This window comes from Silurus aristotelis, assembly GCF_946808225.1.
Source record: "Silurus aristotelis genome assembly, chromosome: 15".
NCBI lineage: Eukaryota > Metazoa > Chordata > Actinopteri > Siluriformes > Siluridae > Silurus > Silurus aristotelis.
The window spans coordinates 8,460,979-9,037,694 of record NC_139588.1 but is presented as its reverse complement, the minus strand read 5'-3'; the positions used below and the strand labels follow the sequence as shown (position 1 = coordinate 9,037,694).

General features: G+C 38.9%; 7 protein-coding genes and 1 long non-coding RNA gene across 29 annotated transcripts in view; 2 read left to right on the top strand and 6 right to left on the bottom strand.

Moving 5' to 3' along the window:
* The window catches only part of LOC310738371 (ciliary microtubule-associated protein 2-like), a 365,395-nt gene extending 246,948 nt beyond the window's left edge, over positions 1-118,447 (top strand). Inside the window, exon 9 of the mRNA XM_083563352.1 lies at positions 117,368-118,447. The gene's annotated coding sequence lies outside the window, so the exon portion shown is untranslated. The remainder of the gene's footprint in view (positions 1-117,367) is intronic.
* plpp3 (phospholipid phosphatase 3) lies at positions 78,756-112,901 on the bottom strand. Of its 2 annotated transcripts, none has more exons than XM_083563355.1 (6): positions 112,275-112,901; positions 96,496-96,653; positions 94,606-94,886; positions 93,381-93,438; positions 86,424-86,600; positions 78,756-80,961 (listed from the first exon to the last, which is right to left on the bottom strand). In XM_083563355.1, the coding sequence occupies exons 1-6, from the start codon at positions 112,408-112,410 to the stop codon at positions 80,833-80,835; spliced, it is 939 nt and encodes a 312-aa protein (XP_083419481.1). In that variant the 5' UTR covers positions 112,411-112,901; the 3' UTR covers positions 78,756-80,832. The 2 variants fall into 2 exon arrangements, with proteins under 2 accessions (XP_083419481.1, XP_083419482.1); XM_083563356.1 differs by lacking the exon at positions 96,496-96,653 and adding an exon at positions 97,112-97,266 and having other exon boundaries at positions 112,275-112,824.
* prkaa2 (protein kinase, AMP-activated, alpha 2 catalytic subunit) lies at positions 114,368-137,781 on the top strand. The gene is made up of 9 exons (XM_083563341.1): positions 114,368-114,651; positions 116,504-116,645; positions 127,575-127,668; positions 128,565-128,709; positions 129,575-129,662; positions 129,882-130,106; positions 130,921-131,404; positions 134,032-134,158; positions 134,418-137,781. The coding sequence occupies exons 1-9, from the start codon at positions 114,558-114,560 to the stop codon at positions 134,657-134,659; spliced, it is 1,641 nt and encodes a 546-aa protein (XP_083419467.1). The 5' UTR covers positions 114,368-114,557; the 3' UTR covers positions 134,660-137,781.
* On the bottom strand, positions 137,247-148,703 carry LOC310738350 (uncharacterized protein). The gene is made up of 16 exons (XM_083563291.1): positions 148,044-148,703; positions 146,177-147,710; positions 144,645-144,827; positions 142,925-143,189; positions 142,697-142,788; positions 142,425-142,453; positions 142,227-142,261; positions 141,784-142,096; positions 141,486-141,645; positions 140,817-140,940; positions 140,655-140,689; positions 140,303-140,372; positions 140,010-140,044; positions 139,372-139,423; positions 138,583-138,660; positions 137,247-138,238 (listed from the first exon to the last, which is right to left on the bottom strand). The coding sequence occupies exons 1-16, from the start codon at positions 148,089-148,091 to the stop codon at positions 138,193-138,195; spliced, it is 3,099 nt and encodes a 1,032-aa protein (XP_083419417.1). The 5' UTR covers positions 148,092-148,703; the 3' UTR covers positions 137,247-138,192.
* A 1,958-nt stretch (positions 148,704-150,661) lies between these two features.
* dab1a (DAB adaptor protein 1a) lies at positions 150,662-539,774 on the bottom strand. Of its 21 annotated transcripts, none has more exons than XM_083563331.1 (17): positions 539,522-539,713; positions 325,022-325,076; positions 254,873-255,074; positions 207,356-207,495; positions 204,732-204,830; positions 187,159-187,290; positions 183,717-183,836; positions 183,175-183,213; positions 181,521-181,583; positions 179,308-179,361; positions 175,357-175,419; positions 174,237-174,299; positions 174,040-174,136; positions 166,729-167,337; positions 163,783-163,907; positions 161,308-161,382; positions 150,662-153,271 (listed from the first exon to the last, which is right to left on the bottom strand). In XM_083563331.1, exons 3-17 carry the CDS (start codon positions 254,937-254,939, stop codon positions 153,227-153,229), a joined length of 1,791 nt encoding a protein of 596 aa, XP_083419457.1. In that variant the 5' UTR covers positions 254,940-255,074; positions 325,022-325,076; positions 539,522-539,713; the 3' UTR covers positions 150,662-153,226. The 21 variants fall into 21 exon arrangements, with proteins under 21 accessions (XP_083419457.1, XP_083419454.1, XP_083419458.1 ...); XM_083563328.1 differs by lacking the exon at positions 539,522-539,713 and adding an exon at positions 525,140-525,188; XM_083563332.1 differs by lacking the exons at positions 325,022-325,076; positions 539,522-539,713 and adding an exon at positions 307,369-307,750 and having other exon boundaries at positions 161,280-161,382.
* On the bottom strand, positions 395,881-396,789 carry LOC310738432 (uncharacterized protein; the record flags this gene model as incomplete). Its single annotated transcript, XM_083563417.1, has 3 exons — positions 395,881-396,327; positions 396,418-396,613; positions 396,709-396,789. The coding sequence occupies 3 exons, from the start codon at positions 396,787-396,789 to the stop codon at positions 395,993-395,995; spliced, it is 612 nt and encodes a 203-aa protein (XP_083419543.1). The 3' UTR covers positions 395,881-395,992.
* On the bottom strand, positions 396,739-399,129 carry LOC310738431 (uncharacterized protein; the record flags this gene model as incomplete). The annotated part of the gene is made up of 4 exons (XM_083563416.1): positions 396,739-397,659; positions 397,694-398,591; positions 398,897-398,981; positions 399,030-399,129. 4 exons carry the CDS (start codon positions 399,127-399,129, stop codon positions 396,823-396,825), a joined length of 1,920 nt encoding a protein of 639 aa, XP_083419542.1. The 3' UTR covers positions 396,739-396,822.
* A 22,374-nt stretch (positions 539,775-562,148) lies between the features above and the next one.
* Positions 562,149-564,070, bottom strand: LOC310738403. Its single transcript, XR_014537080.1, has 2 exons — positions 563,738-564,070; positions 562,149-562,186 (listed from the first exon to the last, which is right to left on the bottom strand). It is a non-coding gene; the product is annotated as an uncharacterized lncRNA (long non-coding RNA).
* Positions 564,071-576,716: the final 12,646 nt, after the last annotated feature.

The window sequence follows — 576,716 nt, the reverse complement described above, 5'->3', positions numbered from 1 at the left end:
CTATTGCCCAAAAAGATAAAAAAAAAAAAAAAAAAAAAAACAACCACACAATCTAATTGATTGAATGGAATCTTGTTGGTCTTTGCTCATACATTTGCATGGAGTGTGGAGTCAAACCACCAAGCCACTTGCCAATAAAATCACAAAGGAGAATCACACATAAAATGAGTGTTATTCACATATGCAGATGCAACGTATTGGATTCATTATTTTGTTACACTTGACTTTTCCATGTCACATTTTTCTCTTGTAATGCAGGATTAGTGCTCGTTTATATAAATACTTTTCCAACTGCTGGACTGTTTAAATTAGCACCCCATTTCCACAGCATGTAGAGCTCACCGTGCTAAACTGTCATGCTGGGAAGCATTGTATGCACATAATTCACAACATGCAAATTCTATTTTACTTATTGGATTTTTAGTTGTTCTGTTAGTTGTCAATCATCTGCTCTTATATCTAGGCATTAATTTACTAACCAATTAAATAATTCAATTACAAATGATATGACTGAAATTCTCATTCTCTTCACCTAATATCTTCTAAAGAATAAAAACAGAACTGGTCCTTCTATCCAGCACAAAGCTTCCCATGCGGTCATGCCAAATTTCCATTTAATAGTCAAAGGATTTCCAAACAAATTCATCTATTACAGCCAGCACTAGGAGGCTGAACAGTTCAGAAAGAGGCTGTCCAAAAGCATGAGTAAACTTTTAATAAGGATGACCACAGAGGACAGGTGACGAGCGAGCTTCTCCGGAGCATGGCGCAAGAGCACATTTATATGTACTGTTTCTACATCCTCTATCTTTTGTGTCAGCCAGTGTTTATATGGGGAGTAAAAAAAATGAAAACGTCAAATCCCAAGATAGTAGTTTGATTAACCACTAGGCATTTGTTGTCCGACAGTTAAAATACCTCCCCCCTGGGAGCATTATTATGAGCAAAATCCTCTGCAAAATGAAAAAAGAGGAATTCCATATCTTAGATTTATCCCTAAAGCTGCATGGATAAGGATATGTTTTGAACAATGAATTGTATGGCATTTGTTTTTGTTTTCTGGCCCATATTTTGTGTGGTCACAGTCAACAAGATCCATCATCAAAACTAATTAAATACTAGTCCTAAATCTTAAATAATATTTAATATAAAGATTTAATTTAATTTTAAATGTCCCGTGTGGTCTTACATTTTTAATACACATTTCCAAATGTGCGGATTCAAACAGACAAAATAAAGCATTCCAGATATTTTTCACGCGAACAATAAAGTCTGATTTTACAAAAGACTAAAATAATCACAGACATGTAGTGTTCTATGTGTTTGCTAATCCAGAAAAGCTTATGATTGCAATACTTGACCATAGTATTGATATTGGCTGAAACCCTCTCTCAATCCATCAAAGCTCAAACCCTCTGCTGACTCTGGGGCTCCAGGCTCAGTGCTTAAATCCAGGTCTGCTGTGTGTGAAACTCAATCCAGTGTTCCTGGCACAGGGGAAACACCTTGAAGCAGCCTTGATGCAGCCTGCTGACCTGTAGAGTCTATAGATAAAAACAACCTTCAGTCAACTGTTCCAAGGTGGTGAATTTAATCACCAACTGGAGGGCCTGAAACCTTTTAACCTAACAAAATGTGCATGGTGCACTGAAAAGGATCCTTGAGCATTGGCCACTAATACTGTGATCATCAAGCTTTGAGTTTGAAGATCCCTCTGCTATAGCCATTAGCAAGGCCACATGGTGCAGAGGTAGAAATTGTTGCACTCTGGGAGCATGGATCAGAAGCAAATTTCTCTAAATACACAGACAAGGATTGTCTAAAACAAGAGGTAGCTGCTACGTGCTCAGTAGACACCTGGACTCTCATTTAAAACTCAGAAAAGGGTCATTTAACGGACAACAGGATTCAACATATAGATCTATGCCTCAAAAGGGTCATAAATCTGGAATGGAAAACATTGGAAAGCGGTCTACTGTAGGGAAGAGTGAGTTAGAGTGAAGATGTGAAATACTTGAGTGAAGAAGTCAGCCTGGACAGTATACAGTCCATTGCACATTGTCTGGAAGGGGCACATGATGCCTCTATCATGCAGCAGCTACCAACCAGGAAGGGTGAGGCCCCAGCATGTGTTTCCTTTAAGACAAGTGAAGACAGCCACCAGGCTTTAAAGCTGTTGCTAATGCTAATCACAGGCAATGTAACCCTCTTGAATTTAGGTTGGTTCATGTTGTACAAGTTAAAAAAGAAACAAATTCATGTATGTTGTTCATAGCAGGCGTTGACTTGGCACACTGTAAGTGTGTGAGCAGGTTAATTGTACTATTGTTATAGCTAGTATTCCTAAGGAAATATACCTTTTAAACGAAACATGTTGTATAATTTTATTTATTCCAGCCAAAGTTAATTAAAATAAATGATTACAAATGATTAAATAAAGCACTATGGCATATAAATCCTTTTTTTTTTTTTTTTTTATTGATTGAGGTTATGGCTGTCATTCCATCAAATGCATATCCAAATTAATTTAACGAGCATGTTTTAGAAAACAGTGACTGATTTCTGCATGGATTAAGTTTTAAATCTTTGAAAAAATAATAAATAAACAGTTCACATTTATTAATGGAGGATCTGGGGTACTGTATTATCCAAAGCTCCAATACATTTACAAAATGAAGCTTAGCTTTATCCAGCTAAGGCATTTGTTCCAGATACCAATGAGGTAAATACACAGGAAAATCCAGGTTGGTGTTCATATTTGAATGCAATAGAATGCAATGCCGTTAATCGGACAAACTGATACATTAACGTGTTTTTAGCGAATCGATGTCTTTTTTTTTTTTTTTTAATCAGATACTATAGACTGTAGATACTATATGTACTCCATCTTGGTGCTTCAGTGTTCTGTTCCTCTAGCTATGTTGTTCTCAGACTTCTCAGATTACCATACATGTGTTTTTGCATGTGCAGGAAATTTATAGGTTCTATCTATCGCTTTTGTCAGATTTTATGAAGATGTTTTCACATTCTTCCGACAAGCCATAAAGTAGACCTCACTTTGGATAGGCAATAAGTCAACAGGAAACTTTGATGTCTAAAAAGGCTGGCAGTGCCAATGCTTTACTTTGTGGGAGTATTGAAGTTGTTATGAATGAGTAGGGAGGAAATTCAACAAGTTGGGACCAGACCTTGTGATGATACTGCATGGAAATCAAGACCAGGTCCAGAGGTTCTGAAAAACATGCATTTTCCACCAAGATCAGATGCCAGAGCAGTGGGAATATCCGGCCATAGCCAAGTTCACGGCCAATGTAATCCCTGTGAGGTGGACAGCTATTCACTCACACACACACACACACACACACACACACACACACACACACACACACACACACACACACACACACACACACACACACACACACACACACTTTGGAAGCAATACATACAAAATATTTTTTCACACACCATAACAATAATAATAACCATACACATTGCAGGGCATTTGCATGCATTTTAAGTCTATATAAACAATGTGTTTCCCATATTCAGTAAAACTATTACCATAGAAACATTTGACATATAGATTGGCATTAAGTTATTATTTCCTCTATAGGGGTTTTCATTCTGTGGCAAAGCATGACAGTTTTAGCACTCAAGAGTTCCGCTGGGTTTTCAAACCTGACCGATTGGTGCACGATGTTGCAATTAGCAGGCCATTTTGCCTTGGTTTTAGCTTTCCCAAGTGCTGCCTTGCATCAGTGGGGAGCCAGTGATGTTATGCAAGGCTTTGTGAGAACCAGAGTGTGTGGAATGGAGGTGAATGGGCGAGTCTTCCCTCAGGTCCTCCATTGGCTGCTTACTGACACACAGTAATTGATGCCTCAAAGAGTGAAAGAGCAATGAGAGTCTGCTGAGGTTATTCAGCATTTGATCTTTTATGTAGAGAAAGCACACAAAGCAAATCCAACTACTATACCACCCCCTTTGAGAGTGAATCTTTTTGTCACAAATCCCTTTGGTTGTGTACTGACATTTTTTTTTTTTTTCTTACAAAAGATTGAGGGACGACACACAGCTGGATTGCGTTATTTGCTGAAAGGGCAAACTAAACATGAGTGCAAAAGGCAACTCTTCTCACAATTCTTAGGGTCCTGGCTCTCTTTCTTCATGACAAAAGACTGATTTGCTGCTTGCACAACAATCGTACATGCACCATTAGAAAGGAATTAAAAACACTGTCAGGCTCAAACTTGTTCCTGTCTAATAAAATAGGTTATATGATGTGTGCTATCCATAAACTTTGGCTAAGGACTGAGCCTATATATATATATATATATATCCATGAGCACATTTTACTGTACAGTATGATTATCATTTATATGCATCACAAAACCAATTCCTGTGACTAGTTATGTCTCCTCCTCATTACGGTCACAAAACCTTGTTAGAACAAATCTAATTTCCTAATCATGGCTGTTAGAAAACCCAGAAAGGCTTTTTGCTAAATAAACATTGGTATGAATGAGGCAACAACTCTAAAATGTAATTTCCTTGTTAGTAGGATGATCAACTACAAGTTTACATGGTGATAGATTGGTTCCTTGCTGTGATAATGCTTCCACATAACAGAATGTGGGATAAGCTAAATGATGATTTATTAGACAGAAGGTTCCCCTGCTGTTACTAAGAGTTCCATGGTGGATAATCTTTTTGAATGATTTCTCCCATTTGACTGGAAACTGGAAAGTTCTCATAAACCAGCAGTTTAACTGCAACCATGACATTCATTTAATGTCCTCTGGGTTGCTCAATGGTAACATACTACCGGGACAGATGCTGTCACTCGGGATAAAGACATTCATTCCTTTAGGCTTTTAGAATTTGGTATGAAAGGAATATACTGTACATACTATTGAACTCTGGAACTTTGGAAATATATATAAAAAATTGACATTTTAACACAACCTTTTTACTTTTTCTTTATTATCTCTATCTTTACGGAAATAAAGGAAACAATAACATGACCTGACTTTGACTGTTACACAGAAGTGCAAACACTGGCAACATTAAAACTATCAGCTTTTACTCAGTAAACTAGGTCAATATGCAAAGAGGTTCAGGTCTCACAACTGTAATATATTACTTTGAGAATTCAGAATTTAGGGAGAAATGTTCCATAAAGCATCATACCAAGAGCAGTAAATAAACCCTTACCAGTTCCAACACTTGTTTAAAAATATTTTCTGTTTATAGCTAGCTTAAGTCTGCGAATCATCAGCTAACCACATGCTGCGTAATGTTTTTTAAAACATTCTAATTTTTTTATTGTTTAGGATGATTTTCTGGCCTAATATATATTTAGTTGCATTAGCGAAATGAAGGAAAGTTGGGATTGCGGTCAGGTGAGTGACTTGGTTGTACAGCCAGTTGGTTGCACAGTACTCACAGTCACATTATATGCAATCAATAGTTAATTCACATATTGAACATAGCAGGATTTAGATGTTAGTTGTTAAACACGTTGCAAAATTGCCCTGAAACATAATCGGGTCTCAGTTATCAAATAAATCCAACTTCAAGTGTTTGGTTTTTTTTTCTGTGGAATGTCAGCTCAAGCAAGAACGGATTCAAAATTGTACCTTGTATCATTATATCATACATTTTCTGCAAATGTAAAATAGTGAATTAAATCATGCTAAAATAACCAATGCACAGAGTACATTTTGTGATTTACATTGTGTGTCAATATGTATAAGCTACTCTGTCTAAATCAGAGAAAAATGCCATAAAGCATGAGTGCACTAAATTTAGGCAAACAAACGCAAATGCCAATCAGGACATTTCTGAGACCTCAAGTCTTGACCACCTACATTTTTTTAATTCCAGATTTACAGTTTAGGTCTACTGTAACCGTCAAACATTTCACCATGTCAGTAACATATGGGAGCCATAAGCAACTAAAAATCAAAGGAAATGATCCTTCCACTGGGTTACAAGTCTAGTGGGAGAGTTGAGCATAGGTGCTTTTAAAAGGGTGCATCTCTTTTGCCTGACATTTCCATCTCTGAATGATACATAAGAAATAAAAAATGACAGGCATGTTTTTTTTATAGGAAAATAATCCACACCAGGGTGCTCTGAATCAGCCTGACGGATTCTGGTTTATATTTTGCATCTGCATGAAGAAGCAGCCGCCGTGAGAGTGGCATTATTCACACCCTCGCCTGCATATCTCCTGTAATGTTATGACAAATGTTTATCAAATGCATTCGCTCAATTCATCAAGCTGACAAGCTCTGTTTCTCTTTAAAATGTTTCACCATCTTTGTGATTGAGTTTTTTGTTATGTCACATATATATAAATACTATAAAATGGCAGTGTTTGAACACATAAGCTCTATATATATATATATATATATATATATATATATATATATATATATATATATATATATATATATATATGTGCTCATAAGTTTGGTATGTGATTTGTGAGCATTTCATTCCAGATTTAGTCCCAATTTGCTCTAATAAGTCCCTTTACTCTTCTGGGAATCTGTTCCACCAGATTTTGAAGTGTGCTTATGGAAATTTGTGTCAGCCACAAGGGTATTATAAAAGGCAGGTAGTGATGTAGGTGAGGAGACCTGGGGTGCAGTCAGCATTCCAATTCATCCCAAAGGTGTTCAGTAGGGATGAGATCAGAGCTCTATAGCAGGCTGCTCAAGATCTTCCTCTCCAAACCATGTAAACCAGATCTTCAAGGAGCTCACTTTGTGCACAGGGGCACTGCCATGCTAGAACAGGTTTTGGGTTTCCAAGTTCAAGTGAATGCAAAATATAAACAAAAATGCATCTAAAGACGTCCAATACAATAGTGTGCCTCCAGCTTAGTGGCAACAGTTTGGAAAAGAATCACATATACAAAAGAATCGCAGCCCAATGAACATTTTTGATACATTTAAAATAAACAAAAAGTTAAAATGGGTATATCAATGATTTCTGATTTATCATGCTTATAAATTGAAACAACAGAAATATATTCCAGCTGTCATGACTATTCTTTAGCTAATGTTTAATATTTTGCCACATTTACTGTACAGTAACACATCTAACATGCTTACATAGTATTTTATGGCACATAGCATATTTGTATGATAGTGCTTTGAATTTGCCATTATACATTGGGGTTATGGTGTTTTATTTCAAGCTAAAACTACATAAAAAATATTATTATCCCAGTATGTATATACTCGGTTGTAATAGTAACACATCTGGTGTGCAGTATGTCAGGGCAACTTCTCCTCTAATTCATTTTTCTCTCACCTTTGACAGAAATTGCAGAATAAGAAATGGACCCAACCCTGAGGGTATTCTTTGCTTGATGATCACCCCCTGCATACCCTCTATCACTCACAAAACCACACTCTTACATCAGACTGCTTGGTCTTGTTCCAACTCTTATGTCACTTTTAGACAAATGATCAGAGTACTGGGTACGTTTTCCTGCTGTGCTGTTGGAAGAGCTGAAGATCTGGATTGTGTTAGACCAAAGCACCATCAGCCAAGATGCATAATTAGTGACTCAAAGACCAAGGAGAGATCTGAGTGCAAGTCTCTTTTTTGACGCTGTTGTGTGAAACAAAGTAATGAACCATAAATCATTTCTAATAGTCAAAAATAAAAAAACAATCCTTTTGTTTTGCCCAAACCTGATCAGATGAAGATTATATAACAACATTACCCAAGAATTTTACATAATCCTTTCCAGCACTGACTTCTCACTGAACCATTTCTTAAGATGCATTCATTTCATTTTGAGGGCAAAACAGTATTTAAAGTAAATGTACTAAATTAAAGACTGCAGAAATTCCAGTCTGTGTCCTATTTACTGCCAGCTCACATACCTGGAGAATGTAGATTAGGTTTATGGGTTAAATGAGGTTCATGGGACAGGGCTATGTCTGGTGGAGCACAGCTGGTGGGTCAGACCCTCTGCAGTATTATAGGGCGGCTCTTCTGAATCAGCAGCTTAGATAATAGACTACACTTATCTAATGAAAAACCTTAGCACTTTTACACAGAGTATACCTTGTTCTATTTGCAGTTTTACCCGTAGGCTCCGATTTTTGCAGGACTGCACTGTCTCAACATCTTAAACTGCTTTACTGCCTCCTTTTTCTCTCTGCAGGTCCTAGATTTTGTGGCAGAATCAAGAATGATGATAGTTGCAGCTCTTGTATCAGATTTAGGACAATAGATTCCTGGAAGACCAGCAGCAAAAAGATTCTAAATAGCTCATAGGTATTTAACATATAGTAATGTACACCATCTATTTAATATAGTATTATATATATATATATATATATATATATATATATATATATATATATATATATATATATATATATATATATATAATATACAGAATATTATTATAGTATTGGGGAGGTTTTTTTTTGTTGCCATATTTGGTTCTTCCCCAAACTGTTACCACATAGTTTGAGGCATACAATTTGATAGGATGTCTTTGGATGCAGTAGCATTTAATTTCCCTTTCACTTCAACTGAGAGACCCAAACCTCTTCCAGCATCACAATGCCCCTTGGCACAAAGCCAGCTATGGTTTACAGCCCATGTTGTGAAATGGTTTTTTATACGTAGCGTGCAATAATCTAAGAGGCTAAAAGTCCAAAATTGTTACATTCTACAACATTGAAGATTGTTTTTTTTTATTTTCATTTTCATTTATAACGCAACAACAACTAAAAAAAAATCAAAAATTTGCATTGTTTTAATGAGATCATTAATATACTTGTGATGTCACAAACTACAGTATACTATCTGTAATTCCTCATTTTCTCTTTTGGCTTTTCTTTTTTTTTTCTTGAATATTGGTTGAAATTATAGAAAAACAGATCAGGCTTGGAATTCTATCACAACAATCCACACATTATACACCCAGAAGATGCTAACCTTTAACCTTTGGCACACGAGTCACCATCATTTGAAGACAGGAGGAAGACAATGTGTAGGATAAGTGTAGAGAGATAGAGGATGCTTTGTATAGCCCAAGAGGGCTGTGTTTAATTAAAATTCAATTTAGGTTTGCTCTTTTCAGCCCTTTTCTAAAAAAGGCCAAATGGGTCACATCTTGTAAGCATACTATTACAGTTCTAATAAAATTGGATCAAGTTTTTTCTAGAAAACTATTGAGTTATAACTTAATTGCTTCATTTCTGCACGTTCCCCACGCTCTTAATGCACAGAATGCGTCAGTTGATTTTATTTTGTTGAAAATTCAGGCTGATCAATTTCACCATAATCTACACATCTACAGTGACATTATAATTCAGTGACATTTGTTTAAGACTAAGAATTGTTTAAGGGAAAAATAAAGTGTTGCACATCGACGCCTCAGCTCATATGAATCGTACGGTCACCGAGTCTTGGATGGAATGACAAATACATGCTTACGGTGTTAAAAGCTATGGGTGGTTTGGGGAACATAATATCAACATAGTCTCAATGAGAGTACAAAGAGATGACCTTTTTGGGAAAAGTTTTATAACATGCTTGTTCTGTATGTGTGACTTTCACAAACCACCGACACCCGAGACTCCTTTAGTAAACGTTACAGAAATGTCTCCAAACAAAAAGAACTTCGCCACATCAAGGCACACATTTTCTTTGTTAATCGGAAACACGTTTTATTTACTTTCAGCTCCGTTTATTATCATGCTTAGGTTTTGCGGATCATCCGCTATACAAATCCTGTGTGGATAAGCTGGTAATATAAAAAAAAAAAAAAAAGAAAAAAAAAAAAAAAGCATGCAATAATTTAAATTTGTTGTTTATGTTATGGTTGAAAGTAATGCTCGAGAATTTGACCATGATGTGGTACAAAGCTTTATTACTACGTAATTAAGTGTGTGCACATGTACAGCCAATCAATTTAAATGACCCCTGCCTGCATAACAAGACATTCATTGATTAATTAATTGAATAAGTATCATAATTGTCATTTTATTTAGTATATTTAGTACATATATTTAACAAATATGTTTAATGCCTATAAGTAATATGTTTCATTGTTTTAGAAAATGGTGAATTTCTTTTCTCGACGCCTCAAACATGACGTTGAATATTGACCTTTAGCAAATTTCAAAACTTGTCAAGTTTCCCACTCAATGCTTCTGTATGACCTATGCCACATCAGGTTGAAAGGTTCAGTGACCTTGTTACCACGGTGATGCTCAAATTTATGGCAGCAGTAGAGGTGCTTCCTGTTTATCTTTAGGTCTGCTTGGGCTGAACCATAACACACCCTGCTGAGTGCAGTGGTTCAGTCTAACAGGCAGCCCCAGACGCAGAACATGTCTATATGTTTGACTGGAAGAAAGAGATAACAGTAGCTTCATTAAGGACAGAGCAAAAGTTTATGTTCTTTTTGATTTCACCATCAGAGCAACTGTGACTCTCAAAACTGGACATGAAAATGGACATAGATGTGCTCATTGATTGTGCCAGGAGCAAAGATTAGATTACGGATGTAAATATTATGATTAAATAATATTCTTTCACAAAAACATTAATCTGGCATATGCAGAATTTCATTTTATTTAGAATTTTTAATTTATATATATATATATATATATATATATATATATATATATATATATATATATATATATATATATATATATATAGGAAATAGCCTAGATGTCTTTGCCTGCAAGCAATTTTCAAGAGAAAAGTCCTAAAATAAAAACACATAAGACAAAATATGTAATTAGGTGTATTTACCTTACAAGCTAGTTTTCACTTTTGTAATCCAAACAACTCTATCACTATAATACAGTGAATACATATCAAAGTTTGGTGACGGTTTAATTATCTCCTACAGTCCAGTCCAAAAAGGCCACTAGCGAAAGGTTAGCAAATAGAAATAATAATCATATCATACACTTACTCTTTCACGACATACCTTTGTGTTATATTAGAAACGCGTCACAATTCTTATCTTTTAGCTTGTCTGAGTTTCTACAGGTTTTCTTCCTTTTAAAATTGCATACTATATTAAAGTTCTCAGCCTCTGAGATTTTTATGTTACCACATCTTTGATTTCCCTGAGTCTAGCCACTTCCATGTATTCTGTGAAGACCGTTAACCCTTCATTCCTTCCTGCCCTCCAGGGAAGACAGCAATTATGCTATCAGGAAAGGTGAAAATTTATGTTTGACCCCTAGAATGTATGGGGAATGTCAGGCTTAGTGGTCCTGTTCACCCTGTGCTCTCAAAAAAAACCTGAATAATGTTCTAAAAAGTCAGAGTGAGTGCTTCTGAGACAGCAATGATTAACCATAGGCATTGCAAAGATGAAATTAATTGCAATTCTTCCTGGCAGTGAAACCAAAACTCTTTATTCAAGCTATTTTGCTGCATCATTCACTCTTTAAATTGGAGGTAATTTTGTTCTTCTAAGTGTACATATGTGCATGTTCCACTCCTGCTGAAATAATGTATCACAGGTGCAAACCTAACATACACAAAAACACTTACTCATACGGAACCAGTCGGAGGTATTTATACTGTCATGTGCCTTCCTTAGCTCCATTCAGGCTGTTCAAGTTATTACAGGGATTCAAGTATTAAAGCCCTGTGTTCATATACACCGGGAAAAAGAAAATCTTCATTTTATTGTAGAAATTGTAAGAATGGTTGCTCCATTTTAAATGAACATCATCTCCCATCCCCTCATCACACCACCATGCTAGTGTTAGCTGTGCTATTGGACTTTCATGGGGTGTCTTCTCAGTATGTCATTCTGAAAATACATTATGGGCTCTTAAGCCACTACTGTTACTCCACATACAGTACATTCACAATGTGGTATTAATTTTAAGTTGTGACACTCAATTGATATAAATACTGTTAAAAAACACCGACAGACTGCACTTTCATTTTACAAGCTAAGGCCCAGATGCTTCTGTCTGCATGCAATTTTCCAAGTTGAAAATAATCCTAACCCATCAAACTCAAGCACATCACATCAAACACCATATGGAATTAGGTGTGCTTCGACTACAGAACCCTTGTCAGGAACCAGAGAATTTTGGCACTTTTCCCACTACCTGAACCAGGACCAGATTTTATTCTTGGGCCATAGCTTCATGTATGCTCCTCTTTAGGTGTTTCTGTGGACAGAAAAAGGCTATTGTTTTTGGTGCAGTTCACAATGACTAACTAGAATTGCAGCTAAATATTATGTTAATTATTAAATATTTAATAACATTATTTGATGATTTGTTTTTTTTACATTTGATCTATATTAAATCCTTGCATAATAAATAAACATTTATGTTTGCAGCAAACTTCTTGAAATTGTGTGATTTGTCACTGTTTCATCAGTAAATAATAGCTAGATAACAATAAAATATTTTTTAAATATTATTTAAAAATATACAACAAATTGATCCAGCAGTAGTAGATGTGACCATGCAGTTGCAACCAACCTACAGTTCCCTAAGTGTCAACACACCAACAACGCCTGACAATCTGCCTTTATTCTCCAATTAGAGCAAAGGATTAAATATTCCGGTGCTGGGGCTGGGATGGAATATCAGTGGTGGGCGGTCAGGGCCAGGCAAGTCTTCTCTGCTGTCCTAAACACTATCAGAAGCACTGAAGCACTAAGACACATGGCACTTCTTCACCTTCCGCTTGAGTTGCTTCACAGGTGCGCAATAGAGATTAGGTCTGGAGACATACTTGGCCACTCCATCATTATCAGCTTCCTCAGCAAGGCAGATGTCATCTTGGCAATGTGTTTGGGGTTGTTATTATGTTGGAATAGATTTATTTGTCACATATACATTACAGCACATGCAGATTGCTTGGAAGTTGGGGTCAGAGAGCAGAAATGAAACAACACGACTAGAGCACAGAGGGTTAAGGGCCTTGCTCAAAGGCCCAAGAGTGGCAGCTTGGCGATATCGGATCCCCAACCTTTCGATCAGTAACCGCCTTAACCACTGAGCTACCACTCCCCAAATAAACTGCAGTTTAATAAACTGCAGGAAAACTGCAGTTTCTGAAGGGAGGGCATTATGTTCTGCTTCGGAATATCACAAGTACATCTTAGAGTAAATTTTTCCTTTAATGAAGCGCAGCTTCCCAGTACCAGCAGCACGTATGCAGCCCCAGACCATGATGCTACCACCACCATGCTTTACTGTAAAGCAGGACACAATTTTTTTTAGTACTCCTTATCAGGGAAACACATCATGCTGGACACCATCTGGGCCAAACAAGTTTATCTTCTTCTCATCAGACCACAGGACATGGTTCCAGTAACTCATGCTCTTGGACAGGCTGTCTTCAGCAAACCTTTTGCGGGTTTTCTTGTGAATCAGCTTCAGAGGAGGCTTCCTATTGGGACGACAGCCATGCAAACTGCCTTGTTGCAGCACTCATGCGTCTGTTTTTTTTAAGCCAGATTCTGCTACTGACACACAGCATAAGGACTGAACTACTTTGATCGACCCTTGAGAGGCCTGTTTTGAGTGGAACCCATCTTGGAAAACTTCTGTATCTGTTACTGATCTTCTTTTAGCCTTGGCCATCTTTGTGGAGAGCAACAATTCTAATTCTCAAATTCCCAGAGAGTTCTTTGCCATGAGGTGCCATGTTGAACAACCTGTAGTCAAATTTTAACTGCTCTTATACATGATACACAAATTTGTATGGTCCTGTCAAGCAGACAAAAACATGAACATAATGAAAAAGACTTGTGACTTTGCATGGTTAAGTGACATAAAGCTTTAATCACTTAGGGTGTACACATTTTTCTGCCAGCTATTTAGATAATAATGGCTGTATATTGAGTTATTTTCAGAGGACAGTAAATATGTACTGCTATACAAGCTGCACACTGACTACTCTAAAGTATATACTTGTTTAATTTTTAGAGTCTAGTCCATTGAGAAGATATACTAATATGGTTGTGATTATGCAAATGTAAGATGTATTTTGTAATGTATATCAATTTGTGAGATACATTACATCACATTCTTTCTTCACATATTCCAGTTTCTTTTCATAGCACAGGCTTAGCCATAATAGAGTGTCCTTAGAGCAGAGAGGTTTAATGGCCATGCTTAAGGGCCCAACAGTGGCAGCTTGGTGTTGCTGGGGGTTGAACCCCTGAACAGTGAAGCTACACTTTAGCAACTGTTTCATGATACCAACCAGGGCTATGTTTGTGTTATGTATTCCTCACAAATTGTTCAACAAAAATATCAAAGAAGTGTATTTGTGCATTATGCTTGTAGGAAGTGACCAAATTTCAGACGCATGAAGTTGCATAGAGTGCTTTGGAAGCTTTAAAAAAACTGCATTTGTGTGAATACTATAGTTACACTGCAAAGATAAGCCTAAATGCTTATTCCTTTTTGCTCTTTTTCTGTGTTTTTGCAGAGTGCTGATATTCCATAATTGTCACTCAGTTTGCATGTGTAATGTTTTTATGTAATGTCATGATAATGAAACTTTACTAGAAAACTCAGCGTTATAGAACATATTATAGCTACTGATGACTAATTGACTGAAGTTGTTACAGAAATAACTGATTAGCTATGCTTTAACAGCTCCGATAGGATGGCTAGAAAGGAACCTGCCCATGCTTACACAGGTTGTTTTAATCAGGGCTGACAATCTTGGGTGGGAAGCGATGTTTTTTATGCTGTGTTGAAAGAACACTTGGTTCATTTGATAAAGAAATATACACAATCTGGCTCAAATGAACAGGCTGATGATAAAAAGCATGCATACGGAGCAGATTAGCTGGCTTTCATAGCTATAAGACTGATCTGTCTCTTTGAGCAAATGCCGACAGAATTTCTGTTTTTGTGTAACTTCCCAAACCATCAGTTATCCCCGTGCAGCTTTTCTGTGTTAAGCTGAAAAATTATTGGTTACGATACTCTGTTTTTGGTTTTTACAAAGCGAGTCACAAAGCAAAACAATCAGCAAACATGAAATGTCATTGAGGAAGTCCAAAACATAAATTATGCATATCATAGGTCAGTTAATTGCATCTTAATGTTTCAGTTTTTGGGAAAGGATCTCTGAACTTTGGAGAATGATAGATTTGGCTTGACAAACACAATGACTTATGAAATGTGTTGAGCCTGGGTGTTATTATTGTGTGCATAATTGTGAAACTAGTGCCTGTTTAAGGAACAAAACATGGATTTAATCACACTAACCACCCCAGAAAATAAACCAAATATTTACATTTGAATTCTCAAACATAGGCTTGATTGTCAAGTTCAATTTTAAATCTCAAGTATTTCAATTATCATATCAGTTACCAAAGAAAACCATAAAAAAAACCTCTTTCACAATGTGGTTGAGAAAGAGGTTGGAATGTTTGGTGGTTCTATTTTCTTTTTGTTTTGGAGTGTTAGGATAATTATCTATTTGTAGGGTAAAATGTATAAAATTGTATACAATATTGAAAAAGTACTGAGGTGAATAAAGATACCTTTACTCACAGATACTCACTCATATTATAGACAATTTTCTCAAGAAAATTATGTAAAAGAATAAACCATTCATGTTTGCATGCAAAGAAAGGGTTTTTCAAAACAAGACACTATTAATCAAGATTTGCATATGAATCATCAGCTAACCCCTATTTTTCTCTATCCTTCTTCATTTTTGCCTTCTAGAGAACAATGTTGTGAAGCTCTTGTCAGCACAATATAGGATGTTGTTGTCCATGAGGATACCAGGAAACAGTATTTATCTTGTCTTGAATCTGATCTGGAAATTACTTTGTTGTCGGGTTCATGTAGAGTATGTTAATCAGAAAAGGAAGAGAATTTTAGCTTTGATTATTACTTGATGATCTCACTAATTTGGTTTGTGCAACTAATGAACAGACCTTATGAACCATACTTTTTCATTCAAATATAGTGATAGCTCACATCTCTCTAATTCCCCCAAACATAACAGAACAGTACATAAGCATTATGTATTATTATGTATGCATAACTGATTGTATAGGAATAAAACTAAATATTTAGGTAACTTAAATGGATGGAGTGCTCAAGAATCCTTTGCCTGGAAGGAATTTTGATATCCTAATTTTTGTGCATTGTTTTGTACGGTGTGTATTTTTGGGCTTTGTCCTGGTGTAGTAATTTTAGAGTCAACCTGAGGAATAGAGTAGGTATACACCATGACCAGGTTGCTAGATTATATACAGTCAGGTCTATAATTATTGGCATGGTGGTAGAGATGGGGGAAAAGCTTATAAAATGTCTGTGATTAATTAGATGAAAACAGGAAAGATATTGATCCTTTTTATAATTATTTCTATTTCAAATTATTTCTGTGAAATATATATTTTAACACTGCCACATTAGCACATAGTATTGTACATGTCTTAGCCTGCATAACAGCTCACAGTTTTCTCCTATAATGTTTTCAGAGATTGAGAAATACAGAACTAACCTTACACCACATTTCAGTGTGCAATCTCCCAGATATAGAGTCCAAGAAGCTTTTCTTGTGGCCCCTCCCCTTTAGCTATAGCCAGGTTTTAATGGGGTTAGGGTCAGGGGACAGGGATGGCCATGTCAAGAGTTGATCCTGTGGCCATTGAACCATTTTTGAGTGAATTTGGATGTATGTTTTGGATCATTGTCCTGCGGGAAGTCTAACCACAATCCAGTTTTAGCTTCTTGGCGGAGAAAGTCATATCTCATATTAAAATCTCTAGATACTCCATGAAGTATGTGATGCTATGTGTCTGAAAAAAGAACAGTCCCACAACATTACACATCTGGCACCATGCTTAAATGGGGATTAGGTTCTTTTTACATGACCATGCTTCTATGCAATTATTTTCTACAATATTCTCCTTTTTTTGTCTTAACTGGCTATGCAACTTGCAAGATGCAAGATGGGAGGCTACACAGTGATAAACATGGCCTGTCTGCCATGTTTATGTTTCTGTACATTTCCTCAGTTTAAACATTTAAAATGTTTTCTGTGATCTGTAGTGAATAAACTATGGGTGTATGAGATTTGCAAGTCATTGCATTCTGTCTTTATTTACATTTTCAACAGTATCCCAACATTTTTGGAAATGAAGTTGTGCACATTTGAGCTAATAAATGTATAAGCAATTAATTGGAGGTTGAGACATAATAATATGTTCATCCTTAAACAAAACTGTGAATGAAGTTAAATAAAAACTAAAATAAGTATTAAGTGTTCATATGTACAGGATTCTGGTGGCTTTATTGTATTTAAAGTTGTGTTTTTATATTCATTATAAAAATAACTGTTCATACAAGTAGATTATCATTAAAAACATCTTGGCGGTTCTAAGAATGTTTAATTGTTATTGAGCTGGAGAGACAATTTTTTTATATTTTTTTATATACTTTAACATTGCTTCACTGCTTAGTTTTAAGTTAAAAATAGATCGTTTAGTATTGCATAACATTTTCAGAATATTTCAGTTATTTTTGTAACATTACAGTCAACCATTTTAATGAAATTGCTTTGATAATATTCTCTGTTCATTGTGGTGCTGGCATGAACTTATAGGGAGGATCAAACTGCATAAAAAATATGGGTGGAATAAAGCAAGTATAACTTGACAAGATTTATAGGACTGTATAATGACTTTCATCTCCTGTAGAGTTTCGGAAAGCTATGCTATCACAAGGCTGGCTAATAGCCGAGAACTTTCCCCATCTATATCTGAGAGATATGAGCTTGCTGCCATATTATCACGTTATCACATTACCCTGTCTCTCTGGCTCAGTGAGGTTCTTTGATGCTGGAGACGAGCTGAGCTATGAAAGAAGGTCTGAGACTCTGCCACGGCATGACTTCAAGCAGTAGGAATGAGGGAGAGAGTGCAGAAAGGTTATATGTACCTGCACCTGTCTAACACTCTCTGGAAGGTGGTAATAGAGAAAGAGAGAAATAGAGACAGACGGACTCATAGACACACACACACACCCTTAACACAAGGAGGTGTCAATCATGGCAGAGTCAGTGAGTCTAGCAGATAGACAAGAGCCAAATAATATTTATAGCAAAGCACTTAGAAATACCAGATTACACTGATTATCGTTCTGAAGTGGTCAGAGTTGACATGCAAATGTATTATTTGTGTATTGTCATCTTTGCATGTGCATCTGTTTAACTTTTAAAATCAAAGCGTTTGTGCGTATATATGCAGATGCAAGGCAATAGGGCTGCAGGTCTCCTCTGGACATATCTGTGCCCTCCATTTCCTTTTTTCTGTTTGGCCTGTTTAAAAGAGGCCTCCTGCAATAAGAAATACGATCCAACTTCTTTTTAGTACCCAGAGGCCAAAAAGTAAATAAGACCTTGGCCTGCCACCACACTCACACTTACTCTCTCTTTCAGGCACACCCACATTCAAACTAGAACTCCTGGTATCCTAGTATTCCAGTTATCGTCCATTATATATATTCAGTTGCTATTTATGGAAAGGGATTTTTGTACATCTTATCTCTTGATTTAATTCAAACGTTCATTGCACTGACCCTTTAGATCAATGTTCTGTGAAGTGTTAGTGCCTCCTTTTGAATATATGACAACTGCCAACTATTTTAATGAAAGTCATTTACTGCAAATGAGTTGTACGCTTCGACAAATGAGAAAAATAGCAGAAAATTGCAATCATTTTATTTCTGATAAATCACATTTGAAGCGAAAACATCTAATGGAACTAAGCCTTAAAATCGTATTCTTCAAAACGTGTAGATGCCATTTCAGTAAGTGCTATTTATATAGAAACTGGCATCCACAAGCATACTGACCATTAAGCTCATGATTTCACTTTCACTTTTCATGCCAGCAGGTCTTATTTGTGTCACATGAATGTGAATGTTTTCTCCAAGAAATAAGGAGCAAAGGAATATTTTTGAAACGGACAAAAAATGTATGAAGAGACTTCATACATTGAAACATTTACTTCTGAAACTATCCATGTAATTGATTGCCCTAAGAAAGATTATGATATAAGAGGTTTGCCTACAGATATTGATCTCCCAAAAGTTTCCTTTTATCTTATTTATTGTAAAATGTATTACTTCCTTTCACATCAACTGACTCAGAAAGCTCACACTTAATATGTGGTTCATTCTTGTCCACATACTCATTGGAAAGCAATGCTTAGTTGAGTCATTTATTAAAAATAAATGAAGAAAACCATGCGGGAAGGAACATCCACACTGATGTTACAGTTTCCCAGAAATGTCTTTAAGGGGCCTTGAGACATTAGTGAATAATGTTGTGCTGCTTTTGACCTTGAGTTTAGTCTTATTTCGTGATATTAGAATTGGCAAAAGTTTACTTGTTGAAGACTAGAGCAATGCTCATCACTAATAAACTCTGATTTAAGCCCTGTGCAAACTTCACCAGATCTTGGGAATCAGATACAGATTTAGAAAAAACGCCTATGAGAACTTTCACATTTTCTCATTCAGTGGAAAGCACTGGAGGATTTAGATGAGATGAAAGTGAAAACAACTGTCCTCAAGCTCACTAAGTTCCAACCTCATAAGGCCCCAATGGGGGTCAGGGTTACGGGTCAGACTCGTTGTAGCCATTCTTATTACTTTATATAGCGTCCTCAATAATTATTGGCACCCAAAACCTTTTGTGAGAACTGTGTGTGTGTACAATGAAAATGCCTAACATTGAAATCAGAATTCTACTCACTACCCAAATTATATATGCCAAACTCTTGACAACTCTAAAGAATATTTTAAATGTAAAAAAAAAAAAAACTATCTATTGACTCACCATTTTTAGGTCCTCCAATCCCTAATATTAACAACTAAATCATGACAGTTGCACCATTACAATCATATGCGTCATTCTTCTTTGCAAAGAATTCAGGTCAGTGTGCACATCATTTCGAAACTACACCAAACTACACTTTGATTTGCTTTTTTTTTTTTTGCCAATCTAAAGCATCTTTAAACAACTACATGGATAGTTAGAAACAAGACATTTCACTCCTAATTAAGAACAAGAAAGAGAAATGGTTGTAGAGCTTGTATTGATCTTAACAACTACCATCTCTCTTCTAGACGTCTTCATCTTAAACCAAAGCTGAAACATATGTCCTGCCGGGAAATACGCTATTAATTTTTTTTTACGCAAAAAAAAAGAGGAAGAAGATCATGGCATGGATTATTGCCCCCAGAGGCAGCTCTGCACTCTGGAGTTTATTTTATAAGGATATAAATTCAGCTGCAATGTGTAAGAGGGAAAGGGAGACATTGTTCCAGGGAAATATGAAGCATACCAGAACCATAAAAGTACTGCCTTCTTATTTTATTCCTCTCTCCTATAGGGAGTTTTGGGTTTAGAGCACATGTGCTACCTATTAGATCAGCCAATTATGATTGCAGATTTTATGTGATTGACTACAATGGATTTGCAAGGAATGCTCAAAATGTGATAATGTGGAACAAAAGAGAAGAGAAGGTAATAAAATAAAGCCTTGTTATCCAACCATCCCGATAGACGTGTTACTATGCGAGTGCATTCCAGCTTGGACAAAACAGCTTTTCTTACCAACTCTGATGCTTTCAATATAAAATGAATGTTCTCCTTTATGTTAAATAAAATTGTAGCTCATAGCAGATAGAGTTCTTTACAAAACATGGGCCTACTCATTGGTATCCAAACTCGGTCAAATAGAAACACGTTGAGAAAAATGTGAAAGAAAATAGCTTGTTCCTTGTAGACTGGGCAAAGCAAACATTTATACCGACTTATTTACCGACTTTATTTATTTACCGACTTATTGTGAATCTGAAATTTTAGCTTGGATTATCCTACAGCCTGCCAAAAGTGTATGCCTAAAATAATATCATTATTGCATGTCGGTCACCACTGGTTTTCTTCTACCTCCCAAAAACATGCCAGATTAAAGATTGGCTATGCTATTAATTATATAAATAAATATATTATATATTTTTTTGTGAACTGTGTTACTTTGTTATGAAGGAATTTATTATTAATTAAAAATTGGGGGAAGTGGCAGCTCACTGGTTAAGATGTCAATCTTCTGATCAGAAGGTCAAGATTTTAAATCCCAGTGCTGTCAATCTGCTGTTGGGCTGAGCTGTAAATAGAGGATAATTGCCACTTGGGTAAATTGTTTAAATTTAATTAAACAAATCTTAAAAATGTAAACATGACAGTTTAATGCCTTGTTCCCATACAATACTATTAAAGTTAGTGACAGTATCTTAGGTTTTTACGCATCGCCAAACTAAACAGAAACAAACAGGATTAACTGCAATTCAAATCCTATTGAGAAATTGCAAACTTGTGTCCAACTTTGATAAGAAGCCTTGCTACACGTAGAGAGAGTTGCCAGATCTAGTCTGCTTTGGAAAGAAGGTACTGTTCCCAGCTCCAGTTCAGTCCAATCATAAACTATGCAGAAAAAACTGTTAGAACAAAGTTTATTTTACTCGAGGTGAAAGAAAAACAAAATAATGTTTTGCCATTATCAGTTCAAATAATCCGTACAGCATTAACGAAGGAAAATCTTTTGGTCAATTTTCCCATTTAAAGAGTATGTGTTTGCTGCAGTCAAAGAGAGTGCACTTCCTATAAGAACAAGCTAGACTCGAACTCAGGCTGAGGAAACTTCACTGCTTCACTAGAGTTGGCATGTTGAATAATTTGAGCCCTGTGTTTACCACACAGCATGCACTATTTGGTTTGTAGGTTTTGGCACATCTCAAATGTGGATTCACTCCCACCCACTTAGTATTGTACCTGAAATTATGTATCTGTTGTCTGGATGATTATGGATCACAGAGTAAATGTTTAATTGGCATACTGTAAGCTGTTAATGACAAGCAACAGTTCCAAACACAATCTTGACCAACTTCAGATAAATATCTCTCATCATTTACCAACACAAGCATACAGACTAACATGCCAAGAACAGCCGTTTCAAGTATCCTTTTTCTTCCTTTTTTTTAAGCCATAAGTCACAAACATGTTTCAAATTTTCTCTTTGCTGTATGGACTCTTTCCCCTCTCTCCTGCTTTATTCACACTGTCAACATTAATGTTGAACAGATTACAGTGTATGTGAATATTAACTACAGGCTAAGATCGTAGAAAAACTGGTATCATTAATTGCTCTGGTTCATCTGTTACACAATTTTCTGCATTATGTTTCAGGGGAAAGCATTTTATTATGCTTTCTGGTGTTTAATGATTCCACACCAAAGAGCTTGTTTAGTTGAGATGTCTACCTAGAAGTGCAGTGAGGGTGTATTTATGTAAAAGATTCCAGTTATATTGAACTGCTAAATATACAACTGAAGTAAATTGTCTAGAGCTTTGAAATCAAAACACACTGTACAAACAACTGATACCCAAAATAAAATCCTTTTGTAAGCCTCATTATGTTAAACAGAACAAAATATTTGGGCATAGCTGTAATCCTGCAGCATTTTTTATATTAACTCTATAAGTACTGGAAGCATGAACTCGAGAATTATAGGAATAATTTGATCAAAAGCTCATGAGCTCAAAGCCACTGTGAGGCCCTTGAGTGAGTCTCTGATCATTTTAAGTCAATCTGAATAAGGGCATCTGCTTAATGCTGTTCATGTAAATGCAGATACATTAATATTGAATGTTAAACATGGCAATTAACTAGACAGGAAATTCAAAACATAACAGAGAGCATTTCTACCAAGAGTTAACAATGAATGTGAACCAGGTGCAGAGATCATATGACATAACATGTGCTGGAAAACATAGTCACATAAGGCTCTGGATCTTCTGAGGAAGATAAGTGACTGATCTAAACATGATAAACAAAGGGAAAGAATGAAGTGTAACACCACACCAATTTGTTATAATGAATGTCATTATTAGCTGTGGAAAATAGAAAAACAATGCAGGCTAATAAATATTCAGGATGTTATTAGAGAATAGTCATCCGAATAGTGAAAATGGCATTATGCCACTCTATCATTAATCCTATTGTGTTGTTTTCCTTACAACACTCGGATTTATTCTATTTCCCTCTGCCTAATGCTTGCCAGGGTATTTATTAAGGCAGAACAACCAAAATCTACACTCATCTCTTTCTTATTGCAAAGACGTAACTTAGTCACTCCACTCAGGAATACACACCACCTCGTGCCACTGTGAACACATCTGGCCAATCTGGCTCAGAGACCAAAGTTGTCACATCATAAGCAGCTCATTTAGCTTTCCACTCACTTAATTTCAGCAATCCCCCCCCCCCCCCTTCATTCTGACCTTTGAGGTGGAACATGCAAAAGAATCTTGTGAAAATATGAGGTTAAAAGGTTCTCGGCACATTTTTTTTTTTTTTTTTTGCTCCAGAGTGGCTTGGATGGTTTTCTTGTGTAAATAAAGTTACTTCACCTTCAAAAGCTCAGGCCTTCATATGTTCGCTCCCTTGAGGGGTCCGCAAACGTCCTGTAAAACATTAAAGTAAACATAGAGGTTCAACCACACGATTTACGGTCGTGCAAATAGTGTACGTTCTACTTTCAGCCCTTTAAGGCCATCGAACAGTTATCAAGATAAAAGCCAGTAAATGATCTAATTTCATAATGTCTCCTGTAAAACATTAGCATATTGCTAAATTGAAAAAAGCCGGGCAACATTAGAGACACGTGAAGCCTCCAAATATTTGATATTTGTCAGGCATTTAAAAAGAAAAGAAAGACATCATGTTCCAATCATCTCTCTCACTCTTGTTTCATGTGACCTAGTTATTGTGTGCTTAACTGGAGCCTCGCATGCACGTCCCCTAATAATAAGAAGAGTACTCCCAGCCAAAGCTAGTGAATGTTATTTATTAGAGCAGATAGAGAGGCCCCCTGTGCCTGGATCTCAGCCAGCACTGCATTGTATACCATGTCGATTAAAGCTCCAGTGATGTAATCCTCGGGGAGATCTTCATGACCATGAATTGGCTCTGCTCAAAGCTCAAAATGTTCCAGGGGGTATCGAGCGGGAAGAACCACCAGCAGCGCACACGCAGTGACACATACACACATTGGAACACACGAACAAAGCTGCTGAGAGAATAGCAAACAACCTAACATCTGGAAAAAGCTTCATCAAGAGCCTTTTCAATCCATCAATAAACAAACGAACAAACTAGTAAATAAATAAAGAAGCTATATATGTATGGATTTTGGGTGAATTAATAAACATTGCGGGAAGGCTGAGAGAGAAAGGAAGAGCATTGACTGTGAACACAGAATACTGAGAATACATAATGAGTCACAAAATGCTTAAAAATCATTGCAACATGCAGCTTAGAAAAATCATGCAGATATTGGTCAAGTCAAGTCAAGTCAAGTTTATTTGTATAGCGCTTTTCACAACAGACATTGTCTCAAAGCAGCTTTACAGAAAACAACAGTGAAGGTGAATGGTGTGCGTTTGTCCCTGATGAGCAAGCCGTGGCGACAGTGGCAAGGAAAAACTCCCTTAGATGATATGAGGAAGAAACCTTGAGAGGAACCAGACTCAAAGGGGAACCCATCCTCATATGGGTGACATCAAGAGTTTGATCATAAATCTTTCAACAATACAGAACAATTTGTGATCATCATAGATCCAGCACCAGCTTCTCCATGCCAGGGCCTTAAAACACTCGGCATCTACTTCTCCATGATCATCCATAGGTCCATAATCTTCACGAGGTGGGACGTGACTGGAGCTGGCCAAACCTCAGGATGCCTCGGGATGGGGAGAGAAAGAGAAGCAGTGGAGAGGAATTAGCGTAGCTGCTGTTCATGATATTAACAGCACAAGTTGATAATGTGCATGTGATCATATATTCTGGAGCACAAGGTTATGATGTGATGTGTGTGATGTGTAGGCTTTGCTAAAAAGATATGTTTTTAATCTACACTTGTAGTCAAGAGCTTTAGTCAACGTTCACATCAAACATCAGAATGAGGAATTAGTGTGATATTTGTGATGCATGGATGTTGGCACTAGATGGGCTGAGATGGGTATATATACAGAAACGCTTCTCATAGGAGAGAGTCACTACAGTTTACACAGAACAGTGCAAAAAAACAAAAAACATGTTGCTTCAGTGATGGTTCTATGGGAAGTCAGAGGACAATGGGCAGATTGGTTGAAGCTGTCAGAAAGGATATAATATTTTAAATATGCAGCCTACAACTGTGATGAGCAGAAAAGCATCTGAACATGCACAAAAGATTAACTTTAAGGTTTATGGGCTACAACAGCCCGATACTGTAGGATTCCAATCCTGTCAGCCATGGACATAAATCTACTATCTAATTTACCATGTGACAGTCAGACTAAAGACTTTAAATAAACACACATATGGTGTAGCTGCCTCAAAGTGATCACAAAGTATGGCTATAAAACATACAATCACATTATCTCAAACCAATTTATAATAGGAAAGGGGAGCATTTTACCTCTAAGGGGTGGGATAAAATTGATAGAGATTGTTTGGCTGTATTTTGAGGTAGTGAAGTCACTGCCTAGGAAAAAAACCCTAATGTTTTTTTTCCTCTTCTGCACATTAGTTTTTTTTCCTTTGCAAGTGTGATGAGAATGGTGCTTATGCCCACAACAACATTCTTTAAACTTGTGAAACTTTTAAAAACTTTTGCTGATGCTAATGGTTGTTTTCTGATACAACTTTTAGGTACTAAAAATGATATGAATGATATTAATGATATGCCTTGTTTACATATAAAAAGTTACTGGAAGCTTGTGAATAGATGGATTTCATAAATGTGCAATCCTTTTTCTTTTGTGAACAAATTCTTCAGGAAATGTGATGGAAATTTGCATTTATTGAAATAAAGATTCATATAGATATAGATAAATATATATAAAATTTCAATAAATGCAAATACAGGGTTGTTCGAAAAGAATGAACCGATTTCATTAGTCAATATTTTATTAAGGAAAAGTAATACAAAACTCCAGCCAAGTCACAAGTATTATACTCAAAATCAACTTAGATAACTCCTCATTCAACTGGTCACTGACTCGTTCCATGACGATGCTTGAGAACTGAAGCAATGCGTCATGATATCGGTTCATTCTTTTTGAATAACCCTGTATATATTTGCACATATATAAATAGTTCCTTGTTTGACTGAATGGAAACTTTTAATTGGGTGTGTATTGAATTTTATGTTAAGGTTTTTGCAGTTTTTTTTTTATGCTAAATCTTTAGGTTTAAAAATCAGTACCATGTCCAAATAAAAGAGAGCAATCGAGTTGCAGCACATGTACACAGCTGCCAGACAGCAGGCATGTGAAGTAACAATGTTTCAGTAAGTCAAAACGATAAAGAAGTTTGTGGAAGTGATTGTAAGGACATGGAGAGGCTGGAGAGCCAAAACTAGGGTCAGGGGGTTACTGCACTGGGTATGCCAGTATGACACACACACACACACACACATACAAACAATATGTTTACATATGCATTAAAGGTATGTGAGAAATTGTTGAATTGCTGGGATTAAATCCAGAAACGTGCCATTTCAGGACAGGAACGAGGAAAATCTGGGAACGTTGAGATTCCAGGAAGAGCAACGTGCCAAAAGAAGAAGGAAGAGGAACAAGGAAAGGGATGGTAGACGCCTCTCGCAGTCTCCTCCACTTATCCGGATACATCCAAGCTAAGAATGGTGTTCGTAGTTCTGTCTGTCTCCTTATTTCCTCGACATACCTTGCAACAGACGTTTGCACCCACGCTTACAGGCATGCACACAATTTCCTGCAACTATATTTATCTCTTTGGATTATTCTATTGTTCCAGACCAATATTCTCATGCTTATTCCCATGTACTATATTTATAGAGGACAGGGTGCTGAGCATATGTGATAAAAAAAAAAATTGTGAATCAGTAACACTCGTTCCGTACACATCAACTGATGTGTACTAGTTTCAGATTAAGATCAAATGTGTGTGCTTGGTTGTGTGTTCAAGAAGTGACTTCGAAGAAGGCAAAAAGCTTGTAAAATTTTTCAGAACCACTAAAAAGTCACAGTTCAACTGCAGTACTGCACATAGCCACACGATGGCACTTGTCTGAGATTGACTTCTACTGATTCTGAAATCAACCTTTGAAAAGCATCCTACTGATCAGTACAGAAGCATCTACTTATTTCCTGTGATCAAAAGGATATTGCCTATGAAAAGTCAGAGGAAGCCACTCACTACTACACTGTACTGTGATTATATGTCAGCAACACATGGGACATTTTGTGGGATTTGTGTGGAATTTGTGTTGGTGTGTATATAATATAAAACTATAATAATAATAAAAAAAAAAAATTACCTTTTTTTTTTTTAAAAAGCTTGCAGCCTTCTCATAATCATCATTGGACAAAGCATAACATGAAATCAGAACCACAGGGAAATTCCACTTATCAAAAAACTCACCAAAAAGAAAGTAGAGAAAAGACTTTATTGTGAAGAAAAAAAAAAGGTTTGAAAAATATAAATTAGGGCAAAATAATGTGATGTTCATAAGCTTAGGTCAATCATTACCAATCCTGATCTTATTATCTTACTTTTTATCAGAGAAACAATAGAGTTAAAGAGTCTAATATCAAATCATACTAATAATTTATGTTTATCGTGGAATTTGCATTGACATCCAGTTATTTAGCTAGAGCAGAGGTCCCAACCATTTGACGGTGTCCCAGTATAGGGTCTCAGGAACCTTATTGGGAAAATATCTATTAATATATATTTAATTTATAAACAACCCCACAACCCTCCACCGACACACACACACACACCCTGAAACCTGATCCAAGGTGTACAAACTTTTGGAGACCCCTGAGCTAAAGAACTCAAAAATGCCACTATAATTAAATTTACACTGTTATGTAAGCCTCATTGTGTGCCAAACACAACCGTTCTTTGTTTTTGTTTTTTTGTTTCACACATATCAGCCAGGACGTTTCTGATAGAGGGATAAGTTTTTAGAATTTGTTCTAGATAGATGTGTTATTGGTCTACCAAACTAATTTTAACTTCTTAACATAAGGCTAATGTATTTTGGCTTATTAGATAAAATGAGTTTGACATCCCTGCCCTGGTGGATAATGGGAGGAGTTTGACAGGCCAGAGAACACAAATCGGATCAGATAACAAAAGATCAGATAACAAAATCTACAGAGAACACAGAATAGCCCCGAAATGTTTGTGTGAGCGAATAAGGAAATAGACTGGGACAGGCCCGGTTGTCCAGCAACGAAGCCAAGGCCGAAGAAGTGTGCTGAGTGACTGGGAAACTGGTGTGTGTTTAACAGATTTGTCACTGTGCTTCACTCTGCCTCGCTGGTTTCAGCATTTAGCTGTGACATGAGCAGAGCAGACCAGCAAAACAGAGAGCACACGCCACTGTCCACATTTGTGTGTGAGCAAAGTATGCGGTTTATCAAGTCTAAAAAAACGAATCGCATACAAAGAGATCTGAATTGAGAAATAGGATTCTTGAGTGGTTTGCAAGCAATTTTGCAATTACAATCATTTAAAAGTTCAACAACCACAATACCAAAAAAAGTTTTGAAACTAAATAATTAAAAATTATATATAATTATAACAATTATTTGAATCTCTCATAAACCCATATTTTATTCACAATAGAACATAGAAAACACATCACATGTTTAAACTAAAGAAATGTACTATTTTAAAGAAAAAATAAGGTAGTTTTAATAGCTGTAACAGGATTCAAAAAAGTTGCAATGGGTAACAAAAGTCTGGAAAATGTAAGGGTTATTAAAATAAAACAGTTGGAGAAAGATTTTGCATCTAATTAGGTTAATTAGCAGCAAGATGATTGGGTATAAATAGTGTATCTTAAAGAGACGCAAAGATGGGCAGAGCTAGTTTTTCCCTAAAATGGTATATATTCTCAGTTTAAACATTTTATATGTTTTGGTTTTATTGTGAATTAAATATGGATTTATAAGAATATGAATATTATTTATTGTGTTTTTATTTATAGAATTTTTTTTTTATTTTGCACAGTGTCCCAACTTTTCTGCAACTGGGGTTGTAGATATGGTGCTCGGATCAATTTAAGTCAAAAACAATGATTGATTAATCACTAACAGATGGCCCATTGGGAAGGGAAATATATAATATAATAATGTTCCATGTCTGCTCATATGAATATCATCAGGAGAAGGAGAATCGACACTGCAGTTATTTACAGGTTGCACTGCCAAAATAACCCTTTGGGCCACCAAGCACACGGCGCAGGCCATTGGTCGGTCCATGGCGGCCCTGGTAGCCACGAAAAGGCATCTGTTGGTCACCTTATCTGACCTCCCAGATAAGGAGTACAAGCTCTTGACCGCACCGATGGCTCCTCCTGGTCTGTTTGGCGACGCTGTAATGGCGGTTGTGAACAGGTTCCAGGAGTCTAAAAAGCAGTCGGCGGCCGAAGGGGCCGCCGAGCCTTCGAGCCTTTGGCCGAAGGGGCCCTTAGGTACCTGTCGGTTAAGACCGTCTTTTTCTTGACGATTTCCCCCCTGAAGAGGATCAGGGATTTGCAGGCTCTGTCCGTGGCCCCATCCCACCTGGAATTTGCCCCTGGCATGGCCAGAGTGTTTCTGAACACCTACCCTGGGTACGTACCCAAGGACCTGTCAAGCTGCAGGCATTCTGCCCTCCCCCATTTTTAGCCCCCGGCCAAGAGAAACAGAACCGGCTGTTCTTACCTCCACAGGTCGAGTCTGTGGATAAAGCCTGAGCAGCTGTTTGTCTGCTATGGCCCTAATAGATGCAGGTGCCGGGGTCCTCACACATTAGGCAGTGTCAGTGTCAGTGTGGCGTGATCATTCCCAAAGTGTTGCGACACAGCTTGAAGTTTCTGAATGGGGAACGTCTCTAGGTTATGTATGTAGCCCTAGTTCCCTGAGGGAACGAGACGCTGCATCCCCGTGCCACAATCCCTGCATCCCTGCGGCACTTACCATCTCTCTGTGCAAAAGCCAGCGTCGCTACCACCGCGCAGCCATTTTGTTGGCAAAGCTTTGCGACGCAGTGCCTCGTTCCCTCAGGGAACTAGGGTTACATACGTAACCTAGAGACGTTCATAACCCATTGCTGGTTTTCATCACGATAAAAAATAAAAATGTTGACGAACATTTTAAGACCAATTTCTGTCAAGAAAATTCAACACTGCATGAATGTGACACTGCCCCGAATAAAATTGAAGTGTAGTGAAAAATTGTCTGTATTCTTATGGACAAAACTTTGTGGACACCTGACCATAAGATTAATTTATGTTTTTTGAACATCTCCACATTTAATCCCCATTTGCTGTTAAAATAACCTCCACTCTTCAGGGAAGATGTTCTACTAAAAGACTAGTGTGCCTGTAAAAGTACTCATTCAACCACAAGGGTGTTAGTCAAATCATACTGATGTAGGATGAGGAGGCCTGAGGTGCGGTCCGCTTTCCAATTCATCCCAAAGGTGTTCAGAGAGGTGGAGGTAAGAGCTCTATAGCAGGAAACTCATGATGTTCCACTCCAACCCATGTAAACCATATCTTTATGGAGTTCGCTTTGTGCAAAGGGGTTCTTCTAGCTAAAGTAAAGCAACATGAAATTCTACTACAATCAAAAGACATCATAAACAGTTGTGTGCCTTGTGGTAAAAGATAGTTTTGCCAATATAGTGAATCAATCACAAGGATCTATAGTACAAACACAAATGTTGAGACACTACAATGTTTAACAAAACTTTACATGTGCAGGCATTTTAAGAACTTCTCTGTCATCTTCAAGGGTCTTGTTGATACATTATCAGTAAATGATTTTTTTTTTTTGCTACTGAAATGCATATAACCAAAGGGTATTTGTATCAAATAAGACTAACAATGAGTTCTTAACAGAGCATTTACAGTAAGCATAACCACATCTTTACTGGCAGCTTTCATTCATTATTAGACATTATCACTTTTTGCTTAAGGGATTTATTTAACATCTTGAAAACATATCACAAAAACAGTGTGTATATACACACAAACACACACACACAACACATCACAGTGGTGGTTAGTCATATCTAGCATCCTTGTTTTGTCTGTCACGCATCCAAAGAAACCACAACAAGGTCAGGTCATAATGCATTCTCTACTGATTCATGCCATTTCCACCAAATAATAAAAAAAAATCCCTACAGATGGAATTATGATGAAAGATCACATGGAATTAAGGTCAAAATAGATGAGATTTAAATGTAAATCTAGGTGGGTGAGTAAGACTATATTTGTAATCTTGTAACCACTGAGATATTTCTGTGCATGGGAATAAGACAATTCTGTGTCTGATATATAATGTTTATTTGACGATATTTCCTCATAGACAAACGCACAGTGAAATTATGCAAGTTGTAAGACAACCTATTTTAGTAAATCCTTTCTCCATTTCTGTAGATATACTTGGAGTAAATTAAAGTGGTGACGCAAGTAATGTTTTGTGTGTGTGTGTGTGTGTGTGTGTGTGTGTGTGTGTGTGTGTGTGTGTGCAAATGAGAACAAGAGACAGAGATGACGCACAACTTAACCTTAGTGTCTGTCTACCTCGAAATAAAATGGCAGGAGGTCATTTAACATTCTTGCTCCCATCTGCTTATTTCACTTACCACATACACAATGGAGAATTACTGCATGCATAATACTTTCTCTGGTGTTTTTTTTTTTCTTCAAGTGAAGGGTCAAAAATTATCATATAAATGAAAAACGGCTCAAAGATTTTCTGTTTAAACAAATGTTCGAGATTTTATGCAGTCTTTTATGAATAACTATTATATGTATTACATGTGTTATTGTTATCATAGAATAGTTTCTCTAAAAATCATTAACATCCCAAAATAGCACTTTAAATAGAGTAGACTAATTGTACACATGTAGTCTATATGTGATCCAGTGCCATGGGGAAATTAACACATTTTGCTTTACTTGGAAACAATTGACAAAGCTAATGCAAACTCTAATGATTATAGAAATGTTTGACTCTATACTATACAGCTGTGAAAGAGTAATAATGTAATTATTTATTTATTTTTCTCCCTAAGAAGAGGATAGACTTCCTATTGAGCCTGGTTCCTTTAAAAGTTCTTTCGCATGTTTCATGGAATTTTTCAATGCCAACTGCAAAACTAAATAAAAATTTCGATCCAGGTATTTTGCAAAGCTGCTTTGTGTAAATGTCGATTGTTGAAAGTGCTATTGGGACACATGCCCTTAAGAAGAACCAGGGACATTCAAGTAAAGTCAAAATAATCCTAAAAAAAAACCACTGTAAAAACCATATCTCACAGTTTCTATACTATTTGAATAAGACCAATTGACATAATATAAATCTTTTACCTCTATTTTAAGTACTTAGCACTTTAATAAGTCTGAGTCTAAGGAACTAAAAACTGATCAACATCCCACAATCCTCATCGCAGGTGGGGGCTCATTACTTTACTTTAACTACTGTGGTGGTGGCAGTAATTCTTAAAACCAAAGTGTTTGTAGAGGAAAAACAGGTAATTAAGCAAATTTTTGAAGACATAGTGTTTTGAGCTGCATGCACTACACATTTTATGTGCTCATTTCTGCTTTCCCAAAGGGTGCCAATAATTGTAGAAGTGTACCTGGACATATTTACTTCTTACTATAAATAATGCAGTTACTTCTGTGTCCAAGCAGGTATTTTCCTGGAAATGCCTTCCAGATGGACATGAGAGACCTTGTGCATGAGTTAGTGTAATTATAGTGGAATATTCCACAGAAGCAAGAGAGATTTACAGGCGAGAGATTTGTACTAGACTGGCAGTAGGTTTGAATACTTAAAATACTGCTCAATGCTTTCAAGTAACTCAACATAATGTTCTTTTATTCTTATTAATTAAACAAAAGTACAGAGCCAGTCCTAGTAACTAATATATACACGCAATAGACAAGTTTATGGACAATTGATCATAAGATTTGTGTGCTTTTTAAACATCTCATTCCACATTTAGTCCTTAGTTACTTTTATAGTAACCTACACTCTTCTGGGAAGATGTTCCACTAGATTTTGGAGTGTACTTGTTAAGATTTGTGTTCATTCAACTACAAGGGTGTTGGTAAAGTCAAGTACTGATGTAGGGTGAGGCGGCCTGGGCTGCATTCATTGTTCTAATTCATCCAAAAGGTGTTCAGTTGGGTTAGAGCTCTATGGTTTAAGATCTTCTACTCCAATCCATGTTAACGATATCTTCAATATGTTCTCTTTGTGCACAGGGGCATTGCCATGCTGGAACATGTCTAGTTCAGGTGATGGAAATTTTAATGTTAACACATCCAAAAACATTATATACAATTATGTGCAATTTTGTGTTACAACTTTATGGTAACAGTTTGGGAAAGAACCAAATATGGCTAAAAAGGTTGTGTTTCAATACTTTATAAACCATAGAGTGCATGTATATTTTAGTTTTTTATAGTGAGAAATATACAGAAAAATAAACTGACACAGAGAAATCATTAGAGTTGGTCCAATGTGGTCACAAACACATGTATGGAGGCTGACAATCTAACACATAGAAATTATTAGCTTTTTGAAGCAAATTACCAAGACACACAGACTTCTTTACCCACAGGCTCAAGCCACTACTTTGATATGTCATGGTCACATAATAATAATGACAGTAATTATGATTTATAATAAATGTGTGCCCTTGAAAGACCTGATGTCATATCTTATTGTGCAACAAAAATGTATGTACACTTCCACAAAAAAATCCATTGTAAAACTATTTTCTATGTATATACACACCCACTGAGAAAACTACACTAAGTTTGAATGAACATATCAGTCTCCTATAGGTTTCTTAAGCAAACAAACAAATAAAATGTAAATAAAGAGAAATTTGGTAAAACATACCTTAATAAATAGGAATGCAATGTATTTAGTAACAAATGACTAAAAAGCACAACTGACCAACATTCTATAAGACAGAACGAGTGAGCCGTAATTGTTCTGGACAGAGTAAACAAACTCATTCTTGGGTGGTATTTACAGCCCTCGTATAGCATGCAAATTCCTCTTGGTCACAGTTCTACCAGTTTAACTATTTCTATATTGGCTTCCGGTTGGACCTTTGAGAACAAAAAAAAAAAAGAACAGAACGAGGACAAAATTGTAGCAAAAGCATGTAAGTCATTGATAATCACTGCATGTCAGTGTTTGTGTGTAACTGCACATATTTGAACAGCTGCAGAACCACCCACAAATACCCATACACAGAAGCAACCTGTTGGGGTATACTCAGCATAGAGCAACAGTACAATTCATATATTTTTCCATCATCACCCAATGTCCTTAGGATCCTGTTCAGTTGAAACAGGCCTTAGTGTAGCTTTGCTGAATGAGTGATCTCAGGGCCTGAATAACATGGGAGGAGGTCAAAGCTTGGTACCCCGGCTGGCATCCCACTCCACAGCCACGCCAACACAAATTCTATATTTTACTAATAAAGTTCCGTATTATTAACACCCAGAAAAACTGGGCTTCTGTCACTTTTCCTTGGATTTATTAATGGTACAATACTTTCCCTGTACTACACCCTCTCTCTCTCTCTGGCTGTGCTGTCTTTCTCTTAGAGGCCCCCTGTTGGAATGTGTGAAATGTGGATTAGTAGACGGGCCGAACTCTTCCTGCTGAGCTCAAAAGAAAAAACAGACTGGCAGATGGGAGGAAAAATACTTTCTCTATCTTGCTCACTTTGACATTTTATTAGGTGTAGTATAGACCACTCAGTTATTGTGCTCTTATTACAACTAGATAATTAACTATATACTTTACACTTTGCTGAACAGTTTTAGCATTCATTTTCTTCTGTTCCATCTGTTTGAGATAATGCAAAATAAAAATTATTATTATTATTATTGTCATATTACTTGTATAATAGGTTATGAAATGCATTATGAGTGCATGTGTACAAGCCATGCTATAGAGGGAAAAAAAAGAATTATTTTTAAATACTCAATTGGTCTGTCAGAGTGGCAGGTGGTTTGTGAATGTCTCAGTGCAACAAATGAACAGCCAAATATTTTCTACTATCTGTCTCTCTTGAACAAATTTTCCTCCAAAAGTTTGAGCAAAGATTTGGATTGAGGCCATATTACACCACCACTTAGGAATCTCCACTGAAAATAATTTTCTAGGCTAGATCTAGGTTAATCTGTGTCAAGACGTGTAACAATATAAACCCTAAAACTCTTCACACATGGTTTTAATGTAAAGCATATGTAAGATAGAAACAGTTGTGTTTTGTCAGCAATGATTTTCATAGATGATAATTGCCCTCATTACCTTCATTACATTATCCGAAACTGCATTTACTACATAGTGCACTAATTTTGGAAGTTTATTTATGTATCTAAAAGCATACTGTAGTTATAATAAGGTATCTGAGGCTCTTGTGAAATCCCACAGAGAAATGGTTAAAAGAACTTTCTATAGAGATTTTTATTCCCAAGCTTTCTATAGAGGCCAACTTTATTTTAGCATTATTGAGGTTTGGATTATACCCATTCAATTCATAGTACCACTAAAACAGAACCATTGGCTTTGAGGGTAGAAAACAAGGAGTAGGGTAACCTTTAAGACATTGTGTAATAAAAGATCTCACTGGCCAACAATCAACAATATTTTTATTTAATATCACATTTACTAGCATTAGAGAACATTTAAGACTCATCATTATGTTTCTGTATACATATTTACCACCACCTTATGCCAGACCTCCCCAAATGTATCCAGTATCTAAAATATGTGTCTTAGTTCACACTTTTCACCCAGAACTGGAGAGAAAAGCATGGTTTACTGCCAAAGTAAAACATGCAAGCTATCATTGTTTCTGGGATGACTGACAAAAAAGGATATTCAAGATGGATACATAGAGTATGAGATTCCACAAATAGTCAAAATGGCAGAGAAACGAGGAGCCGAGACGCCACTGACAGGGAGAGCGTTAATGCTGCTTCAAAGAATACTATTGAGCTACTAAGTGGAATTGGTAGTAAGCGATGAAGCCATGATAGCACTAATCCTATAAGCAAATGGATTTTAGAATAAAAAGAAATTATGTTTAATGGAGAAGTAGTGTGAGTCATAGTACTGGAAGAGTATTTAAATTAGGAACTGTATATTCCTGTATATTCATCTTCAGAGGCTTTTTGGAAAATTACCCATATGATCAACATAATTTGATAAGATATTCTAAAAGCCTTTAAGATGTTTGAAATTGCAGGGTTTAAGACACACTCTTCTCCTGTGTGTGTGTGTGTGTGTGTGTGTGTGTGTGTGTGTGTGTGTGTGTGTGTGTGTGTGTGTGTGTGTGTGTGTGTAAACGTCTGACTAACAGCTTGAGGCAAAAGCTGGCATTCATGAATGAGACTTTGCCTCATAGCGGTCTCAATCTGTAAATATGGCCTTTAAGTGTGTGAACACAAACACACAAATAAACCACAAATCTGGCTCACACCACACACAGGCTTCAAACCTTTCCAGTCAGTGAAACCGCTGAGAATGTGGTTTTGTAAGAATTTTTTGCTTCACAGAATTGTGTCAATAACTACTAGGCTTCGTTGTTCAACTGCTTCAGAGGCAAAGTGACGCTTACACTTTCTGAGGTCTTATTACATGTGGAATGTAATGTTTTGAGAACAAGTTTTTTTGGAAGTGCTCATTACTGATAGTAACTGTTGATAACTATGTTAAAAAGCTCATAAGTAAGTGAAACACTGTGTATTAAATACGTTGGTTTATATCTGTATCTTTATCTATTCTTTCATTAAATATTACACTTTTGCAAACTTTCCTTTGGAAAGAAGTACGGAATATGGATGAGTTATAGTACTGCACTGACACTGCGGATAACATTTAACCACTTCCCTTAAAGCTGACCATAATTACTGACCAGCTTACAGGGTCACGGAGTTGGCCAGAGAAAGAGAAAGAGAGCACACTGACAGGAGACATAGAGAAGTAAAGTAAGGCAGTGGTAAAAATATATATATATATATATATATTCTGATTTAATATACACAAAAGAATAAAATTGGTGAGGATGAATAGCAGCAGAGAAAGATGAAGAGAGAAGCTGATAGTCTTCTTGTTTTCTTATGCCTTACATGCCATATTATTTCTTTCCTGTCAGCAGTTCCTGGCTGTAAACATTAGCAGAGTTTATTTGGATAGTTCCAAATGTGTGTGTGTGTGTGTGTGTGTGTGTGTGTGTGTGTGTGTGTGTGTGTGTTTGCGCGCGCGCGCGTGTGTGTGTGTGCGCGCGAGCACATACATGTGTGTATTTGTGTGCAAAGGGTTTCCCTGGCTGTCACAAACACAACCATCAGGGCTAAAGAGTGGCAAAAAAAAAAAAACTACCTAGCAATTTTAAGCTTTGAGGCACTTTCCACAAATCTCTCTCTCTTTCTTTTTTTTCTCTCTATTTCTCGGTGTATGCAAATTCAATTTTCTATGTTTGTCTCTTTAAAATGAAACAAATTTCATTTTGAACAAAAAAATAAATAAATAAATAAAAAAACATCTAGTGTGAAACATCAGGATTAACCACCAAATTATTTTCAAAAACCAAACACAGTATGTAAAAGATTTTCACAGGATTATTAGGCTTAATATATTTCTATTCTTACATACTTACGGTTTGACACTACTTCACAAGTCCGATAGATTTCATTGTCTTCTCTGCAATTAGCTCATCTGCTTTTCTCGATTGACTTTGCATCCAGCTGCATATCTTGAAATTCCCAGACATGACCTCTACAGCAGAGTCAAAGGGCGGTGTAAAAATGCATCAAAGCGCTCCCACATCTGGTCTACTAAAGGGTCAAGCACACAAGCAAGCAAAAAAAAAAAAAATACAGGTGTGTAAGTGTGTGTAAATACTTGCCATGCAATGAAAATAGCACATATAAACCTTTACCAGTGGTTAAATTAACAATTACGTTGAATTTGCAGCCCAGACAGAATGAAGGTTAACAATATGAGAGCATCACAACATACATTTCAAGAACTTATTACCACAAGCTATATAATATGAAATGAAAAAAGCTCTTCCTGGAAAGTCATTCAAATATAGTGGGAAAGATGCATTAAAATATTACCACTGTCTTAAAAGTCAATAGTTGAGCTCAGTGGTAAAGACACTGGCTCTGTATTTTGAGGTTTCATCTAAGCTAAGTCTAATTTTAGGCCTGCACAAAACTGGAATGGGCTACATCAGCAAGAAGCTTGGTTAATAAAGAGACCACTGTTGGTGCGATAATTCAGAAATGGAAGAAATACAAGATGTCATTCACCCTCGCTCTGGAGCTCCATGTAAAATCTCACCTCATGGAGTAAGGATGATTCTGAGAAAGTTGAGGGATTAGCCCAGAATTACATGGAGGAGCTTGTTAACGATCTCAATCGAGCAGGGACCATAGTCACCAAGAAAACCATTGGAAACACAACGATGTCTATATGCTCAAGAATGCACATTAACAGGTCCGTCTGAAGTTCGCAGATGAACACCTAAATGATTCAGAGAAGGCTTGGGAGAATGTGATGTGGTCAGATGAGACCAAAAGTGAGCTCTTTGGCATCAACTCGATTTACCGTGTTTGGAGGCAGAGAAATGCTTAATATGACCCCAAGAACATCCCCACTGTCAAACATGGAGAAGGAAAACTTAATGCTTTGGGGCGGTTTCTCTGCTAAGTGTACAGAAAGACTTCACCACATGAACGGGGCCTATGCACTGTAGAATCGTGCATGAGAACCTTCTGGTCTTAGCCAGAACACTGAATACCGGTCGTGGATGGAAAACCTACAGCCAAGACAACAATCTGATGGTCTTGTAGCCCATTCCAGCATTGTGCAGGTCTACAGTCTTGTCCCTGACCTCCTTTGACAGCTCTTTTTGCTCTTTCCCATGGTGGTGGAGAGGTTTGAATAGAAGAGGTTGATTCTGGTGCCTTTTATTTACATAAGTTGATATTAGGAGTACTTTCCTAAAGGGACAGGGGAGTCTATGGGAGTCTAAATTCTTGCTAACTTGGGACAGGATCAAATACCGTATTTTTCGGACTATAAGCCGCTACTTTTTTTCCACAATCCCGCGGCTTAAACAACGAAGCGGCTAATATATGGATTTTTGACTTCAAACCAAAAAACTGAACCCCATAACATTAAACCAATGAAATTTCAGAACGAAACGAAAAAACGCACCTCACCTGTGTTCTGAGCTGCACGGCTTCGGGAGAAAAACTTCCACCAGTGTTGATTTTTAAACGCACGACGATGCCAAAAGAAACTACCCAGAGAAATACAGTAGTTGTGAAAGGAAAGAGGAAGACAGTAAACAATGACTTACTTGGTCGGCTACTGTTTAGATACAAGCCGTTGTAGCACGTTGAGTCTGGGTGAAGGGAGAGCTCGCTAACTCCAGTTGCAACAGAAATCATATAAACACAGACAGGTTTCCAAAACTCGTGCTTTTTTATTTTTCTTGGCAACAGCGTTATGGGTTAGTTAAAGAAACTTAGAAATGAGCATCAGAAAATAATAAGGACATAATCCTCAGTCGCAAACACACGCAGTAATACCGGAAGAATGCAGTGACGTGCTGTTCCCAAAATGGCGCTCTGCTCTTAAAGGAGCCACAACATATTTCACCCGTTACACCGTGTAACAGACACTGTCTTTCGGTAAAGCCTGTGTAAAGTTCATTAGTTTCAGTGTAGACTTATACACAAGGTGCGGCTTATTTATGTTAAAAATAAAAATATTTGTAAAATTCAGTGTCCGGAAATTACGGTAGTTATTTCACTCAATCAAATGCAAATAATTTATAAACTTTCTTTAATTTTTTGAAGGATGTTTTCTTTTATATTCTGTTTTTCTCTGTTAAAAAATTCTATCGTAAAAATTCTAGACTATTCATTTCTTTGTAAGGGGTAAACTAAGAAAATCAGCAGGGGATCATATAATTATTTTCCTCATTGTACAGTACTGTTATTGAAAAAACAAACAAAGTTGGCCTCACATAAACAACGTTGACTTTCACAGCCATATCTGTTCTTCCCCAATCTGTATGTCTTTGTATGCTGTAGTGTCAACATTTCCTTTTACTAGAACTAAGAGGCACAAACCTGTTCCAACATGGCAATGAGCCTTCAACAATGCAAGCTCCGTGAAGACATGGTTTGCTAATGTTGGTGTGGAAGAATTCAAGTGGCTTGCACTGAGCCCTGAACACATTTGGAATGAAGTGGAACACTGACTGCACACCATGCCTCTTAGCCTGACATCAATAAGCAAATACTCACAGTCATACTCCAAAATCCAGTGAACAGCTGCCTCAGAAAAGTGGAGAGGAACAATGCAATATTTATATTTATGATTTTTAAATGACTTGTTTATTAAAAGTTGGTACTGACTGGTAAAGGGAGAGAGATAAGCTGATATGATAGAGTGGAGAAAGGTAGACATGCTGTGTTTTTAGGAGACCAAGTGGAAAGGGAGTTATGGTTATGAACGTGAAGCTGGAAGTTGAAGGGGGTGATGATAAATGCCATCAGTGCCTATGCTCCTCAAGTGGGTTGTGAGATGGAGGAGAAGGAAAAATTCTGGAGTGAGTTAGATGCAGTGATAGATTATGTACCTAGGAATGAACGATTGGTGATTGGGGCAGACTTTAATAGCCATGTAGGTGAAGGGAACAGACAGGAGGTGATGGGTAGGTATGGCCTTAAGGAAAGAAATGTGTAAGGGCAGATGGTGGTAGATTTTGCTAAAAGGATGGAAAGGATTAGTAAGGAGGAAGTAAAAGCAGCGATTAAGTGGATGAAGAGTGGAAAATTGGTTAGACCAGATGACATACCGGTAGAAGCGTGGAGATGTTTAGGAGAGATGGCAGTGTAGTTTTCAGCCAGATTGTTCAACAAGATTTTGAAAGGTGAGAGGATGCCTGAGGAATGGTGAAGCAGTCTGCTGGTGCCGATCTTAAAGAATAAGGGAGATGTGCAGACCTGCAGTAACTACAGGGGAATAAAGTTGATCAGTCACACTATGAAGTTATGGACAAGAGTTGTGGAAGCCAGGCTGAGAGAAGAGGTGACCATCTGTGAGCAACAGTATGGTTTCATGCCGAGGAAGAGCACCACAGACACATTATTTGCTTTGAGAATGTTGATGGAGAAGAATAGAGAAGGTCAGAAGGAGTTGCATTGTGTGTTTGTGAATTTAGAGAAAGCGTGGAGGAGCTGTGGTATTGTATGAGGAAGTCAGGTGTCTCAGAGAAGTATGTGAGGGTGGTGCAGGACATGTATGAGGACAGTGTAACAGCAGTGAAAAGTGCAGTAGAAATGACTGACTGGTTTAAAGTGGATGGTGTGGACTGCATTAAGGATCAGCTCTGAGCCCGTTCCTGTTTGCAGTGGTGATGGACACGTTGACGGACGAGGTCACACAGGAGTCTCTGTGGACTATGATGTTTGCAGATGATATTGTCATTTGTGATGAGAGTAGTGAGCAAGTGGAGAAGAGCCTGGAGAGGTGGAGGTATGTGCTGGAGAGAAGGGGAATGACAGTCAGTAGGAGTAAGACAGAGTACATGTGTGTGAATGAGAAGGAGGGCAGTGGAGTGGGGCAGATGCAGGGAGAAGAAGTGGAGAAGTTGGATGAGTTTATGTACCTGGGGTCAACAGTGCAAAGTAATAGAAAGTGTGTTAAAGAAGTTAAGAATATATCGTTGTATGTATGGGGTATATCGGAAGAAGAATGCTGAGGATGGAGCCTCCAGGAAGGAGGAAAAGAGGAAGGCCAAGGAGGAGGTTTATGGATGTGGTGAGGGAAGACATGCAGGTAGTTGGTTTGAAAAAGGCAGATAGTAGAGAACAGAGTAGTATGGAGACAGATGATCTGCTGTGGTGACCCTTAACAGAAGCAGCCAAAAGAAAAAGAAGATTTTTAAATGACTTGTTCAGGACTCTACATATTTTTCGTTATACAGTGTATAGGTTTCTTTGTTACACTTAAGCATGAAGCAGGGTCATTATGGTCATAGTCATGTTTTTTTACGAGCTAACTTTGTACATAAACTAGGTTCTCTATCCATACCAGTGTACTTTATAGACATACAGTTGATGCCCATCTGTTGTCAGCTTTCTGTCTATTCTATTTATTAGTGGATATGGACCAACACAAGACCACCTCTGGATCAAAGGTTATTTGTGTGGTGGATCATTCTGACATGGTTGCAGAGGTGGGAAGTAACGGAGTACAAATACTTCGTTACTGTACTTAAGAAGATTTTTTTGGTATCAGTACTTTACTCCACTATTTATTTTTCACGCAACCTTTTACTTTTACTCATTAAATTTTTACACAAATATCTGTACTTTTTACTTCTTACATTTTCAAAACCGGCTCGTTACTTTAGTTTTAATCCATTGATTTGGTGAAATATTTTTTTTTATTTTCACTGCGCGCCGATTTCAGCCGAACAACTGATTTCCTGTTACTGCACATCTTTTTCAATCCACTGGTAAATAAAGTCCTGACTCTCACTCACTACAGATGTAGACTAGTTTATGGAGATAAGATTCAGCAGGCAGAAGGCAGTAAGAAATTTGGGGTTAATGTGGATGAGACAGAGGAAGTCAGTGATGTAAACATGACTGAGAACAGACACATTCCTGATCATCATCATCTTTTCTCTGCTTGTGTTCTATATGTGGATCTTCAGTCTGGATACATTCATTAGGTAACATCATTTTTAATTTGTTTTGTATTAATATACAGTGAGGAAAATAAGTATTTGAACACCCTGCTATTTTGTAAGTTCTTCCACTTAGAAATCATGGAGGGGTCTGAAATTGTCATCGTAGATGCATGTCCACTGTGAGAGACATAATCTAAAAAAAAAAAAATCCACAAATCACAATATATGACCTGTTAGTCTGCCTTTAAAATGTCCACCTCCACTACATTTATTATCCTAAATTAGATGCACCTGTTTGAGGTCGTTAGCTGCATAAAGACACCTGTCCACCCCATAGAATCAGTAAGAATCCAACTACTAACATGGCCAAGACCAAAGAGCTGTCCAAAGACACTAGAGACAAAATTGTACACCTCCACAAGGCTGGAAAGGGCTACGGGGAAATTGCCAAGCAGCTGGTGAAAAAAGGTCCACTGTTGGAGCAATCATTAGAAAATGGAAGAAGCTAAACATGACTGTCAATCAGAGGTGGGAAGTAATGAAGTACAAATACTTCGTTACTGTACTTAAGTAGATTTTTTCGGTATCAGTACTTTACTCCACTATTTATTTTTCAGACAACTTTTTACTTTTACTGATTACATTTTTACACAAATATCTGTACTTTCTACTTCTTACATTTTCAAAACAGACTCGTTACTTTAGTTTTAATTCATTGATTTAGTGAAATATTTTTTTTTTATTTTCACTGTGCGCCGATTTCAGCCGAACAACCGATTTCCTGTTACTGCGTGTCTTTTTCAATCCAAGAATCAGCAGGCAGAAGGCAGTGAGAAGTTTAGGGTTAATGTGGATGAGACAGAGCGAGTCAGTGATGGAAACATGACTGAGATCAGACACATTCCTGATCATCATTATCTTTTCTCTGCTTGTGTTCTATATGTGGATCTTCAGCCTGAACACATTCATTAGGTAACAAAATTTTTTATTCGTTTTGTATTAATATATATATATATATATATATATATATATATATATATATATATATATATATATATATATATATATACACACACAAACATGTATGTATGTATATGTATATTTGGCTGTCAAAATAAAAATGATTGTAAACGGCACAAAATTTTATTAACCCGCATCAATTCACCGCGCATTTCTGTTTCACCATTTTTATAAAAAATTTAAATGCATAAATAAATAACTAAATAAAAAAGAGGCGAAATTAAAACCTTTGGCAAAAAATACATTTATCCACGACTTCCTTTCTTTACTTAGATATAAAATAAATAAACTCCAGATAAAAATATTTTTAATCAGTAAACTTCTGTTTTATTTATGCGCCAAGTCTCAAATCAAACATCAAATCCGTCATGATTCACACAATTAACCCTCTAGGTGGCGTTTTGTGGGTTGTTTTTCATAATGGCAACACAAACTTAAATTACTGTCTTTATTGATCGTACAGATAAAAACAATACATCATTCGAATCTGTAAAATGTCTATAATTTTCTATATATAAGCTTCCTGACTTGACTTGAAGCGGTGCAGTTTCTCCGGTATCACCTCATTAACTGTCCGTGTTGAAACATAGCAAAGGCTCTTAATGATGTCCACACATCTCTGCACTGATAAAACCTTTATATTTAATCACTGTACATATGCTTACATGAATATCACATGCTGTAAATATGATACATGTTTAACACCTCCAAGCTGCCAGTTTTGGGCACCTGAGCATGCCTTTAACTCACTACTGCTCATTTAGTAAATGAGATCATTAAGAGTCGCTCGGGATAAACACTTCCAACAGGAAGTGGCTATATCTCGCTATCTTTGTCTCTCTATTTTCTCTATCTAACTGTCTCTGTGTCTCTTTTAGTAAATGTCTCTGTCTCACTGTATATGTCTCTCTATTGCTGTCTCTCTATTTGTTTCTCATTTTTTCTAAAGCTGTGTCTGTGTCTCTTTGTCTCTGTCTTTCCTGCTTACTTACATGTCTAACAAAGTTTTGAGTTTTGAAGTAATGCCATTAGTGATCTATGATGAAAGACTTCCCTGGTTCGATTCTTACCTCTAGTTTCATATTGAACATTATAAGAAGTTTTTAAAAACAGAACAAGGAAAGGTCATTAAAATTGTTTGCTGCTAAATCATGGTATATCAGTGGTGCAGGTGTTGGAGATGTGGTTCTTGTACCTGAGTCACTTCTCATAGACTTCCGGTTACTGAGAGAATGTACAGGAAGGAGTTTTGACCCTCTACCATCAAGATCTAAGAGAAAACAGGGGTTCTTCTAACCATAGAAAAGCCAAGAGTCCAATAAGCAAAGGTTTGTTTGCCTCTCCTGTGTTGGTGTAATGGTCAGTGAAGTGGTCACTGCTATCTGACTCACCTGGTTCGATTCCTACCTCTTAGCTTTCCTTTAAATTGTTTAAAAAGTTTTAAAAAAGAACCAAAAAAGGTCATAAAAATCAGCTTCTTGTAGGAGATCCTGTGGCTCAATTGGAAGAGCTTTGCCTCTGAGTTGAGAGGTTGCCGGTTCAAACCCTGGCCAGGGCTCAAAGTTAAGACTATGGGAGTTTCCCGTGACCATAGTGAGGAAGGTGTCAGGAATGGCTGCGTGGAAGGTTGGCTGTGGAGGGTGTATCCTGAAGCAGGGGGGTAATATCCGGGCATCTGCCCCCCCCCGGTGTCTGAGATGCTGAAAGCAGGGGGTTATGAAGCAAATATGTTCAAAAAAGTATTGACTTAGTTTTGCATATATAGGGAAAAATTCTGCCAAAAACCTATCACCCTCACTTTTTCTGAGGCTGTGAAGCAGCAGGTCTTCACAGCCTACCACTCTATTGCTCACCACACACTACATTCCACACAGCTTACCCAGTGTGGGGACAAGCCAGATTTGAACCAGCAACCTCTGAGCTCAGAGGCAAGGCTTTTACCACAAAGCCATCAAGTCCCACATCTCACCTTCTTTTTTTGGTGGGTTTATCCTTCGTTTCATGCTTCAAAGCAAGAAATTTAGACCAGACAGAAACACAGAAAGCAGGATTCGAACCCTGAACCCCCCCAACAGCGAAATACCACTCTTAACCCACTGAACCATCAGGAAGAACCCGCTACGATGATTGTTTAGAGCAGGTCTATCTTTTCTTTCAAACCATCAACACAAGAATATAATGCTAAAGACAGACGTAGGAAGCAAACCCATATCGTGACTAGCAGGGTTCGAACCCTGACTCACACCATTAGCAAGGCACCAGCATTAACCCACTCAACCATCAGGAAGGACAAGCTGGAAAGCTTGTTTAGAGCAGGTCTATCTTTCTTTTTAACCCATCAAAACAAGAATATGAAGATTTAGGAATCAGGAATTTAACCTACCTCATGATTAGCAGACAAAAAGCCAGGTTTGAACCCTGACCACCAACATTAGCAAAGTAACAGCCTTAACCCACCAGAAAAAACAGGATGTGAAGCTTGATTAGAGCAGGTCTATCTTTCTTTTCAAACCATCAACACAAGAATTTAACGGTAAAGAAAGATGTAGGAAGCGAATACAGATGTAAGTAGTACAAGTTGAACCCACATTGTAAATAGCAGGAAGAAAGCAGGATTCGAACCATGATCCCCACCACCAGCGAGATACCAACATTAACCCATTAAACCATCTGTGAGGACAGGCTAGGAAGCTTGTTTAGAGCAGGTCTATCTTTCTTTTCAACCCATTAAAAACTAAAATAATATCGCTAAAGAAAGCTGTAGGGAGTGAATCCTGATCGTGACTGGCAGGCAGAAAGCAGGATTCGAACCCTAAACCCCACCAAAAGCAAGATACCTGATTTAACCCACTGAACCATCAGGGAAGACAAGCCAGGAACCATCAACACAAGAATATAAAGCTAAAGAAAGATTTAGGAAGCAGGAACATAACCTACATCGCAACTAGCAGACAGAAAGCAGGATTCAAACCCTGATCTTCACCATCAAGTCAAGTCAAGTCAAGAGGCTTTTATTGTCATTTCCAGGGGTGGGAATAGGTCACTAAATGCAAGTCTCAAGTCAAGTCCAAGTCTTAACATTGCAAGTCAAAGTCAAGTCAAGTCATTCTGTTGTAAGGGTCAAGTCAAGTCAAGTCAAGTCATACTCTTTGTCAAGTCAAGTCAAGTTGCAACTTAGTCATCATGTCATACCAAGTCGCGCAGAGATTTGTTTGACACACATTTTAACTCAGGGACTTTTATTACTTATTTAGACACAGAGGGCTGATGATAGGTTAAAAAAAATAAATAAATTAACTTGTGTGTAATAAAATATCGTTAAGAAGCACTTTAAATGCTCTAAAATAAAAATAAATTGAATGAACAAGTAAACAAGAATTAATAAAACTTTTCCCATCTTGTGCTAGCCCTACATATAGTTATTTTGCTGTGATGTCCCCTATGAAAGTGTAAACTAAACAAAAACATTCAACATTTTAATTTAATCCAATTAGGCCAACGTGAACACGCTTAAAAAAAACTAAGAACATATATCTGGGAATTTCATATTATTGTAAGTTTTTTAGACAGTAGAATATGCTGATGTTCCCTTCTCAGGAGGAGTCAGAACTACAGCTGTTAAACTGGATCATTTCTATCTATGAATACTCTGATGTATCTGTGTAAACATGGAGTGAACAGTCACATGCCCCCATCTCAACATATAGTAATAATAATACCTATAAGTGTATAGTCATCTCAAGTGACACCAAACAATGGGTTGCATACTCAAAGTAGAATATCAATATCAGAAAAAAAAAAAAAAAAACCTTACTGTACAAGTGAGGTAGTGTTTTTTTTTTTTTTATGCACTGCAGATATTACACACAGCCGTTCTTTTCTTGGCCATGTATGCGTAATCTCTAAACCCCAAATTTTTTATCTTCGGAGCTGGGGCTGGTAGTGTTGTTCGCGGAGGGATCTGCTGTTTTGGCAGGCGGCAAGCGGCTTCCGGATAGCGTCTAGCGGTTTACGCATGCGGAAGAGTAGCTTGGGTTTGCCGACTTATTGGAAAATATATAGTTCATTTTTAAATATATAAAAAAAAATCACAATAATTGAAAACAATTATTTTCCACAAGTCATTTCAAGTAAATAGGCACAAGTCCAAGTCAAGTCTAAAGTCACAAGGAGCAAGTTTAAAGTCAAGTCGAGTATTTTCATAGATCTAGCCAAGTAAGTCTCAAGTCCAGAAAATTGTGACTCGAGTCTGACTCGAGTCAAGTCATATGACTCGAGTCTCCCACCTCTAATCATTTCTACTATACACAGTGGTACACAGTACACAGTAAAAACGAGACAACGTTTTTCCGGAACCCTGGTGCTACACTAAACAACAGCAAGCTACATAAAGTGCATCGAGTGCAACCTAGTGCAAACAGTGCAGACAAAAAAAAAATTTTTTTTTATAAAAAAAATTTTTTTTCCCCCTTCTGGCCCCCCCCCCCCTAAATGCAAAACTATCACCCTCACACTTTTTCTGAGGTTGTAACCCAGCAGGTCTTCACAGCCTTTGTTTACAGTCACCCAGTCGACTGCTCACCACACACTAATTTCCACATAACTTACCCAGTGTGGGGACAAGCCAAATTCGAACCAGCAACCTCTGAGCTCAGAGGCAAGGCTTTTATCACAAAGCCATCAAGCCCCACAAAACAACTTCTTTTTTTGGGGGGTTTATCGTTTGTTTCATGCTCCAAAGCAAGAAATTTAGACCAGACAGAAAGCAGGATTCGAACGCTGAACCCCACCAATAGCGAAATACCACTCTTAACCCACTGAACCATCAGGAAGGACCAGCTGCGATGGTTGTTTAGAGCAGGTGTATCTTTTCTTTCAAACCATCAACCCAAGAATATAATGCTAAAGACAGACATAGGAAGCAAACCCATATCGTGACTAGCAGGGACAAAGCAGGATTCAAACCCTGACTCACACCATTAACAAGGCACCAGCATTAACCCACTGAACCATCAGCTGGGAAGCTTGTTTAGAGCAGGTCTATCTTTCTTTTTAACCCATCAAAACAAGAATAAGAAGATGTTGGAATCAGAAATTTAACCTACCTCATGACTAGCAGACAGAAAGCCAGGTTTGAACCCTGACCACCAACATTAGCAAAGTACCAGCCTTAACCCACTAAGCCCACTTGGTGAGGAGAGACTAGGAAGCTTATTTAGAGCAGGTCTATCTTTCTTTTCAACCCATTAAAAAAATATATATTGCTAGAGAAAGATGTAGGAAGTGAATCCTGATCGTGACTGGCAGACAGAAAGCAGGATTCGAACCTTGAACCCCAACAAAAGCAAGAAACCTGATTTAACCCACTGAACCATCAGGGAAGACAGGGCAGGAAGGTTGTTTAGAGTAGGTCTATCTACCTTTAAACCATCAACACAAGAAAATAAAGCTAAAGAAAGATTTAGAAAGCAGGAACATAATCTACATCGCAACTAGCAGGCAGAAAGCAGGATTCAAACCCTGATCCTCACCATCAATGAGGCACTAGCCTTAACCTACTGAACCATGGAAGAGATCAGACTGGGATGCATGTTTAGATGAGGCACAAGCCTTAAACCACTGAGCGACCACTGCTGAAAAGCATGTGTGCTTTTTGGAGGGTTCATAATTTGTTTCAAGCCAGCACAGTAAGAAAGAAGGCTTTGAAACCTTATCACCAGCGTGGACTATATTAAGGACCATGTTCAGGCACAAGCCTTAACCCACTGAGCTACCACAGAAGTGCCTTTTTTTTTGGTGGAGTTATCTTTCATTAAAGACCAGGAAAGGACAGAATTGAAATGTTTTCAGAGGGGACAAGGTCCAGAAGTTTTATTTAGCAACACAGCAACCAGCTCGACCAGGAATCAAACTCTCAAACTCATCCTTGTGGGGATACTGACATTAACCCACTAGGCTATCACATCTATCTATCTATCTATCTATCTATCTATCTATCTATCTATCTATCTATCTATCTAGCTAGCTAGCTAGCTAGCTAGCTAGCTAGCTAGCTAGCTAGCTAGCTAGCTATCTGTCTGTCTGTCTGTCTGTCTGCCAGTCAGTCAGTCAGTCAGTCAGTCTGTCTCTAAATGATGTCCACACATCTTTGCACTGATATAGCCTTTATATTGAATCACTGTACATATGCTTACATGTATAACACATGCTGTAAATATGATACATGTTTAACACCTCCAAGCTGCCAGTTTTGGGCACCTGAGCAAGCACTTAACTCACTACTGCTCATTTAGTAAATGAGATCATTAAGAGTCGCTCGGGATAAACACTTCCAACAGGAAGTGGCTATATCTCGCTATCTTTGTCTCACTATTGCTGTCTCTCTATTTGTTTCTCACTCTTTCTAAAACTGTGTCTCTTTGTCTTTGTCTCTGTCTTTCCTGCTTACTTACATGTCTAACAAAGTTTTGAGTTTTGAAGTAAAGCCATTAGTGATCTATGATGAAAGACTTCCCTGTTTCGATTCTTACCTCTAGTTTCATATTGAACATTATAAGAAGTTTTTAAAAACAGAACAATAAAAGATCTTTAAAATTGGTTGCTGGCAAATCATGGTATATCAGTGGTGCAGGTGTTGGAGATGTGGTTCTTGTACCTGAGTCACTTCTCATAGACTTCGAGTTACTGAGAGATTGTACAGGAAGGAGAGGTTTTGACCCTCTACCATCATGATCTAAGAGAAAACACTGGTCTTCTAACTATAGAAAAGCCAAGGGTCAAATAAGCAAAGGCTTGTTTGCCTCTCCTGTGTTGGTGTAATGGTCAGTGAAGTGGTCGCTGTTATCTGATTCACCCGGATCGATTCCAACCCCTTAGTTTTCCTTTAAATTGTTTAAAAAGTTTTTAAAAAGAACCAAAAAAGGACCTAAAAATCAGCTTCTTGTAGGAGATCCTGTGGCTCAATTGGAAGTGCTTTACCTCTAGATTGAGAGGTTGCCGGTTCAAACCCCGGCCAGGGCTCAAAGTTAAGAGTGTGGAAGGTGTCAGAAATGGCTGTGAGGAAGGTTGGATGTGGTGGCGGAGGGCGTGTCCTGAAGCAGGGGGCAATATCCGGGCATCTGCCCCCCCGGTGTCTGAGAAACTGAAAACAGGGAGTTATGAAGCAAAAATGTTCAAAAAAGTATCGAATTAGTTTTGCATATATAGGGGAAAAATTCTCACAAAAACCTATCACCCTCACTTTTTCTGAGGCTGTGAAGCAACCATTATTCACAGCCTTTGTTTACAGTCAACTACCTCATTGCCCACCAGACACTACTTTCCACACAGCTTACCCAGTGTGGGGACAAGCCAGATTCGAACAAGCAACCTCTGAGCTCAGAGGCAAGGCTTTTATCACAAAGCCATCAAGTCCCACAAGACACCTTCTTTTTTTGGGGGGTTTATCGTTTGTTTCATGCTCCAAAGCAAGAAATTTAGACCAGACAGAAAGCAGGATTCGAACCCTGAACCCCACCAATAGCGAAATACCAGTCTTAACCCACTGAACCATCGGGAAGGACCAGCTGCGCTGATTGTTTAGAGCAGTTGTATCTTTTCTTTCAAACCATCAACACAAGAATATAATGCTAAAGACAGACATAGGAAGCAAACCCATAACGTGACTAGCAGGGACAAAGCAGGATTCAAACCCTGATTCACACCATTAGCAAGGCACCAGCATTAACCCACTGAACCATCAGCCGGGAAGCTTGTTTAGAGCAGGTCTATCTTTCTTTTTAACCCATCAAAACAAGAATAAGAAGATGTAGGAACCAGAAATTTAACCTACCGCATGACTAGCAGACAGAAAGCCAGGTTTGAACCCTGACCACCAACATTAACAAAGTACCAGCCTTAACCCACTAACCCCAATTGGTGAGGACAGGCTAGGAAGCTTATTTAGAGCAGGTCTATCTTTCTTTTCAACCCATTAAAAACAAAAATATATTGCTAAAGAAAGATGTAGGAAGTGAATCCTGATCGTGACTGGCAGACAAAAAGCAGAATTCGAACCCTGAACCCCACCAAAAGCAAGAAACCTGATTTAACCCACTGAACCATCAGGGAAGACAAGGCAGAAAGGTTGTTTAGAGCAGGTCTATCTACCTTTAAACCATCAACACAAGAATATAAAGCTAAAGAAAGATTTAGGAAGCAGGAACATAATCTACATCGCAACTAGCAGGCAGAAAGCAGGATTCAAACCCTGATCCTCACCATCAACGAGGCACTAGCCTTAACCCACTGAACCATGGAAGAGACCAGACTGGGAAGCATGTTTAGATGAGGCACAAGCCTTAAACCACTGAGCGACCACTGCTGAAAAGCATGTGTGCTTTTTGGAGGGTTTATACTTTGTTTCATGCCAGCGCAGTAAGAAAGAAGGCATGTGGGACTCGCTTTGAAACCTTATCACCAGCGTGGACTATATTAAGGACCATGTTCAGGCACAAGCCTTAACCCACTGAGCTACCACAGAAGTGCCTTTTTTTTTGGTGGAGTTATCTTTCATTAAAGACCAGGAAATCAAGATCATTAATCAAGATTAATCCAACACAGAAAGGACAGAATTGAAATGTTTTCAGAGGGGACAAGGTCCAGAAGTTTTATTTAGCAACATAGCAACCAGCTCGACCAGGAATCAAACTCTTAAACTCATCCTTGTGGGGATACTGACATTAAACCACTAGGCTATCACATCTATCTATCTATCTAGCTATCTGTCTGTCTGTCTGTCTGTCTGTCTGCCAGTCAGTCAGTCAGTCAGTCAGTCTGTCTCTAAATGATGTCCACACATCTCTGCACTGATATAGCCTTTATATTGAATCACTGTACATATGCTTACATATATAACACATGCTGTAAATATGATACATGTTTAACACCTCCAAGCTGCCAGTTTTGGGCACCTGAGCAAGCACTTAACTCACTACTGCTCATTTAGTAAATGAGATCATTAAGAGTCGCTCGGGATAAACACTTCCAACAGGAAGTGGCTATATCTCGCTATCTTTGTCTCACTGTATATGTCTCTCTATTGCTGTCTCTCTATTTGTTTCTCACTCTTTCTAAAACTGTGTCTCTTTGTCTTTGTCTCTGTCTTTCCTGCTTACTTACATGTCTAACAAAGTTTTGAGTTTTGAAGTAAAGCCATTAGTGATCTATGATGAAAGACTTCCCTGTTTCGATTCTTACCTCTAGTTTCATATTGAACATTATAAGAAGTTTTTAAAAACAGAACAATAAAAGATCTTTAAAATTGGTTGCTGGCAAATCATGGTATATCAGTGGTGCAGGTGTTGGAGATGTGGTTCTTGTACCTGAGTCACTTCTCATAGACTTCGAGTTACTGAGAGATTGTACAGGAAGGAGAGGTTTTGACCCTCTACCATCATGATCTAAGAGAAAACACTGGTCTCCTAACTATAGAAAAGCCAAGGGTCAAATAAGCAAAGGCTTGTTTGCCTCTCCTGTGTTGGTGTAATGGTCAGTGAAGTGGTCGCTGCTATCTGATTCACCCGGATCGATTCCAACCCCTTAGTTTTCCTTTAAATTGTTTAAAAAGTTTTTAAAAAGAACCAAAAAAGGACCTAAAAATCAGCTTCTTGTAGGAGATCCTGTGGCTCAATTGGAAGTGCTTTACCTCTAGATTGAGAGGTTGCCGGTTCAAACCCCGGCCAGGGCTCAAAGTTAAGAGTGTGGAAGGTGTCAGAAATGGCTGCGAGGAAGGTTGGATGTGGTGGCGGAGGGCGTGTCCTGAAGCAGGGGGCAATATCCGGGCATCTGCCCCCCCGGTGTCTGAGAAACTGAAAACAGGGAGTTATGAAGCAAAAATGTTCAAAAAAGTATCGGCTTAGTTTTGCATATATAGGGGAAAAATTCTCACAAAAACCTATCACCCTCACTTTTTCTGAGGCTGTGAAGCAACCATTATTCACAGCCTTTGTTTACAGTCAACTACCTCATTGCCCACCAGACACTACTTTCCTCACAGCTTGCCCAGTGTGGGGACAAGCCAGATTCGAACCAGCAATCTCTGAGCTCAGAGGCAAGGCTTTTATCACAAAGCCATCAAGTCCCACAAGACACCTTCTTTTTTTGGGGGGTTTATCGTTTGTTTCATGCTCCAAAGCAAGAAATTTAGACCAGACAGAAAGCAGGATTCGAACCCTGAACCCCACCAATAGCGAAATACCAGTCTTAACCCACTGAACCATCGGGAAGGACCAGCTGCGCTGATTGTTTAGAGCAGTTGTATCTTTTCTTTCAAACCATCAACACAAGAATATAATGCTAAAGACAGACATAGGAAGCAAACCCATAACGTGACTAGCAGGGACAAAGCAGGATTCAAACCCTGATTCACACCATTAGCAAGGCACCAGCATTAACCCACTGAACCATCAGCCGGGAAGCTTGTTTAGAGCAGGTCTATCTTTCTTTTTAACCCATCAAAACAAGAATAAGAAGATGTAGGAACCAGAAATTTAACCTACCGCATGACTAGCAGACAGAAAGCCAGGTTTGAACCCTGATCACCAACATTAACAAAGTACCAGCCTTAACCCACTAACCCCAATTGGTGAGGACAGGCTAGGAAGCTTATTTAGAGCAGGTCTATCTTTCTTTTCAACCCATTAAAAACAAAAATATATTGCTAAAGAAAGATGTAGGAAGTGAATCCTGATCGTGACTGGCAGACAAAAAGCAGAATTCGAACCCTGAACCCCACCAAAAGCAAGAAACCTGATTTAACCCACTGAACCATCAGGGAGGACAAGGCAGAAAGGTTGTTTAGAGCAGGTCTATCTACCTTTAAACCATCAACACAAGAATATAAAGCTAAAGAAAGATTTAGGAAGCAGGAACATAATCTACATCGCAACTAGCAGGCAGAAAGCAGGATTCAAACCCTGATCCTCACCATCAACGAGGCACTAGCCTTAACCCACTGAACCATGGAAGAGACCAGACTGGGAAGCATGTTTAGATGAGGCACAAGCCTTAAACCACTGAGCGACCACTGCTGAAAAGCATGTGTGCTTTTTGGAGGGTTCATACTTTGTTTCATGCCAGCGCAGTAAGAAAGAAGGCATGTAGGACTGGCTTTGAAACCTTATCACCAGCGTGGACTATATTAAGGACCATGTTCAGGCACAAGCCTTAACCCACTGAGCTACCACAGAAGTGCCTTTTTTTTTGGTGGAGTTATCTTTCATTAAAGACCAGGAAATCAAGATCATCAATCAAGATTAATCCAACACAGAAAGGACAGAATTGAAATGTTTTCAGAGGGGACAAGGTCCAGAAGTTTTATTTAGCAACACAGCAACCAGCTCGACCAGGAATCAAACTCTCAAACTCATCCTTGTGGGGATACTGACATTAACCCACTAGGCTATCACATCTATCTATCTATCTAGCTAGCTGTCTGTCTGTTTGTCTGTCTGTCTGTCTGCCAGTCAGTCAGTCAGTCAGTCAGTCTGTCTCTAAATGATGTCCACACATCTCTGCACTGATATAGCCTTTATATTGAATCACTGTACATATGCTTACATATATAACACATGCTGTAAATATGATACATGTTTAACACCTCCAAGCTGCCAGTTTTGGGCACCTGAGCAAGCACTAAACTCACTACTGCTCATTTAGTAAATGAGATCATTAAGAGTCGCTCGGGATAAACACTTCCAACAGGAAGTGGCTATATCTCGCTATCTTTGTCTCACTGTATATGTCTCTCTATTGCTGTCTCTTTATTTGTTTCTCACTCTTTCTAAAACTGTGTCTCTTTGTCTTTGTCTCTGTCTTTCCTGCTTACTTACATGTCTAACAAAGTTTTGAGTTTTGAAGTAAAGCCATTAGTGATCTATGATGAAAGACTTCCCTGTTTCGATTCTTACCTCTAGTTTCATATTGAACATTATAAGAAGTTTTTAAAAACAGAACAATAAAAGATCTTTAAAATTGGTTGCTGGCAAATCATGGTATATCAGTGGTGCAGGTGTTGGAGATGTGGTTCTTGTACCTGAGTCACTTCTCATAGACTTCGAGTTACTGAGAGATTGTACAGGAAGGAGAGGTTTTGACCCTCTACCATCATGATCTAAGAGAAAACACTGGTCTCCTAACTATAGAAAAGCCAAGGGTCAAATAAGCAAAGGCTTGTTTGCCTCTCCTGTGTTGGTGTAATGGTCAGTGAAGTGGTCGCTGCTATCTGACTCACCCGGATCGATTCCAAACCCTTAGTTTTCCTTTAAATTGTTTAAAAAGTTTTTAAAAAGAACCAAAAAAGGACCTAAAAATCAGCTTCTTGTAGGAGATCCTGTGGCTCAATTGGAAGAGCTTTACCTCTAGATTGAGAGGTTGCCGGTTCAAACCCCGGCCAGGGCTCAAAGTTAAGAGTGTGGAAGGTTCGGGTGGCCGTAGTGAGGAAGGTGTTAGAAATGGCTGCGTGGAAGGTTGGATGTGGTTGCGGAGGGCGTGTCCTGAAGCAGGGGGCAATATCCGGGCATCTGCCCCCCCGGTGTCTGAGAAACTGAAAACAGGGAGTTATGAAGCAAAAATGTTCAAAAAAGTATCGAATTAGTTTTGCATATATAGGGGAAAAATTCTCACAAAAACCTATCACCCTCACTTTTTCTGAGGCTGTGAAGCAACCATTATTCACAGCCTTTGTTTACAGTCAACTACCTCATTGCCCACCAGACACTACTTTCCACACAGCTTACCCAGTGTGGGGACAAGCCAGATTCGAACAAGCAACCTCTGAGCTCAGAGGCAAGGCTTTTATCACAAAGCCATCAAGTCCCACAAGACACCTTCTTTTTTGGGGGGGTTTATCGTTTGTTTCATGTTCCAAAGCAAGAAATTTAGACCAGACAGAAAGCAGGATTCGAACCCGGAACCCCACCAATAGCGAAATACCAGTCTTAACCCACTGAACCATCGGGAAGGACCAGCTGCGATGATTGTTTAGAGCAGTTGTATCTTTTCTTTCAAACCATCAACACAAGAATATAATGCTAAAGACAGACATAGGAAGCAAACCCATAACGTGACTAGCAGGGACAAAGCAGGATTCAAACCCTGATTCACACCATTAGCAAGGCACCAGCATTAACCCACTGAACCATCAGCCGGGAAGCTTGTTTAGAGCAGGTCTATCTTTCTTTTTAACCCATCAAAACAAGAATAAGAAGATGTAGGAACCAGAAATTTAACCTACCGCATGACTAGCAGACAGAAAGCCAGGTTTGAACCCTGACCACCAACATTAACAAAGTACCAGCCTTAACCCACTAACCCCAATTGGTGAGGACAGGCTAGGAAGCTTATTTAGAGCAGGTCTATCTTTCTTTTCAACCCATTAAAAACAAAAATATATTGCTAAAGAAAGATGTAGGAAGTGAATCCTGATCGTGACTGGCAGACAAAAAGCAGAATTCGAACCCTGAACCCCACCAAAAGCAAGAAACCTGATTTAACCCACTGAACCATCAGGGAAGACAAGGCAGAAAGGTTGTTTAGAGCAGGTCTATCTACCTTTAAACCATCAACACAAGAATATAAAGCTAAAGAAAGATTTAGGAAGCAGGAACATAATCTACATCGCAACTAGCAGGCAGAAAGCAGGATTCAAACCCTGATCCTCACCATCAACGAGGCACTAGCCTTAACCCACTGAACCATGGAAGAGACCAGACTGGGAAGCATGTTTAGATGAGGCACAAGCCTTAAACCACTGAGCGACCACTGCTGAAAAGCATGTGTGCTTTTTGGAGGGTTTATACTTTGTTTCATGCCAGCGCAGTAAGAAAGAAGGCATGTGGGACTCGCTTTGAAACCTTATCACCAGCGTGGACTATATTAAGGACCATGTTCAGGCACAAGCCTTAACCCACTGAGCTACCACAGAAGTGCCTTTTTTTTTGGTGGAGTTATCTTTCATTAAAGACCAGGAAATCAAGATCATTAATCAAGATTAATCCAACACAGAAAGGACAGAATTGAAATGTTTTCAGAGGGGACAAGGTCCAGAAGTTTTATTTAGCAACATAGCAACCAGCTCGACCAGGAATCAAACTCTCAAACTCATCCTTGTGGGGATACTGACATTAAACCACTAGGCTATCACATCTATCTATCTATCTAGCTATCTGTCTGTCTGTCTGTCTGCCAGTCAGTCAGTCAGTCAGTCAGTCTGTCTCTAAATGATGTCCACACATCTCTGCACTGATATAGCCTTTATATTGAATCACTGTACATATGCTTACATATATAACACATGCTGTAAATATGATACATGTTTAACACCTCCAAGCTGCCAGTTTTGGGCACCTGAGCAAGCACTTAACTCACTACTGCTCATTTAGTAAATGAGATCATTAAGAGTCGCTCGGGATAAACACTTCCAACAGGAAGTGGCTATATCTCGCTATCTTTGTCTCACTGTATATGTCTCTCTATTGCTGTCTCTCTATTTGTTTCTCACTCTTTCTAAAACTGTGTCTCTTTGTCTTTGTCTCTGTCTTTCCTGCTTACTTACATGTCTAACAAAGTTTTGAGTTTTGAAGTAAAGCCATTAGTGATCTATGATGAAAGACTTCCCTGTTTCGATTCTTACCTCTAGTTTCATATTGAACATTATAAGAAGTTTTTAAAAACAGAACAATAAAAGATCTTTAAAATTGGTTGCTGGCAAATCATGGTATATCAGTGGTGCAGGTGTTGGAGATGTGGTTCTTGTACCTGAGTCACTTCTCATAGACTTCGAGTTACTGAGAGATTGTACAGGAAGGAGAGGTTTTGACCCTCTACCATCATGATCTAAGAGAAAACACTGGTCTCCTAACTATAGAAAAGCCAAGGGTCAAATAAGCAAAGGCTTGTTTGCCTCTCCTGTGTTGGTGTAATGGTCAGTGAAGTGGTCGCTGCTATCTGACTCACCCGGATCGATTAACGCACTAGGCTATCACATCTATCTATCTAATATGTGAGGTCCAGTTAACAGCTAAAACAGGTAGCAGTAATAACTACTTTTTACTTAAGTACATGTCTGAGCCAAGACTTCTTTACTTTCACTTGAGTAAAAAAGTATAATCAGTACTTCAACTTTTACCCGAGTATTTTAAAACATGAGGATCTGTACTTCTACTTAAGTAAAGGATGTGTGTACTTTTGCCACCTCTGCATGGTTGTGGAATGGTTCTGGGTATTGTAGTGTTTTAATGCACAGTAGTGTTGTTTTTCTTAACACCCTGGTGTCAATGCTAAAATAAGAAACGGGCCACTTACAAAAACTACCAATTCTGCAGCAGTAGTTTGATTAGACACTAAGGCTAGAGGATGAATAAATCATGAAAATGTTCATGAAAAAGCAACATCTTTAGTCTGTAGTTCTTACAAGCATGAAAAAAATGGTACCTCAAATCAACACCTCAAATGCAATACAGTTATCACACGTAGAACAATGTGCCATAATTGAAATTAAATTCTATTTATTTTTATTTGTATAGTGTGTTTAATAATGAACAATGCCTCAAAGCAGCTTTACATAGATAAAGCAATAATAAAATAATGTATAAGTTTGTTTCTTATAATTGTAAGTTTGTCCCTAATGAGCAAGGAAGGAAAAACTCTCTGAGCTGGTATAAGGAAAACTCTCTGAGATGGTATGAGGAATAAACCTTGAGCGGAACCAAACTCAAAAGGGAATCTCATCCTCATCTTAGTGCACAGAATGTCCATTCATTACAGTTCATCATTGTTGAGGTGTGCAGTGATGGGCAGTTTAATGCAACCTGTTGATATTAATTACACTCCAAATCTATCCTCAGTAATTTCATGGATTTTTAGGCTGTTGATGTGAAACCATCCTCAGCTACACAGAGTGATCTCCAATTGAAGAGAAAAAACTACCCAATAAATGTCTTACTGTCAGTGCTGTGCATTAAAGGTCCATCACCTATTTAATATTTGATCAGGAGTGGTCTCTTTACACAAACAGAAGGGACAATTTGCTATAAGTATGTATAACACATCCTAGCCGTCTTTAGCATAGCAGCACACTAACTTCAGGGCACTGACCCTACACATTTTAATGGGGAATCATTTTTTGTCGCAAGACATGAGGAACTTAAAACAAGAAGAAAACCAAATTTAGATATTTTACACACATGAAAGAAACAATGCTCCATGCAGTGAATAAGCACACAGTATTTACAAAGGGTTGTTTCGGTCATCTTTAATTCGATGACAACAATGCAGACCAAACCTCAATCAAAGGCCAGAAGAAAAGAGAGCAGAACCAGATGAGAAAAATAAATAGCAGTGGTTGTGGGGAATGCAAGACACAGAATAAAATTCTGTGGTTTTCTCAGGCACTTTTCTCACCACTTGGTCCAAAACAAAGGGACTGATGAAGACTTCATATCCTATTCCACCACAATGCTATTTGAACAGTCCTGTCTTTTGACTCCACATTTTATTGCATTGTAGGTTTTTTCCCCATTCATTTTCTTCAACACAGGCTCTCAGCATCTTGCTGACCTCCGGAAATAATTCCTCAGTAGGGTTCGCTAATCAAACTTCACTTGTGTCTGGAAGCTTGTCATTTTACTAAGGGGATTCAAAGAATAATTATTTATTGATATAGAATAGATTTAAATAACAATTGGCAAAAATCCTAAGAGTCATTGTATAGTCTTATTTAAACAGGCCTCGGTTAAGAGACACACATTTTATAATAAATCTAAGGTTGTGTTATGACACTTTCTGGGATGAATCACAGGACTCAATAGCATTAGAAGTGACTCTGACTGTCAGCTAATTTTTGCTTTAGTGCACCTCTGGCAGAAAAAATATTAGTGAAATGCATGCTTTGAATTAGAAAATTGAACAAAGATTTGCCAGGAGTGTATCTTGTATTCAGCACTAATGTTAACATTATTACGTAATATTTCTTTTAAAGACACAAAACTCGTCACACTATTATCAAATTATGTAGCATTACCGATGTTTAGGACAAACAATCTTTCGGAAGTCTGGCAGAACAGCAAAGATCAGGCAAAAAAAGAAAATCTTTTAATGACTGTACTTTTTATATGAAAACACATCCACTTAAATTTATCAGTTTAATTTAGTTAATCGGTTTCCTGTTTTTTTGCTGGATACTCAATACTCTTAGTATCCAGTGTGTTACATTTCAAACCTTTGATATTTATAAAAAAAAAAAAGAAAAAAAAAAAAGCTCCAAATATTATGAACATGTGAACGTTAAAATGTTTTGTGCACCTATTGGTATAACAGGTTAAAGGTTTACCATTAAGATAAGCCATTAATATAAAAAATTTGTCCAAAGATAATGGTAAAATGAGACCATTATATGTTATAATACATATTATTAAGTGAGCATATAGCATCATGCATGACATCTTTATGACATAGGTATGTCTATGTCATGATGCACTTTTCAAGTAACCACAGAGACAACACGTAAAACCCCACACAGACATTAACCAGAGCTTAGGATCAAACCCAGAATACTGGAGCTGTCTGCACCACAGGGCTGCTCTTAATCACTGTGTGCAGAACTGTAAAATGTGTGCTCTTTCATTGTTAAACTTTGAATGCTCAAGACTCAAAATAAGCAGAATAAATTTCATTCTCACAGATCCAACACTATTACTGTTTCTTTTAGGTTACTCTAGTGTGTCATTCATATCTAAACAGTTTTAAGAGTCCTTTGTGTGGTCTGACTCTTGACGCAGACTGAAGTAGTCCTGGTTTGCGTAACTAAGAGTTTGTGCTCTGTGATGCTGAAAGCCATTAGGAATGATGTAAATAAATATTTTTTTATTAGAGGTCAAGAGTTCTGAGCTGAAAGAGTCAAGCAAATGGACTCATTAGGGACAAACTGTGGTCGTCTAGACCTGATGTCCTTCTTACACTTAAACCACAAGCTCTCAACACACAAACACGGCCTATGGAATGCAGCCTCACATGACTCCACATGAACAACACTCAGGAGTTACAAAAACCAAAGGCAAAGCCAAATCTAGGCATTCTAAGCTTTTGTCTGTGAAGGCTAAAACACTTGACTTGTGAAACAGTGGTTAATTTTCCCATCGTAAGAAATGTCTTCCACTGGGTAATCAAGAAGAAAATTAAATGAGACCCAGAACTTGAATTTAGAAGACTTCTCCAGAGATCAATAATGCAGACCACCAATTGGCTCCTCCGCTGAAAAGCAGAGGACAATGCAGGCATTATTGGTCTAGGACATATGTGTCAAACTCAAGGCCAACAGGGCACATCTGGCCCGATGTACAATTATATCTAGCCCGCAAGATCATTTTATAAAGATCTATTATTATTGTTATTAATGGCCGTCCGATATGAAGCGCTGATAACACACAAACTACAGATCCCTTAATGCAGCGCTTCAGCTGCCTTGTGGAACGTTAGACCACCTGGGAACATTCCCGCATCAATCAAGTCAAACTTCTGTTGATGTATACAAAACTATCGTAAAGTTATTGCAACGCTAGCCTCTCACAATGGCGAAGAGAAAAGTTGATTCTGAAAACAGAGCCTTTCAAAACCAATGGGAGGCTGAATATCTGTTTACTGACATGGCCGGTAAACACATGTGTCTTATTTGTGGAGTTAATGTGGCTGTAATTAAGGAATTAAATCTAAGACGGCACTACGAGACAAAACATCAGGATAAGCTGAAAAACCTGAATGCAGAGCAGAAGATACAGAAAGTAGAAGAGTTAAAGAAGAATCTGACATTTCAGCAGACTTTTTTCACCAGAGCAAAATCACAAAGTGAAGCTGATGTGAAAGCAGAGGAGAAATCAGAGGCACATCAGCCGGGTTATTTACCAAGGGAGAGTTTCTGAAGAGCTGCATGATGAAGGGGTGAGACGGCTTGTGTTTGACAGGAGAGATTTTTTATGGAGAGCAAAATATTTTAAGTTATTTAAAGTTTACGTTTATATTTTTTTAATGGCATAAGAGCAAAGAAATCTGATTGTTTTGATTTGTTGTTATTTTAATGTTTACTTAAAATCAAAATTTCTATTCATTTTTCAGGGTTTTTTTGCAGCATGTTCATATGTCTAACTTGTATAATTTTGACAGGATATATTTTTATGGAGAGCAAAATATTTTAAGTTATGTAAAGTTTAAGTTAATTTATTCTGGAATAATATTTCTGTCTTTTTTATTCATATTGATGTTAAAAATAACATTTAGTTTTAGTTTGTTCAATAAATGTTTATCCTGTTTGGCCCACGACCTAAAGTGTGCTTTGAGTTTTGGCCCCCCGTGCAAGTGAGTTTGACACCCCTGGTGTAGGAGGTTGGATTTAGAAATGTTACATAAGAAATAATTTAGAGATTGTATTCAGAATTGGGTTAAGCATCTGCCTAATGTGATTTTTCTGGATGCCCCATTTAGATTATTTAAATTAACTGCATGTAGTTTACAGCTTCTAGTGTGGCAGATTTTTCTTGATTTTTCTTTTCATATCTGCAATATGGTTACTAGAATTCTAAATTCCAAAAAACTTCAGCAAAAGGAAATGCAGATATGCAATGGGATTGAAAGAACAAGAGACAAATAAATACTAATAAAATTATATATGAATGCGAAGATTGCAAGCACAGATATAAAAATCTAATAAGAGACTAATATATTGACAATATAGGGTTTTTCCATGAATACTAGCAAATCTAACAGCACAGATGATGATGTTTAACATTACAGTATTGTTTTTACCCTCATTTATGAAATAGCACTTATTTCAGTACATCCTATTTGTGTTTGAATATGTGCGCGTGTGTGTGTGTGTGTGTGAGTGTGTTTGTGTTGAAAAATTAATGATTAACAAATCCACAAGGTATTAAACTAGGATCATGAAATCGTAATCTGACATAATCTGATATAAACAATTCTATATATTTACATTTACATTTGCGCCATTTAGCAGACACCCTTGTTCAGAGTGCAAAAGTGCTTTGAGTCTATCAATGAATAAATCTACACTGGTACACTAGATTGCAAACTTAAGATAAATCAGCCTACAACTCTGTTATGAGTTTAATTTTTTAAAACAAAGCAAACTTGTAAAAAGGATTGGTTTTTGTGTTTCAGAGAGAGGTAGGCCCTCACTTATCGCTTGAAGATAGCCAGTAACTCTGCTGTTCAAACATCAATGTCAGGGATCCACCTGCTGTGCCCCCCTTGATGGCTGTCACACTGCCTCGTTCTGCCGCTCCCGGCATTAACTACAGACACCTGTCCGTCATTTAGATTTTCCTATATAAGCTCCTGTTCCGATCTCAATCTTATCGGACCTACTCGTTGGCTATGGCGATCGACCTGATTCCTGACTGCCAGCATTCCAGCTGGTTCCTTGTACTTCTTCTACCGGTTTTCCGGATTATCCCTTCTATACGGATTATACCCGCATCATGGACCAAACCAGCATTGCAGTTCGTAACGCTCTCTATTCTCTGTTCGTGTACTGAATACTTCCAATAAACATGATAGAGTTACTCCCGCTTCCAACTCGTGGTCCGTACCCTGACAATCAAGGAGAAGTTCAGTCCACCAACTCTGTGCCAGAACAGAGAAGAGCCTTAAAATATACTTACCCTTTTGCCCTGAGAGAAGGTGCAGTGCTAAAGGAACTCAGGCAGCATGGTGCAGTGTGAGGTGTGATGAGGTCTCTAAACTAAGATGCTAATGGTCAATTTTTGGCCTTGTAAGCTAACATCAATGTTTTGAATCTGATTCGTGCAGCTACAGGAAGCCAGTGGAGGGAGCACAGCAGTGGTACGGTGTTGTGCAGCTGCGTTTTGGATCATTTGCAGTGGATGAATAGCATTTAGAGGTAGACCTGCCAGCAGAGAGTTACGGTAGTCCAGTCTCGAAATGACAAGAGACTGAACAAGCACCTGAGCAGCCTGTGTGGACAGAAATGGTCGAATCCTTTCATGTTGCATTCTTCAGCATTGGCTGAAGGGGAAAGCAATGAGTTATGAAGAGTTATTCTGAGATCCTGACCTGGATATAAATGGGATGAACAGCAGTTTGATTTTGCTGGAGTTGAGTTTAAGTTGGGCACTCATCCACGAAGATATGTCCGCTAATCATGCCGAGATCCGAGCGAACTCTGTGGTATAGGAGGGAGGAAAAGAGAAGATGAGTTGAGTGTAATCAGTTATCAACATAGCAGTTTTAAGAAAACCCATGTGAGTATATGACTTCACCAAGAGCGTGTGTATAGAGAGAGAAAAGGAGGGGACCAAGTTTTGAGCCTTGTGGGACACCAGTGGAGAGTCTGCGTCGGGCAGATGTGGACCCCCCAACATCTTACCTGGTAAAGGAATGCCCTTTCTCTAAATCACTCCGTCAGTGTCGACTCTTTAGCTGCTTCTTGCTCTATTGACTCCAACTCAAGGGCCACTGCGAGGGATGAATGAGTATCATGCCTGCAACATGTTTGCCTGACTCAGTGGAGGGTCAAAATCACCAGATACCAAGGCTCCTGAGGGTAGACAGTGGTTGACTTTGTTGAATGCTGCTGAAAGATCTAGGTGGATAAGTACAGATGACAGTTTGGCTGATCGAGCTGCATTTAGTTTCTTAGAGACAGCCAAAAGGGCCGCCTCTGTGGAATGTGCCGCTTTGAAGCCAGACTGGTTTGGTTCATGGAGGTTGTTCTGTGAGATGGAGACAGGCAGGTATTTAAAAACTATTATTAATATTATATTTTAATAAATATATTTAATTAACTATTTTGAATATGAATGAAAAAATAATGACAGTGTTTTGGTTAGAAACCATGCCTATAGTAATTATCTTCAGATAATCTGTTTAAGCTATCATCTGCTATATTTCTGGTTCAATTTAGTCTGAATCCTGATGCATAAAATGTTTTTGTAAGAACACCTCACATAAAATTCAGTAATAAATATGGGCCACAGGGTCTCAGAAGTGTGAATGTAGACACACAAACATAAACCTTGGCCTTGAGCGGTCTCTTTGCTGCTTTTAGAACAGCAGGTTGACTTTCTAGCAAGCAACTAGCTGTTGAAAATGACCCTGTGCAGATGTTGGGGCCAAAGATTGGGTTAACAACCACCTGGATGAGTAAAATTGATTGTCAGTGAACATATAGTCATGTAGCAACACAGCTGGAGTAAAGGTGAATTAACTGAGCCCATAAAACTTACTCGGGTTTGTTCTTACAAGCTGTTCATTTTTTTTTTTTTTATGTTACCAAAAAAGCTATGCCAAATTTGACAAATTGATGGTTCATTTTATTCAACTTAACACAAACTTTAATTACAGATATTATGGTAATTATATAAAAAAAAGAAATTCTTCTAATCCAGGCTTTAATATCCTTCTTATAGATATATTTATTTCAGTAATGTCACATATCCTTGTCCCCTGGTGGTCTAGTGGTTAAGATGAAGCGCTCCCACCGCTGCGACCCGGGTTCGATTCCCGGTCAGGGAACCATCCCCAGCCACTCTTAGTGCCGGTCCCAAGCCCGGATAAATTGGGGAGGGTTGCGTTAGGAAGGGCATCCAGCGTAAAACATGTGTCAAATCAAACGTGCGGAGGATCCGCTGTGGCGACCCCTAACGGGAGAAGCCAAAAAGAACTTTTTTTTTTAATGTCACATATCCTTATCACAAACATGTTTATGATACATTGATTGATTTCACTCGAACACCCACACTACATCCAAATGCCAGGAATCTGAATCCTTCAAGCCTATCCTCCATACCTGTTTCTCTCTGACCCATTCCCCTAGCCCCCTCACCTGTCTGCCCTTTCTCTAAATCACTCCGTCAGTGTCGACTCTTTAGCTGCTTCTTGCACTATTGACTCCAACTCAAGGGCCACTGCGAGGGATGAATGAGTATCATGCCTGCAACATGTTTGCCTGACTCAGTGGAGGGTCAAAGGCACCTACACAAACAATTGTTTAATATAGCTAAATGTCTGCCACAGATAGTATTTACAGAAGACACACTGTACAAGGTCTTTCTCAGTTCTACAGATTCCACACAGTATAAGGACACAAATTTATATTATATATATTTAGTTTACCCAAATGCTGTCATTTTAAAGTAGCAGACATATTCAGCTAAATGTTCTACATTGTTCTCTATTGTTTCTTACAAATATTGCACTGGTGATGGTTTTTATACTATTCAGATATTTAATATTAATGTTTATATTAAATATAAATTATAAATATAAATAAATATAAATAAATCATTTATAAACAAATATTGAATTATATAATTTTTTTAGGTTATGTTGAAAACAAGTCCTAGTGTAGCATACTGTCAGGTCAGCACCCAAAGAGGCAAAAAACTACATATCCCATCAGCCCCAGCACTTTAATCACATTAATCACACACATCTGAATCAAGTTGTAATCTAATGAGACCACAGTTCAAGTTCTGGTTTTTGTCATACATTTTGTTTGGCTTTCCCTTTGTGGTTCATGTATTTTTCCATATTAACCAAAGTATTGGTCAAGTTCTATAGTTTGTTTCACCTATTAAGTGTTTTTTGCACTTATATATCAGCCTCTGATTTACATTTCCAACACTCATCAACCAAACAAGACTAAGGGCTTTGGTCCTTGGCATGCTAAATAAACAGTAATGTAAAACTTTTAAAACAAATCACATTGCAGCTTCCCAGCTTGGGTACAGCTTTCTGTTCGGCTTAGGATTTGCTCTGCCCAGAGCCATACTCAGGCCGAAAGAGTGAGTGAGTTCACATTAATACACCTGAGACAAAAAGGTTTAGGTGTGCTGCGTTAGTCATTACCACTCTACCTAATCCTCACAAACCTTCATCTCTGTGCAGACCTATGCTAATCCAAGTCTTGGCCTGCTACACTTTTTTCAAAATTTTCATTTAGAATGGTTTATTTGTTTCTCAGGTTTTGAAGAGAAGCTGAATTTATGAATCGGGTGTATAGCCAGGGTGACATTAAAACCCGCTTTTTAATGGAATTTTCAGAAATAAAGAATAAATGTTCAGCTCATTAGTAATGCATTTATATATATATATATATATATATATATATATATATATATATATATATATATATATATATATATATATATATATATATATATATATATAAATCTAATTTTGTTTAGGGCTGCATCAAACATTTTGGCCCTATGGTGATATGTAAAACTAACACTTTCCAAGTTTGCTTTGTTCAAAAAAAGACCTCTCAACAGAGAGACTTTTATTAAGTTTGTAATCTAGCGTAACAGTGGATTTATTCATTGCTAGAGACTCTTTTGTACTTTGCAGTTTTGCACATCGATCTGGATAAGGGTGTCTGCTAAATGCTACAAATGTAAATGTAAATATGTATCAGATAAGAATAAATCTTGAAGTTATTTGATTAAAGCAAATTTAAATAAAGGAAATGTTATATCAGGATGTGTATGATTTGGCCAAAGGTTTGTGAAAACCTGACCATCACACCTATGTGATTCTACTGGCAACTGTTGCCACACATTTTGAAGCACACAACTGTAGAATTGTAATTTTTTTCTTACTGGAAATAAGAGCCCCAAACCTGTGTCCAACATGTATATTCCCTTGTGAACAAAGTGAGCTCCAGTAACACATGGTTTATCATAGTGTAAAAGAACCTGATGATGCCTTTGGATGAAATAGGCCAACTTTACTTCTAACCTCCTTAATCAATATCAGAACTTGATCTCACTAATGCTCTTGTGGCTGGACGGATACAAATCCCCAAAACTACACTCCAGAATTTAATGGAAATGCTTCCCAGAACAAAAGAGGTTATTTTAATTGGCAAAGAGGGCCCTAAATCTAGAGAGAGATAATCACCAGGCACTATTGAGTGTTACGGTCGGGTGTCCGCATAATTATGATATTGTATATATTACTGTCACTACAATTTCATCAGCCAATATTGTGCTTTATAGGATCTGTAGCCTGAATAAAGATAGCAGGTAATCTTTACAGTATGTCTGTATAAAATAATTTTGCAGACTAAAAATTACTGGAAACTTACAATTCTCTGGTACCACAGATATCCTGAAAGTTGTTGTATCAGAAGAACAATTGAGACGTTAAATTTATGTTAAAAAATGTTCACATCCACAATAAGATGGGAGACATTAATAAGTGAATCATAAACCCTAACTCCCTGATGTATTGCAACATTTTCTTCCTTCACCTCAGTGCCATAAACACACATCTGGTCCATGAAGCTGATCAATGAAAAACACAAAACATGTGGAGAAAAAAAACAATGTAGGGAAAAGAGAAAGATTCCTGGTTTTGTCCACTTAATATATAACAGCCACGAAGACATCGACAGGCATTGTCTGCCTTTCATCTTTCACAACAATCTTTCACAACCTGGTGACATTTCGACCTTTGCTGTGACCCTTAACCTCTAGGGTTGAACAACAGTCTCGGCACTGTGAGGATTGGCATATCTTTTGTTTGCCTACATGCCACTCCATCTTAAAGCAAAACAGAAACAACTAGACTCATGCAGACACACAGAGAAGTCATCTTGTCCAGAAGCAAATTTTTTTGTTTAGGTTCAGTATAACAATAAACTACTTTAAATAGGATCAGTAAAGTTTGTGAGTGGGTGTAGCTTGCTGTAAAAGGTGACACTACTTGTACTTTCTGGAAACATTCTCTTTGATGACTCATCCAAGAAACAAGATGATTAGAAGCAAATGTGACCAGTGGGCAGTGCTGATATCTGGGATTTCCTGTACTCTCTCAGTATATTGCATTAGTATCTAAAAAAAAACAAACATGTATTTGTGTATGTGTGTATTGTATAGGAGTTGTCTGCACTTTTAGACTAGGTTATTGGCTTAGTTGACTTGAACGGTCTTTCTTAGATTGTTTGCTATTTCCTAGCAGGTACTATTGCAAATTTGTAAGAATCTGTATAAACTCATTTCCAGTGTTGAACATAAAAGTTCTTGCTTTCCTTTCAGCTTTATTTCACTCATAATTTATATTTTATATTGGCTGTACATATTCTATAGTATGTAGGATAGCCAAGGATTTAAATGTTATTTAAAGTAAGTACAGTTAGAATTTGAGTCTGTACAACAGCACCAGTCACCCACCCACCCACCATCCACCTTTGCCCTATCATATGACGGCTACCAGCCAGGAAGGGGTGAAGGCTGACGTATCTCATTTAATGAAAAGCAAAGACCACGATTGGTTAGTGTTACTGTGATTGACAAGGAAAAATTAGTATATCCAGAGAGCTTGACCAATTTTACTCCCTTGAGTCCTAGCTATGGATATCTGTCACATCCTGTGAATTTGCTCAATCAAGAAAAAGAACTAGATGTAGGATGAAGTCAATGAGGGACTGATTAGAGTAAAGTCTACTGTGAGCAGTCACTTAGATATCATCAGTTACACTCCTGGCATATACTTTATTCATCTGAGGAATCGTGCGCCATGTAAGAATATGTTGTTTTAGTTGTTTGCATTGTAAATGGCGATAAACAAGGCGGATTTAAATCTTGCAGATCTGGATGAAACTGTAAGAGAGACAGTGACATGATATAAAATATGGGAAAATCTATGAGTATCCTGACAGAAATATCATAAATGAGCAATACATTACTTCACATGATATTATTATTCATATTATAACAATCATGTGAAGCAATTTTTCAACTAGCTTTACTAAATACTATACAATGTTTAAAACTGTATAAAAACAATAAAATAATATAGACAACATGTGCTATGTCTGTATACTTTGAGTTTGTTTTCAAAATGGGGTAAATTTCGAACCAAAATCTAAGGATGAATTCATTCTGTCTAATGGCCTGTCTCTGCTATTGTTTACAGGCTACATGAATCTACAATCTGGACTAGAAAGACCTCAGTCCCAACCTCTATTTATCCCATTCTGTGTATTTAATATTTGCTAGGATATTTGCTTTCACTTGGCTCCACAAGTGCAAAATAATCTGCTTTAAGATATTTATTAACAGCGAATAATTAAATGAGAATAAGTAAAAATAAAAATTTTTTTTTACTTATAAAGGTATTAAGGTTTATACCAGCCACTAATTAGAAGGACTTGAGAATTACCGCACTGGAATAAATCACAGGTGGCATCTAATTCTGGATTATTTCACGAGCAATACATGACCCTCTGGAATGGACGAAAAATGAGCGAGTATTTTCTGAATAACTTCAGGGCCTGGTATTAAACAGCTGTGGAAATCAAGCTTTTGCCACATTCTGGTTCTTATACAGGATGTCACATGGAAAACAAGAAAACAGTGACTTTCATTCTGTAATGTTTAGAAATCGGATGACCTCCTAAATGCATCATTGCTTGTTCAGCCAGAAATCACCACTGACTTATAAATAATGTAACGCCATCTAGATCAGCTTTTTGTAAAGATTATAGGTTATACAATCCAACATGACTTCATAATAATTCTATAATATAGATGTGATACAAGCCAGCTCTTCCAGTTCATAGAGATAACTGTATTGACAGACTGAGTATTCTATGAAAGCCACAAGTGTTGTAGAATTCTAATCTTACAATCATACTTGTTGATGAATCCGAATAATCACTCACGCATAGGGTTAAAAGAAAGGGAGGGGTACATCGAGGCAGACGAGAAGCAGACGTAGTTGTGGAATGCAACAGCAGCCTCAAGCTATCTGTGTTTATACTGGAGTTAGAGGGAGGGGAGAGAGTAGACTGATGGACAAGAGATACACAATGTGAAGCTCAGGTAGAAAAGAATTTAAGGTGTGTGTGGTTTTTTTGTCTTTTACTCACACAGTTTAAAGTGTAATGAATTACAAATGATACATATTTGACTGTTGCCACACATCAGCTGGAGTTTCAACTTGTTGATAACTGGGCTTTGGCTTATTTATTTATTTTATGTTAATTTATGTAAATTGTTACTTGATGAATATCCTGGCCAAAGCATCATTCGATGGTGTGTAATTACGATCAGAGTGTGTTTCTATTAGAAACACGTCAGGAAGCTGAAACAATTTGAAACCCCTTGAGAAACCAGAAGCAGATGTCATTTCACTACGTAATCCTTCATTGCATCCTTTCCAAACACACTTAGGAAAAGTCTAGCTCCTTAAAGTTTTTTTCAGAGACTGTACTACATACAACGCATTCAACTTTTTGAATGGATGATTTTAACAAGATTCTTATACATAACTTAGCATACTGTACACATGCTGTCCCCATAAACCATTCACAACCACATACAAATCCAATTACACCTCAACCAAGTTATACAAGCTCATGTCCTTTAAGCACAAGCTTCCCATTATAGCACATATATGAGTAAAATGCCATGCATGCATGATTCATCTTCTCTAAAGATAAAATATGGTGTAGAGACGTCACGTCTCAACACCATATTTTATCTTTAGACAAGATCTTGTGTTCAGAGACAATGAGAGCATGAGAGCAAATGAGAAAGAGCATCTTTAGTTGAGTTAATGTTTTCCAGATCATCCTCCCACAACGGAGATTGCATGAGACAGGAGGCAGGTGTCCACCAGTGTCTACATCCACACTTCCCTTAAGTCAGCATTAGTTCCAGATTCTCAGCATTCTCCCTCTAGTTACTGGAAAATTGGACAAGTGCTGTCCAACTCAGCATGCGCAACAGACATTACGTAGTGCGACGCAAACCCCCTTGAGCCGACCACTAGCTCGACATTAAGAAGTGGTGAATCCCTCTCAGCCGCAAGAAACACCAAGACTCCCAAAAGAAAAATGACTTATTACTGTTAAACCGATTGCTCCATATTTTATCAAAAGAATGTCACAAAAGACCTTTACTAGAAATTCTTTGTAACAAATGTAAGATTCCATTCTGTTCATTCCTTAACACTGAGCAATGTAATTTATTTAATGTAATGTCCAACTGAAGAGAAAAATTATAATAATAAAGGCATTAGGCATACAATAAAGATTATTATAAAAATTATTATACAAAAATTATAACAATAAAGGCATACATCAACAAACACAAAAGCAATTCAAAGAAGCAAGGGCCAGGAGTCATGGCTGGAGATCAAACACTCAACAGTGCGGCACATGCATTATCTCTTAATATGGCTCTATTGGCGTGTCTGGCTAAGGTATGTGAGACACAAAGACGTCAGTATATCAGATCTGAAAGATCTTAGAAGTCAGGGCCGACCTTTATATGGCAATGAGCACTGCAATGTTCACCAGTTACTGTTAATCTTATTACTGACAATAAGACTAGAAATTACCTACATAATGTTTTTCTTTTCTTTTTCTTTTCTTTTTTTATTAAGTATAAGTAATATACTGATTTGCTGTTACTAATTCAGGTACCAGATGCATGTCTGCTCTCTCTATTAGCTACTGATGAGCTGCTAAGAAGAGAGAATCCACGCAGATCTGTTCTGTTCTAGCAATTACTATTATTCCATTATGAGTTATGATGAGATGTAATTTTCTAAAAAAAATACAGTAGGGTCCAAAAGTTTAGAAAAGAAAACATTATGTATTATTATGCAAATTTTAATGTAAAATAATGTTAAAGATTATTTAGTACAACAGTTTTCATTTCAAATTATACGGTATTATTGGCAAAAACTGGAATGAAAAGTATAATTTTTCGAATATTTCCAAAAATCCAGAGCTTCTCAGTGCCTTCTCTGGTTTTTGCTTTAATTACAGTGTGTACTTAAGCTGACACAAGTTTGTGCAAAACTTTATGATCTACTTGATCAAATCCATCATCTTCTGAACACTCTGCAATAATCAGGAGATTAACCATGAGGGAAATCTGACCTTTAAAACAAACCACATTCTGGTTATATCTAATTTGAAATCTAATTGGAGAGCTATCATATCCCTCACTGAAACCATGCAAATGCAATACTTGTGTAGGCCCACCACTCAAAACACACAGCACAATACACATTTGGCTCATTTTTTGCAGATGCAGCTTTGGAAACTGACTGTAATAGATGCAAAATACATATTTTTATTACAATCAAATGTAAAAACTTTATTCCAGTGCAAAGTATGTTTAAACTACTATACAACTGAGGGTAAATGTGTCATTCTGATTAGGTTTTGGCAATTATGCTTGGTTGGGTGGATTTTTAAAACAATTTATCTAATTCACAAATATCAATGCTTTGCACTCTTTTTATATTTAGCCAGATGTCCCTGTTGTTAATGAACCTTGGAGAGATTTTATCAAACATCAACACTTCAGCTTCCCATGAGATGAAGATGCTCGTGTTGTTGGCTTTCTGATGTTTAAGGGTTCTTCCTAAAAAAAAAAAAAAAAAAAAAGAAAGAAAAAAGAACAATTGTTTTTCTTTCACCACTTGTTAAGATTAGCTCATAGTATGTTGAAACTGGCTGTTGTTCTACATTGCACTTAGTCAAGAGCATAAGTGAATTGTGCACACAAACTCAATTAGATTGTGTATAAAATGTCAGGTCTGACAGCCAGAACTACTCAAGCAGAGCTGTCCTTGTTGTGAATTATTCGCAAATATTTACTCGGATTTGCATTCTGCAGTTGGATTTGACGAAATCTTAAATGCAAAGGGACTAATATTTACTTTTTGTAGTCAGTTTAACTCTTCTACACGAACCACATATGGCAGTAAATTGGTGGAAAAGGAACAGGGTGAAGTGGAGGGGCTGTTCAGAATTGCAAAGACTCATGAACTGTGTTTCAGTAATGAATAATACAGACACACACCGTGTCTGCAGTTTTGTAGCTATATCATACTTCAGAATCAGAGCTGATATAAGAGTGATCTGCTTCTCCATGACACTTATTTGACTGTATACCTCCAAATGCTATATTTTTTTTATTTTATTTGACAAAGCAGCATTACACACTTTAGCATTACACAATTGGTCCGGGGGGAAATGAAGAGTTTGGGCATAAATCACCATTCATGCATATATGTATAAAACTGTATGTCTTTTTTATCTATATTCATCTTTATGTCTAGTTTCCATAATTCAGACTAGTTGTCTGTACAGAGATAAACAGTTCCTACCTAAAAGAGCACAGGATTAATATACATCAAGCCTCATGTGTGGCAATGTCCCAACTACACATGATATACCTACCATACACGCCTCTGCTGACAGTCTCAAAAGTCAAGACTAAAATGAATGCCTTTGATGACTTGCAACATTATGGGTAAAAAGAAATGCAATGCTTAGTAGTCTGCCCATCACAAGAACAAGATCTGTGCAAATGATCAGCATGCACAGGGATGAAAACCACTTCGGCCTAATAGCCTTAACATTGAAATGTGACAGCTGTCGGATTGCAGGCTCAGCCAGCAAAGTCTCAGTGGTCAAAAAGTAAACACATGCCACATCACTATGCTATTTTTCAACCATTTCTCCCTATTTAGAGATGCACCCACTGACAACACTGCTTGAATTAGATTTTATAGTATGAGAATAAAAATTAATCATAGAATGACATAGAATGTCTCTTATCTATCTATGAAACCCAATGGAGTGCATGATACCTCTTGTATCTTTTATTGCACTTTTCTGGCCACAAACTTCAGAAAACTTATTATACGATTACAAAAATCAAACATGATTATTTGGCATATACATACACATACCAAATATGGTTTCTCTAATAATTTCAAGGATGAAGCATTAATGCTTTTTTTTTTTTTTTGGATTGGTTAAATCATTTACATAAATATCCAAAAGATCTATGTCAACATTTAAAACTTTTAATTAGTAAAAATGTCTAGAAACATTTATGGTAATCATGTATTTCAGGATCACTTATAAATACAATAAATATATTTTAACAATGTTTTCATTGTTACATTTGTACAACTGATTTTGGTTCTGAGTTTTGTATTATTGAGGAAACCCCAATCTTTAAATGTTTTAAATGTACATACTTACTAATTAAAATCCAATCAAAAACCTACTGTAACCCAAATAACTGAGACAACAAAAACTAGACCATCTGTACCTTTCACTATTCAATGGATGTTATTGGTTTACTTACTTATTACTCTATATACGGAGCCAACAGGAAACGATGTGATTAGTTTAAGTCTATATTTGCTCCACAGGATAATCCTGTGGAAATAAGCACTTGATTAATTCCAGTAAAAGCAGCCGACGCTGAAACATTTGCCGTGGCATTTTGAAAGGATTAGTGTAGCAAAATGGTGTACCATGAAAAATGTATTTGTGATCAAGTAAAATGCAGTGACACTTTCAAATAATGCACAAACTCTTCATAATTATCTCTTAAATAATGATACAGATATTGCTCAAATATAACATCAGGTGTACCTATAAGATTCTCATTAATCCTTTGTTATTTTGATTGTCCTGGGTTAGCTACCACCCTCCTTACCCACCCAACACACACAGGCACACACCCATCACTATAAATCCATCTCCCTTCCTCCCTGTCTTTCTCTTTTCTCTAGCATAGCTCTGAGGAATGCATTCCATTTCCCTAAAGGAAGTGAGGAACTGAGCCCTGCCCAGGGTCCCCCTCCTCTTTCTTGGTTACAGTGAACTGAAAAGCCCCTGTGAGCCACGGACCCCCTTCCTGCAGGTTCCACCCTTGAGCTGGCCTCATTCCCATATCTGCCACAGCTGGACAGTTTCTCCCCCAACCACAGTGCCCCCCTTGTCCCTGGATGAATTTTTTCACTCTACTGTATATGTGGTCCTACTGTATGCCAACACTTCTATTTCCCCAAAGTCCAAGTGCCCTCCTGTGCAGTCATTCAGCCCAGGCCCAGTAGCTTTTAGTTTGCTCAAATAGTTCATTTGAATGTGGGGTTTTCTATAAGTGGACTACAAATATTAGACAGTGCTATTATATATAATTTATACTGTATATTGAGTATCCAGATCTCCAAAGAGAGTTTTGAAAATCTTCATTAAATTCATGCTCACAAGTGCTGGGTGTCAAGGACAAACTTCAAGATTCAATCCTGCAGGTCAGTGTAACTGATTCTGTCAGAAGATAACAGCTGAAAAGAGAGATTTCAGCATAGTCTTGCAAGAGGGGGAGAAAAGAAAAAAAGAGAGAGAGAGAGAGAGAGAGAGAGAGAGAGAGAGAGAGAGAGAGTGAGTGAGTGAGTGAGAGAGAGAGAGAGAGAGAGAGAGAGAGAGAGAGAGAGAGAGAGAGAGAGAGAGAAAGAGAGAGAGAGAGAGAGAGAGAGAGAGAGAGAGAGAGAGAAAATGGTCCTCATGTGTCAAGAGGAATGGATATATAGATTTTGAGTGTTGATATAGTCGCCCTAAGCAGAAATCCAGACCTGCTAAATAGATGTGATGAAAAGAATGTTTTCCTCTCTCTCTCTCTCTCTCTCTCTCTCTCTCTCTCTCTCTCTCTCTCTCTCTCTCTCTCTCTCTCTCTCACACACACACACACACACACACACACACACAGACACACACACACACACAGTTTTTTTCTCTTCAACAGTGTTTTTCTCATGACAGTCAACACTGTTTTACAACTCAAACCTGAAACAACAAACTTTTTATATAATTTTTTTTTATACCAATACACAAATTCACAGTCAACTGTGAAACATGATGGAACAACAATATCCCTAAATAAGCTTATTTTTTTCCCCCATTTACAGACATGTTACAAACTAATCAAATATTTGGCTTATTATTTAGATGTATATTATATTATTCTGGCTATTTATTGCAACATTTTATTTATTCAAGAACTTTCCACTGTCACAGCAGAAAAAATCCAAGTAGCCATTATTTATTTATCTATTTGTGACTTAATAAAATTTGGATTAAACCCTTGGAATTTACATGACCATCCAGACAAGCTAACAACTATAAGATAATCAAAAATATGTACAACTGTGATAATAGTAGGTTATTATTTTTACCACTGGAACAAAATGAACAAAACACAGACCCCCTGTTGATGCTTCAAAGAATCCACTTTGAGCACCACCAAACTAGACTTTACTGGCCTAGACATTATTACTGCATTTACTATATACAGACATGCCAGTCTCTGTAAGTAGAAGAGGCAGAGAATAATAACTTCTATCACCCTTTTTCTAAGCACCAATATGGTTTCCATAACAAGCATACACACTCTGACTTATAAGCATGTCTTTTCTCATGGTCTCCTTCCTATACACAGGCAGTGCCAGCTTTTCTCCACACACTTGAGCCAAACATGGTGGCAGTGCCAGCCTGCTTCTTCAGAACTGCTCCAGATGCCACCACTATGATCTATCTGTACCTTCGTTTTTGCCAAGACCTCAAGCTCAACCCTGGCACACTTGTGCTCTTGGCTGCAGTTTTTTTTAACACACATTTATGACTCACCATGGTCCTGTGTCCAATGTTTTGTGCTTGATCGGTTCTTACATCTATCCCGGGGATACTGTAGGTTATAGAGGTGTAAACAGATAAAAAAATTTTTTTTTTATCCCAGCCCCTTTCTGTAACAAATCTGAAAGCAAATTTACTGCAACAAGTCAGACACACTGTCTTTAAAACTGCCCTCAGAGACCATAACACTGGTAGCCACACACTCTGTAGCACACTGCCAAAAACAGTGAAGTCATGCACTCTTTCAAAGTGTGTTACGCTAGAGTGAACATTAACACCCTTATTACTTAAACAATCACGTAATACTTTCTGTTCATAATAAGCATTTTTTTTTATTTCATAACACATGTATTAGATCTAGGTACATTTAGCAGAAAAAAATTGCTATTATTTCTTTTGTACAAAACAATGAGACAATACAAAAATATTAATAGTGAAATTTGATACATTTTTGTAGGTGTAGTTCTTTAAAAAACTTAATATGACAAATCTACAATAGTTTAGTAAGCTAAATACAGAAAAAAATTGTCAATCAATGCTTGGTGAAGCAGCAATTTGTAAATAACACAGGTCATGACACTGTTTTTCTTTATAGTGGATATATCTAAATATGTTCAGAAATAATATTTTACATAGTTAATTTTAGTGATCTATACATTATTTATATATTTTAAAGAGAGAGAGAGAGAGAGAGAGAGAGAGAGAGAGAGAGAGAGAGAGAGAGAGAGAGAGAGAGAAAACAGTTTGCTGAAATGATAGGACGGACTAGACAACATGAGGGATGTGCAACTTGTTTAGAGTCTGGGTGGCATTGTGTCGATAATACACTATACTGGTATGTAAACTAATCTGGCAGCACTGTACATGTGTTAGTGAGAACAGTAGACTTTGTTTTAAGATAAGAAAAGGCCCAAGAGGCATTTAAAGAAAATAAATCCACAGTTTTCTTCCATTTTTTTTCTTCACATGGTAACAGTCTTCTGCACAGAGGCAGGGACTATGTGCAGGAACACAGTGAGACACACACATACACAGAATCTCACTCATACTGTACACACTTACACACACACAAACACACTTACACACACACACACAAAATGTGGCACTGAGTGTGGTGGAACCCCACACCTTAAAAATGTTGGGTTGGATGGGAGTTCTGGCAGGCAATTTCATTAACACCATCCCTGGCTATTAATACAGTTGGCACTGCTGTTGAGTGATTATGTGCTTGGAAGGGAGAAAAATCAATACCAGCCAGCAGAAGAGACTCGTTCACCCATCCAAAAATGAAATGTGCCAAGCCCGTGCAGTCGATTGGACTCGACCTGCCTGCCTGCATCCCATCTTTCCCAGCACAAGTCACACCCACTGGAGGCAGATGCATGGCTCTGCCATGCTTTCTTACCTGGGTGGCCATCATTTTTTTATTCACTATTTCACTATTAAAATTGGACTACCTTTTGTTATCTACAGCCCATTCCCCCCATCCCTTCCCTTAAAACCCCACTAAAATGCAACATCCCTTAGAGCTTGGCCTCTGTGTGGATAGCTTTAGACAGCCAGGATAGGTCTAGTGCTAAGGAGTGTCAGCATATCATAATGATATGTGTAGTTCACTAGATTCTACAGGACCCCCACATACCACAGTGTAAGAGTTCAACTGGTATTTATTCTAACACTAAACCTCATCGAGAGTCCTCAGAGCTAAACCGCCCAGATAGCGAGTGGTGACGTTTTTTTTTTTTATAATGATCGAATATAGTGCTATAAGTTATTATTTCTTTATTTTGTTAATATATCTGTGCTAGTAACTTTGCAGGTAATAAAGTATCATTCCTAACTAAGGAATTTGTTGTCTTATACTGGCAAAAGGCCTTGGAGACAAGAGAGGAAAAGGGGTTATAATATAAAGAGTAAGAGAGAGGGAGAAAGAGAGAGCAGGTGTCACATGACCAGTCACACTTACAATCTTCATTCATTTTCCATGCATCCATTCATTCATTAGTACTTGTTTTGCTTTCCTTCTGCCCCATTATTAATGTGGCCCTTTTATTCTTTCTGCATTTAACTCCATTGAGAGTTATATGCCCATTTAGTCTCTGCTGCTTTAGGAACAAACTCCCAAAAATAATTGACTTTTCTTATGATTGTTTAGCATTCATAAATTGGGCTCAAATAAGAAACAGCAAGGTTTGTAAAAGTACAAAAATAGTCTCAATAGTAAAAAAAAAAAAAAAAGTCTCTGTCTCCTGCCTCTACATTCTACTGTCAGATGAGAGAAAGAGAGAGCAGCAGCTAAAATGCTGCTTCTCTTTATTCACAGGTGGCTCTTCAGGTTCTTCAAACGGTATGATGGAATTCTAGGGATGCTGCCTCCCATGTTCTCCTCTCACACCATGTTGTGATGGTTGTTCCTGTCTATGATGTCAGTTGAGGGTAGGAGTTCTTTCTTGATGGGTGAAGGTGGAGGACTGACGGTCTTGTCTTTGGGCTTAAATAGGTCCGACACATAGAAGACCTACAGAAGAGACAAAAGAAAACAAAAGTATTGTTAAAATAAAGCCTAAAGCGACCACAAGCTGTACCCATATAAAGCAGCAATCCTAAATATAACGTGTACATGTTGTTAGGTATTAGTCACTAAATAGTGAAATTATATATAATTTTTATGAGTCAAAACTTAGTTCAGATGGGGCTTTAAAAAAAAAAAAAACGTTATTAGCTTATGACCTCAGCAGCTCGAACGTAGCTACTTCCTTCTCTGAGCTCATACTCTGATAATCACTGTCCAACCACAACAGTCTTTCAAAATCACTGAGTCACAAGGAAAGACAAAATGCCTCCACTTATTTCCCTGGGCCTCCTTGAAGCAAGTGAAGTCTGAGTGAACCATGTGTAAGAGGTGTTGAGGAAAGGAGAAGATATCGCCTGCCAGCCATGAACGATGATATCACTGGTGTAACAGGAAAATAGGGGGGGAATAATAGTTGTGCATGTGGCAGCAAGCCAAGCACTTCCAGAAGGATACTTAAGGAGTCTTGAAGGTCAAACCAGTGATCTAATTTCCCACCTGGACTGGCTTATAAGGCCAAATGGAGTATGAATGTCTGATATTTGGGCTTGGAAAAGTCCAGATGATTTAGTGCTTCTGGCAGAGCTGATGTAAAGATGAAGCCAACACACTCTCGCAATTCACAAAAGCCAGTTTACAGTACACGATGTTAAAAGTATACATTTCTGCAATTTCAACATAGTTTATGAAAGGTTACGGTTGAGGTGAGAGCGATGTGCAACATGGTTTTGTGTTTTTTTCTGACTCAATTTGCATCAAATCCAACTAAAGCATTACTTTTTTACTAGATTTCTTTCAACTGTACATGAGATAGAGTTAGATGAAGTGGCTTTCGTCACATTTAGTCATCCACACCCATGTATTTGACTAAATCCTGGGATCCAGATGAGTGAAATGTTAATAGCAGTAACAGATTCCAACAAGCCTGCCATTGCACACACGTGCACACACATAAAGTAGACAGAAACTGTATAATAGGAAATATATGCATAATTCAACTGGCAAGTTTTTTTTGTTTTTTCTTTACATTTCCTGTCATGCTATCAGTAATGCCACATCGTAGCAGGGAAATAGCAGAAGGGAAACATGGCACAGCTAAAAAAAGGATTTCCCTTTTTTTCCTATGACTTATATAAGCCTTCAACTGTTCCAGTTTTAGATTTTAAAAAGGGTACAGGTTTTGTCTGAGGGAGTGTTCCTTGCTATTATTTATAACAATGCGTCTTTTATAACAGTGGATAATTGAAACCAATATCCAATATCTTTGTCTGTCTCTTCACACACACAGAGAGTGCTTTGCCATAGTTTGAGTCTGCACACTTTAGAAAGGGCAGCCACGAAGATACAAATGTTCATGATTAGATCATGCCATTTTCTATGTGACCTTTAGACACAAGTACAAATGACATCAGAAAACTGGCACAAAAAGCCCCTCACTAATTGTATGTGTATGCCATTATTCCGCAAAAGAGTACACATGATAGTAATGAGCTCATGAGTATATAATAGCTCTGTGGCAGACGAGCCATTCTATTACACAAAAGACTAACACTATGACCTCTGTCCTCTGACCCTAAGCAGTAATGAAGCTTCATCATGGAGGGAGTGCTTCCTGTGGCGAGACCCTTCCATGTGAAAGTGTTCTTCCTCTGTACTGTTAGCCCATTGTGTTCGAAATGCCTCATCAGCAACAGGAACCAGTGTGGCTTGTGTGTATTTACATGTAAGCATGCAGGAGTGTGTCTTTAATACTGTCTCAACGGAAACCTATTAATAGAGTGGAGAATGTACCCTATGCCTAATGCTTTTGTACACTATTTAAATATTAAAAAGCGTACTTACTGTATGTCTGGATAGTTTTAAACACTGAATAAGTTTGGAACTCAATCATGCTTTCAAGCCAACGATTTCAAAGATCACGTAGCCGTAAATGAGTTTTCCACTCATTCATCTGGCCGATTTGAAACACTAAGAAATGGTGCCTTAGTTTCTTTTCTTAGGAAAATGATGCTATATTACTCATAAGTACAGTTTTGTAAGCATTAATTCTCAGAAATTAAGGCTGTTTGGTTCCCAGTTTAGACTTTTTTTTTAACAAACAGCCAAGCGGGTTCAAAGAGAGAGGCCTATTTTCTATATTTGGATAATCAAATATGAATTAGAAATTTCATGCCGGTGAAATTCAACCATGCGGCAGTTAGAAGTGCAGACTTTATAGCATCTGAGTCACACACGGTCAGTCAGGAAGTACCTAAATTAATTGTAAACAATCTAAACATTGTGCCAGGGGGTGTTGGAAATAATTTTTTAGAAAGTGTATCTGCTAGAATATAAAAATATTTTGCATCTAATCTTTCTAACATACTTTGCAAGAGCGGAGTTTACAAAGACGGACAAAACTATTGAGCGTGGGAATAATGCTAATGATAAACTAATTGCGTGTGTGGTCTTCTTAGTGTTTAATTTGGACTGTATTTGTATGCATAGGAGTGTGAAAGTGCAGATGTGTAACGACTGTAAAGACAGCATCAGTGTTTGGAACATATTTATCCAGTGTTTAACTTGGGCCGACTTTAATAATGCTGTTAAAATTTCCTCAACTTTACATAAACAGACACATTATTTTTGGCTCTGCACTGCCTCCCCTGCCTATCATGGCTCAAAAGAGAGCTGTAAGTGTTGGAAAAAATACCAGACAAGCCAAAATAGGCAGACATATGGAAAAAGACGATAGGCTATCAGGATATCTACCTCTGCACACAGACCATTGGAGAAGAACTCTGTCTTAAACCCTTATCAGTGAAGGAACATGAGTCCGGAACACTGACCATGACCCTTAGCACTCTAGAGGAAAGCTGGGATACTGAAGGTCAGGAAGTGCAAAAAGGAGAGGAGGAGCATGTAGAGCGAGAGTGGAGAGATGGAGAGACGCAAAGAGGAAAAGGCATTTAATGCGTTCCCCTCCAGCTGTTTCCCCTCTACCATTAACATTCTGCAAGATGCACTTCTAAACTGAGGCATGACTGGTGTCTATGACAATCTCTTCTCTTCTTAGAAATTGGGTCAGCTTTGATAAAATCACATCATTCTGTGGGCAGAAGAGCAGAAGGATGTGATGGCCGTCTAAAGAAAGGTGACTTAAATGGGCTTTTGTCAGACAAAACATAAACCAGGCAGCCCTGGGCTCTTGTGAAAATAGCCCACAGTCTATAGACTCCATATTCATGTGTGTGTGTGTGTGTGTGTGTGTGTGTGTGTGTGTGTGTGTGTGTGTGTGTGTGTGCATATGCAAAACTTGAGGAGAATTTTGAGGAACTGAGGAGGATTTAGAGCTCCTTTATTGTTTATAGATGCAACCCAAGGAGATCCATGTCTGGAGTTTCCTTTCATCAAGCAAGGACCAGCGGATTGACGGTACTCTGAGTGTCAACTTCCGACTCCGTGTGCCATATGAGCTGATCCGAACTAATGAGGAGCAGACGTCAAGCCTGTCAGCAGCTCTGCACCACTGCCAAAGCTCACCAGAACACACCACTTAAAAGGCAGGACTCACCACTTCAAAGCCTGGCTCACCACTTTAAAGCCGGTTGATTTGGTATCAAATCAAGAATAAGAGATTTTTTTTTCTATACAAGCATCCTATCTATAAAAAAAAATTTATTTACTCAAGAATAAACACCAGCACAAACATATAGGATGGATGTAAACAAGGAGAAATGGTTGGCTTTGACATTTAGAATCTTCACGCCCTGATATGGTACAGAACAACCCAGCATGTGATTCTATAAAAACTTTTACATTAAACATTAGATCCTGGCTGTGTTTTCATTTGTTCAGCGGCCACGTGCACCGTATGTCCTTCCCATATGTTCCCACTGAACTCTTGTTAGAGATACTCTAATTGGGCTTCCAAAATGTTTGCAGATGTGTGCGTGTGAGTGCAGTGGAACAGGCAGAGGGAAAAGAGGGGAGTGGGAGAGATTCCAGTGCAAGGTCATAAAAAAAACGCACAGACGCCTTAATCTACAAGGCTGTGCTCTCACTCTTTCTTTTAACATGTTCTAGTGGTGCTCGGGTTGCCATAGATGTGCCCGTTATATATTATTTCATGAGAGTGAAGTTGACGAGCTTTATTTTAATAGACAAAATACTGTTGAAAGCGGTAGTTAAAAAGAAGGGAAAATCTGTAGGGAAAAAAAATTGTGTTTCTGTGGTACCAAAAAAAGGGGTTTTGAGTGCTTTTTTGCTCTATGAAAAAAGTTTTTTTTTTATAAAAGTGTTGCCTTTAGAAAGGATTTTATGTTTAGACAAATTTTCTGTGCTTTCTGGGTAATGTAGTTCAACACAAATGTGCCAGGATGTGCCAACCCCTGACAAACGACCTGGTACAATTACAGCAACAGAATAATTTGCCAGGATTTTGTAATCGCCAACTGGGTTTCTGTGAAAGCACTTTTCATTTAAATGCCACTAACAATTTCTATGTTTGTCTTTGGCCCCCTGTTCAGAGGCAATGTGAAGGCAGTTATGAGGTGGACAAAGTTAAGGATGATTTGGGGTTGTGGTGCTTCCGTGGCCTCGTGCCCTACTGGTTTCACCAATAATTAATGTTCTTATGTCTTAGCCTTTCTGAGCTGAAAAAAAATTATAATTTTGTTTACTGAGAAAAGGAGAAAGAAACAGACAAATAGGGGTTGAATAAAGGAGAGGGTATGTTCTGGGGAATGTACTGGTCTGTATCCAGTGGTTTGGTTTCCAGACTCCGAATAGTCTTCTGTCCTCACTTTGACATGAGGAGAAAAACAGCCAATGATAATGCAACTCTTGAATGCGCCTCATTGTGGCAAGTAAAAAGCTCACCACATGACACTTCCGGTGAATAAGAAGACAAAGAGAATTTTACGATAAAAGATTCTTATTGGGAATAGTATTTTGTAAAAAAAAAAAAACAGAAATAAAAAACAACAGAAAGAGAGTAAAGAGTCACAGAAACTCTCAGCACGTGGTTTGTGTTTGTGGGCATGACATCTGCTGTTAAGGCTGCCGAAGCAAACGGTGTCACTTTTTTCTCTTATATATTTAGTAATGCTATTTATATATATTTTAAAAAATTTACTTTTTATCCGATAACTCAATTAATCGATGGAATAATCGTTAGAATACTTGAATACTAAAATAATCGATAGCTACAGTTCTACTTGTCACATTATCTGCGTATGAATTTTACACTTACCTCTGCTATTTTGCCCAGGCATATGAAATGATATTGTAACTTGATATGCTGGTATTTGATACGCTGGATGTGATATGACATTTAATGAAAATCTTAGCAAGTATTAACCAACCAAAGTTCCATTGTTATGTCGTGATAAAAAATTATTGGATAACAGGCACAGGAGTGTACTTACTATGCAGTAGGCCACCAGCGCTCCTTGTACAAATCCAGCAAGCACGTCAGTGGGATGGTGCTTATGGTCTGAAACACGAGATAGGCCGGTGTAGAAGGCCATCATCAAAAGAGTGAACTGGACCAGTGGCCTTAGGAGACGAGCGCCACGCCACGTAAACCGAGACTGCAGATAGAACTGGAGGAAGAGACAGAGGGGAAAAACATTAAACATGGTTATATAGAGTATTGTATATTGTATGTATATATTGAATATTGTATATATTTTTTTGTTAGGTAGAGGAAAAACAGCAGTAAGGAACAATTCTTTCTACACAGCTTTACAAACAAAGAGGGGCAAACCCACACATATTCCAAACGAAAAAAATACTACACTATACTACAAACTGAACAATTAACACTCTTTCATGTACATAAAAATACTAAATAAGAATTTTTCTAAATGTAGCTTTGTAAGTGAAAATGTAGTTTTTCTGCATTTTTTCAAGCTTTTTCCTCAAGGTATATATATATATATCATAAACATTGGCCGGATTTTTCGCCATCATTTCTAGTCTCCTTGACCTAAATATCTTGAGACAGAATTTATCTTCTGGGAACAGGATGAAGAAAACACCAGTCATATGAGAGAGCAAGAAATGAGGAAGTAGCAGGTGGGGGGGGGGGGGTGTCAGTAAGTGGATGACGTAGTAGGGCGTTAAAAAGCCCCAACAGACGAATCTCACAGACGGGTCAGTGTGAACGGCATTCTTTTCCTGCATTCACCATCCAGACGCTGCACATTTTATCAGTGGCATAAAAAAAGGCTATTTCCTGTATGCAAGTCATGGAGCTGAACTGTTAACCAACTCCCATCACACCCACATCATCTCAGACAAGGAGTGAAGACCAAAGTGTCAGACAAAACAAACAATAGCACAGGAACATGAAAGATTGCCAGCTAAGGTGTGGACGAGGTCAGTTTTGTCTTCCTGAATGATTTGCCATTCACATCGCTGCCATTGTGTACCAGAAGGAAAGGATCCCTCCCTACGGATGTTTGGAAATGGAGTTTCCTTACCGCTTGTAGTTCTCTGGTGAGGTCAGGATGGGTGGAGCTCGCTAATCACCGTGGGCCAAATAGTAATCCATATGCTAAAAATGTTATTTTTGTTCATTTTCTTTATCTGTATAACGCATGAAAAGATTTCATTTCATTCACCAAACACAATACTAAATCGCTTTGCATACAGAAAACAACCCACAAGTCGGCTAATCTTCGGTTCCCAAACAGCTGCGATTGGGCCTGTATACTGGTAACTAACACACACTCAGCGTGTTGCAGACAGATTAATGTAATTGGCACTAAGCTATTATCCATTCATGTTATAGCATGAAATGGCCAAGCACATACAGTATTACAGCATGCTGACTCAGCAACTGGGAAAAAGCCTGGCTTTCTTGGACTGCTTTTCTTCCAAATGAAACACCTTCAACTTCCAACGGAAAGAAAATGCACCTTTTTACTAAAACAGAAAGAAAAACTGATTCTATGTATCGATTGCTGTTCAATATGAAACTCTTTTTTTTCAACTCAACAATCCGAGAACATCTTTTATTCCAGGAAAAGCAGCAAAAAGTGCTCCGTAAGCATTTATTGCTTTAAATGGTTCTACCTACTTTCATTAGAAACCCTGTCATTACCCATAAACACCAAATATCTCACAAACACCTAAATAAAGCATTCGAACAAATTCTCATGGAAATAAAAAACAATCCAAATAACTGCACCCTGTGCCGACTTTCGTCAGAGAGATTCAGTAGTGCAAGGTCATAAAACTGACAAAGCAAGGCATAAATTCAAAAAGTTTTACTTGTGATGGTTGAGAAGGCAATTCCTTTGTCATATGTACTGCAAAACAGCATGTTTAAACAATAGGGAACACTAGTAAACTTTACTGAAGATAAAACATTATTTTTTTACATGTAACATGATGGAAGAGATCTCATGTTCGCTATGTCTCTTAGATGCTAGTCCCTACTGGCTATCATTAAAAATGCTACACAATGCCTGGAATTTTCTTGAACATAAACAACTGACCACAAAAAAAACAAATCAACCAAACCCTTGGGATAGTACACACCATGAACAGATTAACATACAAACAAAGACGCAAAAATGTGACCTGTCTAACTACCACAAACCACATCTAATGTTAAAGCTGAACTTATAAAACTGTATGTCAAGCAACAACATCAAACAGCGCAATTAGCTAGGGAAAAAGTTGCTCCAGAAATGGTGCTAGGGAATAGTTAAGCAGATTTTAGCCTAGCAGAGTGACGCGTCTAGGCTTGGAGACGATCATTCTGGTACATTAAAGACTCAATGGTGATCGTGGAGCATCCCTGCAGGGTAACCTACAGTCTCTCTTTCTGCTGGTTGATAACAGAGTGTGCTTAAAGACACACTCATCCCAAGCTCAGATAGAGGCCCTTAGCTATCAAAGTTCTGATAATGTCAACGTGGCGAGGACACCAAGACACACATACACCCAGTGTTCCGGTCCCTTGATCTCCTAAAATCCATGAGGAGCTGGGTGTGGATGGAAGACAAAGTGTCATGATACTCTTATCCAAGGGTGTGGTGTAACACACATACAGAGACACACACACACACGAAGCTGAGACATAACACACTCGTCCAGGAGATAACATGCTTTGTCTTCCTTAGACTACTCTGTCTCGTACCATGCATGGATGCCCTGCAGGCAAGTGGATCGCACGATGAGATACACCATGTAAGGCATTAGAGGGCCAGTTGAGGGGGTCTGGAAGGCACAGTGGAAAAGAGAAAAGTGTATTTTTAAACGGTTAAAACTCCTTGGACTCCACGCATAACCATTAACAAGCCCTAAAGCCATACAGTAAATATTTGGACCTATTGGTGGAATTTTCCTTTCTATTTTGGTGAGAGCCTGTTAAATGGAAAAGCATGTAAAGGGAGTACATTTGCAAAAAGAGAGAGTGCGATTAAATCTGTTTTTCTAATAACATTATGCAATCAGTTTGTTTTGCTCGCTGATACAGGTCAGTCTGACTTTTCAGCCATGGTTCACCACATTTTCATCTAAGGTCAGCCTACCCATCAAGAAAGCAACACAATGAACCAGCATCTTCATTAATGTGACTCCAACACAGGAAGTGATGATCAAGAGCAATCACCTCAATGGCCATCTCTGCAATTTCACTCCTTCATCCAGCTATGACACTCTCTCTGACAGTCGCCAGTCATTTTTTAATACTCTACAAGTTGATGTGTCATTTTTCGGCACTACATGTAAGCTTTCTTCTGCCTCAAACCAGATCCCAAAAGTTGAGAAATCCCCAGAGACTGCTTTACCGAGTAAGCTATTGATCATCAGGCTGGTTATATGATGACGTGTAACGTTTCCTTTAAAAATTAGCATCGACAAAAATCGTGCCAGGAAAATGTTATTCTAACTGACAAGGTAAAAAAATTAACCTGGCAAGAATACAAAACAAACGCTAAGACATGTTAAGACAAAATGATTACATGCACTGCATTTCCTGTCACTCAGTTCATAGAAGAAATGGAAAAATATTCTGTGTGTGTTATAATACAGGTTTTTTTGTCGGATGGAAATTTCACTGGAAAGTAACACAGTCACGTGTCTTATGTACGACATGAGAAGAGATAATGGGGTTTTCAGACAGAGGGGATTTCTGCTTGTGTGAATAGCAGATGTAAATATGATGGAAAGAGTGACAGCAAAGGATGGAGTCATGTCTCCCATGGACTAAAAAACCAACAGCAGAGAAGGAAGAAATACAAGCTTGCTTATGATATGAAGTTATTCCCTACTGTCAACCTCTATCAACTTATCATTTTTTAGCTTCATCCATTCATTCATTTATCTTCAGTAAGCACTTTATTCTGATCAGGATCACATTGAATCCAGAGCCTATCCAAGGTGGGAAATGCATGAGACAGATTGTATCCTACTTTTTTGCTGATCACTGTATATAATTTTGGCTTAATGCTTTTTTATAATTTGTTCAACATACATACTACATACACCATTTCAGATTTACACTCACACTGTATTTAAACAAGGATTATATACATATATCATATATATGTATACATGTATATATATATATATATATATATATATATATATACATTTAAATATTATATATATATATATATATATATATATATATATACAGTGAGGAAAATAAGTATTTGAACACCCTGCTATTTTGCAAGTTCTCCCACTTAGAAATCATGGAGGGGTCTGAAATTGTCATCGTAGGTGCATGTCCACTGTGAGAGACATAATCTAAAAAAAAATATCCAGAAATCACAATGTATGATTTTTTAACAATTTATTTGTATGATACAGCTGCAAATAAGTATTTGAACACCTGAGAAAGTCAATGTTAATATTTGGTACAGTAGCCTTTGTTTGCAATTACAGAGGTCAAACGTTTCCTGTAGTTTTTCACCAGGTTTGCACACACTGCAGGAGGGATTTTGGCCCACTCCTCCACACAGATCTTCTCTAGATCAGTCAGGGTTCTGACCTGTCACTGAGAAACATGGAGTTTGAGCTCCCTCCAAAGATTCTCTATTGGGTTTAGGTCTGGAGACTGGCTAGGTCATGCCCGAACCTTGATATGCTTCTTACAGAGCCACTCCTTGGTTATCCTGGCTGTGTGCTTCAGGTCATTGTCATGTTGGAAGATCCAGCCTCGACCCATCTTCAATGCTCTAAATGAGGGAAGGAGGTTGTTCCCCAAAATCTCGCAATACATGGCCCCGGTCATCCTCTTCTTAATACAGTGCAGTCGCCCTGTCCCATGTGCAGAAAAACACCCCCAAAGCATGATGCTACCACCCCCATGCTTCACAGTAGGGATGGTGTTCTTGGGATGGTACTCATCATTCTTCTTCCTCCAAACACGTTTAGTGGAATTATGACCCAAAAGTTCTATTTTGGTCTCATCTGAGCACATGACTTTCTCCCATGACTCCTCTGGATCATCTAAATGGTCATTGACAAACTTAAAACGTGCCTGGACATGTGCTGGTTTAAGCAGGGGAACCTTCCGTGCCATGCATGATTTCAAACCATGACGTCTTAGTGTATTACCAACAGTAACCTTGGAAACAGTGGTCCCAGCTCTTTTCAGGTCATTGACCAGCTCCTCCCGTGTAGTTCTGGGCTGATTTCTCACCTTCCTTAGGATCATTGAGACCCCACGAGGTGAGATCTTGCATGGAGCCCCAGTCCGAGGGAGATTGATAGTCATGTTTAGCTTCTTCCATTTTCTAATGATTGCTCCAACAGTGGACCTTTTTTCACCAAGCTGCTTGGCAATTTCCCCGTAGCCCTTTCCAGCCTTGTGGAGGTGTACAATTTTGTCTCTAGTGTCTTTGGACAGCTCTTTGGTCTTGGCCATGTTAGTAGTTGGATTCTTACTGATTGTATGGGGTGGACAGGTGTCTTTATGCAGCTAACGACCTCAAACAGGTGCATCTAATTTAGGATAATAAATGTAGTGGAGGTGGACATTTTAAAGGCAGACTAACAGGTCTTTGAGGGTCAGAATTCTAGCTGATAGACAGGTGTTCAAATACTTATTTGCAGCTGTATCATACAAATTAATAGTTTAAAAATCATATATTGTGATTTCTGGATTTTTTTTTTTAGATTATGTCTCTCACAGTGGACATGCACCTACGATGACAATTTCAGACCACTCCATGATTTCTAAGTGGGAGAACTTGCAAAATAGCAGGGTGTTCAAATACTTATTTTCCTCACTGTATATATATATATATATATATATATATATATATATATATATATATATATATATATATATATATATATATGGCAGATATTCTGCCAGTGATTAGATATTAATTACATTGGTTTCTTGGCTATTCTAAAAGTGAGCATCCATGCTCTATGCACTTGTCCTCTACTCCTAGCTTAATCACTTTGCTAATAGTGCACTAGATGGAAAGCCAATCGCTTCTGTCATGAAACACTGTCAGGTCTGTGAGGCCCACAAAGCTGTCAAAGTCACACGTTAGTTTAATGACTGTTCGGAGCATGTTAAGGTGATTGCTGTCTGAGTTAAACCAGCTTCCCCACCCCTATTGGCCCTCTGGCCACATACACACACTATCCCAGCTATGCTCCTGCCACATTCTGCCCTTTCTCACACTCCCACTTAATCTTTCTAAACTCTGGGAACGCACAGCTGGCCGCATTCATTAGCGATCAGGACCATTGGCACCCACACTTCATCTGCCCTACATCAGCGCTCTCTAAGGCTACAGCTGAGGAGGTGGTGACATGGGATCCAGAGGAAAATAAAAGAGAAATGGAGAAAGAAGAAAAACAGGGTGGGCCCAATACCTGAGGTGAGACTAATAGAATAGAGCTGAAAACAGGAAACCAGTTTGATGTACAATATAAAAACATAAAAAAACGATTAAGCAGGAAAGGATATCCGTGTTTGTGTGCGATTGGATTTCAGACTGGTGGGACAGTTAGAACAACCCCCTGAACACTACAGGTTGCAATGAGCGAAAGAGAGGGAAAAAAAAGAGTGACAGGGATTCAAAGTAAATGTAAGAGAGAAAGATAATGGAGCAGAGGAAGTCTATGCAGCTGCAAAAATAAAAGAACAGCTGGGGCATATCCAAGCACAAGATGATCAAGGAAAACGAGTTTCAGAGTGAGACACCTGTATGGTTTGCTGGATGAAATCAAAATCACCACCAAACAGGACAAAACACACTGTATCCATATCAGTATTGGAGCAGAAAAACAGGTCAGTGTGTGTGTGTGTGTGTGTGTGTGTGTGTGTGTGTGTGTGTGTGTGCATATAGGTTATATACATCTCTCTCTATATATATAGGCTTTTGAAAAATACTTACAGCCAGATACAGCATGGTGTACATTGAAAATGAGGCGTGTCCAGAGAAGAAGGATTTCCTAAAAACACAAAAAAAACCTCATGTAATCCTGATATTAACAACAGAACACTGTGTTGCTTATTGAAACTTAATTTTCAATCCATAGTTTTGTTTTCGTTTTTCTATTAGGTCTGGTTCAATTTTACACAATACTCATTAATGCTGAAAAAAAAGAACAGACTGATCCGCTGAGGGGAGTGTGGGAAGGTGTGCAGCTGGAAAGCATGCTGGAAACCATGAAGGTTTTTCCTTCATTGTTAACAAATATAACTATGAAAAATGTAAGCAGGCACAAAATACACAAAGTAGAGAACAAAGCACTGGATCAAGAGAAAGTTTATCTCTTGACCCGTGAAACTCAAAAATTTGTGCACACCTGATTTATATGTGCTTTTTGACCATTTCACATTTAGTCCCCATTTACTGTTACAATAACCTCCACTCTTCAGGGAAGATGATTCACTAGATTTTGGTATGTGCTTGTGTAGATTTGTGCTCATGCAGCCACAAGGGCATTAGTAAAGTCAGGTACTGATGTAGGGTGAGGAGGCCTGGGGTGTAGTCAGTGATTTTATTTATATAATAGGCGTTCAAAAGGTGGTCACTGAAGATCCTCCATTCCAACTCAGGTAAACAACATTTTCATGGATCTGGCTTTGTGCATAGGGGCATTGTCATGTGGGAACAGGCTTGGTTCTCTTAATTAAAGTGAATGAAGAATGTAATACTACCTCATCCAATGCATTTTCTTTTTTTTTTTACAATTGTGTGCTTCCAACTTTGTGGTAACAGTTTGGGGGGAAAATACATATGGCTGGAAAAGTCAGGTGTCCCAATACTTTTGTCCATACAGTGTATTTTGCTATCTAGCAGCTCAGATGGTCCAAAGTGTTGCTTAAAATCCATACTGCACCGCTTGTTTTGATCAAATAAATTGTAAATCATATTCAATCTTACAGCAATCACACCCTAAGAACTAACTAATACACATGTGCCCAAATAAACAATGAATTAAACACACCAAAGTTTGATAACCGAATAGTGGATATGAGAAGACATTTCAGTGATATTTTTTAATAGGATAAACAACGTACATGGAAGTGAGGAAGAGTGTGTCACTGACTGACTGAGTGAGCAAGTATAAGCAAGTATGTGTGTGAATGAATTTATGAGCTACATGACTCACCTCGCCTCCTGCACCCTACTTTGATCACCCAAGCACACGTAGTCAGTGATGTAGCCATCGGAGCAGTTGATTTGTGTGTAATCCGGCTTGCATACATCCAGAAAGTGTGGCCTCATGCGCCCCACTGACACCTTGGCAATGTCTGTGAATGACTGGCTGACTGCGCAGCCGAAGATGAACACACCGATCTGCCGATAAAGGGCAGAAATGTACGGGTTTCCCACAAAGGACCGTGAGCCCTGTTTGAAGTAACGGATCCTATAGCACTCTCCGATCACAATCTGCAGGCCAGGGAGAAACAGCGGATATTTACTCACATTTGCTTAGAAAATAAAAATCAAAACACCTGTTGGATTTGTAATATTAATAACAAAACTTCCTAATGGTCAGGTCTTGAACATGCATAGTGCGTGTTAGATGTACATGCATATAAAATTAGTAAAGAATGCACACTTACATGTGGGGGTGTGTGAAAGAGAGAGATAAGAGATTGAAAAAGAGAGGGAGAAAGATGAGTGAGGGGAACAGGAGAACAGGTTTATGAGATCGAGCATGACCTGCCTCTCCTGTAAGTGGTGACATTTAGTGATGGGAATGGAATTAAAAGTGACCTTAATAAAAAAGTAACAGCTGTGGTGATGATGACATTTTTTTAAAACCTACTGACTGACTTTTAGCGGTTTAAGAGTCAAATAAATCCCACTGATCCACTTATCGCAATTGTTCTTTGGATAATTTTCTGTCTTTTTTACACTCTAGTGAAAAACATCCAGGCTTTTTTTCATTAATAATACTAATAATAATATAATAAATATAAATTAAAAAGGAAAACAATACTTAATTTAGTTTTAAAAGTCTTTAAAATGTAGGGGATATTAATTTATTTAACTAAATCATTATAATAGAAATCATGTTTCACTGCAATGCAAAGAATAAAATGAGTTCTAATGATGTATATTCCGAACATCAATATGTTAAAAAACAAACAAACAAAACAAAAAAAAGCCATATCATTTAAATATCGAGGTCTAATTATTTTTTAGGATATTTGCATGACTGTTATATAATTTTTTTGTCTGTTCATAATTGTGATAGCTTTGAAACTGGAGACACTATTAATGGTTTACAGATGTGTACATATTTCATATCCTTTCTCCATGCATTTCTTAAGGATTGCTATATTGTGTGTCATTATGTTCAATAAAGCTATAGCTTTTATATGATCCTTTTTCCAGAATACATCAAAGAAGCTGAAGTATCCCAGCTCTTTGCCAAAACTGTGTCCTGTATTTCAGGAAGCCAGCATCAGCTGTCAACTAGTGCTATTAAAAGTCCTTTCGGATCTAATAAAGAGAAGTCAGCAGCCCAGCAGCTGCAGGGTTATGTATATCGGCTGGCTTGGATTTGGCATTCCAAATAGAAATTGCAATCCAGAAATGAATGTTAGCCTCATACTGCTGTAAATAAAATAAATAAAAAAGTAAAATTTGTAAAATAAAAATTGTACAAATTAATACATAAATATATATATTAAAAAAAACATTCACTAAATAGTATCACAATTTAAACCACAATATGCAATCCCAGAAAAACAGCAACGGAGAACAAAATGGATTAAAATGAGTAAGAAGCAAAGCCCCTGACCATGGAACCAAGGAACTTTTTCACATCAAGTAAAGGTTTTCTGTCAGATAAATGTGAATGGTTTAGTTCGGGTATAGTTATAGGGTATAGTCGTTGTGATATTAAGTCACTGGTTATTTTGAATAGATTTCGAAAGTTTACTATTTAGCTGTTATTAAATGGAGGGGTAAAGATCTAATTCTATGGGGGTGGGGGTTAAGGATGATATGTTGAATATATATATACATATATAAGAGGAGCACTTACAGACATGATGGCAATAAGAATGCCAGCGAGACAGAGCACGGCATCGCTTATGGTTTCTCCGTTTTTATAAGGATACCGGATGGACTGGTCACTGCAGTAAAACCCGCGATGATACGGCTCGATCATGCTAGTTTCGATTAACAGGAAAGGCAGGGCAGCTACAGCGAGAAGGAAAGAGAGAGAAAGAGAGAGAGAGAGAGAGAGAGAGAGAGAGAGAGAGAGAGAGAGAGAGAGAAAGAGAGATGCTTCAGGTCAGTCACAGACAAACAGAAAGACACACGCAAAGGAGGCGAGGTGGCACAGTTCAGCACACACAGCAGCCGAGAACCATGGCATACACCAGAAAAAAGAGCGGAACATCTGGCATGGAGGACTAAGCTCTGAAAAAGAGCCACCTGTGTGAATAGGTTTTCCATATCACTATATGTATCTTTTCAGATGTATTTTATAATTTAAATGAAGCTTATTTATAGGTGTTCAATTTACTTTATATAATATCTTTAACATAAATCTATGAACTCATATCACTCTTTAAGAGGCCTCGGCCTGCCATGCCATTTCCAGTCTCGCGCGACACCATGCCCCGATTCTAATGCCCACCAGCCGGGGCACTTACGCTGGCAAGGGGCAGGAGGACGCCCACAGCCATCAGCACGGAAGAGGGCACGGTGCTTCTCTTAAAGGTGTAGCGAATGCTGTCATCGGTACAGTAGAAGCCGCGCTGGTACGGCTGTATTGAAGACTTGTGTAGCACCATGGAGGGCAGCATGACTGCGCAGAACACACAAACACACGCCGAGCATGTCGTCACACACTCAGACTTACCCGAGATGCTGTGCTGTATAATGTAATTATATAATTTATTTCACTTTTTTTTTTTTCTTCTTCACCTGCGTTACATTTAGATAGGATAAACTTTTTAAAACAGTCATTCTACATCAAAAAGAGGCTTAAGAGTCTTATCTACAAACTAAACACAAATACACTGTAGGTCTTACATGCAAACAGGACTGTTTGTGGCAAGCGGCTCAGCATAATGTGAGGGCTAAAGCAGGGTCTAAAGCTTGAGACAATGCATTCTAAATAGCATTAGCTAAAATCCTTTAAATAAACTAAACTTCAGAGAGCGCTTCTGCAAACTTCAATGAACAACACTCTTAAAAGGAAAATGTTCTTCCCTCCACAAAATAAATAAATAAATCCTCACCTTTAATGTACTCACCTTCCAAATTTTTATTGATTCAAGTTAAATTATATTTAATCCAAATTATTAGTTAATAGCAGTGTAATAGCAGACTGTTGTGCAATATCCATGCATATGAAATTCTTATGATGCGCCAGTGATTTGGCTTTTTTTTTTTTTTTATCCTTCATAAGATGTGGATCTATGTGACTAACATAATTACATGAGTGATTGGTGATTAGTTTATTGTGAAATTATTCTGAATTAATTAAATTACATGCAAAACATATATAAGTATGGATGTCCAAACGGTGGTCAGTTATACCACAAAGCCACACCAACAGCACAGAGGTTTACCACACATAACCAATAAATAACCAGATATATAAGGTACATTTATGAAGTGCAGAGGCCACTGTGTTTTTTTGGAGGGAGGAAAGCAATGCCAACCTGGGAATGAAGCCCAAAGTGGGCAACTTGTTAGCATCGTTAAAAAGTCACATCTCCTGAAAAACATGTCAGCGCCACGCATGGAAAATAAACCCAGATTTCCAAATCAAAGCAAAAAAAAACATGTGCGGTCTGTAAGTGTAGCGGAAGCTCTTAAGAAGGCTTCTACGAAAGGTTGTAAAATGTGTGAATAGCAAGAAAAACAAGCCGACGCTTACGTTGGCCACCCAAATCTCTGGAACAGTCGTTGGGATGGCAAGAAAAGCCAGGATCAGGAAGTGTTGTGGGTTTGTGTGGTTAGACAGAAAGAGTGGTAAAACACACAAGTCAATGAGTAACAGCCAACTTTTATTTGCAAGTAATTTGGAACTCCCTTTTGGCAAGAAAAACCTTGACCTCAATAGAGGCATCCAAAACTTGATAAAAAATGACATTCGGTCCCAGACCTGGAATAATTCCTACATATGAATTGGTATTCAATACTGTATATTCTATGTCAGCACAACATGGTTGAACCTTTCCTGTCTGTCTTTTTCCCTCCTTAAACAGCTGAGAGATTCAGTCGAAGGCTTCACCTGCGTAAACAAAGTGGATGTTGTCATGAGGAAGCACATTTAGGAGTAAGGTAAACTATTGCTGAGGGTTGGCGAGTTCACAGACTTGGAGAGACTTCATGGGACCAGGTTGTAAGCTGGGGAAACACCCACTGGTATGGGGACTTTACAAACATGTCTGGATTCCTCCCACACCTGTGTCAAATTGACGAGAGAGCATGGCCTGTAATCAATCACAGGCAGGGCACAAGATGCACATGAATAAGTGTGTTTGTGTCTGCCTTTCTGTCCTCTACAGACGCAAAGGGCAAACAAAGTTCTTGGCAAGTGCAGAAATTCTACATCGAATCAAAGCATCGGACATTTCCATCACACTGCTGCGGTTCTGTGTGCACTGAAATTATGATGCACATTAGTATGAAAGTGTGTGTGTGTGTGTGTGTGTGTGTGTGTGTGTGTGTGTGTGTGTGTGTGTGTGTGTGTGTGAGAGAATGAGAGAGAGAGAGAGAGAGAGAGAGAGAGAGAGAGAGAGAGAGTTTTACTTGTCAACCAAAGAGTGAGAGTTGGAGTGAGCAAAAGATAAATTAAGAAAAGCAATCATAGCTTCAGTGCATGTGGGAACTCCAGTGACCCCTTACCGTGCCTTAAAAATAAGCCCAACGGCAGCATGGTAGAATGCAGAGCACCTACTACAAAGCCTAAATAGGCCTGAAAGGAGTGTGAGTGTGTGTATGTGTGCTTCTCCACCAAATGTCAATGAAAGGCTCTCTGTATATGCCTGCACTGCCAGTCCCACTATGCCAGCCTGGAATTGTTCAGTACATCATGCCATCACCATTAGAGACGGTTGGTATGTGAAAATTCTGTCCCTCCCCATACACACACATACACAATCTTGTTCTTTTTTCTTAACCCTAATTTAATCCTCATGCCTGGGTTAATTTACGTCACAGAACAGAAGCTGAACGGCTTCAAAAAGAACAGGCTCATAAATAATACACTCATGCCGCTTCGCTTTAATGTCTCTCTATCTTTCTCTCTTTCATTTTTTTCTAAACACAAGACACCTGAATTCTGTGTGTGTGAGATAAATCAATGAAGAAGAAATCTGCTTTGCATCAAGGAACTTCACAGGGAGGATACTGAATGGACAGACACTCAAGCTTTATGCTTTCCTACACTATTAAGATGTAAAGGTTACATGGAGCATGGGGTCCATAAAGTACTGGTTTGTTTTTTTCCTTTGTAGAGAACCGTTAGTAGAACCGTTTCCCAAAACCTTGACCATACAAAAAAAATCTGGGGAACAGAATCTGACAGTGCTCGAATTTTACCAAATGTGCAAGCATCATTTGCGAGTTACAAAAATTCAGAGAAGAAAAAGAAAAATTTCCCAGGAGAATCCTAAACCACCATCACCCCCTCCCCCACACACACCAACCACACACACACACACACACACACATACACACACACCCCAACGCCGCCATATCTGCTTGGCATAAACAGTCCGGGCGAATGAGCTGCCCAGACATATCGCTCAGTTAAAGCCTAATGAAAATCATCTGGAACCAGGGGGTTTTATTTTGAGAAAGCCAAACTTCATATACATACCACACACAAGCATACAAAAACAATCAAAAAGTGGGTGGCAAAGTGCAATGGGAAATTTTCCTATTTGGGTTATCAGATGTGGGCACATGGTTTTTCCGCAGCAGAAACAGTGAGCCGGCGAGAGCAGGCGTTGCGGGTCGCCTAAAGCTCAAGACAGCACATCAGAGATACCAACATAGCATGAGAGAATGTGAGGCCAGTTAAAAAATGACTGTTTGCACAAGAAATGTGTGTAGGCAAGCAAATTGCTGGTACAGCCATATCAGACGTGACACTGCTGGGAGCGAGGAAGTTCCAAACGTCTAGTCTAAACATACAATATGTGGGACAAGTATGTGTGTGCCCTGATCTAGTAAGAACCATCAGAGTCAGTGAACCCAAGAATACTGTGTGGTTATGTGGGATAGAACCAGCATGGAGCAATACTTATGAAGTGTATGTAGGTGTACTTATATGAATCAATTGTCTAGCCAAGACATTTTTCCAAGTTGTCTAAAGATAAGGATAATACTGGTCGACTAATTTTTTCCATATTACTCAAGTTATTTTACACAACATGGAAATCTTCCAGCTGCTTGTAATACAATTTGATTAATCAGGTTTATAAAATGAGCTGGCACAGTGAGCAATAGTGAGACTTCACAGCTCCAGGATCCCTGATACAACTCTAAACTTGGGCTAATTCCACTGTGGATTTAGCATATTCTCAACCCCCCCATTTCACTGGTTGATAAACTGGCTATTCTAAAACTGACAGAAGTAGTGAATGAGTGTGTGAATCTGAACCGCCACTAGACTGACAGGTTCGACAAAACTGTCAGAAACGCGCCTCTTTAGCACAGAGCACTCGGAAGTTGAATAGTCAAATTAGCATTATAACAAGACCAATCGTTATTTGATGACAAGTGCATCTTGGGAAAGGGAATGGGGCATTGTGAGGAGTAATGCTGAGGAAATCCTTTATATTTGCCCCAAAGAACACACACACACACACACACACGCACGCACGCACACAAACCCACACATAGATAGATTGGGGAAAGAGAAGAGTACAAAGGTCAAAGCCTTTAACTGGGGAGTCTATCAACAGCACACCCGCGTCCACTCATATGCTGATACACTTTTGGGTCAGAGGTTCTGTTAAACCCACAGCGCCATTAGTGACAGCATTAAGACAGATCAGCTCAGAGCCAGAGGTCACGCATCAGACCTGTAGTGAGACGGTGCTTATTTAAGAAATAACTCTGGAGCTTGATGAGAAGAAATACAAGTACATAAGATACTGAAAGAAACAAGTAATGACAGTGACCGTGACAAAAGGTAACCTCTATGAAAGCTAATCAGAGAATCGAACTGTCTGTGCCCTAGAAGCTAGCAAGTTTAAGATCACATTTATTCAGAGCATGACGTAAATGTGGAAATGGCAGTGTAGCGTGTGAACATTTATATAACACTTCTTCATTAATGACTGTAAAGCATTTTAAATTTATCATTTATCATTTTAACCCTGGAACCAGTGATTCATATGTGTGAAGTTATCTGCCAGTGAAAGCAAAAAAAACTGCATGAATGCTGATAGACCACTTATTTAAATAGAGATGGCGACATATTCATAAGCAACCAATCATCACAGCCGTCATTGAGAGATCAGAAGATAACTGTAATTATAAACTTGCTTGCACCTTCGTCTGACGTAACAGTTCTTTGCCTGAGGTGAACTTGTGCTTACGCGCCACTTGAGATGGAGAAATTTGTTCCCGGAAGCTTCTGTGACAGCTATGCCATCACCCTTCTGATATCCTAATACTGTCTGTACAAATAAAGGAAATGTGTCTAACTGATAAGTCAGCCAGTTAGTAGCATGTTACTTGTCTCTGATATTTGAGACTGTTCTGCTGCTTCTATGACTCATTTCATATTCATTTTATAATAAAACATTTGTAAAACTGTATCGTATGTGCTATGGTATCAAGTGAAAACTTTGTTTTTGCTTTCTTCCTGTGTTGGTTCGTGGTCACATTTCCACTACCCTTCACATTCATTTTTTATAGAGCGTAAAAGATTAAGTTTACTTCTATAAAACAAGAGTTAGCCAAATGGGTTAAACAGGGCACAAAGAACAGTAAGTACAAAGAAGCATTGCAAAGTAGTGAAAAGGAGGGGTTCAGCTTGAAGGCATAACTGACAGCACATATTAGCTCTTCAGCTCAGCATTTTAGCCTTGCAGAGGCATCAGTATTCCACACAGAGAAGGGGTTTGTGTTGAATTTAGGTTTCTGCTCTCCTGATTGGTTTGTCAACTGACGATCATTTGGAGGAGAGGCCCAGGGGTCAGGGGTCAGAACCCAGTCCGAAACCCCAGAGAGGGGTAGTGTATAGAGGCTGTGAGTGAGAGAACACAGGACGCTGTGGGAACTGCCCTGCGGAGAACGAGTGGAGTTCTGCCAGACCTCATCTGCCTGTGCCAGACCAACAGAATACAATCAGAGGCAGAGAGAGAGAGAGAGAGAGAGAGAGAGTAAGAGAGACTGAGAGAACGTTATTGGGTACAAGGGGAACTCTAGAGGAAAGGTTCATTAATTACTCAGGGTAGCAGGATCTCAATCGAGAGAGGAGGCAGGGCCAGAAAGAAGAAGGAGAGGGACTTTTTTTCCATTTATCCTTCATGTCTGTAAATTTAGAGCTGCATGTGTCAGTGTGTGACTTTATGACGGAGCACTTTATAAATATGCCGCTGCACTTGCTCCCTGGTATTAGGCCGCACTGTGTGGCATTCTTCAGGAGTCAGAGGTGCATTTCAAGCTGGTTGGAAATTTCCAAAACACACACATGGATGATGTCCGTTACACCCTCACTGCAAACTCAAATTCATGTTCTTGCTGACCTCTGTCCTATGAACTGTGAACTCCAAAATGTGTGGCCTGCCTACTACGCATTGTTTCTCCTGCATCCTCTGCTTTGCTACTGATCCTTACATAAACACACGCACATGCACACACACACACACACACACGCACACACACACACGCACGCACGCACGCACGCACGCACGCACGCACACACACACGTATACATCCTAAACCCATAAGCCTGATGCTGAACTTACATTTTCTGTGGAAAAGTGAACACTTTATAAGTTATAAGATTATAAATTATAACAATCAAAATATTAAATATTCTGTGGATTTGCCATATTCAGTGTTAAATGACATGAAGCCTGATTTAAGCTGGATGTGATGTACATCAGGAGATTCAGTTCCAGTCCCCGACTGGCACTGTATTTTCTTTCGTTTTTTTCCAAACATAAAAGCACCAGTTACCAAATTACCTGTTAGACCTCCCTGTGGTTCTGTGCTGATGCTGTTTTAAATTGACCTCATGGTAATATAATACATACAATTGGACCTCTTAGTGACAAAATAACTGTTGCTCCTTACTAACGATAACAAAGTTGATGTGAGATCATTGAGACAAATTACATGTATAACGGACCCCATTAAACTGACTAGCTTAAATCTTAACTAGCTTAAATAGGGGTGAAAAGATTTAACACGCAGACTTTGAAAAGCGTGTGATCGTTCTGTTCAGTGATGTTTATTCTGCATGTGTGTGAGTATTACGAGTAAGAGCGAATCCATTCCTCTGTCTCTAACTGTCTCCATCGGACAAACACTGGGAGCCACTCAGCATTGTCTGTGCAGGCTGCTAAGCTCAGCGTTGTCGGTGCCTCAATACGCTGGATTCGCTGTGAAGTGTAAAACGTGCTTACACGCAGCAATTTCTGCTAACAGAATATCAGCAGCCCATTCCTGGCCTTTGCGCACATTCACACATTCTGCACGACATCATCCGGTGCTCCACTGCTGATATCACTTTTGATTTCTCGTGGCACGTCTAATCCAACTGTGTAAAACTTTCTATATTTAGATACTAATCTATATTTAGAATTCAGTAGGTTTATAGGAAATCACAGTGCAGAAGTTCCCATTGCTTGGCACTGATGTTGCTCTGTTATTTTACCTTTTTGATCCTTATCCCACCCACTATGCTTCGTGCTTACCGTACACCATGAAAGGGATGTGTTTATCTAAGAGGGGACGTGGGTGTGCATAAATATCATTTACTGCGGTTTCCTTAAAGAAAATAAAGAGTCTCAAAGTGTACCTTAACATGTCAAAATAAAAGACAAGAGACTTTTAACTCATGCTGCTAAAAGCCCTAATATGGTCACACTAATACAGGCATGACTCGACTGAATTACAACCAACCATCAGTGCACAGGGCAAACATCAAGTCGCAGGTCAAATATGCATCTCAGCCAATGCTGAAAAGCCTTTAAATATACAGCATGTATGTACTTAGGTGATTAAGCCTATATTTTAGTATTAGTTAATGGATTTATAATATCATTGATAATATGTAAATACATCAGGACAACACAGACACCTATATAGTTTCTCTATTTCACGCATTCGCATAAAAATACTTTCAGGATAGCAAAAATATATGGATTGAAAATTAAATTACAATTATTTTACAGTTCAGTTCCTTGCTCGCAAAGGTCCAGATAACAACTAACATGACCAAAATATTTATAAGTGTACATTTTTAAATATGTTCATGCCTATTAATAAAAATTAACATTTCAAAGTGTTTTTATTTTATAGTAAGTATTGAAACACCTGACTTTTCCCGCCATATTTCCAGCCATTCTTCTTTAAACTCTTAACACAAAGTTGCAGGCACACAATTCTATATTATGTCTTTGGATGCAGTAGCATTAAACTTTCACCTCGCTTCACTAAGCCAGCTCCATGAAGATATGGTTTATACGGGTTGAGGTGAAAGATCTTGAGTGGCCTGTTATAGACCTCTGACCCTCAACCATACTGAACACCTTCAGAATGAATTGGAACTCGACTGCATCCCATTCTCATACTACATCATTACATGACTTTACTAATGCAGCATTATGAGTACAAACCACACTCCAAAATCTAGTGGAACATCTTGGGAATGGGAAATACAGGTGGAAATGTCATCAGGTGCCCACAAACTTTAGTCCATATAGTGTAGATTGGATTCTAACAGGACAGGATACAACAAGGACAAACACATACTTTTCTGTCTATTAGCGTTTAAACATTCTGTATGTTTTTTGTTTTAAGTCATAACTACAATAATCAGACAAGAAGAAGTCAACGAAATGGAGCAGAACTTATCTCTGACCTAATGTACATTGCCCTGTAGTTTCAGCTCTCTGGCTAAATAATTTATATAAATGCACGAAATAAATGATTGTTTTAGATTTCCAAACTGTGCGCACAAAAGAAAAACGTATTCAGCATGATAATGTGATTGTATGATTTCAAAACAAATTCATCATCTAACATCTGTGTGTGTGTGTGTGTGTGTGTGTGTGTGTGTGTGTACCAAATCATATGTCGCCTTTAAGCTACACAGACAGAAAGAGTGTCTGCATGTGGTCAGAAAATTGTAACCGTGCCTATACATAGAAATTCTACACTCATGTTTTGCAGACAACTAAAGCTACATTTAGACCAAGTTTAGATCTGTGGCATGAAAACAGATGTGTTTGCATGTCTGGATCAGAGTGGGTTAGCATGTGCGTGGGTCTGGAAGTGATTGTTTCAGTTTAATCCATATGTGTGAATCTAAGTGTCCAGAATTCCAGATAATACATTTTTTGTAATTCACTCTATGTAAAAAAGAAACAAAGACCTATTAAATATAAAACTATACTTGAGTATCCTGGCATGCAGGTAAGACACCAAATCAAATCTAATCTTTATTATGGATTGTTGATTTTATTGCTTATTCACAATGAAAAATAAAAATTTGATACAACTCTATTTGTTGATTGTATAGCACATCCCTGACTCTTATCCAAGCTGAGTTGCTTGCACTGCACAATCCACTTTGCATTCTCATACGAATAAGCAGCTGGAAACAAATAAGTCCATATTATCAAATGTCCAATCATGGTGTTAATTTAATCAGCAGGATGATTTTAAAAGAAATAAACCAACATATATCATCTACACTAGAGTATAATCTGAAGTAAAGCGATGTCTATTGTATATAAAAATGTATATTGTTTCGACTTCCTCTTTTTGAATAAGTTTGGAAAATCACAGCTTTGATGCACTAATGCATATGTGACTGAAATAACCAATAAAACCTATAAACTTGAATGGACAAACTGTATATGTATTTTGTATGTAATAAAAAATTCATTACCGCTGAATACATCATTAATAAATGTGGTGTTTGTGGCGTTGCCATTTGCTTGTAGCATTCCTGTTTTCCCCAGTTGGTGCTGCTTTTTAATTAAATAAAAGTCTAGATTCAATGCACTAAACAGACTTCACAGAGTCCAGTGAAAGCATAACAGCCTGTTAATTATCCATCATTATATTCTTGCCTATTTCTTGGAAGGCATAATAAGAGTTTAAGGCACTGTGACTGACCCAGAGGTGATGGAACTTTACACATGGGACATCTCGACACAAACACAGGAATGCAGAACACCCAGACTTTAACCGGGTGAAAGGGAGTAGAGCGCAAGGGGGCGAATGAGGTTGTCCTTGGCCTTTGGAACATAGATGCGGTTTGTTTAACAGATGCCCACACAGGATTCCTGAAATCTCATTTCAGAATATGCACTTCTAAACACACACACACAAACACCAGATTCCACATTCCTGAAAACAACCCCGGAATTATAACTAATCTCATGAAACAGAGAGAAAGGAATTGTTCTGTCCAGGGCTCAGTGAGTTAATCAGAGCCTTTACAAAGGTGACTATGTCCAACAAATACTTTAACCAAATATCCCACAATCACAGAAACAAGCGCACAATGCCTAATTTGCTGAAACAATGGAATATAGTCGACTTATGAGAGAAAATTAAATGCAATAAATCTCGCCCTAGCGAGCAAAGTGATTTGCGCATCCATGGCAAACAAAGCCAGGAGGGGGTCGTTATAGTGTATCCTAAACACAACAACTGATTAGGTGGATTTCCTGGTGTTCTTGAATACAGTTCGGAGGCAGTAAAACCAGAGAAGTGCATATGATGTTAGCTAACTTTTACCTGATAACGCAGGCTCAGTAGAAAACAGACACTTGGAGGTATTTAACAAAAGCCAGAGGCATGTTATCACTGCTTTGCTTTCCTGATGTCTGTTATAGGATGTGATAACGTCACCCCTGGCTCTCTCACTGTCTCTCACTGTCTCTCTCTCTCTCTCTCTCTCTCTCTCTCTCTCTCTCACTCTCTCTTACATACACAGATAGCTGTAAGACAACCATGTGCATCTAATTGCTATGTCAGGCACTAGGTTTTGTCTAATAAACACTGGTTGTATAATGAAATTACCTGATCAGCAACCTGGTGACTAGCCAACATAAACATATAGCCAGAATACTGCTGCAGTCACAAACATAGTGTAAGCCCTACAATTTGACAGACCCATTAGTGGGTTGTGGGTGTCATTTAAATGCTGTGGTTTATGGAGTATGTGTGTAAGGGAGATTAAATGAGTGTACTGATGCCAACATAGACACAAACACATACAGTGTTCTCTATCACATTACCATCTCTGACTCTAAGTAATCTGAATCTATTGACATTCACCTTTTCATAAATACACACTTAAACTTGGTATTAGCATTCGTCTCATTGTGTGAACTAGTTTTTAGTTAAGCTTTTATTTAACCTTTATTTAATAGCTCTAGAAATACTGATGTAAATTCCGACCTGCTATACAGACTCTTAAGGAAATATGATGCAGTAAAGACAAGTTAGAACAAAAAGACTACGACTTTAATTGTCATTTAAATGCATTGGATGAGAACATGATAGCAGTACAGGCTTACCAGTTAATACATGTTCAGACCTGACTATAACTGACTTTTCATTCAACCAGTACAGATAAATGGGAAATAAGTAAGGACCGAAATGCTGCCATTCAATATCAATATCCCGGCCTTTGCATTTACAGTGTTCGAGCTTTTTTCCCCCTCAAAGGAAAGTCGTCTGCTGCTTTTCTTGTGTTTTCCAAAACAGCGCTGTTCTTTCTCATTCTTAAATTATGGCTCTCACACATCCCGACCCACTCAGCTGACCACAATCACAGCTTTTTTTTTTTTTTGCCCTGCCCCAGTGGATAGTAGCTTCTGACGTGTACACATGAGAATCACTTAGTCCTTAACACTGCTCATCCAGCCGGCGCCTAACTCATGAAGTTTCTGTGTACATTTGCAAACAGTGCAGCTTAGCCTGTAAACACACCAAACATCCTGGCACCATGTCTGAGAGAATAACAGACGTGTAACTATACAGATTGGAATACAGCTCCCCTTACTGCTGGTGAAACTTCTCATCAGAGGACATCTACAGGTTTTTGTCAAAAAGGAAAATGGATTGCATGTCAAACGCACTTGGAACATTTTGAAATAAAAAAAATGCACATTAGTACAATCTCTGTGACAAAACATTCCTGCCATGGTTTACGTTAGAGCAGGAGGACTTCATCAGTCTTGGGCTAGGCAGGTTTTTCTTGAATACCATGTTAGCTTTGAGTTGCAATTATGACCCAGTCAATGGGAGTGAGAGGTTTGGTGCTTGAGGAAATGGTCTGGAAAAAGAGAGGGATTACATTTCACAGCACAGCTGGCCACATCTAGGGCAAAGAGTGAAAGTACTAGATGGAGAGAAAGAGAGAGAGAAAGAACAGAGCAAGTGAGAGAGCAAGGCGACCTTTTCCTCTTCCCACCCTTTCCTGAAGTTGGTTGTGCAGATGGAATTAGAGTAAGATCAGAGGCTGTGTTGTCCCAGGACCATGAATTTGAGAAATCTTGGAAAATATCCATAGATGTGGCTATGTGTGCAATTTCATGAAATACTAAGTGGGTAAATCTCCCATGGGTTTCTCCAACACTTTATAACTCTGCCCACCACCCCTTTTCTGGAATGCCACACTTAACAGAGGGAATATAAATGGCCAAAATCAAGAAAGCCAAACCTTTACTTTGCTCATGCACTAGTCCAGGTGAATGAAAAAATTTTATAAGAAATCAGTTGGTTGTGGAGGGTTTTTTGCTAAGAGCACATCTCACTCAATCCTGCTGATTTCTGACAGACACCCTTTCCATCCCCATGCCAACAGTTATTGTTAGCATTCCTATATTTCCCTGCAGTTTACTGGAGTAAAATTTTGGCTCGTGCGGTGTTTGTATTCTGGTGAACCATCTTAAAATGCACAGAGCGTGCATGGGCTCCATCCTGCCTTGAATGGCATCCCGGCTCCATTGTGTGCTTGAGGAAAGTCATTGAAGCACAGTGGCGCTTAGGTGAGAGCCACTTTTAGAAGGCGGTTTCCTGCGAAAGGCCGCCAACAAGCGAGTCTCTCCATAACAAATATCCCAAAAGAAGGTACAGTGGGGATCGAAGGTTAATAAGCAATCTAATGTTGCACAATTGCACAGCCATGAGCATTATAGGCTGTTCCAATTACACTGGTCTTACTTGAGGAGAAGGGGATTAACCAACCTCACCAAAGCAATGCAAATAAAGACTGAGAGAAGGAAAGGGTTGAGTAGAGCCTGTTTGGTGGCTATGGTATGTACCAGAATGTGTGTCACCCCCCACTATGACCCCCTTGGGAGTTTTTTTTGGGGGGGAATATGTGAGTGTTCACCAAGGATGAACCTCCTGTGCTTTAGTGCACTACTGTATGCTAATTGGGCCAGGCTGAGCTTCACTCTCAGGAGGAGCTCAGCAGGAGGTGAGTCACTGATCTGTCTGACTGTTCGCATTTACAGATTCACCTTCACTCGGCAGTAAGTTCCAATCAAATGCTGGCCATGGGACAGAGTTGCTTTGACTCTTTACAACTATAACCAAGGTATATTAATTTTTTTTCGGGACTGAGATTAGCACAAAGATTCAGGCCCGGCAGCATTAAACAGATGGAAGCCCAAGCATCCAGCATCGCACCGAACAAAGCCTATTCAATCAGACATTCTTCAAGTGGCCCACAACTACACACCCCCTCCCTTCTCGAGTCCCCATCTTAATGAGTCTCCTCTTTTTCACAACACCCTTCACCCCCACAACAAAAAAGGAGTGCAACCGCCCTGTCTTTACCATCACAAAGAGCATGTTCGTTTGTATCACACTTTGATGCACAAAGTCGATGCCATGCCATCTCTTAATTGGAGAAGGAAGTGCCTTAAAAAACTGGAGATTTGTTCCATATGTTGTTTAATGGCTTATGCATTAACCAAAACCACATATAAGAGTCTGGCTTGTAAGTGCATGTAAAGCAAACACTGTAAAAGTTTTCATTATCTTCCAACTAGGAAAAGACAAGGAAGGGGGGCTGGGGGTTCGGTATAGGGCAGCTAGTACATTGTATTTCATATACATATCTATGACTTCAGTTATGTCTCACTACTTTTGCAGCAAGTGGCAGCTTATCAAATGCACAAATGCAAAAGAAGTCTTGTCCTTCTTCTCTCTGACTTGTCTCAACTTTCTAAGAGCACAAAAGCAGTTGCATGATAAAGGCTTAACAGTGGTTTAAGTATCCCCCAGCTGCCCTACATCACAAATTTATACCATTTCTTTTCCACACATTCCACAAACAAAAAGGTCAGAGAGAGGCACTTGGCCTGTCCCTGCTCTGAAAGAAAGCTGATATGACGTAGTGTAGGGGTTTAAAAAGAGGCAAGGCAGCAAAAAAAAAGGGATTTGAAGAATGTATAAGATGTTTGCTAATCCTACAGCTCTGAATACTGACTTGCATTTGTATAATGCTGGATTTGGATGTAAAATGTTGGGGCAGCACAAAGAACACATGACATTTGCTTAAGAATAAGAGTAAAGCCCTAACTCCCAATTCCAAATTAGGGTTCAACTTTTATTAAAGCATGCAAATATGCAGAAATACATATAAATTCTGATGTTTTAAGAAAGACTAAACATAAAGCATAGCATTAGGGTAAAGTTCATCCCAAAGTCCTGCACGCTCATTGACATTAAGAAAATGCTTATAGCATTGTGATGGTTTCCAGGCATTTAAACAACAACCCGGCAAATGGGTTGTCAAAACGTGACCTCAAATTCTGTCACGCTAACCAATTTCCCATTCCTTTTGGAGTATTTGTAATCCTACTTAACAAGATGCTCTTAATCCGGTAGATGAACCTTACATTATATAAACAGAATGATGCAGACAGTGCAGGTGCGTGTCTGATAAAAAAAAAAAAAAAAAAAGTGGTTGGTCTGTGCATGCCAACAAAAGTAGGCTGCACAGGAAGGAGACAGAAAAGGTTTCGAGTGTGTGTGTGTGTGGGTTTTTATTATGTCAGACCGGATAAGAGAAGGGCATCATCCGAAACTTTTGAAATTTCCAAGTTTGAGCAAACTTGGAAGTCTGACGGAACTCCCAAACTCATCCTGAACCTCTGTTGCAGATTGTTGTGTGAAAGGTGTGTGTATAAGTGAACAACCCATCCCCAAGCCAAAAAATGAAGGATCAAAAGCAAAAACTAGAAAACTTCATTGTGACCGTACAACCTTTACACGTTATTAAGCTGTCTTTTAACCATGAGTAAACATTGAAGTAGGGGTGCATTGTGTGTCCAGTTCTATTCCTCTGCGATAAGGCTGTTTATAACGGCACTTACATCTGCTTAACGAGATAACAATGCACAACAACACCCTTCACAAGTGTCAGGAATGGAAAAGTGTGAAAGAGGTGCGAGAGATTGGCACGTCTGTTTTTAATATCAAAAGGCAGAAGTTGTGGATTTGTTTAGAGTCGTTTCTAGTGAATGATTTGACTATGACCATAAACTTTAATCTCTCTCTCGTTTGCGCGCGCGCGCGTCTGCATCCAATTCGTGGCTCAAAAGTTGTCCTTTTACGCACGGCTTCAACACTCACCTAAAAGAAGGCAGATGATATCCAGGACGATCAGCAGTTTCCTCTTGCTGGTGCCGGTGCCGTTGCTGTTGAACGTCGATTTGCCGCCGTTTCTTGTTTCGGGTGCCATCGCTTTTTCGTACACGTACGATTGCATTCAACAGACTTGGTGATGTTCTCTAAAAGAAATGATCAGTCCATACACTGTGAATGCGAGTCCGAGAAAAGACGTGTCAGCAAGCCTGTAGGGAATCCCGATTTGGTTTTTTTTTAGGAAGAAGTCCTTAAAAAAGTTCACAAAAAAAGTCCAAAATGTCCCTCTCAAGTTTTTTGTTTTTGTTTTTTGAAACACATCTGTTTCAGAGTACCTTTTAAACAGTGTTCTTGGAGTGGTTTAAAGAGAAGGGGAGAAATAACCTTGATTGACCTGGATTGAAAGGTGTTTGGAGACGCAGAGAGCGCGCGGCTTTAAAAGTGCTGAAAGTCCAGCTTCACTTTTAAGAATCCTTGCCTCCTCCTCCTTCTCCTCCTCCTCCTCCTGCTTGTCCCCTTTTCCTCTCCCGTGCTAAGCGCCTGGATCAGGGTCGGCCCCTTTTTCCTTCTCCCGGCCTGTGCGCCCGCGCCGACAATTACGCACGGCAGAGAAGCTCCGCTGAAATTGCAGCAGCACGTTTCATTCATAAGCTGTTGTGAAACTTGGAAGAATTAGCTGATGGGAAAGCTGGTAACAATGTCTCGTTATGAATGAATGATGAGTCTTGATACTCACATTTGCACTTTTACCTACAAACAGAGAGCGTGGAAATGTTAAAGGTCATGTATGTGTATGTAAATATTTCTGTTATACACACACTGACATTTCATTCATTCATTCATTCATTCATCCATTCATTCTCCAGGAGCCACTTTATGAAGTACAAGTTGATTTCTATAGCGCGTTTCACAATGGTCATTGTCTCAAAGCAGCTTTGCAGAATTTAATAATTAAAGTGAATGATGTGTATTTATCCCTGATGAGCAGCCTGGGTGAGTGTGGCAAGGAAAAAGTCCCTTAGATGTTATGAGGAGGAAACCTTGAGAGGAACCAGATTCTGAAAGAGGAACCCATCCTCATTTGGGTGACATCAAGAGTGTGATTATAAATCTTCAAACAATACAGAACACTGGAGAGTGAGAACCACCATGAGTGCCGGAATGTAAGAGTAGTTGTGAGTAATGTTCTTTCTACAGTCTTACTCTTACTCATACTCATTCACGATTATAAAAAAAAAAAAGAGGCGTGCATTTAAACAATGGAATAAAAAAATGAACCTGGAAGAAACCCGTGCGAACAGGAGGAAAACTGCATCAGGATCCTGTGAAGTGAGAGTGTAATTAGCTGTCTGACCATGTGTTATGTGTGCATTAAACAGATAGATTCTAATTATAAGATGATGATGATGATGATGATGATGATGACGATTATTATTATTATTATTATTATTATTATTATTATTATTATTATTATTATTATTAATAATAAGATTGATCCTCAGTATGGGGAAGATTAGGAAATATCTGCTTTAATGGTCTGCAATATTTATACTGTACTTGCTTGGACAAGTCTTTCTTTTAACGCAGTTAATTTCAGCATGATCAGCTACTGCCATCTAGTGGTAGCGTACAATTACTACTACTACTACTACTACTACTACTACTACTACTACTACTACTATTACTTCTACCATAATAATAACAACAATAATAATAATAATAAATTAAAAACTAAACATTTAAAAAATAAACGAAAACGTGTATTCTACTGATGTAACAGTTTGTGTTTAAAACAGATATATACAGTTTGTGTTATGTATCTGTAGGATCATAAGAATAAAATCAAAACTCGGAACCACTTTCCAATGAACAGCTTTAGCAACAACGAGATATAGTATATTCTGCGAAATTCCGAGTAATTTTCCCTTATACGGCATTATTATTAGTGCACTGACAGACTGACAGACTGGATCAGTGAACTATTAAAGTCCAAACACGTGTTGCTTCAAAAAGTGGCAATATATTCTTGCCTTCAGTGCCCCACCCCTATTTTCCACAAGCCTGCACCATGCGCTGAGCACAGAACAGCGGCTTCACTCAGTACTGTTTAGTGTAACGTGCTGAACCCGTAAACAAGCTGATCACAGATCAGTCTCAGCCATCACAGCCAGTCGCCCGATCTCGCTCAAGCCCCGCCCCTTTCACGCACTCCAGCCCCGCCCCTTGCCTGCACCGTGCCTGCGCTGAGTCGGACGGAGCACGGATTGTAAAATGGCCGAGAAGCAGAAGCACGAAGGCAGGGTCAAGATAGGACACTACATCCTCGGGGACACGCTCGGAGTCGGCACGTTCGGCAAAGTGAAGAGTTAAGTCTGGCGGTTCGGTCCCTGTGGTTTCGCGGACGCCCAAGTGGAAATGACGCTTGGTTTTGCGGTGACCGTCGGTGGTCCGCTTTTGCCGGCGGGTCGCTCCGTTTTTACGCAAAGCGCGCAGCAGGGGGTCTCGCGCACCCGACGCGCTTTTCCGCACCGAGCGTTTGCGTTCGCGGCCGGGAATCTATCCGCAACTGTCCGGGGATACATTATCTAAACAAACAAACAATATAAACACTGCTTTCCATCGTGCAGTAGTAAATATGCCGATTCATGTTACTGCCATATTAAGTGTTAGGCTGTAATATATTATTTATTTTCAGGGGTTATAATAACGTAAGTTTTATTAATGGATTATGCTGGTAATCTTGAGTTTCCTATGTTTTGCCATCTCATTCAGTTGACTAAGATCGATGGGCGAATTGTGCGTGCGCGCGCGTGTGTGTGTTTACGACGTATTGTCATGTATTGGGGCATTGATGCGCGATGACAGTGTGGTACACAGGGGGAAATGTGCAGGTGTATGCTGCTGAGATGTTGATGTTGATATTATTATAATAAGCATGACCTTGAAGCAGCACTAACGGAATTCTTATCAACTCCGAACTGATTTTTTTTTTCCACCGCCCCCATGTGGTCTTCTGGCCTCACAACTCGATTCCTAATACAGTGGCTGTGTTCGTTTTTTATCTATACATTTGTTGTCGCTGTTATTAAATTAATGTCAATGCCTTTTGATTACAATGATCAGCCGTAATTGGCAGCACGTGGTCGCGGCCACGCCCCCCACAACATCAACAACGGGCGGTATAGCCACGCCCCCACTGTATAAATTACGGGAGGTGTGGCCCTACAACATAAATAGCAGGACGTATAGCCACGCCCACACCACATAAATAACGGGATGTGTAGTCACGCCCCTCTCCCAAATATTGTTGACGGGATGTATAGCCATGTGTGTCAAATTATTAATTTAAATAATCAGCAGAATTACACATTAAATTAACAATTAAAAAAAGGATATATATTTATTTATTTAAGTTTGTGGGCATGTGACATATGCACTTGGAACATCTCATTCCAGATTTATTTATTTATTTATTTATTTATTTATTTATTTATTTATTTATTTATTTATTTATAAACTTCACTTTCCTGGAAAGGTTTATCACAATATTTTGAAGCACAGATGTAGGGGTTTGTAATCATTCAGTTACAAGAGCATTAATGAGATTAGGATTTTGGGTGAGGAGATTTGAGGTTCAGTTGGTGTTCCAAGTGTCAGTGTGATTGATATCTGTGAAGGTTCACATCAGCAAACCTTGTCTTCATGGAGCAGATATTATTACATTTGTGGTAAGGAAAAACATGGGTTTGTTGGTCAAGTGTCCACAAAGTTTTGGTCATGAAGTGTATAATAGGAGGAGTAATGCAGCATTGTTTTCTGCATTCGTATGTGTCCAGTTAGTGCTCAAAATTTGTTTATCTGCTTTATTTGGATTTAATAATAATAATAATAATAATAATAATAATAATAATAATAATAATAATAAAAAAGATTTCTTAATTTTCTAAATTCTAGTCATACTTCTTGCCAAAGAAAGTGATACCTTCACCCCTTGCATTCACTTGTTCACCTGCAAGGCCATATCACATTGTGTTTTCTAAGGATTTAAAGCTTAAAACCGAAACAATAAAAACCTTGATTCCCATTGTTCTGTTAGAAGTATGAAGCAGGAGGTCACAGATCTGTCTGATTTCTTTCAACCAATCTTTTCCCAGCTGTTTTTGAGGAAACCTTTGGTGGTGGTGCTGCAGCTGAGATTTTATTTGTTTTCCACACAGTTGGAGAGCACCAGCTAACAGGCCATAAGGTTGCTGTTAAGATCCTGAACAGGCAGAAGATCCGCAGTCTAGATGTGGTCGGCAAAATCAAACGAGAAATCCAGAACCTCAAGCTGTTCCGGCATCCACACATTATCAAGCTGTGAGTGGAAGTGTATGCACGCAAACACACACACACACACACACACACACACACACACACACACACACACACACACACACACACACACATTAAACCATAGACTGAGAAATTATTTAAGCAGCCCATATTTATTTATTTATGCACCAAAATCTTTTACTGTGCTACTGTATCATGAGTGGGACTCAATTAAGCTTTTAACATTATTATTGAAATCATGGAAATAATGTTTTAACAGTGAATCAAACTAAACTATCGTTTATCCCTTCTGAGCTCTTTTCAGGGCACAAACTCAAATTCACCAGGTTTCTTTGCTGATGGTGGCTGTTTTTTGATGTTGGATGAATAATAAAGTTGATAGTAATAACTAGGGAGGTGTAACATATATTTAGCAAATAAACAAGACGTTTCTAACCACATTACATGGGCAAAAGTTTGTGGACACCTGACCATAAGATTTGTATGTGCTTTCAGAGCATCCCATACAACATTTAGTCCCCATTTGCTGCTATAATAAGCAACCATTCTTTTGGAAAGATGTTTCACCAGATGTTTTTAGTAAAGTGATGTAGGTCTCAGTCAGTGCTCCAGTTCATCTCCACGGTGTTCAGTAGGGTTGAGGTCGGATCTCGAGATCTTCCACTCCAGATCCCACTTCAACCCATGTGAATTGTATCTTCATGGAGCTGGCTTTGTGCACAGTGGAAATTGTCATGCTGGAACAGGTTTGGATCTCCTAGTTCAATTAATAGAAAAAAAGGTAATGCAACCGCCTCCAAAGACATCCGATACAATTGTGCACCTCCAACTTTGTAATAACAGTTTGGGGAAGAATCACATGTGGCTGGCAATGTTAGGTGTCCCAATACTTTTGTCCATACAGTGTATGTATTATTTAACATGCAAAAGTATGGAGACTGTCGAATGATGGAATTTGATATGCTGTATCATTATACCCTTGCATTTTAACATTATTATTCATTCTGTACAGTACAGAGATTTGCTATAATGACGCAAATTTTTGTTCCCAGCTACTTATAATGTACAATAAGGATGTTTATGGCATTTTGCAGGTAATAAATAATATATAAATGATTGCTGTAGATACAATTCAGTACATCACCTAGGTTGTAAAAGCATATGAATAATCCTTTTATTATTCCAAAGGTGTTCTTTTATCCCGACATTTTCTACATGGCAACTCCAGCAGCTGTTCAGCAGCACGTTTCTTTTTTTTTATCATGCTGCTATGTCAAGCAGATCTGACAGGCTTTCGTACAGTTTCTCGCCTGCAGTGAATATGCTGTCTCCTGTCATCAAAACAGTAGAAAGCTTACAATGAGTAAGAGTCGACAGAAGCTTGTTAAATGAGAGCTATAGCATAGCCATCATGCTTCACAGCGGTGTGCCGTGCGTTTTCCAAGCTGTGACAGGAATCTCGCTGTCCCCCTAGGGGAGATGATATCAAAAATAAGCATGTGAAAGCCAGAGGAGATTGCACACTGAACACAAAGCGTTACATGTGTAATTGATAGCTCCGTTGTGAAAAGGTTAGTGTCAGATATCATGGGCTGTGATGTTCATTAAATACGCAGTTTGACCTTTAACGCTGTATGGCCTCTCTTTGTGCATACAGCAACAGCTGGCATTACCATTTAGTCTTACAGCGACAGCGTTGAGCTCAGCTGCTATCAGGGCAAAGATTATTCCTTTTAGATTATTTGTTTGTCCTTACATAATGCCAAATGTACAGCAACTGGTTTTCACAAAATGTTCTTGATGGTATTCTTCACACTAGTCACACTTCTAGTAAATCCTATATAGAATATACAGTTTTAGGCACTTGTAAACAAATTGCTGTAAACTAAGACTGCTTTCAAAAATACAAGAGTTAAAAGTTTACCTTAATCAACTACAAATAGAAAGTAAATTAGCCATCATTCCAATCCAAATTAGTCTTTGGTGTGACTACACTTTGCCTGCAACAAACCAATCTCTTTTGTGGAATTCTTCTGTCTCTTCATATACAGTGAGGAAAATAAGTATTTGAACACCCTGCTATTTTGCAAGTTCTCCCACTTAGAAATCATGGAGGGGTCTGAAATTGTCATCATAGGTGCATGTCCACTGTGAGAGACATAATCTAAAAAAAAAAATCCAGAAATCACAATGTATGATTTTTTAACTATTTATTTGTATGATACAGCTGCAAATAAGTATTTGAACACCTGAGAAAGTCAAGGTTAATATTTGGTACAGTAGCCTTTGTTTGCAATTACAGAGGTCAAACGTTTCCTGTAGTTTTTCACCAGGTTTGCACACACTGCAGGAGGGATTTTGGCCCACTCCCCCACACAGATCTTCTCTAGATCAGTCAGGTTTCTGACCTGTCGCTGAGAAACACGGAGTTTGAGCTCCCTCCAAAGATTCTTTATTGGGTTTAGGTCTGGAGACTGGCTAGGCCATGCCAGAACCTTGATATGCTTCTTACAGAGCCACTCCTTGGTTATCCTGGCTGTGTGCTTCGGGTCATTGTCATGTTGGAAGACCCAGCCTCGACCCATCTTTAATGCTCTAACTGAGGGAAGGAGGTTGTTCCCCAAAATCTCGCAATACATGGCCCCGGTCATCCTCTCCTGAATACAGTGCAGTCGCCCTGTCCCATGTGCAGAAAAACACCCCAAAAGCATGATGCTACCACCCCCATGCTTCACAGTAGGGATGGTGTTCTTGGGATGGTACTCATCATTCTTCTTCCTCCAAACACGTTTAGTGGAATTATGACCCAAAAGTTCTATTTTGGTCTCATCTGACCACATGACTTTCTTCCATGACTCCTCTGGATCATCCAAATGGTCATTGGCAAACTTTAGACGTGCCTGGGCCTGTGCTGGTTTAAGCAGGGGAACCTTCCGTGCCATGCAGGATTTCAAACCATGACGTCTTAGTGTATTGCCAACAGTAACCTTGGAAACGATGCTCCCAGCTCTTTTCAGGTCATTGACCAGCTCCTCCCGTGTAGTTCTGGGCTGATTTCTCACCTTCCTTAGGATCATTGAGACCCCACGAGGTGAGATCTTGCATGGAGCCCCAGTCCGAGGGGGATTGACAGTCATGTTTAGCTTCTTCCATTTTCTAATGATTGCTCCAACAGTGGACCTTTTTTCACCAAGCTGCTTGGCAATTACCCCGTAGCCCTTTCCAGCCTTGTGGAGGTGTACAATTTTGTCTCTAGTGTCTTTGGACAGCTCTTTGGTCTTCGCCATGTTAGTAGTTGGATTCTTACTGATTGTATGGGGTGAGCAGGTGTCTTTATGCAGCTAATGACCTCAAACAGGTGCATTTAATTTAGGATAATAAATGTAGTGTAGGTGGACATTTTAAAGGCAGACTAACAGGTCTTTGAGGGTCAGAATTCTAGCTGATAGACAGGTGTTCAAATACTTATTTGCAGCTGTATCATACAAATAAATAGTTTAAAAATCATATATTGTGATTTCTGGATTTTTTTTTTTAGATTATGTCTTTTACAGTGGACATGCACCTACAATGACAATTTCAGACCCCTCCATGATTTCTAAGTGGGAGAACTTGCAAAATAGCAGGGTGTTCAAATACTTATTTTCCTCACTGTAATTCCAGACAGACCGGATGATGTTAAGATCAGCACTCTCTGGGGGCCAAAACTATTAATTCCAGAACCTTGTTCTTCTTTATGCCTTGTTCTGCTTTATGCCATTTTTCTGAACCCCATTTCATAGTTGAGTTAGTCTTGTTTTCATGTCAAATGTATGGCTTTTTGGCCTTTTCCTTCTTAAAGACCACTTCTGTCCAGACTTCCCGGCAGACTCCCGAAAGTTAATACCTGGCTCCCACTGGTTTCCGCCAGTTCTTCTAATTCTGTGTGCAGGTGTACAGTATCTAGAAGAATTAAAGCTGTTTTGCTGGCAAGGGTGGTCAAAGCAAATATTTATTTGATTTAGATTTATTTTATGTTCATTTAGTTGTAAAAACTATTAAAACTTACATTTTTAAAAGCATTTATAAACTTGCACAGTACTGTAAATGAAGTACTTCATATCAGAGGTTGACCGATTGATCAGCTGGCCTGATTAATCATGGCAATTTCTGGCATTTTTTTAATTATTCAGCATTGGCCAATTGTGCTGTATATTAGGCCGACTATTAGGCAGGCGCATCTGAAACACTGTTCGTAACCCCGGTTCTCTGAAACATCTAGTGGAGAGATACACCTAAGGGAAGGGCATCCGTACCTGACCTCTGCAGAAGCACCCAATTGTACCAAGTCTGGCTTGAGAGACAGGAGCGAGTGCCCAATAGCAGATAAGGGAACGCCCCTTACCCGAGTGCATATGGCACCTACACACGCTACCTTTTCACAGTAAACATACGCTTCTCATGCAGCAAGCAGGGCAAACTTGGTGGGTCTCTCCACTCGATGTTTCAGAGGACAGGGGTTACGAAAAGTAACCTATTGTTCTCTTTCATCATCTTGTGTTCGAGATCCACCTATTGCAATATGGACAACTCTCCGGTTGCCCAATACACTTACAGCGAGGCCCTGTAAGCCAGAAGATGGCCCCCAAGGCAGTGCTTGGCACGTCACAAAGTAGTAGACCTCACACAAAGTGAGGGTGGAAACCCAGCCATGAAAAGCATGACATGTGGTTACATGCATGCTAGGACCCTGATGACACCCAACATGTGGGCAGTCTGTAGAAATACACAACAATGTATATATGAAAATTTTATAAATTTTGGTGTTGGGAAAGGGTACAAACTAGCATGCTTGATAACATGCATAACTGGTTTGGGCAGTCAGGATTAAAAGGAGTGTGGGCCTAGTAGCACAAGGCTACAAAGAGCCCACTACTAAGAATGCATGCGCTACCGGGGTCTGGGTAACATCAAGCCGGTAGTATCTGACAAAGGTATGTAGAGAGGCTTACAACGGCACAAATGTACTGCAAGGAAACCCCTCTAAACAAATCCCAAGAAGCAGCCAAGCCTCTAGTGGAGTGAGTTCTAAGGCCCCTTGGAGGCTGCACTCCCTAAGATTCATATGCCAAGATGATAGCTTCCACAAGCCAATGAGAGAGGCATTGCTAAGAAATGGCATTCCCTGTGTTCAGGGGGGCCCAAGAAATGAAGAGCTGGTCGATCTTTTTAAAGGGCTAGTCCTGGCGATGTAACCCCGCAAGGCATGCGCAGCGCATGGTCCTCTGCAGAGGAAAAGGAGGAGGGTGAGAAGCAGAGAGCTCAGTCACACCACCAGTAAAAAATGGTAACTGGGAAGCATTTAAGCAGGAAGGCTGGGTTGGGCCTAAGAAGAACCTTATCTCCATTGAGCGAGAATTTGGTGCACGAGGAATGAACCGAAAGTGTATGCAAATCCCTGACACCTTTGGCAGAAGCCAAGGCCAGAAGCAGAGCTGTCTTCAAGGACAGAAGTCTGAGGGAGATATCACCCAGTGGCTCGATGTCTGTAGAGACAGCACCTCCAGAGGTCCCATTATAGAACTGGACTTCTGGTACTGGTAAGGATCGGTCAGCACCCTTCATAAATCTACGGATAAGGGGGTGTTACCCCACTGTAGTGGCACCAAACGCGGCATGACACGCAGCGATAGCCACTAAATAGTCCTTAACCATAGAAATATCTATTCTCATTAATGTTAATAACACGAGGGGGAAGCCCCAAAGTGTTTAAATTTGCCCTCTCACGGGCCAGGCTCATAGAGCCACCCTGTCTGGGTGAGGATGGTAGATCTTAGGAAAGGAGGTCAATGCGTAATATAAGGGGCCTTGGCCTTGCATACAGAAAAGGGATTATCTCTGCTAGCCATGGTGCCTTGGGCCACCTGGGTGCTATTAGGATCAGGGTCAAACCCTGTACTCCCACCCTGGCCATGGTTGGAGTTATTAGGTAGAGCGGAGGAAACGCGTAGAGCAGCACGTTGGGCCATGGATGACCCAGTGAGTCTAGGCCGAGGAGGGCATCCTCGTCCCGTTGCGAGAAGAACATTGGACAGTGGGTGTTTCTGCACGAGGCGAAGAAATCGATGACCGATCGTCCGAACCTCTTCCATAGCAACCACACTATTTGAGGGTGAAGGAGTCACTCTTCTTAGAGTGGATTTCCCCATGACAAAAGGTCTGCGCCCCTGTTTAGAAAATCCGGGACATAAGTCACCTATAACGAGACAGAAAATGTCAGTGGACCATCTGCTCCATACTAACAGCTTGTGAGGTAAAGCTTTTGAGTGAAAGCTTTTAGGAGCGCATCCCCCTTGATGGTTGATATGTGCTATAGCTGTTGTATTGTCACAGTGCACCAGCACATAATCCCCCTGCAAGCGGAGTAAAAAATGTTTCAGAGCCTTCCACACTGTAGGGAGCTCCAAATAGTTGATATGGGCAGAGTGTAGTGTGTTTGGCCACACACCATTCACTGATCTGCCTTCCTGTGTGGCTTCCTATCCTGTTAAGAAGGCATCTGTCTTTACCACTTTCTGCAGCTTGATCGCCTTAAAGGGGATCCCATTAGGAAAAAATTCTGTGTCTCTCCAGTGGCGCAGCGCTGCTGTGCATGTGCCTGTCGCCGTGACAAACGTGGCAGAGATTGCGCAACCGACTGAGGAGATAAGATAAAATCCACTTCATGAAGCCCTCATTCTCAGAAGGCCTAGAGGCAGGACATTAACAGACGAAGCCATAACACCCTGTAATCTAAGACATGTATGATGTACATTGTACCCTTGCTCCTTCCCTGAACTGAGAGACAATTCATGAAGGAGAGAATGTGCTTCTGCGACAGGCGCGCCCGCATTGTAACGGAATTCAGCTCCAAACCCAAGAATATAACATTCTGAGCGGGAGTGAAATTGCTCTTCCCCACATTGACTCTGAAACCGAGCTCTGTGATGTGCGTAAGCACATGGGTAGTGTTTTGAATCACTTTCTCTCTTGAATCGGCTATAATCAGCTAATCGTCTATTTATGTCAGCTGTTCTCAGCGGCGCAAAGAGACAGAAAGTCCTTGGACTGTGCGTGCCTGAACGGAAGGACCGTGAATTCGTAACACACACCTTAGTAGGTGAAATGATTAAACGTTTTATTAAACGTACAAGAGTGCTGTGTGATAGCATTCCGAAATTGTATTTCCTTAAATGCGTGTTCAACATTCTGAGATACAGAATACCACGGAGAGAGCCGTCTTTTTTTGGGACCAGGAAGTAGCGAGAGTAAAAGCCCTGTTTGCTTAAATGCAGAGCTACAACTCTAACCGTCCCCTTTTCGAGGAGGAAAGCGATTTCGTCAGAATGTGAGTGGAGCTCTCACCCAAAATACTCAGATGAAATGTGGGGGTGCTCTGAAACTGAAGCCTGTAACCCCTTGTGATCGTGTGAATCACCCATTCGGGGGCTGACACAGACAGCCAGGCTGTCACGTGACTGGTGGACTGCCTAAAGTCGGTCTGGCCGGATCGCTCATTATTGGTGCAATGATGCCATCTAGTGGGCTAACAAGGAGCAACATGCAAGGGTTTAAAGGAAAATACTCCCTCAGAAAACTAATTAATATGATTCGTTATGTTTTTTATTATTTTTGTGTTTTGTAAAATACTGGGGCCGGAGCCTTTATTAAATTTGTGAGAGGAGTGTGAAGGGAGCTGTGTGGTGACCCGAACTGGAGATCGGCACACGGGGAACGGGGAAACATAGAGTGCAGAACAGGTGTCCGAAGCGCTGGCCACCCATGAACACGGACTTAAAGCCCTCTGTGGCTAAGCGTCAGGCCGGCTGTTTCCGTTTAGAAGTAGTGGGGTTAGGGGGCTTCTTAGATGCGGCCGCTGTGGGTGTGGGTCACTCGGCTGAGCTGATGGTTTCCCGCAGGTTTTCTTAGTACTGCCTGTATGGTGGGAATGGCATCCCATAGCAGGTGCATTAGGCGGCCGCACAGACAGCATCTGGTGCGGCGTTGGCTTTCTCAGAAGACAAAGTTTAAAAGCCTCGTCCTTCTTGTTCTTGTCATCGCAGCGCTGCTGCATTAGCGCAGCGGCAGGGCCAAAGAGAGCCTGTCCAGGCTCAACCGGCACTCCTGCAATGTGCCGCTTTTCACTATTGGGGAGACCGGATAGATTAAACCACAGCACGCATTCTCCAACCACCGATAGAGCGATGGAACGCCTGCTCGCTTGGACCGCTTGGCGACCCTTTCTCCAGTTGTTGTCCAACATCGATGAGGAGTTCGGCCTGATATGCGGACAACAGTGAGGAGATGTTAGGAGCACTTACTGCGAGAGCAAATGCTTTGTAAGAAGCCTGATAAATGGACGTGGAGAAGCGATTCTTCTTGCCTGGTAGTACAGTTTTGGGTGGGGTAAGCAGCCTGCCTTAAGAGGGGTTAACGTGTCTGGCTATAGAGGGCTTGAGGGGTCATCCATGTTGAGACTCGCTATATCTTTAACCCGCAAGACCATGTTTAAGATCAAGCGTATCTCCAAAAAGATGCAGGGAGAATGGGAAGAAGCTGCTGCTTTCTAGGGCCGGGAAGTGGTCCCAGAAGTTTTCTGTCATACACATCCCTCTCCTGATCCGAATCGTTCAGGAGGGCCAGCTATCCGATATTAAGGTACGCGACAGCTTGTTCACAAAGCTCCAGAAGTACAGATTGAGGCAAGGAGCGGAAGCCTGAGAGCCTACAGGTGACGGGATGGGCCTCGTTCTTATACCCGGAACCGGGTGGTCCGGCCGGAAATAAATCCTCGAACGAGGGCGGACACTGGTCAGCTCAGTTAGAGGAAGCTGCACTGCGAGAGGCCCCCAAATGTGCAACAGCTTTGCCTTTTTCCCCCTCCGAGTCAGACAACCCGAAGTCGACGCACTGCCTAGCAGGTATTTTGAGCCTGGGAAGCAGGAGCTTTTTAAGCAATTGCTTCAATTCTCGGGAAGGCCGACAGCTTCTCGAGCATGTTTAAGACCCAAGCAGACAACACATAAGGAATGGGAATCCCTAGCGGCGATGAGAGCACAGCACGCAGCCGTGCTGACTTGCAACAGGTGGTCCACCTGTGTAGGAAATTTAGAAAAGCTTACCTGGCTAAGGACGAGCACGTCTGGTGGAGGCTGATCCAAAGATGTGTCCCCCTGAAGACAAAAAGTGCGGTGTGATAACCAGCAAGTTGTGCGGTAAGAAAAATAGATGTCGCGGGAAGGGAATGTCAACTGAGGAAAGATAGCGCATGCAAGTGCCTTATGCACTCAGGTAAGGGGCAATCCCTAACCTGCCATTGGGCACGCACTCCCACCTATCAAGCCAGACTTAGTGTAATTGGGTGCTTCTGCAGAGGTCAGGTGTGGATTTTATACAGGAGATTATGAAAAAGAAACATTGTGTTGTAAATTTTGCGCTTGCATTAGAAAACATAATTGTCTTATACCAGCAGGTGGCAGTAGTCTGTATTCAGCAACCAAACATGGAAACCAGATGAGCTAGAACTGTGAAGCAGTGTTTATAGCTTCCCCTTTCCTTCTCTTTCCCTACCATTACTGCTACATGTCTGCTAAGTTGCAAAGACAAGAGCAAGACTGACAAGAAGTGTGTTCCTTTTATTTTTGTGTGTTTATTTACTAAGCTAATTAGTCAATCGGATTCATTTTCTTGCTGACGAGCTCCGCCGCTGATTTGACATGCAGAATCAGGCGAGAAACAGCTAACGCCGTCCGACTAGAGCCATTGGTGTGAAAAAAAAGCCGACTGACACTAAAAAAAACCACTGACATTCCAGACGACCGATCGTCAACTTGTGTTGTCCCGGGCTTCTTACCATTTGTTCCTTATCTAGCCTTATATATTTCCTTGGTTAAATGTTATGCTGCTTTTGGAGAGCGAATGAAAATACATTTGGAGAAAGCATGAGTGCACTGATTGGAGAGGCTTGTGTTGTTCAATAAATGTTAAATTTAAGTGAGAAAAAAAAAAAAACGGCCAAACATATCGGCCAAACTAAAAAAACGCCTTCATATAACTCAAATAATTCTAATACAAAAAATCCATTCAAAATACAAATGATTCATTTATATTCATTTTTGATCCATGCAAATGAACGTTATATTAAGCAACTTAATGTTCCATATTTGCAAAACAAATCAACAAACCAAACCACAATCATATTTGGCAGCATGAGAGCAAAAACACAACAGCACTACCTCAGAATAGAAGGTTTGGTCCTTATGAAACCAGACATGCTTGTTCTTGATTGGCTCATTCACAAACCAAGAGACTTAGAGATCACAGAGTATGGAGAGCTGGAGAATGTTCACAAAATCAAAGGAACTATGAATCTTAATGAATAAAATCATACAAGGACATTTATGTGATATTTTATTTTAGCTTACTTTAACTTCATAAATATGGGTATATGACTGCCGAAACCGTGCTCAAAGCAAGCTGTGTTATTCAAAATAAACACAATGATGAGATAATATGCAATTGCTTTTTTCCTATGATGGTCCTATGTGATGTTCTTCAAGGGCCTTTCCAATCAGATGAGGTCATGCTGCTGTGGGGCTTTTTTGTTTGCGGTCATATTTACAGATTTTCTGTTACGTTAGGTATTTATTTGGGGCTTCTGATAAGGAGGGTTAACTACATAAACAATGCTTCTACATATATACAGCGCAATATATACACAGGTTTCCCCATTTAAACCTGGATTTAACCCACCACATATGAATATTGTAGTATGTGTTTCTGCAAGTAGCACCAATAAATACCCTTGCGATCATATTTAAAACAACATAAAACAATACTTACTCAGTCTTCGCATAGTACTGTCTTTTGTAATACACTCTGTAAAATACACTGAAGTATCACTATAATTTAAATGTGTCTGTGTGTGTGTTGCAGCTATCAGGTGATTAGTACTCCCACAGACTTCTTCATGGTGATGGAGTATGTATCTGGAGGAGAGCTCTTTGATTATATCTGTAAGAATGGAAGGGTAAGAATTCTAGCATAATGAGTGTGTTTCACAGTCACTTCATTAGGTACAGGTACCTTTGGACATTTTATTAGGGTCATCTGCTATACAGATGCTCTTAGCTTGTGTATAGCAACAAATGAGCTACAGTCAGTAACTGTAAAAATGCACCCATTAAATGTTAAATAAATGGCTGTTAAATGTAATCTGTACCTTATGTCATTTTCTTTAGCAAGCCTATAAACAACATGCATAACCGCTGAGCCTGGCTAAACCTTATAATTGCAAGGTACCTTTTTATGGCCTGGCACAGATTGTGTTTTGCAATATTGAGATTGTGCATTTGATCACGGGTGGGAAATTGCTAGTCCTGGCATTTTCGAAAAAAATATATATATTTTTATGTCAAGGCTATGCTAAATAAAGAAGCAAAAATCTTCCTCCTGTTGACTTTTCTATATCCTCTTAAATGTAATGTGTTTGTACTTGGTTGAAAATTCCATTTTACATTTAGATTTGCTATTATAATTCCCTCCACTCTTCTGGGAAGATTTTGGAGTGTGGTTGTGCATATTTGTGTTAATGCAAGCAAAAAGAATGTTAGTAAAGTAGGTGATGTAGGTGAGGTGAGGAGGCCTGGGGTCAGTCAGTGTGCCAATTCATCCCAAAGGTGTTCAATAGCGTTTGGGGAAGGACCACATATGGCATTTGTCCACTATACATAAAAAAAAAAAAAAAAAAAAAAAAACAGTCACAATGATTCTATAATGTTTTTTTTTTATTAAAGGCAGCCATGCTTCATCCCTGACCACACCATCGATTTCATTTTGACTGTAATGTACATATCTGCAGTAGTGTAGGTGTGTTAGTGTTTAATAATTCTTCATCACTGTACTCTCCCCCGTCTCTACAAACAGGTAGAGGACACTGAAGCTCGCCGTTTGTTCCAGCAGATCATTTCCGCAGTGGACTACTGTCACAGACACATGGTGGTGCACAGAGACTTGAAACCGGAGAATGTTCTTTTGGACGGCAACATGAACGCCAAGATTGCTGACTTTGGTACACAGGAACAGAGTTGCTAAGCAACAGGCAGTTTTGAAACCTTTTTTGGAAATTTAGTCTATTAATCAGGTTGTTTGGTCGTCTAGGAAACATGTCAGTTGGAGATTGTATTTAGGGTTTTAGCAAAAAAAATCGAATAATGACAGTTATTAAGGAAAACAATTCTTATTATGAATTATAACAAAAAGCAGGTTTACATCTGTGTACTATTTAGAAGACACTAAGATTGACTGTTTTACTGAAAAAATCAGTTTGACCTCTTTCATGTTCATCTTCCTCTTGATGGCTCTCATTTCTTATGTGTGTGCGCTGTGTGTAATGTCCTATGTACTTTGATTATGGGCAGTATATCTCAATTCTTACACGCTTGAGCTAGTCCTAGACTTTCCATACACATTTTAAGAGTGTATCCTACATTCCTGTCCCTGGCTTGATATAAGAGTGTTTTTCCTTTCAGAATCAGTTGTCCTTTTCATTTTAGATCTAAAACTTTAAATCAGGGAAATTAGGCAACTTTGTTTGGATGATTTATTCACAACTTATGCTTTTATATTTCACACATTTTTGTCAAAGGCAGTTTTTTTGCAATTACAAAATGCTAAAAATAAATAATGGGAGGAATAGAGTAAAGAAGCCTGGAGAGGAATTTAATCTGCTTGCTACTGGAATTCTGTTTCTAATGTTATTAGTTCATCTCCATCATTACACACAGTTCAGTTTACATTCTTGTTAATGGCCTTATAATATCCTGCCATTTCCAGTGATTTGATTCAAAGCATACTGTATGTATGTTCAGTTGCTCTGTAGTATATTTAAAAGAAACAGCTCTTTAATGTTAAGTGTGTCTCGTGTTTTATTTTAGGCCTGTCAAACATGATGTCAGATGGCGAGTTTTTAAGAACAAGCTGCGGTTCACCTAACTACGCTGCTCCAGAGGTCATCTCTGGAAGGTAACCAGTCATGACATTTCATGTCATAGTCTTAATTTGTAAGACAAACTGACTGTGTGACGTTATCTAGCCACTTTTGCTTTACTGCTTGGTATATAGCCTGCATGCCTTTTTTTCATGAATGCCTGTGCTGCCTTATGACTTTCTATGCTAAAAAAAAAAAAAAAAAACACCTCGCAAACACCACAACAAGCATACTCACTGTGTGGTCGTTGAAAGACTGTATGCAGGTCCAGAGGTGGATATCTGGAGTTGTGGTGTGATCCTGTACGCTCTACTGTGTGGGACTTTGCCTTTCGACGATGAGCACGTGCCCACTCTTTTCAAGAAGATTCGTGGAGGAGTTTTTTACATCCCTGAGTACCTTAATCGCTCTGTGGCCAGCCTGCTGATACTTATGCTCCAGGTAGACCCTCTGAAGAGAGCCACAATCAAAGACATCAGGTAAGACACTTAAAAAATGGTAAATATAAAAACCCTTACAACATGAATACCTCTTACCCAATCATATATATAACATCATGTTTCAATTTATGTCCCCATTTGCTGTTGTGTGGTGCAGTTATAATTAATCTCAAAAGGTTGAGGTCAGAGCTCTATAGCAGGTCATTTGAGAACTCTTTGTAGTGATGTGTAAAGTAGGTATGTAAATGTACAGGAATCTTACCAGGAAATATTCCTTACAAGGAAATAATTTCAGTCGAGGTTCGCCATAAAAAAAACTACTCAGGTTCACGATATAAAGTCGTATAGAGATATTTTTGTAGTTAAGAATAATAACCACTCAAGTATTCCTAAAACAAGTTTGTGGACACCTGACCATCACACTTAATGTGTTTGTTGTACATCCCAATTCCAGACTTAGTTCCCACTGGTTATAATTACTTCTAATTTTTTTTTGTCTTCCAACTAGGGTTGGGAGCATGACTCTGGGGATTTGTGCTCATTCAGCCACAAGAGCATTAGTGAAATCAGGCATTGATGTTTGTGAGGAGGTCTGTGTAGGAATCAGGCTTTCCACTGCATCCAAAACGAGTTCTGTGTGGTTGAGGTCAGGGCTCTGTGCAAGACACTCAATTACTTTAGCGCCAGTTTGGTCCTCTTGAGTTGCACTGAAGGGGAATTGTAACACTATAGCATACAAAGCCATTCTAATAACTTGGGGAATCGCTTGAAATTGTGCTGGTTCGCATATTTTTTTGAAGCTTGTCAGCAAGATTTCGTGTCTAATAATAGTTGTGTGGCTGTGTTTCCTCAGAGAGGATGAGTGGTTCAAGCAGGATCTTCCCAGCTACCTGTTCCCAGAGGACGCTTCCTATGACAGTGCTGTGGTCGATGAGGAAGCTGTTCGAGATGTTTGTGAGAAGTTTGAGTGTGCCGAGGCCGAAGTGCTCGGCAGCCTGTACAGCGGTGACCCGCAGGACCAGTTGGCTGTCGCTTATCATCTCATCATCGACAATCGTCGTATCATGAACCAGGCCAGTGAGTTCTACCTGGCCTCCAGCCCACCTGCTGGCTCCTTCATTGATGAGAGCATGAAACCACACCCTGAGAGGATGCCGCCACTTTTGGCAGACAGCCCTAAGGCCCGGTGCCCACTGGACGCCCTGAACACCACCAAACCCAAATCTCTGGCAGTGAAAAAGGCTAAGTGGCATCTTGGTATCCGCAGTCAAAGCAGACCCTACGACATCATGGCTGAAGTGTACCGTGCCATGAAGCAGCTTGATTATGACTGGAAGGTGAGGGTCAAGTAAGTGCATGCTGTGTAGATAAACAAATGGATTTCCAGCTATCTGTTTGTGGAGAAACATTCCAGTGGTTCCGAAATGAGTTAATAAGAAACAGCTAAAGAGGCAAAATTGCTTGTGTACCTGGTTAAGGTACTGTTAGATTTGATCATTCCCACACTAAAATGAATTCTTGCAGAGGTTTTAAAGAGGTTTCCAGTGCGATCTATGATGCTGTGGTGCCCTGGCTGATCAGAGAAGGAACACAATGTGGGAACAGACATGTATATATATTTTGGACAAAACCTGAGCTAAAACAAGGACTGTAACTACCGAATATTTTGATCATCAATTAATCAGACGATTATATAATATTATTATTGTTATCATTATTATTATTATTATTATTTTCAGATTTGTTTTGCTTTATTTAACTATATAAAAACCTTAATTTAGGGTATTTATGTATTAAAGTGTACTTAAAAATGCAAAAGCCACATATTGAGTTTAATTATCTTTAATTTGGACATTTTAAAGCTTAGTAGCTGCTTGTTGTGGAGTGCATGTGGGATTTCTCCTTTGAACAAATTCACTCATTCTGGGTTTTGCAAGGTGAAGCTTTTGTGTAAATCAACATTTGTATTGTTTTTAATGATAATTGCAGATGGAAAGTTGAAAACCATGCTTTACAGTCTTTGTTTAAAAAAAATACACAGACATTTTGTTCAGTTGTGAAGATTTAAGCATCTAGAATATATAATTAATTTAATTGTGTATAATAATTAAATTATATATGCATAAAAAATATACAAACATTAAAGAAACAAGCATTAGATAATAGTAAAGCCGCAGTAAATCACGTTTGAAAACAGATGGTGATGGACAGATTGAAGGACGAGGTCAGACAGGAGTCTCCCTGGACTATGATGTTGTGATTTGTGGTGAGAGTAGGGAGCAGGTTGAGAAGAGCCTGGAAGGGTGGAGATATGCGCTGGAGAGAAGGGGAATGAAATTCTGTAGGAGTAAGAGGAGTGCAGGCAAAGTGAAATGGGTGGAGAATAGTGGCAGGAGTGATCTGTGATAGAAGGGTATCTGCAAGAGTGAAAGGGAAAGTTTATAGGTCTGTGGTGAGACCTGCGATGTTGTATGGTTTAGAGACAGTGGCATTGAGTAAAAGACAGGAGGTGGAGCTGGAGGTAGCAGAGCTGAAGATGTTGAGGTTTTTGTTGGGAGTGACGAAGATGGACAGGATTAGAAATGAGTTTATTATTGTGGACAGCACATGTAGGACGTTTTGAAGACAAGGTGAGGGAGGCGAGATTAAGATAGTTTGGAGGGACATGGGGTATATCGGTAGGAGAATGCTGAGGATGAAGCCACTAGGAAGGAGAAAAAGAGGAAGACCAAGGAGGAGGTTTATGAATGTGGTGAGGGAAGACATGCAGCTAGTTGGTTTAAAAGAGGCAGGTGTAGAGGACAGGGGGGTATGGAGACAGATGATTCACTGTGTCTACCCCTAATAGGAGAAGCCGAAAGGAGAAGAAGAAGATTTTCACATAATAAGGGGTAATTTTTTTGCTTACTGTGCTGATGTTTCACCTTCATTCGTGACTTGGGACACTCACTTTTCCTGCTGCCAGTTGACCCTGTACTCTCCGGCATTTCGCAAGCGGCTATGTTCTCTTGCCGTCACGCTAAACCTGTAACTTGAGCAGCCCAACTAATTGGGCTAAACTTATAATAAACTTATTATCGCAGCCCCTTCATTATCGCTTATTATTGCAGCCCTAGCTAAAACTATTTCTTATTCGCCAATAAGACATAGTAAAACAATGATGTGTGAACCCAGACATGGACGTCCTACGTACCTTTTACTTTAAAGATCATATAGACATTGCACAGACACCATAGGAATATGTGTTACGAGAAAAAAGTGTGAGGCCCTCTTAAAACTAATAGGTACAAACATTAATGAATAAAGAGATGTCATAAAGGATGCAGAAACTGTATGGTGCAATTGATGTAGTGCTTGTATTCCAGGTTGGGTTTTTTTTGTGTTTTTAACATTTACATGGTGATATTTTAATCACAGTTTTGTTGTTTTCTCCCCAAACTATTTGCTCATCTAGTTAAAAGAAACAAGTAATTATAGACATTTTTGTTTCAACAATTCTTGATGATTGGGAATCATTCAGGAAAGCACTTAAATTCCATGCGTTATGAAATTATTTTAACATTTTTATTTATAATATAATCCAAGGTTTAAAAATTGAAGCAAAATTCACCCTTTCATAATATATCCATATTATATTATAGTTTTTTTCACATGGACATGCTTACATTTACATCATTTAGTAGACGCCATTATCCAGAGTGACGTACAAAAGTGTTTTGAAGACTAAATACAGGAATAAATCAACACTGGTTCACTAGGATGCAAAGTTAGAAGATAGGCAGAGACTTAGCTGTTCACACATCTAGAAGAAGTTCATTCAACCACCTCGGTGCCAGAACAGAAAATAGTCTTGATGTATACCTACCTCTTACCCTGAGAGCGGGCAGGAATAGTTGAGATTGATTCAAGTGTATATATTAGATATCTATTAATATATTAGATGTCTATATCTTGTCTATTCTAGGTGGTGAATCCTTATCACCTGAAGGTGCGCAGAAAGAACCCAGTGACTGGAAACTTTGTGAAAATGAGTCTGCAGCTCTATCAAGTGGACAACCGCAGTTATCTACTGGATTTCAAAAGCATTGATGGTACTTTGCTAATGAGTTACGACTCCAGTATTAATATAATGTGTTCATTTAACATCTTAGACTGTAAGACATTTATATATCATTTACACTGTAATCAATGAACAATTGGCTACAATGGCAATATAACAGTTGTGCAATTTAAGCGTCCATCACTGATCAGTAGAAATCAGCAGAATTTCTGCTGGCTTGGTATACACTGCATTCCAAAATGTGTTGGGCAGACATTGTTAGCAAATTACTTGTTGTCTTTTTTCTTCAGATGACATCATCGAGCTGAAATCTGGCTCGTCTACACCTCAGCGCTCAGGCTCAGCTGCACGTCTCCATCGGCCCCGTCTCAGCATCGACTCGGCAACCGTCGCTATTGATGTACCGCCTCTCAGCAGCTCGTTACCGTGCTCTCTGCCGGGCAACATGCCAATGCTAGCACCGCGACAGGGCAGCCATACCATGGACTTCTTCGAGATGTGCGCCAGTCTAATCACCACACTGGCACGCTGAAACTCCACACACATGCACACACACTCATTCACAAACCCATTCATTTACGCACAGAGACAGGAACTGGTAGTTACGTTGCTGGGTTAAATCACATGACCTTAGTAGATTTAGCCACAGTTCTCACACAGAGAGTTAGACAGGATTATAGGCATGATGCTCGCTGCTAGACTGTTCCATGTAGCAGTACTCCATTCTGGGGCCATACCCGGTTTCAGAGTGCGTCATCCGTTTTTTTTGTTTTTCTATGCATAACATTTTGATAATATAATCTATTTATATTCTCTTTATCAATCACTTCAGTAGCTGAGTTGCTAGTTGATTGCAATCGCATACCAAAAATTATGTTTATATGCATTTGAAGAGAGGATTGTTTTTTTTGCATTTATGATTTTATTAGATTATTTATTTTTTAGAGATATTTTATGTCGACTTTATTTATGATCGAGTGATAAATGAATTGCTGGTTTTACTGTGGAATGGTTTGTCGTGGTAAGCATTAAAGGCACAAAGCCAGTCAGCAAATACACATCATTGACGTTTTAGAGCACAACATTAAGCGCTCCTGTTGAGCTCGAGTAACAGAAGTATGCAATTCTAAGGATTTTTCATCTGTAAGTAAATATAGATGGGCTTTCTTTGGTGCAGTGCCTTTTCTTTTAGCTACTGGATGCTGGACGGTGTTGTGCCATTCATTTGCAAATAATGAAATATTCTATCAGAGACTCAGATCGCAAGCTTTTAAAAGAAAGAGCGAGACGTTGATTGAGTGCTGAGCTGTACGTTTTTACACTAGCCTTGATCAAGGAGAAATTGTAGGCACATCCAATGCATATAGTCTGGGACAAAGATTTAGAGCCAGAAAAAGGGGCAAGGAGAGAAGGAAGAATAATAGAAAAGAGATTGAGATGCTGAAATGAAGTTGTAAAAGAGACGGAAGTAATGACCTAGAGCATGCAGAAGAATATTTTGATGTGATACTGTATGAAAAGTGAGATGGGTGTATTTAATGACATTTGGCAGAGATTTAAAGCCTTTTAGATTTAAAGCATTTAGAAGGTAAAACCACTCGAAGCTTCCTCTTATGCCTTAAAAGCAACATATATTGTTTCTGACGATTTTGTGCTTCAAGACATTGTGTGTAAATGCATACATGTGTGGAGATCTAGGAGATCCATTTATCTTGTTCCCCTAAGTGCTGGAATGTTTAGAGCTCCTGAAAGCATAGTTTTCTACCAGGGGCTTCATTAATTTTGATCCAAAGACTTCACAAAGAGGACTTGGGGAATTCAGGAAGCTAATTGAAGGTGATGGCATGTTTTTTTATGCCATCTTGTGACTAGGCCACAGCATAGTCACAGCATGAAGGAGTTTTAAATAATTACCAAAGTATTGTTTTTTCTTTTAATCATACAGCAAAAATTTGGGAATGCATTATTCAGAAAAATTCAGAAAAATGCAAATTTTTTCTGTTGCCTAGTAATACCTTAGACCATTAAAACAATTCATAAGTTGTTTTTTTTTAAACAATATTGGGGTGTATACAAAATGTAAAGACTAATTTCTGAATTATGCATTTCAGTGAAACCATTGGATGAGGTTTCTAATAACCTTCAACAGACAAAAGCCACTATGTTTCTTAAAGAAGCTTTTATCAAATGGCACCTATATTAAAACACGATTTTATGGAAAGAATTTAATCTTTTCCTCATGTGGAGATTTACATTTTTATTAGTGCACCTGTGGATGAATTGGTCTTCATGAATCCTCCTGGCCTTCTGTTTTGTACGGTCGTGAATGTGAAACGGCTTCTGGGCTTGTAGTCAATGCATGACATTTGTGTATCACTGAGGTGTTTTTTTTTTTGTTCTATGTTAGATGTACTGTACTGTTACACAGAAAGATTGCAGTATCAGTGCCCCACTTGTATCTGAATGTAAAAACGGTCAAGCATGAAAGTGCTTCGATGGAGTGATGAGTTTACAGAAAGATAGGAATATATTCTTTCTGTGATGATGGCAAAAACTGCTGAGAATATATATATATATATATATATATATATATATATATATATATATATATATATATATATATATATATAATTTTATTTTATTTGTTTTGTTTTTTGGTAGGCATATCGTGCCTTATTGTGTCTGTAGAAAGCTCCATTTGATCTTTTGAAAAATCGTGTCATTATTATATAGCGGGAAACTGCTACCCCTACTGCTGAACATGTATATTACACTATTTAGTAACAACCTGTTTTGTTTATAGCTCCTTTTCCATGACGCAAAAGTCAGAGTTTTGTCATAATTTCACAATTTGCAGTCAACACCACAAATGCACCCTTTTACACACACACACACACACACACACGCGAATATGCTCTGCATGGCAACTATCCAAACCAGTAAACACAACAAAAATGCGTTTTTTGCTTCACAATCAAGTCTCATACAATAACTGTGTGTACATAACATACGTGGCGTGTATAAACAAAGTCAGTGTTTTTGTGTGTGTGTGTGTGTTTACTCCTGGTCTGTCGATGTGCAAGTCCCCCACCCAACCAACACACAGTTTATGCACTGCATGGTGTTCTCTTTTGCACTTTATTATTTATTGTACAAAAAAAAAAAGACAATTAAAAAGAAATTGTGTATTGAGCATACAATTGCATATTGTCATGTGCTTATTGGAAAAATCTAAGTAATTTCATGTTACAAATAAATACGGTCAAGAAATGGGGATAATGATTTTCAAGACCCATCACAACATGCATATCATGCAGTTTTTTTCTTTTTGTTTTGTTTTTTTATCGTCACCCAGGTGCAGAATTAACTGTTCTAAACAAGTATCCATTATCCAAACACTTGAGATGGTCTAAAGTGGTCAAGACAAACACTACAGACATTGAATAATATAAACTGTACATAGATGTAATACTATTACAAAGCACAACAGGAATCAAATCCATCTTTTGGTCAGAATTTATGTTTTTTTTTTTTTTTTGCAAGACTGTGCTGAGAATACTTTAATAGAAACTGACGCTGAAGTTGGACTGCTCGTCTAATGGCATCCTAAAAGATATCTTTAATCAGATTGTTTAGAATAGCATGGTGGGGGGGGGGATTAAGGTTCTGGAATTAAACTAATAATATTGTACAGCTAGTAACTGTAAAATCCATTCAAAAAGTCCTCTTCTCATGTAAAATAGGAAGTTAAATGAACCCCACCTTGAACCATGTGTACACAGTGTGTCCACACCTCGTTTTTTTCTACATGCCTGACAGCATTCTTTTACATCAGCCAGGGGGGAAGAGTTGAGCTGATTCGAGTTGAGTTTTTTCACAACTGTACCAGGTGACAGAGTGAAGCATCCAGTGCAGTCTTTCAAAATGTTCTAGCACATGTCACCTGGTGATGCAAAAGTGACTGGGGAAATATCAAGCAGCTGACACAGCACAGTACTTGCTAAATATATATAAAAGCATATAAAGGATTACAAATCGCATTCTTTCAAGCAAAATGCATCCTGTTTATCCTTTGACGATGTCAGCGTAGAGATCCGGAGGAGGAAGAAGTCTTTAGAGAAGAAGAGGAAAGACAGGTTAATGAACAACATTGTGACAGAGGAATCTTATACATTCTACATGAAGAACCAGTCTGATGGCATAGCAGAGGAGTACCTAAAATACCTTAACACATTAATGGGGTGCTTTTTTAAAGTGTGAAAATGTCTAAGAACAAAAAAGAAATTGTGAATTGTCCTCCAGCACTGACAGCAAGCAACCTTGGTTCTTTAATTAAACATACACAAACAGGCAGACAAAAGAGGATAGGAAAATACAGATATTTTCAAAGTCTAGCTCAATAAGTTTGTAGTCAGATATTTAAAGACATCAGGATGTAGGAGAGCTGAAGCTTACATTGCGTCGCTTTGCAGTGTGGGTGCTTTTGGCTGAGCAAAGAAGGTTGACAGTTTATGAAGAGCTTCTTGTCCTGAACTGCTCAGACACAAGAATTCAAGGTCAAATGAATATGAATTCATAAATAAATCATTATCAAATAATTCATGGCCGGCTGGAATAAATTGCCAAGAAACCCTTTTGTGCTTTGAATGAAATATAAACAAGAGGTTCTGCGAAGATATAGAGTATAGGCTGATTTCTTCGTAGCCTATGATGTCGCTAATTTCAGTGATCTGCATGATTACCAAAATGCCACCTAGAGTTTGTGTACATTGGGAACAAATATTAAAACTCAAAACATCCAAGTGAAAGAAAATAATCGGGAAAACCAAAATGAACGAGTGAATTACTTTCTTGATTCTTATAGCATTTTTATAGCATTCATCAAACAAATTACACAAAGGAAATTTACATTTCTGTCACAAACAAATTTATAAGTAAAGGCAAATTATGGTCTTGTTTTTTTTTACTTCTGCCTACAATAATATAGGGCTCAAACCAAATGTTTTCACAACAGTATCACGATTAGAGATACCGTATGTACTAGAAGTTTTGGCCACATTACAGCCATCTGTGAATACATTCTATACAAACAGTCCTATACAGCTTGCTAGCAGAAGTGTAACATGTATGTGTAAGCATTTATGTAGCATAAGAGTTAAAAACAGTCTGCATACAAAGATCAAGCTGATATGATTAAGCTTCTTTAGAGCACGTGTGAAAGATGTCAGTCAGGTTGGCACTTACTGATTATCGCTTCTATCAATGTGACCTGTCAGGGTTGGAACCGGCTCTGAACCTGAAAGTATGCAAGAAGGAGAAGAAATGAATAATAAAAACAATTCAGTTGAAAAGTGTTAAGGTCTTCATTTATTAAACATTAATCTTAAAGTATTTTATTTAGAAACTACTATGAATTATACATTAACAACAGTGAGAAATCGGAAAAGTGTGTAGTTATAGGATTGACAAGCCTGGACCTGAAATATATTCAAGATGAAAAGAAGCAGGTACTAGTTTAACTAGCTTCGGTCACAAGTCCGATCATATCCAAGAAGAATTAGGGTTTGCTCCAATTAAGCCACACCTCACATGATCAGTTGGTCCTGACATTCAGTTAACTATAATAGGTGGCACCTGATGGGTTTAATGAAAGCATAGAGCCACAATGACAAAAAAAAACCTGGAAGGAAAACTGAACTGAAAAAAAAAGAATGATTGCTGTAATTCTTATTGAAATCTATAATGAAAAATGTATAATGAGATTCTTTTTTTTACTATACAACATTCACTATGAGCATTTGGATATTCTTCCTTATATCTGAGTGACTCATAAAGTCAAATGTCTAATACAGAGAGGAAAAACGTGCATTTTAATGACTCACCCCTGTGTGGAGATGCCACCCTCTGGTTTATTTCTCTGAAAAATGTGTGTGTGTGTGTGTGTGTGTGTGTGTGTGTGTGTGTGTGTGTGTGTGTGTGTGTGTGTGTGTGTGTGTGTGTGTGTGTTGAGAGAGACAGAGAGAGAGAGAGAGAGAGAGAGAGAGAGAGAGAGAGAGAGAGAGAGAGAAAAAAATCAGGATCAGTGGATAAGTATCAAGACAGACGTAAAAGCACAAGTCGTGAAAATTGAGGATATTATTTACATGCAGGAGACACAGTTTGTTTTGATACTCACAGATCCGTGGTGTGAGCTGGTGGGAAAACTGTGTCATCATCGTCACCCCACTCCTCGCTGTCATCTTCAACTGAGAATTCAAAACAATCCAGTTTTTTTTTAACATGATACATACCACCATATTAAATCGCTCAACCTTTAAAACATTGTTCATTTGAATGAGAGAAAAGCAGAATAACCAAAACATTCACAATAAAAACCAGAATGATTCACAGAACAAAATGTAATTATATTGACCACAAAAAAAAAAAAAACGATAACAGATTACAGCAAATAATTGCATTATACTTATGTATGAGTATTAAAAAAAAATCCATGCCATTTATGAAAGAGTTCAAACGTATGAACTTACAGCTCTCTTGGTTCAGACTGTAATGCTGGAAGGATCTGCGAAAGCAAAATTGAATTGTAGTATAAATGATGCATCCAAAATAATAATAATTTATGAATGTAGGTAAAGGTATAACTTAAATATTGCAATACTTTACACTAGTTATGTCATACAAAATCATACCTGATGTCTGTACTGGAATCTGTTTCTATGATCCCATTAATGCTGGTCGTGTTTGCAGCTTTATGCTTTAGCCCCATCATCTCCTGAATATTCAGCTCCACACTCTCCACAGGGATGTAGCCATCTAAAAGAAACATAAATAGGTTTAATACTGAACTAAAACCTATAGATTGTAGTTTGTGTTAGGGCTATGCATATCTCAATGCGTAAATTATTTGTATAGGTTTCATGTGATTTTGGTCTTTATGTAATGCTACAATAAAACATTGAAGATTGTGGTGGTGTGATGCTTCTATATCTATATCCATCTCTCTCTCTCTCTCTCTCTCTCTCTCTCTCTCTCTCTCTCTCTCTCTCTCTCTCTCTCTCTCTCTCGACCATTGTTTTGTTATTTTCTGTTCTGAAGCAATGATTTAATTAACATTGTCCTGTTTTACAATAAAATGTATTGTTTTGTTCTGTTCTCTGACTGCTGGTGTAATATTATAAATAAGTCATATCCTTACAGGGATTTTCTGCAGCAGGAGAGTTATTGTACACCGCTAGGATTTCAAATGGTTTTCCCAATAAATGCAACTGTTGATGTTCAAATGGGAGATGAGCTACAGATAATATCTTCAAAATAATTTACATTTTCTATGTTATACGATATGGTTTGTATTAACTCACATTTGTTTGTATTGTCCCTGGCCAGCCATTTTCCTTTGGGGCAGTCTGTGGTGCGAATAATGCTGACAATCTCTCCAGCTTTTATTGCCAGATCATCTTTACGGCCCTTAGTGGTCTCTATCACTTTTGCTTGGTACAAGGCCTCCTCTTCTCCTGTGATCTACAGTAAAGAATAGTAAAGCAGACATTAGAATGGGCGTGTGTATTTGGGGGCACGTGGCTGTTATTTCTTTTATTTCCTACATGAACGTCTATGTGCCATATAAATTCATCATCGTTTTATTCCGTATTTGTATACCCTGAATTTCTTCCTGATTTCATTTTCTTTCTTCTCTTTTTCTTTCTGTTCTTTTTTCTCTCGTTCCTTCTCTTTCAGATCCTTCTTGTCCTTTTCCTTCTCCTTGAGCTCTTTCTCCTTCAGTTCTTTCTTCTTCTCCTTCTCCTTCTGATCCTTCTTTTCTTTTTCCTTCAGCTCCTTTTCTTTTTCCTTCTCCTTCTGCTCCCTCTTCTCCTTCTCCTTCTGCTCCTTCTTTTCCTTTTCCTTCTCTTTGTCCTTCTGCTTTTGTTTTTCTTTCAACTTCAGCTCCTTTTCATCTGACACTGAGTTCTTTCTGTAAACACAGACATAAAGCTGGTATGTATTATATATGGCATTAAATGACTATTAATATTTTGTATTATTATTATTATTATTATTATTATTAGATAAGTATTCAAAGTAAATAATAGATTAAAACATACTTTGAAAATAATGTTTTTCTGGGGACCTCCTCTTTCTGAGAATACATTTTACAAAACAAATGTTGAGTGTAAAATGTAATCATATAATATATATAATTCTGTTTAGTAATAAATATATAATTTCTCTATCACACAAATAAGACACAATAAAATTACATGAATTTGAACTGTAAAAAGTTGTGTATAAAGAACACTTACGGAAATAACAGGTGTATCAGCGTATGGATCTACAAAAAAATATTTGTATAAATGTAAATCAATTCAGCATAAATATTTTTAAAACCATGTAAAAATAGTTTATTACATTATACATTTTAGTCTATAAATCTAAAAAACATTTTTGTACTTCTATAAAAAAAAAACACAATTGTTAAATAAACCCTTATTTATCCAAGTGAATGAGGTGTCAGGTGACAGAAAAAGAAACCTGATACTATCAAATGTACCCGATTAAAAAAATGCATTCATACTCATAGGTGATCCTTTGCGTGGTTTCTTTGTTTTGCCTTTTTTGTTGGCTGGCAGGTCTTCCAACTCTATGCTGCTGAAGTTTTTCTGATTTCTAAGACAAAAAGTCACAATTTCAGACTGCTAATAAACTAACAATCTAAAGGGTTGCAGAATTGTAACAATAAAGAATGAACAAGTTACAACTCTGGTCTGTGCTCAGTATCATTTTACAAAACTTAAAGATTTACCCTGATGGAGAAGGAGAAGCGTTTGATACTGTATCTAAATCTTCACTTGTCCTGGGAAGCCTATTATCAGTAGTGTCCATACTTGGGATCTGATTTTCTTCATTTAAGTGTTTGAAAAATGCTTCCTTATGAACCGATGGTCCATGATTTCCATAATCCAGAGCTTCTGCTTGCGTGCCAACCATTTCAGATGAATTATATACTTCGGAATCTTCATACGATGAATCCTCTGAGGTAAAGTCTGCAGGAGCTGGGACAATGACTTCTGTAACAATAAACATGTTAAGCAGTGAGGTTAATTTCAAATAATGCCAAGTCTAGAGAGCACATACACAAAAGTAAATGTGTACATAATAAATACGTGACAAATAAATGCTAAGAACTTTATCACCTTAATAGAATTGCATGCAGTTTATTTGCTAAATAGAAAGACATCATTGTGGAATGTATCACCTCCCTGCTAAGGAATTGGAAACTCCATACTTTTGCTTTCATGTTTCTTCCACAAAACCTGTCTCCCATAATTATCCTACTTTGGACAGGTTCATAGCAGGGGCTTGTTTAGACAGCAAAATGTGACTGACTGCATTTCGCAGCTGTGTGTGTGTGTGTGTGTGTGTGTGTGTGTGTGTGTGTGTGTGTGTGTGTGTGTGTGTGTGTTAGTAACATTATGCACCAAGTTTAATGTTAAGAACATGCGATGCGTTACATAGTTAGGATTTCTTCTATTACATTACATCCACCAACCTAGCAGGTCAAATTAATACTCTTGCTAGCAAACTTGACTACCGGTTATGATACAATGAGAATTCTAGTTTATTTATCAATAGCAGCTCATGAGCACAGCATAGCGTAGCAGCTCATGGGGCAGGATGACACTGATAATGACACTGCCCTCAACAAATTAAGTCAAGAGACTATTATGTTTGACTTATGCTATACGCTGCTATCAGACTGCTGTAATAGACAGCTGAGAGTGTCAAGTGTCAAGTGATCCAGCATACAGGCTAGAAGTTCATTTTTAGTGCTTTTTGTTTAACTGTATTTGATACAGCAGGTGTGATTCACACTCTCGCACAGAAGAGCTTATATATTTAACCAGGTTTGACAGGTTTCAGCTAGATTTCCTGCCCAACTACATCTAAAAATTCACACAAAATATCTGAAACCAGCCATAGAAAAAACAGGAATGACATTTATCTCAGCTTACACTTTGCCTTTGTTTGCAGAAATGTACACAATTTAACTTGAATATTTTCTATAGAATACACATACAGTGTGCACTGATAAATATCACTATCATTTAGTTTGCTGCCTATTGCTTTACCTCAAATGAAAATGTTTTTGGATTGAGCCTGGGGCAGCATAATTCCTTTCCCAAAGGGCCACAGATTAGCTCTTTTCACTGTTTCTATTGTTAATCACTAGGAAATTGGTGCTCATTCAAAATGCAATTAATACCTGAACAGAATTCGAAATGTCTGGGGATATGAATGAGGACCAATGGCTGTATGATTGATATTTTTTCAGTTGCCCAATCTGCTTCTATAGTATGCCATACTGTAAAAATGATAATATTATATGGCTAGAGCTGTTAGAGATGCATGCATTTAGTCAATCTGTACCCAAATAGACTTTGTATATCTAACTTATACTAGAAAAATATTTTTAGTTTTGAAATACATATTAAATATAAAAATAATGAATGTGAAGCATGAACCATTGTACTCCAGGGGCTGACTTGGCAGTAAGGTGGACTGCCAATCTGTGTTTGGAATCTGAAGTGGTTTCTCTGGTGTGATCCCACCGTTAGTCACTTTTGACTGGGGCTTTCTGGGGGGAGGTGGAGGAGGCACAAGAGGTCTTTGCACAAACACCATCTTCGGACCAGGTGAACTTTTACCTACAGTGAGGACCAACAGATTAATAATCAAGAAAACTTGATTAAACAAGAGCATAAACCAGAGACTACATACATGATACATGCCAACCACCTTCAGCTATGTGTGGAATTACTTCGCACATGACTCATAAATGATAAATGGCTCTACTCTCAGTCATTCTGATAATTAGTGAAATGTTGCCCAACATCACCTCAATAGCATTTGTTAGATACTTTACATACCAAAACATACCAATCCTCCAAATAAAAGTCCATCCCAACAAATGAAACGTTTTAGCCGTGAAATTCTTTTGAGTATTTGTGAGTTTTTGAAATAATCAGCAAAATTAAACAACAAAAGAGTTTATCATGGGGAAATTTTAATAAAATCCATTAAACTCATTTTAAACTAATAAAAAAGTGACCTATTATCGAAATTGTCTGGCATGTTTCTCTAAAATAAATAGGGGTCTTGCTATATTTCTGCAGATATTTTTATTGTTCATTTGCCCCTTTAATAAGGCTGCATGTAGAACTGTTATTCGAGCAATTATCTCATCAGCTAATAATTTCGCTCTAACCCAATGTATACAAACATGCAAATTAACCTAAAAAAATCACTGTCAGCTGCTGAGGATGGTCTGCATGGACAGTGCAAGATTTCTGTGAATGTTCTTACACCCTTAATCTAGCACTTGGTAATATTGGTTTATGGTTTTGTCTTAGGCATAAACCTTGTTAGAGCTTTTAGAGATTTGAAATGATGATGATCAAACTAATTCAGAAATGACTCTGATGCGCAAATCAAGTTTCTTTCAACACGTATCACTGCTTGACTCTTTATAGACACTAAACTTATTGTAGATTTTATACAGCTTTTGAATCTAAATGATTAAAAATCTGGTGACACTCAGATTAGGATGGGTTTATTTTTGAAGTCTAGCTTTATGCATTGCTAAAAATTATTTATAAAGTCTGTAGAGTTATACATAATGGTGTAAAAAGCATCCAGGTAAATGAGGGCCCAAAAAGAATGTTGATGATAGAGGGGAATGGACAGATTTGCATATCAGAACAAGCCAAACCGTGAGGACGTAAACAACAGAAGACCCCATCAAGTTCTTCTGTCATCAAAGAACTGACATCTAAGACTACATCAGGGTGGGATGATTCTACTGTTTCATGTTTGGCTGAATGGATAGTTACATTTCTTAGATAGATTACATAGAGGGTACAAGTGTTCCATTTGAATTAATTTAACATCAAATAAGCATTTAAGGCATTTAAATTTCTACTAATGAATGCATAGAAAAAAAATTGAGAACACTACTAAAGTAAAATTAGGCCAGATAAACTAAAAATTCACTTACCGTGCTCTTCGTCAATGAGAGCTGATTCATAGGGTTGGGTGTTGTAATCTGTCATTGTTTCTTCTTCTGCCTTGCCCTCATAGTCAACAGGGGGGATATCAGGAAGAATCAAAGGAGTTTCCAGGACATTTGGGGTATCCACATATGAGGGTGTTTCAGCATGGGCTGAAAACTCAAGTGGATCATTGTTGGGAAGATTTGTCTTAACTACAGGCAGAGTGTCATGTGTGGTGTATTCAGAGCCCTTTCGTTTAGCCTTTTCTAAAAGGGTTAGCAGCCGATCACAAGAGCTATTCTTAACAGGGGCCATCTCTTCAGCTCTTGCTAAAGCAGAGACCACTGTATTAGTGTTGGGTGAGCTTGACAATGGAACTTCTAAAGGCTTCTCTGTGTGATCAATCACCTTTTGGGATTCAGTCCCCTTGTTTGCTGCCAGTGACTGAACACTTGATGGAAATTCTGAAAATGCTGGCAAAGGACTGAATGCTGACAAAGGACTGAAGGTAAAAACAGAATCTGAATACGGGCTTTCTATTGTTGGAATAGGGGAAGCTGTACGGAATAAAGCTGAACTGCTGGGAACTGGATCAACAGAAAGAGAAGCCCCCGGAAATGAATTCTCAGAAGTAACACTGGCAGATATATCAAGGAGAGAAGTGCCACCATCAGAAAAGTCCTCAGGAATAATTGGAGGTGGGATATCCATATCAAGAATATCAGGGATCTCTGGAATTGAGGCTGCCTCCTCTGGTAAACCATGTGGAAAAATATCTGCTGTTTGACTTAGAATATTTAAATTATGCCTAATAGGATTTTCTGGTCTTGGTTGCTCCAACTGAGGACCATTTTGGAAGACAGGCTCTGGATCTGTTAGGACAAGAGGTTTTGAGGATGGAATTTTACGAGGAGAAACAACTGGAGCAGAGATAACAGGGTTTGCTGTAACAGATGGAACAGAAGCTTTGGGATCCACAGACTGGTTAACTGTAGCTTCTACCTTGGCACGAGTGTAAATGGTAGAATCTGAATGATCAAGGACACCCGGTACATCACATTTTGATGGGCTTGTTTTCTCTTTCTCATCTTTCTCTCGCTTGTTGAATATAGGTGTAGGGACTTTGACTGGTGTCTCCAAAACTGGAGACTTTTGGACAGTCTCAGGTTTGGGTTTCTGTTCTGAGACTGGAGTAACAGGACTTGGGACCACAATCTTCTTATCTTTTAGGGCTTGTTTGATGAGATCTGCTTCCTTCTTTTGGTTCTTATCCAGTAAAATAGGCTTTGCCTTTACTAGTGATGTTCCAGGTTGAGGAAATTGGCGGTTCTTTTTGTCATCTTTAAAGACCACACGAGGGACCAAGCGGTTCTCCACGGCTGAGTTGATGGAAGCAATTAGCGGGTTGCTGATTTTTGCAGTGGGAGATGTTGGTGGGATGGTTTTAGGTTTCTCTGGGATAGCAGGTTTGAATCGACTCTTTGATGATTCATCATTCTGGAACTTTTCTCTCAGGTACTTAACTTTCATTACTTCACCCTGTGGAGCAGTAAAACAAATGCAGGGGAAAATTCTTTATTTTTTTAAAAACATTTTTAACAAAATTGCAGACTAAACTGAACTTAAATTGTTAAACATAAATCATGTTATTGCCCTTAAAAAAAAATATTGTTCAGCTGTCACTGTCCTGAGAAGCCCAAAATCTGTAATGACCATATTTGCTGTCTGATGTTCTAAACTAAGATAGATAATACACTTTCACAGATAGATAATATTTGAGTTACTACTATTTCTATGAAATATATCTCTATATAATTCTCAATAAGTGCTAACTCCCTTTCACATATGTCATGACATGCAACACAAACTTGCCTGTTCCATTGTATGCGGTACCAATCTGTAATCCTTCTTTGACACCATCAACTCATCTCATTGGTAATCCAACAAATTGCCCACTGTAAATGAATCCAAATCCGACAAATAGATAACACAAATTGGAAGAATGACAAATCCAAAGTGATGTTTGTGACCTAAACGACACGATCGTGTTGTTGGAATGAAGGCGGATGGACCGTTCTCTAGTAAATAACCAAAAAAGCCCTATGTCTTGTTAGACGAGTCCCGCCCGGGTATGACACAGAGTCATCAACAAACTTCTGACTGTTTTCATTCACAAAGAATGCGGTCCAGCAGGCATTGCCTGGGCTGTTCGGAAAATAGCTGCTGCATGCATAGTAGGAGTGCTTTGGGTATCGCCTTAGTTTCAACTCATTTTAGGACATAAAGGGATTGTTCCCAGTATTATTCATCTATGTTAATTGTAGGCATGAATATACTGTATTTTCTGTTGCTGGTTTTTCTGGTTAACAAGGCTTGGAGCATCCAAACAAATGCAAGAAAATGGCGTATTGTTTTACAATGCGTCAACAGAGAGCAAATCTTTTTTTTTTTTTTTTTTTTTGGTAAAAGTGAACAAATGTACAAATTAAGTTTACAAATTTGCATATATGGCATTTTAAAAGAGCCATGGCTCAGTTATATGGGATTTGTGCTGCCTTTAATAACTTTTTGGGATAGTGTTTTAAAACTAACAGTGTTTAAATAAAACATAATAGTGTGTTGACTTTTACAATATAAAATCACCTATCACAGTGCTCTATTAACCCTTCACCACTAAGTCTTAAACACACACCTACTTCCATCCACTTTGTCATGCATTTTACTAAAACAAAGTCTGTGTACAAAAAAGGCCTAAGTATCTAATTATGCATTTTGTTCCCATAAAGCACAATGAAATATGTGAACTCTGAATCTTATTACACTTATTTTTTAGACACTGGTTATACATTTGTACAATACATTAGATTTTTTTTCAGGGCATATTTTCGAATATTTCAGCAAAACATATATATATATATATATATATATATATATATATATATATATATATATATATATATATATATATATATATATATATATATATATACACATATATACATATATACATATATATATATATACATACACATACACATTCTCCATGATTCTCCATTTTTCTCCATGAGTGGGCAGAAGGGATTGGGGCTCTTCTGAGTGCAATTTGTGAATCTGGCCAAACATATCGGATTTGTTTGGCAAGGGGAGCATTTTTAAGTTACACTATAAGGACAAAAGTATTGGGACATATCTGTTTTATTCTCCAATCTGTTACCACAAAGGTGGAAGCACATAGTTGTATAGTATGTCTTCGGATGCGGTACTTTAGCATTCCATTTTCCCATAACGTGAACTAGGAGACCCAAACCTTTTCCAGCATTTCAATCCCCGTGTAAAAAGCCAGCTCTATGAGGTCATGGTTTATGTGGGTTACTGAAAGATCTTATGTGGCCTGCTATAGAGCTCTCTATAACCATATATTGAACACCTTTCATGAATTGGAACACTGACTGCACCCCAGGCCTCCTCACCCTACATCAGTACCTGACTTTATTAACACACTTGTGGCTGAATGAGCACAAACCTCTCCAAAATCTAGTCGAGCATCTTCCCAGATAAGTAGTGACTGCTATAACAGGAAAAGTGGACTAAATGTGGAATCTGATGTTTAAAAAGCAAAGTATTCAAAGTATTTAGGTAGACAATATTTACAGTATAATAACTGAGAAGTAATGTTAGAATTGTATCTTCTTTTATTGCCTGGACAATGAATACTAAAGCCAGTCCTAGGAGTTTTCAAATGGGAGGGAAATAAAGGCTTAATGTTTAAGTCATGAATAAAATATGAACACCATTAGGTTAAACTACTTTTTAAGAGAAACATCAATGCACCGTTTAGAGGTGAAAAAAAATTGTAGTGACTGCAGTGTCCATTGTAATCAGTGTAATCAGCTGTATTTTTAGACAGTAATCATGACAGATAAGCGAGAACCCATATAAAAGCAACACATCACACCATAGATCTGTTTTACAGTAGGCCTGCTGGTAACCCCTTACACTATTCAGCATATCTGTATATAATAGTATTAGAGGCATTAGAAATAAATGAATTCCATTATTTTTTTTTATTTAATGAATAAAAGTAACTTTTTTGTTCGAATGTATTTTATTTTTGTAGTTGCTTTTATAACATTTTATTTTATTGCAATTATATTCTATTTTATTACGTTGTAAAAATGATTGTAATACTTTATTTTATTTTAATGAATACATTTTTTTGTCTTTTTTTCATTCTTAACTTTTATGTCACGGACCAGTTGTAAAAAGCATTTCACTATGATACCCAAAATAATTAGCCAGTACTTGGGTGATTGTACCACACCCGCAAACCCAGTAAGGTCTGGAACACATTTGTCATCCCTGTTTGCAATAAACGCACCTTTTGTTTGAATCACATGCACACAGACTGTAAGAGAAAAAGTTACATTAAAAAGACTTCACTTGCCAATATGCACACATTAATAAAACCCATTCAAGAAAAAAAGTACACATCGTTTTTTCCTGTGTTTATTGGTACAGTATTACATGGTGGAATATGTAAAACCGAGAAGAGGGGGGGTGGGGGGTAGGAAAAAAAGAATTCTCAAAATTAACTGTAGAATGTAATCTTTGCTGAGATTAAAAAAATAAAGATGTCCCTTTACGTTAATAAACCCATTAACTGAGGTATAATTAAACCGGGTCTAAAAAAAAAAGTGTTATGAGGTTTCTCCTCTCTTCTCCTGGCTTCACAATATCTTTTTTTTTTTTTTACATCCCAGGTGTAGTATGTGAACTAGAAAGGGGTCAAAATAAATATCTGATTAAAACGGGACTCTGGCCATAAAATAGGGAGTAATAGTCCTTACAGGTAATGGAATACAAGAACTGGCTGCTCATGTCTCTCTTTCTGTCACACACACACACACACACACACACACACACACACACACACACACACACACACACACACACACACACACACACACACACACACTATTTGATCTTGGTTTAGTGTTGGATAAAATGATATCACATACTTGTGGGTGTATGTAGTCTAAGTTTTTGGTGTAACTATGGTGAAACCAAGGGCAATCTAAGGTTGATTTACATGTGTGTATCTGTGGGGGTGTGTGGGTGTGTTTGGGAATGCACATGTAAATGAATTAGGTCATGCATGTTTTGTGGTTGCACATAAGGCAGATAAAAAAAAGAAGAAAAAAAAAACACCACCACATGACAGGAGAACTCGGTAATGAAATTAGACAGCACTAAAATACCACAAGGTTCTAAGCACCTGACCACGTGTGTGATAGGTTCTGCGAATTCTTTGGCTCGTTTCATTTTTTTCAAGATTAATGGCTCAATTATTCCAAAGTACACTTTGAAAATGCACCTACCACAAGTGCATGTGTTGCAAAATGAAAAATGTGTATCCTTTTGGAATGAGTTTAAAGACCATTTAAATGATTAGCTAAAGGAGAGGGTTGTGTCAGCCCAATACTTCCTCGTTTGTCTTATTATGAGCCTTGTGCTATGACACTTGAAGTATTTTAACCGCCGGCTTTTCTTCATTGTACCCAAAGGATGTGCAGCACATCATTAAATAAACCAAACAAGCAAATGGCTTTGACAGCAACATAAAACCACACTGGGGGAGGTTTGGGACATGTGGAGATATTGCTTGGGTTTCGTGTTGAGCTTGCATCACATTAAGCCTGCCTATTTTATGGCACAGAGGTCCAGCGGGGGAAAAAAAAAAAAAATCAAAGGACATTATCATCATCGTCAGCATTATTGTTGGCGTTATTGTTATTTACAAAATGAGTTTGGCAAACCAATGATCTGATTCCTTAAAGCCATGTTTGTCCTTAAAACACGTCTCAAGCCGGCCTTGAGGGCCTCAAGAGGGCTTCAATGACTTATAAAATAAAAATCCCATTTTCAGTGTTGTGTTTTTTTTTTTTTTTTTGTCTTATTAATATTGTACAAAAGCTATAGAGAAAGGACCAGTTCAGTCACAGATTCAGCTCGTTGTTTAGGCAACACCCACTCCGTCGCAATGTCTTCTTCAGTATGAGCTGCTCAGAAGTTTTTCACGCAAAAAAAAAAAAAAAGAGAAAGAGAGAGAGAAAAAGAGAGATTTTGGCAAAGTCACTCCTTGAGACAGATCTCTGCCTGAAAGGTCCACAGAGAAAACAAAATCTCTTTTTTTATATTTCTGCATAGCTCTCTAGCAGCAGAATCTCAAATAGATCGGGGAGCAAAACCAAACAAGCCCACATGGATGAATCACATAATCCTACAGATGGATCAAATGGATTACACTGTAATCGACTACTCTGGCCTGGACCACACGATTAAAGATGACAGTGCAAGGACTGGGAAAACACAAGATTATGAAGCAGTAATTTCTTGAAGTCTCACTTGAGGGTGTGTGTGTGTGTGTGTGTGTGTGTGTGTGTGTGTGTGTGTGTGTGTGTGTGTGTGTGTGTGTGCTTGATGAAATGCATTCTCACGCTTTGTATTTATACTATCTTGGCTAGATGGCATGGGGGGAAAAATGGAGACAGTGACAGAATGACTCAGGGTGAGCAAAGGAGGACAATAGGAAAGAAGATCATCATCATCATCATCATCATCCTTAGCACCATCAGCTGTCTGATATTCCACGTTCAGTTTATGAATGCAGGAAACACTGTGCGACAGAAGCTCAATGAAAGGACAGAAAACCAAGAGGAGCGTCCAGTGTGCAGTTCTCCAGACAGAATGAGATCCAAAGGGAGACTAAAGGCCAAGAAGGCTGGAGTGATCCAGGTGAGCTCTGAATACCATCCATTCCCATGCAACCACACACACTTACACACAAACTCGCTCACAGCCTGTGACCTGTTTCCTTTACATTCACCTTTTTTTTTTTTTTTTAACACGCACGCACGCACGCACACACACACACACACACACACACACACACACACACACACACACACACACACACAAACAGATCGGCTCTAAGGGCTTGGTCACTTGCTCCCCTCTGAGCACTGTTCAGCTGTGTGCAGTCTTCCCATGATCCTTTACTTCTTCCCTTTGCAGACCTTGGCATAGAGAGGGTCCTTCCCCTAGGAAAAAAACAGACAAACAAACAAAATAATTATGTCATTTCTCTACCAGAACAGAAACACTAATTCTAACTAGTCCATTATGAGCAGTATAGCCTTTTTGTAATACACAATCATGGAAAGTAATGAAGTACAAATACTTTCATTACTGTACTTTTTCGTATCAGTACTTTACTATTTATGTTCAAACTTTTTATTTTCATTCATTGAATTGTTTTTACAGAAATATCTCTACTTTCTACTTCTTACATTTACACACCAGACTCGTTATTTTTTTCTTACCACTGCGCATGTTTTAAGTCCATCAACTTATTACTTGTCTACCACTGGTGTATGATTTCCTGGCTCTCACACACCACAAATGTAGACTTGTTTACAAAGCCAACAACCAGCACGGCAGAAGGCAGTAAGAAGTCTGGGGTTAATGTGGATGAGACAGAGGGAGTCAGTGATGTAAACATGACTGAGAACTGAGACATTCCTGATCTCCTGATCATCATCATCTTTTCTCTGCTTGTGTTCTGTATGGTGGATGTTGAGCCTCAATACAATCATTAGAAAACAATTTTTAATTTGTTTTGTATTAATATATTAATATGATGTCAGGTTCAGTTACCAGCATAACACTAAAACTAAGTAGTAATGGCTACTTGAGTGAAAAAGGGTAGTCACTACTTCAACTTTTACTAGAGTCTTTTAAAACATAAGTATCTGTTCTTCTACTTAAGTGAAGGATGTGTGTACTTTTGCCACCTCTGAAAATAATATGCTTAGAAATATGGCCTAAAAAAATGTGTTCATAAGCACAATATATTTCAGAAACATGAATTTTAGAATAAGATCATAAAAAAAATAATAAAAAAAATCAAATTCTTATTATGGATGCTGAAAGAATATTCTTGTGGTGCCATTGATTGGGAGTATACATAATGCATCATATCCTGGTCAATTATGTATGGTATAAATGTACGAGTGTGCCTATATGCGCATAGATACATGATGCAAAACGATCGGCTATATGTCTCACATCACACATTTTTTATGCAATTCTCACAGACCAACAGCAGGTGTCAGTAAAGGTTTGTGTTTATTAGCAACACTCTCAGAGGAGCAATGAGGCTTCTCCATCTTCCTCAGCCTGTAAAAGACTAAAGGCTTTATAGCAGGAGCTATAGCTACTGCATCCCTCATCCAGTTAGGCTTTTCCCCATGCCTCCTGCTTCGGTTTTCACACCAATCCTGTTATTACAGTGTAGCGAGCAGGACAGAGGAGGAAGGCCCAGGAGGAGGCACTGTGTGTTATTCTCAGGTACAAAGAAAGAATGAAAAGAATGACAGCTTGAAAAACAGAAAAGAAAGCTGACTCGCAGTGGGAGCCCAGAGTCCTGCCTGCAGTCCATCTAAACCCACAAATAAGGTTGACACCAGTGAGTGAATCAACCGACACAATAATTATGATTCCCTCATCCCCACACACACAGTGAGAAAGATAGGGTAGAAAGAGAAAAAGAGAAACAAGTGAAAGAAAGCATGAGAAAAGAAAAGCACCTCACCTAACAGACTGACAGACTCCAGGATGGACATTACAGCCACAATAAAAGAGAAGCAAGTATTACAAAAAAGAGGGGGAAAAAATAGACTGGGAGCATATAGACCTCACATTGAACACAGGATCTCTGCTACAGAAAAGAGCCAACCAGAACAGAGACGAATTGAAGGAGCTCACAAAGGCAATCTCAGTCATGACGCTTTACAATCACACACCGCCTGTGACACACATTCCTCGATGTCATTAAAAAAAAATCTGTGGATGCGCCATCCAGCTATCTAGCCTTTCTAGATCTTTGCTCTTTGGTGCTTAATGGCAGGATTTGCTTTCTCACACCTGTCTTTGGTTTTTGTAACAGTTCCTTTTCCCACTGTCTCTCCTTACACACACCTATGTGTGGCAGCCTAGAGAATCCATGTCACATGATGACATTTTCTACAACCCCAATTCCAAAATGTTGGGACCCTATAACTAAATAAAAACATAATGCAATGTCTCAAAAAAGTTGGGACAGGGCAACAAAAGACTAAAAAAGTAAGCGTTATTAAAATTTCATATTTGGAGAAACATCTTGCAAATGTTTAGGTTAATTGACAACAGGTCAGTAAGATGGCTGGGTATACATAGTGTATATTAGAGAGGCAGAGTTTCTCAGAAGTAAACATGGGTAGAGCTTCACCAATCTGTAAAACACTGCAAATTGAGATAATCATTTTAGAATGATTTACCTGAACATAAAATTGCAAACAGTGGAATATCTCATCATTTACATACATAATATCATTAAAGGTTTTGAAGAATCTGGAGAAATCACTGTGCACAAGAAACAATTGTGAAAACATATTTTGGATGCACTCCATTTAAAACAGTCATGATTCTGTAATGGAAATCACTGCATGGGCATTAACACCTTTAGAAATCACTGTCTCTGTACACAGTTTACCATGTAATCCACAAATGCAGGTTAAATCTCTATCATGAAAAGAAGAAGGTATGAGGGAACATGATCCATAAACGCTTCCATCCTCTCTGGGCTGAAGCTCATTTAAAATGTACTGATGCAAAGTTGAAAACTGTTCTGTGGTCAGATAATTTTTTATGGAAAACCTGAAACCTGAAACCCACGTCCTCTGGACTAAAGAGGAGAGGGACCATCTGTCTCATTATCAGTGCTTATTTTAAAAAGCCATATCTCTGCTTCCATCCAGAAAACATTTTTTTTTCTAGAAAGGCCTTGAATATTTGAGCAAGATAATGCTAACTAAATACTGCATCTATTACAATAGCATGCTTGGTAGTGGAAGAATCTGGGTGCTTACAGAATCTGACCTGCCTGCAGTCTAGACCTTTCACCATTTAAAAACATTTGGTGAATCATGAAACAAAAAATACAACATAGGACACCCAGAACTATTTAGCAGTTAGAACCTTGTATCGGGATACATACATATGGGATAATATTCTGCTCCCAAAACTTTAGCAACTTGTCTCCTCAGATCCCAGATGTATATAGGCAGATGTAATGCTACACAGTGGTAAACATAACCCTGTACCAACCCTCCAAGAGTTTTTTTATGCATTTAATTGTGTAAAAAACAGTCTTATATGCATAAAGTCTGCTCTTTCCAGAGGTGCAGCATCTGAACGTGTCTCAGAGTCCCAGCTGTCATTATTAAGCCCCACACCTCAGTATTGATACAGGTAGATCAGGGTGCATGCACACAGTGACACACAACTCTGTTTCTTTCACACATTATGAACGTTTATACAGTACAGCCAGAGAGCCGTGTCTTCCCTCAACCCTCGGTCTGCTAAACGAGGAGGACACTTGGGTTTACAGCTGCATACTACAGTAGTTCAGGGAGGCTTGCAGAACACTAAATTACACGATAAGCCGACCCACCATTCAGATTTGAATGCATCCAAAGACATTCTATACAATTGTGTGCCTCCTGTTGTGTGATAACAGTTTGGAGAAGAACCACATATAGCAGGAAATGTCAGGTGTCCCAATAATTTGGTTAATAGAGTGTCAATCAATTACTACTAAATGTTTAACAGTGGGCCTTTTTAACACCTTTATAATTATAGTATTGGTCTTTAAGTAGCACTGCTGGAGAATTTATGTAAGGCTTTAATAATATATCATATACATATGACAGGGACTAAAATTCCCATCAGCATTTTCACCTCAACATTCCTTGTCATGTTTGTATACATATCCGCAGTTCACTGCACTCATTGTAAAGTATTTCATTTGTCTACCTATGATTATAGTTTTTGTCATTGATGACATCAGTTTGGTCTAAGTTCAGGTTAGTTTTTTCCTCCCGCTTATGTTCAATGTTAGCTGCTGTGTGAATGTGAATATCTTCCATACTCATTGAGTAATTTATCACAAACACTGTATTAATACCATATAGAACCTCACAATGCTCTTAAAACAGCTTCAATTTCCAAAGCATGAATTCCACAAAATGTTGGAGACATTCCTTTGAGATCTGAGTCCAAGTGTAAATTGAATCATACAATTCCTGTTTGTTTTTTTTGTTTGTTTTTTAAAGATGTTTATTTATGCTACAAATCAATAGGTTATTGTTCGTAACCCTGGTTCTCTGAAACATCGAGTGGAGAGATCCACCTATGGGAAGGGCATCTGTACCTGACCTCTGCAGAAGCATCCAATTTCACCAAGTCTGGCTTGGCAGACAGGAGCCTGTGCCCAATGGCAAGTAAGGGAACGCCTCTTACCCGAGTGCATAAGGCACCAGCACGCGCTACCATTCCTCGGTGAGCATATTCGCTTCTCGTGCAGCAAGCAGGGCAAACTTGGTGGATCTCTCCTGTTCGAGATCTACCTATGGGAGATATAGACAAATCCCCGGTTGCCCAATACACTCACAGAGAGGCCCTGTAAGCAAGAGGACGGCCCTCAAGGTGGTGCTCGGCATGTCACAGAGTAGTAGACCTTACACACTGCGAGGGTGAAAGATCCAGCCATAAAAAACATGACAGGTGGTAACATGCGTGCTAAAACCCTGATGACACCCAAAATCGGGCTGCATGCAGAAAAATACATATTGATATACATGTAATTGGACCAATCTGGGTGTCAGAAAAGGATACAAACTAACATGCTTGAAAACATGCATAAACTGGGCTGGGCAGTCAGGTTTAAAAGGAGTGTGGGCCTAGTAGCACAAAGCTACAAAAAGCCCACACCTAAGACTGCATGAGCCACAGAGGTCTGGGTAACATCAAGCCGGTAGTACCTGACAAAGGTATGTGGAGAGGACCAGCTTGCAGTGGCAAAAATTTTCTGCAAGGGAACGCCTCTAAACAGAGCCCAAGAAGCAGCCAAGCCTCTAGTGGAGTGAGCTCTAAAGCCACCTGGAGGCTGCACTGCCAAAGATTCATACGCCAAGGAGATAGCTTCCACAAGCCAATGAGAGAGGCGTTGCTTAGAGATGGGGGGGCATTTAGGCATAAAGGCGGGGTTAGGCCTGAGCAAAACCTTATCCCCATTGAGCGAGAATTTGGTGCACGAGGAATAAACTGAGAGTGCAGGCAAATCACTTACATGTTTGGCGGAAGCCAAGGCCAGAAGCAGAGCTGTCTTTAAGGACAGGAGTTTAAGGGTGATATCACCTAGGGGCTCAAAAAGCTGTTGGCCCAGCACCTCCAGCACCATAGAGAGTTCCCATTCTGAAATGAAGGAATCTCATGTGCGGAGGATAGATGCTTATATGGAAAAAAGCATCGCTCAAATTAATTAAGCAGAATCAATCATTCTGTTTTATTGAACGTACAAGAGAGCCGTGTGATAGCATTCTGAAATTGAATGTTTGTTTAACATTCTGAGATCCAGAATTAGACAGAGAGAACCGTCCTTTTTTGGAACCAGGAAAAAGCGAGAGTGACAGCCCTGTTTGCTTAGGTGAGAGGCTACAACTCAAACCACCCCCTTCTTGAGGAGGGATGACATTTTGCCTTTCAGAATGTGAGTGGAGCTCTCGCCTTTGTGGGACAAAACAACTTTGTTGAAATTCGGGGGTGCCCTGGCAAACTAAAGACTGGAACCCCTTGTGATTGTGTGAATCACCCATTTGGGGGCTAAAACATACAGCCAGCCTGTCACGTGACTCCTGAGGGTCCCCACGCAGGAGCGCTAAACAATGGCTTCAGTTCTCAGGAAGGTCGATAGCTTCTTGAGCATGTTTAAGACCCAGGCAGACAACGCAGAAGGGATGGGAATACCAAGTGGCAATGAGAGCGCTGCATACACCCGGGCAGGCTCGCGACAGGTTGTGCACCGGTGTAGCCATGAGAAAAGTTATGAAGTAGGCAGGCAGCCTATAGAAAAGGTGCGAGCCTGGTGGCTTGTGAAAGCTAACCTGGCTAAGGACGAGCACATCTGGCGGAGGATGATCTGAAGATGTGTCCTCCTGAAGACAAATAGTGCGGTCCGATAACCAGGGAGCTGTGAGGTAGGATTTACAGAAGTTGCTCCTAAACTTCTCCTAAAGAACACTGAACTCATTCATGCTGGCGTGATCAATGAATTTATGTGAATGCATCACATTCTTGACCATCTGTGTGCCTTTAAAAAATTGGACTACATTTTTCCAGGTGTCAACTTTTCAGTTTCGGAGAATCAATGCTCACTGCAGCCTCGGTGTTCTGTTCCTGGCTGACAGAAATGCAACCTGTGGTATAATGCTGCTGTAGCTTGTTTGATTCACATTTTGAATGCACATCTTGTGCATCGTGATCGTGCAGAGTGGTTATCGGAGTTATTGTAGCCTTTCTGTCAGTTTGAAGAAGTCTGCCCATGCTCCATTGCTCTCTCTTATCAAAAAGGTGTCTTCTGTACACAGAACTATCATTCAGTGGATGCACTTTTTATTACATCACTGCACTATTGTCGAGTAAACTCTACAAAATGTTGTGTGTGAAAACACTAGGAGATCTGCAGTTATAAACACACTCACATCATTCTGTCCAGTACCAACAATCCTATGATGTTAAAAATCACTGAGATCACATTTATTAATAGTTGATATAGTAATTACCTGAAACTACTGACTTGCATCTGCATGATGTTATGAATTACACCTCTGCCACACGATTGGCTGATTAGATAACTACATAAATGTGCAAGTGTACAAGCGCTCGGTCTACCACTTCACTAATACTTAAGCACAAATACTTTCAACAAAGTCTCAACCCTTCATTAAAGTGACTTTCATTAACCCTCAAGGATTATTATAGATTTATGGAATGCTTATACATGGTATGAAAGCTAAACAAACTGTATAATGCCTTTATATAAAATGTTAGCATTTTTGTGGGGAATTGGTTGCTTAGCATAATCACTACAGCTTATTTAGTTTAAATTACTTGCAGAAAGTGATTCATAAATATACAACATTGGATATTACCTTTACTAGTATGTTATATTATGACAGTAGCTAGCTACCCACTATAGAGAATGTAATAAGTTTCAGAATTCAGTAAGGCACATACCTGCATATTATGCAGCTACAGTCATTGTGAGAAAATCATAACGCCCGAATGTACTTGTTTGATTTAGTCTTTGGTTAATGCACACATCAAGTCTCTTTGATATGGCAGCGCTTTCTAGACTTTATTTAAATTCAAGGGCTGAATATATATACACATGTGCAATTGTATTTCTCTTATAAGAAAGCATAATTGAAACATCATTCACTGGCAAAATTCAGCTGCGAATTGTGTACAGCTAGCATACTTGCAAAGTGTACATGTAATAGCAATCCTTCTATTTTTGTATTGCATTTCTTAATGCGCTCTTCGTGTTCGCAATCACTTTAACAGCACAGAGCTGTCAGTCAAATTGTCAGACAAGTCAGTTTGACTTGTGGCGTGCATGGTATGTTTTGTTAGGCTTAACAGTGATGCATCCTGAGATTGTGATGTGCTGTTAGTGAAGTTCGAATAATTAAAACAAACTCCACATTTGTCAAAAATTCACACACTTTTAACAAGTAAAACACACATTGTGATGAGATGTGGGTAGGGCATAAATATGGCACAACACGGATGCATCGATGGCGGGTGTTGTGATGTTTGTGGATATGCCATGCCAGACTGTCATTCAAAATCAAGTCTACTCAACACACTTTAATACTCACACACTTCAGGCAGCTTTGTAGGAATAAAGGAACATTTTCTCATACATCAAATATACTGAGGCACATACCATCGTAGGTGGCAGCAGGCAAGGGTGAAAGGATGGCAGTGGACAAAAGAGAGAGAGAAAGAGAGAGAGAGAAAGAGGAGAGAGAGAGCACTCAGCAACTATGTAGTCGACTAATGTAATGATGGAGTGACGTGGCAAGGTGGAGGTGTGCCGACACTGCATCATGGCTGGAGGAGGCTGACATTGAGAGCAGGAAAAAAAAGAGGACAGATACCTACCCCGACCTGCCGCTATCTAGCTACCGACCTGAGGACTGTCCAGCTCAGAGCCAACGGGCTCTGCTTGAGGCTCACTCACACTCGGAGACTGTGTGTCTCTAGCCTGCAGGAGGAACAGAGAGAAATGAGAAAGAGAAAGGAAGCAGAATGAGAAAGAAATGGGAGGAAGGAGGGTGGGTGCAAACAGATGTTAGAACAAATTAGACCAAAAAAGAAATGTAGAGAGGGATAACAGATAGATAGATAGATAGATAGATAGATAGATAGATAGATAGATAGATAGATAGATAGATAGATAGATAGATAGATAGATAGATAGATAGATAGATAGATAGATAGATAGATAGATAGATAGATAGATAGATAGATAGATAGATAGAAGAGTAAAAAAGAGAGAGACAAGACAATGTAGAAAGAGAGAGAGAAGGAAGAACAAACAGATGATGGAGGAAAATAGACCAAACAATAAATATAAAAAAAAGTGATAGAGAAATTGGGGCAACATAAACAAGATAAGAATCATTATTAAAGCCAGAAGGAGGATAGAGACAACCAGTGAAGGGAATTAAAGTGAGAAGCAGAAATATAGATGATAAAGACAAACAGATGAGGGTGTTACCATTGGGAAAAAAATCAGGAAAGGAAAAGAACGAGAGGGACGGAAAAAGGGAGTGAAAGTGAAACCGAAGGCAATAGAATAGAGCAAGAGAAAGAAGAGAGGGAAAAAGTAAAGTAAGCAAATGTGATAGGAAAAAAAGGTAATCAGGGGCAAAACAGCACTAAGAAATCCATTCATCTTTTTCATATTTATACTTCTACTCACACTGCCATCTATTCATCCCTCCACTCTTTGTGTTAATGGTCACGTGAAATCTCGCTTTCTTCATTCTGCACATTGTTATGTTTTCATGTGAAAGGTTCAGGGCTGCATTTCATAAGCACTTTAGTGCTTGCTGAATTAATAGCCTCCTGACACTTTGCTCTTAGCACCTGTGTGTGTGTGCGTGTGTGTGTTATTCCAACTCTGAAACGAGGACGCAGGCTTTACTGTGAGAATAACTTGAACAAAATAATTGAACTTTTTGTTCAGCAGGAAGATAAAAGAAAAGAGAACAAGAGAGGAGTCTCTGATGACTCAGGAAAAAAGAAAGAGAGAGACCAAATGTCTAAAATAATAGTACAGTTGCAATGCAGAGGCACACTGATCGATTCAGTTTCATTTGTACTAGCAATAAATGAGCAAATGCATTGTTTATGCTTCCTAATCATCCTTCTTTCACAACTATGCCACAGGATTAGAAGGAGTGCAAAAATATACATTATATAGGCAAAAGTTTGTGGACACATGATTATCAGGTTGTGCTTTTTGAACATCCTATACCCCATTTAATCCCGATTTGCTGTAATAATCACCTCCACTCTTCTGGGAATATGTTCCAATAAATTTTGGATTTTGGTTGTGGGGATTTTTGTTCATTTAGCCACTAGCGTGTTAGTAAAGTCAAATAATTATGTATGGTGAGGAGACCTGGGGTGCAGTCTGCATTCCAATGTATCCCAAAGGTGTTTAATAAAGTTGAGGTCAGAGCTCTATAGCAGGTCACTCAAGATCTTCCATTCAAACTCAGTAAAGCATATCTTTATGGAGCTGGCTTTGTGTACAGGGGCATAGTCATGCTGGAACAGGTTTGGATCTCCTAGTTTAAGTGAAGGGAATGTTTAATGCAACCGCATCCTAAAACATCCTACACAATTGTGTGCCTTTAACTTTTTGGTAACAGTCTAAGAAGAGCCACATACGGGTCTAAAAGTCAGGTGTCCCAATACATTTGTCTCTGTAATGTGTCAGTATAAGCTGAACTAAATCCTCCTAAGAAATCAGAATCCAGACCTAAAACAGCATTTTAACTTTTACTTTTACAAACTTTAATTTGTATATTTAAAGAATTCAGACTCTTTACAGTTAATTATAATATGAAATGCTAAAAGATAATATATACCCTGCAGCCCTCTAAAATGTATTAGATTCTCTTTCTTGTGTATCATTTCATCACTACATTATAGTAGTATGTGATATATAATAGGAATCTAAATATGATTAATGAAGCCCTATTGGCCGTTCTATCAGCCTCAAGGACTAATTTGACACATTATTTGGCCGTCTGTGGCAAAAGTGCACATAATAAGAACGACCCAGCATCTCAGGAACGACCCAGGATTGCCTACATCCACAGTGATTCATCAACATGCCTCAGAAGAAGCAAAAGGTGCTTATTATGAAAAAATTTTTTTATATCATACCCTCTGTAAATAGAATGAAAAGGTGAAGATCTTCCATTAGAATAATGGTGCATGTTGGTTATGCAAACATCTGACCTTTAGGAACAGTAGATATGATTGATTGCATGTGTATGTGTAAATCTGGGGTAACATACAAACAAACAAAAATCTTTTTCATTTGGAACACTTTTGAAACAATGTGCCTATAGTAAGGTTTACTCACAGTGTCCTCCTCGCCGCTGCGACTCGGGCTGCCCTCTGCTTCCCCGAACGAATCATCAGTGGGTGGGTCGCTGGCATGCGACGATGCCTTAGATGGGGAGCTCTGGTGAGGTGCTGGTGTGGGCGCTGGGTAAAAGCACACAATAATATCATTTATAGTTGCAATAAATGATAACATTTGGATTTGGTTTATTATTAATACAATAGTTAAAATGACAGAAACAGTGTGTGTTGAGGGTATTTTTTATTATAATTATATGGATTTAAATTTGTGGCAAATGTATTGAACAAAACCTTTATTTTTTAAAGAAACAATTAATCAATGGGCAAGGAGAAAGAAGAAAAGCATTCTTTAACTGAAAACAGTGATCTCGGTGCCAGAGTTAGGTTTTTAAATATGAGAGACTACTTGTCATAGTGGGGCTTGACTGCACTTTACTGTCATTGGCTGTCTAGCAGTCAAGACTTAAGTAAATTTTTGAGTTATAATGTTCGTACTTTGTAATGGAAATTACTGTCTTACATAATTATTATATTAGTTTATAACTAATACGGTTATTACGGTTTTAGTCTCATTCAACTCATCATTGAATGTTAGAACCACTTAATAAACAGCATTCAGAAAGCTCTCCAAACGAGAGCGATGAAAACTTAAGAGCATAAACAGAAACTAGCACAGTGCATTTATAAACCATGATTTGCAAAAAGACAAAAACATTGTTAACAACGGACTTTGTTTATTTGGTTTTAGTTTCTGAAATTGTTCATCGTGTGTGTTTGTTTCTTGAAAAGTTAAAATACTTTTGCCACAAATGTAATTCCATATAATTACAAATCGACCAACTGAGTAGTTGCCTAGTCAATGTCTGTATGCTATATATATTCTGTATGTATCAATCGAATGGGCTCAGTTAAGCATCCGATTATGTTCATTGCCAAAAAAAACCCAAACAAACAAAAAAAAAATCAACAATCATTACAATTCAGCATCTGAGGTGACCTACACAATATTGTTAGCACTGGCGCTATCTGTCTCTCCTTTACCTACCTAAATAACATGACCTCACCTCTAATTAAAAAAAAAAAGCATATTAAAATAGCGTTTGCTAATCTGCTAGTTATAACCTGTTTTCTTGCATTCTGGATCCCAGGAGCTAACCCCACTGGCTAAGAGGGGGAACTAAAATTCTAGCTAAACATAAATACTGATTATTTACAGGTTTTACTATTTTAATTCTGATTAATTAATTTGGAAATTACAGTGTCAGGTCAATTCACACACTCACAGTTACAAAGCTTTTAATGAGATAAAGGTTTGCTTCTCTGGTTTTGATCTCTTGTACTGTTTATGGTTTATTTGTATTAGGATTGATGTTGTCTGCAACATAAAACACATAAAAAAGGGAACATAATATCTGTAGTTGCACATGTGCATGAAGATATTTAGAAGGAGAGGGTTTTGACGGAAAAAGTTAAAAAGGCACATTACAGACTGCAAACATCTATTATGCATGAAGCGTAGTTATAGCCTCTGACTTTCATGGTAATGGCAGGCATGACAGACATTTGCTTGATGAACGGTAATGGTTTAAGTGGATGCAGATCACAACTCTTTAATTATCTTAGCAGATTTATGCTGTCTGCTGGTCTAAATAGCTACAAACAAATTCGCAATTAATGAAAGATGAACTGCACTGCTTCCCCCTGTTTTTTCCTTTTATCATCACTATTAGTTTGGGAAACACTTGGTTCATTTGCTCATTTCATAAATCTGATCGGTAATTCTAACATGAACACAGACATTTTGGGTTAGAATCTGACATACTTTTTCACCACTTTTCATCCAAAAATAACACAGGGATTATAACGGTTAGAATAAATTTTTTTATCCACACTGACATCATCAGTGGCTCTCTGTGCAATAACAGCTCTCAACCTTGTATTAACCCAAACAACCCAAAAGGCCTGATGGTTCATGCTCGTTCATTGTCAGTTCCTAAATGAGTGTGACCCTCACACAGTGTGTGTGATTATTTGCATGAATAGCACAAGAGTGTTGCACTGTTTCACAGCAGTAATTAGCATAACAGGAATAGGAGGATCTAAATAGACCAGAACGCACAATGCATAGCTCTCCTGAGATTGGTAATAATTTCCCTACTTTGCAGCACTGCACAGATGGGGTTGTCTCTCTCTCTCCATATTCTCTTTCTTTCTCTGTCTCTCTCTCTCTAACCATCCCTCTTTATCTCTTTCCTTTTCATTATTGTCATTTTCATGCTCCATAAGGAGCTATATCACCAGTATGCCACCATACAGCTTCTAGGAGTGCAGCTGATGGACTCAACAAAACTTAAAGCAGTAGTTCAAGCTAATTTTCACTATCTGACTTTTGGTAAATGCTCAAATTTGACAAGGGTGTGATCTGGATCCGGAGTAGATCCCCAGCAGCCTAGATTGGATTGCCATGTGCACACTTATTCATACCTAATGGAAATTTGCCTTCGCATTTAGCACGTTTTGCACATGGGATGAACCTAAAGTAAAACCTCTTTTAACCTGCACAGCAACTCCACACAGACAGCAACCATAACTCAAGGTTGGAGGCAAGAGGATGGAGAGACAAGTAAATGTCTCAAACCTAATGCATTGTATTAAAGACATAAAATCTGAACATGTTCGAAGTAGAGTATTAACTGCTTTCTTAATTTGCTAGTGATAGACAGGAAAAAAAAAAATGTTTAGCTTTCCACCCCTATTTCTATACTTCTGGCCACTCATGGATGACATGGTTGATATTTGTTCTAAAGATCAACTTTCAAATGAGGTGATTTTGGGCCATAAATGAAAAAAGCAAGAGTGCTTGAAAACACAAATTACCAATATTGTGAACCAAAAAAAAAAATACTAAATAGGCTATGTTTGTGTTAACATGCATTCAACTCACGTGAATTGGTGGAGGGTGTGGTGGAGGTGACAGGCGTCAGGTTCATTTGGGAGATGTCAAAGTCATCACAGTCATCATTGTCCTGTGCCAGTCCCACCCGGCTGAAGTAGCTCGTAAAAGCATCTGTGGTGCATATCAGACTCGGCTGCTCGCTTTTACGTGTACCTGCAGGAGGAGGCTTGGCCATCTGGAAGTCCTTGAACATCTCCTTGCTCATCTTGGTCTGTCCAGGCAATAAGTGCTCTCCATGTTGCGGGCTAGAGGCCGTAGAAGCTAAGGTGCCTGCAGTTGGCGTACCTGGGGAAGGACCAGCAGGGGGACATGCTGCTGCCATGGCCATGGGTGCCAGTGCCTGAAACATGGCAGCTGGGAGTGGTCCTATGGTCTGTGCAGGCACAAAGGCAGCAGGTGAGAAGTGGGCTCCGGCCATAGCTGCCCACTGCTGCTGCGTAGCAGGAAAGAGGTTGGCCTGGCCCCATATGAGCGGCTGCCCACCAGGCAACACCTGAGCCATGGGAACTGGTGACTGAACTCCGAATGCCAGCGGGGCCTGGGCTGCAAATTGCTGCTGTGCCCAGCCCGGGGGCACTGCTCCCATCGTCACATAACCTAAAGAAAGGGCAAACAGAAAGAGAAGGACAAGAAGAGAAGGATACAGTCATGAGTCATAATTATAATTACAATAAGCAATATCAGTATCATATGAGGTATGTAGGACCACTGGTTACATTAATACTAACACTTATTAACTAAAAAGTGTTAACAAGTATACTATAGGACATAGAAAACACTGTAATAAGTGTAACATATGACCATTACTATTAAATAATCCATTGCTCTATTAGTTTTCTCCACCATTCAGGCTAAAGAGGCTTGGAGTGAGGTCATGAACCTTCAAAGAAGATGACCTAGTTCTCCTTTGTGAATGGGTCTTTAAAGCTCAGATGAAGTACTATAATTACTGCTCACAATGCGTCCAGCTCTAATGATCAGCTCTCTTTACAGAAGGCCATTATAAAATCTGACTCACACCATGCGAGCCCTTATTTTATTATGCATCTCCTTCTTCAGCACCACATGAAACACCTTACACCTTTAGTTCATATTATATTACGTGCAGCACAGGAAGATAGCAGGATTGGATTATAAAGAAATTACTTATTGTTGATGTGAAGAAAAACAAAATCTTATCCTCCCATCAAAATGCAACTTACGCAATATACTACACTCACCATAAAATTGATGAGAAACACGTTTACACCTGTAGTATCTAACCAGCCCACAATGCAAGAAAAAAAGTCATGCATATATAAGTCAAGAGCTTATGTTAATGACACATCAAGCATCAGAATAAAGAAAAGTTGTGATCTATATGACTGCAATCACAACCAATTTGCTGGTGTCAAGTGGGGTGGTTTAAGAATTTTTATACCTGCCGACCCTCTGTGATTTTCACACACAACTAGACAACAACTAGAGTTCACATGACTACACAACATTGGACCTTCATGACAACACAGGTAAGCATATATTTCATCATTTGTAAATGCAAATTTTAACAAATGACTGCTATAAGAAAGGCGGCAGTTTTATGTTGAAGAAGTTCAAGTTTAATGATATAAATGAGACATTTGAAGTTTTTTATTGCCATGGTTTGGGTCCACCTGTCCACTTTTAGGGATGTCACGACAATTCAGTTTGAAGTTATTCTGACTATCACCTTTATCCTATAATGGAACCTTTCTATTTTCATGGAAGCGCACAGAGGCTCTGTATATACTACATGAGTACACAAATAAAATAAATCACATGCTATGGCCTGCTAGTGAACAGATCTTAAACATGCTTCCAAAGCAGTTCTGACCCGTCAAGCATTAACTTCTTCAGCAATTTGCGCTACACTAACTGGTCTGTTGCATCAGACCACACGGGTCAGCCATGACCCTGTCGCTGGTTTACCACTGTTCCCTTCTTAAAGCACTTTTGATGGATACTGACCACTGTAGACAGGGAACACGCCACAAGAGCTGCAATTATGGAGATGCTCTGACACAATAGTCCAGCCATCACAATTTGGCCCTCATCAAACTCACTCAATCACTCAAATCCCATTTTTCCTGCTTCTAACTAGGGCTGAAACAATTCCTCAAGGAAATCGAGTAATTCAAATACAAAAAAAGCATCGAGGTTAATTATTTTCATTTAGTTCATTTAATTACACATGGAGCACTGTTTCACGGAACATTATTACTGACACACCACCTGCTAAACTCTGGACAGCTTCGGGGTCTCATTTATAAATGTGGCGTACTCACAAAATGGGGCTAGAAACGTGCGTACGCCACTTTTCAGTCAAAGGTTCTGCATGCTATCAGTACCGCCAATTCCCCTTCTCACCTTCTGTGTTTCCATGTTGTATGCATATTTTTAAAAAAATTGGTGTAAAAAAAAAAAAAAATCTTAAAAGGAAACAAAAAGGTTACTGGTTCATTTTAAGAGACCTGTCTTATTTTTTCCTGCATATGTAGTATTGCTTATAGTGAAGAAAAAGTACATCTCATCCGATCACTCGATTATTTCGATAGACTAATCGGTAAAATACTCGATCACTAAAATAATCGATAGCTGCAGCCCTACTTCTAACACGTCAACTTTAAGGACAAAATGTTCTCTTGCTGCCTAATATATCCTGCCCAACAACAGATGTCATGATAAAGAGATAATCATTGTTATTCAATCACCGGTCATAATGTTATAATGTCATAATGTTATGCCTGATCGGTGTATGATGGCTATTTATTTCATTTGACACCTGTTTGCATATACATAGGGGCATACATTTATTCTTATTTTATTTTGAGATAATTTGCTCCTGAATGATGTAATCGGAGAACACGTATTGCACTAACCTACAGCAACAAATACAAAAGAAGCCTGCAACACAAAGGCCCTGATACCAAGCAAGTGTATTTCTTTAGTCTTTTTATAAACCACATACAACTTTGAGATTTTTGAACATCCTTTTTTATATCTCTACCCAAAACCCTAAGGACAAACCAGAAAAAGAAATTCATATTTTGATATAACAACACTTCCTTCTGGCTAATAAAAAAATGCTCTGTTTTGCACTGGAGGCAGGAACCACAACTTTTGAAGTTTATTTGATTATTAGTGATATCCTTTTCCACAACAATTAACAGAGAAAATTGTAAAAATTAACACACAGCTGTAGCTATGGTTTGAATGAAATACTTAAACTGGACATATCTTTTAAAATAAGCTTGCATACCTGAACAGGAGTGAAAAATGTAATCTGGCAAGGGTGGAGATGGACGTGTGTTGATTAGTGAGGAGAGTGTGCTGAGAAGATGGAGGGAGTATATTTGAGCAGTTGATAAATAGGATTAAGAGGATGAAGAGTGGAAAGTCATAGGACCAGATGACATACCGGTAGATGCAAGGAGATGTTTAGAAGAGAGACAGCTGAGTTTTTAACCAGATTGTTTAACAATATTTTGAAAGGTGAGAGGATGCCTGAGTTAAAGAGTATAAAGTTGATCAGTCAGACCATGAAGTAATGGGAAAGAGTAGTGGATGCCAGGCTGTGAGAAGAGGTGAAATCTGTGGACAACGGTATCGTTTCATGCCGAGGAAAAGCACCACAGACACATTATTTGCTTTGAGAATGTTGATGGAGAAGTATAGAGAAGGTCAGAAGGAGTTGCATTGTGTGTTTGTGGATTTAGAGAAAGCGAACGTCAGTATGCCGAGAGAGGAGTTGTGGTATTGTATGAGGAAGTCAGGTGTGTCAGAAGTATGTGAGGGTGGTGAAGGACATTTATGAGGACAGTGTGACAGCAGTAAAGTATGCAGTAGGAACGACAGACTCGTTCAAGGTGGAGGTTGGACTGCATCAAGGATCGGCTCTGAGACCGTTCCTATTTGCAGTGGTGATGGACAGATTGACGGACAAGGTCAGGCAGGAGTCTCCATAGACTATGTTGTTTGCAGATGATATTGTGATTTGTGGTGAGAGTAGGGAGCAGGTTGAGAAGAGCCTGGAGAGGTAGAGGTACGCGCTGGAGAGAAGGGGAATGAAAGTCATTAGGAGTAAGACAGAGTACATGTGTGTGAATGAGAGGGAGGGCAGTGGAGTGGTGCGGTTGCAGGGAGAAGATGTGGAGACGGTGGAGGAGTTCAGGTACCTGGGGTCAACAGTGCAAAGTAATGGAGAGTGTGTTAGTGAAGTGAAGAAAAGAGTGCAGGCAGGGTGGAGTGGGTGGAGAAGAGTGGCAGGAGTGATTTGTGATAAAAGGGTATCTATAAGAGTGAAAGGGAAAGTTTATAAGAGTGTAGAGACCTGCGATGTTGTATGGTTTAGAGATAGTAGCATTGACTAAAAGATAGGTGGTGGATCTGGAGGTAGCAGAGCTCAAGATGTTAGGATTTTCATTGGGAGTGACAATGATGGACAGGATTAGAGTTGATATGGGACACGATATGAGTTCATTAGAGGGATATGGATGTTTTGTGGACAAAGTGAGAGGAGGAAAAGAGGAAAGACAAAAAGGAGGTTCATGGATGTTGTGAGAGAGGACATGCAAGTAGTTGGTTTAAAAGAGGCAGATAGTATGGAGACGGATAATCCGCTGTGGCGACCCCTAATGGGAGCAGCCGAAAGAAGAAGAGGTCATAGAAGAATGGGCAGCAAGGTTTGTGCTGAGCTCAGCAAGCTTAAAGACAAGATGGGAGTGAGTCCTAAAGACAGATGTAGTTGTTTGCTTCCAGATGTATTAATCATACAATGTTTAGTGTCTTAGAACAAGTCAATCTGGCTGCAGCAGCTGTCTCAGATGGAGTAGGTAGAGATGACAAGCCATTTGTGGCACAAGCTTGATGTGGAGTTTCCCAAAAAAGAAAGCCCTATAGCAAGAAAAGAAATTGTAACACCAGTAATGAGACCAAATTAACATTTGGACAATGTCTGTCACATCTTGACATCGTAGCCAGAGATGTTGTTATTATCAAATATGAGCATTAATATGATGATGATAAAGATATTGCAGAAGACATGTCATTTCTGAAGATATAACAAGAACCATAAAAAGAAAAAGAACTTTTATTTGTATGCTCAAAAAATGAAAGCAAAGTCTAAGATACTAAAGCTTGTGTTCTGATAATATTATTATTTTTATTTTTTTTTGCCAGAGCATCTGCCGAGACTGACAGCCTAAGAATGGCACAGTGTGACACTTTTATATTAGTATACAATATGATTCCATTTATCTGAGGTAGTGGTGACTTGGGATGAATGTGTGGTTTTATTTGATCCCCTTTTCTGTTATTTCCTAAAGAAATCATCTTGTAGACAGTGCCTACTTTGCCAGATTAACACATTCCTAACACATTTTCTGATGTACTTATAAGGTTATATCTTTTTTTAAATCCTTATTAAACATCATAGTTAGTGATGTCCTAAGCTGACCTTAACTAGAATAAGTTAATTACGAGCAAACGAAAGCGTTATGTGCATTACTGAGAAACTCATGAGCACTTCAGGCTCTGTGTTAATGAATATGACCTTTCTTTTTCTTATACATTTCTAATAAAACTCTAAGCCACACTCGCATTATATCTGTGTATCTCATCAGAAATCGAGATTCCACAAATTTTGCTCAGTTTTTCCAATCTTTAACGATCCAGTGTTGTTGAGTCTGTTTCCATTGCATCTTTAGCTTTCTTGTCTTCAATGACGGAAGTAGAACCCATGTGGTCTGCTGCTTTTATAGCTCATCTGCCTTCAGCGTGATGTGCATTCTGAGATGTTCTGAGATGCTCACAATAGTTGTACAAAGTGGTTGTCTGAGATACTGCAACCCTTCTGTCAGCATAAACAAGGTCGACAATTCTCCATTGAGCTCTCTCATCAAAAATGTGTTTTTCTGTCTGTAAAACTGGATTCTAAAGTAATCTCGATAGACCGTTGTGCATGAAAATCCCAAGTGTATGAAAATATCAGGTGCATGAAAATCCCCAAAGACTTAAACCATCCCGTCTGGAACCAACAATCATGCCAGGGTTAAAAACATTGCCATTTTGATGGTTGATGTGAGCATTACCTAAAGCTGATGGCCCGTATCTGCATGATTTTATGCACTGTACTTCCACCATGTGATTCACTGATGAGAATAATTGTGTGTATATTTAAGTGTAAAAGAGTGTGTGTATGTGTATGTATGTATAGAGTTCCGATATGGCTCAAATTCAATGGATTAAGGATGACACCCCTGCTCTTGGATTGAACACTCATCATGTCTCATTCTTTTTATTTTAATAGCAACAAATTTGTTGATTATACTATGTTTGTTTTGTGATATCATATAATATATATATTTTTTGACAACTGACAGACATGCAAAAACATGCATTCCACAAGTTAACAGTAGGATTTTTTGTTATGGTTGAAATGGTTTAGTTAGGAGTTGAACAATGCAGCCTAAATCTTTGGAAAGATTTTGGAGTGTGCTTGTGAAGATTTGTGATTATTCAGCCACAAGGGTGTTAGAAAATTCAGGCACTGATGTAGTGTGAGGACTCCTGGGGTGCAGTCAGCATTCCAATTCATCCCAAAGCTGTTCAATAGAGTTAAGGTCAGATCTCTAGCAGACCACTTACGATTTTCCATTCCAACCCAGGTAAAGCATACCTTGGCGCAGGCTTTGTGCACATTGTCATGCTGGAACAGGATTGGGTCTCCTAGTTCAAGTGAAGGGAACATTTTATGCTACCACAACTAAAGACAATTGAACTTTGTAGTAACAGTTTGTGGAAAAACCACTTATGGCTGGAAAAGTCACCCAATATGCCCTTCATATAGTGTATACACACACACACACACACACACACACACACACACACACACACACACACACACACACACACACACACACACACAGGCACACACACACACAGGCACACACACACACACACACACACACACACACACACACACACACACACACACACACACACACACACAGGCACAGCCATAAAAATCCTAGAAGTCACTCCTATGCTTAGTTCTTTATGACTGCACTAAAGAAACTATCCGAAGGGACTCGACTCAGACACAATCACAGGCGCACTGGACTGAAGCTACACTGGGTAGTAAATGTAGCCCTTGTAAAGCATTTGCCATGTAATTCACTATACAGGCGGGGAATGAGAGCGTTCATATTCTACAGCAAGAGGAACTAACACTTCATTTAGTCTGTCAGTCTCTCCATCTCACACATAAATAGTTAAACTGACCTGAGGGCACAGAGGCAGGGTTGAATGCAGCGAACAGTTCAGAGGGCGGCTGGTGGAGCAGCGTGGGGTCTAGAGCGGTAGCTGGAGAGGCAGGTGTCTGAAAGCAAACACAAACACAGCGTGTACATATGCAGATTATATAAGTGGGGAAAATTGAGCACTAGTGTGTGCGCGTGTGTCTGCATGTGTGCACTCACTGAGGGAGAGGTGATATCAGGTGGAGTAGACATGTCTCCAAAAAGCTCTAATTGGTGGATATTCTGTAGTAAACAGAGAAAATATGACACACAGTAAAATCTTTGTTCGGGCTCACAGTCACTTTTCTCCTCCATTCGATTGACACCTACCTCCGGGTTAACAGCTGGCATGAGCGTACATACGTGCCCAGTGGCAGCAGGGTGTGAATGTTAACAGATTGTTGAATGGATTATGATGACGAAGATGAAACGAGGTTATGACTTATACCCACCATGTGCTGACACGATCACAGGGAATGAAAACTCCTCATATATTCTTTAACAATGTATGTTTAAAGCTTTGGCCTGATCCATTTAGTAAAAGTAATCCGAGATTTTGCAAATACGCATTTAGAGTTACATTTTCTTTATCAGCTATTTCATGTATTAAAAAAAGATATTGAATACAATCAAAGAACTTGGGTTAGTGTGTATTTATAGCCTGTGCAGATTTGCGAGAGAACAAATGTGCCTCTGAATTTACATGCACAGTAGGTTGACACATATGCACACACACACACACACACACACACACACACGCACGCACACACACAATCTCCCTATGATGTGTTTGACCTTTCAGCTCACACTAGGTGTCCCATGAGGCTCCACACTGAGAATGGCAAAGACATTTATTTCGTTTTATTTTACTGGCTGAGTTGGTATGGAAAATATCTGGGCCTGAGGAGGGTTTTATTCAATGCGAACAAGAAGGGGTCACTAATGAAGAGTCAGGCATCTGATTCAGGAGGAATAGAAAAGGGCATACTTGGGTTATTACTGGACCTTTAAGTCATTTCAGGTCAAGGGCACTTCAAGACACACACACACACACACACACACACACACACACACACACACACACACACGGCAGGCCGCTAACACTTATGAAAGGTAGTGTGACGTTCAATTTAAATCAGCTATAAAGCTATAGAGCAACGAGGCAATAGATTAAATAAGGGTTGTGTATGAATCACGTTCATTTTGTCATTTCAAAAGAGCATGACTGATCCATCCATCATACACATGCGCTGAAGCTGAGCCTTTTTGTACTAATTATGTTTACCAGTGTGTACCTTACCTGAGGGAACAACTCTAGCTCAGAATCCAGATCCAGCAGTTTGGTCTGGCCATTATGTTCACTCTGAAATAGCAGCATGAGGTTAGATGGAACATGGGATGAGATGGTAAAAACATTTATACTCATTCACACAGTCAAACACACACACACACACACAGTTGGGAAAATGTGATCATTTGGAATAGAATGAGGTTGTGGTTGTCAAAAATAAATGCTATAGATGACAATGGGCTGGGAAAAAGACTTCACCTGTGTAACTCGGGTCATAGGCCATGAAACCTGTGCCCCATCCTCTACACTACTTCACACCTCAATCATAAACTCTGCATGCTCCAATCTTACTTTGCTTTTAACCATCTGAATAGCTGTTTATAATGTGAAGTTCATTTTCATTCAGACCTAACCCCAGCTCAGTCACAAGCGCAGGGGCAGTGGGAGGAAAAGCAAACAGATCGGTTATCTTTCTCTGGGTCGCCAGAAGGGCTTTAATGGGAAAGTAATGTGCTCGTATAGGCCTCCCTAAAGAGTACGAGCTGGAGAAGAGCAGGGGACCATGAACAACATCTGCTATGATCTCACATCCTGCATCGCTTTAAAACGCATTTAAATTACAGAAGGACAAGAGAAGAAAAGCGAGGCGCAGGGTAGAGGAGGAGTGATAAATCCATCATTACTTATATCTTTAACTGACAGTGCGAGCGTACACGATCAAACACACACTCATGCATTCATGCAGTTAAATAAAAAAACTAAACAAATTTATGATGAAGCATACTCCGGATTGGTCAACAGGGCTAGACCAAAGAATTTTAAGCCAAAAGGATGATTTGCTCAAAGACCTGTTTGCTTTAGCGCTATAGCATTTAGCATTGGAAGACAGACGGATTGTGGCAGGTAGAGGTAGCTAATAAAAACCTCCTAGGAGAGAGATAAGAGCTGGCTGTAATGAAAAAGCAACAGGAGCCAGCCTGCTGCCACCAAATGTCATTTCACTCCTACTAATGCTGAAAGCATGGACAGAGGAGGAGAGAAAAAAGAACATTCTGCTCATGAGGTCTAGGATGTCTGAGAGCACTAGTAAAATTGTGAAAATGTAAAGTTTTTACATTACAAATTTTATTATTGACAACAAATCTTTAAAATAATTACATGAAATTCTGAGTTTATTAGTTTTAGGGTTTAACGGCAGTGTGTAATCTATGTTAGATTAAACCTACTGGAGATCCACCCGAACGCAAGCTTCTAATAAAAAAAATATTATATAAGAGGGAAACCGTGCCTTTTGTACAAAGCAATTAACATGCTTAATATCATACACTGGAATAGGCATTAATCTTTTACATATTAAATATAACTTTTTTGTTTTAAATATGAAAAAATTCTGAAAACGTGCTTAATTTTTTTTTTAGTTTTAAGACATGAACGTGATCTAGACACTTGGACCATAATGTATATCAGACAGAAACTTAAAGCCTTCTGTAATAAATCTAGCGTTTACTAACTTGTAATGAACTTTCATGCTCATTAATGTTCAATCTCTACAACAGCAAGGAGACACAATTTACAAGCAATAATGGTCTGCAGTCTTCAGTTCAATTTCAAACTTTCTTGTTTTTTCCAGACTCAATAAAATAAATAGGTTTTTTGATCAGAAATCGTTGTAACGTTAAGGGGAAATTATATGGATCTTTTTGGGGGAAAGAATGAATCCAGATTTCCATATAAAACCATGTCGTAAGATATAAATCGTAGATGATTGCTCTTTCTACCTTAACAAAGGAAAGGTTAAACTAAGGTATGTTAGCTAAATTTATTCAGTCTATTAAATTCAAATTTTATTACAGTATAACTGGTATAAGGGTCAATGTGTAAGGTTCAGGAATTCAAAAGCTACAGTGCCTCCATTATAATTAAATAATATGAAAGAAGTCGAACTATACTTATAGAAGAAAACATTTGTGTCTTTATAATTTCTTTTTCTTAAAGTTTCTATTGTTTAAGCGCTGGGGTCCCTGGTTGGAGCACCTTTGTTCTATGAAACGGGACACAAAGCATGTAGAACAACTTATGTGAGTTGTTTTTACTACCTGCATGGGTGATGGTGAACCTTTTGTTCATTAGTGTTTACTAGACCCTAGACCCAGTAGCTCAGGTAGACCACAGTAATATGAGCGATGATGTCATCTATCCATCGTTTACACTCTCTGAGGTATCACAGTAGAAGACTCATATAGTCAACTCATTCAACAGAGAAGTGTGTATAATCGAATGTCTACCAAGCAAAAATAGCTGTACTACTGTAATTAAGCGAACGTATAACGCTGATTCCATTCACCTAATTCCACAACATAAATGGTCTCCGTGGTAACCGTTAGCTGACTCATTCTCATTGGTTTTAGTTTCCTCATCTGTAAGGGAACGCATGCTGGGTCGTATCCTGATGCAACCTAATCCTGCACAAAGCTCTTGATACTTTCAATCGCATCCATCCATGCGTTAAATTTCCCCTACAATCCTTTCGCACACTTCTCAATCTTTATCAATACAAAGCACCTATCAATAACTGTCTCGCAGGAGATGCTAATTATCCACGTGTTTTTGCATTCACTTAATTAAAGCTGTCTGGCTAATCTCCGGCGCAATGACTGATCGCGAAAGTGTGCACACAGGATGGAGTTAAGCGCCATAGCTGAGAAACAGTGCAAAAAAAAGAGAGAGCAGAGCAAAGAAAGAGAAGGCTAAGAGACTGATAGAGAGAGAGACTGATAGAGAGAGAGAGAGAGAGAGAGAGAGAGAGAGAGAGAGAGAGAGAGAGAGAGAGAGAGAGAGAGAGAGAAAGAGAGAGAGAGAGAGAGAGAGAGAGAGAGAGAGAGAGAGAGAGAGAGAGAGAGAGAGAGAGAGAGAGAGAGAGAGAGAGAGAGAGAGAGAGAGAGAGAGAGAGAGAGAGAGAGAGAGGTGATGTGGGTTTTTCTCATAGTACAGGAGATATTTTATTGATAGAAGCTTGGCAGCTTGGAGGAGCCTTGGAATGCACATTTGATAGTTCATGATAAAATAAAGAGCAGAAGGAGCAGAAAGAAAGGTGGGATGAATAAAATAAAAGGAGGAACAAATCATGGAATGAAAACAGGGAGAAAGAATAACACAACAGCTTTGGAGAAGGTTTAAGAGAATGACATGGTAAGGATTTGAGAAAAGGCGTAACACTGAAATCCATAAGCAGACACTTTGGATTAGCTGGTGGGAAAAGGCTAGAAAAAAAATTGAGTAGGAATGAGAGAATGAGTGAATTCTCAATAAGAGGGGGTACTGAAATGAACAAAAGCTAGCACTGAATTAACAGAGCAGCCATAACACTTGAGGCTGTTAAGCCATAATCTACCCAACAAATGTAATAGCCATATCATGACCAAAGCATGACTTTATCAGAGACACCGAGATGAACCGGGTCCCATCTAAAGCTACAGACCCTAAATAAATGAGAACAGCAGTCTGACCTTGCCTTAGCGCTTGTCTTCTCAGGCAGTCAACAAACAGCATGTAAAACCCAGAGCCAGGCTCATTCCGATTAGCTCATGCATGATTCTTACGCAGTCATGGTGCGGCACCTCCGAGACTTGGCACTGAGCACACCGTCACTATGCATGGAGTGAAAGCAAGCAAACAGCATGCAAGCACAAAAAAAACCCACGCAAGCTCTTATTATGATGCACACTGCAAGGACGTACATATACTGAAAAATAATCATCACGCACACACAACATGCAGGACACACACATCATCCAGAAAACAACAAATATGATGAACTCATATAAACAGCATTATTGAAGCCTGTGGATTTCAAGGCTTGCAAGAAAGTTGACAGGCAAAAACACACACACACACACACACACACACACACACACACACACACACACACACACACACACACACACACACAGCTCCACTCACTGGATGTCGCTTTGGGACGTCATACACTCCCTCCTTTTGTTGGCTGGTAGGGACCTGGGGTGGGCGGTGAGTCCAGCCGAACACACGAGCACAGCACAAGTTACATCACTTTACATTTTCAGAAAAGTGTAAAAAAATAAAAGGGTGTTTGTGTGTGTTTTAGTCTATTGAAGATGAATATATTTAGAAAAATCTAACTTATGTAACCCTTCCGAAGCTATTCTGTTCGCTGTCAAAAATTTTATTTCCATCAAATGTGCATTCTCAAGCAAATTCGCTGACCAGTCATTGACCCACACTGTTGCTTGCTTGATTATTTATGCATGTAAGTATGTTTGCATGCATGCGTGTGTGTGTGTGTGTGTGTGTGTGTGTGTGTGTGTGTGTGTGTGTGTGTGTGTGTGTGTGTGTGTCCAGGACCTTTCCCCTCTCTTTAATTTGCCATTGTTCTTAATGCTCCTCTGCCTGTCTGGTTGATTGCAGCCCAGTAGGTTTTCACTCAGAATGCTCGTTTCTGAAATTATCATTATTATTATTTCCCCCCTGCCATCGCTTTCATTTAAAGATCAAAAGCAGATGGCAGTGATTAATCACTCGCTCCGGCTTTCATTAGTCGAGCGGGAGGAGATACAGATGCTCGCCGCTTACTCGGGCGGCAGAATACGTCTCTGCTTTCAGTTTAGGTCAGTTAACAGTTATCCACCCTGGTAGAAACAATATTTATATCTGATCAAGATGCAATTTTTATAAGTTGGCTTTGATTTTTTATTTTTTTTACTCTCGTTATTGGATTCAGACATTTTACGCACAATGCTATTTGACTGTCCACTGACCGATCTGTAGTGCTAAAGAGCACTGCAGCAGCTCTTTACTCCTCTAACTGTTTATTTAATCTGTACTTTTCACTCAAACTGATGAGCCCAAAAGTTCAATATTGGATTCCTTAATTATATAGTAGTAATATAATAATCTATTTTTTTTTAAAGAAAAACTTTCTTTTGTTTTCTTGTCTTTAGGAGCTCACTTGATACAGAAATAATGATAATGCAGCCTCCACCAAAAATAATTGATCACTAGAATCACTAATCACATGACAGATTATTCCGTTTAAACATATTTAATGCATTTCAGGGTGGACGTTTTCTTTAACACTAGGGAGTACAGTCATCAGACCCAATTCCAAATCCTGAGATCCTAAATAATACATTATATTCTACATATATAATGTAGCTTTCAGTGTTTTCCTAGTTGAAGCTTAGCCTCCATCACAAACGAATGTCTCCAAAAATGAACTACTCGATTTTCCCCCTAATGTCTTCCCATCAGCAAACACAAGAAATGATGTGCACGCTGATCAGATTTGACCTGGCCGATATCGTATGTTTGATGTTGCGGGTGATCAGCCCACAGCTCTTTATGCTTCCGACAGTGTGCAGATGTCTCTTTAATGCTGATTGCTGAAGCAGCGCCAAGGACAGAGCTTTATAGTCTAAATTAGAGCATAGCAATTCGTAAAAAATAAATAAATAATATATATATATATATATATATATATATATATATATATATATATATATATATATATATATATATATATATATATATAAAAATATGTAATGGGCAGCTCTGGACATTTTCCTTATCTCTGTCTTACACAAAACTAAGCAGACGCTAAATGAACCACTTCTTGTTGTCTAGGAGCAGCGCCCAGGTTTGTTTTAAGCCCGAGTAAATTTGGTGCCGTCTCAAATCACGTGTTACACTGACACCACAGGTGATGAGACACAACGGACCCTGAGGGGAGAGCACCTGCTGTTGTCACGGTCACGGTGTTAAACGCACAGAATGTAAATCATCGACATTGCTGTCACGGTGAATTAGCGTGGCGTAGCATAGCATTTCGTTCTGTCTCTTCTGTCTAATTTGCAGGTGGGACATTGGCAGCTACACAGAAAAGTGTCAGTAACTCTTCCGTCAAAGACTCCGTCGATTCATGTAATGGTCTTGTCCTGAGAACAATCGGGATATTCGTCCTAGTTTAATGATGTCACAGCCTTAAAAAAATGTCCTATGAAATAATTTAGAACCATTTCTGATGGAGGCTAAACTGTTTGCGAAAGGTTTTCGAAGTAAATCAAATTCTGAAAGAAATAAAAAAATAAAAATAAATCACACCTGACTATTTAAGTCTATTATAGGGAGTGGCAATGTACCTGATAAATGCTCTCCTCTGATTGGTCACGGATGGACTCGTGTCCCGCCTCAAATACAATGTACTACAACATCAGCAGCAAAGGCGAGATCGAAGTGTGAAGGAGAACAGGAACAGGAAGAAGGAGGGGAAAAGGAAAGGGAGTGGAAAAATTAGAGAATATGCAGCAGAATGTTTAGAAAGGAAAAGAAAAAACAGAAAACCAGCCACCATGACCTTGTAAAGCACCTAATCCTTATAACCCTTTTGGATATTAAAATCCTAGATGATGCTTTGGTCATGCTTCCTGCCACATATTCATATACTCAAAGTATTAAAAAAATTCCTGAAAGTATACTTTGTATAATATATACATGGAAACTTGAACAACGTGGTGTTAATCGAGTTATAGTAGACGAGATCTTATGTGTTCTTTAGTGAAGTGTTCACTTGTACATGTGTAATTTTCCAGCAATTCCTGTACAACTTGTGTTTTCTACAAGCAGGACGATGCAGTGTATTTCCCCACATTCAGCAGAAATAAATCACAGGTGCAGGATCCTCTCAGGCTTTTTTTTTGCAGCCAATATTCATGTATTTTTTAATGAGCCACGTGCTGTAAATATAAGCGCTAGTGATGCAGAAACAAGGCCTGCTCGTAACAAAGGGTCGGTAAAATCCTCTCGGGGCGTTGGGTGCTGGGGTTTATCGGCTTGCGAATAAGAAGGCCACATAGCTCATACATGCCAAACAGCAGGCCCACTTCTGTGATCTTTTCCTCCATGATGCAGGAACCATACAGAGACGCTGTACCATTACCAGTGTGCAGCGTTCTACCTAATCGCATACTCCACTCTGTTTGATGCACTGCGGTTTCAGGTAATAGTGCAATCTCTATCATTATGTAGTCACTATTCTAAACCTAGTTGCCGATTAGTTTTCGACTTATTCACTGCTCACTGGAAGCCTGCTAATGTACACAATGCCTGCTTCATCAGAGCTGACAATTCCAGCAGTGAAAACTATTGTGTATGTAATAGGCGATTTTTCTAAAGATATTTTGCATTTTTATTTATTTTTTTTTTTAAAGATTACTGTAATTAGCCTAGAATTTCAGCTCACGCCACGCCAAGGGCTACGCCACAGATAAACGCAGCACAATGACTTCTTATTCAAAACTTCACTGCCCACATGTGATGTTAGGAAATGATCTAATCTGAAAAAACGAAACCTATTCAAAGAATAAACAATACAATACAATACAATACAATACAAATACAACACATCAGCTCACACATACACTCATACACACAAAGCCCAGGATGACACGTGTTAAAGCTGTCTGTTTTCAGTAAGAGCTAGGAAACCTTTCAGGTCTGGGGTTCTGCCTGTTTATATTCTCAACACCAGACCCTTCTCACATTGACAAAAAAAGGGGTGTGTGGGTGGGAACCGAAAATTGATGAGTCACCATGGATTTATGCACACGTAACAATGAAATAACAAGACCTATTATTTCAGGCTTTGTGAAAAGAGAATGGAGAATGAAGGGAAGATATTTATTTATACAAGAACGATTAAAAGCATATTAAAGTGTGGGAACCCAGCAGGCAGACTAATTGGACAGGGTACATTTAAGCAGACGCTATGATTAGCGAGTGAACACGCAGCGTTACCTGGTACACCGGATCCTCCACGTCTTCTTCCAGAATGGTCTTTAGGAGTGATTGGCATTAGAGAGAGAAAATTTGCAAATTGGCAAAGGAAAGGTGAGAAAGAACGAGGGCAGAAGAGGAGGAGAGAAATGAGAGGCAGAGCATAATTATTGTGATTGACAAAAAGAAAAGCATCAGATGTCTCTAATAAATTACAAATTTTTAAAATATATATGTAACATGCAAATCTCCATCTCAGAATGAAATGCTTAGAATAAAGCTGCCTTATTAATCTTAATTTCTAATAGATTCTATCCATTTCTATGATACTGGGTGGGTAATGTTTGAGCGTAAGAATGTGTGTAGTGGGATTCAGTGTATGGCACCTGGTAAACAGTTTGTTCACAGTGCGAAATCTCCATCTCCGAATGCTTAGAATAGAGCTTCCTTATGAATCTTATTTTCTAATAGATTCTATCCATTTATTTACATGACTTTCTATGATACTGGGTGGGTAATGTATAAGCGTAAGAATATATGTAGTGGGTTTTAGTGTATGGCACCTGGTAAACAGCTTGTTCACACTGCTTGTCTTTTTGAGCCTTTTTCTCAATCTCTTCCCTCTGCTTGATCTCATAGATCAGCTGGAAAAGGTCACGGAGGTCGAGGATCACAGGCTCAGCCTGAGGATTGAGTGAGAGTTAGAGAGAGAAAAAGATCAGTGCAGAAAACTGGATTAATTTAGTTCCATCCTCATATCATTACATACACTGTCACCTTATTAATTTTTTATTACGTTGAACCTGTTTTTTAACTCCCAAGGGAATCATTTCATTATTTATTTTTTTTTTTTTTACATTTGAATGCTTACTGGAGTGCCAGTGAATTGCATGTGCATTTGCAAACTGTATTAACAAGTCTCTTTCTTCAATGCGGTTGTTGCTGTTGGAAGCTTCTGAAAAAGCAAAACATTAGCATAGGCCAAGAAATTTAATAATTTCACATCCTGTTGCCATTAAACGGATAATGTTAAAGGTACAAATCTGGTTAACTGTCACTTTCAGTAATACACATTTGCATACACTGGTTTCTAATAGGGATATTCACAATTAAACTTAGTGACAATGTTCTGCATGTAGTAAAATGTTTTTCTACTTGTTTTAATCTTTATTAGTTTGCATTCTGTAGGATGTCTTGAAATTCTGAAGATAAATTGAAAGCATTAATGATAAGTCATAAATTAATGTACTAAAATTGTGAGGAGTTTTATACTGGCAATTAGTGAAAGATAAATTTGTGACGTATTTTCTACTCAGAAATCCATGTATAAATTGGATAGGGAAGTATAACTAGTGATATGATACCAAGTATACAGTTTTCCTTATTTGGCCACTTAAACATTTTCTGCACGTTTTTAGATTGATATGTATATTCCTGATGAAATGTGTTATATATATTATATAATTTTTGGGACTCTGTTGAAAGAAATATTATAGCAATAAGTAAATAAAATATTTTTAGTCCAGCTGGTAAACTAAGCAGCTATTATCAAACTACAGTCATTGCAAATGCACGTACATCAGGGACACTTCACATCAAACTAAAAAACTTATGCAAATGGTGAATCGGTGGTTAAGACATTGGACGACTTATAAAAAAAAAATATTCAAAAGAGTTCAGGTCCCAGCCCCAACAAACTACTAGGCTCTAAATCCCCTAATTAGGTGAATAAATGAAATAATTCTTGCTCTGGTTCAGTAGTATGAATGTAAGTTGCAATTCATTTATTAAAAAATTTATCTTAGCTACTGATCTTTCTTAAAACATTTCCATTATTGTGGCTCCAGAATGTCTTTTTTGTTCTTACACAATAAGCTTTTTGGAGCAGGTTTCTGTCAATAAATTGAAAAAATAAAGAAAGAAAGAAATCATAGTATTCATACATTATATATATTGTTAAATGCAACAAATATTTGTCTGTGAGTTATCATGGTTGGCAGATGGCTTCTTCCTGTGTAACCAGTTTATGTTTCTTGGCTACATATTACAAAGCACTAGATTGTAACCAAAGTGTAAAACCTGGCTTAAGAGACAACAGACAGCATGTTTACTGACGTAGCAAGCCAAGAAAAAAGAAACACAGCATCTAAAGACGTTCTGAATGACCCACTATAAGTTAAGCAGAGGGTTTTTGCTTGAGTTCTATATTCATCTTGTTCATTCATTTTATATCTGTTTTTGACCATATAAATACACTCATTGTGCTCCTAAGTCTGAATTTTCAGCCAGACTTGAGATAAACTGCTCTCGAACATCATAGCTATAAAGAAGTAAGTCTGTCCCCTCTTAGTTTGATTAAAGGGTCTGATGCATCTTTTACTCTCTAAATACTCTCTGATTATAGGTGACAGTACAAAGTGCTTTGCATCTAAAAAAGCCACATATGATCAAACTTGCGCTTTGTAGATAACTTCAAAGCGCCATGTTATCATTAAAAATGCACTACAGTCTAAATGCCATTAATAATCCACTAAATGCCCAAATGTACAGAGAACACTTGTACTTAGAATTTGCCTCTGGGTTTTATTTCTACTGCTTTCACCAGTAAACATCACACAGTCAGGCAATGCTTTTAGAAATGTAGGAAGAAAACATGCAGAGGGCAGATACCAAGGAAAGCAAGTCACTCAGTGTGAACAGAAAAGGTTACAACTGCAGACTAAGGAAAGTAATCCTGGCTAAGAATCCAAAGTTAAAAGAGGTGGAAGTAAGCCAGGAATAAAACAAATGGAAACGTTGTTTATCATGTGGCTACGGAAAGAAAGATGGTGAATGTGGGTTTTGCCTGTATTAGTGTGCGTCATACCGCACAGGGTCACCTGCAGTTCAGAGCAAGCAGGGAATGGATGGGATGGCAGAAGCAGTGTACTCATTGACTGTGAACAGGAAATCAATAGCAACATCCAGCATAGATCTGCAGCACTGCAGACTAGCAACATATTGCAGTAAGAGAAAAAAAATAGGACAGAGAGAGAAAAGGAGAGAGAAAAAAAAGAAGGTATGGTAGATAAAATCTTCAGACCAGCATTGCGGAGCTTCACCTTTTCATGCGCAGTGGTACACAGTCTTTGTTTTTGTTAATAAAGGATGCATCAAATGCTAGATAAATGAATTTTTCAAAAAGTGTCCTTGTGCAAATTGCACCTGCTGTCATTATAAAAGTCATTAATTAGGATTTCATGCAACACCTACCAACTATGGTGAGGGTGAAAGAGCTCTCTAAAGCTCTTTTTGAGTAAGATAATTAAACACTCAAATAGAAAAAGCTACAGCGCTTAAGAAAAGACTTTAAACATCCATTTTGCTGCAATTGGTTTGACAATATGCAGGTAGAAATTTAATGGAAACAAGTAATTTCCCTGGGCAGATTTCACAACACATACTCAGACTAATGATAAACTAAAAAAGATTACTGGAAATCAAATGCATTACAACCTGAAAGCAGCAACAAGAAGTTATACAGGGAATGACAGGAAATCAACTGCATTGCAATGATTTCCTTTCTAACACTATATGCAAAACTCCATGATACGATTCAGTATGTGCACACTCATGTATATACTATATATGTAATATTATATATAGTCTATCTATCTATCTATCTATCTATCTATCTATCTATCTATCTATCTATCTATCTATCTATCTATCTATCTATCTATCTATCTATCTATCTATCTATCTATCTATCTATCCCAATAGTTTCCATTGATTTGAGGCACGTAATTTTATAGGAACACTGACTTCTAGATAAATTGGAAAACTGACTTCTCACCTACATCAGTACTCGACTTTACAAACACCCTTGTGGCTGAATGAGCACAAATCTCCACAAGCATAATCCAAAATGTACATCTTCACAGAAAAGTAGACTAATGTGGAATGGGATGTTCAAAAATCACATACAAATCTTTTGTGTATATATCAGTCTAAATGCATACTCACAGACTGAGCAGTCTTGATGGCTACAAATCGGTGATTGCCCTCTTTCCCACATACATAGCCAAAGGCTCGGTGGTCTGTGATATCCTTGGCAATGTATGAAATCTCATGAACTGCATGGTGGTGCTGAAGAACCTATAAAAATATAACATTATACATAATTAGGTAAACATATCAGAACTTAACATCAGCTAAGCACAGACTGCATAATGATTAAATATATATATATATATATATTCTTGAGAATCAAAGGCAAAAGAAAGTCTTTTGTGGAGCTGTGATTATCAAATGGATAGTCAGAGATGTTCAGAGGTGCAAAAGCAAAGACAGTGAATCCACAAATTAATAATGTTACTGTCACAGCGGTTAGTAAGTGGTGGAGCCGGGCAAAACGAGCATTAAGATTACACCGGGACCACCACAGATGCTGAGCAATGGTGTCCGAAACTGCAAGAATGTGGGTGAAAGTGAAAGAAAAAGAAAGAAAGCTCTGCTTGGTAAACTATTGCCTGTCTGTCTTTCTTCCAGTGCAGTACCAGTGGGATTTGTTACAGTTACTTTAGTGGGCATTAGTGAGTAGTTGTTAAATTTGTTCTATAAGTTCTATTTAGTGCTAAGTTTAAAGTTCAAAACAAATATTTTAGATACATGGTTGCAAAAAGTCTAATAAAAAAAAAAATAAAGAACACTGAACGGGAGTTTATTGAGAAATGTTTTGCTTGGTTAGAGACTGATAAGGACACCTTTAAATTCTATCCATTTCTAAACTGCAGTTGGTATGGAGAATAAACCTGATGAGTGTGTTTTTCAGGACTAGTGCTAAATGTCAGTATGCAACCTCTTTAACAGAAAGAGCCAGGTAACTGTTAAAAATCGACAGAAAAAAAAAAAAGGAGTTTTTTTTTAAAGTGGCATGGAGTGTTAAGAGCTCACGTGGGAGGCTCCCCTAGCCCTCTCCTAAACGCCTGTATCCCTACTGGAGTAATACGGCAATCATCGACTTGAACTCATCCAGTGGAAGTGGCAATCATCTCCTCTCCACCCACTCAGCTCCTGCTCATTATAACATCAGCGGCATAATTTCTACTCCTCACTTCAACAGCTTTGACGGTTTATTTGAGGGTGTTGCTCTATGTCTGTGTCATCTCATGGGGATTCGTTTGGCTGTAAGGTGCTGTTTTTCTACTCTTGAACACATGGCACAGTACTTGACACGTTAAACAAACTTTTTTAAGAGAAAAGAAAACTGAACGTTTAAAGAAATCGTGTTTGCACTATGGCTTCATGTACTGCATCCACAGGACCCCAATGCATTTGTAAGACCTAGTAACTAATGGGTAAAATTGCTAAAACAATGTTTAATCAAATTTCTTGCCTTCTGCTTGTGGTTACATGGGTATCAAGCTAAATAAAACATGGAAAATGTCCAACGCCAGGCGAAAGATCCACGAAAACTCCATGGCTGTTCGCAATATAAAAATTTGTCTTCGAGGGATTAATGTAATACAAAGCGACAAAAGCCCCCTTCACCATCAGCTTTAATCTTTCAAGCACTTTCTGAGCCTTAGATGTGAAATCTCCCCCTCAAATAACCGTGCCATCTTTTCCTTCTGGGTGGTTTGAAATTGGAAGCAGAGAAAATCCTTGAAAGATTAATTACTTGTGAAGCCATTCAAACAGCAACCTTCCTCTACCAATTTCACGGGATAGAATGTTGCCTTGAGCTCCAGTAATACGAGGATGTGATATCACTGTGGAGAGCCAACTTCCAATTATAATGACCTATTATAAAAATCGTACATACAAATACAAATTGCAGAAGTGCACTTACAAGAAAGTGACACTTCTACATGTGCATGTCTGGCTGGGAAGCTAGCTAGCTAGTTAGCTAAAATACACTAAAGAGAACTGAATTATAAAGCAAGTTGGAATGTACTTGAGTTACACAACAAAATTATTAAGAATTTTATAACAAACATCTACGCTAAAGGATTATAAATGATTGAAATTGGTCAAATTTGTTTGGTGTCTCTTTATAAAGTTTTTAGATATACATCTTTCATAATGTCTTTCAATAAATAGAAATATTACTGTACATTCCAATGCTGTATTAGCACACACACCATAAGTACCCGGAAACAACCTGAGCTTATTAGGAGGAGCCCAAGACAGAGGAACATGTTAAACCTTGCTCCTGTGGTGTATTAGCTCATCTTTCAGGGTTGGTATGCTATTTAGGTAGAGAACAATAAGAAGCCGTGGATGGTGAATGCTGCTCTTAAAGAGATAATGAGAGACTGCAGTCCAAAGCTAAGCCTTTAAAACCCACATATTCACAGCTAATTAAACAAAACAGTACACACACACACACACACACACACACACACACACACACACGTTATAAACAGTAATGCAGTAATATGAATGCATGCTAATTCACCCAAGCTTTATTGGATCCTTTTGTATCTGCAGGCCAATGGTTTGTGATAAACTGCATTTCTTTTTTTTACCACTCTATTAACAGTCTTTAGGCCTGAGGAATATAAAATACTTGCTTCCAGGCTTATTCAGCCTGAGTTATTATAAGCATCAGTAAAAGCCAGAGAAGAGAAAGACCAAGGATCCCAAAGTTGGAAGTGAGTTTCCTAAAGCAGCACAGGGAAAGAAAGGCCCACAAATCCCTTAATCTACACTGATAACTATCTTCCGCCTGCCAAAAACAGTGTTAAAGCCAGCTTTCAGCATCCTAAATAAGCCTGCCCCATGTACCCAGCTTTTCTTTAACACACTTCTAATTCTCTTCATCTAAGTATTAGGCCAATGGTTGTCCCAGAGCTGAAAATGACTATAGGTTGTGGGCAAAGCAGAAAAAGCTTATCTTTTATTTACAGTAGCATGCCTAGCTTTATCACAGCTAGCATACTGAGTTTGTAATTATTCAGAATCTCACATTTACTTCTCTTTGTTTATGGTTATGTGTTAAGTGAACACTGTCCTTACCAATGAAAACCTAAATGGTGGACTCACATTTGGCAAACACTCCAAGCATTAGACGTGTTTTCAAGAGATTTCATGCAGAAATATCAGTCCGTAAGAACCATGGAAGGATAATTTGCTGTAGGATGCTTCAATCATTAGTCACATTTGTTTGCTCATGTTTACAGAATGTACACCGATCAGGCATAACTTAATGGAAACCAATCAGGCATAACATTATGACCACCATATTGTGTTGGTCCCCCTTTAGCTGCCAAAACCTAACCCATCGAACATTAACAGCATTACCTTCTTCAGCAGTTTGAGCTACAGAAGATCGTCTGTTGGATCGGACCACACTGACCAGCCTTCTTTCCTCACGTGCACCAATGAGCCTTGGTTGCCCATGACTCTGTCACCGGTTCATCACTTTTCCTTCCATGGACCACTTTTGATAGATACTGACCACTGCAGACCAGGAACAACCCACAAGAGCTACAGTTTTTGCAGGAAAATATGCAAGAAATGTGGGCGGGAAATATATTCTGAGATACTTTGACCCAGTTGGCCCTTGTCAAACCAGCTTAAATTCTTACGCCTATATTTTCTTGCTTTTCTAACACATCAACTTTGCAGACAAAATGTCCACTTGCTGCCTAATATATCCCACCCAGGTGCTATGATGAGGATATAATCAGTGTTATTCACTCACCTCCCATAATGTTATATTGTCATAATGTTATGCCTGGTCGGTGTATACACCTTCCCTGCACTTGACGGTGGAAAGAAATCTTTTTCACCTGCTACAATGAGAGCATCCTGATAGAAAGCAACACAGCCTGGCTAGGGAACAGCACCAAGCAGGACACTCAAGCTCTTCAAAGAGTCGTTTTTATCAGCTGATCAAACTATGCATAGTGAGCTCCCTGATCTGCAGTTTACAGCAAGCGATGCTGGATCAAGGCCAGGAAGAACTCAGGCATCCAAACAGCAGAAGTGTTTCAGTCAGATAGGATGATGATGAGTTTCTTTCCGATGGCAATTCAGGCCCTTAACCAAGAGAACTAGAGACCGGACTTACGGCATTTATTACCCTTATATATATCAACACTTTTTTACTAGGTTGCAAACTTAGAATACCATAGGATACCATTAGCCTAAACTAATGGTAAGAGAAATTATAGCACACTTTTTTAAACATAAAGACATAAAAATTGCGAGTATAAATGTTTCTGGAAAAGGTTTGAAGATAGGCAGTGACTCAGCTGTTCGGACATCTAGGGGAAGTTCATTCACCCCCTCTGTGCCAGAACAAAAAAGGACAGACTTATATCTACCCACGTAACACCAACTACATAACCAGATTTTCTTTGCACACACTTTTTATTAGGTTAACTCAGATACACTGTGCTCTACCATGCTGGGATATAAATACTGCTGTATGTATACTCCTCATTCTATTATATTTTAAATGCTAATTTACTCCTATTTTACTGACATCTATAATTTATTTATTTTTTTTATCATGGACCAGCTGTTAAAATGTTTTAAATGCATGTTGTACTGTGTATGGTTATGGTTCAAATTTGAAAGGAATCTGAAGGAAAATCCTCTGCTATATGGATCTATAGTATCGCAGACATACAAAGAAACTTGGGGATTCTAGTGCACGCTATTATTTATTGTGGTTTTCATTACCATTTGCCTGACATAATGAAATTGATGTAGGATTTTATAGCCTCCATTATCCAGTGTTGGAATGGATATAATCTGATTTCAAATAAAAACAAATTAACTTATTGACGCAGGTGTTTCACTGATTTAGGAACACATCGTCTTGGGGGAAAAAAATAAATGAATCTTTCATTTCTGTGTTTGTGTTTGAGAAAATAAAGGAGAAAGCAAAAGCCAAAAAAAAAAATCTTAACTCATACCAAAAGTGGCAGCTCGGTGTATAGAAAAGCGGCTTTGCTCTAATAGTTTAATATTTTACCCTCTGAAACACAAACTAGAATCTGTCGGCTGGAAGCACGCCCAAAAGCTACATAGCACAAAGTCTTCAGGTTACACATTCATCAAGGCACAGCAGAGGAAAAGGTAAAGGCACTAACGCTTTGTTTTTTTCGGACACCTTTGTCATTTAAGAGGTAAAAAAAAACTGATGGTGTGTGTGATCAGTGCACCAACTACAATCCCTCTCTTTTGTGATCTGTGCTGATGTAATGCTATAAAAACAGTTACAACAGTATATACAGGATCAAACACTATTATGAAAAGAAACATACGACTTTATGCACTACCTGATAAGAGTCTTAGTTGATATGAAAAGATTTTTTAGTGCCAGTTTCTGCCAAATATTTTAAATAAGCCTCTGCCAAAGACAGAAGATGACTCTCTCACATTACCTCATAGGCTCCATCGTCATTCATCTCCATATCAAGATCAAGATCTTGCAATCTCTGTGGACAGACTATCTGACCTCTGCACTGCATGCAACCTTGGGGTAACAAGAGCCAATCAACTCTCCCTTTCTTCACACACGGCTAATCTGTCACATGGTATCCTATACAACATCAGAAGAATTCAGCTTTTACAATCCACACAGGTCACTCAGCTGTTTGTTAGGTCCTTCATCATTTCAAGACTCTACTACTCAGTACTGGCACGTTTGAGAAACAATAAACTTCCACAAGTGATTTAGAATGCAGCCCTATGACTTATTGTCTCCAACACCACAACATTGCTGTGCTCCCTCCATTAGCTTTCTGTAGCTGCCTGCTTCAGATTTACAACACTCTTGCTTGCCTACAAAGCCAAATTTCCCTTCGTTATTGGTGGTTAAGGCCGAGGCACCGATAGTAGACTGCTGGAACTATCAGCAAAAATCCTTACCAATAGTTTTTCCAGCTTCTGTTCCGCTGTCATTATGAGAGCTGCCTCTAGAGGCGAATCACTGATGCCACAAGCTGTTTGCTTTTACATGTGAGAAGGCGTGCTGCATAGAGAGTGTTATATTTATTATTTATAAATTATTAGTTATATAATTTTTATTTATAATATAATATAATATATTTATTAATGACTATACTATTTTACATGGAGTGTTTAAGTTTTTTATCAAGTATTCATTCTAAAAACAAGAGGTTGATTAATCGGTTATTGGTCAATACGATCCAACCTAGCAATCGGTATAGGTCAAATCCACTATCGGTCAACCTCTTGATATTTGTTAGATTCACCCGCCAACCATATGCAGATGCAAAAGTAAGTAAACGTTTGATTTCAAAAGCAAAGAATATGAAAAAAAAACCTTAATTGATAGTAATAATGCTCTTTTAATAGGTTATATATCTACTTCAAAGTAATTCTCATTTGTCTATATGATGCATAACAATAATCAACTAATCTAGTATTAGGAGGCATAATAAATCCACAATAATACTGGCTGTCACTCTGAACTATGTAATTTTTTGTTACAGACCGACCTGTCACCTTCATTATATAAAGGAAAAAAAGAAAAAAAGTTTGAGGACCCCTGGTCTAAAGACTTCCAGTATATACTGTATATATATATTCTAATATAATGCACATTCTCTGCATTGTGTTCAAGCACACCGATCAAACTCATCTCCTGGCTACCAATCCAAAGCATTGCGGATCATGGATGTGGGCATTTGAGTGTTTATGAACAAAAAATCCAAACATCCAAACAGCACAATCAAAGGTTTTGACTTATTCTTAGTGAAATGTATTGAAGCTAGCAAAGCGTGTCAGGAACTGTAGGTAACTGGTGAACAATTGTTTAATGTTAAAAATGTTTTAGCAATTATACATTAATCATTAAATACATTCAATGATACATTGAAATTAAAATGTATGGTGGGTGGGGTTCACGGGTCCCTTGATTTGTAAAGAGCGCTGCGGAAATACTAGATGTACTAGATGCTGCTTTATATCGTAAAATGAATGTATTTCTTTTACTCCTATTTGAGTAAATATGATTTAAAATTAATAATACTATTCTTCTGTGAGTGCAGTTTTTGCTTTCTACACCCACCACTGTGTGTATCTATTCCTGTGGAAGAAGATTTAGAAAAAAACGTTTGCTTTTGATCTGTAGTATGGTACCCAAATAGATTAAACCGACTGACTGTGTGTGTGTGTTTGTGTGTGGACAGTAGTAAAAAAAAAAGAGAATAGAGTTAGAGCAGTGTCACTGTGGCTACTCACTCCGGAATTAAGATTTGTTTTGCGTATGCAAGAAAACGCTAAAGAATCAATAGCGCTACCGGTAACTGCTAACCAGGAAGTGGCTAGCAGTTAACGATAGCGATATGGATTTAATATTCAAGATTTTCATTTTTTTCACATAATTATATGCAAAATGCAACTTGCAATAAAATAAAAAGTTGAAAAAAGAAAAATCTCAAAATCTTGACTTTATAGCGCTAGCGTTAGCCTTATAAAGGGAGGGTGATGATTGGAGACAGGTGAAGGTGATTAGTATGAAGGTGAGGCGCTGCGAGTGTGTTGAGTGCCGAGTGGAGGCATGGCCAGTGGTTCCCTGACATTTAGAAAATTTTATATTGAAATGTTAAACACACTTACATACATATCTGTATTTCCCAAATGGGGTCTTACAAATGTTTAATAGATTTTTTTCCATTTATTTAATTTTATTAAATCAATTTAATTTGTGCCAATTTAATTGATTACTTAATTTAATCAATATATTAAAAAGTATATTGCATTAATTTGATTTATTCTATTTTGATCAAATATAATAAAATATTATTTTATATATTATTTAACCAAGCAGGCATTTTATTTAAAATTGTTTTAAAAATGTGAACTGTTCAAAAGTTGATGATCACAAACATTAATAATAAACTGCATTAATAAAAAAAATGTTTTGCATTTCTCCCCCTAAACGTACCAAAATTGAACCGAACCGTGACTTAAAAACCGAGGTATGTACAGAACCGCAAATTTTGTGTAACATTACACCCCTAGTGGATAGTTTATTCGATGAGACATTTTTTTCTTTTTATAACAAAAAGAATTGTACACAGCAACAAAGGGGACATACTGATGGCAAAAATATGAGATGGGACGAAAATACTTGTCATTTTAAAATATACTGCTCTGCATTTGTGTGTGCAAGCTAAATATTTTTTGCGGCTCCCAGAGAAACATTATGTTCAAGCTGACATTTTTTACGTTTCCCAGCCTACTGCAGCAACTAAAGGATAAAATGAAAGTTTTATCAAGCATGAGTAACTTTCCGTGCAATATTTCAGGAATAATTTAGGTGTCTTACATGTCTTGAACTAACCAATAATTTTCTGCATACATAAGTCTAAAATAAAAGCATCCTATAAAGGGCTTTGCATACATAAGTCTAAAATAAAAGCATCCTATAAAGGGCTTTCAACCATTGCACTGCTACTAGCCTGAAAACACATTTGTCAAGCTTTACATTTACATTACATTTGTCAGTAGGTTTTTCTTAGGTAAGTAAGGATCTGGAGGGATCAGGGATTTAGAGTGTTTTGGTGAACTGGGATATCCAATTGCTGTCGTCCCTTCGTTTGTTGACGGAGGTGTGGCGAGCTTTTTCTCCCCCCTCTCTCTGTCAAGTTAAACGTACTCTTGAGGCACCAGTGACCAGTAATCCTGTCCCTTACTTCTTTTCGGATCTGCCCGATTCATCCAGACGCACTACCTCTAGGTGGAGTTCTCTTCATTTGGAGACACTCTGTGCAGCTGGAGATGGTTCCACATGAACAGCGTAAAGATCCAGGAAATTACTGATCAACACAAGAACTGAATTGGACTGTAATTAATAACAACAGTCTACTACAATGGCTCAGGACCACAATTTGCATCAAAAAGGAGGCTTCCAAACTCCCATTCTGTACATTAAACCTGAGGTCTGACCAGCCTGCAGAAACACACATTGCATTGAGTTTCTTCAAACACACTGTTCATTCTCTTGAACACCCCGGCAAGAGCTAGAGGAAAACAGAGTGAGACAGAACAAATATCAATCTTTCAGTAGTATTGTAGGAGACTGACAACAGTGGCATAAGTGACAACCTAGAATTTTCTGTCTGTAGCTGCTGTGCATCAATAGTTTATCATGATTATTATAACTTTCTCATTCCACAGCCACTTTCTGTCTGTTCAATGGATTTATTTCCCTTGACTGATCACTTATTTCCCCTTCTCCCTCTCTCCATCGCAACCTTCTCGAACATTCCATCACTCTTTCATGTACACATGAATACTCATACCCACACGCACACACACACACACACACACACACACACACACACACACACACACACACACACACACACACACACACACACACACACACATGCTCAAAGGCATTCTGTTGACTTGCTTCATCAGACAGGAGCTGTCATTCTTTAATAGCCTTCATTAAGAGAATAAGCGCTCTTAAGCTCACGTTACATTAGCCACAGTACTAAATGATGAGAAGCTAGCATTTTCACATGCCCTTGTCACAGCAGGCCAAAATCATCCAAGTTATAGTATGCAACAAAACCCAAAAAACAACTTTTTTTCGCTCTCAGTCTCTATTGCAGAAAGCTGCAGAATTTTCGGCACATTCGGCAAACTTTAAAATAATTTGCTATGCCTTAATGTTATTTTTCGATAGGGTGAAAAGCAATTACATCTTACAAGTTTGTCAATCGACCTCACAGACACACTCCAGATGTTAAGGTGAATGTGCTAATAATAAATAATAGCCCCAAAGCGATGAGAGGTACGGTGTGTTTTCTTTATTTTTCTTTACATTTTAAGGTTGGTTTTATTCCCATCACTCAACCTTCATGACCCTCTCTCTATGCGATACACACCTCAAAGCCAGGTAGCCGCTAATTAGAGGCTGTCATGGTAAAAACTGTGAGCATTATAGCCAGGGCTTTTGATTATAAAGCGAGGGAAAGCAAGAAGGAGAAGCGCACAGATGAGTGAAGGGCTCCTCCGCCTCTCATGCTCCGTGTCTGCAGGCGACTAGGCCTGGGAGAGAGGTAATTAGTGAGGAGAGGACCGAACTCAATCACAGTTGCCACCTGTGCCAACACACACATAGTCACACATGCACACAGAGCGAAACAAGTGGGTGGGCAGTCAAAATGACTCCCTTGAGAGAAGAATTGGCAAGAACTTCAGAAATCAGCCATCCGTGGCTCCCTGTGGGGAAAGTGCAACATATGGAGCGTGTGTATGATGTGTGTTTGTGTGTGGAATGCAGTCTGTGTGAGTATCTCTCCAGAAATCTACAAAATGTAAGTCTAAAGAGACGTAAAATGATGAATGATTTAAATTAATAAAGTTTTTTAGTGCTTCCAAGCACCAATACCTTGAGTTATTGCATGCTTGATTTAATCTATTTGTGACATCTTTAAATTCAAATATTTTTTATTGATGCAGTCCTCATTTCCTCCCCTCACACACACACACACACACACACACAGGCCTGCACGTGTGCTCTCTAATGATATTAGAGTAAGTGGAACAGACATAGTCATTTACATCAACATCTGTTTTTATGCATGCCAAACTGCTTTATTGGAGCGGTCAAATCTAATTTCCATGCAAATCAGAAGCAGCGGACGTGGGAGATGACACTCCGGGCGTGTCGGGGCTGACTTATGAAACTAAGTCCTGATTGAAATGGCTAACCATATTGGACATATTATGGAAATCTGACATGATTGGGGCGAAGGCTCATTCGGCAAATTTCATTTCTACACATCAGTAAATTTTACGCTTACAAGACTTTTTTTTTTTAAATACCTTAGAAGTAGAGTGCAACCATACACACACATAATTCTACAAACTGTGCCTAATGCATTTTTTTTTTAGTTAATGGTAAAATATTTGTAAATAGTTTGTAATATGTTCCACTACACTTGTTAGCAGCGCTTTTGAAGCAAATCCTATCTTACTTTCTATTTTCTTTTTAGAAAATGCAAAATGTAATTATTATCCTTTATCTTCCGGACAGAATTTTTGTCAGCTATCTATCCGAAAACAAATTGCAATCCAAAAAATACTGCCCTACAGAAATTGAATGGGGAATTGTTGTGCTAAGCGTAACATAAGAGTCCTTTTAGATAAACTGCGTTGATTAAGCAACAGTCTTGTGACAAAAATTATAATAGGAACATTATAGCCATAATAAATCAGATTATTTTGGATACTTAAGTGCATTTGAAGGCAAATACTTTTGTTCTTTTCCTTTTACTAGAGTTATATTTTAACTTGTGTAGCTCTTCTTTAACTTAAGTACATGATTTGTGTACTTGGCCACCACTGAAAGTCCAACATCTAATCTACTTGTCTACTTCTTAATTTTAAATTGTATGCTGGAATTGTCCAACACTATTTCTGCACCACTAAGAAAAATAGGACATTTTTACCACCCTTCCCCCTACCCACCCAAAAAAAAAAAAAAAAAAAAACGGTCCAGGAAAACTGAAATATGTAAGTGTTTTAGTATGTCTGAAAATCAAGAAATCTTATTTGGAAGTGGATCCCAAATGTACATTGGGCAACTTTTTTTTTTTTTCACATTTCTCACTTAAATTTACAATACACACTGATATAAAATGAGTCTAGATAAACACATAGGCAAACAGATACATAGCTTTTCATACTGACTGGCATATTTCAAGGTTTGCATGGGAAAGCACCGCTCACATTTTCTCAAAAAAATGTTAAATCTCTCTCTCTCTCTCTCTCTCTCTCTCTCTCTCTCTCTCTCTCTCTCTCTCTCTCTCTCTCTCTCTCTGTCAAACATGACAGGAGGTTTGCTTTTCCCTCTAAAGCACTCCATCTCTCTTAGTGCAAGTGTTAATAATTTCGAGTGGATGATTTTGGCAGGCCTTCAGAAGAGCAGGCCTCAATGCGATTAACTGAGTCACTGTAACTCGTGCAGAGTTCTGCTGAGTCGTGTTAATGATATTAGGAACTTGCTCCTCTTTTACAGACAGCGGCATGCAGGGAGATGCCAACGAGCAAGAACTGTGAAGTGTAGAGGCATGGGCATGAATACCAAGACATTATATTGGATTTGAGGACACACTGTGTCAATGCACAGCTTGTCAACACTAAATCAGGTTTTAAAAGATAAGTAGATGAGATAACAGTTTGAGGTAATAGTTCGAGGAAGAATCACATAAGCCTGTAAAGGTCAGGTGTTCAAATTATTTCATCCATATAATGGAATTTATTCTGTTTCATATATTTTTTTGTTGCATTCAAACTATAGAATGGTAGAATATAGTCTCATTAATAAGATTTACTTTTCAAAAAATGGCCAGTGGATGCTCCTTTACGACTGCACATGAAGCACTGCATCATCTTCACCTCCCAAAGGAACAGAAAAATGGAATGGGAATAAAAAGAAAGAGCTTTTTAAAATATTTTATTGAATTGTGTTTATTTTTAATCTAATTACAACGACAGTACTCATATTAAACGAAATAAGTCTGCAAATCTGTTGGCACTGTAATCAAATAGTTGGCCTGACATCATTTTAATATTGGTGTAGATGAACCTAAGCTGGCTCTCTCTGAAATTTGACAATCGACTCAATGTGAGGCACTTATCATTCGCCCCACATAATTTCCTAATGTTGGCCTAGGGTCAGGTTAAATGAGTTAGCTAGGATTTTATCTCGTTTATAATTTAAAATGCATTTTTATAAAAAAAAAAATTTATCCATATTTGATCCATCTAGAAGGTAAACTAGCTGGATTATAGTACAGAATGGCTGAGGATAGTACAGCATGGAACATATAGTATAACTGCTAAGCTAAAGAGCTTTCTCTATTTGCTGATGTTCTATGAAGGTCATGGTCCAATTTGGTCCACGGGCTGTTTTTTGCCAACCCAGAATCTCTTAGGATTTCAGAGCCTCAGACCACCAAAGGGTAGTTTAATCCCTCTGTGAAAATGATTCCCAGGTCTTCTCTGCCATCATGTCTTCAAAATTTGAACTGGGAGTTGACAGTCCCTTTCTAACTTGACTGGTGTCGCACTCTTGCACTGCTATTTGCTTCTTCTCTCTTGTTTTTATTGTACTCTCCTTTCTCTGTACTTTATATTCATTGGTCTCTTCTTTTAAAAATAAAAATGTGCCAATTCTTCAGGGACACAGTTAAAGGTCCGTTAAAGTTGTTTTTCAGGTCTTCTTCTATCTTGGATTTTTAATGCTAAGAGGCTGTTTGTAACCAGGGGTCAGGCGGACCGACAGTATACAGAAGAAGAGTGTTGGGGGGGAAAAATGAGAGAGAAAAGAACAAAGTTTAATAGGCCAGAGAATGTGGCGGTGGATTAAAAAAGGGCAGTGAATGAGAGGGATAGACAGAGATGAAGAGAGATGGAGAGGAGTAGCAGTATAAGGTATGGCCTTGAAGGTAATAGAGGACAGCACTTTTCAGGGCTAATAAAAACTTTAAAACAGCCGCAGTGACAGGACCCAGTCATCCTGCCTCATAGCCTATCACTGTGATATACAACCTGGCCATGAACACACACACACACACAGGCCTGACTCCTCTATTTTTCTATAACAACTCTAAGTTGCAGGATTACCAAGATGGTGACACAAGAGCTCTGTAATAGAAAAGAGCAGCAGAGGCTGGAGTGTCATCAGCCTTTGCACAGCTATGTCACCTCTTAACAAAATCACTTTGAACAAGGCACCAGGAGAACAAGGCACAGAGGAATGACATGCAACAAATGTTACATGTGTCCTTAAGTGGCAGCAGCACAATTTGCAACATCATGCAGATACAGGAAAGTGTGATCTGAATGACTTAAACTGTGGTATGGATGGATATGCTGGTGTGAGGTTTTTTTTTTTTTTTTTTTTATGTCTATCTGCCCTGTGTATTGTCTTTTGTCTTGCACTGGGGTGCACACAATGCATTTTTGACGTGGCTCCTTAGTTCTGTGTTCTATTCTTCTTCATCTTTTTTCGGCTGCTCCCATTAGGGGTCGCCACAGCGGATCATCCGTCTCCATACTACTCTGTCCTCTACATCTGCCTCTTTTAAACCCACTACCTGAATGTCTTCCCTCATTACATTCATAAAGCTCCTCCTTTGCCTTCCTCTTTTCCTCCTTCCTGGCAGCTCCATCCTCAGCATTCTCCTACCGATATACCCAATGTCCCTCCTCTGCACATGACCAGCTCTATGTTGTATAATCTACTGTAGAACTATGCTGTTTTACAGTATGTAGCACCAGGGTTCTGGAGAAACTCTTTAATTTCACTGTGTACTGCGTCAGCCATATATGGTTGGAACAACAACTTGACTTTTTCATAAACTGCTGATCTTGGAATCTGACACACAAAGAATAGTGTGGAAAAACACTGAGTGAGTGACAGTTCTGGGGGTGGAAAGATTTGCCAGAATGTTTCAAGCTAAAATTCCCAGGAGATCAGCCGTTTATGAAAGACTCAAAACAGCTCTTTTGGTCACAGAATCACAGAATTTGTATTTATTTTGATATTTGAATATTGTGTTCCTAATAAAAAGGATGGTGTGTTTATATGTGATACAACAGAGTTTCCAAACTAAAGGTATTACATACAGGTACTGTAATGCATGTAAATGCATAGTGGCACATACAGGTGTATCGTTAGAATAATTCTCTGCAGAGAACACAAGCTCCCTTGGAATTTTTTATTTTTTTTGTCAGAAACAGGTTTGAAAAACAGCTAATAGAGAAGATCAGCAAAAGCGCATGCAATCTGTTAAAAGAAATCGAGAGCACTTCAGTGATCAGTAGTCAAATGTTAGAATTAAAAATCCACACCTCGCTCCACAATCACACCCGAAGATAATGTCAAGTGGACTGGAGGACGAATAAAACAGACGGACCTTATATGAAATAAAAGTCTGCAATATTAGCTCTTTTACTGGTGCAGTGATGATGTCAGAATATGCTAACATCATCTGTCTGTCCTTTATCCTCACTATCCTCTCCACTAAAGCCCATAAAGCATCATCACAATAAATCCATCCGTACTCTTTTTCTCCTCTAATAACCTGGTGTACGGATCATGAAGAAGCAATTTTCCCTGAGTTTAAAATAAAAGTAGAACAAAAGCAGTGGACTGGCAGAAACTGGAAATTGAGTTTATAGCAATATAATACCAGCAATGAAACTTCCCCTACCCTGCATTTAAAGCAACTATTCATTTTTTATATATACATGCAATACATTTCAGCAATTTTAGCAATGGCAATGAATGACACAATGAGTGTTTCTGTATTTGCTCCTGTTTTTGTAAATTAGATGCAAAGTGGTAAAGTGACAAACCCAAATGACTGGTTCAAATAGTTTATCTGACCAATTATTTTGCATGGTACAACATTTTTTTATTCCTCCTCATACAACTTTAGCACCTATTAGCACTTTATTCATATACACTGCTAGACACAAAAGAAATAGCTGTGGTTTCATAATACCCTGTCATATACAGCCTCTAATTGAATATGTATGCCTTTGAAAAGTGTTTATTGCTAGTACAGTTTGCTTGCACGGCTAAATAGATAATAGCATGATAAAAACATGTAAAGTCAAACCACCCACAAACTCATTATTGTGTTATTTCATTTAAATGGTTGGTAGAGTAGAAGATATACAGAGCTAAATTCATCTGGTGGTGCCTTTGTTAAGTGCACGTAGGTAGTTAAAACAGTTAGATTGCACCTTAAACAACCAATTTTGACACATAATATAGAGTTTATAGATGAAAGTATTGGGACACCTAAATTACTTTTCTAGCCATCGATATGTGATTCTTCACTTAACTGTTACCACAAAGTTGGAGGCACACAGTTTTATTAAATGTCTTTGAATGTGGTAGCATAACGTTTTTCCCTTCACTTGAAATAGTACTTCATGCTTTACATGGCTTGGAGTAGAAGATCTTGGGTGGCCTGCAATAGAGCTTTGACCTCAACAAAAGTGAAAATCTTTGGGATGATCTAAAAGCCTGACTGCACCCCAGAGCTCATCACCTTTTACCAGAACATGACTTTACTAACACTGTTGTGGCTGAATGTGTAGAAATCTCCACAAACACACTTTAAAATCTAGTGAAGCATTTTCCCAGAAAAGAGGCGGTTATTACTGTGTCCGGAAAGTATTCACAGCCCTGTTATGTTACAGGCTTATTCCAAAATGGATTCAATTCATTATTATTATTAGTTTGTTTGAAATCTTTGCAAATGTATAAAGAAAAAAAAACATTTCAAGTATTCACAGCCTTTGCTCAATACTTTGTTGATGTTAATTATAAACATCATATGTGGTAAGAATGAAGCAAATGTTTAAATGAGCTATTTTGTGCTACTTAGCTATGTACATAAAATCCTGGTGAGGAAGATACACTTGTGGATATTAGCACGTGCGGGGGAGAATTGAGTGAGTTAAGGTTTTCTTTTGTTTATGTGATTTAGAAAGTATATGGATTGGCCAGATGTGTGTGGTGTATTGCTTAATGTCAGGATCACCACAACCGTGTTGTATACCGTGTTTTACAGTATGCCGTTCATTTTGTACATTTTTGTCCATTGTGCACTGTTTTGCACTACAGTTTCTTATACCATTGTCCATATCATTTGACAATCGGAGTGCTGCACTATTTTGAATTGCATCAGCTTGCACTGTACCGATTTAGTCAGTCTGTTGAAGAAAAGATTTTGTCAATTTTTGTTTTATTCTTTTTTTTTGTTTTCTCCTAAATCCAAAATCCCACATTGGGGATCTATCAGATAAATAAAACCTGAAAAAGCAATTTTACTGGTTTTGTGTGTATAATTTCTCTACCCACCAACACAAATATATATAAAATCTGTGTTTTACTCCCTCTAGCCTGTTGTCCTGTGCTGTAGGTTACCAGTCTCTTTTCCGGAGAGCTGGCACATGGACTTGTAGCTAGCTTGCTTAAAGCCTGCAGCATTTTATCCCGACACATCTATTCAATTAGGCCTGTTTGATTTCCCCTGAGTGAATGCCCCTCTCTCCTCTCCTCTCCTCAAAACGCATCATTAACACAGACTTAGCCTTCCCATCAGACCTCCTGCCTCGAGGAGGCCCAAACTACAGAGCTGCTCTGAGTCCAGGAAACTAACATGGCAGCCTAAAGCTTTCTGAGAAGGCACAGGAGCCCCATTTAGCTGGCCATCACTGATGCTTTATGAGCAGAAAACACATTAAACCAGGCAAAGCCAGGCTTAAAGTCTTGACCAAATATCACTCACAGGCCCAACCATTTAATACAAGCCAACCCAGTTCAAGTTTACTGTCGGAACATTGTTTAAAGCTGTGGTTTACAAAATCGGGTCTGTACATTATAGCCCTGTGTGTGTTTGTGCATGTGTGTGTGCATCTGCTTTGTTAAGAATTTGTGGAATTTGTTAGAAAAAACAAACCTTCCAGGATTCCTGTGCGGCAAGTAGCAAACCCTCTGCTTCATCCAGAATATACAGGAATAGTGTTTTAAAAAATCTTTCCTTGAATGCATTTTCCTTACTCACCCCTGACTTTTCATCAAAGATCTTGATCCCACCAAATGACACCGTAAGAAAAACTTTCTGCTTGTGTTCTCCTTTCGAGCGTGCTGAGGCTGCGATCCCCTACACAGAACAAAAAGTATATACACATTAAGAACCTTGAAGCTGAAAGATTTTAAAGTGCATATGCAATATAAGCTAAATATTAGACTAGATTAGATTCAACTTTGTCATTGTGCAAAGTACATATACAGTGCCAATGAAATGCAGTTAGCCTATTTCTTTTTTCTAAGTGGCCTATTCAAAATAAATAGTAATATGTTGAATGAGGGTATGGGTCTATATGTACAGGGATAAGAGTGACTAATGTACAGAAGGAGCAGTAGGTAATAATATATGGTTCATATAGTAATATACAGTATAACTGTAAGAAGATAACATGCTCAAATAACATGATATGCATACACTATATTTCCAAAAGTATTGGGTCACCTGGTCATAAGTTTGGTATGTGATTTTTGAGCATTGCAATCCACATTTAGTCCCAATTTGCTCCTTTAATTCGCTCCACTCTAAGTCAAAGCTGTTCCACTAGTTTTTGGAGTTTGCTTATGAATATTTGTGTTCATCAGCCAGAAAGGCAGGAACTGATGTAGGTGAGGAGACCTGGGGTTTCATCTCAAATCTTCATCCCAAATGGTTTTCAGTAGGGATGAGATCAGAGCTCTATAGCAGGCCACATTTAAGATCTTCCTCTACAAACATGTAAACCAGAACTTCAAGGAGCTCACTTTGTGCACAGGGGCATTGACATGCTGGAATAGGTTTTGGGTTTCGAAGTTCAAGTAAATGCAAAATTGTATTATAGCGCATCTAAAGACGTTCTGTAGAATTGAATGCCTCCAGCTTTGTGGTAACAGTTTGGAAAAGAACCACATATAGCAGGAAAGGCCAGGTGTCCCAATACTTTTGGAAATATAGTGTATACTGCACAGCATATCAATATACATATCAGTATACTGCACTACTGAATATACAGTAGTGCAATAAAAATCATAAGTTATGAATGGTGCAAAGATGCACAGTGGATGAAGTGCAATGCAGACAAAAGGTGACAGTGCATTTGTGTATTTGTTAACATCATATGATCAGCTGTTCAGTGCAGTAACAGCAACAGGAACATAGCTAGTACAAACACATAGGTTTGGGTGTACAATGGATAGACAAAAGCATTGTAAGTTTAAGCGAGTGTGAGAAAGACTGCATTTTTGACAGTTTGGACAAAAAGTATGGTGTGTCTCTGTACAAGTTTGTTAATGTGTGCAGGTTTGCAAACTAGAAACTGATCTATAAAAAAGGCTTTCCTTTTAACTACCCTGGGGGACACTACTCATTCCCATCTCCCTCTGTTGTTCAATAGCATGTCGCCGGTATCGATCGGGCCTGATTGGTGGATGTCGGTTCGGCAAATGAATCCACCTCCTTTAGAATAAAACGTGTGTTCACCATTCAAACAATGAAGCTGAATGTGTGGAAAGCAACATTGGACACATATTGTGAAGAAAAGAAAGATGGCTGCATTCCAAATATGAAGCAGCCTAACCCTACATTAAATTTTTTTTAATTACATTTTCTGCATTTGGCAATCAACCTCATCCAGAGTGACTTACATTTATATTATTCATAAAACTGAGCAGCTATAGGGTTAAGGGCCTTTGTTTAGGGGCCCAGGAGTGGTAGCTTGGTGGGCTGGGATCTGAATTCACGACCTTCAAATCCTAATTCCAGTGCCTTAACCACTAAGCCACGACCCTAACATATACAGCCCTGACATATACAAATGCTTCTGTTCATGTCTGTTGGTATAAGAAACCCTATTTACATCAGGCCTGTTGATGCTGTGATCATAGTGCCTGAAAGTCCAGTACATCAAGTAGTAGAGTACTTATTTTTTTCCTACCATCATGGATGGAGAAATTAAGCAGTACTGAGCCGAGTGTATACAAAATGTTCATGAAGTGTATGTATGTGTTTGTGGTTGATGAAACAGAGAACGAGAGGAAAAGAGAGAGAGAGAAAGAGCAAAAGATTTGCAATGATAATGCAGGCCATTTACTATGAAGTGAAGGATTGTGGGAATATGGTTATTGATTATCTGCTGCAATGAGCGAGGGGATAAACAGCTGTGATCAATGATGGCTTGGCCTCCATTCCAATTAAATAAAGATGCAAATCATGAAACTGTCACACACACACACACACGCACGATCAAAACACACATGCACATGCTTACGTGGACATATGGGTATACAGTGTGTAAAGTGTGTATGAACGCAGCTAAAAAGTTAAATCCTGGTGTGTGAAGGGATTCATTTCCAAAAAAGTTTAATACATTGGCACACATGCATCCACACACACACACACACACACACACACACACACACACACACACACACACATATACACACACTCTTCCTTGGCTGGTCAGTGCAGTTTACAGGGCTCATTAACTCAGCTGATGGATGTAGGGAATGGGAAATCATTCACATTGTGACTGCAGTTGCGCACACACACACACACACACACACACACACACACACACACACACACACACACACACACAAACAAGAGCACAAGAGCAGGCACACCTTAAGCTTCATCATTGAATCCTGACAGAGCTTGTCTCCTCTTGCGGCGGTGACCTCATCAATGCCGATGAGCTTGGCCTTGTAGCGGACACCATCCCCTTTAAAGCGCTTAATCAGAGCTGCCTCAGTGCGGTCCTGCCCTGAGGATGGAGAGAAAGACAGACAAAGAGAGAGTGAGAGAGAGAGAGAGAGAGATAGAGCAGATGATACAACTATTAGTTAAAGCTTACTGGCTATGCAATTTTCACTAAAACAAAATATGTTGGGTTTTTTTGTCTCCCTTATGCCGTGAGCAATAATTATAACATTACAATTACGATTACATGCTACATTTAACTCGTTTATATATTAAGTTAGAAAACGCAGTGCATCAATGGAAGCCATATATATCTGTATGTATATCTGTCATTATTTACACTTGCTTGGGGCTGCACAATAGTGGGTAAATATTGATCATAATAATATTTCTAAATATCACATATTTAAACTGTTTGGAAATAAAATATTTCAAATAAAAAGTGCTAATGTGCAAAAGAAGTGTAATAAATTGTGTAGTTACTGGAGATAATGTAGGAGATTTACAGAGAATAACTCCATCCATTGTCATAATTTTCCCAATATTTATGATGGACCTTCTGAAACTCTCACACAGGTTTTTTAAATAAGTATTAAGTATAATGCAGCTTATAATGTTTCAAACTGTCCTAATGCAATATGAATGCAAAATAAGGGCTCTGATTATAAAGCACTTCTGCGGTAATAAATCATAATTTCGAAAAAACCTTCTGACACACAAGTTTAAGAAACTTCAAATAATAGTTCTATTTCGTTTTAAGTTGGCAGAAACGAGTTTATGCACATTTAATACTTTCCCTTCAGCTGTATTAATTTACGTATGCAACTGGAGTTCCAGGAGTGACTTTTGGATATAGTCAATTCCACCAATTCCCCCATACTGAATATTCATTAAACTGGAAAATTTGCTTTTGTCATTTGAAATATGCAGTCCTACACAGACTCATTTTGCGAAGCAACCAGTTTGTACATTTTTATGCCCTATGAATAAATACACATTTACCAGTTACTTTAAACCCTTGCACATCCAAGCAACTGTCCTATTAGTCAGTCATGTGACAATACACAAAATAATGCAGATACAGGTCAAGAGTTTACTAGCTCACATCTTTGTGACTTTAACTGTGGCACAGTTGTTGGTCTGGTTTGAGTCTTTAAGAGCCTGCTGATCTCCTTGTATTTCCAGGCACAACAGTATCTCGAGTTCACATAGTTACATCATTCTTTCAATACATTGTGAAAATAAAAGAAACTCACAACACACAACATATCTGATTTACATGTGGATATGCAGCAGCAGTCAGAGAAAACAGTGGGTTTTACTACTGTCTGTCAAGAAGAACAGGATTCTGAGTGGGTGTGACCACCTGCCAAATATGTTGTTGGTTCCCTTTCACTGTCAAAACAGTTCTGACCCGTCGAGCATTAACACCATTAACTTCTTCAGCAATTTGAGCTACAGTTGCTCATCTGTTGGATCGGAACACACGGGCAAGCCTTCGCTCCCCATGTGCATCAATGAGCCTCGGTCGACCATGACCCTGTCGCCGGTTCACCACTGTTCCTTCCATGGATCACTTCTGATAGATACTAAGCGCTGCAGACCAGGAACATCCCACAAGAGCTGCAGTTTTGGAGATGCTCTGACCCTAATCACAATTTGGCTCTTGTCAAACTCGCTCAAATCTTTACACTTTTGCCCATTTGTCCTGCTTCTAACACATCAAGTTGAATGAATGAATGAATGAATTAATGAGGGAATAGTGTAATTGGGAGCCTGAGCAACACAATCCTATATGTTAAGGAAAAGATCCTACTGAGATGCATGTGCAGGGGGTTGTTGGAGCAGTATGTTTGGTTTGAGCTGATCAAAGGGTTTGAAGTTTAGCTCACACATGAAAGCAGCACCCAATCACAGTACAGAAGATAAAACCTGGTCCCTACCATATCCTGGACACATTGGCTTTAATTGGCAACCTGGACTGACCAATCGATAGCTCCTATAGCACGGATACCAATTAACTCGCTTGCAGCTACCAGAGCAGAGACAAACAAAGCCAATTAATTCAGAAACTACACACACACACACACACACACACACACCTATAAGTAACGGACCATTCCGACAGCCCAGGGGACTCACAGTAAACGGCAACATTTTACCTGGTTAATTGGCAGCAGAGAACATGGAGGTCAGAGGACAAAATGTTTGTGATGCTTTAACACCAAAATGTATTCAATATAGTCCATTTAAAGCTTAAATCCCCTCCATTCCTTTTTTTTTCACAGGTTAAACTGTATGACCAGGGTTTTTTATTTTTTTATTTTACAATTTATCTCCCTATTTCTCTTAAGGATAAATATTTTAAAATGTTAAAGAAACAAAAAAAGCAAAAACAGTAAATACAGAAAATAGAAATAGAAATAACTATATTTGTTCAACAGTAGAGATAAAACATTTTTAATTACAGTTATAAATCCCTGAGAAGGAAGAGAAATGAAAAGAATAATAAATGAATAAGAAAGTTAATACAGACTTAATCACAAATACTTGATGTAATAAAGACATTCACACTTATGCAATCAAGCCGTGGTGTTTTTTATTTATTTAAAATATTCTTTTTTTTTTTTCTCTTGATTTTTTTTAAATATATTGCATTAAAGATGTAACATGCCTGACATTGTTTTTTCTTAATTTATTATTTAAAAATTAGCAATTTAATTAGGGTTTGTACACTTTTTATATCCACTATAGGATGAGGAGGCCTGGGGTGCAGTCCATCTTCCAATTCATCCCAAAGGTATTCAATAGGGTCGAGGTCAGGACTCTAGAGCAGCTCACTCAAAATCGTTCCTGTCCAATCAATGTAAACCATATATTTGGAGAGCTTGCTTTGTGCACATGAGAAACCTGTCCGAAGGCCTAGTTTACATTTATGTGCATTCAACTGTTTGGGGAGGAACCACATATGGCTGGAAAACTCAGGAATTCATTAAGTATGTATATATATTTTGCATAATTTAAAGCATGTGTTTGTGTTATACAGAATATCTTAGATGACCAGGCCACTCATGGTTTCACTCTCTCTCTCTCTCTCTCTCTCTCTCTCTCTCTCTCTCTCTCTCTCTCTCTCATGCTCACTCTTGCTTCTGGCTGCTGTATTGTCGCTCGTATCAGTAGCGCTCTTGTGTTGACCTTGCTCGAACACACTCCTCAATGTTATCTATTGTGGCCACTCAGTTGCTGTTCTTTTCTTAGGAAATACAGGGTCAGGAATTTACTAATCGAGGACAAGCTCTGGGGCTGTGAGAGAGAATGGGTAGCACAGAACAAGGCTGTATATCCTTTGCATTACAGTAATCTTAATAAATTCTTTGACAAAAAAAAAAAAGTGGTATGATAAATAGGATTCGTCCATTCCAAGCAAATAGTCTAATTCACAAGTCTGTGAATTAGAAGAGTTAGCAAGAATGCAGCATAAGTAAATAAAAAAAATTACTGAACATTAGTGGTTAAAGCACCTTTCTCCCAACCTGGCAAGGTTAATATAATTTCTAAGGTAATTTTAGTGCCCTACAGACGCCTAAATGTACTGACTCATTAACCCAAATCTCAGCTGGAATTAGGCAATAAGGATTCATATTAAGGAAAGCAATTACTTAATTTTCTATGTTATCTCTATCTCCTACATTTGGAGCACATAATATGCTACTAAGGCCTGGACTTTTGACACTCTACTACAAAAAGAAAACAGAAAACCTAAGAGATGTTTTTAAGCATGAAAAGCAATTACCGTAATTTCCGGACTATAAAGCGCACCCATATATAAGCGGCACCCACTGAATTTGACAAAGATTTTTATTTTGAACATAAATAAGCCGCAGTGTCTACACTGAAACTAATGAACTTTACACAGGCTTTAACAAAAGACAGTGTCTGATACATGGTGTAAAAGGTGAAATATGTTGTGGCTCCTTTAAGAGCAGAGCGGCATTTTGGGAATAGCCTGCCGCCGCATTTTTCCGCTATTACTGCATGTGTGCAAGGCAGAGGATTTTCTGATGCTCATTTCTAAGTTTCTTTGACTAACCCGTAACGCTGTTGCCAAGAATAATAAAAAAGCACGAGTTTTGGAAACCTGTCTGTGTTTATATGATTTCTGTTGTAACTGGAGTTAGTGAGCTCTCCCTTCACCCAAATTCAACGCGCTACAACGGCTTGTATCTAAACAGTAGCCGACCAAGAAAGTCATTGTTCATTGTCTTCCTCTTTCCTTTCACAACAATTTCTCTCGGGAGTTTATCTTTTGCCATCGTTGTGCGTTTAAAAAAAACTTTTTTCTCCCGATGCCGTGCAGCTCAGAACACAGGTGAGGTGCGTTTTTTCGTTTCCGTTCGGAAATTTCATTGGTCTAATGTTATGGGGGTCAATTTTTTGGCTTGAAGTTTGTGAACCCGGGAAAAACCCAGGAAAAATTCATAAATAAGCCGCTTCGTTGTTTAAGCCGCGGGGTTCAAAGCGTGGGAAAAAAGTAGAGGCTTATAGTCCAAAAAATACGGTATATTGAATTATACTGAAAAGCAATGAACCGCACATCCCTCACCCATTTATTATGTCACTTATTTACTTTTTTACTTATTCATTAACTCACTTTTTACTTTTTCATTCATTTATTTGCATTCTTAATCGCTCATTTACTCAATCAGTTACTCACTTTTTTTTAATTTCCCTTCTTCGCTCACTCATACTCATTCATTCACTTAAGTATTCCACAGTTTCTGTACTGACTCACTCATTCACACTCCCCCTTACATTCTCATTTTTACACTTTTCCATGTATTCGCACTCTAACCCACTCTCAGCTTCTTACTTGTTCATTCACTAAATAACAATCATTCATGCGCTCTCTCTGTCACTCACTCATTCACACTTTTCCCCACTGACTTGCTTTCAGTTAGTCAATTACTTATCACTTCACTTATCCAGTAAACTCACTCATTTAAAAACCCATTTACTTTCATTAATTCATTAATTAATTATTACAGTAAGTCACTCACTCACTCATTAATTTACTCATTCACTTTCTGACTCACTCACTCACTCACTCACTCACTCACTCACTCACTCACTCACTCACTCACTCACTCACTCACTCACTCACTCACTTCTCCTCAGTGCTGAAATCTGCCTTCACAATGTGAGTGCTCTACTGCCCCTTAGTGTTCTGCTTTATATGCCATCAACCAACATCACAGCTGACCAACGACACTGTAAAAATGTCGATCAAACTATAAAATGCCCAAGTTGATGGCGATCTTCATCACAAATATTTTAGATTTATTTATAATAAATATATAGTCTACATTTGTACCAGGCAATATCATGGAGATGCAATGAAACACTAAATAAAAAGAGATATAACCAGAACACACAAACACACATACACACACAAAAAACTCATTACATTACTTGCAAGAAGCAGATATCCCTGATGGCAGTGCTCCAGTGCCAGCTGAACACACACAACCTAATGACTTCCAACAAGACTTTTCATTTTCTTACAACGATGCACTCCGCTTCTTTATTAAATTAAGCATGCTGCTGTTAGTCTTCCCCTCCCACTTATGACCCTTCTCTCTCTCTCCCCCCCCCCCCCCCCCCCCCATCCATCGTCCGAACCTCCACCTGCTTTTGGATTCTCCTGTAACGATACCATTTTACAAGCAACCTTCTCCATTGTTTTTTTCATTAAGTGTGTTCTACTGTAATCATCAACCGTCTATTGTACTGTAATCATCATTTACAATAAACAAAGAAAGAAAGAAAGAAAGAAAGAAAGAAAGAAAGAAAGAAAGAAAGAAAGAAAGAAAGAAAGGGCACTGTAAAAAAGTATTTTTATTTATCTATCCAGGCTAAAAATTCTGAATAAGTATTCCATGCGAGAGATGATTCAGAGGCTTGCTATGGAACAGTGACTCTACCGTCTGAAGTGACTTTAAAAATATCGAGTTCATTAAACTTCAAAGTACTGCTCGATGAATACATCACTAACGTGACACGCCGTGGTCCCCCTTGGTGAGTCCCTGTACACCCACACCCACACACATTCACGTACAAAAACAAACACAGACACACATGCACACTCTAAACCGTTTGCACAAAACACACAAAATTAGACTGCACAGTCTGTTTGAAATTCATGTCATGTATCTGGAGCGGCCAGAGAAGAGAGAAAGGCGGGCACATTTACCATGTAACGCATTCGTTTAGGATGCTATCTGGAGATATGGCATTATATATTCAGCCTGTTCTAGGGGAGAAAAAAATTATTTTGAAGCAGTATTTTAAAGGAATACTCCATGCTTTTTAACCTAATCTCTAACTACAATACCAGGCAATACAGGGAGTATGATTTCTGGCTCATGTTACTACTCTTGCATGACGGATTTTTATTTGCAGCTCTAAATTCCTGTTTTATTTTAGGGTTTTTTTGTTTTTTATTATGATAAATTACCTAATCATCCTTAAACTATAAAAGGACAAGAAAAGAGCATTACTACGAATAATAGCAGGGGTAATTGTCAAAATGGAAGAGAATTTTGCTGTAATATGCGATAATAAAAAATATTCTGTAGTCTGTTGGTCAAAGTGGTCCATAACATTTTCTCTGTTAATTTGCTGCACCGAATAGGCACCACATTACAATATTACAATACATAAAATATTTATTTTAAATTTGGCCCTGACATGCTGAAAAAGAATCATCTCCAGTTTTTTCACGACAAAAGTATGACCTTCTGGTCTATTTTTGAGAGATACTCTTATGCTAAATATTCAATCTGTGTAAGGGCTGGTAGGTTTGGTAAAAATAATAATAGTGTATTATATTAGGAAACCCAGCCATTAGGGTTGCACAAGCCAGTGCACTCTTTTTGCTGGTCGCAAGCCCAGATGAATGGGGAGAATTGTGTTAGGAAGGGCATCAGTGTAAAACGTGCCAAATCAAACATGCAGATCACGATTCAGAAATTCATACCGGATCAGGCGAGGCCCGGGTTACCAACGACCGCCACAGGTATTGTAGCCAACAGGGCACTTTAAATGTTGGTACTATGACTGGTAAGGGGAGAGAAATAGCTGATATGATGGAGAGGAGAAAGGTAGATATGTTGTGTGTTAAGGAGACCAAGTGGAAAGGTAGTAAGGCAAGAAACATTGGAGGTGGGTTTAAACCATCATGGTTTGGATGGAAAGAGAAATGGTGTAGGGGTGATTCTGAAGGAAGAGTACAGTAAGAGTGTAGTGGAGGTGAAAAGAGTTTCTGATAGAGTGATGAATGTGAAACTGAAAGTGGAAGGGTGTTTACAGTGGTGATGGACGAGGTCAGACAGGAGTCTTGTTAAACCCGAACATATCCACAGCAGAAAAAAAATACAATCACACGATACAATCAATAGTAAACAGAATTGTCATTGTGATATTTCTTACTACAAATGGTCCCTGGGTTACAATGGTTCGAGGATAGTTCTTATGATGACGATAGCAATACAAATATAAAAAATATTCTACATTTCGCATGCCAGTCAAACATAACAGCGTATGTATGGTATGATATGCTGGAACGCTGCCAAGATGTACGCATCTCCCACTGTGTTTATTACTTTTATAAAAAGGTGTTTAAACAATTTTATTGGTGTAGAATTCCACCACATACAAGCATCGTAACATCATCTTTACTGGCAAACAAAACGAGTGAACCTGCAGTATACTAGCGTCTGTCTGAATACTTAAAACTGACTGACTGGAAGGAGGCACAAGAGAAACTTGTGCCTCCTTGAGACAGAATGGAGACGATACATTAAAATTAAGAAACAAAAAGCAGCACAATGAATGAACACCAACTGCTTCATTATTAATAAAAATATTGCACAGCCTGCACACACACATTTTGTCTCTGTTTTTCTGTATAAAAAATTTATTACACTTCATTCACATAAATGAATCACATTTGAGTGGGCATAATTCTACACCTAACAACCTGCTGCATATGAAATAACTAACAAAACTGCACCCTGTTTGTGTATTATAATCATTTAATTCACACCAAGCTGTGAAATCATGCCTTATTTATACAGTATTCCTTTTGTTAATTGTACAAATATACAGATATGGCATACAAATGCAAATATACAAATTATATTTGTATAGAGACATACATAATATAATTAATGTAGATTTGTTTTAATATGTTTATTAAATTCAGAGATTGGCACACAAATATGAAGGATGCACTATTAGAGCCAAACTCCTACAGGTGCAGTAGAGTGAAGTGACGTTGACAAAAAACTATGCAACCAGGACATTGTGGACTTTTCCTCTCAATGACTAAAGTACCTTTTCTGATTGATGAAGACAACTGCATGCTATTAATCAGCTGGGGTATTAATCAGGGTGGTGTGTGTGTGTGTGTGTGTGTGTGTGTGTGTGTGTGTGTGTGTGTGTGTGTGTGTGTACACACATGTACGTGTGCAGTATTCATCATTTCCCCAAATGAACACCTGGATCTGAAGGCATGGGGCTCATACTACCAATCATCATAAATCAGTAGAAAACAGTTTAGGGATCTGTGTGTGTGTGTGTGTGTGTGTGTGTGTGTGTGTGTGTGTGTGTGTGTGTGTGTGTGTGTGTGTGTGTGTGTGTGTGTGTGGTTGCATGTACATATAAAGCTGAATATGGCTGCCTTCACCTTAAATAGTCATCAACTTCTCGGTTTTACTTCCTATGAAAAATCAAAAATCAAACAGATCTTTTCAGGCGGATGCAGCAAACACTCAAGAAGACAAGTTGAGAACAAGCGAGGCAGTGGGAGAAACCGCAAGAATCACTTTGTAGCCTTAGCTATTCAGCACATCTATCCAGAAGAGTGGTTTTACTGCAAGCTGACAACCTCCATTTCACTCATTCACCATGCAGCACCATGAAGCACTCCATCCTGCACTGTCCTCACTTTATTCTGCACCCTACAGCCTGTCAGTGAATTACAGCTGTCCTCTGAACATCAGCTGCACACTGACACAGAGTTGCTCCATTGAGGGATTGGATTGGGAAAAAGAGAGAGAGAGAGAGAGAGAGAGAGAGAGAGAGAGAGAGAGAAAGAGAGAGAGAGAGAGAGAGAGAGAGAGAGAGAGAGAGAGAGAGAGAGAGAGAGAGAGAGAAATACAAGGCAAGTGAGCAGGGAGAGTAATAAATGTCATAGTGAGACTCTGTAGTATTAAATAACCTGGACCTTTGTCCAGACAGACGGTGAGCTTATCACCCGCTGGAGACACTGCAAGGTCTCAGACACACACACACACACACACACACACACAGACTTTGGCATGTACTCCAGATGAGTGTTTGATATCATTTTCTGCTGTAAGATGCTCAACATTCACACACCCTTTATGTAACCACTGCTTCAGAAAGAAATAATGTATAAACAGACAGAGGCACTGAGAAAGGGAGTGAAAGTGAGAAAGGGAGAGACACACACACACACACACACACACACACACACACACACACACACACACACACACACACACACACATATATATATATATACACATATACACACACAGAGAGAGACAGAAAGAGAGATAGTGTGTCATTCTTTCTGCTGTAATTAAATGGTCGTAGTGTCTTGACACAATTATAAAGGGGGAAAAGGTAAAAAACAAAAAAACACACACAAAAAAAATAATAATAATTAAAAAAATGTTTTATATATATATATAATTTATTTTACTTTTTCATTTTTTCCCCAGCAGACCAAGGCAATCTCTAGGAATAAAGAGATTCTGGTCTAAAGGTCTAAAATTCTGGTTACTGGATAACCAATGGACAATCATGCAATCATGTGGCTTGTACAAAGACTTAAGGAGCAAAAAAACTACAGTTTCTTCTTAACATTGAACAATAGACTAAAGCTTATAAAAATAGGCAAACACTGCAAAAAGAAAATCTAATTTGGAGGTATGTTTATGGTCATAACTTTTGAAACATGCATGGATTCGCTGAGTTTGTCTCACAAAAGAAATTTGAGTGCTCTAAACTAATTATCCATAATGGGCCAATGAATCTGAAAGTAAAGCTGCCATACAGGAATCATTACCACAGGTCAAAGTAGCGGCAGATAATAGCAATAAAGCAGTGACAGCTTTATCTAGACTTTTTCTCTTCCAGTCAGAGAATTACACCCCTGTTCTGGGTCAAAACATACATACTGTGAGTAAAACTGTCTATAAGTTCTATATGGACAGGTGAAGAATTATATCTTGAATGTTCAGTTTTTCATATACTTATTCACATAGGTAATAATGAGATTCCATGTGCTTCTTCACAAGAATTAAAGTTCAAAATCCAAAATTTGATGAAAGAGTGATCAAGGGGGTAAACAAACATATAAGCAAAATCCTAGAGAATCACCAAGCAAAGATGCAAAACTATAGATCAGGCTTCACAATGTGAACGAATCTAAACTGTCCTTATATGGTGTGTGAACCAAAAAGAAGCCGTGTTTATTTCAATATTTCAATAATTTAGGGAGGGAGACCTCGGCTAGGTGGCATATGTACTTGTGTGAAACACTTTTGTATTGAATATTCAAATTATATTGTGCTTTCATCATGTTTTATGGAATATTTTTTTTTTGATTCTCCACCTGATGCATTGTTAACCATTTGTGTACCATAAAATTTTTTTACGATATGGGATTTTAAGGCCTGCACAGGTTCTCTATGAAATAAAGTCACTGCTGCTCACCACATCAACCCTGCGGCATTGCCACCAGCAGCTGTGGCCTGTCCATACTTCAGGGCATGTTTTTTTTTCATTTCTTACCATTCAAAAACCCGCTGTGCTGTCACCTTCTCTCAATGTGTTACTGAATGCAATATATTCCTGAACCCCTGGCTCAATCCTCCATTTGTAATTTCACTCCACCACTTTCAACGTGAAGTAGTAAAAATTGTACAAAAAAATCAATTTATGATAATCATGGAAAAAATATATACAGTAATGGACCGAATATTAAACCTGCTAAATGCTAGAAATAAGAAGCATCTCTTGACTTGTACAGCCTCATAGAGTGCACCTATGAATATGCAAGATACGCAAATTAGAAATGACAGCATGGAATGCAAGATATTTCAGTTATTATGTTCCAATGATGGACACTGTTCTTTGCTGCTGTGTTATATTTTACTGAGAAGAAAAATAGAGCACAAAGAAACAGCTAGATAGTTTGTTATTTTACAAAGTTAGTTCTCGGTCCTGAAGACATACTAATTTTTGAAAAACTTGCTCTGGGGTGGTTTTTAAAGACACCACAAAATTGGTTAAATATTTCCTAACTGAAAAGTAACCTATCAATCACATATTTTGTGTGGCTAATGCTAGTACATTATGGCGTGCCACAAGGTTCAGTTCTAGGACCCCTTTTTTTTCACAATATACATGCCTCCCTTAGGAAATATTATTAGAAGGCATGGAATTAGCTTCCATAGTTATGCTGATGATACCCAGCTATATATCTCATCAAAACCAGGCAATACAGCTCAATTAGCTCGGATAACTGAGTGTGTTAAAGAAATAAGAGATTGGATGACCCATAACTTTTTACTATTAAATTCTGATAAGACGGAGATTTTGCTCATCGGCCCAAAAACCAGTATACAGAAGCTCCAGCATCTTAACTTGCATTTAGACGGATGTTCTGTAACTACTAGTTCAACGGTAAAAGACCTGGGAGTTATTTTAAACAGCAACTTGTCTTTCAAAAATCATATTAACCAAGTTACAAAAACAGCCTTCTTTCACCTTAGAAATATTTCTAAGCTAAGAAATATATTGTCTATATCTGATGCAGAGAAGCTCGTCCATGCGTTCATGACCTCCAGAATAGACTACTGTAATGCATTACTAGGTGGATGTCCTGCATCATTAATAAACAAGCTTCAGTTAGTTAAGAATGCGGCAGCCAGAGTTCTTACAAGGTCAAAAAAATATGATCACATAACTCCAATCTTATCGTCCCTACACTGGCTTCCTGTCGAGTTTCGATTCGACTACACAGAATTACTTCTTACTTATAAAACACTAAATGGTTCGGCTCCCATGTATCTCTCCAGTCTCCAAAGTCCACTAAAGGCAGTACAGCATTTTCACATTTAGCACCTAAACTTTGGAATAGTCTTCCTGACAGTGTTCGTGGCTCAGACACACTCTCCTAGTTTAAGTGCAGATTAAAAACTTATCTTTTTAGCAAAGCCTACACATAACACACATCACATCATAACCTTGTGCTCCAGAACATATGATCACATGCACATTATCAACTTGTGCTGTTAATATCATGAACAGCAGCTACGCTATTTTTTTTCCACTGCTTGTCTTTCTCTCCCATCCCTGAGGCATCCTGAGGTTTGGCCAGCTCCAGTCACATCCCATCTTATGAAGATTACGGACCTTTGAAGAAGTAGATGCCGAACTCGCAAACATCCCGTACCATCTAGAGATGTACCAGTGCCAATTGGATCCCACTACATGTGTGAAGTTTTGACATTGGACCTTCTGGAGTTGGTGTTGGATCTGCGATGATCACAAATGTTGAGCTATTTTATGAGTTGCTCAGTAGCTCCTAGTTATATAACCATATAGACTGTATAAGACTGTAGAAAGAACATCACTTATAACCTTATACTCCAGTAATCATGTTAGTTCTCGCTCTCCAGTGTTCTGTATTGTTGAAAGATTTATGATCAAACTCTTGATGTCACCCAAATGAGGATGGGTTCCCCTTTTGAGTCTGGTTCCTCTCAAGGTTTCTTCCTCATAACATCTAAGGGAGTTTTCCTTGCCACAGTCGCCACGGCTGCTCATCAGGGATAAATACACACCATTCACCTTCACTGTTGATTTCTGTAAAGCTGCTTTAAGACAATGTCTGTTGTGAAAAGCGCTATAGAAATAAACTTGACTTGACATATTTGAATCTATATATGTAAAATGCCCGCAATGCATAAGTTGTTCCTATGTAAATGAAACTATGTAAATGGAATGCTGCCATTACAAATGTATTAATATGAGCCTTGAGGTTTATTGCAAATGAATCAACATGTTCTGGCCAATCAGAATTCAGAATTACACAGAGCTATGGCATATCTACAGAGCAAAACACAATGGGTGTTTAGCTGTTATAGCAGAATAATTGACACTGATCTTATAAATATTAAGAATATATAAAAACTGTCAAAATTTAAAAGAAAAAATTATCCAGTGGATAAATTCAGCTTCACTTTTGTCCTAAACAATTAACCATAGCGAAAAACTTCACACAGTTACAAAGCACAGGCACCATCCCATAAACAATTAAAAATGTCTACTAGTGTAAGACTTCATGACATTAACAGTTTTTTTGGTTTTTTTTTTTTTTTGGGGGGGGGGGGGGGTTGTGTAAAATATCAAAAATCACAAAAAAAAATTATTCTTCAATTAGCTTTAGATTAGAAGATTGGAGCTTCTGCCTGTTATAACATATTGGGACGAGCACATAAATATACAAGCTGCCTATATATATATTAATATAAACCTCATTATTTCATCACATTATAGAATGCCATGTATGGAAGGTAGCAGTGTTTTGCAAATGCAGGATATTGTATAGGGTGCTAGTAAAAAAAGAGAAAGCTGTAAAAACTGTTGCTATTAAGCAAAGGCTAAAGATCATACAGTGGCACACACAAGAACACAAAACCATTACAACAAAAGCTTGACAAGCAGACACTAAAAACCGAACAGAACTATACTCTGTAAAATGTTGCTATTCAAGGTGAAACGAGACAAAGGTAAGCATGCTCGGGACATGTGACATGCTGGGGCTGATGGGTAATGAATAATTTGTGCTACTGTGTCTTATATAAAAATGTAAACTTCTGGACCTACGGTCACAGTTGTGCTGCTACACAAAATGAATCCAAACCATCAAATTAAAAAATTTATTAGCTGTATTACAAAAGCCTAATATATTTATACAAATTTAAAAAATATATTTACAAAGACATATTTAACCAGAAAAGATCCAATTTTGTGTTGAGTACTGTGTAACACTAAGGAACTAAATGGCTGCTGCTTGCTTCCAGTGTGCCTATAAGTCAGCACTAAGTGAAAATCATCTGTGGAAAAATAAAAAGCAGCTTTATTGCAACAACACAATCAGGTAAACACTGTGAGGGAAGAGCGCAATAACTCAGTATCAATAAAGCAATAAATCTGTGTCATTCAGTTTCACATTCCTTTCATTGTATTGTGAGTCAGGAAAAGACCTCCGATATGCAGAGTAATTGGAGGGTATTGTAAGAGGGAAGAAAACTATGATGCCATTTGGAAAGAGGGGGCAGATTTTAATAACAGCCAACAAGGCCTGAGGGAAAAACATTGCATACACACACAGTGAAAAGATGTACAATATGTTCGAACGGAAGCAGGCACTTCATTCAATTGTCTGTTGTATCTGCAAAAGGAGGCAATTCATCAAGTAAGAATCAACGCCATATAGATTTTGCGAACGCATTCAAATAGAAGCACAGGACAGAATGTGAGACTGTTTTCTGGTATCAGATTATTATAACGATCTAGTATGATCTAATGAAATAGTGTGGATTTAATAAAAAACATTTCAAATAAGCGTGTAATGGATTTTTCCTGCTTTAAAGAAATGTAGTTTAATAAGCACAATGTTTAATATTACTTTTAGTACCAAAACAATTATTTGACAAGTGATCAATCTAATATCTCTGTTTACATTTACATTTTTATTTTTTTGCTGTAACCTACTGGCCATTGTTTGCATTAAATCAGGGCCAAAACTCCATTACAATACATCCTGTTATATTTCTCTTGTATTTTTTCTACACCAAATACCACTGAAACCAAGGTTCATAATAGCTTATGAATCTTTTACAGGTTTTTTTTTTATTTTTTTATAGACCCTAGCCCCGCTCTAACCATAGGCAAAATCATGGACTTGTGCCAGCAGAGGTTTACTGGAACCATTTTGTCACAAATGTCATTCCTAACTCTCTACAGTTTTGTGTACATCTATTTGCTGGTATAGTTAGCTACGATACAAGCTTTCTGCTGTATTGAATACTTATAAATGCTTGATTATAATAGAGTGCTAAACAGACTTTTGAAGCATGAATCTGTAACGCATTTCTTCTAGACTTTTTTGTAAATAGACTACAGATGCTGATTGGTCATGACTGCTGCATTCAGTGTACATTACTGCATCTTCAACTTGGTTGGTGAATGGATAAAAGATAAAACCTCATACAACTAAACTTATAATAATAATAATAATAATAATTATAATTATTATTATTATTATTATTATTATTATACTAGAATTATGCTGGATGTAGAACTAGAAATAGTTGCTTTTTCCAGCATCACTACTGTCAACTTTCCCTTTACTTCAAATCTATGCTTTCTAGATGAGCAAGAAAACACACTCAATAAAGACTCAGTTAAGAATGGCAGGAGTTTAAAAGGACAGGAGCATGACTATCTCGAGAAATGACAGAAACACCAGAATCAGAAATGTATATGGTATATCCTCTCAGATGCAATAAAAAAGCACTGTTGCCTTCCCCATGCTGTTCATGTGGATATTGTACCACATGTAGTTAAAGGCAAGTATCACTCCAGCTGAAGTGAAACCAATCCTATGCAGATTTTAAATGTTCTGTTAAACAAGCCTGCAATGTTCTTCACATTTTTCCTTTTTCGAAACCACAGTTCGATTCCACATATTGAAAACCAGCTTCAAACCACACACACACACACACACACACACACACACACACACACACACACACACACACACACACACACACACACACACACACCCACTTGTACATATCTAAGCGTAACGTACAAACAAAACAATAATGATCAGGAGCTCAATCTTGCATGACGTATCAGCTATTCATTTTGGCTCACACTGTGTGTATCTGCAAAACATTGTTAGATTGTGTTTTTAATAAGCGAGCCCGGCCTCTCTGTGCGCACGTTGTGCAGGAAGCGCACGTATTTGCTCTAAGGACACTCAAAGCACCACCAGCATGTACCCGAAAGGCTGTTTTTATTTAATTATTTCCCACCTTGATCTCCAAGAAAGCCATCTAAAACAAAATTATCAATGGTGAAAACACAACAGGATAGTGCTTCATTATTTTTGGCTCGTGCTGCTCGTGCGTGTAGCCAAACGAGTTTCTGGTGATGATTACAGAAGCCGCTGTGGATGTACCTGCAGCGTGTTTTTGTTTCACTAATAGCAGGTTCGTCTCGGCGGCTCTGGCATGTGCTACGCTATGCTAGCTCGCTTTAATAGCATGCTGTCAAAGAGGCCATGTCTCTGGTACAGAGTTGATCGATGGTTTGCAGGGCTTCTATGAATACTCAACCATGTGCATCGCAGAACAAGAAAAGGCATCTCTGTTCTCATTTAAGGACTTAACCAGGTGCCTCTCGTTCTGTCTTTCTCTACCTCTTTCTCTTCATTCGACACACTATTGTTTGGGCTGTACAGACTTTTGGATGAAGTCCTATCTGTGCAACAACTATATAAGTTTTCGGACTACTCAAACACAGAAGATTGCAGGTGTTTCTATTAAAGCGATAGGTGTACATACATTATAGTATGTACGCACACACTATATTGGTTATTAAAACATTTAAATATAATATATATAATTTTTTTTTTATATAAAAACTCTTTAGTTATCATTCACATTAAACATCAGCATGAGGGAAAAAAAAACATTTCTGTGACTTTGATCACAACATGAATGTTGATAGTTGGGTTGGTTTTAGTATTTCAGAAAATGAAATACAGAAAAAACAGAAACAGAGGACTTAGTTTACTAAACTTGTTGGAATCTAGTGATTATCTGGGTGAGAGAGAGAGAGAGAGAGAGAGAGAGAGAGAGAGAGAGAGAGAGAGAGAGAGAGAGAGAGAGAGAGAGAGAGAAAGAAAGAAATGGGCCAAAGGGAGCATAAACAATTTTCATTACCAAGACAGTAGCTTCTGGCCTGTAGGGATGTTTTTACAACTCAAATCAATTGAGAAGGAACTAATACAGAGCAGTGCAGTGTGTGTGTGTGTGTGTGTGTGTGTGTGTGTGTGTGTGTGTGTGTGTGTGTAAGCATTTATGTGCATTTTAAGACTTGTTTGATTCATACCCTCCTGGGTATATTTGGCTCTTAAAAAGCTGCAACCTCAGGAGGTATGTGTTAAACTTTTATAGCTTTATAACAGTTGTTTCATTTGCATAAGTAGCATTTTTGTCACCCTGGACTGATTCAGTAGAAACAGAATCCTGACACTCTGTGGCTTAGACAATGCCAGGTTGTGGACAGGGACCTGCACAAAGAAATTATAATTCATGAATACCTTACATATTGGCCTCCATGCAGTGTGCAGGTTGTGACTCAGCAAGTGTATTTCAGACTCACCTATACTCTGTTCTTTTGAATTGCGAAAACAATACCGACGTCTGCCATCCTTAAACAGTTATGTTATGTTAAAATACTTTCTGACATGGTTTAATTGGTTGTTCGTTGTTGTATGGCAGAAAATGCACAGTATTAGCACACTGATCTCTAATATAGTGACCTCAAACATAAGTGATAAGTCATTCTGAACTTTGAGCTCCAAGAAACAGAATGCAATGCAGCCAGTTGTGCAGCTCAGTTAGTTAATCATCTATGAGATGACTAGCATGATGGTTTTAACAAGAAAGCAGAAGCTTTAGAACTTTGTGTTTACAGATAAGGATATAAGAGCGGCATAAATCATAAAGCTGCTGCATCATTCTCTCAAGTGAGACAAGAAGCAAGAAGTAACTGCTACCGGTGCTACTAAGTGCATTATGGGTGAAATAAGAAATTGTAATGTGTATTCATTACAATACACATTACAGTATATCTTGAATGCCCTTGAAGTACGTATTAATCATGCACTTTATGGTCAATTCAAATGTGTTTTTTTCATTTACTGTTATAATGACCTCCACTCTTCTGGGAAGATGTTCCACTAGATTTCAAAAAAGAGATTTTTGCTCATTCAGATAGAAGGCTGTGACTTTACTTCAATTTGCCTGCTACCACGTTCTGGCTTTCTTTTCGCCCACCATCACTTTGAGCACATGACCTCTCCATTTGTTGCTAATACAAAACCAATGAATAAAAAATGACTACAGTACACAAAAGACTGGCTCATTTCTGTATTTCGAGAACCTAATCAGTTGTTGCTTTAAAATAAAAACAGCTCCTTTATTGTCCTGGTTATCAGCCATCTGGCTTTGAAATACATTCCTGAGTTCTATAAGCCTGAGTTCTCTTGACAGCTGTTAGGCACTGCAAGCTAAAAGAAAAGCTCTCTGGACAGCCATTCATACAGCATGTGGTAGAAATCAATGGCAGGTTATTCAGGCTTACAGGTATGTCTAGCATTCATAGACTGACCTTTATTTGCTACACATCGGCCTGTGTGCCAGTCAATGGGCTTTAAACCTAAACACACTTTATGTAACATGGAGGTTGCCTTCTAAATAAGAACTCGCAGCAGTTATTGTCAACACAGAGGCTCAAAAGTTACCTGATAAGTCCAAATCGATGCCATTCTCTGTTTCATAGCTTTGGAATATTGAGGTGAAATGTATCGCTGCATTTGCAAAAAAGATTTCCCTTGGCTTGGTAATGATCTTGCTAATGAGCAGCCCATCATAAGTCTTGCCATGGCACAGACAAGGATGAAAGACAGACAGCTCAAAAGAATGCTGAACTAGCAATCAGCATTTTTAGTGCCTGGGCCAGAGAAAGAATTGAAAGCTATGTCTATGTCTGATCTGGAAATTGACAGTGATGTTAGAGTTCCTCAGGCAAGTAAGCCTAGTGACTCACAAGTAACCCTAGTAACTCACAAGCTTGTGTATCTAACCTTTGGGGCATGCAAGTCATGCTCAGCTACAAGATTAGCATAATAATGACATTCTATTTATTTTCATTAAGGCAAAATGCTACGTCATCCTCAGCTAGCCATGTGGTGATATGCCTGAGGGTCACGGCGGTAATAAAAATACATAACCGCTGACACATGGCTGGAGAAATACTGAGCTCAGACACTTGAGGCAGATGAAAGTTAAGGATAAGGCAAACACACAGATGCCAAGGTATGTGTTTATGTTTTAAATAATCTGACATCCCATTCTGGAGGAACTCTCAGACCACCAGGAAAAACAAAATGACAATCTGCGACAGTCGAAAATATCACATCACAAACCTTTTACCACATCGTCTACTGCTGTTAGCTTTATGACAGGAGTGCCAGTGCAGCACGTCTCAAGATGTCAAATAATTTGTTTTGACAAAATTGTTGAGCATCAACTGGTTTTGCAAATTGCTTAAGTGCTAGAACTTTGGGGGTCTTGATGACAGTAATGTTTCTGTTCTCAGAATCTGTTCTGCATACATTCCTGTCATAGCAGATCACTCCTGGATCCCTGACAGATAATTTTTTCCATATAAGTCTGTTTTTCCTTTCACATACTTACACATTTCTTTGGTCTATTCTACATTCAGTGTACAATATATACCTTAAACCGTGAGGCTTATTCTTTTTATTATACATAATTTCGAATAACTTTTAATTCACAATTTTCACATACAGTACTTCAATGTATTTTGTGGTCAAAAATTCAGGGTTTCTTGGTAACATTTGAAGGAATGTGCATCATCAGTTACGTCACACATGCGCCCTTGGGTTAATCAAAACAATGCTCATAGCTTTATTATACTGGAAGTATAATATATAATATAAAGTAATAATACGGTTATAATGTCAATAAAATGCCAATCTTTTTTTCTGCTAAAATATATTTTTTTACTGCTGACCTAGCAGGAAATTCAAAACAAATAGCATTGTATCTTTTTCTATGAGTGCATAACAATATAGAAAACCTATATTGTATTCATAATGTATTTTTAAAATACAGCAGTGAATTCCATTTTTTCCAATTTTTTTGTATCTCACGTCTTTCTTTTTTATTTATTTATAGTAACATCTGATGTTCATCTATCAGGTTACAACCAAAAGCAAAATGTGGGAATCCAGACCCATTAGCCACCGCACACCTCAAGCACTAAAATCACATGACCGTGAAATCCTGAACCACAGTTATTCTTAATAAGAACCAAGATTAAAGACACATTTGTCTAGCATCAATGTTTACTATCGATGCTAGGTTTATGTTGATTCCATGGTTGTTCTGTTTGTCTTTATGTTCCATAGCCATAGCTCTTGTCCTGTGTTTCACAGTTAACGGTAGCCTATAGCGGACCATGCATTTTACACCTAGGCCTTCAGTGGTGTGGCAAATGAATCAATACACAAATATGAATAAAACTACCATCTTTATGATGCAATGCCTATAAAACATTAATATCATAGATAAATGTGATTTAAAAAAAGCTGCCCTACAGACAGGTATCCAATAAAGTGAGAATGAAATACATTATTGCAAGAATCCGAATGAACACAATTTAAGAAGTCTTCTTTCACTGCAGCCACAGCTACACCGCCCACATACGTCATCATTAGTGCTGCAACAAATCAATAAAATCGCTAATAATCGCTAATGAAATTCGTTAATGAATGCCATTATCTATTAGTTGTGCAAGTTACGGGTTCGCGAAATAGCGGAAAAGTACAGGGACAACTGGCAGCAGGAACAAGTGTGTCCCCAAGTTATTACAAACATGGGAGCATTTTATATTAAATACAACTGAGAAAACGTAGTAACCTGCAAGTTATGCAAAGCGGAGCTTGTGTGTTATGGAAATACCACAGTGATGCACGAGCACATGAAAAGAAAAGACACTGGTGTCACGGATGAAGGCGAAACATCGGCACGGTAAATAAAAACTGTAGAATCCTCATCATGTGTAAATGGTACAATTTAATGAAGTGTTATTGTGTAAACTGTTTGTTTGTAACTTCAGCACAGTCGCACTGGATCTGTTTTGTCATGACTTGCAAGCATCAGGTAGCGCAATCAGTTCGCTCATGACATAGTGATGGATTTAATTAAAATGGTGTGAATCAAACACTAAATCTAGAAGCAGCAAATAGCAGCAGTAAACGATTACATTTGTAACCACTGTTGTGGTTTTCAGCAAATGCTTATGCATTTGTACACCAGTGCATATTTTTTCCTTTTTTTTAATCAAGCCTGTTAGTTTGCTGCATTTTATTCTATTCTCTTTTTTTATAGCATTCATCTACTACAACACTAACTTATCTGTTTTCAAATGTGATTTACTGCAGCTTTATGTTCAAATGCATGTTTTCAATGTTTTTTTTATTTTAATTTCTGCATACATCATTTAATTATTATTATACTAAATTAAATGAATTATATATTCTAGATTCTAAAGAAAATATTTTGTGTATTTCTTTAAACAGAAATTGCCAAAATAATGTTGTAATATATTTTATATTGATTTTCAAAGCACGGTTGTCAAATTGCCATCTGCAATTATCTTTAAAACCAATACAAATATCGATTTAATTAATTACTTCACCTTGCATACTCAAATGCATTTTTTGATTGTTTTTTTACACAAAGTAACAACCTGGCATGAGTAAATTTGTTCAAGGAGAAATCCTCCATGCCCTCATCAACCAGCAGCTACTATAAGATTTGAAATGTCAAAATTAAATATTAAAGTTAAACGCAATATGTGGCTTTTGCATTTTTTTTTTTGTATACATAAATACCATGAAAAGAGTTTTATATAGTTAAAATAAGCAAAATATCTTATTCGAATTTTTTTATATCCAATAAATCAATTCATTTGAGGGGGGAACGTCTGATTAATTGATTATCAAACTAATCGTTAGTTGCAGCCCTAATAATCATACATCACCTTTTTTAATACGGTACTTTATAATGTGTAAAATAGACATCCACATATTTACAGGATTTATCTAAATACTAATTAATTATTTCCAATGATGGCAAAGAGCTGTGAGACGTCAATGACCTTATTTAACAGAAAAAAGAGAGGATGTAGGGAGGGTTATTGTTTTCCTGGCTGATAGATGAAAGAAAAACACTGCCAAAACAGCAGCTCAGACAAAGATTTTTTTTTTTAAGTGTAGCCTGAACAAAATCTTCTTTCCAGTGATGTCCAGACTAATGACTTGTTCCCACCTGCTGCTACTGTACACATTCCCACACAGTTTACGTGCCATGAACACAACCCCTCATTCTCCTGGGTGCCAGTTCCCAAACAGGCAAAAAGCCCTTCTTTGAGTACACTCAATAGCGTGCAGTAGCTCCTCTCAGCGGACGCTGCTGACACCAGGGTCAGAATGAACTCATCATTTCTGTCCCCTGAGCGCCATTCCCATAATCCTCTCTTTTTTGCTGCTGTCCTGCTGCCCGCACCTGCCGCCAAATCATCTCCTGAGCTGTGAGGCTAACATATTGGCAAATTAGGTTGTTACACCTGCCAAGAGTCCGTCTCTCACACACACACCTACACCAACTCCAGAGAATAGCACAGCCAGATGCTGAACCACATTTATCACATTCATTGGGAGTATCGTGCAAACTGAACAAACTTAAACTTATACATAAAAAATGTACCATCAGACGTTGGACCCATCAGCCAAGCGTTTCTCTCCATCAGTCCCAAGAATTGCCTTTACTGCACAGTTTCACATTTTTACTGATACAATAAATCAACACTTGGCAGGATCAATAATTAATGGGTGTAGTGCTGTGCAGAGTGAGGTTGACTGTGTGATAGCTCTCACCTGTGTCTTATTATCGGCAAGTACTGGTCTATCTTTCTGGTGTCTGTGACTCCGTAACCAAGGAAAAAAGACGGGGATAGAGCTTGCAAGTCTATCTCTCTCTCTCCCACACACACACACACACACACACACACACACACACACACACACACACACACACACACACACACACACACCAATAAACGTGCAAAGCATGTATGTGAACCCTAAACTTGAACAGGGCAAAAGCCATGAGCTAATGGCAACCCAGTTTTGGAAAGTGAAAACCCTGTCAAGAAATAAATAAATAAATAAAAATAAAAAAAACAGAATAAAATGAGCCCACGGCTCACTGGCATTCCACTTGTCCCCCGAGTCTTCCTCTGTACACATTCACACCGGGGTTCTACATGCATATTTAAGTGTTTGTACGATTGCTTGCGACTGAAAAGATGTCTCTTCAGTCTGCACTTGACAACAGAAAGAGCATCAAATGTTCAGACAAGCAGGAAAAAACATATTCTGGCACCCGGGTGCCAGTACACAGAGGTGTCTCGATGTAATTCTTACACAAGTTTGTTTATTTATTAAATTCTTTATTTTTGGAAGGTAGGCATCAGAATGTAAAATCTAATGAATATCGTAACTGCGTTATAGATTTGTTTCAAGGACCTTGTGACACGTGAGGGACAAGCAGCCAAGAGCGAGCGCCAAATGATTACCAAAGCAGGTTTTTTTTATTGGAGAGAAATAGTTGTACAGGGTGAACCTGTGCAGAGAACATATTCTGATCATCTAAAGTGAGATTCATGAAAGTGACTGAAAGATGGACGCATGAGCATGATGAATAATCGAAAATTGACCTGTTGAGTGACAAGCTAGCAAAAGGCTAGGAATTCAAGTTCAAGGACTAACAGAGTCACCATCAATTGGCTACTTTTATTTTTGTCTTGTAATCTGCTCGATGGAAGTTCCTTAAGGGAAGTGAACATTCTTAATAAATAGGATTAAAATTTGATTAAGGGTTGGCTTTGTTTAAGCTTCTTTCCACAAGTCATTATGCTCCTTAACAAAAATAGACTGGACGGACACACACACACACACACACACACACACACACACACACACACACACACACACACACACACACACACACACATATATATATATATATATATATATATATATAATCAAAGTCTTTCGGCTGAAAACCGAAAATGCACCTTTGGGCCGTTTTCGGTGGCCGAATATTAGGGATGCACCGAATATTCGGCCACCGAAAACGGTCCAAAAGTGCATTTTCGGTTTTCGGCCGAAAGACTTTGATCACCGAAACAACACGGCCGAAACAGTTTGTTGTGATGACGCAAACAGAAACCGCTGCCTGCACGTGCATGTCTAAAACAACATGTCTGCGGTGTGGACGTATTTCAGTATATCTGAGAAAGACCCACGGATAGCGATTTGCAAAACATGTAATGCCGAAATTTCGTCTGCAAAGACTTTCTCCATGTCGGGTTTAATTTATCACCTGAAATCCAAACATCCCGATCGCTATACTGAATATGAGAGAAACGCGGAACAGAAAAGCAAAACCCCTCCGAGCACGCGCACTCCGTCTGTAGCGGACGTTTTTGAAAAGGCAGGAAGTTTCCCAGTGATAGTGTTGTATTGTTTTATCTTTAAGCAGTTGCACTTGTTCTGAATGCACTTTGTTTTTATGAAAGAACATATTCAATTTTACAACCTTTCAGCAGGCCAGAGGGTCTGTACATTATTATTCAATGTACACACGAGTGCATTTAAGTTAAACATTTAAGACTAAATTTTAATTTATTTTATCCTGTGCATTGTTGCAATGTGCTATAAATAAATATTTTCATAATTTGTAATTTATTTATTCTTTGAAACTTTAATATTAATTCTTGCAATTGAAATGCTTTGATTTTAGTAAGTTTAGTACACAATCATAGCCATAAATGCAATGGTAATAATAATTGGCATAATTTCTTTCAGTGTTTCGGTTTTTGGCCTTGCTTTCCTCCTTTTTCGGTTTCGGCCAAGAATTTTAATTTCGGTGCATCCCTAATATATATATATATATAAATTTTGTGGGACTCTTGAACAACCTGAATGCAAAATAAATAATCAACCATCAGCGCACAATCTATCAGTGGCTTCATCCAACCTTCTGGCTTCGCCCCAAGAAGTTCACATGGATCACTATGTGCTTTTTAATAACGAGAGAGTGACAGTAAATGGGAGTCCAACACGTGTCCTATTTTACAATGTAATCTTTAGACACTCATTGCAGAACAACCCCAAATATCATCACCCTGGCATTGCACAGTGTTCTACTAGATTGTCAGATCTTTGAATATGTTGCTATAGTAGACATATTTAATATTGTTTAATACAAATAATAATTCTAATTAATACAATCTGTGTGATTAAAGTAATAGAACAAATTGATGAGATGACAAATTGATGAGACATTTTTATCTTCTTTTCTTCTGTGTGCTCTAAAACCATAAAAGGCCACTTTATCACTTTTCTGCCTCCAATATAGAACTAAAAGAAAATGAATAAAGGTGTCATAATTTACATTCTGCTTTTTAATTGTTGTTTGTTGAAAAACAAATGAACACAAAGACTTTACACAAACACTTCTTACACTGAATGAACACCTTCTCTGGAACTCTTTACTAAAAACCTGCTGCTTAAATCGAAACGTTGACATATACAGTCATTATTATAATATGAACAATGCCTTTGTACTTTATTCCACAGCAATATTAGGTCTGTTTACTGCTTGATGTTGCACTGTGCTAATGTCCTTAATATACTCTGTTATGTTGATAACTGGATCTTATCTTGATGCTGGATCTATGATGATCACAAATTGTTCTGTATTGTTGAAAGATTTATGACCAAACTCTTGATGTCACCCATATGAGGATGGGTTCCCCTTTGAGTCTGGTTCCTCTCAAGGTTTCTTCCTCATATCATCTAAGGGAGTTTTTCCTTGCCACTGTCGCCACGGCTTGCTCATCAGGGACAAACGCACACCATTCACCTTTACTGTTGTTTTCTGTAAAGCTGCTTTGAGACAATGTCTGTTGTGAAAAGCGCTATACAAATAAACTTGACTTGACTTGACTTGACTTGACTTATGTTATTTGCACATGTGCACATTATATATTTCTGTGTGTAACGTTTCACTGTATACTGTAGCACCTGTACAAGGTTGAAATTATAATAAAAAGCCCCTTAGCTTGATTTAAACTACACCCAGCGGCACACACTAACTACTGCGCGATGCCATCCAATTACCACCCCTCCCTCTATCCCTATTTATGTACAGAATCTCTAAAGAGCAATAAAGACAGAGTGATCTGTGATGGACAGACTCGGGTAACAGGCAGACATGACCTAGCCGGATGCCTGTGTACTGCACAATCCAGTGTGAGATGCCCAAACAATCGATATGACGAGAACAGGTGGCCTCCAAGGGGCCTGATGATGGGAACAACACTATAATGGGCAGAGAAATCTGCTTTACAAATCGATTCGGAGAAGGTGTTGAAGAGGCGCTAACGAATACGGCGTGTGACACACAGGCTTGCAGATTAACACATCGCCGTATGTATGCATTAGTGCTGCCAGAATACATTGTATGCTTTGAATATTACTTCCACAAGAGCATTTTATACTTTGGAAATATACATTTTTGGATCTATTTTTGACCCAATAACATGGTTGTTTATGAGTTGAAACAGAACTTTATTTTATATACTGTGTAGCTTAAATTTTTTTTTTTTTAAATGACAAAACCAATTAAAAAAAGATTAAATCCAAATGAATTTTAAGATTTCCAATAAAGCATTGTATCTCTTCTCGATCTTTGGGTTTCACGTGATTTACTTTGCTTTTTTCAAAAAGAGGAACTTAAGGAACAATGACAACAGGAAGAAAAGTAAAGCAGTTCGGCAGAGGAAACGATCACCTTTCCTGTCTTATGGAGGACAGATGGCACCAGATGGGGTGATGAATGAGTCAGCAGGCTTTGTGCACTTTTGTTCGTGTACACGTTTCTGTGTGTGCGAGTGTGGTCTGACCTCCTGCGTTCATTCCTTGTCTCCTAAGGACAGTCTCCCAACTAAAATGTACTGAAATGGCTGCAGGATATTAGCACAGCCAGGGTGTTTATGTGACTTCCAAACTCTATCAGTAGAGCCCACAGGCGGCTGGCCGTGAGATGGAAAGGGCCGCAACCCATCATCATCGGTGCCTGTGGAGTCACCCAGCAAGAAGAAGTTGAAGCCTGATGAATGGCTATGAGAGAAACTATGCACTAATGCACTACTGAACACAGCCAGAAGCATCACTGTCTGAAGCCTGGAGTCACTGTGCGATGATTTTTTTGGTTTGTTTTGCCAGATATTAAAGAGTATGAACACATGCATGTGTAGCAACACATGATTAATAGAGTACCACAGATGTAAAACACTTATTTAAGAATAAGCAGCATGCTCTATATGCAGGGTTGTTATTATTTATTTATTTATTTTAATAGGGGTTTTTGTTTTTCTACATTTCAGTTTTAAAGTTTTTTATCTTTGAAAAATCTTTTCAGTTTGTATTTGCTTTTAGTTTTGTTTAAGGTTTTAATATTGACTATATGGTGAAAGACTTGATATTTGTACATTTGTATTCGAATAATACAAAAATAATAATCCTATTTATAAAACAACATAGAATCCATAGAAAGCTACAAAAATCACTTAATGTTGAATTTTGAAATTTATTACAGCTTGGAAATACCAATGAACATGTATTTAAAAATGCTGTCGTCAACTAGAAAAAAAGTTGCTATTGTTTTTATTTGTTTCAATTTGAGTACACATGCTGTATAGTGTAACATATCGTATATATCAGAACAAATAAAGCATTGCAATAGAAAGAAAGTCTGACCACTTCTGCATTATAAGCAGGTCAAAGAATTATAAATATAAAGTATTATATATATATATATATAAATTCTATATTTAGTTTTTCATTCCTATTGCAGGCGGACATTATGCACTCTATTAATAAAATGATTGGGACCCCTAACTTTTCCAGCTATATGTTGTTTTTTTGTCCAAACTGTTATCACAAAGTTGGAGGCACACAATTTAATATGATTTTTTTTTGGATGTGGTAGCAGGAATTTTCCTCTTTTCTCGAACTGGGAGATCCAAACCTGTTCCAGCAAGACAATGCCCTTTTCACAAAGCCAACTCCATAAAGATCCATGGTTTGCATTGGTTTAAGTGAAAGATCTTGAGTGGCCTGCCATATAACTCTGACCTCAACCTTATGGAATGAATTATAATGCCGACTGCACCACAGGACTCATCACCCTACATCAGTACCTCACTTTACTAGAGTTTATTATACCAGCAAATAGGGACTAAATGTAGAATTTGATGTTCAAAAAGCACATATGAATCCCATGGTCAGGTCTCCACAAACCTTTATCCATATAGTGTATTTTCAGGTTATATATTTACTAACCTACTAGTGAAGATATAAAGAAAAAGATAATTTTATAGTGCTGCTTCATTTACAAACACAACTTGATTTTTAAATTTCTAAAAATATATTCATTGAAATTCTCTCTTTTAGCATGTGCTACAGCTCCTTGCCAAATGTTCATCATCTTTCTTCCCACATTTTCTTCCAAATTTGAACATCTACCAATATTCACCCACCGGCCAGCTCCTCTCTCTCATGACAGATAGTGAAGGTGAGGACTATCACATGTTTCCTCACAGACACTTAAACCCAGCCAGCTAAATTTTTTCATACGGCTGCTCATGCTACATCACAGAGCAGTGTAACACCTTTTCAAGGTAGCACACTCGTTATTGGCCATCTTCACATACCCAGGCTCACAAACCCCCTACGACTGGTTAGTGTCTCTGTGATTCACAGGGCACAGAGTATGCCTTCCCTCACCTAGGTGCCTAAGCACAGATGGCTGAGGCATTGTCAGAATTCAAAGCTATTCAATCACTCTCCCGACCCCCAAAATATTTGCATGTCTTTTGAAAAGCATACTGAGCGGAGGCTTCGGTAGGCAGCTTTTTAGCCTTCTAATATTTAATGTTATGGCTTCATTGTGTTTACACAACACTGACCTGCCCTGTGGTGGGCAGAATTAATAAGATAGCTGTCCTGTTTCCTTGGACCTGCACCAACCCACAGTGGTGAGAGAGAGAGAGAGAGAGAGAGAGAGAGAGAGAGAGAGAGAGGTTATTATGAGTAACTGTTTCTTTGCCTCTCTGTTATTTTTCTATTCTACAAACCACAGGAGTTTGTCATCCAAAGCCCATCAATCAGTCGTTAGCAGTGCAATGCAAAGCCAGCCACCAAACCACTCTCTCTCTCTCTCTCTCTCTCTCTCTCTCTCTCTCTCACATACACACACAGCCTGCACCCTCAACATGCTGACTGGCAGATGATGAATGAATTGGCGATTCACTCCTTTCTCTTCCACCTTCACAATTAATTAGGCTCGCTGGCTCTACTGCCAAAGTTTCTCTCTGTTACACAGGCATATGTACACGCACACATCTAGTGTTTTAAAATAAAAATATGTAAAATTTTCATAGAGAAGCAGTGCTCCTCATGGGAATGAGCCAAGGTCGCAGAGGTCAGGAATTCATTTTGTCCCCAAGAACATATAGAAACACACACACACACACACACACACACACATTCTTGCTTGTACACTTGTGCTAGATGCCCTAGAAAATATAACTGTTTTCTCTATTTGCCAGAAATCGCAGTACCCCAAAAGAAGACTAAAAAAGATAGTGTTTTAGACAAAATATATAGAATATATTATATTAATCAAAAGGATTAATTATTTAGAATAGATTTTTTTAACCAAATAATTTTAATTTAGTAGTATCTCTGTCCTTTTTTTTTACTACAGAGAAACTTGTTAACCCAATCCCACAATGATTGCCCTTTGCCTGTAGGCACCCTGTAAAACCTATTTTGGGCAAGAGTAGCATAATTTCTAGATTTCTGTTTCTTTTTTTTAATAGCAAGTTTTCGGTTTCTGCAAAGAAGACTTTCAGCAAAATAATAAAAATGCTGTTAATTTTGGAAAAAATATACAGTTTGGCAAAATTGGGCAACAAATCATTGATCAGAAATTGAACAAGAATAAAACAAATATTGTGTATTTGTCCCTCTTCAGTCAATCCTGGCTCCATTAATGGCAAAAACCAAATAATGGAATTATTTAAGACAAAGAAATTATAATAAAACAAATTCTATGGCTGTTAATATATGCAAATGAGTTGTGACCTGCAATACACTGTATGGACAAATGTTTGTGGACATATAATTATCATTAGATTTGTATACAGTTTTTGGACATCCCATTCCACATGTAGTTCCCATAATAACTTCCAATTTTCTAGGAAGATGTTTCACTAGATTTGGGAGTATACTTGTGGAGATTTGTGCTCATTCAGACACAAGGGTGTTAGTATATCAGTTACTGATGTAGGTGAATTGAAGAGGCCTGGGGTGCAGTCAGCATTCCAATTCATGCCAAAGATGTTCGATAGGTTTGAGACCAAAGATCTATTGCAGGCCACTTGTGCAACTTCCGTTTCCATTGATCACTTTTTGCATTGCCGGGCTGGAACAGGTTTGGGTCTCCTAGTTTAAGTGAAGGGAAATTGAATGTTACTGCATCCAAAGACATCCTATACAATTGTGTGCCTCCAACTTAAAATGCACACTGTTATAGAATGTCTTTGGGATAAACATATAAGAAACAAACTTACAGGCATTAAACTTATACATTCCAAATTCACCTCATTATCTCTGTAAAACTGCATTTTATTCCATTGTTAAAAGTGCTAAACAAAAATACTGTAAGTCTGAATGAATTTAACAAAACTTTGTAGAAACAGTTTGGGGCAGAACCACATATGGCTCGAAAAGTCAGATATCTCAATACTTGTCTATAAAGTATAAATCAGTGTTAGAAAGATTTCTGTCAACCTGGCAAATTTGTAGCTAAGTTTGTCCTGTTTTACTCTAACCGAGGCACATTCTCTTAATCTGCAACCATCTCTGTCTCGGCAGTTAACATATCACAGGATGTCCACCTTGTGCTTTCGTTTTTAGTCCTCCCCTTGCAAGTGTTGCTGTTGTGAATACCATGAGCTTAATGAAGGATCGTCGTAGTGCTGCTGCTCTAATCAAGGCACCAATTACTGCGCACATGTTCCCTTAGCTGGGTAAACACAATTACAGCTATCTGATTAGCCTGCCAAGAAACAAACCCATCTCACACACATATAACACAACACTACAAGCACCTGAATCCATGAAAGGGATAACAGTAGCCCACATAATTTGTCTGTAAATCAAAAAGCCATTTCACTGTAAAATGATTAATAATGACAGGGCTGGCGTCGCACGTTCAGGCAGGCAGCTCTGGAGCAAGACAGCTGGCTGAGTGGCTGATCGATGGCTTGACTGATGAGTGACATTGATTTCAGAATCAAAGCAGATTGCAGGTGGCTACCAAGCTCTGCTTAATGATACTGAGCTCTAGGTGTCACTTATGCCTATGACAAATCTGTTTTTTAAAGAATTAAGCTGTCACGGCATCTTTGTTCGTAAAATGAATGAGAGGTAGTTTAATCTTAGGATTTTGCGTCTTTATTTCCACCAACATTATTTTAAAGAATTTATACAGATTATCAAAATAGGTTAGCAAATCGAGAGTCATTTAAAACAGCAGGCCTATACAGTGAAAATAAAAGAAATAAAAAACAAACAAACCAAAACAAAAAAGCTAGCTCATACCTTCAAAACTGGAAAATACTGTAAGAACTTTGAAACTAAAACAGTAGATGAAACCATGTTAACTACAACCTGTCCATCTTCACAACAAATGTATTATATAACCAGAATATTTTTCATCCCACTTTAATATTTTAGGCAAAATGTCTCATCGGTGAGTGGAGGCCTAATGTTACAAAAGCACAATGATTCTATAAGAATACACTATATGACATTAGTTGCATTACTATATGGAAGTTCTTCCTTCATTTAAACAAGAAGTCCTAATCATCTTCCATCATGACAATGCTCCTGTGTACAAAGCCAGCTCCATGAAGATATAATTGACATGGTTTGAAGTGGAAGATCTTGAGTGGCCAGCTAACGAGCTTTTATTTTAGCCCTATTGAGCACCCTTGGGATGGATTGAAACACATCCTATTTCACCCGACATCAGTACCTGACATTACCAACACCCTTGTGGGTGAGTGAGTACAAATCTCCACCAGCACACTTCAAAATCTAGTGGAACATCTTCCCAAAAGAGTAAAGATTGTTATAACAGAAAATTGGGACTAAATGTGGAATAAGACATATAAAAAGCACATACAAAACTTGGACTGGTTCTACAAAATTTGGTCTGTATAGTGGATCAGCAAAAAAAAAACTAGATATGAGTCAAAATTATTAACACCAATTTCGATAAAGTTAAATTAATCTACAGGTACAATATCTTGCAGCTCAGTCAAACTAGTTAACTAATAGAAACATTTATCTGGATGAATATAAGAATATAATACTCTCAGTATGTCGATCTGTCTGGCCGTTTCTATGTTTTACTTTATAAATGAATAAGGCTCAGTTTTTACTTATAAATAAGTAAAAGTATGTTAGCCTAGGAGAACCCTTCACATCAAACTAAGGCATGTTGTAATAATTATGTTTACTAAAACGACGCTTCCCTCAACTGCATTCAGAGTCTTAAAATCCGGTTACCTCCAAAAGTAAAAAAAAAAGATAAGAGGAGATAAGTCCACTCAAGATGCTGTTAAAAACAGGATGTGCTTATGCCAGTACAGCATTAGTGCCCAGCTGTAAAGCATTTTAAGTGTACAGCTGTCAGTATTATCACAGACTGCATTTCCCACAAGCCAATGTACTTCATGAACTACGTCATGTGTTTTTCCACCTCTTTTACATTTCACAGATAAGTAGCACTTGTATTTCAATGCACCATTCAAAGCAAATTTTGTGTGTTGTTTGTCTTTCTATGTTGTCCGTCTTGCCCATGATTGGGTCCTGGATGTTAAAGCTCATGGTTATTTTGTGTTTTGCTTCATGTGTTAAGTATCATGTGTCTTGTTTTTTGGCATCCATATTTGTTTTTATTGTTAATGTAATTAAATTAATGTCCGCATTTGCGTCCAGTGGGAAATCTGTTATTTCATAAATAGCAGTATCATCCACATCAGTCTACCCACATTGTCATTTCAAACATACACAAGAGACTATACAGAAGTCACTTCTGACTACATAAAGCTACACAAGACTACATACAGTGCAAACAGCAAGAGAAGTACGAATGTCTTGAAAATATAATTTCAAATATATTACTGCATGATAAAACAACCCAGATAAAGGCATTTCTAGACGTTTGCAGAAGGTGACAAAGAAGACTCATAGGCTTTGGACATAATTACAGCCAATCTGGTCTATGTCATATCTTGTATTATCTCCTTATATATTTTGAACACTCTTTTATTTTTTAATGGTTCATGTTCTAGTAAGAACATTTACCAACAATTTCTTTCACAAATCTTGGATCAGAAGGTAGCAAGTTCAAATCCCAGCACCACCAAGCTGCTATTGCTGGGCCTTTGATCCCTTAACCCTTAACTGCGCGCTTGTAATTCGCTCTGGACGAGGGCATCTGCCATAAATGTAAATGTAAATTTAAGTCAGAACACAGGCTGATTCACCTGCTTTAGAAAATAGACAGAGAACAGCTCCATAATGAGGACCATCATAAAGAACACGCTACAATAAAAGCTTCAAGAACTTGTTTCCATCTGTTGTTTTGCTCGTAAAAGGAAATGACAAATAGGAATGAGCAAATGATAAACTGACCTGGACGATATGAGTGACTCACTGATGACATTTAACTTTTATTGGGTTGCAATGAAGATGCCCGGATGCCTCATCACAAACACAGAGACCAGACACTGTTATTTGCACAGAATAGCATAAACATGCAAGTTAACGCTTCAGGCACGCGATGCAAATGTGGTATAAGGTTGTTTGCAATATATACTGCTGTTTGGACAGCACAGAGAAGAGACACCAATGGTTACTATGGAGACTTCAAGCTGTCAAAGTGGACAAAATAAATGGCATGTTAGACGTGATACTGACAGGGTGAACGAAAGGCTTACACACAGGAAATGGCCACTCAAAACACAGACACAAACAATACAGTATACGCATTGAAAAATAAGACAATGCCCCGAGCTGCTCTTTATTCTGACATACCGACTCCCACAAGTGAATAGTGCTCTTTATAGCGAGCACAGGGGAACATATATGAACTGCATGTGAGTCGTGACAAAGAAAGATGAATACAACATACCTGCAATGAATAACCACTGATGCACCAGGTGAACTCTTGGATATGTCAGAAAAAATCAGTAACAGATGATTCCAATGCCTTTCTGGGTTTTGTTATTGATGTATGAATTAATTCATGAAACCGGGTTAAGCCTATACCATCAAAGGCTTGAAAACAAAGGTATGCCCTGTACTCAAAATACATTTCTATAATGTTAATGTCCTTTATTGCTTTTTAGAAAGAAGCAAAAAACACACCAACAAAATTAGGGACCCAGGCAATATACTAGATACTAAGGTATCTAAGGCATACAATTCAAAAATAGAAGTTGTGAAATTTGATTTCTTGTTGGAAATGCACATCCCTTTATATCTGCTTCGTAACAACAAAAATGCTTTCTCAAATCATGTCTGCAGTAGTGTAAGCCTTATCCTATCCCAAGTATCTTCTCCTAGGTAGTAAAACTAAAGCATTCACCCTTTCTTCAAGACCCTAACAACGTGAAAGATGTTTAATCTCTTACCTGTCAATCACAGCAACACTAGCCTACCTACTTATGTATGTAGAAGGAATTTTGGAAAGATGTGGTTGTCTTATGTCTTGTTCTTAGAAATAATTGAGAGAAAAAAATGTATATATTATGTAGACTGCAATTTAATATTCCACTTCAAATGATACATGTTCTTTGACCCTCTTTACTATTTATATATGAATATAGTAAAAGCACTGCACACTGTGAGATCCACACCATGGTAAAAAAATTTACTTTTAATTGTGCAAGAAAAATTTTTTATTTTTTTTTTGTGTGATACATCAAGAAATAAATACATTCACAATAAAAATTATGGTCAAGGGAAAAAATGTTTAGGGGTATTCCATTTAAAACATGAAAATTATATTTTCTTATCTTCAATTAGTAAGAAAGCTCTACACCAGGGGGTCAACCATATGAGTCTCCCGTGGGCCTTTCCTAAAAATAGCTCTCTATAGCGCCACTTACCAGTGAGCTGCATCAAATTTTTTTGTTGCTATTCTTTTTTAAAATCACACTTGCATTGGTGTGGATTTGAAAATGACAATATTAAAATATAGACAACTAGATATAAATGAATATCATTAATTAATAATAATAACATATAATTAAAAGTAAATTGAGCAAATTTGTTATTTCAGAACTTGTGTGTTATTTCGACTTGTGTGTATCAAATTGGTAGCCCTTCACATTAATCGGTACCCAAGAAGTAGCTCTCAGTTTCAAAAAGTTTGGTGACCCCTGCTCTACACCATCAAAATCCAGTCCTTAAGGTCATAGAGTGTCATATAGCTTTCATTTTTTTAGCACCATATTTAATCTTGATATCCATGTATACAGCAAGTGCTACAGAGTTAATTTGCTGCTGATTAATTTTTCCTTACAGGACAAGACTCAATTATATAATTATATAATGGTTATATAAACCATTATATAACTGTAATAGCTGAATCATACTGTATATTACAGTATATATATATATATATATATATATATATATATATATATATATATATATATATATATATATATATATATATATATAATATGTCAGGAGTAATATATGCATATTAATAATATTAAAGCTTTTTCTTTTTTTAAATGTCAGACGTTTATGAAGATACGCAATAAGCTTTAGCTTTAAGGCTTACCGATCACACACACACACACACACACACACACACACACACACACACACACACACACACACACACACACACACACACACACACACAGAATCAAATAAATTTGACTTGACACTTTAACAAGCACACTTTGATGCACGATCTGCCAGAGGATTAACCCACAGAAGGGAACGCATGCACATTCACTTAAACACACACGCTCAGTCTTTTCTGCTGCGTATTATTTGCTTACCCATCTCAGCAGGCTGTGTCTTAACGTGCCGCAATTATTCCTGATTGTCAAAGAGAGAAATCAGACACAAATAGTTCGTTTAATTACAGCAGAGGAAAGGTGGGGAAAAAAAAAAACACAAAATAAAAGAGAGACAAACCCGAGAGGCCTGAAAGGAATGAGGCATAAAGCGCTCTGCTGGAAACTGCTGATTGGATAATTTTCACCAGAAGAATATTGCCTTTAAAATGAAGGACCTTCTGCACATATCGGAATAAAAGCGTTTCACAAGGCTGGTGCTAAAGGTCTCGTCATATCGCTATAACAATTCACTGGACAAAGGTTAGCTGAAAGAACAGCGTCACGTGAGGGGACCTACACTGACATCAATGATAGTGAAAGATCTGTAGAACTGATGTGTACTGCTTATGGATCCTGCTTTCAAAAATAAATTGCAGCATGTTCAAGCTCATCACTTGGGTCACACTGAGAAATCAATAACAGCAAATGTATTCAATTCAGGTACAAAATATGGACAAATGTTTGTGGAAACCTGACCATGAGATGTGCTTTTTATACATCTCATTCCACATTTGCTGTTATATCAACCTACACTCTCCTAAGCAGATTTTCCACTAAATGTTGTCCTCATTAAGCCACAAGGGCATTTGTACAGTCAGTTACTGATATAGAGTGAGGAGGCCTTGGGTTTAGTCAGAATTCTAATTCATCCATTCATCCCAAAGGTGTTTAATTAAGTATAGTTTAGAGGCCACTAAAGATATCTTTCATATCTTCTTGTACACAGGCGCATTGCCATGCTTGAACAGGTTTGAGTCTCCTAGTTCAGGCAAAAAAGGAAATACAATTGTATGCCTCAAAATCTGTAATGAAAGTTTGAGGAAGAACCACATATAGATTAAAAATGTCAGGTGTCCCAATACTTTTGTCCATATAGTTTTTCCACATTTGATATGTATTTATAATATATTATAAATATATACTAATCATAGGAAATGTTACCAGGATCATATTGTTTTTCTCCTACACTTGTATCAAATTCTCTGTAATTGAGCCAAACAGCATGTTTGCCACTGAGGTCACTCCTGCCCCCGATGTCTTTCTCTGTAATTAAAATGGCATTTAATTTATGTGCTGTCAAGTCTCTGATTACATGCTGAGGCCAAGGAGTGCAAGAAACAATTTCATTTTATGTTTTGTATCTTATTCTATAACCTTCATGGTTACTTTAATTGATGCAGATTGTCTAGAATGACCCTCCGCAAATGATGGCTTTTAGGACACTGTAATTATAATTTAAAGGCAGCAGAAGTGGGAATTGAGGAGAGCAGGTATTCAGTTCCATGTCTCATTCCATGTCTCAATTACAGAGAAGTCGATACAAGTGTATTTGTAATATAATATAAATACATATCAAATGTAATAAACACCATATGATTGAGAGTTTTGGGGCATCTGACTTTTCCAGCCATATTTGGTTCTTCCCCCAATTTCTACCACAAACACTGAGGCACACAATTGTAAAGGATGTCTTTGGGAAATTCATGGTAATTTTTTTTAGTTATTAATAAATACAAACAATACGCATTCTGACTGATCTACAGCTTTACAGACCTCATATACAGTAATCATAGCTAGCATTAACTTCTCAGTAATTTGTGCTACAGTAGCTCCTCTGTGGGACTGGACCAGATGAGTTTGCTCCCTATGTGCACCCATTTCTTTGTTGCTGGTTCACTGCTTTACTATACCTGGACTACTTTTGTTAAGGTCTAACCTTTGCATACCAGAAACATTCCACACAAGATGTTTTGACCAAGTTGTCTAGCCATCACAATTGATTAACCCATTTTTCCAGCTTCCTACACAATAAATCCAGGAAAAGAATATTAACTTGCCTAAAAGATCCCACACCTTAACAGATGGCAATGTAAAGACAGAAATAAATTAATGTTGTTTATGTCACCTGTCAAAGGTTTTAATGTTAAGGTGGATAGCTGTACAACTCAACTGTAGATTATTAATTTCTTTTTTAAATTGAAGATTAATGTGTCTAGTACTAGTGTTTGCAAGCATCTATTAAGTAATACTTTTATCCTTTCACATCTTTGGTTGAGCACTCTAAACTTATTTGGAAATAATCCACTTGTTAGAAACATTCGACTCTGGCCCACTGGCTTTGAGTTTCAATGATGCAGGCAAGGCTAGTGTAAAGAGTTTAAAAGGTTTAAGAGGATTGTTTTGGGAGCTGATTAAGTAGCTTTCAAACTGCACTCCACTCTATAATACGAGCCAAATCCTTCAGATCCTATTCAGTCTTCTTACTAATTATCCAATCAGCAGCTGAGGTGGGGTGCACTAGTGTGAAATTCCACTGCCAAAACCGATTTCAGATAGTATCCACAGCACAGGGTGTCCTGCCAAGCCTTAACACTGGCTACTGTATCTTATTCCAATTCTAGCACAACTACATGCCAGTGCAAAGGATCTTGTAAATAAAAGGGACCAGTGTGTTACTAGAAAAGCATCGCATTAGCATTTCTGCAACAACAGACCATCGTCTGGCATGTCTCTGTCTGAACAAAGTCAAACTACACATTACAAGGAACCATCAACAGAAATCTGCAGTTACCAAGATATACAAATATAAAACTGTCATTTAGAGACTTTTATATAATAAAAAATATGAATGTATGAATGGACATAAATCAGGAAATGGAAGATTGTGAGATAATTCGGGAGCCTAGCGATCAAACTCACGGCTTAATAAACTGCTGCTGGTGGATTCTGAAACGCACACCACACAAGGAAAAGAGCAGATATAAAATAAGTTAATCCTTTCTCTGTCTGTCTACACAATATCAGTGTGATAACTGGTAAGACAAACACATTCATGAGTAAAACACCCTCGTGCAAAAAAACCCACACGCACAATTTGCTAACATATTAGATTGACATCAGATTATATATTAGCCTGCCTTTGATTTTTAAATCTGCATGTACTTCCTTCCACATGCCCACCTGTGGACTGTAAGGACCAGATACTTTAATCTATCACAACCTCAGCAACAAACTATGAGACAATAAATAATCAAATAATACATAAAACCTCAGGCTTACATAAAGGCTTGGTGTGCATTATAATGTGTGCACACTGAAGATGCTTATGGGTATGCTTATATTCATGTGTGGTGGCCTGGGAAATGCTTCTTAATTGTTTCAGATGGTGACAATCCCTGAAGCCACCGAGTTTACTGTATAGAGTTACTTTAGAATGGTGCAACAAAGAAAAACCATCCATTAAACAACAGTTCTTGGATAAAAGCACATTGTCATGAGAAAGATCAATGAATAATATCCAGACTGGTTGAAAGTGGCATAAAGGCTACAGTACATCAGATTACAGAGAGGAATTGAGGCTTCACGAAGTGGTGGGACATTGGTTAAGGCATTGGATCTTGGACTGGAGTATCCTGAGTTCAAATCCCAACACAACCAAGTGAACAGTAGAGTGCTTGACAGATCAGGGAAGAAACAAACTACAAATACTTAATTACTGTTCTTTAATAGATTTTTCTGGTATAAGTACTTTACTATTTATTTTTTTAACAAATTTTTACTTTCACTCATTAGATTTTGTAACACAAATATGACTAAGAACAGAGGCATTCCTGATCACCTGATCATCATCATTTTTTTTTCCGCTTGTGTTCTATATGGTGGCTGTTCAGCCTGGATATCTTCAATAGGTACCGAAATGTTTAATTCATTTGTATTAATATATTAATATGATATGAGGTTTAAATACCAGTGTGACACTAAAACAGGTAGTAGTAATGGCTACTTTTTACTTAAGTACATGTCAGAGCCCAAACCTCTTTAGTTTAACTTGAGTGAAAAAGTGTAGTCACTACTTCAACTTTTAACAGAGTCTTTTAAAACATAAGTATCTGTACTTCTACTTGAGTGAAGGATGTGTGTACTTTTACTATATCTGGTCCTTGAGCACAGCCCTTAAGCGTCAACTGCTCAAGTGCAAGTAGCTCTGGATTAGAGTGTCTGCCAAATTCCATAAATGTAAATGTCAGTCATGATCACGATGGTGTACAATCATGGTACATTTGTAATAATGTACTGTACAACATGTTAAACCCTGAGGCAGATAAGCTAACAGCAGAAGATCAGGTCTGGTTCCATTTCTGTCTGCCAAGAAATGAAAGCTGAGGTGGCAGTGGGTACAAGCTCACCAGAACTGGACAGCTGAAGATTGGATTAAAATAACCTGGACTGTCGAGGCACACAGAGTCAGAAATTGGTGCCAATAGAATGAATCCATTGGTGTCCCCAGCATTAATCTTGTACCAACAGTCCAGTTTGGTAAGGAGTGATGTAATGGTGTGGAGAATATTTTCTTCACTTTAGGCCTGATAATACCTACCAATTGTCGTTTGAGAAACTATTTGAAATTCAGTATTGCTGTTGACACTGTGCATTCGTTTATGTGCCATTTTCCCATCTTCTAATTGCAAAAGTCATCTCAAACTATTTTCATGAACACAGCAATGATTGCTGTTCATGAACACGGCAATCTTATAGAATACGTTCTGGAAGTGGTAGAAAGAGAGAGGTGCAGCATGAAAGTGCACCTAAAAAAGCAGAGATTTCGTGATTCAGTCATTTTGACATGGAGCTGAACCTCAAAGGAATGTTTTGAACAATTTGTGGAATCCAGTCTATGAAATAATTTAGGCTGTTTTGAGAGCCACTGGATGCTCTATATAGTATGGGAGGTGGTACCAAGCTGCCACTCCTGGGCCCCCAAGCAAGGTCCTTAACCCAATAGCTGCTCAGAATTAGATAAATGTAAGTCGATCTGGATAAGGGTGTCTGCAAAATGCCATAAATGTATCAGTATAGGGTTTATAATAATATCTTTATGTTTATGGCTTTAACTTTGTGTTTATGACTTTATATGCACAAATTCTTATTATCCAGAAATATTAAAAGAATTCATAATTAAGCAAATGTGACTTTATAAGCATGAGGAGTGGGGCCATCCACTGGTCCATGGTTCAAATGTGGAAATAAATGAACGGCCAAATTTCCCTTCTAAAACCAGGGCAACAAGTGAGAGGAAGCACGAGGTTCAGTCAGCACTGTTTTCTTTAGGCTTTGTTTATTAGTCATGCCGCATCTCTAACTGTCCCTGGCTGCATTCACCTCCTCAACATTCCAATGTGAATCAATGACATTCATATTCATTAACTCCAGCCCCAAGAGCGGACTTGCTGTGTTTCTCTGTGTGTGTGTGTCTGCGTGAGATCCTTTTCCCATTATTACGCCCCTTGTACAGACCTCAGGGATCTGAACACACATAAAATGCTCATTCATTATACCTCAATTAATTTCATGGCATGTTTGAAAGCCATCCCACGTGTGTGTGTGTGTGTGTGTGTGTGTGTATGTGTATCCATCACACTTGTGTTTATGTGCTCAGAGTGTGTCTGTGTGTCAGCTGTGCTCAGTAGCCAGATGGTTGGCATGTGAAAACACTGAATACTTGACAGATAAGAACCCTTAGTCTTTTGGGCTTTTAAATGAGTGTATGTGGCATGCATGCTGGGTAATGTAGTTACACTATGTGATGGTAAATTGAAGCTCTGGTAATTGTTACTGCAGTGCTGTAAATGAAAAGAAGCTTATTAATTACATGGCACAGAGCATATTGAAGAGCAGAGTCACTGATGTAAACAGGTCATTAGTAGCAGTAAGGTTACTTTGCTGTTCGAGCAACAAGGTTGAGGCAGGTTGTAATATAATGGTTACCATGGGAATAGAGGCAGCTGTTATTACAACGCGGTTCAGACTAGGTTGGTTTCCATGGGAATAGTGATGCAGGTCAGAGTCATTAGCAACCACCGCTGCTGTCAAGCATGATTGATGATACCTTCGAGACTGATCGAGCAGAAGGCAGATGTTGAGTTGGATAGTAAGTGGTTAATAGAGTTCACATTAGCGATTATTTTGTTTACAGAAAAGAAAACTGCTACCTGGAGCACTTTTTGTGATAATTTAAAAAAAAGAGGCTAATACAACAAGTACAATGTAGTCAAAACACTGCTAGATTTTTTTAGCATCTAAATATTTATAAGCCTGTGAAGTTCCATCCGTAGTTCACTAAAGAAGTCAAATATATGGCGTATACAAAAATATGGTCGGTTTTGTTTAATTTGTTCTGAAAATCAGCTCAAAATCAGATTTAGTCAAATTTGCTCACACCTGCTGTTAGCTTATCATTTTAGTTGTCTGAGCTTGGACCTTTCATGGTGCTTTGTGGGCATCATCAAATACAAACCAATAATTAATAGGTGATTTCAACCTAAATTGTGGAAATGTTTTAAATCAGGGTTTGACTTGAACAAAACAATTTACCCACAACTTTATTAAATTATTAATAAATGATGTCCATTGCCATTCTGTAATATCAGACATCATCGAGACAGAGGGCACAGTTTAACAACAATTCTGCATAAAGATTAGCTGTCATACGACCTCGCACAGCAGACATTAGAACTCAGTTTCCATATAATTACAGCCAAGAACATTTTAAATGCTACACCATAGCTAACAGGTGGCTGTGGACATTGGCAATTAAAGATTGAAGTCGCAACTTGATCCCACCAGTTTTTACTAAAGTAAATGCATTTAGAACAAACCAAAAACAAATCATGGTGCATTCTTGACATTGAGCAAGTGATTACTAAGAAAATGCTTCCTTTATAACTGATACATGCTGATAGTTAGCAAGCTAAGAAAAACACCTCCATTGTGTAGCCTTTTTCTGTTATTTCTGCAGATGTATGTCTTCTTATGTATACAGTAAATCCAAGGCTAAATACATTTAAACTTTTTGTTTCCTTTTTTTATTACAAGTTCTGGAAGCTCTGAAGCAGTAAATTTGTGCGAAAACAAAAAATTCTTTACTGACTTACAGTACAATTAAAACTTTCTTTTCGGCTTCTCCCGTTAGGGGTCGCCACAGCGGATCCTCCGCACATTTGATTTGGCACATGTTTTACGCTGGATGCCCTTCCTAACGCAACCCTCCCCAATTTATCCGGGCTTGGGACCGGCACTAAGAGTGGCCGGGGATGGTTCCCTGACCGGGAATCGAACCCGGGTCGCAGCGGTGGGAGCGCTGCATCTTAACCACTAGACCACCAGGGGACCTACTGACTTACAGTACAATTAATTACCGTAATTTCCAGGCTATAAAGCGCACCCATATATAAGCCGCACCCACTGAATTTTACAAATATTTTCATTTTTAACATAAAAAAGCCGCACCTGTCTATAAGCCGCAGGTGTCTACACTAATGTACTTTACACAGGCTTTAAAGAAAGACACGTTACACACGGTGTAACGGGTGAAATATGTTGCGCTTCCTTTAGGAGCATAGCGGTATTTTAGGAATAGCATGCCACTGCATTTTTTCAGGTATTACTGCGTGTGTTCAAGACGAGGATTATGTCCTTATTATTTTCTAATATTTTCTGAAGTTTCTTTGACTAACCCTTAACGCTTCTGCCAAGAACAATTAAAAAGCACGAGTTTTGGAAACATGTCTGTGTTTATATGATTTCTGCTGCAACTGGAGTTAGTGAGCTCTCTCTTCACCCAGACTCAACGCACTACAACGGCTTGTATCTAAGCAGTAGCTTACCAAGAAAGTCATTGTTCACTGTCTTCCTCCTTCCTTTCACAACTATTTATCTCGGGAGTTTATCTTTTGGCATCGTCGTCCATTTAAAAATCACCCGATGGAAGTTTTTCTCCCGAAGCCGTGCAGCTCAGAACACAGGTGAGGTGTGTTTTTTAGTTTCCATTCGGAAATTTCATTGGTCTAATGTTATGGGGTTCAGTTTTTTGGATTAAAGTTTGTGAAACCGGGAAAAACACAAAAAATTCATATATTAACCGCTTCCTTGTTTAAGCCGCGGGGTTCAAAACGTGGGAAAAAAGTAGCGGCTTATAGTCCGGAAAATACGGTACAACAAAAGTAAACCAGATTCTTATTTCACAGCATTATGCTCAAATCAGCTGGACACATTTCATGGAAAGAGCAGGAATACAATGTTGTATGTTCTTGACATCATCTTAAATGGCTTAGCTGTCAGGTTTATCTTGTTCAAGCATCTTCTTCAATCAGTGTTTGGAAGTGTTTGGTTGATGTACCCTGTAACTTTGACCCACAAATTCACATATGGCTCTCCAGCTGACATGTTTATCATCATAATTAAGCATGCATGTATCAGTTATGCTAGTCTCAGTGTGACCTTCAGAGTCCTGGAAACAAAATGAAGCTAACTGGAACAGTGGGTGTGCAATAAGGGACAGGTGGCTAATCAAAAGAAGGCTCGGCCACACAGCTGCTTACAGCTTTGACCAAAGCATGCCCTAGAGCCCATGTGTCAAACTCAAGGCCTGTTCGATAAACAAAAGCCTAAACAACAAACTCTGAAATAAATAATGGTGAAATGGCCCACAGTATCAATAACCAATAGAAATTACTCCAGTATATAACAGCAACAGCATACTAAATGCCCACATCCTGTATGCTCCACTGTATGTGGGGTTACATCTAACAGGGCTGAAATGCTGGTTCAAGTCAGCTCTGAACAGAGCTGTGTAAGAGCCTAAAAGTGGGTGAGAAAAAGAATTCTGCTACTAAAGTGAGGTTGTGAAAGTGTGTAATGTCACACCACCAACATAGAAACAAGGCTAAGAGACTTAACAATGCACGAAAACATGGGAACATATTTCTCAGTGCCGAGTTCCTTCAAAAACTGTGTGAAAGTGTAACTAGAAGAACTGATGTTGTTTTGTTGGCAAAGGGTGGTCACACCATTAAAATACAGTAATTCAGTAAATACTTTACTATATATAGCATATACAGCTTAATAATTACTTAATACTGTACTGTGTGAGATTAGTTTATTCCTGCTTAATGACAATACATGATATGTTAAAAAAAAAAAAAAAATAGTCTTAGGAAAATTTCAGTTTGACATCAGTGCTCTAGAGCATCATTACATCGCACTCAGACAGCGTTCAGTTCTCCGGCTCTGGCGAGACACCGAAATGTGTTTCAGTAGTCATTAGGGAATTGACCCAAAGAGCCAAATTGAAACAAACAAACAAACACACTACATTCCATTTGGAGTGTTTGTCCTCATGGGAGGACCCAGTGGGAGTTACCGGAATAAGGGCTGAGATGGCTTAAGCTCCTCCAAGCCTCAGGAACATAAAGCCACAGGAACAAGACTGTCATAGGCATACAGCTCATGATATTGTCCTCATGCCATAACCAAGACTACTTTTCAGCTCCACATGGCTGTATTACAGTCCAAACATGCAACAAGCTCATTTAATCCATGCAGGGATTAAAATGAACTTTGCAACACACCAAATGGCATGACATGCTCATTGGTAGCAAGTTACCCATATTATGATAAAGAAATATTGCAACCCCTCATGTAATATAAACATATCAATTAATTAATAAATAATCAGTTTGAATAATAAATATGTTTGGAATGACATACACGTGAGTGTTTCAAGGACACTGTGTGCACTCAAAAAAATGGATCAGTTATTTGTTTGTTTGTTTTTTAGTGTGGTTACAGTTGTAGATTTTTATTAATGAATCTTTCTGACAAGAGGTCATGTATGTATGGTTTAAACATTTGTTTTTAATATGCTAATGAAAGACGACAAATTGTGCCAAATTCGTAAACGTGGCTTACCAATCAAACCTTCACAAACAGAGTCTTATTTTTATTTTTACCTGGGATAGCATATGACCTGTCCACCTATCAGCTTCTTAACCTTTCTGCTTTTCATGCTATTTTGAACTCTCTGCTTTTTTATGACCAGAAATTGTCACATATCAGTTCACAGTTCAAACTATTCAAAGATAAGGTTTATTATTAAGATACCTACATTGTTATATAATTTAGTTAATAGAGCCATAATACCACAACTTATTTGTTGTGTTATTAGGAATTTGATTATCTAACCTAGTGTCATGTCTCACTGGATGAACTTTAATAAGAGTTAGTTAGAAATAGCAATTTCCACTTTTAGGTAAAAATAGAATAAAAACTTTCTTTCGGCTTCTCCCGTTAGGGGTCGCCACAGCAGATCATCCGCATGTTTGATTTGGCACGTTTTTATGCTGGATGTCCTTCCTAACGCAACCCTCCCCAATTTATCCAGGCTTGGGACCAGCACTGAAAGTGGCTGGGGGTGTTTCCCTGACCGGGGATCGAATCCGGGCCGCAGCGGTGAGAGCGCCGCACCCTAACCACTAGACCACCAGGGAACCTATGTAAAAAATAGAATAACAAATAAATATAGATTGTATGGCTATACATTCATATACCTTATCAGAGATTTTCCCCCCTATTTAACCCTGTTTTATAAATAGCAGTTTGTGCATTTTTATTTTGATCTGTATCATATCCCACCCCTGTTCTGTGAATCGTGGCTTCTGTTATTAAATCACAAAGATTGTTTTCTCAGTGTGTGTAAGCAATCCTTAGTCTCAAGTTTAAATTAATTTTGGTTCTTGTTTCATGTTTGTTTTGCCCTAGTCTTTTTGTTTAATTTTCACCTGACATATTGTCTGTTTTTCTGGATTTCGATTTGGACTTATCACCCAGATATATTGCCCTGTAATAACCCTTTGTCAATGGTATTTGCATGTGACCATATCCTTCATTACATGTCTTACCCCTGCTGGTCACTGGACACAAACTTAAGAACCAATGAACTACACAATATTTAAAAACAGAAGCACATTTACTATAGTTCATATATTATTAAATTGAATTCCAGCTTGTGTTTTCCCATGATTTTTAAATGAGAGTGTGTATGATGGTCCTGCGGTTTAACCTTGCTGAAAGACACTCGTTAACAACCACTATTAGCATGCCTGCACCTGAATCTCACATGTCTAAAAAAGAAATAAAAAATAAGCGTGTCATTGTTAGCTTGTTCTCTGACTGTTTGTGTGATGAATATTGTTCATCTAGTGCATTTACACATATGAAGAGTGTCCTTGTGTACACCTGCTGTATTTCTGCCAGCTTCCTACCTCTCCTCTTGGAATCCTTTTTGACGCTGGGTCTGGCAGCAGGCTGGAGTTCGGCCTCTGTTGACATATTAAGTGGTTATTCCTGTACAGTGCGGCTGGGTGCCTGTGGCTGGCTCATCCAGAGGGGCTTCCCCACTGCCTCACGCTCACTCGGCCGCTGCCTCTAGCCTCGACGCTGCATCTCGAGCTCTCCCTGCAGTGGCTAAATACACAACACATGAAAACAGTTGAAGGACCTCGAATCTCTAGGAAATGTCATTGCAATTTTTATTTATGTGTATCCCTTGGAATATGTTAAAATAATATGGAATGTAAGCTTGTCATTTAGAATGGCTTAAACCTTAACCATAACACCAATGACTTTTAGACTATTAGATCAGGACCACAAATGTGATTAAATGTAATGTTCTGGCTGATTGAAAAGTAAAAAATTGAGAAAATAAGAAAACTCTAAGCATGCAGGGACATTGTCCAGAAACAGGGTTTGGAACATATGGTGTAGGCCCATATTCATACAGATCTTTGCACAAAGACTGAAATGCACCAGACTATGTAATATTGTTTTGCTACATGCTTATTTCTCGAATGTAGCTCCAAGACAAGCTCTTTCAGACACACAACCACTCCCACCCCTATGCCCTTACTCCTACACAAATTCAGCCAACTCCTTGTACCATTTGGGCAGCAGGCATTACCTTTCATGTGCTAATTGGTCTCACTGGCATGGTGGCATTTCTGTAAAATGGCAGATCAAAAGATCTTCTACACACCAAGCATGCTATGAGGAAAGCTTCCAGACCAGCGTATAGAAGGCAGCCTGCCTTGATGAACAAAAGAGCTACCCATTCTCCAAGCAGTTCCAAGAAGACACATTTGCCGAATTTTTAAGCAGGTATTTATTTGTGTTCAGTTTTATTTGCAATAATGTTGAGCATTTCTGGAAATGATCCAGATAATTAGTTGGAGGCAAGACTTGACAAAAGAAAAAAGGTTTTCTTTTTTTATTTATCTCTTTTTGTTTTAAAAAAGTTAAATCCCAAACACAATATAGCGGGGAGCTGCGACAAAAAGTCCTCACAAATCCCAGACAGCATACTAAGATTTAGAGCGCCTTCCAGCAGTTTTGGAGAAGTGTTGCTGTGTAAGCCGTAGCAGAGAGGATTTACACAGCCATTTCATAGCCAGAGCTGGAACCTGGAGCCCTGAGACGGAGCCGCTGCCTGGCCATGTGCCTTTCATTGTGTGGAAAGCATTTAATTCCAAATGGAGAGAGCGTGTAGCCGAGCACCAGGGAATCACACAGCACTCTTTATCGGCGAGAAACATACAGAGAGCCTGCAAGTCCGTCCAATTACTACCATTATCTCTGAGAGAGACAAACACACAAAGCGACAGAGAGGTTGAGGTGACAGAGAGAGAGAGAGAGAGAGAGAGAGAGAGAGAGAGAGAGAGAGAGAGAGAGAGAGAGAGAGAGGGACAGAGAGGTTACTTACAAATGTGCTTTTTATGTCTTTTAGTGTCTCTCTGTTGGATTCTCCTGGTTTTTGGTTGTGAGTCATAATAAGTAATCAAGTTATAGACTTGAACTAGACGTTTTTGTGCTTGGTCTTGCCAAAAAAAAAAAAAAGATGTTTCACTTTTATTCTCAGAACAAAACAGTGACTTTGGTCTGAATCCTTAGATTTTTTTTGCTGAACAGAGAGTTTTAATACGTGCAGCTGGACACCAGAGCACAGGAGTCCACTGAACACCAAAACCCGTGGTTCTTGGTTTTTTAGTTACCCTCAGTAAACTCTGTCAGTCATTTGAGCCATTCAAGGATAAAATGTAAGCACATTTTTAAGTCCGGGATTTCCTCTCAATAATAATGGTCTGGGGTCCGCTTCTTAGTTTGCTATTGTGTACAATGCACTGTGTCATGTATCAAAAATTCTCTGTTTGTCACCAAGTGTTGGTACCATCTATTTATCCATCCAATGTGGGAAGGATAATTAACTCCATACATGTCTTTGAATTAGGAGAAGAAACTAGAATACCCACATGAAACCACAAAGCACAGGAAGAACATGCAAACTCCAAACACAGGGAATAAACCCTCAACCCTGGTAGTGCACAAGAAGAGTGATTTTTGGTACTATAGGAAACCACAGTAGTGTGTGTGTGTGTGTGTGTGTGTGTGTGTGTGTGGTCATAAATTGCTCAATCAAACTTCAATTTTTCAATGTTAACACATGGGTGTTGGATCATTAGAACAACTCCTACTCATCTGTGAATAAAATGTACTCATGATATTTACAAATCCCAATAGTAGAAGTAAGGTTGATGTAATATCTTTGTAATGGAAATATAATTGCTTAAACAGTTTTCTGTCATTGCTCTTTTTTTTTATTAATCTATTCCTTTTGCTGTTGTTTAAATTCAGTGTGGGGAAAAAAAGGCACTTTTTGTAATTAAAAAAAATTTTGAAAAGAATGTAGGCTTGGTGTTAAAAACACCCACTTGGACATCACACACACACACACACACACACACACACACACACACACATATATCAGACATTCAGCCATACTATTTTCTCCTGATGCAAGAAAAAAACTATTTTGAAAATCTAGGCTAAGGTTCCCTCTGGGACATGCCACATATTCTGAGACAGAGCAAAGAGAGCAGAAGTGTCTGGCTTTACACTGTCTGAGACATTGGTGACTAATGCCACCTCCATTGCTGCAAAACAAAAAGCAAAATCACTTTTGCTGTTTTCCTGTCTTGACGCATTTTAAGAACTTGACCGGCGCTCCGAACAAAAACGGTACACAGTATCTGATGTGTGACAGGAGATATTATGCTGTTGTCACAACGATGCTGTTCAGCTGCAGATATCTCTTAAGGTCATATGTTTTCCTGTTACCAGCCTGAATATAGCATACATGCAACAATCTTAATTTGTCAAGATGGCTTTATTACTTCAAAATTCAAAGATCTCTGGAACTATGAGGATGGATTTGGACTGTAATTAATATAAACAGTCTAATACAATTGCTTGAACATTTCTGCATTTAAGTCCACATCAATAAACTGCACTCAAAAATTATAAAACTGTAATGAACTGTAACTGTGCCACCCAGATGAGGATGGGTTCCGTTTTGGATCTGGTTTGTCTCAGGGTTTCTTCCTCATTCCATCTCCGGGAGTTTTTCCTTGCCACTGTCACCACTGGGTCGCTCATTAGGGATAAACTTATAGGCATTAACATATAAATTTAAATTATATACTGTCTTTGTCTCTGTAAATCTGCTTTGGGAAAATGTCTATTGTTAAACGCACTATACAAATAAAAACTGAACAAATCTAATATTGAATGAATGCATTTGTGTGGTTAGTATATATATATATATATATATATATATATATATATATATATATATATATATATATATATATATATATATATTATATATTTCCTGTCCTGATACTAAAAGGAATGCTTTTCTTGTGTACAGCAGTCAGAGGAAGCGAGCCTAATTTAATCATCTATTTCCACAGTAATTACAATATTAATAAATTAGCATTTTGCCTAAGAAACACAAACGCAAGCAGAGCACACCATGCAGTAGATACAGTAATTAACCCTGTCACTTTGGTTAAACAGTTAAAGAAAAGCATGGCTTCTGTGTTACGAACACAAACCACGTGTCATGACTGCATTTAGAAAAAGAGAGTGAGGGGGCTGAGGAGGCTAATAACTAATGATTAAAATATAGATAAACAAAATCCATAATTGGGCTGCAACCTTATAACTGACAGTATGCTAGAAACATAAAAGAAATCCTGGGCCTAACACATGCTCTGAAATATAAACTTTTTTGGAGTCCCAACCATTCAATTTGTATGTGCTTTTAAACATTCCATTCCACATTTAGACCACATTTATATTTGTAAAATATTATATATAGTTATATAATTATAATAAAATCCACTCTTCTGGGAAAATGTTCCATTGATTTTGGAGTAGGGTTGTGAAAATTTGTCCTTATTCACCCATAAGGGCTCTAGTAAAGTCAGGTACTGATGTAAGTTGAGGAGGTGAGGTGTTTAACGTTGAAGTCAGAATTATATAGCAGGCTACTAAAGATCTTCCTCTCCTACCCATGCAAACCATCTCTTCATGGAGCATTGCTTTGTGCGCAGGGACAGTGTCATGCTAGATTTGCTAGGTTTGGGTCTCCTAGCTCATATACAAAACTTTGTGGTAACAATTTCAGGAAGAAACACATATGGCTCTTAAAAGTTAATGCCTTAACCTAAAAATAGCATGTTCTCAGATAACTCGACTTTCAATTTGATACTGATTGAAGCTCTATAAAAAGAGCTGACAATCACAATGCTTAATTTTTACAAAAATAATTGTCTGTGACAAAAATTAAGGAGGAAGAGAAGCAAACAGTGGAGGGTTGGGAAGGAAAAAAGGAAGAGCAGGATGAAAGAAAGCAGGCATTAAATTGGATGGATGTGAGTCAGAGGCTGCCAGTAAACACACTTAATCCCCATAAATCACCCAGCACCAACAGGCAGACGGTGCCAGAGGCACTGGGCACTGCGGCCAGCTGTTTGAGCCTGTGTTGATGCTCACTCCATTGCCTGTGTCTCAGGCTGGGGTACTCTGCTAAACCGCTTGCATCTTCACACTAGCTCCAAGAGCCTGCTTCAAGAAGAGATGATGCAATTTAATGCAACGTTTAAGACTATGTATTTAGCGTTTCAAGCACTTTCATACACATGCTTCAAACCTAAGACACGCTGATGCTCTTGATCAGGATAGCTGTTTTTTTCTTAAACAGGATATCCATTCTCTCATAGTATTAGGAACGATATTTACCAAAACACACAAAATCTCTATCACTGAATAACAAGACATGGCAGGCATTCTTCTCTTTCACCTCACAATTTGCACTCCTGTTTTCACTATGCTGATTTATGCATGTGCATTAAATATAGTGGCCATGTTTAAGGGACATGTGAAAAACATGTATGTAAAGTTTAAGTTAAGGTTTTGTAGTTTTTAAATACAGCATGTATCATTAGAATCAGAATCCTTTATTGATCCCCTAGGGACATTGTTGGGTTGCAGTGGCTTGTAAAATGAAAGTAAAGAGGAAAAGAAAAAATAACATTTTAAGAAATAGACATATTGTTATATTTTAAGTGAATTGAAATGTGCAGCAGCAAACTTGCAGCTGCAAAACTCAGACTACAATGACAGTTACACAGGTTATTGCACAACACTTATTTAACTATTATTGCACTGAAATTAAGGCATATAATTTCCTAAGATATGTACTCAGTGTAGAAAAACCTTCATGCAATTATCGAATCCTAAAAGTTCATAAAGTCATGCAGATGCAGGTCAAGAGCAGTACATTTTTACATAAAAAATCAGATTGGGGTTCTGATTGTGACAACATAATGGTACAAAAAACAGCAATAACGACCACAACTACAGCAACAACAAAACAACATCAATTTTGTAAAAGTTCTGCATTTAGAAAAATCTTGTTGTTGAGAGAGATAAGAGGAGCATGGGGAGATTCTAACTGACATAAAGGATTTATTAACTCAAACAGTCAGCATGGTGAGAAGAAATGCATCTCAGACATTTAGATGCTTGGATGAGCTACAACTACAAACCATTCCACATTAGGCCTCAGTTTAGTCACTCACACAGGCTGAGCTGAACTAAAAGGACTCAACTAAGAAATGTAGAGAATTTCTACTCTCCCACCTCTGATGAGCTTTCATGTTCGTTTTTCGCCTGCATGTGTGAGTACATGTGATTATGAAAGAGCACCTTAATACAGTACAATCTGCTATTTGGGTCACGATTCTTCTCAGTCTGCTCCAATTTGCTCATATCTTCCCCATCAACGATTGTCTCTTCTCATTTAGGTCGGCACTAATAAACTCGAAAGCCTACTTAACCCATTAATCTGAATAAAAAAATAGAAAATGAGAGCAGGGTGATAGCTCGAACGTGGAAAAGAAAGAGACAGCTAAGATGGCAGATGATAATGAAACAACAGAAAAAAAGGAGAAGAAACAGAAAGAAGGCTTTGGTGTTTGGAGTTTGTCCTACTTAAACATGAATTTGTTCCCATTTTCCCCCTCTCTCTCTCTCTCTTACTCTCTCTCTCTCTTTCTTTCTATCTCTGAGCAATATCTCTCATTTTTGTTTGTGCTTTGTGTCTGTCAACTGGCTGACTAGATTATCTCTTCTACACTTTTGAGCAGCATGAGTCCTAAATAATGATGATATGTGTTTTTATCCCCATACAGAAATTCTTGCAGTAGAATTACACTGGTCTCAAAGGTGCATCTATGATGCATGAGGGTGTCCAAAAGGCTTATGCACTTCTAATGATGCTGTTGCCTCTAGACATTTCATTATGTAACAAAACACCTCGGATTTGTACAGGCCATTGCAGTAATAAATGAGCTGAGCTGCACTGCGTGTGTGTGTATGTGTGTGTGTCCAAGGCCTTATTTAAGTAAACACATTCTTATAGACATATAGGATCTGTGTGTGTGTGTGTGTGTGTGTGTGTGTGTGTGTGTGTGTGTGTGTGTGTGTGTGTGTGTGTGTGTGTGTGTGTGTGTTGATTCTTTTTGTGTATCTGAAGGCACAATTTCTTATTTCTAGGCACAAACCAATGCATGCAAGCGACATTCCCACTATAGACACAATTTCCCATGATACTCTGAGAAGGACCGGTGGGAAATTAGTGCAAATTCAATCTTGTTGTTCAAGTTTGCACATGGACTGTTACTTTGGGTTCCCTGCCTTTAAATTTCTTGTGTTTTCTCTACCCATTACATGCCGTCTCCTTTCTCATATTTTTACACGTCACATTTCGGTTCCTCTCATACACACATCTGTCTCTTTCCTTTGCATTTTTTAAAACCTTTTAATGGGTCAGTGGCATAATAACACAGAGGATATCTTTCTGGCAGGTAAACAATTCAAACATTTGGCCCAATCCGGTGTGACCTTGTCTGAGAGAAATGTGTATCTGTGTGTGAGGGTCAGCAGTGAGTGATAGGGGAGAAATGCTAATTTGGGGTGACTGTTTAGGGGGCACACAGGGGCTTGGCATGGCTTGATGGGGATATGTGAGTGTCTGGCACCTGTTACAGCGTCCCAATGCTCCAGATGTCACTGTCAAAGCTTATGCTATCGGCTATCTTAAACAGGAATACAACCACTGGGGAACATTTTGAAGAGCATGGAAATTACGCTACTGTACAAAAAGTATAAGCAGTTTTTTTTTTATTGCTGGTGGCAGACAGATGTAACACATTGTCCAATTCTGCAATACTCTAACAAGAAAAAAATTTAATGAAACTGGTATTCAACTTAGACACTGGGTAGGTGTTGACATGAACAAACCTTGATAGGTCGTATGACTAAAGAGTGTTTTTTTAAGTTCAGAGAATAAATACAAGTCATTGGATTTACAAGTCAACGTTTGAATTAGAATTATAATTTACATCTATTAGCTTTTTCATTAATACTAAACACACACAACTCTACATGTCCTGAGCTATTCTGTTATTCAATCTTGTTGTGACCTTCGCTTGGTGTAAAAAGGTCCACTGTTGGAGCAATCATTAGATAATGGAAGAAGCTAAACATGACTGTCAATCTCCCTCGGACTGAGACTCCATGCAAGATCTCACCTCGTGGGGTCTCAATGATCCTAAGGAAGGTGAGAAATCAGCCCAGAACTACACGGGAGGAGCTGGTCAATGACCTGAAAAGAGCTGGGACCTCCGTTTCCAAGGTTACTTTTGTTAATACACTAAGACGTCATGGTTTGAAATCATGCATGGCATGGAAGGTTCCCATGCTTAAACCAGCACATGTCCAGGCACGTCTTAAGTTTGCCAATGACCATTTGGATGATCCAGAGGAGTCATGGGAGAAAGTCATGTGTTCAGATGAGACCAAAATAGAACTTTTGGGTCATAATTCCACTAAACGTGTTTGGAGGAAGAAGAATGAACCCAAGAACACCATCCCTTCTGTGAAGCATAGGGGTGGTAGCATCATGCTTTGGGGGTGTTTTTCTGCACATGGGACAGGGCGACTGCACTGTATTAAGGAGAGGATGATTGGGGCCATGTATTGCGAGATTTCGGGGAACAACTTCCTTCACACAGCCAGGATAACCAAGGAGTGGCTCTGTAAGAAGCATATCAAGGTTCTGGCATGGCCTAGCCAGTCTCCAGACCTAAACCCAATAGAGAATCTTTGGAGGGAGCTCAAACTCCGTGTTTCTCAGCGACAGGCCAGAAACCTGACTGATCTAGAGAAGATCTGTGTGGAGGAGTGGGTCAAAATCCCTCCTGCAGTGTGTGCAAACCTGGTGAAATACTACAGGAAACGTTTGACCTCTGTAATTGCAAACAGGCTACTGTACCAAATATTAACATTGACTTTCTTAGGTGTTCAAATACTTATTTGCAGCTGTATCATACAAATAAATAGTTTAAAAATCATACATTGTGATTTCTGGATTATTTTTTTTTTTAGATTATGTCTCTCACAGTGGACATGCACCTACGATGACAATTTCAGACCCCTCCATGATTTCTAAGTGGGAGAACTTGCAAAATAGCAGGGTGTTCAAATACTTATTTTCCTCACTGTATATGCCAGTTTTCTTCATGTCTTCTGCAGAGCCACTGTATTAAACTGGTGCCCTCTGTATATTCCCAGTATTTTCTTCTTTGTCCTCTGCTTCCCAGTGTATTTTCATTTTGTCCTCTAAATACCCTCTGCACGTCCTTTATGTCCTTTTGTTAACCTGATATTTTATTTTTGTTCTCATGCACAGTATAGTCTCTGTAATGTTTTAAAAATCTTTATTATACTTGTTTTACTTCCTTTTTCTTCTCCATTACACCCTCTGTTTCCTTTTTACTATCAATATTTCTTTGTGTCCTATCTTTATGCTCTATATTCTTTTTATATTTAATGTCTTCTGTATACTGTCTGTACTTTATTTTTGTCCTTTTTTTAAATTTCTGTCTTTCCTATTTGTCACTTTATACTATATATTTATTTTTTGTCCTTTTTATACTTGCATTTTTTGCCTTCATACTATCTGTATTTCTTTGTCTTTCCTATTTCTCCCCTGCTACCCACTGCATTTTACTTTTTGTCCTGTATATACTGTCTCTATTTTCTTTCTGTTCTCTCTATGCCCACTGTATTTCCACATTATCCTCATCATGTACATTATGTACTTCCTTTTTCTTTCCCTGTATACCCTTTCATTCTTTTCCTATATATATATATATATATACCAATCCTGTTTCTTTTTTGTTGTCTGTACTTCTCCTCCTCACTTTGTACTTAAGACACCACTTTGGATTTCCATTTGTTAATTCTCTGATACCCTGTAGTATTTCTTTTTTGTTCTCTGTATACCTTTGAACTTCCTCTTTATTTCTTTTGTACATTCTATTTCCTTTATTCCTTCTTCTTTTCTGCATGCCCTATTTCAATCTGGATACACTTACCTTCCTCTGAATAGCTTGGAAATGTGCTTTTTAATAACAAACAGCCCTTACTTCAGGGGTTTCTTTTAACCATAAACAGCTAAACAGCTTTTCATTAAGCTGCAGATGACCTACATGATGAAAAATTAATTACCCCTGACTGACTGTAGGCGAGAACACGGATTCCTCTGCAGTAATCCAAAATCAAATAAGTACCCTGTTTGAGCTAAAATTCTCATTTAGCTGCATATGCACAGTCTCCATGTACAAAAAAAAAGATATGAAAGATACAAGAAAAAGAACAGAAGAGAGAGAGAGAGAGAGAGAGAGAGAGAGAGAGAGAGAGAGAGAGAGAGAGCGAGAGAGAGAGACTAGAGAGAGAGAGAGAGAGACACTGCCATTCACCACCCTGGCTTGTCAATCATTCTCCCTGCTGCCCTTTTGTTATGATAGTGCAGTGATGAGCCAGCTGGGATATGTCTATCACTATGGCATCACCAGTAGGGGCTGATAAGACTTGACCCACTTAACCCCCCACTCATGTTTGGCTTTTTTCTTCTGGCTCCATCTTTTCTGCCATCACATTCTATTCGGCTTTTGCCAGTCAAGTGTTCCCAAGGTAGTCTGGACAAGTGCTTTTCTGTTTTCTGACTAAGTGCATTATGTCCTGATGGAAATATGCCTGTGTTTTGCTCAGTTACAAACATATTTGACTGAAATATGTTTAGACAGAGAATGCTTGAGTGGCTGTTCTCATCTCTAATAGTGCTCTATTCTCTATGAAGTAAAATAAAGAACCTTTTATCCACTACACACACCCACACACATTCACATTTGTCTTGGATTTACATATTTTTTCTTTATAGCAAAATAATACACTGCCTACACCTAACCCAAACCATTTCGCCAAATAATTTCTTTTTAACAAAATTAAGGGTTTTCAAACAAATATTTATTGCCGCAACAAGTGTACATCCATTACATGTAGGTTTAACATAATGCTGTTTTTTTGTTCTTGTCGAAAGGAAACCATTAAAATTGTAACCCAGGTGAGAAATACAGAGTGCATTTAAAAAATAAAAATAAAATATAGTATACACAGTATACATAGGCTTTCTTAAATATTTTCGTGTCTTTTTTAAAAACAGACAATATAATACCAACAATACATTATAGACAAAAATCTGTGGACACCTGACCATAGATTTGTATGTGTTTTTTAAAAATCCTATTCCACAATTATTCTTCTGGGAAAATGTTCCACTAGATTTTGGAGTGTGCTTATAAAAGTTTGTGTATATTCATGGTACTGATGAAGGTGAGCTGAGAAAGCCTGGGGTGCAGTTAACATTCCAATTCAACCCAGTGGTGTTCAATAGAGTTGAGGTCAGTGCTCCATAGCAAGCCACACAAGATTAACCACTTCAGCCATACTTTCATAAAGCTGGCTTTTTGCACAGGAGCATCTTCATGCTGGAACAGGTTTGGGTCTCGCAGTTCAAGTGAAAGGAAAATTAAATCTGTGTACCTCCAACTTTGTGGTTAAGGTTTGGGGAAGAACCACATATCGCTGGAAAAGTCAGGTGTTCCAATACTTTAATCCATACAATATGTTACTTCGGTTCATTATACTTGATCATGATTATGTCCTGTTCTTTTATAAAGTGTGAAATTAGTAGTGGGTATAAAAATCTATTAGAACCTGCTGCACACTCAAAATTCCTGCCTCCTGCTAAAATCGAATCTAACTTAATCTAATCTGATTTACAAATCATTTAAAAGGTGCATGAATTTCTGTCCTTTGATGTCTTCACATTGACAGACTACAGCTGCTAGCAGGGATTAGCACAAAGCTCCTGTTTGCTCACTAACACGTGTGACAACAATACACACCTTGGCAGAAACATTTCTTCATCAGCACTCGTCAGGTGCTGTTTACTCGCTCATATATAGGAGATTAATGGGTCTAAGTTCATGTACCCTGGACCCATGAATTGAACGTCCAATATTCAGAGATCTTGCCCTTTGCAGGTTATGTCAGCTCAAAAAAAAAATCATGGCTAAATCTGTTTTTTGTAATTAAGCCTCCCTGTGTGTGTTAGTGTTCCTGTGGCCAATTTATCAAACCTAAAAAGAGAGAAAAAACTCACTAAAATCGTTATTCTGAGAGCGATTGGCTTAGAGAAAGAGATTACAGTTGATTTGAAGCTCTTTCTCTCACTCGCTCTCATTTTTGCAGACAGAGCCATGGCGTATATCAAACAGTCTGATCCTTCTTAAGAAAAATACAATGTTTTAGATAGATCAAAACAGATGAAAAAACCCCCCCACATAAATCCACCCTGTTCAGTGGTACTTCATTTTGAACATACTGTCATTTGTTTGTCAGTGTCCAAGTTTCTCATCTTTTTCTCACATACATCTTTTGTGATGTCAGATGGATAAAAAAGACAAAGGAGAAAAAAGTAGATTTTTTGTCAGGGTATAAATGTGCCTTAATTACACTTCATTATGTTCACACTGCACAAACACTTATTTTTTTTAATTCCTTCACCTGACAGAATCCACTGAAATATCATTGGGAAATTAATGTTCTGGTTACATTTGAATGGAAATCATATGCAGGAGGTATAACAGGACGTGGTAGCTCACTGTTTAATACGTTTGACTTAACCCTAAACTACTCCGGTGTATAAATGAGATAAATGTAATTTACAATGGATGAGGGCATCGGCCAATGCTGTAAATGTAAATATACTAGTGATGATCTAGTGATGTGGTTCATATACACTTTTTGGCCAATTCATGTAAAGATAATTGTGTGTGCCAGTCCACTAAATATCTCTCAAGTTTACCAGAGTAGGATTCTCCATATTTTTATGTATACATAATACACAATTTTTTCAGTTTTATTTTTAAACACTACAATTTTATAATTATTAAAAATATGAGTATCATTATGAGTCAGTAAATAAAGATCACCTAACAATAGGATTCAACAAGCATTCTGAACATCCCATTCCACATTTATTCAGCCATTTGATGTTGTAATATCCTCGAATCGTCTGGGAAGATCTTCCACTAGATTTTGAACTGTGCTTGCACAGATTTTGCTTAGGTAGCCAGAAGGGTGTTAGTAAAGTCCGATACTTATGTAGGGAGGTTAGCCCTGGGGTGCAGTCAGCGTTGCAATTTATCCCCAATAATGTTAAGGTCACAGTTCTACAGCAGGCCACTCAAGATCTTCCATTTCAAACATTGTATTGCATCTTTATGAAGCTCCACAAGGGCATTGTCATGTTAGAACAGGTTCAATCCACACAGTGTATTTTCACAATGTTTTGAAAAGTATTTTGCAATGTAGTACTCACAATACAGAACCTAGGTGTGATGACAATAAATTATTCAAAAGATTTAATCTCATGAAATGCTAAGCTAGGGAACTTCATTCACAGGGTGCGCCCTGAACGGCCTGCATGCAAATTGGCAGCTTTCAGAGATACTTTCCACACCATTTCCCCATCGTCCAGACACCAAGCAAGAGGCAGAGACTCCATAGTCCCCTCTGTGCATCACTGTCACAGGGCATCGTTTCTGCTTTTCCAAACTCACTAAATAATAGAGACATTCACAACCGCTTTCTGCCAGTCTCTTACAAAAAAGACATCTGGAGAAGAAGAAAAAAAAAAAAAAACACTACTCTAGGGGTCTTTAGTGATCATTTGGAGTTTCTAAAGAAGTGTTAAAGATGTGCTAATCGCTCACTCCGCCTGTGCTTCTGCATAGCACTAAAAGCTGATGTCATGCTACACTGAGCTCAATTTGGATTAAGGAGATTAGTAAATGATATCAAATTGACCCGATGACAAAAGACCACCAAGTGATTTATTTTTTCTTAAACGTGCTTCTCTCCGATAGGGAAATCTGCAATCGCTCTAAACTTGCTGAAAATCCCCCTGACATGAGCTGTCCTGGAAAAAAGCCCATCATTCATGCTGAGCTAGGTATGAAGCAATTTTACAACCAAAAAGTTGAGAAAACAAGAGTATGGGACATTTCTTGTTCTCTGAAGGGGTAAAGGGATTTAGAGCAACAATCAGGACAACTGCCATTGGCACCTAATCTGAATTCAATAACAGATGGTTAAATATTTTATGGACCGCAAAGTGTGGATAATTGGTGAGCTTAAATGACATTTTATCATTCCTAGTTTGGAGAATGTTTAACCTTTTGCCTCAGAGCAAGCTGCTAATCGGGAGAGGGGCTGCTTTGATTGGAATCAATCAGGCGACTCATTCTGAGACTTTGAGACGTTTTCAATTTCCACGCTTGTGCTGACAATAGGCCTTCTACATATTCGACTGGGTTTAGTAAAGGAGGAAAAAGGAAAGAGAAAGGGGGCATTGAATAAGGAAGGGAAGAGTGTAAAGTCCACAAAGGATTTCTTTTAAAACATTTATAAATATAGTCTTACCTTCTCTTTTTACAGTCCAAATGGTGGATGTCGTTTAATCCCCTAGTCACAAAATGAGCATTATTTCATATTTTAGAGCTAAAAAAAAGGAGGAAGCCCACACTGATCCAAACTAAACAGTGATCTCTAACCCAGCACCCCATGTTATTTTGGCTATGATCCATCACAGCAGAGAGGAGAGTCAACATAAGTAGATGCAACAGCATTTAAACCAATGATGAGGGAAAAAAAGATATTTAAATGAGTTAAACTGCCTCCTGTCATTCATTCACCTTGCCAGTGAGCACCATTACGGCTGTAACTCATGTGGAACTAAAAAATGTAAAATAGCAGATTATGTACTGTAGCTCATTTATAAAATTTCAATTATAAGAAGACATAATATGAAATGAGTTTTAGGTCATACTCATCATCACATCAGTTACAAACAAAGAAGTAGCAGCAACATTATTAATGTTATGTACAAAAGTATTGGGACACCTGATTTTTCCAGCCATATATGGTTTAAATTGTTACCACAAAGTTAGAGACACACAATTGTAAAGGGTCTCCTTGGATGCAGTGACAAACATTTTTCCTTTCACTTACACTAGGAGACCCATACATGTTACAACTTGACAATGCCCCTGTGCAAAAAACCTTTTTAATGCACTGACTGCTTCTTTCCGCTACTCTGCTTTTAAGTTTCACTTGCTATACTTTTAAATATGAATGAAAAAGAAATGGGAAATTAGCAAACGTTTCATTTGATTTGAGTTTGACTTTTTGTGTTAATGATGAACATGGACATAAACAAGGAATAGAACATAGAACATCAACGGTTTTGTTGTGTTGTATGTCCCGTTCTTTAATAATGAAGTAATATCTGTAGCACTTGATGAATATGTAATGAAGCATCATTGCAGGGCTTAATGGTAGATCAAGAGAACCAAGTGAAACAAACGAGACCTGCATCTCTAGTAGTTATTCTCCTCTGTCTTGCACTTCGGACATTTTGCCTGTATACCGTTTTATTTTATTTTATTTGCCATTGTTGCCTTTGTGCAGTAGATACATAACAGTTTATTTGTTTTAAGTAATGTGTTTTTATTTTTAAGACCATTTTACAGAAGTCCCGCAAATGTTTCCGCCCGCACCCGCATTCATGCATCGGGTCCCGTGGGAGTGCAGGTCTCAAACCTGAACCCTGTTGAAGTCCTAGGGGATTAATTGGATCGCTGACTGCACCCCAGGCCTCCTCACCCTAAATCATTGCCTGCCTTTACTAACACCCTTGTGGCTGAATGAGCACAATTCTCGACAAGTACACTCCAATATCTAGTGTAACATCTTCCCAGAAAAACGGAGGTTATTATAGTGTTCGATGTGTTAATTTGGGCTCCAGATTCTCCAGATCTCAGACATATCCAAAATGCTCAATCAAGCATCTGTGGAGTATGCTGAATAAAGAAGTTAAATCCATAAGAGGATCTTGATACCAAATACAACTGCACACATTTATAGTGGAGTCCAGCCTTCGGGTAGGTCAGAACGGCACAACTTAAATCTTGCTACACAATATAAAACAGGAGGTTGTAATGTAATGGCTAATCTATGTATGTGCTGATTACCTAGTTCTCCTGTAGCAAAACAGATTAAATTTATAAAATGTTTTATTTGCCTCACTTAAACAGTTGCACAGCTGTTTTAAGTTTAAACATCACTGCTAGCTCACTGAGGCTCACTGAGCTAATTACTATTAGCTTCCTGCTATGAATCATTGGATACATTTTACTTGCAGTCTGTAAAGGAATACTTATTATAAAACTTTAAATATTGTGATTATGCTTCATACTTTTTCCTTCACACACACACACACACACACACACACACACACACACACACACACACACACACACACAATCTACAGTAGCAGTGTGATCACAACCAGAGACCGTGTAAAGAGCACTGTTTTTGCAGATTAAATGTCAGCTAAAGTGTAATAATTCTACTGCAACACTTGGACTTTAACACCTCAGCTGTAAAGTGTTAATGTGTGTGTGAACACACAAAATACACCTCAACACCCACAACACAGAAGCACTTTCACAATATCCCTGGTCATGACAAAAGCATGCAAATATACTGTATATATAAATAAAATCTGACCTAATTCTTTTTCCCTAGCTTTATGACATTAAGTTGCTTGCATAATATTTTATAGTAGGACCAAACTCTGCATTATTATCATAATGCAATCAAGTTCATATGTCATTTAAAACACAAATGCTTGTCTATTTTAAATGCAATCTTTTAATTAGAAATGCTATTTTCCTGTGGTTCTTTTTTTTTTTTTTACTAAAATCAATTCATTTTCCCCCTAACATTGTAGCTTAATGTCTGTGTGCATACTATGTGATAATGCATATCGGCAAAAAATATCGCCTCCATATTTTCATCACCTTCTTCTCACAACTAACATGCTCCAGTTTTGAAAAACAGCCAAGATAACGATGCATTATTCATTTCAGTTTATTCTAAACTAGGACTGCAACAACGAATTGATGAAATCAATAATAATCGAAAAAAAAAAAAAAAATTATTTAGCAATCAGTTGGGCTGCTCAAGTTAAGGTTTAGCATGACAGCAAGCCACAGCCACCTGGGAAATTAGTGGACAATACAGGGTCATCCAGCAGCAGGGAAAAAGTGTGCGTCCCACTCCATCCAAGGCATGGGGGCTTTTTATACTAAACGGAAAGCCTGGGAGCATTTTATAGTAAACGCAACAAAGAAAACTGTACCTGGAAGTTAGTGATGCAGGAGAACATGAAAAAAAAAAAAATAAAATACACTGGTGTCATGGATGAAGGTGAAACATCAGCACGGTAAGTAAAAACTGTGGAATCCTCATCATGTGAAAATGGTACAGTTTAATGAAGTGCTGTTTGATTGTAACTTCAGCACAGTCGCACTGGATCTGTTCGGTCATGACTCAGGAGCATCATGTTGCGCAATCACCGCACTCATGATATAGTGATGGATTCAATTAAAATGTTGCGAACAAACACAAAATCTTAAACGGCAACAAACAGCAACAGTAAACAATTACAATTTTAATCAATGTTGTGGTTTTCAGCAATGCTTATGCATTTGTACACCAATGCATATTTATATATTTTTAAATCAGGCCTGTAGCCTGATGTGTTTCTCCGTTCCATTCTCTTTTTATAGTATTTGTTTACTACAACAGTAACTTATCTGTTTTCAAACAAGATTTACAGCGGCTTTACTACGTACAAATGCTTGTTTTCAATGTTTGCATATTTATTTTATGCATATACCATTTAATTATTATTTAAAATGTAATTAATTATATATTCTAGATGTTTATAATTTTACAGATTAATAAAATATCTGTGTAAAAAACGATGTTGTATTATATTTTATATAAGTTTTATAAGCATGATTGTCAACTTGCCATCTGCAAAATACAATACAAATGTTGTTTTACACAAATTGCTTCACCATTCATACTCAAATGCTTTTTGTTTTTTACAGAAAGAAAAAAACAAGCATGATTGAATTTGTTCAAGGAGAAATCCCACATGCACTCCACAAAAAGCAGCTACTATACGCTTTATATTATCTAAATTAAAGATAATTAAACTCAATATGTAGCTTTTGCATTTTTAAGTACAATTTTATACATGAATACCCTGAATTAAGGTTTTTTATAGTAAGAATAAGCAAAACGTATAATATTATTTTATCCGATTTATTGATACATTTTGAAAATAAAATAATCGTCTGATTTATTAATTACAAAAAAAATCAGTAGTTGCAGCCCTAATGCAAAACGGAGCTTGTGTTGCATGGAAGTATTACAGTGATGCACGAGCACATGAAAAGAAAACACACTGGTGTCACGGATGAGGGCGAAACATCAGCACGGTAAGTAAAAGCTGTATAATCCTCATCATGTAAAAATCGTACAGTTTAAAGAAGTGCTATTGGGTAAACAGTTTGTTTGTAACTTCAGGACATTGGCACTGGATCCGTTCTGTCGTGACTCGCAAGCATCAGGATGCGCAATCAGCTCGCTCGCGACTTAATGAAGGATTTAATTAAATCAGTGCAAACACAAAATCTAAAAGCAGAAAATAACAGCAGCAGTAAATAATTGTATTTTTAGTTACTGTTGTGGTTTTCAGCAAATGCTTATGAATTGTATATTTAATTTATGTATATATCATTTAATTATTATAAAACATTAAATTAATTATATATTCTGGATGCTTATAACTTACACAATACATGCAAAATACAATACACATGTTGATTTACAAAAATTGCTTCACCATTCATATTTGAATGATGTTTTGTTTTTATTTTTATACAGAAAAACAACCTAGCATGAGTGAATTTGTTCAAAGAAGAAATCTCACATGTAAACTTCAACAAGCAGCCACTATAGGCTTTATAAATGTCAAAATTAAAGATAGCTAAACTCAATATGTGGCTTTTGCATTTTATAAATACATTTTTATACATAAATATCCTATATATATATATATATATATATATATATATATATATATATATATATATATATATATATATATATATATATATATATATATATATATATACAGTGGGTACGGAAAGTATTCAGACCCCCTTAAATTTTTCACTTTTTGTTATATTGCAGCCATTTGCTAAAATCATTTAAGTTCATTTCTTTTCCTCATGAATGTACACACAGCTCCCCATACTGACAGAAAAACACAGAATGGTTGACATTGTTGCAGATTTATTAAAAAAGAAAAACTGAAATATCACATGGTCCTAAGTATTCAGACCCTTTGCTGTGACACTCATATATTTAACTCAGGTGCTCTCCATTTCTTCTGATCATCCTTGAGATGGTTCTACACCTTCATTTGAGTCCAGAAATTTTTGATTATACTGATTGGACTTGATTAGGAAAGCCACACACCTGTTTATATAAGACCTTTCAGATCACAATGCATGTCAGAGCAAATGAGAATCATTAAGGTCAAAGGAACTGCCTGAAGAGCTCAGAGACAGAATTGTGGCAAGGCACAGATCTGGCCAAGGTTCCAAAAAAATTTTTGCTGCGCTTAAGGTTCCTAAGAGCACAGTGGCCTCCATAATCCTAAAATGGAAGACGTTTGGGACGACCAGAACCATTCCTAGAGCTGGCCGTCCGGCCAAACTGAGCTATCGGGGGAGAAGAGCCTTGGTGAGAGAGGTAAAGAAGAACCCAAAGATCACTGTGGCTGAGCTCCAGAGATGCAGTCGGGAGATGGGAGAAAGTTGTAGAAAGTCAACCATCACTGCAGCCCTTCACCAGTGGGGCTTTATAGCAGAGTGGCCCGACGGAAGCCTCTCCTCAGTGCAGGACACATGAAAACCCGCATGGAGTTCTCCAAGATGGTGAGAAATAAGATTCTCTGGTCTGATGAGACCAAGATAGAACTTTTTGGCCTTAATTCTAAGCGGTATGTGTGGAGAAAACCAGGCACTGCTCATCACCTGTCCAGTACAGTCTCAACAATGAAGCATGGTGGTGGCAGCATCATGCTGTGGGGGTGTTTTTCAGCTGCAGGGACAGGACGACTGGTTGCAATCAAGGGAAAGATGAATGCGGCCAAGCACAGGGATATCCTGGACGAAAACCTTCTCCAGAGTGCTTTGGACCTCAGACTGGGCTGAAGGTTTACCTTCCAACAAGACAATGACCCTAAGCACACAGCTAAAATAACGATGGAGTGGCTTCACAACAACTCCGTGACTGTTCTTGAATGGCCCAGCCAGAGCAATGACTTAAACCCAATTGAGCATCTCTGGAGAGACCTAAAAATGGCTGTCCACCAACGTTTACCATCCAACCTGACAGAACTGGAGAGGATCTGCAATGAGGAATGGCAGAGGATCCCTGAATCCAGGTGTGAAAAACTTGTTGCATCCTTCCCAAAAAGACTCCTGGCTGTATTAGATCAAAAGGGGGCTTCTACTAAATACTGAGCAAAGGGTCTGAATACTTAGGACCATGTGATATTTCAGTTTTTCTTTTTTAATAAATCTGCAACAATGTCAACAATTCTGTGTTTTTCTGTCAGTATGGGGAGCTATGTGTACATTCATGAGGAAAATAAATGAACTTAAATGATTTTAGCAAATGGCTGCAATATAACAAAGAGTGAAAAATTTAAGGGGGTCTGAATACTTTCCGTACCCACTGTATATATATATATATATATATATATATATATATATATATATATATATATATATATATACAGTGAGGAAAATAAGTATTTGAACACCCTGCTATTTTGCAAGTTCTCCCACTTAGAAATCATGGAGGGGTCTGAAATTGTCATCGTAGGTGCATGTCCACTGTGAGAGACATAATCTGAAAAAAAAATCCAGAAATCACAATGTATGATTTAACTATTTATTTTTATGATACAGCTAACCCAGCCATTAGGGGGGCACAAGCCAGTGCACTCTTAGTGCCGGTCCCAAGCCCGGGTAAATGGGGAGGGTTGCGTTAGGAAGGGCATCCAGCGTAAAACATGTGCCAAATCAAATATGCGGATCACAAATGAGAATTTCATACCGGATCGGTCGAGGCCCGGGTTAACAACGACCGCCACAGGTATCGTTAGCCGACAGGGTACCGGTGGAAATTGGGCTACTGTTGGCCGAAGGAGGAGAAGGAGAGGAGGAAGACGTCTACAGAGACGGCAGGAAAAGGAGCAGTGTAGGAGAGTAGAGGTTCGGGTTGGTACTTTAAATGTTGGTACTATGACGGGTAAAGGGAGAGAGATAGCTGATATGATGGAGAGGAGAAAGGTAGATATGCTGTGTGTTCAGGAGACCAAGTGGAAAGGGAGTAAGGCCAGGAACATTGGAGGTGGATTTAAACTGTTTTATCATGGTGTGGATGGAAAGAGAAATGGTGTAGGGGTGATTCTGAAGGAAGAGTACAGTAAGAGTGTAGTGAAGGTGAAGAGAGTTTCTGATAGGGTGATGATCGTGAAGGTGGAGGTTGAAGGGATGATGATAAATGTCATCAGTGCCTATGCTCCACAAGTTGGCTGTGAGATGGAGGAGAAGGAAAGATTCTGGAGTGAATTAGATGAAGTGGTAGATGGTGTACCTAGGAAAGAACGATTGGTGATTGGGGCAGACTTTAATGGGCATGTAGGTGAAGGGAACAGAGGTGATGAGGAGGTGATGGGTAGGTATGGTTTTAAGGAGAGGAATGTGGAAGGGCAGATGGTGGTAGATTTTGCAAAAAGGATGGAAATGGCAGTGGTGAACACGTATTTTAAGAAGAAGGAGGATCATAGGGTGACGTATAAGAGTGGAGGAAGGTGCACACAGGTGGATTATGTTCTGTGTAGGAGATGCAACCTGAAGGAGATTGTAGACTGTAAGGTGTTGGCGGGGGACAGTGTAGCTAGACAGCATCGGATGGTGGTCTGTAGGATGGTTTTGGAGGCGAAGAAGAAGAGGAGGAAAGTAAGGATTGAAAGAAGAATAAGATGGTGGAAACTGAAGGATGAAGAGTGTGGTGTGAGGTTCAGGGAAGAGGTCAGACAGGGGCTTGGTGGTGGTGAAGAGGTGCCGGATGATTGGGCAACTACTGCAGGAGTGATGAGGAAGGCAGCTAGAAAAGTACTTGGTGTGACATCTGGAAATAGAAAGCAAGACAAGGAGACGTGGTGGTGGAATGAGGAAGTGCAGGAGAGCATTAAGGGAAAGAGGTTGGCAAAACAGAAGTGGGATCGACAGAGTGATGAGAAAAGTAGGCAGGAGTACAAGGAGATGCGGCAGCAGGTAAAAAGGGATGTGGCGAAAGCCAAGGAAAAGGCATATGAGGAGCTGTATAAGAGGTTGGACACTAAGGAAGGAGAAAAGGATTTATACCGATTGGCCAGGCAGAGGGACCGAGCTGGGAAGGATGTACTGCAAGTTAGAGCAATAAAGGATGGAGAGGGAAATGTGTTGACTAGTGAGGAGAGTGTGTTGAGAAGATGGAGGGAGTATTTTGAGCAGCTGATGAATGAGGAAAATCAGAGAGAGAGAAGATTGGAGGATGTGGAGTTGGTGAAGCAGGATGTAGATAGGATTAGTAAGGAGGAAGTGAGAGCAGCGATTAAGAGGATGAAGAATGGAAAGTCGGTTGGACCAGATGACATACCGGTAGAAGCGTGGAGATGTTTAGGAGAGATGGCAGTGGAGTTTTTAACCAGATTGTTTAACAGAATTCTGGAAGGGGAGAGGATGCCTGAGGAATGGAGAAGGAGTGTGCTGGTACCGATCTTTAAGCATAAGGGAGATGTGCAGACCTGCAGTAACTACAGGGGAATTAAGTTGATCAGTCACACCATGAAGTTATGGGAAAGAGTAGTGGAAGCCAGGCTGAGAGAAGAGGTGACCATCTGTGAGCAACAGTATCGTTTCATGCCGAGGAAGAGCACCACAGATGCGTTATTTGCTTTGAGGATGTTGATGGAGAAGTATAGAGAAGGACAGAAGGAGCTGCATTGTGTATTTGTGGATTTAGAGAAAGCGTACGACAGGGTACCGAGAGAGGAGTTGTAGTATTGTATGAGGAAGTCAGGTGTGTCAGAGAAGTATGTGAGGGTGGTGCAGGACATGTATGAGGACAGTGTGACGGCAGTGAAGTGTGCAGTAGGTACGACAGACTGGTTCAGGGTGAAGGTTGGACTGCATCAAGGATCGGCCCTGAGCCCTTTCCTGTTTGCAGTGGTGATGGACAGGTTGACGGACGAGGTCAGACAGGAGTCTCCCTGGACTATGATGTTTGCAGATGATATTGTGATTTGTGGTGAGAGTAGAGAGCAGGTTGAGAAGAGCCTGGAGAGGTGGAGATATGCGCTTGAGAGAAGGGGAATGAAAGTCAGTAGGAGTAAGACAGAGTACATGTGTGTGAATGAGAGGGAGGGCAGTGGAGTGATGCGGTTGCAGGGAGAAGAGGTGGAGAAGGTGGAGGAGTTCAGGTACCTGGGGTCAACAGTGCAAAGTAATGGAGAGTGTGTTAGAGAAGTAAAGAAAAGAGTGCAGGCAGGGTGGAGTGGGTGGAGAAGAGTGACAGGAGTGATTTGTGATAGTAGGGTATCTGCAAGAATGAAAGGGAAAGTTTATAGGACTGTGGTGAGACCTGCGATGTTGTATGGATTAGAGACAGTGGCATTGAGTAAAAGACAGGAGGTGGAGCTGGAGGTAGCAGAGCTGAAAATGTTAAGGTTTTCGTTGGGAGTGACGAGGATGGACAAGATTAGAAATGAGTTTATTAGAGGGACAGCACATGTAGGATGTTTTGGTGACAAGGTGAGGGAGGCGAGATTGAGATGGTTTGGACATGTGCAGAGAAGGGACATGAATTATATTGGTAGAAAAATGCTGAAGATGGAGCCACCAGGTAGGAGGAAAAGAGGAAGGCCAAGGAGGAGGTTCATGGATGTGGTGAGGGAAGACATGCAGGTAGTTGGTGTGAAAGAGGCAGATGTAGAGGACAGGGTGGTATGGAGACGGATGATCCGCTGTGGCGACCCCTAATGGGAGCAGCCGAAAGAAGAAGAAGAAGAAGATTTGTATGATACAGCTGCAAATAAGTATTTGAACATCTGAGAAAGTCAATGTTAATATTTGGTACAGTAGCCTTTGTTTGCAATTACAGAGGTCAAACGTTTCCTGTAGTTTTTCACCAGGTTTGCACACACTACAGGAGGGATTTTGGCCCACTCCTCCACACAGATCTTCTCTGGATCAGTCAGGTTTCTGGCCTGTCGCTGAGAAACACTGAGTTTGAGCTCCCTCCAAAGATTCTCTATTGGGTTTAGGTCTGGAGACTGGCTAGGCCATGCCAGAACCTTGATATGCTTCTTACAGAGCCACTCCTTGTTATCCTGGCTGTGTGCTTCGGGTCATTGTCATGTTGGAAGACCCAGCCTCGACCCATCTTCAATGCTCTAGCTGAGGGAAGGAGGTTGTTCCCCAAAATCTCGCAATACATGGCCCCGGTCATCCTCTCCTTAATACAGTGCAGTCGCCCTGTCCCATGTGCAGAAAAACACCCCCAAAACATGATGCTACCACCCCCATGCTTTACAGTAGGGATGGTGTTCTTGGGATGGTACTCATCATTCTTCTTCCTCCAAACACGTTTAGTGGAATTATGACCCAAAAGTTCTATTTTGGTCTCATCTGACCACATGACTTTCTCCCATGACTCCTCTGGATCATCCAAATGGTCATTGGCAAACTTAAGACGTGCCTGGACATGTGCTGGTTTAAGCAGGGGAACCTTCCGTGCCATGCATGATTTCAAACCATGACGTCTTAGTGTATTAACAAAAGTAACCTTGGAAACGGAGGTCCCAGCTCTTTTCAGGTCATTGACCAGCTCCTCCCGTGTAGTTCTGGGCTGATTTCTCACCTTCCTTAGGATCATTGAGACCCCACGAGGTGAGATCTTGCATGGAGTCTCAGTCCGAGGGAGATTGACAGTCATGTTTAGCTTCTTCCATTTTCTAATGATTGCTCCAACAGTGGACCTTTTTTCACCAAGCTGCTTGGCAATTTCCCCGTAGCCCTTTCCAGCCTTGTGGAGGTGTACAATTTTGTCTCTAGTGTCTTTGGACAGCTCTTTGGTCTTGGCCATGTTAGTAGTTGGATTCTTACTGATTGTATGGGGTGGACAGGTGTCTTTATGCAGATAACGACCTCAAACAGGTGCATCTAATTTAGGATAATAAATGTAGTGGAGGTGGACATTTTAAAGGCAGACTAACAGGTCTTTGAGGGTCAGAATTCTAGCTGATAGACAGGTGTTCAAATACTTATTTGCAGCTGTATCATACAAATAAATAGTTTAAAAATCATATATTGTGATTTCTGGATTTTTTTTTTAGATTGTGTCTCTCCCAGTGGACATGCACCTACGATGACAATTTCAGACCCCTCCATGATTCCTAAGTGGGAGAACTTGCAAAATAGCAGGGTGTTCAAATACTTATTTTCCTCACTGTATATAGGGTCCCTGGGTTACGCTGGTTTGACTAAGGTTTTTATGATCTTACGATGACAACTAAATTGTAAAAATATTAAAAATTTCATGCAACAGGCAAATGCAGCATAGGTTGGATGAGCAGTCTTTCGCCCTGTGAGATGCCCCACTCCCACTAGTCAACGGAGTAAAGTTGCTTCAATGTGTATTTTTTTCTGTTTCAAACAGCAATTTTCGTGATAAAAGCATGTCTTTCGAGTGCCCAAGTATGTCTCCTGCTGGTAGTAAAAAAGAGGAAAGCCATCAGTTTAGAGCAGAAAATGTAAATTATAAATCAGCATGAAGCAGGAAAGCCTGTCACAGTCATAGCACCATCTTCGACTTATGATATTTTTGACTTATGATGGGGTCGTCGTAACGTATCTCCATCGTAATTAAAAGACTACTTAGAAATATTTATATAAAACACCAATGCTCCAACTTGTGTTGGATACTAATTCATTACGTAGGGAGCTGATTGTGATGTTTTATTCTTTAGAAAGGCATGGTAAGTGCTTGAAAGGATTTTAAGACTATTGGTAAAATACAAAAAGTTTAGCTATATGTTCTTGAAATCACATTGATAGACATTAAAATAACCATACTCAAATATTAAGCACTTTTTCAAATGTTTTCTGGTACAAATCAGTAATTCTATATTTGTGATTGTAAAAAAAACATTTTCATTTTCCTTCCATGTAACATTTCTATATTTGTCATGCTATTAGTTAGACTGACTTCTAATTAAGGGGTCCTCAACCACCAGGCCATAGACCAGGACCAAACTACGGATTATTTGGTCCTGAATAAAAGATTAAAGAATAAAATCTTTAAAAGATCAATTTTATTTCCATTTTATTGACAATTTCCCACATAATCAATAATTCAATCATATAATGTGTATATTAGTAATAAAAATTTGCATGTTATTGTTTAGTTACTAACTAAACGCTGTTTTTTTTTCTTTTCTGTCGCTATGCAATAAGTCACTGAGGTAATCTGAATTTCAAAAAATAGCAGAAGATAGGATATGTATTGACAAAAATAAAACTGTTTCCCAAAATTTAAGTAATTGCTAATCTTTAGTAATGAAAATATAGATTTAAAGATCTATAAAGATTAATCTAAACAATAACACTATTCCACGATTTACACTTTTACAAGCTTTACAATTAAAATAAAGCACATCTGCATGCATCAGATTGATTAGCTTTAATCCTTGGTGTTGCAACACATTCATTAAATGTAAGGGTTTTTGGATTATACACACCACACCCCAGGACAGGTGTAGGAGTGGACATTTGTTTAACCATTAGCTTCACGTAGCATACACAATGTACTACTTTGCTGATCTGGTTTACAGAGTGAGTCAATGATGCAAGAACATCACAGTAACAGGGGACCGATGTTCTCTGTCTTGATTAACCTTTGCTACAGCACATTGGTAACCGGCAGGGTATTGTGTTAGCCGACTTGTTCCTGCTGCTGCTCATGTAAAAGAAACCATATTTTTACCTGCGACAAACATACGGTAGCATAGACAGGACCAATCAAACCAATGTTATTCAGTGGACTGCTATAGCAAATGTACTGTACATAGCATATGGGACATTGAGAAAGTATAGCACTGCATGCCCTAGGAGTTAACATTTACAAACCTGGTATGAATACCTGCATGTGTATTATCATATTCTCCCTATCCACATCATCTGATATGAAAGGTTTGAGAGTTCCTGGTCCCCTACAGGCTTCAACTTCTACATTCATTTATTCCAAATGTGAGTATGTGCAGAGAAGGAACACGAAAGAGGCAAGCTCAGAACATGACAATCCTCCCTTCCCCTCCTCCATCTTCATCTTGCAAATGCTACTGAGGTTTTCACCTCCATCCCTCTTTCATCTGTTCTTAAAGCTCCCAATTTCTTTGGTTTCATTTACTCCCCGCTTTAACGCTTCACCCTACTGTCTTTTAATTTATCTTTTCACCATTATATATATAAATGTATCAGCCCTCCAACCCCCATCTCTCTTTTTCCCTCTTTCTCGATTTCCCCACCCCCCAAGGAGCACTACAGCAGGCTGATCTGATAGTAATGCCCCGTGGCAACTCTCTGCTCTGCCTCGACATTTTTAATTTAAAGAGAAAATAGACGTGCTTTCTGGCAGGGCTTAGAAACAATGTGTTCCTCGGAGTATACATATTTCTGCCTCGAATAGTAAAGCCATGCTGAGCTTAATAGCAGCTTCTGACACGCTCCCTGTCTCTTCAGCTCACCCTTGCCTCTTCTTCTGTTCATACACAGATTCATCCCAGAACAAATCGGCTATCCACGCAGAGAGAACAGCGGCTGCTAAGCAAAGGAAGCCTTCCGAACGAAACCAGCCATATGCCAGAGCGTATGTGTGTGCGCATGTGTTTTAATTCAGTACGAAATTTAGTTTTTTTTCTGGGCTGCTTAGCGAAATCCTTGGAAAATCCTCTATAGCATTAGCTTCAAAACAGCCCTGGTTTCTAAACCACATATTCAGGGTATTTTGGGATGCCAGAGAGATGCGTCCACACAAAATGAGCCTCGTTCATCAAACCGGTTACGAACAAATCTATTAATAAATTGTTTACAGTAGCATTTACACAAACAAAACAGTATTCGTAAAAATCCAGTAAGATTTTCACATCCAGCAAGAGCTTCTAAACTTGGGTTAAGGTATTTATAAGTAGACTCAACAATGCAAGCATCGATTTAGCAAATTGTGTAACCAACAATGAATTCCTGAAATTTTATTTACAGATCATGTTGTCAAGGTTGTCATGTTGCACACATGAAATTTAGGAAAAATGTGATTTCATAATGTGAAATTATACCAACTGCTTTGAAAGAACTATTCAAACTTAAATGAAGACTAAACTAGCTTTTCAGTTTGATTAAATGAAATGGCAGCATATACAATTAAAAAAAAAGAAAAAAAAAACTGTACGGTATGTGTGGTGCTCAATGCACTGCAGCAGCATTATAAAGCAATATACGGCATAATAAACGCTGACATAGAAAGTTTGCTTCTTCACAATTAGTTGCCATTTTACCTTGTTCTTTACCTAAAAGGTAAAGCTTTACCTTTACCGAGTTGTGAAAGCGTTGTTAATCACAAATAAATTGTGCTAAGTAATTTTCTGGTGATGACCTTATCCACACATGAGCATATAGAAAACATATAAATCTGGTGGAAAGCTGTTGTTGAATTTCACAAACTATCACGTTTACAATGTTTATAGTTCAACAGCCAACACAACATGCAAAAGTGTGTACACACACACACACACACGCACACACTTAGTACACAGCACCTGTACCGTATCAAATGTGGTAAACACTCCTCAGTGGGCGATAATAAGTGTTTGAGGGGGCAGAGACTCTCTCTCTCTCTCTCTCTCTCTCTCTCTCTCTCTCTCTCTCTCTCTCTTTTTCTCTCTCTCTCTGCAGTCTAGCCTATCAATCCTACTTTGTGTGCTAATGATAGAGCCTAGCATAGCATCCAGCACACAAGCAATGTGAGGCAGCAGGCATGAAAAGGAGCGAATCTACTGCCAGCAGCCAAAGAAAAGGGGGATAGGCACTGTGACTGGAATTGGCAATCAACAACCTGCTGTTGCAAACACACACGCACACACACACACAGACTCACACACATAGTACCTAACACATCCACATAATACATACACACATATGCACTTTGCATAAAAAAGTCATTAAAAGTACCCCTACACAGGCAACATTTTACTGCATTCCTACTACAGTGAGGAAAATAAGTATTTGAACACCCTGCTATTTTGGCAAGTTCTCCCACTTACAAATCATGGAGGGGTCTGAAATTGTCATCGTAGGTGCATGTCCACTGTGGGAGACATAATCTAAAAAAAAAAATCCAGAAATCACAATATATGATTTTTAAACTATTTATTTGTATGATACAGCTGCAAATAAGTATTTGAACACCTGTCTATCAGCTAGAATTCTGACCCTCAAAGACCTGTTAGTCTGCCTTTAAAATGTCCACCTCCACCACATTTATTATCCTAAATTAGATGCACCTGTTTGAGGTCGTTAGCTGCATAAAGACACCTGCCCACTCCATACAATCAGTAAGAATCCAACTACTAACATGGCCAAGACCAAAGAGCTGTCCAAAGACAATAGAGACAAAATTGTACACCTCCACAAGGCTGGAAAGGGCTATGGGGAAATTGCCAAGCAGCTTGGTGAAAAAAGGTCCACTGTTGGAGCAATCATTAGAAAATGGAAGAAGCTAAACATGACTGTCAATCACCCTCGGACTGGGGCGCCATGCAAGATCTCACCTCGTGGGGTCTCAATGATCCTAAGGAAGGTAGAGAAATCAGCCCAAAACTACATGGGAGGAGATGGTCAATGACCTGAAAAGAGCTGGGACCACCGTTTCCAAGGTTACTGTTGGTAATACACCAAAACGTCATGGTTGGAAATCATGCATGGCACGGAAGGTTCCTATGCTTAAACCAGCACATGTCCAGGAACGTCTTAAGTTTGCCAATGACCATTTGGATGATCCAGAGAAGTCATGGGAGAAAGTCATGTGGTCAGATGAGACCAAAATAGAACTTTTGGGTCATAATTCCACTAAACGTGTTTGGAGGAAGAAGAATGATGAGTACCATCCCAAGAACACCATCCCTACTATGAAGCATGGGGGTGGTAGCATCATGCTTTGGGGGTGTTTTTCTGCACATGGGACAGGGCGACTGCACTGTATTAAGGAGAGGATGACCGGGGCCATGTATTGCAAGATTTTGGGGAACAACCTCCTTCCCTCAGTTAGAGCATTGAAGATGGGTCGAGGCTGAGTCTTCCAACATGACAATGACCCGATGCACACAGCCAGGATAACCAAGGAGTGGCTCTGTAAGAAGCATATCAAGGTTCTGGCATGGCCTAGCCAGTCTCCAGACCTAAACCCAATAGAGAATCTTTGGAGGGAGCTCAAACTCTGTGTTTCTCAGCGACAGGCCAGAAACCTGACTGATCTAGAGAAGATCTGTGTGGAGGAGTGGGCCAAAATCCCTCCTGCAGTGTGTGCAAACCTGGTGAAATACTACAGGAAACATTTGTCCTCTGTAATTGCAAACAAAGGCTACTGTACCAAATATTAACATTGACTTTCTCAGGTGTTCAAATACTTATTTGCAGCTGTATCATACAAATAAATAGTTAAAAAATCATACATTGTGATTTTTGGATTTTTTTTTGTAGATTATGTCTCTCACAGTGGACATGCACCTACGATGACAATTTCAGACCCCTCCATGATTTCTAAGTGGGAGAACTTGCAAAATAGCAGGGTGTTCAAATACTTATTTTCCTCACTGTATATGTGATCCATGCAGCTGTTAATACACTGATTAAAATTTGTTAAAACTATCACTATTTAGACAAACATTTGGGGACAACAGACCATAAGATTGGCATGTGATTTCTAAGCATAATATTCCACATTAAGTCCCCATTTGCTTTTATAATAACCTCTGGGAAGATGTTCCACTAGATTATGGAGTGTGCTAGTGGAGATTTGCGGTCATTCAGCCACAAGGGTGTTAATAAAATCAGGTATTGATGTAGCAGCCCAGTTTCATGGCATTTTGTGATATAGGCACGAAATGTAATCTATTGATTTGTGTTCATAGACACAAATTTCCCTCTTTTTTCATGTCACTAAGGATGACTTTCTATGTAATGTATTTCAATAGGAAATATTTTTGTGCCTCTGCCAAAGTTTTCTTTCTGCCACCGGATACCACAGATTCTGTATTGTTTTTTTTTATTTTTTATCTTTAATCAAAATTTAAGCAGGAGATTTTATCCTTGTTTTTTATCGCATTTTATTTGGTAACTACTCGCCTTTATAAACCATCAGCAGTGGTTCCTTCTGGTTAAAATACAGTAAATATCTTCTCCCGGTTAATTAAAGAGACTGGCTTAATTAGAGACACACATTTATTGCAGTATAACCTTAACCATATATTTTCTTCCTTATTCTCTGATAAAAAATAGTGAAAAAATATTACCTTTGGAATTTCTTTCAGCATTGCCCATAATCCTCTGGGAGGCAGAGGGATTCATGTCCATGAACATGAATCAATAGATTATAGTTCGTTACTATATAATGAAATGCCATGAGACTGTGTTGGATGTTGAGTGAGGAGGCCTGGGGTGGAGTCATTGTTCCAATTTTTCCCAAAGGCGTTCAATAGGGTTGCGGTCCAAGCTCTATAGCAGGGCGCATGTTTTGTGCACAGGGGCACAAGTCATGCTAGAACAGGTTTGAGTCTCCAAGTTCAAGTAAAAAGAAAATGTAATGATTTTTTTCCCAAAGATATCCTTTAAAATTGTGCTCCTCCAACTTTGTGGTAACAGTTTGGAAAAGAGCCAATTGTAACTTAAAAAAAAAAAAAAAAGACTGGTGTCCAAATACTTTTGTTCATATAGTGTAAATCAATTTCAGAGCTAGACCTAACAGACAGGTTTGAGTTTCTATAAAAAAAGAATATGCATACAGGTCAAGAGCATAGTTCGCATCAAACATTACAATGAGAGCAAAAAGTGTGATTTCAGTGGCACTGTGCCAGAAAGGCTGGTTTGAATATTGCAAAAAAAACTGCTGCTCTCCTTGGAATTTCAGAACACATGTGGAAAAATTAAATCCTGTGTGCAAAGTTTCTACAGACTGAAACATTTTGTAGAGAAATCAGATGATAATATAACCAGGCCGATTTAAGTTGAAGAGATTTTAAATTTACAGCAGATTTATGCAATTATCAGCAACATTCGTGTCACATAATTACAGATCTGACATTTATTTGAGCAGACTTTTTAGTTCTTTTTACTTATAACACCGCATATGCAATGATAGAAAAGGTGCAATATGGACAAATAACCTAAACACACATTCATATAGTTTTAAAATCACAATAGTTAATTTAGACCTGTTAATTTAGTGTTGTTCTTTCAAATATAGTAACCTATGTCTCTTTATATGTGTGTGTGTGTGTGTGTGTGTGTGTGTGTGTGTGTGTGTGTGTGTGTGTGTGTGTGTGTGTGTGTGTGTGTGTGTGTGTAAAATGTGGAAGTACACAAAAACAGAAACGCTTAAGAAGCAAGGAATGATAGCTCAGAACTGCACAAATACAAAGAGCTGGTTTCCAACAAGAATTAAACTGAGAACAGATGGACACAATCAGGAGATACCCAGAAACACAAAGAAAAATATGCTATTCCAAAAAGGTAACAGTGAAAAAGAAAAAGAATACTCTGACTGCACATATGACAAAAGTTTTGGATAATGGATAGTGAAAATCACTTCATGGGACTCCTGATGACATACATTTCACATGTTTAATACATTCATACTTTAACATTTGACATTTCCATGTATTTATAACAGATCTGATCTTTCAGAGGCTTCCTCACAGTGTTTGTAGTCCCAGGCAAGTGTCTGCATTGCCTGTCTTGTAGCCATGCCTTGGTATTGTATGTAACAAACAACAGGAGCAGACAGCACACAAATGTTTTTTTGTTTTTTTTCCATGTTCTGACACATTTTATTCTCTCCCTTTGTGTATCATTGTTTATAATTAGCTTTTAAATACAATTCTGATCACATACACGAAAATATTGAGATTATACATGATGTCTCCATCATTAGACCAATCTTCTCAATGTCTAAGTCTCTTAAATGTGTGTCCTTGTGTGGATGCTTCGCTTGTTCTACAGAGTGTTCATAAGTTTAAAAAGACCCTGGGGCTCAGTACCATATCAGAGCTTTTAAGCGCTTTAAATTTAGTTATGATATGCTAATAATAGTGAAGCGAAATTAAGATGAAGTGCTTCTGGCGGGTATTTATAAGCTACTACTTATATGCATAAAGCCTAATTAAAGCCTTTCTGCCTCCTTCCAAGGCAGTAGGTTTTCTTTTCCTGGAGATTGTGATTATTCAGTTAGATTAGTCTTTGCCCTTAGATGTATGCTTGTCTAACTTCTAGACTTGAAGTCAAGCATTGAATCATTGTCTTTTGACTGCATTTTAAACCGTTTTTTTCACACTCAATGCACACAAACACAAAGTAGAACATTGCAAGTTCGTCCTACTCACTGCAAATTCAAGGGCAAGTGTGTATACTTTGTGCATACATTCTGTGGGCAGATGAGTCCAAATCTGTCATTTTGGGCTCTGACAGAAGAACTTGTGTAAGATGGAGAACAGGAGAGATGTTAGCAGACTGAGTCACCCCACAGTCACACATGGAGGTGGAAGCTTAATGGTTTGGGGTTGTTTTGCAGCAGGGAAGGTTGGAGACTTATTCCAGGTGAAAGTAATACTGAGTCATTATGGCTACCATTCCATACTTCTTCCAAACTCAATGCAATTCCATCTAGACTGCTACTAGTTGGAACTTACTTCACCATACAAGAAAACAATGCCCCAAAGCATATTTCCAAGCTCTGTAAACGTAAAAGGAGTGTTATCTATCATTGAATGACCTGCCCGGTCAACGCACCTAAATCCCATTGACCTGCTATGGGATGAACTGGATCGAAAGGTCAAACAGAATCTTCAACTAGTGAAGAACACTTTTGAAAAGTTTAATAAGAGGCATGGCAAGAGTAATTCAGATAAATGTTCTCAACTACAGTAATACAGATATTATATGTAGTGACTGAAGTATGTGGCAAACTGTATGCTAGAATTTGAAACGAATGACACCAGTTACGTCTTTTTCTGTAACTTATCTAACTAATCGGCCAATTAAACAATTCGATTTTGGAGGTCATCACTTCCTCACACCCTTTACAAAGTGTCCACATGCTCTCTGGACATCTGGGCCATATTGCGCCTGTGTCTTCTTGGACTGCAGGATCAGGCAACAGAATCATCTTGATGAGGTGCCAAATATGCCACGAGGCTCGATGGGAAACCAAGCAGAGAACGAAAAGGCATGTTGACCAAAGCAAAGTCAATAAGATTTGCCAGACCTTGGAATCTGCACAGCTTTTTGACCTTTTTCCACCACATTCCAGTTGGCTATGCAAAAGAAAGTACACTCTTCTCCTCTTGCTACAGATGGCTGCATCTCGCTTTGAAAAAGGAGGTAAACGAATGGATTTTGAAACACGTCCAAACACACACACACACACACACACACACTAAGGTTACCCAAGGTATTCGAGTAGCTAAAAAAAATTCTTAAGGTATGTCCAGAATGCTGTGATAGCACCTTTTTCCATGAATACTGCATGACCGTCCTTAAATGGAAACTCCAGCCACTGGCACTCAAAGGATAACAGGAAAGATACAAAGTGACGCAAGAACCAAATAGATTAAACAGATGTTAAAAACAAAGTCTTGGGGTCTTTTAGGCATTCAGAATGGACAGATCAAAAAGTGTTCTGACTTCTGTTTTCAGTGCTTGCCCCATTCAGATTTAACGATCAGCATGGGTGTCTCCCTTCCCCTTATTCCTTTTACTTTCATTTTCTATGATTTTTTCTAGCTTCTGGTCCTTGGCAGGGACAAATGCTTAAGTAAAAAAAAACCTCTGACCAAAAACTTCTCTCCTTACTTAATGAGATAAATAACATGAATCCTAACCCTTACTCTAGACTATAGTATGCAGCACAAAAAGATAGAGTCTGAAGAATAGTATGGCAGAAAATAGAGAGGCAGAAAAAAAAATGAAGAGAATAGAGTCAGCTGGAACGACTGCAATATATTTTTGCATACTCTCTAAAACATAAGCTACAAAAAATACACTATACGAATAGTGAGTGCAGGCCATTCCAAATGCTGTCTCTTCTATAGTGTCACTTTGGTGTGAATACTTCCATTTGACCGACATTATACATCAAGCAGATCATTGCTTAATAGCTTCAAGAAAATCCATTAGTTTGAAAAAATATTTTCTATCATACGAGTTGGTTTTATGCAAATTTACATTAAAGGAGACTCACTAATATTAAGCAGAACTGACATACCCCAAGTCATATGCTTAATAGAAGTTCTATATGGATTGCATTGTCAGGTTAAAATACATATTTTCTTTTCAAAAGCACCTACAAAGACAAATAAAATGTCATGAAATTTGGCCATTTTACATTAATAACATTAGCCATTGGACAATTAGGAGAAATGAAAATGTATACTTTGTTCCTTTCAAGTAGTAATTCACTAGTAATAGCCTTTATTCAGGAAAAGCTAAAGAATACATAAAGGTTTTCTCAACTATACGTTGGCAAATGGAGTTGGCGAGCATAACATTACACACCCACCTGAGGGAATCGCACAAAAAATTAACTATATAAGTCTAGGAAAGAATTGCAGAATAGAGGTGAACTTGTGGATCATGAACTTTGAATTTATGTTAATGGGTGTTATAAAATTTTGTATAGTAATTATCATGAAATCGATCAACATGACAAAATGACTAACATTTTTAGGCCAGCTGTGCCTACAGACTAAAACGATTAAATAACATGGCTGCCTACAACAGCAAAAAACTAATACAGTGTATAGTTATAGTTAATAAGTATTTCCTTTAGATCGAATAAAAGTAAAACATGTAGGTGTCTATTTTGTGGGTATTTTTTACATTTTAAGTTGCTGGAATGTTTTTCTATTTTTAAATTTTTAATTTTCAAGTCATATGCGACAATGCATTATTCAGACCTGCAAATTACTATTTACGAGGTAAATCAAATGGGTCATTACAAATGTTTGTAAAAATGGTGGGAATTTTTCTTTTCAGTTTGGCAAACAAAACATTTCCACTGATCTTGACTTTATTATTGCAGGCCTGTTTTCACAGTGAATACTTGCTTCAGAATTGCAATTTAAATATTGTATACAAATCTTGTATACAACATGTTTACATTATTGCAAAATAGGAGACAATAAGCGCATCACTTTTATAGTTCTCATTAATAATAGCTAATGCTTTTTATTTTCATTTAAACAGCTGTCCCAGTTGACAATTTAGGAAAAAAGTAGAAAAAGTAGACAAGTAGGAAAAAAGACAACAAAAATTTTCATTATTATTTTTTACATATTACACCTTTCCAGTAGGTGACATGAGTAAAGGAGACCAGGGTAAATGGACCCGGTTTGTGTGTGGAGAGTGAGTAAGTGAGTGAGTGAGTGAGTGAGTGAGTGAGTGAGTGAGTGAGTGAGTGAGTGTGTGAGTGAGTGAGTGAGAGAGAGAGAATGAGTGTGTGTGAGTGAGTGTGTGTGTGTGTGTGTGTGTGTGTGTGTGTGTGTGTGTGTGTGTGTGTGTGTGTGTGTGTGTGTGTGTTCTGAGAGCCCCTGAAGAGAACATTGGCTCATCTCTATCTGGGCCACCTGCTCTGCCACTCCAGACAGCAGCCTGAGGGGCAAGAAGACACAGGAGCCACAAGCAAGCCAAGTGGATTCTTCCACACTACATTTCTTTATCCTCTTTACAAACCACTCCTTAAACACTCACACACAGTCACACACACTGCCAGATGGCTGGAAACTGCTATATTTTTCAGAGAAGATGCTTTAACTGCTCCTGTTACCTGGAGCTCTGCTTTTCAGACATACCTGTACATGTTGTCTGTAATATTCAAATTGTATAAATAAATCCACTTCCCTTAACTTTGGACGAGGGCTATACCAAGATGAGCGGCAACATGCTTTCATAAACCTCTAAAGCAAAAAGAAAAAAAAAAAAAAAAGAATGCGTCAAAATGCCCTATATTTCCAATCTTCCTTTAATGCAACCAAACAGGACCAACTGGGACACGAAGAAGCAGTTCATCATTGTGATGAATGTGAGCTAGAACAGCTATGCTACTTAATATAGTGTCTGCTTCACCTATTTAAACTGTTCTTTGTCGCTATGTGCTCATCGCTAACCTTATTTAAAGCATATGGGCATTCCTGAAAAAACAGATTCTGTGCATATGCTGTTGTGCACTGTGGAATACAGTAGTGTGAGAAAAGAGGAGGATTATTGGAAAGCGTGTGTGTTTTAGAGTTTGAGCTGTGCCGGTGTTGAAAGAGAGCTTCAGTGCTGAAAGGCAATTAGTCCCACCTGGGTGTGTAAAGTGGAATGTGTGTGTGTGTATGTGTGTGTGTGTGTGTGTGTGAATGTGAAGTACAATTTGTCTCGTTAATCTGCCATGAGGGTAATTAAATGCATGGTAACACCTGGAACCGGCAAACGTGCCTCCAATCACCTGCCTGTTCATCTTTACTCTGCAGCACAACATGTCCACACAGAAACTAGGCTTGGATTAAGAATTAAAAAATAATGCCTGATGGCATTTTTACATCTTAAGACTGCACTTATAATGGAAAAGCGCAGTTACGCTAGACTTTCAGCAGGCAAAATCTTACAGAATTTGCCTGCTGAAAGTGGTAGCTTAAAGGTTAAGGCTCTGGTTACTAATACTACCCCGGAATCACCAAGCTGCTACTCTCAGGTCCTTAAGCAAGGCCCTTAACCCTCTGTGCTCAAGGCGCCCTGTACCATGGTGAACCCTGTGCTCTGACCTCAACATCACTGGTATATGCGAAAGAAGAATTTCACTGTGCTTTGATGTTCCTGTGACAAGCATAAAGCACCTTTTACCTTATATGCAGCAAAATTGAAATTTTTTTCTTTTTTTGAAAATGTTAATTTTATATGATATTGCAGTCATTATAATCAGTGTTTCTTTATCTTGTATTTTCTGAGGAGGTCATGCCGTATATAAAGTGAAGTGTGACCATGCCATTATTCACTAGGTATTGAGAAGTTCAAGGAAGAAATTAGGCTTGTTAGAACTGACTTTTTTCATAATGTGTGCATGTAAATATCTTCATTGTGAGTAGTTGTGATTTATTATCATGCATGCATTACCATGAATGTCCACCTTGAAATGCGTAGTTTTATTCAATGGGTTTGGTATAATTTTTACTGAAACAAAAAGCCAGTGAATGGGATATAAAGAGTGATGTATTTCCTTTGTTAAATAGCCAATAGCATTTTGCTCAAACCCTGGTTAATCTGTGCTTAGTATCATGGATGCTAATTGGTAAAAATATAGTCTGGAAAATGTCCATGACAAAGGTGTTAACTATAATAAATACCTCCTTCTTCAAGATGAATGAATCCTTTAATATCTTACACTTGAAAAACCAAATAAAACACATTCAAATCAAAATTGTTTCCACAACCCATGCTTGTATATATGATTTTTCTTGCACAACAACAGCATTTTCAGCCTGTTATTATGTTGGGGGCAGGACACTTCAGGTTCTAGAGAAAATTGATTTAGACAGAAAATCTGATGGAAAAGCTGAAGTACAAAAACCAAGAAACGATTATATTTTGTATTTGTAATGCTACTAGACAGAGCCTGCACATTTTGAATGCATATATTTTCTTTTGTCATTGTTTTGGGGCAGAAGAATTTATAGATAACCTTAAGCCTAACATATCCACATGGAGAGAAAAAAAAAGCAACAAAACATCAATTTATAAAGGACCATGGATAAAAGGTGTTTTCCCAACTTGTGCTAAATATTTACAGGATAGACTGCCAATCTTCCATGACCCTGTACAGGAAGTGGTTACTGATGAATAAATAAAAAAAATTCATAAATGAAGTCACTGAACACACAGCCGACATTCTGAACTAACATTTGTTACGTTCTCTGGACTTACAAGATTCTAATTTTTTATCGTACCCTTGATATTAATATCAACCTTTTGTGTATAAATGTTGCCTTGATCACATGGATCACACATGACAATATGTAATCTTTTAGGAATAAATTAATTTATTGTTAATACAATCGCTGTCAAATTTTAATAACACTTATCCATTTCAAAATACAATTACATTTTCCTTTGTTCTATCTTCCACTCTGTAATTCTGCCCATTCTGTTCTCGTCGGCCGTTCTAACACTCCAGCTCTTCAATTCTTGTACTGAAATCTCTAAAGATTAAAAAGAATGCTTTAGAGAGGATAGCATTAGGTCAGCTCTTTCTGTGAGTTTACCCATAGACAGAACATAAAGGTGATTATATAGCTTAGTTTATTGAATGTAATCTTGTTACCAATGTTGTTTGTTACTTATTGCAGTTGCTGAAAAGTACTATTATGGCTCTAACTATCCAAACCTGTCGTTTCACAGAGGCTCGGAGGCTGATCTTCGCAGCGATTAAGATCATTAATCTTCATTCGGTTTCAAGTCTGCCACCGCACTTACAAGACTTCCAAGCTAAAGCTCACAGAGGGAGGCAAAAGTGTTCAGCACAAATTCAACTACAGTGCTTTGGCTCTGATCTTTAGCACGCTCAGCCAACTTCAAAGTACCCTGAAAGAAAAACCAACCTAAAACCACACACTGTATTTAACGAACCAGGTCGGTTCTTCAGGGCTGCTGTGCAACACCAAGTTCTCCTGCTTTGGTCTTTCATAGTCATCTAATATTGCTTGCTTTGTTATAGCTGGCTGAAATCCAGGCAACAAGGACACACGAGCAAAACTAAATTATGTTAAATGAGAAATGGAAGAAGCAGGCGGCATTATTCTAAAGTGGTTCTCGTTGGAAATACATCACATGGACAAGCAAATGGAAAACAAACAGCAAGGTAAATTGCTAATGGATGGTTCCAGCACTTTTATCTTATTAGATTTTTTTCCCATGCTCGCTCATGTAGAAGGTTAAAGGAAGGAGATAACGTGAAATGGATTGAAAGATAGAGAAAAAACTGTGTGGCTATTTTATATCAGCTAGCGCTTCATTCAACTTGGAGAAGACAAGTAGGAATGATAGCCATGGCAGGAGACATGCAGGCACACAAACACACAACACACACAAAACTTATGCTAGCTATTGTTCCCTTGCTGAGGCTGCAGATAGGACCACAATCAGTTGTCTGACTGCTTGATATGTGTCTCTGCTTTAAATTACATTGCAAAAAACCTGAATGTCTGAGCTTGGAAAGATAGGAGAAAAATGGCAGGAGAAGGTTCTATTCAAACAGTAGTTATTCGAACTGTATAGAAATGTATCTAGTAGTAGTATGCATAGATACAGACACCCACGGACACCCGAATTCACACTTGTTTAACCCTGCATTATTTCACATAGCCAGCCCACACTGTATATGTGAAATAAATGAAATAAAACATTGAAAATGTGCATGAATGTAGTCTACTCACAGAAATACAAGGTATAAGTTCTAGAACACACTGTAAAACAGTGCTGCTGGAAGCAAGCTATGTTTTAAAGGAAGCAATTGCTTGATAGGTCAAGAATGGGGCCCTTTACACAACACTTTATTTTAATACAGGAATATGGTAGGAATATTGTTTTCTTTCGAGGTGTTTATGGGTAAAGAAAAAAATTGTGCAAAAACTGCCATTTATACCCTCTCACACTGCACCACATTTGGTCTGATTCTCTAGCAATACTCAACTGGAATTTCTCATGCACCACCTGCATGTTCGAAGCCCAAGTCACTGGTTGTCCAAACAATTATTAAAGACCAAGCTCTTAACCTAGACATAAATGGGTCTCTTAGTCCCCATATGAATCAGTACAAGCATATATTTATTAATATTGACTTCAAAGCACTACTGTAAGTCTCACTTCTAAATGCTAAATATAAATCTCCTATTTGTATCACATTTATCAACTTTTACAATATGCCCTTTGAGCAGGGTTGCCAGATTCCTTATCATATGTACTGGAGAAATACTGCAATTAAAAAGGTTCATAACTGTTAACTTGGGTCACACAGAGAAAATGCATCTACCTTTTCAGTGGCTATTGTAAAGACTTCTGTGCATTGTTTTTCAGAACTGTAATTCAGGTCGAAATTTTACTGGTTACTACAATTCATATTATGTAACAAAATATCTTTGGCTAGTTGATATTTTACACACTTTTGGCTAGTAGCACCTAGTCGAAGCTTTTTGGTAAGCCGTCTTTAATTAGAAAAAAAAATACAAAGCTCAACCTACACCTACCATTATATACTTATTAAATTATGTCATATCTAATGGTTGGTATACAGATAAAATAATATAGCTGCAAAAATGCATGCTCTATTTCCAACATGCATGCTGTCATTTTGGTTTGATAAAGAACTAGCAAAATAAAATGAAAAGCCATGTTTACTATCTAAATTTGTGTAGATTTATTCATTTTGTTATGATATTATTAATGTTGTTTGTGCCCTCTAAAGACATAAGAGAAAAAGCTTATAAAAGAAATGACCACCCCTAATAGAAGAGGGTGCTGGGTGCAAGATCATACTGCAAGCAGCATCTGTTTCTTTTTGCAATTCATTTTGCTTTAATTTAATAAATGATTATTATTTTTTATATTATTTTAATTTAATTTAATAAATTATTTACTTCCTCAATCAGCCTCTGGATGTACAATATTTTTGCATTTAAACTAGAGGTCAACATATTCATTGGTTTTGATGATTAATCAACATTGATAGTTTATTGCTGGAACTATCAGCAAAAATCTATTCAGATAGTTTTTCCGGGTAGCGTCCGTTGCTTGAGCGCTGTCATTACGAGTGCGACCTCTAAAGGTGAATCACTCAAGCCACATGCTGTATCTTTTTAAGCATAGGACTGCATGATTTTTTATATAATTATATGTATTAATATATGAGATTCAAATGTATTTAATTCAGCACATTCACGATTCAGTATTTTTTACTTTTTTATTTTTTTAAGACTTTTTAAGAAAATTTTTGGATAGTTGCACTTTAGTTGCTGAATAATATGCTACACAAATAAAAACTACTCTTTATATAAGAAAAAAATAATATTATTATTGTTATTATTATTATTATAATAATAAATGATCAATTATTTATTTTAAATTTGAAAACAAATTCTAGCAGCACCATATAACACTAGGTGGACATGGGCTTAACCAGTAACCACTGATATACTGGAATAAAGTCAATCTTTTTCATATTGGAGGTTAAACTATATCTGTTACTGGCCGTTCTATCAATTTTCTCAAAGCCATAATAAAAAGTGGAGGTCATTGAGGGTGGAAAGTTCAATGATTCATTCATTGTGGGCTTAAACTGTAATTCAACTGAATTTAATGTGACCATCGATGACAATCAGGCCATTTTTCACTCCATTTCTTTTACTCATTTACTCATAGTCTCACTCACCACTCTCACTTACACACTCTTCTTTGCTCATTGTGTTTTGTTCCAAATCAATAGTTTGCAGAAAAACATGGTGTGAAATATAGCAGCATTTGATGAGCTTTATCTATATAAAATTGTAATAGTTAAAAATGCAGTGGACTGTAACAGGCACACTGATGGAGTTTTAAGTTCCAATACTAAAGTGGAGATCTCGGTATTAAAACAGTGGCAGAAAAAGGCGAGCCATGAGCTCCGGTTGAATTATACACTAATATAAACATGTTAACCCCCCCCGTGATGCTATCGCCCTTTATACAGAGCCAAGCTCTTGGCCCAAATTGCCTCCTCCCATCTAGACATGCCTGCCAGGGCAAATTACCCAAACACTAGCACACTGAGACAATAATAACAGCTCTACTCAAGCAAACACTGTTACACAGATAATGATGCACACACACACACAAACACACACACAGGGTCATCAACATGTTAAAAACGAGTTATCTTCATGGTCCACCTTATTAACATGATTTTGCCCCTCAACCATCTCCCCCGCTACATCGTTTCAAGTCAAATTTCACACACACACACACACACACACACACACACACACACACACACACACACACACACACACACACAGCAAAATATCAATGTACATCAGTACATTGTTCATAAAAAATCTTGTTTGTTTTATGTGAATATAGAGTCACACTAATAATATGCACAGTTTTCTCAATCCACACTATATTGTAAAAAACAGCATCTTTACATTTTTTTCACTGCATTTAAACACCAAAAAGAGCTCATGGGGACATTAGGCTGTTTGTTTTTTTCTTTTAAAAAAAATGCAATTCTGTTTAACTTTTATCGCATTTAACAAATTCTTCCAGTCAACCTAATTTTGGTTTAATGAGTTTAGGATTAAGTGTAGCACAGGGGAAATGGAAAGTCCTAACAAAGATAGCAAGACTTGGGTACATGTTTATGTACAGTATAATCACAATGTTTAATCCCAGTCTTAACTGTGCCAGAGGTTTGAGAAAGAGCCCGTCAATATGGAGAGACTCAACCTACACTGTTTTTGTTTGTCCTCGTCTACTACAGATAGAGGTAGTTAAAGAAGCTAAAATTTAAAATTACAATACTTTAAAGAGGCAGGGTCTCAAACATTTTTTAAATGTGGGAGGTATTTTAGAAAATACTTGAACTCTGGTCATAAGACATTTCTACATCAGAAAAGGGCATTCTGGCTTTTGATTAAAAAAAAAAAATAAATAAATAAAAAAAAAAAAAGGGAAAAAAAAAAGTCTAGACAGATTCAGTGGAGCACCACCTTTCACAAAGAAGCCAAATGATCGGAGGAAACCTTCAAATCATTTGACCAAATAATAAATGGAAGATAAACCTGAAGTAAAAATAAATTAGCATTTTAAATTATTGTCTGTGATTCTGCTAAAAACTGAGATGTGTTCAAAGAAATTAAAAGAAACCAAATTTATACCTCCTAATCTCCACTCTTCTGTAAAGACATTTCACTAGATTTTGTAGTTTTATGGTCTTTGGCTGCAGCCTTTGGTTGGCATACCAGTTTATCCCAAATGTGTTCAATCAGACTGAGGTCAGAGTTTCTGCCAGACACTCAAGGTCTTTCACTGCTTCACAAATCATGTCATCATGGATTTTTACTTCCAGTGTAGGGAATCTGCTATAGCATAGTGGCAACATATTGGTCCACATATGTGTGTGGCCTGATAGTGTATTTTTTGTCATCTGTCAAAGTTTGTAAAAGTGCAATGACACACAGACACACACAAGCACAAGGTTATAGAGTGGCCGTGTGTGTCTAAACTTGTCTGTATTGCCGAGATGGAGAGCGGGAGAGGCGTAGTTATCACAGTGAGAGAAAAAAAAGCATCCTCTTACGTATCTCACACTCACCCTCTCTCTTCATTCCTGCTTCTATCCTGATGTATACACAGTCGCATCCCTCTCTGGCCGAGGTGATAAGGGGGGGCGCAGATCAAAAGATGGAATTCCCTCAACCAATGAGAATGAGAAAGCAAGCAGAGGAGAGTGACAGGGTACAAGTGAGAGCAAGTGTGAGTGGAAAAGAGTCATTTCCAACCAAAGTTGCAGCAGAAGGGAACATAAATGCAATTGCGCTGGAGAAATGTGCTTTCATCCTGATCAAAGGCGGGGAGTAGATTTCCCAGGCATCTATTCAAAAGGCAGTATTAGCAGCCAGCGTTTGTGGGACTAAGAGCTTAGCCAAGAACAGGGCTGCTGACACGGGTGAGAAATCACACTGCCACAGCTCCAGCAACACAGCGCCATCCGAGATTGGCCCTGAATTCACTAGCAATCAAATCGGCTCGGAAAACCCCCTGTTGAGCAACACACACTGACCTTGCTGACAAACCTGATCTCCTCTGCTCAAGCTCGGCCCAGTTCACCATTGCACTGTGGAGAGGAATGCATACACGAGCATGTCCACACAAATCAGAATTTTTTTTGTTTTGTTTTTCACCTGGAGTCCGATAACTGTTTACATACAAGAAAGTCTTTGCTGATCAAAAAAGGCTTTTATTTATTAACTGGATTTTAAAAAATCCACATCCATTTGGAGATTTGTATAAATTACCTGCAGGAAGGCTCATAACTGTGACACTGTTAGAAATTTAGATTAAGCTAAAAAATAAAAAAATGATGCTAGCAGGCCACCATTTGGATTTTCATGTTGCTGAGCAGTTCTTTGCCATATGTTCATTTGCATATCTTAAATATTTGTAAATAAATATCATGTGCAAACCTTGCTTCAAATAATTCTTAAAAAAAAAAATAAAGTAATTGTTTTCAAACAAGAGTTTAGCTTAATGCTATTCTTAGCTGCTGCTCTATTTATACTAGCATATAACTCTGTTCCTGCATAGAGTAGCATTTTTCTCCAAAAAAAATAAAATAAATTTGAATTAATCCTTTTAAACAAAATGCTTTTAAAACACCCTAACTGAATCCAACACCTATGCTCTGTTATATGTTGAAAAAGGCTGTACAACACACTAAGAAGCTGTGTTTAAATGTACACAAATATATCTTCACAAATGTAGCTTATTTTTCCTGACAGGGTTTTATTGCAGTTTATATCACAGTCGAATGATCAAATCTGATTGGTCATAAGGTATGAATTATTTTTGTCTGAGATGTTCCACAAGTTTAACTATGAACTGCTAAAGTGCTTGACCTTTTCTAAACATTGTAATTTTTGACAAATTGCTGTGGCATAAGCGGAATAACACAGTCCAGGTCCTGCTGATTATACAAAACTGATGCACTGCTGCCTGCGATGCATTATTTTTATATAACTGTAAAATCTCTCTTGTATGCAACAAACATGACCCAGTCATCAGCTGTTTCATGAGTGGCACTGTTTAGATTGCTGTTTTATTTTGATATTGATAGCCAAATGGCTATTTTATTACTATTTAAATTTATATCAGAGTTTTAGCCCAGGGGAGCATTTGACAGACTCCACAGTCAGGTGCTCACATGCCAGCATCAGAAATCTGGATTGGAACAAATAGAACAAAACCTGATCCTGCGTATCTGAGAGCGTGCGACAGATAAAAAGAAACAGAGGAACAGAGAATTTATATGTTCATGCATCCATGAGTCAATTTTCTCTCCAATCATTTAGCTATCCATCAACCATCGTCTTTCATTTATCTCACCTGACTGTGCTCCGGCACAGACATCTAGCCACAGAAGCTCGTTTCAGGCTAACCTCATACACTCTGTGTAAAAGCCATCGTGACTGCTGCCTCCCGCCTCCACTCTGCATCCCACTCGCTCGGCTATTGAAAAATGCAGCCTTTTCATTTCAGCTGCTTAATGGGAGCAGAGAGAGGCCCACGCATACTAAACAGCTCTGAAGCAGAACCCAACGGGGCACCGCAGAGAGGTCTCAGCTCGGATCGTACTCGCTCACGCCTTGTGTGTAAATGACAATAAGAACCGGCTTTAAAAAAGAGAATATAAGAACAGAACTAATTAAAGACAATTCACAAAGTCAGAAAGGAATTGTTCTTTCAAGCCCATCTCCTTTGGGAGCTATTTAGTTTTGTCGACATCCTGCTGCCTATGAGATTCCTACTAATTCTTAGGAAACAAAAGTAAGTAGCACAACACTGTATGCTTTTGTACACTACTATAAATGGCCCATGTCCTTAGAGACAAAGTTAGATGTTTTAATTTGCTTTATTTATTTGTCATGTGCCTTTCTGGGAGTTGCATCCAAATGTCAGAAGAAAGTGGATTATACAGTTGTGTCCCAGAGCAAGGCATACATATCATTTGGTGACTTCCAAATACTTGCTCATTACCAAAAGCTTGCCTTGAGAAAGACAGGTCCAGTGTGACTATATGTATGAAGGCAAATGTGCATGCTAGAAGAAGAGCTTTAAGTCAATGCGCTATGACTGTTACAAATGCTGCATTTCGGCTAACGCACTCCACGTTTGTTATTTTGCATGCAGGACATGCATCACGGACTGCGTTATCAACCATTGACTTTTTGTCTTAGCATTTTCTTCCCTATTCTTCTTAAGAGGAAGATTGGAGGCAGTAGAGCAGAGCATTCCTCCATACCGCAGTGACAGATGTGGTGAGGTGAGGGAGCGTGAACAGAGAGGGAGGTTAGTTATTGTTACTGATATATATATATATATATATATATATTTTTTTTTATATAGTGTTTTGTCTTTGGATCAACAATGCAATGTACATTACAAAAGAATTAGCAGCATAAGAGGCTACACAAAAAAAAGAGTAGACAGATGAAAAGGAAAGTGTGAGAGAGAGAAAGAGAGAGAAATTGTTTTAGAAATGTAAACTGTACAAATGTTGATCTCAAATGTTAATAATAATAATAATAATCTGCTATAATAAAAAACGACAAACAATTTTGTTTTGCATTTTTTCCTCCTAACCATACCGAAATGAAACCGATCCATGACTTGAAAATCGAGGTACATTCCGAACCGTGAAAAAAAGTTTTTTTACCGTTACAGCCCTATATGTCATCCTACAGAGCAACAGCAACACCATGGTGACAACAGTGCATTTCATAACCGAGTGTCAAAAATACAACTAATTACACAACATCTAGTTTTGAATATTTCAGAATATTCATCCTTGTTTTTACACAACCACTGACACTGCTCTCCTAACAGGAAATGCCATTTTTTAGAGTGGAAGTCTTACAATAGCAACTACTTCAGAGCAAATATTATACATTATACAAAGTAATATCTCATTCTTTTCTATAGAACACACACTATCAGCACTAAACCTACCTGAAGACAAATGTCACTGAATTTCAATTTCAAAAACTGTAAAAAGTGCTGAAAAAAGTGAACCATAAAATAGAAGAAAATATTGTTCATGAAATAAATGATAAATAAATTCAGTACTTGTTGCGCTCTCTCTCTCTCTCTCTCTGTATAGTTTTATATCTTGGTGGTTTAGGTATTGTTCAATAGTAAGATGTGTGTGTACAGTATGTTTGTGTGTGTTCTTGGTTGAAACAACAGAACAAAGTAAGAACAGTTTAAACCCATCAATTGTCTCCACATGTGAGTGATGCAGACTTTTTCAAAAGAAACAACAGTGCCTCTTCAAATATAAAGCATGCAAAATAAATATAATATTAAAAACAAACAATGGCCAAGGTTGTAATTGCAGCAGCTTAACCTCGACCCAGACTTTAGATGCTAAATGAGTATTTGTCCTTTGTGAGCTGCCACCACCTGGATGAGGGCATGACTTTAGCCCTAATTAGGAAGAGCAGATAATGTCACCCAGAACTGACAGATCAATATGTAGGACGAGGAACACTAGTCAATGCCTTCGCTTTGAGTGGGACAGATTTCTGAGATTGGGCATTCCCCTGCAGATCAGGAATTCCCTGGTGCATGTCATCTACAGGGAATACTGAATACATTCAGTAAAAATGTTATCCTGGGGGTCAGAGAGATGCAGTTGATCCAGAGCCTATTCAGGGAACACTGGGAACACATTTTTACACTCTCTGGCAATTTATAAGCCAATCTGTCATATTTATGGAGGCGGGAGAAATCGAGAGAACTGAGGCGAAATCCATGGGTAGAACATGTGAAACTTTGCATAGATTGTAACGATCCTGTATGGCAGCAACATTACCTGCTACAACGCAATGTCACAACAAGTTAGATTAATGGCTTATTAGATTTTAATGCCCACACACACACACACACACACACACACACACACACACACACACACACACACACACACACACACACACACACACACACCCCTCAGGAAATACTTTTATTCACATGAAAAGTTAAATCATGTAGATCAGATGCAGGAAAGCACTCCAGTAAAATGTACATGAAAGAGGGTTCTTCAAGACCACATCTTGGAGTCTGTGGTGTCTCAAAATAATAATATACTTTTGACTGGCATCTCATTTGAGCTCAAGAAAATTCCAGTCTTGCATCTGCCACTGCTTTGGAATAGTCTGCTTTTTTTTTTTGTCTACCATTTTCAAGGGAGGAGTGTTCATTCTTATTTTATCTCGCTTTATAAATGACTGTTAATAAGCAGGACAGGCAAGTATTAGTCATGCTCCAGGTTCTGAAAAGAACAGCATGGATCAAAACAAAATCCAACCTTGTTTTCCTCAGTTCTCAGGCTCTAGGAAAGCAGCCGGAGCTCATTAGCCGACTCTTTGCTTTACTCGCTAATGCAGCAGAAACAATTCCTCGCACGGATCCCCACTTTTGGTTCTATAAAGCCCCCAAAAAAACCAAAGCCCAGCTTGTAAGGATGACTAAATGAAGCCAGTATGGATAGCAAAACAATGTTGGCTTTGTAGGCCCTTACACACTGTTCCGTGTCTCCATGGACACACACTGTTGCCTGCTGGGACTATTCAGGCAGAAGGGGATGCCTTCCCGCCGACACACACTCAAAAGTCCGGAACACAGAACCCACGCTCGACGGGGGAACCCCATACTGGTCTGCTTCTGTCGATCGCCAGGTGGTGTGTGAGTAGGCCAGTGTGCCAACAGGCAACGACTGGCATGATGCCACCTCTGACTGGATCAAGACACTCTATTCAAACACACCACCTATAATAAACTCTGCAATGAGGGCACTTGTAAAGAGGCAGGCTAATACAGAGCACAGATACATGTGGACTGATAAAACAGCTAAAAAACTATAAAACTGGTCTACCATAAATGAAATAGAAATCAATAAATAATTATTATTGTAGAACGTGTCCAAAATGACTGAAATGGTCATCAGCAACACTCCAGCTAACCCATGATTATCCTTCGTGGTGTTAAGTCTGCCTCTACGTATTGATTTAGGCTGAAATAGCCTAAGGCTAAAGACATAAGTGCTTATGACAGTCTGTTTCCTTGGTGTATTATGATTACAGCCATGGACAAACGACTTGCCAATGACGGGAAGGTCAATGTGCAATGCGCATCAGGTCTCATCATCACGGTACTGACCTGGGACTGAGAGGTTAACTGTGTGGCTGCACCATTCTTCAAGGCAACAATTCCTAAAGCTGCGAAACCAGGGGGGCCACAAGACACATTGGGATCAGTGGTGCATAGAGGCACTGCTTTTGGGCATCACATGAGAGATGAATAAATTAGCTTAAAATATTCTTTCTTTCTCTGTGTAAGTGTGTGTGAGATTATGTACTGCATAGGTGGGGTTACTTGGGGTAATTGCCATTTTATTAGAAACACATACAATGTAGATTTAACATATTGATTGCATTACTCACCATTGGACCATGCTGACAAAATATTATTTATTATGTGTGTGTGTGTGTGTGTGTGGTGTGTGTGTGTGTGTGTGTGTGTGTGTGTGTGAGATGGACAAGTCAGAGGTTGGCTTGCTTCATTTTGCATAGTGACACATTGGCCAAGTGGGTAAGTAACTGTACACCAAGGCAAGCTTGAGAGCCTAGTTGACCAAACACATGAACAAAAATCACCTGCCAGTACAAATATAAATTATTCTACTCATGTTCTTGAAAGTGTCAGTCACTTCTTGTACAGTACCAAGTGCACATGTGATTTGCATTTTCGCAGAAAAAAAACTATTAAAAATAGCAAAGCACACAGCAACCTGAAAACGACAAGATGATAACTAAACTTTGAAAGAGTGCTTCCAGTGTTTTTTTGCAATGGATTTTAGATTGAATTGCATTATTTCAAATATGCAAAGACCAAATTTTTTATTCAATATTTTAACAACTTTAAATCTATCCATCAAGGTGAACTCAGGAGCTCACCTGGGAAATACAAATACAATTCTGAACATTTGGACACTGCTGTGACTCTCCCAACTAAAATGTGTCAAATGAGGCCCATTGCTTACATCTACAAGTTAGATGGAATTAATATAGTGAGAACCAAGAATATCTCACTTGTGAGCACTTAGTAAGGAGCCGGTGATGTGGTTAGTCAGATTCCTGCATAACATGGTGTTGCTTCCCCTAACTCAATGTCACGAGTCATAAAAGAGTGAGAAGTGATCACACCGCGCAGTGGTGATGACGCACTGCTGCTGACCTCATCACCGGAAATCCTGACGCGCTTTATCCTTCAGGCTGCACGAGCTCACCGGGGAAACTATCAACCGTTTGTGATGCTCTCGAGCGTATTTGGAGTTTTTTCTGCTCTCCTCGAAACGTTTCATGGTGCGCACCCTGCTGCCCAACATGCATAAGCTCTTAGAGGGAGCAGATATGCTTTCTGTCAGATCAAATAGACCTGCGCGCGCAGGGAGCTGGGGGTAGGTTGCATTCAATACAACCCTTTTAATTAGTGTGTGGGGGTGGAGGGGGATTAGTAGCCTGCACCATGTCTGTGCAGCGTGATTGGTCAATTCGTACTTCCGGGTAATTAGTTTTCTAAGTGTTTTAACGCAAATCCATTGAATTAACGCGCGTGCAGTTGCCTACCTGTTGTACGACGAATCGATTGCATGCATTAATAGTGGTGCGTATAAGTGGGCGGAACTGAAAAAAAAAACATCAACTGTTGCTTCTATTTCTTTTTCTCTGTTTTTAGTCATTTTTTCTGATCAGGAGACAAAAATTCAAGTTTGCGTCGCGCGTGCGCCCTCGTCTTTACGCTCAAGCTGACCGCACGTGAGGACAGAACAGGATCCCTGCAGGCGCTCGCGCACGCTGGCTTACTGACACGCACGAACGCGCGCGCGCGCACACACACACACACACACACACTACTCAACTGGCGCTGTCCTACAGTGCACCTGTGCGGAGATAGATTATATATATATATATATATATATATATATATATATATATATATATATATATATATATATATATATATATATAAAATGCAAAATAAAATGCAATAAATATTTTACGCACTTTGCGTATCTTCCTGTTCCCTGTCTTCCAGGTTCAAGAGGTGCCATTCCCCGGGGCAGGCAAAATCTTTACGTGCCACTCCGAAGAAGTCGAATGCGCGAGAATGGGCCACGAAACTCGCTCGCACGCGCGGGCACGCACCACGCAGACGCGTACGGCTCACTTTTCTGACCAGGCAAAGCGATCTCTAACGGTGTTTCATCCAACGCAGGGCTGCACTGAGAAAAAACCGACAATAAACCGTAAAGCCTAATCGACAATGGTTGTAGTGCGTGTGTGCGGGCGCGCGACATTCACAAATATATACGATATATTTGTCAACCCCTTCGTTCCGGTTTTGGAGAAGCGTACAGCCGGGATGCATGTCAATGCAGCAAAAAAACGCGCATCTCACACGGAGCACGCCTTCGCACGAGCGCGCAAAGACCGTCAACCGGTGGCATGGGATCAGTTCTTACAGAACCCCTCCGGAAACTACTTGTACAGACACTTAACAGATATTAACCTGGCCGCCGAATGACACATCCCTAGCATAATAATTAAATGCATACAAAATCAAATGCAGCATAAGGAATTAAATCAACAAACTAGAGTGCACGATTCTTATAAGAATTACACACAAAAAAAAATAACAATTAGAAAAAAAAAAGAAACCCGCACCTGCCCGGTCCTTACCTTTAAACTCGTGCGTGATGGTGCGGTTTCCATACTTGGCATGGTTAGAAATCCAAATGCGAGCTCCCTGCGCGGTCCACAGCTTTCAGAAAACGCAGTAATCCACTTTCCCATGCCCGACACAGCCGGCTCAATCAGGACTACATCCTTCCCATTGCAGCCGAAAAACTGTGTCGGGATTTCAGCGCTTTCAATCCTTTTTCCCACCGTATTTTTTCTTTTTTCTTTTTTTTCGGCTCTCGTAGCACAGCCTGCACTGAAGTTGCCTGGTTACCTCTGTTTTAAGGCGGCTGAACCCAGCGCTCTAGTAGCCTATCACAAGCACGACTGCGCGTTAACCCTGTGTGCGCTGTTCTGTCCTGGTTTCTGGTTTCAGAGCAAGAGCTGGGGAGCGAGTGTGAGGGTGGGAAGGGTGTAGTGGGTGTAAGTGTAGGGGCAGTACGAGCTCTGGCAAGATGCGCAAAAGAGGATAAGAGGAAACAACCGCAGGGGAGAGAGAGGCCATGGCCACACTTTATGATGACAGCAAAAAGAAGGTGTCATATTTTTAGTGTGTGTGTGTGCAGGAAGAAAATCCAGTGCCACTGCTTTCTCAAACACACTCCTAACAAGACTGGAAATAATAAAAATTCTGACAGCTGTATAGCAAGAGCTTTGAACCACTGAAACACCTTATCACGCAGTATATTGATTTCAGTTGCGCCTTCTGCTCCAGGAGGCACCACACCCTTTCAATTTCCAATCATGATTGGAATTCATACTCATAGGAGAACATTATACCAAGCTCACATGGTGTCGTGGCTTAGTCACATAACCAGCCAGAGTTAACCAAATGTGAAAAGATATACTGGGGTCCAAAGGTTTTAGACCTACTACTGGTTGCTGGGGAATCTGGCGCCTATCCTAGGGAATTCGGGCAAAAAGCAGGGGCCAATCACAAACACAAACGCGTTCACACAATATAGATTATTTGGAGATACTGATCACCATACAAATTGGGAGGACACCAAAGAACCTGAAGAAAACCCATGAACCTTCAAACTCAGATCACAGTCAAACAGAGAAATTTGAACCCCCAAACCCAGAGGGAAAAAAAGGCTTTCCACTAAGTCATCATGTCCCCTCTGGCATGTTATCATGTTAACTCCTTAAGTAAACCTTATCCCTTCTACTGAAGCCTGGTTTCAGAAGAAACATCAATAGATATTATCTAAAATTGGTCATCCGGCTTTACATAAACTTGTAGGATCAGAGTCAGCTTGACTGCACACTGTCATTAATGGATGTACCCAATGTTAAGAAACTCTGCATATCATATATATTTAACATAAAAGAGGATATTCAACATTAGTATTATTTTGTCCAACCATAGAACAGATATTGCATTGTGGATCCATAAGTACAGAGAAGGAAGATCTAACAGTTTACTGAGTGGGAACATCGATATGGAGGTGTTCTAATCAAGCTCCTAAAGGCAGCTGCTATAAGATTCCAAAGGCAGCATATTAGCATCCAACAGTCTAGTCTACACAAAATGAAATTATTTCTATAGTCAGTTGACATATCTTACTGAACCAAAGCAAAGTGGCTTCAGTAGAGTCTAATGGATTATTATTTGCAATCAAGCCTTGCTGAGAGGTAGTCAAGTCATGCTTGGATGCAGTCTGGTCTTGTTTAAAATGAGTTGGACTATGCTCAGAGATAGTGAACCCTTGCTCAGAGGCAGTCAGACTTTGCTGAGAGGCAGTAAGGTGTTGTTGAGGGGTAGTGAGGTCTTGATGAGAGGCGATCAGGTCTTGCTGAGAAGTAGTTAGGTCTTGCTCAAATTCCTAACAGTGTCAGCTTGGTGGTGCTGGGAATTGATCTTCTAAGCAGTTTGCCAAAGCCTCAACCACCGAGCTACCACTGTGCCTCAGGCCAATGTTGCAAGCTCTGTATTTGAGTCCCATTGAAATTGCGATCAAATGGAAACATATTTTCCTGCTTTAGCATCAAGGAATGAACAATAATAGCTGTAATGATTTTCCTTACTGCCAGATCAAGTTTCAATAATTATACCAGGTAACTATAGCAAACAATAATGAGTAAAGTTTGTAATTACTGCTATTACATCACCCTGTAAAATAGCCACAGTGCACCAGAGACTATTTAATATACCAATAAATTCAACTCTTATATATTAACCAACATTAACGCAGCACCTGGGGTCCATTGGACAAATTGCTGCTACTAAATAGTAACTTCTTGCTAGAAAAGACCAATACAGTACATTCTATTATTAAACAAAATGTACATATATCTACCCCAATCTTAACTATAAATAGTTTAAGACCTACAGGGTTACACAGATTTAGAATATTATTATTTCAAAAAATATTATTAACATCATTCAAAAAATGTAGAAATTGATAGCAACAACATGTTTTTAAAAAGTTGGGATAGTTGGCAGATGGCAATGTTCAACACGATGTAGCATCCCCTCTTCATTTAACAACCGTCTGCAAACATCTGGGAACTGAGGAAACCTGGAGATTTAATAAAGGAATGTTGTTCCATTCTTGTTTAATATAGGATTCTAACTGCATCCTGTGTCTTTGCTTGTGTATCTTTTCTTCCAAGATGCAGCTAAAAATCTTCAATTGGTAAAAGGTCTGGCAGGCCAGTTCAGCACCCAGACTGTTCTACTATGAAATGCTGTTGTAATAGATGCAGAATGCAGTTAGCATTGTCCTGCTAAAATATGCAAGGGCTTCCTTGAAAATGATATCATCTGAATTGGAGCAAATGCTTCTGTAAAACCTAAATATATATCTTTCAGCATTGATGTTAAACTAAGCACTGATAAGTTGGAAGGTCCCAACCAAAAAGATTTAATTTGAAGCATTAAGAATCCCACAACTGTTGCGAATGTGTCTAATCAGTGTTCTCTTTTGCAGTGAGCAGGGGAAAAGGACAAGAGGAGTAAGAGAAGGATGCAGGAGAGAGAGATACAGAGACGTGTATGTGTGTCCGTGTGTGCGCAAGTGCAAAAATCTAATCAAGAAACCTGGTTCTATTGGTTCCCCTGAACTGTTCGCTCTCCTACACTGGTGCCGAAACTAGGTAAACAGGATATGCCCCTGTGGAGTCTTCGCTGTTGGGTGAGCTGGTAAATGCGTTTATTAAGCTCCAGCAGACCCAACACCAGGCCCTCCTTTGGGTGCACGCTAAGCAGGAACAGCGGTAGTAGGAGCTGATCCGCGCCCAGGCAGACGACCAGAAGGCATTCCAGAGCGTGCTAGGCAGGCAAGAAGCTCCCACCACCCATCTTTTCTGGAGCGGCAGAAAATCTACCAGCTGATTGCATGGTGGAATAGCGTGCCTGAAGGGTGCAATCCTCCAGCGAGTGGGACAAACCCCGGAACAGCACCCCTGTTCCTTACTGCTTTCCTCCTGTTCTTCTGCCTCAGAAACAGGCCAATCTTCATGAAGCCAACCGCTCGTCACCGCGGACCTCCCCTTCTCTCTCCTATGTTTTATCTCCCTACTTCTGTCCCGCAGATGGGGGACTCAGACCACACAGGTGTCTGCTGGCATTGCGGGGAGCATTGATCTAGGAGATGGAGTTGGGGTGATGATCCGGATCTCAGTGGAGCCACAGGCCACCCTCCGATAGCTAGAGCATACCGCATACCAGTGAGTATCCAAGGGGCTACACACCAGGCATTGGTGGATATGGGCTGTGGGCAGACTTTTATCCACCAAAGCCTGGTTCGGTGCAAGCTTTGAATACTGCACGTCGGGTGAAGGTAAAGTGTGTGCATGGGGATATCCACAAATACCCACTAGTGGCCATCACTGTACAATTCGAGAAAGAAAAGCATAGCGTTGAGGTCCCGCAAGTCTCCACGGGATTTTTTAGTATTATATGGCCGGAAGCCATGCGGAGTGCCTGATGTCATCTGCGAAAATTGGGAGGACGTTCACCTAGTAAACTAGGGAACCTTGGGACAACTAACTCTGGAGAATTTGCTACAGGCACAATCCTGGCTGTATAATAGGGGCGAACAGCTGCGGGAATATTCACAGGGAGATAAAGTCCTCGTATTACTACCTACGTCTAAACTACTCGCAGAGGGGCAAGGATCCTTAGAGGAGCAAGTTGGAGGCATCGACTATGTAGTTAGACACACAGATAGGGGCAATGCACTTCAGGTGTATGACCTCAACCTCCTGAAACCATGGAGGGAGGCAGTGCCTGTGTCTCTAGCAATGGTGGTTTCTGAGAGGAAGGAGCTTGGACCTGAGGTAAGGCCAAAATCCGTGCCAGAATTGAAGCGAATTGCCTGGAGCTGTAAGTGCAGGATAGCTGGTACAGCACCATAGAGAAGGAGTGCCTGGCTATCAAGTGGGTGGTCCCCACTGTTGGGACGAGCCTTCACTCTCTGTTTGGACCACACCCAGCTCCAGTGGCTCCATCGCATAAAAGATAATAACGTGTGGATCACTCAGAGGTCCATCACAGAATGAGGCATGTTTTTAATGCAGTGCCATCTAAAGGTCTAAAGGTTACGGGCATCCAATATTGTATTTTAGCCTTGTCCCTTGTTTATTCTAACTCTAAGATGCTCTTTTTTTTTTTTATACATAATCAGGTTACTGACCTGTTGACAAAATGTTCTTCCAGCTCTTTTTTGAAAGTACCACTTACTTTTCCACTCTGTTTTGGAATTGGGGTTGTATATGCATAGTAGATTTAGTACAAGTAAAGCATTACACACTGAAAAGCAAAACTTGCTTGAATTGCTGTTCTGTTACAAAAGCTTTTTTTCTTTCAAATTAGCTAGAAATTCTAGATGGCTGGATAGATAGATAGATAGATAGATAGATAGATAGATAGATAGATAGATAGATAGATAGATAGATAGATAGATAGATAGATAGATAGATAGATAGACAGACAGACAGACAGACAGAGACAGACAGACAGACAGACAGACAGACAGACAGACAGACAGACAGACAGACAGACAGACAGACAGATAGAACACTGAACATTCATTCTTGCTCTTAGATGTGTATTCATTCATTCGCATGTTATGGGAAATAATGTGTGCACAAAGAATACAAATTAAATCAGTCTTTAAAAAAAGTTAAGATTAATAAACAAGGCCTTCTGTTTTAAAAAATAATAAATTGACTAGCATTCTCAGTGGGATGCCATATAGCACACACATGTCTGCTGCTTAAAATTCTAGAACCCCCAAAATGTAAAACACCTTCCCACGTCCCTGCTGACAACACAAATATAAACTCAGAGATAAAAAAAAAAAAAAAAACCTGTATTCATAAAGAACAGATGGGCCTGATTAAGGGTAACTGGGCTAACTTTTATGCACAACTTGTCCCTACAGTAACATTAAACTATCCTCTTGACCAGCTGTCAGTGGCTGCTGAAAATAATATTTAAATAGTCAGGTGGTGACTATCTTTTCCAGGAAGGATCATTGACATCAAAGGATTATTGCATTGCTTATAAGGGTTAGTTTTGTCTTAGGTGATTTCAGCAAATTATTTTTTTCAGTTTCTTATCAATGACATTCCATATGACACCGTACTTGACATCCTTCCTAGAGTAGATGTTCCCAGTAATGCTCCAACATGTCATAAATGATGTTCCTTTTAGTTATTATGAATATTGAAATGTCATCTTAGATTTTAGGACAGGCCCAGTATTTGTTTATGTTTGAATTGCATTTCTGCCTGACAGGTTGAAAACATCATTGTGGAGCTCAGCAGTTTGTTTCATTTCATACACAGTTTTCTGACCTCTGGTACATTAAAATAACAGAAAGCTGCAAGTTTTGGTATTCTGTAACTTTTCAGTTCTCCCACATGGCTTGTCACAGAACTCAGGCATAGCCTTTCTATAAAGTGCCAACAAAGGATTAAACTATTAGGCTCTGAAATGTTAATTGCCCCAAACGCCTATAATTCTGTTTTTGGGTCAGCTTTAAAATGCTGCATGTCTGCATGATTTCTGGATATATGCATTCTTGGCTAAAATAAACAATAAAAGCATGGCTGAACCAGAGGTGGCAAAAGTACACACATCCTTTACTTAAGTAGAAGTACAGATACTCTTGTTTTAAAATACTCGGGTAAAAGTTAAAGTACTGATTATACCTTTTTACTTAAGTAAAAGTAAAGAAGTCTTGGCTCTGACATGTACTTAAGTAAAAAGTAGTTATTACTTCTACCTGTTTTAGCTGTTAACTGGACCTCATCATATTAATATTAGATAGATAGATAGATAGATAGATAGATAGATAGATAGATAGATAGATAGATAGATAGATAGATAGATAGATAGATAGATAGATAGATAGATAGATGTACAGTGATTAAATATAAAGACTATAACAGTGCAGAGACGTGTGGACATCATTAAGAGCCTTTGCATTGTTTCCACCGGACAGTTAATGAGGTGATACCGGAGAAACTGCACCGCTTCAAGTCAAGAAGCTTTTATATATATATATATATATATATATATATATATATATATATATATATATATATATATATATATATATATATATATATATATATATATATAACTAATTAAAAATGTTCTTACCTAATGAATGTATCCAGGCTGAAGATCCACATATAAAACACAAGCAGAGAAAAGATGATGATGATCATCATGAATGTGTCTGTTCTCAGTCATGTTTACATCACTGACTTTCTCTGTCTCATCCACGTTAACCCCAAACTTCTCACTGCCGTCTGCCTGCTGATTCTTATCTTCGTAAAGAGTTAGAGTCAGGACTTTATACACTAGCGGATTGAAAAAGACGCGCAGTAATAGGAAATCGGTTGTTCGGCTGAAATCAGGCAGCAGTGAAAAGAAAAATTGGATATTTCACCAAATCAGTGGATTCAAACTAAAGTACCGAGCCGGTTTTAAAAATGTAAAAAGTAAAAAGTACAGATATTTGTGTAAAAATGTAATGAGTAAAAGTAAAAAGTTGCCTGGAAAATAAATAGTGGAGTAAAGTACCGATACCAGAAAAATCTACTTAAGTACAGTAACAAAGTATTTGTACTCCGTTACTTCCCACCTCTGGGCTGAACTGTATATGAAATCTTGTATATCCTAAGTAAATTCTTCTAAAGAGTCCACTGTAATTCTAAACACCAGTGAATGACATTTTCCATAAAGATTTCCTGAAGCAGAACCAAGATTTACACAGTGTCCAGTGGATACAGAGACAGAAAACACACAAATACCCCTGCACACTATATTCATTCAATTATCCAGTCATGTTCATGCCAGGCCATGTATAAAGTCTAGGAGATACAGGTCAATAGCTTTGGTTCCCTTTCAGGAACTCGAGCTGCGCTGAAAACAATTTAGGAATGCCTTTGTTCATATTCTGAATCATGTGTAAAATCCGGCCAATAGGTCGCGCAAACCAGGAAGCTACAAAATGGGAGCGCAATGGCAGCAACATCAGCTTTTGCTGTTCAGGTATGCGCTTTGTGTGTGAATCTGTATCTTAGATCAAGTCCGAGGACTGGTTAGTCACGATAGATCAAAGTCATCCCCACTGCAATCAAGAGAGTAAAAGCAGGCCAGTCACTTACTGTGAAGCAGTTCCAGAGGCTGCTCGGTCTCATGGTGGCAGTGTCCAGTGTAATCCCATTTGGCACCCCTCTGAAGGTGGCATAGAGACAGAGAGTTCTCCCGAAAGGGCAATACGTTCCGAACTATCAAGGTCTCATGAAGTATGGAAAGAAACTACTTTCCTGTCCTGGGAGCTCCTTGTCGTCGCATAACGCTAACGACGAACGCATCCCTTGTGGGGTCGGGAGCGGTCATGAGTGGCCGCTCCACCCAACCTTGGGTGGAGCGGTCATGAGTGGCCGCTCCACCCAAGGTTGGGTGGGACAAGTTGCATCTTTCATGGCATATAAACTGCCTGAAGATGATGGCCGTGTTCTTGGCACTGGAACACTTCCAACAAGACCTAAGAGGTCGTCACGTGTTGGTCCGTACGGACAACATGTCAGTGGTCTCCTACATCAACCACCAGGGGGGTATCCGGTCTCTACAGGCTGGCGTGGCCGATCCTCCTATGGTCCCGGGGAAAACTCCTCTCATTGAGCGCAGTTTACATCCCTGGCCGGTTGAACTGGAAAGCAGACGCCCTTTCGAGGCAAGGGCCGAGGCCCAGGGAATAGAGGCTCCAACCCGAGGTGGTGGAGCAGATATAGCAGAGATATTACAGAGCCCAGGTGGATCTGTTTGTGATTCGGGAGACTTCGCACTGTCCCCTCTGTTTCTTTCTCTCTCACCCAGACCCATTGGGGCGGGACGCCATAGTACAGATGTGGCCAAGGCTACGTCTGCACACCTTTCCCTCTATCGCGCTGCTCCCAGGAGTTCTGGAGAGAATCCGCCAGGAAGGAGCTCGTCTCTGCCTGGTGGCACTTTGTTGGCCGGAAAGACCATGGTTTACGCACCTGCTGTCCCTCCTCGAGGGACCTCCTTGGGAAATTCCTACCAGGAGGGATCTCCTCTTACAGGTAGGGGGAACCCTGCTTCACCCCCGCCCAGAGTTATGGAAGCTATGGCTGTGGCCCCTGAGGTAGTAGAAACCATTCTCCATTCCAGAGCTCCCTCCACGAGGAGGTTGTATGCCGCTAAATGGCATCTGTTCACCACGTGGTGTAAGCACCACCAGTTGGACCCAGTTAACTGCCTGGTTGGTTCAGTTCTGGAGTTCCTGCAGGCACAGTTAGCCAAAGGATTGGCTCCATCAATGCTGAAAGTTTGTGTCCGCTATAGTGGCTTTTTGTACTACGCTAGCGGGCCAGTCGCTGGGGAAACACCCCCTCGTGACACGTTTTCTACACGCCACCCGGAGTCTTAGGTCCGGGACACGACCCAGAGTGCCTGTGTGGGACTTGGCCGTTGTGCTGGCGGCTCTATCTAAGCCCCGCTTCGAGCCCTTGGCCAAGGTGGCCCTTAGGTATCTGTCAGTTAAGACCACTTTTATCCTGCCAATTTCCTCCCTTAAGAGGGTCGGGGACCTACAGGCTCTTTCCGTGGCCCTGTCTCTTCTGGAGTTTGCTCCTGGCATGGCCAGTCTTACTGTATCCTTTACCCCATTTTCAGACATTCTGTCCTCCTCTTTTCCTAGCCCCTAACCAGGAAAAGCTAAATTCGACTGTGTCCAGTGCGAGCACTAAACACATACCTCCACAGGATGAATCCATGGATTAAGTCGAAGCAGCTGTTCTTCTGCTATGGCCCTCATAGGAAAGGATTCCCGGCTAATAAGCAGACGCTTAGTAGATGGATTGTGGATGCCATTTGTATGTGTTATGAGTCCTCTGGTCTTCCCACTCCTTTCGGAGTTAAGGCTCATTCCACCCGGGGTATGGCAGCCTCTACGGCTTGGTCTGCTGGAGTTTCACTCCAGGACATTTGTAACACTGACTGTCAGGTTTTATGACCTCGACTCTGCATGCCGGTTGTGCTTAGACATGCTAGGCAGGGACTGGTCAGTATGGCATGATTGGACACTCGTTCCCGGAAAGGGAACGTCACTAGGTTACATTTATAACCCTAGTTCCTTGAGGGAAGAAGAGCTGTGTCAACGGGCTATACTCCCTGCATCCCTGCAGCACTTACCTTCTTTTTCAGAAGCTGCCATCGTGCTCCCATTTTGTAGCTTACTGGTTTGCGCAACGAATAAATTCACTGGTTTGCACGACGAATGAAGTCACGACTGCCTATTGGCTGGATTTTAAACATGATTCAGAGTGTGAACAACGTGAGGCATTCCCGAAGCGATTTAGAGGCAGGTCTCATCTCGTAGAGTTTAAAATTAAGCTTTATAGCAGGGTGATACCTGAGCTTAGGCTACTGTCTGAATTTAGCATATTCTCATTCTGTCTGAATGAGTTTTCTGCAGCTTCTTCGGTGTTGTCATCCTTTCCAAGAAAATAGCACAATTTCGCACACAACATATGGTAAAACTGACACTAATTTTGAATAAATGTGATGTATAGATGAGGCTTTGCTTTGGAATGGCATCCCATCATTAATTACTTTTAAGGTAATAATAATGTTATAATAATAATAATAGTAATAATGTTCTTTATAAAAAATATATTTAAATTTCAATCTTCAGTTAAAAATAGATATAGTGATAACCTGAAAGCAATGAATATATGGTATAATGGTACATACATATTAAGATATACGATAATCATACAGTGAATATATCATAGTAATGTCATCTGGAGGGACATAGAGTATATCTGTAGGAAAATGCTGAGAATGAAGCCACCAGGAAGGAGGAAAAGAGAAAGGCCAAGGAGAAGGTTTATGGATGTGGTGAGAGAAGACATGCAGATAGTTGGTTTGAAAGAGGCAGATGTAGAGGACAGGGGGTATGGAGACGGATGATCCACTGTGGCGACCCCTAATGGGAGCAGCTGAAATAAGAAGAAGAAAAATAAAGAAGAAGAATGTCATGGCACTGTACTTATTTAAAAGCTTTTCAGCATGAACTCAAAGTGTGGCCGTTTTATTTTCCATATGATGTGCCTTTAATACTCTTTTTAACAGTAAACTCTAAAAAGCCGTTCTGATTTGGACTTGAAAAAACTAAATATCCCTTCAGTTTTAAAGCCAGTATTTTCGCAGTGAACTTTGTGTAAGAATTAAGGAAACAAACCTGCAAGAATGCTTTCCAGGCCTCAGTATAACAGTAAAAGATACTGTTATAAGATATTTTATATTTTTCATTAAAAAGCTATATATTTACATTCGTAAAACATATAAGGACCCACTGTTTTCTAGTTTGCCCCTAGTAACCCCTCATTCTCTGACCACCCCCATTATGTGTCCAACAAACCGCTCATAGTTACAAGTTTACTCTCAGCTTTAATACAGTATATAACCATGATATATTATGTTGTTGTTAGATTTGGGTGTGTGGATAATTAGTCTCTCTCTCTCTCTCTCTCTCTCTCTCTCTCTCTCACACACACACTTTCTCTCTCTCCAGCTTTATTGGACCTGTTTTTATGTTTTACCCATGTTTCTTCTACTTGTGCTAGTAAAACAGGTCCTCTGCTCTTCCGGGAACTATAATAGTTTATTACACACTGATATTGCTATTCTAGATTAAAGATTATTGTCAGAGAGGAGAACAATATACTGGCAAACCATCAGCAACAAATGAGAGCTAATCACATTTAGCTAGCCAACAGCAGCATGTAGCATGTTATTTTATTTCTGTAAAAATATATATACAAAAAGATGTTTCACATTACAGGTGATCTTGATATCATTATCATGCTGGTAATTATAATATTAAATATGAATGCTGTTTTCATATAAACAGAGGTGAATAAAGTAATGTCTGTGTAAAATACATTTAGTTGTCTTGAATAAACACTGAATCTGTGCATGCTGAAAAAAAACCCACAGTGTTTAGTTTTCATGTTGAGCTGATTTTTTACCAGTGATATACAATAATTATTAACTTAAATGCATCATCCATTTTTTAAATATTATTCAGGTGAATACATGGTGGGTTGAGACATGTGTTGTTTAACTGAATCCCCTGAATATAATTATCCAAGGAAGGGAGATGCTTGGTACATATTGTCAGTGATCCACCTGCCATGCCCCCCCCTCCCCCTTGGAGGCTCTGACGCTGCCTCTCACTACTCGAATCGGCAGCACCTGTTCGTCATTACTGTTCCCCTTTAAAAGGTTCCACCTCACTCGCTGTCGGGCCTACTTGATGGCTACAGTGATGTACCTGGTTCCTCAACGCCAGCATTCCACGTTGGTTCCTGCTCCGCATTCCGATCGTAAGGATTACATTCGCTTTTTGCAGATTACCCTCGCATTACGGATTGTACTCGCTTTACGGATCCTACCCGTTTTACAGATTTACAGACACTTCCAAGTCACCCAGAGGGCACCACTGCACTTCCACAAGCACCTCCACAAGCGCCGTCGCACTTCAAGAACCTTCTGAAGGCAACGTCACGCTCCAAAGCTCCTCCGGAAGTAATGCCATGTCTCAAGGTCTCTCAGAGAGTGCCGTCGCGATCCAAGGCCCCTTCGAAGGCAATAGTTCTTCTGAAGATGACACCACAGTCCCAAGTCTCTCCAAGGGAGCCGTCGCGCTTCGGGATTCCGCTGAAGGCGATGTCGGAGGATACAGTCCCTCCGAAAGCATGGTAACCCCCACTTCCTTTGTCCAGTCTCCTATGCTGTTCTGTGCAAGTATCCGATCATGGATGGAGCACCCCTGATCAGTAGACACCCCGCAGACCTAGTACGCTGTGAGCTTCATTCCTGGACCACGTTGACCGATGACAGCCGTCCTACCCAATATTTACTCCATTGTGGTTCCATTCTGGTTTACAAGTATACCTGGCTTCATTCTATCAGCAGACACATCTACATTGCAGACACTGCACCCCAGCTTCGACTAGTAACATCCACATTCAGCTTTTCGACGCTTCCTTTTCCTTGCGGAACCTTACCTTATATTTTCTCAACATGCCTTTCTGTTAAGTCAAGACTTAATCTGGACTTTCTCTGTTTCCGACATCTCCATTTGGGTGGGTGAGATTTTGCTCTGAACTTCCATGATCCCACAGTTACGCAAGTGGCTGTTCTCGCTTCCCACAGACTCTCCTTGCTCAGTCTTACGTGATATCAAGGACTGTCTTTTCCTTTCGAAAACATGGCATGGACTTTTTTGTTTGCTCAAATGTATGGAGTCTGTCTCAAGCCACCCGGTTCTCAGCTTCAGTTAGACTATTCTGGACGACTAGAACACGTTTGTAGATTGTTTGGCCTCTGTCCCTGGCCCACCTGGCGAGGGTAGGTTTGGGGAGTCAGGAGCCACCTCTGAAGAAAGATAATGTCAGGGATTCACCTGTCACGCCCTCCCCTTGGAGGCTCTCACGCTGCCTCTCATTGCTCTAATCAGCAGCACCTGTACGCCATAACCATTCCCCTTTAAAAGGTCCCGGTTCCACCTCACTTGCTGTTGGACCTAATTGACGGCTACAGTGATCTACCTGGTTCCTGATCGCCAGCATTCCCCGCTTGTTACTGCTCCACGATCCAATCGTAAAAATTACATTCGCTTTATGGATTACCATCGCATTAAGGATTCTCCCCGCGTTACGGATCCTACCTGCTTTACTGATTATCCCAGCATTACAGATTATACCCGTATTACAGACTACACCCACATTATGGTTTGTAACTCTCTCAGTTCATTGTTGATGTATTGTATCTAAATAAAGACAATGACTGAGTTACTCCCACGTCCTATGCGTGATCCTATGGCCCTGACACATATGCTGTATAATTCTTTTTATTGTGGTCTGTGTAAATGCTCATTTCCGACTGGCTGGAATGTGTATTAAATGCACAGGTAGTTCCGACAGTTTTAATATCAATTCTAAATGAATACCTGCCTTTTAAATATTTGTAACCATCGTAATATACAGAGTGATACAGAGGTTGTGACACAGATGCAGAAAATTCACACATGTGCCTTATTTCTCCCATCCTATCTCTTGCTCTCTTTAATAAGTATTTATTATAATTTATTTAAATAAATCTAACCATATTGCACTACTTTATGTCTGTTAATGATTTAAAACAGGCAGAATTGTATATCAAATGATCCATAGATTAAATACCTAATAAAAAGTAGCAGTCAAATTTTGCACTGCAAACATCAGTGACAGCTCAGTGGTTATTTGCTTCCATGCCGTGCATTAAAGTCATGTAATGCACACCTAGCTGTGAATATTCCTTACTACCTCATTAAATATAGAATATATAAAAAAACCCAACAACAATCCAGCTATGAACACACTAGCGATATACATGCTTAACCTTAGATAGAAATTATTTAAAAACAGCCAATGAATCTCAAGTTTAACATACACTGTATGGACAAACTTATTGACACACTTGAATTTTCCCAGCCATATGTGGTTCTTTTCCAAACTGTTACCACAAAGCTTAAGGCACATGGTTTTATATGTAGCATTAAATGTGGTAGTATTAAATATTCCCTTCAATTGAACCTGTTTAAGCACTATAATATACCTGTACACAAAGCCAGCTTCAAGAATTACATAGGGTGGAGTGGTTGATCTCAAGTGGCCTGCTATAGAGCTCTGACCTCAACTCTACTAAACCCTTTTGGAATTAATGCACCCTTCACCCTACACCACTATCTGACTTTACTAACACCCTTGTGTTTAACTGAGAACAAATCTTTATATGCACACTCCAAAAATATAGTGGACGATCTTCCCAAAAGAGTGGAGGTTATTATAACAGCAAATGGGGAGTAAAAATGTGGAATATATGTTTAAAAAGCACATACAAATAGTCAGGTGTCCACACAAACCTTTGTCTATATGATGTATTTATTTGGTAGACAACTGCAGTAGAAATGCACAGTGACAGGGTATGTGGGATATCTCAAATTAATTGTACTGATATGTATAAGTTTTTTTGTTTTCTGTCTAAATAAACCCCCAGTCATCATTAACTGGCTTTGTTGGTCTAATGAGTTTATGCTTATCACCGTTATGTACACAAAGGCCATAATACTTAAGATTGCTTAGCATCATAAATACACAATGAACACTCCTGCTGTGAAGTTCTTTGCTAGTAAAGCAAGTAGTGTACAGTCCTAAAGCTCATGGATCTTACTGAGAGACAGGACAAAAAATACCCAGCATGCCCTGTTGTACATAGTGCAACACTGCAGGGAAGCTTTCACAGATATGGCTTTCAAACTTCCAGACTACACAGCGAACACTTCTTATACAGCTACAACCCCTATACAAACAAATGTCACACCGCAACACAAATTTGCATGATTTTTCTGCAAGAATTTCAAACTGAAACACACATCCCTCCCAGGCTTTTTTGTCACAAAGGGAATAAAAACACACTGAACCCCTGACTAAAATAAGCTGAACAAGTTTTGCAGTGGACGAGCGAACTAATGCAGAAAATATAAACACTGCATTGGTTAATCCTTATAGTATGCTTCAGGCTTGTCAAAGATGTTTACTTTACCTTGAGCTAGCTGGGAGTAAACCTCCAGAGACCTCCTCATCACCTCATCATTAACACACCATGAAAACAGTAGGCATACTACATGAGCACATACAGACAACACACACACACACACACACACACACACACACACACACACACACACACACACACACACACACACACACACACACACACAAGTAACTAAATTATTCAGTTAGGGCCTCATGAAGACATTTTTCTCTCTGTATATCTACCTGTACAGTGCCTGCATTAGTATTTCATAGGGCTACAAACTGAAACTGGGAGAGAACTAATTGGGATATTATATATATATATATATATATATATATATATATATATATATATATATATATATATATATATATATATATATATATATATATATATATATATATATATATATATATATTACATTCATTCATATTTCTATTGACTAAATAGATAAATAAATAAATAAATAAATAAATAAATAAATAAATAAATAAATAAATAAATAAATAAATAAATTGTTTAAAAGATTTGACTGCACAAGTTTACATACCAATTGCACTGACATCCTTAAATTAGTTCTAACCAGGATAAAGCAGCCATCATTTGGCCATACATGCATGTGCAAGTAAAATGTCCCATGAGCTCACTTAGACTATATCCCTAATCAAACAGTTTATATTATTATTATTATTACAGATTACAGAACACTATGAAGACTAAGGTACCGTTAAAACAAATCTTAAACCAAATGATGTAACAAGTCTCTGTTACTAACAAACCTGCCATAAAAATGCCTTTAAAATTCTGTTTTAGACACCTGACCATGATGTGACCTTGACCCTGTTTGCTGAATTACAAAATTTAATTAGTTCATATGCTGGTCAAAATATTTATTTCATATAAATCATAGAAACCATCAACCAAAAACTCAAAAGGATGCACTGACAATAACAATAAATAAATGTATGTTCTTACACCCTAAAAATACTGTATAATTCCTCTACTACCTTGTGATGGAGACATAAAAATGGAATGACATTTTTACAGCCCAACCATTACTCTTCCTAGAGGAGACCAAAGGTCAGTAACTAGCCAAACTCCTGAAAAGTCAAGGGTAATTTGGCTCACATGGGAGAAGCTTTCACAGAACAACTACAGCCTTGAAATTACACAAAGCTGAGTTTCATAGGAAAAAAAAAAATTACAATGCCAAAGATTTAGCAACATTTTGACACAAAGTAGTTAAATATATTTTCTGCTTATTTGTTTAGCATTTGTGTTTAAAAAAAAAAACGAATTATTTTACATTTGTTTATGCAAATACTACATTTACACAGTTTCCTTTTTTGTTCCAGCATGACAATGCCCCTTTGCAACTAAGCATGAAGCTCCATGAAGATATGGTTTGCATGGGTTAGAGTGGAAGATCTTGAGTGGCCTGAGCTTTGACCTCAACCATACTGAAAACCTTTAGGATGATTTGTAACTATGACTGCACTCGGGCCTCCTCATCCTACACCACTACCTGACCTAACACCCTTGTGGCTAAATGAGCACAAATCTCCACAAGAACACTCCAAAATATAATGAAACATTTTTCCAGAGAAGTGGAGGTTATTACAACAGCAAATAGGAACTAAATGTCTCAGGGGATGCTCAAAAAGCATATACGTATGAATCTTATGGTAAGGTTTCCATGAAGTCCATATGGTGTATGTGTGTTTTATATAAATCTTAGATTATTCAACATCTGCATTAATGTCTAGAAGGAATTTTTAAGAGATTTGGGATTACTTCTGTTCCTTACGATTGTCACGCTAGGATCAAGAGTCGGAAACCAAAAAACAGACAAGACGTTTATTAGCCTTGTGAAACAGACAGAAGCCAGGTAGAAGCATGCACCGGAAAACGGGTATACTCTAAATCACAAGTAGTCCAGAAATGATCGCCAGAATGAACTGTAGATCGGACGGTGAGTGAGTGAGAATTGGGGCCTTATAAAGGAAGGGTGTAGATTGGAGACAGGTGAAGGTGATTAGTATGAAGGCAAGGCGCTGCGAGTATGCTGAGTGCAGAGGGGAGGCATGGCTGGACAACTATATTTTCTCCACAGCTTTAGCTTTATGGAAGGAAGAAAACATTGTACAAATGCTATCTAAATAATTCATTTATGGAGGCCTTTCATAAATGCAATGTTACTGTCTACTTTGGACATTTTTACACTAACTTCACTGGCTGTCAAAAAATAACCCATTAGCACTGATATATATCAACACAATGGGTCATCCAAATTCGTCAAATCCAGGAAACACCAAATTTGATGATAAACCATGTCTTTTATGAGCCTCACAGAAGATTCTATCTGCTGAAATATGTGTAAACTGTGCAACAGATAGTGTTCAGTACATATGCTTTTTTTTGCAGCCTTTGTAGATAGAAGGATAGCATCTTTAAAATTATGTAAAGACACAGCCAATGGGATCACACAGGTTTTCTGGATTAAAGGAGACTCACCAAAGCTGCTCCACATCTGCTTTCCATAATAAGGCTCTGGTGGTGGAGGAAACACCTGAGAGACAGAAACAGATGCTTGTTAAAAAGTAATCTGGCAGAACACATTTGTTGGGAAAGCCTTGTGTGCATGTGTATGTGTTGGCCAGTGGGGGTAAAGGGGATTGTGGGGGATTTGGTCAGCTTAGATGGATGATAAAGAGGAATGGATCAGATAGTCCTTAGAGGCACAGCAGCAGATTTGGACGTTACCTTATTTCCTGTGCCATGATTCCATATGGTCACTGAGGCAACTGTGTCATGACCTAATCTGACTACTGGCATCATTTAAAACTAAGATCTGACCTCTATTCCACAGTCTGAACACCTCACAGTGTTAATTACAAATGTGTGAAGAAAGAGTGAGAACAGTGACAGATGAAAAATAGGGTTTCCTTTCAATCATGGTGTAAACGAAAGGAGGTGAGAAAAAGCGGAACGTGAACAACAAAAATTTAAAGGAAGAAAGGAGCATGTGAACAACAGAGGAGATAAAAAAAAAAGTAAGGTAAAAAATGTCATGTGACAAAAAAGGAAACAACATAGATAAATGGGAGGAGAATGGGATTAAATAAGGAGGAACATATGTGCAGAAAAGGGAAAGAAAGAAAGAAAGAAAGAAAGAAAGAAAGAAAGAAGAAAGAAAGAAAGAAAGAAAGAAAGAAAGAAAGAAAGAAAGAAAGAAAGAAAGAAAGAAAGAAAGAATTATTTACAAAAAAAGGAAGGAAGGAAGGAAGGAAGGAAGGTATTAGACAGAACAGAAAAAAATTAAGAGAAAAACAGGGAAGAGGAAAAAATAAAAGCAAATAGGAAAAAAGAGTTTAAACTTGTGTGTGTGTGGGGGGGGGGGGGCACAAAAACTAAGGGAGGCACAAAGATTCAGAAAATTCATAAGAAAAAGATGCAGAGAAAATGAAGGAAAGAGAGGGGAACATTCTGAGGGCTGGGTAAAAAAAAGGAAAATTTTAAGAATAATTGGGTCAGAAAAGCAAAACTGTAATTAGTTTTTAAATACTAGTTAGAGTTAAGGATGATGGAACAGAATCTCATTGAGGCCTGAGCAGCAGAAATAGGTTAATGTCCTAAAAATAAAAATTCAGAAGTAGGAAGACCTCATGATGTCAAGTATAATTCTATGCTTGCAATAAGGCAGTTCGTAAAGATTTACATTTGCATTTAGAGATTCTATGTACAGAAAGACCTTCAGACTTTTTGTTTACAATCAGTAGATTGTTGTTACCCTTTCACTGTCTAATTAAAATAAGCATTGTTCTCTGCCATGCTTCCACAGCACCCAGCAGGAGTAACATTACATATTCAAATTTATTAACCATTTAGCCATTTGTATAAAAAGGTCATCACATGTTCATTTGTGGATAATACACAGCCACAGCACATATCAATGTACATCTGTGTGACTGTGCAGCACATATGCAGATTAAATATTCAACGATGATTCATTCCTACTCTGGTGTAACATGATAAATAATCTAATACAGACCACAGAAATTCAGCAAGATCTTTATCCTTAGAAATATCGATTTGGGGCAAATGATGAGATGATATCAAGGGCTGACTGCTCCTGCTGCCATCTTGTGCGGTTTTCTAGATTGACTTTTAATGACCGTCTGAAGTGTGAATAATGAATGGCGGTTATTGTCCTGCTGGGAGAAATCTATTCAAACACTAGAAAAAAAACAACAAAGACACCAGAGAGAGTTATGGCATCGTCCTGCCACCAGGGCAGGTGTTATGTATCACCGTTGTGCCATTTCTGAAAATACGTATTGTTTGAATGCTCACTGTTATGGTCTCTAAAGATTGTCTTTGATATTCTATATAACACCTTTTGTCTCTTTCTTTTCTCTCTTGCTTCGTCAAGGACACTTGGATGAAGGTTTGAGCCCCCCTGCTCAGTCTTAATTGCCCATGATGAGTGCTCCACACATGAGCAGACACACATCAGACCCCTGCTGACAGAGAACATTCCCGGGCACACACACATATTCAGATCAAGCTGGCATCCACATCAGCAATCTCAATTTGCCCTCTATAGCTTCTCGCCTTCACTCTTTATGACCTGCCCCAAAAATGACACTCACTCACTCTCTCTCTCTCTCTCTCTCTCTCTCTCTCTCTCTCTCTCTCTCTCTCTCTCTCTGTCTTACACACACACACACACACACACACACACACACACACACACACACACACACACACACACACACACACACACACACATTGTCTTGCAGTGGACATGGACAAAGAAAACACACACAATCTATGCAGAATCCCAGGCTGTGAATTCAACAATTTTAATGGATTATTTTGCATGAAACCAAATGCTGTGAATAAATTTACATATCGCTTTAATACCAGCTGCAGGACTAGCCGAGAGACAAACAAGAGAAAAGCAAAGAGAGAAGTGAGAACAAGAGATAGACCGAGAAAAAGCGTCTTCATAAAAATTTTATTATCCCCAATAGTGTGAGTCAGCTCCCAAATTGTAACAACGCGAGCTGATTACAGAGTAATGATTATTTGTCTCCTTCCTCAATATCTAATTGGAATAATTGCATTTAATTAGCTCGAAAGACAGGCAGGAGAGCGCTGACGCATGGAGTGGTGGAACATTGGTGAGGGAAGAAGTATAGCTTGAGTATGCGCTTTGTTGAAAGAAAGAAAGAAAGAAAGAAAGAAAGAAAGAAAGAAAGAAAGAAAGAAAGGCAAACAAAGTAGAAAAAAAAAATAAAAAATCAGAAGTAGGAAGGAAGGAAGGAAGGAAGGAAGGAAGGAAGGAAGGAAGGAAATGGAAAGAAATAAAAATAACAACAAAAAAGTAAGACAAAGCATAAAATAGAAAAATTATTCAGGAATTTAGGAATGAAGGAAATAAATGGGAGGTGATAAAAGGGAAACACGTTAGAAAGAAAGTAGGGATAAAAAAAAGAGACAAAGCATGAAAGAAAGAAAGCATGAAAGCAAGAAAGAAAGAAAGCATGAAAGAAAGAAAGCATGAAAGCATGAAAGAAAGAAAGAAAGAAAGAAAGAAAGAAAGAAAGAAAGAAAGAAAGAAAGAAAGAAAGAAAGAAAGAAAGAAAGAAAGAAAGAAAGAAAGAAAGAAAGAAAGAAAGAAAGAAAATAAATATTTCTGGACAGAATTGATAAAACACAAACACACCTCTCATAACAGACTCATGACTTCAACAAACTTATTATATAACTAATTATTATGCATGAGTCATGTATTAGTAATAGCATATGCACTGCACTCTTTGCATTAATTAGTCACATGCACATCACTCAAACCAATACAGCCCACAGTGGGTTTCAGAGATTGTTGTGTGTGTTATTAGTGAAAAAGAGGGGCAGACCAGGAGCAAAAAAAATACATATTCATAGTCAAAAAAAATTACAAAATTTAAGATTCAGCTAAAGTTAATTTGATTCTGTTGTAATTTCTCTTTTTAAACCATTTTTTTTCTTTAATCCATGTTGGCCACACATATATTTATACAAAGATACACACATTAAAAATACACACATTATATTATACAAAAATATGTCTGCAGTGAGCATTATATTTTTTTATTAATTATTAATTATTTTTATTATTATCACATATGGTTCTGTGATGCAATAAATGTTTCCCAGTACAGATTATTTTTATTGACTCATTCACTGAATCCTTTCTATTGTATGACAGGACCAAATAAGAAAAATGACTCATGAGCTGATATTGGTGCAGCCTGATGATTGAAATTTTTTTTTTTATTAAACACTTCTAAGAAGTCTAAGACGGAGATGCATTTCCCATGGGCTATGAAGTGGTTTCTCTTTAAAAATGTACACTTTTCTGGACACAAGCTTCAGAATTGTGGAGGTTTCAGAAATGTGACAGTTTCGAGCTTATTTTAAACGTTGAAGCAGCCTTTATTTTGTCACATACACATATCCCAGGCTTGTGGCCAAAGTACAGGGTCAGCAGGAGGGTCTTGCTCAAGGCCAGACTAATGGCAGCTTGGCTTTAATGCTTGAATGTGTGTGTGTGAAACGCTTCATGCCTCATGGGAACAGAATCTTAGACTTAGACAACAAGTGTGTCATTTGGGTCATAGGTTTCCAAGACAACAGGCTCATTTGGTTCTGGTTGAAAAACGAGTTGAACTCCTAACCTACTGATCAGTAACCCAGAGCCTTAATCACTGTGACACAACAAGAAGCAAGTTTACTGGGAGTGAAAAAATAAGTAAATAAATAAAAACTCCCACACCTTTAGTGACATGCTAGATAACAGACTAGTAAGACTAGAAATGTTGTGACATTTGGCCTTGACATGGACTTAACACTGTTCTGGATAAGATTCTGGGAAGAGCAGGCTGGCAGAAGCAGGAGATGGAGACGAACCTGTTATCTGTAGTAATGATGGACAGAACAGCACATTCTACAATGTCCCTACATCCCAGAAAGGAAAAGAAACAGAGCTCCATTTTGAGCTGGATTAATATAAAGGAAGATGGACATGACTGCAATTCATGTGCTTTGCTGGCATGCTTTAGTGCTGCTGGTGACATGCCTCCCAAAATTCTAACAACCTCACCATAGCTCATGTTCCAACGCTACTGCTAGACTCAACATTAGCTCCCCCCCACCAACACACATTCACAAAAAGGAAAGCTGTATCTTTCGCTCCTTTTTCCTCCCCTCCCCATGCTACTGATTATAGCATTTGTTTATGCACTTCATGCTTTTGATCTCGGTGTCCTCCTTTTCTTGCTTTTATCTAATAATGCCGTTCTCCCTCCTGCGTTTGCGCCAAAGGATTCAGCAGTGTTTTTTTTCCCTGACATTCATTTTCCCAACTCTATGTGGCTTGTTTTTTAATGGTTATGTGAGTACCACACTCTTCCTCACTCACGGCATAATATAAGAGAGAGAGAGAGAGAGAGAGAGAGAGAGAGAGAGAGAGAGAGAGAGAGAGAGAGAGAGAGAGAGAGCGCAATAGCACACATCTGCCCTTGCTAATTTTCAACACTGCTTATTTGCAAACAATGCAAGGCAGGCGGTTTGGCAGCGAAAAACCCAAAAGCTCTTTCACAAGCAGATGGAGATTTGGCAGATCTTTTTTTTTTTTTAAACCTCCAATAATCACTCACTATTTACGTTAATCTTGCATCCACCCCCTCTCTTAAATGTCCCCAACATTCATTTACATAAACTACAAATGCTAATTGACCTGGACTTTAAGCTTATTTTATAAGGTGTCCACCTGACTGCATATCGCAACTTGCCGAATGGAAAGGATTGTTTGCTCAGTTGTACAAAACAAAGGAAGAAAGAAATTAGGCAAACTGACAGCTGGGCTGAGAATTACCCACTCAAGTGCAGGAGAGAGTGAGAGAGTAATATACTTCCAGAAAAAGGCAGCAAAAAAAAGAAATGCGTACCATGTGCATGCACAGTAATCCCCCGCTTTACCACGGTTTGAATCTCGTGTCCCCCTGTTTATCACGGAATTGCATTTGGCACATAACTAATTAGTTTGGCTGATTTTTCCGGTCTCTTGCGAATAGCACGATAGACTAAAAAACTAATAGGGAATTGTTTTTATGGAGTTTTATTTTAAATTAATGACATGTATTAATAAACATATTTATTAGTTATAAAATTAAGTAAAATGTTAATACAGTACAGTACTGGATACTTAAAATAGCATTTTTGGGGTGGTGTCCGCTTATCACGCTTTTCCGTTTATTGCAGGTGGTTTATCACGTTAAACGGGGGATTACTGTAGTTACACACTCAACCTGAAAATGATGGTGAGTCCTATTTATAGCTTCATCAGACCAATCTTTATTTGTAAAATAAAAATGTCATTGTTTGAAATAAAAATCTAAATAACACACCATGATTTAAATTCAATGTTTTCCTCTAACAAAAAAACATTAAAATAATTATCTATGAATTATAGCATTTTCTGTCAAAACACAGTTGCACAAATAAAGTTTTAAGACCAAAAAATAATAATTGCGCCAACAGAGAATCAGAAATTCTGGGATATTTCAGCCCAAACCTAGTTATATCCTGCCAGGTCTTCATATCAGGATCTTGTTACACAAATTAACAGTGAAGTGGTTGCAAAGACTTAGTATATACCCACCCCACCACTTCTTAAACCACCCAAACCCACCCAAACCTTTTAAAATGCATAGGGGGATGTTCCAAAACCCTGTTTCATCCATGGAAGAATGTTCCAAAGTGTTTCAACCATGTTAGAAGTTACAGAAAGTGGCTGAGACCTATTGTTCATCTATCCCTTAAGAAGACTAGTCTCATCTTATGTAAGAAAAACAAATATCATGTAAGAATTTAGCTATAAGAATTTAGTTGTTGTTTGTAAACAGAAAAATATGTGACATGACCTGATTGCAATAGGGCCTGAGGTGCTAAGTAACCAAATGCAACTTAGTTATAATCTAACTGTATCCAGAATATTTTGACTTAGCTCAAAATACCTCCACTTATTATTATAAATTATGGATTAAACTAATCTAAAACTTGGTTTCCCCTACTGCTATTACAAACAAACAGCTGTAAACCATTAAAACCACTACGAATGAATTTTTGTTAAGTAGAGTGCTTTTTGTACATTAAATAAATTTTAATAAAAAGCCAATCAAACAAATTGAATATGAATATGCAAGTAAGTAAGTATTTTTTAACCAAAATGAAATAAAAAAAAGAGCTCCTCAGTTATCCCTTCTAAACATTCATGCAGATTCTTTTATTCAAGTTGATTTACCACATCCATGTTGTAATGACATGGAAGTATCAGGTTTTTTGCATATAGACAAGTTGTACTGAATAATACAGTGAGGAAAATAAGTATTTGAACACCCTGCTATTTTGCAAGTTCTCCCACTTAGAAATCATTGAGGGGTCTTTCTTCCATTCACCAAGCTGCTTGGCAATTTCCCCGTAGCCCTTTCCAGCCTTGTGGAGGTGTACAATTTTGTCTCTAGTGTATTTGGACAGCTCTTTGGTCTTGGCCATGTTAGTAGTTCTTTCCATTCTTACTGATTCTATGGGGTGGACAGGTGTCTTTATGCAGCTAACGACCTCAAACAGGTGCATCTAATTTAGGATAATAAATGTAGTGGAGGTGGACATTTTAAAGGCAGACTAACAGGTCTTTGAGGGTCAGAATTTTAGCTGATAGACAGGTGTTCAAATACTTATTTGCAGCTGTATCATACAAATAAATAGTTAAAAAATCATACATTGTGATTTCTGGATTTTTTTTTTAGATTATGTCTCTCACAGTGGACATGCACCTACGATGAAACTGTACATAACCTAGCCAAATCACAATTGTCTTGCATTTGTTAAGTCAGGCTAATTCTAAATACCATCCATAGCAAAACATGAATCTTGAGAGCATTTAACATGGCACAAATCTATAGGTCATTGTGCTTCTTATGGGAACAAGACATTGCTAAGTAGATTACAGACGTTAAACTGAACCTTACACTGTGTGGTCTGGACTATTATACAGACCCAAATTCTGTTCTGTAACAGAAGGGAAGCAAAGATTAAATAAGTCAGTCATAAAGGGTCACATTTAAAAGTCTTTATCAGACTTCACTGTCTAGCCACAGGAAGCAGACGGTTATTTGACAGTCAGAAACTCTTTTTTTTTGTCTTGCTCTTTATAGAAAACATTGTGGATTTTCTGTGTATATGAAACTGCAGCCATATTAAAGTAAAATACTTACTTACAGATGTTAATTAAGTGTATTTATGGATTGCTGTTTATAAAAGTAAATGTCTAGAAGGCTTTTTTTTTTTTTTAAACCATGTAATTACAGATATGGCAAAGAACAAAAAACACTCTGGCTGCTTTCAGCGCAAAGGAATCCAGATCAAGAGAGAACTTCAGTTCATTTAAACGTTAAGCCTGATTAACCCATGAAAAATGAATCTATTGATTAAATACCCATCTGTGAAAGCCTAGGCTTCAGCCAGCGCCTCCGCTTCAAGCTTTACTGATCTGAGGTGCATGCCATACTTATTTTAGCATATGAATAATTTAGAGCATTTGTACACTCACTCCATAGGATATTGGCCTATCATTGTAAAGTAATCTCATTTGGAGCACCACTCTAATGTGGGCAGCCTTGAACTCTGCGATCAGCCAACTGGAGTGGGTAGGAGTAGTGGAATAAATTAGGGAATTTGGAGAGTGGCCCTAACAGGGCTTGTGGGATTGAACAGAACTGACAGAATCTTTTAAAAGGGCGTGTGGGTTTTAGAAAATGTCAGACAGTGCTACCTCAACCTCTCTTGCTGAAATAAAAACTGAGGACACTTCTCAGCAATCCCAGTTAACTATATTAATACAAAATATGATCCAACTCTGCTAGTGGAAGATGAAATGAAATTGAGCTAACTAAAAAGTGCTGTATTGATATCAGTGTTCATCATATACAATGTTCATCTGGTATACAGCTAGCTATAAAAAACACAGCCATGTGCAACATCGTAAGTTACAATAAAATTGGAATAAACAGCTGGCTGGAATGAACCTCATCAGTATGTCAAAACACAATTTATTATTGTGCCAAAGACAAAAATATTTTTTTATTTAATTTGTTTATGAAAGCCAGACAGTTTATTTATGGTTCAATGCACATAAAAGGCGTTATGTTATGCAGTCATAACTTGAAATGCTATTCAAGCTCATGGACAGGATGAAGAACAGTGATGTATTTTTACACACATGGTCACAGAATTTCTGTGTTTTATAGCAAGAGTGTAATGGCTGCTTTTGAGAGAGATGAGAAAGAGATCAGGAGGCCAGAGGCCCAACAAATGGCCACCTGACAAATCAATACAGCAGTATCTAAGTCTCTTATATTAGCAGCCTAAATCCCTAATAATAACATTTATCCTAGATGAGATGCGTGTTTAGTATTAAGAGGGCACGTGCAGATAGATAAGCTTATAACATTTGTAACTATAGCAGAGTCCTGGTGGTTCCAAACTTCTTCTATTTATAGATGATGGAAGTGTCATGACAAAGTCTGTGAATACTTATGTACATGTGATTTTTTCATTTTTTTTATTTCTAATAAACAAATATTTTAAACAAACTCATTTTACGTTGTCATTATAGGGTATTGTTTGTAGGATTTTGAGGAAAATAAGGAATTTTGGGACACGGCTGTAACATAACAAAATGTGGAAAAAGTGAAGCGCTGTGAATACTTTGCACTGTATGTAGCAATCAGCCCCACACACACACACACACACACACACACACACACACACACACACACACACACACACACACACACACACACACACACACAGAGGCTGGCCAAGGCCTAATAGTCAGAAATCACCCCCTCACTTCTTAATCCACCTTTTCTTAGTCCTGTCTTCTTTCTTACCCCCTACTCTCCTATCTCACATTCCCCCTCACTCCCACTTACATACATACATCTAACCTGACAATTAAATCCCCATATACATGAGCCATTAAGGACACCAGGCATGGCTATTTGCCCATGTGTGTTAGAAGAGTGGGGGTATGTGTGGGTGGAAGTGGAGTGCATCTGTTCATTTCCACTTGGCCTGTGCTTGGCTCATCTTATCTCCACGGTGATGCTCCGGGGCTCATAATCAGCACCTGTGAACAATTCATTACTGTAACCTAACTGAATGGGTGGGTGTGTGCGTATGTGTGTCTGTGTGTGTCAGTGTGTGTGAATAGGTTACTAGGCAGAGGCAGCCATGTCTGCCCCTTTAAGGGATGAATGGGGAATGGATGAACAAAGGAAAAGGGGTTCTGTGGATAAAAATTACGCACCAAATGTCCTTAAGCTTCCCACTGTGATATGCTTGAGACTTCCCATCTATCTAGCTATCTAGCTGTCTATCTACTTTAGCTATGAAGCTACTGGTGGCCAGTAAATACAAGATAAACAAATACACACACAAACACACACCAAAATCATTAGCAACTTTTATAGTGCCTGTGATGATAGTTTAATGTTTATAAATGCCTCTGTGCACTGTTCATCACTAAAAAGCCCAACTGCTAATTTGCTGATACTGGCTCTGGCACAAGTCTTATTTCTGACAGAGTTTGTGTTCGAGAAAGCCAGTGAACTGGATTTGTTTTTTGGCAGCATTTGACTTCTAATAATTATGGTAAAATATTAAGAATGCCCCCCACCCACCCTGGCCATTCAGTCGTTAAAGCCTCTGACCATAAATAATCTGCTGTTGGAGCTCCTTAGCAATAGTACCTGTCATTATGACATACCTTTTGATTTCAACAACTCGTTTATATGAATTGGACAATGTGACAATGTGACCTTTGATTCATGCATCAAGAAACACTGACACCACTGTCAAGTCCTGAGCTTAGTGATTGTAATCCCTGGTGCTGTTGTAAGAATGTGTTGTGTATCTGTTTCCTATTATCAGATCATTTGTTAGAGGCTAGTTTATTACTGAAATAAGTCAGTCACACACTGGCCAACATTTTACAAACAACGTCTTTACTTCTTCGCATGAATTCCCCGACAACACAAACGAAACTTCACATCATGCTAAGTACTCTTTTGTCTTTAAGGCACAGATGTAATTATAGTACATGACAAAATGCCATGTACTAGACATTTCATTGTACTTACACATATTTTTAGCAATCCAGAAGTCACTGTGAAAACAAGCTTTGACTCACCTGTCTGTAAAAAAGGCATGTTTTCAGTTAATCCTGATTTAACTTCTGTGTATCAGTTCACCAACCACTCTATCTGTGTAAAGTTTGTATTTGAGTGTTTCAGAATGACTTTCGTCCTCCGATTTGATTGTAATTAACCCTAATTTGCCTTTTCAAATGATGACTTGTCTGCTGATTTGGATGGGTAACAAATGGCTTGCATTTCCATCCATCTGTCTATAATTGCATGACAAAAAACACAAAACAACCCACTAAATTCGATTTTAACTTTAAGCCTGTTGGTCTGATAGTAAGCCTGTGTGCATCACCAAAATCTCAATGTCGCTTCCTTGTCACAAAACACTGTGTGTTTAATGCCTAAGCAAACTTGTCTTATAAAAAAAACACTAAATCTATGTAGCTGTCAGTGCACTTAGCTGCTAAATAAACATGCTAACTCATGCTCATGCTCAACTAATTACACCATAAGCTGTATATCTTTTCTTTTTTTCTCCCCCACAAGCAGTGCAGCAGCATTAAAAAAGCCACAGTGGGAATGCTAATGAATGTTAGCTAAACAAAGCCTTTATTAATGACAGTTTGCAGATAACAGGGAGTAGACGAGACGAAAATAAAAAGAAAGACAAAGAACGGTAGAAGGTCTCTGTTGATAACCCTAACAAACAAATTCTAAAAGAGGAATAGGGATATTTACTTTTATATCTTCTTTCGGCTGCTCCCATTAGGGGTCGCCACAGCGGATCATCTGTCTCCATACCCCTCTGTCCTCTACATCTGCCTCTTTCAACCCAACTATCTGCATGTCTTCTCTCACCACATTCATAAACCGCCTCCTTGGCATTATTCTTTTTTCTCCATCCTGGTGGCTTCATCCTCAGCATTCTCCTACCTATATACCCCATGTCCCTCCTCTGCACATGTCCAAACCATCTCAATTTCGCCTCCCTCACCTCGTCTCCAAAACATCCCACATGTGCTGTCCCTCTAATAAAGTCTTTTCTAATCCTGTCTATCCTCATCACTCCAAACCACAACATCTTCAGCTCTGTTACCTCCAGCTCCACCCCACTCTCTTTTGCTCAATTACCTTTATATAATGTCATTATATGTGCATAGACAGAAATCCAAATTATCCACTGTTATTAAATGTAGGGTTTTCACTTTATACTCACCTGTGGTGTGATTATTATGTGTTTTTTTCTGTTTTTAATATGGACCTCTTTATGTGAGTTGGGGGCTGGGAGGAGTCAAGGTTTGAAAAAGGAAGTACTGTAGGTGAGGCGAGTAAAAAAAAAATAAAATAAAAGTTGAGCTGCTGAGCTAACACGTTAAACAGGTCACCTCTCCTCTGTTGATAAACACAACATGGTGTCAGAAGTAAAGCGATACTAGAGGTGTGACAGAGTGAGAGCACAAGAAAAGAAAGCCAGTGGCAGTTAAGCGAGCAGAATGAGGAAGGACGACGTGGATCCCGTGACTTTGAGCATGCCTCCGAGCGTCATCTTCATGATTCAGCCTCCGTAACCGTTTAATTTCTCAAGACCTCAAGAGTGGGAGAAATAGATATGGTGGTTTGAAAGATTTCGACTGGCCAGTAATTTACATGTCAGCTCGCAGGCGGATCAGGTGAACATAATAATACACTGCATGGGACGACTGACGATGTGTTGAGAGTGCAGTCTTTGGCTGATATGCAGCGGCAAAAGTACGATACAGTTAAAAAGACATTCAACCTTTGGTTTGTGCCAAAAAACTTTGTAATCTACGAATGGGCAAGATTCAATCAAAGAGTGCAGCAGCCAAATAAACCAGTTATTAATTTCATAACAGCCCTGTATGCTCTTGCAGAAAACTGTAACTATGGTGGTCTTCATGATGAACTGCTTGGAGATAGACTTGTAGTTGGTTTAAGAGACAGTCTTTTGTCTGAGTGCATGCAGCTGGACAGAGAACTTACTCTTGAGAAAGCTATTAATATGGCATGGATCAGCACGAAGCACTTCTAGGTCGGTCAGCGATTTAAAAATTCAATCTTGTAGTTAGGCTTGACAGTGTGGATGCAAGCATACTCAAAAGCATGTACCCGAAGTTGTGTCAAGGCCTATGTATGGCATGCCAGCCCTACACCATCAAGCTCGAGCAGAAAGTGACTCCATTTTCCCTAGCAACCCCTAGGAGAGTTCCACTTACCTTGTTGAGAAAGGTTAAAAAGGAGTTAGAGTGCATGGAGCAGCTTGGAGTCATAACAAAGGTTGAGGAGCCAACCAACTGGTGCTCCAGGTTGGTACCTGAGCCCAAGAAGAATGGTACATTACGTATCTGCATTGACCTCACCAAACTGAATGAGGCAGTATGGAGGGAGAAGTAAATTATGAATTATTAAGAGCGGGGTGAGACCTGATCCAGACAAGACTAGAGTGGTGCTGCAGATGAAAGAGCCATTTACCATCAGTGAGGTCTGCAGCTTTCTCAGTATGGTAAACCAATTGGGTACATTTATACCATGTCTTGCAGAGAAAGACAGGCCACTGAGGGACCTTCTGTCTAAACGAAACCAGTGGGGCTGGGGTAAAGCACAGCAAGTACTGAACCTGTCTGCTGATGCATCATCATGCAGCCTTGGTACGGTTCTTTTACAAAAAGAGGAGGACCAGTGGAAACCAGTGGCTTATGAATTACGTTCACTTACCCCCACAAAACAATGGTATACCCAGGTGGAAAGGTCTTAGGTCTGACCTGGTTATGCGATGGGTTTAAAGACTTTCTCATAGGACGTCACTTCCATCTGAAGACAGACCACAAACCTCTGGTCAACCTGGTGGGTATTCAAGAGCTAGCAGAAATTCCTCAGAGAAATCAGAGATCTTTGATGAGGTTGATGAGGTACAATTAACCTAGACACTCCTGGGGTCGTCCTTTCCAACAAGCGGGCCGTGGTGCACAGGCCCTGACTCTCAGAGAGCCTTAATCTTAGTAGTGCAGTGTACACCTCATTGCAAAGTGCCTGTCCATCCTCAGGGCCACCAGGGCACAGTCACCTCCAGCGGTTTTCTCCCCCCAAATCCCCCCCTTGGCCTCATAGTAAATGAAAGTGACCTGCCACCTTTTAGGAGGCCTCAATGGCTGCAGGGCATTGCTCCAGCCGCTCTGGACGGGCCAGAGACCAGCCTCGAGAGGCCTGGGAAATGAAGGTTCCACTCCAAGGTGGTGATCAGATATGGGGGAGATATTACAGAGCCCAGATGGATCTGTTTGCAACTCAGGAGACTTCGCACTGTCCCCTCTGGTCCGCTCTCTCTGAACCACAGCCTGAAGACAGACCACAAACCTCTGGTCAACCTGGTGGGTATTCAAGAGCTAGCAGAAATTCCTCTGAGAATTCAGAGATCTTTGATAAGGTTGATGACGTACAATTACACCATCATACATGGTATGTCCCAGACACCCCTTTTAACCCTTAACATCTGCAAATAAATTACACACTGGACCTCACAGCCTCCAATTATTTTCCGAGGTTTAATGCCAAAGTGTCTTTCGGCACACCAAAGCCAATACACAGACAGTTCTCTGGTTTTACTACCTAACTTCAAAGACATTCCAATGGGAAGGCATTTAACACCCAGCAACAGGCACCATCTGGGTGTGAATAGATAACCCATGCTTAAATTCTATTTAATTTAATAAATTTTTCTATTTGTATAGCGCTTTTAACAATAAACATTGTCTCAAAGCAGCTTTACACAAATAATGTGGTAATAAAGAATGAATAAGATATTTATAAGTGTATGTTTGTCCCTGATGAGCAAGCCGGTGGCCCAAACACCCCTAGAACATACACATAAAAACATTTTCTTTATTTAGGCGATAATAAAGTGTTCCAAATACGGTATGATATATGCATCTCTTCTCCCTTCATAATATCAACCTAGTTACAACTCTGTGTTGGCATTAGTTACAAATGCTGTTTTTTCCTTTTATCCTTTGTTTCAAAATTATTGTCTTTAGGTTACGTATGTAACCTTAGTTCCCTAAAGGAACGAGATGCTTCATCACAATATTTTGAGAACGCCTCCACGTTGCTCACGCTCTAAATCACGTGTGAAATCCGGCCAACGGCAAGGTGCGGCATCAACAGAGGGGTTCAGGGAGGATATAGCCAGAAGAAAAGCAGTCTTAATATAGCGATAGCGGACATGTAACACTTCAGGGTTAGAGGAGCCAACCCTGTGGAAAACTGTTCCTGCAGGAACTCCAGCACTGAACCAACCAGGAAGTTAACTGGGTCTAATTGGTGGTGCTCACACCACGCAGCAAACAGGGGCCATTTAGCAGCATACGACCTCCTCGTAGAGGCAGCTCTGGAATGAAGGATGGTCTCCACTACTTTAGTAGAGAGACCAGCTGCTAGAAACTGTGCCAGCTCAGGGGCCACAGCCATAGCCTCCATAACTCTGGGCATTGAGCATCGCCGGGGGCCCTTGGGCACATCTGGAGAGGTCCGGGTGCCAATGCTGAATAAGCCTGCTGCCGCATAAGCCTTGCTTACTAGAACCGAAGTGGCTTGCAACGGTTTAGTAGGCAATATCGTGGCCTTAAGGAACGATGCTACACCCGGGGAGAGATAGCTAGCTAGCGTCTCTTCGACCTGTGGCATCGCTCCACAGCCGCACTCCTTGAACCCAACGACGATCGTGTACAGCGAGGTTTGTTGGAAAAAGAGGCAGGCCACATATGGGCGCTCACTGAGGTGTCCAGATCCGGGAAAAAAGGCAGGCCCCGGCGTGGAGGCTGTGACGCAGGGCGCAGGAAGCATTTTTTCAGCTTACTGGGTGTGTGCTGCTTCTGCTTCTCATCCAGCCCAGATAACTCGAGCATGGACACGGCCCACGTCACTACCTCCAGGAGCACCTCATAAAACACAGGCTAAAAGAAGTTTGTGGGCTCGTAGCCTCCAAAATCTCTCACTGGGGGCCCTTGTGCCCATCCGGAGGGGTCCGTGTGGCAATGCTCTGTTTTTGGGATTGGCAGTGCCTGGCATCTTCGGGCTGGAGCTGTGCCCACCAAACGACCTCATGGGAGTGACGGGGAAGGTACCATTGGAATGCTGCTAATTGCTTTTTGGCCTCCTGAAACTTGTCAACAACCACACCTACGGCGTCACTGAACAAGCCAGGAGGGGCCATCGGAGAATTGGGAATATCTGACAGCGTGAGCCACAGATGCCTTTCTGTGGCTACTAAGGCTGACATGGTGTAGCTCCTTAACATCATCAGCCCCAGAGCTGAATCCCTCATCCATCTCCTGCAGCAGGTCAGCCTGTTATGCTTGCAACACACTTATTGTGTGGTGACAACCCACAGTCTGACCTGCTGCCGCATAAGCCTTGCTTACTAGAACCGAAGTGGCTTGCAATAGTTTAGTAGGCAATATCATGGCCTTAAGGAACAATGCTACACCCGGGGAGCGATAGCTAACTAGCATCTCTTCGACCTGTGGCATCACTCCATAGCCGCACTCCTTGAACCCAACAACGTTCGCGAACAGCGAGATTTGTTGGAAAAAGAGGCAGGCCACATATGGGCTCTCACCGAGGTTTCCAGATCCAGGAAAAAAGGCAGGCCAGGGCGTGGAGGCTGTGACGCAGGGCGCAGGAAGCGTTCATCCAGCTTACTGGGTGTGTGCTGCTTCCGCTACTCATCCAGCCAAGCTAACTCAAGCATATAAACGGCCCACGTCACTACCTCCAGGAGCACCTCATAAAACACAGGCTGGAAGAAGTTCATGGGCTCGTAGCCTCCAAAATCTCTCCCTCCTCGGAGGAAGAAATGTGGAGCACTGCGCTGCTCGCGCCGGGGTAAGAAGCCACCGAAGTGCGTGCTTTCCCCAGGGAACAAACAATTGACCTGCCAGATAAGGCCAGAGAAAAAGACGCACCCGTCTCCATGCCTTCTGCTAGATCCACCTGCTAGCCCCGCGACATCCAATGGCACTTTGCCTCGGCTAGAGCGGGGCCCGAACAGCGAGGAAAAGCACTCTCCTCAAAATAAAGCAGGGGCAAGGAGGAACATACAGACGGAAATATTGTTAGCTTTTACTGCCCATGCTTGCACAGAATCACACACAAAGCTTACCTGAACAAGCAGCATATAGCATCGGTTCCACTGCATGCGCATTTTGTAGCTTCCAGGTGATGCCGTGTCTTGCCGTTTGGCCGGATTTCAAACGTGATTCAGAGCGAGGACGCATTCCCAAAGCGTTGTGACACAGCTCGAGTTCCTGAAAGAAAACTGCTCTCTATTTCTTAAACAATGGTGTATGCTGTAGGATTGTGAAGTGTACTGTACTGTTTTTAATACACTTTGGGTAAAACTTCATCAGTTCTCCAGACCAGCCACAAACATGCAAATGGGCCACTGTGAAAAGTGCTAAACTTAAACTGGAACCAGTAACAAACAGCCTGGAAGACCACAATTCTGATGCTGATTAGATGGAAGACACAAACATCTATTTAGAGAATGTTGTAGGATGCATGCCTTCCAGTCCTAACTATTTGGCTGAACTAGGAGAACAGCTGAAAATGGACCCCACATGCTCTGAGGTGATGATGCAATGCCAGGAAGGATGGCCAGACCTCAGCCACATAGCAGATGTGTTGAGGAAATCTGAAAGAGCAATTATCATGGTTCATGATGGTCTTTTATTAAAGGGATCCCGGCTGGTAATACACACAACAATGCGCAGTTTAGTCCTGGAAAAGCTGCACGAAAAGCACCAGGGAATGCATTCTCGAGACTCAGTTTGGTAGCCGGGGCTAAGTAGACAGGTAAAGGAGCAGTTCAAAACTGCACCACATGTATTAATGAACGGGCCAATCTGACTGAGTTTTTAATGCCTTCTGATTTTCAGACCAGACTATGGTATAAATTGGTAAACTTGTTTCAATACATGGGAGCGCTTATTTACTGGTGGTGGACTATTTTTCCAGGTTTGTTGAGATTGCCAGGCTAACCCTTGCTAAATCGGATGATGTGATAGTACACTTGAAGTCTATGTTTTCACGGCATGGAATCCCAGAGTTCCTTTTCTCAGATAATGGACCTCAATTTTCCAGCCAGACGTTTGCAAGCTTTGCAGCGGACCATAGCTTTAGTCACATCACCAGTAGCCCGAGATTTGCTCAAAGCAATGGAGAAGCTGAGCATCATGTTCAGATGGTAAAACATTTTCTCAGCAATGCAAAGGAGCCCTATTTGGCATTGCTGGCCTAAAGACAACACCGCTCACTAATGGCTATAGCCCTTCTTAGCTCCTAATGGGGAGGAGGCTACGTACGCCTATACCCCCACTTGCTTCTGATTCCAAGTCTCCCTGACTACACCACTGTGGCAGCAAAGGAAAAGGGAAAAACAAAGAAGCAGGTTGCAAGTTACAACACATGTCACCATCCAAGACAACTCAGTCAACTTCCCTCCGGTCAGAGAGTTTGGTATACAGACACTAAGACTGAGGGTAGTGTTTTAGCGCCCATTCAGCTCCTCGTTCATATTTGGTGGAAGGCCCTCAAGGCACCATCAGAAGGAACAGATGTCATCTCATGCCTATGCCGAACACCAAACGGTGTGCCAAAAGTTTCCTGGAAACTAGTGATCAAACAGAAAGTGGGATCACTCCCTGGAATCGTCAACAGCTCGAACAGGCAATACTCCCATGGTGTATACAAGACAAGATTAGGAAGGACAGTGATCCAACCAAAGAGACTGGACATATACATTTCTAAAAGTGAATGTGGGTTTCACATATTGTTAGTAAAATAAAAAGTTAAAGGTTGCATAGGAAATAAAGAGACAAGACAAACCACAAGTTCAGTTATTAGTGAATGAGGCAATGTAAGTTCAAAGGTAATATTAAGGGTCAAATAATAGTCATGTTATGACTAACAGTTTCAAGTGTTGTTATAAGGGGAGATGTGATGTAATTATTATGTGTTTATTCTGTGTTATGTGGCTTTTTAAGAGAGTTGGGGGCTGGGAGGACTCAAGGTCTGAACAAGGAAGTACTGTAGGAAAAAAGAGTAAAATAAAATCAATAAAAGTTGAGCTGGTAAGCTTACATGTTAAACAGGTCTCCTCTCCTTTGTTGATAAACATATCAACAACATCATCCCTTTTGTTTTTATTATGATACTTTTGTAAACTATATTTTACATCAATGTACTCAGTAAGCTTCAATATATTTAGTTCTTCCAAATTTTTGTGGATGGAACATTTAAATGAATCTTTTTTCTTGATATTAAAAGGAGTTCTCTGAAGTGCTAATTGAATGTGTAGTAATTTGCATGTTTTTTTTTTTTTTTATAAAAAGGACACCAAGGACTATCTTCTTGGGTATCCGCCATGGTCGGAAAGGGCCAATAACAAAGTAGGAGCAGGTGGTCAGGGATGATGTTTGAGAAGTGGAATAAATATATTTCCAGTAACATGCAGTGTTTCAACATCTTAACCCAGTCACTAGGGTTAAACCCAGCCATTAAGGTTAATCCCAGCCATTAGGGTTGCACAAGCCTGAGTAAATGGGGAGGGTTGTGTCAGGAAGGACATTCAGCGTAAAACATGTGGCAAATCAAATATGCAGATCACAAACCTAAATTCCATACTGAATTAGTGTGGGCCAAGGTTACCAACAACTGCCACAGGTATTGTTAGCCAACAGGGTACCCTAGGAAATTGTTGGCCAAAAGGAGGAGAAGGAGAGGGGGGAGACCTCTACAGAGACAGCAGGAAAAACGAGAAGTAGAAGAGAGTGAAGATTATGGTTGGTACTTTAAATGTTGGCACTATGACTGGTAAAGGGAGAAAGTTAGCTGATATGATAGAGAGGAGAAAGGTAGATATGTTGTGTGTTGTATAAAAAATATAGGGCTATAGGGTGACATATAAAAAAGAAGGAAGGTGCACACAGGTGAACTATATTTTATGCAGAAAATAAAACCTGAAGGAGATTGGAGACTGTAAGGTGTTGGCAGGGGACAGTGAAGCTAGACAGCATTGGATGGTGGTCTGTAGAATGGCTTTAGAGGTGAAGAAGAAGAGGAGGAGAGTAAGGACTGAAAGTAGAATAAAATGGTGGAAACTGAAGGAGGAAGACTGCAGTGTGAGATTTAGGGAACAGGAAAGACAGGACATCTGGAAAGAGAAAGGAAGACAAAAGAAATGGTGGTGGAATGAGGAAGTAAAGGAGAGCAGAAGGAGAAAGAGGTTGGCGAAACAGAATTGAGATCGACAGAGAGATGAGAAAAGTAGGCAGGAGTACAAGGAGATGCGGCAAAAGCAAAGAAAAAGGCATATGAGAAGTTGGACACTTAGAAGGGAGAAAAGGATTTGTACTAAGTGGCGAGGCAGAGGGCCAATGCTGGGAAGGATGTGCTGCATGTTAGAGCAATAAAAGGTGCAAATGAAAATATTTAAGTTAAATATAAGTAACAAAAAACATAACTGATTAAATAAATGCAACATTAGGACCTTGCTTTTAAGAAATGAATAAAAAGTTAATAAAAATCTGATAGAAGTTGTGGATTTGACAAAAATGGCTAATACATGCATCTATTTTTTAATTGTTTGTTTATTATTTACTCAATAGTTTCCCTGCAGCAAATTTACTGCCTATACCCTTGTTATCTATTTATAGACTGTATATGCATTTACATATTCAACTGCACTTTTTGCACTTCTGGTAGATGAATATACTGCATTTATTTGCTGAGTAACTGTGTTGTGCACTAGGACTAGAATACCACTTATTTTCGTTTCCATCCAGTACCAAATCCTTCTTAAGTCAAGTGTCATCTATATTGATGACAATACCAATGCCAGTTCTTACTTGATATCCTTATCTTTGAGATTGTTTAGTTTATAGTTTTAAAAAGCCATCATTATTGATATAAAATAATCTGCAGTGACCTGGCCTTTACACACAAAGCATACTCAATCAAATCTATTCGATTTCATTGTTGACATTTTCCCCCTTGAGCAAGTCGAATGATTAACTCTCCTGTTTTTTTTACCAGGGTAGCATTAAAAGTATAAATACTATAGGATTGTTTCCACCATCCCTATTGTGCATTGAAAACAATGTTGTATTTTTTTTTTTATCTAATTAAAGATGTGGTAGTTCACTGAAAACAGAATCAGAAACATAATTGAAACAATACTATGCCAATTATGATTATCAGTAATCTGCAGGGATTAATTTACATGTATTACCTATTTAGAGTAACTTACATTTTTCCTAATCATACATCTGGGTAGCAATTAGATTAAGGGCCTTGCTCAGAGGCCCATGAGTCACAGTGTCAGGGTATGGACCACGAGTCGGAAGCGGGAGTAACTCTATCATGTTTATTGGAAGTATTTAGAACACAAACATGCGGGTGGAAGTATACGGATACGGTATAATCCGTATGGAAGGGGGAAATCCGGAAAGTGGGAAGTATAATCCACAAGAAAAGTGTAATGTGTGGTTTTTTTTATTTAGAAATAGTGAACGACAGGGTGCCAAAAGAGGAGTTGTGGTACTGTATGAGGAAGTCAGGTGTGTCAGAGAAATTTGTGAGGGTGGTGCAGAACATGTATGAGGACAGTGTGACAGCAGTAAAGTGTTTAGTATGATTGACTGATTGGTTCAAGGTGGAGCTTGGACTGTATCAAGGATCAGCTCTGAGCCCTTTCCTGTTTGCAGTGGTGATGAACAGGTTGACAGACAAGGTCAGACAGAAGTCTCCGTAGACAATGATGTTTGCGGATGATATTGTTATTTGTGGTGAGAGTAGGGAGCAGGTTGAGATGAGCCTGGAGAGGTGTAAGTCAGTAGGAGTAAGACAGAGTACATGTGTGTGAATGAGAGGGAGGGCAGTGGAGTGGTGTGGTTGCAGGAAGAAATTATAAAGAAGGTGAAGGTACCTGGGGTCAACAGTGAAAATTAACTGAGAGTGTGTTAGAGAAGTGAAGAAAAGAGTGCAGGCAGGGTGGAGTGGGTGAAGGAGAGTGGCAGGAGTGATTTGTGATAGAAGGGTATCTGCAAGAGTGAAAGGGAAAGTTTATAGGACTGTGGTGAGGCCTGCAATGTTATATGGTTTAGAGACAGTGGCATTGAGTAAAAGACAGGAAGTGGAGCTGGAGGTAGCAGAGCTGAAGATGTGCTCAACCCATAATGGGAGAAGCCAAAAGAAGAAGAAGAAGCAGAAGATACTGTATTAAAATACTGTAGCAAAATGTTTCTGTAAGTGCATCAAAGAGAGATAAAGACCATAGTATTCTTATAGTTACTGCCGTAATTTCGGCTTTGATGATAATATTTGTTTGGAATTGTTGTCGGATTGTTGCCATTACACTACTGCATCAAAATAAGAAAATGTAATACCACCACTATGAAAGTTTTTATAAGAGATTTTGTCATATAAAACTACACTTCCCAATGAAGCCACTATATTTATTGTGAGAATGATCACCTCTTCTTGCTGATAGATTTAATAACAAGGCTTGTGGCTTCGAACTGGCACAGAAAAAAAATATATAATTTCATCTAATTTTTCACCTGATGAACAAATTAACATCCTCTTTGTTATTGGCATTGAAGCGTTATGAACAGGAATGTTTGGAGGTGGCACAGTGTATTTCTGTCCGACCCTCATGCTAAGCGTTCATAATTGACTAAATAATCAGGTGTAATTGCAATTACAGCCATGCCACGGTTCCATTTGTAACTTATGAATACAATTTGACCCTGAAGTAACCTGTTATTTATGTTTCTTTTTTTTTGTGGTATTCATTTTTGCATTTGTTTAACTTTTCTTGCTCTCTCGTGTACGAGAGACAATTTGGCTCTGAGCTGTGGATAAACATTTTACTTTGGAAAATAAATGGTTTGAGAACAAGTGGAAATTAGTAAAAAAAAAAATGAAAGCTTGTTAAGGGCTAGTCTCTCTCTCTCTCTCTCTCTTGCTCTCTCTCTCGCCCTCCCTCTCTATTACCAATATTATAATCATGCTGAACCTGCCTTTGCTGATTTACTGTATAATTTCCTAGACAATAAGTATAAAGAAAAATATTCCTGCTAATTCCATCTTTGATGTTATTGACATTCACGTGCACCAAGGAGGCGTCATAAATAAACCTGTAAAGTGGAATTGCTTCTGTTGACACTGGCACGCAAACTGGGACAAACACATTTCGTACACATGAAGTCTTAAAACACATTCCCTACACACACCAACCAGTCCCTGAGGCGGCACACCATCTTGTGTCTCTTCTGAAAGATCAAGATTGATTATAATGAATTTTCTCTCTGCTTTATGGCCTTAGGCCACTGATCATCTTGGCCTTTTAATAATAGCCTCCTGCTTACACACACACACGCACACACACACACACACACACACACACACACACACACACACACACACACACACACACACACACACACACACACTCACACACACACACACACACACACACACAAGATGATGTACAGGCAGTGTGTGTGTGTATGTGTAAAATATCTCACAAACTGTAAATATTCCAGCAACTGTATATATCTTTATATATCTTTATATATATCTTACAGACCTGTTCATTTGTCTTTAAGAAGCCCTCCTATTAACCACTCATTTTACAATTGTAGACCTGCACAAGGCTGGGATGGGCTACAGGACAATAGGCAAACAGCTTGGTGAGAAGGCAACAACTGTTAAAAACAGAAGAAAATGGAGGAAATGGAAAAAAATCAAGATGACTATCAATCTCCCTCGGACTGGGACTTAATGCAAGATCTCGCCTCTGTGAGAATCAATGATCCTGAGAAAGGTAAGGGATCAGCTTAGAACTACACGACAGGACCTGGTCAATGACCTGAAGAGAGCTGAGACCACAGTCTCAATGGTTACCATTAGTAAAACACTACACTGTCATGGATTAAAATCCTGCAGCGCACGCAAAGTGCCCCTGCTCAAGCCAGCCCCATCTGAAGTTTGCCAAAGACCATCAGGATGATTCAGAGGAGACATGAGCGAAGGTCATGGTCAGATGAAATCAAAATATAGCTTTTTGGTATAAACTCCACCTGCCGTGTTTGGAGGAGGAAGAAGGATGAGTACAATCACAAGAACACCATCCTAACCGTAAAGCATGGGGGTGGAAACATCATTATTTTGGGGTTCTTTCTGCAAAGGTGACAGGACGACTGCACCCTATTGAGGGTAGGATGGATGGGGCCATGTATCATGAGATTTTGGGCAACAACCCCCTTCCCTCAGTACAAGCATTGAAGATGGGTTGTGGCTGGGTCTTCCAGCATGACAATGACTCCAAACACACAGCCATGGAACTAAGGAGTGGCTCCGTAAGAAGCATTTCAAGGTCCTGAAATGGCTGAGCCATTCTCCTGACATGAACCCAATAGAAAATCTATGGAGGAAGCTGAAACTCTGTGTTTGCCCAAAACCTTAAAAATCTTTAGGAGACCTGTATGGAGGAGTGTGCCAAAATCCCTTCTGCAGTGTAGAACGTCTGACCTATGTAATTGTAAACAAAGGTTTCTACCAAATATTAAGTTCTGTTTTTATTATTCTATCAAATACTTATTTCATGCAATAAAATGGAAATTAATTATTTAAAAATCATACAATGTGATTTTCTGGATTTTTTTTAGATTCTGTCTCTCACAGTTGAGGTGTACCTATGATGAAAATTACAGATCTCTCCGTTCTTTTAAGTGGGAAACACATATTGTTGTTTAAAATATTGGTATTGATGTTTACTTTCTTGCTTGTTTTTTCACCCAATAATTCCTCCCTTCCTTCTGGGGTAGGCTGGGGTGAGACAAGTTTCCAAATAATGAATAAACATGTAAGCCTGTGCTGACAAGTCAAGGGCAAACACTAATTAATTAATGCCAAAAAATTTTTAAAGCGACAAGTTAGTTTAGATTATTTTGAAATTTTCCAAGGCATTTAATTAAAAATATGCAAATATTTCTCCTCTCTCTCCTTCTCTCTTTCTCTATCTCTCTCTTTCACGGTTTCTAAACTGTGGAGTGCACATATTAGGGAAATCGTTTTGGACTACATTTCAATTATATTCACACGGAGTATTTATCCTTACTTATACAGAGAGAGAGAGAGAGAGAGAGAGAGAAGAGAGAGAGAGAGAGAGAGAGAGAGAGAGAGAGAGAGAGAGAGAGAGAGAGAGAGAGAGAGAGAAAGAAAGAAAGAGAGAGAGAGGGATGAAATTAGAACCGTCATAACTACAGAACAAGCAAATATGCAGATGTTATTAATAAAAATTATAAATTTGCTCCCTTATGTAATTTGATTCCACTTTGAAGCTGAGTCAAATGGATAGAAAAGGGCCAGAGAGATGTGAGCTAAAAAAAAAAAAAGCACAGCAGCAAATCATTTGGCCTTATTGATTTTTTTTACACGCAAAAATTATTTGATGGATTTTTTTTTTTTAACCCTTCAGAAATGTCAAGCCATTCTTTACAGTGAACACAAGAAGACTGAAAAAGAAGTGAGGTGGAAGATTAAAGTGGAAGCTCAAATTAATGTGTTAGCTGACTTAGCGCACCAGAGCAAGGGATCTTTCTGTTGGCCACACCCATTAAACACATTCAATTAGTGGCTGTTTAAAGAGGACTTTTTTTTTTTTTACGTTTTCTTTGTCTCTTTGGCACTTTGGTATCGTCATTACTGACTCTTTTTGGTTTGTGAAATGCTTAGTAGTAAAGATTTCTCATTTAAAATAAATAAATAATAATAAAAAAAATACAATTTAATTTTCAATGTCAGTGGGAGGTCATATGCAATTGTCATGGTATTAAGATTAATGTTTATATGGAAATGTTAGCGCAGTGGTTAAGACTTAGAAGTTAAGCAACTCTAAGGCCCTAAGGGCTACTTTTGGGCCCTTGAGCAAGGCCCTTATACTCGTTGTATGACAGAGATAAGTTGCTACTGATACATGATTCAATACTTTAGACCTGGCTATATCACATACAGACGATCCCTACCTAATGAACGAGTTATGTTCCGAAGTTGTTCGTAAGTTGTTACTGTGTTCGTTATTGACTACGCATAACTTCCAATGATTTAAGAGCTAAAAATATTATGAATAAAACAATAAAATGTACTAAAACAAATCTAAATACACACAATACACAATACAATATTTTGTATTAAGTATAAAAAAATTATAACAATTCATTATAAAAAAAGAAATTCACTTAAAAAAATGTATCCGCCCTAGTCCAGCGTGCATCATGTAGACTTATTACGGTCGACGACTGGCTCGTGGCGGCTCTCCATTTAGCATTTTTTAACTCCGAACAAATTTTACTTTGAGGACAGGTTTGATCGTATCCACGAAAGTTCGTAAAGTGAATTTCCGTAAAGTGGGGAGCGTCTGTATTTATGTTTCTGACAATCACATCATCAGTGCCATTCTCAAATTTCTTCTTTTCTTCTGCATATAATCTTATATCACTTCCTGTGTATATATACTAAGGAAGTGAATGAATAATAATTAAAAACATTTGTGTATCATCCATTGTTAATTTATTTATTTATGAAGAAAAACCAATGAATCCAGTCTTATCTATGCATTTGTATAGTTTGTTTTTATTTGGGTTATGTATCCAATGGGTAAAATGTGTCTATGTTTTGGCCTTCTCAAATTCACTTGTGATCTCTATCACTATTTGTCTTTTCTCCCACTTCATTTTCAACACACTTTTTTATGTGTCCTGATTATTATATAAACAGTTTTGAGAAGGAAACTGTACATCTTTTGAAAAGGTCTATTTTTTCTTTGGTATAAAATAAATATCCAGAAGCTCAAAACAAAACTTAAAAAAAAAATTAACACTGAACTTGGTGTAACTGAAACGTTTGGCACTGAAATGTTTTATGAACGAAATGTTGATCCGAAATCACACAGTGGTTCAAATCTAACTGAAGACGGTCAAACACTTTAACATCCTAATCAAGCACTTGTAGCACATTGACTACTTATCGTTTACAGTTAATGATAGCAATTTTTGTTTGACTATAGGCTTTAGCCGGTTTACCCAACAAGTGTGCTTGCCTTTAATTAACCTCTTATTTAGAGTCTCATTAGGATCTGAGAGTAAACAGTTAATATGTTCCACAAATAATTACACAAATAATTAGGTTTCCTCATAATAATTGCTATTCTGTTTGAACACACACACGCATGCATTCATGCACGCACATGCTCACACAAACATACATACACTATATTGACAAAAGTATTGGGACACCTGAAATTTTCAGCCGTATGCATTTTCTCCACAAACTGTTGCCACAAAGTTGGAAGCACATAAATATATAGATAGATGTGGTAGCATTAAATTATCTATTTAATTAAAATAGGAGACCCAAACCCATGCTTTATAGAATATGGTTTACATGCATTGGAGTGGAAGATCTTGAGTGGGCTGCTTAAGAGCTCTGAACTCAACCTGATTGGATGAAAAGGGAACGCTGAAAGCACCCCAGGCTTCCTGACCCTACATCAGTACCTAAATTAATTAATGCCTATGTGGCTAAACTAGCACAAATCTCCACAAGGACAAAAATCTTGTGGAACATCTTCCCACAAGAGTGAAGAGAGGTTATTACTATATAACAGCAAATAAAGAATAAATGTGGAATGGGATGTTCAAAAACCACATACCAATCTTATGGTCAGGTGTCCACAAACATATATCATGTATATACACTAAATAGTCATAACATTGTGCAATCAAAACAGTTAAGATTAATTTACAAGACCCCTGAAGGTGTGCTGATGCATCTGGCACTACAACGTTAGCAGAACATGCTTTTGCTTGTCAGTCACATCGCGTTTGTCAGGCAATTTTGAGACCAAATAAATGCTTTACACTCTATTATATACTACTCAAAGTAAATTTTGTTTTACTTGCTGTGTAATATATCCACCTCTTGCTATAAATGCCATTGAAATAAGATAACCAGTGTTATTTCTTTCACCTGTCAGTGATTTTTGTGCTGTAATTGATTGGTATATACAATACTGTGGAAGTTCTTATCCCACACATCACTATAAAAAATGTTAAAGAAAAATGTCAGTAAAAAAAAAGAAAATATATAATAGACCACTTTTCATACAATAGAAAAGAAGATGTTTGAACTAGTCAATGTATCTAGAAGGTCTGTTGCAGATTTTAAGAAATGTTGAATAAAACCTAAAGGCTAATATTCTTATACAAAAAGTCATTACCTGGAACGAAAGAATAAATCACTATGCCCTCTGGTTTACAAAAATGTCAAAACAAATGTAAACTGAACTGTATCTGCACCATCAGAAAAACTCTGCTCATGAAAGGCATTTTTAGCACACTAGCATAAAAGGAATGGCAACAAAAGAGGATTCTGGCCTTTCACTCAGGCTAACAGGGCACCACGAATTGGTGTTTAGAGTGAACCACACACAAAAAAGGGACTCATATCAGTGTTGCTGCTTTTTCCTTTAGTAAGCACCGTCACTCCATCTTCATTCTATTTCACACGTTGTTGTTTTCTGCCTTTTAGTGCAGCCCTTTAAAATACTTTTTCCCTAGAGGCAGCTTTCCCTAACAGCATCTCTCTCTCTCTCTCTCTCTCTCTCTCTCTCTCTCTCTCTCTCTCTCTCTCTCTCTCTCTCTCTCTCTCTCTCTCCCTCACACACATAATCTCAAAGTTGTATTGAATAGAACTTTATAATAGAATAAGACACCATACAATACACAACCTAAATATTCTATTGCCTTCAAATATAGACAGTACATTTAATTTCAAAAGTTAAAAACTAAAGATTTGATCGTGAATTGGATATGTACATATATCGATATATCATATATCGTGTAATCCATGCACTGCAAATCAAATAAAAGTACAGTATATATATATATATATGACCTGCAGCAGCACTTTGCATTTATACTTCTCAGGTTTTTTTCAATAACAACAAATGTCCATATTCAACCATCTTTTCTTTATCATTGCAGGTTTCTTTTTTTTTTAGTATTTATCAAATGCATGCTAATTTAGGGTGTTTTTTTTTTTTTTTTTTTTTTTTTTTTTTTTTTATTCAGCAAAGATGTGGTGATTAGTATAGGAAATACTGTATATGCCAAGGATTTCCTCTAATTTTCTGCACTCTCATCTTGACTTCCTTTTTAAATTCTGTTTTACTTTCCTGTCAGCAATAAATGTTTTCCTTCAAAAAGCAAAATCCTTTTTTTTTTTTTCTTTAACACTACACGGTAAATATTGCATAAGTTAATTTACTTCTCTATTATCCACATGGAGTTGGCAGCATCTGTTTTCTGCAAGCAGCACCGAATTTGGCAGCCTGCTATTTTTTTTGTCATCTTTTACAGACACACATTCAACAGCATCCTATCTCAGCTGCAGGCAAACTGGCAACATATTCAAGAGGATCTTGAACAGGAATTAGTCTGTTGCACCAACAGGCCTGACCTGCGTAATGCTTATAGACAGGAGAAAATCTGCTAAACCGATGTAGACGGTGTGTGGAGATCAGAGGTGGGAGACTCGAGTCATATGACGTATTCACGTTGGCCTAATTGGATTAAATTGAAATGTTGAATGTTTTTGTTTAGTTTACACTTTCATAGGGGACATCACAGCAAAATAACTATATGTAGGGCTAGCACAAGATGGGAAAAGTTTTATTAATTCTTGTTTACTTGTTCATTTAATTTATTTTTATTTTAGAACATTTAAAGTGCTTCTTAACGATATTTTATTACACACACGGTAATTTATTTATTTTTTGTAACCTATCATCAGCCCTCTGTGTCTAAATAAGTAATAAAAGTCCCTGAGTTAAAATATGTGTCAAACAAATCTGTGTGCGACTTGGTATGACATGATGACTAAGTTGCAACTTGACTTGACTTGACTTGACAAAGAGTATGACTTGATTTGACAAAGAGTATGACTTGACTTGACTTGACTTGAACCTTACAACAGAATGACTTGACTTGACTTTGACTTGCATTTAATGACTTACTCCCACCTCTGGTGGAGATATCTAATTTTCTCCATGGATCACTGGGTTTAACTTACATCTTAGAGATGCAGTATGTTGCAGGCAAGAGAGACGAGAGAAGAGCGTAATGGAGGTACAGGTGTGAAGTGTATTGATTAGCCATAATATTAAAACCACCTGCCTAATACTGTCCCACTTGTGTCACCAAAACAGCTCTGACTCAAGTCCTAGACTGGACAAAATGTCTGAAGGTATGATGTGGTATCTAGCAATATGACTTTAGAAGCCAATCCATTATATCCTGCAAGTTGGCTCATATACAGTAGTTTGAGCTTTTTTTTCCAGCATGATACTCATTTTGGATTGATATCTGAGGAATTTGGAGGCTGAGTCACAACCTTGATCTTTTCATCAAGAAAACATGATTCATCATACCAGGCCACCTTCTTTCTTTGATCCAGGGTCCAGTTCTGATGCTTGTTATGCATCTATTTTAATTGCTTAAGCCTGTGGACAAAAGACAGCATGGGCACTCAGACCACCCTGCAGATTATACAGCCCTATACACAGCTAACTGTAAGTCTCTGTGTGTTCTGTCTCCACTCTATCTAAGCCATCATTAGCTCTTCTGAAAGATCACACCACACTGACTAGACTTCAATGCCTGAACACATCAGTGAGCCTTGAGCATACATGACCCTGTCACTGCTTCACCAGTTGTCCTTCAGGGAACCACTTATGCTATGTACTATGTACTAACCACTGTATACCAGGAACACCCAGCAAGAGCTGCACTTTTGAAAACTCTCTGACCAGAGACTCATATCTATACACTTGTCCATTTTTCATGCTTTCAACACATTAAATTTGGGAATTGCCTGTTCACTTGTCTAATATACCAAGTGCCTCTATTCAGTTACTCTCTTAGTGGTTTTAATCTGTAAGGTGGTAGCGTAGTATTTAAGGCATTGGACATTGGATCCTATGCTTGTGAGTTTAAATCCCAGCCACACCAAGCAACAACTCCTGGGCCCCTAAACAAGGCCCTTAACCCCATAGCTGCTTAGTTGTAAGAATTAGATTTAAAAAATATATATGTAGTCGCTCTGCATAAGGGTATCTGCCAAATGGCATAGTAGTTTAATGTTTTAATATAAACATTAAAACATATTAAATCTATTGCTTTATCTCAGAGGATAGTGTGCTAGTATTGTTTTAGATGGGAAGGCCTTAAGATCTGGTAGGTTGGATGGCACAGGGTGGTCTGTGAGAACTATTAACCTGCTACAAGTGATGTACAATAAGAGCACAATACAAAACTTCAAGTTCTTGACATTGTTTAAACTAGAATTTGGAACATACAGATGTTGGGAAGTTAGAAATAATGCCAAGTACTGCCAATTTATATCATACAATGCTTTGTCATTACACAGAAAACAATTAGGGTACAAGCTAAATATAAACTTAAAAGAAAAATGATTAGTACAATAGGGATGGCAAATCACAAGGGGCAGAGTGAAACAAGGAAGTGTAAATAAAGATGATGGTGCAAAAAAAAAGAGAACAGTGTTCTGAGAAAATTCTGATGTGAATAATGCATTTCAGATTCTATATTTATTTTTTATCGGCCAACGTGAATGACCCATTTCAAGAGCATAGACTGTTAAAGCTACAGGCTATTAAGATATCTTTAAAAATAGCTTGGCTCTTGGTCTAGTGTGGAAATTGAGCATTATAATTGGTAGAATAATAGGATCTGGTGTGGTGTCACAGTTATACTGTACCAGATCTAATTATTTTTATTTTTTGCAAGCATAACAAAATCTTTACACTTCAATATTAATGAGCCTACTGGCCACACTGTGGGGTTTAAAAGCCTACTGATTATAATTCTTGATATTTTAGAGATATTTGTATTTCCTGTTTCAGTGTTATTCACTGTTTTGTCACAGTCTTACAGTTTTACACTCTTTTGTAAATACCTGCAAAAATTTATTATTCCGCTGTTTTACTTTTCTGCTGTTAATTGTTTGTATTTTTTTAAGGCTTTTATGGCATCTGGGAGCATCTACTGACAGTCCAATGTAGGAGGTTCCCTGCTTTGCATATTAGAAAAAGGATACTATGATTTACCCAGACATGTTGGAAATCTACTATTATTCAATGTGACATGGATAAACTTAGCAGGAGATCATTTCATGTTAACTACGCAGTAAAAGACGAGATGTTAAAATGCAAAATGACTAAATCTAGGCTTCATAATGGACTAATTTTATGGACTACTTTATTCTCTCTCAAACACACAGTAGCTCTCTAGGGCTTCAGTAGTAGCTAGTATCTAGCTGGCTGCGGGTTTCCTGTCAGATCGATTGACTTTTGTGCTTTTTAAGAACTCTGCATTAAATATGGTAATGCCTGGAGCAGTCTGCCACAATAAGCTGATGCGACATGTGCGCGCACACATACTTTATATGGTCACACACACATAGGGAGATAAAGCAACCTCAAGAGCAATTCACAGATTGAAACCTCAATGACTCGTGCACACACATATAGCATGCACACTGACCTTTTTATGAAGTAAAGGCGATGTCAAAAAGTGAAGTTCTTTTGTAGAGAAGTACTTGGCTTACCATTTAAATAGTGAAGTGTTTGCTGTGGCTCACCAGGAGCCGATGCTCCAAGCACCAACCTGTATATAGTAAATGCTTTCCAATCCTAACCACTTGGTCCAAACTGAGTCTGTGGTTGGACCTATAAAAATATCAAGCCCATGACAGTGCTTTGATATGCCTCTTAGCTCATGTCAAACTCCTTACATAACCTTTGAGATTGCGTGTTTGTGCTCGTATGATGTTATGAAGAAAGTCAGGGTGTTTGTAAGCTTAAGAAAACTGGAACTTGCCAGTAGTACCTATGGTTGATATACAGATTGGTGGATAAAGATAAAAAAAAAGTAGAATTCTAAATAAAATTTTTCACCCATCCTGCACTGTAGTACAATATAGTTACTCAGAGCTCAACTCTGTCCTGTTGTGCATAATGACATTTTAGAACATATTCCGCATTCCATTTAAGATGATGTAGCTCAGACACAGTAAAATGTTTCTGTTATGTATTTGGGAACATCCGCAAAATGAAACATGTGCTAATTAAGGTGACAAGGAACAGGTGTGACTGATTAGTGACATTTGATTGTCATGTGACATCGGCTGATCTGCTGCTCCAGGCATAATCCTGGCATGATATTATAGCACATTCAAAAATCATAGCCAGAATTGACAACATAAGTTAAAATTTCGGCCAAAAGGATCAAATGGTGGCCATCTTTAATCAAGGGCAAAAAAACATTAAAAAGCATGGATTAAACCTCAAAACAGGGAATAAGAAAAAAAACAGTGGGAACTTAAGGACATAAATGCATTATAAGACTTTGCACGTTTACACATATCGCGTGAACATATCAATAACCATATATATATATATATATATATATATATATATATATATATATATATATATATATATATATATATATATATAAAATAAAACAACAAGTGGGAAAATTCAGGACACAATAGGGAAATAAGCTAGTGAAAGGATGGAAAACACAAATCAATCAAACCATTTGGAAATTAAGACCAAAACAATGAACTGGTCATTGCAATGATAAAATGAATTATATAACATTCACTAGCTTTCCACCCATGACACAATAATCTACTGGTGTGTATTAGCCAGAGATTTCCAAACACAATGGTCAATCCTTGGATTCATTTTCATCCATTTGGCTGGGCAATGTAAGATAGATGATACATCATATTAAAAAGCAGTGTATGCCAGCAACATATTAGACACACTTGATGCATTACATTTTGCCCGAGTGGCACTAACTCAGCCTGGTGGCAAAAAGTCCATCTCTCTCATCAGTAATAAAACAAAATTTGAAAGCACATATTAACCTTGTCATACACAATATCAATCATGTGACTAGTGAACAACCCTAATTCTTAGGTTAGTTATGATCAAGTAATAATAATTTTTTTTTTTTTTTTTTGTTATAGCAAATATGAAGTTGCATTAGAGATTAAGTGCACTTTGAGGTTAAAATGCACAGAACAGATGCTTAACAATGTCACAACAAGGATGCACTAAAATATTATCACACAAACAATTTACATTGCCCTGAAATCCAGGGGAGCAGGATGTTTAAGATCCTTCAAGTTTCTGAATGAGAGAAGAACGTCTGCATAAAAATATAAAAAGAAATAACCAAAAATGTATTTCATGCCTCAAGTTTAAATATCTGCCTGTTTAAAACTAGTGATGCACTAAAGATGCTTCACCTTTGCCACTTTCATTGCTTATTAATAAAAGAACAAGGTGGAGGGGTGCACCATTTTCCCCTTGTGGATGTTTTCACACACACACTGTGAAAACGTTTATATGTCAACCCAACTCATAAACTTTGTGCTGACCAGGCATTAAACTGAGCATCTGAGTGAAACTTTTTATCTTTACCTCATGAGCAAGGTTTGATTTTTGTCTCCTTACAAGCATTCAGTATTAATATCTAATATTTCTGTAACACAGCAGTGACATGGTACTTCCAAAATGCCAGGCTTGATTAAGTGCTGATAAAAAAACAAATGATTGTGATTAATGCCTGTTTAGCACAAGAGGATGGAGAGGAAACAACAAGCCTCAAAGGACACAGTAAAACGTTCATTAGAGTGGTTCTAGACAAATCTAATAAAGCTATACAATGTGCATGCAAATAACCCAGCCATTAGGGGGACACAAGCCAGTGTACTCTTAGTGCCGGTCCCAAGCCCGGGTAAATGGGGAGGGTTGCGTTAGGAAGGGCATCCAGCGTAAAACATGTGCCAAATCAAATATGCGGATCACAAATGAGAATTTCATACCGGATCGGTCGAGGCCCGGGTTAACAACGACCGCCACAGGTATCGTTAGCCGACAGGGTACCGGTGGAAATTGGGCTACTGTTGGCCGAAGGAGGAGAAGGAGAGGAGGAAGGCGTCTACAGAGACGGCAGAAAAAGGAGCAGTGTAGGAGACTAGAGGTTCGGGTTGGTACTTTAAATGTTGGAACTATGACGGGTAAAGGGAGAGAGATAGCTGATATGATGGAGAGGAGAAAGGTAGATGTGTTGTGTGTTCAGGAGACCAAGTGGAAAGGGAGTAAGGCCAGGAACATTGGAGGTGGGTTTAAACTGTTTTATCATGGTGTGGATGGGAAGAGAAATGGTGTAGGGGTGATTCTGAAGGAAGCGTACAGTAAGAGTGTAGTGGAGGTGAAGAGAGTTTCTGATAGGGTGATGATCGTGAAGGTGGAAGTTGAAGGGATGATGATAAATGTCATCAGTGCCTATGCTCCACAAGTTGGCTGTGAGATGGAGGAGAAAGAAAGATTCTGGAGTGAATTAGATGAAGTGGTAGATGGTGTACCTAGGAAAGAACGATTGGTGATTGGGGCAGACTTTAATGGGCATGTAGGTGAAGGGAACAGAGGTGATGAGGAGGTGATGGGTAGGTATGGTTTTAAGGAGAGGAATGTGGAAGGGCAGATGGTGGTAGATTTTGCTAAAAGGATGGAAATGGCAGTGGTGAACACGTATTTTAAGAAGAAGGAGGATCATAGGGTGACGTATAAGAGTGGAGGAAGGTGCACACAGGTGGATTATCTTCTGTGTAGGAGATGCAACCTGAAGGAGATTGGAGACTGTAAGGTGTTGGCGGGGGACAGTGTAGCTAGACAGCATCGGATGGTGGTCTGTAGGATGGTTTTGGAGGCGAAGAAGAAGAGGAGGAAAGTAAGGTTTGAAAGAAGAAAAGGATGGTGGAAACTGAAGGAGGAAGAGTGTAGTGTGAGGTTCAGGGAAGAGGTCAGACAGGGGCTTGGTGGTGGTGAAGAGGTGCCGGATGATTGGGCAACTACTGCAGGAGTGATGAGGGAGGCAGCTAGAAAAGTACTTGGTGTGACATCTGGAAATAGAAAGCAAGACAAGGAGACGTGGTGGTGGAATGAGGAAGTGCAGGAGAGCATTAGGGGAAAGAGATTGGCAAAACAGAAGTGGGATCGACAGAGTGATGAGAAGAGTAGGCAGGAGTACAAGGAGATGCGGCAGCAGGTTAAAAGGGATGTGGCGAAAGCCAAGGAAAAGGCATATGAGGAACTGTATAAGAGGTTGGACACTAAGGAAGGAGAAAAGGATTTATATCGATTGGCCAAGCAGAGGGACCGAGCTGGGAAGGATGTACTGCAAGTTAGAGCAATAAAGGATGGAGAGGGAAATGTGTTGACTAGTGAGGAGAGTGTGTTGAGAAGATGGAGGGAGTATTTTGAGCAGCTGATGAATGAGGAAAATCAGAGAGCGAGAAGGTTGGAGGATGTGGAGTTGGTGAAGCAGGATGTAGATAGGATTAGTAAGGAGGAAGTGAGAGCAGCGATTAAGAGGATGAAGAATGGAAAGTCGGTTGGACCAGATGACATACCGGTAGAAGCGTGGAGATGTTTAGGAGAGATGGCAGTGGAGTTTTTAACCAGATTGTTTAACAGGATTCTGGAAGGGGAGAGGATGCCTGAGGAATGGAGAAGGAGTGTGCTGGTACCGATCTTTAAGCATAAGGGAGATGTGCAGACCTGCAGTAACTACAGGGGAATTAAGTTGATCAGTCACACCATGAAGTTATGGGAAAGAGTAGTGGAAGCCAGGCTGAGAGAAGAGGTGACCATCTGTGAGCAACAGTATGGTTTCATGCCGAGGAAGAGCACCACAGATGCCTTATTTGCTTTGAGGATGTTGATGGAGAAGTATAGAGAAGGACAGAAGGAGCTGCATTGTGTATTTGTGGATTTAGAGAAAGCGTACGACAGGGTGCCGAGAGAGGAGTTGTGGTATTGTATGAGGAAGTCAGGTGTGTCAGAGAAGTATGTGAGGGTGGTGCAGGACATGTATGAGGACAGTGTGACGGCAGTAAAGTGTGCAGTAGGTACGACAGACTGGTTCAGGGTGAAGGTTGGACTGCATCAAGGATCGGCCCTGAGCCCTTTCCTGTTTGCAGTGGTGATGGACAGGTTGACGGACGAGGTCAGACAGGAGTCTCCCTGGACTATGATGTTTGCAGATGATATTGTGATTTGTGGTGAGAGTAGAGAGCAGGTTGAGAAGAGCCTGGAGAGGTGGAGATATGCGCTGGAGAGAAGGGGAATGAAAGTCAGTAGGAGTAAGACAGAGTACATGTGTGTGAATGAGAGGGAGGGCAGTGGAGTGATGCGGTTGCAGGGAGAAGAGGTGGAGAAGGTGGAGGAGTTCAGGTACCTGGGGTCAACAGTGCAAAGTAATGGAGAGTGTGTTAGGGAAGTAAAGAAAAGAGTGCAGGCAGGGTGGAGTGGGTGGAGAAGAGTGACAGGAGTGATTTGTGATAGAAGAGTATCTGCAAGAATGAAAGGGAAAGTTTATAGGACTGTGGTGAGACCTGCGATGTTGTATGGATTAGAGACAGTGGCATTGAGTAAAAAACAGGAGGTGGAGCTGGAGGTAGCAGAGCTGAAGATGTTGAGGTTTTCGTTGGGAGTGACGAGGATGGACAAGATTAGAAATGAGTTTATTAGAGGGACAGCACATGTAGGATGTTTTGGTGACAAGGTGAGGGAGGCGAGATTGAGATGGTTTGGACATGTGCAGAGAAGGGACATGAATTATATTGGTAGAAAAATGCTGAAGTTGGAGCCACCAGGTAGGAGGAAAAGAGGAAGGCCAAGGAGGAGGTTCATGGATGTGGTGAGGGAAGACATGCAGGTAGTTGGTGTAAAAGAGGCAGATATAGAGGACAGGGTGGTATGGAGACGGATGATCCGCTGTGGCGACCCCTAATGGGAGCAGCCGAAAGAAGAAGAAGAAGAATGTGCATGCAAATCCTAATGCTCTGGGTTTAACTAACCAGCAACAAGCAAGGCATTCTCATGTTCTATCAGTTTTCTGCTTTGCCTATATGTGTGTGCCCTTTCTTACTGCTTTCTATGTTATTGTTAGAACATGTCAGTCACTGTTTGTGTCACTTTGGAGCTTGTCACAGGCAGCAAAAAAAAACATATGAGACTGTAGTGATTTCTATCAGAGGTTAGCATTGTGACAAATCAGGGCTGAACACGAATAAAAAAAAGTGTGGCTTTTTTAAACAGCTATAAATCTGGACCTTTTCACACATATTCTAATATTTATGGCTCAGTAAGTTGAATTCATACCCATCACGTTCAAGCATTGCAAAACCTTTCACTTCTTTGGCTTTTTATTGATTAGAACCCCAATTGTCCACTCATAGATTCCATATTTCTTAAATTCACTAAATTTTTCATGCTTTCGTCACTCCAAGTAATCTTACACAAATTTACATCAGCTAACACCTAAATGTTACCTGAGAACTAAAAAAACTAAACAAAATCACTTTTTATTTATTGATTTATTTGTTTATTTACTTCATGCAGATTGTGCACTGAATATAAATCTTACCCATAATAATTTTCCCTATATATTACATTATGATTTAGGTTTTTTTACTGGTTTCAATCTTGCTTTAATGGACAGTTTAATAGTTTGCTGGTACTCATATACTTTGAGGCTCAGTGACAGTTCCAAAGTACAGTGATATTAAAAGTAAAATCAAGCTTGTTTTATAAAAAAAATATATATATCTATATATTAATAAACAGTAGTCATTAAATTGCAAGTTGGTGTTTAAATTAAATGAGGTTTGAAGGTCATTAAAGAAATAATAAATTTCACTATGACATGAGGCATATACTGTTTTACAATAAAACTAAATAGTAACATTCTGAGCACTGTATAACAATAACATTTCTGCTTCCTCTTGAATTACGAGGTCCATAAACCTAATGAGTTTTTTTTTTATAAATAAACCGAATTTTAGGTTTCAGATGAGTGCTGTCTTTAATCGAATCCCAATAATTAAAAGCAAACATACATACATGAGCATCAGCTTTGTGATCTACCTGTTTCCGATAGTGCTTTCTATAAAATATTCAGTACCAGCACTGCACTGGAATGTAATGGATATGTGTCAAGCTATAAGCTCACAATAAAAGTCATTAGAGCATCAAGTGGCTGTGTTGGTAGTGGGTAATTATAGTTGTGTAATTGTTAAAGAGATTGGGTGAGTGCACACAGATTATGTCAGATTAAATACATGGAGTTACTTTGATTCCATTAATTCAGAGTCTACACTAAAACATCACAATCACACAATGACCATCACAATCACACAATGACTTACCACAATTTTCACCATTACTGTTGGTCCGTCTTATAACATACTGTAAATATTGGCAAATAAATGCAGTTCAAGCCTAAAGGTTTTTTTCCACACATTTCATGGTACCATACATCTGGGGAAAAAGTCGCGGCATCTACCTAGTTCACATCACTTAGATTAATTTCAGTTAAGTCCATTCTAACTAAAAAGCCTTTTTTAACCAATTGAAGATTCTAGAATCTGTACGCAGAATTGCAGAATATAACAAACTTGCCATTTGAATTAGTTCCTAGTTTCCTAGGTCATGATTCAGTATATGGTGTAAATGAGCTGGGCCACAAGACTGCTGGCTCATATTGGGACAGAATACTAGAATCTAGAATACTATGTTTTGTGAGCATTAATTCTTTGTGATGCATTGTGAAATGTTTTAGGGAACAAATGTTCCAATGCACAGCCCTTAATTTGGCCAACCTACTGATCATTGCAGTACTGAAATTGGAAGCTGTGAACTAATGAACTTGTATTTGTAAGGTTAAACTGAACAATAAGAAAACAAAAGAACTGGTGGAATAGTTTAAGGCATCAAGTCCCAAAGTATGCACATTCAATGCTTGTTGTTTAAGGAAAAATACCCTATTTCAAGACCATATATGATCACAAGGACAAAGATGTGGGCCGGACGATTGGCCTGGATGTGTCCTTTGGTGAGAAGAAGTTCAAAAACTGAATCATTTGGCTATAATGAACCAGATATAATACAAAGAATACCATCCCAGCTGTGAAGCATTTGGGTGGCGGCATCATTGTGAGGATATTTAAAAATATATATATATTTTCTCGTGGAGATTGGATAGTATAAAAAAAATTGAAGAAACCTCAAAATATCAGCTAGAAAGTTAGACCTTGATCAAACACAGATAGCAAAATTTGTAACAAAATTGCTTAAAGAGACCAAAGTGAAAGTATTCTAGTGGCCATCACAAAGCTCTGCCCTGAAGTGCATGGAAAAGTTATGAACTGAATTGAAAGGCAAGCTCACAAACCTTGTTAAGTTACATGAGTTCTGTCAGGAAATAACAAAATCTCCCAGCAAAAGCTTATGCAAAGCCTATGAAGGCAATGCCACATGTTTGGAATTAAACAATTTGAAAACAATGACATAAAATACCAACCTTTTGGGGCCCCCCCCACTACAAATCTGGTATTGTATAATAAAAACAGAATTTAATGTTTTTTATCTATTATTATTGAAATACCAGAATGATTCTACTTGAATTAACACATAAATTGCATGGTACGACCAAATGGGAATGTTTATAGCCTAAGTGTATGTAAACATTAACTGTAGTACAAATTCTGTTTACGTAATGAGTCCAAACAATAGAGATAGATAAAGTGGGCAAATGTGCGAATAAACCTCTTTAAATCACTTCCCTGTGGCATGCAAAGGTCTAGGCAAGTGCTATAAGTATTATCTGCTTTAAGCATTAAAAGTGCATTAAACATCGATAACACCGTTGTTTTTACCTGTGAAAGACATTTTAAGTGAATGCTGAGGTCTCAAGCACTCGTGCTAATTGCTTACAATGTAAGTTTGTTGATCTAAATAGTGTTTCTGTCTGGAGTTTTAGGGAGAAGGTCACCATCTAACTTTGTGTAATGGGCCATAGAAAGAGAGACAGTATGAGAGAACTAACTCTAATCTAGGTAATTCATTTCACCCCTTTTATCTATTAGCCAAATAACCTTTTCACGCCATGAAGTCCTGATTAATAGTTCGAAATGGGCCATGCGTTAGAGAATTTGCCACAGCCAAGTGCCAAGGTAATGGACTCAGCATGGTATCGGGCAGTAAGGAACCACTAAGTGCCCTCCAATTTATACACTTGTGTCAGCGTATGTGTATGGGTGTGTTTGCATGTTTTATATAGACTATAAAACCACTTATAGGCTAATATTTATCACCCTTTAAAACATTGGCTGCTTGCTTCTATGTCAGCATACAATTTTAAATGTCATTTGTGTTACACCATCAGTGAGCATGAAGTCTTTGAGACACATTTAACTTTTTTTTTTTCCATGTTTTCAAATTAAAGATGAAAATTTCACACACATTGGATCTTTGGGTCTGGTTAGGTCAGGCTTTTTCTTCAACATGACATATATGAAGTTTAATAGGTGTTATGGTTAATTGGAAGACATAAGAAGGTGTTTTTAGTGTAAATGAGCTCACTTGATACTATGATTGCCACTATGTAATAATTCTCACTTGTGAAAAACCTTTTGAACAGATTGATGCTGTTAGAATGAGTGGTGGATTATTTGGCTGCTACTTTTCATGTCGTTATGTGTCATTTTTACTTGTTGATGAAATGAAAAATGAAAACATTTTGTCAGATCAGAGCAGCGTTCACACTAGCTTTTAGGTTTTGATATTGTAAACCGTTTTTTTTTTAATCGGCTCCATCACACACACCAGAATTTCTTACCAGAAACATAAACCTATTCCAGGAGTTTGCACACTTTTAGGGGAAAGCAAACCAATGGACATTAGGAATATTTTTATGAATATTTTTATATATAAACATAATTATTGACACCTTTCCATCGCTGAAATTGTAATTGTTGTCATAAGCTACTTCTCAAATTCTCATACACTGTCCCTAATAAGGATGCTATAAATGTTTAGGTGTGTTCACTGACAGTGTTAGACAGTTTGTTCCAGTCTTAGCTGAGCTTGATAACACTTGACTTCTGTATTAACATGTGACTACTCCACTAAACACTGCATTTACCAATCCTATTCCAGGCCCATTACTTTAGCACTCAGCTGTGGCAAATTCTGGAGCACACGGCCCATTTCAAACCATTAATCAAGGCTTCATGGCATGAAAGCTATTTGCCTAATAGTTATAAGGGGTGAAATGAATTACCTAAACTGCAGCTACGAGAGTTTGCCTCTCTAGCTTTCTTTTGTTTAAAATGTTCTCAATCAGTGCATCAGCTCCATAAGTCAGTGTTTTGGTTTTAAAAAATATACATACATATACAGGTAGGCCTCTACTTACGATGGAGAGACGTTTTGACGACCCCATTGTAACATTGTAATTCAGAAATATTGTAAGTCGAAGATGGTACTATGACTGTGAGAGTCTTTCATTCTGATTTATAATTTCTATTTTCTGCTCTGAACTGATGGCTTTCCTCTTTTCTTTTTCACTACCAGCAGGAGACATACTTGGGCACGTGGAAGACATGCTTCTATCACGAAAATTGTTGTTTCAAACTGTTTAAAACAGAATAAAATACACACTGAGACAACTTTACTCCGTCGACCTCTAGTAACAGTGGGGCATCTCACAGGGCGAGAGATACGCTCATCCCAGCTGCATGTCCAACGTAACGTACAATTTTGTCATATCACTATTGTCATTGTAATAAAAATCTAAATAAAAAAACTAACCATCGTAACTCGGGGAACATCTGTGTGTGTGTGTGTGTGTGTGTGTGTGTGTGTGTGTGTGTGTGTGTGTGTGTGTGTGTGTGTGTGTGGCTGATTGCTACATACAGTGCAAAGTATTCAAGTAATTCAAGTAATTCAGATTCAAGTAATCTGCCACGCCCCCTTTGGTGGCTCTCTATGCCTCCGCTCTCCCTAGAGCTCCAGGTTTAACCACGCACACCTGAAGCTCATCATCATCACTCATGCCTCCACTCTCTCTGAAGCTCCAGGTTTAACGATGCACACCTGAAGCTGATCATCACTCCACCCCACTCCTACATGAACCCCTCACTCACATTCACTCTCCGTTCGTTATTATATGTGTTGGACTTCGCGTGTGGGTTATGTTTGTGCGTTCCGGTTATGTTTGCGCGTTCCGGTTGTCACACAGGATTCCTTTTATCCGTTCCATTCGGACTCCAGAATCCAGTACCGGCTGCACTTCTCCTCCCCGTGCATCTCGGGTCAGCTACGCAAATTCTCCCACTTAGAAATCATGGAGGGATCTGAAATTGTCATCGTAGGTGCATGTCCACTGTGAGAGACACAATCTAAAAAAAAAAATCCAGAAATCCCAATATATGATTTTTAAACTATTTATTTGTATGATACAGCTGCAAATAAGTATTTAAACACCTGTCTATCAGCTAGAATTCTGACCCTCAAAGACCTGTTAGTCTGCCTTTAAAATGTCCACCTCCACTACATTTATTATCCTAAATTAGATGCACCTGTTTGAGGTCGTTAGCTGCATAAAGACACCTGTCCACCCCATACAATCAGTAAGAATCCAACTACTAACATGGCCAAGACCAAAGAGCTGTCCAAAGACACTAGAGACAAAATTGTACACCTCCACAAGGCTGGAAAGGGCTACGGGGAAATTGCCAAGCAGCTTGGTGAAAAAAGGTCCACTGTTGGAGCAATCATTAGAAAATGGAAGAAGCTAAACATGACTGTCAATCTCCCTCGGACTGGGGCTCCATGCAAGATCTCACCTCGTGGGGTCTCAATGATCAGCCCAGAACTACCCTTGAAATCAGCCCAGAACTACACGGGAGGAGCTGGTCAATGACCTGAAAAGAGCTGGGACCACCGTTTCCAAGGTTACTGTTGGTAATACACAAAGACGTCATGGTTTAAAATCATGCATGGCACGGAAGGTTCCCCTGCTTAAACCAGCACATGTCCAGGCACGTCTTAAGTTTGCCAATGACCATTTGGATGATCCAGAGGAGTCATGGGAGAAAGTCATGTGTTCAGATGAGACCAAAATAGAACTTTTGGGTCATAATTCCACTAAACGTGTTTGGAGGAAGAAGAATGATCCCAAGAACACCATCCCTACTGTGAAGCATAGCGGTGGTAGCATCATGCTTTGGGGGTGTTTTTCTGCACATGGGACAGGGCGACTTCACTGTATTAAGGAGAGGATGATCGGGGCCATGTATTGCGGGATTTCGGGGAACAACTTCCTTCACACAGCCAGGATAACCAAGGAGTGGCTCTGTAAGAAGCATATCAAGGTTCTGGCATGGCCTAGCCAGTCTCCAGACCTAAACCCAATAGAGAATCTTTGGAGGGAGCTCAAACTCCGTGTTTCTCAGTGACAGGCCAGAAACCTGACTGATCTAGAGAAGATCTGTGTGGAGGAGTGGGCCAAAATCCCTCCTGCAGTGTGTGCAAACCTGGTGAAAAACTACAGGAAACGTTTGACCTCTGTAATTGCAAACAAAGGCTACTGTACCAAATATTAACATTGACTTTCTCAGGTGTTCAAATACTTATTTGCAGCTGTATCATACAAATAAATAGTTAAAAAATCATACATTGTGATTTCTGGATTTTCTTTTTAGATTATGTATCTCACAGTGGACATGCACCTACGATGACAATTTCAGACCCCTCCATGATTTGTAAGTGGGAAAACTTGCAAAATAGCAGGGTGTTCAAATACTTATTTTCCTCACTATATGTATATAACACACTGTGATATTTATGATTGCACTATTATAACATACCAAATTATAACATACTGTAAAATTAGCCTTCTCTTTTTGCACTCTCCATTATTTTGCACATACAGTATGTATATAACCTTTTAATACACACTGTATGCAATATCTCCTTCATTATACTTATTGTATAAAATCCCCTATCTGTGTACTGTTTATGTTAATAGTTAATTTATCTGTTATAAATGTATTTTATTATATAATCTATTTTCTAATAGGCTTACCAAACTGTGCATGTGTAAATATTTTACAATGCTGCCAATGCGCTTCTGGTTAAATGCCAACTGTATTTTGTTGCCTTGTACCATAACGTGCAATGACAATAAGTTTGGTTCTAATCTAATAACATTATGACCTCCTGCCTAATATTGTGTTGGTCCCCTTTTGCTGCTAAAAGAGTTCTAACCTGTCGAGCATTACCAGCTTTATCTTCTTCAGCAATTTAGGCTACAGTTGCTCGTCCTTTAGATCGGACCACACGAGCCAGCCTTCGTATCCCACGTGCATCAATGAGCCTCGTCACCCATGAATCTGTCGCCGGTTCACCATTGTTCCTTCCTTGGACCACTTTTGATAGATACTGACCACTGCAAACCAGGAAACCCCACAAGAGCTGCAGTTGTGGAGATGCTCTGACCCAGACTTCTAGACATCACAATTTAGCCCTCGTTAAACTCAGAAAAATCATTACGCTTGACCATTTTTTCTGCTTCTAACACGTCAACTTTAAGGACAAAATGTTTTATTGCTGTCAAATATATCCCACTCACAGGTGCCATGCAAAGAGATAATCAGTGTTATTTACTTCACGATTCATAATGTTATAATGTCATAATTTTAAGCTTGAGCGGTGTAATTAGGAGGCCAAGCACCAAAAGTTGTGTAGGCACCCTATTGTTAGTTTACCTTCATTTTCTTCCCTGCTTCTTCTTCTTTTTTTTCTTTTCTTCTGACTAAATTATCTATATCAGTCCATAGTACTGTCTGGTAAAAATAATAGCCAAAATATAAAACCCTGAATTCATTGAGTCAGTGGAGTCCATACAAGTTAAACACATTCTATATCATCAATTTCCTCCATCTTGGATTATTTTGCTGCTCCTTATTTCTATACCAGACAGCCAACATGGACAAAAATGATGCCATGACGCTATGCAACAAATTTAATGTTACAATGTTACAATAACAAAACAAATTTTATTTTAAATGTTACAATAAGATAAAAATGCTTACATATATCTGCCATTATTGCTACTCCTTCTCCAAATATTCATTAGGTCTTTACCAGATCTTGTCATCCTGGTGTTCATCTAGATCTCTTCTTCTATAAAGACAATTCCACCAATGTGTGCAGTCAAAACTTACACACCATGAGTGAAACTACAAATCTCTTTAATTAATTAGGCAGCAATTGTAGCAACAAATGTGTGCCTCTCCGAGTCTATCTCCCCCTTTCCAAAGTAATATAATAATAATAATAATAATAATAATAATAATAATAATAATAATAATAATTTTAGTATTACGTTAAAAACAAGAGGTTTTGTTCATAAGGAAAAGCCTGAATACTTTCCCGACTATCATATCTTGCACCGTCATTTGAACATATCCACCTTCCGGCAAATCTTGTATCTGCTGTGTGTGTGTGTGTGTGTGTGTGTGTGTGTGTGTGTGTGTGTGTGTTGAAATAGGGAAATATTTAGGTTCTGCCGCTTGTTATTATGTCCTGCTGTTTATTTAGACAGAATGAGACAGAGAGGGCTCAGTGATTTGCTCTGTTTTTATTGATTTCCTTTAGAGTGCCTAAGATCTGGGAGCGGCCTGTAGAGTGTGTGTGTGTGTGTGTGTGTGTGTGTGTGTGTGTGTGTGTGTGTGTGTGTGTGTGCGCTTCATACTGACCAGTACTGTGACTAGAATTTTTAATTCAATATGGTGGAAAAATATACTATGTTCATATACAAACTCTAAAATATTAACCTAAAGTGCAATCACTTCTTCATTGTAAATGCACTGTAATTTCCTCACTTTAAACTGCTCTTGTACTGCCCAGGTGTGTACTCATGTTTATATTGTGTCCTCTAGGCTTTATGGCATCATGATTATGCTGGGAGTTTGCTTATAGAGTGGAAGGTAATTATCAAGTCACAGCTGCAGCCTTGATTGATTGTGAAGAGTAATTTCTCCTAGTGTGACACACACACACACACACACACACACACACACACACACACACACACACACACACACACACACACACAACAAACAAATACACACAGAGAGCTGCCAATGCTATTGATACCCAATTTTGATTCAGACTACAGACAAATTGGCAAGTTTAGCAAGTGCTACTAAGCTGTCTCTCTCACTATCCTCCCCCTGCTCCCCACACCAACAAACACACACCCCACACACGTATGAAAACACATTGATACAATGAATGCTGTATGTCAAACTGTAAAGCAAGGATAGCTGAACACTACTCTTAGAGAGCAGAGAAGATCAATCTATCGTTAAGTGGGAGAAAGGTGAAAAAAGAAAGACTGAAAGCGGGGTTTTTGTTTTTCAGGGCTAGTATACAAAATTATTCTGTGGTAGCTAAAATCATGTTAAAGAAAACTAGATTTCATTTGAATCTTAGCAATATGGTAAACATGCACTATAGTAGAAATCCCCCAGTTTTAGTCCAACATTAATGCTAATATAATGCTAACATTATTGGTATGAGGTGGAGATTTTGCTGAAACCTAGCAACCTCTGGCAATTTTGACCACAGCTCTATGCTTCACAGGATAAACAAACCATACTATATACACAAATGGATCATAATTTGTTGGGTCTGGAAATTAGATCTATGTTATTTCTTAGTTTATTTCTGTATTTATTTACTTTAAGGCAGTGCTCATTATGCTTTGTAATGTGATTGAGTTTGTTAAGCTTCGAAACCTTTTTAACATTGTTGTCTAGCCTTGCAGTCTTTGATTGTCTCTGTGGGCTTCGCTCTAAAGTAACCCAACTACAAAAATAAATTGTGTTTATCTTTCTTAAGAATGAATGGTATAATTTGGTATTCGTGTCAATTGCCGAATAGGCATGTAAATCTTGTGATCATGAGTAGGAATGAGGTTGCGTAAAAGCTACACTACAGCAATGAGTGGTGACAAATGGAATCGAATGCTAAGTGTTTATCATCCTGATTGAAGCTTGACTAGCGAGCCTAGTGAAATAAAACGGACTGCCACAGACCTCCATACAGACTTTTATAGCACTGATGTGTGTAATTTATCATGCAGGGAGGAGCTAGTGATTGGCCTGCCTAAACTGAGCACAAATCAAATCAGTGGAGTCTCGATATTAAATCCCAGAAACTTACTACAGCAGCTCTCATTTCATCAGCTTGAGATGATAGGTTGCCAGAACTTTATAAATGTTTTAGAGGAATGCTTAGAATTACAGATAACAGAATTCACCAGAGGATCAGAGGAAGCATTGAGAATTAAGATATGTATAATTTGCCTTGTAAGGCAGATTGTGTGTTTTTTGCAGGACAGTAAAATTCCAAGACAGCAAATAAAAAAAAAAAATCAAGGTGCACAGGTTTAAAATGTCAGAGGCAATAAATAATGAATGATAGACACAATGTGGACAAAATAATTGGAACACTTGAGATTTTTTTAGCAACAAATTTGGAGGCACACAATTATATAGGATGTTTTGAATGCGGTAGCCTTAAACAGCTTTGGCATATTAGTACAATCAAAGAACTAGCAGCAACAGTACTACTGGTATGTAAACTGTATGGACAAAATGACTGGGACACCTGGCTTTTCTAGCCATATGTGATCCTTCCCTAAACTGTTACCATGTAGTTAGAGGCACACAATTGTATAGGATGTTTTTGGATGTGGCAGCATTACTTTTTCCCTTTACTTGAACCCAATGATGCCCAAACCTGTTCTGGCATTGTCATAAACAAAGCCAGCTCCATGATCATATGGTTTACATGATTTGGAGTGGGAGATCTTGGAGTGGCTTGCAGTGAAAAGGTCTCACCTCAACCTCACTGAACACTTTTGGGATGAACAATGTCAAATCTCTAAAATTTAAAGGAAACTTTTCCTAATAAAAATAGGAAAGTGGTAGCTCAGTGGTTAAAATGTTGGACTTCTGCTTGCGAAGTTTGAGTTCAAATACCAGCACCACCAAGCTGCCACTGTTGGGGCCTTGAGCAAGGCACTTATCCTTCAAGCTCAGTTATTTACTGTAAATGAGATAATTGTAAGTTGCTCTTAAAATTGCCATAAATAAATCTTTGCCTATTTTAATCCCTGTGGGAAGCTGAACATTCAGAGCTCTGCATACTGTATTTTTATCTACATAGTGTTTAATTTCAGCAAAACACAAATAAAATATTAAATCTACAACTGTCAGGCTGCAGACGCGGAAGCCGATATAGTCCGATCATTGTCCTTTTATTTCAACAACCGTACAACACAAAAACACTCATAAGCCGTTGAAAACAACAAACAAAGACATCCGCTCGATACGCGTTGTCCGCTATGAGTTCGAATGTCCCAAGCATAATTTATAAAGCCTTCGGCAATGAGTAATCCAAGTCGGAAGTGAAATTCGCATATACAGCCGGCGGTCGAGCAGCCACGCGATTGTCCAGCTTGACAATATAACGACCGACAGCCTGTGACTCAAGAACGTGAGTTTATGTAGTTTGATCTTTCATGAGCCACAGCTGTCGGTAATCTTGGGAAGCAGCGTGACTGCTATCGAGGGGGGCGTGGCAGGGTGGATCCCTGACAGCTACAGAGGGAGGCGTGGCAGGGTGAATCCCTGACAGTACCCCCCCCTCCAGGGGCGACACCTGACGCCCCAAAACCCACCTATGCCAGGCGGGCCAGGGCACTCCGAGGAAGGCCTCCTTAGACGCCTGGGAGCAACGGAGGCCTGGTGAGCATCCTCTGCGGAGAGCCGGCATGGGACAACACCTTGCAGGAGGATCCGGAACGGAGCCACGCCCTCGGTGCTGACGGGAAGCTGAGTAAAGCCCCTGGCGGGGATTGGAGCCGGAGCGACCTCCATGGCGGGGAACCGGAACTGGACGCCAACCATGACAATGACCGGGGAGTGGAGGACATCCCGGGCGGAGACCAGGAACGTCGTACCACCCTCTGAGGGACCTGGAGGACCGACGTCGCCGTCAGAGGGACCTGGAGGACCGACGTCGCCGTCAGAGGGACCTGGAGGACCGACGTCGCCGTCAGAGGGACCTGGAGGACCGACGTCGCCGTCAGAGGGACCTGGAGGACCGACGTCGCCATGCGGGGATCCTGGGGGTGATCCGTCGTCCTGAAGAGGACCTGGGGGCGAGACGTCGCCTTCTGTGGAGCCCGGGGGCGAGACGTCGCCTTCTGTGGAGCCCGGGGGCGAGACGTCGCCCTCTGTGGAGCTTGGATGCGATCCTTCGCCCTGCGTGGAGCTTGGATGCGATCCTTCGCCCTGCGTGGAGCTTGGATGCGATCCTTCGCCCTGCGTGGAGCCTGGATGCGATCCTTCGCCCTGAAGAGGACCCGGGGTCGAGACGTCGCCTTCTGTGGAGCCCGGGGGCGAAACGTCGCCTTCTGTGGAGCCCGGTGGCGAAACGTCGCCTTCTGTGGAGCCCGGGGGCGAAACGTCGCCTTCTGTGGAGCCCGGGAGCGAAACGTCGCCTTCTGTGGAGCCCGGGGGCGAAACGTCGCCTTCTGCGGGCGCTGGGGGCGAAACGTCGCCTTCTGCGGGCGCTGGGGACGAGCCGTCGCCTTCTGCGGGCGCTGGGGACGAGCCGTCGCCTTCTGCGGGCGCTGGGGACGAGCCGTCGCCTTCTGCGGGACTGTGGGGTGAGCCGTCGCCGTCGGTGGAACCCGGGGGCAGCGGTTCAACTTCCCTTTCGCAGTCCTGGAGCCGGGGTGAGTGCACAGGGAAACCCCTGGGCGTAGGGGCGCTCCTTGGGACCCTTAGGAGCAGATCGGAGCCAACTGAGCAGCCTGGAAATGAGGTGAAGCCTGCCTGGAGATCCACGAGCGGAGAAGGGCTTGCCTGGAGGTCCACGACATCAGTGGAGCTCTCTTTGGGACACTGAAGCGGAGACAAGCTCGTGGGGTCGCTCGGAGGCGGAGACGAGCTCTCGGGAGGAGCCTGGAGCGGAGACGAGCTCTCGGGAGGAGCCTGGAGCGGAGTCGTGCCCTCTTGAGGAGCCAGGAGCTGGGCGGAGCGCTCTGGAGGGACCTGGAGCTGGGCGGAGCTCTCTGGAGGGACCTGGAGCTGGGCGGAGCTCTCTGGAGGGACCTGGAGCTGGGCGGAGCGCTCTGGAGGGACCTGGAGCTGGGATGGGGCGTCGTCTGGAGAGGGACTCGGAGGAGTCACTTCGCCTTCTGTGACCGGAGGTGTCGGCGCGGCGCTCTCGTGACGACTCTGTGGCGGGAAAGCATGCTCCTGGAGACTCTGTGGCGGCGCGGCGCTCTCGTGACGACTCTGTGGCGGGAAAGCATGCTCCTGGAGACTCTGTGGCGGCGCGGCGCTCTCGTGACGACTCTGTGGCGGGAAAGCATGCTCCTGGAGACTCTGTGGCGGCGCGGCGCTCTCGTGACGACTCTGTGGCGGGAAAGCATGCTCCTGGAGACTCTGTGGCGGCGCGGCGCTCTCGTGACGACTCTGTGGCGGGAAAGCATGCTCCTGGAGACTCTGTGGCGGCGCGGCGCTCTCGTGACGACTCTGTGGCGGGAAAGCATGCTCCTGGAGACTCTGTGGCGGCGCGGCGCTCTCGTGACGACTCTGTGGCGGGAAAGCATGCTCCTGGAGACTCTGTGGCGGCGCGGCGCTCTCGTGACGACTCTGTGGCGGGAAAGCATGCTCCTGGAGACTCTGTGGCGGCGCGGCGCTCTCGTGAAGACTCTGTGGCGGGAAAGCATGCTCCTGGAGACTCTGTGGCGGCGCGGCGCTCTCGTGAAGACTCTGTGGCGGCGCGGCGCTCTCGTGAAGACTCTGTGGCGGCGCGGCGCTCTCGTGAAGACTCTGTGGCGGCGCGGCGCTCTCGTGAAGACTCTGTGGCGGCGCGGCACAGCGCTCTCGTGAAGACTCTGTGGCGGCGCGGCGCTCTCGTGAAGACTCTGTGGCGGCGCGGCGCTCTCGTGAAGACTCTGTGGCGGCGCGGCGCTCTCGTGAAGACTCTGTGGCGGCGCGGCGCTCTCCTGGAGACACTGTGGCGGCGCGGCGCTCTCCTGGAGACACTGTGGCTGCGTGGCACGCCCACGGGAACCTCGGAACAGAGCGGCACGCCTGTAGAAACTCTGTGACGGCATGGTGTGCTTGCCGACGCTCGGAGATGGTGTAGTGCGTCCACGAGAACCCCGGAACACAGCAGCACGCTGGTAGAGACCCTGAGATGAAGCAGCCCTCTCATCAAAACATTGGGGCTGAGCTGCAGGCTCATGGGAGATCCGGCACGGAGCCGCGTGCTCTTGAGAACCTTGGAATGGTGCACCTTCCTCCTCAAGGGGACTGTAGTGGAGATCCACCACCTCTATCCCCAACTTCCCCAGAAGCAGCCCGCTGAATTCGGCGAGTGAGCCGAATTTGCCCCCTTTGGCGCTCCATAGTGAGCTGGCTTTGGCAAGAACTTCTCCAGACAGGAGGGAAATACAGAGGGCAATCTTGGCTCGTTCGGAAGGAAACCGGGAAATGTTAACAGCCACATACTCGCCGATGCCTTGCAGAAATCCGCCCAATTCGTCTTTTTTCCCCGAGTAACGAGCCGGTAATCCCCTCGCGCTCTCTGAGGGGCGTGGCGCAGCCGCGCTCTCATGATCCGGCTTCTGTGGATCTGAAGCGGCACTGAGCTTCCGGAGGAAATCCGAAGCCGGGTTCAGCTGCCGATCCGTTGCGGTCGGAAACGCGGAATGGCGAATACGCGTTCGGTATAGGTCGGTCGTTCTGTCAGGCTGCAGACGCGGAAGCCGATATAGTCCGATCATTGTCCTTTTATTTCAACAACCGTACAACACAAAAACACTCATAAGCCGTTGAAAACAACAAACAAAGACATCCGCTCGATACGCGTTGTCCGCTATGAGTTCGAATGTCCCAAGCATAATCCATAAAGCCTTCGGCAATGAGTAATCCAAGTCGGAAGTGGAATTCGCATATACAGCCGCCGGTCGAGCAGCCACGCGATTGTCCAGCTTGACAATATAACGACCGACAGCCTGTGACTCAAGAACGTGAGTTTATGTAGTCTGATCTTTCATGAGCCACAGCTGTCGGTAATCTTGGGAAGCAGCGTGACTGCTATCGAGGGGGGCGTGGCAGGGTGGATCTCTGACAGCTACAGACGGGGGCGTGGCAGGGTGAATCCCTGACAGCTACAGAGGGGGGCGTGGCAGGGTGAATCCCTGACAACAACCAGCTGATGTACACTGGTTGTATTTTAAACAATGAAGAAAAATATAAGACTAACACATTGGATAAACCCTCATTTCTGATTATACTATGATTTATAGTGGGCATGACATTGACTAATGGTTCAGTAAAATGCCACTTTTTTCCAGTTATTAGTATCAACTTTCAGTTTTAGAAGATCATATTTTTCTTTGCTTATTTTATGTTCTGCATAGTGAGTTAGAAAATGGTGGATTTAAGTTTAAATGTATTTGGCTATGTATTTTAAAAGCAGGGTGACCAGTGGTGCAGCAGGTCTCACTGACACCTCACAGCTACAGGGTCCACAGATAGATTTTGTGCTCAGGTTACTGGAGTTTTGCATGTCCTCTAACCCTGCATTGCCTTTGTCTGGGCTCTAATGCTGGTAGCTAGAATGGCTCCTTTAAATTGCCCCTAGGCATGATTGAGTGTTTGAAGCTGTGTCCCTACCCCATGCCAAGGGGTTTTTTTTTAGATATGCTCTGAATCTACAGTGGCCATGACCAGAATAATGAGGTCTCTGTAAACAGATAAATGTATGGAATTTAATAATAAAATAGATTCTAATATAAAACAAATGTAGAAAATCTGGTTAAATCGCTTGCTCTCCTCTCTGTGTCCATGGCAAATGTTGTGGGCTTGCAAATAACACAGAGGTAATTTATCAGGTTGATTGAGGTACAGTGTGTCATGGGATTGTGGCTCAAGACTAAAAGCAGATAAAAAGCCATTTCATTCCCCACCACAGAGGAGATTTACTGCTCCTTCATCCAACTGCCCACAACAGCATTTAGCTGTAGCATAGCAACCATCTGAGCAAAAGAGGCTGACAAACTCAGTGTGTTTTTTACACCCTCAGAATGAAGGACAATTACTGTCCACCCATGGAGTATATATATATATATATATATATATATATATATATATATATATATATATATATATATATATATATATATATATATTACAGGTTTTAGATCAAATTTAATGGACATTTCTGACATAAAACTAGAATTTCATCCATTACTTGTCACGTAGTATTCTGTTGCTTCAGAGCTCTTGTAAAAACATTATAACAGTATAATAAAGCCAAAAACTGTTGTGTTGTGCTGTTGAGTATTATCCTTACTTCCACTTCTATAGATCTCTGATTAGGCTACAAGCAATTAGGAAGAATAACTGGTCAAATTAGTTTTTATCTTTGCAATGCCTAATCTCAATAGTAGCTAACTATCTTTACTTAAGTTGGCATGCTAACTAAGAAATTAACAGGTGTCACTTTCTAGTTAGCTATTATGCCTATTATAATGCTTTACCAAACCTAGCTCACCCATTTTAAAAGAACAAACTCTTCAAAAATGTACCTACCTTGCTACTGATTGGTGGCTAGATTATGTACTTTTTAGCAGCTGTCTATAAGATGAGAAGCTTATAATATTGTGTATAGCATCGGTTTAGCAGCACCTCTGCTTTTTTATGCAGTAAATATTTGCCTAATGTTTTTGTCTATTATGCCTATTCAAAGAATATAGAATATTATGAGAAACATTTAAAAGCAGAGGTACTGGATCTTTTACTGAAGATGTTAAAGAAAATAATAATTTTGTTTGTATTAAGGACACAATAGAGACCTGAAGGCAAGGTCCATGCCCCTTCAAGCTGACAAAATGAGCCAAACTTGGTGGACATTTACTTAATTTCTATTAGCAAATTCTTGTCCTGTCAAATGTTACTAACAGTAAGATGGCTAACAAAGGTCGGAGACATTGTGGTTTCTAAATGTATTGTTGTTGACTTTAATTATTCGTCTCTGAAAATCTTTGCTTCAGAGATTTTTTAAAGTTATGCTGCCAAATGTAGCACCATGCTACTGTCACGCTAGGATCAAGACTCGGAAACTAAAATACAGACAGGATGTTTATTAGCCTTGGAAAACAGACAGAAGCTGGGTACAGAGGTGGAAAGTAACGAAGTACAAATACTTTGTTACTGTACTTAAGTAGATTTTTTTGGTATCAACTTTTTACTTTTAATAATTACATTTTTACACAAATAACTGTACTTTTCACTTCTTACATTTTCAAAACAGGCTTGTTTCATTAGTTTTAATGCATTGATTTGGTGAAATATATTTTTTTTATTTTCACTGCAAGGCGATTTCAGCCGAACAACCGATTTCCTGTTACTGCGCATCTTTTTCAATCCACTGGTGTATAAAATCCTGAAACTCTCTAACCACAGATGTAGACTAGTTTACGCAGCTAAGAATCAGCAGGCAGAAGGCAGTAAGAAGTTTGGGGTTTATGTGGATGAGACAGAGGGAGTCAGTGATGTAAACATGACTGAGAACAGACACATTCCTGATCATCTTTTCTCTGCTTGTGTTTTATATGTGTATCTTCAGCCTGAACACATTCATTAGGTAACAACATTTTTAATTAGTTTTGTATTAATATATATATATATATATATATATATATATATATATATATATATATATATATATATATATATATATATTTGGCTGTCAAAATAAAAATTATTGTAAACGGTACAAAATTTTATTAACGCGCTATCAATTCAGCGCGCATTTCTGTTTTTACCATTTTTATAAAAAAATGTTCATTCATTCATTCATCTTCTCCCGCTCCCGCTCCCGCTCCCGGGAGTTGTGGCTCCAGCAGTTAAGGCGCTGGGTTACCGATCGGAAGGTCGGGGGTTCAAGCCCCGGTATCGCCAAGCTGCCACTCTTGGGCCCTTGAGCAAGGCCCTTAACCCTCTATGCTCCAGGGGACCCTTACGAGAAAAATAAATCAAGGACCGTGACGTCGAAACGACGTGGGGCCGCCTTCCCGTGGGCTCACCACCTGCAGGAGGGACCGTAAGGGACCGGTGCTGAGATGATTGGGCAGCAGTCGAAGGCGGGGGCCTTGACAGCCCGATCCCTGGACACAGAGAAGTGTCTGGGGAATCTGCTTAGACTGCTGCCCCCGCGACCCGAATTACAGATAAAAAAATTTTAATACATAAATAAATATAAAAGAGGCGAAATTAAAACCTTCGGCAAAAAATACATTTATCCTTGACGTCCTTTCTTTGCTTAGATATCAAATAAATAAATAAACTACTGATAAGAATGTTTTTAATCTGTAAACTTTTGTTTTATTTATGCGTCAAGTCTCAAATCAAACACCAAATCCGCCATGTTTTACACAATTAACCCTCTGGGTGGCGTTTTGTGGGTTTTTCCCTCATAATGGCGACACAAACTTAAATTACTGTCTTTATTGATCGTAGAGATAAAAACAATACATCATTAAAATCTGTAAAATGTCTATGATTATATATATATATAATATATATATCAGACGTCACTGATATAGATATTTTACCCCAGAGTGATGACATCACAGACCATTATCTCCTACTGTACACACTACCGGTAGAGCAGATTAACCGTGTTTCACCACGTTATCGACCTGGTAGGACTATTATTCCAACCACTAAGGACAGATTCATAAATAACCTGCCTGATTTATCTCAGTTTCACATTAAACCCATAAATGCTGATCATCTTGATGAAATGGCGAACAACATAGACCTTATCCTCACTAGCACTTTAGACACTGTTGCCCCCATCCGGTTAAAAAAGGTTCGAGAACAAGCACCTGCACCTTGGTATAATAGTCATATGCATGCCCTAAAGAGAACAACACGTAATCTGGAGAGAAAATGGAGGAAAACTAAATTGGAGGTATTTAGAATTGCGTATAAAGACAGTATGCTTAGCTACAGACAGGCGCTAAAAGCTGCTAGAGCTAAACACCTGAGCAAACTCATAGAAAATAACAAAAACAATCCCAGGTTCCTTTTCAGTACAGTCGCTAAATTAACAACAAATCAGGGATCTGAAAAATGTGTTCCATCACAGTTTAGTAGTGAAGACTTTATGAATTTCTTCACTGAAAAAATAGATAACATTCGAAAAACAATTGTGGCAGTTCAACCTCTGACAGCATCTCCCGACACAATCGTACTTACAACCCCACAACTACACTGTTTTACATGTATAGGACAGGAAGAGCTGTATGATGCTATTATGAAAGCAACAACATGTCAGTTAGATCCAATTCCCACTAAACTACTGAAGGAAGTGTTATATACAGCTGGTGAGCCTCTTTTAAATATTATTAACTCCTCACTATCGTTAGGTCATGTCCCTAAATCCCTCAAGTTAGCAGTTATTAAGCCCCTCATTAAAAAACCTAATCTGGATCCAAACACGCTATCGAATTACAGACCAATTTCAAATCTCCCATTTATGTCTAAGATTTTAGAAAAGATTGTCGCTGCCCAGTTATGTAACCACTTGCAGGAGAACAATATCTTTGAAGAGTTTCAGTCAGGTTTTAGGCCCCATCATAGCACAGAAACTGCTCTAGTTAAAATCACTAACGACCTGTTTTTAGCTTCAGACCAAGGCTACATCTCCCTATTAGTTTTACTAGATCTTAGTGCTGCGTTCGACACTATAGATCATGATCTTCTCCTCGATCGCTTACAGAATTACATCGGTATTCAGGGACAGGCATTAAGCTGGTTTAAATCCTACCTGTCCAATCGTTACTATTTCGTAGATTTAAATGGAGAGCTATCCAGGATAATGCTAGTAAATTATGGCGTGCCACAAGGGTCAGTTCTGGGACCCCTGCTTTTTACAATATACATGCTTCCATTAGGAAATATTATTAGAAGGCATGGAATTAGCTTCCATTGTTATGCTGATGATACCCAGCTATATATTTCATCCAAACCAGGCGATACAGCTCAATTAGCTCGCATAACTGAGTGTGTTGAAGAAATAAGAGATTGGATGACCCATAACTTTCTGCTATTAAATCCTGATAAAACGGAGATTTTGCTCATCGGCCCAAAAAATAGTACACAGAAGCTCCAGCATCTCAGCCTGCATTTAGACGGTTGTTCTGTAACTACTAGTTCAACGGTAAAAGACCTGGGAGTTATTTTAGACAGCAACTTATCTTTTAAAAATCACATCAATCAAGTTACAAAAACAGCCTTCTTTCACCTTAGAAATATTTCTAAGCTAAGAAATATGTTATCTATATCTGATGCAGAGAAGCTCGTCCATGCGTTTATGACCTCTAGAATAGACTACTGTAATGCATTACTAGGTGGATGTCCTGCATCATTAATAAACAAGCTTCAGTTAGTTCAGAATGCCGCAGCAAGAGTTCTTACTAGGTCAAGAAAATACGATCATATAACCCCAATCTTATCGTCCCTACATTGGCTTCCTATTAAGTTTCGAATAGACTACAAACTACTGCTACTCACTTATAAAGCACTAAATGGTTTGGCTCCCATGTATCTATCCAGTCTCTTAACACGCTACAATCCGTCACGCTCCCTGAGATCTCAAAACTCTGGGCTTCTAGTAGTTCCTAGAATAGCAAAGTCCACTAAAGGCGGTAGAGCATTTTCACATTTAGCTCCTAAACTCTGGAATAGTCTTCCTGACAGTGTTTGGGGTTCAGATACACTCTCCCAGTTTAAGTGCAGATTAAAAACATATCTTTTTAGCAAAGCCTACACATAACACACATCACACACATCACATCACAACCTTGTGCTCCAGAACATCTGATCACATGCACATTATCAACTTGTGCTGTTAATATCATGAACAGCAGCTACGCTAATTCCTCTCCACTGCTTCTCTTTCTCTCCCCATCCCGAGGCTTCCTGAGGTTTGGCCAGCTCCAGTCACGTCCCACCTCGTGAAGATTATGGACCTATGGATGATCATGGAGAAGTAGATGCCGAGTGTTTAAAGGCCCTGGCATGGAGAAGCTGATGCTGGATCTATGATGATCACAAATTGTTCTGTATTGTTGAAAGATTTATGACCAAACTTTTGATGTCACCCATATGAGGATGGGTTCCCCTTTGAGTCTGGTTCCTCTCAAGGTTTCTTCCTCATATCATCTAAGGGAGTTTTTCCTTGCCACTGTCGCCACGGCTGCTCATCAGGGACAAACGCACACCATTCACCTTCACTGTTGTTTTCTGTAAAGCTGCTTTGAGACAATGTCTGTTGTGAAAAGCGCTATACAAATAAACTTGACTTGACTTGACTTGACTATATATATATATATATATATATATATATATATATATATATATATATATATATATATATATATATATATATATACACAGTGGAACCCACTTATCTTGACCTCGGTTAACTCGACAACTCTATTAAGTCCACGTTTTGAAAGTTGAACCGCCAAATTCTCGCTTTGTCTAAGCATTTTTTAATCTTTTATGTCGACTTTTTTATGTCGCCAAACCCTAATATCTCAAGCACAAGGGGGGAAAAATTTGCCATTTAACGTCGGTTATGTCGATCGGCGCTGTGCAGCCGCAGAAGAACTCGCGAAAGTGGCGGAAAAATGAAGCCTTACAGATGCTACAGGTGTTGTATTGTATACTGCTGAATCTCTGCTGTTAGTTGGTGCACATATGCCTTTTGTTGTTAAATGTTATGCGATGAACGGGAGGCGAAAGCCGCACTTGGTAGGGCGCGGCCTGGAACGTGGGATGCAAAAGCAAAAGCATAGAATGAACAACGGCAGGATCGGGAGGAAATCCGCGATGCGCTTTGGGAAGAAAAGCGCAGACGTTGAGAGAGTGCCGGTGGGAAGGCACTCACCGGGATACGCATGCGCAATAACAACGTGAACCAACATATACCAACAATAACGGACGGGGAGAGTGTGGAAGTTTAAGTAGGAGCTGGTGATGATGCTAAACGAGCACCATATGTGCGCGATTGAAGCGGGGAGCTTCAGAGAAAGCGGCCGAGAAAACACCTGCCACGCCGAAGGGGGCCGAAGGGGGCGTGGCATGTGGATTCCTGACAATTAAAAAACATGTACTGTATGTACATTTTTATAGCATGCCTTCATCAAACAAATCGCGGCAACGCTGTTGTGTAAAAAACCCTCCAAAAACACATGCATGCACATTCTCATTTATTAAGGCACATCATGTACATAAAGAAATTTCAAGCACGTTAATATACTGCCGCCATATTAATTTTCGTTTATCTCGATCATCGGTTATCTCGATGCTTTTTGGCGACCCCTAGGACATCGACATAACCACTGTATAAAGCTTCTTGACTTGAAGAGGTGCATTTTCTCCGGTATCACCTCATTAACTGTCCGTGTGGAAACATAGCGAAGACTCTTAATGATGTCCACACGTCTCTGCACTGTTACAGCCTTTATATTTAATCACTGTACATATGCTTACATATATATCACATGCTGTAAATATGATACATGTTTATCTGCACTATTTGCACGATTGCTACTTTTTGCACTTCTGGTAGATGCCAAACTGCATTTCGTTGCTGTGTACCTGTACTATGCAATGACAATAAAGACCGATCGATCGATCGATCGATCGATCTATCTATCTATCTATCTATCTATCTATCTATCTATCTATCTATCTATCTATCTATCTATCTATCTATCTATCTATCTATCTATCTATCTATCTATCTATCATGATGTGAGGTCCAGTTAACAGCTAAAACAGGTAGAAATAATAACTACTTTTGACTTAAGTACATGTCAGAGCCAAGACTTCTTTACTTTCATTTGAGTAAAAAAGTTTAATCAGTACTTCAACTTTTACCCGAGTATTTTAAAACATGAGTATCTGTACTTCTACTTAAGTAAAGGATGTGTGTACTTTTGCCACCTCTGGCTAAGTAGAAGCATGCTTATACTCCGAAACACAGGTAGTCCAGGGATGATCAACAGAATGAATTGTAAATCAGACGGTGAATAAGTGAGAACGGGGGCCTTATAAAGGAAGGGTGTAGATTGGAGACAGGTAAAGGTGATTAAAATGAAAGCGAGGCACTGTGAGTGTGCTGAGTGCAGAGGGGAGGCGTGGCTGGTGGTTCCCTGACAGCTAACTAGGATACAACAATAGTTTGATTATTGTTTTTGAAGCAAATTTTACAGTCTCAGTTAAAGTTTGTCACAGATTTATGTGAGTCACAGACTCATGTATCTAAAATATAAATGATTGCACACATGGAGGAGTTAAGCTACCTAGGGTCAACAGTGCAAAGTAATGGAGAGTGTGTTAGAAAAGTGAAGAAAAGAGTGTAGGTAGGGTGGAGTGGGTGGAGAAGAGTGGTATCAGTGATTTTAAATAGAAAGGTATCTGCAAAAGTGAAAGGGAAAGTTTATAGGACTGTGGTGAGACCTGCTATGTTGTATGGTTTAGAGACAGTGGCATTAAATAAAAGACAAGAGGTGGAGCTGGAGGTAGCAGAGCTGAAGATGTTGAGGTTTTCGTTGGGAGTAAAGAGGATAGACAGGATTAGAAATTATTTTATTAGAGGGACAGTGGATGTTTTGGAGACAAGGAGGGGGGGGAGAGATTGAGATGGTTTGGACATATACAGAGGAGGGACATGGGGTATATTGGTAGAAGAATGCTGAGGATGGAACCACCAGGATAGAGGAAAAGAGGAAGGCCAAGGAGGAGGTTTATGGATGTGGTGAGGGAAGACATTCAGGTAGTTGGTTTGAAAGAGGCACAGGGGATATGGAGACGGATGATGGTGACCCCTAATGGGAGGAGCCAAAAGAAGAAGAAGAAGAAAAAGAAGGAAAAAGAAGAAAATAAAGATCCCATATACAGAATAATGGGGCATTTTTTAAACTTATTTACAGGATAAAAATGAATTTAACAAAAGAATAATAATAAAATTAATAAACAAGGCAACCATATCAATTGGAACAAACACAAGGACAAGGCAGACTATCCACTGTCCCTAATAAAACTGGTGTATTGGTGTATAATGGTTCTCTAAGGCTTAAGCTCCCCATGGCAGCAGTTGAGAAGGTGAGCATGTGGCTTTGATTAAATGGGCTTCAGCTAGCACCGCAGCAGTAATGCTGATTAGCCATTGAACCACAGCTTGATTCCTCTATTGTTTGCTGATAAGGAGCATTAAGTGCACGTCGTTGCGGACCGGGAATGACAGGCTCTGGCTCTTTGTGATGGAGGCACACTTCATCTCCCCGATTGCCAATTCTTTTCAAGCAGGCATGGCAGCTCATCAAAGTAGAGGGCCTCTAAACTCCATATTCACAACACCACTGGTTAAAACTCTCTACCCAGCAAAGCTTTTTTATCACTCTAATTTTCTTATTCGCTGCATGTCTGCTGTTAATATTATTAAATACTGGGTGTTTGCTCATCTTCTGACACCAATGCTTTATTAAAATGAATAAATGGCAGATCGGAGCTATACTGTATTATTTAAAACAAAACAAGACATTGCGAAGAGAAAGTACAAAGACTGTGTTGAAAGGGAAGTGATGGAAACGATGGATGATGGAAATGTTCTGTTGTGTAACTGTGTAACATCTGGTAAAATTCTCTATTTTGAATAGGCTTTCAAAACCGGCTTTAACCGGATTTTCTTAAAGTCAGTTGATTTTTTGTTTTAGATTTAGCTTTGAGAAATTTTTGGCTCATTTAAATGTTTATGTACAAATAGCCATTTTTTTTAAATAGGGGTTTCATTATTTGAATAATATAATCAATTGTTCCATTATTTCATTATTCATTGGAATTAATAGAAGGGATTGTAGCTTGTAGTGTAGCTTAGCTACTTTATTAGTAGTTTTTCTTACTGGATTTTTCCAGTTGCTGATTAATCATCATAAACATGGTGTGGTTATTTAGGATGAAAACAAAAACCACAATCTCCCCCATCAGTTTTCATTTGTCTTTACCCCCACACAACTATCTGCAAATAGTCAAGAAATTATAATTTTTGTATAAAACATGGGACATTTTTGGCTGGTTAGAATTATTTAGCTAAGGATAATCAAAGAAATTGGTGACTATGGGTAAAAAGTTATCTCATGGCAAAGAGAATAGAATGAATTTAGTTTCTGTTAGATATGTGTTCAGTAATAACAAATTCAATCCTTTAGTACTACATGAATATTGCTGATATGTCAAACATCCACGCACAATATCAACCCGCCAAAAGAAAGGAATAAAGCCAGACATATATTTGTTAATACAATTGACAAAGTTTTAGGAATCTGAAATGATGATTCACCTTAATGACTTGAATCAATGGTATTGGATTAACATGTTAGAATTGTTATATAAAAGTGCTGCACTGCATAACAGAAAAATGAGTTAGGATTTTTGTCCAATGTGTCTCTAAAGCTGATAGGGTTATAATGTTCAAATACACTATAGGGCCAAACCTTGCCCACCTGAGCATTACATATAAAGTGATTTGTTTGATGTATTTTTAAGTTTCCCTGACTGGAACTAAGAGGCTCAATCCTGTTCCCATGAACACAGTGAGGTCTATTAAGACACATTTAGGGTTAAAGAACTCAAGTGTCCTGCAGAGAGCCATAAGCCCAATCCAACTAAACAACTTTAGGTTAAACAGAGACTCTGACTGAACCCCAGAACCTCACCAACATCTACCTGAACTACCTGAACTCATGCTTTTGTGGCTGAATAATCACAAATCCCCACAAAAACTAAATTCTTAAGACCAGTGTTGTGCTCGTTACTAAAAAATAGTTACTAGTTACAGTTACCCGTTACTTCATTCAAAAAGTAACTCCGTTCAGACCAGCACAAACTCAATATATCACAAGGATTTCTGAAATAAATAACAAAACAAGCTGAATAATATATTCACAATCAAAAACTAAAGTGGTTTCAGCTGTTGTATTAAGCTCTTAAAAATGTTCCTTTCACAGCTGAAGTATGAAAACTATCAACAATGTAGAACACCGGGTTAGCTTCTAGCTACTAGCTCCTCAGGCATGGAGGTCCTGGAGAACCTTAGACAGATTGGAGTTGAGCATATTTCCACTTTGAGAAACTCGTCTTGCTCTCGCCTCGACTCACCATTACTGCCGCACAGACCAGAATAAACGGAGACACGCCCACAGTGCGTCTTCTTCGTGTTTACAGAGGTTCATCCACCAATCCTACAATGCGTCTTCTTCGTGTTTACAGTGGTTCATCCACCAATCCTACAATGCGTCGCTGCTGTAAGCAGGTTAGGCTATAGTCTACACTTCAGCCGAAATTAATTCATTAAAAAAAGTAACGGGTAACGCACCATATGGTAACGGTAACAAAGTTACTTTATTTTTAAAAGTAACGCGTTACAGTATTAGTTACTGTCAAAAGTACTGCCCAACACTGCTCAATACTAAGAGCTGGGAACATCAATAGAAAAAGGAGTGCAGACATGCATTTTCTATCTTGTTGATAACGCTGTCCCGCTCTCCCTCCTGTCCCATCTGTCTCTTTTTGCTAAGGAGAAAGGTGGCAAGGGGGCAACCCAAAGGAAGTTGTCAGGTTTGTGCATATGTTTGATCCGGAGCTGTTGACAGCACTGAGTGACAGAAACTGCACAGCTATGCCGCACAACTCTCATAACATCAATTATTCAATCAGTGACAAGCACACACAAGAGCTTGTTCTCTGTACCTCTCTCGCTTTCTTCCTTTATCTCTCACTCTGTCTCTTTTTATTTCACCCAGCATGCCACTGCCATCTTAATATTCTAGTTGGAAACGCTACATTATTCTGTTTTAATCATTAAAAAAGACCTTTAGTATAAGCTGATCATATGTTCATATGCATACTTTTCATGTGTTTAAAACCTAAAAAAAACTAAAATGTTCAAAAAAATGTAAGGAACACCTGAGAAAGAGAAAGAAATAATGGCACGTAGCTGCAGGGATTGCTTGGGGCAAATTCTGTTTTCAATGCAAGAGATGTTAAACATTCCAGCTTGTGATACTAGCATACAGATACCTATAGAAACCCATATGCAGTGCTAAGGAGACTTATGTCCTCAATGAATAGGACCAGAATGAACCCCGCTAATTACCAAATATGCTAGCTTTAAACTTCTAAGATTTCCTGGTATAGCATATCAGTTACCTGTAAGAAAACTGCATATGTGGCCTGAACACATAAGACACTGCCTGCAACAAGGCCAGTGGGGAAGACTTGCCTTAAAAAAAATAAAAAAAAGAGATGGAATATGAATAGGAATTCTCTGGTAATGGAGCACCATCCTTCCAAAAGATCTTCATCTGATGTAATCATGATGCCGGTGGAGAGCTAAACTACTCTTAAAAGGTAGCAATCTACACCATAGTCCACTAAGAAAAATGAACGGCTTTTAATCTACTTTGTCTGAGAAAAAGGGGCTGTGATATTTTCATTTTATTGTGCAGCTCCTTCATTTTCTATCTGCAACTGGCTATGTAAGAGAGTCAGCAAACACTTGGGAGGAAAAGTACTCTGGCCTGATGAGTCCAAAATGAAACCTTTTCAGCTACAAAGCGGAATACTGCTCATCAGCCTGAGAACAAAAGAGAAGAGCATTTGCAGACTGATTGAGGTATAACTGTAATACTTTTCATCAGTAGGTGGTGAGAAACTAGTCAGGGTTAGGGGGAAAATAGATGGTGCCATATTACAGGCCAATTCTAACAGAAAACCTGTTTTAATCTTGCAGAGTATTGGGTAGAGTTTCAACTAGCAGCATCACTCACAATTTCCAGACAGTGGCTGGCCATTGGGTCCAGCAAGGCCTTTTCTGCTGGCCTAAACACTATCAGAATCACTGACTTACATCTTAATATATATTTTTTACATTAATATTTAAACAATTATTCCCAATAGTCTATTCTCTACATGCATATGTTAGAGTTTCTATCGAATAATATTTCAGCCATCATGTGTTGCAAGGGTCAAAGAAATCTGCCTTAAGACCTTCAGAATCAAGTGCTGGTGCCTGTAGCTTCACCTACTGTACATAACAATGAAACTATTGCTTTAACCAGTAAAATTTTGAGTGGAGACTTTTTGTATTGTGTTCATTGGGTTTTTTGCATTAGTAATGGAATTCTCGCTCATGAGTTACCTGTCTGTTTTGCAGAGCTGTTTTATACAGAGTTCCTGTGTAATATTTATGGTTTCTACAGTTGTGATATTATAATTATGGTATTAAGATTTGGATTGATTCAGCTAAGACACCACTGAAGGCCTAGGTGTAAAATGCATGGCTCGTAAAAGCTACATTGCAGCGGTTACAAAACCAAGAACCTGAATGTTTTAGAATACAAATTTGTCTCCAGACCTCAATCTGTGGCAATGATGAAGATGCTGTCCACCAATAATTCTACACAATCTAACAAAGTAGGAGCAATATGTCTGAGACAAAAATGAGTTTGTCAAATTAGAAAAGACAAAACCATAGAAACGTCTCTAGGTTACGTATGTAACCTATTTTCCAGAGGGAACAACATGCTGTGTCGCAACGCTATGGGAACACCTCGCATTGTCCATGCTCTGAACCACGTGTGAAATCTGGCCAATAGGCAAGTCGTGACGTCATCAGGGGGTGACGTCACAACAACCAGGAGCTACAAAATGGCTGCACGGTGGTAGCGACATTAGCTTCTGCAAAAGGAGAAGGTTAGCGCCTCAGGGATGCAGGGATACATACATAACCTAGAGACGTTCCCCATTCGGGAATTTGAGCTGCGTCGCAACGCTTTGGAAACGAGTGTCCAAATCACACAACACTGACCAGACACACTCACTGTGTGAGAGCCTCACAACCAGCACGTAGGACAGAGGAGCCTGGAGTGGCTCTAAAGTTGAGGTCATAAAACCTGGCAAAGGTCAGCGGGGTGGACCAGCCCGCAGTGTTGCAGATGCTCTGGAGTGAGACTCCAGCGGACCAGGCCATAGAGGCCGCCACACTTCGAGTGGAGTGAACCTCGACCCTGAGCAGAGCGCGGAGACTGTTGAATGCCTGGAAAATAACATGTCATGGGACGACCAAGGGTACCTTGGGAACATACACTGATTTAGGGTAGAGGAAGGCACTGGCCATGCCTGGAATAAATTCCAGGAAAGAGGGGACCACAGAGAGGGCCTGTAGATTCCTTACTCTTTTGAAAGAGGAGATGGCCAAGAGGAACAGTCTTGACTGTAAGGAACCTCAAAGGCACCTCGGTCAATGGCACAAAGTGAGGCTCCGACAAGCCATCCGAGACAATGGCCAAGTACCACGCAGGCTCTTTAGGCCTCAGCTAGTATGTGGCGGAAATGTGTCACCAATGAGTTCTTATCCAGCAACTGCCCCATGAGGGGGGCATGACAGTCTGCATATCAACCATATTACAAAAACAGCCTTCTTCCCCCTTAGAAATATTGCTAAGCTAAGAAACATGCAGAGAAGCTCATCCATAAAAGTTTCTTCCTCATAACATCTAAGGGAGTTTTTCCTTGCCACAGTCACCATGACTTGCTCATCAGGGATAAATACACATAGTTCACCTTAACTGTTAAATTCTGTAAAGCTGCTTTGAGACAATGTCCGTTGTGAAAAGCGCTATAGAAATAAACTTGACTTGACTTAATATCTTCTAAGAGGAATCTCTTAGGGAGGGTGTTCGAGAAGGGCTACCAGTTTCGCAACCCATATCCTGCCTGGCCACCGTGGGGCCACCAGAATGAAAAAAGAACCAATGAACTCTCTCCAGAACTCCTGGGAGCAGTGCGACAGGGGGAGATCTGTGCTCTGTAAAATCTTTCCCAGATTTGCTCCACCACATCCGGGTGAAGTTGATAATCCCCGGGCCTCTGCCCTTGTCTCAAGGGGGCATCTGCTCCCTTGTTTAAGTGGCCCGGGATATACGCTGCTATCAAGGCGAGCAGCTTCTTCTGGGCCCACAGGAGGATCTCATGTGCCACTTTGTACAGGAGGCAAATTCGCAGACCCCCCTGGTGGTTGATGCAGGAAACCACCGAAGTTTTTACCAGGAACTCCCAGCACAGGGGGCAATATAACGGTTCCCAGGATTTCTCCACACATCTAAGGCATGTAGGGCTTACAGCATGGCCTTGATAATATGGAATGGATTGCCCCTCTGAGAGAACCCTCAGGCCCTGAGCCACCACTGGAGGGATCTCATATGTAGAAGGCCAAATGGAACTACATTGGACGCTGCTGCCATTAGACCCACCAACTTTGAAACTGCTTTACTGTGAGTGACTGGCCTTCTCTTACTCTTGTGAAGACCACAATGATGGATTTGACACGAGCAGGGGGCAACTGCGCCCGCACAAGAATCGAATCCCTTACTACGCCTAAATAGATAGTTCTCTATGATGGAGAAAGCACACTCTTCTTGCCATTCAGCCTTATCCCCAGCTCCTTCGTGTGGGCAAGAACGACATCTCGAGTGGGACCAGTGCCACATCCACACACTTTGTGAAGTTGCGAGTTCCTGAAGGGGAAATAGGGCTTCTTCTTTTAAAATGGTCCTGCGGCATTGCACATCATTAAAGGCTATATGAATGGAGTGACATACCAAGAAACATTCATAAAGTTTGAAATCTCATTGGCCAAGAAAAAAAAATGTTGGGTAAAAAAACAAGACAACGATCTCAAAAATGTATACATAAATATACATATGTAAATTTAACATAAAAAACCTTGCATGGCTTAGATGTAAAATTTTATAGAGGATGTTTTAAATTGCCAGTCTATCAGAGTTCCCTTTGTAACCTTGGGGAATTGCCAAAAGTAATAATCCTGAAATGATCCACAATGCAGAATAAAAGCGAAATAGTTATTTAGGCATATTAAAGCTGTAATTATAAAAACCAGCTTTACAATTAACATAATTTGATTTGATCATCTTTATCAATAATTTTTTTTAAACATAACTTTGCTTATTTTTATGACTGCATAATTTTTTATTCTTATTTATTTAGTACAGTTAAAAGTCATTCAGTGTACCTTTGAATATGGATGATTTTGTGCAATAAAAATAACAATCATAAGTGTTTGAATAATTATTTCCCCTTGACTGTATAGGCACTAGTCAGTAACTGTAAGTATCTGATCTTCCCCCGATTGTGTTTCCTATTTAAAAGAATTAACAAAGCTCTCAAGATCCATAATCAACAGATTTTGTTCATCAAAACAGCCAGAAACCAAAATATGATTTAAAACAGGTAAGCGAAAAAATAATAATGAAATTCTATTAGAATAACATGATATAAACATGAATTAATTAAAAAACACAAAATCTATTTTAAAGTAAAGATACATTTTGAATTATATCTCAGCTACATACTTTTATTAAAATACAATCAGATATAAATCAGTAAGAGAAGGGTTCTTAAGCAGGAAGCATCCTGGCTAAAGAATTAAAGTGAAAAACATACATAGACAGCAACATCAGGTAGAACCATTCTGTGTAATTACTACATGATGGAACTGTGCACTAAATACATTTTTCATACCTACTTACTTGTAACCACAAACTGGCCTGTTTGGTGAAATGTCTGGCTATTTCATTGTCATACCTCAAGGTTTTATCCCCGTAACAATGTCACACTGACACATATGAAATACTTTAACCTTTTTTAATTAGTATGTGTTGAATAATAAACATGCCAAAACCCAGCTGTTGTGTTTTATCTTATTTTTATGCATGAGCGGTCATTTCTTGTAGAATGGAGCTTTTATAAAATGCCATAAGCACTTTTTTTGTGGACACCTGATCATTATATTCATTTGTGCTTTTTGGGTGGATGATGTTCCAATAGATTTTGGAGTGTTCTTGTTGGGAATTGTGCTCATTTATCCACAAGGGCTTTAGCAAAGTCAGGCACTGAGATATGTTTAGGAGGCCTGGGGTGCAGTAAGTGTTCCAATTCATCCCAAAGGTTCAATAGGGTTGAGATTAGAGCTCTATAACAGGCCACAAGATCGCATTGGGCACAGGGTTATGATCATGCTGGGACAGGTCTCATAGTTCAAGTGTAGGGGAAATGCAGTGCTGCCACATTACATCCAAAGTCATTGTGTGGCTCCAGGTTTGAGGAAAAACTACATACAGTATGACTCTGAAAGTTAGGTGTCACAATGCCTTTGTCTATATAATGTATATATTGATGAACTATTAGTACTACATATGTACTGATTTAGAAAAAATAATAATTACTAAGCACATGGCTGGCTCACACTGAGAATAATTAAGAGAGAGAGGCATAAGAGTGAGACACAATTACAGTTTCTCTGCTGATTTCTTTTTTTCATTGCAATTTTGAACCCATGAACCAGACCCCAACAACCACTGCGAAAAACCCCATCCAGAGCAAGACTACAAACTGTCACGCGGCATAGATGGAGGCGGAGGCAGAAATATAAGCCGGCGTTTTATTCATACAAAAAGGCAGAGCCAACATAAAGCACCCACAGAGTGTGATAAACCGGCACACGGCAGTCCGAAATACAAAAGAAACAAACACAATAACATCCACGGTGCAGGGTGCGCTGCGGCAGGCAGAGAAGGAGAAGTGTCAGAAGTTCTAGGAGCGACGGGAAACGCACACGCCGCCGTGGAGAGAACGAGGAATCAGGAAGTAGACGCTGCGTAGCGTGGGAAGCATACGCGGAGCAGCGAGCCACCAGGAACCTGCACAGACCAAAACGAAACAACACACACGTACATTCAATAACCGACCGTTCATGATGGTCAGCGTGGGGTTTATATGGGTGGTGTAAAGGGAAACGGAGATGAGTCTCAGCTGCTCCTCGTGAAGCCCGATTGCGAGCAGCTGCATGCGGGCGGGGCACGCACGAGAACAGGAGCGCGGTGCGTCAGGGAATCCCCGGGAAAGACAGCCTCCGAAGGGGGCTGTCTTCCCCCCCCCCCCAGACGGGGCGGCACCGGACGCCCCCAACCCACAGAAAGCCCGGAGGGCCGGGGCACTCGGAGGACGGCCCCCCTGATCGTCCAGGGCCGAAAGAGACCAGGTAGGGACTGCCACGGAGCCGGGGAGAGCCGGGAAGGACCTGAAGCGGAGCGACCCCCTGTAAGAAGAGCCGGAAGGGGACCATGGACACCGCGGGACCCAGGAGCGGAGCACATCCCAACGCTGCGGCCAGGAATGGAGCAAAACCCCTGGCGTCGACCGGAGACGGAGAGACGTCACCTACAGGGACCAGGAGCGGAGTACCCTCCAGCGCTGTGGGCAGAAACGGAGCAAAACCCCAGGCGTCGACTGGAGATGGAGAGACGACACCTACGGGGACCAGGAGCTGCACGATGCCCACGGGAAAGACTGGAGGCGGAGCAACGCCCTCATTGGAGGCCGACAGCTGTGAGACGTCCTCGCCGGAGGTCTGGACCCGAGCCTTCTCACCCACGGGGACCTGGAAGGGACAGACAGCCGGAGGCGGGGGTGAGCCATTAGCGAGGCTTACCGGCTGGTAGCCCCCCTAGATGGAGGCCGGAGACGGAACAAAGTCCCCGGTGGTCTTCAGAGACGGAGCGACCTCCTCTGTGGAGAACCGGAACTGGGAGGTGCTTTTACGACCCCGGCTGGAGGTTGGAGGACGTCCTCGGCGGAGTCAGGAGGCCGAGCGACGCCCTTAGAGGACCCCTGGAGTGCCATGTGGGAGGGGCTCGGGAGCGAGAGGTAGCCGTGCTAGGATCTCGGGAGCGAGACGTCGCCGTGGGAGGAGCTCGGGAGCGAGACGTCGCCGTGGGAGGAGCTCGGGAGCCAGACATTGTCCGGAGAGTAGCTCTGAGGCATCACTTCGCCTTCTGCAGGACTGTGGGGTGAGCCGTCGCCTTCGGTGGAGCCCAGGGGCAGCGGTTTGACTTCCCTTTGGCAGTTCTGGAGTCGAGGTGAGCACACAGGGAAACCCCTGGGGGAAGGGGCACTCTTTGGGACCCTCAGGAGCAGGTTGGAGCCTGCTGGGCAGCCTGGGAGCGAAGAGGAGCTCGTCTGGAGATCCATGAGCGGAGCCAAGCCCTTACGGGGGTCTTGAGACGGAACCGAGCCCTCCTCGGGATGCTGGAGCGGAGCGGGGCACTCCTCGGGACACTGGAGCTGAGCGGAGCACTCCTCGGGACACTGGAGCTGAGCTGAGCACTCCTCGGGACACTGGAGCTGAGTGGAGCACTCCTCGGGACACTGGAGCTGAGCGGAGCACTCCTCGGGACACTGGAGCTGAGCGGAGCACTCCTCGGGACACTGGAGCTGAGCGGGGCACTCCTCGGGACACTGGAGCTGAACCGAGCTCTCAGGGTCGCTCGGAGGCGGAGAGGAGCCCACGGGGTCACTCGGAGGCGGAGAGGAGCTCCCTTGGAGAACCTGGAGCGGAGAGGCGGAGCTCCCTTGGAGAACCTGAAGCGGAGAGGCGGAGCTCTCTTGGAGAACCTGGAGCGGAGAGGCGGAGCTCTCTTGGAGAACCTGGAGCGGAGAGGCGGAGCTCTCGGGAGGAACCTGGAGCGGAGAGGCTGAGCTCTCGGAAGGAACCTAAAGGCGGAGCTGTGGAGCTCTCTGGAGGAACCTGGAGCGTGGCTGAGCTCTCTGGCGGAGCCTGGAGCGAGGCTGAGCTCTCTGGCGGAGCCTGGAGCGAGGCTGAGCTCTCTGGCGGGACCTGGAACTGGGCGGAGCTCTCTGGCGGGACCTGAAGCTGGGCGGAGCTCTCTGGCGGGTCCTGGAGCTGGGCGGAGCTTTCTGGAGGGACCTGGAGCAGGGCGTAGCTTTCTGGCGGGACCTGAAGCTGGGCGGAGCTTTCTGGGGGGACCTGGAGCTGGGCGGAGCTTTCTGGAGGGACCTGGAGCTGGGCGGAGCTTTCTTGGAGGTCCTGGGGCGGAGCCGAGCTTTCTTGGAGGTCCTGGGGCAGAGCCGAGCTTTCTTGGAGGTCCTGGGGCGGAGCCGAGCTTTCTTGGAGGTCCTGGGACGGAGCAGCGCTTTCTTGGAGGTCCTGGGACGGAGCAGAGCTTTCCGGGAGGTCCTGGGGCGGAGCAGAGAGGTCCTGGGATGGGACCGTGTTCTCAGAGGCGGGTGAGAGGAGCTGAAGATCAGCCGTGATTAACCCGAGTCCCCTGGTGAGAAGCTGTAGGAACCGGCTGCACGTGCCAAACTCACCCCCATACACGTCCCATAGCTGTACGGCGAGAGTGAGGGATTCCCCCGTCAGGAGAGAGAAGACTGAAGCGACCCTGGTTCTCTCCGTCGGGTAGCAGAACGCATTCAACTCCATAAAGTCAAGTACGCTCCGTAAAAATTTGCCCCATTCTGCTTTGTGGCCAGAGAAGCGCTTTGGGAATCCCGTGACGTCATCGTAGGGGTGTGGCGCCGCCGAATAATGACCAAGAGTCGGCCGCGAGCTTCCGGGTTTTCCTGGGGGCGGGGCTTGGCTGCTTCGGAATCGCGGCCGAGCGAACCCGCTTAACGAGGTGCTATTCGCGCCGGGAACACGGCGTTAATCCGATCATGTCCTTTCCTCTTTTCTCCAGTTCTTTATTCCTTTTCAGGGGTTATTCTGTCACGCGGCATAGATGGAGGCGGAGGCAGAAATATAAGCCGCCGTTTTATTCATACAAAAAGGCAGAGCCAACATAAAGCACCCGCAGAGCGGGATAAACCGGCACACGGCAGTCCGAAATACAAAAGAAACAAACACAATAACATCCACGGTGCGGGGTGCGGCCCGGCGGCAGAGAAGGAGAAGTGTCAGAAGTTCTAGGAGCGACAGGAAACGCACATGCCGCTGTGGAGAAAACAAGGAATCAGGAAGTAGCTGCTGCGTAGCGTGGGAAGCATACGCGGAGCAGCGAGCCACCAGGAACCTGCACAGACCAAAACGAAACAACACACACGTACATTCAATAACCGACCGTTCGTGATGGTCAGCGTGGGGTTTATATGGGTGGCGTAAGGGGAAACGGAGATGAGTCTCAGCTGCTCCTCGTGAAGCCCGATTGCGAGCAGCTGCATGCGGGCGGGGCACGCACGAGAACAGGAGTTCCTGTTCCTAATCACTGTACCTAAAAGTTTTGAAAGTTAGGATAAGAGAGTTTAACTACTTTGTTTGTGATCTTTGGCACAGTAGTGTTTTGCCAGGTTGCTGTCTGAGTAAATTCCCTCCTGGGAAATGAAGTGTCTAGGTTATAGAGACTTTTATTTTAATTTATTTCATTTATATATTCAAAATTTTGGATGTTTGCCAGAGTTTAGAAACATTAATATTATATAAAAAATTTTGTTAAATAAGTTATATATGTATATTTGATAGAATATTAATTAAAAATATATTATCTATTTAATATTAATAATATTTTAATGTGTTTAAGAATTATATATAATCTTAAATAACTTAATAATCAAAATAGTATAAAAATAATAAACAAGTAATATTTGTTTGTTTTGTTTTTGTGTGTGTCTATGTGTCTATTGTGCAAGAAGCATTGTGCATTGGACCAACACTGATGCATTTGTGTGTCAGAGCAGGTTTTCTTTTTTTAATAGATTTGCATAAAATTATGGTTGTGTCCCTCTGGGCCAGTATTTCTCATGAAAAACATAAGCAAACAGAGGCAGTGAGTAGGTGTAAAAAGAAGTAAATGCACCCACAATGGCAGATGACAGATGTATGTATGTGTTTACAACATAAGATTGAACAGCAGGGATGTTGGAGTTAAAGACAGGTCAGTGTGTGTTATTCTGTGGGTTGAAATGGTGGGGGGTTGTGGGCGTGTGTGAGACGACAAAGAAATTCTCACAATACATAAGAACAAATATGATCTCAAATTGAGACAAACTATGCAGAGACTACAGCATTATATAGCATGAAGTATATTGATGATCTACAATATATACACTGTAATGCATTTGTAAATGTCACCCATATACAGAGGTGTTTTTTCCCCCAAAATAATTAATTCAAGTGTAATTAAATGAGCTAGTGTGTTTCCATCTGCTATCTGTTTTTCTATAACATAAAGATAGATATGCTAAAATGCTTTAATTTCTTTTTCCACACTAAGCTATACTCCATAACATCAAAGCAATTGTGTCATGCATTGAGGAGAGGAGAGGAATCTGTCTGGCCACTGTGCCATTAAGCCTAGATCAGTGGAGTATTACAGTGATGGTTGACCTTCAACAAGTTCCTTCCTATCTCCACACATGTTCTCTGAAGGTCAATTAGAGTGACCATCTGGCTCCTGCTTGTCCTTCTTCCTTTAAGTGCTCCAGGTAGAGTCCAGTCAAAGTCTAGGAATATCTCGAAGATGATCCAGAGAAATGTGATACACCTGAGCTACAGTTCAAGTGTCACAACAATTTGTCTGAATACTTCTTGAATTTTAATATGATAAGTAAACGCTTTCTACTGAATACATTTGCAGTGTCATCACAAATGTGCTTTTTGTCATTATGAGGTACGGAGTGTAGACTGGTGTGAAAAAAAAGCAGGTTAAATGATTTTAGCATGAGGTTGCAACATAAAATGTGTGTGTGGGGGGGTGTGTGATTGATGATGGGAACATGTTTTTATTTTGTTTGTTTTTTTACCATAGTGAGAAACACACCTGATAAAAACATGATGGCAGTTTTTGGATGCTATAACTGTATACAGTATATTCCATTAAATTTGTTATAAACAGAATTAGGTGATGCATGTGTGCATGCCCTCACCATGACCATATGTTTATTTTGAATTTGCATCAGAATGAACTGATATATTTTACCTATTAATGTCTCTCTCTCTCTCTCTCTCTCTCTCTCTCTCTCTCTCTCTCTCTCTCTCTCTCTCTCTCTCTCTCTCTCACACACACATACATGTATTCGAAAACCACTCATTCTTCTGATCAATGAAATGTGTGGAAGCGAGAAATAGCTCAGATCCGTCTCCCTCTCCTCCCCTGAGTGGCCATTGATCTTGACCACACCACTAACTTTCCACAAAATGTGGAGGTGGATTTACAAATTGATCCAAACCAGCTCTAATTGGAGTTTTAATAAAAGTGTTGGCAGTGACAACTGCTGTTCTTCCACTGGATCATGAGACGTAGTTCAAAGATCACAGAAATGCAACATGCACTTCAACCTTCATTATGCTCTCTCTCTCTCTCTCTCTCTCTCTCTCTCTCTCTCTCTCTCTCTCTCTCTCTCTCTCTCTCTCTCTCTCTCTCTGTCTCTCTCTCACACACACTGTGCCAGTGATACAACACTTTTAAATGAATCCAATTTCTCTCTGAGGCTTTTTTTTTATTATAATAATGCCAGACTGCTTTCTAATACCTATTAGAACCATGGTTGCAGTGCCGACATAAGAACTTTTTCAAGCAAACACAACCGAGCCTGACGAGGATTCTCAAAAATTAAGGCCTGTGCTCATATTAGCATAAAAATCATATGCAATCAAAACAAAAGTATGAGCCCCAGGCACACCACCACTCAGTGACATTACTCTTTCTTTTTGCCTTAGACCTTGAATTGTTCTAACCCTTGAGAAAGTGGCCTTCATTGTGTCTGTGACAGATTTATTATACAGTTTAAAATATGGCACAGAAAGTGTCCACACACACACACACACACACACACACACACACACACACACACACACACACACACACACACACACACACACACACACACACACACACACAGCATTAAATAAATCAATCTGCATTAGAAGGTCTCATTAATAGCACATATGTCCTCATTTATATTCACATATATATATATATATATATATATATATATATATATATATATATATATATATATATATATATATATATATATATATATATATATACTGTGTACACTATATTGCCAAATGTATTGGGTCACCTGGTCATAAGTGTGGTATGTGATTTTTGAGCATTGCATTACACATTTACTCCAAATGTGTTCTTATATTTCCCTCCACTCTTCTGGGAAGCTGTATCTTCTATTATTCTATATTCTGGAGTGTGTTTATGGAGTGTGTTCATCAGCCACAAGGGTATTACAAAAGGCAGGTAGTGATGTAGGTAAGGAGACCTGGGGTGCAGTCAGCTTTCCAATTCATCCCAAAGGTTTTCAGTAGGGATGAGATCAGAGCTCTATAGCAGACCACTTAGGATCTTTCTCTACAAAGCATGTAAACTAGATCTTCAAGGAGCTCACTTTGTGCACAGGGGCACTGCCATGCTGGAACAGGTTTGGGTTTTTTTTAGTTCAAATAAATGCAAGATTTTATTATAGCGCATCTAAAGACGTCCAGTACAATTGAGTGCCTCCAGCTTTGTGGAAACAGTTTGGAAAAAGGTCAGTTAGAATAAAGGAATAAAGTCAGTTAGCTTTATTTGCCTTAGTATAAGAAGCAGGAGCTTCCAGAAAAGCAAACACCAGAAAGCAGGTACAGAGCATAGGAAGTCCAGGCATGATCTATAGTGCAAACTGTAGTTTGGACTATGAGCGAGTGGAAAAGGGGCCTTATAAAGAGGAGTGTAGATTAGAGACAGGTGTGGGTGATTAGTAGGAAGGAGAGGCTGAGCGAGTGTGCTGAGTGCAGGAGGGAGGCGTGGCTGGTGGTTCTCTGACACACTGACACACACACACACACACACACACACACACACACACACACACACACACACACACACACACACACACACACACACACAGTATCTCACAAAAGTGACAACATCCCTCACATTTCAGCAACTATTTGATCTTATCAAGTGACAATACAATAGAAATGAAGCTTGGATATATTTTAGAGTAGTCAGAGTGCAGCTTATATAGCAGTATAAATGTACTGTCCTCTCAAAATAACTCAACATATTGCCATTATTGTCAAAATAGCTGGCAACAAAAGTGAATGCACCCTTATGTGATACAGCTATATATCATTTAACTATGCAAAGCTACGTGTCCTTCATGTTCATCATGTTCATGTTTTTGTCTGCTTCCCAGGACCCTATAAATGTGTGTATCTTGTAAACGAGCAGCTATGATTTGGTGCTTTGAACACAATTCTCTCATAGTGACCATTGGATGTTCAACATGGCAACTCATGTCAAAGAACTCTCTGAGGATTTGAGAATTAGAATTGTTGCTCTACACAAACATGACTAAGATTATAAGAAGATCAGTTACACCCTGAAACTAAGTACAGTACAGTGGTCAGGGTCAAACAGAGGTTTTTCTTGACAGGTTCCACAGGCCTCGCAAGGGTCGATCGAGTCAGACGCTGGCTTCAGAAAATAGACACGAGTGCTGCCAGCATTGCTTTACAAGTCGGTTTGAATGGCCATCATCCTGGAAGGACTCTTCTGGTCTCTTCTGAAGCTGGCTCACAAGAAAGCCTGCATACACTTTGCTGAAAACAACCAGTCCAAGAGCATGAAATACTAGAACCATGTCCTGTGGTCTGATGAGATTAAGATAAACTTGTACATGTGTGGCAACGCCCTGGTGAGGAGAACCGAGAAAATTGTGTCTTGCCTACAGTCAAGCATGGTGGTGGTAGCATCATGGTCTGGGGCTGCATGAGTGCTGCTGGAACTGGGCATCTGTGGTTTATTGAGGGAAACATGGATCCAATGTGTACTGTGACATTCTGAAGCAAAAACTGAAGCAGGACAGAAGTCGAGCTCAGGCTTTTGTGTATAAAAGTAATTCCACTTGGAGTTCATAAGGTTAACTGATATATTCCATATGTTTAAGTATTGTTTTCATTAAGGCACAGTCTTAACCTCTGTTGAAATACATAATCCGGGATTGTTAGGTAGAGTTGGATTTGATTTCTCTATGCACATTCACAATATGACATTGTGACAATGATACCATAATAATAAAAGCTTAAAAGCACACACTGCCTGCTAAACCCCATCAAACTATTTGATTTCTTTCTTATTTATTTATTCAGTTGTTTATTTATTTCACTATGCAAGTGCTTACTGATCCATTCATCCAACTGATTACATTTTTAAATGAAAGATTAAATTCAAAGTAGTATTATTGACATTATAACATGACATGACAAGACTCTCTCTCTTTCTCTCTGTCTCTATCTAATGCTCTTTCATGTAAACTCATTAGAAGCAAAAGAAAATGTTTCACAGCACAGTTCTAAAGCACTTTGCTTGTTGCATTCCTTCAGGCATTATAAACATTATAAATATTATTTATTTATTTATTTACAATAAAATATTATGGCCATTTTTATTAAGGATTATAAATTGTTGACATGGATGTGGAAATAGGGACATGGTCAAGTACCAGTTTGTGAATACAGGGTGGTGCCAGGGGATGGTGTGTGGCAGAAATAATAAAAGGGGATCCTTGATGGAAAAAGAGTTGGAAACCCAATGAGTCGTGTGTGTGTGTGTGTGTGTGTGTGTGTGTGTGTGTGTGTGTGTGTGTGTGTGTGTGTGTGTGTGTGTGTGTGTGTGTGTGTGTGTGTGTGTGTGTGCCTGTGTGCGTGTGCGGGTGCGTTGCATACATATATGTGCTCGGAACTGGTAAGTGTAAGCTCCACAATAAGTTCCAAGTATATTCATTACAGGTCAGAACAGGTCTCATGTGTATTTAACTTAGCTTAATGCACTATTGAATGCACTAAAAATGCTCAGATGTCTAATGAACATGACATATAATATATTACCCGGTGTGTTTTTATAAATAATTATACCACTGTGCTTAATGCCTTATACATACACATGGATGTGTTGAGAAGTCTTGATGAAATGCATTAATATTTGCATGTTAACCCCTTGGTGAGTCTGGGTTTCTAGTCATCACTCTTTATTTATGTTTCAAAGTATTTTTTACTTACTTTACTTATTTTTATTTTTTTTTAAGTAACTACTATTAAAATAAGAACTTTAGTTAGTAGAAAGTATCAATGCTGGTTGCCTGTTAAAAAAACGTCAAGCATTTAAACCATTTACAAAGAGATGTCCTGAACTTCGGAGCAGTCACATGCAAAAATCCTTCCTGTTTCCCTGAATAATTTGAGTACCTGATTTTTTTTTTCCATTTGTGTTTTCCCCCTTTTTCCAGGGACATATAAAAGTGAAGTGTTAATGTCATTTTCTACAAGGACAGATTGGTAATTGAGACTCTTAAGTGGAGATATTTCTCGTTTTCTGTAGGGCGGTGCCTTTCTCTAGCTTTAATGAGTCTTTTAATTAGTTTGCTTTTTAATCTATATCTCATTAGTGCATGTATCCATTCAGCCTCACATCACTCATATGAACACCTGGAGGGGAAGGACAAGTGGAAGAGCAATTGAAGTAACAACAAAACATTTATGAAATGTTGCTATTCATTCATCGTGATTAGTTTATTTAAAAAAAAAAAAAAAAAGCTTTTTTTTTTTTTTTACTTGTTGCCTAGACAAGCTGTAATTTCAGCAATCTTATAAGATCTTTAAAAATAACATTTGTGTGACATATATCTAAGAAACATTAGTATAACGTATGTAGGTGATATAGGTGATGACACCTGTTGAATCATAGGGTAGCTGGAACAGAAATATAAAAGGACATCAGTATGCACTATTAGTGTAGAATGGCATTTAGCATGCTCTAGTGGTAAACAAATAAATAAAGATGAATGAACACTTGTATTGTAACAAACAGTAGACATACGCCATGGCAGCAAATATATAAAAATAATTGTTTCATGTTGGTCATCTTTCTTTTTGGGACAGCTTGAAATCATATGATGATTAAACCCCTCAAGAGATGCATAGTTTGCATGTAATTAATATTTACATCCAACCAAAATAAAGATATAATGCTAATTGTAATTGTGTGTTTGTATGGTACTATGAATACTAACTAAGTGTCAAGTTCATATTTAATACATAGTATGAATGCTTTATTCAATAGTTATAACACTGTAATAAAACCTGCTTCATTTGTATTCACTAATCCCAGCAGATGAGGATTAAATGTGGTTCAAGATGTTAAAAAAGCACAAATACATTTTATTGCCAGGTGTCTACAAATTTTTGTCTATACAGTGTAGTTATTATTTAGGGTATCATATATATCAAGTCACTATTTGATTACAAACTGAATTGATTAGTCTTCTATTAGTCAGCATTATATAACAGCATTATATTTATTCAGCGTGTGTCCCTGGAAAACCCACTTAGCTGGGCATCTTTTAGGCAAACTGATTGCATTAATACAAGGTTTGTTAACTGGCTCTGGCTCGCTGTCCCAGGGGTGTTTAGTAGTTCATTCACATGCAAGATTTATCCACTTGATAAAACTATAATGGTCTTGGCCTGTGTGCATTGTTTGCAACTCATCAAATAAGTCAATAATTCCCTTTTTTGTAAAAGGTTTGAGTCTGCTGGCAGTAAGGGCTTTCACAACATATTTTGTTATATGCCAAGCAGTTTGGGCAAAATGCATTATGATTATGACATTTTGATTCTTGATTCTGTCATTGTTGAATTGCACTACACTATATAAACAAAAGTTTGTGGACACATGACAATAAGATTTGCATGAGCTTTTTGAGCATCCCATTACACATTTAGTGCCCATGTTCTGTTATAACAACCTCTTCTGAGAAGATGTTTCACTAGACTTTGGAGTGTGGTTGTGAAGATTTGTGCTCATTCACAAAGGCATTAGGTACTGATGTAGGGTGAGGAGGCCTGGGGATCATCGCAAAGCTGTTTAATAGTGTTAAAGTCAGAGGTCCTTTAATGCCAACCCATGTAAACCTTATATTCATAGAGCTCACTTTTGTCCACAGATGCATGCTAGAACAGGTACTACTTTTATTATATGACTTCTTGTGAGTACCATTTTACTAAAGCAAGCTCCAAACCTCTACACTACAACCGCAACTGTGCCACCTACATCATCCTGAGCAGTTCAGAACCAATATTTGTCTAATAACATGACAAAAACATTAAAAATGGAAATAAAATACAACCTATGGCAGCACATAGAGGCTGAAATCTTGGACAAAAAATCTAAAATCCACGTACACGTACTGGAAGCAGTGCAGCCAAGAGAAACGCTACGAAATGAAGATAATAAACTGTTGGGAATAAATCTATAGATTTTCATGAAACAAATATTAGAATTTAGGTTGTTAATTTAGATTAGTGCTTTTAATAGTGTTTAGGCCAGCAGAGAAGGCTTAGCCGGCCCTGACTGCCCGCCACTGAGTAGTAGTAATAGTAGTAGTATTTCTTTGTTTGTTTGCAAGGTACACAAGTTTAAAACTGGGCGTGTGCAATAGGATTTGGGTTTCTGCAATACAATATGAATAAGTTACACAGGAGAGAGATTTTGCTTCATACAGGTTTGACTGAGTATCCAGATAGAGAAAAAAAACACTCATTTTTTTTATTTCCAACCACAATCTGTACAAAGACTTTCAATGTGTAACAACTTAATATTTTAAAGGATCACTAATGTTTAAATTTGTAATACTTTATTATATTTCATTTTCATTACTATGCACCTTCAGGACTGAAACTTAATTATGTTGTACCCTGTGCAATAACAATAAAGAAATCTATTAACATGAATATCTAGCATTGCATGATTTACAGCATCCTTAGTAACTGCCTGGTTAGGATTGCAGTGGCTTTACTTTGGCTACTTTTCTTTTACTAATTTGTAAATTCTTTATAATTCAAGGTTTAATAGACAGACAGACAGACAGACAGACAGACAGACAGACAGACAGACAGACAGACAGACAGATAGATAGATAGATAGATAGATAGATAGATAGATAGATAGATAGATAGATAGATAGATAGATAGATAGATGAAAAAACTGTTTTTAATTCAAATACAGTTAATTACATTAATCTCTATTATTTTTATTAGAATTTAGGTTAGAGAATAGAGTTCTATAAAGCAAATGCTATCAATGAATGTATTATTACTTTATGAATGAGTTATATTTATATTCATAGACTACAGTAAAATTAAAACATTAGGTTATATACTGTATGCATACTTTTTGCTGTATCTTACTAACAAAAAAGAAAAGAAAAATATTATTTACCTCTCCAGTTGGAATTATTGTGCTGATATAATGAAAAATTATCTACATAGGAAAAGTCAGTGGAGAGCCACAGAGTCAGTGGAATCCCACCGAGAATGCTCATGAAGGTCAGAAGCATGGTGCATGATCATTTACAACCATAAAACAGTAATCAGTAAGCAATGACTACATCATGTCAGGAGGAAACAAATGTCAGATTCTCAGTTGGCTTCTGGCTTTCTTGGGCCTCAGGCTTTATTCTGTATCAGTAAATTGTTACTCTGATCCATGAAGTCCATGCCCTGGTACTTGTACAGTAGGGCAATTGAATATGAAGAATCTGATTTTGGATAGATTAAACTGGATTCTTAAGATACTAACTTTACTTATACTAACATTGTAAGGTGTAGCACATGCTATGCAACCACACAACTTTGTGGTGCTCATGCTCTTTTTTAGTTATATATTTATATACGTATGTAGATATTTTGCTGACACCATTATCCAGTAATAACAGCTTGATAATGCTGAAATTTAAACCCCCAAACTTTTGATCAGATGTCCAAAATCTTAAACACTAAGCTACTACTTCCCACAACACAGGGTAGACACAATTTTCATACAACTAAGCCCTAAAAACTACAAACAGAGAGACACCCTCTGTGCACTACCCAATTCTCCATAACTTTTGGGAGGGACTGAAAGACAGTGGAATCACTTAGATTTAATGTGTACATATAAGGGAAGCCACTGCAGCATCATGGATAGCATCTCTCTAGGGGATCACAGGGACTGGGCAGGTGGCATTCTAAATTAGCTGTCTCTGAAAAACACTTTTCACTTTGGCAAAAAAGAGTTTAGGTCTACATGTTCTGGAGATGGAGTGGTTGATAGGTGACTCTGACCCTATGAAACTTGGATAACCTCAAGAGTTTCTTGAGGTTTCGCACCTCACTTTCTCACCTGAGCCAACTTAACAAGAATGTTATTTGTTATTTGAACCATTTCTGAAGATTAATGCTGTGACTATTCAGCTAATTATGAGCATTCGTTCAAAAAGGATACTAGTTTTGCTTGCATTTGTAGCTTTGGTGCAGTGGGTGTATATGAGCTTGTAATGAGCAAAATGAGAAAAATGAAGCCCAGCAATAGAATTCACAGGTCTTCTTACAAATTACAAAATTTGTATTATTGGTACATGTTGTATAATTGCTGAAATGTTGTAGAAAAGAAATCACATATGAAGGAGAGGGGTATCGTGCAGTGTCAGAAATAATTATTCAACTTTTCTTTGTGTCTGTGTGTGTATGTCACAGATAGTGTCAGAGATAATTACTCAACCCTTGTACCAATAGTAGGAAAAGAAGAGAAAGGTCTACAAAGGGAAATTTAATGAGCAGAAATTGATCGAAACGCACACACACACACACGTGTCAAAATAAATTAAACAAGCACACGATAAAACTGTCTTAACGCCCACAAAATGATGACATTAAAATGCGAAAATACCAAAGGTGTTTTTCTTTCTATTTAAATCTCCACATGCAGAAACTGCAGGAATGCAGGAAATTGAAAGCAGAATCAAAAGCACACAAACACTGGTCCTAAAAATGCACACTATAGCTTTTGTAATTGTCTATGTATATGAATTTGACCTATTGTCCGATTCATGTGACACTAGTATAGCTGTAGCTGTATAGCTGTATCTCCCTAAGGCTTCCTATAGACTACAGACTGTTATTGAGTTCTGCTGCATATTGAGAAGCAAAATATATGAATATATATTCTGTTTATACAGAAAAGAAAAGCAAACTTTACTATGTCCAGTCCCTGTAGATTTCAGCTGTAGCCCAATCACAAAGTCAACAGCAATATCAAGCAGTAACGGACAAAGCATATGTCAAAGATTCTCCCCTCGCTCTCTTTGTGGCTTTGCGCCACACATGCAGGCTTGCATGAAAACATAGAAGACCCCATACACAGCACCCCAAGGATGACAAAGAGACTAGCTTTACAGTGTTTGGAGAACATAGACACTGCCAAAGACATTTGTGAAATGGGAACGGATGACTCTACACTGTGACTACCAAACAGCAAAACAAAAACTAGCTAAATATACTAGGTTAAACTAATAAAAAAAAATACAAAGGCTGGCACCAGCCTTCTAACCTAGGGTGTCTAAACAATCAAGAAATATACTTGCATAAACAATTTTCCCTGCTCTCAAGTGAGCTAGCATAAAACAGAAGGGAAAACAAACAAAAAAAAAGGTTCTTGTTTCCCGATTGGTTAGTTTCTCGACACCATTTAACTATGAATGACAGCAGGACAGGATAAGAAGCTAAAGACAGCAAAGCAAAACAAAGACAAAGAAGCAAAGAGGAAAATACACAAAAGCAACTATCTGACATATAACACACCTGCATTGGCTAATGTGTTTTATTTTTATTTACATTTACGTTTGTCGCATTTAGCAGGCACCCTTGTCCAGGGTGGTGTACAAAAGTGCTTTGAGTCTTTATCAATAAATAAATCTATTTTTATAAATATACACTTTATACTGCATCATGGCAAAGCAAACCCCATCTGTCTTACAACTTAGCTAATTAATTATTAGGGGGGGAAAAACCCTGAAATAACATTCTGATGTAAATTTGCAGTTTAGCTCAGGTGCATAGAATTTCTCTGAACCATCTGTAACCATTCTGCTGCATTGAAGCTTCCCAAAAGCTGTTTAAATGTTTCTTAAATGGATGACGGTTGTTGACAACACGACTCTGTCTAGAGCTGGCCACCCAGCCAAACTGAGAACTCAAAGTGAGAATAGCCTTGGTAAAAAGGTGACCAAGAATCTGAGTTGAGATTACGTGAGGAGATAGGAGAATCTTCAAAAGGTCAGCCATCACTGTAACACTACACTAATCTGGGCTATATGGCAAAGTGGCCAGAAATACTTTCATGTGTCTTGCAGTGATAAAAAATTTTATTTTTAAGAATTTTTTAATTCCTAAATTTGTTTACCACCAATTTGACAGGATGTTTTTTAAATGTTAAATGCTTTCTGAGCTCTCATCTCATGGCCTAAACATTCAGCCATAATACTGCACATGCATAACATGATGTTAATGAAACCTAAATGTAAATCATTACCAATTTAATTATACTAACATGGGTACAGCTCTAAAATCATGGCGACTTGTTAAAGATGTTAAGCAAACAAAAAAGTACAGATGCCATAACCAAGATTTTGATAAGGTAAAAGAACGTTAGCACATTTCAAATGAACCCCCAGTGACAGATCATTAGAAAAAGAAAAGACTATTCAATTGAACAGGATGTTTATAGACACCTACTGTCACATAATTCAGAAGATGGCAAATGCAAGTGCAATTTTTATTTAAAGGAGAAAATAAGTAACAAACCAACCACTAAAATTGTAAAGCAACATGGCTATAAACAGTGAATATAAAACAGGCGAATGTTTGCGCTAATTTCTGATATCACAGAGCTGGTTTGAGTGGCTCAGTGATGTGTGAAAGCCAGGTGACATGCGGGTGCTAGGTAATACAGTCAAAGTCCATAATCCTGACACTTTCAAACACAACTGTTAAGTTGAAGAAATCTGTCCAGCAAATTTTGTACCTTATAGAGTTTAAGAAAGGTAAAGAAAAAAAAAAGCATAGCGTGTATGATTGAAATCAAATCAAGCATGCACAGCTGGCACTCAGTTCAAAAAAACAAGCAAGCTTTACTGATTATAATGTTAGGTTCACAGGAGCACAGTCATGATAACCAGCTTACTGTAACAGACTTTCAACCTCAAAATATCAACCATTTTGGATTTATAATGGAAATCATTTTGGCATCAATCAGGCAGTCTGGGGAAAGAAAATAGCACTTTCATCTTAATCGCAAGTGTCTAGAAAGTAGAAGGGTACAGAGGCCCTAAAGGGAGAAGTAAAAATAAGTAGCAAGTCTGATCCCAAAGTTATATTTCCTCAGGATTTATTTATTTATTTTTCTATACAATATCTGATGTCCACTATTTGGAAATGCTGGCAAGAACCCAGAAACATTATTACACTGGGAACACACAACTCATATGATGGCACAACTATGCACGCACCATGAAATGAAATAGAGAATACTAACTGTAATGTCATACAAAAAGTGCTGGCTTTAGCACACATGCTTCTGTCATGGTACATTAAGCAGAACTGTAGGAAGCTAGTGGTTCTTTTTAAATTAAATAAAAATGTAAGTAATTAATTAGCAGCTACATTAAATATACCAATCTACTGACACATGTAGAAGTAGTTGGCTACTGAGAGACTTCAGAAAATATGACACTGCCAGTTAGGGACCATAGCAGGCCTTGATGATTTCTTGATGCATTGTAGTCTGTTGTAATGTTCTACAGCACTGGATTTAATTTTGTAATTAAGATACCCCTTTAAATAGCCAACTTCATGACCAGTGACTTGAATAGAGGGCTGGACAATGGTAGTATGCTAGCATATTAGCTCAGTACAATATAACACTATCTGATTTGACACACCAGTTTTCTTTAATGCTCACCTAAAACACTTTCTATGCCATAAAGAATTCTGAACCTTTAATAATTTGAGCAAGGCATGTATGTTTGTCTCTGCCTCTTGTGTATGTCAACTTGAACCTAACCTTGAATATAATCTTTATTCTAGCTGTTTACTTACCTTCTATGATAATTTAGTTTATATAGTGTCCTTTTTTTAAATCTTTGTATACATATTTATTAGTATTCACTACTATGAACTAGAACACACATATAACACACAAAAAAGGGTCACATTTATTTAGATTAAAAAAAAAGGGGGGGGCTGAAAAAATATAAATCACTGCTGCACACTAATGCATCGAAGCACTTTGGATTCTTTAATATGCTCCTCTTCTGAACCTTGATGCCATTTAGGAGTAAAAAAAACAAAAAAAACATTGCCTCCTGTCATTGCAACACATGCATGGGTAAGCAACTCGTACGTTATGCTGCATAATCACATCAGTATGCAGAGACGTCAGTGTGAAACAGTAGGAAATGTGCAGGTTAGCATGACCAAAGCACACTGCAATCCTACTCGTCTGCAGCGCATGATTAAGCATAAGGAAAGTATGTATTTTAGCATTTGAGGATTTAAAATGTGAAAGATGAATTTAGACAGTGTGTTTATGTGTGTATTCAAAATTCTAATGGGAGGTGGGGAGGCTGCTCCATCTCGGTAGCCTCGTGGCTCTTTCTGTAGCTACTATCACAGTACACATCAATCTCTATGAGTGACATTTAATTCCCTCCACCAGGCACACTGAGAATAGAAATACATGTGTGCACACACCCACACACACACACACACACACACACACACACACACACACACACACACACACACACACACACACACACACACACACACACAAATATACACATGTCTAAACCCTCTTCAACCCTCAGTCCCTCTGGTTGGAGTTGAGATGAAATAAGCCAAGCAAGAAGCATCAGTTGCAAAGGAGATGAATGAGCTGAAGACAGAGAAAAGTCAGAGAGGGAGATATGGTCCACCATGGTCCAGTGAACCAATGAAGAGTAAAGAGAGCAGATGGTTAATAAGCTTAATGGTGAGCTTGAACCAACATGCATTAACATACAAGATTGTCTTACTATCCTTGTAAGATGCTACTAGTTAGAGAGAGAGAGAGAGAGAGAGAGAGAGAGAGAGAGAGAGAGAGAGAGAGAGAGAGAGAGAGAGAGAAAGAGAGAGAGAGAGAGAGAGAGAGAGAAAGAGAGAGAGAGAGATAGATAGATAGATAGATAGATAGATAGATAGATAGATAGATAGATAGATAGATAGATAGATAGATAGATAGATAGATAGATAGATAGATAGATAGATAGATAGATAGATAGATAACCTCGATATTTCTGGAAAGATGTTCCAATATATTTTGGAGTGTGATTATAGAGATTTGTGAATGCATGTGTAAATTACACGACAATGTAATTCAGGTGCGGAGATCACGTGACATGGCTTGTGGGGGTGCAGTGGTTGATGAATACTATGTACTAGGACCGTAACTGTATCCTACAAAATTAGGGGGCTGATTAAGATGATTCTGTGCATCTGAGATGTCATGGGCCCTTTAGTGTATCTCAGACCCAGATTAATGGGGTCACTTGAAAATTCTCACACAGGCAGCTTTTATATACAGTGGAAAAGTGGATGTGCAGTACAATGCAGTAGACAATCAGTCCATTGTCAAGTTGCAATATGACATTAAAGAAAAAAAAAATCTGTAATTATTTATCATGCTTTCATTTTTTGGGACATCACAAATACCTGTGATGATAGATTTCTTTAATATTGTGTACATGACCTGTGTGGGGGTCACTCAAGTACCAACCCACACTCTCTCTCTTTTGCTATTGTTTATATATTTAGAGAAAAAATATTAAAGGGCTACTCTATTTTATTAATCATTCCTGCAAGTCACCAAATAGTTGTATTTCTTTACTTTGTTTATATCCCAAACCTTGAATGACTTAACTGGGTTTCTTTTACTATCACAGAATTCAGTCAAGATTATAGAGCCTCTGGCCAGCTGTTACAGTTTTATAGACAGGAGAAAATCGATCCCCTTGTTTGGTTTCTCAAACAAGGCCAGTGTGGACATAGACAGAGTTTTTCAACATCATGGCCTGACTAAGGCCTTTTAAATGATTCAGAGATTATATTTCAGGAGCACAAAGAAAAACTTCACTTGAAAAAGCTTGACTGGAATAATGAACAGGCTCAAGTGTGCAGGTAAAGCAACACACATTTTTTTTAAAGCACTGAGTAAAAAGACTACACTGCTGTATACTGTAAAAATATTATGCATGTTTTATTAATGTCTGAGAGCAGTTGGCTCTGGTAATTTCAGTTGTCTCTGTTCTCATGTTTCCAAGTATGTGACTTTACTTCCTCCTCCATGCTTCTCTACAATGCAGTTAATCTCGAATGCTAGTAAAATGATTTTGAATGCTTATGTAAATGTCTCACCTGGGTAAGATATGTATGAGCCATCTCATGTTCTAATTAAAGAAAATCATGCGTGATTCCTTTATCTTTTCTTTCACGGTACTAGACGTGTAAAAAGGGACAACTGTGGCAGAACTCAATAATTTTATTTAAAGTTTTCCCTTAGGAATGACAGCGAAGCATGAGTGTGAATATATATATGAGATAATGAGCATGGTTCCAAAACTTTCCCTCAAGATTACACTGCCAGATGCCTTGAGAATTCTTTCCCTATCTCTAATCAGTAACTGCTTGTTTTCCCACTGCATGCTTTTTAGGTGCGAATGGTGCTTGTGAATAAGACACACTCCCTGTGGTCTTTTGGGTAATTCCTTATTGCATTGTATCCCTTTTTTCCACCCACGCCCTCTCTTATTCTGCCTGTTTTACGCAGCAGATGAGGATGGGAAGTGCTAGAATAATGGCTGCTATGCAATTTAGTGTGACCTTATTAATCTGGGACTGAGCTGAACACCTAGTCACCAATGACATCCGAGATGCACAAAATCAGACAGCTCTCATGTTCAGAAAATTGGTCTTAGCAACATGTGCTGTCCATACATTGCTACATCTCTGATTATATCTCCTGTTCTCACATCACTCACACATTAAGTAAACTTCTTGGTTACAAACATATAGTGGAAGCCTACATAGATTTTTAACAGCAAGAACGAAATTTGTTCCCTGAATTGTTTCCACATGACACATGCATAACTCAACTAAATACAGTTTTTTTCCCCTCTGTCTCTCTGTAATAGCTATGAGCTTTCAGAAATTTGGCAGTGTGGTGTGATGGGTTATTCAGCATGATTCCACTGTTTTTTGTTTTGTTTTTTTATTTTGTCAGGTGCGCTGTTGCTTTACAAATCCACAATCAAATGTGCAATTAGTCTGTATATATTTGTTTAACTGCCAGCCTTTACTTAAAAGGTAAACATCAGCATTGGACACTATACTATACTTATATACTATGCATGGTACATTACTGCTACTGTGTGCAATTATTTTGTCTTCAAAACAAACAGGAACCTTTTTGTGCTTATGAACTGACTGCATTCAAACTCATGTTCAGTAGTGATTATCATACACCTGCTATCAGTGAAGTGATTCGGATTAACCTGAAATAAAGAACAGCTGTGGTCTAGTTATGATGTTCCTGTACCCACTGGAGATGTGTAATATTGTTCTTTGCTAACACATTGCCACCTGATATGATGCCAGAGGTGGCAAAATAACACACGTTTTCAAATACTCTGTAACAATTGAAGTAGTGACTACACTTTTTTTGTTCAAGTTAAAGTAAAGAAGTTTGGGCTCTGACATGTACTTAAGTAAAAAGTAGCCTTTACTACTACCTGTTTTAGTGTCATGCTGGTAACTGGACCTCACATATCATATTAATATATTATGGACATGGAGAAATATGGATGCTTTATGCAAATGTATGTTTATTATTATTCGTGAAAACCAAACAACATAAAGCATGAAGACAAAAAATTACTGTGATTATGGTGGTTTAAATTACGTAAATCACCAGGACACCAAACAAACCTTTGCTATGTTTTCACACAGACAGTTAATGAGGTGATAAAGGAGCAATTATATCTCTTTTAACTTTTATACCCATTATATAATCAGAGAATATTTGTTTTCGATGTGAACTGGTTTATGTAAAAGACATTTTTTCCATTTATTTATTATGTCTGTAAGGTGAGTATTCACTGAGATTTACTTTGTTTTATTTATGTGTTCGTAAAGGAAGATGACAGACAAATGTTTACTCATTAAAAATATTTTTCGGTGGAGTTTATTTATTTATTTATTTATTTATTTATTTATTTATTTATTTATTTATTTATTTTATATCTGGGTAAAGAAGGGACGTCATGAATAAATGACAAGAAATAAGTTGATTGGCTGAAATCTGCATGCAGTGAAAAGAAAAAATAGACAAGTAACGAGCCTGTTTTGAAAATGTAAAAAGTACAAAGTAGAGATATTTGTGTAAATATTTGATAAATAAAAGTAAAAATATTATTTTGATAATAAAAATTAATAATAAAAATAGTGAAGTAAAAGACTAATACCAGAAAAATCTATTAAGTACAGTAACAAAGTACTCAACACAACAAACATTATAGTGGCCAGATAGAGTGTATTAAACCAGTGCCTAGCTGAGTGTGTACGCTCTACTCTAAGCACTGTGTACATATCAAACCATGAGTACAAGCCTTTCAGCTATCCCATGATCATATGGACCATTTAACTATTTGTGGAAGAGGGAATTAACAGCTAGCACATGCATGTAGACAGTCTCAGCCAACCAGATACAACTACAGTATATAAGGCAGCCATGTCTAATTATATATTTATTCATTCATAGCTGATAAACATTTTTATATCATTATTTTTAAGCTACAAGTTTCAAATAAAGATAAAAAAAAAACCTCCTACAAATACAGAATGCTTTTGGTTACAGGGGAGTTAGAAAAATGAAAAAGCCCAATGGGAATCTCCCAACATCAATCCAGCAAACATAATGGCTTACAATTAAATCAGCTACAGACATTAATGCCAGATAATTAAATTAAATCATTTTTAATTATTATTACTATGTATATTTATCAACATATTTCAGATTAAATAATTTCAGATTAATATACAAGGCTTGTAGTTTTAAATAATGTTTTAAATAACTATTGGATTTTTTCAGTGTTCTTCTTATTAACACATCACAGCATATACTGTATTTATTACAAAGATTGATGAGTCCTGAAAAATAAAGTACTGAATTACATATGCAAATAGAGCTAATAATTATGGATTTGAAAAAACAAACAAACAAACAAACAAACCAACAAACAAAGGATAGCCATGTTGGCTGTTTTGCACTATTTTCCCCACATATGATGGTTAATAATTTCCCTATTTTTTCAAACTTTCTAATTAGAAAAAAAGAACAGTTAAAATAAAAGCGAGTGCTACATTGTATGCATGTCATTTAGAAACTCTGGGGAAACTTTTATGGATTAAATTAGTTAAATATTAAGAAACTGGAAAATAATTAAGTGCTTCTCCCAGTTTAAACAGTCTGAATCTACTGGTCAGACCTAGCTTGACGTTTAAAGCAGGAAACACAGCAGATTGGAGGGGATATTTTCAGTCTTTCCTTAAACCAATATGCCAATAATGACTCACTTTTAAAATTCAGCCTGACCCATTTAATGTTTCCTGTTATTAAAACCCTAGAGAGAATCCGGATCAGCTATATACAGGAGAGCATGATGCATGCAATATGATACAGGCACCAGATGTACATGTGCAAAACAGTCTATATAAATAATTGTATTAATAAAGGATAATTGCAGTAAAAGTGTTTGCAACTAATTGCATATAATAGCCGTAATGTTCAATGCAGTATAGTATGGTGTCTAATGGTGACTAATGTTTAGTAGTAGATGCTGCCAGTTAGATTTTGCACACATACTGTATATACAAACTAATTGCACCTATCTACACAAAGCCTGCCTCTGATTGTTGATTCAAAGAGCAACAGAGAAGCGGAAAACAGTGGAATCAAGCTGAATAAACCATCACTCCACACCTTCATTTAATCTCTAAAAGAGCTCACAGCAATTACAGAGAAAGAGATAGAGCTAAGCATGAAGTGAGGATTTAATACTGAAATTGTGCATATCAGATGAAATTACAGCTTTAAGTAGTATTCATACAGTTGTGGAATTGTGACTGCAGGGTGGATTTTGTTCCATCAGTTCCATAGTACAATCAATCTCAGTTACATGCGATTTATGAAACTAATTCTAATGAGTGATATTGGCTAGCATGAGAGCCAGTATTTAGACTTAAGTATGCCTATGTTTAACAGTTTGCGGTAACCACAATATGTCACCATAAAATTCACAGTTTGTCACTAAGAAACTCCAATAAATGCTCAAAAATACTCAAATTAGAAATAATGAGGTTGGAAGTTTAAAAAAACAACAACTATCATTAATGTTAGTTATAATTGATTAATTGATTAATATCAATATAAATAGATTTTTATGGACAATACTGTAAATTGGCAACATGTTAGGCTTCTTTGTTTATTTAAATAGTTTTAACCCTCTCATTTATACACTATATGGATGGAAGTTTGTGGACACAAGATTCATATTTTCTTTTTGAACATTTCATTCCACATTTAGTCTCCATTTACTGTTATAATAGCCTCAATTACTCTAGGAAGATGTTTCACTAGATTTTGGCGTGTGGTTGTGGAGATTTGTGCTCATACAGCCACAAAAGTCAGTTTTTGATGTAAGATGGTGCAATTCCAATTCAACCCAAAAGGTTGAGATCAGAGCTTTATAGCACTCCACTCGAGATTTTGCTTCCCAAGCCATGTCATTTTGAGCAATTGTGTGCCTCCAAGTTTGTGGTAACAGTTTGGAGAAGAACCACACATGGCTGGTAAACTAAGGGGTCCCAATAATGTTGTCTATATAGTGTGTATATATACCTTTTATCATTCAAATAATAATGTAAACTTAAAAAATTGTCAAAAGAATGGCAAAGTGCAGGGTGGAGAATGACAGAGAGAGAAAGATGGTAAAATGGATGCATACAGAAAAGAGCTTCCATACAGTAATTATTTATTTTGGAATGTATTTATTTCTGCTTTGGGACTATAAACACATATATATGTGTACTGGGTACTTTACCTTTGAGAAGAGCAAATGCTGGCATTATGGAGATGACGTTCAAAGGAGAAGGCAGGAAAATTATTGTTTAGGAGGAGACGAATCTCCTTCCACTATGAAATCGGGCAGACTGTCATCACTCATTTTTCTCTTTTTTGATACACTTTGATACGCTTTGTTTCGTAAACTGATACAAACATTTTTATTAATTATACGTATTCTGGGGCATTTTTGTATTCAGAGGTGCCACTGTATAGTTATATAAATGTAAGTAAAACAACATTAAGCAAGCCAACCCCTGGTCAGACGAACAATATTATAATCAATACATTAATCAATATATTAAGGGTATATAACCAGTTATTTTAATTTAGTATTTATTATCACGCATCCTTACAATACTGTGATAAGAAAATGTCTGTGATGCATGGCGTTGTTAATGCATGACAAATTTCTACTGCAGAAATACAAAGAAACAATAGCTCTATTAACAGGCTGCATGCAATCAAGACTAAAACAAAAGTGAATTCATGCCTGTGAATATAATTACAATGCTTGAGAATCTTATTGGCAGCATGATGTAGTTCTTATGCATATGTTATAGCTCTTTCAGCCTTTATTTCAAAGGCTCTTTGCATTAAAACAGTATTTGATTACAGCTAAAACTGAGCAATGGGACGATTCAGTGCGGAGGCTGAGCAGCATAACACACACACACACACACACACACACACACACACACACACACACACACACACACACACACACACACACACACACACACACACACACACAGGTGCATGTGGATCCTTGACAGTCTCTCCAGGGTCAATTTCCAGACCGCATATACATGCAGAGTGTTCAGTGAAGGCTAAAAAGTATACACATATATAATGCACACAATACACACACACACACACACACACACACACACACACACATGCACAACAAAGGTACACCAAAGGAGACATTTAAATTGGATTCAGCGGAAACATGAAAAATCCCAGATTTTGTTATTAATAGTTGTGTATTTTACTGTAGTTTACTGAAAAACCACCAACAGCTCACTGTAGAAATCAGAGACATATTTGCTGTTTTATGGCACAGTCAGTTTAAAGCTAGGTTTTTATTGTATTTGCTAAAGCTAAGGCCATGTTTATTGTTTCTGCGGTATCAGTCTATCTAACCATGTTTTTAATAATTATATATATATATATATATATATATATATATATATATATATATATATATATATATAATTAAATACATGGTTAGATAGACTGATACCGCAGAAACAATAAACATGGCCTTAGCTTTAGCAAATACAATAAAAAAACTGAGCAATGGGATGATTCATTGCGGCAGCATAACACACACACACACACACACACACACACACACACACACACACACACACACACACACACACACATATATATATATATATATATATATATATATATATTAGTATTGAAATTAAGCACAAATATAAATATGATATTTGTAAATAAATATGGCTGCAGTAATAAAAGAAGACACAATTAACAGGTAGCACAGTGGCTCAGCAGGTAGCATTGCAATAGTATGGTATGCTCACATTTAACAGTCCAGGTATTGCCAAAATAAAGTTCTTGTAGATTAGGCAATTTTGCTGATTGAATCACAATGATGCAGGATCATGTTCATCTGTTTACGCCCTTCACATATTCAGTCAGCATATCCATCTTACCAAGTGAAATACAGCTGGCAAAGAATACTATGGGATGCCTTAATTGTAATTGTTGTCGTGATAGGCATTGTGTTTTTGTAAGATTATTGTTGATTGATTTTTTTTTTTCCAAGATTGATATGATTGGAAATTGATCATCAGTGGAGCTCCAAACAGACCTGACTTCCACACCAGCTTTAACGACAGTGAACATTTAGTCACCTAGAGATGAAAAACAACTGTGAGAATCCTCAAAGAGCTCTCCCTAAACATCACTAAAACAAAGGAGATGATTGTGGACTATAGGGAAAGACACATGGATGAGCACGTCCCAATTCGCATCGACAGCTCGGCGATGTAAGATTTCACAGCGGACACAATTCCAACGAATTTAAATGGTCCAAACGTATTCATGCAATGGTGGGAACAAAGTTGTATGAATATTCCTGAGTACTTCCTGAGCTACTATAAAAATGTCAATATGCAGTTTTCCAATGTATCAACTGTACAACTGTATAAGAAAACTATAGTACAATAAAAAATATAAAATAAAATAGCGAACTACACTGAACATTCACAATACATCACTGTACTTGACCCTGTCTGATATGGAATTTATTGCCAAGGTTATATTTGCAACCACAGCAATTACATTTTCAGTGGTTATAATAAACACATTTCAAAGGATTAAACTCTGCCCTCATCCTTGATCCATGCACTTGTCAAAACCAAGCCATGCCCATGCAAACACACCCCACACATACATCTTGTCTGTCATTTATTTCAGCCTGAAAAGTCCCTGGTGTGTCCCTCCTGCCAATTTTCCCTTCTTTTGCCCTTTACCTCACACTGAGCTGCCCAGCACTGCTAACTCTACAACCAGTTCTGCACTGCCTGCATGGTATAGTCATTGGTATTCTCCTTGTCTTGTCACCTCTCTGCCCTAATTTACAGCATAACACACAAACAGCAGAATATACCCCACCCCCACACAGATATGCCGCTGCTTCATGTTTCTAACCTTGGTTAGATCCTCAATGTCTTTATTCCATTACCACTCATTAGCATCCTAAGATAAACCCATAAACCTACTGCACATCTACTTGTGCACATTCACATACTGGAAATTAATGCAAAAATATATATTTTTTTACTTTCATTTCGTATTTGTTTCATTTGAGTTTATTACTATATTGTGTTTATTTACATCCACATTTTGTTCTGCATTTAGTCCTCATTCACTGCAATTATACACTATATGGACACAAGATTCATATGTGCTTTTTGAAAATTTCATTCCACATTTAGGTCCCATTTGCTGTTATAATATCCTCCACTCTTCTGGGAACATGGTCCACAAGATTTTAGAGTGTAATTATTGATATTTGTGCTTTTTCAGCCACAAGGGCATTAGTAAAATCAGGGTAGGGTGATGTAGGGTGAGAAGGCCTGGGGTGCAGTCAGCGTTCCAATTCATCCCAATGGTGTTTAATAGGGTTGAGGTACATAACAGGCCTCTTACCATTTTTCATTTAAAACCATGTGAACCATATCTTCATGGAGCTGGCTTTGTGTACTAAAGCATTGCCATGCTTGTACAGTTTTGGGTCTCCTAGTTTGAGTAAAGGGAATGTTACCACATCCAAAGACATCCTATACAATTGTTTGCCTCCAACTGTATGGCTACAATTTCGGGAAGAACCACAGAGTATGTATGTACAATAGATGTTGTTTTGTTCTTATATACAAGAAAAATAAATTAATTCCAAAATTTAATCAGCTTTAACACAGTGTTTAATTGGTAAAAACAAGATTTAAAGGAGCCAAGCAAAGTGTGACCTAGAATGTGTCCAAAAAAGGAATATACCCCCAAATATGAAGAAAACTATGGTTCTGCATCCTGAACCAGAGCCTTATTAGCGAGCGGTTTAATGATTGCACAGATCCAGAATTGGATGCAACCCCCAATCCTACTTTGGAACCACAAAGCACTGGCTGTAGAAGATGGACTCTCTGACTAAAGAAGGGACCACCTGACATCCTTCCTTAAAAGAATGAGAATGAACTTCTTATTACAGGACCAGGGCCTGCTAGGGTCCCACAAGAGTGGGACACACCCCGCCGAAGAAGGGAGGAAAGGACCCGAACTGAATTGAATAGCTTTCCCAGGCGGGCAGGAAGTCTCTCAAGGGAACCACTCTCTAGTGGCCCATCCAGAGTGGCTGGAGCAGTGCTCTGCAGCTGTTGGGGCCTCCTGAGAGGCAGCAGGTCTCCTCCATCTGCTACGGGCTCAGGGAAAGGTGGAGGGAGACACCCGCTGAAAGTGGCTGTGCCCTGAAGCACATAACGTAGCTGATTTAACAGAATGATATTCTGGCGGTGCTGAGGAGGAACAGGCAGCGTATAATGAGGTGTACACCACTCTCCTAGAACTGAGACCACTTGATTGTCAGGGTGTCTGTGTCGAAGCCCGCCTGCTGGAGATGATGGCCCTCAGGTCCGCTGACTCCTTAGGCTTGGGATAGGGCACAGAAAGTGTTCTTCCAGTTTACTAGGTGGGCGCTGCTTATTCTTCTCATCTTCACAGCACGAGTCACTAACTCCAGGAGCTTTGCTCTTTACGCACATAAAGCACTTACTGAACAAACAGAATTGAATTTCATGCAGTTTCAGTTACCTCTTCAATAAACTCTTTATGATTGTCATCTACCGCACTTATGGTCCCCTTGGAAACTTCCTAGAAAAGATGGACACACTCCTCAGTACACAGTCCTGCCATTTGACAAACTTCAGTTATCTTGCCTCCTGACTTTTCTAAATACTTTCTCCTTGACATTTAACAGCTGCCTTTCAACACACAAGGGAGGAAATGTCCTGGACCGGGTTTTTACCTGCCCTGCCCCAGCTACAGACATGACTGCCAGTCCACTTCCAATTTCTGATCATCACCTGGTTTCCTTTTTAATCACACTTCCTATTCTACCGAATAAAACAATTTACATGTCTCTCTTATCCATCCTAACCTTCACTTTATTTCTCCCACCTCTGTAGCTACCTGTACTCTTTTATCTCTTTCTGACCCTGACTCCTTTTCCTCTCTACCCTTGGACTTTGCTACTGACTGCTCCACTCATCTCTTTCATCAACCATGGACCTCCTCTGCCCCTTAACTACAAAACCTAAGAAGACTTCTTGTCCCACACCCTGGCTCAGAAATTTTGTGCAGCAATCGACAAGAACTCAGATCAGCAACGAGGAAGTAGAAAAAATCACAACTCAATGTAGAACTCGCATCTTACCGTGCACTCCTGACCAAATTCTCTACGGAGGAGACTTCTGCTAAAACTGCCTTCTACAAGAAAACACTCAAGGCCTCTGCACAAGATCCTCGTAAGCTCCACAACATCTTCTCTTCACTACTCAACCCCCCTACCACACCTCCATTCTCCATGACTGCTAATGACTTTGCCTCCTTCTATGATGAAAAGATTAAGGAAATCTGCCAGACCTTTACTGCCCTCCGAACAATGACTACACAACACAGCCAGGAATCCACTACTCCTTTGTTGTCGAGCTTCTCTGAGTACAATTATCTCATACTGACTACTGAATGTTCAACATGGCACCTCATGGCAAAAAACTCCCTGCAACTATGAGAATTAGAATCGTTGCTTTCACAAAGATGGCCTAGGCTATAAGAAGATCCTTAACACCCTGAAACTGAGTTACAGAACAGTGGCAAGTGTCATACAGAGGTTTTCCAAGACGGGTTCATCTCATAACAGGTCTCCCAACAGTCGTTTAAAGAAGCCTCTTCTGAAGCTGGCTCACAAGAAAGGCTGAAAGCAGTTTGCTGAAGACAACCTGTCCAAGAGCATGAATTACTGGAACTATGTCCTGTGTTCTGATAAAACTAAGATAAATTGGATGTATGCCCTGGTGAGGAGAACCAAGAAAATTGTGTCTTGCCTACAGTTAAGCATGGTGGTGGTAGCATCATGGTCTGGGGCTGCATGAGTGCTGCTGGTACTGGGGAGCTGCATTTCACTGAGGGAAACATGGTTTCCAACATGTACTGTGACATTTTGAAGCAGAACATGATACCTTCCCTTTAGAAACTGGTCCAAACAGCAGCTTTCCAACACAATAATGATCACAAACACCACCAAGATGATAACTACCTTGCTGAGCAAGCTGAGGGTAAAGGTAATGAAGTGGCCTAGTATGTGAACTAAACCTTATTGAGCACCTGTTGGGCATCTTCAAGCGGAAGGTGGAGAAGCACCATGTGTCTAACATCCAGCAGCTCTGTGATGTCATTAGGGAGAAGTGGAAGAGAATCCCAGCAACAACCTTTACAGCTCTGGTGAATTCCATGCCCAGGAGGATTGAGGTAGTGCTACATAACAATGGTGAACACACAAAATACTGACACTTTGGACACAGTTTTGACATGTTTGTTTAGGGCGTACTCACATTTGTTGTCAGCTATTTTAACAATAATGTCTGTATGTTAAGTTATTTTTAGAGGACAGTAAATCTGTACTGCTATACAAGCTGCACATAGATTATTTTAAAATATATCCAAGTTTATTTTCTGTAGCATTGTTCCTTGAAATAATTTAATGTTTGCTGAAATGTGATGGGTGCACTTACTTTTGTGAGATTCTGGATGTACAGCCCAGTCACGAAAGGTAATCTATTGGTTTGTGTTTATAGACAGGAATTTCCCTCTTATTTTGTGTCACCGAGGATGACTTTTTATTTAATGTATTTCAATAGGAAGTATTTTTTGTTGCCTCTGCCAATGTTTTTTTTCTGCCACGTTCGTTTGTTATCTCGTTTGTTATTGATATTGATCTTCGAGCATTATTACTCAACAATTAATCAGAAACCTTATCCGTGTTTTTTTTTTTTGCTTTATATTCTGTAACTACTATTATAAATCATCAATCAGTCAGTCAAGGTTAATTAAGTAGACTGCATTAAATAAAGACACACATATTTATTTACAGTATAGCCCTAACCCTAACCCTTACCATAAATTATCTGCCTTATCCTCTGATAAAAATGGGAAAATAAGATTACTTTTGGCATTTCTGTCTGCATTACCCATGATCCTCTGCTTACATTGTTATGAAAATGGAGCCAGACGGAGGCAGTTGTGCTGAGTGAGACAGGAAAAAAGGGAATCAATAGATTAAAGTTTGTGACTTTATCACAATATTTATTTATTTATTTATTTATATATTTATTTATTTTATTTGTTGACATAAAAAACAATGGCAGGAATGTGAAAATCTGTAGTTATGCATGCTGGTACACACTGAAATTCCATGAATGGAGAATGGGGAGAAATCTTAAACACCAATGCTATTTATTATTATTTATGTTTCTAGACAGAATAAAACCATTTTGGTTATACCCAGTTTTTCCTTATTCCTGGCTGTTTGGCTAGATTCAGGCACAGCAATTTCCAGTGGGGTTTCCCAGACTGCCATATATTTCAGAGTAAGCATATGAAAGAGTGTAATTCCCTGTGGTCTTGCTTGCACTCACTCCCTTTCGTCTCTCTCTCTCTCTCTCTCTCTCTCTCTCTCATACACACACACACACACACACACACACACACACACACACACACACACACACACACACACACACACACACACACACACACACACACACACACACACACACACTTTGACAGGGTGCAAATGAAAGTGGCTACCACATTCCAAGAAAACATTGCAACTTGCAGTAGAACTGGAACAAACTGTGAACCAATTAAACATCATTAGTCTTTTTTAGCCTCCCCTCCACAAGAAAGAGAAAGCGAGAGTATATTTGAAAGACTTTTACATTGTCTAATATAGACATCTCCTTCACAGTTTCCATGATTATTTTTAGTAATAGATAGGGAATTTTTTATTTTTTTTGGTTAGTATTCAGACATGTACATGTGTGCTGTTGTTGTCATATTAGCTTTAAATTATTCATTCCCTGCTGCCTCTACTCACAACATAATCATTATCATATCTCTCTTTTTTTTTTGTCCTTCCTCCATTACTGCACCTGCTTCAACCAGTTCCTCAGATTCTCTAACTTTGCTGGGTGTGTCTCACTCTCTTCATTTCTGCCTTACGGTGCATATAATATATATTTAATGAAGCAATTGTTATTTTGAACGAGGATTATAATGAATGATGAATAGTCAATACGACTGTTGTGATAGAGAGTATTTGTGCTGCTGTGGCTGTCTAGTGTCCTGTTTGCATTTTACACATTTAAAGCTACAGCCTGCCTTCTTTAATCAAAACATTGCATATTTTTTAGTCTCCAATGTGTGGGATCTTGCTGAGATTCATTCATTATTAGGACATGATGGTCATATCATAGCACAGTTTGATTTTACTAAAGACATTTATAATTGCTTGCTAATGCATTGTTAATGCAATAATCAACAGCCAGTGTAATAATCTACATGTTGATTATGTATTAGTTTATGAGGCAATTATGTAATTGTTTCACTTGATATTACTTTTTTGTAAATACATTTTTTACCCCTTAGGAATTTTCTCTAATTTTCTCCATAGTTTACTGAGTCATGAATGTATTTAATGTTTTGAACTATTAAACAGTAAACCATGTCAAGTCTCATGTAAGTAGCTCTTTAGTCTATATAAGCTATATAAGCTAATTTTAAATACTCTCAACTTCTCATCCAAGTCAAGTCTTTAAAAGCCCAAGCTATTAATCAAGCTAACTCCATGTGTCAAATAAGGATGATTTAATCATTGACAGTTAATGAGATGCAGTAGCCTGCACTATTTTTTAGAATTCTTGTAGAAACTTAAAATATATGCATGTAATATAGATATGCTTTTAAAAAACTAACATAAAACCATGGGCAAATCAATTATATAGGGTTAACTGTTAAAGGAACATGGTGGTGCCCAGGAAGCTACTGCACACCTTAGTACAGCAGCACACTTTTCAAATGACACTGCTCGAATAATGGCATGTCATAGCAGTTGTTAAATGTTCATTAGATGCAGAGATTACTTTTACAAACCCGATTCCAAAAAAGTTGGGACACTGTACAAATTGTGAATAAAAAAGGAAGGCAATAATTTACAAATCTCATAAACTTATATTTTATTCACAATAGAATATAGATAAAATATCAAATGTTGAAAGTGAGACATTTTTAAAATGTCATGCCAATTATTGGCTCATTTTGGATTTCATGAGAGCTACACATTCCAAAAAAGTTGGGACAGGTGGCAATAAGAGGCCGGAAAAGTTAAATGTACATATAAGGAACAGCTGGAAGACTAATTTGCAACTTATTAGGTCAATTGGCAACATGATTGGGTATAAAAAGAGCCTCTCAGAAAGGCAGTGTCTCTAAGAAGTCAAGATGGGCAGAGGATCACTAATTCCCCCAATGCTGCGGCGAAAAAATAGTGGAGCAATATCAGAAAGGAGTTTGAAGTTATCATCATCAATAATATCATCCAAAGATTCAGAGAATCTGGAACAATCTCTGTGCGTAAGGGTCAAGGCCGGAAAAACCATACTGGATGCCCGTGATCTTTGGGCCCTTAGGCGGCACTGCATCACATACAGGAATGCTACTGTAATCGAAATCACAACATGGGCTCAGGAAAACTTCCAGAAAACATAGTCGGTAAACACAATCCACTATGCCATTCGCTGTCGCCGGCTAAAACTCAAACAAACAAAAAAGAAGCCATATCTAAACATGATCCAGCAGCGCATGCGTTTTCTCTGGGCCAAGGCTCATTTAAAATGGACTGTGGACGAATCAAAATTTGAAGTTCTTTTTTTTTTATAAAACTGGGACATGTCATCTGGACTAAAGAGGATAAGGACAACCCAAGTTGTTATCAGCGCTCAGTTCAGAAGCCTGCATCTCTGATGGTATGGGGTTGCATGAGCATGGGCAGCTTACACATCTGGAAAGGCACCATCAATGATGAAAAGTATGCTCTTATTCAGACGTCGTCTCTTTCAGGGAAGACCTTGCATTTTCCAACATGACAATGCCAGACCACATACTGCATCAATTACAAAATCATGTCTGTGGGTACTGAAATGGCCAGCCTGCAGTCCAGATCTTTCACCCATAGAAAACATTTGGCTCATCATAAAGAGGAAGATGCGACAAGGAAGACCTGAAACAGTTGAGCAACTAGAAGCCTGTATTAGACAAGAATGGGACAACATTCCTATTCCTAAACTTGAGCAACTTGTCTCCTCAGTCCCCAGATGTTTGCAGACTGTTCTAAAACGAAGAGGGGATGTCACACAGTGGTAAACATGGCCTTGTCCCAACTTTTTTGAGATGTGTTGATGCAATGAAATTTAAAATAAACTTATTTTTTCCTTAAAAATGAATAAAAAATGTTCTCAGTTTAAACATTTAATGTCATCTATGTTGTATTCTGAATAAAACAGAAATTTGAAACTTCCACATCATTGCATTCTGTTTTTATTTACAATATGTACTGTATCCCAACTTTTTTAGAATCGGGTTTGTATTAAATAGAATGCCAGTCTTTACCAGAGAAGTGCCTGTTGCTTTTGCACCATGACCAACAAATAGCTAGCAGAATTATTACACGATAAGCATTTAACACTATAATAGCTGTTGTAGTTGATCAACAGAGAGGGGTGATGTTCCTATCTAGACCACTTCAGGATTTAATCCAGACTAACAGCATCATTTCTGGGATTGCTACTTTGCGATCATAGAATTATTCACTCTTCCAAGGAGCCAAATCTATCTGATGTTTAGACTGGTGATAGCAGACCATTTCATTCATATATGAAAGTAAGCCCAAGAAGGCAAGAAAATGCTGGGGCGTTCCCTTTACTAGTGCTAATCACCTGACTTAGAGGGCTATATGAATTATATAGAACCATACATGATGTTTTAAAAGTTAAGTCTTTGGGCTACAGATCAGAAGTTTGGAGATGCAAGCCCCCTTAAGTTGGGCAATTTAGTAAGACCCTTAACCCTATCTGCTCCAGAGGTGTCATAATATTGCTGACAAGATGCTCTGACCACAGCATCCACAAAAAAAACCCTTTACTTTCCTGTAATATAAATATGTCACAAATAAAGACCACTTTTCAGTTGCCAGCAGCATTATCTCAAAAGGAATTCACTGGTTGAATAATACTTCAGCTGCTCTGTTGTTCTGACCATGCAGATGAATCACCCTCAATAAAGTTAATCATGGGTCCACATAAACAGTGTTCATATTTGGTAAACGGTGTTCCATGTACCATGTATCACCTTCAAATTTAAATATTTTAACCTCACATTGTATATTCATGTGTGCACCTGCACCTTATTTGCACCACATTGCTCCCATGCTAGTGAGGAAGGTATCTGTAAGAATCATCGCTTTATGTCGAGGAAGCACCCATAAACGTGCTCCTTTCAAACAGAAGATCATTTGGCTCCAGCAATTCAGGGCTTGTGCCTCTTTCTCTTAAAATGAGGACATATCTCTGTTCAGTGTTGGGGTTAAGTTGCAGGAGAATACAGGGAACTAACTGCCAACAATGTGTTATAGTCTGTTATAGCCTTGAGGTCCAGCATCTGTACCTATAGAGGTCTGGAAAGTGATTTCCTACATTCCCTGCAGTTAATGACCCTTTCAACCTAGTTAATGACCCTCTAAATCATTCCCATTCTCCAGGTCTGAAGCAGATTATCTAAGGTGATGGAGAGGTTGATGTCTGAGTCTTGGTCTTCTCTGCATGCCACATCAGTGATCACCTCGGGTTCTAAAAAGAAAGAAGCATTCAGTGGGGATTTTTGCCATCTATTGGCCATTTTGAGTTCATCAGTGTATCGGTGTAATGCATCTTCCATGAATGAAAGCGAAAAGTTGATATCCTTGGCTTCACATCTGTGATCAAAGATGCACTGAAATAATGTGTTGAGGTGATCATAGGTTTTAATAGCTTTGCCTCCCTGTTGACATCTGAGCGCTTACAGGCTTTATAAACGGAGCCACCTTGGTAAACATAGAGTTTCTCTCTTGACTGGAGAGATATAGAGAGCATTGTAGCAGAAAGCCCTTAAACTGTTCTGGTTGTCTGGTTGAGCTATGAGAATTGGTGATGCATCAGCATGGGAGGCGGAGCAGACAGCTGTGGAAGTCAGTAAGTGATCTGGGTAGCGTTGATGATTGCCAACTGCTGCTGTTGCTCTCCAGCTAAGCAGAGAGTGGCTGGTGCAATTTGAGCAGACTCGCAAAATCGTATGTCAGACAGTTGCTAAAGATGGATGCACAGGTGTGCAGTATATTTATTCAGACAAACAGTGTAAATCCCCCAAAATTCTGAATCAAGGTCGTAAAAAAGTTATGTTTGGTGATCGTGGAATAAGCAAGAAAAGGACCTGAATCAAAGTACAAAACAGGAAAAAATGCAGAGATTCAAAGCTGAAACTGGTCATTACATGAGAGTTTGAAACATTGGCACTGTTTTTTTATACAACTGCTGGAAAACCCCACTTATGACCGTACGCATATATGATTACAGGACTTGAATTCTATTTTGTCTAACTGTAGATATAGAAAGTATTATCATTTTAAATGTTTCATTATGATTTCATCATTTATTCATATCAAGTCTTGTATATACTTTATTTAAAAGTATTACAGAGTAGAACAGGATTGTTAGTGAGACAGATTGGAAATACTTTGGCAATGGACAAAAGCTTTAATTTATTTTCAGGCTTAATGATGCAGAAAATGATAGTGATATGCATGAAATAACTCACATGTTGCCAAGACGATGATATATGCATTGCTCGTTAGCATAGTTGACTAATGTATTTATCACATTTATCTCAGTGGTTATTTATAAATGTTGCTGCAAATAGGTCCCCCTCTGTTTTCGTTAAATGAAAATCTGGGCAGTCAGTAAACAAAGCCTTTTGGGCATTTCATCATCACAGCTATTTACATATTTGGTAATTAGAAAGATTTACAGCAAAGGACAAATTAATATGAGACCATTTTTAGCTTGCGAATCCCCAGTAAATTACCAGTATGTATGTCCTGAAAATAGACTAACAGTACTGAATTCATTAGGCTTTTCATAAAGCACAGTGTTATGTGTAATTATGTGTTCCCTCTGTATGTGTTGCTAACTTATTAATGAGGAGAATGAGCAGAACAGTGGCACTGTGGGAAGGCAGATGCATGCCGGGACATGAGTGATGTGCCTCTGGCTTTTTGGGGCCTGGACAAATTTGTCCCCGGGGCTGATCACTAGACTGCTCGTATATCATAGAGCTTACAGGTCACTCCCACAGGAACTCAAGTGCTATTATATCTTGTAGGTGTGTTTGTGTGTACATGTTGTAAGCATTGTCTTTTTTTTATCTTAGCACTTCAGGTTGGACTGAGCAGTGATGCTGTTTTGTCAGAGTGAGCCAATAGGATTACTGCTGTCTCAACAGACGCCATCACAAAGCCAGTTTTCAATCATGTGGAGCAAGAGAGTGTAAGGACTTCAATGCATAAGTGTGTGCGTGTGTGTAGTAGATGTTGAACGTGATTGAAGAAAAAAAAAAAGAAGGCGGCGGACGGGGTAGCTTAACCAGAGACACAGTTCTTTCCCTTGGGCAAGTGCGCTATTTGTTAGGGTCACTATCAATCAGAAGTAAATGGCCACAGGTCATGGCTGTGGGGAGCTCTTCAGTCCTGCAATAAATAAATTGAACAGCTGATCTCTCCATGTGTGACAGCTGAGAGCAACAAGAGACAAGATCAACACACAGCCTTTAGACACACTGCAGGCAGTTTCGAGATAATGGAAAACCTGTCTGTGTTTTAGCGTGAACCTTTAAGCTTCTGGTTTTCCAATAATTGTTCTTTACAGTATGATAATGATGCTTGCTGTCAATATATTGACCAAAGCAGTGGATATTTAAAAACAAACTGGTTTTGTTTAAGTCTCTTTCGTACCAGGAGTGTCTTATTTTGTGTCAATTTATAAGGAATCAATGTTTTAATAGGGCAAATGTATATTCCTAAGTGCATTAGGAGGAAATTTATTTTTATGGAAATTTGTTTAGAATGGTGTTAGAAAGCTACAAACGTTTAAAGAACTATTTTACTGAGTGTACAGGTTGGTGTTTATGAATTAGATTACAAGTGGAGTGTCATTTATTGAAGCCTTAAATTCAAGTCACGGTAGGGGTTAAATATTTGGGCCCATTTCTGCCATTAAAAGAGTGTTACATTAAAAGAACCTTTCTTATATTATGCATTGGTACTGGAACAATAATGAGAATGTTCACTGAATTTACATCCATTATATTGGTTTCATATTAAATATTCACACTATGTTTCCATTGCCAACAGCATTTGAAGGAAACTCATGAGAACTTTTTCCCCACTTGTAGTTAAGAAATATAAAGCACTGGTTAAATGTTTGAACTACTGCAGGCGAATAACTGTTATTTAAAATCATGTAAATGGTTTTGGATTAGTATTATAGATAAAGAAGTAAAGCAGTGAAGAGAATTCGTATGGCAGCAGGGTTCGGGGCATGTTCGCTGGTGATCTACAGCATCTTTTTGTGTTCTGTCAGTAGCCTGGAGGAGACATTAGTGAGACGTCTGTGAGACTCTGTAAGAGCTGGTGAACAAGGAGAGAGAAGATGTGAAGGATCATAATTCATCCTTAATGGAAGATGTGGGTTCATGAATCACCTGTAAGTCAGAACCCTGCAGAAACTGATGAGGAAGAAAGAAAGACAGAAAGACAGAAAGAAAGAAAGAAAGAAAGAAAGAAAGAAAGAAAGAAAGAAAGAAAGAAAGAAAGAGAGAGAGAAAGATAGATGTGGATGGGGCATGCAGAGGCAAAGACAGCAGCAAAGATACTGAGGGAGGAAAGACTCTGTAAGAGAGGGGGAAGGAAAGAGTGAGAAAGACGAAGAGAGGGAAGAGGTAGAGAAGCTGACAGCATGCAAAGTGGATTCGTCTGGTAGGATGTGTCAACCTGTCTCTAACTCCCAACCCAATTACTAGTCTCTCTTCATCTTCTCTCCATTCTTACTCTCTCTCTATCTCGTTCACGTACTCCCTTTTGCAATGCCTTTCTGAGTATTTCCACGCAAGCATTTGCAGGTGTTTGTGTGTAAACAATATTTCGTGCTGGAATATGTGGAAAGTAATACAATTTGTAAAGGTGTGTGTGTGTGTGTGTGTGTGTGTGTGTGTGTGTGTGTGTGTGTGTGCGTGATGTATATGCCTTTATCGCTGCAGTGTTACAGCATTAGACCACTACTACTCCATATTCATATGGGTCTTCCAATTAAAGCACACAGGCCCAGTGTTATAGAGAATATCAAAGACCTACAGATCTGCTGAATATTCATTAACTGAATTTCTGATGCAAATCTCTGCCAGCATACAATGTCCTTCTCGTTTTTACTCTAACACAAACAAGCTGACTTTATATCAAATGGCATTTTTATGTCAGCCCCACATAGACGATGGAACATGTAGCGTATGGTGCCTTGTAACAAACTCAGTCATAGCAAATCATTTTACGCATGTGAACGAATCCATGGTGCAACAAATCTCAATAAAAAAAAAAACTGTTCATATTTAAGGAAGGTGCTGTCAGCAATTGTGTCACTGCTGCACCACTCGGTTAGCTAAAGCCTTTCTCCCAAAGATGTAAATGCATACACAGAAGGGAATAAAAATCCGAGAGCTCTACCAATAACTGTTTCATCAGTAAACATTTCATCAGTAATGAGTCATCGCATCATCCTGCACCAAGATAAATCTAACAAAGGGTAGAGGAGCATTCGTTTTTTCTTTGCCACATCGAATTTAAAAGGCATTTCAAAAGACATTTATTTTACTGTAACGGAACTGCAGAGTTTGAACCTATATTTAAATATTCATCCTGTTGCTGGATAGAATTTCAAAATCATACCATAAACAGTATGATGTACAGTCAAATACATGTATCAATTGTCTGTGGCACAAAAATTGGATAAAAATCATAGAAAAATTAAATTCACCTAAAAAAAATATAAAGACAACATTTTTGGACACCTAACCATAGGATTTATTTGTGCTTTTTGATCCACGTTTAGTTTCCATTTGCTGTTATAATAACCTCCACTCTTCTGGGAAGATGTTCCACTAGATTTTTGAGTGTGGGTGTGCAAATTTATGCTCATTCAGCCACAAGGGATTAGTAAAGTCAAGTACTGATGTAGGTGAGGTGAGGACGCCTGGGGTGCAGTCTGCATTCCAATTTATCCTAGAGGTGTTCAATAATGTTGCAGTCGGAGCTCTATAGCAGGCCACTCATGATCTTCTATTCCAAACCATGTACACGATATCTTCATGAAGCTGGCTTTGTACACTTTGTTTGGGTCTCATATCTCAACTAAATAGAAAGTTTAAAGCGATCAAAGATGTCCTATACAATTGTGTGCCTAATAATGTATACAGTTATTCAATCTATACAATTATTCAACTAATAATGTAAACTATGGAAAGCAGGGTGAAAAAAGAAATAGAAACAGAAAGGCCAAGTGAATGCAAAGCAGAATTTACATTAAAAAGTTGCACTGTATGTGTTTACGCAATTTGGCCCAACAAACAAATGCAAATAGCAGAATTTCTGAACTTCTTCTAACTGAAGCTTTGACCATCCTGAATTTATCAAAAAATGTCCAAATTTATAATATATATGTGTAACATTTTTATAACGTTATATTTGCCAATTATAATTGTCTAGCGATGAAGGCATGTCAGCTACACATAAGCTTTACTTGATGTATGATTTTTCTTTGCATGTTTACTGCGTATCTTATGCATATTTTCCCAAGGCTTTAGAAGCGATATCCTGTAGATGAGCTGCCAGGTTTCCAAGTTGACATTCAAAATGTTTAGCGATTTAATGCACAGAAATATTAAACACACTGATGAGCACTCAAAAAATTGTAAAAGAAAAATTGTAACATTACATTCAAAAGTATTTACGTATAACATAAGTAATAAGGCAACACATGAGATTTGTAAAATCTGAACATTAACTGTAATATTAATATAAACCGCCAAGGATAATACATACTAGGTATACATACAAATATATTCTTAGTGAATATTAATATCATTTATAATTAAAATTTATAATTTAACTTTAAATTGGATATTTAAATATGTTTCAACTTCATGCATAGCCATGCCACTACATAGTGCAGTTTTAGTGGTATACTATATTTTTCTTAATATCATCTACCAGCTGAGTAAAACGGTAATAAATTTATATAAAAGAATTACAGTGAGGCTGTATTTCTTAAGGATTTAGATGTTTGATCCTGTATTATTTACATGAACCTAGTATTAATATTCATTAAACAATTAAGACTCAGGTGCACAGCTTTGCCAAATGGCAAACTCATTCAATCCTGATGTTTTATGGCATCTGAAGTTGTACAGGATAAATAGGAAGTTCATTTCCATTGCTAATGATAGAAAATCCAGGCGCTGAGCATGAATGTCACCTGATTTCCAGGAACTCAAATGTCAAAAGATCCGTGCAAGAATAAGAAATGTGCACATGACAAAACTCCTCCATCTTTTTTTACTTCGCACCGTGCCTGAACTTCCTGAAAGTTAATTTGATTTAGAATGCAGATCTTTCCAATTATATTTTACATGCACATTCAGAGGGAACAAGTGCCCTGATTACCGAACAAATCGCTGAAAAGAATCTATTCATCATCAAACTTCATAAAGGCAAAAATAATTGGGTTGTGTTACCTCTAGATCAACCCACTTGTACTATCATTCTGATGAAGAAAAAAAAGCAAAAGCATTCATTTACACCAAAGATCCACCGTTTATATTCTTGGTTAAAGATTTGCATCCACATCTTGACATTTACGCTCTTTTAAAAGCCGACCCTGTCAATGGAACCTCGCTCTCAGTTTATGCACCTGCAGACATTCTTCTACATGACACACAATCACCCAGTGTGTACGCACACACACACACACACACACACACACACACACACACACACACACACACACACACACACACACACACACACACACCCACGCTCCCCTGAGCTTGTGAAAGAAATTAGTTTCACCATCTTATCCTAAACGTTTCAGTGGTGGAGTGGCTGATTGCTATTTCAGAGGCAGTTAAGGCCAGCAATGGGGTGAGGGAGGTAGAGTGCACAGACCTCCTTTTCTACTAGGGGCTTATTACACCAAACTGAAGATTAATTTACTGCTTCTTAGCAACCAATTTAATGCCTTTTGTTTGCCAGGGCTGAGGTGAGGGAAATAAACATTAAAATCCCCCTTTCTGACCTGAAGATTTCCAGGTGTAATATTTCCTCTTTTTTTTCTTGGTACTGCTGGAGTTCTCCAGCTTGTGGCCTATGACCTTTAATGCCACTTCATTCTTCCTATGTCCTTGGTACGACAATTGATTTTTTTTCCCCCTTCTCTGCCTTACTAACTGTTATAATGATCAATTCCTACTCCTCACTCTCTCCTCTCTCTCCCCACTTTCTATTTCTCTTCTCCTCCACCTAGTCAGGGTAATTTGATTTGCCTCCTTTAGACGATTGGATTACAAGAGTGACATCCATTTCTATGCCCTCACAGTCCAGCAGGTCCATACTAAGTGCAAGTTCTCTTGCACACACACATATTGTATTTACATTACCAAACACGTACCACTCAACCTAAAGATTATCCATGGAGTCATGAACACAAACACTACCAAGGCCTGGATTACAACCATGAAGCTCCAAACATGAACAATGGATGCATGTACAGCAAAAAAAAATAATAATAATAAATTAGAAGCATCAGCTATGGTCCTTAATCCCAATTATGAGCATGTAACAATTATCCATTGGTTTAGAGGTTTTGCTACTGAAACTACAAACCTCTAAACCACAACCAAGAATGCATAAACCCCAACAAGACCTCAGATTCCACCATGAATCTATACACTTCTACAATTGACACCTTAACCACAACCATGAATGCATAAACCACAACAAGATCCCACCATGAACCTTTAAACTTCTAGCATGGACCCTGCTAAACTTCTGAAGCTCAACTGCCATGCACTCCAGCCATGACATAAAAGATTTTCAATAGCTCTAAATACATAAACCCAACAACGGCTCAAATCCACCTGTAAACTTTAGACCATGAACACAAAAACTTTAATCGTTGCTTTTAAGCCCAGTCAGGAAGCTTTGAACTTGAATAAATTAAAAATAATCCATGGCCAAAAACACCAACTACAGACCTCTAAACTTCAAGCATAAACACAAAATCAATGGAAATCACCCTAACCCTCACCCTTGAACTTAAAATAAAACCAAAACAGTTAACTTCCACCAAAACAGTATAAAACAACAGGCCAGCTCCCATATACTGTTGGAAGATGAACCATTGCCCCAGTCTGAGGTCCAGAGCACTCTGGAGCAGGTTTTCATCAAGGATGTCTCTGTACATTGCTGCATCCATCTTTACCAGTTCCTGCTGCTACAAAAAACATCCCCACAGCATGATGCTGCCACCACAATGCTTCACTGTAGGGATGGTATTGGCCAGGAAAACGGTAATACCTGGTTTAATCCAGATATGACGTTTGGCATTTAGGCCAAAGAGTTCAATCTTTGTTTCTCCTGGTCTGAGAGTTCTTGAGGTGCCTTCTGGCATCCTCCAGGTGGGTTGTCATATGCCTTTTACTGAGAAGGGCTTTTGTCTGGCTATTCTACCATATAGGACTGATTGGTGGAGTGCTGCAGAGATGGTTGTCCTGGAAGGAACATTAGGCCCTTCTCCCCTGCTTGCTCAGTTGCTCAAGGACTAGGAAGAGTCCTAGTGGTTCCAAACTTCTTCCATTTATGGATCATGGAGGCCACTGCGCTCATTGGGACCTTCAATGCTTCCCAGATCTGTGACTCGATACAATCCTGTCTCAGAGGTCTACAGACAATTCCTTGGACTTCATGGCTTTGTTTGTGCTCTGACATGCACTTTTAACTGTGGGACTTTCTATAGGCAGGTCTGTGCCTTTCCAAATCATGTACAATCAACTAAATTCACCACAGGTGGACTCAATCAAGTTGTAGAAACATCTCAAGGATAATCAGTGGATACAGGATGCACCTGAGCTCAATTTGAGTGTCATGGCAAAGGCTGTAAATCCTTTTGTACATCTGAATTAATTATTATTTTTTTAATGATTATTATTTCTAATAAATTTGCAAAGATTTCAAACAAACTTTTTTCACATGGTCATTATGGGGTATTGTTTGTAACTTCTTTTTTAATAAGGCTGTAAACATAACAAAATGTGGAAAAAGTGAAGTGCAGTGAATACTTCCTGGATGCACTGTATGTAAATGCATCCCTAGACATACTTATATTCCCCACAACATTTCTCTATTCCACTCCCCAGCTGCTCCTCATTTCCTCATCCATCTTTGAAGTCAGTTCTCGGCACTCCACTCAGAAATATACTGATGCACAGATTTGATCCTCGTCTTCCAGTAATTCCCCCCTCTCCATTCAGCTCCTTATTATTGTGACTAAAAGCGTTAAATTAAATCTGCTCCACTCGTCCCACCGTAAGCAAATGTGAATTCTGTTTGCGTACCAGCCAAAGGATGACATCAAATGATGCAATCAAATTAATATTGCTTCTGTCATGACAGGTCTTTTTAATGTGCTGATTTCAATCACTGGAGTTAACATCTAACTCACTGAAGATGCCAAGGGACTGCCACAGCTGTCTACTTGTCTTTTAAATAGATTTATTAAGTGTTGCTGGGCTAACATCAGGTTGCAGCTGCACAAAATAGTCAGAGCCGGTGTAAGGCATTCAGCAAGTATTTAACATTTTAATATACAATGTTATAAAAGGTACAATATTTAAATACATTTTATAAATATATGTATAACTTTCAATATTTTGAATTTCTTTCCTGATAGTCCAGTTTTGGATTATTTTGCAGTGACACCTTACACTTTTTCAGATAAAATTTACATTTCGGGGTGTTGCCCTTTTTTTTTTTTTTTTTTTTTTTTTTTTTTTTACCCCAAATGACGATATACTTTGTTATAAAATTTTCACGTGAATTCATATACCTAGCTACTGTTAACCTGGGAAAGTAGAAAGTAGAATAATGTATTCAATCAAAATTAACTTAAAGTTAATACATTTCTATTTAAATATGCAAAAGTCATTCTTTCACCTGACTCTGTTTAACACTGACTACAATTGCATTATTGTCAGGGAACCAACCCCAAACCCCGGTCCCAAACCCCGATAAATAGGGAGGGTTGAGTTAGGAAGGGCATCCAGCGTAAAAACATGTGCCAAATTAAACATGCGGATGGGAGAAGCCGAAAGAAAGATTTTTATTATAACAACAGTGAATAGAATAATGAATTTATTGTCTCAATCTTCACTGATTTTCTTCCTAGTGTTGAATAATAGAGATGGGTGATACCATGTACAGTATATTCTATCAATTTATTCAAGAACAGTACCTTCACCTTTGGAACCAATAAAGGGAATTATTTTCTGGAATTTTTTAATTTTATATGATTATAATATGATTTATAATTTTGTAGTCAATAGTGTATTTTTAATAGTAAATAAACTGAATGGAATAGTCATATAGTATAAGTAAATAATATAATATCGCATGCTTCCATCCCACTTGAAACTTTTAAATGACAGAATGCTGATTTGTTTGTATGATGAAGATAGGCTCACTGGAATCTTATTCATGTTGAGAAATAACTTAAATATGACTTAAACATTCAGTAAGGAAAATTAATACATGCTTTTTTCAGAGACAGGCACCAATGGTTTGCTACTATCACTGTGATTAACAGGGAATCGGCAAATCCCTCCCACTGGGACACATTTGCTCTCTTGGACTCTCGGCCATAAAAGGCTGAAATTTTAATCCATGGTCTCCATATTTACTGTTGTAACACTAAGGAGATAAACATTATTTAAATGGTACATAATTTGCCTTTCAGTCGAGTCAAAAAGTGATTTTAGTGATTTAACTAAGCAGAGAATAAAATAAAATTTAATTAAAATTAAAACATAGTTTGTTAATTTAAAAAAATCTGCAAATTGTTTGCCTTCTGGGTAAACAATCATCATGGGAAAAATGTTTAAGCCTCTTGTGTCAAACAAACAAATGTTAGATTTACAGACAAACACACCTGCAAATGAGCAAAACTTCAAACATTGCCACAGAGAGCGATGAAGAAGGCTATTAATTAATGCAGTGAGTGTGCCTCCTGCTTGCACTGTCAAAGTAGGCAAGGAGACATGAGTCCTGGCCCGATCTGATTAAAACTGAGCGTTTACTGTTTATTAAAAAGCCCATGATCAAATTCCACTTCTACAAGCAATGCAGGCTTTGTCTCGTACCAGGATATGCTTGATGCAAATCTTCGGGAGTTCACAGTAGATGAAACCAATTTAAACTTGTGTAACAGATTTCCTTTTATTTACTTTTCCCTTTCAACAACTATATTTACATAATATTCGCTCAGCTGGAAGCTCAATATTAGGTTTGCAGTGCGCCAGCTTCCGCTGTGAGGCAGAAGCCCGTTGATTATTAAGTGGCTCAGGGGAAGGTTTATGTGAAACTGCACGCTTCTCGTGGTACTGCTTTATTAAAGGACTTGTGTTCAGCCTGCATTGACTTCCTTCTCTCGCTCTTGTCTCATTCTATCACAAATAGCCAAAAAAAAGAAAGCGTATATTGTTTTTTATATTTTTATTTTTTGCACAGAGAACGCTTAGTAATGCAAGCATGCAATCATAACAGACAGATAAGTGATGTTTTTTTGTACTAAAATCCAGTGTTGGTGGTTGCATGGACACAAAACATGACAAAACTAAGGAGAAGAATTCTCTAAACAGTGGACACTTTTTCTTTCTGAATGTATGACAGTATTGACTGACTTCCATTATTTGTACATATGGGTTAGCATAAGCAAAACATAAACAAACAAATATTTTTTAACATTATTATATGCAGTGCAAATGTAGGGTCTATGCTTTGTGAATTCTTTTAATCTGTCTTGTTCTGTTTGAGTGTTCATTCAGATAAAAAAAAAAAGAAGGTGCTTTGTACATCCAAGAGAAAAATGAACAGGTGCCAATGCAGTACCTAAGCACACATACAAATATCCATTTGTTTAAGATATCCTCTGTTACCTGTTATCAAAAGCATTTTTTTTTTTTTTTTTATCAAAATTGGTTTTCTTGCTTTCTTTTCCAAATGGGCTACTGTTTTCCAATGTAATTTTTTGCTCTCCCATTCAGTGTTATTCTCTTTGCTCAATAAACAGCATTAGCCATTAGTAAGCATGTGATTTAGGCATAGAATTACACCCCTGTGCCCCATGAACAACAAAAAAAAAAGCTTTGGCAGAATATCTCTATGGACCGTACTCACTGTCTTGTTTGCTAGCAGTGACTAGTTAAAATCAAAATTGTGCACTGACTTTTGTATATGAACATGCTGTGAAATACAGAAACTCAAATCTCCCTGGAATTATCTTCTATTACCGGCATGCTATATGAACCGTTTTTAATAGAACCATTATTAAGATATTTTACATCAACATTATAACATTATATTTAAGTTGTTATATTATTTTACAGATTGGGGAGGTAGTAGGATGTAGGAGGTAGTAGCTCAGACTCTGGGTTACTGATCAGAAGGTTGAGAGTTCAAGCCCTGGTTTCACCAAGCTGCCACTGTTGGGCCACTGAGCAAGGTCCTTAACCCTCGGTGCTCCAGGGGCGCTGTATCATGGCTGACCCTCCACTCTGACCCCAGCCTCCTAACTCCTTGTGATATGCGAAGGAGGAATTTCACTGTGCTGGTGCAAGTTCATGTGACAAGCATAAAGCACCTTTTGTTCTTTAGTGGACTCTGGATAGGACCTATGTCCATCACAGGGCACCATTTGCATATCAGCAATTAAGCTTAGCCATCTGCCATGTTTGATAGTAAATTAAATTAAAAATCAAAAAGTACAGAGCAACAACAAAAATGATGTACCTATAAATAAACAAATAAAAAAAACAGAAGCCATAAAAATGTATGAGGTTGTATATTGAGAGTATTTTGACATGTTTTTTGCCTATTAAATACCTAGTATGAATGCAAATTTATGGTAGACTATAATTCCTATGTATAAAACAAAACATAACCATAAAGGATAAATAAATGTACAATGTACTAAAACTGCCTATGCTAGCTGGAGAACTGGAATAAATTATTTGTTGTGGGTCTAACTGGAAAACCAGAGTAGGGTTCTTGCTCTGTTACAGATTGATAGACTTAATTGGCGAGGGTGTCTAAACCTTTTTATAGGGTTTCAAATTAGTCCTTATCAAATTATATATTCAGGAAAGTTTTCCATGCTTTGTGGTTAAATAGCATGGGAAAAAAAGACTTTTGGAGTTAGAAGCTGTCACTGTCAGGTGAATGTTAACATTTGTCCATGGGCCACATTTGGACCTGGGGCTGGACTTTGGACTCTCCTGCCTTAAGGGATCTTATGATTAATGTGCGAATTGCATTCATTAGCATGATTAATGTGATTATTCAATAACTTTTAAACTTCACCTCAACAACAGTGCCCTGGAAGATTTTCAGTCCACGGTATGATAAATGAATAGTTGTCTTTTTTGCTTAGGTGGAAATGCAGTCTATGAAACAAAGCTAAATACATCATCAAATTGTGTTTTTTATTTCATTTAAAAAATAGAAAGAAATTACACAAATGTGTTGGTGGTGTCTGTATAATGGACTGCAATTAGCAGTAGTTATGTCTTTGTTCAGAGGATTGACTATCTCTATCTCTGCTTCATTAGTCAGTTACATCAATGTAATAAGTAAGACTACTTCATTTCAGACCAAAGATTTTTTTCTTAAAGCAAGCAAACAAGGATTCTCCAGACAGCATTAAAATAACTGCTATTGACCCTGCGACACGAGGGCAAGAGCGTGTGTGTGTGTGTGCAGAGGCAGATTCTCTGAGAGGCTTGCACTTCTCCAGATCCTCAGCATTATTTTGCTTTTGAAACACACTTAATGCCAGATGACTGTTTAGATAAGTAACTGCCTGTACTGCTATTTTCTAACCTATGAGAAATCACAGCGGATTTGCCTCTAACTCCATAATTGTGATTGCATTAGACACGGACTTGGAGAAGAATGCAATTAAAAAATAAAAAAATAAAAGACAGGCATTTTCCAGTACTTCAATTATTCTCCATTCTTGTGCCAGTTGTGACACTGCGCACAAATTGAAAGAATGAGAGATGGATGAGAGAGTGCATATCTTGCCTGCTGGTTCCCAATGCACATGGTGTGAAATGGACAGATTAAACTACAGGTTTCTCAAGACTGAGTATTGCTTGAACAGGTGACATTTACAAGTGTTCTGGTCCATCTACTCACATTGCCTCACACTGCCCTTTCGTTCTCTGTTTGCAACCCTGTAAAAATAGTTCATACTTTTGATCCTCAAGATCATGAAATCCTAGTTGCTAATAGGGACCCCATCATCTAGTATAAACTGGTGCTAAATGAGTGTATACTTCATGTATGAACCCTAAATTCCTTTCATACATTTATGGTTATGGCAGATGCCCTTATCCAGAGCGACTTACATTTATCTCATTTAACTGAGCAGCTATAGGGTTAAGGGCTTTGCTCAGGGGCCCAGAAGTAGCAGCTTTGTGTGGCTGGGATTTAAACTCTTGACCTTCAGATCCAAAGTCCAATATCTCAAACACTAAGGTACCACCTCCCTAGGAGAATATGCAGTGATGTGATTGAGTCTAGGTGTAGTTTATTGAATGTGAGAGGTTCCACCTCTAAATTAATGTGGACAAATTTTTAAATGCATTTTTCTTTATGGTTATATGTTTCTTTATGGTTATATGTTTCTTTATGGTTATATGTTTCTTCATGGTTATATGTTTCTTCATGGTTATATGTTTTGCCATTCCATCCATTCTGGGACGCTAAAATAGAGCTTTTTGGAAATGCGTTTCTATAAATCAGAAGTTTTACATTGTAGTGTGGACTGAGAATAAAGAGATACTTAAAAATGATGTATGTTTAGTTTACCCACAGCAACAATTCCTTCTCTATAGCTTTGTTAAAAAAATTAAAAATGAAGACCTGCATCAAAGAAATGATGCAGGCCAAAGCTTCATAGGTTTTTACACAAGTGTGGCACAGGGATGTAAGAATTTTCTTATGTTTCAGTGTGGACAAATGTATTTTTAAATACGTCTGAAAAGTGTAGACAGAGTATTTCAAAACAAAAATGCAGTTTTCAAATCTATTAGGATTTATGTGGTTGTATTGTAAGGTTGGGTGTTGTGTTCTTAGTGGCCATGTTTGTAGACAGAACTACTATAAATTCTGTGTGTGCAGTTAGGTGCAGGTTCTTCCAATTAGAAGAGGAAGAAAAAGAAAGAGGAATGTTGGTAAAAAAAAAAAAAATGTATGCTTAAGAACAGACTGAAATACTACAAAGGTAATGAGTCTACCTATGTAGTGTACAAGAACTGTCTGACGTTCTGGGATCTTTCAAACAACAGTTAATAGGAACTGGATGAAGTAAATTTTTACCCTGACAAGAGTGTTAAATAGGAAGTTTAGATTTAAACAGTGGATTCTCTTTTTATGACACTATGTTGTAAAAACAGACGCCTTCCTTCTAAACTTTTCCGACATGGCAAGAACAAATACACAGAAGAAAAAAAAAAAATCTGTGCAATTCAGCAATGCATCCACCGTTACTTTACATAGATGTCTCTGAATTGGAAATGTGTCCAGTCTTTATTGGAAATGATCAAATCAGAGTAGGCGTATAACAATTAACTCACGTAAATATTATATTTGTACTGTTTTGGGGGGTGGTTAATAGCATCTTGGAGATTCGAGGAATCAAAAAATGACATTTTAGTCTGAGAGAACCATTTGATTTCAGAGAGCTTAAAAATATTTTATTGGATAAGGTTAGCAAGACAGGTCAGCTGAGATATTACATAAAAAGACAAAAATTAAGAGTAAATACTTTTGGTGTGCTTTTTCCCCCCATCTGTTTTGTTTATAAACCTCATTGTGTCTATAACTTAAAAATAATGATGGCAGACATAACATTAGTTATGTCGAATGTTTTTTTTTTCTGTATAAAAATGTTTAATTTTTCAAAAGAAAATTTTTTTTTTTATGACATTGCTGCAATTATTTGTAGGGACAATACATTTAAAAAAAAAAATTTAAATACGTTTTTCTAATATACTGTTCATCAGAGTTGTGCAAGAACATAGATATACTCACATGATTGGCACGTGGATACAATCTCTGCGTCTTGTTTTAGCAATCAGTTGATTGTCAATACAAGTACAATTTCACTGACACACAAAGTTTCTATATCATTTTATACTTATTTACCCATGACATCAAGTGCAAGCTGCTAACATCCTTTGGCATATATGCTAGCCATGCACGCACCACGCACACATGCACACACACACACACACACACACACACACACACACACACACACACACATACATATATATATATATATATATATATATATATATATATATATATATATATATATATATATATATATATATATATATATATAATGTTTTGATACTGCATAGCTTTTTTCATTCTGCTCTGCCTCATATCTGGTCTGCTACTGCACATTACACTGATTGTATATCAATTAAACATGTATTTTCTCTTGCTGCTTCATTTTGCCAGTAGGCACTGCTAAATAATTGATAGCACTAGTTTTAGTGGGTTTGCTTCTTGTACAGACTTCCTCTAATTTCCACCTTTATGCAAGAATATTTATCTACATATGCCTCGTAACAGCGCAGATGATGGAAACTTGGTGAACACACTGTAATTCAGTTACCTCTGTGGAATATATTACACACCTTTTCACAAAATGTATGTGTTTGTAAAAGGGTGGGGTTTTTTTGATGAGCTTTTAAAAATAAGTTGCATTAACAAACCTCGGCCACATTGGCAGAGTCATTTAAATTCTCTACTGAAAACAAGAAAGAAAATACAGGTGCTAAGCAAAAAAAAAAAAAAAAAAGTCTGGTAGGTATTTAGGGTGCAAGACCATGCAAAGTCAGGACCATGCACAAAGCCCTGAGCAGAGCATTGACCTGAACTAGGGATACTGTTGAGCAACTTTTAGTAGCTTTTTAACCCCGTGGATTGCTCTTTTCAAGAAGACAAGCCAAAAACCTCTGACATTTTAGATTCCCTGTGGCAGAAATTATTTTGTTGGTTAGAAGCCTTAATGGATGGAGATGTTAAAGGAACTACATATTTGGGCTGTGGTTTTACTATTGGCCTAACTGCTATTATGATATATATTTTAAAAAAAAAAGAAAAAAAAAGAAAACAAAGGATTTTAGAGAGTGTGCTTACATTCTGTACCAGGGTTCTGGAGACAAAACTTTATCAAATAATTAGATTTTGTGCATGGGTCCCAGACTCCATCATGACCTTTTTTTTTTTTGATTTTCATGGAAAGGACATTAAGATGCAGCACTGGCTGTGCTGCATCTTGTAACATTTAGTTACATGTTACAATGTAACATTGACAAGTCCAGGTAGTTCCAGACAAGTCGAGACATAGCCTAGCCTACCCAAGAGTCTTAAAGAATGATTATAAGTATGGGGTAGTATACTGTAATTTGTTAATAATTTAAGAAATAACAGTACATTATTTACCAAAACAGAGTAATTTACACTATTGTAATGTACAAACTACAGTATTATATGTAGTTGTCAATGGGCACATGGACAAGTGCATGTTCGCGAGTGGAGTGCGCTGTGTGCTCTGTTTCAGTGTCTGGCGACACAGTCAAAAAAGAGGAGAGACAGGAGTTAAAGCTGGGCTTTGAAAGACCAAAAAAAAAGAAAAAAAAGACATGCTGTAAAACCAAGACAACTGAACTCAACCACTGGCGAGAGTAAGGCAACTCAGAAGGCAGGAAATGTGCACAAATCTGATGTTTCTCTTGGTGAAATGGACCAGCAGGACACTTTATATACAAGTAATAAGATAAGATAAGATAAGATAAGATAAGATAAGATAAGATAAGATAAGCAGATCAAGAATTTATATATATATATATATATATATATATATATATATATATATATATATATATATATATATATATATATATATATATATATATATAGTTTAAATCTGTCTCTTTTGTGAGCAGTCTAAATGTTGAACATCTTGGAATTAATATGGAGGTCAGTGGCCCCAAACCAACTTGGCACATGAGTTCATCATATTTATGCTGGAACAGGTTCACCTTTCTTAGTTCCACTGGAGGTACATTGTAATATAGTATAATACAAAGTATATAAAGACATTATAGACAATGATCCTCATCCTTCAACTTCGAAGCAAAGGTTCAGGAAAAAGGCAACAAAATTCGCACCATTTGGTCATGTATTGTATAAAGACGCGTACATTTTGAAACAAGCAGACAGCATTTATATGTAGTAAGTGTACATTCTTTTGAGTCATAGCACAATTTCTTCATTCACCTTCACAAAATGAGACAGAGAGAGGGAGAAGTGGCTGGGGGTGGGGTAATGGGGGTGACCATTGTAAATAAGACGCAGGACCCTATTTCACACTACAAGAGATGTGACCTTTAGAAATAGCATTGTCTAAAACATGGCCTATATCTTTCATTCTAGCTTTCTCTCTTTTTCCTTTCCCTCTCTTTTCCACAAGCAAAGTGTAACTTGGTGTACACACACACACACACACACACACACACACACACACACACACACACACACACACATTTTTGATATGCACAAAACCAAGCAAACCTTGGCAATATGAATCTAAAAGCCAACACTGAACACTTTCCCTTAGTGCAGACCTGGGCAAACTACGGCCCGCGGGCCACATCCGGCCCTTTGTACGTCCCTGTCCGGCCCGCGTGAGGCCAATCATAAATTACAGGGATGCACCGAAAATTCGGCCACCGGAAATTTTCGGCCGAAATGCCTAAATCACCGAAACAACACGGCAGAAACACAATTGTAATGACGCAATAAAAAAGCGCAGCAGCACACGGTTATCTGGATAAGAGCAACATGTCTGCGGTGTGCGGATAGCGATTTGCAAAACATGCAATGCTAAAATTTCAAGAAGGGGTGTATCTGCAAAGAGTTTCTTCAAGTCGGGTTTATCACCTAAAATCCAAACATCCCGATTGCCATTCTAAATATGAGAAGAATGCGGCGCAGAAAAGTAGTCAATCTGAGCATGCGCATGAGTCTGTAGTGGACATAATAATTATTATAATATAATATTATTTATTACACGTTTTTTCTTAATGCTGTAGATTAGAACCTTCCATTCACTTGAATGGGCTTCCAAACGTTCGGCGGTCAATTATTTTCGTTTAACAGACCCGTTGCTAATAATAATTGACCGCTGCCTGTCTGTCAATACTATGAATGGAAACAAATAAATAACAATAATTTATAATAAATAAAACACTTTTGTAATTGATTTATTCTTTGAATTGCAATGCATTGATTTTAGTGAGGTTAGTACTCATTTATAGCCATAAATGCAATGGTTCTAAAAATGTACAATCTTTTCTTTTGGTGTTTCGGTTTTGGCCTTGGTTTCCTCATTTTTGGTTTTTGGTTTCGGCCAAGAATTTTAATTTCGGTGCATCCCTAAAATATTATCGTTCGTGTGGCCCTCTGACACAATTCAGGTTTCTCATGTGGCCCCTTGTAAAAATTCATTGCCCACCCCTGCCTTGGTGGATACTCATGACATTAAGTTTCTATGAGCGTTGCAGGAATGGGTAGTCAGAATGAGGATGGACAGAAGCATGACAGTGGGCTAATGTTATTCAAACTCTGATTTCATACATTTACAATCATGGGGGGCATGGACACAAAAAAAACTACATATAATACATTTGAATTAAATTGACTAGTCCAGTATTATATGGTGAGGCAGAGCACTGGAAAGCCATTTCAAGGGAGGCTGAAATATCTTCTGTTAGGTGCAGCGTGCATTTCTCTACTAACATATATGAACAGGAACATTCAGTATGGGGGTAAATTTGTTGGAATGTTTCGGAATTTGCTGTAAAAATGTTGTTGTAGCTTTCAAAATTCTATGCTGATACTCTGAAGTTACAAACATTGCCACTGTATTTGAGTGTGCTGAGGAAGGAGAAAGTGCCAAACCAGCCCCACTAGCTCTTTTAGTAACAAGAGGTGACTGACAGTCACTGTAGTATTTTAGATTTGTAGGAATTTTTCACTGTTGTAGCCTTTGGTGTGTGTGTGTGTGTGTGTGTGTGTGTGTGTGTGTGTGTGTGTGTGTGTGTGTGTGTGTGTGTGTGTATACGCACATACATGTTTATTATGTCCACACATGTATAGGAATGTATTAAATAACAGGAATATATATTTGACATTTAGCTGGAAAATCAATAAAATGAATTATAATTATGTCAATGGAAGGTCCTCACAAAGACCGAAAGAAAAGGGTGCACTTGTGTGTATGCTTGTCAATCAGTCTGCTCCAGTCTGTCACCCTTCATTCACAGCAGACATATCCTGCTGTAGCAAGACAGCAGACACACCAGACCCACATTAGAGAAAGGATCAGGAATAAAGCACTTTACCCCCATTTTACTCATCACTTTGCATGGGGCATTGCTTCAGTGCGGTGTTCAAGTGCCTAATACAGAAAATGCTTTACTCTATGTTTTGATATGTTCAGGGAACATATTATAAAATGCATATGTAGCACTATACTGCCTGAACCTACTGCAAGTAGCTTAACAGACCCACACACATACACATGCAGGAGGCATGCAGATCCCTGAAGACCGACTTATTCCTTAGAACAGAGATATTGTATGTTAACATGTAATCCAGGCTCAGTGTGATAATCCCTGTCCTTTAACACAATAGGAAGCATTTCCCAGCAACCAGGAAGACTGACTACAATTACTGACTGACTGGTATTATAATAGCAGAAAAACAAAAGTATGTGTGTAAGAGAGAAAAAAAAAAAAGAAAGAGAGAGAGAAAGAGAGAGAGAGAGTGAGAGAGAGAGAGAGAGAGAGAGAGAGAGAGAGAGAGAGAGAGAGAGAGAGAGAGAGAGAGAGAGAGAGAGAGAATCGCAAATTTTGAGATTCAGGCACTGTATTTGCCACTAACAAAAGACTGTCACCTCCAGATTTTGTCTCATTTTAGGCCCTATACACTATGAGCCAAGTAGCATCTCTCCCTGTTTTTCTTTTAAAGCACTGATGGCTCAGTGGTTAAAGCACTATGCTACAGAAGGTTATGAATTTAAATCCCATTATATACACGTACACACACTGTAAATTTGAATTTTTTTTTGGCTTTCCAGTTTTTATTCCCTAATTCCAAATTCCGACTATTAATCCTATTAATTACTTTACTTTAATTCAACTTGACTTTTCGGGTCTAAATAATCCTCTGTGCTTTAGGTTTGTGAAGTGGTATACACTCAGTTTACTTTTTATTTAATTCAGTGGTGGATAGCAACAAAGTAAATAAATTTTTTTTTACTGTACTTTTTTACTTAATTCTATTAAGAAAATTAATTGTTTCTTTTTATTTCAGTGTTTAAAAACTAGTTAAAACTGTAACCAAATCATACATGCAGCAAGCCACCAATCAGGGTCGAGAGCGCTCTGTATTGAACTTGTTTTGATTGCTGCTCGATGCTGTCTACTTACTACCAACATTCAACAGCAAGAAGAACATTTAGAGAGTAATAAATTATGGAAGAAACTCCTGACTCAAACTTGCCAAAACACCTGTGGCCTTATTTGCGTGATTTTTTTTTTTTTAAGCAGTTGAAAAGAAGGTTTTGGGCTCATGATCATTTTAATAGATATTAATCTGTGTTTGACTCATTAATATTCTTCTATTAATAGACTGATGTGTTAAGAGTAACATTAGAGTCTTTTTACATTAACTGAGATGATTAAGCAACAGTCTCGTGACAAAAATGATAATAGGAACAGTATAGCCATAATAAATCATAGTACTTTGGATACTTAAGTACATTTGAAGGCAAATACTTTAGTACTTTTACTCAAGTGAAAATTTAAAGGGAGCACTTTTACTTTTAATATTTTGCTTTCTGTATATCTACATGGTTTGTGTACTTCGTCCACCACTAATTTAATTAGTACCTCTTATATCAAGGAACTGGGTTGATCCAGAGCTCAGATGGGAGATGCTCTTTTCTGGACCAACATAACCTGAATTCCAGTAAAATAATCAAAGGCAAGGGAATGTGTGGAAAAATGTTTTTTAGTCTAATGAAATAAAGATAGCACAATACTGTGATTGGTGGAAAGAACTGTTCCTGCTCATCACCCTGAGAACACCATTCCTACAGTAAAGTATGGTGGTGGTAGCATTTTGTTACAGAGATGCTGTTTGCCTTAGTCAAGGTTGTGGTAAAGATGAATGAAGCTAAATAAAAGAAAATCTTGAAATAATAGATTTTCCAGTCTACAAAGGACAATGATCTAGTGTATTCTGCCTAAGCTTCACGGTCCACACTGGTATCAGAACATTTATTGTTTTATATTGTTATGTATAAATGTCTAATTTATTGTTCGAACGGCAGTTTTGTGAATCATAATAGATAAGGGCTGACAAATGCTATAAATGTAAATGGAGAAATTCTAAAACAAGAACCCAATCAATGCTCAGACATCAAATTTAAGTCAAGACATGAAAACTGCTGTTTACCAAGGCCTGACAGAGCTTGAGCAATTTTGGCAATACATGCAGCTATAATTGCAGTCAAAAGTGGTTCCAGGTATTGGCCCAGGAGGGTAAATTCTGAATCTGTGTACCATAATAAAAATGTCTGCTAAGTGCATACATGATGACTGCTTTTCTTACGGTTGTCCTTTAAGCAGAATAAAGATGAAGAGTCCCTGCCTAAAACTCATGCACATTCAACAGGCAATTTTATTTCTTAGACAGAATAACTATGCAAACTGACAGATGAAGAAGAAATCAGAGTCATGCCTGAATATGAACCGCGAGTCGAAAACTTTACCAACTGCACTGTGTTCCCGCTGGCAACACACTTTCTTTTTACTCTTTTCCCCGTTTTCAAATCCTTGCACCAACTTTCACTGCTCTGAAACACCACTCCCTCCCTTTCTTCTGCTTTGTCCATCTCAGCAGTTTATAAACTGTGCTCTACAGTTTATAAAATAAATCTATTAAGCATTAGCCATGCCTCTTTTCAAGAGCAAATGCTCTCCAACCATGAATTGCATTTCTTCTCCATCTTTCCTCGTCTCTCCTGGTCGTGCAAAGCAGGTGATAGAAAGAGCTGGACTGAGTCTGTTTTTTTAGGCCATAGCTCTCTGTTACTTAACAACATACTGGGGGAAAAAAACCTGAGTCATTGGCTTTCTCTCCAGGAATATGGTCCTGAGCAGTCTAAGGTCAGGCCAGAGATCTTCCTGGTCTAGGGACAAAGGTTCAGCAAAGTATAAAAATGCACTGCATTCACTACATTTTTCTAAAGATCTAAAGAGTCTAAAGATCAATAATATATGGTAAAAATGTGAGCAAAATTCTGACAGTGAACAAATCCCAGGCTTGAAAACAAGGTATTAATGTGGTTTTCCAAGGTGGTTCATCATGACATATTATGCATGAGGGTTAAATTATTGATTGGTTAGTATGCTTTGCGAGTTCCAAATATTCTTCACACCCCGCCTCCAGCCTGTAATAAAAAAGAGGGCTGTTGCATTTGATTCACCCTTACTATTCTTATCCAACCCAACACTGTGTGGGCATCATAGCTTATGCCCACACAACTCAACTTCCAACTTTATTGCGCAAATCAAGTTTTTTCCAATTCTGTTCTTTTTATTTTCATTCCTAACCATCAATTCATCCCCTTCCCCATCTAGGAAACTACCACAGGGAGACCAAGAGAAAGGCGAGAAAGAGAGAGAGAGAGAGAGAGAGAGAGAGAGAGAGAGAGAGAGAGCGCAAGAGAGGGGAGGAGAGGGTAGGAAACCTCATGCATTATGCATCCAAGTCCAGCCCTGCAATCACTCTTCTTCACCTCCAGGGAAATTTGAAGCACTCAGCTAAAATGGATTTTCTGGATGGAAGGGTGAAAATAAATAAGCATTTTGGTTTTAGGCAAATTTCAATATAATGTACAGGAAGAAACAAAAAAGAGATATAATGGGGTGAGACTGTTGCAGTGCTTGACAACGGGCTGCTTTTATTATACTGACAATTACACCATACTGGAGCATGACAGACACATTAGGCTTATAGGACAAGGGTTTTCATCACTAATCTGTTGTATTGGTTATAATATGATATTTCAAAAGAACTGCCTCACAGCTTTAGGGTGCCTGATTCTATCCTGAGCTCAGGTTACTCTTTGCATGAAGTTTCGAATTGGCCATTGTGAATTGCTCATAGGTGTGAAAGACAATTTAGTGCCCTGTCAAGAACTGCAAGTATTCCCATCTGTATTCCCACTTGAAGTGCTTCCAGGATAGGCTCTGAAACCACTGTAAACCTGACCAGGTGAGGCAGAATGGATGAAAAACTGTCAAATTATTAGATAGGCAAATTTATGTTTACATTTATATAACATAAAGACATAAAACAAACAGGGAAAACAGAAAAAACAGAACAGAAAAAAGTCTTGATGTATAAGAATTGAACATTGAAATACATTAAATAATTTTTTGTTATGGGCATTTACAGTATACAGCCATGACACCTGTTTTTGAAGGTCTGTTTGCATTTATGGCATTTGGCAGACGCATTTATCCAGAGTGAATTTCAACTAAGCAGTCAAGGGTTAAGGTTTAAGGACAGCAGTGGTTGCTTAGTGGTGCTGAGATATCCAAAGTCCAGTGCCTTAACCACTAAAGCTACCACCTCCCAAAATTTGCAAGTAAAACCAGAATCACATTTACATACATTATACAGTGCATACATGTCTGAAGTGCTGTATACCAAACCATTTGTACTCCATATATTCGCTTGAGTGATCTTTGTAAAGTAGATTTACTGTTGTATGTGTTCTCTTTTTTTCAGATTTAGTTAGAAGAATTGTATTAACATATCATCCAATAGACAAAAGCTCTGCCTGAGGTGTCCACTTATTAAGATTGAAACACCGTCTTTGAATTATTTCTCAATTTAAAAAAAAAAAACACCCTTAGAGAGCTGAGACAGTACACAAAAAAACAGTCCCTTTTTTATACAGAAAATATTTGCCTTATAGTCTTGATCGGTTGCCAGAATGGCTTGCTCCAAACCACAGATTTGAAAGTTTACCATGTTAGATGTTTTTTCTGTCATCAAAAAGGGTATGTGCAGTACCATTAATAAAATCATATTTGGCTACAAGCTTCAACACATCCCTTCATGTAGATCTAGATTAACTCCTTGAAAGGGCTGCATTTGATACCAAAGAAAATCGTCAATCAAACAGCTCCTCTGTCATCAGACATGGCTGAACACAGCAGCACTTTTGTTTTAAATGTGCGTTCTTCTTATTAATTTCCCATTCGCGCTGTTCTTGACCCCAGAATAATTTATACATCGTTATATGACTTATCTCTGCTGCTCAAAAAAAAAATAAAGAAAAAAAGTAATAAGGAAATCTTATTCAACACACTTGCTTTTTCGAACGAACATTCTCAGTAGAGGAAAATACATTAAATTTGGGGAAATGGAGGTGCATGTATTTGCTGCAGCAATCTACAGAAGTCAATGAAAATGTGCGTATATGCAGCAGAAATCTATGGGAGTCGATCTATGAGTGCGTAATGAAGTCTGTAAGTGCAGCTAACCAAGTGGCCTGTGATGGCTGTTGAGAGGACGGTCTCTATCATGTCCTTATCACCAATAGGGTTGTACGAAATATGCCAGTAGGATCTTTCATAAGCACATTTTTTGACGGCTCATTTGTTTGTTTGTTTTTTATTAGGAAGCTGTTGGGATTATTAAGGTTGCAACTAATGGAGTGTTTACTGAAGACAGATTCTCTTGTATTAAAAAAATCCATTTAAGTTCTATTAGTGTCTGTTGAATGGGCTGAACCTGCCATCAAGCTTTCATATGTAATATGATGGAAACAATGGATTTCATAGTGTATTGCAGTGCTAGGCCCCTTAAATCTAACCCCACAATACATCAGTGTAACCCTACATGCTCTATAGATTTTGCACCAACTTCCTTAAGAAAATGTAATCACTATACTATTTTCTGCTGTCTTGATATACAGTCAACAACTAAAGTCTGCCGATTCTATTTTAATAAAAAGTCTATATTATTATTATTTTTTTTTAGTAAATATATTTATTTTCCTCCTTATATGGCCATATTGGCATTTAAATGGGCAGGGCTTAGTATTTGTGTGTGTGTGTATATATATATATATATATATATATATATATATATATATATATATATATATATATATATATATACATACACACACACACACACACACACATATATATATGGGGGAAGGGGTAGCCTAATTCTGTGAATGGAGATAAAGCACTCCGCCATCAGGCCCTTGCCGCCCACTGCACCTCATCATATAAATATATATATATATATATATATATATATATATATATATATATATATATATATAAATAATGTTAATTTATTCATCAGGGTTCAGTACATGATTTATCTTACTAATCGAAACTGTATGGGACAGCAGTCTATCATTGGGCACCCATGAACACATACTCACACATTGGGTAATTTATAATAGTATTTGTTTGTTTGATTCATTTTATAATTTTCAAAGTTTATTTTTGTAATTCTTTATGTCTACATTTTTTAATAGACAGAAAAGTTAAATTTGTATATCCATGTTTCAGATTTATTCAGGTTAGAGTAGAAGATCTTGAGTGGTCTGCTATAAAGCTCCGACCTCAACCTTGCTGAGCACTTTTGGGATGAATTGGGATGAACAATCCATACCTCTTCACCCTACAACAGTACCTGACTTTACTAAAGCCCCTGTGGCTGAATGATCGCAATTCTCTAAAGCACCCTCCAAAATCTAGTGGAACATTTTTCCAGAAGATTTGAGGTTATTATATAAGGAAATGGAGGCTAAATGTGCAATGGGATGTTCAAAAAGCACATTAGAATCTGACAGTCAGGTATCTACAAAACCTTTGTTTATACAGTGTATGTTTTGTAATTAAAATGCATGCTTGTCTTTAATTACAATCAGCAGAGGACTTTGGATTTTTTGTGCGACAATGCATGCATGTCTATGTATGTGACAGTGTTGTGTATATACTTTGAGAAGTCTGGAACGTAGTTCTGAAAAAACACCTGATAGAAAAAAATGTGTTTAAACAGACATTTGCTGATAAATGCAACATTAACCAGACTTCTGAAGGCAACGTCCATTATATGGAAATGGAATGTTTTACTTAACAATATATTTTCATACATTTTCATAGGATTCATTAATAAATATGCAAATCCATCTGTCCTGGGCATGATGGTGAGGTGCCTCCCTGTTGGGGCAAATCAGCAGTTGTCAGGGGAAACAGGACGATGCCCTTCCCTGGCGGCACAAGCTGTTATAGGACAGGTGCTGCTGTATATTTATGACTGTCTCTCTGCACCTAAGAACACGTCCTCTGTCAGCATTTACACACACACACACACACACACACACACACACACACACACGGATGTTTTATAATTTTATTACTGTTGGGCATTTCCACTTGTGTACCTGTAATTAATTGAATCTACATTCAGAGTGCTGCTAAACATAACCCTAATTTCCATAACATAAAATAGATCTTTTAGCTCATTGCATTCATTGGATACGTATTAATCCTGAAAACACAACATAACAGTAGAAAAAGAAATGAAAAGCACAAGATGGGTGTTTTGTAAAACGTAAAAAAAAAAAAAAAAAAAAAAAAAAAAGGAGTTAGGATGTGTAGAGTTCTTTTCATTATTACATTTAGGCCTCTTGTAGATATATGAGCAATCTGTAAGGACATTTTGGTCAGAACGTTTTTTTTTTCCTTACAGATAAATGTATTGCTTTGTGTGCTAATTGAATGCTTTAGGACTTGGAAAAATAACTGAGGAGCACAGAAGATATGTTCGGATAAAACAAAAAGCATAAAAAAGCTAGTTCGCTTTACAATAATAAAGAATGATGTTATGATAAAAAATACTTTGACATATTCAGTGTTTAGTTCGCTGGACTAAACCCTGGGGCATGTTTTTTTTTTCCTTTGTGTGGTGTTTCTAGGCAGATGTGAACACAAAATCACCACTGTGTATAAAGAAAGGTTTTACGATTTATTGTCGTTTTATTAACTTTGCATGACCCTTTATTCAGCACTTCATTAGCTTTTATGTTTATCTAATTACAGTCATTAAAAAGAAAAACTATGCAAACCGCAAACTAACTTAAAGTATTCGATTTTACATTGATGCAGACCAAGCAAAAAGACAAATAGGTATGCATGGGCATAGTCTCAGGGTTTTCTTGAAAAAAAAATTTTGGATAATAAAAAAAATCCACTTTACAACCCCTCTAGAGTCTACATCATCTATGGAGAAACAAGGCTGCTTTGTCTGACAAAATACCAGTCACCAAATCATAAAATAGGTAATTTTATAACTTTATTCCTGAGTAAACTGATTAATAAATTAGTGAATAGAAAATGCCTGTTTTTTTTCAGCCACAAGATTAGAACCATTGATGTACTGTATGGTGAATACAATACAGTTTGCATTGAATAAGACTATGTATTCAGTTTGTTGTGTCATAAACAAGCACGGGTAACCCTTTAGTATCTATTCTATTAATTTTTTACAATGTGATTTGCATATGTGAACCAAGGGGCGTGATTGAGATGGTTTAGACTTTGGCAGAGGATGGACATATCAGTAGAATACCAGGAAGGAGGAAAAGAGTAAAGCCAAGGAGGAGGTTTATGGATGTGGTGAGGGAAGACATGCAGGTATCTGGTTTGAAAGAGGCAGATGTAGAGGACAGCGTATGGTATAGAGACGGATGATCTGCTGTAAGGACCCCTAACAGGAGCAGCCAAAAGGAGCATTTTAAACAAAGACAATGTCTCAAAGCAGCTTTACACAAAAAAAAAAAAGTATAAATGGTAATAATGTATAAATGTGTTCCTAATAATTCTGTTTTCCTTATCTAAGAATATTTAATTTGGCAATAATAAAATCTTTTGATGGTTCCATAAACATGCAAATTAGCTTGCGACAATCTCGAGACTTTTTAAGCATGCATAAAACAGACTGTTTCAGCCATGATCATAAGCACTTTATTTAAAGCACTAGGGTGCGTAAAATGGTTGTTGTTTTATATGTGCTTTAAACAAAATGTATTTACTTGCTTTGTTTACGTTCCAGCTCCACCAGATCAGGCTATGTTCTGGAAAATGGTAGCTGGTCAGCCTCAGCTGAATTTCTACCTATAAAAATATCCTATAAAAAGACTGCATACTCCATTAGGGCCTTGCATCTGAAAAGGCTATACCACAGTATACTGTAAATGACATATTATACGCAACTTTAGCATGTTCATATTAAAAGACTAGTTTTAGAATAGTAGACGTTTTTTCCCAATCAGTATCAGCTGTGTGTGCTGCTGTGAGTAAGTTTATGTTTACCGCTGAGTTGCTGTGACACGATTTAGGACCACGTGTGATGCACCAGGAACTGGCCTGAAGCAGCCTGATAAACAAAGCAAACAGCAGTGGACCAGTCAAGTGAGGAGAAAACAGAATCGCACACTGTCATTCAGAAACCCACAAAATGTATAAGGGCAGGAAACACACACACACACACACACACACACACACACACACACACACACACACACACACACACACACACACAGACTACAAATTAACTACTAGATGTCTAGATATAGTTATAGCCCATCACTGTGGTTAATTAAATTAAACTCCAGTAAAAATGTACCTTCAGGCAATTTATGGCCATATGAGGCCATTTTCCTTAACCCAAGCATTCATATATAATATATTACATATTACTGTCCACAATACGTACATATTAAACCCTTTAACCCTGTTATAAAAAAGCTTCTTTTTCAAATATAAAACCAGAGGGCATTTCTTTACAATGCTGAGTGACTGTGCTACAGTCTGTGCTATATGCCAATCAATACACTATTAATAAGAATCAAATGGGTCTTTGGGAATTAGGCCTGGATTATTTATATTTGTGTGTCTTTCACTTTTCCACAAATGTAGAATGTAGTAGAATATTTTAGACCTAGGTTGTATTTAGAAAAAAATGCACACAATAAGCATAGGTGAGCAGTGAATTATATTCAATATTATATTATATAACAGCTAGTTCTGGTTCAAATGTACTGGGATTTTAAGAGCATTGAGGACATTTCACTGTTTGTATCACTTCATTTTCTTTCTACAGATCTTTGCAAGTGTTCTTTATATTGAAATTGGTACTACACTTAGTTGCCAGCTGCCAGCTGATTCAGCTGTATTGTGTCTAGGCCACTCAATATTGATTTCTTAATTAGAATGTCTGAATTAATGCAATATCCCACTCACAACAATGTTGTACTGAAAATCAGCTTGACTAGTGCCCATAGCCGAACTCACAGCCATGCTGATATTCAGTACTACATCACTTTTGTCTGTGTGATATTGTTTAATTATTGTTATTGAAATTCATCTTTGGGAAGTATTTGTCAGGGTGCATTTAATAGTCATATTTTAACCTCATATAAAGTAGGTAATAAATGGCACTTAAATTAAATTTTGTTTAATAACAATGATGTCTACAATGTCAGAGATCCCTCCTTTGTTTCTTATGTGGCAGCACGCATCTTTTTTTCTGTCTTTATGTCTCCATGTTTTATGCTGGCTTAAACACTATCAAAAGCACTGACCTATGTTTACAACCTAAATTCTAATATTTGTTCCCAACAGTTTATTCTCTTCATTTCATAGCGTTTCTCTTGGCTGCTTTGCTTCCAATACGTGTATGTGGATGTTAGATCTTTTGTCAAATCAGATTTCAGCCTCTATGTGCTGCCATGTCAATATAATCTGCCCAGGGCCTTCAAAGTCTGTTCTGCTGCCATTTTTTTTTTTTACCATAGTCTCCTTAAGAATTAACTCTGTTTTTTAACCAATCAGATTTCATATTCACCTCACAGGGCCCAGAATAGCATCAGCATTTTTCCGTACTCTGATTGGTTGGTCAGAGGGAAACTGTTACATCCATGTTCGACTGGCAAAACACGTGTGTAGCACTCTGTGCATATTAATACATGAGTTAGACTTTTTTGGGGTCAGCCAACCCCAAAGCTAGCTAGCTTGTCTCAGCCCAGAAAACAGTTTGTTCACCACTTCCACACCAGTGAATACTAGCTGTACCACTGGATTACAGCCTCTGAGGAGTGGTGCAAATTATGAGTTTGCATCTCTGGTAAATAGGTTGTATTTTATTAAATATTTTATGTTTTTGTCATGTTATTAGACAAATATTGATTCTGAACTGCTCCAGATGCTGTAGGTGGCATAGTTGCGGTGGTAGTGTAGAGGTTTTGAGTTGTCTTTACCATTTTACTAAATCAAGAAAACCAGTTTTCACCCTCCATACGTGAAAGGCCTCTCTCTCTCTGTAATGCCATGTGTTGTTATAATGCGTTTTTGTATAGCATTGATGGTTTCCATAATTGCGACTTGATAGTGGTGGTATTAAGTCGGGTAAGTCCCCACTGAATGCCCAGGTACCAAATGCATGGCCCGCCCCTAGTTCCCTAAAGAATGAGATGCTGCATCTACAGGCCACACTCCATGAATTCCTGCAGCGCTGTCTTCCCTTTTCAGAAGCTAGCGCTGTTTGCACCACATTTTCTTTTATAGCTTCGAAAAGACGTTGTGTCTTTTTGTTGGACAGATACACACGCGATTCAGATCATGGTCAAGCGGAAGCATTCCTGAAGCGTTTATGATGCATCCCATTCCATCAGCAAACCAGGGTTACATATGTGACCTAAAGAAGTTTTAAATGCTTCAAATTACCCAGCATATTAAAATAGTTACAATTTACATGAGCCAAAAAGTTCATCAGCTTTTCAAAGCCTAACAAAAATGTTTAACATTTACAGCAGGCACCCTTAACCAGGGCAACTTACATTTATCTTATTCATACAACTGAGCAGCTATGGGGCCTTGCTCAGGGGCCCAGGAGTGGAAGGGATTTCAACTCATGACTTTCAGGTCCAAAGTCCAATCTCTTTTTTTGGCAAGCACCCTTATCCAAAACAACTTACAACTGAGCAGTTGAGGGTAAAGGGCCATGTTTAAGGGCCCAGCAGTGGTAGTTTGGTGGTGCTGAGATTTAAACACATGACCTTCTATTTCAAAGTGATGTTTTACAGAATAAAAGTTCTTGTTTTAAACTTTAAATACCAATATAATGTTTAGTGACGATTACCTGAATATACATATATGTAACTGTTAGGATAGGATGCTGTAGCTAGAAACATTAATGAGATAGTAACTAACAAGTTTCTGAAATATGTTTAATAATTGGCTAGTGAATTAGTTAGTTGTTGCCTAGAAATTAGCTAATTAGCTACCTTGCCATAATTAATCTATTGTTCATAATGTAGTTAATTAATATTCTGGTTTATTTTTTTATCTAAATAATTTAATTTGGTACATGCAATTATTACCACAGTACGTTTATTCCAGTATGTTTATTATACTTTCCACAATGGATTGTACCCTTTATTGTAGCGTATTCCAAATAATATTATTGATGCTTTTAACATTAATGAAATTATCAATAAGCAGAAAAGAAAATCTCGGAAATGTTTCAAATAGTGTTGACATGAAGCGTGCACATGGGAAAGAGATATAATGAATAACTGCTTTCTATTTTCCTCTTCCTCTTGTTCTCTGATTGTTTGATGGGTGTTACTACCTAATTACTCCCTTGCTTCACACCCTTCAGTAAAGGACACTCTTTCTCTCCTTCTCTACATCCACTGCACTAATTAGCCACAGTGATCCATCGTGCCTCTCCCTCTTTCTTTCTTTTAATTAAGACTCAGCTCTCCAGTGGAGGTGCAGGCTAGGAGTAATATCGCTGTTCTGTGGCAACCGCCCTGTCCATCACACTGTTCTCCACTACACTGAACCTGCAGGAGGCCTGAGAGTTCGGCTTCTGGATGATAGCCAAAACCATGGCAGGATTACAAAAGCATTATAACATCCACAGGCATAGGGGAGCTGAATAGCATTAATGAAGTTGATTGAGTAGTCAAGTGATAAATTCTTAAATAAGACATCTTTGTTGAGACAGGCCACATATTTAAAGTCCCTAGTGGATGGATAAAAGAAACATGCTTCATTGCTTCTAAGTACAAATTCTCTGTGCAAGTCACTTAAACGAATTTATTTTAAGGAATATATTCCCTTATTTGATATTTTCATGGTTGTGTCCAAAAATCCTTATTGTTCCACAATGGGTTAAGAATGGATTAGGAAGCCACTGCTATTCATCAAACCACTTGTGAATCCCAAAAGAGATCACATCCTAGGTATCAAAGGTTATCAGTCAGAATGATGTTGTCCCTCTAATATGAAAAATGAACCCAAACCATGACAGCAAAATACCTCTGTAATATTGCAAAAATGATCCACCTTAATTTGTCATCCATCTGTAGCAAAATAGTGTGGAGCAGTTACACTAAATATTCAGAAACCAGCATGAAAAACTTAAATAACCAGCTTGGTTATGTAAAACAAAAACATATTTCACACAAGCTTTCATTCAGACTGACTTCCATGCAGCTACATGCTGCATGACACTTTCACTGTCAAATAAGCCTGTCAAATGAGGAAAGATAAATCTGACATACAAGACAGATCGACTGGCTCGGTTTTCATTAAATAGAAAACATTGAAGGAATCCTTGGATGCCCTTCGAGAAAAAAGATATGCCATAATACTGTAAATACAAGAGTGCTGAGTCTCGAGTCTCTGGTTTCATTAAATTAAAGACATCTGGCACAAGTCCATTCTTCTCTAATGTATAAAGCAAGAGCTGCAATAAGTTTGATTTGAGTTACAGCTCTTTTGCTGGCTTTTCCTGTTGCTTCTGTCATTGTAGGCTAATTAGTTAGAGGCCAAAATCTGCAATTTCAGATCCGTCACATCACATCACAACACATCTGGGCCTTCTGCTTTAACACAGCCACCATTTTCCTTTGACCTTTGTGTGAAAACCAAAACAAATCATTATAAACTTCACAGACATGCTTTTTGAAATGGCAAAAAAAACCCACCATTTGGGGTCACTGGGATTTTTGCAGCTTTTGGTATCAGTTTCCTTTTGAATGTTGTTTGTACCATGGTTTTCTCTAATCTTTTAGCCAGTTTTTACACTATTATAAAACATCCAAAGAGAGTGCATAGTTGGTCATTTTGCTGGGTTACTCTTCAGTGTGCCTAATTTACTGACTCAGAAGAAGCATAGGAGGGAAAACATTTAATTTCAATTACAAAGCACAGATAATAAACAGAGCACCAATCTTATTTTGCAGATACGGTCATTAGCTTTGACAAGCAAAGTTGACTAGCAAAAAGCTCAAATGTCTATTTATTCGTGCATCAATTTAAAAACGAAAATTGGATATAATGCAAGGGTCTAGGAATGTGAACATAATGGCTTGGCTGCCTTCTTACAAATTCATTATTCTAATAAACAAAACCAAGATACGCAAACTCATTCTGCAGAGATCGCTGCAGAATGAGACACTTAGTGTTCATTGTTATAAACCTAAAACAAATTTATCTGATATGTATCTATTTAAAACCTAATATAATTAAAATAATTAGCAAAGTGAGAATTTGAATTCATCATAATGACATGGTCTAGTCTTGCAAATCCATAAAAACTTGCAAATCCATAAAAAGGTTATGTACAACCATGTACAAAACCACTCAAACATTTTTTCTGTTGTGTGTTTGAAGATTTGGAGCCAAAAAGCTATACGTCTGATGTGGAAACATATATAAATAACTCTCACAGTGCTGCATAGATCTTAATGAATCATACTCAATTTTACTGCATTCACCTCCAAACCCCCCTAAACCCCCAGACATAAATTACAGCACCTCTTGCTGTTCACAGTAAATGTCCATTTCTGTGAAATTCATATTCACACCTCCCTTTTCTCATACACTCACTCCTAATAACCGGTGTCATAATTCTGCCCAGTTTCTCAGTCCAGTGGCTGCTGAGTCATTGATTTAGTGTGACCATGTAGAGCTTATGGCGACCTCTATAGCCAAGCGTAAATACACCAGTGTGGTTGCTAGACACCTTAACCCACAGTCTGATGAGTTAGAAGTTTGAAACAATCAATTATCCAGAGCGGTCAATATTTCACATGAGAGCAAAGGGTTGGGGTGGAGGTGTTGGTGTATGCTTGAATGCTTCATGTGTTCAGCGAGCAGATATTGTATGGACACACTGCAAATGCAATGATTCAGATTTAAAGATGATCACCAAATGTGTATTCAAAGGTTCTATCACTTAGCAGGATGATTTATGATTTGCTTTGCTCATCTGTGTGTACCTGATTGTTTCTCTTTCTCTATTTTCCATTTTTTAAATAATTTTCTTACTCCACAGCTCATGCTCCATTCTTTGTGTTCTGTATCCATTTCTTATTTCTAGATTGGTCTTCCTAGTGCAAAAGAGTGATTTGCATGCAGAAAAATACATAATGACATGCTAAATTGACACTAAAGGGGCAAAAGTATCGCATGTATATGTTTTCCCAAACTCTAGGGGCACAACTGTAAGCAAACCCGTCTATAATGTCTTTATATGCTGTAGCTTTAAACTACTTTTACTATAACTAACTCTCCCAAAATCTTTTCAAACATTACCATGCCCCACGCACAAAGATTAGTTGAAGAATTTGACATGACCTGGAACACAGAGTGAACCACAGATCACCGCAACCAACATCAGGACCTGATCTTACAAACTCTCTTATGGTTAATATACCTAGTCACATTTTAAAATATAGTGGAAACAATTGCTAGAAGAATAGAGGTTGTTATAACAACAAAGGGACCAGGGCTATATTAATGCTTACAGTTTTAGAAAGGATTGTTAAAGAAAAGGAAAAAAAAAACACATCTGGTTGTGATGCTCAGGTTTTCACATACTTTTGGCCACATAGTGCAGGTTAAGTAGTATTATTTCTCTTTAAAAAATGCCATTGCACTCCAATATATCCAAAAAAAAAAAAAAAAAAAAAAAAAGGAAAGGAAAGGAAAGGAGAAATATATCCCCACCCTATTCCACATCAGTCTGCTACAGACAACTGCTTCTCTTAATGGCATCAATTTTTCCAACTTGCATTTCATCTTGAAAATTACAATATGAATCGCTTTGCTGCTGCACACAACTCGATGTCACTCGAATTGGACTATTTGTCTTGTTAGGCGTCGGCTATCAAATTTTAGAGCCGTGTGCACTAAAATTGCTTCCACAGGTACGCTAACCGCTGATGGAGTGAGCTCAGTAGTAGCTCAGGCTGAATGAGAAATGTTTTGACTTTACCTGACGGCAGGAGATATGTTTAAAAGAGAGTGCATCGCCTGGGAGATCACAGCAAATACTTTGATTGACAAGGCCAAGCAACAGTTTGGAAGGAAAATCAGAAAACTGAGCTGTATTTAACAGATACAACTGTGGTCCCTGTTAGCTCCATCTGTTGTTTTATTTTTTATATTATATGGTTTTATTTTTTTTAAGTTATATTATACTATTAGGTAATCGATGCCTTTGACTAGTATATGTCCTTTGTAATGCAGTGCAGTGCACAAGTTTTTTGCAGGTGTGGAAAAATGCTGTAAATTAAGAATGCTTTTGAAAATAGAAGTGTTAATGTCAAAATCAATATTTGCCTGCAAAACAGTATCCATTCTCCTTGCTGTTTTTAAAGTAACTTGGAAGCTTAGATGTATCAATCATCTTGAAGAACTAATCACAGATCTTTTGTGGATGTAGGATGATTCAAATCCTTCTGTCTTTACATGTAATCCCAGACAGACTCTATAATATTGAGATCAGGGCTCTATAGGGGGCAAACAATCACTTCAGGACTCTTTGTTCTTCTCTACACTGAAAATATTTTTTAATGATGTTGGCTGTATGTTTGGGGTTGTTTTGAGTGCTCTTGAACCACATTCGACTACATCTTATAGGGCTGAAAAGGGGTAGATCTCGACATAAAACTGAACAAATAGCTTATCAAAACTGCTTTTCCATGATTTTCTGTGCAAGTGCAGTATTAATTTTAAATTAAAATTAGCAGATCATACACTGTGCACAAAATAGTCACCCAACCAAAAGATTGTGCGTTTTGAGCATCTCCAGCACCGGTCCGTGGGTCAATTGGTACCGGATCGCACAGAAAGAATACATAACTTACATTATTTCCGTTTTATTTATTTTCTGATTCTGAACAATGTTTTATTACTGGATTCTCTCTGCCACATCTGTCTATGACTCAGTCTTGATGCATGTCAAGATGCCTCGGTCACGTCTTACCTACATCTGCAACCTTCTTAAAGGGATTGCTCTGGCCGGTAACACATAGTACATTACCGCTAAATTGAAAACCCCAAGCTAGCAAAATAAACAAAAAACAACAAAGTGGATTCACGTTTATTGATGTATTTAGAAAATACCAGTTTTTATGTCGGTCGTATAATTTTATTTTGTTGTATTTATCCACCACTCCTTCAAAGCCGGTCCGTGAAAATATTGTCTGACATTAAACCGGGGACCGCTCAACACCATAATGTCCATGGCAAAGCTGGCCGGATTTTCGTTTTTTTGCATTTCAGGATGAAGAACCTTTGTCAACTTTGACATGGATATGATAAACATTGCAGATACAAAGGTGGTCTCTCCTTATAAAGACTTTTATTTGGCAGATCCACGAGTGTGAGAAAATGTATCACGTCTCGGAGGAGAGATAAACTTAGATACTAATTAATAAATGTAAAACATATTTGTAATCTATTTGTTTCTATAAAGCTTCTTTGGCCCTATGTGAACAATTAAAAGTGATATACAAATTGAATTAAATGTAATTATTTTCACAATAGACAATAAATAATAAAAAATAAATGCACAAATAGACAAAAATAATGCACAAATTGAATACACAAATGCGCATCATTATAGTCACTGTTTTTTTGTTTTGTTTTTTTTCCCCCCTAAACTGCTGCCTGCAACATTAAAATTAAATGAAAAAGTGAAAGGGTTAGTGAAAGGTTTTTGTAAAGTCATATCCTTACATGGGTTTTCTTACCACTGCTAAGCTGATGCCACTCATCTTCACCTTCCCTCCCTCAGATACCATGGCACGGGATCTAGGCATGCCTGGCAGACATTTCTTCATGGATGAGTGCTTATCAACTAAAACTCAACCCCAGCAAAACTGAACTGCTGGTCATCCCAGGTGATTTATCTCCAGGTAAGGATTTAAGAATAACTCTTCATAACTCTCTGCTCGACCCTTCAGCTACTGTTTGCAATTGTGGGGTAACTATGGACAATCAACTGTCCTTCTCCTCACAAGTTGCTAATGTGACTTGACCTTGTCGTTTCCTTCTCTACAACAAAGCCTGCTCAGGTGCTTGTTCAGTCTCTTCTCATTTGGAGACTGGACAACTGCAACTCTCTGCTGGCAGGTCGATCTCTGAACGCTATTCATCCACTGCAAATGATCCAAAATAAAACTGTGCCACTTATATTCAACCTGCCTGGTACCTGCACGTATCAGATTCAAAACACTGATGCTTGCCTACAAAGCCAAAAATGGACCAGCACCCTCTCACCTCAAAGACCTCATCACAACTCCTCTAGCACTGTTTGACTTGGACCACCTTCTCTCAGGGTAAGAGGTAAGTATTCCTCAAGGCTTCACTCTGTTCTGACACCAAGGTGATAGAATGAACTTGATCTACCTCTTCCTGAAACACTTAAACTAGCACTTTCCAAGGTTTGCTTTGTCTTCTCAACAGAGTTGTAGGCTGATTTATCTTAAGTTTAACACAAGGGCATCTGCTAAATGCCATAAATGTAAATATAAATGAGTGGCAGTTATTATAGCAGCAATAGGGGATTTACTCTATGATGGGAGCATCTATATAATGGCTTATATATATAATGTTCAACAAGCAGATATGGGTGTAACTGGTCAGGTATTCACACACATTTAGAATTTTTATTCTATTAAATGTTTACGTTCTCTTCACTAAATTTTTTTTATTATCTTTTTATTTTAACTTTTTACTGAACTACATTTTAGAAAAAGACAGTTCATCACTACTTTAAAGAATTTGTACTTTTGCTAAAATATATTATTTTTTATTCTATGCAAGTTATATAAAAAGCATTGATGGAAATTCTGCTAATGAAGTTTGATTTTAACATTGTATCAGATGTGCATTAACTTTCAAATTGAAGCTTTCTTTGGGTATAGCTGAAAAGACAGCAACTCTAACAAAAGCCAAAATGAACATTTGCATTACAAAGAAAGTCTTACTTAACTACTTTAACTGCAATTCATGAATGCAATTCTACTCGGTCACTTTTAAAAATATAACGTGTCATTTTGTTAGTTGCACCTCACTTCCCAAAAGTAAAAAAAAAAATAGTGCCTTCCACATTTGTGAATTAATAGACCCATACAAGCATTTAGTCCCTTTGTTCTCTGATGAAACTAAGCCATTCAGGAACCTGTCCACTTCACCTTTAGACTAGTGTATGTAACCCAGGCTTGCCTTGCCTCAGTGACCTTTGAGCTGGAACTTTTGAGACATCATTGGGGTTTTTTTTCTACAAGATTGATTGGTTTATTGCAGGACTCTGAAACTGTCCTGACCCGGGCACATGACACCAGGGAACAGAAACCTGCAAGGTCTCCAGAAATAATGGGTAGCTTAACATCCCTCTTCATCAATTTCATTTTAAGCTGTCACTTCAGCTGACTACAAACTCCATTAAAGCCACTGAGATTAACCAATCTAAAATCTAAGAAAAGCCATACGCAAATTTGCAGGATTTGCATAACATGGCAGGGAATGAAAAAAAAAAAAAAGTTTATTATAACACTTTACTTGATTTCAGTGACAGAAATATATTGTTATAGTTATATATTACTCTTTAGACTGTAACTGCAAAGAGCATTAGACTTCTACTACATCCTGTAATTCATTAAAAAAAAAAATTCTTTTTTAAATGTTTTAATTTGGTGGACACATTGAGATTTTTTCATATTGTAAGTTCCCACCAGGCAATCAAGGACAGCACTGCAAATATATGTTTACAGAATCCACTGAAATGGCTAATCGAGGCCTTGTCTCAGGCTGTTACTGTTGTTTAAGGATGCAGCGGTTTATATTATCCCCCCACTGCTTGATACTGCTAACCCTTGGTCTCTCTCTCTCTCCTTGGTGTTTCACAGCAGGGAGAACTGGAGAGAACCTCTAGGGAGCAAAAATCAAGCCCTGCTTTTAGCTAAGAGCAGACATTTGTTCTCTGTCACTAACCATAAAAGTAGGAGGCAGACTCTCATCCGCTTTCTGTGGTCAGGGCAGAAGAGATTAGTTTAGAGTGGAGAACGGCTTCTGCTCCAGTGGTGTTTTACAGTGTCATGGACCAGTGGGCTGAGTAATAGACATAATCACAGGTAGTCTGGCTTCAAATTGTAGGTGTGGCTGACTGAATCATACTGTTTGTTTCACCATGCAATCTTATTTGCAGCATACCTGCAGATTAGGTAACTATTTAGGATTAACTGAATGGATAATATAGAACATCTGCCAAACCGTCATCGTTAGGGCCGATAATTGTTTTTTTTTCTTTTAGCCACCTAAGTCTATTGAATCCTTTATATACCATATTTCTTGGGTTGGGAATATAATGGTGGAGTCAATGGTTTTATTTTATTTTTTTATTTATTTATTTATTTATTCATTTATTTATTTTTCTTAAACAGCTTGGTAAATGCAAGAAAAAAATCTCTACTTGCATGTAAATTTCATTTGTTCCTGCATTCAGCTTTCTGTGCTGTGTGGAAGGTTTGACCTAACTCATGGCCTCGATCATTTTTAGAAAGTGTCTTTTCAGTGTCCTGACTCTCTTTTTAGGACAATTTGTACCCAGTGTACTTTGTATCTCAAGGTAGAACAGAGTATTATCATTTTGCATTTGTTGTTCTGGTTTCTCCTTTAACCATCAGACTGACAAATTATCTATCTAACCTAGGAATTGGTAAATTTGGCTTGTATTACTATTATTCAGCAGGTCTAAAAGAATTAAAGCATTTATTCTAATAAATGCTTTAATTTATTCTAATGAGGCAGATGAAGAGGAAAAGGGGGAAATAAAATTTAAGTGGTAATTTTTCAGCTAACTAAAGGTTGCCACGATTTGGATGATATTCCAAGGTTCCTCTGCCTTGCACAGAATCAGATGGCCTGGGCTTAACATACTAAAAGCTGGGAAAAAAATGGGAGTGACATCAGCCTCTGTTGTTCAGGTAAGCGCTTTGTGTGTGAATCTGTGCAGCATAGCTAAGGAGCAAACAAACTTTCACGAGTGTCCCTCCTTGCCCCCGTTTTATTATGGTGGGGACACACAATCATTCCTGTTCCCCAGGGAAAGCACTCGTTTCAGTGGTCCTTTTTTCCGGCAAGGGTGACACGGAGCTCCGGATCTCTTCCTCCAAAGAGTGAGAGTTTTCAGATGCTAGCGAGCCCAAGGACTTCTCACAGCCTGTGCTGTGGGGCCTACTGTTTTTTTCCCGACCTACACACCAAGGTGTCTAGGTCCTGGTAGTCCCCATATGCGGCCCGTACCTTTCCCCCGCATGGTTGGGCGGCGTAAAGCCCAAAAGCAAGCCCAAGGTCAGTGGGACAAGTCACATCTTTCATGGCACATAAACTGCCTGGAGATGATGGCCGTGTTCTTGACACTGGAACACTTCCACTGAGACCTGAGAGGTCGCCACATGTTGGTCGATACGGTTAACATGTCGGTGGTCTCGTACATCAACTGCCAGGGGGGTCTCCGGTTTAGCCCTCTGTACAAGCTCTCATTAGAAGCAGTTTACATCCCGGGCCAGTTGAACTGGAGAACAGACGCCCTTTTGAGGCAAGGGCCGAGGCCCGGGGAATAGAGGCTCCACCCCAAAGTGATGGAGCAGATATGGCAGAGATATTACAGAGCCCAGGTGGATCTGTTTACGACTCGGTAGACTTTGCACTGTTCCCTCTGGTTCTCTCTCTCACCCACCCCCATTGGGGCTGGACGCCATGGTGCAGATGTGGCAAAGGCTATGTCTGTATGCCTTTTCCCCTATTGCACTGCTTCCGGTAGTCCTAGGGAGAATCCGCCAGGAAGGAGCTCGTCTCCTTCTGGTAGCACCTCATTGGCCAGGCAGACCATGGTTTACGGACCTGCTGTCTCTCCTCGGGGGACCTCCTTGGGAAACCTGGTTCACCCCCGCCCAGAGTTATGGAAGCTGGGGGGGGGGCAGTTTCTAGCAACTGGTCTCTCTACTGAGGTAGTAGAGACCATTCTCCATTCCAGAGCTCTCTCCACGAGGAGGTTGTATGCCGCTAAATGACATCTGTTCGCCACATGGTGTGAGCACCACCAGTTGGACCCAGTAGACTGCCCGGTTGGTTCAACCCTGAAGGTTTACGTGTCTGCTATTGCGGCTTATTGTACCCCGCCAGCGGGACAGTCGCTGGGGCAGCACCCCCTTGTGAAAAGTTTCCTACGTGGCACCCGGAGGCTGAGGCCAGGGACATGACCCAAAGTGCATGTGTGGGACTCTGGTCTTCCCACTCCTTTCGGAGTTAAGGTATGGTGGCCTCAACGGCCTGGTCCGATGGAGTGTCGCTCCAGGACATTTGTAACGCTGCAGGCCGGTCCACCCCGCTGACCTTTGTCAGGTTCTATGATATTGACATTAGAGCCACTCACGGCTCCTCTGTCCTGCATGCAGGTTGTGCATATACACACTAGGCAGGGACTGGTCAGTATGGCATGATTGGACACTCTTTCCCAAAGCATTTTTCGATGCAGCTCGAGTTACAAAAAGGAAACGTCACCAGGTTACGTATGTAACCCTAGTTCTCTGAGGGAACGAGAGCTGCGTCAACAGGCCATACTCCCTGCATCCCTGTAGTGCTTACCTCCTTCTTTTCCAGAAGCTGATGTCGTTCCATGTTGTGGCCATGTTGCCCGCCAATGATGTCACGACCAGTGTTGTGCTCTTTACTAAAAAATAGTAACTAGTTACAGTTACTCGTTACTTCATTCAAAAAGTAACTCTGTTACTTTGTTGATTACTTACACCAAAAAGTAATGCGTTACTGTTAAAAGTAACTTTTTAGTTACTTTTTTAAAGAACCTTCTTTAATGTTCCCATTAATGCCCGTTTATGCGTTATGGTCTATACAAACACAAAACTGATTTAAACACAGTAATTTTTAAACACTATTTTATTGAAGTCAGACCAGCACAAACTGAATATATCACAAGGATTTCTGAAATAAATAACAAAACCAGCTGAATTATATATTCACAATCAAAAACTAAAGTGGCTTCTGCTGTTGTGTTGAGCTCTTAAAAATTTTCCTTTCACAGCTGAAGGATGAAAACCATCAACAATGTAGAACAGAACACCGGGTTAGCTTCTAGCTACTAGCTCCTCAGGCATGGAGGTCCTGGAGCGGCTTCAACAGATTGGAGTTGCTGTTTATCGCAGTAGATATGAGCTTCGAACCAGAAAGATACAACTTACATTTGACTTAAAAGTTTTTGTCTTTATACTCAACTAACGTGAAATAATGAGCATATTTCCACTTTGAGAAACTCGTCTTGCTCTCGCCTCGACTTGCCATTACTGCCGCACAGACCTGAATAAACGGAGACACGCCCACTGTGCGTCGTCTTCGTGTTTACAGTGGTTTATCCTCCAATCCTACAGTGCGACGCTGCTGTAGGTCAAGTCAAGTCAAGTCAAGTTTATTTGTATAGCGCTTTTCACAACAGACATTGTCTCAAAGCAGCTTTACACAAATCAACAGTTAAGGTGAATGGTGTGAATTTGTCCCTGATGAGCAAGCCTGTGGCAAGGAAAAACTCCCTTAGATGTTATGAGGAAGAAACCTTGAGAGGAACCAGACTCAAAAGGGGAACCCATCCTCATTTGGGTGACATCAAGAGTTTGATCATAAATCTTTCAACAATACAGAACACTGGAGAGTGAGAACTAACATGATTACTGGAGTATTATAAGATTAATAAGATTATAGGTGATGTTCTTTCTGCAGTCTTATACAGTCTATATGGTTAGTAGCTCCTAGTTTAATGAGCTCAGCATTTGTGATCATCACAGATCCAGCATCAGCTTCTCCATGTCAGAGCCTTTAAACACTCCAGGAGGTCCAATGTCAAACTCCACACATGTAGTGGGATCCAAATGGCACTGGTACGTCTCTAGATGGTTCGGGATGTTTGCGAATTCGGCATCTACTTCTTCAAAGGTCCGTAATCATCACGAGGTGGGAGGTTACTGGAGCTGGCCAAACCTCAGGGTGTCTCGGGATGGGGAGAGAAAGAGAAGCAGTGGAGAGGAATTAGCGTAGCTGCTGTTCATGATATTAACAGCACAAGTTGATAATGTGCATGTGATCAGATGTTCTGGAGCACAAAGTTATGATATGTGATGTGTGTTATGTGTAGGCTTTTCTAAAAAGATATGTTTTTAATCTACACTTAAACTGGGTGAGTGTGTCTGAGCCCCGAACACTGTCAGGAAGACTATTTCAGAGTTTAGGAGCTAAATGTGAAAATACCTTGTGAGAACTCTGGCTGCTGCATTCTGGACTAACTGAAGCTTGTTTATTAATGAGGCAGGACATCCACCTAGTAACGCATTACAGTAGTCTATTCTGGAGGTCATAAACGCATGGACAAGCTTCTCTGCATCGGATATAGACAACATGTTTCTTAACTTAGAAATATTTCTAAGGTGAAAGAAGGCTGTTTTTGTAACTTGGTTGATATGATATTTGAAAGACAAGTTGCTGTCTAAAATAACTCCCAGGTCTTTTACAGTTGAACTAGTGGTTACAGAACATCCGTCTAAATGCAGGTTGAGATGCTGGAGCTTCTGTATACTAGTTTTTGGGCCGATGAGCAAAATCTCAGTCTTATCAGAATTTAAAAGTAGAAAGTTATGGGTCATCCAATCTCTTATTTCCTTAACACACTCAGTTATCCGAGTTAATTGAGCTGTATCGCCTGGTTTAGATGAGATATATACAGTGAGGAAAATAAGTATTTGAACACCCGGCTATTTTGCAAGTTCTCCCACTTAGAAATCATGGAGGGGTCTGAAATTGTCATCGTAGGTGCATGTCCACTGTGAGAGACATAATCTAAAAAAAGAAATCCAGAAATCACAATGTATGATTTTTTTAACTATTTATTTGTATGATAACATTGACTTTCTCAGGTGTTTAAATACTTATTTGCAGCTGTATCATACAAATAAATAGTTTAAAAATCATATATTGTGATTTCTGGATTTTTTTTTTTTTAGATTATGTCTCTCACAGTGGACATGCACCTACGATGACAATTTCAGACCCCTATCATCAGCATAACAATGGAAGCTAATTCCATGCCTTCTAATAATATTTCCTAACGGAAGCATGTATATTGTGAAGAGCAGGGGTCCTAGAACTGAACCTTGTGGCACGCCATAATTTACTTGCATTAGCCTGGATAGCTCTCCATTTTAATCAACGAAATGGTAACGATCGGACAGGTAGGATTTGTAAGCAGGTTAGGCTGTAGTCTAGGGTTAGGGTTAGGCCGAAATTCAGCCGAAATTAATTCATTTAAAAAAGTAACGGGTAACGCACCATACGGTAACGGTAACGGAGTTACTTTATTTTTAACAGTAACGCTTTACAGTATTAGTTACTGTAAAAAGTAACGCGTTACTGCCCAACACTGGTCACGACTGCCTATTGCATATTGGCCAGATTTTACACGTGATTCAGAGCGAGGCATTCCCAAAGCATTTTCGACACAGCTCTCGTTCCCTCCTAATGACAGTTTTACCCCTGGTTTGGGAATGTTTTTCAAAGTGTGAGTGGACTTCTTCACCACTACCAAGTCAACATGTTGGTGCTTATTGGAGAACTGTGCATCCATCAATTCAATGAATTTTTATTTATATAGCACTTTTAACAATTGACACTGTCTTAAAGCAGCTATAACAGATAATGTGTATCCCACTGGGAGAGGATGCTTGAGCGCACAACTGGCCTTTTAATATATGCATGCATGTGGAACCTCATAATGGCAACATTGGTTTCTACTTCCTCTCCAAGACCTGCTGTTTCAAAGCCTGTCTAAGATTTGGCAACCTAAGCTAGGACAGCTGTATCTATGCGTTTGTTCGCCTCAAGCTTACTAACTAAGAGATCTGGTAGTCCAAAACATGATTTTCAAGACAAAAACAAATAGAATGCATGTCTGTAATCCTCTTGGATGGAAGCCCTAAATTGCTAGATAGCTGCAAACCCACAGCTACATTACATGTGTAAAATCTGCTGCATTTTATAACACCATAAAGCCCATCTTCCTTGGGTCTCATACGCTTATTACTACCTTTCCAAAGATGACACACGAAATGCTGAAATGGCTTCTATAAAAATGACCTATTCATTAGTGAACTTTTTAGCTAAAAGTTACAGTTTTTTTTTGTGGTTGAAGTTACAGGCTTTTTTGTGGGGATTTATACACATGGTCATCAGAATCAGAATCAGGTTTATTGGCCAAGTGTGTTGACAAGCACAAGGAATTTGTTTTAAGCTGATGGTGACAAAAGTACAGACATAAATAACACTATACATTTAGCTCAGGGTATACAAGACAATACAGATTAAATAAGAACACACTATACAGAGTATATGACAGATCAGTAATGTACATAAAGTGTGAGAGGACATGGTAGTGCAAATAGCAGTATTGTGCGCCGCATAAGAAGCGGTGCTGAGGCTGCCATCCACGGTGCCATCTTGAAACGAGATCATATTACGTTCATATTACTTATATTATTCTGTAGGTAAGCCTAAAGAGTATTGTTTGCTGTGCCTAATACAGCATGTGCATAGGATGTTATTTAGACCCTAGAATTTTCAAGCAACCAGGCATCTGCCACCAAATAAATGTCACTAGTAGCTCCTATTTCTAAACAGATGCTGACCCACTGGGTGGTGAATGTGATCAGCATGGTCTACTGGTGAGCTGGATAACAAGCTATAATGGCAAGACACTCTAATATCTCTTCATCATGACCATTATTTATTGGTGTAATGAGCCCACACTAGTTTCCGAAAATAAAATCACACTTGCACAAGAATATCATTATTGACATTATAAAATTTGCAAAGTATCAAGCGTCTGTTTTGTGCGATGGCATATTAGGGCCAATATGGGATAAAAAAAATAAAAAGAATTGGAAGTGGAGGGGCAGGGGCAGGGAATTTTCAAGTTTAAAACTCAATATTGGGAGAAAATAAATCTGAAATTTATGAGAAGAAAATAGAAATCTTCAAGTTTAAAACTTGAAAATATCCAGTATGATGATCTGATGATTCTGTGCTAAAATAACAAGTATTTCCCTGTTGCTAAATCCAAAGGAAAAGTAAAGTTTTATTAAATCTTCCACTCCAGACATAATGCAAAACGTGAAAAACAAAACAAAAAAAAATAAATGGCCCAAGCTTCCACTATTATGCTAAAGATACCCAGCAATATATCTCATCAAAACCAGACGATACAGCTTAATTGTCTTCGATAACTGAGTGTGTTAAAGAATTAAAATATTGGATGACGCATAACTTTATTATTAAATTCTGATAAGACAGAGATTTTGCTCATCGGCCCAAAAACTAGTACACAGAAGCTCCAGCATTTCAACCTGCATTTAGAAGAATGTACTGTAACTACTAGTTCAACAGTAAAAAAAAAACTGGGAGATCTAATTTTAGACAGCAACTTGTCTTTTGAAAATCATATCAACCATATTACAAAAACAGTCTTCTTCAACCTTAGAAATATTAAGCTAAGAAACATGTGGTCCATATCTGATGCAGATATCAGATGATCATCCATGCATTCATGACCTCCAGACTGGACTAGTGTAATACATTACTAGGTGGATGTCCTGCGTCATTAATAAACAAGCTACAGTTAGTCCAGAATGCAGCAACCAGATTTCTCATAAAATCGAGAAAATATCACAATATAACCCCAATCTTATCATCCCTACACTGGCTACCTAAGTTTCGAATCGACTACAAACTATTGCTACTTACCTACAAAACCCTAAATGGTTCGGCTCCCATGTATCTATCCAGTCTTCTAACATGCTACAATCCGTCACTCTCCGTGAGATCTCAAAACTCGAACTTCTAGTATTTCCTAAAATAGCAAAGTCCCCTAAAGGTGGTAGAACATTCTCACATTTAGCTCCTTAACTTTGGAATAGTCTTCCTGACAGTGTTCGGGGGTAAGACACACTCTTCCATTTTAAGTGCAGATTAAAGACATATGTTTTTAGCGAGTCCTACACATAACCATAACACATATCATAAACTTGTGCTCCAGTACATCTGATCACATGCACATTATCAACTTGTGCTTGTTAATATCATGAACAGCAGCTATGCTAATTCCTCTCCACTGCTTCTCTCTCTTTACCCATCCCATGCATCCAGAGGTTGCACTAGTTGCAGTTGTGTCCCACCTCATGAAAATTGTGGACCTTTAAAATAGTAGATGCTGACATCCCGAACTATCTAGAGACGTACCAGCTCCATTGGATTTCATCTCATGTGGAGTTTGGACATTGGACCTCTTGGAGTGTTTAAAGGCTCTGTCATGGAGAAGCTGGTGTTGGATCTATGATCATCACAAATGTTGAGCTATTTTATGAGTTGCATAGTAGCTCCTAGTTCCATAACCTCAAATGACTGTATAAGACTGTAGAAAGGACATTACTCATAATCCTACATTCCGCTGCTCATGTTAGTTCTCACTCTCCGGTGTTTTGTATTGTTTTAAAGACTATAATCACACTTTTGATATCACCCAGATGAGGATGGTTCCCCTTTTGAGCCTGGTTCCTCTAAAGATTTCTTCCTCATAACATCTAAGGGAGGTTTTCCTTGCCACAGTCACCATGGCTGTTCATCAGGAAAAAATACACATTGTTTACCTTAACTCTTAAATTCTGTAAAGCTGCTTTGAGATAATGTCCGTTGTAAAAAAGTGCTAGAGAAATAAACTTGACTTAACTTGACTTGACCAAAATAGATTGATAGTTGGAGCTATCTATGAAGTCCTGGCTTGAGTTACAGTCCCAACCAAAAGAAGAAGCACTATAGCTACCACCACCATGCTTCACTATGGATATTGTATTCTTTGAGAAAATCACTTTCTTGGATCTTGTCGTTTCCTGTGTTTTAGAGGAAAGTCTTGTTCTTGTTATGCAACAATGGTTCCCATGTTCTTCACCTTTGGTGATGGCCTTGAAGGTGTTTTTTCCATCTAATATTTAAAAAAATGTTTTCTTCTAGACTTCTGATTAATATATTTCAAGGGGAAATCCCATACATGCTTTGTAGTGATTCTAAAGCTTATGTATACAAAAACAACAATATGCCGTTAAGCCATGTAATAATAAGCCATTTGGCAGATATCTTATGATGCTTGATCATGGCAGAGCATATAAGTGTAAAATAACATTATGTTGTAATAATTTGCTATTTCTTGTGCTCAGACCTGTGAGCAATATTGCAGCAACACAACTGTAAAGTATATCTTACATTTCTAACTATTTACCAGAGCACACAGGCCAAGTAGATGATATCAGTCTATGGCATATTTTATTTCCAAAGCTGCTCTTCATGCCAGTGAACTGTAGACAAGTATGGCAAGTGGCTTTCAGTTCTGCTAGCCCCTTAACCGACACAGCGAAGATAAAAATCTCTGAGTCGTACATCGGAACACTGCGCATACATCTTGTGCATGAGAGCACTGCAGTGTTGGATGTCTGAGGTTACACAAGGTGACTCACTGGCATGACATTCTGGTCATTCACCTGCACAATAACCTGAAGTCCTCGTAAAAAGCCAGCTTGAAACTTATTGCACTGGAACTTTCCTTGACTTATGTGACTTGAGGAACTACATTTGCATTTTGTGTGTGGGCTAAATGATGGCCTGAATTGATTAGGCAGGTCTGCCAGTTATTGCTCATTTCCTTCTGTACAATTTCATAGACGTATGCAATAAAATAGCACCAGAGTGAGCCAAGCTATTAAAGGGTATCATTTCGTGACTAATATCTACTTGTGTAATCAGCTTAAAGGGGGTATTATAATAGATTAAAAGGATTTCTTTTTGATTCAACTTCACATTAGGTGCCTCTTGAGTCTGACTTACCTAGACACAAATGGTAGGTAGACACAGAGCATGGTTGTGTTAGAAACCTTATGATCCTCTATTTCCTATGTGACTATCCAGTGTATGATTGAAGATGAAGCAAATTAAGGCTGAATATCACTTCCTTTTTTTCTACAAAAAGGGGAGAGGGGTCTTCTTTCTTCTTATGCTTAAGTCTCTACAATGTCATGCTGTTTTTCTTCCTCTATTTGAATAATGCCCTCATTAACACCTGACCTGCTAAACAGGGTCACCTAATGCACACAGCACTGCAATGACTTCCTATCAGACAAAGGAAGAACAGGAGCAGGAAAAAAGAAGCAGTTTAAAGAGACATGTGGAAAACAAGGTGCTACTATCAAGCAACAAAGTTATGACAGGTCTTGACAGCTGATCAGTTGGATCCTCATTTAAATTCCACCTTTATTCATAGTTTGTTGCTATTTTCCAACAGCTGTTCATTAAAATAAGGGTAAGGTGGTGTCAACCTCATTGCAAAGTGCAACACTGGAGTAAAAGATGAAGGCTAATAAATAAACATAACCCTACTGAATACATTTCAACTTGTATTTTTAAAGTTTGCCCTGATAGCTGGTGTTTATTGAGACACCTAAGACAGGCTTGATTCAGCTTACAGGGTATTGTTTTTAAAAAAAACTGTGAAGTAAAAGCCATTGTACAAAATAAGAATGGATGGATGAATACGGATCCTGTGACTTAATGCTACTTTCATGCAAATAAACAGACCACATGAAATTATATTGATCTTTATTTCTGATTAATGAAAGCAGGTTGCAAACTGTTCTCAATGAAAAGATTAAACAATGAAGTCAGAAATAGCAGTTTATTGGCAGCCACAAAGAGAAGGTTTATTGGCAGCTTGAGAGAAAGTCTTAAGTCCATATTGTAAATGCTGGAAGAAACAAAAAAAATCTGTAGACAAAGCTAACTGAGAAGTGGTAGTAGTGGGCATTAATGCAACGAAAAAATTACTCTGCTTACAGAATCACTTTAGCCAAGTGAAATAAAAAAACATTGTTCTCCACTTGTACTCCTCTCCTCAAGCCCTATGTGAATGAAATACTAGCTGTAGGTATTGAAACTACTTTATTTTAATACACATCGCTGTCACTCATGTTATATAGAATGAATAAATCCAGTCAAATAAAATGCCTTCTGATTCCTTTGCTTGATACTAAATCTAACCCAGACATGTTCAATTCTATTTCGTTTATTCGATTTTTTCTTTTACTTGTGAGTGAGTGAAACACAAACTCCACAGAAATCTATTGAAATCACAAAAATAGCATGGATTTTTTAATACGCTACGCACATTATTTCAAGACACAATGCCATGATTATGTAACCTGCAGCTGGTAGATTACTACAGAACAAATAGACTCAGTAAAGGCAGAGACTTGTGAGACTTCCTGTGTTACCAGGAAGAGGAATGAACATACAGTATGATACATTTATACACATATTATGGAAAGCTCATTTGACTGCAAATTAGATGTTAAGCAAAAACTTTCAGATTTTTGAACTTTCAGAAATTGAATTTTTTTTAAAGGGGTCATAATGACTGCATTTTGTAGTAATGCAGTAAAGTTAATACAGTAAGTATAATGTTGTGTTATGAGTTTGTTCTAAGGGTAGAAAAATTATTATAGAAAGCTCATTATAGAAAGCTGAACAATTGTTTAGTAATGTGAGTTTGGTGCGTAGTTAGCCTTCATGATTATCTGACAGGGGTTGACATGACTTGTGAATTTTGAGGAATGCTGACATAAAGAATAGTATTATTATTATTATTATTATTATTATTATTATTATTATTATTATTATGCCCTTTTGGCACCTCAGTGACTCCACTGTCACTTATTCCTCAGGTCACACAATTCTCCTCCCAGCAGAGGGAATAAAGGCAAAAGCTCAGTGCAGAAAAGACTTTGAATATGTCTTCAAGGACCATCCACGACTCCCAACAGCAGGTAAGAAAAAATAACTGAAAAAGCATCTGAAAGCTATTTGATGTTGCCTAGGATAGATTTTAGCCACAAGGGCTACTGTAGGAGAAAGAAAAATCGATGGGACATGTTGGGGGAACTTCACATGCTCACTAACCGGTGACGAACCCTTGGCTCCCTACCAGTGGGAATCAAAGGTGTCACATCACACAACAGCTTGATTTAACTATGAAAGAAAATCTCAGACCAACAAGAGGCCTGTACTAAACCTGAAGAAACCTACAACCAGGACGGTGAGAGAAATGTGGAATAAGAAGCTTATCTAGGTCTTGTGGGTAAAATAGCAAGCAGAATAACCACATTATTTAGCATTAAACTAAATTAAATGTTGCCATTACAAAACTAGCTCTGGGTTAACTAGTGGCAGCTACAGTATGCAGTAGAAAACAATTAAAATCATTATTGAGTCATAATATAATCATAATCATCATAAATGATGGTAATACCACTGTGAATTTGATGTTCCAGAGCTGCTTAAAGTTTCCTGGAAGTTGTCAAAGCTCACAATGTGACACAATGTGATGTAATTGAACTAGAAATCTCTCTCTTCATCTCCTTTATTCAAACTGTAATGGTACATTTGTCATTCTCATTGTTTCTACACTGAGAATTTGTAAAATTATATGTGTAATTAATAATTAAGACTTGTGTTCCAGTATTTACAGAAATAAGCCAAATTCATAATCACTATATGGATCAAAGTTTTAAACAGTTTGGGTCTAATAGTTCAAGTGAATTAAAAATGTAATGAAACAGCATTCACAGACATCCTATACAATTGTGTTCTTTCAACTTTGTGGTAACAGTTTGGGAAAGAACCAAATATGTCTGGAAAAAAACAGGTGTCCCAGTTTACATTTAGTGCATCATTTACCGTGAGGAAAATAAGTATTTGAACACCCTGCTATTTTGCAAGTTCTCCCACTTAGAAATCATGGAGGGGTCTGAAATTGTCATCGTAGGTGCATGTCAACTGTGAGAGACATAATCTAAAAGAAAAAATCCAGAAATCACAATATATGATTTTTAAACTATTTATTTGTATGATACAGCTGCAAATAAGTATTTGAACACCTGTCTATCAGCTAGAATTCTGACCCTCAAAGACCTGTTAGTCTGCCTTTAAACTGTCCACCTCCACTACATTTATTATCCTAAATTTGATGCACCTGTTTTAGGTCGTTAGCTGCATAAAGACACCTGTCCACCCCATACAATCAGTAAGAATCCAACTACTAACATGGCCAAGACCAAAGAGCTGTCCAAAGACACTAGAGACAAAATTGTACACCTCCACAAGGCTGGAAAGGGCTACGGGAAAATTGCCAAGCAGATTGGTGAAAAAAGGTCCACTGTTGGAGCAATCATTAGAAAATGGAAGAAGCTAAACATGACTGTCAATCTCCCTCGGACTGGGGCTCCATGCAAGATCTCACCTCGTGGGGTCTCAATGATCCTAAGGAAGGTGATAAATCAGCCCAGAACTACACGGGAGGAGCTGGTCAATGACCTGAAAAGAGCTGGGACCACCTTTTCCATGGTTACTGTTGGTGATACAAAAAGACGTCATGGTTTGAAATCATGCATGGCACGGAAGGTTCCCCTGCTTAAACCAGCACATGTCCAGGCACGTCTTAAGTTTGCCAATGACCATTTGGATGATCCAGGGGAGTCATGGGAGAAAGTCATGTGGTCAGATGAGACCAAAATAGAACTTTTGGGTCATAATTCCACTAAACGTGTTTGGAGGAAGCAGAATGATGAGTACCATCCCAAGAACACCATCCCTACTGTAAAGCATTGGGGGTGGTAGCATCATGCTTTGGGGGTGTTTTTCTGCACATGGGACAGGGCGACTGTACTGTATTAAGGAGAGGATGAGTGGGGCTATGTATTGCGAGATTTTGGGGAACAACCTCCTTCCCTCAGTTAGAGCATTGAAGATGGGTCGAGGCTGGGGCTTCCAACATGACAATGACCCGAAGCACACAGCCAGGATAACCAAGGAGTGGCTCTGTAAGAAGCATATCAAGGTTCTGGCGTGGCCTAGCCAGTCTCCAGACCTAAACCCAATAGAGAATCTTTGGAGGGAGCTCAAACTCCGTGTTTCTCAGCGACAGGCCAGAAACCTGACTGATCTAGAAAAGATCTGTGTGGAGGAGTGGGCCAAAATCCCTCCTGCAGTGTGTGCAAACCTGGTGAAAAACTACAGGAAACGTTTGACCTCTGTAATTGCAAACAAAGGCTACTGTACCAAATATTAACATTGACTTTCTCAGGTGTTCAAATACTTATTTGCAGCTGTATCATCCAAATAAATTGTTAAAAAATCATATATTGTGATTTATGGATCTTTTTTTTTTTTAGATTATGTCTCTCACAGTGGACATGTACCTACGATGACAATTTCAGACCCCTCCATGATTTCTAAATGGGAGAACTTGCAAAATAGAAGGGTGTTCAAATACTTATTTTCCTCACTGTACATTTAGGGCATTTGGAAAACTAACATTGTAACTTACAGAAGTGTTATCCTTTTTCTTAAAAGGATATTTTTGGCAGGATCAGAGTTCCCATCACCCACTTCCTCACATGCTGAGTCATTACATATATATATATATATATATATATATATATATATATATATATATATATATATATATATATATATATAAATAAAATTAAAAAGGTTCATCATTAGTATTATTACTAATCACTACTACTACCAGACCTAGATTGGCCAGACCTAGATTGGCCAATGCTTTGGTTAAGTTAAATACATTGTGGTATATATGCTTTGTCTTTTTGCAGGGGCAAAATGAATGTGCCTTTGTCAGTTGTTCTGAAAAACATTTCATTCATTAGTATAGGGAATTAGAATGTAATTTAAATAATATTTAAAATTTTAATTGTTGTTAAAAGACATCTCTCAGTATACAGGTCCATAAAACTGTAGATAATGCAAAAAAATAAGTAAAGAATTGTGAGGTATTGCTCACTCTTGGCTACATCAATATGGAGGATTATATGTACAACTGTAAAAAAAAAAAAAAAATCTCCAATTAAAAGAATGCACTTTCAGGCATGTCAGTCAAAATGAACAAATTAAACTCCACAAATGGAACAGAGAATGAAGTGCTGAGAACATTTAACAACGCCATTATAGAAGTCAAACAGTAAAGGACCTCCTTCAAATAACCTTGTGCAATTAAACCGCTTATTTCTGAATAAAATTTAATGTTTGAATTAAAAGGAGTGCAAACAATTAAGAGACCTCTCTACTAGGTACAATTATTTCTAGCTTTGTTTTAAAGTAGAACTCAAATGTTTTAATATCTCCTGTTATTTTTCTAAATCGAGGTGATTGTGCAAGACTGGAGCTGCGTAAAACCTTAAACCTGCGTAAAACAGTCTGAAACTAACACATCCTACGTTTGCAAAGTGATAAGTGTCATGGCAACCCAATTTATATGAACATGTACACTTGGCTATGGTTAGCATCAGACCAGCGATAGTAGCTTTGCTTACAGATTCATGACACCACTCAGAGAAATTTTTCTCCCTTATTACAGTTCTTAGGAATTTTGCATGACACGTGGTTGTGCGGTTTTTCATGTATCAATGACAACATTAAGGGGCAGAGCAGGAATATAAATATGGATATGGAAGTGCATGGACTAATGCACTGCACACTATACACTACTGTCTAGTTTGATGTATTTAATCATTTAGAAATGAAAAGAGAAAAATATCTAGCTAGAATAATAATAATATAATAATAATAAGGATCTATTTAATACTTTGTGTTCTCCTTGTTGGTTTCCTCAGTTGACCAGGTTTGGTTAATCAAAAAACATGCATTTAGGTGCACTAGGTATGAATGTGTGTATGCATGTGGTGCCCTGTTATGGTTAGTGTCCCATTCAGGGTGTAGCCCAACCTTACAGAGTTCCTGGGGTAGGCTCTCTATGCATCAGATCCCTGACAATGAAGGAATGTATTAACAAATAAAAATCATATATTGTTAAAAAGCATTTAGGTTGAAACAAATACAGAACTATTAATATTTTATACTCTTCTTCTCACATAATTATACATCTCTATTACCCGCTAAATACATAGAGTTGATAGAGTTGAGGCAGAACCCGTGCCAATCTCAACAACACTGGGCCTGAGAAACTAACACATGCACACACACATTCACACCTAGGAGCAATTTAAAGTTGGCAATCCACGTTCCAGTATGCTTTTTGGAGGTGAGAGAAAAACAAAGAACCCAGGGAAAACAGTAACTAGAGCTTACAATTGAACCCTTGAGCTGTGAGGTATCATAATGGCACAGCAGGTGTTGCTGAATATCCACTTCTGGGCATAAATAGGCACCAAAATATTAAGCTTTTAATTGTGTTAACAACAAATAATTGAACAGAAAATGAGTAAGAAGTAAACAAATGTGCTCATGTGAGCTCCCATGCCACCATTTCCTCTGTTTGGGGTAAAAATAGAAACACACTTATATGGTCTTCTTTTTATTGAAAAAAAAAACTAAACAGACAGACTTATCTTCATCATACAAAAATCTTGTTACAGTTTTTCATTACTGTTTTTAATTATATAAAAAAACATAATAATGAAAATTAAATACATAAATAAAAAGTAAAAAAAAAAAAAAATAAAAATCTTTAGTTTATGTGGGGAAAAAGACCACAAGTTAGACATTGTAGCATAGAGTACAAATCAAATCCAGCATGCCAAAACCCATGCACACACACCACTAGCTAAGAGCCCTGTTGTAAATTCCCAGGCCATCAGTGTGGATAGTAGCGTGTTTAACAGATGTGCATTCATGAAAAAAGAGGGGGAAAGAGCTCGGCTACAGGCGGCAGATTGCATCCTCACTTCAGTGCATCCTGAAATTAAGCTGATTGATTTTTTTTATGCAACTGAGACAGTGAGTAGAGATCACTGCACTACGAATCAACAGGGCTGGCACTCAGAGTAGACATGAGAGATTTGGGATAAAGGCCTGGTGGAAAGGGGATGGAGGAGAGGTAGAAAGAAATGAGGTTGGAGAATGAATAAGAGCAACTGGCCAAACACACACACACACACACACACACACACACACACACACACACACACACAGCTCAACCATTTGCCAAACCCTATTTGGAAGACAGCCATGCAGGAAAATGGTTGGAGAAATGGAAAGAGCTACTAGACAGTTGGAAGGATGATGTTAAAAGAATGTAATAAGAAAATAAAGGCAAATGCAGGATGAGGTGCAAAAACTAACCTAAGCTAAGACACCCAAAGGAAGAGAGAGAGAGAGAGAGAGAGAGAGAGAGAGAGAGAGAGAGAGAGAGAGAGAGAGAGAGAGAGAGAGAGAGCACAAGAGTGTGTGTGTGTGTGTGTGGGGGGGGGGGGCTAAATACCTTTACGTTTTACATCTGACTGAAGATGTGTGGGTTGCTAATGTGGTAAGTGTGGTAATGTAAATGTGTATGTATTTGTGCCTGGATTGATACACATTGATTACAAAGTGCTTGCTGCAGAACAGATTAATCATTGTGCTACGATTAATGAACGTCCACACACAAGACAACTCCTCTAGTTGTCTTGTATAAAAGTAAGTTTAAAAAAAAACAAAACATTCTGCTGATTCTAAACCAAAGGAAGAACAAAGTGCAAGCCTTGTACAAATATGCTGTCGTCCAAGCATTTAAAAACACCAGTACTGGGCTATGAATGCAAATTACTAGAAACTATCTTATATGGGTTAAATGTCACAGGAGCAGCCAAAAAATAAGCAATTATTCAGTACATTACTAGTGTACATCTCCAATGTAATTTTGTCTACAATCACGCAACTACATTTGCCTGCATTTGCATACTAGCCAGCTAAATCACATTGTGGTATGGCAGCTCCACACAGCCCTGTAAATGCATTATTGGAACCCAACTAACTGCCATTGAGCACCTTCACTGTGATAGATGTCTATATAGAGCACGCATCATCATCAGGGACTCCCCACATCCCAGTCACAAACTGTTTAACCAATATATATTTATATATATATATATATATATATATATATATATATATATACAGTGAGGAAAATAAGTATTTGAACACCCTGCTATTTTGCAAGTTCTCCCACTTAGAAATCATGGAGGGGTCTGAAATTGTCATCGTAGGTGCATGTCCACTGTGAGAGACATAATCTAAAAAAAAAAATCCAGAAATCACAATTTATGATTTTTTAACTATTTATTTGTATGATACAGCTGCAAATAAGTATTTGAACACCTGAGAAAGTCAATGTTAATATTTGGTACAGGAGCCTTTGTTTGCAATTACAGAGGTCAAACGTTTCCTGTAGTTTTTCACCAGGTTTGCACACACTGCAGGAGGGATTTTGGCCCACTCCTCCACACAGATCTTCTCTAGATCAGTCAGGTTTCTGGCCTGTCACTGAGAAAGACGGAGTTTAAGCTCCCTCCAAAGATTCTCTATTGGGTTTAGGTCTGGAGACTGGCTAGGCCATGCCAGAACCTTGATATGCTTCTTACAGAGCCACTCCTTGGTTATCCTGGCTGTGTGCTTCAGGTCATTGTCATGTTGGAAGACCCAGCCTCGACCCATCTTTAATGCTCTAACTGAGGGAAGGAGGTTGTTCCCCAAAATCTCGCAATACATGGCCCCGGTCATCCTCTCCTTAATACAGTGCAGTCGCCCTGTCCCATGTGCAGAAAAACATCCCCAAAGCATGATGCTACCACCCCCATGCTTCACAGTATGGATAGTGTTCTTGGGATGGTACTCATCATTCTTCTTTCTCCAAACACATTTAGTGGAATTATGACCCAAAAGTTCTATTTTGGTCTCATCTGACCACATGACTTTCTCCCATGACTCCTCTGGATCATCCAAATGGTCATTGGCAAACTTAAGACGTGCCTGGACATGTGCTGGTTTAAGCAGAGGAACCTTCTGTGCCATGCATGATTTCAAACCATGACGTCTTACCAACAGTAACCTTGGAAACGGTGGTCCCAGCTCTTTTCAGGTCATTGACCAGCTCCTCCCGTGTAGTTCTGGGCTGATTTCTCACCTTCCTTAGGATCATTGAGACCCCACGAGGTGAGATCTTGCATGGAGCCCCAGTCCGAGGGAGATTGACAGTCATGTTTAGCTTCTTCCATTTTCTAATGATTGCTCCAACAGTGGACCTTTTTTCACCAAGCTGCTTGGCAATTTCCCCGTAGCCCTTTCCAGCCTTGTGGAGGTGTACATTTTTGTCTCTAGTGTCTTTGGACAGCTCTTTGGTCTTGGGCATGTTAGTAGTTGGATTCTTACTGATTGTATGGGGTGGACAGGTGTCTTTATGCAGCTAACGACCTCAAACAGGTGCATCTAATTTAGGATAATAAATGTAGTGGAGGTGGACATTTTAAAGGCAGACTAGCAGGTCTTTGAGGGTCAGAATTCTAGCTGATAGACAGGTGTTCAAATACTTATTTGCAGCTGTATCATACAAATAAATAGTTTAAAAATCATACATTGTGATTTCTGGATTTTTTTTTTAGATTATGTCTCTCACAGTGGACATGCACCTACGATGACAATTTCAGACCCCTCCATGATTTCTAAGTGGGAGAACTTGCAAAATAGCAGGGTGTTCAAATACTTATTTTCCTCACTGTATATATATATATATATATATATATATATATATATAGAGAGAGAGAGAGAGAGAGAGAGAGAGAGAGAGAGAGAGAGAGAGAGAGAGAGAGAGAGAGTCAAATATATATATATAAAGGACCAAATATATATATATATATATATATATATATATATATATATATATATATATATATATATATATATATATATAGTGCTATACCCAGCCAGTATTCAACACAAGAACTATTACATGTTCCTGTAACAGTTCTGTTTTTTGTTTTTTTTGTTTTTTTTTACAATGCCCATTTCCTCATGGTTAATTAGGGCTTGCTTTTTTTTTTTTTTTTGAGAGAGAGAGAGAAAGATAATTTAACTTCTTTGAAATTGGGTTCCTTCACAGTTTTCCATATACTCTGTAAGATGCCAAGCAGGTCCAAATCATCCTTTGTTTTACTGCAGATAATTAAATAAAGGCACGTAACGTATAGGATTAATGACATAAAACCATAAAACCTGTATCCTGTACAACTAAAAACCATGTGCAAAAAATGGCAAAAAAAACAATTTCATAATTTTCTTACACTGTATGTAACAATGAGAACACTCACGTTCCTCTTGTTGGAGAATTTACTCTAATCCTGAATCATAAATCTCTGTCACCCTTCAACCTGCTTGTTTTCCTGTTCTTTGTTTATCAGTAGAAACACATACTTTACTATATGTCTGCTTTGAATATATGTACATTCCATGTAGAAGGAACGTAGCAGGTGCTCCTTATTATATCGCATCTTATCCTAAAGTAATGAAAAAGATTCTATTAAGATGTACAAAATGCTTGGCACTGACTGATGAAGCATCCTATACTGTATCTCCACATAGAGACCATTTACTTTGTCCTCTATGATGTCAGTCTGAGTCAAGCCATAGCTTGAGAGAAAGCGTTAAATCCATATTGTAACTTTGGTTTTAAACAGAAACTCGGAAATCCATACTGGGGACACAATATGTATAGACAGCCCAAACTAGGATTATAAAGCAGTGTATGTTACAGCTAGCAATTACTTAATTTGGGAACCAAATAAATCCAATAGGACAGACTATAGGAACTTTATGGATTTACTACTAATAAATAATAACGTGGATCTGAGATTTGTCTTTTGAATGATAATGTTTGTTGCAACAAGACTTAAACAACTTCAGGATGGGATGGGTACATATGTATGTACAACCCCACTTCTAAAAAGAGTTAGGACATAGAATGCAATGATTTGCAAATCTCAGAAATCTATATTATAATCACAATAAAACAACAAAAAAGTTCCCTGGTGGTCTAGTGGTTAGGATGCGGCGCTCTCACCGCTGCGGCCCGGGTTCAATCCCCGGTCAGGGAACCAGCCCCAGCCATTAGAGTTGCACAAGCCAGTGCACTCTCAGTGCCGGTCCCAAGCCTGGATAAATAGGGAGGGTTGTGTTAGAAAGGGCATCCAGCGTAAAAACATGTGCCAAATCAAACTTGCGGATGATCCGCTGTGGCGACCCCTAATGGGGGAAGCCGAAAGAAAGTTTCAACAGAGAATATGTACTATTACATGAGTTTGATGGGTGCAACAGGTTAAAAAAAAGTTGGGACAAGGCCATGTTTACCACTGTGTAGCATCCTTTCTGTCTTCTGTCCATATACGGTATGTCTGGGAACTGAAGAGGCCAGTTGCTAAAATGTTTCGGGTAATTTTGGGATTTATGAGACTTTTGCCAATCATCACATTTTGTTTTAATTAACACAAATTTTTATTTTACACAGTGTCCTAACTTTTTGGAAATGGGGTTGTATGTATGGATAGATGAGCGGATGGATATCGATAAATTATGTGATTGCTGTCACCCTCACAGGTTGCTAGCTGTTCATCCTTGTGATCAGGGAGATTTTACTTTTGGGTGAGAATTGTCCAAGATAAATTAAGGGAAAACGATTGGGAGAAATCCAATATAAATATAAAAAAAAAAAATAAAAAAAGATGCAGTTTACAGAGTTTATAAAAAAAAATCCTTGTAGTTACTTAGCTAATGTCATAGCTAATGTCATAAATATCAGTACAAAATCAAAATGAATTGTATTGTAATAAACATGGAGATTTTTTTTTTTTTTTTTTTTTTTTTACAAAGACAAATGATTTTTAATCACCCAGCCAGTCACAATTGCATTTTCAGTCTTTTCTTTTTTTGGTATTAATAAGTCCAATGTGGATTGTGTGTTTTTTAATGTATTATAGAGAAGGACAGGCTGTTCTTTAGTAACATAAGAACAAGAAGCAGCCTACTGAGGCAGTGGGTACCTAAAATAGTCTTTTATTAAATTTTTTTCTAGAACACAATTTTTGTTTGTATAACAACATTTTCACCTCATAGTGAGCACTGCCAATCATGGCCAAAAAATATCTGTCTTCGACACTGTATACTTGAAAATTACTACTATACTCTAGAAAAGAAAAGAAATGTTAATCAAGACACACTACCTGTAAGACACCGTCACCTAGCATGATGGATTTTAAAACTTATTAGCCTGATAATTTTCCGAGCAGAGAGAGAGAGAGAGAGAGAGAGAGAGAGAGAGAGAGAGAGAGAGAGAGAGAGAGAGAGAGAGAGAGAGAGAGAGAGAGAGAGAGAGAGAGAGAGAGAGAAAGCAAGCACACAAGAGGATTGTTAATAACCTGCAGCCAGCCATTCGCCGTATGTCCACTTCTTCCCTACCTCTCCTGAGCAGCCTGTATCAATTAAAGGAGAAACGCATGAGAGGCCAGGCCTGGCTCTGATCTGCTTCATCTCACAGCAGCCGCTTTAACTGCCACTGCCAATTCGTGTAGAACTGGATGGCAGGAACACTAACTTATTTGAGGGTGTGATTTATTAGACTGGCTTTTCTGAAGTGTGAGAAGACAGGAGGGGAAAAAAGGGGGAGTGGGATGAAAAAGTTGTTTGTTCTCTTACCTATTCTTTGAACTGTGGTCAGAAGAAGGCTTTGCTGTTCTCTCTCTTTGTGTGTGTTTGTGTGTGTGTGTGTGTGTGTGTGTGTGTGTGTGTGTGTGTGTGTGTGATGACAGACTTTGCCTCATTATTCCCTTCCGTGCACTCAAAATGCAGTAATTGCTATCGGGGTTGATATCAGCACAGATACACACAGCAAGAGCTTCGGCCCTTTTGCCCACCACAGTCACGCACACTAAACAAGGTCATCTGTTACTGTGGGACAATACAGAGTCTCTCTCTCTCATACACTCACACACACAAACACTCGCGTGTGCGTGCACACGCACACGCGCGCACACACACACCAAGCCTGTGAGTGTGTGAAGGGCCTTTTGGATGCCACTGAAAGGATCTGCTGGCACGTAATGATGATTTATGCACACAGACACAACTCAGCTGAGTGGAACTGCATCATTTACACAAACAAACATGAAAAAGCTACCAGCTCTATATGCATTTTCATCTCTCTCTCTTTTCCTTTATTTTCACATTATTTACAGAACACAGCGACCACACCCACACACACACAATTTAATATCAACAAACATTTTAGACTAATGGTCTATTAGAAATCATCACAATGACAAAAACACTCTTCCACTGGACCATTATCCAATAATAACACTAAGTTTTTGTTTTGTTTTTTCTTCTCTCTCATTTTTTCCCTCCTTATTTTTCTGTTCTACCTACCTTCCTTTCACAGGCTCATTCTCTTTCTACAACACCAGTCATTTACTCATTCACCATGTGTCATTTGTCACATTGTGTCTCTCGCTCTCTTGCTGTGTTTTTCTCCTCCAGAGACCAGGCTTCATGCAGCCTTCACACTGATCATAATCTCACAGTGGCTGTGGGAGCTGAAGACACCCAAAATGTGTGTGTGTGCATGTGTGTACTGAAGAGCAGGACTTCACACTGCCTCTGCATATCAATACACCACAGAACTGTGAAGATGAGAGGAGAGAGGAGTGAGAAAGGTACTGTAATAGGTGAAGATTTCAAAGTTGAGGATATAGAGAACAGAGGGAGGAAGGAGGAATTGAAATGTGGGCCTTGTTTATCAAGCTGGATTTGATCAGATTTATTGCGAAACTTTTCTATTTGGGCAAATCCTGTAATTTGGGGGGAAATATGTGAAAAAAAAGAAATTGGTTACTGAACGTATATATATATATATATATATATATATATATATATATATATATATATATATATATATATATATATATATATATATATATATATATATATAAAATCAGTGATGGTTGTCAAGGCTAGCAAGGCCTAAATCTACATTTACAACCTAAATTCTTATATTTGTTCCATAAAATTTTATACATTTATTCCCAACAGTTTATTCTCTTCGAGTAACAAAACACGTCTGTAGTGAACTCTACACATTAATACATCCAAATTAGAATATTTACGCCCACAATGGCTGACAGAGGGAGAGAAATCAATTTGGTTTTGGACATTCTTAAAAATACATTTTCCAGAAAAGCTAGACATCGTGAGGAAAAGAAGGCCAACCCCAAAGCTAGCTAGCTTGTCTCAGTTCAGGAAAGGGTTTGTTCACCACTTCCAGACCAGTACCTGCAAGCGGTACCACTGGATTACAGCCTCTGAGGAGCGGTGCAAATTATGAGTATGCATCTCTGATAAGTAGGTTGTATTTTATTTAAATTTCTTATGTTTTTCATGTTAAAAATATTGATTTGAACTGCTTCAGATGATGTAGGTGGCTCAGTTGAGGTTGTGGTGTAGAGGTTTAGAGCTTGCGTTAGTAAAATGGTTTTCACCCGCCATATGTGAAATGCTTCTTTTTCTGTAATGCCACGTGTTATATTGTGTTTTTGTATTTATTGTTTTTATAATTGTGACATGATAGTGGTGGTATTTAGATGTGGATTAAGTCGGGTAAGTCTCCAATGAAGGCCCAGGTACCAAATGCATGGCCTGCCACTGATTTTATATATATATATATATATATATATATATATATATATATATATATATATATATATATATATATATATATATATATATATATATATATAAAATATGCACCACCTTCTTAATACATCTGCTAATACCAAGATGTCAGCAGCAGATCCTTTAATTGTAGTGAGTTGCGAGGTGGGGCCTTTGTGGATCTGATAAGTTTGTCTAGCACATCCCACAAATGCTAGGTTAGTTTGAGATCTGGGAAATTTTGAGGTCGAATCAACACCCTTAACTCTCAGGTTTCACATTCCTCAAACCATTTCTGAACAGCTAGTGCAGTGTGAATACGCAGGGCACATTATCCTTTTGAAAAAGGTCACTGTTCAGATGTACATGCTCTCCAACAATGTTTGGGAACATAGTATGTGTTAAAGTGTTTGCAAATTGCATTAGTCTGTGAGATTTCCTACAACATGATATAACAAATACTTAGATAGTTATTTAAGGACAGTATATAAATATTTTCACCTCGAACAGTATCTGTGTATTCACACCCTGTTAATATTATGCTAAAGTCCTGCATCTCCCAGAAAACCCAATTCTCATTTATGATTATTACCACTTATATATATATATATATATATATATATATAAACTCACTGGTCATGCTTGCCCCCTTTTTTTTTTTTGTTTTCCCATGTTTTCGTTATTGCTCAAGCTTTGGTTTGGTTCATTCTGATATTGTTTTTGGTTTTGTGTTTTGTTCAATTATTTGCACTTTGTTTATTAAAATAATCTGCATTCACTTCCACCTTATTATATGAGACACCCTTAATATTAACATCTAATTATGATCAAAGTGCAAAAGAATTAGGGATATGATACTATAATGATGACTACTCTTAGTTCTCCATGGGGATGTGGGCAGGGCTGTAAAAGATTTCTGCCATTCAGCTTTAAGAAATCTTGAAGGTTGGACTTAAGTCCAGATTTGCCTTTAATGGCAGTTTCATTACTCTTGGATGGGAAAAAAGTAGGACAACATCTGCTTTCTCAGTAATAGAGGTAACAGAATTACAATGATAATTGAACAATGATGCAATTGTCTCAGCAACAACAATGAGAGAGAACATGACTGAACATCTTAGCCAAGAATATTTTACCTTTACTATGTATAAACGGCCACTACAAAGTCTAATGAAAGCATAAAAACATACACTCCAATTGCATACATTAAGACAAAAACAAAAGTATATAACAAAACAACACCTCATACCTAAAAATCATATTACAATGATGGAGAGTGATGCAACTCAATTATATTGGATGTTTTCTATAGAATAAGTACTGGTTTTGTGTAGCTGCTCACATCAGAATTAAAACATTGATGCTCACCTACAAAGTAAAAAAACGGGCAAGTACCCACCTTTACTATATAGACAAAAGTACGTGGCTTTATAAAACTATAAGTTTATATGGTTCACATTTAGTTTCAATGTGTAATAGCCTCCATTTTTCTGGGAAGATTTTCCACTAGATTTTGGAGCATATTTGAGGAGATTTGTGCTCATTCAGCCACAAGGGTGTTAGTGAAGTCAGGTACTGATGTAGGTGAGGTGAGGAGACCTGGAGTGCAGTCAGTGTTCTAATTAATCCCAAAGATTTTCAGTAGGGTTGAGTTCAGAGCTCTATAGCAGGTCACTCAAGATCTTTCCATCCAACCCATGTACACCATATCTTCATAGAGATGGCTTTGTGCACAGGGGCAAATTCAAGTGAAGTAAAAATTTTATGCGTCCACATTCAAAGACAACTGATCAACTGTATGCCTCCAACTTTGTGATAAGCATTTGAGTTGAAAAGTTAGTTAGGTGTGGGCAAAGATGCAGTGCTATCGATACATGCCAAATAATTTTTCTTAAGTGATACAGTCGCAGCATGTAGAGGTTAATAAATAATACAAAATAATAATTTGCATATATATTTCCTATCTAGTGAATGAAAAACTATTGTATCAATTATTTATTTCCCAGATTCTTTTTGTACCAGCAAAATTTTTTTTTTTAATTTTAAATAATTTTATCAAGTAAACACAATTCACAAGCATACACACACTTCAGCAAAGTTACATGACCATAAAACCTTATGCTAGAGTAAGACTAGAAAGTGTTTCTCTTCCAACACAATCTCACGTCCTTTCTGAACATTCTCTTATATCAGTGATATAGCCACGAACTTTAATCTATTGAGTTGTGTACATGGACACGAATTTCCCTCTTTTTCCGTGCCACTTAGCACAACTTCCTCCGTCTGTCTCCGTCTCCATACCATCAAAAGCAGAGGATAATGGGCAATGCTGACAGAAATGCTAAAGGTAAACTTTACCCACATTTTTATCAGAGAATAAGGCAGTTAGGGTTAGGGCTATACTGTAATAAATGTGTGTCTCTAATAAATGCAGTCTCTGTAATTAACCGGGTATAAAGCTTACCAAATATATAGCAATTAAACAAGGATAAAGTTTACTGATTTAATGTTGAGTAATAGTGCTTAAAGATTAAAAAAATATATCTATAAGAAATGAGAAAAAAACAATACTGCATCTGTGGTATTCAGTGGCGGCAGAAAAACTACCAAAAAACTTCCTATTTAAATACTTTACATAGAAAGTAATCCTCAGTGACACGAAAAAGAGGGAAATTTGTGTCTATGAACATTATATATCAAGAAATGCCTTGAGACTGGGCTGACTTTTCAAACATAATCTCACAGTAAACACAAGTATCCTTAAAAGAGCCAGTGGTGAATCTATCTCTGTTTTTCTTGAATTGACCCTTCCACTAATATTCTCTCTCTCTCTCTCTCTCTCTCTCTCTCTCTCTCTTTACACAGTCACAACAGCAGCACAAACAGCAATCAACAACTGACTGACTCAAAACCCAAAACTGACTTAAAACACCCCCCCCCCCCCCCCACACACACACACACACACACACACACACACACACACACACACACACCTTAGACTGCACGGTGAACGTGTAATAGTCTTTTCAAACATCTGTTGCTTCCAGGGATTTAAGCACCTATACGTTCTAAACAATTAATAGATATTAGAAGAGCAACAGAAGTCTTAGCTGTGTTTAATTGAAAAAGTGAGAATATATTGAGAGATCTAAAGCCATTTAGGTGAATCAGCATTGCTATGCTTTGTACAGAAATACCCACTGGGTGCTGCTAAAGTACCTCCTCAATGTGTTTGGCTATACACTAGAAATGTACTGTTTACTTCTACGTTCGGGAGGTGAGCAAAACCAGGCAATCAGGGTTCTTAGTTTGCTTCTTTAACTCCCCCTCGTGGGCTTTTCAATCTACAGTGAAAGTTGGAGCCCTGAATTTTGGAAAATACTTTGAATATTAGCAAAAATTGCCTGGTATTTCTTATTAAAATATTACAGTCAAGCAAATAATGTGTTTAATTCATGTAATTTTTCGGTTGTTATCATTCTATAGTAATATAGACCTTTTTTTTTAAAGGTAGTTTAAAGATATATGTGCCAATAATCTTTCTCTCTTTTTTCTATTACTTACATTGAGCATGTAAGTAAGACATACTTGCTTTGCCCTTATAATGTAATGAGCATATGTCCCTCCCTCCCACATCTTTTATGTCACTTTGGTTTTCTCCCTTTTCCTCCTTCCAGGATCAGGACTGGTGCTCACAGGAGACGTGGCACACTTTAAGGATAAATTTAGGAACAAAGCAGTGCAATCTCTAGGCCAAAAGACAACCCTAATATCACATTCAAGCCACACACACACGCACGCACGCACGCAAATCCTTTTGTGTACATTCAACAAGCCCAGAAAAAACTAAAGTTCTCCCTCAGCACAGTTTTTCCACACACAACCACCAATCATACCACCCTGAATACCCAGCTTGCTCTCAGAAGAGGTTTGAACACAATATTCTCATCACCGTCTCATCCTGCATTCTGCAAGACAAAAGGAAATACCTTGACTGTGTCGGCTGATTGGCCATTCCATTCACAGCGACCTTCTCCACTCGTCTCCACAGAAACAACTCAATAAGAAAGGTTGAATTTTTGAAACAATATATGCCACTTTGCACATGATAGGCTGTAAGGGAAGTATAGGCAATTCAGACTCTAATAGAGGTTTATGAGAACAAGTTGGCATCAGCCAATCATTGGTCAAGAAACAGGCAGTACAATATATATAAAAATACAACAAGGTCAAAAAGTCACACGTGATTTTTTTTTAGCTCTTGCACATCTATATGTGTGCTTATCAGCAGTAAACAGCTCAGTAATAAAGGCATTCAGGTGAAAGCTTTGTAATTGAAGTCTAAGAGTACTTCTTGCTTGGGTTGTCATTCGTGATATCTTTAAAGGGGACACAACACACACCATTTCCGCCAATCTCCTGTTAATCTTGAAAACGTATAGTATTACATCCTATCATAGTAGGTACTATACTATAGTACGTACAGTATTGCATCCTTTATAACTTTGAAGTGTCTTTGGTGTCTTTATGGAACTGCTTTTATATATCAGTTATATTGTATATATTATATAATATATATTTTACTAGGGGTGTGTAGCCTTTTTTTTTTTTTTTACATTTATTGTGCCATAAGTCTATTACACTATATTTACATTTTCGGGTGTGACTCTACTTCAACCCTCCATTGTTACATGTATGTAACCATAAAAATGCTATTCATGACATCATTCTCCATGCTATCATAAGTACTTATGGTATATAAAGCAAATGGTGCATCTGAGAATATTTCAAAGCTCATGCGCAAACTGTTAACACCAACACACACATATACAGTACAGTATGAACAGACTAAGCAAAAACAAGTGATGAACAGTAAAAAAAACAAATCTATAAATATTGTAACAAATATAAGACACACACACACACACACACACACACACACACACACACACACACACACACACACACACACAAATCACTCCCCGAATTGCTCTTCTCTTTACTTGCTTCTCTGTCACCTCAAAACTCATCACTCAGAGAGCAGAGGTCACATCTGCTATCTGAATGTTTCTGCTTACTGTATCACACATCTCACTTCTCTCAAGACTGGGTGTAAATCCCTGTGGCTGAGGAAAGAGCAGAAAGGTGAAGGAGAGCCTGGAGGTCTTGAATGAATACATAGAAATGTAATTTATTCCAACAAGATAGTGGGTTCATTAGGTAATAAGAATTTCATCATTTAATTAATTTAGCGCTTTTTAATACCCAAGGTCACTTTACAATAATAAAGCACGAAAAGAAGGCAAAAGAAAAGTCTGACAGGTCATAGAGTCTTTAGAGATCAAACCACAAAGGCTTAACTGAATACATTGTCAGTGATGGCAGGCAGACACTAGTAGATAACATTGTGGTAGATTCACAGGGCAGAAGAGCTGTATACATGTGCCAGACATCTCACCACAACCAGCAAATAAACCCGACCAACAACAAAAGAACATAAGTAACATAAAAGCGACACAAGTCCAACACTTTGGAAGTGATGCCTTAGACACTATCACAACTAACTCAAGTAGCTAATAGTTTGCTATTGTAGAAGCTGGGGGTGTGGCTGAGCAGAAGTGTGTGAATTAATGGTCAGAGTGAAGGGACATGAGTAGTAAGGATCGCACACCAATGCTGAATGCTGTACTGTGCTTTGTGTAAGAGGGGGCAGCAAAGATTTGATTGCTTCTGGAAACTATGGTCATTTAATGTGGATAAAATATTATTCTGCGTGTTCTACAGATTGTACTGTGCCGGTTTAATTCTCTAAACATGTAAAACAAAAATGGTCTTGAGAGGGAAAACTGAGACGGCTGTCCTTCCGGCCCCTGAGCTCTGCTGGGGTGGGGGCTGCCCAACCTGCCTGACTGTGGATGACCTGGACTGTTTAATGGACTGTGTTTTTGCCTGTGCCCCATTAAAGCCTGTATTTTCCTTACTCCCTGTGTGCATCCTGCATTTGGGTCCTTACTCACCTAGTCAACTCAAGAGATCACTGACAACGGGTGAGGGATGTGAGAGAGAGTAAGAGAGAAGGAGAGCTCACTAAATACAAAGCCAAGTGTATTTGGGTTTGGGTGTGAGCACTGAAAACTGGACAGAAAAAAAAATAAAAACTACAGTGGAGAAAAATAAAAGACCCCCTAAGCATGTTGTCCCAAGCTTGCCTTCATTATTCTCCTTGCTGAACATTACACAGTTATGTTATTTTATAAATATGATTTAATATTATCTAATAACTAATCAAATACAACTTTTATAGTTCTCTATTAACTTGCATATTTTTGCTCTCAACTGTAAAGGACAAAAATAGGACACCAAACAGGTATAAATAAATGTAAAGTTAAAAAAATAAAAATAAAATAAAAATAAAAACTTAGCAGAGAAATAGATTATTAATTGGTTGTGCATCTTTAGCAGGATTAGAAATCTCAGAGGAAAATGCACAGGCCATGTAGACATGTGAAGAGACAAGGAACAAAGGGATTCTAATGTGCAACAGCTATTGATCAAGACACTGGTGGGAATGATGTCCAAGGACAAGAATGTGTGTGAGAGAGAAAGAGAAAGAGAGAGAGAGAGAGAGAGAGAGAGAGAGAGAGAGAGAGAGAGAGAGAGAGAGAAAGAGAGAGAGAGAGAGAGAGAGAGAGGCTTTGTCTAAAGTCTAGATGAGAGCACTGTGATGTTTAAATTATGTTGTTCTCATCACTTTGAACTAATAAAACATTAGTGTGCCCAGGCTATGGTGTCATTGTGTGTGTGTGTGTGTGTGTGTGTGTGTGTGTGTGTGTGTGTGTGTGTGTGTGTGTGTGTGTGTGTGTGTGTGTGTGTGTGTTTTTCTGAAACCAGGACACTAGTAGAACATGTCATAGTTTATGCCAGGGGTCACCAGCCTTTTTGAAACTGAGAGCTACTTCTTGGGTACCATTAACGTCTACCAGTTCGGGAACGGCTACCAGTTTGATAAACACAGTTTTCAGTTTGATCTGAAATAACACATTTGCTCAATTTACCTTTTATTATATGTTATTATTAATAATTAATTATATTCATCTATGTGAAGACACTGATTATGTTAATAATTTAATCATTCAACAATGATTTAACAAAGTAGGAAACAGCTATTTTTAGAAAATGCCCGCGGGCACCACGTTGGTGAACCCTGGTCTATGCTATATATGCAAGAAGAATAAATATAAATAGCACATAGATCTCCTCCTAATGATCATAGCCTTGAGCTCCACATTGGCACCATCAACAAGAGCAAGAAATTTCTAGCTTCAGCACTCAATTCAAGAACATGTGTTTTGTGTACAGAAAAATTTCCAAAAAGATGCATCCCATTCTTGCTTACTGCATCGACAGTCAGGTGAGAAAGAAAGTACAACTTCTTATAATTCTATGCTTTTATGTATCATGACATAATAAAAAATCATCTGGGCCTTAAATTATCTTAGAATCCAATTAATGCCTTATTCATTTCACAAAAATAAAGCCAAAGTGGAGAAACCACATGTGAAAATAAAAAGTATACCTTATGATTCATTACAACCACCTTCAGCAGCAATATCTTGAAATAATTGTGTTCTGTATGAATGTATTAGTCTTTCACATTGTTCTGGAGGAATCTTGGCTTTACAGTGTTGCTTCAGTTCATTGAGGTTTGCAGGCATTTGTCTATGCACAGCTCTCTTATGTCCTTCCACAGCATTTCAGTCAGGTTGAGGTCTGACTGGGTCATTGCATCACCTTGATTCTGGTCTTTTTTTTAACTATTCTGTTGTAGATTTGCAGATGTGCCTGAGATCATTGTCCTGTTGCATGATCCAACTTTAGGCAACTTCAGCTGTCTGACCGATGAGATAATATTTGACTCTAGAATATATTGACATCCAGAAGGGTTCATGGTCAATTCAATGACTGCAAGTTGGCCAGGTCCTAAAGCCTGATATGTTGTGTTTGGTTTTTACCAAACTACCACATTATGGCCAATCATTTCCACTTTGGTCTCATCTGTCTAAAGGACATTGTTCCAGATGTCTTGTGGTATGTCATCTAATTTTTAAAGAGAAGAGGCTTTCACCCAACAACCCTTCCAAACAAGCCAAACTTGCAACTTTTTTCTAATTGTAATTGTCATGAATTTCACATTTAACAAGCTAACTGAGACCTGAGTCTGAAATGCAACTTTTGGGTTTTTGCAATTTCCCTAAGCACTGTCTAAGCTCAGTGGTGGTTAATATTAAAGTTAATACAATTCATTATTGTACTTAAATTTTTTTTTTAAATGTATCTGTACTTTTCTGAAGTTTTCCATTTTGGGGAGATGTTTATTTAACTTCAGTACATTTCAAAGTGACATCATAGCCACAATAAATCATAATATATTGGATACTTAAGTACATATCAAGGGAGTTTAAAGGGAGCACTTTTACTGGAATATTTTACCTTGTGTATCTTTAACTTAAGTACATGGTTAGTGTACTTTGTCCACCACTGTATGAGCTTGGAGTGAACTTGCAGCACGTCCACTACTGGGAAGATCAGCAATTGTCTTGAACGTTTTTTCTAATTTTTTATCTTCCCTGTAGAATGATGGATGTTAAACTGTATGGCAATCGCGTTATAACCCTTCCCAAAATAACTGACAGTAATGATTGCTCTTTGCAGATGTCTTTCCACCTTGCTATTGTGTTAACATAAACCTGAATGCTCCAGACCAGCAAACTGCTAAAACTTTTATATAGTTAATCACACATACTGATGATCACATTATCAAGGCCATCTGATTAGTGCCATGTGGCTGCTACTTAGCCTCTTAATTTCCTATAGAAGCAGTAAAGGTGTATTTAGTTTTCACACATGGCTTATCTATTTTCAAAAAGGAAGAAAGAAAATAGTGACACAGAGTAATATATTATGTTTTGTTGTTCTTATACGATTGTCTTGACTTAATGTTAAGACATGCTAATGATCAGATAATTTGTATTATGTCCTGATTTGTAAAACCGTAGAATTTAAAGGTGTACTTTTTTTCTTACATGACTGTAGATGCAATAAGAATTTGATGCATTTCTTTTGGATGCTAAACTTTAACTGAAATAGATAGCTATACAAGAAAGTACACGACTTATAGTGTCATTGCTATTCAGCTGACATCTTTTTAAGAAACTATGTCAACTGACATACATTTACAAGTAAAATGTATATATCAGTAAAGGTTCATTGAAGTGGTTGGTGGCTGCTGGATGAAAACATTAGATATAAACTGTAGTAACTTTTAAAATTATAATCAGTTATATACAGTATTATAATCAGTTGTATAAAATAGCGTCATTTAAAAGGTAGATTTTAGACAATATTATTTTACATAAAAAAACAACAGAAGTACAGGACAAGACATGTGTCCCAATTTTACATGGAAGGTTTTAAATACACTATACATACACAATATGGTCAAATGTACTGTATGTAGAAACCAGACCATTATTTTCCCCGCCCCCGAAATCATTGCTATGTAAATGGCAGAACACAATTGTCCTTTGTCTTTTCATTAGAACTAAGAAGCCTGTTCCAGAATGGCAATGTCTCTGTGCACAAAGTGAGCTCCATGAAGACATGGTTTGTCAAAGCTCATATGAAAATCTTAAGTGTCCTGCAAGGAACCTTTACCTCAAACCCACTAAACACCTTTGAGTTAAAATGGAATACTGACTGTATCACAGCTGTCTCACCCAAAAGCCTTGCTTGAAATGACTAACGCTTTTATAGTTAAATAATCACAAATCCCTACTGACATATTCCTAAATCTAGTTGAAAGCCTTACCAAAATAGTAGAGGTTATTAGAAGTAGTAAATGTAAATTAGGAGGTTTAACAGCTTCAAATATAGGGGTGATGTCAGGTTTCCACCTATGTTGGGCCATGTAGTATACATACTATTGTCCATTTGACAGCAACAAGACAGAAATGCACATGGAAGTGACCAAGAAGAGTGTAAAAGAAAAAATTGGGCAAGAAGGTATTATTTGACCAAAGTAAAAAAAATAATAATTTAACTATGAGAGAAAAGTGAGGGTGAGAGATGGGATTAGACTATAAAGAAGAGTGGGAATGGGGGTGCAGGTGGTTTACTCCCCCAGGAGTGATTTATTTCAGCACTAATAAGGAGGACTGAGTTGCCACAGCAACAGTGTTCCCCATTTCCAGTGAGGCCCAGAGGGATTCCTGGAGAAGTAAGTCGGAGGGTCAAGGAGCAGCACAGGACATACATGAAACCACGATGGATCACAACATGGCTGTTATGGAACCATTTATTTTTTTCTGCACTGAACTTTTCTCTATTCCAATACTGCCTAATGATGCCATGGTTCTCCATTATATACAGTTTACTGGACAAATCGGTATAATTCTAAAAAATAGATAATGATATATAATTCTATAAATAATTATATGTTAAATACTACTGGTGCAAACAAAGGCAAAATATTACTTTACAACAGAGCTACTGATGGTATTATATCTACTGTATGGCTGTTTTGAAGGATTAAAATGTATATAAAGAAGGACAATACGTTTAATTTGCATCATATTATAGTTGCTTGGCATTTCTGCTTCTTTGCAGAAGGACCAAGATCATGTGTTCCTCATTGTAATGATAAGGGTGACCAGAATTACCTGTTTAGTTTTTTTTAGCAAGAAAATATTAAGCGTTTAGTAGCTTGCTTCTTTCTGCTTCACTTTTTAATTTGAGAGTACTGAGGTTCTATTTGAAATATATGTTTGTATTGTGTGTTGTGTGTTCTAAGCATTATCTGTCTGTTGCATCATTGTGTTGCATCCTGTTCTGTGCAATGTGTTATCCTTTGTGCAGGATTTTGTCAGTTGCAACTAAATAATAGTGAAAACTGAACTGGATTTCAATAAAAGCCTATATATAGGTTGTGTTCTAGTTTCATAATGATCATAGATAATTCCCTATATATGGAGCACAACACTGTACAACATGGCTGAATTCTTTAGTAATTCCCCCCACACACACACAAACACTCTCTCTCTCTCTCTCTCTCTCTCTCTCTCTCTCTCTCTCTCTCCCTTTTTCTCTCTTTCTGACTTACATGCCATCTTTCCTCTCTCACTCTTTATCTGGTCTCAGGAGTGCAAATACTTTCATGAAGCTGAATGGGTACATTGTGTTGTTTCTATTCATTTTATAATGAAAGCAAAAAGATTCCCCAAATCCTGCTCTATTGAGCGCAGTGCACTGTGAGTGCTTTTCACAGCAGTTTTTAAGCTTGTCTTTCTGACTAGGGCTGGACCCCTAATATATACAAACCTATACCTTTCTACTTAATATTTTTCTAAAATAAATATTATACCAATTGTTCATTTGCCCATCTGCACACACTGATTTAATATTTATTAATAAAATATAACAAATGATGTGTATGGAGAACAAGAGGCATCCCTTTAGCTGAATATTTCAATTTGAATACATATTATTGTCTAATGACAAACAGCTCTACATTATTTTCATTTTTGTGCTGAAAGCTGATGAAACTAAAAGCAGTTCAATTCGCTAAACTACATCCAGACATAGGCTTCTTGACACATTGGCTAAATTTGTTTTCACATATGTGGAGCAACTTTATGGATTTGGTTCCCCCAAAAAAAATCTGATGTTAGCAAAAAAAAAATAAAAAAATGGGAACTAATGTTTTGTGTGATCTCATTTGCAACATTCTCAGTGCACACACACGCAGAACAAGAAAAGCAGCATGACACCCTTTACAATTCAACTGGCCTATAAAACATTTAAAGCGACATTACCAGATGCTTAATCAGTATTTCTTACTAATGAATATGAAATAGTTGTTGAACCTAATGCAGACATGTTCATTTAAAAACATACACATGTGCATTAGTGTCTTTTCCTTACTGTTCTAAAACACCACATACTCCATCATGTCACTTCCTAATGACAGAACAGGAAAAAATATTCATATATTCCACTGCTCAACCAGTCCTCTAACAAATATGTGCCCGTAGACATGAGGTCGATAAACACACACGTGCACACATGCATACATGCCATGACAATAACATAATTCAGGCTAATTGCAGCAAGCTTAGGTGTGTGGGAGATGATAAATATGCTGCCTAGGCCTGCAAACATTAAGATAAAGGTTAAACACAACACACACGTGCGCATGCGCACACAAACACACATGTGCACGCGCGCACACACACTATGCTTGTAAGTATATTACCGTTATTTCCCTCACCTAACAATTATGTAATCTCCTCACGCATATTGGAATAGGTTTAGTGGCCATAAAACCTAATTTAGGCCTTGAATAAAAACACACACACACAAATACTGAGCTCAGCTAGTGCTTAACTATCAAATCCAAATGCACAATTCACAAAAATAAGACCTGATAGTCTATTTCTTTTCCCTTATCCTATTAAAACTCCTTCCCCCAACCCCCAAAACACACACACACTCACACACAGACATGCACACACACTCACAGACATTCCATATTCTATGTATACCATGCATTACTTTCTAGGTGCATACCTAATAACATCCATCCATCCATCCATCTTCTCCCGCTTATCCGATGCCGGGTCGCGGGGGCAGCAGTCTAAGCAAAGATGCCCAGACTTCCCTCTCCCTAGACACTTCTTCCAGCTCTTCCGGGGGGACACCAAGGCGTTCCCAGGCCAGCCGGGAGACATAGTCCCAGGAAGGCGTCCAGGAGGCATCCGGAACAGATGCCCGAGCCACCTCAGCTGACCCCTCTCGATGTGGAGGAGCAGCGGATCTACTCTGAGCTCCTCCCAAATGACTGAGCTTCTCACCCTATCTCTAAGGGATCGGCCAGCCAACGTAGATTGACCGGTAAATCGAGAGTTTTGCCTTGCGGCTCAGCTCCTTCTTCACCACGACAGACCGGTACATCGACCGCATTACTGCAGAAGCTGCACCGATCCGTCTGTCAATCTCCCGTTCCACCCTTCCCTCACTCGTGAACAAAACCCCAAGATACTTAAACTCCTCCACTTGCGGCAGGAACTCCCCACCAACCTGAAGTGGGCAAGCCACCCTTTTCCGACTGAGGACCATGGCCTCGGATTTGGAGGTGCTGATTCTCATCCCAGCCGCTTCACACTCGGCTGCAAACCATCCCAGTGCATGCTGAAGGCCCTGGTCTGATGAAGCCAACACGACAACATCATCTGCAAAGAGCAAAGACGAAATCGTGTCGTCACCAAATCGGACACCCTCCGACCCTTGGCTGCGCCTAGAAATTCTGTCCATAAAAATTATGAACAGAACCGGTGACAAAGGGCAGCCCTGCCGGAGTCCAACATGCACCGGGAACAAGTCTGACTTACTGCCGGCAATGCGAACCAAGCTCCTGCTTCGGTCATACAGGGACCGGACAGCCCTTAGTAAAGGGCCCCCGATCCCATACTCCCGGAGCACCCTCCACAGGCCGCCGCGAGGGACACAGTCGAATGCCTTTTCCAAATCCACAAAGCACATGTGGACTGGTTGGGCAAACTCCCATGAACCCTCCAGCACCCTGTAGAGGGTATAGAGCTGGTCCAGTGTTCCACGGCCTGGACGAAAACCACATTGTTCCTCCTGAATCCGAGGTTCTACTATCGGCCGTATTCTCCTCTCCAGTACCCTGGCATAGACTTTTCCAGGTAGGCTGAGAAGTGTGATCCCCCTATAGTTGGAACACACCCTCCGGTCCCCCTTCTTAAAAAGAGGGACCACCACCCCGGTCTGCCATTCCAGAGGCACTGTCCCCGACCGCCACGCGATGCTGCAGAGGCGTGTCAGCCAAGACAGCCCCACAACATCCAGAGACTTGAGGTACTCAGGGCGGATCTCATCCACCCCCGGTGCCTTGCCACCGAGGAGTTTCTTTACTACCTCGGTGACTTCAGCTTGGGTGATGGACGAGTCCGCCTCTGAGCCCTCAGCCTCTGCTTCCTCAATGGAAGACGTGACGGCGGGATTGAGGAGATCCTCGAAGTATTCCTTCCACCGTCCAACGACATCCCCAGTTGAGGTCAACAGCTCCCCACCTCTACTGTAAACAGCATTGGTGGGGCACTGCTTTCCCCTCCTGAGGCGCCGGATGGTTTGCCAGAATCTCTTCGAGGCCAGCCGATAGTCCTTCTCCATGGCCTCACCGAACTCCTCCCAGGCCCGAGTTTTTGCCTCGATAACCACCCGGGCTGCAGTTCGCTTGGCCTGCCGGTACCCGTCAGCTGCCTCAGGAGTCCCACAAGCCAACCAGGCCCGGTAGGACTCGCTCTTCAGCTTGACGGCATCACTTACTTCCGGTTTCCACCACCGGGTTCGGGGATTGCCGCCTCGACAGGCACCGGAGACCTTACTGCCACAGCTCCGAGCGGCCGCTTTGACAATGGAGGTGGAGAACATGGTCCACTCGGACTCAATATCTCCGGCCTCCCTCGGGATCTGGTCAAAATCTGCCGGAGGTGGGAGTTGAAGATCTCTCTGACAGGAGGCTCGGCCAAACGTTCCCAGCAGACCCTCACAGTACGCTTGGGTCTGCCGAGTCTGTCCAGCTTCCTCCCCCGCCATCGGATCCAACTTACCACCAGGTGGTGATCAGTTGACAGCTCCGCCCCTCTCTTTACCCGAGTGTCCAAGACATACGGCCGCAGGTCAGATGAAACGACCACAAAGTCGATCATCGACCTACGGCCTAGGGTGTCCTGGTGCCATGTGTACTGATGGACACCCTTATGCTTGAACATGGTGTTCGTTATGGACAAACTGTAACTAGCACAGAAGTCCAATAACTGAACACCGCTCGGGTTCAGATCAGGGGGGCCGTTCCTCCCAATCACGCCCCTCCAGGTGTCACTGTCGCTGCCCACGTGTGCATTGAAGTCTCCCAGTAGAACGACGAAGTCCCCAGTCGGAGCACTGTCCAGCACCCCTCCCAGAGACCCCAAGAGGGCCGGGTACTCTATACTGCCGTTTGGCCCGTAGGCACACACGACAGTGAGAGACCTATCCCCGACCCGTAGTCGCAGGGAAACGACCCTCTCGTTCACCGGGGTAAACTCCAACACATGGCGGCTGAGCTGGGGGGCTATAAGCAAACCCACACCAGCCCGACGCCTTTCACCATGTGCAGCTCCAGAGTTGTAAAGAGTCCATCCTCTCTCGAGGAGTGTGGTTCCAGAGCCCAGGCCGTGCGTAGAGGTGATCCCGACTATCTCTAGTCGGAACCTCTCAACCTCACGCACAATCTCAGGCTCCTTCCCCGCCAGCGAGGTGACATTCCACGTCCCTAGAGCTAGCTTCCGTGTCCAGGGATCGGGTTGTCAAAGCCTCCGCCTTCGACTGCTGCCCGATCCTGTTAGCACCGGCCCCTAACGGTCCCTCCTGCAGGTGGTAAGCCCACTGGAAGGCGGCCCCACGTCGCTCCTTCGGGCTGAGCCCGGCCGGACCCTGTGGGGGAAGGCCCGGCCACCAGGGGCCAACCCCGGGCCTGGCTCCAGGGTGGGGCCCCGGCTGCGCCATACCGGGCGACGTCACGGTCCCTGATGAAGTATCTCTCATAAGGGGTTTTGAACCGCTCTTAGTCTGACCCGTCGCCCAGGACCTGTTTGCCTTGGGAGACCCTACCAGGGGCATATAGCCCCGGACAACATAGCTCCTAGGGTCATTTGGGTACTCAAACCCCTCCACCACGTTGAGGTGGCAGTTAAATGTTTAATAACATTTAAACACCAATAAAGTCCCATACAAAGTTCCATCCATTCAACCCTTGTTCATTCATTAATTCCATTTCAGTACCACTTTCTCCTGAACAGCGCCACAACAACACACAAACAGTCAAAGCCTGGAACAGTGTTTGTCGGAACAACCTTTTGCAAATCCTCAAAATCCAGCCACCTGAACAATTTACTCTTTGCTCAAACATTTTCCTTTTCAGCCTTCAATTTTCAAAAGCCATTCCTGTTAGGAATCATTCAAATACAGTGCACTTTATCATGCAAGCAAGAAAAGCCTATTTTCATTGCCACTCCTCTTACTGTGTTTCCCCCTCAACCCCCCGTAAAGGACAGTGTGCTGTCAATCACACGTGTTATTGAAGGTGTGAAGAAAAAATGGCATTTTAATTACTATAAGGAAGGAAGATGGGGTGGTGAGCTCCTAAAAAGCTTTTGGAATATTAACCACGCTATCGGTCTATATATATGATAATGTGGGTCGGAGAAACGAGACGAAACAACTGGAAAGCATGTGCATGCAAGCATAAGGATAAAGGATTAAAATAGGGTTTCATTAACATGGCACCTAAGATGAAGTGGTCGTTGAAAAAGATGCATGCTCACACACAAATTTAAGGACATGGGCATGACTATCACCACTAATTTCCAAAAGAAATGAACATATAAAGAGGAATTAATCTGCACTTAAAAAAAAGATGAATTGCACAGGAAATATCCATGACTCTTATGGTACACTCATTAGTATATACCTGTGCCCATGTGTGTGTGTGTATGTGTGTGTTTGTGTTACAAAGTAATAGTGACTCTTTTGCATTTGCAACCATATAAATAAAAAACAATACAGGATTTTGAAGCTGTCAGAAGTGGGAGCTAGATTTCCTCTCCCCTCTTTCTCTAGACATTTCTTCTGTGCAACCTCTCTTTCTCTTTCTTACTCCCTTCATTGCAGAAAACAGGCCCTTTTCATTTGCAGAGCAAAATTTACAGCTCTGAATAGATAGAGACTGTGCATGTTGCCACAGTACTGCCGCATTAATGCAATAGCATGAGAGGGCCCAGCATTTACAGCAGTGGAGAATAAGTGAGGGAAGAGATCTTAATAATAATAAAACTAAAAAAGAATTATAGAAAAATTATTCTGATCATCCCACTCTACTCATTACATTAGTGAGTAGAGAGCAGAGGGGTAATGAATTCAGTTATCCCACACACAGAGGAAGAAAAAAGCATCTCTGCTGAATATACAGAATATGTAAGTCTGTTCATGTTTATAATATGATGAAGATGCTAAAATGCTCAACCACACCCAAACTACTACTGAGCATTTAGTTAAAGGATTGGAAATAGGCATAAAAAAAAAAAAACATCTAAACCAACAGTGGGATTGATGCAGAGACAGATATATTAATAATTTTAGAAGCATTTTGAGTATATATTGAATGTGCTTGGACTCTGCCAACCAGGATGGTCTGCAATTTAATTTAATAAAAACGAAAGACATTTTGTTCACATGCACTAACCTAAGGACACAAAGAAGCTTGAAATGTTATGTGTCAAACAAAATAATTATAATAAAAATCACTCAGTCCTTTTTTAATGCCTGTTAACTGTAGGGGTTGGTGCCAAAAAACTTAGAGATAAAATTTGTTTGAACAATATATACGCTATATTTTCAAAAGTATTGGGTCACTCGACCTTTTGTGCTATATGTGTTTTTTTTCCAAACTGTTACCACAATGCTGTAGGCACTCAATTGTATTAGGCATCTTTAGATGCACCATAATAAAATTTTGCATTCACTTGAACTTGGAAACCCAAACCTGTTCCATCATGGTCAACCCTGTGCACAAAGTGAGCTCCTTAAAGATCTGGTTTACATGGTTTGGAGTGGCCGGCTATAGAGCTCTGATCTCATTCCTACTGAACACCTCTGGGATAAATTGGAATCCTAAATGCACCCCGGGCCTCTTTACTTATCAGTACCTGCCTTTCATAATACACTTCTGGCTGATGAACACACATATCCATAAACACACTAAAATCTAGGGAAACATCTTCCCAGAAGAGTGGAGGAAATTGTGAGAGCAAATTGGGAATAAATGTGGAATGCAGTGCTAAAAAATCACATACCTCTCTTATGACCAGTTGACCCAATACTTTTGGAAATGGTGTATATTAGCTTGAAAATATATTTCATTGTTTGCATAAATTGGTTTAAATACAGTGTTAGGTCAATGAAATAAATGGTGCCAATACTTATGGATTTTGGACATTTGAATGTTATAATGTATATAGTATATGTATAATGTTAGTAAAATATGACTAGAGAAGGATGCTTATAATAAATGCATTGTTAAACCAAAAAAAAAGTATGTACTGTTTATATACACACACCTCTACAATTCCCTTCAGCTTATCAACTACAGGTACATGTCAGATGTGAAGTTCATTTCCAGTAAATACGATTCTCAAAAGGCTAGTTCAATAATTTAAACACACACGCACACGCACACACACACACACACACGCTCACAAACTCACTCACTCACTCACTATAACTGTACAACAACAGAGAAAATGTCAAATGGCATCAGGTGCCGCAATCACTTCACACACAGAGGAGAGGGAAAATGAGGTAGAAGTAAGAAGCAGGGGATAGGCAGATGGAGAAGGGAGTAATTGTAGTGGGAAAAGTGGAGAGGCTATGAAAAGTGGGAAAAGTGGGTTTTATCATAAAGCTGACAGCACACTTCATTGGCAAACTCAATTACACCAGATTTCTTTTTTTCCCCCTCAAGGCATTAGTCAGGCTTGCTCCTTTTTCGTCCTTCCTCTCTGTCTCTCTCTTTCTCTCTCTCTCTCTCTCTCATGCTCTTTTGCTTTCTCAGGATTGGCTCTGAACTTAAGAGAGAAGGAAAGAGAGGTCTAAGAATTAAGTGCAATGATCCTACACTTAAATTGGACCCTGATTTCAACCCAGTCTTACAAAAATAATAAACACAAACAGCATTTATGTGTCTCAACTACATTATAGAACAGTGAAATTCTGTCTTCACATATAATAGCTTGTTAGAAAGTTGGAGTCTGGGTGCAGGGTCAGCCATTAAACAGAGCCTCTGAAACAGAGAGTTTTAAGGGCCTTACTTAAGGGCCCAACATTGGCAGCTTAGCAGTGTTAGGACTCAAACCCCTGACCATCTGGTCAGTAACCCAAAGCTTTAACCACTGAGCCACCAGTGGTCCTGTAATAGTTTCATATATAGACAATTTTGGCAACCTTCAGAAGGTCAAAAAAACAAAGAGAGAGTGCAAAATAGGAATACTGGATGTTAGAGACTAGTAATTTTCCCTCCCAAAGAAGTCCATGACATCCATTGTGAAATCTGTCATCTGTTAATAATTTCTGCCAGCATAATAATAAAAAAACAAAAACAAATAGTGCAGCAGCATCAGCATCAGCTGGAACAGTAGCAGTGTCCTCGCTTGCACTCACCAGACCCAAAACGGGTTTGTGTGAAAAATGATAAACAACACTCTCATGCTTCATCTTGCGGTCTTTATGTGCTGCTCTAATTATAAAACAATTATGTTTCTTGTATTGACTTGTAGAGCTGCTCTGTATTTGACAGTTTTGTCTGACTCATCACAGGCTTCGTGGTTATACACCGAAGATATAATTCACAATGCATCTCATTACATTGTCCGGCCCGGTGCTGTATTCACACACTTGACATACTTGTCGATAAACAAACGTGCACACATACAACATTCACTTAGACGTGCACACAACGTTTTATCTTCATATGTTTTCACAAAACAGTCATACAGAGAAGCAAATATTAATGAGATTATAGAGTACATGAAGACAATACCATGAAAGTGCAGATTCATGATTTACCACTATGTGCACTGTGCCTGATCTACTGCTAGAGCAAAAATACAAATAATACAGTATATGCATGTTTGTGTTGTGTGTGTAAAGTTGTTCTGTTGCTAAATACTATACAGTAAAATTCTTCTAAATAAGAATAAAAATTCAATTTATACTGATGAGAGAGAAGGGAAAAATAGTCCCAGAATTGGTAACCAGTATAAAAGTGTATGTAGTCTAAATCGGAGTTGTATTATTTTTTTATTGAAATATGAACTATTACTGTACATTATAAAAAAAACTTAAAAAAATAACAACACTATAGAAATTCTAGCACTTCCAGTAGGTGTATGACTTTGCCGGTTCCTCAACCTCAGCTACATCATGCAAAGTCTAAAATACAGAGACAGAACAGGTCAACTTTTTATATGCACCGCTATTCATATCACCTGCATGCAATTGTATGAATATTTCAACATAATAGAAGAAGTGTAGTTAAATTTCTTTAAGTTCTATTTCCCTGACAATAAACTAACTAACTAGTAGCCTGGGATATTTAAACTTCATTGACCATGAACAGTGTATTCCTACAGATGAACACTGTAATGACCTTGAATGTTAATGAACATTCATATTCCCCCTGATTTCAGATTGGTCAGCTTGCTCTCTACCAAACTATTAGACAAATATTGATTCTGAACTGCTCCAGATGATGTACGTTGCACAGTTGTGGTTGTAGAGGTCTGGAGTTGTCTTAAATGAGTCTCTTGCTTTAGTAAAATGGTATTCACCCTCCACATGCGAAATGCCTTTCTCTCTGTAATGCCGTGGGAAATGAAGGCCGACCCATGTGGTCCGGGCAACAGACAAGCAACTGTAGCTCAAACTGCTGAAGATGTTAATGCTGTTAATGTTTGGCCGGTCAGAACTGTTTTGGAAGCTAAAGGGGGACCAACACAATATTGGGCAGGTGGTCATAATGTTTTGCCTGATCAGTGGTCAAAAAGTTATGCCTGGTCGATGTACATGAAACCAAGTGCCATTATACATAAAGGAAATAACATTACCTTCTATTGTTTTAAACACACAATCAAATATGTTACAATTTTTATTATCTACTTCTTTTATAAGCATTTTAGTTTTTTACACTGTATATGCGCTTTCTCTTTCATACAGTTTCGCTCTCTTGTTGAGGACCACGTTTCCACACTTGACAGAGGACTGACAGGCATGACAACGAGTGACTTTTGATCTTTTTTACAGAATGCTTTTTCACAAAAAAGCATCTCTTATCACACAAAAATTCACACACACAGACAGATACTCAGTCATGTATAAATATATACGGATTAGGTTTCCTTGTGTATTCAGACAAGTACATCTAAAAGCATATGCACAATTCAACAACATGACACAACGATTCAAAAATTTAACGTCTTTTTAAAATGCCATGTGTTGCTTAGACGCCTCTCTGAACATACAGTGCAAATGACGTGTGAATTCAGTGATGGACCTGGACAGATAGAATAACGTGCAGTTGGCTGGTATAGTGTGAAAAGGCTTGTACCACTGCAGTGAAGTAATGAGCACAGTATCAGTTCTGGAAGGTGTAATAAATCGATGCAGCACAGGCTGGGTGAAGATAGAAAGGAGGAGCAAGACAAAAGAAGTGCGTGACAGTGTGTGTATGGAAAGAGACAAATGGTAGATAGGAAGTGAATGCAAAATGCGTGTGTACAAACAGACAGACGCATGTGCGACCTTGCTGCAGGGGGAGGTCCTATACAGATATATGCTGTAGGTGCCATGTTTGCTTCACCTGGCAACCCTCTATCAGATGAGAATGAGAGAGAGGTAAAAAAAATAAATAAAAAAAGTTACAAAGATAGAGAGAGGTAGCCTCAGGCCATGGTCTACTTCAAAAAGATACAAGTGTGCCCAAGCAAGCAGGCACACACACGTATACACACAAATACCCGCACACACGCAATCTTAGCCCATAAGATCGAAAATGCACATATCACCTGCACAGACCACACTGCTGCATAAATTCCCTGCAGCTACAGTAGTACTCTGGAAAAAAGAAAAACGTCTTGCAATGTTTATCTGTTGTTCGATTCTGAGGACCATACGAGAAACTACTAATAGAATTTTGGCTGCAAACCCAAACTAAAAGTCAGGTCCTCTTAAAGCATTAAATATGTAATAGGTACAGGTTTTACCATCCTAATAAAACACAAGTACATACCATAAATCGATGATCTATATAGTTCTACTGAGTGTATATTCTATAAAGATTACTCAAGGGATTTTTAATAATCCCAAACTCTTTCTGTAGCTGATTAATGGTGGCAATCTATAGATGTTTACAATCAGTGTCATTCGACTATCCAAATAAAGTGCATATGCATAAAATATACCCAGTTGTGATTATTATTATAAAAATGTACATGGTGCCCTGATTGTGCAATCTGTAGATTCATAAAAGGGGAACACTTTACAATAACAGCACATAAATAAGCATGTACTAATATGTAAATTGAATGTTAACTTTATTATGAACTAATGATGAGTTAAGGCATATATTAATCAAGAATTAAACTTAACTACACCACAGTCACACGTGTGAACAACGGCTACCTTAAGTATATGCTAGTAGATGTTTGTTAATCAATGTATTTATTAACACTTTAGCTAAATGTAACTTGCTCTATGAGAAAGCGTATGAATTAAAAGTGCATTCTTTAAAATACATTACAAATACCATTTGGATGGTGCTGAATTATCCTTCTCATGGAATGCACAAAGGCACAATAATAAACACCTGTTTTCACCTGTTTATTCATACCTTTCTCACCTAATCTATAAGTGTGGTACTTCACCCATGAGAACAATGGAGCAGTGCCTTGGGGCCCAGGCAACTGTAAACACTAACAGTTTGGTAGATTTGAAAAGAAAGGTATAAATAATTATTTGAAGATGTGTTTATTATTGGCCTTTGTGCGTATGTGCATATTAATATATGCCTTAACTCATCATTAGCTTATAATAAAGTAACATTTATTTTACATATTAGTACAGTCCCTGACAAAAGTCTTGTCGCTTATCTACTTTGTAGAAGCACCTGTTATTAACCTGACTTTTAATTAATCAATTGGTGTTAGAAATAGCTCATATGAAAAACTAAAACCCTCCCAAATTATGTTTAATGCACTTAAATAAATTAGTTTTACTGAAAAATGTATCATTTAATCAAGACAGAAAGGTCAAATTCTGGCAAGACAAAAGTTTTGTCGCCTATACAGAAATTGAACAAATTTACTGCAAATAAAAAAATATGTCAGCAAATTAAGTAGTGGTGCTGTGAGATCCAAATTTAATATCTTATATGACTTCCATGAGCTTGAAGGACTGCATCCATGCGGTTTGGCAAGGATTCATACAATTTTTTGATGAAGTCATCAGGAATAGCAAAGAAAGCAGTCTTGCATGCCTCCCAGAGTTCATCAATATTCTTTGGTTTTGTCTTCCATGCTTCCTCTTTCATCCTACCCCACATATGCTCAATGATGTTCATGTCTGGTGACTGGGCTGGCCAATCCTGGAGCATCTTGATCTTCTTCGCCTTGAGGAACTTTAATGTGGAGATGGAAGTATGCGATGGAGCACCATCCTGCTGCAGAATTTGGCTTCTTTTATGGTTGGGAATATAAGAGGTAGCTAAGATTTCTTGGTATTTTAGACTATTGATGTTGCCTTCCACCCTGCAGATCTCTCGCACACCCCCATACTGGATGTAACCAAAGACAATGATTTTTCCGCCACCAAACTTCACTGTTTTCTGGGTGAATCTCGGATCCATGCGGGCTCCAGTAGGTCTCCTGCCATATTTGTGGTGACTGTGGTGTAATTCAACAGAAGATACATCTGAAAAATTCACCTTCTGCCACTTTACCAGCGTCCATCCTTTTAGCAGGCTGTGGCCCTTGGCAAATGCCACACGGTTTTTCAATTGTCTTTTGTTTAGTGCTGGCTTCTGGGCACTGATTCGACCATGGAGGCCATTTTGAGACAGAATCCGACAAACTGTTCTGGTTGACACAGGGACTTCAGGTGACCAGGTCTCGTGGAGCTCTGTTGCAGTGGAAAATGGGCTGGCCTTGGATTTTCGAGCCAACAAACAGTCCTCTCGAGCAGTTTTCTTGCGGGGTCTGCCTGACCTGGGCTTGTCAAAAACGTCTCCAGTCTCTTCAAATCTTTTTTTATCCTCTGTCCTTGATGCTGAGACACATTGAAGGTGTCTGCCACATCAGCAGTGGCTTCATCTGATCTTCACATCATCTGGTCTTCAGCCTCTTGATAATCAAAACTTTATTCTCAGGGTGAATCTTAGGCATGTTTGCAGAGGTGCAGTTGATGTGAAGGTCTAGTGTACTGGGGTTCTTTTTATACACACACCTGAGACCTAATTGATCCATTATTAGTCACAGGTGAAGCTCATATGACAAGGCGACAACACTTATGTCTTTGCAAACTCAATGGGCTTTACCAAACTGTGAATATTAGAATACTTTTTGACAGGTTCGTTTTTGCACTGAAACATTATTACAAAAGCTGTTGGGATTAAAATGAGCCATTTCTTGTAAAAAAAAAATCTTGATTAGAAATATATTTCAGCGGCACTTCAGGTCAATTTGTACACAAGCGACAAGACTTTTGTCAGGGACTGTACATGCTTATTTATGGACTGTTATTGTAAAGTGGTACACATAAAAGTGTGCACACTACTGAAACTCAGTAAAGAAAGAAAATTAATAGGTTGTTTGTTTAGTGTCCCACTGTCTTGTTTTAATTGAGCTCCTGAACTGTATATGCATTTAAATGTTAGTTACAGTGAGAACAATGAAGTTCACCACCTTTGACAATTTCAGTCTCCTAGGAATGCAGCCATGGCTTTTTAATTAGGTCTCTAATGTGTATTCAGAAGGGGAATAGAAATCAAGTTCCAACTGTATACAATGTCTGTGTTTTTTAATTCATTCTATGAATTTAGGATTTACTTACATTGGTGAGTATAAAAGTAAACCCAGCCATTAGGGGGGCACAAGCCAGTGTACTCTTAGTGCCGGTCCCAAGCCCGGGTAAATGGGGAGGGTTGCGTTAGGAAGGGCATCCAGCGTAAAACATGTGCCAAATCAAATATGCGGATCACAAATGAGAATTTCATACCGGATCGGTCGAGGCCCGGGTTAACAACGACCGCCACAGGTATCGTTAGCCGACAGGGTACCGGTGGAAATTGGGCTACTGTTGGCCGAAGGAGGAGAAGGAGAGGAGGAAGGCATCTACAGAGACGGCAGAAAAAGGAGCAGTGTAGGAGAGTAGAGGTTCGGGTTGGTACTTTAAATGTTGGTACTATGACGGGTAAAGGGAGAGAGATAGCTGATATGATGGAGAGGAGAAAGGTAGATGTGTTGTGTGTTCAGGAGACCAAGTGGAAAGGGAGTAAGGCCAGGAACATTGGAGGTGGGTTTAAACTGTTTTATCATGGTGTGGATGGAAAGAGAAATGGTGTAGGGGTGATTCTGAAGGAAGCATACAGTAAGAGTGTAGTGGAGGTGAAGAGAGTTTCTGATAGGGTGATGATCGTGAAGGTGGAAGTTGAAGGGATGATGATAAATGTCATCAGTGCCTATGCTCCACAAGTTGGCTGTGAGATGGAGGAGAAAGAAAGATTCTGGAGTGAATTAGATGAAGTGGTAGATGGTGTACCTAGGAAAGAACGATTGGTGATTGGGGCAGACTTTAATGGGCATGTAGGTGAAGGGAACAGAGGTGATGAGGAGGTGATGGGTAGGTATGGTTTTAAGGAGAGGAATGTGGAAGGGCAGATGGTGGTAGATTTTGCTAAAAGGATGGAAATGGCAGTGGTGAACACGTATTTTAAGAAGAAGGAGGATCATAGGGTGACGTATAAGAGTGGAGGAAGGTGCACACAGGTGGATTATCTTCTGTGTAGGAGATGCAACCTGAAGGAGATTGGAGACTGTAAGGTGTTGGCGGGGGACAGTGTAGCTAGACAGCATCGGATGGTGGTCTGTAGGATGGTTTTGGAGGCAAAGAAGAAGAGGAGGAGAGTAAGGTTTGAAAGAAGAATAAGATGGTGGAAACTGAAGGAGGAAGAGTGTAGTGTGAGGTTCAGGGAAGAGGTCAGACAGGGGCTTGGTGGTGGTGAAGAGGTGCCAGATGATTGGGCAACTACTGCAGGAGTGATGAGGGAGGCAGCTAGAAAAGTACTTGGTGTGACATCTGGAAATAGAAAGCAAGACAAGGAGACATGGTGGTGGAATGAGGAAGTGCAGGAGAGCATTAGGGGAAAGAGGTTGGCAAAACAGAAGTGGGATCGACAGAGTGATGAGAAAAGTAGGCAGGAGTACAAGGAGATGCGGCAGCAGGTTAAAAGGGATGTGGCGAAAGCCAAGGAAAAGGCATATGAGGAACTGTATAAGAGGTTGGACACTAAGGAAGGAGAAAAGGATTTATACCGATTGGCCAAGCAGAGGGACCGAGCTGGGAAGGATGTACTGCAAGTTAGAGCAATAAAGGATGGAGAGGGAAATGTGTTGACTAGTGTGGAGAATGTGTTGAGAAGATGGAGGGAGTATTTTGAGCAGCTGATGAATGAGGAAAATCAGAGAGAGAGAAGGTTGGATGATGTGGAGTTGGTGAAGCAGGATGTAGATAGGATTAGTAAGGAGGAAGTGAGAGCAGCGATTAAGAGGATGAAGAATGGAAAGTCGGTTGGACCAGATGACATACCGGTAGAAGCGTGGAGATGTTTAGGAGAGATGGCAGTGGAGTTTTTAACCAGATTGTTTAACAGGATTCTGGAAGGGGAGAGGATGCCTGAGGAATGGAGAAGGAGTGTGCTGGTACCGATCTTTAAGCATAAGGGAGATGTGCAGACCTGCAGTAACTACAGGGGAATTAAGTTGATCAGTCACACCATGAAGTTATGGGAAAGAGTAGTGGAAGCCAGGCTGAGAGAAGAGGTGACCATCTGTGAGCAACAGTATGGTTTCATGCCGAGGAAGAGCACCACAGATGCCTTATTTGCTTTGAGGATGTTGATGGAGAAGTATAGAGAAGGACAGAAGGAGCTGCATTGTGTATTTGTGGATTTAGAGAAAGCGTACGACAGGGTGCCGAGAGAGGAGTTGTGGTATTGTATGAGGAAGTCAGGTGTGTCAGAGAAGTATGTGAGGGTGGTGCAGGACATGTATGAGGACAGTGTGACGGCAGTAAAGTGTGCAGTAGGTACGACAGACTGGTTCAGGGTGAAGGTTGGACTGCATCAAGGATCGGCCCTGAGCCCTTTCCTGTTTGCAGTGGTGATGGACAGGTTGACGGACGAGGTCAGACAGGAGTCTCCCTGGACTATGATGTTTGCAGATGATATTGTGATTTGTGGTGAGAGCAGAGAGCAGGTTGAGAAGAGCCTGGAGAGGTGGAGATATGCGCTGGAGAGAAGGGGAATGAAAGTCAGTAGGAGTAAGACAGAGTACATGTGTGTGAATGAGAGGGAGGGCAGTAGAGTGATGCGGTTGCAGGGAGAAGAGGTGGAGAAGGTGGAGGAGTTCAGGTACCTTGGGTCAACAGTGCAAAGTAATGGAGAGTGTGTTAGGGAAGTAAAGAAATGAGTGCAGGCAGGGTGGAGTGGGTGGAGAAGAGTGACAGGAGTGATTTGTGATAGAAGAGTATCTGCAAGAATGAAAGGGAAAGTTTATAGGACTGTGGTGAGACCTGCGATGTTGTATGGATTAGAGACAGTGGCATTGAGTAAAAGACAGGAGGTGGAGCTGGAGGTAGCAGAGCTGAAGATGTTGAGGTTTTCGTTGGGAGTGACGAGGATGGACAAGATTAGAAATGAGTTTATTAGAGGGACAGCGCATGTAGGATGTTTTGGTGACAAGGTGAGGGAGGCGAGATTGAGATGGTTTGGACATGTGCAGAGAAGGGACATGAATTATATTGGTAGAAAAATGCTGAAGATGGAGCCACCAGGTAGGAGGAAAAGAGGAAGGCCAAGGAGGAGGTTCATGGATGTGGTGAGGGAAGACATGCAGGTAGTTGGTGTAAAAGAGGCAGATATAGAGGACAGGGTGGTATGGAGACGGATGATCCGCTGTGGCGACCCCTAATGGGAGCAGCCGAAAGAAGTAGAAGAAGAAGAAGAAGGTGAGTATAAAAGTAACAAGCAACATAAAAAGGTCGATGCAAACAATAATCCCATTTCAGGATTAAAATCTTTAATCTGTAAACCTAATGAACGCACAGTGCTTTCAATTTTGTATGAAATATGTCAATTACAATTTATTTATTTTTTTCAGAATATAGTTATATCTCTGGTAAGTATGATGTATTTTATTAATTTTTTTGTTTTTGTTTTTGTCATGTTATTAGACAAATATTGATTCTGAACTGCTCCAGATGATGTACGAGGCACAGTTGTGGTGGTAGTGTAGAGGTTTGGAGTCTTAACTGGGTTTCTTGCTTTATTAAATGGTATTCACCCTCCATACGTGAAATGCCTTTCTCTCTCTGTAATGCCACGTGTTGTTATATTGCGTTTTTGTATAGTATTGATGGTTTCTATAATTGCAACTTGATAGTGGTGGTATTAAGAGGTGGATTAAGTTGGGTACGTCCCCACTGAAGGCCCAGGTACTAAATGCACGGCAAAGAATTTGCACACCTTTGAAACTCTCAGTTTTCCCACGTTTTGCTTTGGTGACATTTGTTCCAGCAGAGCTTTAAAATGAACTGATGGTTTGCTAAACCTGGCATTACACTATAAAAATGGTGCTAGTGTAAAAGCTTGCAGTGGCTGTAAACAGATCTGTTTGCAGGATTTATTGTCATTTTTAACACAATGAATGTAGAAACAGAAAAAAAGACAGTCCAATATAAAAAAAAGTAACACGCTAAAAAGGGTCAAAACACCATACAATTAGGCAGGCAGAAAAATCCGAAGTGTAAGCTCAGATCAAAGTGGAGGTGAGGCAAGGCAAGGCGAGATCAGGTAAGGTCATATAGAAAGGATATAAGAAATAAACTCAGAACTTACATAAATAAAGGCAAACTGTAAAACATCTCAGCAGAATATCCCACCATCCTTTAAAACTTGGCAAACTGGAAATGAGCAAGAAAAACAATGAAAACATGTAAAACTCAGGAGAGGGTGCCATCTGGTGCCCTGGAGGGGACATGTCTGTAATAGATAACTGCCATTTGTTTTTCCACTTGTTTTTATTTACTGTAACATCTATTTTGGTTCCAGTGCTTCCTGACTGCAGTTTTAAACTCATATCAGTGAATTACTGATAAATCTTGATAAATTCTGTCATAAGCTATAGTATATATATATATATATATATATATATATATATATATATATATATATATATATATATATATATATATATATATATATATATATATATATAAAACTGCCCTTAAAATCTCATCTGGATGTTTGGGGAGTTAGCAAAAGTCTTTACCTCAGCCAAAGTCCAAAGTGCTTATAAGCATGAAATGAATCATTTTACCACAGACATAGATATAAAAAAAAAAATCATCATTGTCCCCATTTGTCACCATAATAAGGTCAGACACAAAGCACCATGAGTGTTTAATGACAGGAAATAGGCTGGGCCAAAGGGTGGGAGTAATCCACCACATGACATCAGATCTGCCACTTCAGTACCCTTCTTTTTCCCCAATTAACCCAGACACCTAGCATCAGCACCCTGACCTCCAGGCTTACTGGAGCATTGCAATGACAGGAACACTTCTCAAAAAAAGCAGGTTATGTGCAAAAATTTTACAAGTGTGAAATTAGAAAGTTTACCAAACTGCAACAGTGTACGTGTGGCCCAGGTCAGCTGTCACACAGTACAGGAATCATAATTGAAAACATCCGGTCATGTCATATAAATAATCACAGCTTCAAACAACACAAAAGAAGGGCTCTGTGGTGCAATATTCAAATGAGAAAACACACACAACAAAAGATCTTTCATTTGCAGCATGTCTTGCATCATTTGGCATGGATGTTGTCAGACTATACCCCCAACCCCCACTTCTACTTGCCCCTCTCTCTATCAGGGCACCCGTTGCATATCTAATCAGTTTGTTTGGGTTTTGAATCACAGCCTGAGATTACTGTGTCATCTCAAGTACAAGGTTATCAATACAGGAAATGCACAAGTGACACATCCTGCCAGGAGCAATGAGGTAAATAAATAACATTCCTAGACTAAAATACTCACTTAAACGATTAAGGGGCCTTTTTTTTGAGAGAGAGTCCTTGCCAAGAACGGCAAGCGCAAATCAATCAGGAATAGCATTATTGTAATTTTTTATGAACTCTATCATCGATGTGGGTACAGTTCCATTTGGTTTATTGAATCCCAAATGAAATGCAAATCCATGCAGTGGCATCCGGATTGCCAGCGTGAACATTATCTCACGTCAGCGTTTTACACAAAGAGCCGCACACTCCTCATCGGAGAAGGTTTGCTCCATACTGATGAACTGACTATTATAGAGGGGGGAGGGAAAAAAAGAACATAAAGAGGAAAAACATGTGGATTTAAGTATTACAGAAATAAATTGAAAGAAGAAGTGCGGAACATGATTGACAAAATAGGAACAAAAGAAAATCTAGGGCAAGCAAAAATTACACTGGAGAGCTTGGGGGGGGGGGGGGGGGGGGTTTGAATAGATGGAGATTGGTGATAGGGTAAGGGAGAGTATGGGTGAAAAAGAGAATGATGCATAAAAAGAAGGGTTGAATAAAGGGAGGGAAAAATCACTGAATGCAGAGGAACGCTTCCAACTGACAAAGCATTTCTCCCAGGCTGCAATCAGAGAGAGAGAGAAAAGAAGAAGCTAAAGGGCTTTTTTTTTGCAGTCTGCTTACCCACACTATCAGTTCGGATAATTTATTTTGTAATTTATTGCGCTTCAGGGCGCATCTATGTCCCTGAGTCCTATGCCAAAAGCACTATCTGTAAAATGAGTTTCTAAGCATGCAAACCTATCTGTGTGTCACCACCAAAGCCTTCACTACTTCACATCCTCTGGCTCTCTCTCTCTTTCTCTCTCTCACAAACACACACACACACACACACACACACATATGCTCGTACTGTATATATGGGGTATCTAAAAATTACAATGCAGTATTTAAATGTCTTATAGTTGGAATACATTGATATCAGTGGCCACAGTCTCAAGTGACTCTGCCTAAGCCTTGTCTTAATTAGAAATAACCAAGTATATGGGAAGCACTGAGGGTATTGCATCAGCTTTTAGCTTTTTAGCATAACTTTAACCTCAGCTGCAACAGCACTCAAGACTTTAGGTTAGAGAATTTTTCCTTACCAGGATCAAACTGGAAAGCACAAACAACTGCATATAGCTACTCAATAACAGGAAAGTTCGTAAGTGTCAAAAGGTGCAAGAAGAACTTCTTAAACTAACATAAGACTAATAACATTACAAAACGGTTTGGTTCTTGAGATCAGAGATTCTGGAACTGTATAACCAATTGTCATTGACATCTGTCACTTAAATATTTTATTTGATATGGATCTGAGAACCTTTTTGTTTTTGTTTTTGGGTCTGAGGATATTTAAAAGGACATTTCAGAGTAGAAATGAGTCGAGCTGAATCGAGCTAGACTTAATTCATGTATCCACAAAGTCAACATATCAGTAAAAAAAAATACATTCACACATGACATTTAGTTTCTATATTTCTATATTTTGTCAAATCTATATTTATTATGAACAGCTCTTATAAAACATAATCTAATACTAAAAATTGTAACACAAAGGTCAAACATAACCAGGAATTAAATTACATGACAAAAATTGGATCCAAAAAGAAGGCAGAAAAGTGAGAAGGTTCAGAGGTTGCACAAGAAATCTGATCAGAAATCTGAGATTATAATCGCTGACAGATAGTGGTACTGTTCAGAGTGTTCTCATTCTGGTATTTGTGATGATGCTCCAATGCAAATCTGAATTAAATGCAGACACAAAGTTTGGGCCAGCCACAAGTCCAGTTGTCTCTTACAATGGTTACAGGGTAACAGGTTTTGCTCATTAACAAAAAATATGAAATGTGAACAAAATAATGGATATGTGAATTAGAGCTGCAGCTATCGATTATTTCAGAAATCAAGTTTTCTGCCGAATATTTAATTGATTAATTGAGTAATCGAATAAAATAAGTATTTTTTCTTTATTAAAGAGCAATACCAAATATACAAGAGAAAATAAGACACAGTAATTTGTTTAATTTTTAGAAAAATTTACATTTTTTTGCTGATGGTGAAGCAGGATGTGGATAGGATTAGTAAGGAGGAAGTGAGAGCAGCAATTAAGAGGATGAAGAGTGGAAAGTCTGTAGGACCAGATGACATACTGGTAGAAGCATAGAGATGTTTAGGCGAGATGGCAGTGGAGTTTTTAACCAGGTTGTTTAACAAGATTTTGGAAGGTTAGAGGATGTCTGAGGAATGGAGGAGTGAGCTGGTACCAATTTTTAAGAATAAGGAAGACCTGCAGTAACTACAGGGGAATTAAGTTGATCAGTCACACCATGAAGTTATGGGAAAGAGTAGTGAAAGCCAGGCTGAGAGAAGAGGTGACCATCTGTGAGCAACAGCATGGTTTTATGCCAAGGAAGAGCACCACAGGCACATTATTTGCTTTGAGAATGTTGATGGAGAAGTATAGAGAAGGTCAGGAGAAGTTGCATTGTGTGTTTGTGGATTTAGAGAAAGCGTACGACAGAGTGCCGAGAGAGGAGTTGTGGTATTGTATGAGGAGGTCAGGTGTGTCAGAGAAGTTTGTAAGGGTGGTGCAGGACATGTATGAGGACAGTGTGACAGCAGTGAAGTGTGCAGTAGGAATGACAGACTGGTTCAAGGTGAAGGTTGGACTGCATCAAGGATCGGCTCTGACCCCTTTCCTGTTTGCAGTAGTGATGGACAGGTTGATGGACGAGGTCAGACAGGACTCTAGACTATGATGTTTGTGGATGATATTGTGATTTATGGTGAGAGTAAGGAGCAGATGGAGAAGAGCCTGGAGAGGTAAAGGTACACGCTGGAGAGAAAAGGGAATGAAGTCAGTAGAAGTAAGACAGAGTACATGTGTGTGAATGAGAGTGGATTGGTGCGGCTGCAGGAAGAAGAGATGGAGAAGTTGGAGGAGTTCAGGTACCTGAGATCAACAGTGCAAAGTAATAGAGAAGTAAAGAAAAGAGTGCAGGCTTGGAGTGGGGGGAGAAGAGTGAGACCTGCAATGTTGTATGGTTTAGAGACAGTGGCATTGAGTAAATGACAGGAGTCGGAGCAGAGCTGAAGATGTTAAGGTTTTCGTTGGGAGTGATGAAAATTTCTTTCAACAGATTAAATACATGGAAGACCCAAGATGACCTTTGTGGTTTCCATATCTGCAATTCACAGATTTTTGGTTTTCCATTCCAGACATTTATACTTGTGGTTATTTATTTTGCTCACACTAGAAAGATTACACTGCACTTAAAACTAGACTGAATAAGTTAAATATAGAAAGTTAATGTCAAAACCTTTATTTTACATGCTTTTGTGTTTCTGCACACTTCCATTCTATTGTATGTCTGAGAATTAGGAAATTAAGGAAATAAGTATTTGAACACCCTGCTATTTTGCAAGTTCTCCCACTTAGAAATCATGGAGGGGTCTGAAATTGTTATCGTAGGTGCATGTCCACTGTGAGAGACATATTCTAAAAAAAAAATCCAGAAATCACAATATATGATTTTTAAACAATTTATTTGTGTGATACAGGTGCAAATAAGTATTTGAACACCTGAGTCAATGTTAATATTTGGTACAGTAGCCTTTGTTTGCAATTACAGAGGTCAAACGTTTCCTGTAGTTTTTCACCAGGTTTGCACACACTGCAGGAGGGATTTTGGCCCACTCCTCCACACAGATCTTCTCTAGATCAGTCAGGTTTTTGGCCTGTCGCTGAGAAACACGGAGTTTGAGCTCCCTCCAAATTGGGTTTAGGTCTGGAGACTGGCTAGGCCATGCCAGAACCTTGATATGCATCTTACAGAGCCACTCCTTGGTTATCCTGGTTGTGTGCTTCGGGTCAGTCATGTTGGAAGACCCAGCCTCGACCCATCTTCAATGCTCTAACTGAGGGAAGGAGGTTGTTCCCCAAAATCTCGCAATACATGGCCCCGGTCATCCTCTCCTTAATACAGTGCAGTCGCCCTGTCCCATGTGCAGAAAAACACCCCTAAAGCATGATGCTACCACCCCCATGCTTCACAGTAGGGATGGTGTTCTTGGGATGGTACTCATCATTCTTCTTCCTCCAAACACGTTTAGTGGAATTATGACCCAAAAGTTATATTTTGGTCTCATCTGACCACATGACTTTCTCCCATGACTCCTCTGGATCATCGAAATGGTCATTGGCAAACTTAAGACGTGCCTGGACATGTGCTGGTTTAAGCAGGGGAACCTTCAGTGCCATGCATGATTTCAAACCATGACGTCTTAGTGTATTACCAATAGTAACTTTGGAAATGGTGGTCCCAGCTCTTTTTTAGGTCATTGACTAGCTCCTCCCATGTAGTTCGGGGCTGATTTCTCACCTTCCTTAGGATCATTGAGACCCCACGAGGTGAGATCTTGCATGGAGCCCCAGTCCGAGGGAGGTTGACAGTCATGTTTAGCTTCTTCCATTTTCTAATGATTGCTCCAACAGTGGACCTTTTTTCACCAAGCTGCTTGGCAGTTTCCCCGTAGCCCTTTCCAGCCTTGTGGAGGTGTACAATTTTGTCTCTAGTGTCTTTGGACAGCTCTTTGGTCTTGGCCATGTTAGTAGTTGGATTCTTACTGATTGTATGGGGTGGACAGGTGTTTTTATGCAGCTAACGACCTCAAACAGGTGCATCTAACTTAGGATAATAAATGTAGTGGAGGTGGACATTTTAAAGGCAGACTAACAGGTCTTTGAGGGTCAGAATTCTAGCTGATAGACAGGTGTTCAAATACTTATTTGCAGCTGTATCATACAAATAAATAGTTTAAAAATCATATATTGTGATTTCTGGATTTTTTTTTTAGATTATGTCTCTCACAGTGGACATGCACCTACGATGACAATTTCAGACCCCTCCATGATTTCTAAGTGGGAGAACTTGCAAAATAGCAGGGTGTTCAAATACTTATTTTCCTCCCTGTAAATGCAGACATTCAATGTACACATTACTTGAAATTGTCTAAAGTCTATCACATGTAAATACTGTCTATAAACATTCATTGCATGTAAGAGCAAGACTGAATTTAAATAATTTGTTGAATTTGTTCAGAAAAAGCACAAGCTCAAGATTTGGTAGCAAATTCTATAAACACCTCATGGCCTCATGATACACCAAACCAGAATAAAATTCTTGGCAAATGCAACAGCATTGCAGCACACAGGTTCCTAGTGAGATGCAGAAGAGGAATGACCCAGATTCAGCCCACAGAGCTCAAAAACTCCATGCACCTGAAGCTCCTTTGTCATTCAGAGTATGCAGGTCAAGTGGCCTCCAGCAAGAAGCCAGAGTTATTAGCAACACAAGGAACATGCAGTCAGAATTATAAAAGCAGTAAGTGTGATACTAAAAGTTGACCCCAGTGAATCATTTAAAGGCCCAACATAATGCTACAGGTCTGCCAAAACACAACCAGCTGCACACTGAGTTTTGAACTCCAACACAATTTGAATTCCAACACAAGAGAGCAAGTAATGAGGAGTGACACAGAGCAACTCAGGAATCATTCAATCCACATAGAATGTGTTTTACCAAACAAGTGCTTTGGTAGGACTGACGACCTTAGTAGTGTTAAAAAGAAGGTTGATCAATTCCTCTATAGAAGGGAATCATCAGACTTCACAATTTCACTAAACCCCGAATAAAGAGGGTAGATGAGCAAACAGGCATGAATCTTGTATAACAAATTGTTATACATAGCATAGGTGTTTTGAGCTCTCTGATATTGAACCCACTTCTTTCCTATTTGAATGTATAGAATTTGGCAGATGCCCATATCCAGAGTGGCTTAAATATATCCCATTTATACAACTGATCAGCTATGGGGTTAAGGGCCTTGCTTAGTGGCCCAGGAGTGTAGTGAATACTTTTGAATTGTATGTTGCCATCACAAGTTACAAATACAAAACCAAGGTCTTGCTAGATTATTATTTTTTATTGTATTTAGAGGTTTATTAGAAGAGCATATGGCCACATTATTAAATAGCTGTTTCAGAACCAATACAACTTCAATATCCACCACTACACATCTAGCTAGAAGCAATGGTTTGTTGTGAATTTACCTTTTGCTGGAGTGTTTGAATCTTTTAATGTGATAGCAATAAGAATCAGGCACTGACAGAAAACTCACTGAAATGTGTGCGTGTATGGAAATTATGCAGACAAAAGCAAATTAGAGTGATGGGACATGTAGCAAGTGACAGCGTCAGCCAGCCTTTTCCAATTTCACACATTGCACACACATCATCTCAAGCTATTTCAGCCTTCTTCGCCAAGCATACACACACACACACACACACACACACACACACACACACACACACACACACACACACACACACACACACACACACACACAATCTGTTTTACAGTTACTAAATCTTCTAACCATACCAATTGTGGTCTTTTTTCTAGAACATTTACCTAAATACTTAAAGATAGATAGATCACTTTATTCATCCCAGAGGGAAATTTACCCCAGATACAAAATCAGCACTAGTTTTGATGCATGGTGAAAAATCAATATTTGCTGGATGACACATGGTGCTGCAGTACACATTCCTGACACAACAAAGTGAGATGATCTATATCATGCGGACAGTGATAGACAGAAAGAGAATTCCCTCCGTGACTATGTCGTTCAGCTAAATCCTAGGACAACCTGTTCATAGGTCTCTCCCTGTAGCTGATTAACTAGGAAAGCACAGAGGGGATGACTTCAATCAGGTAATTAAGCACACATAGGGGAAAGAGTGCCAGGGGCTCCAGGTCCCATGGCCAAATTGAGACCAGGAAAATGAAGTGGATCGTGAGAATGCGATGAGTGGTTAGTCCACATGTCCCTGGATTCATGCTGAGAGTCCTTGGAGAGCTAGTGTAGCAAGAATTGCAATCAATTAGGTAAGGAGAGATTGCTTGGGTACTGTTTGTATATATGTATGTATGTATGTATGTATGTATGTATGTATGTATGTATGTATGTATGTATGTATGTATGTATGTATGTATGAAAGTAATCTGTAGAAGCACAATGTCAAAGTGTCACTGGTCTTGCTTTACTTCCCACACTTGCAAGCTGTCTTCTCAACACACAAGAAAAATCTGACTCTTCCATATCAACACTCTTTCCCATATTCCATATAAAACACATCAATAAATTGCCCTCGGAATTGCAAATATGACCTTCATGACAGTACAGACCATAGTTAATAACATTTTCTAGTTTTCTAAACAATTTATATATAGGATCATCAGCTGCTGGAATATGTATTCATTCATATTCATTAACCGCTTTAACCTGGTGAGAGTAACATTGCCTCCAAAACTGTTTCGGTAATACTGGGTGTCATTGATGAAAATAATGTCCCACACTTCACCAAGGAACGGCCATGCAGACACAAGGAGAACATGCACAAATCCATACAGTCAGCTCAGGATTCAACTCCAGACAACAGAACAGTCTGTAAGGAGGCAGATGCAAAGGAAGATTTTTGTTTTAACAAAATAAACTTGAAAGGTGGTAATGAAGCAAAGAACAAGCAAACGATGAGCACATGCAAATATAACAGCAGCAAAAGCTTGACAAGGAGATGCTAAAAAAACAGGCTCTTTCTAGGAATATTATGGTGCTAATCAAGGTAAACCAAGACATTGGTAAGAGCACTTGAGAAAAATGGTGTTGTTACTTAGAATCTTTATATGTTTCACCTGTTTGCTCTAGTGTTTGCGCTAGTCTTTGTGCCGTCAAATGTATAGTGACTACCATCATGTTGTAGATGCTACAGTATGAGAAATGCTTTAAATACTTGAATGTACTAAGATCTGCCCAGCTCTTACTCTGAGAATGTGAGTTCTGTACATGAGACATGAAAGAATGTGTGTGTTCTCATCTCTCTTAAAGACTTTTTAGTGACGCTAAAATCAGTGATCTGATAAAATTCACAAAATAAAAATGCATCTACTTTTCCAAATTATTAGATTTTTTTAAAATGGTTGTTAGCACCAAAATAACACCATGTCATTTTCATCCCCAATAACAGGATCATTACAGCCTGCACCCCAAAGGTCAACTGCTGCTGAATGTATGTGAGCACACAAAATTGCTAATCAGTCCATATCCCTGTATCTAACTCAAACACACAAATACACACATGCTCACAACAAGCATACTCCATTTAAGGCCGTGTCAAGAGTTAACACAATTACATGTGGGCTAATGGAATCTAGGCCTGCCTGAGACAAATGTGACTTCATTATTGCAAGTCATGAGAGACTGTCAGAGCAGATCACTGATGAAGAAATGTGGCTTTCCTCTTTTCTCGCTCTCATTCTGCTGTGGCCTTGGGATAGAATCAGAAAGAAAATATAAAAAGTAAGAAAATGACTTAATAATACTAACGTAGTCATATTCATTCAGTCTTTGCTAGGGTAAGATTAGAATAAACCAAACAGTAGTTCTACTACTATTTCAAGGCAATTTAAATTTAAATTGAGTAAACACATTTAAAACAAGCTGAATAATCTTAGATTTGATACATACGATTTGAGACATAATACATATTGCTCATTATGATTATCATCAATTGTTTATTATTGGTATTATTATTATTGTTATTTGCCTATATTTTGAAACATTTTCAATAACTAATTATAGTTACAATATATTTTTGCAGTGCAGTGCAGAGTTCCAGGCAGGTATGGAAAAAATGCTGTAAAGTAAGAATGCTTAAAAAATAGAAGGTTACATTTAATTTTTTTTTGTCTGCAAAAAAGCTTCAGCTATCAGTAGTAAAATCTAGAAATATAATTAATATAGTATAATACTCAGCTTCGCAGAGAACTCGGTGTATAAAGAGAGTTCAGACAAAATCAATAATCATGTTATCATGCTTTAGAGTAAAGTTTATCATATATAAAGTTTATCATACATTATATAATCAAAATGTTTGTAAATGTAGTACATGTTATAAAGGCGAGTGAGCAGATATGGCTGATGGATTAGGTTAGGGATTAGAAAAACTGGCAGTTTTAGAAAAATAAGGTGGAAAAATGTAGAGGCGCCATGAGTATGAACCGGAAAAGATATTGAAAGTGGAAAATAGAGCCGCATATGAGGACCAATAGTCACTCCAGAAAACAGATATATGCCATGGCCGGTAGAAATTGCCGACCACACACACTAGGCAAAAGGGCGTCGGCCGGAAGGAAAAGATAGAAAAATATAACATAAAATAAAAATAGTAAAATAAGCAAGCAGCATGCAGGCAACATGCCTTAACTAAACTCAAACAGCATATGCACATATATTCAAAGTACAAGTAGAAACTTAAGTGGAAAATCATATAAAAATATAAAAATGAGAAGGGTAATAGGTTAATAGGCACAACACATCGTCAGATAATAAAGAACATAGGAGCATAGTTGCAAGAATTTTTATAAGAGGTACAATGTCCAAAACACACAGGAAGTAAGATGTTTCTATGGGAGCATGAGCTTAAGATGCAGGTAGGATGAGAGTAAGACAGGAAATGTTATATAAAGAAGTATTAAGGCATAAGAAATATATTTTAAGAAGATTTTAAGAAAAAACTAAGTAAAAGACGAGAGCTATGAAAAATAGGAAAAACATTTGAAGTGCTGGTTTGTAAAACTAGAAAAAAAACTAACACGATTCTATACCAAGTGTACACAAAACAAAACAAAGGATGATTTGCAGACATAGGGAAAAAAACCCAGACGAGATTTTAAAAAAAAGGTGTGAATATTGTGGTAGACAATCTGCATTGTTGTGTACAAAGTGCACGGTCAGGGGCTGTTCTTCTGTCTCTTCATGTAATTCCCAGCAGACTTGATGATGTTGAGATCAGAAATCCTAATACTTTGTAACGAATACATATGTATTCGTGCTTAAAGAATTGAACACCTGGAAATATGACATTTGCTGTATGGATGATCGAAAGAGATTTGTGAAAGGCTGAAAGTTTCTAAACCAGCTTCTTGGCACTGAACAGATTGTTCGATGTCTTGTTAGGTTATTTTTTTTCAGACTGGACAATGTTAAGGTGACAACAATATAGCATTAAAAATATGTCTTTATTCAATAACCAATTTAAAAAACACACTTCTTTTGCCTATGCCAGAAGCAAACTTAAAAGTTAATAGCATGTCCCATACATGGGTACAGAAGTGTGAAACAACAACTTGTCTTTTAAGGCATTAAGCGATGTACAGTAAGGCCCTGGGAGTATTTATTTTATTATTTTTATTTTATTTTTTTATAAAAATGAGTCTGCAGACTGAGCCAGGAACATTCATACATTCATTCATTTTCTCCCGCTTATCCGTAATTCGGGTCGCGGAGGCAGCAGTCTAAGCAGGCTCCCGCCTTCGACTGCTGCCCAATCCTCACAGCACCGTTCCTTACGGTCCCTCCTGCAGGTGGTGAGCCCACGGGAAGGCGGCCCCACGTCACTCCGACGTCATGGACCTTGATATTTCCCTCGTAAGGGACCCCCAGAGCATAGAGGGTTCAGGGCCTTGCTCAAGGGCCCAAGAGTGGCAGCTTGGCGATACCGGGGCTTGAACCCCAGACGGCAATCCAGCGCCTCAACCGCTGGAGCCACCTACTCCCCAGCCAGGAACATCAGTCCCTTTAATCACAATCATGTTATTCTAGACTGAATTCAATACATTTCAAAAAAAAGAAACTGATTTGGTTTTGGAACTTAATGACAGATGAGTCAGTGAGTTGCTATGGTGAACAGTTACCTTGACGATGTGGACAGAAGCCCTACTGTATGCTGAGCACAATCAACCAGCATTAGTAGATGCATAACAAGCCCAAACAACAGTTAGCAAAAAAAAAGGACAATCGGTGTAAGTATAAATAGTTGTGTGGGTGGGTGGATAGGTGTGAGGGTGTGTGATCAGTGCGTCAAGGAAGCATATTATATGTAGTAGTCAGACATGTCAGCATTTAACATAACAAGCAAGGTAAAACACACACACACACACACACACACACACACACAAAGCAACAACACTTCAACACAAAGAGAACTATAACCAAAATGTATCTCGATAGATAGCCATTTTATTATATCTGCTCAAGGGACAAAACTATAGAAATGAAACTTGGGTATATTTTAGAGTAGTCAATGTGCAGTATAGTAAATACACCCTAAGTTAACATGTCAAACCTGTGTTTAAATGACGATATTTTGTGTGATCATCATTGTTATGTAGCACTGCCTTAATCCTCCTGGGCATCGAATTCACCAGAGCTGCACAGGTTGTTGCTGGGATCCTTTTCCACTCCACCATAATGACATTAGAGAGATGCTGCATGTTAGACACATGGTGCTCCTCCACCTTCCGCTTGAGGATCCCTCACAGGTGCTCAATAGGTCCTATGCATCATGTTCATGTTTTTGTGCTGCTCTAATACAAGGTACACAAATTTGTATGGTCAGGTCAAGCAGATAAAAACATGAACATGATGATCCTATGTTTTTGTTTGCTTGATAGGAATATATAAATGTGTGTACCTTGTATTAGAGCAGCACAAAAACATGAACATGATGCATAGGACATGTGGCTTTGCATGCTTACACAACATACAGCTGTTCTCACTTAGGGTGTACTTTTTGTTGCCAGCTATTTAGACATAATGGCTGTATGTTGTTATTTTCAGAGGACAGAAAAACTGTACTGCTATACAAGCTGCAAATTTACTACTCTAAAATATATCCATGTTTCATTTCTATTGTCCCTTGAGATGAAATAATAATATTTACCAGTCCTGTTTAATATGTGAAGTAATTTTTCTTGTAACAAACATCATGTTAAATATTAATACAGACAACACGCCATCTACAAGTTCTCAGAACTGACTCCAATGTGATCTAAATTCGTGAAGATATAATAGCTGAACATTTTTTGTCATGCTGTTGGTGTTAGAAGGTCAGTGATAGCATGGATAATCCAGTCTTACAGGTGACTGTTGCACATCAGTATAGGGTGAGAAAGTTCGAGACAAGGGAATTTATGGTATCCAAAGCTACAGTCATAATTGTACAATTTTTTTCTAAAATATCTGCTGTTTTTGCCTGTCATGTTCTCTAGCGAAAAACACTGAGTTTAAAGCACTGAGTTTAAAGCACTTGAAGCTGCACATCTAAATGTATTATAGTTGTTTACTTTGTCCAACTTGATCCCTGGTAGTCTAGTGGTTAGGATGCGGCGCTCTCACCGCTGCGGCCCGGGTTCGATCCCCGGTCAGGAAACCAACCCCAGCCATTAGGGTTGCACAAGCCCTAGTGCCGGTCCCAAGCCCAGATAATTGGGGAGGGTTGCGTTAGGAAGGGCATCCAGCGTAAAAACATGTGCCAAATCAAACATGCGGATGGTCCGCTGTGGCGACCCCTAATGGGAGAAGCCGAAAGGAAATGCTACTTTGTCCAACTTGAGTGGCGCTCAAAACAGTAGTGTGGTGTTAGAAATGGGTAATTGCTGGGTAAACACTCTGAGAAATCAGGTAAAATAAGATAAATCCCATTCTTTCAACAAGAAATATGATCAAATCCAATGATTAAAGCAAATGTCTATTTGAGCATCACCACAATCACAGCAATTACACTTAATGGATTTCACAGACAAATGAGTTATTAGCAATCCAAATCCGTGATTAAACAAACATGCCACTTGCAGCTTTTTACCTATGTGCTCTATGTACACATGGCCAAAACTGTGCATGCATATATGTATAGAATCAAAAGCAAACATTTATTTAAATAAAAACTATATTTGTTATGGACAAATGTATTTGTACACATCATTACCAAATAAGGGCTTTGGGTTACTTCCCTTCATTTGTTACTCTGTAATGCACATAGTTTCCTAATGAACATAGCAACATCTCAGAAATCAGCATTATTCAATAAAATTGGTTTTCAAAGATAAAAACTAAAACCAATTGCACCAACATCTATCAGTCGAGTTATCAAACTGATAACATTTGCAGCACAATCTCGGTCACATTTCATACAGACTGTAAATACTTTGTCATTGCTTATATGCATGTAACACTTTGAAGAAGCAGTGTAACAGCCCCTACCTCAGCTGTATCTATCTGAGGCTGTTAGTCTTCCTCTCGCTGAGTCCGTTTCCTTTGCATACCCCTGATGGGTGTTTCCTGTCCTTCTAGCCTACTTTTTTCTGCAAAAACACAAGCAGTCTGTTGTTCAAGAAGACCCCGGATGTCATAAGAAGTGTTTATGTCCTTTGGTGTGTGGCTCTATATAGAGGTATCCCAGCACCAGATAGCAAATCCTCTCTCCTCTCTTCAGCGTGAGCAGCCTGGCTGACTCAACAGCACACAGAGGGTGACTACAGGACTACAGACGAAACAGCAGAGTCAAGCTCAAATGTGCACACACACACACACACACGCACACATTCTGTCTACACACACTTACCAGCCATAGTACCATTGATGTCTCTAACTTGTTCCTTTCTTTGCTGCATCTCTGTCCTCCTCTTTTCTTCCACTCCATTGTTTTATTCATCAGACTTCCTGTCCATCATTGTCTTTAGAGTTTTGTAGAAGGCTTATCCAGGACAACTAGGAAGATCTGGGCAAATGCACAGAGATAGTTTGCGAGCATATAAGTAGTGTGTTATAAAGGTATCAATGCTCTCTGGAGAGCATGGATTTCTCTCTGTTTAGTATTTTTTAATACCGATGTCTGTACCATATGGCCACGCACTGTGACTTTCTAAGACAATCTGATCAGTATAGGTAAATTTTGTGATACACCACCCTCAAGTAGACCATCAAGGAAGGATAAGTGTTATTATGTGTTATTATGTTATTACCAGTGGCAGGCAGTCAGGGCCAGCAAAGCCTTTTCTGCTGGCCTAAACACTATCAGAAGCACTGACCTACATTTTAATATTTGTTCCATTAAATTGTATTAATTTATTCCCAACAGTTGACACTCGACTGGCAAAACACGTGTGTAGCACTCTGCTCATATTAATACATCTGAGTTAGACTTTTTTATGCCTACGGAGGAAGAGAAATTGATTTGGTCTCGGACATACTTAAAAATCCATTTTCAAGAAAAGCTAGACATCGTGAGGAAAGGTCGGCCAACCCTGAAGCTAGCTAGTTTGTCTCAGCCCGGAAGAGGGTTTGTTCACCACTTCCAGACCAGTGAATACGAGCAGTACCACTGGCTTACAGCCTCTGAGGAGCGGTACAAATTATAAGTCTGCATCTCTGGTGAGGAGTTTGTATTTTATTTACATTTTAATGTTTTTGTCATGTTATTAGACAAATAATGATTCTGAACTGCTCCAGATCATGTTGGTGGCACAGTTGCGGTGGTAGTGTAGCGGTTTGGAGCTTGCTTTAATAAAATGGTATTCACCCTTCATATGTAAAATGCCTCTCTCTCTGTAATGCCACGTGTTGTAATATTGCGTTGTTGTATTGTATAGATGGTTTCTATAATTGTGACGTGATGGTGGTATTAAGAGGTGGATTAAGTCGGGTAAGTCCCCACTGAAGGCCTAGGTACCGAATGCACGGCCCGCCACTGGTTATCACTATGTATGTAATACTATACTGTTTAAAGAAATGTCTGCTGCAAATCAGCTTAATAAATAAGGGTCTGTATAAAAAATATAATTCACATAATATAATTAAAGATGGCATGATACTTCCAGTATAGGTTAGACCTCTGCCACCTTCAGTAATCTTTTAATGATTGTAATAGTTGGGTGCGTCAGGGATAGACTGGAGGAGGAGTATAGATCTCTGAAACTCTGAACTTTGTGGAGTGATGTGGTATTTAAAAAACATCTGCTTCTCAGTATGACCAGGACCAATGAGATGGTGGACTACAGAAGGAAGAGGATCACAACCAGGCCCATTACCAACATAGGTTTTAGGATTAGCTCATTAGCCCTTTAGCTATATTTGATCTTGACCAACATTTACTGTTTACAACCATATGCACTGATTCTTTAATGCCAGTCACTCTTCTTTTGTTACACTGTTCATTTTCATGTTTGCACTGTCACTTTAATTAACCTCAAGTCTGCTAGTTTATCAAAGATGTTTACAGAAACACTGTATTCATCATTTTGAAGGAACACAATTGTATAGGATGTCTTTCAAAGAGGTAGCATTAAAGTTTCCCTTCACTTGAACTGAGACCTAATATGACAATGCCTCTGTATACAAAGCCAGCTCTCTGAAGATATGGTTTACATTTACATTTACATTTACATTTGCGGCATTTAGCAGACGCCCTTATCCAAAGCGACGTACAAAAGTGCTTTGAGTCTCTTGTAAATGAATAAATCTACACTGGTACACAAGATTACAAACTTAATATAAATATAACTCGTATTCTACAAACTTGGAAAGTGCTAAACTGTTTCAGGAAGAGGTAGGTCTTCAGTCGTCGTTTGAAAATAGTCAGGGACTCTGCTGTACGGACATCTAGGGGAAGATCATTCCACCACCTCGGTGCCAGAACAGAGAAGAGCCTTGAAGTGTACTTACCTCTCATTCTCAGAGAAGGTAGTACCAGTCGAGCAATGCTATAGGATCTTAGACAGCGTGGTGCAGTGCGAGATGTGATGAGGTCTCTAAGGTAAGATGGTGCTGGTGAAGAGAGCCAGTGAAGGGAGCGCAGCAGTGGGTGGAGAACTTGGGCTGATTGAACACAAGCCGTGCAGTTGCGTTTTGGATCATTTGCAGTGGACGAATAGCATTCAGGGGAAGACCTGCCAGCAGAGTTGCAGTAGTCGAGTCTTGAAATGACAAAAGAATTGAAATGACAAGAGGTTTTCATGGGCTGTAGTGAAAAATATATAGTATACTATAGTATACTACTATTAGTTTACCATTTCCTTAATTAAACAAACTGGGTGCAGTTTGTTTAATAAAGGAAATGGTAAACTAATAGTAGTATACTGTAGCCAGAGGAGAGAAGTAACAAAGTACAAATACTTCGTTGCTGTACTTAAGTAGATTTTTTTTGTATCAGTACTTTACTTTAGTATTTTTTTTTTCAGAAAACTTTTTACTTTTATTTATTAGTTTTTGCACAAATATCTGTATATCTGTATATTTCGTATTTTCACTGCACGCTGATTTCAGCCCATCAGCTGATTTCCTGTCATTGTGCGTCTTTTTCAGTCCACTGGTGTATAATGTCTTGACTCTTACACCACAGATGTAGACTAGTTTACGGAGCTAAGAATCAGCAGGCAGAAGGCAGTAAGAAGTTTGGGGTTAATGCGGATGAGACAGAGGGAGTCAGTGATGTAAACATGACTGAGAACAGAGACATTTCTGATCATCATCATCTTTTCTCTGCTTGTGTTCTATATGGTGGATGTTTAGTCTGGACACATTCATTAGGTAACAACATTTTTAATTCGTTTTGTACTAATATATATATTTGGCTGTCAAAATTCTAATTATTTTAAACGGCACACAATTTTATTTAGGCGCTATCAATTCAGCGTGCATTTCTGTTTTACCATGTTTATAAAAAATACATAAATAAATAACTCAATATAAAAGAGGCGAAATTAAAACCTTCAGCACAACATACATTTATTCACGACATCCTTTCTTTACTTAGATTTAAAATGAATAAATATACTCCACCGAAAAATATTTGTAATCAGTAAACATTTGTTTTATTTATGCGCCAAATCCGCCATGATTCACACAATTAACCCTCTGGGTGGCGTTTTGTGGGTTTTTCCCTCATAATGGCGAAACAAATTTAAATTACTGTCTTTATTGAACATACAGATAACAATACATCATTCAAATCTGTAAAATGTCTAATTTTATTTGTTTACAATTATAATAACAACAAAATGCTGTGCTTTTGTAAAATAAAACAAACAGTTTTCTGCCATGTCATTTTGCTTCACAAACACATAAAACAACCTGAATATTTGCCTCACAGACATAATTAATATATGTATAAAAAACTTGAAATGTCTTTTACATAAACCACATTCATGTTTATGTTGCATCCATATTTTTTACTTAAGTACATGTCAGAGCCAAAACTTATTTACTTTCACTTGAGTAAAAAAGTATAATCAGTACTTTTACCTGAGTATTTTAAAACATGAGTATCTGTTCTTCTACTTAAGTAAAGGATGTGTGTACTTTTGCCACCTCTGACTGTAGCATATCTCAGACTGGGATTTTACTACCGACAAAATAAGTTGGAGTCGGTAATCATTAAATAATTGATGGAATATGAATAATAACACCAATAGAATAAAAAAAAGTCACAGTCACAGACATTGTCAGAAGGGATGGCGACAAGAAGAAATATTTCTTGTGTGCCAGGATGAGAATGAAAGTAGAGTATTGTATCAAAGATAGAAGGAGTGAAGAAAAGTGTTATAATAAAAAAAAAAACAGAAGTTGGTTCCAGAGAGATCAGGATAGTGAGCAAGATCTGCAGCTAGGGTGAGAACACAGACTGTGGTAGATGGGATTTGAGCAGTGAAGTGACCCCAGACAGCGAGAGATGATGAAGGCATCTAATACAAAAATAAGTCTCTCAGTAATAAATAAGAGCAGGCATGAAGCTACTTGCCTGAAGTGGCACAGCAACACTACAAAGATCATTCATCCACCAAGATAGTACAAACGCTGTCTGTGGGTGTTACATAGTGGAGTTGGCTTAGAAAGTGCAGAGAAGCATAGGAAGACATGGCCAAGTGGAGATGGGATGGGAAGAAGGGTTGGACTAAAATATGACTAGGATTAAGTGAAGAGTAATTAAAATGAAAAAGAAGATCAAAATTTAAGAGTGAAGAAAAATGTATTCTAGGAAGACTAGTATCACTGCTTTTGATACTGGTGTTGTATTAAGAAGATTGATTCACACATTAAAATACTGGTCCCATTTAGGATAATTTTTAAACCAGTTTAATATCTATTTAGAATGTATATGAACTTTTTCTTCTTCCTCTGCACCTCTATTCAATGTACAAACAAGTCAGCATTCTTTTTCTTAATTAAATATCTTAGATCACTGCATCACCGGTATCATCTGAGAAAGTTGATCAGTAAAAAAAGAAGAAACAGACTCAAATGGGTAAAATGTGAGCTTTCTCTTGGTCCTTTACAAAAAAAATAAACATGAACAAATGTAGAAATTTTATGTGATAATTTTAATATAGTCTGGTGATGAATTATATTTTGATAAAAATGTGATTGTTTTTAAATATAAGATTGAAAAATCTTATATAAATCAATGTAACAAAAGAAGTCTAGTCTATGTCCTCTAATTATAGTGACGGTTTCCAAAAATATCGGTATTTGTACCAATATCGACAGTACTGGTTTTGAAAGTATTTGGATCGAAAAGAAAATAAGTTGTATTGACCAGCCCTATCAAATATTTACGAAAGGGTACAATTAAAGAATTTTTGTGATTTTGTAGTGAGCATTTTTTTTGTTTACAACATGCAGAACAAGCCAAAGAGATTCACCTGGACTGCAGCTTGAATACATTCCAGAGGAAAATACAGGGAGAAATGCAGATGATTTTATTTCTAATAAAAAATTGTAAAAGATCATTTAGTCCTAAACAAGATTTCTAAGCTAACAAAAAAATATCTAGCAGAGGGTCATCAAGGATCAACAAGTATACATAAATCTTTAAACACAGTCTTTTTAAGTGACAGCTACTCTGCTATATTGAGCTTTATTTACATTGGGAGGGGACATTAACCTAAATAATAATGCTTAAAAAAATCTTTTGCAAAACCAAATAAAGGAGAAGCTTGGCAGCTGGGACACTCCCAAACAAATGGCTCTTTCGAGTCTAGGTTTGCGAGGCTTCATTTGGGTTCGACGATGAACCCATTTAACCTGAGTGCACACTGGGATTGGTGCCATCTGACTGCCGTGCATGTGCACACTCAGAGGTAATTACATTTCTAGTCAAAATGAGCTTTCACACATTCCATTCCACTTATCAAATGTGTCCAATTCTGATCTGAGATCAGATTATAGAATATAAAGGCTCATTAATTACCACAGGTTCGCTGGCAGTCGGACGATAGGAAATTGCTACCGTAATTGAAAAAGTGTGTCTACTGCGTACGTGTGCGAGTGTGTGTGTATGTGCTGTGTGTATATGTTGTGGTGTGTATCATTATATTGCATATGGTTTGTGTATTCTGACATTAATACTGTGCGTGTGTGATAGAGAGAAAAAGTGTGTGTGTGTGTGTGTGTGTGTGTGTGTGTGTGTGTGTGTGTGTGTGAGAGAGAGAGAGAGAGAGAGAGAGAGAGAGAGAGAGAGAGAGAGAGAGAGAGAGTGAGAGTGAGAGAGCTTGCAGCAGCATTTTTAGTCATGAGGCTGTCACAGAAATGCGACCAAGGGTTTTGGAGGTTAAACAGTGTCGGGCATTTCTGCTGATTAGGGCCGAATTGAATGTCTGCAGTCTGGAGTAAAGAAGGTGTGTGTGTGTGTGTGTGTGTGTGTGTGTGTGTGTGTGTGTGTGTGTGTGTGTGTGTGTGTGTGTGTGTGTGTATCTGTGAGAAGGAGATTTTTTTTAGGTATTATTCTGTGAGATATGGGCCACTATAGGCAACATGTTAAATGTAATTGTATCATCTAGGATTTGTGCTGTAGACAGGCTTCCATTGGTACAACAGAATGCTTATTTCTGCGGAGCTTTCAGTAATTGTAGGAATCCCAGCCATCAGAGACTCATGCAAGTGTGTGTACAGTATACTGAAAACAATTTAAGTAAATGAAGAAGAACCTTTAAAACATTTACATACATTTTTGAGGATCTTAGCATTTAGACAGTGTGCACCCGAGCTGACACGGACTACATATGTTTGTGGTTTAAAAGGTTAAAACCTTTTTAAATCCATGTGATCTGAGGGTCTGTAATCAAGCTTAAATGCAAGAGATTAAGCATGAGAAAAATCTGACTGACTGTACTTAAGTGCTCAATATTAAACATTTGATTATATTTAAATAAGGGACATCAGACTAGTGCAGAATTTGGAGTATTAAATATTGAACATTTTCTTTCTCCGTTTCAAATATTTCAAAACTCTAAAAACTACTGATTTTATTTCCAATTTTATGTTGAAAATATAACCCAGCTCATCATTGTGGTGTCAGATTTTTGGACTGTATGTAAGTGTGCAGGTGAGGTGACCGGTCCAGTGTTAAACTAAATCCCAAATGTATACATTCAGCCCTTTTGCTATTCATCTTAATACTCTTGAGATATACATTATACACACACAAGCCTAGACCATTTTCACCAGCTCTACATCGTCTGATCTTTCGTAGTCCTTCTCAAACAAAGACTGATGGGTTTTTCATCAATGAGCTGAGCTATCTTTCATTCCTCTTTTCCTCTCTTTTCTCTCCTGCTTTTGTCCTCCATCTTTCCATCCAAAAGCCAAATCAATACAAATTGCGGTTCTCCCCAATGCCTGGTCTGTCCCATTCTGGCTGGCAGTACACGCTCATAAATTAGGCTCCAAGCCATGGAGCAGACAGATATAGGCAAGGAGCTTCTAATCAGAAAATGAGATTGAGGCAGCAGCCTGGAGGAAAGACCTACTGCATCTATTACCTTATCACACTGCAAGAGAAGGACCGGGGCAAACATCCCATAGCCTCCTGTGGATTACAGCAGACATGCTAAATTTAGGTTTAAAGATAAAGGTTTTTTTTCTAATGCCATAATATATTGTAGTGTCTAGCATGAGAAATGACATACCTTCATACTGAACCTGAGCCATTTGGGAAATACAACTTTGAGATATAGAATGAAACTTGAGAATATAAAAAACAACTAGCATTGCATGTATACAGTGTCTGTAGTTTATTTGTCAACATTTGAATTGTAACTTTAATGGCATTTAGTATGGACAAAATGTAAGTACCCCTGCTAACCCTTGTTAGTCATCACCATTGACATTTACATTTATGGCATTTGGCAGATGCCCCTATTAAGGGTCTTGCTCATGGGCCTAGCAATGACAGCTTGGTGGTGCTGGGATTTGTACTTGTGACCTTCCTGTCCAGAGTCCAATGCCTTAACCACTATATTGTCTTGATTATACCATGCGCCTAGGTAAGCAAATGTTCCATTAACTTATACATCTACTAATTAAAAAATAATATTGTCAGTACTGTACAGTAAGAGTTCTAAGCTTACTGCGAGAAATGATCCACATCAGAGTTCATGTAACACGGTCTCTGAGCATGCTATCATTAGTGAGGAATAATTGCTGATCGGTTCAGTCAGTTCTGTTGAGTAAACAACTTGTTATTGTGTATTTATAAGACCATTGAATGAACATTTAAACATCCGAGTAACTATTCCTCTCGGTTTTGACCCAAGTATTGTAGTGATTATGTGGAGAAAAAAAAAAAGGTTTTGGGCATCTTTTGGTGGAAATTAATGAATCAGTATCAGTACTTCTTCAGAGTTCTAAAAAACTTTTATTTCACTAAAGTTTTATGTGTAATATCTTATTCTTTATTGCACTACATTTTAGAAAAACATGCTGTTCCTTGCTATTTTGAAGTGAATAAATATGATGTGTTTCATAAGAAGCTGTGGTAAGAGCACGAGCTCCCACAGTGAACTCCACAGTTTTACTGGGAGTGTGTGGAGTTAGAATTTGCTCACTGTGTGTCTGCAACAATAAAAAATTATCTCCTTTATAAGGCCTGATTTGCCCACCATCATTCCTTATTATATACATTTCCATATATTGTCAATATATTTATCTAAGATATTTGTTTTCTTAAAGTAGAGATATAATTAATGATTTTCAGTGTTTTGGGTTTTTTTTTTTGAGTAATTTCTTTTTTTTTTTTTTAGTTTTTTAGTATTCAGTTTTTTTAGTTCAATCTCATCTCATCTCATCTCATCTTCTACCGCTTATCTGGGGCCGGGTCGCGGGGGCAGTAGTCTAAGCAGAGATGCCCAGACTTCCCTCTCCCTAGACACTTTTTCCAGCTCTTCCGGGGGGACACCGAGGCGTTCCCAGGCCAGACATAGTCTCTCCAGCGTGTCCTAGGTCTTCCCCGGGGTCTCCTCCCAGTGGGACGCGTCCGGAACACCTTCCCGGGAAGGCGTCCAGGAGGCATCCGGAACAGATGCCCGAGCCACCTCAGCTGACCCCTCTCGATGTGGGGGAGCAGCGGCTCTACTCTGAGCTCCTCCCGAGTGACCGAGTACCCGCCGGCTGCCTCAGGAGTCCCACAAGCCAACCAGGCCCTATAGGACTCCTTCTTCAGCTTGACGGCATCCTTAACTTCCGGTGTCCACCACCGGGTTCAGGGATTGCCGCCTCGACAGGCACCGGAGACTTTACAGCCACAGCTCCGAGCGGCCGCTTCGACAATGGAGGTGGAGAACATGGTCCACTCGGACTCAATATCTCCAGCCTCCCTCGGGATCCGGTCGAAGCTCCGCCGGAGGTGGGAGTTGAAGATCTCTCTGACAGTAGACTCGGCCAAACGTTCTCAGCAGACCCTCACAGTACGCTTGGGTCTGCCAAGTCTGTCCAGCTTCCTCCCCCGCCATCGGCTCCAACTCACCACCAGGTGGTGATCAGTTGACAGCTCCGCCCCTCTCTTTACCCGAGTGTCCAAGACATACGGCCGTAGGTCGATGATCGACTTTGTGGTCGTTTCATCTGAGAACCCAAGAAGGCCGGGTTCTCTACACTGCCGTTTGGCCTGTAGGCACACACGACAGTGAGAGACCTATCCCCGACCCGTAGGCGCAGGGAAACGACCCTCTCATTCACCGGGGTAAACTCCAACACATGGCGGCTGAGCTGGGGGGCTATAAGTAAACCCACACCAGCCCGCCGCCTTTCACCATGGGCAACTCCAGAGTGGTGAAGAGTCCATCCTCTCTCAAGGAGTGTGGTTCCAGAGCCCAAGCCGTGCGTAGAGGTGATCCCGACTATCTCTAGTCGGAACCTTTCAACCTCACGCACAATCTCAGGCTCCTTCCCCGCCAGCGAGGTGACATTCCACGTCCCTAGAGCTAGCTTCCGGGTCCAGGGATCGGGTTGTCGAGGCCCCCTCTTTGCACTGGCCCCTCCTGCAGGTGGTGAGCCCACGGGAAGGCGGCCCCACGTCGCTCCTTCGGGCTGAGCCCGGCCGGACCCCGTGGGGGAAGGCCCGGCCACCAGGCGCTCGCATACGAGCCCCAACCCCGGGCCTGGCTCCAGGGTGAGGCCCCGGCTGCGCCATACCGGGTGATGTCATGGTCCTTGATCTGTTCTGTCTCATAAGGGGTTTTTTCAACCGCTCTTAGTCTGACCCGTCGCCTAGGACCCGTTTGCCTTGGGGAGACCCTACCAGGGGCATATAGCCCCGGACAACATAGCTCCTAGGGTCATTCGGGTACTCAAACCCCTCCACCACGTTAAGGTGGCAGTTCAAGGAGGGGCCAATTTTTAGTTCAATGCCTGTTTTTTTTCTTCAGCATTTTGAAAAATTCTAAATAAAGATTAAACATAATACATTTATGTGCATTTGAGTAGAGCACATCAGAACCTTATTAAACCTCTGTTTTAATACTAAACTAAGCTGCATTTACTCACTGAATGTATAGCAAAATGCACAAATCAGGCTGTTTTAACTAAAAGAATGTGAATATTTAATGAAGGAGCCTATACTTTCACTTTCTTCCATCCATCTCCCAAAACAGCCATAATGTATGTGTACACAAAGCAACTCAATATATTTTTTTTTATTTAAGCATTATAAATCTATGATTGATAGAATTGTGTATTTGTTATTGCTTCAATAAAAATAGAGCTCAAACCACTGAGTACAGATGAGTAAAACCACTTTCAATGTGATAATTGATCACACATTCCTACAGTGAATGATAGTCTATTGTTTATTTTGACTCTTCACTGACCAATTCAGTCGAATCTGGAGTGTTTCCTGTGTCACTGCCCCCTAAAGGACACACTGACTCTTCATCTAAATCTGGACTGTGCCCTGGAGGTGTTCTCATGCAGGTCACAGATTCTGTACACACTCACAGAAGCATAAATCAGTCCTAAAGTACAAAAATACAAACAAAAAGACGAAATCACGAAAAGGCATACAAGTAAAAAGGTATGAAGGAAAATATTTAACTATGCAAATTAATTTACTTTAATAGAGTTAGAAAAAAATCTCACTGGAACCTGAGCAAAACCATTAGCTGCCTATGATTCGCTTAGAGTTGCACATCTGAAAGGTCGCATAAGTTTTCAGTGTACTCACCAGTGTAAATAGTCTTATACCATAATTCAGCTGTTATCTGACAAGAGTTTATACACAAAGGCAGACAATAAAGGACTATTTTGCAGACAATACAGCTTGAATTAGGCTCTCTAGCCCTATCTTTCCTTAGACATCAGAAGAATGAGGTGCAAGCAAGACTATTACACTGAATGGAGAAGGCGTGTTATCCAGATACTGTATGTGATGAGAGGGGTGTGTGTGCGCGTGTGTGTGTGTGTGTGTGCGTGCGTGTGTGCGTGCGTGTGTGCGCGTGTGTGTGTGTGTGTGTGAGTGTGTGTGTGTGTGTAAGTGTGTGTGTGTGTGTGTGAGAGAGAGAGAGAGAGAGAGAGAGAGAGAGAGAGAGAGAGAGAGAGAGAGAGAGAGAGAGAGAGAGAGAGAAGTGTGTGTATCTGCTCATTATGTTCACCTTTATAGTTTTTGTATATAATACATATTCAACTGCACTAATGCATTTAAATTAGTTCACTTTGTCATCCTTTACCCAAAAGATGTGCTAGAAGTAAGGACTTGGTCGGAAAAGTAATCTGCAGCAGGTATAATCAAATTCAGATTTTTTTTATCAGTTGGTTATCATCCTTATTTCGATATTCATCCTCTCATCAGTGAGGTGGTGTTTAATTTTTAGATCACATCAATATTTATGAGCCAGTTTAACTTTGAACTGAGGTTCAAACACATAGAGAATAATTAGAGAATAAGTGATAAGGCAAATCAGAGAAAAACAGAGCTATTTGCAATGTGCAATTTACCCGTAAATGTATTGTGCCAACAATGAAAAATGTGTCTGTCTAATATATATCTGATATAAATCTGTATATTGCATAAAACACAATTTATTGGTTATGCACCACTTCTTTTGGATAATCTTTTGGATAATGAAAATAGAAAATATATTAATAGCCACTATGATGATTTCTACACACACACGCACACACACACACACACACACACACACACACACACACACACACACAGACACACACACACACACTTTATATATATAGACCAGACCTGCACACTGAGGTGACCAGGTCATGGAATAGCCCTTATTCGGCCCACCTTTTCAGCCCCAACGTTTCTCTCTACGCTAATATAATGGGGCTGAAGTATTGCGGTTTGGGATGATGCCTTGGGTTGAAGAGATGCTGGCTGGCTATCTCTGCATGTGTGCTGTGTAATCCATTAAGGCCCCAGTACCGCAGGTTTATTAGGCCGACTTGCGGGAGCTGTACGAGAGAGTGCCTATGGGCAGTGATGGGGTCCGAGAGCTACGCAGCGTGTCGTGCTACAGATCTGGCTCATCAGCTGGTCTATGTACACCCTGGTCTTCAATGAGAGACACCTCTGGCTCACCCCGTCAGATTTGTCTGACGCCCCTGTTTGCCCTGGTGCAGACTGGCCTGTTTGGCGATGCATATATGGTGCTTCAGGGTACAGCAATATTGGTGAGTACTCCCCTCAGCTTCCGCCCAGGAATCTAGCAAATAGGGGGGCCTCTCAGGAGGACGTTAGAGCTGCGGCAGGGAATAGCCCCAGCTCTAGGCACACCAGCAGTCTAGAGAGACTGATTCCCTAAAGAGCTATCTGGGAGCCTGGAAATGCCTGCCGGGCATGTTGCAGTGGGTCTTGCGCACTGTAGACAGAGGCTATGTGATTAAACTCGGGTCTTGTCCTAAACCGCTCTCTGTTGAGACTCAGGTTCGAGATTCTCACTCTGAAACAAGTCATATCCCAAATCAGGTCAGAGGACTGTTTTGTCATGATATATTTAAAAGACGTGTATTTTCACGTATCCATCCTACCTTCATACCGGAACTTCCTAAGGTTTGCTTTTAGGGCCGAAGCTTACCAATATTGGGTCCTTCCGTTCAGCCTTGCACTCTCACCCCACAACTTCCCACAAAGTGTGTGGATGAGCCTCTGGCTCCTCTAAGACTCCAGGGCATCTGCATACTGAATTATATCAACGACTGGTTAATATTGCCTCGATCAGAGCACTTTGCGACCCGGCATCGAGATGTCGTTCTTGCCCATATGAAGGAATTGGGGTTAAGACTGAACGTCAAGTAAACTGTACTTTCTCTGGTACAGAGAACCACCTATTTAGCTGTAGTGTGGGATTCAACCATTATGCGGTCGCAGCTGTCTTCAGCAAGTTGAGTCTATCCTCACGGCCGTCGAGAGTGAGAGTGAGAGAAGGCTAGCTACTCACTGTGAAGCAATTTCAAAGACAGCTGGGTCTGATGGCAGCCGTGCCCAATGTGGTACCAATTGGGCTCCTGCACATTAGTGGTGGCTCACTCCACTCCGCACAATCAAGGGCTTGCGGCGAGCCTTACGGGCCTTAGACATGTGGAGGGAACCCGGGTTCCAGTTACAGCGCCCCGTGCTGTGGGGGCTCCTTGTTGTCACGTAACATTAAGGATATACACCTTCATCTCAGGTTGGGGGCTGTCATTGGTGGCTGCTCTGCCCAAGGTCTATAGAAATAGCCCTATCTTTCATGGCTCATCCAGCCACTGGAGCGGGGCATGGTCTAAAGAGAGAGTGAAGGTCCATCCCAACAGATCGGAGTATCGGAGGGTGAGGACCACCCACTTGATGACCAGGCACTCCTTCTAAAAGGTGCTCCTTCTCCTCCACCACCTGGGACAATATAAGGGGGAGAGAGAAGTTAGGATCATGTAAAAGCGGTCCACCACAGAGTGCAGCTTTTACCAGAGAAAAAGCCTGCTGGCACGACTCCACCCACTGGACTGTCTTTGGCGCTCCCTTTTTAGTGAGATTGGTCAGCAGGCTGGTGACGTCCAATTTACTTTTAGGACAAAGCCAGCCAGCTCCGGGAACCGTCTCACCTCCTTTTTGGTCTTGGGTTTCGGGCAAGTTGCAATTGTTTCTGTCTTATCAATTTGGGGACGCATCTGCCCATGACTCAAGTGGAAACCCAACCCGAACCGACCCGTCACTCTTGGTCACCAGGACCGCTGGGCTGCTCCAATCATTGTGAGACTCCTCGACTTCCCCCATGTCAAGCATAGCCTTGAGTTCATCCTGAACCATGTTTTTTTGTGTTCGGGTAGCTGGTATGGACGACTACGTACCACCATACCTGGAGGCATCTTAATATGGTGTTCTATGAGGTTTGTTTAACCAGGTAGGGGGAAAAACACATGTTGCAACCTCTCTACATGTGATCTCTGCGATGGCAAGAGGTGGTCTCCACAGGGGACCAAGACGAATTTTGATGCGGATTTTGGCCTAACCTCCGGTCCCAGCTTCTCCCTCCCTCTCAGGAACCAGCATCGCTAAAGACACAGGGACCGCCTCCCTCCATGGTTTCAGGAGGTTGAGGTGGTACACCTGAAGTGCATTGCCTCTATCTGTGCCCTGCACCTCATAGTCGAGGACTTACTACCGGTGAAAATTGTCACAGCTCCACACCCCTATTATACAGCCAGGATTGCCTTTCTTGGACCTGTAGCAAATTCCCCAGGGTTAGTTGTCCTAGGGTGTGGAGTTTTACTTTCAGGTCAAGAACGTACTGAATTTAGTTTTTGATCGTCGAAGGTCTGTCCGGAGCTTCTCGACTGCCCAGCGCTCTCCAGAACGCTTCCAGGTTCTCTGCCTGGGTTTGGATCAGCTCATGGAACCGCTGTTCCTGTATGGCGTGCACCTGACAGAGTGCGGTTAGATTTCATGGCGGTTCGTCCTGCATGCCTTCCTGGGTTTTGGCACCAGTGTAGGAGAGCAAGAGGTTCAGAGGAAGGAACACTCTCAGGACAACGACCAGTTCTAAACAGATCAGTTTAATGGAGCATTTCACAGGACTACACACACTCACACGTGCACACACAGAGCTTGCAGGTACCATCCAGTGCCCTTATCTCGCTCCTTTTATGTGCTCCCTCCACTCACTGCAAACAGAGAACACTCATTAGCAAAAACTCCCTCAGGTGTGTCATTCTTATCGCTTTTCTGCACCCGGCCTCACTCTTCATTCACAAACCTGCGCTCGATCATGCCTCCGCTGCCACAAGTACAAGTAACCCTGTTTGTGACTCAAAAATTCATTTTTCCCTCTGGTTCTTCCTTACTCATCCAGCCCCTTTTAGGCTGGACGCCATGGTACAGGCGTGGCCGAGGCTCTGCCTGTATGCTTTTCCCCCTGTAGCGCTTCTCCTGGGAGTTCTGGAGAGAGTTCACTGGGATGGAGCCTATTTCCTCCTGGTATCTCTTTCCATGGTTTGCCGACCTGGTAAACCTTCTCAAACACCCTTCTTTCTCAGGCAGGGGGTGCTTGGCCTTACCACCGCCCCGAGCTGTGGAGACTGTGGTGTGGCCCCTGAGGGCTTAGCTCTTAGTCACTGGTCCTTCGGCCAAGGACGTAGAGAACATTCTTTAATCCAGTGCTCCCTTCACGAGGGGGTCATATGAGGAAAGTGGCGCTTGTTCACTACATGGTGCGGAGGTCACCAGTTAGACCCAGTTAACTGCTCGGTTAGCCCAGTGCTAAAATTCTTTAAAGAACAGTTCACCAAAAAGGCTGTCTCCTTCCACCCTAAATTTTTATGTGTCCGCTATTGTGGCTTATCTTGCTCCGCTTGCCGAGCAGTTGCTAAGGAAAAACCCGATAGTGACACGTTTCCTTCATGGTACCGCCCCAGAGTGCCTGTGTGAGTCCTGGCCATTGTCTTGGAGGCCTTGTCTAAACCTCCTTTCAAGCCCCTGCTCCAGGTGTCCTTAAGATTTTTAACAGTCAAGACTGTTTTCTACTGGCCATCTCGCCTCTAAAGAGAGTTGAGAACCTTCACGCCCTTTCTATGAGCCCGTCCTGTAGAGTTCACCTCAGGCATGGCCAGTGCCTTTCTTTACCTTATACCAGGGGTATGTCCCCAAGGTGCCCTTGTCTGTCCTCGCATCCAATCATGCTCCGGGCATTCCATCCTCCTCCTTTTCAGCTACACAAAATATTGGTGAGAAATGAGTATGTGCACGATGCCTTGAGATAGACTGGAAATTCCTTTGCCTTGGTGCCAATGTGGACCCAGGACCCTGTCCAGAAAAGGTGGTTATTGAGGATAAATGAATGAATGCTGTTTAGGGGTTTGCAGCATATTATCACGGGAAATACACACTATTCTTATCCTGGAATCTGTCCTCTCTGGAAACCTTTGTGTTCAATTCAATATGATGTTGAAAAATGATAGCCGAGTGGTGAGCACCTCAGGCACCGAGGTGTACTGAACTATAAATTCTATCTCTGTGGCTGGATGCTAAAATTTGCTCTTTGTTCGAACAAACAAGCATCCACTCTGAAAACAAATAAATTGTTTTAAAGGAGTGGCAGCTGATGCTTATTTAGGACATGTTGTGACAAGCGGGGTGAAACCTACACATTATATGCTTATACAAGGTTATGAATTGCTTTTGCTAGGAGGCTTTTGGTACCAGGCTGTACAGTCAGCACCTGCTATTTCATATTAGTAATAGAAAGACCGGATAATTTTACTGACTTGTTTCTTTGAATCACGTTCATTAAAATAAATCAATATATATTTTTTATTTATTTAGTTAATTAATTCCTTTGAATTTTGACTATAGTTCCTATAATCAAAATACGACAATGCAGCTAAGGAGAAATTATGATGAACAGAATAAGTAGCTTCACCTCTCATATCTTCTGGTCTGTGTCGTTAGTTCTTTTGTCACGTGACTCTTATTATTTTTGTAACAATAAGTGAAGATTTGGGCCAAAAACTTATTTAAACTCAAAGCCAGGAAGTACAGAAAACACACACCTAATCTTTGTCTAACAGGTTACAAAACAAACATCCACACAGTTCATTGTTTTAATTACACTACTGAACACACCAGGCCATTTTGATCTGTTTAAGTCACTTACAGGCAGCCCTGGCTGCAAGACAAAAAAAGCCACCTGAACCAGTGTGAACACAGAACAGATATTGCATGCAGAGAAGCCTCTCTCTTTTCTTTTCCTCCTTTTAACATCTCAGCAGGAGATATCAGAGAGAGATAGCTAGGGGGAGTAAAGGGGCTGCTTGTGAAAAGAGGCAGAGCACTAATATTACATATTCTCCTCTCGTCCTGTGGAGCTCGAAGCTGGGGCAGAGGGACATTAGAATTTGTTGCCTGTAGGTCAGTTCATGGATACAAGCATTGAGACAGACACAGAGAGAAGGGGTGTGTGTGTGTGTGTGTGTGTGTGTGTGTGGGGGGGGGGGGGGGGTAGTTTATCTTAAAAGAGAGTGATCAGCAGTTTTAGGGCTGTATGAACTTGACATTGGTGTCCCAGTGGTCAGGCTTAAGACATACAGCCAAAGGGAAGCTGTATCTCAAAGCACAAGTTAAATAGGTTTTCAAAAGTCAAGAAAATGGCAGGGCTACAAAACTAAAAATCTTTCACTTGCTGCTGGGTCAGAAATCTATTTAGCTATTAATAAATAGAATATTAACTAAAAAAACATTTATTGCCATAATATGAAATTACCATGTCTGACAGATGGATACAAGTGCAGCTTTTATGAATATTTATTTATTTATTATATTTTATTGATCTCACAGAAAAATGACTATTTCTTTGCAAAACCAATTGATGCTAGGAAGCAGTGGTAAGAGTGCAGGGTAAGCCCTGTTGCAGCACCCCTCGAAGACAGAGGTTTCAGGGTCTTGCTCGAGGCACCCAAGAGACCCAAGCCTTTGCAGACCCAAACCTTTTCCAGCATGGTAATGCCCTATGCCTCATACAAGCTTTAAATGGGTTGAGTGGATGATTTTATGTGGCCTGCTATAGAGCTCTGACCTCAACCCTAATGAAATCCTCTTTGGAATAATTTGGAACACTGACTGCACCCCAGGCCTCCTCACCTACCTACATCAGTACCTGACTTTACTAACACCCTTGTGACTGAATGAGCACAAATCTCTACAAGCACACTCCAAAATCTAGCAAAATATCTTTACAGCAGACGAGTGGAGGTTATTATAACAGCAAAAGGGACCAAGTGTGAAAAAGGATGATCAAAAAGCACATATTTAGGCACAGAGGTGGGAAGTAATGGAGTACAAATACTTCGTTACTGTACTTAAGTAGATTTTTTTGGTATCAGTACTTTACTCCACTATTTATTTTTCAGAAAACTTTTTACTTTTACTCATTACATTTTTGCACAAATATCTGTACTTTTACCTCTTACATTTTCAAAACAGACTCGTTACTTTAGTTTTAATCCATTGATTTGGTGAAATATTATTTTTTTATTTTCACTGCGCGCCGATTTCAGCCGAACAACCGATTTCCTGTTACTGTGCGTCTTTTTCAATCCACTGGTGTATAAAGTCCTGACTCTTACTCACCAAAGAAGGCAGTAAGAAGTTTGGGGTTAAACATGTAAACATGACTGATGTAAACATGACTGAGAACAGACACATTCCTGATCATCATCATCTTTTCTCTGCTTGTGTTCTATATGTGGATCTTCAGCCTGGACACATTCATTACGTAACAATATTTTTAATTAGTTTTGTATTTTGAGTCTCAAATCAAACACCAAAATCCGTCATGATTCTCACAATTAACCCTCTGGGTGGTTTTTTGTGGGTTTTTCCCTCATAATGGAGACACAAACTTAAATTACTGTCTTTATTGATCGTACGGCTAAAAACAATACATCGTTTAAATCTGTAAAATGTCTATAATTGTGTGTGTATATATATATATATATATATATATATATATAAAAGCTTCCTGACATTTTCTCCGGTATCAACTCATTAACTGTCCGTGTGGAAACATAGCAAAGGCTCTAAATGATGTCCACTCATCTCTGCACTGATATAGCCTTAATATATAATCACTGTCAATATGCTTACATATATATCACATGCTGTACATATGATACATGTTTAACACCTCCAAGCTGCCAGTTTTGGGCACCTGAGCAAGCACTTAACTCACTACTGCTCATTTAGTAAATGAGATCATTAAGAGTCGCTCAGGATAAACACTTCCAACAGGAAGTGGCTATATCTCACTATCTTTGTCTCTCTATTTTCTTTATCTAATTGTCTCTGTGTCTCTTTAAGTAAATGTCTCTGTCTCACTGTATATGTCTCTCTATTGCTGTCTCTCTATTTGTTTCTCACTCTTTCTAAAGCTGTGTCTGTGTCTCTTTGTCTTTGTCTCTGTCTTTCCTGCTTATTTACATGTCTAACAAAGTTTTGAGTTTTGAAAGTAATGCCATTAGTGATCTATGATGAAAGACTTCCCTGGTTCGATTCTTACCTCTAGTTTCATATTGAACTTTATAAGAAGTTTTTAAAAACATAACAATGAAAGATCATTAAAATTGGTTGCTGGTAAATCATGGTATATCAGTGGTGCAGGTGTTGGAGATGTGGTTCTTGTACCTGAGTCACTTCTCATAGACTTCGAGTTACTGAGAGAATGTACAGGAAGGAGAAGTTTTGACCCTCTACCATCATGATCTAAGAGAAAACACTGGTCTCCTAACTATAGAAAAGCCAAGAGTCCGATAAGCAAAGGCTTGATTGCCTCTCCCTGTGTTGGTGTAATGGTCAGTGAAGTGGTCGCTGCTGTCTGACTCACCCGGTTCGATTCCTACCCCTTAGCTTTCCTTTAAATTGTTTAAAAAGAACCAAAAAAGGTCCTAAAAATCAGGTTCTCGCAGGAGATCCTGTGGCTCAATTGGAAGAGCTTTACCTCTGGGTTGAGAGGTTGCCGGTTCAAACCCCGGCCAGGGCTCAAAGTTAAGAGTGTGGAAGGTTCTGGTGGCCGTAGTAAGGAAGGTGTCAGAAATGGCTGCGTGGAAGGTTGGGTGTGGTTTCGGAGGGCGTATCCTGAAGCAGGGGGGCAATATCCGGGCATCTGCCCCCCTGGTGTCTGAGAAGCTGAAAACAGGGAGTTATGAAGCAAAAACTTTCAAAATAGTATTGACTTAGTTTTGCATATATAGGGAAAAATTCTCCCAAAAACCTATCACCCTCACTTTTTCTGAGGCTGTGAAGCAGCAGGTCTTCACAGCCTTTGTTTAGGGTCAACTACCTCATTGCTCACCAGACACTATTTTCCACACAGCTTACCCAGTGTGGGGACAAGCCAGATTCGAACCAGCAACCTCTGAACTCAGAGGCAAGGCTTTTATCACAAAGCCATCAAGTCCCACAACACACCTTCTTTTTTTGGGGGGTTTATCGTTTGTTTCATGCTTAAAAGCAAGAAATTCAGACCAGAAAGAAACAAAGAAAGCAGGATTCGAACCCTCAACCCCACCAACCGGGAAATACCAGTCTTAACCCACTGAACCATCAGGAAGGACTGGCTGCAATGATTGTTTTGAGCAGGTGTATCTTTTCTTTCAAACCATCAACACAAGAATATAATGCTAAAGTCAGACATAGGAAGCAAACCCATAACATGACCAGCAGCAGAGGTGGGAAGTAACGAAGTACAAATACTTCGTTACTGTACTCAAGTAGATTTTTTCAGTATCAGTACTATACAATTTATTTTTCAGACAACTTTTTACTTTTACTCATTACATTTTTACACAAATATTTGTACTTTTTACTTCTTACATTTTCAAAACAGACTCGTTACTTTAGTTTTAATCCATTGATTTGGTGAAATATTATTTTTTTATTTTCACTGCGTGCCGATTTCAGCCGAACAACTGATTTCCTGTCATTGTGCGTTCAATCCACTGGTGTATAAAGTATGGACTCTCACTCACCACAGAAGGCAGTCAGAAGTTTGGGGTTAATGTGGATGAGACAGAGGGAGTCAGTGATGTAAACATGACTGAGAACAGACACATTCCTGATCATCATCATCTTTTCTCTGCTTGTGTTCTATATGTGGATCTTCAGCCTGGACACATTCATTAGGTAACAACATTTTTAATTAGTTTTGTATTAATATATATATATATATATATATATATATATATATATATATATATATATATATATATATATATATATATATATATATATATATTTGGCTGTCAAAATTAAAATTATTTTAAACGGCACAAATTTTTTTCTTTCTTTATTCGATATAAAATAAAGAATTTAACTCCAGATAAAAATATTTTTAATCAGTAAACTTTTGTTTTATTTTTGAGTCTGAAATCAAACACCAAATATTGATCGTAGACATAAAAAACAATACATCATTTAAATCTGTAAAATGTCTATTATTTTATATATATATATATATATATATATATATATATATATATATATATATATATATATATATATATATATATATATATATATAAAAGCTTCCTGACATGACTTGAAGAGGTGCATTTTCTCCGGTGTCATACACAAGAATATAATGCTAAAGACAGACATAGGAAGCAAACCCATAATGTGACTAGCAGGGACAAAGCAGGATTCGAACCCTGATTCACACCGTTAGCAAGGCACCAGCATTAACCCACTGAACCATCAGCCGGGAAGCTTGTCAAGAGCAGGTCTATCTTTCTTTTTAACCCATCAAAACAAGAATAAGAAGATGTAGGAATCAGAAATTTAACCTACCGCATGACTAGCAGACAAAAAGCCAGGTTTGAAACCTGACCACCAACATTAGCAAAGTACCAGCCTTAACCCACTAACCCCACTTGGTGAGGACAGGCTAGGAAGCTTATTTAGAGCAGGTCTATCTTTCTTTTCAACCCATTAAAAACAAAAATATATTGCTAAAGAAAGATGTAGGAAGTGAATCCTGATCGTGACTGGCAGACAGAAAGCAGGATTCGAACCCTAAACCCCACCAAAAGCAAGAAACCTGATTTAACCCACTGAACCATCAGGAAAGACAGGGCAGGAAGGTTGTTTAGAGCAGGTCTATCTACCTTTAAACCATCAACACAAGAATATAAAGCTAAAGAAAGATTTAGGAAGCAGGAACATAATCTACATCGCAACTAGCAGGCAGAAAGCAGGATTCAAACCCTGATCCTCACCATCAATGAGGCACTAGCCTTAACCCACTGAACCATGAAAGAGATCAGACTGGGAAGCATGTTTAGATGAGGCACAAGCCTTAAACCACTAAGCGACCACTGCTGAAAAGCACGTGTGCTTACTGGAGGGTTCATAATTTTGTTTCATGCCAGCGCAGTAAGAAAGAAGGCATGTAGGACTGGCTTTGAAACCTTATCAGCAGCGTGGACTATATTAAGGACCATGTTCAGGCACAAGCCTTAACCCACTGAGCTACCACAGAAGTGCCTTTTTTTTGGTGGAGTTATCTTTCATTAAAGACCAGGAAATCAAGATCAATCCAACACAGAAAGGACAGAATTGAAATGTTTTCAGAGGGGACAAGATCCAGAAGTTTTATTTACCAACACAGCAACCAGCTCAACCAGGAATCAAACTCTCAAACTCATCCTTGTGGGGATACTGACATTAATCCACTAGGCTATTACATCTATCTATCTATCTATCTATCTATCTATCTATCTATCTATCTATCTATCTATCTATCTATCTATCTATCTATCTATCTATCTATCTATCTATCTATCTATCTATCTATCTATCTATCTATCTATCTATCTATCTATCTATCTATCTATCTATCTATCTATCTATCTATCTATCTATCTATCATGTGAGGTCCAGTTAACAGTTAAAACAGGTAGCAGTAATAACTACTTTTTACTTAAGTACATGTCAGAGCCAAAACTTCTTTACTTTCACTTAAGTAAAAAAGTTTAATCAGTACTTTAACTTTTACCCGAGTATTTAAAAAAATGAGTATCTTTGCTTCTACTTAGGTAAAGGATGTGTGTACTTTTGCCACCTCTGACCAGCAGGGACAAAGCAGGATTCAAACCCTGATTCACACCATTAGCAAGGCACCAGCATTAACCCACTGAACCATCAGCTGGAAAGCTTCTGTAAAGCAGGTCTATCTTTCTTTTTAACCGATCAAAACAAGAATATGTAGGAATCAGGAATTTAACCTACCTCATGACTAGCAGACAGAAAGCCAGATTTGAACCCTGACCACCAACATTAGCAAAGTACCAGCCTTAACCCACTAACCCCACTTGGTGAGGACAAGCTCGGAAGCTTATTTAACCCATTGAACCATCGGTGAGGACAGGATAGGAAGCTTGTTTAGAGCAGGTCTATCTTTCTTTTCAACCCATTAAAAACAAAAATATATCGCTAAAGAAAGATGTAGGAAGTGAATCCTGATTGTGACTGGCAGACAGAAAGCAGGATTCGAACCCTGAACCCCACCAAAAGCAAGAAACCTGATTTAACCCACTGAACCATCAGGGAAGACAGGCCAAGACGGTTGTTTAGAGCAGGTCTATCTACCTTTAAACCATCAACACAAAAATATAAAACTAAAGAAAGATATAGGAAGCAGCTGAAAAGCTGTGTGCTTTTTGGAGGGTTCATACTTTGTTTCATGCCAGCGCAGTAAGAAAGAAGGCATGTAGGACTGGCTTTGAAATCTTATCACCAGCGTGGACTATATTAAGGACCATGTTCAGGCACAAGCCTTAACCCACTGAGCTACCACAGAAGTGCTTTTTTTTTGGTGGAGTTATCTTTCATTAAAGACCAGGAAATCAAGATCAATCCAACACAGAATTGAAATGTTTTCAGAGGGGGCAAGATCTACTTTCTTTTCGGCTTCTCCCGTTAGGGGTCGCCACAGCGGATCCTCCGCACATTTGATTTGGCACATGTTTTACGCTGGATGCCCTTCCTAACGCAACCCTCCCCAATTTATCCGGGCTTGGGACCGGCACTAAGAGTGGCTGGGGATGGTTCCCTGACCGGGAATCGAACCCGGGTCGCAGCGGTGGGAGCGCTGCATCTTAACCACTAGACCACCAGGGGACCTAGAGGGGGCAAGATCCAGAAGTTTTATTTACCAACACAGCAACCAGCTCGACCAGGAATCAAACTCATCCTTGTGGGGATACTGACATTAACCCACTAGGCTATCACATCTATCTATCTATCTATCTATCTATCTATCTATCTATCTATCTATCTATCTATCTGTCTATCTGTCTGTCTGTCTGTCTGTCTGTCTGTCTGTCTGTCTGTCTGTCTGTCTATCTATCTATCTATCTATCTATCTATCTATCTATCTATCTATCTATCTATCTATCTATCTATCTATCTAAGTACATGTTAGAGCCAAAACTTCTTTACTTTCACTTAAGTAAAAAAGTTTAATCAGTACTTCAACTTTTACCAGAGTATTTTAAAACATGAGTATCTGTACTTCTACTTAAGTAAAAGATGTGTGTACTTTTGCTACCTCTGCTCAGGAATCTTTAGTAGCTTTTCGAGAGAGAGATAGAAGATCCTTGTTTGGCCTTTTGACTGATGATCATGGGAAATGGACTCTGCAAATTAACTCTAAAATAATTGCACAGATGTAACACTAACATTAAAAGTTTTGTCAAATTTAAAAATAGTGACATTTATGTTGATTATGTTGTTATGGTATTTATGATGTAGATTTCACCATGAATTCATCCCTGGTGTTATTCAACCCAATGTTACACCCCTGTGGCTCACAATTGCAAGATGAAGATTTCATTAAGAAATAATGAACCTGTAACATTTTCTTAATTACAGCCAGTGTGTACAAAAGCTTATATGTGCATGACCTGTCTTGAAGGGCTTTTGTGTCTTGATTTTAAGAATTTAACTACTATTTATGTTTTTTTTCTCCAGGTTTTACAATGTATTTTTTAGATGGCTGTTGCACAAACATGAAAATGCCAAAAGATGAGTGAGAGGCTCAGGGACTCACTGAATTGCAATATAAGTTGTGATAGCTTATTGAATAAGGCATTAGACAGTGGCTCTAAAAGTTGAGAGTTCAAATCCCAGCCACACCAAAATGCTGCGCCTGGGCATCTGAGCATCAACCCATTAGCTGCTCAGCTGTATGAATGAGATATGTAATGTAATTTCATCTGGATGGCGCATCTGCCAAATGAATTGAATATAACCACATAATACAAAAATATTGACTGAAAATTTAGTGTTCTGTTTCACTACTGTTTTTCTCTTCTGGAGCAAATACACATGCATGACGAAATCTTCAACCAAGTCACAAAGTAATCCTGTGATATAGCATCATATATTACTAATAAAATAAAATGTCTTTTTAAACACTTTCTATTGCACTTTCTATTTCTGTATGTACTATTTAAAACTCCTGTTATTTATGCTTCAGGTATTATTTTTGTTTTCATAGCTGTCAACATCTTCTATCATCTCAGGGCTATGCTGAGTGCATTTCATGTTTTTATATATACAGCCCTATTTTTAGCAATATGCTCCCAGGGCTCTAAAACACCTGCGTATTCCCACCTGCACCCGGCTCTCAACTCATCACAGAGCATTTAAAATGTCCATTTAGTCAGTCTGTCTTCGCCCCATCTTGCAATTGCTTTCTGCCTCATGTATTCTTGCTCTGCTCTATTTATTTGTGTTTTTTTTCTCCTAGTTTGGTAATATTTTCCTGAATCTTCACGTTGATCGAACCATATCCGTAGTTCTATTTCAAGTTTTTAATGTTTCATCCAGTTCACTGGCTTCTCAGTCTTCATTAGTTTGTGTGGTCACTTTTCCATTTTTCTATACTTTTCTTGTGTCTTGTACATAATTTTGCACAAGACACAAGATAATTTTTGTTTCTGACACCGATCTCTGTATTTCATATTATATTTTATTTTTTAAGCTAAAGGCTCAGGGTTACTGATCACAAGGTCAGGGTTCGAACCCCAGCACCACCAATGTGCCATTGTTGGACAAAAAAAACTGTTACCAAGCACCAAAAGGAGTTATAATATAGAACAGTTATTGTATAAACCAGTGTAGATGTTTATAACATATCTGAATGTTTTGTCTTTGTTGAATTTAAATTGTATTGCTCACATACACAATAAAATGTTTTTTTTTTTTAATGCCTTAAAAATAGAACAAAAATAACATTAAAAAAAAAGAAAGAGGCTTTTACTTGTCAAATAAACATTCACATCAAGTAAAAAAAAATTTTGCCTATCCCTGTGTGCAGGTCAGCCATGATTAAGTGCCTCTGGAGCAGAGGTGGCAAAAGTACACACATCCTTTACTTAAGTAGAAGTACAGATCCTCATGTTATAAAATACTCAGGTAAAAGTTGAAGTACTGATTATACTTTTTTTACCCAAGTGAAAGTAAAGAAGTTTTGGCTCAGACATGTACTTAAGTAAAAAGTAGTTATTACTGCTACCTGTTTTAGCTGTTAACTGGACCTTACATCATAGATAGATAGATAGATAGATAGATAGATAGATAGATAGATAGATAGATAGATAGATAGATAGATAGATAGATAGATAGATAGATAGATAGATAGATAGATAGATAGATAGATAGATAGATAGATAGATAGATAGATAGATAGATAGATAGATAGATAGATAGATAGATAGATAGATAGATAGATGTAATAGCCTAGTGGATTAATGTCAGTATCCCCACAAGGATGAGTTTGAGAGTTTGTTTCCCGGTTGAGCTGGTTGCTGTGTTGGTAAATAAAACTTCTGGATCTTGTCCCCTCTGAAAACATTTCAATTCTGTCCTTTCTGTGTTGGATTGATCTTGATTTCCTGGTCTTTAATGAAAGATAACTCCACCAAAAAAAAGGCACTTCTGTGGTAGCTCAGTGGGTTAAGGCTTGTGCCTGAACATGGTCCTTAATATAGTCCACGCTGCTGATAAGGTTTCAAAACCAGTCCTACATGCCTTCTTTCTTACTGCGCTGGCATGAAACAAAATTATGAACCCTCCAAAAAGCACACATGCTTTTCAGCAGTGGTCGCTTAGTGGTTTAAGGCTTGTGCCTCATCTAAACATGCTTCCCAGTCTGATCTCTTCCATGGTTCAGTGGGTTAAGGCTAGTGCCTCATTGATGGTGAGGATCAGCGTTTGAATCCTGTTTTCTGCCTGCTAGTTGCGATGTAGATTATGTTCCTGCTTCCTAAATCTTTCTTTAGCTTTATATTCTTGTGTTGATGGTTTAAAGGTAGATAGACCTGCTCTAAACAACCTTCCTGCCCTGTCTTCCCTGATGGTTCAGTGGGTTAAATCATGTTTCTTGCTTTTGGTGGGGTTCAGGGTTCGAATCCTGCTTTCTGTCTGCCAGTCACGATCAGGATTCACTTCCTACATCGTTTTTTAGCAATATATTTTTGTTTTTAATGGGTTGAAAAGAAAGATAGACCTGCTCTAAATAAGCTTCCTAGCCTGTCCTCACCAAGTGGGGTTAGTGGGTTAAGGCTGGTACTTTGCTAATGTTGGTGGTCAGGGTTCAAACCTGGCTTTTTGTCTGCTAGTCATGCGGTAGGTTAAATTTCTGATTCCTACATCTTCTTATTCTTGTTTTGATGGGTTAAAAAGAAAGATAGACCTGCTCTTAACAAACTTCCCGGCTGATGGTTCAGTGGGTTAATGCTGGTGCCTTGCTAATGGTGTGAATCAGGGTTTGAATCCTGCTTTGTCCCTGCTAGTCACATTATGGGTTTGCTTACTATGTCTGTCTTCAGCATTACATTCTTGTGTTGATGGTTTGAAAGAAAAGATACAACTACTCTAAACAATCACCACAGCTGGTCCTTCCCGATGGTTCAGCGGGTTAAGACTGGTATTTCGCTATTGGTGGGGTTCCGGGTTCGAATCCTGCTTTCTGTCTTGTCTAAATTTCTTGCTTTGGAGCATGAAACAAACGATAAACCCCCCCAAAAAAAGAAGGTGTGTTGTGGGACTTGATGGCTTTGTGATAAAAGCCTTGCCTCTGAGCTCAGAGGTTGCTGGTTCAAATCTGGCTTGTCCCCACACTGGGTAAGCTGTGTGGAAAGTAGTGTCTTGTGGGCAATGAGGTAGTTGACTGTAAACAAAGGCTGTGAGTAATGGTTGCTTCACAGCCTCAGAAAAACTGAGGGTGATAGGGTTTTGGGAGAATTTTTCCCTATATATGCAAAACTAAGTCAATACTTTTTTGAACATATTTGCTTCATAACCAGCTGTTTTCAGCTTCTCAGACACCAGAGAGAGATGCCCGGATATTGTCCCCTGCTTCAGGATACGCCGTCCGAAACCACATTCAACCTTCCACGCAGCCATTTCTGACACCTTCCTCACTACGGCCACCCGAACCTTCCACACTCTTTGAGCCCTGGCCGGGGTTTGAACCGGCAACCTCTCAAACCTAGAGGTAAAGCTCTTCCAATTGAGCCACAGGATCTCCTACAAGAAGCTGATTTTTAGGACCTTTTTTGGTTCTTTTTAAAAACTTTTTAAACAATTTAAAGGAAATCTAAGGGGTAGGAATCGAACCAGGTGAGTCAGATAGCAGTGACCACTTCACTGACCATTACACCAACACAGGAGAGGCAAACAAGCCTTTGCTTATTGGACCCTTGGCTTTTCTATAGTTAGGAGACCAGTGTTTTCTCTTAGATCATGATGGAAGAGGGTCAAAACTTCTCCTTCCTGTACATTCTCTTAGTAACTCGAAGTCTATGAGAAGTGACTCAGGTACAAGAACCACATCTCCAACACCTGCACCACTGATATACCATGATTTGCCAGCAACCAATTTTAAAGATCTTTTATTGTTCTGTTTTTAAAAACTTCTTAAAACTCAAAACTTTGTTAGACATGTAAGTAAGCAGGAAAGACAGAGACAAAGACAAAGAGACACAGACACAGTTTTAGAAAGAGTGAGAAACAAATAGAGAGACAGCAATAGAGAGACATATACAGTGAGACAAAGATAGCGAGATATAGCCACTTCCTGTTGGAAGTGTTTATCCCGAGCGACTCTTAATGATCTCATTTACTAAATGAGCAGTAGTGACTTACGTGCTTGCTCAGGTGCCCAAAACTGGCAGCTTGGAGGTGTTAAACATGTATCATATTTACAGCATGTGACATATATGTAAGCATATGTACAGTGATTCAATATAAAGGCTACATCAGTGCAGAGATTTGTGGACATCATTTAGAGACAGACAGACAGACAGACAGACAGACAGACAGACAGACAGACAGACAGACAGACAGACAGACAAATAGATAGATAGATAGATAGATAGATGTAATAGCCTAGTGGATTAATGTCAGTATCCCCACAAGGATGAGTTTGAGAGTTTGATTCCTGGTTGAGCTGGTTGCTGTGTTGGTAAATAAAACTTCTGGATCTTGTCCCCTCTGAAAACATTTCAATTCTGTCCTTTCTGTGTTGGATTGATCTTGATTTCCTGGTCTTTAATGAAAGATAACTCCACCAAAAAAAAGGCACTTCTGTGGTAGCTCAGTGGGTTAAGGCTTGTGCCTGAACATGGTCCTTAATATAGTCCACGCTGCTGATAAGGTTTCAAAACCAGTCCTACATGCCTTCTTTCTTACTGCGCTGGCATGAAACGAAATTATGAACCCTCCAAAAAGCACACATGCTTTTCAGCAGTGGTCGCTTAGTGGTTTAAGGCTTGTGCCTCATCTAAACATGCTTCCCAGTCTGATCTCTTCCATGGTTCAGTGGGTTAAGGCTAGTGCCTCATTGATGGTGAGGATCAGCGTTTGAATCCTGTTTTCTGCCTGCTAGTTGCGATGTAGATTATGTTCCTGCTTCCTAAATCTTTCTTTAGCTTTATATTCTTGTGTTGATGGTTTAAAGGTAGATAGACTTGCTCTAAACAACCTTCCTGCCCTGTCTTCCCTGATGGTTCAGTGGGTTAAATCACGTTTCTTGCTTTTGGTGGGGTTCAGGGTTCGAATCCTGCTTTCTGTCTCCCAGTCACGATCAGGATTCACTTCCTACATCGTTTTTTAGCAATATATTTTTGTTTTTAATGGGTTGAAAAGAAAGATAGACCTGCTCTAAATAAGCTTCCTAGCCTGTCCTCACCAAGTGGGGTTAGTGGGTTAAGGCTGGTACTTTGCTAATGTTGGTGGTCAGGGTTCAAACCTGGCTTTTTGTCTGCTAGTCATGCGGTAGGTTAAATTTCTGATTCCTACATCTTCTTATTCTTGTTTTGATGGGTTAAAAAGAAAGATAGACCTGCTCTTAACAAGCTTCCCGGCTGATGGTTCAGTGGGTTAATGCTGGTGCCTTGCTAACGGTGTGAATCAGGGTTTGAATCCTGCTTTGTCCCTGCTAGTCACATTATGGGTTTGCTTACTAGGTCTGTCTTCAGCATTACATTCTTGTGTTGATGGTTTGAAAGAAAAGATACAACTACTCTAAACAATCACCGCAGCTGGTCCTTCCCGATGGTTCAGCCGGTTAAGACTGGTATTTCGCTATTGGTGGGGTTCCGGGTTCGAATCCTGCTTTCTGTCTTGTCTAAATTTCTTGCTTTGGAGCATGAAACAAACGATAAACCCCCCCAAAAAAAGAAGGTGTGTTGTGGGACTTGATGGCTTTGTGATAAAAGCCTTGCCTCTGAGCTCAGAGGTTGCTGGTTCAAATCTGGCTTGTCCCCACACTGGGTAAGCTGTGTGGAAAGTAGTGTCTGGTGGGCAATGAGGTAGTTGACTGTAAACAAAGGCTGTGAGTAATGGTTGCTTCACAGCCTCAGAAAAAGTGAGGGTGATAGGTTTTTGGGAGAATTTTTCCCTATATATGCAAAACTAAGTCAATACTTTTTTGAACATATTTGCTTCATAACCAGCTGTTTTCAGCTTCTCAGACACCAGAGAGAGATGCCCGGATATTGCCCCCTGCTTCAGGATACGCCGTCCGAAACCACATTCAACCTTCCACGCAGCCATTTCTGACACCTTCCTCACTACGGCCACCCGAACCTTCCACACTCTTTGAGCCCTGGCCGGGGTTTGAACCGGCAACCTCTCAAACCTAGAGGTAAAGCTCTTCCAATTGAGCCACAGGATCTCCTACAAGAAGCTGATTTTTAGGACCTTTTTTGGTTCTTTTTAAAAACTTTTTAAACAATTTAAAGGAAATCTAAGGGGTAGGAATCGAACCAGGTGAGTCAGATAGCAGTGACCACTTCACTGACCATTACACCAACACAGGAGAGGCAAACAAGCCTTTGCTTATTGGACCCTTGGCTTTTCTATAGTTAGGAGACCAGTGTTTTCTCTTAGATCATGATGGAAGAGGGTCAAAACTTCTCCTTCCTGTACATTCTCTCAGTAACTCGAAGTCTATGAGAAGTGACTCAGGTACAAGAACCACATCTCCAACACCTGCACCACTGATATACCATGATTTGCCAGCAACCAATTTTAAAGATCTTTTATTGTTCTGTTTTTAAAAACTTCTTAAAACTCAAAACTTTGTTAGACATGTAAGTAAGCAGGAAAGACAGAGAAAAAAGACAAAGAGACACAGACACAGTTTTAGAAAGAGTGAGAAACAAATAGAGAGACAGCAATAGAGAGACATATACAGTGAGACAAAGATAGCGAGATATAGCCACTTCCTGTTGGAAGTGTTTATCCCGAGCGACTCTTAATGATCTCATTTACTAAATGAGCAGTAGTGAGTTAAGTGCTTGCTCAGGTGCCCAAAACTGGCAGCTTGGAGGTGTTAAACATGTATCATATTTACAGCATGTGATATATATGTAAGCATATGTACAGCGATTCAATATAAAGGCTACATCAGTGCAGAGATTTGTGGACATCATTTAGAGACAGACAGACAGACAGACAGACAGACAGACAGACAGACAGACAGACAGACAGATAGATAGATAGATAGATAGATAGATAGATAGATAGATAGATAGATAGATAGATAGATGTGATAGCCTAGTGGGTTAATGTCAGTATCCCCACAAGGATGAGTTTGAGAGTTTGATTCCTGGTCGAGCTGGTTGCTGTGTTGGTAAATAAAACTTCTGGATCTTGTCCCCTCTGAAAACATTTCAATTCTGTCCTTTCTTTGTTGGATTGATCTTGATTTCCTGGTCTTTAATGAAAGATAACTCCACCAAAAAAAAGGCACTTCTGTGGTAGCTCAGTGGGTTAAGGCTTGTGCCTGAACATGGTCCTTAATATAGTCCACGCTGCTGATAAGGTTTCAAAACCAGTCCTACATGCCTTCTTTCTTACTGCGCTGGCATGAAACAAAATTATGAACCCTCCAAAAAGCACACATGCTTTTCAGCAGTGGTCGCTTAGTGGTTTAAGGCTTGTGCCTCATCTAAACATGCTTCGCAGTCGGATCTCTTCCATGGTTCAGTGGGTTAAGGCTAGTGCCTCATTGATGGTGAGGATCAGCGTTTGAATCCTGCTTTCTGCCTGCTAGTTGCGATGTAGATTATGTTCCTGCTTCCTAAATCTTTCTTTAGCTTTATATTCTTGTTTTGATGGTTTAAAGGTAGATAGACCTGCTCTAAACAACCTTCCTGCCCTGTCTTCCCTGATGGTTCAGTGGGTTAAATCAGGTTTCTTGCTTTTGGTGGGGTTCAGGGTTCGAATCCTGCTTTCTGTCTGCCAGTCACGATCAGGATTCACTTCCTACATCGTTTTTTAGCAATATATTTTTGTTTTTAATGGGTTGAAAAGAAAGATAGACCTGCTCTAAATAAGCTTCCTAGCCTGTCCTCACCAAGTGGGGTTAGTGGGTTAAGGCTGGTACTTTGCTAATGTTGGTGGTCAGGGTTCAAACCTGGCTTTTTGTCTGCTAGTCATGCGGTAGGTTAAATTTCTGATTCCTACATCTGCTTATTCTTGTTTTGATGGGTTAAAAAGAAAGATAGACCTGCTCTTAACAAGCTTCCCGGCTGATGGTTCAGTGGGTTAATGCTGGTGCCTTGCTAACGGTGTGAATCAGGGTTTGAATCCTGCTTTGTCCCTGCTAGTCACATTATGGGTTTGCTTACTATGTCTGTCTTTAGCATTACATTCTTGTGTTGATGGTTTGAAAGAAAAGATACAACTACTCTTAACAATCACCGCAGCTGGTCCTTCCCGATGGTTCAGTGGGTTAAGACTGGTATTTCGCTATTGGTGCGGTTCTGGGTTCGAATCCTGCTTTCTGTCTTTTCTAAATTTCTTGCTTTGGAGCATGAAACAAACGATAAACCCCCCCAAAAAAGAAGGTGTGTTGTGGGACTTGATGGCTTTGTGATAAAAGCCCTACCGCTGAGCTCAGAGGTTGCTGGTGCAAATCTGGCTTGTCCCCACACTGGCTAAGCTGTGTGGAAAGTAGTGTTTGGTGGGCAATGAGGTAGTTGACTGTAAACAAAGGCTGTGAATAATGGTTGCTTCACAGCCTCAGAAAAAGTCAGGGTGATAGGTTTTTGGGAGAATTTCTCCCTATATATGCAAAACTAAGTCGATACTTTTTTGAACATATTTGCTTCATAACCAGCTGTTTTCAGCTTCTCAGACACCAGGGGGGGCAGATGCCCGGATATTGCCCCCTGCTTCAGGATACGCCCTCCGAAAACCACATTCAACCTTCCACGCAGCCATTTCTGACACCTTCCTCACTACGGCCACCCGAACCTTCCACACTCTTTGAGCCCTGACCGGGGTTTGAGCCGGCAACCTCTCAACCTAGAGGTAAAGCTCTTCCAATTGAGCCACAGGATCTCCTACAAGAATCTGATTTTTAGGACCTTTTTTGGTTCTTTTTAAAAACTTTTTAAACAATTTAAAGGAAATCTAAGGGGTAGGAATCGAACCGGGTGAGTCAGATAGCAGTGACCAATTCACTGAACATTACACCAACACAGGAGAGGCAAACAAGCCTTTGCTTATTGGACCCTTGGCTTTTCTATAGTTAGGAGACCAGTGTTTTCTCTTAGATCATGATGGAAGAGGGTCAAAACTTCTCCTTCCTGTACATTCTCTCAGTAACTCGAAGTCTATGAGAAGTGACTCAGGTACAAGAACCACATCTCCAACACCTGCACCACTGATATACCATGATTTGCCAGCAACCAATTTTAAAGATCTTTTATTGTTCTGTTTTTAAAAACTTCTTAAAACTCAAAACTTTGTTAGACATGTAAGTAAGCAGGAAAGACAGAGAAAAAAGACAAAGAGACACAGACACAGTTTTAGAAAGAGTGAGAAACAAATAGAGAGACAGCAATAGAGAGACATATACAGTGAGACAAAGATAGCGAGATATAGCCACTTCCTGTTGGAAGTGTTTATCCCGAGCGACTCTTAATGATCTCATTTACTAAATGAGCAGTAGTGAGTTAAGTGCTTGCTCAGGTGCCCAAAACTGGCAGCTTGGAGGTGTTAAACATGTATCATATTTACAGCATGTGATATATATGTAAGCATATGTACAGCGATTCAATATAAAGGCTACATCAGTGCAGAGATTTGTGGACATCATTTAGAGACAGACAGACAGACAGACAGACAGACAGACAGACAGACAGACAGACAGACAGACAGACAGACAGACAGACAGACAGACAGACAGACAGACAGACAGACAGATAGATAGATAGATAGATGTGATAGCCTAGTGGGTTAATGTCAGTATCCCCACAAGGATGAGTTTGAGAGTTTGATTCCTGGTCGAGCTGGTTGCTGTGTTGGTAAATAAAACTTCTGGATCTTGTCCCCTCTGAAAACATTTCAATTCTGTCCTTTCTTTGTTGGATTGATCTTGATTTCCTGGTCTTTAATGAAAGATAACTCCACCAAAAAAAAGGCACTTCTGTGGTAGCTCAGTAGGTTAAGGCTTGTGCCTGAACATGGTCCTTAATATAGTCCACGCTGCTGATAAGGTTTCAAAACCAGTCCTACATGCCTTCTTTCTTACTGCGCTGGCATGAAACAAAATTATGAACCCTCCAAAAAGCACACATGCTTTTCAGCAGTGGTCGCTTAGTGGTTTAAGGCTTGTGCCTCATCTAAACATGCTTCGCAGTCGGATCTCTTCCATGGTTCAGTGGGTTAAGGCTAGTGCCTCATTGATGGTGAGGATCAGCGTTTGAATCCTGCTTTCTGCCTGCTAGTTGCGATGTAGATTATGTTCCTGCTTCCTAAATCTTTCTTTAGCTTTATATTCTTGTTTTGATGGTTTAAAGGTAGATAGACCTGCTCTAAACAACCTTCCTGCCCTGTCTTCCCTGATGGTTCAGTGGGTTAAATCAGGTTTCTTGCTTTTGGTGGGGTTCAGGGTTCGAATCCTGCTTTCTGTCTGCCAGTCACGATCAGGATTCACTTCCTACATCGTTTTTTAGCAATATATTTTTGTTTTTAATGGGTTGAAAAGAAAGATAGACCTGCTCTAAATAAGCTTCCTAGCCTGTCCTCACCAAGTGGGGTTAGTGGGTTAAGGCTGGTACTTTGCTAATGTTGGTGGTCAGGGTTCAAACCTGGCTTTTTGTCTGCTAGTCATGCGGTAGGTTAAATTTCTGATTCCTACATCTGCTTATTCTTGTTTTGATGGGTTAAAAAGAAAGATAGACCTGCTCTTAACAAGCTTCCCGGCTGATGGTTCAGTGGGTTAATGCTGGTGCCTTGCTAACGGTGTGAATCAGGGTTTGAATCCTGCTTTGTCCCTGCTAGTCACATTATGGGTTTGCTTACTATGTCTGTCTTTAGCATTACATTCTTGTGTTGATGGTTTGAAAGAAAAGATACAACTACTCTTAACAATCACCGCAGCTGGTCCTTCCCGATGGTTCAGTGGGTTAAGACTGGTATTTCGCTATTGGTGCGGTTCCGGGTTCGAATCCTGCTTTCTGTCTTTTCTAAATTTCTTGCTTTGGAGCATGAAACAAACGATAAACCCCCCCAAAAAAGAAGGTGTGTTGTGGGACTTGATGGCTTTGTGATAAAAGCCCTACCGCTGAGCTCAGAGGTTGCTCGTGCAAATCTGGCTTGTCCCCACACTGGCTAAGCTGTGTGGAAAGTAGTGTTTGGTGGGCAATGAGGTAGTTGACTGTAAACAAAGGCTGTGAATAATGGTTGCTTCACAGCCTCAGAAAAAGTCAGGGTGATAGGTTTTTGGGAGAATTTCTCCCTATATATGCAAAACTAAGTCGATACTTTTTTGAACATATTTGCTTCATAACCAGCTGTTTTCAGCTTCTCAGACACCAGGGGGGGCAGATGCCCGGATATTGCCCCCTGCTTCAGGATACGCCCTCCGAAAACCACATTCAACCTTCCACGCAGCCATTTCTGACACCTTCCTCACTACGGCCACCCGAACCTTCCACACTCTTTGAGCCCTGACCGGGGTTTGAGCCGGCAACCTCTCAACCTAGAGGTAAAGCTCTTCCAATTGAGCCACAGGATCTCCTACAAGAATCTGATTTTTAGGACCTTTTTTGGTTCTTTTTAAAAACTTTTTAAACAATTTAAAGGAAATCTAAGGGGTAGGAATCGAACCGGGTGAGTCAGATAGCAGTGACCAATTCACTGAACATTACACCAACACAGGAGAGGCAAACAAGCCTTTGCTTATTGGACCCTTGGCTTTTCTATAGTTAGGAGACCAGTGTTTTCTCTTAGATCATGATGGAAGAGGGTCAAAACTTCTCCTTCCTGTACATTCTCTCAGTAACTCGAAGTCTATGAGAAGTGACTCAGGTACAAGAACCACATCTCCAACACCTGCACCACTGATATACCATGATTTGCCAGCAACCAATTTTAAAGATCTTTTATTGTTCTGTTTTTAAAAACTTCTTAAAACTCAAAACTTTGTTAGACATGTAAGTAAGCAGGAAAGACAGAGACAAAGACAAAGAGACACAGACACAGTTTTAGAAAGAGTGAGAAACAAATAGAGAGACAGCAATAGAGACATATACAGTGAGACAAAGATAGCGAGATATAGCCACTTCCTGTTGGAAGTGTTTATCCCGAGCGACTCTTAATGATCTCATTTACTAAATG

What these genes read in the sequence shown, in the direction of transcription:
- prkaa2 (XM_083563341.1), top strand. Translation starts at nt 114,558, where the DNA reads ATGGCCGAGAAGCAGAAGCACGAAGGCAGGGTCAAGATAGGACACTAC. An exon ending in ATATCTGTAAGAATGGAAGG is followed by an intron (nt 127,669 to 128,564) that starts GTAAGAATTCTA and finishes CTCTACAAACAG; the next exon opens with GTAGAGGACACTGAAGCTCG. An exon ending in CGCCAAGATTGCTGACTTTG is followed by an intron (nt 128,710 to 129,574) that starts GTACACAGGAAC and finishes GTTTTATTTTAG; the next exon opens with GCCTGTCAAACATGATGTCA.
- dab1a (XM_083563331.1), bottom strand. Translation starts at nt 254,939, where the DNA reads ATGTCAACAGAGGCCGAACTCCAGCCTGCTGCCAGACCCAGCGTCAAA. An exon ending in AAAGGATTCCAAGAGGAGAG is followed by an intron (nt 207,496 to 254,872) that starts GTAGGAAGCTGG and finishes CTCCATCCTCAG; the next exon opens with GGCAGGACCGCACTGAGGCA. An exon ending in TCTTTGATGAAAAGTCAGGG is followed by an intron (nt 187,291 to 204,731) that starts GTGAGTAAGGAA and finishes ATATTTTTATAG; the next exon opens with GTTCTTCAGCACCACCATGC.
- LOC310738350 (XM_083563291.1), bottom strand. Translation starts at nt 148,091, where the DNA reads ATGGTGTCAAAGAAGGATTACAGATTGGTACCGCATACAATGGAACAG. An exon ending in TCTCATTGACGAAGAGCACG is followed by an intron (nt 144,828 to 146,176) that starts GTAAGTGAATTT and finishes TCCTCACTGTAG; the next exon opens with GTAAAAGTTCACCTGGTCCG. An exon ending in CCAGCTCACACCACGGATCT is followed by an intron (nt 140,045 to 140,302) that starts GTGAGTATCAAA and finishes CACATTTTTCAG; the next exon opens with AGAAATAAACCAGAGGGTGG.
- plpp3 (XM_083563355.1), bottom strand. Translation starts at nt 112,410, where the DNA reads ATGCAATCGTACGTGTACGAAAAAGCGATGGCACCCGAAACAAGAAAC. An exon ending in TATCATCTGCCTTCTTTTAG is followed by an intron (nt 96,654 to 112,274) that starts GTGAGTGTTGAA and finishes TTCTCGCTGTAG; the next exon opens with CTGCCCTGCCTTTCCTGTTA. An exon ending in CGCTGGTGGCCTACTGCATA is followed by an intron (nt 80,962 to 86,423) that starts GTAAGTACACTC and finishes TCTCTTCTGTAG; the next exon opens with GTCTTCTATGTGTCGGACCT.